Source organism: Poecilia reticulata, chromosome 9, assembly GCF_904066995.2.
Source record: "Poecilia reticulata chromosome 9, P_reticulata-male-v2, whole genome shotgun sequence".
Classification (NCBI taxonomy): Eukaryota; Metazoa; Chordata; class Actinopteri; order Cyprinodontiformes; family Poeciliidae; genus Poecilia; species Poecilia reticulata.
In genome coordinates, this window is record NC_088838.1 from 4,268,342 (window position 1) to 4,845,057 (window position 576,716).

General features: G+C 40.6%; 7 protein-coding genes and 3 long non-coding RNA genes across 22 annotated transcripts; 7 read left to right on the forward strand and 3 right to left on the reverse strand.

Moving 5' to 3' along the window:
• The first annotated feature begins 28,365 nt into the window (after positions 1-28,365).
• unc5db (unc-5 netrin receptor Db) lies at positions 28,366-275,882 on the forward strand. Of its 3 annotated transcripts, XM_081611274.1 has the most exons (17): positions 28,370-29,990; positions 147,881-148,093; positions 177,195-177,338; positions 180,260-180,363; positions 193,698-193,878; positions 194,633-194,800; positions 204,772-204,936; positions 213,246-213,278; positions 218,015-218,200; positions 225,391-225,753; positions 234,511-234,595; positions 248,238-248,409; positions 256,528-256,755; positions 261,872-262,021; positions 264,573-264,737; positions 268,424-268,602; positions 270,807-275,882. In XM_081611274.1, the coding sequence occupies exons 1-17, from the start codon at positions 29,906-29,908 to the stop codon at positions 271,069-271,071; spliced, it is 2,886 nt and encodes a 961-aa protein (XP_081467400.1). In that variant the 5' UTR covers positions 28,370-29,905; the 3' UTR covers positions 271,072-275,882. The 3 variants fall into 3 exon arrangements, with proteins under 3 accessions (XP_081467403.1, XP_081467400.1, XP_081467402.1); XM_081611277.1 differs by lacking the exons at positions 268,424-268,602; positions 270,807-275,882 and adding an exon at positions 264,967-266,839 and having other exon boundaries at positions 28,366-29,990; XM_081611276.1 differs by lacking the exon at positions 213,246-213,278 and having other exon boundaries at positions 28,372-29,990.
• LOC145552996 (uncharacterized) lies at positions 227,931-229,751 on the reverse strand. The gene is made up of 2 exons (XR_014089165.1): positions 228,632-229,751; positions 227,931-228,145 (listed from the first exon to the last, which is right to left on the reverse strand). It is a non-coding gene; the product is annotated as an uncharacterized LOC145552996 (long non-coding RNA).
• A 7,584-nt stretch (positions 275,883-283,466) lies between the features above and the next one.
• LOC103469561 (tumor necrosis factor receptor superfamily member 6-like) lies at positions 283,467-293,152 on the forward strand. Of its 2 annotated transcripts, XM_008417311.2 has the most exons (10): positions 283,467-283,593; positions 285,491-285,629; positions 285,715-285,843; positions 285,958-286,069; positions 286,179-286,270; positions 287,468-287,569; positions 289,646-289,665; positions 289,771-289,953; positions 291,324-291,360; positions 291,960-293,152. In XM_008417311.2, the coding sequence occupies exons 1-10, from the start codon at positions 283,582-283,584 to the stop codon at positions 292,265-292,267; spliced, it is 1,134 nt and encodes a 377-aa protein (XP_008415533.1). In that variant the 5' UTR covers positions 283,467-283,581; the 3' UTR covers positions 292,268-293,152. The 2 variants fall into 2 exon arrangements, with proteins under 2 accessions (XP_008415533.1, XP_008415534.1); XM_008417312.2 differs by lacking the exon at positions 289,771-289,953.
• Positions 293,153-300,271: 7,119 nt separating this feature from the next.
• Positions 300,272-310,944, forward strand: cyb561a3a (cytochrome b561 family, member A3a). Of its 4 annotated transcripts, none has more exons than XM_081611280.1 (7): positions 300,286-300,379; positions 305,181-305,324; positions 305,643-305,829; positions 309,303-309,511; positions 309,607-309,761; positions 309,849-310,005; positions 310,760-310,944. In XM_081611280.1, the coding sequence occupies exons 2-7, from the start codon at positions 305,184-305,186 to the stop codon at positions 310,781-310,783; spliced, it is 873 nt and encodes a 290-aa protein (XP_081467406.1). In that variant the 5' UTR covers positions 300,286-300,379; positions 305,181-305,183; the 3' UTR covers positions 310,784-310,944. The 4 variants fall into 4 exon arrangements, with proteins under 4 accessions (XP_081467407.1, XP_081467406.1, XP_008415531.1 ...); XM_008417309.3 differs by lacking the exon at positions 300,286-300,379 and adding an exon at positions 304,734-304,873; XM_081611281.1 differs by lacking the exon at positions 305,181-305,324 and having other exon boundaries at positions 300,272-300,379.
• A 2,490-nt stretch (positions 310,945-313,434) lies between these two features.
• loxl2b (lysyl oxidase-like 2b) lies at positions 313,435-361,358 on the forward strand. Of its 3 annotated transcripts, none has more exons than XM_008417307.3 (14): positions 313,435-313,596; positions 315,852-316,211; positions 316,927-317,102; positions 328,701-328,912; positions 338,995-339,211; positions 343,585-343,765; positions 345,129-345,280; positions 345,575-345,742; positions 353,840-354,005; positions 354,995-355,235; positions 356,059-356,174; positions 357,252-357,388; positions 357,490-357,601; positions 358,376-361,358. In XM_008417307.3, the coding sequence occupies exons 2-14, from the start codon at positions 315,863-315,865 to the stop codon at positions 358,444-358,446; spliced, it is 2,298 nt and encodes a 765-aa protein (XP_008415529.1). In that variant the 5' UTR covers positions 313,435-313,596; positions 315,852-315,862; the 3' UTR covers positions 358,447-361,358. The 3 variants fall into 3 exon arrangements, with proteins under 3 accessions (XP_008415529.1, XP_008415528.1, XP_081467404.1); XM_008417306.3 differs by having other exon boundaries at positions 313,438-313,596; positions 343,582-343,765; XM_081611278.1 differs by lacking the exons at positions 315,852-316,211; positions 316,927-317,102 and having other exon boundaries at positions 313,539-313,596; positions 343,582-343,765.
• A 6,125-nt stretch (positions 361,359-367,483) lies between these two features.
• Positions 367,484-385,690, reverse strand: LOC103469557 (golgin subfamily A member 7). Its single transcript, XM_008417305.2, has 6 exons — positions 385,560-385,690; positions 382,778-382,903; positions 377,926-378,078; positions 377,166-377,267; positions 376,035-376,089; positions 367,484-368,845 (listed from the first exon to the last, which is right to left on the reverse strand). Exons 1-5 carry the CDS (start codon positions 385,566-385,568, stop codon positions 376,048-376,050), a joined length of 432 nt encoding a protein of 143 aa, XP_008415527.1. The 5' UTR covers positions 385,569-385,690; the 3' UTR covers positions 367,484-368,845; positions 376,035-376,047.
• A 19,648-nt stretch (positions 385,691-405,338) lies between these two features.
• On the reverse strand, positions 405,339-417,434 carry LOC103469556 (uncharacterized). Of its 3 annotated transcripts, XR_001776904.2 has the most exons (4): positions 408,732-417,430; positions 408,389-408,515; positions 407,279-407,384; positions 405,339-406,584 (listed from the first exon to the last, which is right to left on the reverse strand). It is a non-coding gene; the product is annotated as an uncharacterized LOC103469556 (long non-coding RNA). The 3 variants fall into 3 exon arrangements; XR_014089167.1 differs by having other exon boundaries at positions 407,279-407,421; positions 408,389-417,434; XR_014089166.1 differs by having other exon boundaries at positions 408,389-417,429.
• On the forward strand, positions 415,273-418,124 carry LOC145552997 (uncharacterized). Its single transcript, XR_014089168.1, has 3 exons — positions 415,273-415,358; positions 417,927-417,956; positions 418,039-418,124. It is a non-coding gene; the product is annotated as an uncharacterized LOC145552997 (long non-coding RNA).
• Positions 418,125-422,889: 4,765 nt separating this feature from the next.
• On the forward strand, positions 422,890-440,347 carry sfrp1a (secreted frizzled-related protein 1a). The gene is made up of 3 exons (XM_008417304.3): positions 422,890-423,606; positions 427,983-428,063; positions 439,165-440,347. Exons 1-3 carry the CDS (start codon positions 423,096-423,098, stop codon positions 439,488-439,490), a joined length of 918 nt encoding a protein of 305 aa, XP_008415526.1. The 5' UTR covers positions 422,890-423,095; the 3' UTR covers positions 439,491-440,347.
• Positions 440,348-459,905: 19,558 nt separating this feature from the next.
• On the forward strand, positions 459,906-548,862 carry zmat4a (zinc finger, matrin-type 4a). Of its 3 annotated transcripts, XM_081611283.1 has the most exons (8): positions 460,025-460,106; positions 468,753-470,089; positions 481,692-481,793; positions 495,256-495,345; positions 511,295-511,451; positions 521,875-522,096; positions 533,330-533,426; positions 545,968-548,862. In XM_081611283.1, the coding sequence occupies exons 2-8, from the start codon at positions 470,084-470,086 to the stop codon at positions 545,993-545,995; spliced, it is 702 nt and encodes a 233-aa protein (XP_081467409.1). In that variant the 5' UTR covers positions 460,025-460,106; positions 468,753-470,083; the 3' UTR covers positions 545,996-548,862. The 3 variants fall into 3 exon arrangements, with proteins under 3 accessions (XP_008415523.1, XP_081467409.1, XP_081467410.1); XM_008417301.3 differs by lacking the exon at positions 468,753-470,089 and having other exon boundaries at positions 459,906-460,106; XM_081611284.1 differs by lacking the exons at positions 460,025-460,106; positions 468,753-470,089 and adding an exon at positions 473,340-473,638.
• The last annotated feature ends 27,854 nt before the right edge of the window (positions 548,863-576,716 follow it).

Consider the following 576,716-nt stretch of genomic DNA (forward strand, 5'->3'; position numbering starts at 1 on the left):
CTGAAGTAGCGTTACTTAGTAAGCATTACCTTACACACTAGCTGAAATATTTCTTAGGTGTTGTCAAACAAAGCCTACAATAATGTCTGAAACATTAACCCCTAGTCGGAAGGTGGCCGCAATCAAAAATCAAGACAAGGCTGACATCCGGTGTCAGTTTGCAGAAATTGCAAGTTTAACGTTTAGGGCAAAGAAATCGCTGTCAAAAGCATGTGTAATGTCCGCCTTGTCCATATGGGATATTTTTCTCAAAAACATGAAAGTCAGAGAGCAAATGATTGGGATTTCTCCAACCAAATGGGTACCAGTCTCTAACCCTATGATACTGTCTGATACGTTAACCCTGAACCCTTTGCACTGTTGGCGCATTCGTTCGACCACACACAGTCATACACCAACATGGATATCGGTAGGTAGCTTGGGGTTAGTGTTGTTGTTACCCAGAGAAATACCAACATGTGACAGAGGGAAGCTAACCTAGAACCTTCGGATTATAAGTCGACTCCTCTGTGCACTCAGCCACCGTCGCACTGTGCTGAAGACTTGCTTATCTTTGGGCTCCACACCGGCTCACACACGTCGCGCTGTTCTCCCTTAGCTGCATGTCTTCTTAAGTGTCGAGAGCACCGATAGAAACACACCAATGCTTTCAAAAGCATCATCAAAAGCACAGAAACACCTAAACATACTTATTTTTCCTCTGGCATGCAGTGCTAAAGACCCATGTGGGTTCTCTGGGCCGCTGCATCGGTGATAAAAAGCACCATGATGAAGAACTTAGCAGACAGGTTGGGGAGAAAGCTTTAGTGAAGCTTAAAGGAGTGTAAGTTCATTTTTTAAAAAGTCTTAAACTTTGAATATTTTGCAGAATTATCTTCAATCCACCATCTTGAACATGGAGAGAGTATGGCACATGCACAAACTTAACAATACGTGATCATCCATCTAAACTGACCAGCTAAGAAAGCAGGAAGCAGCCAAGACATCAGATGGCCTATAGTAGTGGTGCAATCCAAAAACTTTGCCTTTATACAGGAGAGGCAAGAAGAAAATAATTGTTGAAAGAAAGCCAATAAGAAATATTAATTCAAGTTAAAAACATGATGAGGAGGAGGATAAGCTTTAAGCAGGAAGTACCTCTTTGATTGGCTCTATCAGCAGCAGCAGACATGTGGAGGAAAGTCTTCTGGTAACCCTAATCCTAATATAACTTTAACTGAGAAACAAATGTGTTGTGAAAAAACCCTCCTGCAGACCACCCTTTACATACCATGTGAAACATGGCAGTGGCAGCGCAGGGGATGATTCCCTTCAGTAGGGACAGAAGAGCTGGTAAAAGCTGAAGGGAGGATGAAGTAACATAAATACAGGACGGTCCTTGTGGAAATCTTTATCAGAGGATGACCTTCCTGTAGGAGGAGAAACATAAACCCAGAGCTAGAAAAGGAGTGTTCAGGTCCAAGTACATTCATGTGGTTTAATTGAGTCCAGGCCTAAAGCCAATTGAGATTTATGACAAGATTTGAAGATTGCTGCTTAGTCTGACTGAGCTTGAATTTATTTGGTGAGAAGAGAAAATCCAGAGCTCGGTTCCCCCAAGATATCACAGACAAGAAAGGTGATTCTACAAAGTGTTTTTTGTGGATGAAATTTGACCATATCAAAGGTCACTGGGAACATTTTGAAGGCGGTGTATCTTGACCTGCTTTAGCCATTAGCTTTATAGGGAAATTAGCACCACTAAATTCAAATAAGTAGCCATGGTGTGACATAAGTCTAAGGACTTGTCTTGCATTCCTGACAGTTGCCATGACATTTGTATGACAGTAATGTTATTGTGGGAAATTAAATCATGGTTATGGTTAGGATCAGCACCACTCCCATAGAACATAAATGGAACCATGAGTAAAGCCATTCATCGGCTCCAGATGGTTCCTAGTTACAGCTCAATGACGAGTGAAGGTCACCTGAAGGTCCTTATCGTCAGGGAGCATTATGTGTTACAACACAATGTAGTCAGATCAGCAACTTTAGAGAAAGTAGGAAAGAATGTTGTATTTTTTCACAAGTTGGGAATTAAAAGTTGTGAAATATTACTGGAGGAGTTTAGAAATGAAAGACAGAATTAGTTTTGACTGACTGATATCAACATTTCTTGTACACTCTAGCTACTTTTAGCTACTTTTATAAACTGTGGAGTACTTATTAGTTTAGATCAACCTTTTGCTTTATACTTTTAATATCGGAGCAAAACCTAGAGAAAGTCCTATTAGTTTACAAATGTTGAACAAACTTAGAACGTGCCATCTACTTAATGCAGAACAGGAATCAAATATGGAGAACCAACAACTAGATGTATCCAGAGAAATCCCAACTAGTTTATAAATTAGGGACTTCTTGTTTTTATTAAATATGGAGAACCATTATGTAGTTTTATACTTTTACCTTTTTGTATTTCTTTTGTTTTTGTTTTTTCTTGTTTTGTTTCCTTTAAAGCACTTTGAACTGCCATGTTGCTGAAAATGTGCTATATAAATAAAATGACCTTACCTAGACTTATCTCCAATCTCTACTGGTAACTTCCTGTGTTTATGGGTTTACATCAAATATAACTTTCTTTATGTTATACACATAAAAGAAGTGTTAAAAAGGATAGAATACATTATGCTTAATAGGCGGCATATTAGTTCTAAATTTGTCTATATAACATGTAGCATGAGTAATTGTCTCTTTTACTCTCACTCTAAATGTGTTATGCAGGTTTTCTGCTGCATCTTTATTTCCAGAAAATTGGTAAGGTCTTTGAACCAACGGAAAACTGCATTAGATCATGACTGCACACATGCTGGGAGGAGAACGCTGAACTACATTATTATTATATACTGTATGAGGCAGAGGCAATCATATTAAATGAACCTGTGTTGCAAATAGTTTCTATTTTTATTATGTCAGAGAAGAGGAGATTGCACAACAGGGTTACTAATTTGGAATATTCTTCTTTGGTTGTTTTTAGCTGACCAACATACATTTAGTAATCCCGAAGGTAATGAAATGCAAAAAGGAGGAAGGATTGATGTGTGGACAGATGCTGACCGCTCATTCAATGTCATAACAAATGGTAAACAGTGCTTTACAGAAGTAGTTATGTATTTTATTCATATTTTTTTGTTGTATCAACGCAGCAGTTCATGGAGGTTCCAAACAGAATATAAAACTATCTTTGCAGCACCGTGTGAGACTAAATTAAACTCTTCTGCCTGATAAAGACACCAAGTAGGCTAGACAACAAAATGCCCCTAAAGCTGCAGGATGTAACTTTTATAAATTTATTTATTTATTTATTTTTATTTTTTTTACATATATGTTGAAACTGTCTCCATGTCATGACAGTATGGTACAAGACAGATTATCTGCCTTCTCCCAGTGGTAACTAGAAACAACCAATCAGAGACAGGAGGCGGGTCTTAGCCCTGCTCATCCCTCCCTCTGCCTCCCCCCAGGCTCTCTGCTAGGCGGCTGCTAGCAAAGTCTGCCATGAATGCTTAGCTACCAATGACAGTGGAATAACACTTAGTAATGTTAGGTTGTTTCTTTGCCATTAGCACATTGAGCAGCAGCTACATGAGATTGATTGACAGCAATAAGACCCTCATCCTGGCTCTGACTGGTTGTCTTTGGTCGGGAGTGGTGCATTTCTTCAGACAGCAGTAGGAGCTCAATGAGGTGGAGATCAGTTTTTTGTTTTTTTTAAATCCATGGTGTAATTGACCGATTAACCCAGACTACTTTTTATCTCCTAATTTTCTGCTTTAAAGAAAAATAACTTCTTTAAAGCCTGTTGTTAAGAGCAACAGGCAAAATATGTTGATCCCAGGGCAAGTGGAGCAGCTTGTCACACTTATTTTTTAAATGTGGGTGAATTGTTTTCCTCCACTTTCTGACCAAAATTAATGTTCCTATTATTCCTATGTCAGACTTATTCCAGTCTGACAGTTTTACAAAACAAACAAAACCAAAAGAAAAAACTGAAATATAAGACAGATTTGGTAAATCTGATTCAACTTTGTGTATGTGTGCATGTTTGGGAGGGGGAAAGAGTGGGAGGATAGCTTCTTCTTTATAATTTTGTCCTCCCAACTTATACCAATAATATACCAATAATCAGACACCTGCGGTTCCAGGCCTCTATGTTTGCATAAAACTCTTCTCAGTTTTCCTGTTCTGCACTCTGAGTTTAAATCAAATGAAATATTGATGTTTGAATTATATACAGAGCATTTAGTATTGATAGAATCATGATCATACATTCACTAAAGACAGGTTTACAGCCAATCATGACACATATATTTGTTCAGCTAAACCGCTTTAAAACGGAGCTGAGATAAAAATGAGCTTCTTCAAAAACAATGACAATACCATCTGAGTATATGAAAAAAAAACACACAGAGGAGAGTTGCTAAGTGGCTATCAGGGTACTTAGTCACACAAAGCTGTTCATCGGTGCTTTTAGCTTCGAGACTCTTAATGAAAAACCCTTAAAATAAAATGGTGACAAAGGCCTTCTGAAAAGAGGTGTTTTTGAAGTGTGAATAGGTGCTACATATAATAATGTGAGCTGATTCTTTTTAAATTTAAAATGTGATCACTTCTCTTAAAGGAGAGGTATCGTATTTAAATTCAGTTGTTATGAAAATGAAGTTTATATCAAAAACAACGTAGAAGAAATTTGACTTGAGCTGTATCTGATGCCTCGAAACAGGTCACTGTGTCTTTAAAGCACCAAAATTCATTAAATATCTGCTGTTGTATCAATCTTCCACACCACTCGGGTCTTCTGGTTCTGAACCAGACATGGAGAATGTGCTCTTTTTAAACTAAATCAAACTAAAACGTGTATCTCTGCATTTGCTTTTAGAAGAGCATTCAGTCTGTGGGTTGATGGTTGTGTGCTGCAGCGTGGCTCCAGAATGAAGTCTTTCTAAGATCAAAACAGCAAAAAAACTTTGAATACTTCCCTGAATACTTCCACTGGACTGAAATTTTGAAGCACTATAAAAATATGTTTTTAGATTGTAATGAAAGCTTATTGAGAACATTACTAAAGTATTTATGTCTCTTGAACCTTCACACATTTTGCCTAAAACCTCAAATGGATTTGTTCAGGATTTCATGTGACGGACTAGCGTCCGTAGGAGATGGCTAAGTGAAAGAAAATAATAAACCACCAAAATAAAAGAGCCTAACATCTCCTTAAACAAGTCTGCAGTTTGGTTGTAATGTTGCTTGTTTTTTTAAGTTTAAAACATATTTAAGTGCCACCAATCAGACAGCATGACAACAAAAGGTTTGTTGTCATTTTGCACAAAGTTAACCACGCTATGTTCAAACAAAACAGAGACTGGTTGAAGGAGCTGGTTTGTTTTACAGAAAGAAAAATGGAAGCATTTGTCCGAAGTGCCTGTGATGGATTACTTGTTGGGTCTCAGAGACAAATCTTGAGTTTCTGTGAGGTGATTTACATGGTGCAGAGAAGCACATAGAAATCTATTTCAGCATGAAAAATGCATTTAATGAATATTTCTGGTATGTTTCTGAAAACAATCAAGACGGGTTTTTTTTCTTAACAGCATTTTGACAAAAAAATTGCACATAAGCAGACTCAGACTCACATATAGCACGGGCCAACTCGAAAGTTTGAAGTCCGGGACAGAGGGGCTTCACGCTGCAGAGCCACGGGTTCATCCTCTGGGTGAAAACAATTAGTGGTAATGTTGCATTTTGTTGTTTGGTTTACTATTTCAGGACTATATATTCAGGATTGTTATAGTGCCATCACTGCATAATAGCCTTTTTGTGGTGGTGGACATCCAACTCTATCCTGAATTTAGATGAATATTTAAGCCCAGAATGACCCCATGCGTGGGGGACGGAGGGATCATTAGTGAGCAGACCACACAAAAAACACAAGGATCTGGATCGTCTCCTCGGCAACTAGCTCAGGTAATATACAGCCAGACATCATATAATAGTTACAGTTGTCTACAACAGGCATGTTGGTAACATATTTAGCACAGTTGCCTCAGCTAAATGGTCACATGAGCGCTGCTGGCTGGAGCCTCTCTGCGTGGGCATTGCATGATCTTCCTGTGCCTGAGTGGGTTTTCCCTGGGAATTCTGCTCTCCTCCCACTCCAAAGACATGCTTGTTAGGTTTACTGCCAATACTTAATTGCCCTTTGGTGTGAATGTGAGCATGCGTGGTTGTTTGTCTCATGTGTTTTTGTGTTGGCCCTGTGACGAACTGGCGACCTGTGAAGTGTGGAGTTTTCCCTACCGCTGGCTGTTTATGAATCCTGTGTGTATGAATTGCCCTCCTGTTGCACTGAGCCGTTTGTTTCCATGGTGTAGGAAGACATGGTACCGTAAAAAAAAAGATACTGCTCCGACAATGCCCGCCTCGCTGCATTAGACACTGTAGTAATTAGCTCTCTAACTAAGTCAGGGTACAATTACATTTTTGGACTTAAAAAAAAACATTCAATTGCATAAACAGTGCAACTCTAGCAGTATATAGAGAAAGAATGTTACCAAATGTATAGCAACTCTACCTGCATTTCTATTACAAATGTGCAAAAATATTTGCCCATGTTTTGCTCATGTGGAAAAATATTAATCATTTTACTTTTGAGATGCTTCCGTTAAATATGAAATTACAGTAAAATCGCACGTGAATAAGCTTGTTCATGCTAGATTTATTAATAATAATGGCAGCAACAGATGTAAACATTTACATGAGATATATTTATAAGTCAGGCTCTAGCGCTCATCATCTATCAGCCAATCAGAGAAGACGTCTGTGTCTTATTCAGCCGTTGGAGCGACAAGCCCCACCTACTTTTCTAAATTTTACAGAAGAGTAATGGATTCAACACGCTGGAATAACAAGCAGCTTTTTATGAACTGTGTGATGCAGTGAGAGCTCTGGTGAAACCAGCTGTAACTTGTCTTAAAGAAACAAAAGTAAAATATCATCCTCCTACTACTTCCTGTCGTCTTCTCTGTAATTTACATCAGTAGGAACATCCGGCTGTTGATCATGTGACTCGTGATGTGGAAAACGTGTTTCCATTGCAGTTTTGTGAAATATCTACTTCACTATAGTTGAAAAACCGCATCCTTCCAGCTCTAAATCTCTTGATTTTTTTTTCTAAACTAGGCATGTTTTAATTAAGAAAATTTATTTTTGTCATTTCAATTTGTGTAATTTTGTGGTAAACGGAAATGCTGTAAGTTTGTGATCTTGTCCCATATGGATCCTTACCAAACAAATGCTGCAGGTAGGCATCATCTTATATTTTCGAAAATATACAAACTCAAGAAGACTGCATGCTGTGACTGAATCAAATGATTTTTTATCATTAGTTCACTGCTGTGCACAGCGTCTTTTTCACTCATATTATGCAGCATATATGTCATGCAGAAAAAGTTTTTAAGCGATTCATCAGTTTTAACAAGTGTACGCACATTTTAGAGCGACTGCAGTTGCACAATCCTTCTAAGGATGCAGGAGTTTCAACCCTTTGTATCTCGTACCACAGTCTAGTTTCCAGTTAAAAAAAAAACAAACTGTTTGTTTAAAGATAAATAACAACCTAAATGTTCAACTGCACAACATAACATTCGATACTTTATTCTGTCACACATGCCATTGATCTGTGGTGAGATAAGCCCACATGTTATAGTGTCTGGATGCCTGCAGTCTCCCCGGAGACGAGAACTTTACGCTCAACTGCCTGTGCGAAATAAGACCATCCTCCAATATGCTGTCACGGCTCTTTTCTGCATTCTGACCCGAGCGCTGTGCCTTTCTGAAGCCGTGTATCAGCATCACTTGCAGCTGTAAACGCTACAGAAATGTTTTATGGCTCAGGCCAAGCGCCATGCAAAGCTGATTAAGTGCTATAATATCTCAGTTTCTTTTAAAGCTCCCCAGCTCCGGGCTGCATTAATTCTGCCAAACGCGATTTACAAGTGGGAGCTCACATAGAGCTGGTTATTCCCACCCGGCCATCGAAAGTCCATCAATTGCGAGTTGCCTGCAAAGTATATTAATTAAAATTTAATCTGTGTTTGGTCTGTCTTCTCATTTGTGCTTGACAAGCCGACGACCACAAAGAAGCTTTATAACTGTTTTATAGTTTGTTCTCAGCCCCCGTGTTGGCATTAGTCATAACAACCTCTACCTCCAGATATTATTCATATGTCTATGATAATAGATATCTGGTGCTGTAGAGAAATATCAAAAGTGCACATCAAGCAGACTGGCTTTAACCTTTTTTCTAAGCATAGTTAATATTAAAAACCACATTTCAGCCATTCTCTTTCTGCAAAAAAAAACACCAAACAGAATTTATTGTTTTAATGTTTTGCTACAGAGCGTGTTTTAACAGAGATCAGCCCCAGTTTTCATCTCCTGCTGCCCTTTACATGTGTTCCAGCGCCCACTGTCTCACTTCACACCTCAGTGCAGAGTTTAATTTTAGCAAAGCAAATGCTTCAAATATTTCGGGTGTTTTCTTTCATTTGTGCATTAAAACGCATAACTAGCATAAACCTCTACAACGTTTCTTCCAAATGTTGCAGGTGACCCTCTCTGCCTTCAGCCCAGACGTCCTCCACCTGCTCAGACTGCCAGCCTCTGCCTTTCAGTGGATTCCTCACTAGCTGCATCTCCACTACAATTGTGTGCAAATCTTTGTCTATATCAAAAATTGTGTTGAAAAATCACAATTTTACAATTGCATTGTTTCCATTAAATAAGAAATGAAACTGAAATCACATGTGAATACGATTGTTTATGTGGGTAAAACTCAAGGTAGGGATGCGTGTAAACAGTTACATTAGATATTCTCCTAATTCAGCCATGGCTCTAGCTCTTATCATCTATCACCCAATCAGAGGAGACGTCGGCGTCTTATCCAGGGCTGCGAGTGACAAACCCTTCATACTTTGGAGCAGCTAAATATGCTGTTATTTGTGGAAATCATAGTCTGTGATTTTACAGAAGTGTTGTGGATTCAACACTTTCAAATGACATAACTTTTTATGAACCATGTGATGCTGTGAGAGCTCCGGATGGATATTGTCTGGGAAAAACAAAACCATCATCCTCCTACTTCCTGTCATCGTCTTCAACATTTTTGCCAGTAGTAACATCCAGCTGTTGTTCATGTAACTCGTGTGGCGCCAAAAAAAGCGTTTCCATTACAGTTTTGTGAAATGCATCGATTTCGATATGAAAACTGCCTCATCCTAACACAAAATGTTTTTATCAGAAAATGTGTTTTGTTTTGTTTTTTTTTAATTGATACGTTTCCATTAGGGGAATTCATTTTCGCAGTTCCAATTTTGCAATTTTCTGGCTAATGGAAACGCAGCTGCTGACAGGCAGCAGCAGGAATTTCCTTAGTTGTGTTTACAAATCAAATAAAGCTGATTGTGAATCTGAAGACAAATGTTGACTAAAATTTGTAATAGATTCCTTTTTTCATTGTACAGCCTGTCTCTTGATTATTATTATAAAGTTTATTTGATAGGGACAGACACACATCGACATAGACAAACTGAATAAAACAGCAGTCCCATGTCTGCATCATGGTGCAATAGCAACAGCTAATTCGCAGCACTTGTCCCTAGATGGGCTTTTAAAAAATAACTCTAAAAATTGAAGTGATAAACATTAAAATAGCACAACATAATATATACAAACAGAAAAATGTAAAACATTAAAAATGGGTACAGTTCTGTTTTTGACATAACCAGAGTTTTGTTTGATTTTTGAACGTACTAAAACTGGTTACAGACTTTAAATGAACAGGAAGTGAGTTCCAAACTGCAGATCCTCTCACAGACGTAGCATTTTGAGCAAAAGTGGTTCTTCGAAAGGGAACCTTACAATTTCCATCCCAAGCTGCTCTGGTAGATCTGCTGTTGCCCTGCAGTCTCTACGCTATCGCTTAATGGTATAGGTGCAAGTCCATTTAAACACTTAAAAATCAATTTTAATGCATTATAATTTAGAAAATTCGTAAAATCCAAAATGCCAAATTTAGCCAAAATGTGACGGTGATGGAATCTAATCGGCTTTTGATATAAACCCTTTAAGGCCCGATTATAGAGACTTGCTAATGGTTTGAGTAGTTTGATTAGTCTGAGACCAGACAGTAGCTCCGTAGGTAAAATGTGAGGATCAGCGAATTCAAAAACATCTCTGCACAGTGACGTGTCAAACAATGTCTAATAATTTTAAAACAATTTATATTCGATCTAACAATTTTGCATGATCTACTAAATATAATAAAATTCTGATATTAGCAACCAACCAAACAGTGGCCTTATAGAGCAGTGATGTAAATTGATGTAAACTGATGTAAATTGTGTGTCTGTGTTTTGACCACATGCACTTTCATGCATAAATACACCTGTGATTGATTAGATGGCTTCTTATGCAGATGGTTTCATGAACAAAGTAGCTCCTCTAAAGCTTTTCATCATATGACATGATATTTATAAGCAGCTGGACTCTGTCCTGTTGTTGTGACCTCGACTGCTTGGCCAATTTTAAAACAGCTTTTGTAAATTTCCAGAATGAAAATCAACACGGTCCAAGCGTAACATCATCGACAAGTTAAGCTGGTGACACTTTGTGCTAAGGAAGAATTGTTGGTTGGAATTGTTAATATCTGGCAGAAGTTTGTTGTCTGAAAAGCAGAATTAGACATGAGTCAGTTAATAATCAGAAGGTTTAAAACACATACAATCTGTCTGAATTAAATAATAAATATATATTTAGGTCAAATTGAAAATTATCTTCAGTAGAAACTTGAGTTCTGTCCTTGGTGGCTAATTAATTCATATACTGTTATGGTTTGCTTTTCATGTTTTATGATGTTTTTGTCTGAACCAGCATTAGCCGCCATTAAAACCGTTCTTTGCTGTTTAGTGGATCTCCTGTTTGTTTAAGAAATGTGTTAAAATAACTATTCTGTCACTTTTATCGACGTCAAAAGGTGTCTTTGGGACCATAACCGCGGAGAAGCGAATCAATACAACTGCCAGGCCTTTAAATTACTCTGGCTGTTACAGCTGGCACAAACAGCAAACTCACATTTTTATTGACTTTCTGTTGCAGGGGCAGTAAAAGTCTGGCTCTCCCCTTTAACTTCTCAGCGCTTCCCTGTTGAACTTTTACATCAGCTTCTCGGATTTCTTCAGTGTATTTTTTTGAAGTGGTAAAACTTCATCCTAAAAGTCAAAGCACACCCAGGATTTTTCACACCTCACTGCTGGAAAACCTCCTGCATACGATATGTGGGCCTCCACATGGTCAAAAACCCAAACTGCAGTCCTGATCATGATAAATGACAGTCGCACATCTCCTCTGTTTCTTACTCTCCTAACCACAGAGTGCTGTTGTGTCTTAAAGGAAGTGTAATGTGCCGTCGCTTCCAACAGACCTTGAGGATGTACACCTGTAGTTCAAAAGCTCCTCACAGAAATTCGTCCAGAGAGCAGCGGACGTCCACGAGGCAGGAGTCTGACACCAGAGCGGTGTGTCTTTGAGGGAATTGATCATCGCTCAGTAAAGAGTTGCAGATTTTCTTGAATCTTGGTAATTATTGTCTGTCTCATGTATTCATGTGCTAATTGGAAGTTTGTGTTAGATTCCAGCTTCCTCAAACCAACATAAGAGTGTGTGAAGTTGTGTTTAGAGGTGGGCAGATGGATCCAAAATATCCATACCACGTCGGTATCAGTATCTGATCGATACTAGGGTGGTGCTTTAGGTTCACATTTCCTCTTTGAATTTGACTTTATTTTTGTATTATAGTTTTTCAACCCTACCTCAAAACAGATTTTGATTCAATTTGCTCTTTAATACATTTTTTTACATATTCTTGTACACAAATCGTGTCATTAAAAAATGTTGTAGATACCTAGACTTTTATGCAAATTCTGTTGGAGGTTTGAACAAAAGGACTGAAAGGAAAACACAAATAGATTTATCTAAAGGTCAGAAGTTTGAGATATAAAACTTAAATAAGTATCAGTTTCAGTTTCTATCGATGATACGGGTCCAATACTGATACTTGGTATCGGAGTGATACGAGAATAATCCCTGTCACACACCTCTACTTGTGGGATTTTTGAAAACACTCTGAGTGACGTAGAATATCCCGATATAACTTCAGTCCACCTAGCATGTAGCAAATGATACTTTAGCTTTGCCCCAGATGAAGGGGCTAGCGCCTTGCTAAAGTATCAACTTTTGTTATGTCAGTCCATAAAAGGCGTCTTGTAGCATTCCCAGTCTGCAGTGGGTTGGTGCTTTGGAGCCCTCTTAGGATTTCATTTTTTGCACTTTCTTATTGTCGAATATCAAAGCATCAGAGGCAGAGCTGTGCTTTTCCTGGAGCCATCCCTAAAGCATCTGTTATCTGATGGAGCAGCGGAACATGATAGCCAGAGCTTCCAAAGAGGGAGGAGAACGCAAAGAAACTGCATAAAGGAGCACAGAGATATTCAGCAGCAGAGAGGCAGAGAAAGAAAGTTGAACAGAGATGAACTGGAATGGTCTCCAATAAAACGCATCGGGATAAGATCCCAGACGGAGATGAATGGTTTTCAACCCAAACTGAACCAGAACCATGATGCCTCAGTAAACCTGTTTTAGTTCATCCTGAAACTTGTGTAAACCGTCTTTGGGCAACGATGTCCTTTCAGCCTTGGTCGAGTCCAAACAAGGGTGTAGTAGTCTGTTAAATAAAGCAGCATGATCAAATATCAGTAGCTAAACAGCATCTGCTCTAATGTTTCACACCAATTAAACCTGAACAAAATGTTAGTGACTCAGATTCATTCTGGGACTTTTCACGTTATTCACATTTGTGCCTAGATTGGATGTTGTGCTTAACCAAAAAGTAGATACATTCAATGTACTTTACAATCATGCCAACTTTGTGTTGATCTGTTACATAAAATCTAGGCTGAGGTTTGTTGAGACATGACGATAATATGAAAAAATATGAAAAGCCTGGGCTATTTAACTTTAATTAAAAAATATTTTTAACATATTTGTTAAAACTGTCATGATGTCGTAATGAGAGACAGATAAGCTCCTCCGCCTCCTCCCTGGGCTCCCAGTAAAAGACAACCAATGAGAGCCAGAAGCAAGGTCTTAGTGCTGTTAATCACCTCATGTACACGCTGCTCACTGTGCAAATGGTGGAAAACAACTTACGCTTTCAAGAAAACTGTTTATCTGCCCTCATTGGTGGCTGTGCTAACTAGCCGGAGCGTCCATGGCAGGCTCTGCTGACGGGCAGCAGCTGTAGTTTAACAGAGAGCAAAGTGGGAGAGTGTGAGTAGCGCATACATGATTTCTATTGACAGCGCTAAGACCCTCCTTCTTCCTCTGATTGGATGTTTCTGACCAAGTGACATAATTCTGTAGTTAGCTCTAGGAGAAGCCAGAGGAGCTCTATGTTTTCACAATGACAGTTTTTACAAATATGTAAAAAAAAACAAAAAAAACGTTTTTTTATAATAGTTACATACCCCAACTTTAAATGACAGGATCTTGCAGCAGCAGCTGCAATCTGCTCAATCCCCGGGGTTGGAGTTGGAGATGTGATTATTTGCCCAAACTGTCTGGAGCTGGCAGCACTGTGAGCATCACAAAACAATCCCAACAGTGTACAATTACAGGAGTGGGAGGGGGGCCTCACAGCAGCAGGACGGGTAACGGAGCACACAATGTGATAGACAGAGGACAGTTTGTGCAACTAAAGGCTTGTGTCTGTGAGTAAAGGGTCAGCAGCAAAGGAATGTGAGGAAGCCAGGAACTCTGCGGCCCAAATGTTTATAAATAAATAAGTGCGTAAATTTGTATTTGTTTGGATTGCATAATGATATAATAATAACCAGACAGAGGCATCTAGATCATTGGTCAGCAACCTTTTCATTGCCACCTTTTCCTTCGCTGCTACCAAATAAAACTCACTTTGAGCCGCAAAAAAATGCTTCTAAAAATGTTTTTATCATGAAAACTAACAAATTTAGCTAAAGTCTATTTACATTTTCAGATTTTAGAACAAAATGAATCCCCTCTCACAAAAGAAGAAATAAACAATTTTGTAATGGATTTGTTAAATGAAGCACAGTTTGAAGCTAGTTACTTTTAAAAGCCTGTTATAAGAACTTACAGAAAACTCTTAAAATGTCTTATTGGGTGACATGGGTAATCACACAGGGTGGCATCTCGTCAGGGAATGGTGAGACCCCGTATGGCTAAGAGCTGACAGAAATCTCTGTCAGGAGAAGGTTATCAGAGCTCTATTAGATGCAACACATACACCTGGCTCTGATTGGCTGTTTCTGGTCGAGCTGTGTATTTGTGCAGACGGCAGTAGGACCAAAAGGAGCAGGCAGAAGAGCTTGATTTATTTTATTTTTTTCACAAATTTCTTAGTCACACAGATTGTCTTATCACCTAAACCTCAGATACTTGAGCCACAAAGTAAGTTTCTTTGTGCACAGGTCAGCTGGTAGCTCAGATTAGGAGCTTATATTTTATTTGGGGTGAGACATTTATAGCCTACAAAGAGTCTGTAGTTCATTCAATGGGCTCTAGTCCCAGTGGAACAAGCCTGGAAAAACCTTCAGAGGGAAACGTCCAGAAGGCAAAAACCTAAACCACCTCCACCGACTTCTTCTAAATAGGAGGATCTCCTTCTCTATATCTACCTCTAACGCTACCGCTAATACTAAATGTGATGGAATAATTATTGAAAGTGTTTTATGTGTCAGAAAGACATTGAAGCAGATGAATGTTACTCACAGTCATAAAGTTCCCAATTAGCCACCTTAGCTCGTGACTAATGGTTATCAGGTTGGGCTCATTCAAAGTCCGTAAGCGTGCCATGTGTCACATCTGCATGCATGGAGGAGTCGGCTCACGTGTTACATAACCTCTTGGGAGCAGCTACAGTAATCTTCCACCAGACAAAGCCTTCAGGCAGTCAGACGATCAAACTCTATCTGCTGGTTTGTTTATAGATTTCCAGCGTGTCCGCTTGAAGGAATTAGGATTTTATCCTCGCAGGATGTTCATCTTTACAGCCACTCAATACTTTCTGACAGGCTAAGCGACAGGTTCTCTGGCTCAGGTGCTGGTTGTAGCCACAGTAGTTTGCTCACTCAAGGCAAAAATATATAAATAAAGATGTCCAATAAATTTGATTTTTGCATCACAGATGTGCGGTACAGACTCCCGCCCCGTAGGAGAAAATGTGTTTGATAAAAAGCCAAGCCTCATGTCTGCCATGATAAATGGCGTCTCTTTATAGGCACTCTGTTAAAAAGGCAGCCTGTGGTAATAAGAATACAGTAAGTAGTGTCATTCATCCCGTGCTTGGAAGAGCACACTTCAAGCAGCGCATTCCATGCCGCTAGATGCAGTGTTCTGCAGATAGAAAGGCTTCCAGGAATAATTGAAAGGGTAGCTCTATAAAAAGGTAATGGAACTTCTCCAGCGACGCTGTTGTGCGGCGCAAAAAGACAAAGTCAAAAAGAGCAATGCTTTTCATCCGTGGTTTCATCATTAATGTTGGCATGATATTATACAGTTAATGTCTCGGCATGAAGTATTTTAGCAAGGACAGTGTCTTAATCCGATGCTGATTCAACCAAGGATCAGACCAAGGAATTGAGAGCAGCTGTGTTTAAAGCAGGAAACACAGGGAGCTTGGTTGAAACTGGAGCTGCACCGATCCACTTTTTTCACTTCTGATACCGATATCTGAGGCTTAGTATCAGCTGAAAAACTGCACTGAATTGACTTGAAGTGTTTCTTTTTTTCAAACACACACATAAACACTTTATTTGAGAACTCCAGAACAACTTCACAAGCCTGGTCAAACACGTAAGAACAACACAATTTATATTAGTTCAGTCGGTGCAGTTAGGAGTAGAACTAAGAAACTGATAAATGCAACAGGTTGACTAATTGGTCAAAATAAACTTCAACAAACCTTTCAAATTGTTCTGAAAGAGCAATTAGGAATTCTTAATATAATCTAAGGTAAATAATAAAGCATGACGTCACTCAGAGCATCAAGCATAGAATTAGACTGAATAGATCTGCCCCTATGGATCAGGTGCATTATCACTAACCAATCTGGATTTTCTTTCAATATCAAGATCGATACAGATGTTAATATCCAATCTCTAGTTGAAACACATTAACTATGAACAGAGGTAAGATGGCAGTTTACACAGATACACATTAACTCTGCCCCACATGATATCCTGGATGCATCTTGTAGAATTATTTCTGTATCATGACCTCTGCTCTTTTCTCCTAACCCCATTACAAAGGAGTGAGGGAACTAGTGACCTCTGGTGGTCATTGGGTGAGAGCCGGGCCACACCATGGACAGTTCATCACGGACAACATGGAGGGCAAACAAGCACACACACAGTCATAAGAGCAATCTTAGAGAAACTTGTCATAAAGTCATTGTTTTGGGCAGAGGGAGGAAGTCAGAGTCCGCAGAGAGAACTCCAGCATTCACTGGGACAACATGGAAAACCATCCAGGCTTGAAGGTAATCCCAAGACCTTCTTACTGCAAGGCAACAGTGTCAACTGCTGCTCCATCATGCAGCCCACAAAGACACTTTTTAAACCTCAATCAGCGGATATGAAATCAGCTGATGCCCAAACCAGACCCTCTCTGGCCCTCGGCTGGCCGTTGAAATCCCTGCACTGGGAATAGATCTGACTGAGTGTAGGTGATACAAACCAAACTCCATCTGTTCTGCTGTACAGAGAATGGATGGCCCCTAATGAAGGGCTCTGGACTGCGTCCGTTTGTTTGCTATTTTTATTTGTTTTGCAAAGAAAATGAAAAAAGAAGAAATGTGTTTGTGAAATCTTCTATTAATTGTCTTTTTTTATGTTTACGTTTATGTGAATGGTAACTGCCTCAAAAAAATATTGGTTTTGATGCAGCCAGTGTAGATATGTACAATACTGTCACTACAAAGTGATACAGATTTGTTTTTTACTGGGGGTTTTTTTGTAGCTACATCTAAGCACAGTTCTCCCCTTTATCCAATGCATTTTGGTGTACCCCAAGGCTCTGTTTTGGGGCCTCTGCTGACTTTATTGTATTGTCTCTGCTATGCAAATGATTCAGTTGTTCACCTCCTTTTATCCAAATGAAATCCACACATAATTTGTGCTTTGACTCTAGTAAACAGTAAGTGGAAAGCATTTCCAATTGTGTATTAGCTTGCGTTTCTCTAATTTCAGATTCCAGGTTTTTTTACTGAATCCATTGTTTCTCTTCAGACATCTAAGCTTCAATCCTGTTGCTTTAAAAATAATCACTAACTCGCTGCTTTGTGTGTTTTCTATGATGATAAAGTTATATGCTTGTGGCATATAACCTAAATGATTGTAGCACAAAAAGATGACATGAACTATGGTCTTAAATGCTAACAACTATAAGAACAAGTGTGAAATCAGAGGGTCGAACTCCGAAGCAGCAGCGCTGGGAGGTGAGTTGGCCTGAACTTCTGTGGCAATATTCATATTGACACAAATCCCACTTTTCATGCAGAGCCTGTATGTTCTTCATATTGTTCTTGATGTGAAGGAGCCCAGTGAATCCAGATTAGACGAGAGAAACAGGAGAAACAGACCGGATTAAATGATGAAACTCGAACTACACAGCAGATTCCCTCAAAGACGAGCTTCAGGCTGTTACCGTTCTAAAATCCCTCAACTATTAAAAATCAGAATCATTCCACCCATGTATTTTTCTAATAAATTCTAGTGGATGATACAGTTGGATATGACCTTCCCGCATCATTTCATGTATTAGAGTGTAACCGTTAACTTTCAAGATGTGGAAACAGGAGATATGCACTTTTAAAGCCTAACTTCTTTTTTCCAATCATTACAGTAAAGAGCTGGAGGTGGAGGCAAACAATAGGCAAGAAGTAGAAAAAACTGGCCTTATTGGAGTTCTAAACTTTGTATGAATGTGAAACAGAATCACCGTTTAGTTCATGCAATGACTAATGTGCAAAACTGTAAAAGTTATATCAGAATACTCCAGAAATTCTGCTGGCTTGCAAAGTGTAAAAACAAATTAAATTGTTAGTTGTTACTGGTTAACCTCAGGATGTTTGGTTATAGTTACTTGTGCAAAACTGACAAATGCACAGGTTCCAGTTAAAAAATAGCAAAGCAGTCTGAGGGGAAAATAGTTTTTCTGTAACGATGAGCTGTTTCTCCACCATTATCACATTTAGCAGCACATATATGAGGTTGACTGACAGCGCTAAGCCCCTCCTCCTGGCTCTGATTGGTTGTTTTTGTGCCTGAAGCTAATACTTGTTCGCAACACTTTAACATGGTTAATCAGTCCTGATAAAGAACTTCAACCAGAAGAATTTTTCAGCCGTCAATGTCAATTTAGTAAAGACTATTTAGTTTAAGCTGATGTTGTGTTTGCTTATAATGTAATATCTGTGGTTATTTACATGAAAGTTGGCCAGTAGTTGAGGCCCATAACCATGATCTTTCCAGAAATATCTTTGGCTGATAACATGAAAAAGGTTAAGCACATCTGACTGGATTACACATCAGATGGAGGAATATTTTCCACGAACACTTAATCCTTTTTACAGGGATGGAAGGGGACTTGTTTTTTTTTTGTTTCAGTTCAACTCTGGACAGGTCGCCATGACATCACAGGACAAAGCATGTAGTCTGGAAGAGCAATGCATTAAAAAGATAAATCCAACTTAGTTGGAACCACAATATGATTAATCCTCTTTAGCTGAATGATTGGGCTCTTCAAAATATATTTTCTGTTTTGTTTTGTTTTTGTTTAAAGCTGCAGTATGCACCTTTTATTAAGAATATCTTTTACACATTTGTTAAAAGTGTCACCGTGTTGTGACAGAATGTTGTTGTTGTGATAATCTGTGAAAACATCAAACTCATTCACTTCCTCCCTGAGCTACTGCCGCTGTTTGAAGAAATACATGGCTCCCGAAAAAAAACAACCAATCAGAGCCAGGAGGAGGGCCTTAACGCTTTCAACCAATACTGCGTAATGTGCTAATGGCGAAGAAACAACTTACTGTTACAGGAAAACTGTCTATCAGTAACTAGCATGAACATTCATGACAGGCTCTGCTAGCTGCAGTGTAGCAGAGAACAAAGGGGGGAGCAGGTGGGGGAGATGAGCAGCGCCACATGGAAGATGATTGACAGCCTGCTGGCTCTGATGTGCTGTTTCTAGTTAGCACTGGGAGCATTGGGAGAAGGTTAAGCATTATCACGTATGCATAATGTGCTCTGAACTTCAAATAGTATTTTAAAGACAATTAACATGACTTTCTAAGGAGATAAGTAGGGTTGCCTAGTGGAAAAATACAGGAAACGACGCAGAGTTCCTGCGGTTACCAGAGGTTAGCAGTCAGGTGGAGAAGGACTGGCAGCCAGCTCTGGGTTCTGACCTGCAGCTCCAAACCTCAGCTGGACTTCGCAGCTAAAAACTGAGATTAACCAACCATCACACTGAAACTTTCCCCCACAATCCACCGTCCGTTACGGATCTCGTTCTGTTCCTGTTACTAATAGAACGCCATGATATTATACAACCTTGACAGTTTTCTATGAAGATAATCCATTTATGCTTTTACATTACCGTCACGTCTTTCCTCTGCCACTTCCCATCAGTGACTAAAACCAAACAGCAAAATGTCAGGACAGGTTCCAGCTGAGGAGGTCTAATCACTTCATGTGAAGGTGGCATAATTGCAGTGATGTACGCTCTATTTCCTTTTTTTTATTATTATTACTTTGACAGAATATTGTCATCACAGCTTTTGAGTTTGAGTCCCAACCTGTGAACTTTTAACTTCCTGTCTATTGAGCCTGTTGAACTTTTATTCAGATGTAGTGCGCCCCCTATAGATCCCTGGATCGATTGCTTAACAAAAATGAGTAAAGTGATTAAAGTGGCTTGTGAAATTATTAACCCATTTAATCCCAAATTTTTCCCAGACATGAAAATATTAAAATCAGATGTCATTGATATCCCTTTGAACTAATCAAGGGGAAATAATTTTAAAAATTGTGGAAAAATATATGAAAAAGTGTTTCATGATCGGTCACAATTGTGACCGGTGGGATAATATGGTGTTCTTATACTAAGATGAGCTAAAAGGGCTTTTTCCAAATAGACATGATCATAATATGTGAACATTTTTTTCTTTATTGGAATATATCTTGCCACAGCATTACTTTAGTGCAACATTTGCTCTGTAAAGTACAAATTTGACTATATTCTAAACCACATGTGTCAAACTCAAGGCCCGCGGGCCACATGTGGCCCGCCATGTCATTTTATGTGCCCCCCCCCCAGCGTTTTATAGGCCCATGATTGACTTAAAATAGGTTTAGAGCACGAATTGACTACAAGCTACATCTCCCATAATGCATTCCAATTGTTACCAGCCAACATTATGGCTTCTCGCCACTAGAGAGCAGCAGAGTCACCTCAAGCTGCTTATTGATTTTCCCAGCGAATAAACCTGAGACATCTACAAGCTAACATCAAAATGTCCAAGAAAAGAAAAATCGATTTACAAGTAAGACTGTGAATGAAGATGTGTGTGAGTTGGTGTCAGGGCGGCAGGTGGCGCTAGACTTTTTTTTGTTATCCGTTATCTTGACCGACAACATGTACTATTTTTACCCGTGAAATGACAATCATATTAACATCGACTATTTAGCCGCATTTTATGAGGTTTAGTTAATATTCACCGTGAATCCAGATCCCATCACAAATTAAGCAGATACATACATCTACATTTTTCTCCGTAGCGACAAAAAACACCGACTGGGGCCCCAATAAATTTTAATAAATTAAATTGAGCGACTTCACTTAAATTACCAGCACTTCACCCGCTGGGGTCTGAACGCACTTCCTCCTGGTTCCCATCTGCAGAAAAATCTGCGCTAATTCATCAGTCAGTTGGATCTGTCTGATCCAAACAGATCAATTGAACTCTGTGAGTGTTTTACCCTGCAGGAGATATATATATATATATATATTTTACCTTTGTTTACCTTTGTTATGGCTCTTACAGCCGCTGTAATTTCTGAACATTCAACAAACGACAAACATTTACTAATTACCTCATTCTTTGTGACTATATGTCATTTACAACAAACATCAAACACAGTAAATACGTTTCATTAGGTATTTAACAAACAAATGGCTTCTACCGCGATAATTATGTGAAATTAAATTAATTGTCTAATATGAAAAATAGTTTGGTTCTGTCGGGCTCAGAGTCTGAGAGGCTTTTCCTTTATCCAACAACCTCTTATTTAGTGGAAATATTGATGTTGATGAGATTTTCTCCAAAAAGATAACATTTTTCAACCTTTATAGCTCCACTGTTGAAAAGTCCAACATCTGGATTGAGGTGATTCCTCTGGAACCTGTTGGAGGAAAAATATCCCAGCTTCAGAAGATGAGCTTTAACCTCACAGAGCTCTGTGGTTCCTCCTATCAGTATGAGAGTCAGGGTGAGGAGGCGCCATGTTAGGAAGAGAAGTGGAAGCTGCAGGATCTTCAGAACAAACAGGTCATGATGCTAGGCTACTGATTATCCCTCTGTCTGGACACAGGATCAATAGAATCATATTAAAATATACAATGAATTATTATATGCCAGACATGGAAAACTGGGATCCACTCCATGCCATAATGTTCAGGATTTAGGTCTCATGGCATCTCAAGGTGTCAACATTGCAGCCAGTGGGCTGAAGGAGGAAATACAGATTTATTTTGTAGCAATTCAAGAGCTACCCAGCTTTTATATATATACGTATGTTATTTTATGTATTTGTTTCTATCTATCTATCTATCTATCTATCTATCTATCTATCTATCTATCTATCTATCTATCTATCTATCTATCTATCTATCTATCTATCTATCTATCTATCTATCTATCTATCTATCTATCTATCTATCTATCTATCTACCTACCTACCTACCTACCTACCTACCTACCTACCTACCTACCTACCTACCTACCTACCTACCTACCTACCTACCTACCTACCTATCTATCTATCTATCTATCTATCTATCTATCTAGAGAGAGAGTCTACCTCTGCTCCTCCACCTCCCTGTGTTTTTGTCCGAGGCTCTGCTTCCCAGTTCTAACCCCAGTGCTCTTTGCCCCCTGCACCGGCGCCGTCCGCTGGACCCGCCTTCAGGGTCCACCTCTGCCTACTGGATCATTTCAATGGAGATTTCAGACTGTGGCAGGAAGCCGGAGTGCCCGGAGAGAAACCTGCAAACAGGAAACCTGTCAAATCTTTTTACCTTTTGATCTCTGGTGTCTGATCATTTATTCTCGTAAATGTAAATGAAACCGTTGTTGAGCATGTCTTCACTGCAGTCACTGTCTGCAGTGAAGACATGCTCGTTGTCTGCCTTCACGGTTTGTCCTCCCTTCATTAAATAACAGTAGAAGTCTGTCAGCTTTGGATCCCCACAGATGACGGAGGACAGGTGGTACGTCTCCGTCCCACATTCTGCAGGCACATCGATGGCCTGAGTGGCTTTTGTTTGGTGCTTCCTGGTCAACCTGTGCAGAAAAAATACCAGCACCTTGTTATCGGTCAGGCAGTGTTTTTACCGCCAGGGTGACCCGTAGCCTGAACAACGGCGTTTGCACGCCAAATCTAACCAGTATTCAAGCAGTATAGATATACTGGTTGAAAATAACACCGGTGGAAGGGCAATCATGGCGCCGTCGTTCAGCAGCCTGAGGGAAGTGGCTCCACAGTTAGAGCAGGAGTCGTTGTCATACAACTCTCTATCTGTGTCGCCGCCAAATGAATCCAGCCAGACCAGCACCGACTCCAGCAAACTTTTTAAGTTGTAGTCCTTTCCCACGCCTGATGGCAGCTTCTTCTCCCTCAGCTCCATCAGAACTGGGGAAAGGTCTCGTTGACTAAAATGCTTGCTGGGCTGACGGACAGCTGAGAGGAGGAGACTCCCACAGCAGGGGATGGACAATGCCTCCAGAAAAACCCTTTCCCAAGTGAGACACCGCTTGGTGACGCTCAGGTTTAGGATGCTCTGGAATGCAGCGTTCACCCAGCTGTTCTGGAGCTCATTGGAGAACTTGAAGAAGTTCTCATCTGCTTGTCCTGGTCCTGCAGATGTCCTCCCTACATCTAGCAGATCCGAGCCAACGCTAGCTACTGAATTAACGTTAGGGGAACAGGAAACCTCGACATCAATGGAAATCTTTACATTCATAGATGGTTTTTCAGACAAATGTTCAATACTATCAAAGGACCCTGTGAAAGTGGCCTTCAGAGGACTCTCCTGCAAGGATGGGACCAGCAAAACCAAAGCTTTGGCTGTCACTTCAGCCACAGCTTCGGCTGCGAGATCAGCTGCAGACAAATCTTCCCCACCCGGGTTAGATTTTTCTGCGACTGCAGTCTCACCCTCACGCTGAGGGTGAGAACAAACCTCCCCAGCCGGGTCAGTTTGTTCTTTGGAAGTGGATGGAAATCCTTTCCAAAACAGATCGTCCTCTCATCCTGATTGTATCCTTAATTGGAATCCTTCCCTGGAAAGAAACGATGGCACACTTTCTTCATCCTGGTCGTCACGGCATATCCGATGCCCCAACCAACCGGAAAAATCAGGGGAACAAGCGCGGTCGCAAAATTGAACATTGTTGCTATAAACAAATTTGAAACTCCAAGAAATGTCTGGATCCTCACTGATGCTTAGAGATTCCAGTATTCAAGCATTAGAACTTCTTTGATCTACTGTGATGTACATGATGTCATCTATGACCTCATCGGTGAGCTCACTGGACTTCTGGTGCAATGTCTTGCTTCTGATCGTTGCTATGGAAATGATTAGATCAGATCTGCATGACTCAAGCTGACATAAATATTTAAATAAAAAGTTATACTTTTTATTTATTTAACATGAAGAGATTAATAGATTTGTATATGATTTAATTTTTGCTTTTGTGGTTTTCCATACCTGCTGTAGTATAAATGTTCTGAAGCCTTTGATCCACTATTATTTTTAATTACTATTAATTCCTTAGAATTATTCATGTATTAATCATTGCACAGTGCTAGGAACAGTCTGTGACTTATTATATTTATTTGTATTAATTTTCGCAGACAATTTAATGCTGTGACTATTTTACCAAACATAAGAAACAAAAGCAGAAGAGCGATCCAGACCTGCACTTATACAGAATTTCTTTGAGGTCCAGAACCCAGAAGTTCGTGGCTTGTGTCATTCAGGAGCCTTGGGGATAAAAAGGGTTCATGATTGTATTTCAAAGGCAGATTTCAAGAACAAGAAACCCAAACTGACCCAAACTCGGGCAAGAGTTTGGGTCAGTTGCTATTTCAAGATGTAGACGTGTGTAGGAATCTCCATGATGTCAGTAACACAGAGTAGCATGTCTTAGTAGGTGTATGTGTGAGGGTGTGGGTGTGTGTGGGTGTGTGTGGGTGTGTGCGCAAGTAAAATGCTTGTTACCTTTCTGTGCACAATAGTGTATATATATATATATATATATATATATATATATATATATATATATATATATATATATATATATATATATATATATATATATATATATATAAACACTCAGAGTTCAGTTGATCTGTTTGGATCAGACAGATCCAACTGACTGATGAATTAGCGCAGATTTATGATGTTAATATGATTGTAATTTCACGGATAAAAATAGTACATGAACGATTTTTTTTATGTTGTCGGTCAAGATAACGGATAACAAAAAAAGTCTAGCGCCACCTGCCGCCCTGACACCAACTCACACACATCTTCATTCACAGTCTTACTTGTAAATCGATTTTTCTTTTCTTGGACATTTTGATGTTAGCTTGTCGATGCCTCAGTTTTTTTATTCGCTGGGAAAATCAATAAGCAGCTTGAGGTGACTCTGCTGCTCTCTAGAGGCAAGAAGCCGTAATGTTGGCTGGTAACAATCGGAATGCATTATGGGAGATGTAGTTTGTAGTCCATTCGCGCGCAAAACCTATTTTAAGTCAATCATGAGCCTACAAAACGCTGGGGGGTGGGGGCACATGAAATGACATGGCGGGCCACATGTGGCCCGCGGGCCATGATTTTGACACATGTGATCTAATGTATTGTCCCAACATGTTTACACATCCTGTTCACACACCAAACTTATTTTTTTAAATGCAAATGTGCATATCATAACTAGACACTTTAAAGATGATGTGCACCAACAATCTTTGTTGTATGTTTATTTAAACAGATTTCTAGCCTCTTCTTTGGGAGGTTTGTGGCAGTCTTCTTCTCGCCACGGTGCAACCAAGATTTAAACAGCTCTATAATTTACTCTAAATATGTGATACTATATAAGTATCCAAACACTCTAAACTTTCAATGTTTGCTGAAAATTAACTGAAAATTTAATCAGGAAGATTTTTAGAGTCCTTGAAAGTGAAAAAAATGTCTTGGTCACTATTGTGACCGGAGGGGTGAAATGTTGTCACAATACAACTAGGAGCTTCAGTCGGTTTCATTGTAATAGAACAACACAAACAGACATAACTATGAAATAGAAGGAAAGTGATACATGCTTTGTTTTTGAAAGTGTAATTCATTTAATAATTTTGAATTGAATTTACTTGAATTGCCCTTTAATCTGATAACATTAAATTAAGTCCAATTTAAGTCCAATGTGTGTGTGTGTGTGAGTGAGTGTGTGATTTATTTTCAATAAATGCAGGATGAACGGCCCTGAAAGGAAACCTGCTGCAGAAAACAAAAAATGTAGAGTTGAGCAGAAAATGAACCCCAGACATACAGCAAGATCTACAGTGGAGTGGTTTAAATCAATGCAAAATCCTGTCTTAGAATGGCCTAGTCCAAGGATCTGAAACCTGCAGTTTGGACACTATAAGGGGCTCCTGAGACTTTCCCCAATGGTTCTTCATAACTTTGACTAAGTAAAATAAAGAACCAACAAATCTTTATTAATATAAATATTATACACTTTTCTTGTCATTTAGTTGAAAACTATCTGCTTTTTTATGTTGTGATCCTTTCATGTTTTGTGAAAATTTTGCATGTTTCCGTTTCTTCAAAACCTTTAAATTTTTAGAAAAATAGGTTTCTGTACAAATCAGAACAAATTCTCTTTAATAGACATTGATCAAAAATGACAAATCAACTTTTTCCAGAAGGTCAGGTAATATTTGCTCCTCCAAGTGAATTTTATTTACCTGAAATGAGGGAAAAATGGCTCTCTGCAGATCCACGACCTAGTCAAAGCCCAGACCCATAGAATAGAAAATCGTAAAAATTAAAAAGAAAAGACTTGAAAACTGATGTTCACAGATGCTTTCCCTCCTTTCTGACTAAAAAATTTATAAAAACTTCAGTTGGTGCAAAATTGGAAAACAAACTGTGAGGCGTAATTGCAGTGAATGGAGATTCTAAAAAATACTAACTTAGTGGGAGAAATTAAATTATGTGTAACAATATCTACATATCAGCCCATGCTAGTCCCTACTACCACCTGTCATCTCCCAATATGCTGTTGACTTGTCGGACATTTTGGATAAAAGTGTCGGCTAAATGAATGTCACTTAAATCTAATTCATTTAACACCTGTGCAGGTGGATCTCGGCTTTGTTGGGATTTTGAAAACAAAGCAGATATATGGGAAGGTAACCCGAACATGACAGTTTGATCAGAATTATTCATCTGTGATTAAACGTGTAAAATGCAGATTCAGAGTGTGTCCTCACCCAGCACCTGCTTCACATGTAAATGAGCCCAATGATTCATACTTTCCTGCTACAGTGTTGGCACAGCAGCACAGGCGCCAGTGGAATGAGATGCGATTTTTCACAGGACAGACATTGCGCTTGAATGTAACCTGCTCCTGTGTTTTGCAAACATCAGAGCCTCATATGAGTTTGATCAAATGGCTGAGAGATAAGCCAGGGAACCTTAGAAGGCTGCAGGTCGGATATTTGAGCCAGTTTCTGGGTATTTTTCTGCGGCACAACGCCAAATGTTCTCCTGCTCCTCAAACAGACACCCAGGGAATCATCCTGGTCGTTACCAGTGTATCAGTTATCAGGTAAATTAAATTAGGCAGTGTTGCATGTTTCATATAGCAGACTCCATCAAATTAACTCTCTGGGGGAGCATCATGATATTAGTGTCACAGATGTGTATTCATATTTTATACATATATATACAGCTCTGGAAGAAATGAAGAGACCACTGCACTGAACCCCATTGAAAACCTCATGGTTATTCCACCAAATATTCATTTCTGAACTCTTCCTGAGTTAAAACATTAGTATTGAACTTGTTGTCTTTGCATTATTTGAGGTCTGGAAGCTGAAAGCACTGCATCTTTTTCATTATTTGGACCATTTCTCATTTTCTGCAAATAAATACTAAATTTTTGCTTGGAATTTCGGAGAAATGTCAGGAGTTCATAGAATAAAAGAACAATGTTCATTTTACTCCAAAATATACCTATGAAAAGAAAAATTTGAGAAACTGATCATTGTAAGTGGTCTCTTTGTGGATGTGTTAGTTTTTGTGCAATGTCTAAAGTATGACAGTGAAGGTGGGTAGTGCTGTAGATTCTTTGAGTGAAGCCAACTAATAGAAAGTAACGCATTCAGGCTACCACATTCAGTGTCAGAGCTGGAGTGTGGCGTAGTTAGTAGCACTGTTGTCTTGTAGCAAGAAGGTCATAGGTTTGAATCCCAGCCTGGGGTTTGTTGGTTTGGATGGAATGTGTAGATTTAAATGTAGGATTCTGGTTTGGGATGTTTAGCACCCCATGGTGGTGTCTCTGAAAACTGACAGACCTCCGGTTTTCCAGCTGATGTTTAAGTTCATAAAATCTGTAAGTAACAAAATATGTTGTTCAGTTTATTTATTGATAAAAACATTCGGCTCTGGTTACATGTGTCCAACAAAAGTAGAGAAGGTTTTTACCAGACTTATGGATTTCTAGCTTGTATTGAATTTTATGGGAATTAGCGTTAGCATAGTAGCAGACCAGACTAATTGTTTCTCATAAGTTTACATGTAGTTATCATTAGCAGTTAGCATTATGCTAACGTTCCCACACGCAGTACAATTGTGTGGTGTTTTGTGTATGTTTATGTCTTTCAACGCAGAGTGGGTTGAACTTACAGACAGTACTGCAGTTGATAAGAGCACACTTGTAAAACAAAACACTAAAGGTTTTTATTAGTCTTTTTTTCAGTGTTATAAATTTTCTATGGAATAAAGCAGTGTTTTTAAGTCCATAAATTCTTCACAGCCTGTCAAGCAAGTTCAGTGGTGCTCAAAGTCGGTCCTCCAGGTCCGGCATCCTGCATGTTTTCATTCTCTCGTTGGTTTAACGCATCTGGATCAAATGATGGCTCATTAATAGAACATTGACATGCTGAAAAGGTTGGTTGTCGGTCCTTCAGGACCAACGTTGTTTGTCCTGTCTCTCTATCTTGTTGTCTCGCTCCCATCACACCTGCAACCCATTACCTAATCAACCCAGGTAGCTTTTTCCAGCTGTTCTCTCTCCCAGTATTTATACACATCTTCTCTTTTCTCACTGGTTCCTCTTGTTATTTTCCCGTTTCTTCCCTGCTGTACTTTCCACTGGATTTTAAGTTTTTGTTCTCTTCTGGTTTCCTGTGTTCCCATATTTTTTGTATGCTTTTTTTCCCTCTTGTTTCTAGCATCCAAAAATCAAGTTGTCAGTAAATAACCATTACTTTTTCAACTATGCCATCACTGCATGTGTCCCCTCATTTTTTTCTAAAACTGATTGATTATTTATCTTATTATTTATCCATTTAGATTTTCCAGAATCACTAATGGCACAAAAACAAATACAACTTAGTAATCAAGCCAGGGTGTGATCTGTCATTGTTAATTTAATAAGAAGGAATGGCTGCTTTATAATCGTTGCCCCTCTTACCAAACTTGCTTCTAGCATAGGAATTGTTAATTGACACAAAGCAGCAGAACACAAATAATTTTCTATTATTCAACACATACAGAAAACATTTAGGAGTTAAAAGTAGCAGAATCTATTCTGCTTTACAAATCAAGTGCCCTGCTGACCTCTGAACCCTAAGCAGCAGCTGCCTTGGTTCGACTCCGGTTAGAACCAACCCGGTCAAGTTCAGATTATCGAAATCTACTCCTCTGAGTTCTGATTTTTTTTTTTTTTTTTAAATCAAGCAACTTCCAGTGAAGTCAACTGTTGTGTTTTGTTCTTTGCCTGACCGTAACGGCGGACCTCTGCCTGCTGCATCACAGTAAGAAGAAGAAGAGGTGTTGGAACGATCGGAGCCCACCTCTCCTCATCTCTCCTCCTCCCTCTGCCATTGGTCGGAGCGCAGCAGGCTCCGGTGCTGATGATGCTTTGAAAGGGGGGAGTAAACAGAGAGCGCACGTCTCTCCCGCTGCGCGCACACTGCACGCACGGCGAGAGTGGAGTGAAGATGCTTGTCCCCCCTCGACCGGCAGCCCAGTCCGTCAGCCGTCCACTTGTCCCCCTGATTGTTTTTCTGCTGCCAGCCCGTCACACTGCCTCTGTGCCCGCTTTACGTGAGGAATCCGGAGCGGCAGCGGCAGCAGGAGGAGGCGAAGGGAGACGCGAGGGATCCGGAGAGCCGTCACCTCTATAGCGCATCAGTGGGGAGCTATGGATGCGCGGACAAAAGGACGCTTTCTCTTCGCCGTGGGCCTCCTGTGTGGGTTTTACTGGCCGGCATCAGTCACCTCCAAAGGTAGGAGCTTCCTCTCCATGAAGCACACATGGTTACTTTGCGCTCACTGACTGTTTTCTGCGTGCCAACCCTCGTGGTTGCGCACCACTTGTCGCCTGAATGAAGACGTTACGTTATTGATCCGGGGGTGTTGTAAATACTCCAAAGAGCACACGCAACCACCAGAGTGCGTTTTCATTCATCCTCTGGAGTTTTTTTTTTTTTTTTGCTTTGCGCTGCAGTAGCTCGTCCTGATAGGAGGTGCAGCGTATTGAATCATAAAGCTAAAAACTTCCGCTGTCAGCCGCTGAAACTGCTTGTTTGTCACTGGGGTCGTTGCTGATTCCCCTGTTTCACTTGTTCTGAAATAAATCCATCAGATCGAGAGCACGCTGCGTGGAGGACAGCGGCCGCTGATGCAGGCACGCCTGTGCAACAGGCATGGTGCGTTTAAGAAAAAAAATCTGTCCAGGAAAAAGTGCCTCTTTTTATAAAGATAGATTTATGCAGCAAAAACCATACAATATATGATCAAGATGCACCTTCAGTGATTCCTTTAAAGAGCGTTTGCTGCAGATGTCAAATGAAACCTTTTTGCAAACGATCTGCATGCTGGTTCACACTAAAGGTGGAGAAGCTCAGTTCCTCTACACACCGTGTTGCTGCATTTTTCATTCAAACAAACAAACAAAAAAAAAGAAAAGACTCCAACATTTCTGATTTAGACCAAAACAGCCGAGTGTTCAGTGACTCTAAGCTGCTGCACTGAGATAAAACCAAAATAAATTTCCTGTAATTATGTGAGCAGAAGGACAACAAAACCTTCTTGGTTCTTTGTTCCCGATGTACTGACTGTAAAATTCCCCAATCTGCCTCCCACACATCTGTATGACGTGCTGCTGACTCTCCAGCCTGTTCTGTGTTCTCCTGCTGCTGCAAAGGACGACAGGGTGCAGTCGTGGTGTTTGTCAGAGATGCGTCTTCTGTGGATGAACACTCTGAAAAGTTGCTTCATGAAGTTGGACTGGTTGTTGTGATGTATTTAGGTTGCAGCGTAGAGGGAGAGTGCCCGCCTTTTCATTGTACATGTGGAGTCTGTTGGATCGCGTGGCTTTTATCGTTCTGCCATGCTGTCACCTCCTGCTGTGCAAAGACAATCAGAGACTCAGCCCATAATAACGGCTTGATCCAGATAAACCCGACGTTTCTGCAGATTTTTAAATTTAAAATGAGGTTTGTGGGCTTATGCTGGCAGATGCAGGTTTCTGGTTTTCTTTCTGGGAATTTGGCAAACACTGATTCCAAAAACATAAAAAAAAAACATGCCACACATTGCTTGATAGAAGTAAATGTTTCAAATGTTTACTGTGCTCAGAACAAACAGCATCACGTAATGTGTTTCAGCTCTGACAAAACAGAAACGTTTTCAGGATTTATCCAGATTACTAACGGCAGATTAAAAGGGTTTTCATCGATGACCAGTTTATTTGTGCATCTCTACAAAAGTTTCATGTTGTTTTTTCCAAGTTTGCATCTTTTCACCTGCATTAAAAGTGGATCGTAAGGCTGCAACTAACGACTATTTTAGTAATTAAACTATGGGTCATCATTTACAAGGGTCATCGTAGTCCAGATGATGACTGCTGATGACCTTCAGGGTATCTTGATGCTGGCCACTTCTGCTCCTTTGATTATTCCTTTTATTCAGATTTTATTGTCTTTAAGGCTCCTTTACCTCACAAAAACTCTGAGCATTTTAATAGTTTCAATATCATCAGGCGTAGCACCATAATTTCATTTCCACCATAGAATTCAGAATGAGAAAATGAAACACACCCTGTAGGATCCCTCCATTCATCAAGAATCCCACTCATGGCAACAAAAACACAAAGAAGCCGTTTTCACTTCATTCCTTTATGCCCCTGCTGTGCAAAGTACTAAATAATGAATATGTTTTACCTGCAAAAACAGCTTTAATTTGATATTCATTAGGTCTGATTAGTGTGAGCAGGAAACTATTTTCTTTCTCGCAGGTTTCTCTTTTCAAGTTCTGCAGATATGCAGCAGCAGCACCTGGGCCGTGGCATTCCAGGAAATAAATATGACGTTGGATAAGAATTTAAGGCATGCAGTTCCAAATGTTCTTTTTTTTTTTTTGTTTTTTTTTGTTTGGAAAATTGAAGAGAGCATGTCCTCTGGAGACGAAATGATTCACCGGATTAACAATGGTGAATCGATTATTGAAATAATCATCAACTAATTCAGTAGCTGATCAATCATTAGCTCAGGTATGAAGCCACAAAAAGGCTATTTGATGAAAGAACAAAGACTCAGAGCAGAAAAGCCAAAACTGAGCATTTAGCATAAAAAAGTATCTTTTTGTCTGTAAATATGTACCAGTCAGTTTTTTATTCACCTGGATCAAATTCTACAAAAGCAACAGCTATAATTAAGCACCTTTTGCTATTCAAATATTAATAGGTAAATCAGAAAAATAAAAATATAGGCAGATTATCTCTACACTGATTTGTTGAGAAGTCGAGCAGAAATGACCTCTTCACATGTTGATGTTAGAAGTACTTTTTAAATGTGTCCTCTGCTCCAATAATCAAAGTGAAGCTGTTACTGCATTTCAGGCAATTTTTTTATCCGATTGTCAGAATTATTAAGAAGGGCCTCTTTCAACTCCTTGTGAAAAGGCTCATGATGAAACCCTGGTTTACCATTCCACTAAACCAATTTTCATTCTTCTACAGATTTTCTTTCTTTTTTTTAAATTCTCGTACATCTTCTGACCAGAATGGTAAAGTTTAGTTTTTTCCACTAATGGTGGCTGTTGAAATTGAAACACCAGAAAACAACAAAAGCACTTCAAGGCGAGCCGCATCGATAAGCTGTACTTAGAACTCCTGTCATTCTCTGACTCTTGATACCAAAGGAGTCTTCATCAAAAACGCTCATAGAAGGGAAAAGAGATCAATAAGTCGTGGCTTCAGAGAACTCAGGCCAGATGGAGTGTTCACTGCCTTCTTCACGTTCAATTTGACAGTGTTTCACATGTCGGATTTGTCAGTGAATGCACCTCCAGAAGGAAGCCATGCCACAAAACGAAACCTGTTGGCGCTTAGCTCCAAGGAACTGTTTTTATTTTAATTTGCATCTAATCATTTGACTATGTTGGTATTCATGTATAAATAAAGAAGACTAAATGTAACTAATTATTTATCCTGATTAGGATGAATAAAAAAGGCTGGCACCAGTAACCATGGTGAAGGAAATGGCGCACAAGTTCAGACAGCTAAAGAGAATATGCCAGTTTATAGAAACAGACTTTGACCAAAGTGTTTTACAATCCAGTGAAGTGGGACAAATTAAGCAATGATAAGAACAGCAAGAATATAAAAATATTTTAAAAGTAAAGCAAAAACATATACTGCAGCTGTTGGTTTCAAACTCTGCTAGAATCAAACACCAAACATATGTTGTTCTGGTCTACTGAGCAGATTTTGTGCTACTTTTGGAAGTCTTCTATTAATATATTTATCTCAAAAGGGTAAACCCTAACCCTCAAAGTAAAGTTCTGTATTACACATTGTCAAATAGTGTTGGAAGTACATAGAACGCAGGTTTGTCATTTGGTCTAAACTAATTCTTAAATTGGGTAGCAGTTAATAATTTAGAGCTAACAGAACTCATCGACAAAACTTTTCAATACAATCTTTGGTCTTAAAGCATAAATATTCATACTGGACCGTTATATTATTATAGATCATTGAATGAGTTATTCCATATTTTATTAAGTACATATTTCTGGTGTGCTTTTGTGAGGACTATACAGATTATTTTGGTTTAAACACATCTGTAATTAGAGCAACACTAATTAACACACTCAATATTCACAATTTCTACTGAACTGTGACATCACTGAATCATTTTATTGGTCCTATTTTTATCTAATTTAACTGTTTGTAGCCTTAGTAGTTTAATTTTCTCATCTTTTTCTCAGTAGTTCAGAGAGCATTACTAGCTAAGCGAGTTTGATTAGAATTTTAAATGCTTGTATATTTGAGAGAAGTTGTCTGTATTTTGCAGCAGCTAAATGAAATGCAAATTTAGGAAAAGCATATTGAATGTTTTTGCCAGACAAGGTTTTTTCGATTCCACAAACAATATTTTAGATTAAAACAGTTTTTTTTATTTGTATCCATGCTTATAAAATTTACAGCTGCATATGTTTTATATTTTTATATATTAGCAAAATGAAACAAAGGAACTGGTGGATGCTATGTCTGTCTTGGTAATACATTTTGCTGGATGATAAATTGTCCCACATTTGCCCTCTCAAAGACAAATACACTTTAATTTAGTACAGAACATTCCACACTGGAAATACATTTAAACATTTTAAATATCCAAAGTAAAATACAACCAAAAGCAATAAAGAAAACTGAGATAAGATAAGATACTTACGACTGACAGCATAAATAAATTATGTGTCTGTAAACAAAATTACCTTTTAAAAAATATCATCAGAATGAAAACTTTTGAGGTCATTTTATAGTCATACAATTAATTGCTTACTGGAACAGGCTTGGGGATGATCTGCAGTGCCTTGTGATCCGTCTGCTGGGGCAGCAGGAGTAAATAAAGGCCATGATGAAACTTGAAGTAACAGTTCGTATTATGTCATAAAGAGGTTATGATCAGTCTGAGAATGCTTCAAAAATTTTCAGGCAACAAAATTCGAAACTTTCACATTTAGAATCCTAAATTCTCAAAGAGAAAAAAAAACAAAACAGATGGCTTTGAAAAACTAACCTGGAATTCTCCATCTCCAGGAACACGTGACACCGTTTGTTTTACCATTCCTTTCTATGTGACATCAGTCACACAAGGCCAAACAAATGTCACGACTCACGTCATTCTCGCTCTCTACCAACCAGAGTCCAGCCAACCAGTAGCGGTCTGCTGCTGCAGCAGGACCTGACAGCTCCAGCTCGCACACAGCAGGACTTCAGCTCCATACGATCAATGGCCGAAGTTAGCGGGGCCCCCGGTGGCTTGAAACGAGACTTACGAAAAAGGGTCACGAATGAGGGCTCCTTTATGCGCAACACATGAATAGTGCGGCCCGGGGGGGGACGCTTTAAAAAGCTCTCCTCATGTCTCTCAGCTGTGATGAAACACACGGGGGGTTATCTGAACACGCACATCATTCTTAGCCCTGCCGTGACTCCCTTTTGATAAAGGAATCGTATTTTGTTTGATAAAGACCCTCTAACAGAACATGCTAAGAGGTTGTGGGAGTATTTTGGTAACATCTCTTGAAACCTGAATCCCGATGAAGCTCTTGTTGATTTCACTTGTCATGCAGGTGCATTTATTTAGGGCTTGATGATTAATTTATGTGCTGTGTGATTTAGCAGCAGTGTGGGTTCTGTGTAGAATAAGAAGAGCAGTGATCGAGGGGATTAATTCAAGTTTGAGTGTTGAAGTCATCCAGTTCATTTATTAGTTATTCAGGAAGTTGTGATAATGATTACGAAGACAATATATTTTGTGAGATTTGAATATGGTAGCATTGGCTTATGTCTTGGAATGTGTGTCACTTCCTTTGATAAACTTCAGCAGTTATTGGTGCACCGGCTGCAGTTTTCTAGCCAATTGCCCATTTATAAAAATCCTGCCCTGCCGATTCCGATTTTGTTCAATGCCGATGTTTCGACCGATGCATCAACCAATGCCGATCCATTACAGAAAAACAGCTGAATTGACTTGAGAAGTTGTTTTTGTTTTGTTTTTTTAAATACGGACATAAATGTGCTTAATTAAAAATTTATTTGATCATTCTGCACAAGTACAGCACACATAAATACTCCAATAGCTTCTCAAGCTTGGTCAAAATATGTAAAAACAGAACTTTAATTTGTTCATTCAGTGTAATTAGGAGTAGATCAGCTAATGTGAATAATTAGCTTTATTGATTACCTTGGTTAAACATGTAAAAATAAACTGCAATAAACTTTCTTTCAGATGGTTCAGAATGAGAAATTGTAAATATAATGCAAGATAAATCATGACATTGACCAAGACCCAATCTGGAATTTTCTTTTTCCAATATCGGAACCGATACAGATATCGATACAGATATCGGTTCCGAATATCTGTCTGGAAATGTCTGGAATTAATTTTAAATATATAATTTTAAAGTTAGCATTTAATTTGTTAATCACAGATCAGTTCATCTCTGTTTTGACATGCAAATTTATGCTCATTGCCGATTCCCCAAAATTAAGGAGATCGGGGCCGATTTATCAGTGCATCCCTAGCATACAGCATCTTCCCCACTCCTGACATGTGTACTTTTGTCAAACGTTGCTCAAGTAACCATCAGTGCCTGGCCTGCCATGGCGTTCTCCTCCATTGTGCTGCTGCTGCAGCCTCAGCCCCTGCTCTGCCCCTGACCTGGCCCCGCAAACCCAATGTCTCTTTCCTCCTTCTCAAAGTAAAAAAACAAGACCAATTTTTTTTTAAATTGTCAGAAACGACAAAATGCGGCTACTTTTGCTTTCCTTGCAAAAAAAACAAAAAAAAACAAAATAAAAAAAACATATATATATATATCTCAAGGTTTTTTATTTTGCTGCTCACAGGGCTTTCAGTAAAACAGACAAAGGTCAAATCTGTTATTTTCCTTGAGAGAAAGCAAAAGGGCTCTTTTATTCTGCCTGCAGATTCAAGAATGAATCATCATAGTCGGGCTGCCATAGACGGGGGGACAACATGCGCAGTTCAGTGCCCAGATTTACATTTAAATGAAACCAAATGGCTGTACATTCAGAAATGATATACAGTAATGATGATGGTAATAAAAGCAAAGTCCTCTTTCATATTGGACCTGCTGCTGCTTGGAATTGCTCTCGTTTGGCAGGAATTTTCAGGTACAGTCAGTGAGTTATGTCTTTGCTATGTCAAGACTATTACCTTAACGTTTCAACGAGTAGATTCATCAGCATCCTGCCTAAGAGGCTTAATGTAGTCAGCAATCAGCCCCGCAGCTCATTGGGTTTTTCAGTCTGCCGCATGGCAGAATGGTGCTTATAAATTCTGCTCTTTTTTTTTTTTTTCCCTGCCTTCATCATGACATATGAATCTGTAAGTTTCTGCCATTCCACAAGGCTCTCATCCATTCAGGTTTCTAAAAGTTATTTGGGAGTGTCATTTCTCTGAACCCAAGCCCAGCAATCATTACAGAAACCCTGATGCATCCAAGTTCCTGCATCGGTGGCAAACCCCCAGCCACTGGGGTAACACAAGTTATAGGTTTTATTTTAGATAAATTTACTAAGGATCTTGTGTCTGGTTTTGCTGTGTATACATTAAACACAAGTTTCAAACAAAATATATAAAACCTTTATAAATATATATATATATATATATTGTTTCCATACGGGCAGCCTTGTCAGGGAAAAAAAAAAATTCTTACGTTATGTAAAAAGTCATAATTTGATGATACATAAAATCTTATGTTAGTGGTCTGTTAGTTCATGTTGGGTAATGTCAAAGTCTCACTTTTCCCATTTAAACTTAACAAGATTATTCATTTTAACTACGGCTGCATGATATTTTGCGGTATACTATTGCAATATCCCGGTGGGATGCTGCAATATCATCTGTTCCAGCTGACCTACATTTTCACAACTGTTGTGTTTTTTTGTTGTTGTTTGTTTGTTTGTTTGTTTGTTTTACCACCTATCACCACATTTCTGATTGTCTGGTTCACAAAAGTTTATATCCGATGTGGGCATGAAGGTCAGCAAACATGTCGTCATCGGATCTTTAAAAAGTCTTAAAATTAAGGTCTTAAAATGTCTGGAATTAATTTTAAATATATAATTTTAAAGTTAGCATTTAATATGTTAATCACATGGTCTTACATTTTGTCTTAACAGAATTATTTAATCTAGCATATCTATGGACTTTTCTGTCAGGCTAACCTTTGGATTGAGTTCTTCATTGAGTTCTGACTCGAGACGGTTAAGGCTACTGGTAACTCACTGCTAATATACTCTTGCTAACTACCATTGTTAGCTAGCAACCTAATGTCTCAAAAGATTCAGAGACATTAGCCTTGTTAGCTAGAAAACTAACAAGGGTATGTTATGCAATGTACCCTTGATAGTTACAAGGGCTACAAGTACTGATAACAGATGTTACCTAGCAACATCTGTCATGGGTAAGTGCAAAATTAGCACCAGTTGGCTGGGCAAAGTCTGTGCATTTCTGTGGAGATTTAGGTCTTAAACTCCATTCATAATAGTCTCAAAAAGTCTAAAACCTGGTAAAGGTGCATCCAACAGGCCTATTGTATGACTGGTATCATGGACACACTGTACAGAGTAGCCCACCTTGTCTACAAATCAGTTTTTACGGATTGACCTATTTGCTTATTTTTTTTCCCCCAGAGTACAACATTTTTGAGACAAAATACCAAGATGCAACACTACTTTACACTATTGGCTGGCATTTGCAAAGCAGCCATTCCAGGAGCGCCTTTCTTTGACCTTGGTGCTGATTGGCTGAACACACAAGAGCAGAGATGAGCTCTCTGCATGTTAGCCCATGTAGCATGGGCTAACAGCAGTCTCAAGTGTTTGTGGATTGTAGTTATTTGCTGTGGTCCTTAACCCCATGACTGCAAGGTGTACACAGTCATTTTCTCTTGGAAGTTTTATTTATTTATTTATTTTTTTACATGTCTCAATGACTGTTTCACTTCCTTATTTATTCCCAGTCTTTCCTGCCTTCTAGGCTACATGCTATACTAGTTCAGCCCCCACCCACGTCCCCCAGTACTTAGGTGATACTCACAAATAGCATCACACATGACATTCCAGGGCCCTGTTGCCCCTGACTTTTGATTTCTCCAAGACCCTGCAAACATCTGTTAAGGATTGTTGCAAGAAATGTGAGAGAAGCGCCACCAGGGCGGGGTGAGACGGCCCATTCGGTCACAGCGCTAAATCATGGAACAAAGCTGCAGATACCCGTCATCCATCTCAGTCTGCAGATTCAATCAGCTGTGCTCCTGGAGCCACATGTCTTCATTCCACAGCCTCGTTCACGCCGCAGCTCAGTGGCTCTCCTTTCAGATAACTATTCTAAAAACTGGGGAAAAATACATGTTGACTTATTTATTTATTTATTTGGATCTTTGTACATTCTTTCTTTTTAAGTGTTTATTTGCTAAGATTGAAACCTTAAAATCTTTTTTCTCAAATGTGTGAAAATGTTTATATCCCTTTTACTTTTTCATATTTTGTGGCGTTACAGCCATGTGATTTATTGCTTTTCTATGCATGAGATCAACACAGGAGATAATTATGGTGTGGAAGGGCAAGGATATGATCTGTTCACTTTTTGAAATAAAAATAAAAAACTTAAATGCGTTAAGCCTGGTATTACTTTAACATTGGTTTGTCCAAAATAGCAATAAAATGTATTTCAGTCTGATGTGAAAAAGTTAAATAATTAGGAACACTTTTGTATAGAACTGTATAAAATTATTGTCAATGATTTTGTAAAAAAAAACAGACATTAATGGATTAAACTACATGCATCTATTAAAATTTTTATTCATTTTTAGGTTATTTTATAAACTTGAACATGATGTTTTGTGTGATCACATAAACTGAATACTAAGCTTTAATTTTGTATTTGAAGGCATAAGATGAACATCCCAGAAGTATTAAAGGATTTTTACATACACTATATAAACACACACACATTGTCTTAAAATGTAATTGAAAAATGACTAAACTTTTAGTGAAGTAATGTAAAGTTTATAAAAAACCGCCTCAAGGCATGTTTTTTCCCCCCAAAAAAAAACTCATTAAAGATTTTCTGAAAGGCAACACACACACACGCACACACACTGACCCTTTGCAGGCTTTTATGCTCTCCACATGTAGAGTTGTCCGTCTGCACACACTATATCTCACTACCTGTGTTTACAGATGGTGTGCAGCAGATGAGCTTTTTACAAGGCTGTTTTACGACGCCGTCCTGTTTAGCAAACCTCCGACTACTATAAAAGCCTCTGTGTGGACGGGGGCACGTTTAGATCAGCATGCACACAAAGACGCAGTGAAGAAGCCCACACACAAGTTCCCTTGAAACTTGATTAAAACAACACGGCTAACCGTGTTTGATAGGATCGGCGTGAGGGCCTCTGTATGTTCACAGTCAACCGAGAGCCAAAGCCTCATTTCTTATCAAGTTAGAGAGAGTTCAATAATGTTATCGAAAAACATGCCCTGTTGATGTATGGCTCCTGGTTGAAATCTATCTGAGCTGATTTCAAAGTTAATGGTTTTTTGAAAGACTGGAAGAGGAGAAGCCCTTAAAGTGCAACCAAAGAGGAGCCAAGGTTAAGACTGTCCTTACTGTGTGCGTTCCATGTTACTAAACAGGCTTTTTTTTTTTTTTACTTGAAATGCAATGGAAAACAATGCAGCTTAATGGAAGTGTAGAGATATGCTCCAAAGATTGTCAATTGTTCCACAATGACTTGCTGTAAAATTGGATATAGAATCACTTTGAATCCAAAACCTTTGGGATTCCAACCTGGTTTTATGTGGCTTTTATTGGTTGTCATAGCAACTTTGCATGTCCACAGTGTGTATTAGTGGTGAAAATTGGGCTCTTTTGTTTTAGAGGCTAACATGTGGAGCTGTGCTGTTAGTAAAATTTAAACTGACTATTAAGAAAAAGATGATTTTTAAAAAGCCTTGAATCACATTAGTTTAGTCTTTGGGTAAAAATTTACTCGTTTCTTTGATTGCACAATTTCTCCAACCCTCTGCAGCTGTCATGAAGTCTAACCGTCTCCCATGTTCTTAGTGACAAGTTTAATTACAGCCATGCCACATAATTAAAACACAGGCTGTGCAAAAACAAGAAAAATAATAAACTTTGTTTTCGGCATCATTCTATGTTGAAGAAATGCTGATGAATGACCCTTAATAGGTCTTTAATGTTGTTAGGGGTGACAGAGCTGCCGTTGTCTGCTTTCATAAATATAATAGAAGTTTTATAAATCTTAAACTGTATTAAAGAAGCTCTGTCTATTGTAGAGTTTTCCAGCTCAGGTTTTATTGAAAAGCTGTTATCTAGGTTCTTTTGTCGCTCAGAGCTGCATTGATACTTCAGCATCGCTGCAGCTGTATGTCCAGCCATGGTGCTGCTCTCACATAGTGAACAGAAATCATAGCTGTCCTGTCTGCCTCTGTGATTCTTCTCTGTAGTGGATACTGCAGAGGTTGTCAGATAAAAGATTCAGTGGAGTGCGACGGATCTTCAGTCGACTCCGTAAACACAACAGAGCTACCTGAGAACTACTTCCATTCTTATTTCAAAATTAGAGTCTCAAAACACAGATGCAACAGGGTGTCGACACCTGTTTTCATTCAGAGCTGCTATTGAGCTCCTGCTGCACCAAACGAAGTCAGCAGTGGATCAACATTCTGCTTTATGATGCAGCGTTTTAATATCACCAGATCCGTTCCACTGTGTCTCGTCACACCTCTTATATTCACAGCAGCCACACACAAAACCTACCAGCCCTCAGCTGGTTATATTTCATCATCACTAATGCGAGCATGGACAAATATCTGCCTGTGACTTCTTATTACACCTGAATGTAATGCATTAGGGACAGTCAGACAAAATAAAGTGCAGCAGTTCATTAAACCATTAATGAGGAAGTAGACAGGATAGCAAGCTGTAGAGGAAACATAAAAGCTGCAAACCCACTGCATAGATCACAGGCCTTTTTCTTGGAGGTCTGCTGTATTTCCTTTGATACGCCGACCCTGGTGCTGTTATGTTGCTGCTGCACTAACTTTCATGGCCTTGGGTGAACTGTTCAAACATGTCCCGTGTTGATCCATGGTGGAGCAGCAGGCCTACCGGGACAGAACAGTGCTGAAGGACAGGTGGTGATGAATGGACTGCCCAGCTGCAGTCCCAGCTCACTGTGTCCTGTACCTGCCTGCAGGACCCCTTGCTCTTGTTGCCAGCCTCATCATTGGAAGAAACTATTCCCAATGAGCAGCAAACACTCGTTGATGGGAGGATTTTAACTCTCCTCACCTTAATGCATATAGTTGGTAGTTAGGATCTTACTCATGTAACTAGTTGATTCATTATTTTACATTTTAGCTAATGCAACAATAAAAATTATAACGAACAATTCTGAACTTTTTTTTTGACAGACTGTTGTTCAGAATGGATTAGCTGATGCATCAGCTTGGAGCTGAATGTGTTCCGGTGTCACTGTGTTCTCACTCTGTGGAAAAGCTGAAATATTCTGTTGCTGTGAAACAGTAAGTGCCTCCTCACATATTACTTTGGTTATGGTCTTTTTTGTCACACATTATGTTTTAAAATGATGAATTCATTTACTAAGGGAACAAAGCAGCCTGAAACTTTGGGGAAAAAGAAAATGGTCCTTGCTAAATAATGATGCAACTTTTAAAAACTGCACTTTTTAGAAAACTGAAAAAAAATATAATAGATGCTGAACGTAGACAGTGATAAACTTTCCCAGGAGTGGCCAGCCTACTAATATTACTCCAAAGACAAGTTGAACATGGAAAGAAGCATCAGACCTCACATACACTGGTTGAAATCAATGTTTGTGGTTCGATTTTAATGACAAAGCAATCAGACAAAAACAACATTCATAGAAAATTATCAAACCAGAACCACAGCTGTTCAAAATACAAAAACTCTGTAGATACAAAAAACACTAACACCCGATTTATATCTGTCAAAAAGTGTTTTGATGATCCTCAAATATCCGATTGATTGGCGAGACAAAAGATACAATTTTTGTAAGATGTGGTTTAAACTGAACACAGCATTTCAGAAACGGAACATCAGCACCAGCGACAGACATGGTGGTTAGGCCTGTTTCATAACCACCATGGTTAGACAAGTGTCTAACCACTGTTAGACAAGTGTCGCAGATTTGCTTCAAACTACTTCTGATCTGAGTACAGCCAAGGTGGTGGACAAATATCAATAATAGAGGTGCACCGATTGCAGTTTTCTGGCCAATCACCAATTATCGATCTATTAAAAATCCTGACCTGCCAATTCCAATTTTGTCTGATACCATTTTTTTTTTTTTGTCGAAAATGTTGCTAAATGTAGCAAGAATGTTAATGAGTTGTCAACAGTGAGATGACTATTGTTAACTGCAAACATATAGACCTGATCTGGTGGGCGGGTCGGCTAGTCAAACCTCTTGTTGACATGTTTGTTGTCATAGAAATCAGGTGTTTGTCTTGTAATGACTTGTAATGACTAGAGATTACTCTAATACATTTGTATTTTGTGCAATATTTTAACTTGTGTGATGTTTAGGAAAGTGAGATGTGTGAAACCATTAACCCTGGAGTTGGTCAGTCTGGTAGTGGTTGGTTGTCGGTGAAACTAGCTTGTTGATGCTTCTTCTTTCATGCTAGCTGTTTTTTCACAAAGATGGTAGATTGGGCTGTTTTATTCCGATGTACTGTTGCTTGAAGGTAAACCACCTCCACATGAGAAATGGCCCACAACCTCTGAAAAATAAGACCACAAGGTCTTCTCGCAGTCTTTTAGCTAGCAGGCTAACAAGCCTATGTTTGGTCTTTCTTAAAATATTTGTTCAATAGTTCAGGAACAGCTTGGCTTCAATTAACTGACTGAATAAAATGCTAACTATACCTTAGAATACTTGGAGTACAGGTTTGTACTAGCAAGCCTCTGGCTTTTTTTTTGGCAAAGTTATGGCAACAACACACTTTGCAAAATGTTTTTGTTGTGATGGGTTATGCACCAGGAGAATGATCCAAGGCACATGAGTCCAACTCTAAAAAGATCAAAAAGTCCCTGGAAAACATTCAGGTTTTTATGATCTAGTCAAAGTCTGTATTTCAATGTGATTAAGGTGTTGTGGCACACCCTTTAAGAGGCCATTTATGCTCAAAAACAATTCTGGAAAGAAGAGTGAGCAAAGTGATATGAAGAGATAGAAAATACTGCCAATTATATAACTGTTGGATTCAGGAGGCGATTAGCTTTTTTTCTTAGATAAATGAAATTGATATTTATATTTATGTTTGTCTGATATAGAAAATTGTTTGAAGATCTTAAATATTTTGGTGTGAAAAGAAAGTACCAGTATCACCTCATTATTGTTCCCACAGGGACATTTTCCCTGCAACAGGGTGGAAAAAAACCCCATAAAAAACAAAATCACACATCATCAGTGGCAAAATACTGAAAAATAAAGTCTGTGACAAACACAGAGAAATGATAATCATGCCCACTTACGTTTTCCATTTCAAGTTTACCTGAAAAGTGACAGATTTTTTTCATCTCTATAGAATCTCTTGGATTCTTGTATTTTATTTTTTCACAGCACCTTGTGTTTTATAACAGAAATTATCAAATGTCCACCGTCAGAAAAAAGTAAGACATTGACTTGGCTTGGCCTTGTTTCCTTGGAGACAAGGGAATTTATACTTTATACAAATGTGAGTTTACTACACAATACCGTAATCTCTGAATATGTTTATCTCAGGACAAAGCGTGTCATATTCATGGCATATTTGCTTTGGAAGATAAGAAAGAAAGAGGTAAGTTTTATTGTCACTGTGTCCAACAAAAACATCACCTTCTGTCTCTAGGCTCAGACAAAGTCTTCTGAGTGCAACGTCTTTGCATCAAACAGCTTTGAAAACTCCAGTCCGATTCGTAAACAAACTGCTTTACTAACTCAGTCTAATTATTGCAAGAATATTGCTAAGAGAGCAGAATTTGTCACACATGGATTGACTCGCAGTGAGAGAAGAAAGTGAAGGGCAGAGATTTATAGAGTTTCTGTGTTACTGGCTGATCTGAATGTTGCTGATTACACAGGACTTGATTAAGTGAAGTATTTCTGTGAATAGTTTTAAATGTTAAACACTCCATTTGACCAATTAGGCTGGTGCAGAGCCTAATAGCCTAATTTAGACAAACATTTCCTGTGAGTAAATGAGACTGGGGGATGTTAGAGCTGGAGGCACGGACAGATAAACATTTTCAAGCTAGTGTAGCTGTAGCATTTATAAAAACGCTGTCCAAATGAAACTACGACATTTGACTTCGCCTTAGGTTGAATGAAGTGTTTATTTAATAAACTTAATAGCTGAATTGAATAGTGTTACTGTTCCTGAGTGTCCAGCAAACGGGCCTGACCGGAACCTCTAGGAGGTTCTAGGATTTAGTTTATAGTAACAAACATGCTTTTGAGAAGCTTGATATTTCCTTTTTGAATGGATACTATGCAATATTCTATTTTCTGAGAAAGTACATTTTATCTGTAACAATCAAAATTACAAGAATGACTTGAAAAATGTCAACACCTGGGGAAGAATTCAGGCCTGGGGTCTTTATGCATGAAGTGGTGATGGACCGGAGATCTGACCAGGTGGGTCGTGGCTCTCGCCCAATGACAACCTGAGATAACCCTAAACCCCAACAACCAGTCAGGGACAAATGGTACAGACATTGGATGGGTGGTTGGACATGTCAATCTGTTTAACAGAACCATGGATTATAATTTTTGCATGTGACTGTGATCTGCAGTGAGAGCAGGGTGTATGCAGAGGAAGAGACAGAGGACTAAAGATCTGTCATATTCATCCCTGTTGGTATTCGCACAATTTTCCTCTTTTCAAGTAACATTTCTGCTGGTATTTGTACATCTTTACAAGTGACAATTCTAATACCGCTTATCTCAAATAGGCTATTGCTTTTTAAGCTCAATTGTATATGTAGATTTTGTATATTTTTTTTCAAAATGATCCTTCTCAGATTCATTTCTATTTTATTTGATTTGATTCTTTGAGAAAGAACCATAAATCAGGTCAGCTTGTCACAAAAATAAAGACCTTTATGTAGGTTTTAAACATTATTTAGGCAAAGATGTTTTGACTGTGTGATTAGGTTTGGCTCTCGCTCTCGCATGACGACGGGCCGAGTGGAGCCCTGTGCAGCTTGCGCATTCAGTGCAGCAGCAGAAACCATGTGCACAGCTGCAGCCCGAGCCAGTGCAGCTGCAGCAGTGGGTCAAAGCTCAGCCTTTCACAGGGAACAACGAGCAATGAATGGGTCAAGTACAGTAAATTGCACAAAATGCAGGGTTTCATCTGGATTGGAACTGGCACAGACATTTACTAAATGTCTATTTAAACAGCACTGGCACACTTATTGAATATGAATGATGTGGTAAAGTGAACCTGCTGTAAGGATAAACAATAACAGTTCAGAAAAAAATTTCAACAGTCTTCAGCTTCTAAAAAATTGAAACCCTGGGATTCGCTGCAGTCAGGGACGACGTCCACCCATGAATAATTAAAATCCTCCAAAACCTGAGACCTTCTCTTATAACTGCCTATCTTAATAGTTCAAACACCAAATATACCTTGATATTCTTTCATACACACAGTGGAACCGTGTTTATACTTCAGATGCTAACATGTTTTGTAAAATCTACATACTGTTCCTTTAATCTGGTAGATCCCCTTGTTTTGACGTAAATATTTTTTTTCTGAGTAAACCAAGAAAGGCCGAGGATGTGCAGAATTAGTCCGGTCATCCTGGGCCTGCTCCATGTGAAACATGAAACATTTCTCAGAAACTTTGCTAACACAACTACCTATTAGCTGTAGGATTCCTAGGAACTACCTTTTCAAAAAAAATTCAGAATATGCAATACACTTCTGAGTTTGTAAAGAAAAAAAAAATGTTCTCATTGCTATTTTGATATGGATTATTTTCCATTACTGTGCAGTCAAAGCATGTGACTGAATTTCCTTTATGTTTTAATTTAGGGCTTAATTATGCAGTTTGAACTTTACTCAAACACTATTATTTTGAACACTGTTTGTGCTGCATTTATTTGCAAAGCCAAACTTTTATCCTCTATGGATCAGAAATCTACTCTCTGATCTTTTTAGCTTTGTTAGCGTTGCTAGCGTTATCTATTCCTAGAAGATGCCGCGTGGCGGGCGGAGTGCAGGGCGAACATGTTGCCTCTCAGTCACAGGGCGAACACAGATGGACAGACACTGAGTGTGCTCTCACCCTCACACACGTCTGAGGCCACCATTGAGCACTGCATCGCCATGCTGCTCTACACATTAACAATTCATTTGCAATGACGCCCAGCGGTAGCGCTTTACCATGTTGAGATACAAATGAATCTCTACTGTGATCAGTAATGCTGAAAATATACATGGAAGTTTGTAAAAGTAAAGAAGAACCTTGTCATGAAAGGCCTGAAGAATTTCTTGAACTTTCCTTTGGTTGTCTGTTTGAGTTTCTCTCAGGGGACCCAGCTGCTTCTGAATTAGTTTGTAAGTTTTATTATTATAAAGGTATTAGTTTTGCTCATTCCCCAGTATTTCTACTCATGTTTATGCTATGTCAGAATCTCAGCATTGCAAAAACAAAATCTTACCAAGTCTATTTCTAGATGTATCTTAATACACTTGAAATAAGATAAACTAACTTTTAAGTAGCTTTTCAGCAAGATACAGGTGCTTGATTTAAGTCACTGTGTCCAACAGAAACATCACCTTCTGTCTCTAGGCTCAGACAGAAAGTCTTCTGAGTGCAACATCTTTGCATCAAACAGTTTTGAAAACTCCAGTCCGATTCGTAAACAAACTGCTTTACTATTATAGTGATAAAAAAATAGTACTCATTTATAACAAAATAATTTTCTCATAAGTGAAATAATCTACCACTCCAACAAGAACTTTTTTAAAAATCAATATTAAGGGATTAGTTACTTAAAACAAGCTCAGATTTTTTTTACTGAAAAGTTACCTGTAAGTTAGTTTTGTTGTATTTCTAGTGTATGAGGATGTTTGCAATAGAAACTTACCAAAAATACTTGGTAAGATTTTGTTTTTACAGTCAAACTTGCCAATGACATTTCATACATTTAAGTGTGCTCTATATTTGGAGGAACAGCGTGAAGCCTTCTTGTTGTCGCCTATGCCGTCACCTGCCCAGGTCCAAACTATTCATTTGCGACAGCAGGGAGCTTGTGACGCCAATTATGTTCTGCTCTTTCAAACCCAGATCAGCCATGTTTAAAGGTTGTAATTAACCTGAAAGTCTGAAAGTACAGAAGAATCAATCTTAAAGGGACTAAAAGTGGCTGGTTTTCACCTTGATTTGTGAACTAGCAGTTAAGCCTGTCGCAATAACAAGCAATTAATCAATTGTTTGCATGATAAATTAAGATGAGTTTGATGATTTCCTTTTTGATTATTGATATTGTTTGAAGGACAATTTGCTTCATAAAGATTTCATAATTAATTTTATTTATGGTTCTGGTGGTGTGTTTTTTTTATCCACATTTCATTCGTTGGTTTTTGGTTGTGTTTGATTATAGATATTTAATATACCTTTCAGTTCCAGTGTTGTATCCTTTACAAAACTACATTTTGTTAGTCTTTGAGAAGGAGAACTTGCATTATTATGCCATTATAACAAGATGTTATTTGAAAATGGTATCAAAAATAACAATATTATTGTTTATCGCAATAACTTTTTGGGACATTTTATCATCAAGTAATATTTTTTGTTGTGACAGGCTGCTGCTGCTGCTGCTGCATTCCCTTATGACATTGTAAATTAAAAATTTAAACCTCCTTGGGCTGCCACCTTATCGTGGTGGAGGGGTTTGAGTGTCACAATGATCCTAGGAGCTATGCTGCCTGGGGCTTCTTGCCCCTGGTAGGGTCATCCAAGGAACCAGACAAAGCGCAGCCCAAAGACCCCTTATGATGAGTAATAACTTTGGATCTTGCGTTTCCTCGCCCGTACATGGGTCACCGGGGCCCCACTCTGGAGCCAGGCCTGGAGGTGGGGCACGATGGTGAGCGCCTGGTGGCCGGGCTTTTACCCACGGAGCCCAGCCGGGCTCAGCCCGAAGAGGAGACGTGGGTCCCCCTTCCAAAAAAAAAAAATTTGGGCGTGGGAGGAGTTTGGAGAGGCCATGGAGACAGACTTCCGTACGGCTTTGAGGCGAGTCTGGTCCAGCATCCGGCGTCTCAGGAGGGGGAAGCGGTGCAGCACCAACACTGTTTATAGTGGGGATGGTGTGCTGCTGACCTCAACTCGGGACGTTGTGGGCCGGTGGGCAGAATACTTCGAAGACCTCAATCCCACCAACATGCCTTCTGTTGAGGAAGCTGAGCCTGGGGACTCTGGGTTGGGCTCTCCAATCTCTGGGGACGAGGTCACCAAGGTGGTCAAAAAGCTCCTCAGTGGCAGGGCCCCGGGGGTGGATGAGATCCGCCCCGAGTTTTTTAAGGCTCTGGATGTTGTAGGGTTGTGTTGGCTAACGCGACTCTGCAATATCGCATGGACATCGGGGGCAGTTCCCCTGGATTGGCGGACTGGGATGGTGGTCCCACTGTTTAAAAAGGGGGACTGGAGGGTGTGCTCCAATTACAGAGGGGTCACACTCTTAAGCCTCCCTGGTAAGGTCTATTCAGGGGTCCTGGAGAGGAGGGTTCATCGGATAGTCGAACCTCTGATTCAGGAAGAGCAGTGTGGTTTTCGTCCTGGTCGTGGAACACTGGACCAGCTCTACACCCTCAGCAGGGTCCTGGAGGGTGCTTGGGAGTTTGCCTAACCAGTCTACATGTGTTTTGTGGACTTGGAAAAGGCGTTCGACCGTGTCCCAAGGGGGGTCTTGTCGGGGGTTCTCCGGGAGTATGGGGTACCGGGCCCTTTGATACAGGCTGTCAGGTCCCTGTATGACCGGTATCAGAGTCTGGTCCGCATTGCCGGCAGTAAGTCAGGCTCGTTTCCGGTGAGAGTTGGACTCCGCCAAGGCTGCCCTTTGTCACAGATTCTGTTCATTACTTTCATGGGCAGAATTTCTAGGCGCAGCCGAGGTGTTGAGGGGATCCGTTTTGGTGGCTTTAGGATCGCATCTCTGCTTTTTGCGGATGATGTGGTCCTGTTGGCTTCATCAGATCGTGATCTGCAGCTCTCGCTGGAACGGTTTGCAGCCGAGTGTGAAGCGGCCGGGATGAGGCTCAGTGCCTCCAAATCCGAGGCCATGGTCTTGAGCCGGAAAAGGGTAGAGTGCCTTCTCCGGGTCAGGGGGGACGTCCTGCCTCAAGTCAAGGAGTTTAAGTATCTGGGATCTTGTTCACAAATGAGGGAAGAAGAGAGCGGGAGATCGACAGGCGGATTGGGGTAGCGTCTGCCGTGATGCGGGCGCTGAAGAGGGAAGTTGCCCTCTTCTCTCTTCACCACTGTCCGTCGTGGTGAAGAGAGAGCTGAGTCAAAAAGCAAAGCTCTCGATTTACCGGTCGATCTACGTTCCCCCCCTCATCTATGGTCATGAGCTTTGGGTCATGACCGAAAGAACGAGATCACGGGTACAAGCGGCCGAATGGGTTTTCTCCGTATGGTGGCTGGGCTCTCCCTTAGAGATAGGGTGAGAAGCTCGGTCATCCAGGAGGGACTCAGAGTAGAACCGCTGCTCCTCCACGTCAAGAGGAGCCAGTTGAGGTGGCTCGGGCATCTGGTAAGGATGCCTCCTGGACGCCTCCCTGGTGAGGTGTTCCCGGCACGTCCCACCGGGAGGAGGCCTCGGGGAAGACCCAGGACAAGCTGGAGGGACTATGTCTCTCGGCTGGCCTGGGAACATCTTGGGGTTCCCCCGGAGGAGCTGGAAGAAGTGGCTGGGGAGAGGGAAGTCTGGGCCTCCCTTCTGAAGCTGCTGCCCCTGCGACCTGACCCCGGATAAGTGGCAGAAAATGGATGGATGGATGGTTGGATGGATGGATAAACCTCCACCAGAGGAGTAACTTTCTACCAAATGTCTCCAAAATGTCTAGAGTAATTGAACATTGATATTCTCTGATGTTGAAAAGCACTACATTTACAAAACTTACTCATTTTCAACAAATAAAAGCGTTAAGTTGTGATATTAAAATTAAGATCTTTAACATTTCAAAGTCAGAAATCTGAATGAAAAAAACAGTCAGAATATTTGTAGTCAGTCTGAAATGATTAAAACCAGGGTTATTATAGTTAACTAAAACAAGTAAAATGACAAAAACTGAAATTGAGAGAGCATTTTTGCTAATTGAAATAAATCAAAGATGTTAGTAATGAGGGAAAGCTGGAAATAACTGGATGCTTTTAAAAAATTAGCTAAAACATACTGAAATTAGATTCCTTTTGTTTGTTTATGAATCAATTTATTAGCCTTTCAAACTGATATTAGATTAATTTTAATTCCCCCCTCCCCCAACACAAGCGGGTTTCGTCACCTGTCGCCAAATTATGGTACTACATGGTTTGCAAAACTGCGCCAGCAAAAGTTGGAAGAAAACATCAGAGTCAGTTGGTTGTGCAACAATAAGCGATACATTTTATGAAAATGGTATATTCTGTTGAGTATTCATTACCCAATCAATGTATACATAATTTCAATAGAATGGAATGCTGCACCAAAAAATAACCAAAGTATGAAAAAAGTAAAACTACTACTATAAGAAATAAAAAAAATAACTCAAACTAAACCATATTTAGCCATTTATTATTTATAAAAACAAGAAAACCCACTCAAAGCACTAAACTAATTAAAACTAGCTGAATGAGACAAACAAGAAGTCGCAACATATAAAACTAAACTACAATGAAAAATCCCAAACTGTTATAACTCTAAGAGTAATAACAACTAAGATATTTGGTGAATTCAGACTTTTAATTCCACTTTAATCTGATGTTAATGGTGAAAACTCTGTTCTCCTTTGAGCATCAGCTCTCCAACAAATCAGCTGCGTTTTTCAAAACGCTTCACAGTTTCACGACACACAAAGAACGCTCTGAGCTTTCCTTTCTGCCTTAAAGGCACCTTTTCTTCATCGCCTCCCTGCTTTACAGTCTATCTGCTTTTTGACAAGTCCGTTCACTCACGAGCCATGTCTCGCACATAACATCACTCACTGCGAGTATCAATCAGGACTGACGGATGATCAGAACCGGCCCCTCGACAGGCGGTAGCATAAAAACACATTCACCGCGGCAGAAACATCAAGCACAGGCGAACAACGCTCAGCGATGGCTTCTGGCGCAGTTCGAAGTAGACTTCTGGACAGGAAAATGAGGTAGCCATGTTGTGGGGAGAGCAGACAGATGCTGTAACCTGCTGAGTGTCTCAGCAGGGAGGTGATAAAGCACCTGGATTATCTTCTGCCTTTTAGCCTTTTTCATTCTTTTAGTTTTTGTTGGATAGTTTTCCCATCAGTTATTAAAGGGGCAATATTATGTCGAATTTAGTTTTTTGAGCTTTACATCATGTTATAATGTTATTCCCTCACCAAAAACATACCTGGAGTGTTGCCTTAATTCTTTAATGAATGTTTGAGAAATCATTTAATCTCTATGGCAACTATTCAGCTGTGCACAACGCCTGGATGGCCCTAGCTCAGCCTTCGAGGAAGCAGCTCCTCCTCTGAGCGGCAGTTTCTAAACTTCTGAGCTTCTGTCTTAGAGAGCAGCCCTCCTCTTTGACTCCTCCATTCAGCTCCTCAAGACTAGCCAGCAGCAATTAGCAAACACCTGGTGGAACTGTTCATCTGCTGAGCTCATTATAGGAGCTACTTCTCAGTGCAACGCTGGTAAAAATGTTGATGAAGAGTTAACAGAAGGGTCATGTTGTGATGACTACCTGAAGGTGAAGTTTCATAAAGAGCAAACTTTTAAGGCCTAATTTCAAGATGTTTAATGACAAAGTAAAATTAATTTTTAGTCATACTTGATATTTATAGCATTTTTCAACAACTGAAAGTTAACTGTTATAAAATGGCACTATGTTCCTGATAAACACATAATACTGACCCTTTAACACAGTTTTACATCGCTTATGAAGTCCTTGAGGTTTTCTACCTTTGAAGGTCCTGGTTACTGACTTTTGAACCAATGAAGCACTTGCTGGATGAATATTACATTTCCCTCCAAGTTGCTCTGTGTTGGCAGGAATTTGCTGTGTTGCCTCCAAAGCTCCTCGTGAGCCGGAGGCGTCCTCCCACTCCCTTCTCTCCATACTTTCATTTTTCCTTTTGAAACTCATTTTAGCTTTTGATACAATCTCCGAGGTCTCCCCGGTCAGGACCGCCGGGATTACCTAACCCTCCCATGTAAACCAACATATTCGTCTCAACCTGCCGCTCGTGGAGGCCCTTTTCACCGATTTGTTGCAGACTGTGCCCACACACCATCCCTTTGTTCCTAGTGTCTTTGTCCTTTTAAGCTGCATTAAAGTTGGTCAGAATTAATAGCAGTTATGAAACAAAGTGGCGCGCCACTGTATCACTTCCCCGAAGCCACTCCATGTTTGGGAACATCTCATGTCTGCCGCTGGTGCCTCTATGATTCACCGTGCAATTTATGTCATGAAATGCCATCAAGACGAATGCTGTCTGAAGACATTTTTTAATAACTGCATGATGAGCAGTGAGTGGTGTTTGGTACCGACAGCATTTTTCTTCCTGTTGCTAATATGCAGCAGAAAAAAATAAAAGTTTGGGGCCATTTCTTTGATGAATACATTATATTGCATTGAAATACTTGTGAAATTATGTATGCATGTTAAATAAGACAAGTCTTCTGTTTGGTCTTGGTGATGTCATTGTGTAAAAGAGGAATAACTGTTATTTTTCTTATACAGACTTGGATCTAAATCTAAATCTGCATGAGAAAGTGATGATTATTAGTAGTATTATTATTACAGATCATGATCTGGAAGGAAGTCTTGATAAGTATGGAAAAAATGGAAACATCCAGTCATACACACACAGTGGTGTGAAAACATTCATACTTTTTTGCACATTTCTCTCACTGAAGTGTTTCAGAGAATCAAACTAATTAAAATATTGGTGAAAGACGACGTAAGTGAACACAAAATGCAGTTTTTAAATGAAGGTGACTGCTTCTATGGAAGAAAAAAAAGTCCAAGCCTGCGTGGCCTTGTGTGAAAAATTAGCTGCATCTTCATTACAAATGTGCACAGAACTATGTCTGTTTTTATTCATGTTGGAAAAAATCAATTTTGCAATTGTGGTGTTTCCGTTAAGTACGAAATACGATTAAAATGACACATGAATGAGTGTCATAAAAAAAAAAAGAAAACATGCAGCATCATCGTGCTCCAACTACTTCCTGTCGACTTCTTCTTCGCTGTGTGTGCCTGTGGCATTTAGGCATTTCATGTTCTCAGCTCGGAGACGCAGACTACGATAGGCAGCGTTTCTTTCCATCAACCCTTCTGTGTGAAATCCACGTTCACTCCACTGCTGGAGATCTCCAGAAAACCACAAATCACCTTCCAACAGTGAAAAGCTTTTAACGTCAGGCTGCAGACACCGCTCTCTGGGAGAGGGACAGTTCAACGTGATACATCGCCTGTTGCACCAATTAAGTGACTGCATCTGTTGGTGGGGCGGGGGGAGGGGGGTGGTCAGTAATGCTAATGCTTCCAAATAAAGTCTTCTTAATACAAAAGGCTGTCAAATACATTAAGGTATTTTGTTAGAGCTAACAATGTGTCACCAACTTCAGAAGCAAATGTGTAAGTTCTGTCTATACATTAGGAAATAAAACCTACAGAACTCATTAAATGCTCCCAGTGTTCTTGTCTTATCATTTTTTCAAAACTCCCTTCTTCTTTGAAAGAGAACAAGAACTCATGGAATACTTCCAGGATATGCTGACCCAGCAGGATAATTTCAAGTAGTATATCATAACCTCATTGAGTAACAAGCAACTCCCCCTGGGCTGAATGAAAAGCAGAGTGCAGAGAAAAATATAAAAAACAAATCCAAAGCCTTTGCTGGATGTGTTGTTGCACTTCAACAGCATCTGGAATATTCCACATTTAGCTCTGCTTTAATCTGCCACAGTGGAGGATTGGAAACTAGAAAAAATAAAAATAAAATGTCTAAGCACATTTTAGAAACACAAGTTTAAAATATGAATAGTAATAAGACAAATTTCCAGACGGGAATTAAGAGACATAATGGATTACATAAAGTATAAAACCTTAATCCGTGTCATTTATTGTAATCCCCATGAGTAGGTTGTACTTACAAAACCTCCAGTGCAACCAAATCTGCTGCAGTGCTGAACACAACAGAACCATTCTGAGTTTTTGTTTTTTTTCTGTGGTTTGCACTTTGGATCAAGGCTGCAGCTAAACTTTATTCAGGCCTTGATTCTCCTGAAAGTCCAACTTTTCTCCATTTCTTTCCACATTTTAACTAAAACCTTCCATTTCTTTTTATCAGGGTTTAACTTTATAAACCAACACCGTCTTGTAGAGTCGCTGAGGAAAAGAACGTGTGGTTTAAAAAATATTTTTACTAATGGAAATCTGAAAAGTGTGGTTTGTGCTTGTGGTCAGCTCTCCACCGGGCTGCACCTGCTGGGAGGAAGACCTTCGCCTCAATCTCTGCTTCTGTATCCTTTCGTGGATTTTCATTCATTTCTGCTTTTGTTTAGTTTTGCAGTCACTGCTGACTGGTGGTGGCACATCATGATGCTGCCACCACCATGCAGATGGTGGCAGCAGGTAGGCCAAAAGGATACATGGAACTGAGGGCTTCCTTCTTACAACACTAAAGTGTTAGACGCCTGACAGAACAACTGATTGTCACTTAACTCTCTGCGGCTCCTCCAGAGTTAACTTATCAGGTGATATATTATGACTTTATTAACCTGATGTTGAATATATCACCAGATGCAATTTTCCACCACAATCCCCTCTCCTGAAAAGATAATATGCAATATTTTTTACATTAATCCCATCAAATTTTATTTCACCTCCACAGTTTCAGGTTCTGGCAGCAGAGTCCTCCACAGCAGGGCTGCTGAACAGTTCCTGTGGTCGTTTTCTTGTCAGAAACTTTTCCATTTCTAGCTTGAGGAGCAACTTGATCAATTTGTCTGGCAGCCAATCAGAAATACCAGCATGACAAATAACGTTTTCCTGAATTTACCCTGTGTGGGGCAATAAATGCTTTTTCTACGTTCTATCTCCATCTTCAATAACTTATTTTTTTATAATTTTATAATTATGACTGAAAAACAAATTACATTTATAAAGAAATTAAAATGTAAGATGTAAAAAAATGATTGGAGTCTTTTTTGTTTTATTTTGCCATTTTCTTCTCATCTTTTCCTGAGGCCTCCTTAGCGCCCCCTGGCTGTAAAGAACCTCGGAGCCCAGAAACCGAACAGCTACCATAACCCTCCATAAAAGATTGTAAACCATGTTGACTTTCCAATGACTTTGTGTTGCTCTATCAGGTAAAATCCATCTAAAACATTAAATTTCGTAGAAGTGAATTATTTTTCCTGCAGTTCAGCTCATGCTCTTCGCTGGTCATTCACGTGTTTGCCACAAATCTTCAAAGCTGACAGCCGTGTTGAAACAGGCCAATGAAAGCCGGCGCATGCTCTCGATGCCTGCCCGCTCATGCTCAAATGTAATTCCTGTTTATTGGCATCTGGTGTAAAACAGGACTCTTTGCACAGAGGCTCTCACGCCTGCAGACTCTGACAATTGACCAACTGCTGGAAAACTAATTGCTTTAGCCGCCGTCGGTACGCCGCTCTAACCCTGGGTAATTTAACAAAGAGTGCACAGCGAAGACGGCCCAGATATCTGGCTTATCCTTTGCGGCATCTGTCCCCTGAGCAGCCTACCGTTGATGGTTCGGTGCCGTTTGCCTTTTTCTGCTCACTTGGAAGAGCAGCGTAATTGAATTTCCACTCACAAAGCAACACAATCAATGGGGAAAAAAAGGGGGTTGCTTAAGAGTTCACGTTTAATGGTATGGACAACCCCACAGATCACAGAGGGAAGTGAAATTAAAGTCCATTCGATTACATGCTGGAGCCCTGCGAGGCGACATTTCTCACACCTTTACAGAGCGTCACGTCTCCATGTTGGACGACTCTGGTGCTAATTGAAGTGCAGCTTCTGGTAATGATGAAATTATTCAACTGCTAACACTAATTCAGAAATTATGTATATTATTAGTTCCATTAATTATGCTTACTTTGCTGTTGTGTGTTAACATATCCTGATATGTGGTTTTCTCACTCAGCAACACTTAATTTGGGAGGTTATTTTTATTAAAATCAACTATTTTAAACTTCATATGTTATCCTCTCATCAAAAACCTGCCTGGAAAGTTGCTTTGATTCTTTCACGCAAGTTTAAGAAATCCTTTAATCTCCCATAGCAACCATTTTGAGGGTGCCTAAACGCTGGCTCTCACAAAGTGCCGCCTTTGTAATTAGCAAACACCTGGTGGAGCGCCTGTAAGAACGTTAACGGCTTAATGTGGCAACGTTGTGATGATGTGCTGAAGGCAGTGTCAGAAAGAGCAGGAGATTCTTAAAGACACAGAGGCCTAATTTCAAGCCGTTAGATTGCAAAGTCAGACATCTTTTGAACTGAAGGTAACAGCGACTGTGCTATAAAATGGCTCTGTGTGCCTGGAAGACGCTGCCCCCTTTAAAAAGCTCATAAAATATGATTATTCTTGTTACATTGCAGCAAATGTTTCCACCCAGGGGTCACTTCGCAAAGAACTAGTTTTATTCCACCTGATGAAAACAACGAGCCTGTGGAAATGACCGTCCTGGTTAGAAGTCGGGTCTCTAAAAACCTTTAGTTTTTGTTATTCATGAATATCTGAAATACTAAATATAAACCAGTTATTTCCAGATTTTTCAGGCCAAGGAATCCATCCAGAACTCTCCACCTCAACCAGACTGAAGGGGAAACTTGTCAAATTTCATAAAAGAAAAGCCAAACAGTTGAGAAAATCAACATTGATCAATACAGAATTGGTTTAAATCTCATAGTTATATATGTTCTTATGTTTTGTCATGTTGTGACAAGTAGAAGAAGCGGTAAAAAAAAGAAGTGCATTTTTATGAAGCGATGACTATTGTCCTCTGGATCTTATGGAAGCTAAATGCGCAAATCTGCTGATCTTTCTGTAACCTGAGAATCTAGCAGCTTTGGACTCTTGTTTTTCTGCAGCATTTTGAAGGATGATTAAAAACTGCTTATATGTTTTGAAGGCTTTTAAAGAGAATTACAATATAACAGATGATGGTTACAGTACAAATAGGACACAGTGTGTTGCAGTGAACAGCTACGTTGACCGCAATCATGTATGTTGGAACATCTCTTTTAGTTAGTTAAATCCAGCACACCGCCTTCCTCTCTGCTCTCCCTCAACACGCCTCAAGCTGCTTCACTGTAAATGACTTCATTGTTTTTGAACAATTCAAACTTTGTGACAAACTCACCAGATTTAACGGGAATACGTGAAAGTGGGGTGGAGGTTCACCAACCTAAAGCATCTCCAGGCAGAGCTACAGTGGAATGGTTTAAATCATACCATGTCCGCTTATTAGAACGGTCCAGTCAAAGCACAGACATTAATCCAATGGAGAATCTGTAGTGAGACTTGAGAACTAATGTTCGCAGACTCTCTCCATCCAATCGGCTTCAGCTTCGTTGCTTAGAAAAATGAGCATCTAGTTTAGTTTTAATCTGATTTCAATATTGAATCAGAGATGAATAAAAATCAATACTTTATTTTTAGTTTATTTGTTTGCATTTAAACAGGAAAAAAAAGGACATTTGTTCACCGTCATAATGAAGAACCAGAACAGTTTGTGTTGAAAATCAAAGCGGTACACAAAACAAAACTCCAGTAGCAAAAAAGACAAGAACAAAAAACTAAAAACAAAAAAGCTTTGTGGTCATCAGTAATTAAAGAAATTGAAAATATATTAATCTACTGGAAACCAACATGTAGTAAAATATCACCTTTCATCAGTCTCTGTTGCCCCTGTCTTCTGGTGGCGGGCCTGTTCTTGTTCCAGTCTTTACTCGTATTGCTGCTTCTAGCTTTGATTTTCAGCTTGATTTTATGAGTCTAATAAAAGTTCCTGTCCAGACAGTCTGTAAAATTTCAGGTGATTTTTTTCTTTCTTTCCTTTTTTTAAATTTGATAAATGACACGGCTCTTCTTTGGCTCTGAGCCACTCTGGGATTTAACAATGATACATTTCACTTCTGGTGGTTGTTTTTTTTATTATTATTTTCTCCTGGTCAAAGGGACACTTCGAAAGGTCATGTTAGTCATAATCAGCTCTAAATGTAGTGAACCACGTTTACAGCAGAAGACATGAGCTTAAATGTCAACCCGCAAACGGGCTCAGAAAAAACCCCCAAAAAAAACACACACACACCGCAGTTTGGCAGGGGCAGCCCGCGCCGCCGCTTGGCAGGCTGCAGCTTCAAGTGGTAATTGCTTTGCAGCATTAGCCGCCGTTTGAAGCAACAGCCAATGTAAATAGGATCAAATGAGATTGTGATGGTGGCCTGGAATGCAGAGGAGGGGTGAAAAGTAATACGAAGAAATTATATCACTGGGGAGAACAAAGTGCAGTGATTACATTTATTTCCACTGGCCTATTACTGGAGCACTGGGGGGAAAACGCGCGCTGAGCTTTCTGTTTTTGCAGTCGGCCACGGGCTGTTAAGAGCCCACAGGCCTTTTTTATTCATGACATGTCAGAAAAACAGCTTGCTTTCCCCCCTTGTCCTCTGAGGGTTCTCAAATGATAGGCTGAATTCATTTGAGGGGAAAAGCATTTTCAAGCTTACAAATTTCAACTCAAGCTTTAAATATCTAAATGTATGCCTTTGGAGGATTGCATTTTTTCCCTCTGTTACTGTAAATTACTTATTTTTTCCAGTTCTCCAGTTACTTGCCAGTGGGATAGATAGATTACAGTCGACTGTTGGCATCTTAAAACTGACATAATGGATAAGTGTGACACCAGGCTATTTCATTTCACCTTGCTTAGATTAAGGGAAATCGTCAGATTTTTCAAATATAATGACTGTAAACGAGCTCGCTTTTTTATTTATTTTTTGCCAGAGACAGAGATGATTAATGTTTTATTTGGTCACCGTAATGGGAAACGTGGTCAATGCATCCCCCACATACATCATCGGATCATTTCCAGGTGTTCATAATGTCATCCCTATTAGCTGTTGTTGTGTTTCCCATAGTGCATCATGAATCTGGGTGGCAGCAGCCGTTGCAGTGTCCTGACAACTGACATGATGGATGCCTCTCCATTATCTGGGTGTGCTTTCCTGCTCCTCATTCTGGGAAACTGGGGGGCAGTTATTAATCGACTGCAGATAATTCCCAATAAAACCACGCAAGTGTCAAGGCTGAACCACAATGAGCAGCGCTTCATGCATCACCATGCCAGTGCTTTGCAGTGACAAAAATCTATTATTGCCGTAAAGACAGCAAGGCTGGTGGCTTTTTGCCTCAGGAAGTGAACATCCGCGTAACATATTCAAGTGTGATTTCAATTGTGTTAATAGAAACACTGCAATTGCGAAATTGTCTTTTTTTTTTTTACGCTAGCAGTATATTGACAAAGTTTTGCTCACATTTATAATGGAAATGCAGTCAGTTCCATTTTGTCACAATGTTCCAGGGCCTGCTGCCCATGCTTGTAAGTCTGTTCGCCTTTGTTGAGCAAAAACAGGAAACGCACAACAATGTGGGGATGGGGTGAGGACTGTTTTGCCAAGGGAAAAGAGCAAGAACCAGTGAAATGAAAGATGCTGGAAAGTACACAGGATGGGCGAGCAGCCAAGAAGGGGAAAGAGCTTTTCATTAGTCTAATATTCCTCCTGTGCATTGGCTGCTTCATTATGCCTCATTTTGCCTAACCAGGGAAACAGCTGGAGGCAATGATTGGGAGAAGCAGCAGAACCTCTTGACCTTCGATTTAAATTAATTGAAATATTCCCTCCTCCATCTGATAAATTTACAGGGGTTTGTTTGAGTGCTCTGAGTTGCTCTGGTTTTGTCTGTCCAACAAATGAATGATAGAATAGTTATTTTTCCTCTGTGGTTGGGTTCAGTTTTAATGTAATGTGTTGGAGATTGCATGAGCACGTGGTCATCCTGAAATTTAAAAAAAGTGTGTATCTGTGTCTGTGGCTGCATTTCCATTACAAATGTGCGCAAATGTTTGTCTATCTTATGCTAATGTCGAAAAACCTCACTATTGTGGTGTTTCCATTAAATAACAAATGAAATGAGATCATATGTGAACAAGACTCTTCATTTCATAAGTCATTAAAAATCATGGCAGCAATGGACGTAAACAATTAATGTGATATATTGATAATTCAGCCATGATGGTAGTCGTCTTCATACAGAGGACGACTACCATCATCCTCTGTATGAAGGAGACTTCATGCTGACGTCGGCGCTGGAGCAACAAGCCCCTAATACTTCAGAGCAGCTACATATTCAACATTTTCGATTTTACAGAAGAGATTCAACACGCTTGAATGACACACAACTTTTTATAAAGTGTGAGATGCTGTGAGAGCTCGGCTGGAGCCAGCTGCATATTGTCTGAAAAAACAAAAAAAAAATCATTCCCCTACTTTCTGTTATCTTCTTAGTCGTTTTCGCCAGTAGTAACATACATCTGTTGGTTACATCTTATGTGATATGAAATATGTGCTCTGATTCAGAAAACCCACCTCATCCTATAGTTTTTATTTTCAAAATGTGCATGTTTCCACTGAACAAATGTATTTTTGTAATTTCAATTTGTGCAATTTTACGATTAATGGAAACGCAGCTAGACTACGGTGAGGTGTGTAGCAGAAAGTACAAACAGATTAAAGGACAGATTGACATTACTATTGGGATTAGTTTTAGGTCCCTGAACCTTAATTCACAGTGAGAGTTGGATAATTTTAGGTGTAACTGCATAAATCCGTCACATCATCTAGGTTTATCTGCTACATTTTTCTCAAGTTCTCAGACCACAGCACAGTCTTTTCTGTTCAATTTTGATATCTTGCTAATTTGCTTTTAAAGCCGTAGTTTTCTAACTGCTCCCATGAGCTTAAAAATAGATTAACTGTGCTTATGAAACTGTTCTGCAGCTGAGAAGTATCTAGATGCATAAAAGTACAAACTCTTGACATGGTGTATTAAGTTGTGCTGATTAAAAATTTCTCCAGGATTCACTTGGTGGTTCTGGAGCCATCTGGCCCATGTGCTTTGGGTCGTTGTCCTGCTGAAAAATGAACCATCACCCAGACTGAGGTCAAGATGCTCTGCAGCAGGTTTTCATCCAGGATCTTTGTACATTTCTACATTTATCTTTTCCTCTATCCTGACTGATCTTTCAGTTCCTGCTGGTACAGAACATTCATCCTAACATGATGCCTGGTATTCAAACCATAGAGTTCAATCTTTCTGTCATCAGGCCAGAGAATCTTGTTTCTCCTTGTCTGTGAACCCTTCAGGTACCGTGGCCATGTGCCTTTAATTAAGAAGCAGCTTTTGTCATTTCTACCATACAGAAATGATTGGCGGATTTCCTCAGAGGTAGTTCCTCTTCTGGAAGGTTCTCCGCTCAACAGAGGAATGCTGGAGCTCTGACAGAGTGACCTTGAGGTTTTTGGTCGCCTTCCTGACTAAAGCTCTTCTCCCCCAATTGCTGAGTTTAGACGGCCAACTCTAGGAAAAGTCCTGCTGGTTCCAAACGTTTTCCATCGACCAATGATTTGGGCTGCTGAGCTCACTGGGACCTTAAAGGAGCAGAAATGATTTTGGATCTTTCCCAAGATTTGTACCTCAAGACAAAATTGTCTTGAGGATCTGCAGACAATTCTTATGCTGTCATGCGTGGTGTTTGACCTCTGACCTGATGTCAGCTGTGGGACCTTATATAGACAGGTGGATGCCATTCCAAATACAGTCCAGTTAACTCATTTCATTACAGGTGGACTCCATTTGAGCTGTGGAAGCATCTCAAGGATGATCGGTGGATGAGGGATTTCTTGGGGTATTTGTGTGTAGAACTTTGAGGAAAGAGATTATTTTAATGCGAAGTAGAATAAGGCTGAAACATAATAAAATGTGGAAAAAGCAAAGAGCTCTGAATCCTTTCCAGATGGACTATATAATTAACTGGGGGTATACTTTTGGTAGACAAGTTTTTCCGTCATACTGGTCTGGGACATTTTAATTCATAAAACAATAGAAGGAGTTTAATTAGTAAGATAAAGACCAGCAGAAGTAATACTCCAGAGATGCCTTTCTATTGTTAATGGATTGTTCTCCTGTTGTGCCTAAAAAGCTCCTGAGCTTTTATTACTAATCCACAAACAGTTATACCTAATTAACTCTGTCATTTGCTTTTGTATGGTACGCTGTTTCTGGCTTCGCATCTTAGGAACAGGGGAAATCAATTAGTGGGATAGAGATCTGTGTCCCGAAAAAAAAAGAACAAAGGCTAATGTCCAGTCCCAGAGGCGCAGTTGGCAGCGGCGATGCAGCACCGTTCATTTCAGTTGGGTCGTATTCCTGGATCTCCTGACTGGAAAGGATCCTTTATTCTCTCCTGATGATGTCTAAATATATGAGGAGGCTTTTTTATCCAAGGACAAGTGGGCAAGTCAAGCTATTAGGGCTGCAAAGCAATAAGGAACAGGAGCTTTGAAACCAGCAGCATTTAGAGCAGCTATTCCTCTTTGCGCCAAATTGAAGTGAACACATTCTTCTTGACTCCTTGCACCCACCGCCCCCCCTGCCTTCACTCACCCCATTTAGCAATGGGGTGAGGGAGGGTCGAGCACAGTGGAGGGGGAACTGCATAATGCCACCTTCTCTGCCTGAGTGCTGGTCCATCCCTCTTTGGACATTGACAGGAGGAGGCTAGTGCACATTATGCCCACTTAGCCATATCAATACTAGGGTTTGTTGTTTGGTTTCCCTCTGTCATGGTTTAAGAAAAAAACAAGACAAAAACTGCAGTCCATGTCAAGTTGAAAAAGTGGGGTAACATGAACCGGTGACATCATTAAGTGCAGAACTATTGTACTGCGTCCATGTGTTCTCTGAAAGGGACTTTGAACTGGACTTGCCAAATACATACTTACCAAGCACACAAGAGTGTACTTCTTGAGTGCTTGAGTATTAAGCACTCAAGGCTCTTTTTAAGGTCCTTAATACTCAAGCATGTCAGTTTAATAAGCAACTGAAGGAAATAATTCAGCCTCAGGTGGGTTGGAACAGGGTTGTATCCAAGTTGCAGGACAGTAGCATTTGAAGACTGGAGCTGCAGACATCAGCTCTTGTTAAGATTGAATAAATTATACAGACTCTTTGAAACACAGGTCATAGTTTGTGGGGAGGAAAGGAAAATCTTTTTTTTTTCCCCTGTTTTTGGTTTGGATTGCAAACTCTTCATATGTCAGTCAATACATGTTTGATCCACTGAGGCCCCGCCTTGCAGCTTCCTGCACTTTAACAGTTCAGTGTCAGATATCACCAGATGGACTCGGGTCCAGTGGAGGACAAAAGGACATATTGAGTTATTAAGCATTCATTCATAATGTTATGACTTCGCCATTGACTTCTTTTGTTTCTTTCACGCGCTTCTTTGTTAAATTGAAAGGCACCACCGTTCACTAATAAAACTGAGCTTTGTTGTCATTGGCTCTGTAAAGTCATTTGGTATTATAAAGCAATTGACCTTCAGCTTTATTGCTGCACAAATCTTTTCATTGCATTTCTGTTTTCCTTCGGCGCATCCCCTTCAGTCGCTCGAACGTTAAACGTTCACTTTAGAGTCGAAGCAATTGTCTTCTCTGCACTACTTACTAGTTTTGCATTTTGAGTTGACAAACAAGCTCCATACAGCACAAAATCTACACCGAGCATCTTTAAGACCACTACCTCTCGCTCCTTAATTCTGCCTTAGTAAGCGTTGCTGTTTAACGCAACATAAAGTCTACCTGAAGGAAAAATGGTGTGAAAACAACCTTGAAACAGTGAAGTTCCACACCCCTTTAACTTTACTCCTAGACCAACCTTGAGATGAATTTCTGCTCTACAATTCAACCTCTGCACGTAAGCTGCTGCTGCACCGCTGAATCCATCACTCCACGCAGTCACGCCTATCATTTCAATGTGTCACAAATAGGCAGAGGGGCGATAAATTACTGTTACCTGCCATGTCAGGACACTGTTCATCACTCAGTGTGAGTAGTGAGAGCCGTCCATTCAAAGAGGAGGGAGAAAGGCACCTATGCTTTTTGCACTCCTCCTTTTTCCAGTTTTCTAGTAACTTTGGGACTTCCAGTCATGGCAAAATAAAGGTTTCTGTGGCTGTTGTTACGTTCAGGGGAAAATTACAGTACATTCAAAATGTGTCCTGCTGCTTAAAATTAAACTAGCTGCCAGTTTGGCTAGTCTGTTCGCTTGGAGCATGTAGGTGTGTGTTAACACAATGTGAAGTAGTGTGTACACCAGCAACGATCTTAGTGGTAGTAACTGTTGTGTCCTATCAGTTTGCAAATTTCTAAATGGTATTAATTCCCCTTTAGTCTACAGAGAGCGATTATACACAACGCTTAACAGGGTTTTTGTGAGATCTTAAAAAAGTTTCAGTAAAGTATTACATATCATTTTTTATTTTATTTTGGGACTTAAAAAGTCATAGACATGCCCAGGTATTTTTTATTGTACAGTTGAGCCTAAAATTATTTACACACCATTGCAGATTGAGGTTTAAAGCTCACATTTTACTTTACCAACGTTTTCTTTCTTGCAGGAAATTATATTAATGTTTGCATGTGACTCAGTCAGGGTGTAGTTATAAATCTGGGAGGGAAGTAAAGATTAGGGTGATGGCAAGGAGAACTTCCAAACACAAAGACCCAAAGCGCTTTAGCAAAGGTAAATAATGAAAATAACTGGAAACGTGAAAAAAGCTGCTCAGCAGTTATAGAACAGGTTTGATTGTTACTATATGATATTATATGTGCATTGATTAATGAGAAGGGTATACCGGTAATTATTGTAGACTTGCTACTTTTTACCTGCTTTCATGCAGTTTTTCCAAGGTAGTAGAGTCTGTTGTGAATGCTCAGGCTAGTTAGCATGGCCACCGATGACAGCAGATAGACTCCTTACCTGAAACAGGGAGTTGATTCTCCACCATTAGCACATTTAGCAGCATATTTGACAGCACTAAGACCCTCCCCCTGGCTCTGATTGGTTGTTTTTGTCTGGAAGTGGCGCATTTCTTGAAACGGCAATAGCAACATGGAGAGTGTTGAGAAAAATTATTATTTTGAGTGTTTAACACAGTTTAAACCTTTTAGAACCAATTTCTTAAGTTTGAACAGGTTTCTGTTAGTGATTTGAAACAAATACTATTGCTGGGTAAGTATTGAAATAGATCTGCAGGAGAATTTCGGCTCAGACCCCTGGAGTCTTATCATTAAAGACAGGAGGTCATAAATTAACATATGCAGGAAGGTGGAGGACAGTATCACTTGAATTACTCTGAGAAGGGGAACTTTGGTTGGTTCACGTAACCAGGATGAGAAATCTTCCAGAACTAACATCTGACATGGTGCAAAAAAACTGAATATAACAGAAAATGTTTTAAATCACTAACATTTAATTTGTAAGACATTTTTCTTAGTATTAATAATATGTTTTGACTAAAAATTCTATTATCTTGTTTTAGAATTAATTTAGTTAATGATGAATGTATTTGAAATTGTATTATTTCTGACTATATTAGAATCACATGAAAATGTTTTGTTTAGTATTAGAAAATACTTAGGTTTATGGTGAATTAATGTCTTAATTCTTATTTGTTTCTAATTCCTAATTAGAAACAGGAATTGTACTTCATTATTTTCTGTTTATTATCTATTGCTTTTGGTTTGATATCAGGACTAAACTTTGGAGATGCTGAGTGCAGAAGAACAAATTGGATTTTTGGAGAACTTTTCATTGAATTAAAAGTACAGAATTAAAGGTTTGTTCCTGGCAGAGCAGAAGAGAAACCAGAATTTCACAGCTACCTGTGAGGTTCCTGCATCTGTTTCTCTTTGCCCAGATGGCTGTAGAGCCACGGGAGGCCGGATAGTGTTAAGAAAATAAATTTAAAATAAGTTAGTTTTAGAATTTATCATGACTTGATTGAAATACCATAATTATAGTTTTAAAATTTATAACATATTCTGACCTATTGATATATTTTACTGTAGTTAAAGCAGATTGTTTGCCAAGATCTTCTGATCTACTCTTTGTCTGTCTGGGAAACAATCAGTAGGAAGTTCTAGCTTTTCACACTGATCTGTGAAAGCCATAAACCACCATGAATTCGGAGAGTCTGCTTACACCTTATTTAACAAAAGGTGTTTGATCTTGCGACCAAACTGCGGGACTTTTTCTAAAATTTAAAAGGGCCAGAGATGCCTTCCAATTGGTCAAGTAGAGATACGCCTTATTTGAATACATTAAAGAGGAAAACACACCTACAGGTATAAAAGTTTGTGCACAAGGGAAACAATTCAGAAAAAAGCTGATTTATTTTACTTCTGCACCAGCTCTTTCTCCAAGGACGTCCTTGATATTTCTTTGTCTTCTTGTCTCAGGTAACAATGTTTGTATCTGTCTTTCTTTAGTTTCCTGTACTATCTTATATTTTCTTCTGATTGGATTAAATCCTGTAATTCTGTGACGTCAACACGCATTGTTGTGTTTTTGTCCCCGCACGTGGCCACGCGAGAAAACCCGGGATCAAAAGGAAGTATCAGAGCCAGAGTTTTGCTAAATTTACCAGTAATATAGAAATTCTTCCTTAACAAGAGGAAGTGAAGGAGCTTCATTTTTTTTTCAAAAAATATTTGTCTCATATAACGCTGTCACAGACAGCATGGTGACAGTTTTAACAAATATGTAAAAAACATATTTTTTAAAATAAAAGTTACATACTGCAGCTTTAAACAAAACTCCTTTTACTGAAGCAATGTCACAAAGAAGAGTGAGTTAGCAGCTAAAGGTGCTTCTATACGCTGCTGGGTTACATTACACTGCAAAGACAGGAGAGGCACACATTTTGTGCAAAATGTGATTTTAAACAAACAGGTGTCGAGAGAGCAGTAACTTTTTTTTTTCTGAGAGCATTCATTGGTTAGTTTGAAACGAGCCGAGAGCCAAACTCTCCCCCTAAGTGCGTGCGACTCAGTATCAAATCAAGCGTTTCACGTGCAACACGGCCCCTGTTGACTCTGCAGGTACTGCGCAGCTTTCCCATCCACAGCGTGTTTCCTCAGTCATAATCCTCGTGCGAGGAGTGAAATTCGGTGCGATAAGATTAGCTGTTTGGTATTAAAGCAGTTATCGTTCATTTGGGTTTTGTTTGCTGGATCCCAGAAGGGAATTCAATGAATAAAATGTAATTAACTTGTGGCTGTTTGAATGTTATTTTAGGCTTCCATATTAACTAATCAGATCGTATGTTGTTGTTTTTTCTGTGTTGTTTTCAGTGATAATACTTGACTGGCTCTTTCTTAATCTGTTCCACAAAGGATCTACAGTGCAATAAACAGGAAGGAGTGGCGCAGCATGTTGTTGCCATGATAAATGAAAGAAGATTATGTGATGTTGGGGGTTTTGAAGTGAGAGAACTCCTTAGCTGGGAGAGACGGTCCCAATTACATTTCAAAGGAGGATTAGGGAAACTTTTCGCTAAAAAGGATTGAAAAGTAATGTTTTAAAAAATTTGTAACACTTATTATTTCTAAGTATTTGTGATTATAAGCAGACAGATTAAAGTGTTAAGATGAAAAAGCAGAAGAAATTAACCCTTTGGGCCCAATTAACATTTTTTAGATTAGCATAATATTCTCCATTGGGATGTCACTTTCTTTTTTGTGCTTTTGGAAAAAAAAGAAAGAAAAAAAACATCAAAGCTGACTAAGCCCTGAGACAATCACAGCCACCCAATTTAGTGTGAAGACAGCAGACCCCACGGACCCCCACTGGAAACACTGAATGAGGGCATAATGGGGTAAAAGAGGTGACAAAGGCTCCAGGAGGGTCTGCGCTGGAAGATTATTACCCTAATGTCACGTCGGCTTAAGACTGAAAAGTCATCTGTTAGTCACTCAAACTTGATTTTTGCCACAGAGGCGGCAAGAACCCCACTCTGTTAAAGAATAGCTAGTAACTTTGCTAAGAGGTGAAGCCATACTGATGATGAATGGATGTAGTTCAAGTTATAACCTCACATCACAATCAGCTTGGTTCCAGATGGTCAGTTTTATGTTACAAAAATTAGGCTTTTAAATGCAATTATCAAGTTGTTTTTGTCCTGGTTGGTGACAAAGGGAACAAAGGTGAGCCAAAATGCAAACGGTAGCATGGCATAAACGAGGATTTATTTCGGCTCTGAGATTCGACTTGACAGATCGTCGTTATTCACCAAGGGACAGACGCAAGACGTACAAGAATCCCGCACCAGACAAAGACATGACTCAAACTGAAATGTTACGGGAGACAGGTGAGGGGAATCATGAGACACGGGTGAAAAACATGAGCTATATTAACAGGAAGGGGATTGAGCTGAAGAACTAATTACCATGATGCATGCAATCAAGAAATAAAACCTGACATCTGAAAGATAACTGAACCTACAGAACACAAAACCTCACGACAACACTCCAAAACACTGACATTGACAATTTTGTGGAAATGAGTTTGAAACAAAGGGGGAAAAAATCCTGTTTTTGTCATCTTTCTTTCAAAGTATCCCAGCACGCACATATAAGGAGTTCAAGGCAACTTCTAAAATGCAATAAGAAGAAGAGAGCATTGGTATCTGCTGCACTCTGCCAAAAGCTGGTTTAGAGCGGTTAGGTTGGAGGTTTTCCGTTAATGAAGTGCTGACTGAAATGGTTTTCTAATAAAGTCGGTGTCTGGGCCAGGCATTGATAATGCCATCAGTTGCTGCTGGCCATGTACTGCTGTGTCCATACAGTTCTGAATCACAGCAGACTGGCCATCCTAATTGTAAACCAGCTGCACTGTATGTCCATAAGCAGGTCTATATCACTGACCCCTGGCAATAATAACACCACCAAACCTTCACTTATTTATTTACGCTGTTATTGTATTCCCCAGGCCAGGACCTTATTGCTCTCCCTTCTCCCCCTCCCAGCAGCCCCCCCTGTCTTATGGCGGCTGCACTACACTACCAGCTCCAAACTTGTAGACATTCAAGAAGACGTTCACAATTTCTAGTGATTCTGTTTATCCTTACTCCAGCTTCATTTCCATTACAAATGTGCGTCAGTATTTGTTGATATTCTGCTAATGTAAAAAAAAAAAAAAAAAACGTTTGCAATTGCAGTTTTTCCATTAAATAATAAATGAAAATAAAATCACATGTGAATAACCTTGTTCACATGATAAGTCAATGAAAACCATGGCAGTGACAGATGTCAACAGGTAATTGAGATATTGTATATTAATAGTCCAGCTATGGTGCTAGCGCTCTTCATCTGTCTGTTAAGGTTAATAGAAATTCAGCTACAGGCACCATGTAGCTCAGAGGATAGACTAAACTTCTTTCATTAGTTTATAAATCACTGGCCGACCAAAAATACATTAAAACACAGTGAACATCTGCTGTTGTAGGATGAACCTTCCAGGCCTCTCAGGTTCTCTGATTCTGGTCTACTTTGCCAAACCAGAACCAGAACCAAACATGGAGAAGCAACACTCGGCTTCTTTGCACCGGAAATCTGGAGCAAACTTCCAGAAAACTGCAGAACAGCCAAAACACTGTTTCTTTAAATCACCCATTTGTTTAGAGTTTCCTTTGTGCCATAATAAATGATTTCATTTTGATTTGATAACCCGAGGTGGAAGATGAATTGCTTCACTGACTAGTTGAAGTTAGCTTGATTGTTGAGCAATAATTATCTGTACCAGTGCATCACACTCATAGCTTCACAATGGGGCATTAAGGTGTTTTAGAGGGAGCTGGAGCTACTTGCCCTGTCCAGCTGGTCTGTGCCAAGCTGTCTGCTGGGACGCCGCGCGCCATAATCAGCTGCAGTGGGAATTTAAATCACTGTCTCCTTCAGGTACATGATTGATGCATAATGATGTACGTGACTGAAATAATTAGTCACTGAGGGAAAAGATCTTACGTGATTACATCTCAGGGGGTTCTGCTTTAGCAATGACCTGCAGAACAAACTCCACAGATGAGGAGTAACGTTAAACTGAATGTTCTGGAGTTTGGATAAAATGACAAAGATTCCGATAAGAGGGGAGAAAAAAACCCACAGGGGAAGGACCTATTTTCCCTTGGCATAAACGCACAAAGTGCTTCGACAATGTGATTTGAAGCATAATTTGCTGTTGGAGTTCTTTTCAAAGAGAACCAGAGGATGGCAGAGCGCGTGATGGATGTGTCGCTTGGCCTGTTTGACGAGTTAATTGAAAGCTGCGCTCCTGTCCTCGGCGAGATTAAGTGCCGCAAATGACAGGTTACTGTCAACGAATGGGACGAATGCACCAGCCGCTCACTTAACTGGAAAATCACTCATCGGAGTTGCAGAAGAAATTGTTCAGTCTGAGGAACGGCGCTCGCATAATTCCGTCATGTGCTCCATTTGCTTAATTTGATTTCCATGTAACTAATTCATTATAATGCAAAACAGCCTGCAGTTATCTGCTGTTGACTCAGTGAACATTCTGTACCAAATAGGGAGTAAATTATTAATCATGGTCATTTTCAGTGGAGTGTGAGGCGAACACCGAGGACTTCTTGCAAATATTGAATCCATGGAGCACAGACGGAAAGATTCAGATGTAATCCTGTGTTCCTGCCTCTAGACCAGTGGTTCTTGACCTTTTTTGAGGTACCGAACCCACCAGTTTCATATGCGCATTCACCGAACCCTTCTGCAGTGATAAATAAAATATGATTTTTTTCCCCCAAATTCAAGACATAGGGGTGATCCAAATAGAGTCTAGTTGGGTCACCCCAAGATAAATAAGTCTTCTTAAAAGGTGGAGTTTCTGAGAACAGTTCTTCAAAATATAGTCAGTGTTTTCAGCAAAGTTGAGCTGACTGTCCAGGAACGACCCAAGGTATTTAAAATCTGCCACAGTTTCAACAGGTTGGCCATCGAGAGAAACTGGAACCACTTTAAGGTCTTTAGGTCATTTAATTAGCTCTACATTCTTAAGAGAATGAAAAATTAATAATAAATAATAATGACTTTGCCATATTCTGATTTAGTAATGTAATTATATTAGTTGTGTTACCACCCCCACGCCACTAGAGGCAGTAGCAGGTCCGAAAAGATGCGACTAAGGAGCAGATTTAGAAGTTCACCGAAAGCTACAGAATTTGGTAAAAACTGTGAGTTTTGCTGAAGTAACTAAAGATACAAGTTCAAATCCATGCTGAGAGTGAAACTCCTTCCATCAGTGCTCCTCCGCAGCTCTGATTGGCTAAGCAATGTAACGTGATCTTCTGCAGCAAGTGATGGTAAAGCGGGGCGTCTTCACGACTTTACACAAGTGTGTCTTTACCTACGCGGCAGAGGCTCCGCCGAACCCCTGAGACCGACTCAACGAACCCCTGGGGTTCGATCGAACCCAGGTTAAGAACCACTGATCTAGAAGCTGCTGAGGTTTGTTTTTTCATGTCTCCCCCTGAAGTCAGTTTAGTATATTGTCCCCTAAGAGCTCGCATGGGGCCCCCTGGCAAACACGCGGAGCTCGCCGTGAGAGCCGGAGCAGGCGGCGGACCTGTGGCAGGCAGCCACCGTGGAAACCTATTACTGCCATCAATCTGGCCGTGGCAAGAAGCATTATATGATCACCAAGATCAATCTGTGAGGTAGCTTTTCTCTTTTTTTATGTCTGCATTCCAAGCAGCCCAGAGTTATGGATGATTTTAGCCTCCAGTTTTCAGGAAACTCTTTGAAATTCGGCCTATTCTCAGCCGTGCCAGTCAATATGTTCTCAGAAGTTGCAGCTCTGGAGCAGCCGGGCCGTAGGTGGAGGCGCTGAAGGCCCCGGCTGTCAAGGTCCGGATTCCTGCCCACCGCAGGAAATCTACTTATAAAGAAAAATATTCTACGATTTTACTCTACGTAACAGATTCTGACCCGGTTCTACTAGTAATTAAATCTAACCTTTTTTGTTAAAACCTAGAGAGGCACAGATTAACTTTTTATGTTTCCCTCTTCCGATAACAATATCTGAGGTGTAGTATCGACTGATACCAATCCAATACAGAGAATCAGATGAAGGTTTTTATTTATTTTTAAACACAGATGTAAATATGCTGAGTGATAAATTTGATAACTGTGCAAAAGTACATCACACGTAAAGCTTCACACGTTTGGTCAAACATGTAAAAACAGCTTTATTTAATTTGTTCAGTCAGTGCAAATAAAATAAATAACTTGACTAAAACAATAGGCTGACTACCTTGGTCATGCATGTGAAAAATAAACTGCAACAAACCTTTGAAATGGTTCAAAAAGTACAATTAGGAATACTATATATAATGTAAAATAAACAATAAAGCATAATGCTCAGAGCACAAAACAGAATTACACTGGAATCGGTCCGTCGGTCCCATCAGACTGTCAGTTCCCAATTTAGTACTGATTTATTAATTCTCCATCTGACCAATGTGCCTAATAAGGAGCAGTATTATGTAAAATCGACTTTTTTCAGCTTGACCTCATGTTGCAGTGTTATTCCTCATCAAAAACATACCTGGTGTGTTGCCTTGATTCATTCATGCAGGTTTAATAAATCTATTTTTCTGTGGTGTTTTGAAGAGGCCGTTCCTGAACAGCTAAAAGCATCGGAGTGCTCACTCAGAGTAGCGAGTCTTGGATAAGCAGAAGAAACCATCATTTTAAAAATTTCTGAGTGTCTTTAATCACCTCCGCCCCCATTTTTGCCTTTTATATTAATCTCTAAATTATTTTGTAAACCTTCTCCTCACTTTTTTTTTTCAGTTTTTTTGCAGCATTTTCTTGTTTAAGTATGTACATTTATCTATAATTCAACATTTTATTTTATTTTCATATCTTTATTGTTTTGCATGAAAAGACACTTGAATATTAGAGTTTCTGGCATCTGGGTTGACCATTCATAATTAATGGACCTTTGACTATTTGAAACTGTCTTTGTAGAGCTCTTTTATATTTGAGTAGCCCTGTCCTATATTGTGCTGAAAAGTTACTTGTAAGTTAGCTTTGTCTTATTTCAAGTGTACTAAGATATTTATACTAGAAATAGACTAAAAATTCTTGGTAAGATTTTGTGTTTTTGCAGTGTTGCACCAGTTTGAAAAAGTGTTGTCAATAACAGGTCATCTTGGTAAATGATTAATGACCTTTTCATATAAGACAAGATAGATTTGTGTCGTTTTTTCTACTTTAGTTGTCTTTGTCTGCTAGAAAAAGCAGCTCTGTGTGTTGTGTCATCAAACCTCTAACCTCTTTTCAGAGAGAAGAGCCGTTGTCTTGGCAACACCTTCAAACAGCCTTGCACTTTTTCTGGCTGCTTAGAATTGTCCTGCTGTTAATTTTAGTATTTAGCATGCTAACTAAGGCTTGTGGACTCTCTGTTAGCATTGCATGCACTGTCCTTAATTGAATTTGCTAGTCCATCCATTCCTGTCTTAATCTGGCAAAAGTTACTTCTGTTGAGTTGTTGTTTTCTTTTTGCTACTACACTTCTGTACTGAACCGCCCATGATTTCTACTTTCCCACTTAAATGACATTGAAGCAACTCAGTTTTCCTGCACAACCATGTAGACTGTTTTATTAAAGGGGCAGCATTGTGTAAGGCTAATGTTATTCCCTCAACAAAAACATACATGGGGTGTTGCTTTGATTCTTTTATGTTTCAGAAACCCTTTAATCTCCCATTTCAACCATTCAGCTGTGTAATTCTTTTTGGGGGAACCAGGTGCCACTTTTGAAGACAAACTCTCCTCGGAATTGCAGTTTCCAAGCTTCTGCCTCACAGAGCAGCCCTACTCAGCTCCTTCAAACTAGCCAGCAGCAATTAGCAAACACCCGGTGGAAGTGCGCATCTGCTGTGCTTATTATAGGAGCTACTTCTCAGTGAAACATTGGTAAAAACATTAATGGGTTACTTGATTAGCCATGTTGAGATGACTTCTGAAGGTGGAGTTTCATAAAGAACTAGAGTTTCTTAAAGAAACAGAGACCCAAATTCAAGGCAATAAATTACAAAGTCAGATTTCTTTTGAGGCAGGTTTGATATGTACAGCATCTGGTGGCAAAATAGTTACCGTATTTTCCGTACTAAAACCTTCAATTTTCTCAAAAGCCAACAGTGCGCCTTATAAATGGACCAGTATTGAGCCACAACAGGTCTAGCAACTACGGTAAGCAGCCGCCGACTTCATTTTCGCCCGTAGAAGAAGAAGCGCGCGGTGCATGCTGGGATAGTTGTAAAAAAAACTGGTTTGTTAATAAAGTTTGACTGACCTATCTACCTACCGACCTGATAATCAGGTTGTCTGCAGGTCACTTTAGCACCAGGTTCTCCACCAACATGCTGTGTGCGAATGGAGAAGGGTGACCATCGTCTGGCCACGCCCCGGCCAAGTCGCAGAAGGTTCTCCTCGCCGACCCGAGTCGGACTGTTTTTTTTTTTTAACATTCTTTATGTCAACAAAGTGGCTTTAGAAATTCATCCGGGCTGCTTTGACTAGGGTTACCAAGGGACCAGCCCCTATACATTTAAAGCCTGGTGGTGCGGGGGAAGAGAGACAAAGACTGCGGCGGCAGCGTGACGATTGGGCACAATATTGCAACACCAACACCGTGAGTCAAACAACGACTACTATATAAAGTACTGGGGGACCACTTTTTTCTTATTACACATCCACATTTACAGAGAACGGAACAAATCGCGTCCCGTATCGGTTCAATACGGGACGGGTGGCAAACGTAACTGTAGCGTCTATTCTATGCACCTTATAATGCCTTATATATGAAAAAAGTTTTAAAATAGGCCATTCATTGGTGCGCCTTATAATCCGGTGCGCTTTATAGTGCGGAAAATACGGTACTTGATTGTACTAGTCCCTACAGTTTGAGGTACTATGTGGCAAAAAAAACAAAAACAATACTGCTCCTTTAGTAAAAAAAAAGGAGGTATGATCAAAACGTAATCATTTAAAATTCCGGTAAAGCCCAGGCCACTTACACTTACAGGCTCTGATACAACCACAGAACCGAAAGAGGGGCAACTGTTTTTTTTTTTTACCTTGTCTGTACCAACCTGACTGATCAACTCCACTATGCATTCCACCTTAAACATATTCGCAATTTCTTCCCTGGAATGTATTGACATGACATGATGGATCGCTGATGGAAAAAGCTCCATCCATCAAACTCACGGAACGCTCGTGTTGCTGTAGGGAACCGCCGCGCCGGTAATTTTTCACAGAGATTAAATGAGCGTGCTCATCGAAGGTGGCACGGGTCATTAGTTTTCCCAAATATTCAACACATTTTCACAATTCTCCCGCTCTGTTTTGTTTCACACGTTTAAGAAAAAAAAAAAAAAAAAAAAAAAAAGCGCCACAGTGTAATTCACGAGTTTAATTGAGCAGTGATGTGCCGCGTGTTGACTCCTCTGATTTAATGAGCTGTCAGCCCCGCATAAAGACACATCAGGAAGCCTCCTTTGCTTCTCCTCATAAAAGCTTCACATCAGACATGGTAATTAGTTCGCTCTCTGACATTATCCCATGACTTCACATTGTTCAACAACCTTGGAAGAAACCTTTAAAAAAAAAAAAAAAAAAAAAAAATCATGGGGGTAACTGTGGGGAATTTCTCGCTGGTGCTAAAAATTCAGCAGGCATTTTCTGAGTCCTCTAATGGTTTTCTGCAAGAAATGCTGCGTGCCGTTTCATTAACATTGAAATATCCCCCATCACTGTGTGTGTGTGTGTGTGTTTGCGTGAGTGTGTAGTGTAACCACAGTGCTGTCCGCCTTCACCAGTGCAGTAAACAACTGGTGTGGCTGTTGTCGCACTCTGTCTAATGAACCCACACAAATGTGTTAATGGGGATCCAGCATGATACCGCCGTCCTGCCTCCCAGCTTCATGGCGCATGGCTAATTGTCACAAGTTTAATGACCATTTAAATGAACAAAATAGAATGTGGACATGTGTATGTGTGCAGACAGAGTGGAGGCGTGGGAGATGACGTGTGTTTTTTGTGCAAAAAAAAAAAAAAAAGTGCGACTGATTGCAACTGGAGGCTCGTGGAGGTCCAGTCGGGTTATGTTCCCCTCAGGGCCTCTGGAGAAGGTCAAACTTGATATTGTTTGTCTCAGCGGAGGACGGCGGCCAGTTCCAGCAGGGGGGCCTCGCCTTTTTGTGTCGGCCGCTGAACCAGAACCCTTTGCCTCATTCGGTTTGCGGAGCCGGTCGGCCCCGAGCTCTTAAAGCAATAGCAGTTATTTGTGTTTGTTAGTGGTCCCTGTCCCATTTTCTGGCACACTGAACCAGAACTGAACCAATACGCTCCATTGCCAGGTGCCGCCCAGTGTTTTTTCTTTTACTTTGAGCGTAATTCGATACGGTGCCATTCATCAGGGAGCATTCTTCCCCCAGATCAGTGGGATCCATCTGAGATTCCTTCTCCACCCTATTTCATACTTGGGAGCGTCGGGGGTGGCAAATGAGGATGATGTGTGATATTGCAAGGAGAATTTGTTACAGCTGGCTTATCAGAACCACGGCAGACAGATGGAAAGGCTGTGATCGAAATAATAATCAGTCCACAGTTTGACAGAGAAGTTGAAGTAATTGTTTTCTTATATGCCTTAGGAGTTACACAGATCAGGCATAACATTATGGCTGGTGCAGATGAAGTGAATAACAATAATACTAGTAAATAGTGGCACCTGCTAATGCATGGTATAAATTGGGCAGCAGCTAGACATTCAGTTTTCTAAGTTGATGTGTTAGAAACAGCAAAAACTGCACAAGCATAAGAGTTTGAGTGAGTTTGATAAGGGCCATATTGTGACGGATTGTCAACACTCCAACTCTTCTGCAGGGTAAAATAGTTTTGTATTTTCATTATAGTTTAGTGTTATTTTGTTGTGACTTTTTGTTTGTCTAATTCGGTTAGTTTTGCTAGTTTTTAAAGGTTATTAGTTAAATATTAGTTTTAGTAGAGTTTTTATTAGCTATTGTCGTGGTTTTAGTTTTTTCATACTTTGATTCATTTTTATTTGCAGCATTCAAAAAGGTCAAAGTATTGTGTTGTGATTGTCTATACATCAATTTGGTAATAAATACTCCACAGAAGATGCATTTTTCATAAAATGGATTCAATTATTGTTTAACAACAAACAGAGTCTGAATTCTTCTCTCAACGTTTGCTGCTGCCATTTTGCAGACTAGCGCTAGCTAGTCCACAGTTTTTTACATTGTATGTATGGACATGTGTTTTTCATTGTGAAGCTTTGGGTCATGCCCTCCATATGGATGTTACTTTGGCATTCACTCTCTAAGCATCTATGGCATGGCTGCTGACTCTTTTAGCAGAGGAATGTACCCGATGGCAAGTGAAAGGGAATAATGCCAGGAGCACAATACTGACATCTATAGGTTTCGACTCGGCCTTCAATTTCCCAAGATCTAGGGAAGTATCAAGAAGTGTACTGTAATATTAAATATGTTTTTAAAATCGTCTCCCAGAAGCAGCGCTTTGCTCGCTTTTTATAGCCATTTAAGGGGTAATTGTTTATATATATATATATATATATATATATATATATATATATATTTTTTTTTTTAAAGTGCACCATCTTTTAACCGTAATCACCGTCACTGAGTGCGTTTGATCCAACGCACGCACACAGAGGAGAAGACACGAGAAGCGCAGACAAATAAAATTAGTCCTCTTTCTGCACTTTGGTGTGCCAATTAGCATATGATAATTAGTTATGGACAATTGGCCTCCTGGATGGTCTCATTAAAAAGTATCACACTGGGACCTCATTAGCACGCTAATATAAGAACTGTTAGACCTGTTCTACTCCACTTTACGGATCTCATTCATACCGGAGTCGAGGTCTGAGATGCTTGAAGTCTCCTGCAACGAGGAGACAAGTGGTGCATTTGATTTGCTCACGTCTTAACTTGTTTTCAAAGTTTTCTGGCTACCTGAGCAATATGTAGAGTGTTTACAGGATGTTCATCGTTCGCTCAGAATTCCCCGGCGTGTAATTATTCACGGCGACTGGAATGATTGCAACCCCCTTGATGAGCAGAGGCTCTAGAAGACATTAGCAATGACTAAAAAGGTGCTAATTTAAAATAAGTCAGACATAAAGCCTTCGATTCCCCCTGCTGCTTCTAGCAACTGTCATTGACTAGAAAGGTTACCCTTGCTGAGGAGACAGCAGAGAGGGAAGGATGGAGGGAGGGAGAAGTTTCCCCCCTGGATGTTATCGGAGCAGCCAGCAAAGCGCTACGATGTTCCACTTCCCTGCTCCTTTCTCTATAGGCCTCCTCCAAGAGTCTTGACAGCCCCAGGTTGTTTCACAATAAACCAAAGGAAAGCCGTACAGAGTCACACCGCGAGGATAAAGAGCAGAAGCCACACTCAATCTGCCTTTCGTGAGCTCATCTACTTCGACTTTGGAAGTAGGAGGGAAGACTCCATTCAAGAGATCAAGTGCTAGATTGGAGCTTGCTTCCCCACACGCCCGCTGCCAAACAAGTGTTCCACATAGATGAACTGTGCTAATCTTTCCCTAAATCCCCTTAAAAACATCTTTTTCCTGCGTTAGCTGGGGAGGGCTGCAGATAAAGTCTTGCCAGCGAGACGGAGACGGCGTTGGCAGGACTTTCTAACAAGATTTGTTTCATGAGAGGGAGCAGGGTAGCACCGCGAGATGAATTATTGATACAAACTCAACAGTGACCCGCCATAGATCAGGGCACAAAAGTTCAGTGCTGCAAATCCCTGACAGCTCTCATTATAAGACCGAGCCGTGCTTCAGCAAAACGTCCCACAGCACCTTTGTTGCTGTCCTCGAGGAATAGCTCTCAGACGGCGCCGAGCTCCAGATGGGGGGGAAACCGTGGCGTGTGGTAACAGGTGTCAGAAAGCTAAAGCTGCTGGAGAACGGCAAACTCTATAGTGCAAATTGCTCTACAGAATCTCAACCTGAATGTACAATCTTGCTTGGTGGATGTGATTTCCTCTGAGATTCAACGGGGTTTGTAGGTGGGGGGGGCAAACAATGCTTTGAAAATGTTTAAGAGTTTGCAGGGGGGAAAATAAATGCTTGTCTGAAAGGGCTTTGGAGGAAAAATCGAGCGGCGCTTTTACTCTGCATCTCACAGGCTCACTGCACAGGTTTGAGAATTATGAAAATGTATGGGAATTTGTTTTAGGTTTTCCAATTCTGAACAGTCAGAAACGAGATTAGACCTGGAGCGCAGATACAGTAAGAAAATAGGAAGGAGAAGTGCAGTCATGGCCAAAAGTGCTGAAGCTAACAGAATGTTCTCAGCTGTTTACTGAAGACACAGAAAAGACTCCATCGATTGCAGAGAAGCACTTTGAGTTTGTGCAAACCATCAATAGAGTGTCATTGGATTAATGATGGAATTCAGTGGTTCCTTTCTTGGACAGTTCAAACGGCACATTGGGTTTACATCTTAGCCTTTTGCACCTTGATTGAAACCCATAACATAATCAATAAAAATATAAAACCCCGTACATCAGGGGTGTCAAACTCAGCTTCATTTTGGGCCACATCAAAAATGTTAACCCTCTTAAAGGGCCAGAGTGTATTGATGAAATCCATTTAGATGTTAAAGTATTAATAAGTAGCAGTCCCTCCAGGATTTTGTGATTGTTTTTTGTGGCTTTTTGTATTCAAAATCACAGATTTTGTGGTGCTATTTCAGAAATACTTAGAAGAAATTATTATGATATTAGCGCTAACATGCAAGGTTGAATGCGGCTTTTTATTGCTTGCCATATAAATCGCAGACTATAACTTTACACCAAGTAAGGCTGAGGCAGCAGTCAATTAAACCCAATGTTTTTGACCAACTTTAAGAAAAAATTGCAGTAACATGTGGGAATCTGTTGATTTTGTTGGAATTTTGAGGACTTGGGAAACACTGGAGTGATTTATTGGTGTAATTTGAAGTCTAGAGGGCCACATAAAAAGTATGGCGGGCCAGAATTGGCCCCCTGGCCTTGAGTTTGACACGTGCCATAGATGCATGCTGAGCACCATGAATATGGTTGTTTTATTTGGAAAATGCAAGATTTATCATTCAGTCAGCTCCACACATTGATTTATCTGACAAGGAACCAATCTTCAGGTTGCTTTACTTTTCGCTACATTTACTGCTACTAAGAGAAAACAACTGTATGAGAAGCACATTGGAACGTTTTTGAATTTGGTTCAAGGTAAAAGGTTCAGAGGATTTGTGTTTACAGACGGCAGTGATAAATAGACAAAAACAACATATTTTATTCCCTCTTCTACACTAGCATTTAAATCATTGATAGCTGATTGAATAGGGTTACTGCTGTGCCTTAATAGGATGGTGTATCTGCGCTCTGACAGTGGGTGGTGTGTAGATTCTGATTTCCCTAAAAGATTAACTCGAATCATCCAGAACAAATATGTTTCTGTCATGTTAAAGGAACACAAGTCTCAAAGATGTTGATTATTTACAGTGGGGAGCATTATAGGTTAGGGTTGGCAACATGTCCACATCTGAATATATCACTGTGAAATAAATACAATTATTGTAGCTCAGATTAAAATAACTTTCCCCTACTGATCTCCCATTTCAACTATTAGCTGTTTGTTTTTTCCTCTTCATAGAGGCTACCCCTGGTCTGGCGTTCCACTTAGCCATCAGCTGAATGTTTGTTTTGTCTAACTCCATGTCCTCTCTCCCATCCCATTGCCTTTAAAACCGGCTCAGAATCTGTAAAGCTGTGTTTCGCTCCTGTCTAAAGCAGCTAAAGGAGCTACTTCCGCCATTAACGCTTCACTTTTTTTGATGTCGAAAATATGTAGGAAATGTTTCTCAAACCCTCAGTCTGTTGTGGTAATTGGATGCAGAACCAGCACCTTGATGTGAAACAGGGTTTGGTTAACTAACAAGGACATAATCATTTGTAGTCGACATGAAATTCTCTTCAGCATTTGATATTGGCTAAGGAGCTAAGAGGACTAGCATACTTAACATTGCTATCTGAAAACATGGGTATTCTAGTAAATGCTAGAACAGACAAATGGTCAATTTGGACTCTTTAGCCAACACATCCCAACGGTTTTCTGGCAGGAAGCATCCGATGTAGAGAAGAGTTCCTAGCAAAGTGTACTTTTCTGCTGTAGCTGCCTGAATACATCGTCTACACCAGTGTTTTTCAACCTTTTTTGAGCCAAGGTACATTGTTTTAATTGAAAAAATCCCGAGGCACACCACCAACCAAACATTTAAACAAAGATACTCTGTAGCCCCCTATATTACATATATAGTCATTCTTATCAAAGTGTCTTGAATAGGAATCAAATAAACACAAAAATGTATTTTTAGCATATTTTACATGTATTATTTCAAATTACACTTAATATGTCCACTTCAAAAATCCCTGGTGGTTGAAGAAAAATCCACAGAAAAGCCACGCCGGGCTTTTAACCGCATGTTCAAAGTGTAGAAAAAAAGAAGCGGCTTATAATCCGGAAGATACGGTAGGTGAAATTGGATAATTTCCACGGCACACCTGACAATCACTCACAGCACACTAGTGTGCCGCGGCACAGTGGTTGAAAAACACTGGTCTACACTCACGGTTAGAAAATGGTTTCCTTTCTTTATGCTTGTTATAGCTTTTGTGCTTTCTGACTTTATTTTCTTAAACATCACTGGAAATTACTAACCAGTCAGAATCAACTTCTACTCTGAAGTGCGTTGTCGTTAGCCGGATTTAGGTACGGTGCATTTACTGATCAGAAAAAAAATCTGAATTTTTGGCTTCTGACCGGTCACTATTAATGCACAATAAATACGGTATGTGATAGAAACGATAAAAATTTGGCCTACGATAGAGATCTGTAGTCTACTGGCTAACCGCCGTAACGCTGGTTGATGACGTAACCATTTTTACACATACAAATATTAACATTCCACTCAATTAGTATGCCATTTATTTATTTATTTATTTTTATACGTTTTATAAAGGTCCTATTGTGATATGTATATCCTTACCACCACCCATCACAATATATATCATGATATGAATTTTATGCCATATTGCACATTCAGTCAGACCTGCTTAAGTTGAAACTGAACCCATTCCAGTCACCAACCCAAAGATGATACATCTCAGTACAGCTGATATCTTCACAGTAGAACATAAACTAACCATCTCCAGTTCAGTAAAGTTTTAAGTTGCCAAGACTTCATGAAAAAAAAAAAAAACCTCCACAGATTTTAGTCTGTTTAAACAGCATAGGGAGTAATCCTTCTGCTGAGTGAGTAACGTTAGCCTGCAGCTCACAGGAACACCTCTAACTAATAATCACATTTTCTGTGATGAAAACTGCTCAGTCGGCGTGCAGAGCGCCATTACTCAACTAATACAGTGGATGCATAATAATAACCTGAAGCCACACCAACATCTGACTGAGCCACACGGCAGAAACAATGGCATCCATCATATTAATTTCAGTTAATTGTCTGTACTTATTAAGTCACCAGGACTGTGGATGGGAAAAACTAATTGTCTGACCTTAATTACCGTCAGCTAGGCTTTGTGCAGGCGGCCCAAAGATGATAAACCACGAGGAGGACGGTGAGGGAGGGGGGCGTGAGGCAGCCTAAGCTAAAGCCAACAGTGACAACAAAGGCACCACAGTCATTCATAACAGAAACTGCTGCATATGAAGTAAAAGTGGTTCCCAGTGCTGCCTGTAATGAAAGTCATGAATAAAATCCATAACTTCACAGTGTGTGAAGTGATGTTGAAAATACAAAGGGCTGTATATGTGCTGTTGTTTCTTGTGCCGTTGTGCCTGGAGCAGTGCATATTAACATGACATTTTATCTTTACACTTATATTACTTATGTTTGTATGATGTGGTTGGGTTTATGAAAAAAGGACAGTGTCTGTTCCATTGTTGTTGCATTCAAGTTTGTTTTAATGTTAAGTTTGGATGTGTGGAACAAATAAAACCCTAGTGGCCCCTGAGGACGTTGGTCTTGTAACCAGAGGGCTGCCAGTACATCAATACATCAGCGGTTGATGTATTGATATGTGGCTAATCATTGTGCTCATATATTAATGCAGTTTTGATGTACTGCATAATGACCCATGTAGGGCAAGTTACTTTAAAAAAAGTAATTTGTTATGGTTGCTAGTTACTTTCTCAAAAAAGTAACTGAGTTTGTAACTTTGTGTGTGAAAACCCGCCCAAGTCTCTCTCTGATTGGTTTACAACGACTACTTCAGTCATCCTCAGCCAATCAGCAGCACATTTGTAATAATTTTCTCCTGATCAGACTGTTTCAACCTTCCGTGTGCTAAATTAAAGTAACATGCCACATTTTATCGTCAGTGCCGCCAAAGCCGTTGTAACGATGGATAAAGTAATTACCCCCTGACTGAAAAAAAATCTGCATCGTTTATTTTAACACCATCATTCTCATCACTGAAAAAGTTATTCTTAAAAGACAAAATGCTTTGCTTTGTACGTCGTAAAATTCAGTGAGCAATGTTTCTGTGCTGCTGTTTCCTACATTCGTCATACATCTAGCCGGCCATGTAGCAGACTAAAAGGAACTAAAAATGAATGAAAGCCATGCTAACTTTTATTTGTATTCATACAAATAAAAACGTGTCATTGTAACTTTTCACCCAAACATCCAGTAGCAGCTGCTGGCTTTTAATTCGATTGATTAGAGTGCGGTTTCTGGACTCTTTTTTTCTTTTTGTTTTTTTCTCCCTGAATCATTTGAAGTGAGAATTTAGTTTTTTCTATCACGTTGAAACATGGCCGCTTTACTCCGCAGTCAAACATGCACCCCCATTAACCTGTCTTCCTGAGTCTCCCTGCAGAGGAAGGGGGGGCAGCGCTGATCGCTGCTCTGGTTCTGAGGGAGGCATCAAGATAATTAAAGTTTCATTCCCAGCCAAAATGCAACCTGCTCATGATTAGGCTTTGAAAGCCCCTCTGAGGAAGCAGTTGCCCTGTGACAGCCCAAATGGGCTTTTCTTGTTTGCAGAAATCCTGTTGTTCTGCACTGCATCGGCTTTGCAGAGATTTGGTCAGAAGAAAGCTGCCTTCTCTACACTTTCTTTTTAAATTATTTTTTGTGCTATATTGCTTCGGGGCTTTTTAAAGCGTTGATCCTTTGGCTACTTTTTCCTCCTAGTTAGCCAAGCACGAGGATGCCTTTTAGTCTTTGCTTTGGATCATTTGCAATAGCGTCAGTGGAAGGAGTTCTCACACCAAACCGCATGTCATCTGCTTCCTGTGTGAAAGTGGAGCAAAAGCCGCCTGATTCTAGTCGCTTTTTACTGAAAACCCCTGTGACATACGTACATTAGCTGGACTGTCTGGTGTACATAAGGCTACAAATCAATCTATTGCTTTCTAAATGCTGAAATGGACTAATACACCAAATCCTGGAGAAGAGTCTCAAATTATCATACAGATTGGAGGGATTTCCAGTGTGTGATTTCTCTGATTTCCAACATTTAGGCTGCAGGCGGGAGGCCTGGCTACCTTGAATAGCCACTGATCAGAAAAGGGAGGCAGAGCTGCAGGAGGACAGGCCCAGCAGGGGCCTGGTTTGGAGCTGAAATGGGTTTTCAGTGGTCAGGCTGTTGTGAGCGGTGGTAGTTCTGTGGGTGCCACCTGTTCAGGCACAGATAACCATAAATTATTACCTTTTTGTGAATATTACAGGAGCTTACTGGTTAGCTGTATGCAGTGACCATTTTGCAGGTCTTATCAATCATCAGTTAGGTGTTTTATAGGAAAGGGCCTGCTTTTAATAAACCATCTTTGAGGAAAAAACTAGATGGAAAAACTGCTAATAATTATGTGATATAATTGTAGTGCTATAACGCATTTCATTCTTTGTTGACAAAATCCAATCCCCAAAATCTGTTCTAAAAGTATTTTTTTCATTGAATTGAAACTTTTATGTATTAATTTATTTTTTATGTCTGAGATTCAAAAATGGTTACATGGTTTAGGTGAGAACTTACAAAGACACAAACAGCATGCATGCTATCAGCCGTCAGATCCCAATCTGGAAAACACGATGGATATTGATCCATTCTGGAATTTCCATGTCTGAAAATCCACCACTCTGTGACTTTAGTTTAGCTGGAACGTGCTAAAGATGTGACAACAACCTGTTGACAGGCTGTAGCTGGGTCAGACAGCTGCATCTAACGACTGTTCGAAAAAAGAAGTTGGCGATCTGCTGAGTTTGGGTAAGCATATCATGCTCATATTTTGCTATAAAAGTAAGATGGACAATAAAAACCAATGCTCTGACATTGTTTAACTCTCTCATGATCTTAGTGTGACACTCAGGAGTAGCGCAGCAGATGTCACGGTCAGACAGCAGGGAAGTGAGGGGTGTCCCATCAGACCGTCAGTTCCCAATTTAGTACTGCTAGACCCAATTTATTTATTCTCCCTGCAACCAGCAGGAGTTTCTTGTTTAAGTATATAAGTTAGAAGAAACTTGAATATGAGACTTGCTTTCTTGTGTGCTGACTGTTTATAATAGTTTGACTATTTGAGAAATGTCTTTGTGGACTTTCAAGATTTGTTTGACTGCACCTGTTTTATTCACTTAGCCTTGTTTATGACCTGTTCTTTCCAACTTAAATTAAATATCAGCCAATCATTTTTAGATCAACCTGTGGTCTGAAATTAGTCATACCACTGTCAGACTTAGATTAAAGTGGTTTTAATTTGACCAACATGAATCTTCTGCCTATGCTGTTATCCCTATTTGCACTTTGATCAGTTCTGAGCTCTTTATTATTGCTTACAAGCTATTGCCATATTCTGTCCATTTCTCTCTCCTCTCGTGTTTGAAAGGCGTCGCATATTGATTCATTCCTTTGTGTTTAGTTTCTTACCTAGATTTCCAGTTAGTTTTAGTTTATCCTCTTAGGTCAGTGTTAATCTTTTCCAGATTAGTTTGTAAATTCTTTTTGTGTCTATCTTAGTTTCTACTGTGTTGTTTTGGTTTTTTTTCCCTCGGTTTTTCAGGTCTGCTCTCCTCCACAGCTGTTCCAAACCCCCCTGATTATCTCACCTGCCTCACCTCACCTCCAGTGTCATTCTCCATCTTGTCCTCTGTATACAAGCTCTATAGTTTTATTGTTTATTGCTGCTTTTTACCTTAATATACTGAAAGATTTGTAGAATCAACCCCTTCCTCAGATGTACCCCTAACCCTAAAAAGTGGCAGAATAGTTGGTGTAAAAACAAAAATGGTCATATTTCTCCAATTGTACATCTCAAACGCAGGTTTTTTTTTATTTTTATGTCTGAAATATATTATGATGCAGCTCAATTTTTGGAGCATGTGCCAGTTAATTGAATGTGATACCAACTTCATCATCATGTACCGTAAAGTCATTTGGGCTAACCTTGACATAAAACAGCCGTTGCTGGAATTTCTCCCAGTGGAATTAATCTGCTGCTGGCCGTCCTTTTGTCCCTGCAGTGACGATATAATGAGGAATGAGATGCTGACAATATTTTGACATTCATCTGTGGGGCCGTAATCACCACTGAATCAATATCTCATCTGTTATCATTTCATCCAAGCCCGTCTCCACAGAGGGTCATCTCAGAGGCGTCGTGGCTCCCTGGCTCTTTAACCACTCAGTGCTTTGCCATCAGAATGCCGCAGGGACATATAAATGCAAAACCAGAGAGATGAATCACTTAATTATATTATGGAAATGGGAAAGTGGGATCAGTCAGGTTCTTTCTTTTTTATACATAATCACATCCTCTGTCTTTTCCCTACCGAGCTAAATGTTAGGTTGAAACCAAACAACCACACCTGCTTTTTATTTATTTAATACACAGACTGCAGCTGTACTGCCGGTTTTTCTGTCCTTTGGGGTGACACTCCTCTCAACTCCTTTCCTCAAATATCTCTTTATATTGGACGTGTCCATGTGACGAAGAAAGACACACAAGACATAGAACCAGATTTCTTGCCAAGAAGCCAATGACAAAAGCCCTGACTCCATTCAGAGGACTTGGAAGATGAATGCTGTACCCTGCTGCCATCCCCACTCCCTCTGGTCGAGGATGGGGAGAGCTCCCTTCTCCTCATTTCTGTTGCTTTCCTCTCACTTTGAGCTTCTCTAATATCCACTTTGAGTTCTGTACTCTGTTTTTACTTATGGATATTAAAATATTTTATACCTAAGTTCTCTTTTTCATGTTGATAAAAGGCCCTATCCCTAACACACCATATTTATGAATTGATAATACATAACTCGGCGGCATGACATAAAATATTTTTGCTATATTTTTGTCCTTCGAAGAAGACTTTAACACCCGTGGTTTGTAAGATATTAAAGAAGTTAAAGCAGAATTAGTCACAGATCAACGTTTAGGAACATTAGCTGCATTTCCATTACAAATATTGTTATATAAATATAAATTTATAAATATATTCGCCATTACAATATTCTGCTAATGTTAAAGAAACTCATTTCTCCATAACTGGGTTTAAATTAAATAAGAAATGGAATTAAAATCACTCATGAACAAGTTTGTTCTCGCGATAAGTCAAAACATGCAACAACTGGTTGTTGATCATGTGACTCGTGTGATGTGAAAAAAGTGCCGTCGTCGCAATTTTGTGAAGTAAACTAATTTTAATACCACCAAAACCAACTCATCCTAGCGCCTGTTTGTTATAGTTATTTTTTAAATTGCTGTTTCCATTAAGCAAATTTATATCTGAAATGTCAAATTGTGCAATGGAAATGGAAATGCAGCTTGTGACTTCAATAAATGCTTGTTTTGCTACACTGACCAGTCTATTTGTGAGTTAAGCAGACTTTGCTGTTGCTTTACACGTCTTAGACATGAAGTGAGTCACCTGGTTCCTAATCCAACCTAAAGATCCTCCAGACAAAAAAGAAAATGAAATGGTGGAAAACCACTGCAGCCAAGCAGAACACAGGCCTCACTATTTGAAAAGAAATTCTTCATGATCCCCTTGACTTTTAACAAACTATTCAATGGAAGTTGTGCAAGTTGTGCATCCCATTAATTCTTGCAGAAAAGTCACATGGCATTTGAGAAAAAGGAACAAAACATCTACAGTCCAACATGGGGTGGGAATGTGATGAACTGGAGCTTCTTAGCTGATAAAGGCAGGAGTGAAATATGATGTAAAATTGACTTTTTTGAACTCTATGTTATGTGAATCTAGCAGCAATATAGCAATTAGCCATTAGAGTCTTAGAAAGAGCAGGAGCTTCTTAAAGAGAAGGCGCTAAATTACAGTCAACTTTCTTTTAAGTCATGTTTGATATTGGAGAATACATGGCACTGCCCCTTTAAGTACCAGGATGACTATGATGGATGGAGCTATGAATTTTGCCATCTACAAGAAAATCTTGTTACTTTTCTATATTGGGCGAGGTTGGAATATTTAGCTTTTGGCTAAAAGATAATAAAAAAACAAACAAAAAAAACAAAAAAACACCACCTCTTTCTTTGCCAAATAATGTTTTTATCAAAAAAATATTTTACAGAGGTGACTATTTGAAGTCTTGATTTTGTAATTACTCTGGTTATCATTATCTAGTATTAAAAAGTGTTTGATCGTTTAAAAATATCCACTGTATATGTAAATAAAAAGTAAAATAACACAAAAACAAAAAAAACCCCTCCACTAAATCTTAAGTAGCTCTGTGTAAGTAAACAAGCCTAACCACCTGCTGAGCCTGCGCCTCCAGGCTTTGTTTTGATACTTGGTGTTCACCCAGGAAGCTCTATTAAAATGGCCTCTTGCCTCACTTTGATGTTAATAGTAATCATGGTAATAGCTTCAATATTTACAACCACACTTGCCAGTGACACCGTCACAAGTGGCTGGCTAATTAAACAGGCTGCTTCACACTTTATCTTGTACTTTTGATGAAGCAAAGACTGATGCATGTCAAGTGGAAATGAAATAGAGAACTGCTCATTAAAACAGACTTCAGTCAGAGTAAATGTAGCTGAACAGCAAAGTGTTTGGTGGACCAAACGAGTGGCTTCGTCACGGAGACCCAGCAGCTCATGGAGCATCCCCGTGTGTTTTCTCACTGTTGCTTTGAGGCTAAGACGAGTCAATAAGAAGAAGAAAAAAAGTGCTTTATCTGCCAAAAAGAAAAAAGGAAAAGGTTTGAGCAAACGGCGTTGACATTAATACTCTTCAAACCTATCTGTTCAGATTTGAGAGACGGCGGAGACGAAGGGGGAGAACATGAAAGGGAACAGAGCAGATTTAATTACACTGAGCGTCCATGTGCCGCATTAGCTGCCTGCTCTTCAAACAACTCGCCGCGCCTCCTCTGCCCCGCCACAATGAAAGCTGCTGACACTGCAGCTTCATTCCCATGTCATAGTCTTTGCCCTCAATCTCACTTGATCAGGATCCTTGGTTAAAAAAAAAAAAAAAAAAGAAAGAAAATTGCATAGTTATGCATTATACCCAGCCTGCAGCAGGAGAGGATAGCTCAAGATATGTCAAATTAATCCTAGTGTAAATGACCAGGAGGGACAGAGTTTTGCATTATTCTACACACAGAGCTGTGGATCAGCCATATTGGACTTGATTTACTTGGGGTTTATTGATGTCCTCGTCTTTTGTAAGCTAGAATTCATCAGAGAACCTCTCACTGTTCTATAGTGCACAATGCTTCCAAAAGATATTATAACCACCATCTTCTATCTGCTATATTTGGATTTTTTTTAAATTACCCAAATTAGTTTGTGAAAGATAAGTGATGGAAAATCGGACCATGATGTGTTCATTTTGTTTTTTTTTAAATAAAAAAACTCCAGCTCATTCAAGTTGAATGAAGAGGGTTTTTTGGTCCTCAGATTCTCAGTTGGATTTAGATCCAGACTTTGACTTGGCCATTCTTACACAAGTGTTCTACTGGAAGGTGAACCTCTGCCATAGTCTCAAGAAAATTACTTTTCTTCCAGTATTCCCCTTACGTTTATATCTGACCATCCTCGCAGGGACTCTCTGCCCCCTACTGGGGAATAAATTATTGCAAAGCACTGGTAGGGTGGGAATCACTCAGTCAGGCTTATTAATATCATGTACTGAATATAAGCAATTACAGAGATACACTTTTGAACTGGTCAAAAGGTGATTTATCTAGTTAGAAGAGAAGGCTCCTTCTTTCAACTCAACTGATAACTACGAAGTTTGAAGATGGACAACCTTGAGAAGGCTTTGCCTCATTTACTTTGGTCAAGAACATTCTGGGAGCTTTCAAAGTCAATTGAGTTTCCACCATAGAGTTTGGCCAGTCCTGCTCCCAGCTCAATCTCCAAGGCTATTTTTATCCATCCGACTGACAGATCAAGTGGCACTGATCAGCACACCTGCTTCTCTGTGCTGCAGGGTGGAAGGAGCAAAAACTGGAGCTCATACATCAATGTGTCACCAGCCAGGACTGTCCGGCAGGCCCCCGGGAGCACGGCTCCCACCGGCTAAGGCCGTGACCGGAGACACCACTCAAAGTCCCTCTCCAATGTGTGTGAATTAGAAAGAGCCTAACCTCTGAGCTGTGGCTCTACCAGACTTTTACTTACCAGGAGGAATTTGAAAGTTCTGTTAACAAAAGAGATTTTACTGACATGGTTTAAATATTTTAAAAGTTCCAGAGAAATGTTTCAGCGGTCTTGCCCTGCGAATCTGGGCTGACTATTTTCCATCAAACTGTAGCTGTCAGGAAACTGTTCAAACACAGCAGCTAGCGACTGCCAACGGAGTGCTGATTTACCTTGGATATGAGCCATTTGTTGGCAACCTCTAGAGAGGGAGACAGTAGGATTTCAAACTGTGTATTGTGAACCTTATATATGAGCTTATTTTCTACGTTTTGTCATTAATTTGCAAGAGAATGAAATGCTGTGCAACCACAGCTTCACCAGTGTTTTTTTTAATGGGCAGAACTGTAGATAGTGTTAATGTTTAAAACTTGCCCCAAGGTATTTCAACGATTTGCTCCTTAAACCTGAGCAAAAAAAAAAAAAAATGCACAGCTGTCACAAAATGTCCATCTTCTCCTGTTTTTGATTGTTGTGGCAGTGAGAGTAAGTTGTCTAACACAACACAATTCCCTTTTACACAGTTCTTTGTTTGTCTTTCTTGTCAATCAAGGAATCACTTCATTAGAACCTGTCTGAACATAAAGTAAGACCAAGACAGCTGAAGAAATGTAGAAACAAATATGAAACGGTCATTGGTATATGTTAGCCTGAAGCAAGGTACAGAGTATTTGGTGAACCACAGAGACATTATCCACAAAGGAAGAAAACATGGAACAGTGGCGATCCTTCTAGGGATGAAATTACAGAAATTATTCCAAGAGACCATTGTCAAAGCCTAATTCATGAAGACATTAAGCCCATGTTGGCCACACTTCCTATTGAATCAACATTGACAGTTGCCTCGTTCTGCTCGGCACATCTCTCTCATCAGTGGAGATTGCTTGTTTACAGAACAAGCAATTTCTGGTAAGCTTCATAGCTTCAAACTGTAAAACTTTAAACTTGCGTATGTAACGGGCAAAATTAGCGATTGGTAACATTTCAAACTTCAACACAGTCCGCCCCTCCAGGAATCAATCATTTCTCAATAGCCAAGAGAAAATCTGCTATTTTCTCCAACAGAAACTCAGTTTGGGACACTAAGTTTAAGTTCACCTGAGTTGTTTCACAGTGGATAGTGATCCAAAACACACCAGCAGTCCATTCTTTCAACGGCTCAAATATCTCGGAATGGATTAGTCAAGACTTCGTCTTTGACTTAAGTCTCTGTGTGATACTTTGGCATCACAAACAGGTAAGGTGTGAAATCAAATAATTATGTCAGGAAAAGTGAGGCAAGATTTACTAGCAGTTCTAGTATTAATTTTATTGATCTGAAACACGTGAGTGAAAAGCAAAATCAAAAGACCAGTAATTTGTTATAGGTACTGTAAGTTGTGTAACTTATGTTTAGATGAGTGAGAGCAGCACACTGTTGAAGTGTGGAGTGTATTCCAGGTGAACTTCGAAAGCCATGAAACTCTAGGCTATTAGGAAGAGGCTGCAGATGTCAGTGGCCATTTGTAAAGAATTGTTTGACAGTTGGAGTACACAACGTCTGAATGATGGAAGACTTGCTGGATGGCTGGTGAAGCCTTCTAATTGGTACTGCAGGGTTTGGACATCTCCAAAGTCATTGTCACTCTCTGACACACAAGGCTTATGAGGCTGTTATGCTGCAGGACACAGTGGAGAAACAATTAGTTTGGGATGTTAACTTGCTAGAACGTTTGACATGTGTTGTTGAATCCTCCCAGGGGGAGGACTTCCCCTGGGAGGCTGGTGCCTATTTCCTGTATTCAAATGGTCCAACAATAGTCCATTGTTGAGCACAGACAAGGGAAAACGAGTCACACACACTTGCACTGTGACTCCAAAGGGCAATTTGTGATGCCCAACTTACAAATTGGGCATCACAAATTTATGAGAAATCTGATTAGATTTTTGGACTTTGATTCTGGAGAACTGAGAAAATAAAGTCCAGTCAAGCTGCAATAATAGAATACAAATGCACACTTAGAGTAATTTTTATAACCTGAGGCTGTTCACACATTGCTTATATTTCTGTTTCTTCTCTTCCTCTCTTCCTGCTTTGGACTGGGAACCTGCTGTCCTGAACCAATTCATTAACTAGGTGAGTGATCTCTAAATGTCCTTGCTGTTGTGCGCCACTGTGGCTACAGTCTGTTCTTCAGTTCAGAGTTCAGCATGTTTGTTTTGTGACTGGCAGCTTTATAGTCCTTGTGGGTACGAGTTTTTCCACCAAACTGGTTCCAGTACCAAAGCTTGTACTCTCTGTTTTAACTACCAAACCAATTAGTCTTGCATAAAAAAAGAACTGATGCTGTATTGGCACAAACTCTTAACTGTTACCACTATTTCACACTGAAGGATATGCAGAAAACAGTCCTCATGCTTGCTAACCAACCCAAGCACAACACAACTGAATATCAAATGTAAAGTGCTGCAGTAAAAATACTTTGAATAATCTCTATTTTGTCATGCTGGATGTTTGAAGCAGAAAGAATTAGATTAGTGATACCAGGTAGGGGGGCAGTCTTTGCCCCAGGTGGATGTGTACCAAGTGTGTTTATGTATTATTTCCAAGTGATAGCGTGGGGCAGGAGATGGATGGACAAAACATGGACTCAAATTAGTAATGCGGGATCAGCTCTGGTTTGTCATGGGGCGGGCGCCTAGCTTCACTAGTCATTAGGTGAGAGGCGGGGCCCACCCTGGAAAGGGCGCCAGTTCGTCACAGAGAGACACTTACACCTCAGAAACATTTAGAGTAACCGACTAACATAGCAGTCATAGTTTTCGACCGTGGGAGGAAGCTGGAGTACCCAGAGAGAACGCACACATGCATCAGGAAATTATGTTGAAAGAACCAAGGAGCTTCTTGCTGCAAGGCAACAGTACAATCACTGCTCCACTGTGTAACTACCTGCATCCTGCCCATCTTTACACCAAAGAATACTCTGTTTAAAAAATGTTTTACTCATATTCTTGGTTGTCAGTGAATTTGCATCGTAGTATTTCTGCCACACAACACTGACTCTGTTATTGCAGTTTGCATCCTTCTTTACAACAGCTTAGTAAAAAATCCACAGTTAACCATGTCAGGTACTTCACCCCTCGTCCCCTCTACTTCACCTCTCCTCCTACTCGCTCATTGACAGGTACTTATGCGATCCCAGGTGCCCACATCAGAAGTAATTCATAGATCACTCCATTACAGCCCTGAGTGCCCCTTTTCTGAGCACCTTCTCTTGTGGCTGGATGAGGTCGGATTATTCTGGCCACCTCTCAGATGGCCTATTGTATATCTTCTATTAAAGCTCGGTGCAGAGAGTTATAGAAAAAAATAAAGCTCATGGTCACCCTCTTCTTCTCGGTTGTTTTTTGCCGCTCGACATGATATATCGGCCTAATAATCACAGCCACAAGTTGACCAAGAATATATTTTGAGGCCAGCGGCAGCACCTCAAGAGAATCTGCTTTGTCGTGTTGAGTACATTACATATTATTAGAAGAGAAGAAAACACGCACCTTGAGGCTTGTTGGTTTTGAGACGAGACCTCAGAGAATTTATAAATCTGCAGCCGCAATATTCTTCAGGTTGAGTATATTGAGTTGTGGTTTAAATTAGAGAGCACAATCCGCCGCGTGGCCCAGTCTATCCATAAAAAGCTGCTGCTTGAAAGCACAGCATTGAGGGAGCAGCAAAACGTAGTTTTGAGTCAAAGAGAAAAAAACAAACTGCTGCTGCTGTGCATGTGATTGGATGGGAATATTTTGTAGCGAGAAGCTAAAAGAGCGTCACTACTAACACTGGCACAGATTTCCGATTCCTCTGACAGAGCGGGCTTCGTATTGGCTTTTACCGCGTGGAGGATTTGGCTCAAAGAGGCGCTTTGATGAATGTCTTGACACATCTGTGACCATTATTTCAGAACACCCCAGAAAGAATCAATAGTGTTTGCTCCAAGTGCCTGAGGCGATGATGCCCGTGAATGCTTTATTTACCTCTTTATGCATAAAGATTTGAAGAACCATTCACTGTTGACTAATGAATGAACTGCCCCGCCAAACGCCACGGCTGTGGCACACAAGTGCATCTAATCGCCTCCAAATGTCACTCCGGCTGTCCTCCATTCGTATTCCATCCAGCCTCCGGCTCATCAATAATAGGTAAGAAGTGAACTCCAGGCAGCCGCAGCGAGGCGGATGTCAGTCCCCGGTGCTCCAGCGAGGGCCCGTTGGAGGCCTGGGGGGTGAGAATCGGCACTCTGCTTCTCCTCCTGTTTCTCCAAGTTAATGAGGCAAATGTCAGTTAGGCCAAAGGAGCTCCTCCTTGGTGCATTGAGTTTAGAAGCAAATCAAGGTCCGCCTCTGTAATTGGCACCTGATACTGTGGACGAGCTTGGTACACTGACATTCATTACACTTAATAATGCTCTCCAGGCTCTGAGCTCCCCCTTCCCAGCCAGCTGTCTGCTCAACCCTAATTCTATTAGGCTTCAAAGTCAGAGAGTTGAGCAATGCTTTTGACATACGTCCTCTGTGATGGGGCAGGGGGGCGAGCAAGTTCAAACTATTTGTCCACCAGCCTGTCTTGCCTACTTGACTCCACTGAGCTGGAGATAACCCACTATCCTGGAGAGTGACTTCCTCCTGCCTCTTGTAGATTTACCCAGGATACTGGCAGCACCTTGAGACAAGTTTATGATTATGGCTGCCTGTCATGTCGCTGGATCTGCCTATCATTAGGTGTGGTGCTAGTGGGCCATGCTGGCTCCCAGTGCCAATCAGAGCTCAGTAGACCCGTGTCCCTGCCAGGACTCTATCACATATGCCGAGTCCTGAACACTCTGCTGGCAACTGCGGAGCTGCATGTCCCCTCCAATCAGGCTCCAGTTTCCCAGAATCGCTGCGTGTGCAAGAAGCGTGTCTTGGGAGAGAGAAGCTCCTTCAAGTTAAAAATAAAAAAATAACAAGACCTGCACCTCTTTTGGGGGGAAGTATAAGCATGGCAAATTGTGTCTAATAACACACTTCCTTTACTTTACTAGCAGATCATTCAGAGGCAATTATGTTCTGATTATATATATTCTTTGTCACATTTTACTGTAAAGGATTTAGTTTTTGTTTTTTTTAAGTATTATCGCAGTGGAAGGTGGGATGAGACAAGATGAGATAATCCGTTAATAGTCCAAGTGGGAAATGTTCATTGTCATGGCAGGGAGTGGATACAAGACAAAAGTAACAAAAATTAAAAATACAACAGAATAAATACACTAAAAAACCCAATTGCATGTTTCAACCTGTAAACTGCTACTTCTAGTACTAGTAATAAACCTTTACTGTTGGTAAAAACATCAAACTGAAACCTCAGATTTGATTGGTCAGTGCAATACACTGTATGATTTGATGCTGGGTTAGGGTTTTTTTTAACACACTGCTTGAGATTTGAAAAGCCTGTTCCTTTATTTATGTGGCTAGAAAGCCTTTGTACAAAACAGCGGTTGATTGTTTTTATTATGTAACAGTGTTTACTGTGGTGTTCTTAAGTATGTTTAAAATTAATTTTAAACACTTTTTAGTGAGCACATTTTAGTGTCACAACGGAACCAAATCAACAGAATTCAATTGAATTATGAATAAATTGTCTTTACTTATATTGCTAAAGTCTTGGTGTGGATGGTGATGCTGTTTCCTGGTGATGCTAACTGCATGTCATGACCTGCTAACTGCTCCATAGCCAGGCAGCAGAGGCGATATTCCACAGTAACATGTCCAGGGTGACTCCATCAGTTGTTATCAACTCTGCTGACCCGCCTCCTTTGCTTTTGCTTCTCCTCTTTAATTTTCTGTCTGAACATTTGGTTAGAAAGCTATGCAGAAAATAAAGGAATGAGACAGGAGGACAGAGAGATGGTCAGGAATGTGATCCTTGCCCATTTTGATTGATAGAAGAGATGGTTTGAATTGTAGCTTTTGAGATGCTAATCAACAGCTTCTGGTTGTCACCATGGTCATGCGTCATAGAAACTCTGCTGTTTTATTTTTGTCTTGATTCATTAACTGTTCAATGCATTGTTTGGAAGAGCCTTATAAATAAAGTTATTATTATTAACTGTCCAACGGTGAAAAACTACGATCAGAAATTCTTCCAGTTGCACAAGATTTGGTACCAGAAGGAATAATTGTCCAAAACGTCGTCCAAAGTCCCCATCCAAAACATAATGAAAAGTCTACAAACCAAACAGAACTCAGAGATATTCCAAATCGTGGTGGCCAACAAGCTGCCACCACAAGTAGCACAATTTGAGTTAAATGTTTGCTCAGTTTTAGATTGTCTGTCCTTTTTTACCCAGCAGGGCCATCAAAAAACCAGAAAACGAGGGGTTCTGTTTAAGCGATAGCCTGGCAAACATTTTCAAATCATCTTGTCATGGGGTTGAGATGTCTGAAAGTACAAGACAAAAAAAATAATTCCTTGGACATGAAATAAACCAGCTCCACCAACAGCATGACCGTGCTTTGTGTTGGACTTAAAATGCGTCGATTATTCAGCAGGCGCTGAGAAAAAGCAAAAGCGAGACGTGAGACAGCCTCCCTCTTTGTGCCCGGGTGTCTGAACGCGGCACGAGGTTTCAGCACAGCTGCGTGGTCGAGACGAGTCGGACACTGATTCACTGTCAACCTGATGCACACTGTAAGAGCAGAAAGCAGAGGCCCACTCCGCTGAGCTGGAGAACGTCCATCCAGTGTGTTTTTGTTTGAACAGACGTACCAGTGAGGTCCATCAGGTTACTGCTAGAACGCATCGCCGCGTAGTGAGCCGAGACTGAAGAGTCGTCAAATATTTACAGTTACAAAAACCCCTACCAGCTGGCAGCCTGTGTGGACACACATTGAGTGGTTAGCTCACTGTATATAGAACCACTCATGTTATAAAGTAGTTATATTTTTACAGTGATTGTAACAATTTACTCTGACCAAGTAAATGTGTGCTTGTGTAAAAGATGCAGCTGCACTTTGAGCCATCTTGTAAGTTCAGTAAACAACAAGGATCCCACTGGTCTGTGCAGACTGGGTTCATGCACAATCGTACAAGACATGTTCAGTAACAGATCCCAACCGTGAATTTAACTGACAGTGACAAATGGCAGCAGCATGTATTGTCTTAATAGCATCTCTAATATGGAAGAGCTGCTCTTCCATATTAGCAAATTTTGGCAAAACAAAATCAGAAATAACAGAAACTTGGTTCAGCTGCTAAAAAACACTTATTGTAAGAACTTGTAAGAAAGTGGAATTGACAGTAGTTGTACAACATTCATTCAATCTCTAAGCAAAAATGCATTCAGCTATTAGATTTTTGAATTATTGCTCTGCCATTATTTCCATTTTCTGATGAATAAACGGATGAACTCAGAGAGCTCTTTTGTTTAACCATCAACCAGGAATTAAGTTTATCGCTCTGCCTAAACGCTATTAAAGTTATCTGTTGAATCACATTTATTTGATTACAGACTGGATTTTTATTGAAGAGGGCCTCACAATGCAATTATGTATTTATCCATTAGCAAGGAAGAGACACGGTAGAGGATCGTGAGGAAGCAGGGGGATGGAGAGACAGACGTAGGAAGCGTTTCTGTCTGAGAAATGAAACCCCACAGTAAGGGCTGTCAGCAAATTGTGGGCAAAGTGGAGCTGCACCCGCGGATAATGACTGCACTGTTTTATTCATCTGAGCGAATGAATGCTGACCACTGTTTGTTTGTGTTCAACTCATTGTGTTTGCAATCACAACTGTGAATCTGCGAGTGTGTAATTAATTCCCTTATGTCTGCCGGCCAGCTTCGGCTTCATTGGAGGAAAATCAAGTGTTTGTCCGGCCAGCGCCTCGGCCAGCCTCAGCCAGCGCTGCAGCTGTTCAGGTGATTCCCTGTCACGAACAGGTGAAGGACAACTGAGAGAACGGCTCTTATTGGTACTGCTGTTTTTAGGAAGAATCACTCTGCAAGCGTTTGGCAGACCGCTGATGTATTTCGTAGGGACGCACCGATCCACTTTTTTCACTTCCAATACCGATATCGAAGGTTTAGTATCGTCCGATACCAATCTGCTACAGAAAAAACAGCTGAACGGATTTAAAATATTTCTATGTTCAAACGCAGACATAAATGTCCTGAATTACACTTTTTTTAAATTTATTTTTTTTATTTTTTTGGCTCTAGTGGCCTTTATTTGATAGTTAATTGACAGGAAAGAGGGTAATGAGAGAAGGGGAAGACATGCAGCAAAGGTCACCAAGGCTGGAAATCGAAAATGCGACAGCTGCGTCGAGGACTAAGGCCTCCATATGTGGGTTGTGCTTAACCCCTGCGCCGCCACAGCACATCCATGAATTCCAAATTTAATTGATAACTCTACACCAGTACAGCAACAGCACACTTAACTCCACCTGTAGCTTTAAGAGATTGGTCAAACATATAAAAACAGCTTTAATCTGTTCAATCAGTGCAATTAGGAGTAGAACAATCAATGTGCAATAGATAATAAAGAACTGAAACTGACTTAAACAATACGGTGTCTATCTTGGTCAAGTATGTAAAAATAAACAACAAACCTTCTTTTAAATGGTTCAGAAAGTGCAATTAGGAATTCTAACTATAATGTAAAATGACAAATAATGCAGCAATGCCAGCACAAAGCATAGAATTGGACTGATTAGATCTGCCCTTATGGATTGAGCACATTGTCACCGATAGCAGATGTAGAATTTTCTTTAAACATCAGGATCGATCCAGATATTAATATTGGATTAATATTGATATCTGAATTTATTTTTCAATTTCTCAATTCACTTCAATGTGAAAAGATGTTAAATATTCTTCAGTGTTTTAGAAATACCCATCGAATTTGCTGTGAAACTTGAAAATAGTTTTTCAGCCAGCGCGTTCAGCTGGGCTGATGGGAAGGACTGGACTGGATTCTTCAACCTGTTAAATCTGTTTTTTAAATATAGACATAATCACAAAGGTAGGTTTTTATCAGTTTTTCATTTTAGTTTATTAAAAAATTGCGTTGAACTTCCACAATATAATGATTAATAGTACCAGATAAAAAAACCTAGATCTATTTCTCTTTCTCATTACTATAGAAACTTAAATAAATAAATAATGGTTTTCCCCAAAAAATCAACATGCTGTAGGAGAAAATGAATCCATCTTCTGTTCACAAAGGTGTAATTATAAAATCTAAAAGTAGAACTATAAAGACAATAAAAAAGGTGTTACAGTAAAATGCTCAAGTCTTTTATTAAGGTCATGTAAAACGTATGGCTCTAAATCAGATTTATTTATTGTGACTGTGGAGAAAATCAGTTTTTTTTAGACGATAAAGTCTGTTGACCTCTGACCCGGAGAGAATCCTGCAGCTCTGCAAGCCTTGCTGCTGCTTTTTTCTCTTTTCTGTGAGGAATCAGTTAGACGTAGCATAACCACAAATCTCTCTTGTGGTTTATATATTATGAATAAACCACCTCACTCACATTGTCAGATTTTTTGCAACTCTTTGCAAATCTTTCCTTTTTGCACGACGTGTCCTGCTCTCTGCTTTTTTCACAATTTAATGGTTACTCATAATAGAAAACCTGAAAATCTTTTTTAAAATTTGTCAGTGTCAGCTTGTCCCTCTTTGCATTGCAAACCCTGCAGCTCCGTGTCAGTGGACTTTTTATCCCATTCGTTTGCCTGCCTAATCCACTAAAACTATCCTTTAAAAGCATAAAATAGCTCCAAATAATTCAAAACAACAATGATGAAACACAGATTTGTGCTCTGAAAGCGAGCGAGGCAAACGTAGTGAAAGCTGGACGTTGCTTTCCTGACCTTCATAAAACATTTAGGTGCGTTGTGTTTTTAGCGCTCGCTCGCTCGGGGCGCGCCGCCTGATGAAAGAGCCGTGCCCTCTGTTGTACTTTTGCCCTCTGCTAAACTTGGCAACGAGCAGCACTTTCAAGTCTGCTGAATGTGGGTCACAGCGCTGCGTTGCGGTCTCAGCGGTCTTGCTCTGCATAAATAGCAGCACATCTAAAGCGCCCTCCGTGTTCAGAGGCTCCAGTGTGATCAACGGAGCTGAAAGGAGAATGTACAGTACGGCTTCTTTTTGTTTTCATTGTGGCTAACGTGTTTTTGGACATTTGTGACGTTACTGTGGCTTTGAACTGTTGGACCGAAACACCCTGAAGGACAGTGTACACTACTTTATGAAGTTAATTGAACCACATTTTCTCACAGACTGTAAAGTGGTTTATTTGGATTTTACAAATTATGACATTAGGGCTCTACCAGATTTCCATATTTTAACATTTCTTTATTCATTATTTATGATGAACTGCTCAGGTTCACTCCAACTGTTTTAATAATTCTATATTTATTTATTTTCTCTCTTTTTTTAAACTTTTTTATACACAAGTCAAAAGAAAAAGGAATGCTAAAAAGAATTAAGACCAAGCAAGTACAAACATAGATAATATTAAATTCCCTGTCAGTGGCAAGAACAAAAAGTTTACACAAAAAAATGTTGGTTATACATTTACCTTGTTATACATAAATCATAATCACAATCAAAGCAGCAGAGCCTTTCCTGCATTCTTTTCTAATTCACATCATGAAAGATAAACTCAGAAAATAAAACATCATCAGACTTTTAAGTATTTATTTAACAAATTATTTTTATACATTTGTTTTTAATTAAACAAGTGCAAACCAACTGAATGCTGGAGGAACACAATTGTGCTTCAGTTGAGTTCCTCCAACTGAAGCACAATTATTTTTAATATTCATTCTGATCTTTATTTTTTTTAATAAATCTCTCCTAATTTGTAGTTTGATCCTGGACAATGAAACATTCATTTTCAAACCCTCCCTATAGATTTTTCAGTGGATTTAGGTCTGGACTTTGACTGGACACATTAAAATCTTTGTACAAACCACCAATATTTTTTATCTGACTGCTGTTTTGTTATGATTATTGTCTTATTTCCTTTTTAAATACTTTTTATATCTGATTGTACCATTGTTGTGCATTTTATTTATCCTAAGTTGCCTTTAGCTTGTGAAGACCTCTGTGCAGTTTGAGCTGTAGGAAATGTGTAACATAAATAAACCTGACATTGACCGTTGTGTGTTTCTCTCCATCCATCTTCCCGTTAAATCTGACCAGCTTCCCTGTCCTACATGAAGAAAAGCCAGATTCTTCCACATCAGCTTCATTAGCTTTAGGGCTTACGGCATGTAGACATTTTTTCAACAATGTCTTTATTGAGCCACATTTTTGGCGTGTGACCAATGTGTGTTGATGAATTCTTCCTAATGAAGCTCTCCCAGAGTGAGTGTCTCTTGGCTGATTCTATGATTGAAACTCCTCTGACGGCTTCTAGGTGTTCCAAACTTCCTCCATATTTAGAGGACAGATTGAATACAGTTCCCTCAGATGTTCTAAGCCTGGGATATGGCTTCCTAACCCAATTCTGCATGAAGCTGCTCCAGAACCTCAGGTCTTATAGTTTGTTCAGACAGAACATGATTTGAGCATCAAGGGCATCTGTTTGTCATGCAAAGTCTATGGTGTGGACATGCGTCTGGGGGCGTCAAGAAGTCTCGCACACTTTGAAGAATTTTCACATTTCCAGAATTTGACTCGACACATCAACCAATCAGAGACTCCACCATGTGACGCAGTGGCTGATTATCCAACTGGATGGAAGGAACAAGAGCCCAGGAAGTTACATCACACAAACGCTACAATTTAGGACAAACAAATGCAGGTACCGATACGGGTCAGCATGATATAGCGTGATGATAGTGGTGAAAGTGACCCTCGTCTGGGTGGTGAAACCAAACTTTTTTACTCTCTCAATATCATCTGCCATTGTACAGAGAGTGTCAGAGGAAAAAAGACCAAAAGCCTTGTCACACTTTGCTAAGACGAGCTTCTAGAGTGATTTTCAAGCTTGATATCAAGCTTGTCTTCAAAATTATAAAATGATAAAACAATGCAAACAAAATTTTGAGCAAAATTAGGTTCACTGCCAGTTGAGTTGTAAGAACTTTTTTACATTACATGAAATCAAATATGATTGTACTTGCTGTCTTTGGAATTAAACTATGGAATGATGAAAGCATTGGCTTACCAGAATATATGTTTTTATTGGGTTATCAAAAGGATCCCTGATCAAAAAACTTCAAATTGTTGCACCTGTATTGTTTCAGATTGTTTTTCTTCCCTCTATGTTTGTGCTTAGTGATTTTTATACAAGAAGTGATATATTTACTTCTTGTATATAGTTTTTTCTAACATACAGTTAAGGATTTATGAAGGGGTGAACGCCTTTTTGACGCACAAAATGCGTTCAGTCTGAGCGCAACATTGCACGTCTGCTGTCTTCCTTCGTCTTCACGATGCTCTTTGTTCAATAATGTAACCATGCAACATTTTTGTTGAGACATTTTGAAAGTCATTTATTCTTTTCCCACCAGTTTGCAGTACTTTTTTTATGATTATTTTATGCTGGTCTGTCTGACGTAGAATACACTGTGTGACTGTGCAGCAACAAAATGGGAAAACACTTGAAGGAGTATGAATACTTTACAGGGAACTATCTAGTGTTGTGTTTGGAAATAGTGAGGCCCTTTAGCTGCAGTTCCATCTACCCGTGTACAAGTTAATACAGATTGGGTAAAAAAATCTTGATGTGCCTCATGGTAGGTTGGATGGCACTAATTGTGCTGCGGCTGACGCAGTCTTCCTCCTCACACGGTGAAGCATTTCTGCAGCTTCTTTATGGAGGATAATGAGGCTGCCAGTGAAGGAGTAATGTTGAATAAGTGGGGAACTCTCTTGGCTCCTTGTTAAGTGTCAGGCAAATGAAGCAAAAACCTTTGGCAAAGGTATTCACGCCAACGTGAGGTGAACCTATTTTTATTCATGCCTTTAAAAGCCTCATCTCGAGAACATCTTTGTCTGCCGTGGTAGATGGAGCCGGGCGTCTCTTAAACTGCCTGTAAAAGACATTTCTAGATGGAGATTGTTCGTCACGGCTTCGCTGTCACCGGCGGGGACATTAAGCAGTAACTCAGGCTGACCTGGCATGAAGGTCAGACATGACATATTCTGCAGTGAAATTCTCAGAAACGTTCATCTTTTTTGGGAACGTTGGAGGAGCTTCGTGCAAAGCGAAGAGGCTCTACAATCAAGGAATTATTTAGTGAGATGATGGGAAGTGGACTGAGTTTTTTCATATATCCAGAAAGCATGAAACAATATGTTCAGAATGTAATGTTCTTATTCAACTTCTTCTGGGATGATAGCTTTTAATGCATCTTCTCATTAATTTTACAATATCATGATGGAGAAGTTTTCTACTTTCTAACTTATTTCCAATTTTCAGCAGAGAGTCTACATCTGTTATTATTTACTTTGTCAAATATATCCGAGACCATTACCCAACTCTGGAACTTGAGTTGTAAGCACAAGTGTAAAAAATAACATGTTACACGTTCCACCATGTTGGCATGGTGCCTATGTAAAGTTTGAATCTAAAGTTTGTACTCCCAAACCCCAAAAACATACGAAATATACAAAACTGCAGGAATTAAAGGGGTGTACTTAAAATTATTTGTATGTTCTTGAAGGAGTTTCATATTTAAAGATGATATTTGCACGTAAAATAAAACAACAGAATTATTCAGTGATGTAGAGACCGGTACGTTTAGAGTTTCAATAACTCAAAAGCTTACCAAGTATTTTAGGTTCAGTTTCTAGTACAAATATTTTAGCTTTGTCTTATTTCAAGTGTACTAACTTAGAAGTGACTATTTAACAAAAATGTAGGAGCTAGTTTTAAGTCAATAATTCCTTAATATTGATGAAAAGAGCACTAGTTCCACTGGCAGATTACTTCACTTCAGAACTGGTACGTTTTCATCAGTATTATAGTTGAAGTCATCAAACACTTGGATAAACAAGAAACATGTTTTAAGCTAAAATCTTACTGGAAAACAATGAAAACGGACACATTCTTTGTTGATGTCAAACAAATCAGATAGGAAATATGAAATGTCTCCTTTATAGCTCATTTTAAAAATATTGCTTTTAAATATAAAAAGATTTAAAAAAAATTTAAAAAAGCAGTTACAGCATTAGAGTTTAAAAAATCACAAAGAACAAACTCTGGGAAACATTTTATGGCTTATCCATAAAATACTTAGCCTGTTTTCTAAACTGTCCACACTCGTATAGGTCTTGTAGTTTGTGCAGCGAGGCCTTCATTCATAATGAACCGAAACACACTGCCTGACTCCACTCACTACACATGTTCAGAAACAGCACAGATATCTTTTGATGTGTTTTCCTGCTGCGCTGGCACATTTCAGAGCCTCTTTTTATCCTCCTGCCGTTTAAATAGTGTGGTCAGTGAGTGATGGTTTGTCCTCCCCTGCCGCTGCTGGCAGTGGTTCGTCCTGCTCTCCCCTGCTTTAGATGCACAACCAAACCAACTCCGGCACATTCCTCCCTCTTCCTCTGTCTGTCATTCAACTTTGTGCTGACTTGGCACTCCACCCCGGAGAGCAGAGAGACATCAACAGATCTGCTGAGGAGATCCGGCCGTTCAGGTTCCCCTTTCTCTCTCTTTGTCAGCTTTTCTTTCTCCCCTGGTGTGTGTGTACAGGTGTGCGTGTGCGTGTGCGTGCGTGCGTGCGTGTGTGTGTGGGGGTGTGCGTGTGTGTGCGTGAGGCTGGTGTGAAAGCAGCCAGGCGGTGGCTCTTGGGCCCTTATTTTACTACAACAGGCTTGTTTCTGGGACCAGGCAGCAGCAGCACCAGTGTTTGCTAATTGCTGCTGGCTAGTCTGAAGAAACTGAGTAGGGGAGTCCCAGTTGAATTTGTTTGCTTGTCAGCCATGGCAAATAAGATATTCAGTAATATCACTTCATGAAAGTAAATAGAGATATGAGTTTCACGAATGATCAGCAGATCTTAACAGAATTATCCTCAGTTCAGTCAGATGTTGTTTGGCTGTTGGGTTTGGAAAACAAGTCTTCCTTCTGAAGAGGCACATATTGTCCTGCCTGGTGTCTTCCACCGTTGTGCTGTTCACCACACCACCTGTGGACAAACAGCAGCTGTATACTAGATTGATCACCTTAGACCATGATGCATTGCAAGTGCTGACATTTGTTACAAGAAGGGGGATTTCCTGTGCTGCTGACAAGGTCTGGTGAGGATGAGACCTACCAGCTCGTCTCTGCACTGATTCACTCTGCAGAGATACAGACTCACACCGCCTTGTGAAAGTGTTCACACCCCAACAACTTTTCACTTTTTGTCAGACATATTCGCGAAGGTTCAGTTTCCCGTCATTCTTCACCAATCAGCTGCTACTTTAACTATAAACCTTTGGTTAGATCTCACTTTGCTCTCATTGTTCTGTTTAGTGTATTTTTGATATTTTACATTGTGTGTTTTCTTCCCTACCTGCTCCTCTCTTGTCATCTCTCTCCTCGTATCCAGCAGTCAGGCCTCCTAGTATTCAAGCCCTTCATTTTATTTCTGGATTCTACCGTTGTCTTTGCTATTCTCTGTGATATTTTACAGCGCCTTCAAGTCCATCAGTCATGTCATGATGGAAAGGCTTCATGAAAACCTTGAACAGGCAGAGATAATCAAGACAGACAGAAGTGAGGGTGAGCTGTAATGACATAATGACCGATTTAAGCTAACAAACGACAGATCCCATCACCGCATCAGCAGTAAAGCAGATCTAAACGCTGCAAAATGCTAGTTACCCCAGCAGCTGCAGTTAGAGCAACAAAGTGCGGTGCACCTGTTTTTTAGATTTACTATTATGCTCTTCCTTACAGATATCACAGCATGGCAGCGGCGAGCCGTCTGCAAATTTAAATGAGATCTGATCCAGAGAGCAGGAGCAGCAGGGGCTCTGATTGGCCAACTGTTTTTTTTTTTCTGTTTCATGCTGTTATTGCCTTCTGCTGCGCATGAAAACAGGCAGCAAGATCAGCAGTGAGGCTCAGAGTGGATCTGCCACTGAGACGTCTTTAAATAGGCTGCGCTAAGACGGGGAGAGCTGGTCCTAGAGAGGCGGTTTGCAGAGTATTTATTATTGGTCAGTGCTTTACCGGCAGAAGACAGGAGTCTTGATTAGAAACGGTAGACTCTTTCTAAACCGTTCCATCACCGAGCATCTCTCATGCACACACACATGCACACACACCTACATGCACGCACACATGCACACACACGCACGCACACACACACGCCTACACGTACACGCAAACACACACGCACGCACGCTTTCTTAAATGTGATGCACCACGATAAAACTGGGAACAACTGAAACTGAATAAACTGAAAAAAAAACTCACAACTGATTAACATTCCGGGCTTCGTTGGTTATTCACACACTTTTGCTATTGGTTTCGTCCAATGACAAAATTTTCAGCCAAAACTTTTGGTCATGTGAAAGTAACACATTTCTACTTAACTACTTAAGATTAATTACCATAGCTACGCAAAATTAAACTCAGCTCTACCTCATAATATCACCTGGTGACTCTGAACCCATCCAAGCACTAAACAGATGCTTAGAAAAAGATGCTCCATAAGTTTCTCCAGCGGAACAGAAACCAAACTGAATTTATTATGTTTGGACCTAAACAGGACCAATCTAGACTCAGCACACATCTTCAGTTACTACAGTCTGAAACCAGAGAACAGACCTGAAATCTGTCTGATGAACTCTGACCTGAACCTTCAGAGTCACATAAAGTCAGTTACAAAGTCGGCCTTCTATCACCTGAAGAACATTTTCAGAATTAGAGGACTGATGTCTCAGCGAGATCAAGAGAGACTTATCCATGCCTTTATGTTGAACCAAACATGGAGAAGCAGCATGCAGCTTCTATGTGCCACAAATCTGGAACAAACTTCCAAAAAACTGCAAAAAAGCCGAAACACTGAGTTCCTTTAAATCGAGGTGAAAAATTTGCATCTAAAGTTGCCTTTGATTAGCAGTAAATGAAATATTAATCAACATGTTTGATATGTATTGCTTGATCATTTTGATGATGCCATTAGATAAAATGTAATGTTTATTGCATTACGTTTTATAATTGACGACTATATATTTTTTGATGTAAAGCACTTTTAACTTTATTTTAATTTTAAAATAAAAAATTTTTTGACAAAATGCTTTGATACAGCAATAAAACATCTAAACAAACAATTATTGATGTGATAGATATGCAAAACTGCCTTTATGAGACGCTAACAGCCCAGGAGCCCCGAAGGAAGGAGCAGCACTTGATTTTCTGACTTGTCGTGACGGCTGTGTGTGTGAAATGTTAATTGGACAGGATTAAAGTTTAACTCGATACCACGTTGCCTTTGGAGTCTCCTGAAGCTCGCAGTTTGACAGGCAAACGTAGAAACCTGCCGCCGCTCAGAGAGACGCCGTCATTTAACAACTTGTAGCTGCTGATGCCTGAACAAAAAAAAAAAAAAAAGAGGAAACAGTGTGTTTCTTATCTGGTTGTGGGTGGTAAAATGACATGTTCCAAAAACAATATGTCAATTCAGCCGTGTGGATCGGCGGATTTCATGTCAACACGCTGATAATTGAAAAACTCCCTGCCTCTCTGCTGATATGTTAGATAAGAGGATTCTGTTCTGCACTAGGTGGAAGTGGATCAACATCTGCTGAACCATTCGTGAAGATGTGAAAACACATCTTGGTGGTTTTCCTTTTCTCTGATATCCTTTTTGAAATTGGCTGTAGCTGCTCGTTCAGCAGGCTCCTTTTGAATGACATGATTATGGGATGGAACACTAATCATTTAGGCCCATATTTCAGTAATGAGCTTAAGCGTTCTTCTATCTTCTCTGCTGAATAAAGATTCCCCCAGCTAGCTCACCAGAGAGCTGTGGAGGTTTAAAGACAGAAATAAATAAATAATAGAAGCAGAAATCAAAGGGGGATTTGAAACTCATTTGCATTGCACAATTGATTCCTCGAATCTTACCCTGTCCGCAATGTCAGTCAGTCCCCCTTTTGAGTTTTAATTAAATCCCCGACTTAGCTCTGTTCGAAATTGTGATTTGAAGCTGCAGTCAATAGCAGCAAAGTGTCCAAAGATTGGGCTCCACTTCACTAAATCAATTCCAACAATGCTTCCAGGCCCCGCGCCTCTGCAGAGGGAGTTGGCTCCACAATGGGCGTCAGAGGAGATAATATCTGCCTGCTTGTAGCAATCCCATCCCTCCTGGAGGGGAACACCTCACCAGAGGCCTATCGGTTACCCCTTCCTCCTGCCTTTCCTGATATCATCTCATTAGACCGGATCATAATGTGGTGCCGCTCATTGCAGATGGTAATTAAGACGGAATTATCCACGTTCTTTTGTTCTTACAAACGGACATTTTCCCGACCTATTGACGGCATGCTTCATTCTACACATTCCAACGATGGAAACTTGATTCACGTTTCTGCTGGTGGGTGCTCACCGTTGATAGGCCTGTTACTGGACGTCACTTATTGTGTGCCACACATGTGAGCTTTGCATTGAGTCAGAAATATCGGTGATGGGAAATTGACATAACACTAAAAAATCTCAATAAGGGCCACAGTGCTTCACTATTAATTGTCAACACCACAACAATTAGGTTACGTTCACACTGCAGCCTGAAGTGACCCAATTGTCAAATCGGATTTTTTTTGCTCTGGCCGTTAATACTTCCAAATATATGCAAACTGCACATGATCTCCAGTGTGAACGGCAAATGACTTGAAAATATCCTTCATGTGCAGTATAGGGAGCGATAATGTCACATAGAGAGCGTGCTCAGTGTTTTGTCAACCGCCATAAAAAAAGAGACACGCAGTGTTTGTGGAAGTAAACGTGGATGTTATTTAATGATTTTAAAGTTGCCGTCCAACCGGAGCCAGCACATTAACAACTTAATCCTCATTATGGTTCGATATGGTTGTGGTTTTTCTTACCGATTGCGATTTTCAAAACGCAGAATAGTGATGTATCAATGACATTCAGGGCGGATCAATGCGACCTGGCCGATCAGATTCAGGTCACATTTGATAAGATCGGATACGTGTCGAGTATCAAATTGGCCAGGGTCGCATTGGAAAAAAATCTGACCTGTGTTGTTCAGACTATCATGAAAAGATCAGATGCAGGTCGTATTACGGCAAAAAATTAAAAATTGGGTCACTTCGGGCTGCTGGCAAGCTAGCATAACTGACGTACTAAACACGCTCAGAATCGGCACCTAAACATGGCGGCATGCATCGTTATGGATGAAAGACACAAGTTGCTTCAAACTCTGTTTCAAGATTGCCATGGTAGCTCATCGATAATAAATGACACAAACGGAACAAACTGCAGACATTTAGGTGCTGAATTTGATTAATTAAAAATCGACGGAATCCAATTCTTTAGGATTCAGGAGCTGCTGCAAACAAGCTGATAATTACCTTCAACTGGCAAAATCTGATGATGAAGCACAGGGGAGGAAAAACAAAGGTTTCCCTGAAAGAGCGGCAGGGTAAGCCAAGGCGGACGGGACCCACCGAAGACCCGGCGCCCCGCTTCCGCTCATTACGCCTCACCTCCGGCTCCTCCGCTGCATTTTTAATGACATGGAGAGGAGAGCAACAGCTTTCATTTCACATCTCACATGCGAGTCATCTGTCAGAGCTGATAAGCTCCAATTTGGTGAGAGGTCAAGTGAAATATTAACAAGAGCCTCCAGCAACCTATCCCAATCAATTACAGTGTGATATATTCATAAATCAATGGCATGGAGCTGACAGCTGAAAACAGAGATGCTTCATTCCAGCCTGACTGACATATTGGCTTTTGGCCTAAAGTACCATTGTCCTTTTCTGTTTACTGTAAATAGCCCATGTGTATTGGGAGACTGAAGTTGCAATTGAGGGAATACACTGAGCAATTGGGAATCATTGTTCAGTTTTTAATGTGTAATTTGATTCCTGGAGAAGCGAACACCACAAGCGATCACACCGTGTGAAATTTGGTGATCTCACAATAGATCAGAAAACCTGTTTCTGCTGACTTCTTACAATTTTTCTGTCGAACAGTGAATCTTTTTTGTTTTCTTTTTGATTGATGTATCTCAGGGGTTTCCCTAGGCAAGTCAGCCAGAGGTGAAGCTCAAAGACGGTGAAAACGATGTGTAGTGAACTTGTCCTACAGTTCTTGTGCCAGGATCTGGTTTAACAGGAGAATTGATCTGAAGTTAAGCTGGCGCCTCTTTTACCAACATGTCAGAGCGTTATCCTAGGCTCCAGGATCTGAGCTAAAACGATACAGGAGGCGAGCTCAGACTTAGAGCTGTCAGTTTACTATTCAGTCTGGGGTTGAGACCTAAACTAAACTCTGGTATCTTAGACTTTTTTAATGGAAATTTAAGCCACCATGTTGAGTGTAGACTAGGAGCATAGTATGTTTGAAAATGGATCAGATAAAAAAACTCATTAGTTTTCTCAAAGAAGAAAATGTAAGATGTTTAGTTAACTCTTAGCTAAACTTAACTAATAGTTTAGCTAAGTTTAAGTAAGCTCTACCTGAAATGAAAATATACTTTCATGTATAAATTTACTTCTACCTAACATGAAAGTAAAATAACTAACATTGTGATGTTTTGTAAAAGTTAACTTTAATTTATTGTTAAAATTTTGATAAAGAGTGAAAAATGTGCATTTAAAAAATAATCATGTGCTGATTTCATATTTAGCGACACTTGCACAGCTGAAAGCACCAAGACCCTCCTCCTGGCTCTGATTGGTTGTTTTTGTTTGGGACTGGTGCATTTCTTCAGACAGCAATAGGTTACACTATCTATCACACTATCTCAACATAGATGGATGATGTCATCATTCATGACTTCTCCTTCTGTTAGCTGATTGGTCAGAGCACTGAAGGGAGACGAGAACGGACCTGAATTCAGCAGGAAGTCTCATAGCGAGGCTGGGACTGCCCTGGTTTCCTGGTAGAAGACGTTGTAAAGGTGAAAGGCCAGGCGAAGGTTTGGGAAATGTCTGCTGAGAACATCAACACAGAGCAGTAGATGAGTAGATGGGCAGATTCTACAGCAGATTATCACACAAACTAGCCTTTCCGTATTGAATTCACCAGAATGTATTGTAATAAACTTTCTGGCATTCGTTGCCAGTCTTACTGTCGTGTTTACCCTTTTTTAATGGTAGATCAGTGTTTGCTCTGTGTCTTAGGGAACTGAAAAAGTCATCACTACTGAAACTGAAACACTAAAATGTATAACTATAATTAAACCTGGGTTTGTTGGGAGGAGTCAAAAGTTAACTTGCTCAGACGATGTTGATTTCTTGGACCTTAAACAGTTTTTGCTCTTGTATTATCCCTAAAGCCAGTCATTTCCTCTAAACCCCAGGGGCCCGATCTGTTCCCCCAAACTGTAGAGCTGGCTCAGCTTTCCTCCGTTTGAGTTTTATTTTACCACATGGTTCCTCACACAGGGAGACTGGCGTGAGCTGGACATCCAGAACGTACTAAGAGAAGGAGGTGGAGTACTTATGCTAAGGGAACCTTGAGTTTGACAAGTTCTAATGTTCGCCCACCTGTCATGTTTGACAAGGGAAATGAACTGGAATTGCAGCTTTGTCACACAGTCACAGTTGGTAATTAGTTTCTGGCCTTTCAATTAAAATGTGACAGGAGACAGCCCAGGTAACGCTTAAGCCATTTGTCATAGCTGAAGCAGTGATAAAAGCCTTTCAGTCAGGCTGATATGTTTTCATTTTGAGGGGTTGAAAACCTTCTCGCATTTTTCAAACAAGGTGCAACTATGTCAGTTTGTGAGATAATGTCTCTGTGGTATTTTGTTCTGATCTCCTTTTTATTCAAATGTCAGGAGCAATAAACAGCTCCCACCAGCTTCAGCAGGCACCGATCTTTGGTTCAGAGTTTTCTCTCCGGTTTTTATTTAAGACGTTTCAGATTGGAGTTGGATTGCTGCTCTGCTCTCCAGGCGTATTTCCAGCCGTCACTGGAGCGTGCCAGGAGCATTTACATTTACATGCAGATTAAAAGTACACATGATTTAGCCGTCCACATTTTGTAATATTGTTGTGTTTAAAAGTGCTTTCAAAGCAATGCAGCAGAACCAGAAATAATTAGTCCACTTTTTTTTTTATTACTCTCCTTTCCTCTTTTCTGTTCTTGGTAAGTAAGGCTGCGTAGACACTGCAGCCCGGACTGACCCAATTTTTTTTGCCATAATATGACCTTTGTCTGATATTTTCATGACAGTCTGAACAACACAAGCCTGATTTTTTATTTTTTTTATGTGACCCAGGCCACTTTAACATATTGGCAATACACTGGATATATACACTGCTCAAAAAAATAAAGGGAACACTTAAACACTTAAGTGAACACTTAAGTGTTCCCTTTATATATATATATATATATATATATATATATATATATATATATATATATATATATATATATATATATATATATACTGGAGATCACAGTCAAGTCGCAGTGTGACAGCAAAAAGAAATCTGATTTGATAAAAAATCGGAATTGGGTCACTTCAGGGCTGGGCTGCACAGTGGCGCAGTTGGTAGAGCTGTTGCCTTGCAGCAAGAAGGTTCTGGGTTCAATTCCCGGCCTGGGGTCTTTCTGCATGGAGTTTGCATGTTCTCCCTGTGCATGCATGGGTTTTCTCCGGGTACTCCGGTTTCCTCCCACAGTCCAAAAAAAAACATGACTGTCAGGTTAATTGGCCTCTCCAAATTGCCCCTAGGTGTGAGTGTGTGTGTGCATGGTTGTGTGTCCTGTGTGTTTCTGTGTTGCCCTGCGACAGACTGGCGACCTGTCCAGGGTGACCCCGCCTCTCGCCCGGAATGTTAGCTGGAGATGGGCACCAGCAACCCTCCCGACCTCACTGAGGGACAATGGTGAAAGAAAATGGATGGATGGATGGGTCACTTCAGGCTGCAGTGTGAATGCAGCCTTAGTCTTCCCAGGGTTTTCCTAAAATGTAAAATATCTTAATCTAGAAAATGTTTTTCCTCATGACTTTAAGAATCAAGAAAAAGAGAAAATTGGAGGATTTTCCGCCCCATGTTTTTCTGGGCTTCCATACCTGTGAGACAACAATATGTCAAATTTATTATTGAAATATTATATATTTTACACATTTTAAATATAAAAAGGCAAGAACAAACAAGATTCAGCACAACGTGGTCAAATGTCAGACAAACATCTGTCACAGCTTTCATATGAGGCTTTGAAGATAGATCCTCTGAACATGTTTTAATTTGTCATACTGGTACTAAACAAAATGAAAAATCAATTAATTCGGCTTCAAAATGTTCTTTAAACCTCTTGGTGCAGACAGAAGATGTTCCAGGGTTTTTTTTGTTTTTTTTTCCTGGAAGCTTTAAGCTTCCTTTGAATCCAGCAGCCTGACGGCGCGTCTATCGATGCCTGTCTGCCAGGCCTGGGGATTCATTTTTAATCTGATGATCCTGTGATTTACAACTGGAAGGTTAGTGTAGGTGTGAGGCAATCAGCTGTGATGTTGTGGTAAAATGTAAGTCCGTGTCACCTGCATTTCAGACGCTGACAGTGGCACACTGGCTGGTCGGCTAATAACAGCCTGCTGGCGTCAGATGCATTCTGGGGATTAGGATTGAAGGTACCACTTCACATTGATGTACAAGAGCTAAATATAAAAGCTAATAAGCCTGCAGCTTTTGGGTACAACCATCTGTGTCCATATTGACTGCTTACAAAGTTATCAAGCTTCCCGAAAGCCCCATCATCATAACAATAAATCTGCTTGGTTTTTTTGTTGTTTTTGTTTTTTAAGCGTGAGAAATGAAGGCACCAAAATAGATATAATTACTTTCATAATCTAATTAAGCACATGTTTGAGATTCCTTTAGTTTTGAATCGTTCATAGTTTATAGTAGTACCATACGGCATGTTTTGGTCAGAACTCATTTCCAGAGAGCGTAAGAACGTATGAGTCTTTTAAATCATTCTCTGCTAGCTTTCCTTTAGCTACTAGTTCTTGTTAGCAGATCCTTTTTTAGGATCTATTTTGCTGGGGTTCGAAACAAGCTAAAAATCCAACACCGAAGGACGTCCTGCCAATCAGTTTGGCTAGAGGGTTGAGTTGCAAGCTGACCTCATTGTGATAATCACACCCCAGCTTTAAGGTAAATGGCAACGCTCAAATTATCGCTAATGTCCAATGATGATGTGCAGACATTTTTTGTACTTGTTGGCTGATAAGAAAATGTAAATGTGCAAGAGAGGTTGACCCAAAAATATGAATTTGTGTTGCATACAAATCACATCATGTCACTTTTCAGCCTGCCTTTATATGGCGATGATGACGGCATATTGAAGTAGAACTGAATTGCAATGGAAAATGACCAAAGGCTTCTGTAACCGAGTCCAGTAGAGCAGTAGGTGCTAAAGGAAAACAGTTGTAAAAGTATACCAATAACACAAAAAGGTGGAAAACAGAGCAAATTTAAAGAGACGTGTCACTGGAAAACATCAAGAGTTGCAGATATTAGATCGACAATATCCACCTCTCCGTCCATAAAAAAAAATACTTTCTGATATTTTAAAAGAAAACACACACCAGATCTTTGAGCACACAAAAGATAGAGTATACGCCTTCTCGTTTCTCTCTCGCTTCCGCTCTCCGTTGCCCTTTCTGGGAAGCGCAGGAACCTGTCAATAACTGTCAGAGCCTGTCACTGTCAATCAGACCTGGAAGGCTGTTTGGGCCTCTGGTGTAACAGGAGGATCTAACAGAAACAACCTAGAACTGACAGGACTCCAGATCTATGCGCTGTAATCACTGGGGAAGCCACCTCTCCTCCCCAACAGTGGACACATGTGCCGTGTAATTGCTTTTCATACTGTTCAACCTTTTAAAATTGATTACAGGCCGTGTAAGAGGCTTTGCTGAGAAGCATTCAGGGGGGATGACGGGCGCTGGGGCAGGAAAATTGCTCGACAACGTCATGCCACAATATGTGTATCTGTAAACAATGTGACCGACTCCTCTCTCATTCTAGGAGGCTGAACCTTCACCGACTGACGTCTAATCCCCTGTAGTCAACTGACCACCTCGCTATATCCTGCTGCATCCAAGTCCTTTTTATTCCAACTGCTAATGTGAAATTTCTGTTTTGCAATATTGTACATGAACACTTCACTTTGCACATCCCCTTCAGGATTCCTATCCAGCACACATGTGAGCAGACCTCTTACTGTAGTCCCATATAATCACCAGTCCATCCTGCCTCACTCAAGGCTATATTTTTGTGCGCCCAGGAACCTGTTTCAGCCAATCAGCATTAAATGGGTGGATTTCTAGGTGTGAAGATAACAATGGTGGGTTGGAAAGACATTAGCAGAGAAGCTTTCATCATCTATACCAGTGAGGAGCTACACTGAAAGGCTTTTAGTGGCTTCTTCGTCACATTCCCAGCTCACTCCGTGTAAGTAACACGAGTCGGATAAAACATCCAATAATATAAAATGCTGGGTTCAGGAGAAAGAGGATATGGAAAAAAATATGTGGGGGGGAAAGTAAGAATCTCTTTTTCTGTTTTCACAAATAAAGGTTTCACCAATTCAGATCTGTTTTTGAAGAATAATCTGTAATCTATATAGAGTACTTAAATGTATTGCAGTTATTACGTATTTCCTAGGTACACAATCAAGTGACTGTGTTACCTTCAGTTGCATATTTACATTATCTTAAAATATACAATACTCTATATATTAAATATGACCTAAAGTAAATTTGACTGTGTAATTTATCACCTTGAAATTGGGTCTCTATCTCTTTAAAAACTCCTGCTCTTTTTGAAACTCCACCTTGAGAAAGTCATCACAAAATGTCTCCTCTATTAGCTCTTTAAACAACATTTTTACCAGTGTTGCTCTGAGAAGTAGGATGAGGAAATGACATTATAACATGATTTAAAGCTCAAAAAAGTCAGTGTTACATTATAATACTGTTCTTTTAAATGACAAAGAAAGCAAAGGAAATACTACATTCTGTGTCTTGGTTTCAGAAACCTCCATCAACCTCCATCTTTTTTTATGTAATCTTTAATATTTTGAATTGACATCAAACAAGTTCAGAGTAAATTCTTTAAAGAGAGTTAGGAATCTGCGACTAACAATTTGAGAAACGTTTATTTTTCTGAGGTGCTTAATATTTATATCTTCTCTGTCTCTGTTTCTTATTCTCAGCAAATACTCAAAATGCATGTGTGGTGGTGTTTGCGTCTTCAATGCTTTTGTAACTCATTGCTGTTCCACCAACACTTATTAGCTGACTTAGTCAACACATCAGGACAACTCCAGAACTGCTTCCTTTCTTACTTCAGAATAAGAGTCTCTTTTAGATACTACACGGTATCTGAGGTTCATATTGATAACTTAAACCTATTTTACAAGACATCCTTGATTGATAGAAGTTCTGCAGACAGATTTTATGCAAACTGAAAATGAGAAAATTGTTTCAGACTTGCTATGGGGAAGGTTGTGCTCATGTTGTGTTCCTATTATTGTTGATGTGAGTAAATTAAATGTTTCTTGGGAATTTCCGGATCAAACAGCTTAATGGAAACAATGTAATTGCGAAATTGTGTTTTTTTTTTGTTTTTTTTTACATTAGCAGAATAGCGACAAACACATTTGTAATGGAAACGCTGGTACTAAAACGCTGGTAGTAAAAACGAAGACAATATTAAGCATAAACATTTGCCTGTGAGAAAATGTATGTTTTGTGCTGCTGTATGAAACAAAAAATGTCTTCACAACTGAATTAGAAAGTCCTGAATTGCACTTGTTTGTTCTCACAGTGTGTAGCAGCAGCAGCAGCAGCAGCAGCAGCAGCAGCGGTGAACATGTGTTCATGGATACTCAATAGCATGGAAGCTATTTTTAGAATCAGAATACTGGACTTTTGGGATTCAAGGCAGGTTTATCTTAGAGTTCACGTTGGGGTCAGGGTGAATGTCACTGAGTTTATTCCTGTAGAGTGTGTGCGCGTCTGCCTTGCCTGAAGTCTGTGTCCTTTCAGTGATTCTGGCGACTCTGTTCTAGAGTTCACCCTGCGGTCTCTCGGCGCCGCGTGCAGAGCCTTTTGCTGCTTTCTTATTCAGCCACTCGTTTTCCTTATGTGTCAAGGATCGCTCTGACATTTCCTCACTCCTTGCCTTTCAAATATTCGAGAACCGTTCCTGAAAAGCCGAGAGGGTCTTCACCACGTAGAGTCAAAACTCACACTGCTGGAGCTGCTGAGATTTGGCTCCCAGCTTTCTTAGCTCCTATGAAAATCCACAAGAAGTCCCCAGTGGTCTCGTGGATGTAAGAGGCAAAGTGTGTGATTTTGAAAGGACTTTGAGTCTGCAGCTGCTGTGTGAAATAGTAATGTTCTGCTCATCCAGGAGGACCAGGAAGGAGGAGCAGAGAGTCCTGTCAGCTTTCACAATTTCTTTTTCTTTGAATTTCCACAGCTTTTACAAGCGATGCTAAAGCAAGCTGAGTGAGCAGTCATCATTTACCTTTCATGAAGGAGCGGTTTGTGAATTGTTTGCCCGTGAGCCTGCAATTAGTTATTTATTTGTCTAAACCACTAACTAAAAAACATGTGAGTAGATATTTACAAGTCTCTTGATGTAATTTAGATGCAACTGGTCATACACGACCACAATATTTCATAATTTATTATAGCATAAAGCACAATGTATTAGCTGCGTTTCCATTACAAATGTGTGTGAATTTTTGTGTGGAAGAACATACAATTTCACAATTGCAGTGTTTTGATTGAATAGGAAATTAATTTAAAATCACACGTGAATAGGCTTGTTGACACTACAAGTCATGAAAAATAACGACAGCGACAGAAGTAAACCGTCACAGTAGATATATGCATATCTTAACCATATTGCTGTCGTTCATCATCTGTCTACCAGAGGAGTCGCCAGCGTCTCATTCTCATTGGAGCGACAAGCCCCGCCTACTTTAGAGGAGCTGCGTGTGCAGCGTTTCGGGGAAATTGTAGTCGGTGACTTTACAGAAGAGTTATGGACTCAACAATTTATAATGACACACAACTTTTTATGAACTGTGTGATCCTGTGAGAGGGATGGATGGACAACTGAATATTGTCCATCCATCCATCCATTTTCTGACACCCTTGTCCCTCAGTGGGTGGGAGGGTTGCTGGTGCCTCTCCAGCTAACGTTGCAGGCGAGAGGCGGGGTCACCCTGGACAGGTCGCCAGTCTGTCGCAGGGCAACACAGAGACACACAATCATGCACACACACACACACACTCACACCAAGGGGCAATTTAGAGAAACCAATTAACCTGACAGTCATGTTTTTGGACTGTGGGAGGAAACCGGAGTACCCAGAGAGAACCCACCATGCACAGGGAGAACATGCAAACTCCATGCAGAAAGACTGGGACCGGGAATCGAACCCAGAACCTTCTTGCTGCAAGGCAAGAGCTTGAATATTGTCTGAGGAAAAAAAAGCATCATCCTCTTTCCACTCCCTGTTATCTTCTTGTTGTTTTTGCCAGTAGAAATGTCCAGTTGTTGATCATGTGTTTCGATAAGCGTCTCCATTGCAGTTTTTTGAAATACATTTAACAAATACATTAGTCTGATTAGTCATTTCAGCCATAATAAATGTGATGTAACATGTAAACAGTTATTTGCTTAAAACAAAATTACATTTTGTTTGTGTAGCTGTCTGTTACTACCAATAGTAAGTCCCGCCCACTCCTCACAACTCTTAGGACTCACTACTGCCCAGTTCTCTGTCTAACAGGTCCGGAAAACCCCAGAAACTCGGGTCTTACCTAGCGATAGTTTGTGGAGAATTATCTGTTTAAACTGGGGTCGGAAAGGACTCGTCTAGCTCTGACTACCTTCAATCCAGAAGTTATGACCTTTTACAGTTGAGGGGCAATCCGCTGAGTAGCCCTCACAACGACATAACCCCTACAACCACTCCTGTTAACGGTAGCTCCTTTCCTAAAATAACGGCACTTGTTAACGGCTAGATTAAATTTAGTGACTTAGAGTTAAGTCCCAAGGTCATTATTTTAACACTCACCAGAGGAAAACACAAAGCCACCCTGTCTCTAGCATCATGTATATTGTTTTACTATATTTAGGAGAACCAACAATAATCGAGACTGACACAATTAAACTCACTGTTCACAATTCTCATTAGAATCTTAGAATTATAATTTATTAAGCAAGCTTTAGCAGGGCATATAACAACAAATTAATTTCCAAGAGTTATAAAAGAAGCAAAAATATAATGAAATCAACTAGGATTAATCACCTCCTTTCCTTATTCTCATTCCTAACCTGTTTCACTAAATTCACTGAGCGAGGCTTTGGGAGAAGCTGATCACCTCATACCCGATGGTCTTTGATCTCGGCAGCTGTAATCTTTTGCGGTCCTTGGTCAGAGTCTTGTCCAGCCGGAGCAAAATCCTCTTTACTGAAGAGAAGCGGAGAGAAGGCTCACGCTTTCCATTGAACGTGCAGACTCTTTGTCTTTGAAAGACCTCCGTCTCTTTTCCAAGTCAGCTGCACCGGAGTTGAGAGCGTTGAGTAGAGGCGGAGGATTCGGTCGGATCTGGAACCAGGGGTGTTGGCGTGTGGAACTCGTCCCTTTTAGGCAGCGTGAAATCATGGAGTAGTTACCCTCGGTCCCTCGGTGTGATCCTCCGCAGATCTTTAGGCAGCTTCCTCTGCTGACTCCCTTTCTGCGCTGCGAACGAAGTACGCTCGTTCTGACTCGTGCATCGGTATTTATGCACTTGTGTTTCCATGGAACCTGCCCATCGCATTATGTCATTACCTGATGTCATGAAGGGCAGGGCTGCCTGTGGAAAGTACCGGGCTCTTTCTCAAGTTTTCCAATGACTCATCCCTGCCTCTCGCTTCATCGGGGCAGTTCCCGTTTTTTCCGTGACCATGTTCCAATTCTGCCGCACCCTTGTTTTCCTTCCCCATTTAGATGACTCACCCTTCTGTCCCTAGCCTTCTGCTTAGTGAAAAGTACTCTTATGATCTTTAATAATACATGTTATTTGTTGGTTAACTCAAAAGTACAACCTTAGCCTTTCATAATGTAGTAGAATCAATGGATTTAAGAATACAGAGCATACATCATTATAATATTCACTTGATTAAAGGTACAGAATACATGTTTTGATCATTCATTACAAACATTTCTTCACTGGCCTGTATATTATACACATTGCTTCATTGGCATGAGTATCATCATCTATAATCACTTAACATTTATAATCATCTTTTAATCATTAATCAGGGTTATACTGTTATTTCCCAGGCCTTTATTCCATTTTCTGCGTATACCTGGACAGATCTCACACCCATACCAGATTCCTCGACACCCCCTCCGTGAGATCGGACGGGGCTTCGCAGAAAACATAAGTTCCAACTACCAAAAGTCCAGTTCATCACCACCATGGAGAGTTAAAATGTCTCTTTCGTAGCAGGTCACGGAGAAGACGAAGGCGTCCATGTGTCCACGATCTCGTATTCCGTCAGGTGGGAAGGTGGAGAAGACCAGATGTCGGGGTCTAGTCCCATGTCCACAGTAGACCCAGACGGCCCAAAGGGGTCCTGACGCTCCAACTGAGGTGGTGAGGTTGGAGAAAGCACTTCGGCCGCCAAATCCTGTGGCGGAGCCGCTGGAAAACTGCAACTTTCCTCGAGTTCCTTCAGCAGGTTCTCGAAGTCAACAGCAAACGAAGGAGACTGTGCCTGGCAGATGCAGGCGACAGAGGAGCTGACGTTGCTACTTTGGCCTTGGGGTGATGGGACAGGTATATCATCGGTCTGGCATGCTTGCTGAGATGAACTGAGAGGCTCAGTTTGGGTACTCTGTACGTGAGTTGCAATGCTGGTTTGGCACCCGACGTCGATGTACGTGTCAGGAGACGCCGGACAAACAGATGGACGGGGTTTACCCACCGCCAACACTCGGCCATCCAAAAGGTGCAGCGTGGGTAGGCACTGACGAGTGATCTGATTCTCCCATAGCTTTTGGACTATGGGTAGTATCCGGTCGTTCCCCAAGTACGATGTGCGGAGAGTATCGTCGTCTTGGTTCAACGCAGAGGTCCACACGACTTTGTGTACTTGTTCCAGGGATCGAGATGCAGAGGCCGAGACGTACGGCAGGTCCCGTTGCTCGTTGAGGCAGAGGATCGCCGTAACGTTATCAAGGTGCACGCAAGCGTTACACCATCGGGTAGACGATGCTACCCACATGAATCCCAAGGATTCTACGGATGCTCCGCATCCCACACAGCAAGTTGGAGCCTAGGAGAAACAGCAACTCAGGTAATTTCATGATTAGTAGGTATCGATCGATCAACAAACATAAATGGATAAAAAGAAGCTAAGTGCGCATAAGCAGGAGCAGGGATCAAGGCTGGTACTACACTGATGTGCCTCGTTGAGCCGCGAGCCAAGGGGAATTAATGATAGGGGGAGGATCTTCATATTCCGGGGACCCAGGAGTAGCCATCGGGGTTGGATCGTGGAATATGGCTCCGTGGGTCATGAGCCATACGGCAATGGGCAGTGGGGACGACTTCCCTAACCAATACAAAAGCACAAAAACTCCCCATCCTGTTGCCCAGAGGGTTAGGGCGGCCCACTTACGAAGCCAGCGGCGTTTACCCTTGCCTTTGATGGATAGGGCTTGGTAGGCTAGGTAAATGAGGATGGATACGGCCAGAATGCCCTCGACGATAGCGGCCAGGATCTTGAGTGGTGCCGCTCGGGTAGCATGGGTTCCCCCGAGGAGTAATTCCATAGAAAGGCCGCGGTGTCAATGGAAAGCCAAAAGCATGCCACCGCGCCTCGTCGCCAGTTGATGCGGGTCCTACCCATTAGGTAGCAGGCGAAGAGGGAAGGTGCGAGATCCCATCGCCCCAAAAAGATTGGGCGTAGGATGATCTTGATGAGCCCTTGAACCGAGACAAGCACCCTCAGGAGCTGTCCGGTGGACCAGGACCCAGTGTGGCAGTAGACAACCCAGGCCAGGATAAATCCGAGTTGCTCAGTGGTACTCACTTGGATGGGTGCGAAAAGTGTAGAGGGAAGAGAGAAGTTGGTTGAAGAATTGAATTCCATGTCGTCCCTTCTTGTCTCTTGGTTTAGGTCCAGTCTTGATTGCAGTGGTGAAGATCGGCGAATGGCTCGCTGGCTCCCGGCAGCCTCCTCTTATGCTGAAACAGGCTCCTCCTCTGGGGGGAGGGGCCGGTAGTCCTTCCTCTCGCGTTTGCAAAGCATTTTTAGCCACTCCTTCACGACAACCACTCCCAGGATTAGGGCAATGGCTCCGCCCAGGAAGCCCAGCAAATATGGCCATAACATGCTCAAAGCATTTAGCAACCAATGCTCGATAATACTGAGGCCTCCTCCAACCACATTTCCAACCTCCTCAACTACATCCATAACAGTAGAAGTCAGGGTAGAGCCCAAAGTCTCGTACCAGTAACACGCATGTTGTTGGCCACCCGTTCCACATTTCTGCCACACTTCCTTGGAACTGTTACAGGTGAGATTAGAATAGAGAAGGTTAGGGCCTACCCAGTCAAAACCATGGTCCATTTCTCCGTCGCATAGACTTTTCCGGAATGCATGGCCTTCTGCAATGGCTAGGAGGGTGTCGGGGATGGCAGGGACAGGTAGATCTACAATCTTCTTGCGCTTTTGTAGCTGGTATCCCAAAATTGCATCAGTGCAGGTTTTTGCCCTCACAATCGCTCTTCGCCATGTCCCTGCAATCTTTCGCCAAACCACTTCAGATGCATGGGTGTCATACTCCTCCGCATAATGTTCCTTGCAGTAATCTTCCCAACCTGGGAGTGTCTGACACGGTTTCTTGCTAGTCCAATGGTACATTGGGTCTTGTTCTTATTACAAGTCATGCGCCAGGGCCTTGGTAGAACGTAGTTGTCAGGCCTCCAAAAAATACCTGGCCAAATCATCCGATCTTTGGAGTAGACAGTGGCAATATATTGGTATTTAATCCAATAATTGTGGGACGCATTGAGGCAAGGCAGAACCCAAGCCTGCAGTTCTTCCTGTTGGAGTCCCCACCACTCCCAATCCCAGGCACGATGGTAGTCCTCGTACCAGGCACGGAGGACGAGTTTCGCTGTTTTGAAGGTGTCAGGACTCGGGCAGTGGTATTTCCATGCAGCGTGGAAGGTGTTGCTAGTTTGCCAAAGGTCACATCGCGGGGAGGACATCGTCTTCACCCATTCTGTGTCGTTAAGGCTATCAAAAATGCGTTGGGCTACACACTCATCAATTTGTGCAAACTGGTCCTTAGGGGCATTCAGGAGGTCATCTGGAGTTGGAAGCGGTTGCGTGCGCATGTCAGCAAAGTGCGGTCCTTTTAGCCCGGCAGGGGAGCGAACTGCCCCCTCCGGGAAATCTCCTATGAAGAATACTTGATCTGTGGCTATACCAGTCCAGGGAAATGAGTCATTCAACCAAGGTTCTATTTCTGTTTGCACGGTTCTGGCTCGGGTCCACGAGAATGACCAATCTGCTTTCAGAGCCAAAACTATGTGATTTTGCCCAGTGCAACTAACATATTTGTTCCACAGGCATGCGTTTAGGATACCAAATTTATTCTTATAACATTCTTGCTGGTCGCTCTGATACATGAACTGTCTGGGTCCTTGTCTAATTAGGAAGGCTGTGAAGTTTTGCCAGACGAACTGTTGTGGTTGCCCTGTCGGTTGTATCCGAGTGCTGTTACTGGCAGTTCGGTTCTGATACAGGGTCTCGGTGTCGATTTCATCTTCATCACAATTCAGGTGATAATCTCCCCAGAACTCTTTTCGTGGGAGCCAAGTCCTACAGCCTGAGGACCTATGTGGGGCCGAATAAATCACCTCAGTGTCCCAGTATCCTTGGGAAGGTGCCAACGCCAGGGGTCGGCAAGCTTTGTTGCAATGCCATTCTGGCACGCCGTTGTCTGGATGGATCCAGTTGCATCGGGCCGTCTGTCGCTCTTTCTGATGCACGATCCTTACCCAGCAAATCACTCCATCTTTGAGGAGGCTGTAGCTGTAGATCTCCCAGGTGCGGTTTAGGAGGTCATCAATCATGGAGTCATTTAGATTGTAAGCTCTGCTTTCCACATATTTCTTTCCATTCTCTTTCTTGAATAATTGACTTTGGTTATGAACAGAAGACTCATTATCCCATGGCACAAAATAGAGGTGGTACTAGTATTCCAACAATTGAACGTGAAGTACTTGGAGCGACCACAGGTAACCTTTGTATGAGTAAGATGCCATGGCCCAACTCCTATGAAATATAGGATTGCGATCAGAATAGTAGCGGTAACTAGTAGCGCCAAAAGCGTAAGCAAAGCTTTAATACAAAGTGGTATGGTCTTTCTCGTAGTCGTTTTTCGTAGCAAGGGTCGTTCAGGGGTGTCTGGTTCGTCGTCTGTGGTGTAATCCGAATCGGTGAAGGCATCCAGCGAACTGGCTCTTTTCCCCACTCGTCTTAAGCGGGTGTCTTCCATTTTGGGTCCTTTAGGGCGTAGGTCAGTGGTAGTCGGGGATCTGTCGTACCATGTGCGGTGCCGATCTTTGCTAAGGCTCTAGGGCGTCGCCGACGTCCTGCGGTTGTAGCTGCACGTCTGGTGGCTCGTCCTTGTAGTAGCGAGGTATATACTGGAGAGGGGTAGGGCAACTGAGGTTCCAACCCCCTCCACACCCACCTCCACAGAAATACTCTCCAACTATCTGGCCGAGGAAATGGGCCTTGGATCGTGCCTTCTCTTAGTGCCTGATCCTGCCAGGCCTCATGCTTGTAGCCTAGCGGGACTGGCAGTGTAACATACGTACACAACGATTGCCCACGTAATGTCAGTCGTGTGCGGTATCCCCACGGTGGTGGAGTATAAATCTTCAGGTGTGGCGGGTTGGGATAAACTCGGTCTAGCTCCAATTTTAGTGGGAGTCGGTATTATTGAAAATGAAATCTTCTGGGTCGCTTCCATTTTCACCACAGTCTGGCCATACCTGGTGACGTAGTCCAATGATCACGCCATTCACTGATATCTCGCAGTACAGACCTTGCAGTGGTTCCAGATAATGGGTCCCCATCGCACCTGTATTCTTTTCCTCCCAATGGCAGATTTACTGTATTAAAAATCCACGGGAGTCGTCGTTGGTAGGTCGGCGTACTCCCTGTGTGATCGATGGCCTCTGGAGACATTTTTCCTTTCCAAATCGGGAACTCCGCAGGGAGGAAGAATATGAGTCATGCCACGGCCGTGGCGTTGCCTCCTCACTCCCCCGTACTTCCTTTACCTCTTGTAGATTTGTGGGTCGAATATAGACGAGGTGGTTAAGAAAATAGGCCTCCGAGAGCGGGTAGGACTCGGTAAAGTCCTCTCGAGGTGTGTCCAACAAGATGGAACCATTCGGGAGTTTCAAAAAGGGTCCTTTGTCCGAGAGTCCGGACCAGACTTCTGTTCCCACTTTAAATAATTTGCTTATAAAATACTTCTTCCCATTTTGATATTTATTTTTCCGCTGATTTGTAGACTTGACGACCTGACCCCCTTCTGCCGGTGTATCCATCAGTTTTAATTTTTCTTCCTTCGTGCAAAAGTGGAGGAGAGCGACCGCCAAGCGCCGCCTCCGAGTCTTCTTCTTGGCTTCTCTGGCTCAGCACAGGACACAGTGGGGTAGACTTGGTCGTCGAACCACGGTGATCGTTGCTCCACGAATAGACTCCTTTATATGGGATGGTGAGCATTGCACTGACAGTTGAACCGAACGGGTAGTGTCAGGATCAGAGGGCGTCTTCACTCTATGGCCACGCCTCCTGGGACCTGCAGGACTCCGTCCCGAAAGTTGTATTCTGCTGTTACACGGAACAGGGTCGACTTCTCCTTGGGTCTTGCTGCGTTGCTGCCCCACCCATCCAGCTCGTGGTGCAATAGTACAGATCCGACGTGCGTATCTCACCCTCTCTTGGCACGTCCGGCAAATCCACTATCGGGATGGTGCAGTCATTGATGGTTTCCAAAATCAGATGTGCCCAGGTAGTCAGTTCCCAGGGGCCCGTCCAGCCTCCGTTCACTGCTTGTGCTAAGGTGTCATCCGGGAGCCAACTTAATTCTTCTACGAATGGGGCCTGTCTGAGGTCGCAGCACTCGGAAAATCACTGGGGAATACGAGGTATTCACTGGTGGGAAGGACAGTTATGCTCGTGCGGGATCATAGGGCCATGCGGCGTGGACAGACTCCCAAAGAAAGTCATGCGGCCCTTCTTCCCTTCTCCATATCCAGTCTTCTCTAACCGAGGGCCCTTCTGGGGTGTTAGGGGGAGCTGAAGGTCCGGAGGCCAATATACTGAGGGTATGGGGCTCCCATAAGTGGGTGGGCCCCCACGCAGGTTGGAAGAATCTTAGGGAGCTGTAGTATCTTCTCACCTGCCAGCCATCAGCCTGTCCCGCTGCTGTCACCTCGTCCCTGCGGATTGTTCCTCGCAGGTCGCACAGTAGATCAGTTTTCTCCGTCCCACTGGCAGAGGCATCTTTTTGGTTCTTCTTCTCGCCACCCCATTGATTTATCACCAGGGTCGTGGCAGGTATCCATTCGGCAATTTCCCAAAAGTAATGCTTATAACCGAAACCGGGGAGACGGGGAGGCTTCGCAGCCCGTCCGCCGTGACTCCTGCCGCCAGGGTTTTCGCGGCCGGTCCTTCCCAGGTGAGGGGGAGCTGGAGGACTGTTAGCATACTGGGCAACGGTCTTTGGTGCTACTCCACTTCAGCATTTCAGGTTCGTTTGACAGGACTCCATTTTTGGCCCAATCCAATTTCTTCAGGGCTCGTCCTGCCCAGATCCCTGAAGTTGTTCTCCTAATTACAACCACCCCTTTCACGGTGGCCAGGCCGAGATAGGGTGGAACGATACATGATGCGCTGGCCATTTCACCGGCTTCTATTTCTCTCTAGTCAGGAACTGGCTTGAGCTGCTCAACTCCTTGGATCCCCCGTTTCTCCAGCAGTACCGTATTCCGTCCAGTACTTGCTTGACGGTGTCTGTTGTTTCAAACTTAGGTTTACTGCTGCGTTCACAGGTTGTTCTCTTGCTTTGATCCACACCCGCTGTCCCACTCTGAATGGCACTTTGGGCGTCAGCTTCTCCTTTTTATCGCTGGAGCCCCGCCCCGTTTCCTTCGTGGCGAACGGTCGTTGGTTGAGTTCCATGGATGGGGCGGGCCTGTCGACTCTGTTCTGTCATTCAGGGCCCGCCCTATTTCCACAGCCACGGTGCTCCAGCTGCTGTCGTTAGCATTCTTAGCTATCCAGCCTTTGACTAATCCAATGGTCCGCTCCACCACCCCGTTGGCTTGAGGGGTGTAAGGGGGTGAATAAACTCTTATCACGCCAAACTTCTGGCACCATTGGTCAACCTGCGCGTTACGGAAATGAGTCCCATTGTCCGTACGTAGCTCCTTTGGGATTCCCAGGACGCTGCACACTTGTCCAGCATGCCGACAACACTGTTGCCATTAGCCTTCCTGGCTGCTTTTACAGTTACAAATCCCGACATTGAGTCCACCAGCACTAAAAGGTACTTCTCACCTTTTCTTCCCGTTATTCCCAGGGGCCTGCTACATCCATGCAGACTGAGCCCCAGGGAATCGTGCTCTTGATGGTCAATCCTTCCAACCGCTGCCCTCGGCGGCCTGCGTTGTATTGTCCACATACTTCACAGCCCCGTAGCACGCGTTGGACTTGTTTCACTGGGATCCAAAGCTCATGCTCATCCAGCTCCTTACGGGTAGGCCGTACGCCTGCATGTCCAAGGGCTTCATGCACGCTCCGCACGACCTCATCCACGTATTCTTCTGGGACCTCCCGTCCTCTGGGAGTAGTGTCCCACTTCTCGGCTCCGACAAAGACAATTTTTCTCTGTTGGACATAACAGTCCACTTCATCATTTCCACGCCAATGAGCTCCCTCATGCGTGTGGGCTCGCTGGTGCTCCACCTGGAGCTCTAGTTGCATCTTTAGTTCAGCAATCTTCTTCCATAAGTCTCTATGGGCCACCGGCTTGCCCTTAGCTGTTTCAAAACCATTTTCTTCCCAAATGGCTAGGTCCTCTCTCAGGGCCTGAGCACAGTAGTAACTGTCCGTCACTAACCTGGCGCTCTTGATTTTCCTTTTGGTCAACTCCAGTAATCCTTCCAACACTGCTGTGACTTCTCCGACTTGGGCGCTGCCGGGGGCTTTCCCTTTCTGTCTGTACCTCTCTGTACCGTCTTGTTTCAGGATGAACCCCCAGTAGGCCACGTGGTCCGACCCTTTCTTTGATCCATCGGTGTAGAGTGTCCACTCTGGCTGCTCCGATGTCTCAGGCGCCTCTTGCGGTCGTCTCTTGTTTGGGGGCTGTGCTGGCCCGATTTCAAGCTCTGGGTCCAGCAAGATGTCTTCCCATCTTCCCCATCGGGTGTTTGTTGCTTTAGTACTTTCGACGGTGCCTTTGCGTAGGTACTTGTGGACCTGGCTCTGTGTGATGACTTTGATCGGTTGCCCTTGTGCCAGGTCTTTTAGCACACTCCAGTATCGTGCCAGTACCGCTAGTTCTTTCTCTTCTTGTGGGTACTTTTTCTCGACAGAAGTCAGGGTGTAACTCCACAGAGTAACCAGGCCTCCATTCTCGTTACTCACTTTGATCATAGCGTCGTCGTTTTCACAGCTGATTTCTGCCACCATTCGTGCTGACAAACTTCTCGGTTCCAGTCTCACGGCGGCTTGGATTGCTTTTCTTAATTCCTCCAGATCTTGTTGGTTGGCCGCCGTCCAAACCCATTGTCTCTGCCCTGCGTCTTCGTCCTCCACCTTCTTCCTCAGGCAGTTATACAATGGTCTGGCATACTTCTGGTAGTTGGGTACGTGGTCCCTAACATAGTTGCATAGTCCCAATATCTTCTGCAGATCATTCTCTGACTGAGGGGCCGAATGTCCATTAACTTGTCCCTGTACCCATCCGAGAGTCCCAAGTCCGACGTGACTTGGAACCCCAAGTAATTCACTTGGAATTGTCCGAACTGGCACTTCTTGAGGTTCAGTTTTAGGACTGCCTTGGTGGGGTTCTCGATCAAGGTCCGTAACCTCACCAAGTGTTCTTCTTCGGTGTCATCGGCAATAAAAACATCATCTATGTACACAGTTGCCCCACGTCTCCCAGTACTTCCATCACGGCTGACTGAAAAACGTTCGGTGAATTTTTATAGCCTTGGGGTAATCTCTGCCAAACATAGCTCTTGCCTTTGTGGGTAAATGCTGTCTTACCCTGGGACTGTCTCGCGAGGCGGAGAGAGAAAAATCCATTAGCCAGATCGATGCAGGACTTGAATTTCTTGACTCGTAGCGTCTTAAGGGTGCCTTGTGGGTTGATCAGGCTGGCTCTATTTGCCACCGTTCTCCGATTCAGAGCCTTAAAGTTGATTACTGGCCTCCAACCCCCTCCTGCCGATTCGGGTTTCTTCACCGCCTGAATGGGGCTGTTTGTGATAGGGTTGAGTTCCTCTCTGATGATTCCCAGGGAACTCAGCTCCTTCACTATTTTGTCCATTTCTTCGACTGCTCCTGGATTCAGGGGTATTGCCGCACAGGGGGGTGCACCCCTCCTTCAATCTGGTGCACGAACCTCTGGCCCAAATCTCCGCAGTCATTCTTGAATCTGGCCACCTCCGCCGAAGCGATGATCTTAAGCAACTTCTCTTTCCCGGCCGGGGAGAAGTCACTCTCTTCGATTTTCTGCCCTGTCACTGCTGGTATATCCACTGGTTTGTACCAGCCTTGCGCTTCTGGTCCTGTCTGTGTCGGGCCGACTTTCACCAGTCTGGCTTTTAGACTTGTCAACCTTCGTTCGAGAGCACGATGATTACACTTTTTCTTACTTATTTCGTCCAAGTCTCTGACGGTGAGGAGGTTGTATGGACCTTTGATCCATACCACTCCTTTCCAGGTTCCATATGGCATTTTCTCTATTTTTCCGTTGGCAAATTGAACTTTTAGGTGTCCTGTTGTTTTTAGGTCTTTGCGGGTCATCGACACCTCTGCTCCAGTGTCCACTAGGTAGGGTACTCCTTCCACTCTCGCGTAGATCTCGTCCCCCTCCCAGTAGGCATTCTCTAGCGTGACCCGCGACCTGGACGTCATTACTGTGGCGGCCCTCCGGTCCCATTCTCACGGGCAACGCGGAGAGCCGTTTTCTGCTCAGGGCTTAATTTTCTGTACTCCTCCTCCGAGAGGTAGGGGCCTCCCCTCGGCTGGCGCGGGGGTGCTGGCTGGCCGCTTGGTCTCCCTTGCGGTCCTTGTGGTCTTGGCTGAAACGTTCTGTTCTGGAAGTTGGGCGGTGGCCTGCCTGGTAGCTGGGTGACGGTCCTCCTTGGAAGTTGGGGGAGGCTTTGCGGTGGTTTTGTTGGTCGGTTTCACCGTCTGACTCGCCTCCTTTTTCCTCTTCTCCTCGTAGTACTGCTGCTCCAGGTCGAATCCTTTCACGGCCACATCCATCTGGGCGACTGTGGTGCCTCTAATTGGCATCTTTACAAACACTATTTCTCCCCTCCGGCCTCTCGTCACGTCACGCAGCACTTTCACATACTTTGCCGGGTGGATGGTGTGCTTGAGGGTGTGCCAGAGGGGTTCCAACCGACTCCCTTTGTCGAGCCGCCCCCTGGCTCTTTTCACTTGAGATTCTTCGTCATCCGCGTCTTCCAGCACCAACCGCTCGTAGTTACTCTGGGCGGATTCTGATCCAACCATCGGGTCCGCAGTCACACTAGTCAGCCATAGCTTCTTAGCCCCTTCATGGGTGGTGGTAGACAATACTGTTGGCCAGACATCCTTCAAATATTCCTCATTGCTTTCGTTCCCATTTTTTCTTCTGATCACCAGTCTGAGGTTCTTGAGCTCAGCATAGGCATCCTGGCCGGCACCGGTGGCAACCGGCGGAGTCGGCTCCGTCCCAGGAGCCACAGGGCTCCGTAGCGATGGCCCTACTGAGGTTTCTGGTGGCTTTCCTCGTCGGCGGACACCTCATCCAGCCTTTGCCGGGTCTCTCGGGAATGTTTGAAGGCGGCTTTCTTTAGACGCCTCAGCATCACGTCGTGCATGATCCCAATGTAGTTCATCCTGAAGTTGGAAGTCAGGGAATTGTACACCGCCAGCGTGGAGAGGGAGGGCGCCATCAGAATATTGGCCCACTCTCCACGGTCGCCTCGACCCCGAGGGTAACTCGGTCCTCCAGGCGGCCGGACCATTCTGGTGGTACCTGATAGTCGGTCTGGTCGACCTCCGGCACATACGCCCGTCTCCCATCTTTGGCTTGAACCGGGCCCCAGGTTATGTCTCTCGCCAGTCTTTCGGAGGTTCTCTCGATGTCATACACCTCCACTTCATTCTTCGTTCCTCGATGTTGGCCCGTTCGGAGTGGCTTGTAGTTGACCAGGGGGAGTTTTGGGTCAGAGAAAGCGCTCTCGTGCTCGCTCTCTTCCTCTGGGTCGCTGATGTCGCTGAACTGCGACTGTCGAAGGGGTGTACCCCAGGGGGCATTCAACGGCTGAATCTTTGCTGGTTTTGTAACTCCGTCCTCCGCGTTCGCCTGCGGTCCCTCCTTTGGCCGGTCCACATCATAGTTTTGTTGTCCTTCGTCTTCTGGTTCAATTGAGAGCTTCCGGATGTATTCTGCTGCCCTGTCTGCCGGTTCGACTGGATATGCTCTCAGTCTTACTTTCGCCGCCTTGATGACTTTAGCTGGTCCAACCGGAGTATCGTCCGGGGGGTCGCTCCTCGGGATCTCCTGGGGATGGTCGTTGGTTTCCGCAGGTTGACGTTCGGCGCGGTACTGCCTCTCCGTTTCCGCCGCTTTCCGCACGCCCTGCTCGGTCTGAAGTTGGTGTAGGTAGGGGTCAACCACTACCACCACCTCATGGATAGAGAAGAAGTGACTGTTAGTTGTGACTATGGACACCACCCCTCTCTCCGCGACCGACTGAGCGGTGTCTCCCCGCAGATCCGGTGACCTTAGTCCTTGCACGCTCACTACGACCCTTCTCATCCGTCGGTTGTGGGCGGTTATGAGGCCTCGCTCCAGGCCGTGCCACATCTTTTTCCGATAATCTTCGAGGTTATTTCCCTTCTTGTAAGCGTCGATAGGGACCAGGATAATCTCCCCATAGGTCAGGTTGTAGCCATTCAATGTGACCACTTCCCCATCCGTCATTTTGCTGCCCGTAGTTCTCAGCCGGTGTAGATCCTTCTGGTAATCGTCCCCAGCCTGGAGTTTAAGTTCTGACCTGAGCTTTCGGTTGTGGACCTTGTATCTCTCATCTGTGAATACGATCAGCCCATCACCTTCGATTTCCCAAGGTTCTCCGACGAGTTGATACACCTTGAGCCCAGTCTGCATTCTGATGTTGAGTGCTTTTTTTGGCAGCGGGGGCAGTTCTCGGGACCTTTTCCGGGTGTTTGATTTCTGAGTCTTTTTCTTGGGGCTATAAGTCCCTCTTTTGCCCTTGTCCGCGTCGCTCTCCTCGTCGTCCGAGCTGTCTCCTGATGGTGGCGGCGGTGAAGCTGGTGCCTTTCTCTCCGTGCTGTGGGCCTGCGGCAGGGGCTTGTTTTTTGGTTCACTCCAGAGGGACCATTCCTTTATCATTTTATCCCACTGCTCTATCTCGTGCTCCCAAACCGGTGTTCCGCTCGGCTCTCCCTCACCCGACGGCCCAGGGAGTTCACCCTGGATCTCTCCATCACCGTCCCTGTCAGATCTACTAGGGGGAGTCCCGGCTGAGGGGACGGGTTTCGGCTATCCTGCCGTGACGGAGGTTCAGCCACCTCCGAGTCCACACGGTCCCGTGCTTGGTACTCTTCTCTCTTTTTCTTGTATAGTCCGATCTTCTGCAGGACGTCCGTGTACTCGGGGTGGCGGGACGTTTGTCGGGCCAAATGGTTCACCAGGATCCCATCCACACCGGCAGCCAATGCCACCAGCTTTACTATGCCGTCGTACCTCTCAGACGGGCTATCCATCATCCGTAGTTGGCCGTCAGGCCACTCTTCCAGGAGGCCGGCGAACCACTCCAGCCATTCTTGAACTTCCGTCCTCTTGACGATTTTCACCGGGCACCGGGCGATCATCAGCCGGTGGTTGTGTTGAGCTTGGGGCATAAGTAGATCTGTTGATTCTCCAATGTCACTTCCATCAGGATTCGTGATCCATTTGGGTTTCCAGCAAGATGGGCCTCGCAGAGCATCTGCTGATTTGGTGTCGTCCAGGTGTTGTACCCGTCGCCCAGCAGTATCAGCCTCACTGGAAGTTGCCGTAACCCACTTTGGGAGAGGCGAAGTCGTTCTTCCCTCTCGGTTCTGTCGGGGCTGGTATCCAGCTCCATGTTCGACGTTGGTGTGAGCCCTGCTGCTTCAGTTGCAGCATCCATGGTTGTCTTTGTCTCCGAGTCGCCTATCCCCCAAAGCCTCTCAGGGTACCTTAGAGCAGGGATGGGTCTAGGCTAGGTTGGCTACTGGCTTCCCTTCTGGATGCGATCGTTCATCCTCAGCTGAAGCTTTTCCCTCGCCTGCACGCTGTACAGTTACTGCAAGGGTCGCGACTGATAAGCCTCATCAGTCGCTCCCAACTCTATTCCCTAGAGCTGGTCTCCCAAGTGAGCTATTCAGACCCTCTCGTCTGTTTTTACTGACTTGGTCAAAGTAAGGCCCTCCTACTCATTAGGGTGGGGCCCACCCAGGGACGCCATGTCTGTTACTACCAATAGTAAGTCCCGCCCACTCCTCACAACTCTTAGGACTCACTACTGCCCAGTTCTCTGTCTAACAGGTCCGGAAAACCCCCAGAAACTCGGGTCTTACCTTAGCGATAGTTTGTGGAGAATTATCTGTTTAAACTGGGGTCGGAAAGGACTCGTCTAGCTCTGACTACCTTCAATCCAGAAGTTATGACCTTTTACAGTTGAGGGGCAATCCGCTGAGTAGCCCTCACAACGACATAACCCCTACAACCACTCCTGTTAACGGTAGCTCCTTTCCTAAAATAACGGCACTTGTTAACGGCTAGATTAAATTTAGTGACTTAGAGTTAAGTCCCAAGGTCATTATTTAACACTCACCAGAGGAAAACACAAAGCCACCCTGTCTCTAGCATCATGTATATTGTTTTACTATATTTAGGAGAACCAACAATAATCGAGACTGACACAATTAAACTCACTGTTCACAATTCTCATTAGAATCTTTAGAATTATAATTTTATTAAGCAAGCTTTAGCAGGGGCATATAACAACAAATTAATTTCCAAGAGTTATAAAAGAAGCAAAAATATAATGAAATCAACTAGGATTAATCACCTCCTTTCCTTATTCTCATTCCTAACCTGTTTCACTAAATTCACTGAGCGAGGCTTTGGGAGAAGCTGATCACCTCATACCCGATGGTCTTTGATCTCGGCAGCTGTAATCTTTTGCGGTCCTTGGTCAGAGTCTTGTCCAGCCGGAGCAAAATCCTCTTTACTGAAGAGAAGCGGAGAGAAGGCTCACGCTTTCCATTGAACGTGCAGACTCTTTGTCTTTGAAAGACCTCCGTCTCTTTTCCAAGTCAGCTGCACCGGAGTTGAGAGCGTTGAGTAGAGGCGGAGGATTCGGTCGGATCTGGAACCAGGGGTGTTGGCGTGTGGAACTCGTCCCTTTTAGGCAGCGTGAAATCATGGAGTAGTTACCCTCGGTCCCTCGGTGTGATCCTCCGCAGATCTTTAGGCAGCTTCCTCTGCTGACTCCCTTTCTGCGCTGCGAACGAAGTACGCTCGTTCTGACTCGTGCATCGGTATTTATGCACTTGTGTTTCCATGGAACCTGCCCATCGCATTATGTCATTACCCGATGTCATGAAGGGCAGGGCTGCCGTGGAAAGTACCGGACTCTTTCTCAAGTTTCCAATGACTCATCCCTGCCTCTCGCTTCATCGGGGCAGTTCCCTTTTCCATCAGGGCAGTTCCTGTTTTTTCCGTTGACCATCTGTTTCCAATTCTGCCGCACCCTTGTTTTCCTTCCCCATTTAGATGACTCACCCTTCTGTCCCTAGCCTTCTGCTTAGTGAAAAGTACTCTTATGATCTTTAATATACATGTTATTTGTTGGTTAACTCAAAAGTACAACCTTTAGCCTTTCATAATGTAGTAGAATCAATGGATTTAAGAATACAGAGCATACATCATTATAATATTCACTTGATTAAAGGTACAGAATACATGTTTTGATCATTCATTACAACCATTTCTTCACTGGCCTGTATATTATCACACATTTCTTCATTTGCATGAGTATCATCATCTATAATCACTTAACATTTATAATCATCTTTTAATCATTAATCAGGGTTATACTGTTATTTCCCAGGCCTTTATTCCATTTTTCTGCGTATACCTGGACAGATCTCACATACCCATACCAGATTCCTCGACACATTTCAGCAGCAAGGCATTTCAAGGTACCTTATGATAAAAGCACAAACACAAAGTCATGCAACATAGAATCAACAATTGAAACATTACATTTAGTCAAGTGCCATCCTTATCTTAATATATTATGTTTCAAAAACAACTCCCAGCAGGTGGGTTTTTAAAGACACCAAGTGCTGCAGCAGTTTTGTAATATTCTGGAAGTTTTAAAGAATTTATTATGTCTTCAGTTCCTACACCTTGACACCAGGCGCTGGTTTAACCCAACATTCAGTGTGTTGAAGACATTTTCACCTCTGAGAAGAAGAGCAGTAGAGTTGGCTGTAAGTTTTATGTTGGAGTTTTGCTGTTTGTCTTTGCACTTTCCATGTTAATATGTAGAAACGACAGTATTCATTTTATATAGATAGCCATGTTAAAACCATAACAGTTCAATTTATTTTATTGTAACACATGAAGAAAAATTTGGTCAAGAAAGTGAATCAGAAGGAAAATTATATAGCTGCTGTGATCGTAGCGGTAAGTAATACCAAAAGTAAAGTTTAAAGGTATTTTTGATTTAGTAACATTTGGGGGGGGGCTATTTGACCTTTTGACCTTTAAACTGCATTAATAGCTTCAAAGCCAAAGCAGCACAAACAAAAAAATAAGATGCACAAACCAGCACAAACATAGTCGAGTTGATTGACACCAATTTTGTTTGATTTGAAGAAGGTAGGAAGGGCTGGTTGACCTTTCATGACCTCTGGAAACATTCCTTAATATCTTTAAAATGATAGCGGCACAAACAAAAGATTTTGCTGCACAAACAGAGCACAAACGTCTGATTTGAAGGTTATTTTTGCTAAGTTCGATACTTTTTGTTCCTGGTCTGGTTGGTCCAGTTGTTCAGCAGTGTCAGTCCACCATGTCTGCCATGACGCAGTGTGTTCCGTCTCTGCTGGGAGATGGAGTAAACTTTTGGATTTTACATCAGCGACATCAAAGGCAGCGCGCTCTTGAGCTCTCCAGGTCTCATAGCTGTTTGAAAATTAGATGGAGGGACTCGGATTCAGCCGAGAAGCTCACTGTGATGTCCTATCTCTCTGCTACAGCTAAAAGGAACTATTACCGATATTACCCTCACAGAAACTCAATCCAAACTAATCCTTCAGATTAGGATTAGTATAAAGAATAGAAGTGAAAGGAAAAAATGAACTTTAGAAAGGTTTGCTTTTCTCTCTCTCTCTCTCTGTAGATTGAATCCAGTGTGAGACTGTAGCTGGTGTTATTCTGAGCGATGTTAGAGGTAACCAAAGTCTGTAGATGTCAATGCGCAGCTGGAGGTAAAGATATGCAGTCTGAGGAAGTCTAATCTGAACTTTGGACACTTTTAGAGTTGATTCATGTCTTAGACAAAATTTTATGAGAGGTGTGGAAAAGAGGAGTCTCCACTGTGACTTGGCTGTACAGCAAACAAAGTCAGTTTGTTCTATAAGCATAAAAGCAGCTTTCAAAATGGCTTCTTCTTTTCAGGTTTTTATTGGCAATGGACAAGAAACGCCTGTCATGTATGCAAATGCACAATTTACAAGTCAATTTATTTTCGTAATTATTTTTGACTTTCTTCTAATTCTCAACCAATCAAACTCCGGCTCCTATCAGCTCACTTCCTTTAAAAGAGCTGGGTTTGAGGCTGGAACACAAGATGGCCGCCACAGAGGACGCACCCACATGGTAACAAACACACATTTCAGCAGTACCTTGATACACAACAGGATGTTAATAATTACACACTCTCGGACAAAAACAGAACTTCTGTTTTAGTTAACTTCTGGTTCTTAACAGACTCCCAAAAAATAAACACTGAAAAAAAAAGAAATGTTGTCTTTAGTTTTCAAGATTCTTTACTAAGTTACCTTTCACATATTTTACAACTTGCAGGCAATATAGTAAAGAAGTACAAGTATAATCCATATGAACAGGCACCTGTGCAGCAGATATCGTTTGTGCTAATTATTTTTCATTTGTCAATTAGAGTTGAGGCCTTTGGATGCGCCTTTATGAAACTTTTATCCAACTCTAATTATATTCTCTGGGCTCACACGGTGTTCTCTATTATACTGTCTAAAATCTAATTTGTGGATGATGCCTTTGTATATTACGATACTGTGGATTAAGGGCATGAGGAAATGATTTTATGCAAAGCGGACAGAAGTTCAGGCCTTAAACTATAGTGCCTCCTAGCTGTTTATTGAATCAGTTATAGATTCTGAAGCGAAACATTAAAGTGGGATGAATCATAAATTGATAGTGAGGTTCCCAACTCTCCTACCGCTCATTAGCACAGATGTTAAGGGTTTGTGAGGGTCAGCACTGTGGAAAAAGGTCATCCAAACTCATGTTACTGGAGCTTATGTGGAAATAAGGTCATTATTGATAATGTCAGATGTTTTAATCGATGGAAGAGTTATGGATGCAACATGTAGGAATGACATACAACTTTTTATAAACTGTGATGCTGTGAGAGGTCTGGAGAATCCAGTTTTACATTGTCTGAGAAAAAGCCAGACCATCATCCTCCTGCCACTTCCTGTTATTTTCTTAATTTTTTCCGCCTGCAGTAACATCCAGCTATTGATTATGTGACTTGTGTGATGTGAAAAAGTGTTTCCATTGCAGTTTTTTCAAAATGCACATATTTCAATATGGCCACAAAAAACCCAACCAATCCTAATGCAAAAAACGGGAGTTCTTCCTGAAATTGGCGTGTTTATTTATTTTCGTAATTTCAATTGTACGGTTAATGGAAAAGCAACTGTTGATGAAATAAGGTAATGGCACAATGTCCCATAATCTGATAGGAATCAACTTATTGCTTGTTTTAATTCACCCGCTTCAGAATGCTTTTAGTTTTTAGTGTTTAGAAGCAGAACAGTCTTGATGTGGTTGCGGTGGGACGGTGTGTGATGAAGGTCTCTTGGCGCCGCCGCGCCTCTCCGTCATCAAACGCTGACCATGTCTCGAGCCTCTCTTGCATATCCAAACAGGACGCGGAATGCTTATTGACCTGGCATGTCTCTGAGAGACGGCGGATCTAAATCTGTTTTTGTTCAACACGGTCCCCTGGCTCGGAGGCGTTGTCAGCCGTCCTGGTACCCAGGTGCGTTTATCTGCTGCAGGTCTGACTCTGCTGCCAAGTCAGGTGGAAATCTGTGACAGGCAGCCAGCAGGGCGGAGGGAGCGCTTCAAAGGCAGCGTTAAAATTAACCAGCGTAATGAGGACATAAGTGACTTATAGGAGCCACAGTCATCTCCTTCATTAAGGCCGATATTTATGAGCATCCATCACAGGTAGAGCAGCAGGCTCCACGGCTGCAGGGCTTATGGAGCGTGAATTGTCACCTTGTTCCAATTATCGGCTGCTTCTGAATGTGCCGAATGCCTAAGCAGTAAGAGAAAAGGACACAACACATCATTAATGGATGAAAGAAAGAAGCAAGGGCCGTGTCAGAGTGTTTTTTTATTTTTTTGTCCACCACAGCAGCAATTAGCTGATTAGAGCGTGGACACTGTGGTTATGAAGGGACTGGATGGAGGCGCATTTTAAGCCCCAGCTGTTGTCTTAGTTATTGCTTTAAATGATGGTAAGGTGTTCTATCTGCAAATATTTTTTTATTTTTTTACATTAATGTATAACTGTTTGAATGGTTTTGTGAACAGATTCTGATAAATCATTTCAAAGCTTTTTCTTCCCCTCACATTTTATGTGACTTTTATCCTGTACCAAAACAAGGTTGTCTGTTAGGAGAAAATAAAATCCATCAACCCAAAGAGCAGCAATAGCCCATTTCTCTAAGTGGGCTCTCCTCTAAAGCTCCTGGGCACCGTTCTTTTTTTTTCATGCATAATTTTGGCCATGTTTATGGAAATTCTGCATAAACTTTGGGATATTTTGAGTGACTTGTCATTTCCCATATTTTCTTCTGTCTTGTTTAATATGCTTTTCGAGCCAAGTAACTGCATTACTTGTGAAAATGAAAGTTGAATATTTCTTTGGATGAAAATTGCTGCTGAAGTTAAAGTCAGCTGTGGAAAATGTGATGATTATTTAAATTTTTTATCTTACCTGAACTGCTTAAATAGCAAGACTGACAGCTGAAAAGAGCTGAACAACCTGGTTTTAGTATGAAAACACCTGTTGATAAGTAAAATACTACCAACATTCAGACAGTCAGTCCATCTGTGTCCCTCCTGCATGTTTTTCTGCAACCGACTTTCATTGCTAAGGATTTTTTCTTTTAATTTGTCAACGTAATTTGCTTTCCATGGGCGTAACGGATAGGTGGTTCACGGGGATCAGGTATTCAATCATTCAAATTTTATTTGTATAGCATTTCAGCAGCAATGCATTTTGAAGTGCTTTACATCAAACACAAAAACACAAAGTCATGCAACATAGACAATCAAAACATGGCATTAAGTCAAAATGCCATCGTTAAATTCATAATTGATTACGTTACAAATACAACTCTAAACAGGTGGGTTTTTAGTGAAGATTTAAAGGAAGTCAGTTTTCTGGAAGCTTGTTTGAGATTTGTGATGCAGGTATGTCACACATCTGTGCCCTCTGACCCCGGCGCTTTTCTCAGCCCTTCCAACTTTAAAATCTGTTGTGAAAGAGGCAAGGTTATTTAAAATTTACTTTACATCTTGTTATAATATTATTCCCGCATCACAAACATACCTCAAGTGTTGCCTGAATTCTTGCATACATGTTTGCGAAATCCTTTAATCTCCATGGCAACCATTCAGCTGTAAAAAAAAAACCACACCTGGGAGGATCTAGCTCCACCTTCCAGATGCAGCTCCTCCTCAGAGTTGCAGTTTCCAAGCTTCCACTTCACCCTCAACTCCTTCACTCAGTTCCTTCAGACTAGCCAGCAAAAATTAGCAAACATCTGGTGGAACATCTGCTGAGCTCATTATGGAGCTGCTTCTCAGAGCAACGGTGGTAAAAACGTTGTTAAAGGGTTAATAGAGGAGACATGTTGTGATGACTTCCTGAAGGGTTAGGGTTAGGCTTAGGGTAGCTATTAAATATGCATATATATGATAATATCTTCATTTTAATATAATAAATCCTTAAAAATCAAAAGAATGGCTACACAAAATAATCTTTTTCATGGAAGCATAAGATTGAAATTGCTAAATAGAGATAATAAGGTCAAACCTGTAAACAGAATGCAGCTCATGGCATCACAGGTATCTTGATTTAGCCCCATAGGAAGAGTCTGTCACACTGCATCACCTGGAAGGACCAGTTTATTAAATGATTGTGGTGAAAGGGAAGCAGCTCTGTAATAGAGAGTTGCAGAGGGCAGGTTTAGCTCTGCTGGAGCGAGAGTTGCTGACAGAAGGGAGCTGCCCTGAGACAGAGCGGAGCGGAGCAGGGCCAGGGAGCTGGGAACAGGGACCCGACTGAAGACTGGAGTCCAGGAGAGAGAGAGAGAGAGCGAGAGACAGAGAGAGAGAGAGAGAGAGAGAGAGAGAGAGAGAGAGAGAGAGAGAGAGAGAGAGAGAAAGAGAGAGAGACGGACTGAGGCAGAACGAACCAAGAACCGAAATGAAAACTGAACAGAGCTGTGCTCTTTAATGTAGTTGGGAGTAAAGGACGAGTTCATGTGGTTCAGTGATGCGTAACAACTGCAGGAGAACAATGACCATCTCAGCAGAGGGTCAGCTGCTTCAGAGGCCGGGGTCTTGGTCTCTGTGAGGCAGAAGACAGAACTAAGATGGTGGGATTGATCAGAGCAACATGTTTACAGAAAGAATGAAGACGATGTCAGGAAAAATGTTTCTCCGTTCAGAATGTTCAGTGATCAATGAAAAGAAATGGAAAAGATTCAAGCTGAAACAATTTCCTAGTTTTGCTATTAGTGGTTTTGTTTCCAAAACTTTGGCCTTTATTAGAATTTTTTTTCCAACGTTGGTCTGCAACCTTTATAATCCTAGGAGCTACATTTGTCCTCAGTCCCACTACATAAAGTTTTTAAACAAACAGACACCTTAATTTTTTTTTATAAATGTCTGCTTCAAGAAGTTAGTGACTGTTTGGACCTTCCATAATGCTATTAATACCACTGGCTTAAAATTATTATCAATGAAAGTTTTGAAATATAAATTAATAACAAATTAAGGTTTAAGCATGTTTTCATAATGCATTAATATTCCATGACATTAATCACACTAAAAACTCCAGTGGTGTTGGTTTAGATCTATTTTAGATATATTTTTCTCTATTGTTTTTAAGTTGAAAATTAGTACTTTCATTTTCATTTCCTATAATTTTCCACATCCCATGAAAGGAAAACTATCCATCTTATTTTCTGCAAAAACCTACTGTTTTTTTTGTTGTTGTTTTTTTTTAAAGTCTACAAACTGAAATAAAATGGGGTGCTCTAAAAATGAAGCTTCCTAGAGTAGACATTATCAAAAAATTACAGGTTGTCTTTTTTATATATATATAGGGAATATTGTAGCATTTGCAGCTCTTAAACTGTCATTTATCTGGACTGGCAGCAAATATGGCTCCTAGGATTGTAAAGGTTGCAGACCTGTGGTCTAGATCAAAATAATATTTATATGATAAAACATGAATATGCTTTACCACATTTTAAGATGACATTAAATGTCATCTCAAATTTCAGATTTCATCAAAGTCTCAATTCAATGTGACTGAGTTTGATCTGCTTTGTAAAGAAAAATGTGCAAATGCTCTGGGTGGAGACTAGAGATAAACCGATCCACCGGTGCCGACATGAGGTTTTAGCGTCGGCCGATACCGATCCGATACAGAAAATCCGTGCTGATTATACAATTTTGGCCTGCGTTGACAACAGTACCTGAATCACTCCTTTTTTTAATAACACAGACATAAATTAATTTGATAACTCTGCTACAGTTTAGCACACTTAAATACATCAAGAGTTTCACAAGCTTAGTCCAACATGTTAACACAACTTTTACCTGTTCAGTCAGTGCAATTAGGAATAGAACAGCAAATGTAGAATAAATAATAGAGAAACTTTTACACGTTTGACTGCCTTGGTCAAAGGTGTAAAAAATAAACTACATCAAATAGTTCAGAAAATGCAGTTAGGAATTCAAGTATAATTTCAAATAAATAGCAAAACATGATGTCACTCAGAACACAAAGCATAGAATTAGACTGAACAGATCTGCCCTGATGGACTGGGCATACCATCACCGACACCCGATCTAGGATTTTTCTCATTATCGCAACCGATACAGATATTAGTATCGGATCATAGCATCTCTATTGGAGGCGTAATCCAACTGCTGGTGGAGTACATATTCACTCAGTATGATACTTTTTTAAAAATAAAAATGATGGTTTTTGGGTTGTAACACTGCAGAATGTGAAAAAGGTCACGCTCTGCTGCTGACATTCTAATTGTAGCTAAACGTAAGGGGAGGGGCTTAGGCATGGGAGGAAATACTCCAACGAATGAGTGACCAAGCTCTAGTGCAAGAGTAATCGGTCCTGAAATAAAACACACACATTAATATATGTCATCTTAAATAATAGGTTGCCATTTCTCATGTTTTTCTGTGTAGTTATTCACAGTTTTCTTTTCTTTTCTATGTCTGTGTGACTTTAATTGAATATAAAACACCATCAAACTGAGCTCTAATGAGAATCATATCTGCTGAAAACTGTGTAAAATCTCTCCTCTAATCATGTGATGTTTTCTTTACTCTTATTGTAATCGGTCTCCTGAGCGTTCTGCCTTCCTGTTTAGTAGCTTATTTAAAAGTCAATTTAATGCCCATTCTTTTCCTAAATTGCATTAGATGTAATGGCAGCAATTATTTATCCACACCACTTCAAAGGAACGCTCTTTGTTTCTTTAGGTTAGCTACACTCAAACATTGCTCATGGTGGGAAAGTTGGCAAAACAATTGAGTGGTAATATGTGCAGCTGAAACATGGTACATGATGAGTATTACTGTACACTCAGCAGGTAAAAAAAAAAAAAAAAAGTACCTGCAAATTTGTGGAGACACAGCAAAGTATGCAAATGGAGCTGCTTGGCAGTTTGGCTCAAGAACAGCTTTTCAACAGACATCAATGGTTTTACAGTATATATATATATATATATATATATATATATATATATATATATAAAATCAAAATTAGGGCTGTAACTAACAATTATTTTAGTAATTGATTATCCTTTTATTTTGATAATTGATCAGATGAATGAAATTTTCACATTCTGCAAATTTTTCCTTTCACTACTTTTTTTTTTTTACATAACATTTGATTACAATGTCATGTAAAAGATACAAATGACTCAATTACCTTTCTGAATAAGGAAACTAAAATGCCATTTCTTCAAAAGTAAGAGCTTTCTTTTGATGAGCGCTTGATTATGTGTAACAAAGATGCTTAAAAGGAGATTTCTTCTTTCTTTATTTTACTTTATTCCAGAATTTAAAGCAGGCGAAGCTAAAAAGCCACTGAGTGGAACATATTTACCAGTCAGACTGCTCTGAGTGGATTATTTCAATAATCAAATAATTACTTTTAATTTGATTCATCATTTCATATACAACCTTGAATGCGTGTGTGCATGTGTGAGGTCTTGTATATAATATGGTGTAAGGCCCATTTTCCAAAGAAATACTACATTGTGAGGACTCACTGCTTCTAATGGGCATCGAGCCACATTAGTAGACATGCTATGTGTGTGTGTGCGTGTTTGTGGGTGTGTTTGCATGTGTGTGTATATTACTACATATAGACAACCGCTTTCACAATATTTACCCTCCCCTTCTTCATTTTTCTCCTTTCACCATTCGTTCAGTATGTATAGAATTATTGAATCTATTTTTTTCCAATTTTGAAAATGACACCCCATGTCTGCATGTGTTTTACCAATATGAAAGTAAAAATACTTCAGCATAATGTGTTAGAAGAAAACATCATGTAAATATACATATTAGCATTAACCCAATGAGCAATAAATAAATAAAAAAAACAGACAACAGCAGTATGAATAATAAAACGAAGTATATTCAGTCTAAATATGGTGACCATCCATCTGCCAGCAGGTAATGTCAGCATATTATTCCTGTTTGTTTATTCCATTCCCTGTTGGAGTGCGCCTCCTCTCTACATCTGCATCCGTTCATTTACCCATTTAACAAGGACAACATTGATAGAGAGCCGTGGAGAGAGGTCAGATTCGATTTCAGGGGACAGAGTTGGATGTGATGGGGAGTGGGTGGTGGAGGGTCGGGGTTGGCGTGGTAATGGCTTTCCTGGGCTTTTTACAGCACTGAATAGCTCAACTGGAGCCGCCTTGATGGGGTTAGGGCGCTGTTCTTAGAAGGAGCTCAAACGTCCTGTTCCTCATTGTTCCTGAACACAGCGTGCCTCTGCTCCGGAGGAAGCAAGAACAGCACGCCATGGAAGGCAACAACTTGGCTTAAAGATGATGAAGAAGAAGAAGAAGAAAAAAAAAACACTCCAAGTCACTCTGCCTCACTCTCCAAGATCTGTTTCAAACCTGTGGTTAGACTGATGAGCTGCCATGATGACGAACAGTGGAGATCCGGGCTGTGCTTTTTGCTAACGTCAAACAAAAACAGTAACGTGACATGAAGCTTCTTTAAAGCTGGAGTCCTGCATGCTGCTGGCACACAAGCCTGTTTTGCTTTGAATCAGAATCCAGGCTGAGATGCAATGCATTCAGACTCCAGTGCCACAATTTGAGTAATCAGCCTCTAACTAATTCCTCTCCACTTGTTCCTTTTTGATTTCATTTATCCGCAAATTGCTGTGAGGGGAGCAGGTCTGCTAGAACAAGAAGAAGACGGGGGAATTATTCTGCTGTGCTCTGGCTTCTGATGAATAGAGAGCTGTCATTTGAGCTTTCTTTTGAAAATCCCGAGCACTTGTTCTATACTTTTGTTAGTAAAAATAAAGCAAAACTAACAGCTTTTTTTGTTGTTGTTTTTTTGTTGCTAAGTCACAAAACCGATGGGAAACAGCTCTTGTGTTTGGCAGACTGCCGCTTCCTGTTTTTAGACTGAATGATTGAGGTGCTGTGTGTTTGCAGGGGCCCCAGCCGGCCAGGCTGACACGCTGCCCTCAGCGCAGGGCACGCTGCCGCACTTCATCCAGGAGCCAGAGGACGCCTACATCGTGAAAAGCAATCCCATCAAGCTGCGCTGCCGAGCCACGCCCGCCTTACAGATCTTCTTCAAATGCAACGGGGAATGGGTGCACCAGAACGAACACACGTCCCAGGAGTATAAAGACCTCAACACCGGTAAGATCTGGTTTTTATGGAATGCGAGCATAAACCATGATGAAAACATGAAAGGAATTCACAGGAAATAAGGTGATGCATTATTTAAAGAGGTCACAGACTGTGACCAATGTGGATACAGATTTGTTGCATATCATCAGTTTTGAAAGAGAATCACCTGGGAACGTACCGATCCACTTTTTTCCACTTCCGATATCGATACAGATATCTGAGGTTTGGTATCGGCCGATACAGAAAAACAGAACTGAACTGATTTGAAACATTTCTTTCTCTAAAATGGACATAAAGGTACTATATGCTTATAGCTTGGTCAAACATTTAATTCATTAATTAATTTTTTTTCAATATCGGGATTGATAATATCTGTATCGGTCCCGATAGGTTCATCTCTGCGCGTGGGCGGAGCTCCAGGTTTGACTCTGAGCCTGAACTGTAAACATTCTGTTCTTCTTCCTGATCACTTTTAGATGACGTGATATACAGTATGTATATCTCCTGGTAAATGTCTTTAAATAAAGAATCCTAAAATCTGTTCATATTTTATCAAAGTACACCAATTACAGATTTCACAAAAATTAATACTGCACTCCATGTAACCAATAGGACAGCACTTCCTGCCCTCCTTCAGTGGGTAAATAAGTATCACCCACATCACAATTTTAATAGTAAACATATCTCTAAGTTTCCTCCTTTCTAGGAATAGTTTCACTTTAGCTATTCGGATAAAATAATGAAACACATTTTTTTTTGTACTTGCTGGCTGGTGAATGGCAGCGTTTATTTGCAGTCCCGTGAATCTCACAGTTAAGTTTCTCTCTCGCCTCCAAGGCATTGCTCCTTCTTTCCTCTGTGGTGAGAAGTTATTATTAGAATGCAGTCGTTGACTCTAATAGCTTTAATGCAGCTTCTTTCCTCTAAGAAGGTACAGAATGAGAATTTCACTTAGCTGCAAAGTTCGTCAGCTACTGGCACGTGTCGTTTACCAACACAGGCTTTCACTCGCTTTGATCAGCGCTCCCCCTTTACCCGCTGCGCTCAGGCGACGCATCGATGCAGCGTTTCACTCTGAGGATAGGCGAGTCGAGGTTCCGAATGTCGGATGGTTTAAGCCCTGATGCGGACGGATGGCAGCGGCGGCTGTAATCACAGCTCGGCCCATTCACATGTGCAGCTGGAGCTTATGGTAAGCTCCTGGCAGGCCGAGCTGAAGCTGGGGAATTCTGCAGGACGTCAGCACAATGAGAGCTGCTTTCCTACCGGCTGTCACTCAGAGAGATGCAGAGGATTGTAGATTTGTTACACCAGCAGTTTGTTCTGACTGAGAAAAACTAGGGTCTGTTTAGAGTGACTGAACTGTTCACATCACTGATTTAGAAGAACTTATATGAGATGTTTAAATAACACATATTTTTGAAGCATAGAGTTGGTTCAGAGTATTATGAGTTACATTTATTTCATATGCAAATACTACCCTGTTATGTTTGGATTGAGAATGATGAGGGATGAAGGCAAATCACAAATTTATTAAGGGTTGCTTTGACTCTTTCATGCAGTTTTGAGAATTTTTAAAATCTCCCATGGCAACCATTCTAGCTGTGCAACACGCCAGGGTGGAACCGAGCACCACCTTCAAGGACAAAGCTCCTCCTCAGAGCTTCCGCCTGACAGAACAGCCCTCCCATGTGAATCCCCCACTCAGCTCCTTCAGACTAGCCAGCAGCAATTAGTAAACACCTGGTGGAGCTGAGCATCAGCTGAGATCATTATAGAAAGCTGGTTAATAGAGGAGTCATGTTGTGATGACTTCCTGAATGTGAAAGAGTATTGGAAAGAGCAAGAGTTTCTTAAAGGTACAGAGGCCCAATTTCAAGGCACTAAATTACAAAGTCAATTTTTTTAAGTCATATTTGAAATATACAGTATTTTTATACCAACTGAAGTTAACATAGTTGATGCTATTAAATGGCAAAATGCGAATAGAAGACATAATACTGTCCCTTTAAGTGTTCTGCCTCTGTTTTGAAACGCATACCACCCATAAAATTGTGTTACAACATTGTTTTTAAAGTGCATCTCCATCTGAGTTATCAAAACAAAACTATGTCTGCTCCTCTTGTGTTTTGACCTCAAGAAATCCTTCTATTAGCCCCCAGATGTCCCCCGAGCCACACCAGGGACACTCCTGGTTCAGAACAATAATCATTCACTGTCGTCCAGCCCAAACTGGATGGATGTTCTGCTCGTGTTCATGATCAGCTATTGCTTCTGACTGTTGGTGTCCATTATCTCTACACTGCAGCTCATTGGTTCATGTTTAGCTGCAAATAATTGACAGCAATTCATTACTTACTGTACAACAATTATGCTTCTAATCTATATGACTTTTTTATTTTCTTTATTGTTATCATGAATATTAAGCTAAAATCACAGCAGCCAAAGGAATCCAGGTTCACTTTTGAGCAGAATCACATTGGGTATGAAAGCTGATTTATGGCTTATAACTATAGCTGTGGCTGTCTGATACTACCAACTGATGCCAACGTAATTAAAAATGAAAGAAATCTGTCAAACCTACGGTAGGATATTATAGGGAAAAAACATCCTAGACATAAACAACAACTCTACATGCTACTCAAGCCAGCAAAATATGCTAAAATTATGTGATTAAAAACTTCAATTTTCTTTTCTCCACCTCCCAACAATGAGGAAGTCAAAAAGCTTTCCTTTATTAAAGCTGTACGTCTTCAGACAGCGAGGCTGCGCTGAAATAAAAAGAAGAAGCCCTGACTTGTTTAAACCCTCCAGTGTCCTCATAAATCCAGACTTTTCCGCTGAGTAAATATCCATCCTGGAGCTGCAAACATTCAGTTCCAGCTTAACTTTTTCATATGAGGATGAACTTGTAGCTCTCTGTAGTTGGATTTAATGATGTGACTGATGCTGAGCACATCCAGCCCCGCCCACCCTGACCTGCAGTCTGCTCTTCTGAGCCACGTGTTGCTGGTTGTTTCTAGCACTGGGAGAAGGCAGAGGAAATAGATTTTTCACAGATCATTTCTAATGCCACACTGCCACAACATAATGACAGTTTTAACAAATATGTGAAGCAAATTTTATTTTTTATAAAAGCTACATACTGCAGCTTTAATTTCACTTAGGAGAGGACAAGTCAGGAGGGACATGGGTTAGAGCTGCTGTTGACTGACTCATCTGTTAAGTGGTAAAAGGTACAGGGGAAAGTTAAGTATATGAATATCTTGGTAATTTATTTTCCTTAATTCATTAAATGCTAGTGAAATGCAGGCAAGCAGTAGTCAGTAGCTAAGCTAACTATGCTAAATGGTTAATAATTTCACATAGTATACTCATCTCTCTTGGAGAAAAAAATATTGTTTCTCAATCTTGGAAAAGTCTAGAATTGCCCCTCCACCTCCCCAAAGAAATCATGAAAGAAACCTTTGTATTTAAACAATATCAATGTAAAAAATGCAACAGAAACAAAGAACAAAGTAAATCTGCCATTCATCTAAGAAGAAAATAAGGATTAATTTACTTAATTTAATTTTTATTTACTTTCACTGCTAATTAGGAAGGAGCACATTGACAAAAATCAGTCCACAGTTCGTTATTTCATTACTTTAGCTGAATCATGATAAACTGCCTTGTTATGGCTTAGAAATCAAAACTAGCTAAACTGCTATATTGCTTTCATAGACTTGGCTTCTTTTTCTGTCGAAGGTAGCCAATATTTAAATTATATTTAGCTCTATAACTCTTACTTTAATAAGAAGAGTTTGAAACGGGAGGGAGCGGCTGAGCGTTAGCCGACAGCTCAGTGTGGGAGCCGAGAGCAGAGGGGCTACTGGCAGTTAAACAAAATAAGGTTTGCCTTTATTTCTTACCATCTTCAACGTAGAGGCTTTGAAATCACACAATAAAATCTGAATATTTTTCTAGAAAACTCTGGAGCTGACCTTTAAGTTATGATACTTCCCAAATATTCAATTCCTACATATTTATAGGTTTTAATATGAAAATAAATAAATAAATAAATAAAAGTTTAAAGCAACTTAAGTTATAATTTAAATAACACTTGACTTGTATTGAGAACCACTGGAAAAAATAAATATTTATGAGGAATTTTATTAAGTGGAGTTACTTATTAAAACTTGTTTTTAGTCGGAGCCTTATGTTTTTGTAAAGGTGTAGCAGAGATTAGATCTGTGACTCTGAACCAAACTCATATCTAAGCAACATTTGAATCTTAGTTTGACTTCTATGGGTCTCAGCAGGTTGTTTACTGAGAAAAACACTTTTGTTATTCATTGCTACTTACTAGTCATTTTGATGGTGCAGCTTGAACACACACACACCCACACACACACAAAATTAAACCACATTTTACTATAACTTTGCCAACCCCCCAAAATTGCTCTTAAAAAATGTCCTTGTTTACATAGTATGCCTTTATAAACTTCCTTGCATATTACTGACAACTAGACAGACATCGCCTCCCGCTCAGAGAGAACCACTGTGCATGTCTGGAGCTCCACGTGCGAGTTAAGGGGTATTGCTTGGATTTTACGGCGCCACCTTAAGTCCCTGAACTTCACATTTTAACGGAAAAGAAACTCAATGCTACTTGGATGTAACGAGTAACTCAACAGTTTTGTAGAAATGTAGTGAAGTAGAAAGTACAGATACTTACTGTAAAATGTAGTGGAGTAAAAGTAGAAAGTACCCATTATTAAATCTACTTAAGTAAAGTACAGATACACAAAAATTGTACTAACAAAGTACTTTGTTACTTCCCACCACTGATTGTTCCTCTGCTTAGAACTCTGTCCTGCTGGATTCCTGGGGCCTCAGACAAACAAGCTACCAACCAACGTCGGAATTCCTGTGAAACATGATCGAACATAGTTACGTTTTACCCTCATATGCGTTTCTGCTTCGGATTATGATGTATAAATGAAGCAGAGGCTTGCCACAGCAATTCTGCAACATTACTTTTCACCACGTGGCGGCATGCCGATTGGAGGATCAAGCTTTCAGCATCCTGAAGGGATTTCTGGCCAACAACAAAAGCTGATGTGACGCCTCGGCTGGAGGGCGCCGTGATTACAGGCTGCTAGAAAGCTGTCTGTCTCCTATTCATGAAGGTCCCTCCACAGGAAACGGCCTTTAATTACTTCTGGAAGTTCATTATGGTGTGACTGTTGTGCTGTGAAATTATAGTGAGCTTGGTAATGACAAAATGAGAAATTTGGAGCTGGAATTTTACTCGGCTTGTTCCATTGGCGCAGGGCACGAGGGGAGAAAAGTTTTGGCTGGTCGGCGCGCGGCGGTTGGCTTTTCCTTTTCCTCTTCGCTCGGCGTCCAGCAGGAAGGAGACTAATCAGTGTGGATCTGACGGATGAGGGGTGAGACGCCGAAACAAACGTCCTCTGCCCGCAGGCTGAAGCTCTCCACTGATGCGTTAAAAAAAGGACAAAGTCGACACTAAAAATGTCCGCAAGCAAAATTTTAATTAGTTTAAAAACTAAACTGGAATAAAAGCAGTCAGGATGGAGTTTTACTGATGTGATTTCATGACTGACTGAATGGGCTGGTGTTGGCATCATGTACCACTGACCTGCATGGAGACTCAGGGGGCAGTTCTGATGAGGGCTGCGGCTCACCTCCCAGGGTGACATTGAATAAAGGGCGCTATCATGGGAAGAACATTTCTGTGTTTTTATTTTCTGCATGCAGACAGATGGAAATAGCCGTGCACCACTGGTGAATAATGACAGAAGAAGTAAATGTTTCTTGACATTGCACGAAAAGAAAAGCAACAGCAAAGAGCCACGGTGAACGTGGAGACTTTGAAATAATCCCTCGTTCTTGTGCTAAACAAAGTTTTTCTTAGCCACAGTAACTCTTCATCTCAAGACCGAGCACATCCACGTCCGTCACGTTCACACAGACAAACTGAGGGAAAATAATTTTCAGGAACCGATGCCTGCCTGAAGGAACAGGACTCTGAACCGACATCAGTGCAAAAAGCTGCAGAGGCTCAGCAGCTGGCTGTTACTTTAACCTCAGGCTAGAGCTTGTGTTAAGTCTGGCAGCTCCCTGCGATGAATGACAGTGGGGCAAAGCTAACACTGAAGCTGCTCTTCAAGCTACATATATATATGTATATATATATATATATTTTATTTTTTTTTTACTGTAGACTTGAATAACATGAAGGTGCATGACTAATGCTGACACTTCTTAGATACAACTCCTCTGAGCAAAGAGCAACAATGTGTTCAGCTTTTTTATTTTGTCACAATGCAAAAAAAGAAGAAAAACCGTGGAAGAGTTGCTACAAAACATGATGATGGTAACAATTACCGTCTTCAAGTCATGCTGGGTTTATCTTTACAGAACGTTTCAGCAACGAGGCAATTCAATGTGCTTTACACCATGAAAACAGAATACAATCATCAATTAGGAAACAAAAGACAAACATTACATTTTGTCAAATAAAAATCATCGAGCAAATATACATCAGATATATTTATCAATGTTCCAGTTTGTATTAACCAAAAGGCTTTAAGCCTTGATTTTTCAAGACTTAAAGCACATGTGTCAAACTCAAGGCCCGCGGGCCACATGTGGCCCGCCATGTCATTTTATGTGGCCCCCCCAGCGTTTTATAGGCTCATGATTGACTTAAAATAGGTTTTGAGCACGAATTGACTACAAACTACATCTCCCATAATGCATTCCGATTGTTACCAGCCAACATTATGGCTTCTCGCCACTAGAGAGCAGCAGAGTCACCTCAAGCTGCTTATTGATTTTCCCAGCGAATAAAACTGAGACATCGACAAGCTAACATCAAAATGTCCAAGAAAAGAAACATCGATTTACAAGTAAGACCAGTGGCGCAACTACACATTATTCAGGTTGATGCAAAAACATAGATCGGCGCCCCCCTGGCTTAAAGCCTTGAAAAAGCAGCATTCAGAAAACCTGAATGCTGCTTCTCCACTGCTAAAACTCAAAATCCTACCAAGTATTCTTGGTCTGGTTTTTAGGGCAAATATCATAGGACACAAACTAACTTACAAGTAACTTGTCAGTAATATGTAGGACCTTGTTTTAAGTCAATAATTTCTTAATTTTGATGAAAACGTCCTCCAGTAGGACCTGAGGCCCTGGGGGGAACCGCCACAGGAACAACAGAGTTCTTCACTTGATGGTTTTCATCTCTGGGACTTTTGAGTTAGGTTAAAGAGGCAATAGTATGTATTTCCCAGGCACATTGTCTCATATTGTACCTTCAGTTATGATAAAATGCTTCATATAACTTAAAAAAAAGTACTTTGTATTTTAGCACCCTGAAATTTTGCCTCTGTTTCTTTAAAAACTCCTCCTTTTTCTGACAGTTCACCTTCAGGATGTCATCACAACATGGCTCCTCTACTAACCTGTTAATGTTTTTAAAAGTGTTGCACTAGAAGTAGCTGGTACAATGAGGTCAGCTGATACGCAGTTCCACCAGGTGTTTGCTAATTGCTGCTGGTTAGTCTGAAGGAGCTGAGTAGCGGAGTTGTGAGGGTGAGCTGCTCTGTGAGGTGGAAGCTTTGAAACTGTAGCTCTAAGGAGGAGCTTTGTCCTGAAAGGCGGGGCTCAGTCCCCCAGGTGTTTTGCTCAGCTGAACGGTTGCCATGGAAGATTGTAGGAATTCTCAAACATAAATGAAAGAATCAAAGCAACACTCCAGGTATGTTTTTGACAAGGAAATAACTTTATAAAATGATGTAAATCTCAAAGAAAGGAAATGTTACCTAATATTTCCCCTTTATAAACAGCAGGTTAAGTCAGAGTTAATCGGTGGCAGAACCAGGTTTCTTATTTCCAAATGTCTCAGGTTGTCTATGCACATAGCGTACTCTGAGTTGTAAAGAAAAGACTTCTCATCTCCCCTTCCATCAGTTATGCTCATTACAGATCATTTCGAGAAGGAAAATTAATGCACATTTTATAGTCATTAACTCAAATTAGCCTGAGTTTACTCATCAGCATCCGATCGTCAGTAAGTGGCTGCTGCCACGGCCGCCTCTCTCTGACTGACAACCCGTCCGCCCCTCCTCGCCCTCAGCTCCCCCATTACTCGCGTCACTTTGCTTTCTGCCGTTTCCACTGAGGCGAGATGAAAAATCACAAGCCATTGTACCTGCGTGCCCTGCATCCCTTGCGCCGGTTGGTTTACCATCTCAGCGCTTTAAAGGACCGCGGCGCTGCTAGGCGGAGTGACATCTCTTTGCCATCTGTCGGCCCAAAGTTGACTAGCAATTAGAAGAGCCCTGGCAATGTCCTCGTTGTGTTCCCAAGCACCGGCGCGCCTATCGCTAAAACAACAGATAAGAGAGGAGGGGGTGGGCAGTCTTAATGGGAAGGCTTTGTCCTGCTGCCGTAATGGACAGCAACACTATGTATTGGATTAGTCCGGCTAATCAGAGGCAGAGATCAGTGAAAAATTGGAAAGTTATTGATTAGGACAAGAGCCCTCAATGCCACCAGGAGCGCTTGATAGCATCTCTTATTTACCAACTAGCCTGATGAATCACCCGGCGCTGATAAAGCTGACAATGCCCTTGAGTTCCTAGCAACAACCGTTGAGGAAGGACCGCGCATTTCCAGCATGAGCAGAGGAACACCTGAGGACAAGCAGGCCTGCCGAGTGTGTGCATGGATATTGATTACATTTTTATGGATTATTGTTGTCCTATCTATAAAAAAGAAAAAAAAAAATGGGGCTGTCAGCAGCTGTTTGCAGATTACACTTTAACAAGAACATTTGAAAGTCACTTTAAACCCTAAACGTTATGGAAAGAGTAGAGGACATCTCTCCTTGTATATTTACTTGTTTGACAGTAAAGAAGTTATTATGTGGATCGTTTCGCCACATCTTCTCCAGCTGCAGTATTTTTCGGCGAAGCTTGATCGTCGCTGGTGAAGGGCGGTGAGGCAGCGTCGCCTTTACCCTGAGCGCCATCACCGGACCAGAATGCAACGCGGCCCCAGGGCAATTAGAATTTTAGCACTTGGAGCAGAGGTCAAGCAGCACTCTCTACCGTCCATAAACGCCTCAGATGATCTGCAGCAGTGCTGTATTTATTTTATTTACTCACACGACCCTGCAGAAAAGAGCAAGTTTACTTGAGCTTACTGGATATATAAGTAAACTTGCACAAAAAAATTAACAGCAATATCATATTTTATCAGTCACATTTTCAATATGTTATTCGTACATAAATGTCATAGTTCCAAATTAATTTTTAGCTCTTTAAGTATTTAGTCGTACTAAATATTTATTCTCCAAACTAAGCATTTCATTTCCAGACTATTTATTTTACAAACTAAACATTTAATTTTCAAACTAAATCTTATTTTGCAAACTAAATATTTAATTTTCAAATGACACCCCATATATATTTCTGACAAACACATTGATAAGAACTGGAAGACAGATCCAAATGGTAAAAGTCGTAACTCCAGGCTGTCATTACAATTACAGGAACACTTGATAACATCTGAAGAAAATGCTGTCATGGTGTGAAAACAGCTATTTTGATACTAACAAAGATTTTTTTTAATTATTATTACAAAAGCCGGACCGGCGTTGTAACATCAGATTATCTTCTATGAAAGGTTTTATTCATGCTTGAAATGAACTGTTTTACATGCGATAACCTTTCAACAATTGTCATGCAAATCACTGTTCTGGAATGGAAAAAGGTCTTGGAGTTACTAATTCTCTTTTTTTTTTTTTTTGACTGAACAGCATTCTAATATTAGATACAAGTAAAAGTTACAGTTAAGAATAATAAAAAAAAACTAGCCACACAAAGCATCCACAGTACCACTCAGATTATAAATTAATCTGTCAAGTTCAAGTAACATTCCCTTAAAACTCACAATAGTCTACAATAAGCAGACATGCATATGCACTGGCTACTTAGAGCAGTTTGAAGACATTATTAACCAAGTGAAACCTTCTGTTGAAACCTGGGTCATTTTAATGCAGCCTTCTGAAGTTCACACCAATTTCTTTGTCCAATAATAACTGTCTGACGCACAAAGTGAGAGAAATATGCGAGATGTTATATGAAAAGAATATTAGAAGAGCTAATACCAATATGGGATTAGGACTGAGCTGAATAGTGTTCAGGGTTCTGCTTTCCGCTGACATAAGGAGCTGCAGCTAAAGCATTTCTCTGCTCTTACAGCCTGCAGGAGGTTCAGGCAGCTGTCCGTCAGGACAAGAATGCAAACCCGACAACAGATATAGGTATATATATGTGAGCTTTATACTGTAGAACTCCCAGTGCGAATGACTTACTGCTCACATGAACATGAACAGTAAATGAAGGTTCATTTTAATCAAGACACTAAAGATCGTATAGCTTACACTTGGTTTTGGTTCAAACTGATCATTTCTAAAGGAAAGCTCTCAAATGCATCGCAGCAGCACAGAACTGAGAGCTTCTGTTTGCTAAGCTACATCCAAAAAAAAACGAGGAACATGTGAGTAATGCACATCATCTGGACCTGAAGGCTTCTTCTGCTGTAGAAAGAGTTCCAGACCCTGGGATTCCTCAGTGATATATTAAAGAATGAATGACTGAAGTACACATAAAAGGAAGAGAAATAAAACTACACATTACTCACTGTTTATTATTTATCAGAAAATCGGTAACACTTTCTTTGACGGGGTGTGCATAAGACTGACATGACACTGTCATAAACATGACATAACATCTGTCATGAACATGAAGGAGTCTTTATGAATGTCTATGACAGTTGCCATGAAGTGTCATTAGGTAAATAATGACACTTTTAATGCAAAGTTGCTTTAAAAGTTGCCTTGAAAGTCCATTAAAAGTCCCAACTTTGCATTAATTTGTAAATAATGACATTTTAATGCAAAGTTGGCACTTTTAATGGACTTTCAAGGCAACTTTTAAAGCAACTTTGCAATAAAATTGTCATTATTTACTCAATGAATCTTCTTTTCAACATTCAGTAAAGACTCCTTCATGTTCATGACAGGTGTTATTTCATGTTTATGACAGTGTCATGTCAGTCTTATGCACACCCCGTCAAAGAAAGTGTTACCAGAAAATCTTGCAGCTCTTATTTGGTTTGAAGATTTATGACGATAATCTTCAGTTTCACAACATCCTAAATATGCTGAATCTTTGGATAGAAATCAGCTGACTGTGGATCCCCAAACCACTAAGATCTGCCATTTTGTAGTATAGTCAAGTAACTATGTTACCTTCATTTGTTGTGAACATGCTGTATATAAAAAAAGACAAAAGAAATTTGTCTTCATAAGTGAATGCCTCGAAACTGGGTCTCTGTCTCTTTAAGAAGCTCCAAACTCTGCCTTCAGCAGTTATCACAACAACTCTTCTCCTTTAACCCTTTAACAACTCTCATACAAGCGGTTCATATTTTAAGCTCAGCACATGCGCAGTTCCACCAGGTGTTTGCTAACTGCTGCTGCCACTAGTCTGAAGGAGCTGATGGAGAAGCAGAGGAGAGCTGCTCTGTTTTCCGTCTGTCATTTCAGTTCAATCACACAAACGTTCCAATTGATCCCAGTTATCAGTCAGTTCATTAAGTTCAGTTTATTAGTCAAAGTAGTTCAGTAAGTTTCTAAGTACACCCAGCAGATTGAATCAAGTCACTGACTTGCCCCATTCACAGCTCCTGGATGAAAAATAGCTTTCTTATGACGTTGACTTCATAGCAATCCCTCATACTAAGCATGCATGCAGCGACAGCAGAGAGGAAAAACTTCCCTTTAACAGGAAATATCTCCAGCAGGAACTCGGCTCAATGTGAGCGGCACATTGTGTACTTAAGTACAATTTACGTGTCTCTGTACTTTACTTAAGTAGATTTAATAATGGGGACTTTCTACTTTTACTCCACTATATTTTACAGTAAGTATCTGTACTTTCTACTTCACTACATTTCTACAAAAGTGTCGCGTTACTCGTTACATCCAAGTCGCATTGAGCTTTTTGTCCGTTAAAATGTGAAGTTCAGGGACTTAAGGTGGCGCCGTAAAATCCAAGCAATAACGTGACTGAAGTGTCTGTTGTCACCCATCGGCTCCACCTTTACTCACACGTGGAGCTCCAAGACATGCGCAGTGGTTTTCTCTGAGCGGGAGAAGATGTCTGTCTGATCGTCAGTAATATAATAGCGCTGCATAAATCATAAGATATGGCGACATGGAAAATCAGCAGCGCTTCGCTTTCACAGACGGTGGGGACTTCGTCCAACTTTTAGCGTCACTTGGAAGGAAAGCTTAAAGAAAGGTAAGATCTGTGGACATGATGCTAGCAAAGCTAGCTGTACAGAGACACATGTTGCATCTGCAATGAAAAAAAGTTGTCACTCATGCGCTGAATTATTGTGTGGAGGTGTTGACTGAGGTGTCGCAAATATGGGACAACGCTGTGACCAAAGTGCAATAAAGTGCAATGACATTCAGGAATGATCCAATTCTTCTGGACGGATCTTTACTGATTAAATTTATTTCAGCTCTAAGTATTTAATATCTAGGTGTTTTATGGGAATGTGGATCTTTCAGATCAATGTGTGAATCAATTTTGATAGGTAAAAGTAAAATTTTTTGTGTCACGTAGCACGGGGTGTTGGTCTTGACTTGGTCTTGGGTAGGTGTTCTTGACTACAACTCTGCTACGTGGCTCCTTGGTTGCCTGTCCTCTCCCACCCACCTTCTTTCCATCCCCTTTCTGTTGGATTTCTTTAAAAATAAATGCCACTAGTGACAAAAAAAGTGAAGTTCATGTTATGTTAGGACAGGAGACGAGATGCTTCCATCCCTGAAATTATGATGCATAGAATCACATATCTAAGTCTAAACTATGTTACAGAGTAAACTCAATAAAAACATGCTTTATCTGTGGCATTGTTCATTAAAATGGCACATTTCTGATGTATTAAAATTAAATACAATCCTTTCTCTTAATAATATTAGCGATTAGGTAATCCATTCAGCAAGTACTTTTACTTTTAATACTTTTTTAAAAGCCAGAACTTTTTTACTTTTACTTAAGTACAAATGTTAATGTGGTAGTTTTACTTTTACTTGAGTACATTTTTGTCTGTGTATTTGTACTTCTACTTAAGTACATTTTTTGAGTACTTTCTCCACCACTGAGTATAGAGTTAAAGGTAGTAGCTCCTTTAGTGAAAGAGAGCAAGTCACAATAAAAACTCTAGTAATCATTTAGTCTGAGGAAGAGCTGAATACTGACAGTAGGGCCAACTGCTTCATCTGGAGGTAGGATGTTAAGCTGATGTTCCCTTCAGGACGGAGGGTGAACCTGGTGTGGCACGGCTAACAGAACACCAGACCAGGTGTAACTTCTGTGGAGGGTTCTGAAAAACGTTGGACTTCACCAACACTTTTGATGCTTTTCTCTTTTATACAATTGAATACTTTCTGATGGGAGCATGTGTAGGCTGAATGCAGGTGCTGCCTCTCCTGTCGTCTCGTCTCCCTTTGGGAGGGAACTCTCAGCTGTTCCTCTCTCGGTTGCCATGAAAACCTCCCTGCCTCACCGACTCCTTTGTATCCCGGCGTTGTATCCCATCCCCCGAGACCAATCCCCCTACCCCAGGGATCCCACTGTAAACTTGTCGCCTCCTGTCCAAGACATCTGGGTGAGTCGTCACTCATCTGCATCGCCTCAGTGTCCAACCCGGTGGTGGAGAAAGGAGAATCAGGCTCCTTATCCCTGTTTGTTCTAAAAGTGGCGCTGTGTTTATACTGTCAAGACTCGTGCATTTCCCCTTTATGCGATTTTAATTGAGGCTGTTAAACCTCCCTTGGAGAAATCCAGCTATTAAACACTTGACGTTTCAGACAAAACATGTTTCTATACAGCATCCCGGAGTTCACTAGTTACCTGTGGAGCAGAATGCAGGGGGGAGAGGGCGAAAAACCCATTGACTTCTCTTTCCTGCCGCTGCAGCATGAGAATGTTATCACCTGAGAGCAGCGCGCCTTCAGATACTGCAAGAAGATGCTCCATTTGTGTTTGCGTGTGTGTGTGTGTTTTAGAGGGTTTATGGTTGGGAAGAATTTATCAGTGTGGAGATATTGCCATGTGGGCTACATGTCTGTGACTGATTTAATGTGTTATTTGCATCAGCTGCATGTTGTAAGGACATAGCGAGGTGGCGCCTCGGTGTGTGGGTTTGTTCGTACGCTTATCTGGATCGACACAAGGCTCCGCTACTGTACCGCATAAAATAATGTGTGACTTTGCAAAGTTTACAGGGCACACACACACACACACACACGACTCCCTGTATGTGTTGATCTGTCGGCATAAAGGAGTTAAGGCTTGTGTTTGGCGTGTGTGTGTGTGTGTGTGTGTGTGTGTGTGTGAAGGCCTGAGAGAAGCAGATAAACAGCCTCAGACTCCGTCCTGCCAAACAGCCTGGGGGGAGATACTTGACGTCGTGTTTGTGCGGTCTGGCTGGGGTTGCCGAGTGGACAGAGGGTTGGAGTAGACAAAAGGGCGGCGACATCTTACCCCACCTCCCCCGCAACCTGACCCCCCGGCTCCACGGCCGCGGGGGCCTCACCTCGCTCCCACGAAGAGCCACGTATATCTCTGGCCGGACGTAATGGCCCTCTAAAGCTGGGATTGATGTTATCGTTGCCCCGGGGGTTGCTTTGTGAGCCAGTTAATGGGGTTGTTAACCGAGTGTGGCCCGGACAATACAACTCACACACATCCTCTCGTACCCTCTTAACTCTGCTATAGACTCCTGGAGGACGGGGTGGGAGGGGCTGCGGCGATGCTTTCTTCCTAGAGATGGTTTTATGCGGCCTCACCTCATGTTTTCTGCCAGAGCTAAGCTGTAGAGTATTTCTTTTTATTTATTTATTTATTTTTATGAGAGAAAAAGGAGCCCTTTGTCACAGCTGGTGAGTCAGCAGATTCTGCTTTAATGCCTCAGCCATCACAGGGGTATCCATGCATGCTTGACTGTTTTTATATCCAATTTTAAGCCTTGGAAAAGAGCCTGCAACACTTACCTGCAGACGCCAGGATGCAGATGAGTTCAGCAGCCCTTCAGCCTTGAGTTCAAGGCAAAATTATACACAAAGTGACAAGCTACTTTAGCCGTTTTTTTTTTTATCACTATTGAAATAAAACGAAGGGTTGGGCATTCAGTATTCAGACGGTTCTCAGTTTCAATCCGTGTTCTGTTGTCCGGGTCGGAATATTGAGCGCCGTGTCCTGGGAACCATCTTCATACATGTTCATATGATGCTGTGAACAAGGATTTTCCTTTTTACAGTTTTCTCCATTTTTTCTTTACACTTTTGTTCACTTCCATGTTTTAAGTCATGAAACAACGTTTAATATCCATCTGTTTTTAAAATAAAAAAATTGTCTTCAAATAATGATTTTCTTTCTTAAAACAACCGTCATAAAAAAATATATACAGTATACTTTTTTTACATATTTGTTGAAATGTTGTGACAGTATGATATGAGACATCAATAATCTAAAACAAATCCAGCTCCTCTGCCTTCTGCCAGCACTCTCTAGAAACCACCAATCTGAGCCGGGAGGCGGGTTTCAGCGCTGTCCATCACAATCTCATGTGGCGCTGCTCCACCCTCCTGAGCGCTCCCTTTCTTTCTCTCAGCTTCTGTACAGAGAAATTTTGAAACAGTTTGATCTGAAACAATTGAGAAGCAAAAATAGAAAAACTCAGTAAAAGGAAAATATAATTTTTCCAGCGTTCTACTTTATTTTTGCTGTATTTTTTGCACATTTCCTTGACCTTTTCACCTGAGGGAGGAGAATACTTTTCAGAGAAAATCTAAACATCTACTACATCTTTGACATGAGTCTGTACTAGTAAAATTACAGAAGCTGAGAGAATATACCTGAATTACTGAATGCTCTCTCACTAATGAGACTTTAATGAAGTCCACAAGGTAGTAGCATCAAATAATGGCTTTATTATCAAGGTTAAATAAGTGAAAAAAATTGGGGGGTTTTATATTTTCTTTGATATGATGGTACTGTAAATGTATCCTAGGCTGAAGCAAAAATCTCCCAAGCTCATTTTCTTAGCGTTGGCGTGCTCTGCTCTGTGCTGACCGTCATTTAACCCCCACTTGGAAATGCGCTGCCTTTGAACAATAATAGCTACTAGGAGTCTAATGGTACAGATATGAATCATCCATTGTCTATACCTGCTTGTCCTTGAGGAGTTGTGGGAGGTGATGGGGTTTGGGTCGTTTGAAAGTAAAAACAAAAGGTTTTAGAAATGTTTTCTGGAAAAGTAAAAATACTTTTTTCTCCTTTTGTCTAATAAGGTAAAGGGTTCACAAATTACAAAGTTTGCTGTGAAGAATTTGTATTCACTGCATAATAATTGACAGGTTCATATATTACAGTCCAGTGCTAGGATATTGCAACACACAAATGTTATGTCTTCTATTATTTGTATTTTCACAAATTTTCACTACGATTTCATAAATCTCCAATTGTATTTTTTTTCTTTTAAATGATAGTTTACTTTAATCAGTCTAAGCAATTTGGAGTTTGAAGTAAATATGATCATGCAACTCAGACTCATTAAAAACTGAAACAGCCGAAGCAGAAGCTGCCTTTAGCAGCTTGTGGTCGACACTCCTTACTGGCTGGTGGCAGTAATGCTCGCCTAACGTTTTTTTGCCAACCGTCAATAAGTTTCAAGAAGAAGAAGAACTACAGCAGCTAACTGTTAGCCAGTCGCAGTACTTTCACAGAGCCTTCTCTTCTATTTCCTGCCACTGTAACAGCAGCATATGTTTTCATGTTGTAGCTCTTATCATTGAGTCTGACTAGCTGTTTTCAACTCTGTAAACACAACAGCAAACAGGAGCTACCGTTGACCCCTGATTATTCACAGTTCATTATTCACAGAATTTTTTGTGGAACGTGACCTCAAGTTATTTGCGGAATATCTCCCAAACGAAAGTTTTTTTGAGTGCATATCTAAAATATTCAAAAGAAAATGCAGCCAGGGAAGCTTAAATCACTGAGTTGTGCTGTTAGCTTGGTTTTGTAGCCAGTCCTGGATCATTTTACTGGCAATTGTTGATGCTTGCACTGTTCTTTTTTCCATCAATTTTGCAGAAATGATAAACATAACATTTCAGGTTTACATGAGCTGTTCCAGAATTTCCTGAAGAAAGTTTTGATCTTTCACATTTCCAATGGATGATGTGGATTTTTATTTATTTATATACAGTTTTTTTTTACAATGATTTGTTTTAAATATAAAAGGTCTGGGAATCTGCGGTCCTCACTCATTCTCCACCTCACATCATAATATTATTGCTGATTGCTGATTTAGCCATTATTCAGGGTCAGAGCAATTGTAACCTTTGGTTACAATACACATAATGTTTTCTCATACTATCACATTAACACTTACAATCCCCTAAAAGACCATGACAGTTCTGAGAGTGGACCCAGTATAGAATGGTTCAGTTACATCAATGACGAATCAATTATTTATTTTTTTTTTTTTTCCAATTTTAGACTGATTTTGTTTAAAACCCAAACAAATATCAGTAAGATTAATTCTTCATTTTGATGTGTCCAATATGGCAAAGTAATTCAGAGATGTTTCGTTTGAGAGGGCAGCCCATTACATACCTCACTGCTGAATCCAGTCACAGAGAGAAACACTTTGTTTTCAATGAGTTTTCTCTTGAGTGGGCCGACTTGATGGATCTATTTGCATTTCGCTCCTCATCCAGAGACAGTAGGGGGAAAAACATTGTTTTCCTTTTCTGAGTTTTTTAACCCCATTGTTGCTTTAATTACTGATGCTTACCACAGCTGCCTTCTACTACGGTGTTTTATTCTCCCGGTCTCATTACACCACAGGATGTGTCATTTGTGAGCTTTATGTTTTGGGTTTGTCAGGCTTGATTTCACACATTTCAGGTTTGAAACTGAGTATCCTTTCAAGGAGAGATGGCTGCGTGTTGGGACTGTCTCTGGTTACAGAGCTAAGATTTCGACACAAGGTCTAATGGTGCTGTAAAATAGAAGCTCTTCTTCCCACGAGGAGTGGAAAAGCAGTCAGATATCGGATGTTCCTCTCTGGAAGGCAAGGGAATGTAGATTCTAATGACTGAATCTGTCTGTGTGCTGGAGTCAATTCTGATGGAGGAAGCGCCAATGCTGCTTTGAAAAATGCAGCCGTTTCATCACTTTTACTTTAGGAATTCTTTCGCGGATTTTATGTCGTCTGAGTAGTTCACTAATTCAGCCAAGTTCACGAGCAAAACAGATAAAACCAACATCTTGTGTTGCTTTTGAATAGCTGAGAAACAAAGAAAATGCCTGGCAAACTAAGATCTCAGGGTAAATAGGTCTAAAGGTAAAAAGCTTTGGTAAAAACACTTCTCTATGCATTGCACACCAGTGTGAACAAACTGGCCTCAATAGCTGTGTTTTCATTTACAAATGTGCGCAAAACTTGGCGAAAAAACATCATTTTGCAATTGTGGTGTTTCCAATAAATAAGAGACGGAATTAAAATCACACCTGCATAAGTTTGTTCACGTGATAAGCCAGTACAAATCATGCCAGGCTATGATCCTCTAACTACTTCCTATCATCGTCTTCTTTGTGGTTTCTGCCAGTGGCAACATCTGGTTGTTGATCATGTGACTCGTGTGAGGCGAAAAAAAGTGTTTCCATTGGAGTTTTGCGAAATAAACCATTTTTTATGCAGACAAAAATCCACCTCATCCCAGCACCAAAACATTTGATTAAAAAATGTGTTTTCCAAAATTTCCATGTTTCCAATATGCAAATTTACTTTTGAAATGTCAAATTGCACAATTATATGGTCAGTGGAAAGGTAGCTACTGTGAAAGATGGTAATGGAAGCATTAGTGGGTTGCTTTTCATTAACATGTATGGGGAAGGAGGTCAAAGGTGAATGGCAGTTTGATGAAGCCAAATACAATGCAACACTTGACCAAAACCGGACTCTGGTGACTTTAAACATCAGACAGAACTACCTGGCAATGTGCTAGAATGGCCCAGTCAAAGCACAGCCAGTCAAAGACCAAAATCTAATCGGAACTAAAAGTTTCACATGCGTGACCGGAGAAGGACAAGCAACTGTCGCCTCATTGCACAAGTTCCATAAGAAATGAATGGATTTTTCTTGATTTGAAAAAGGCCTTTGATACGGTGAATCACAATTTACTGATCTCAAGGCTTTCATCATTGAATTTCTCAGAACGGTCATTGTCTTGGTTTAGATCATATATGGAAGATCGTGAACAATGTGTTGTCATTAATAACAGTAAATCTGTCTTCTGCAAAATGGTAACAGGAATTCCACAAGGAACCTTCTTAGGTCCGGTCCTTTTTAGTTTGTATGTTAATAGTCTTCCTGAAATTTGTCCTGAATATAAATTGTTTTAAAATTATTAGACATTGTTTGACACATCACTGTGCAGAGATGTTTTTGAATTCGCTGATCCTCACATTTTACCTACAGAGCTACTGTCTGGTCTCAGACTAATCAAACTCCTCAAACCATTAGCAAGTCTCTATAATCGGGCCTTAAAGTTTTATATCAAAAGCCGATTAGATTCCATCACCGTCACATTTTGGCTAAATTTGGCATTTTGGATTTTACAAATTTTCTAAATTATAATGTATTAAAATAGATCTTTAAGTGTTTAAATGGACTTGCACCTACGCCATTAAGCGATAGCGTAGAGACTGCAGGGCAACAGCAGATCTACCAGAGCAGCATGGGATGGAAATTGTAAGGTTCCCTTTCGAAGAACCACTTTTGCTCAAACTGCTCTGTCTGTGAGAGGATCTGCAGTTTGGAACTCACTTCCTGTTCATTTAAAGTCTGTAACCAGTTTTAGTACATTCAAAAATCAAACAAAACTCTGGTTATGTCAAAAACAGAACTGTACCCATTTTTGATGTTTTACATTTTTCTGTTTGTATATATTATGTTGTGCTTTTTTAACCTTTATCACTTCAATTTTTAGAGTTATTTTTTAAAAGCCCATCTAGGGACAAGTGCTGCGAATTAGCTGTTGCTTTTGCACCATGATGCAGACATGGGACTGCTGTTTTATTCAGTTTGTCTATGTCGATGTGTGTCTGTCCCTATCAAATAAACTTTATAATAATAATAAATCAAACCATGGGGTAATCTGAAAACAGTCTAGCTTATTTGTAAAGGATAAGATCCTTCATGTGTAGAAAATATTATTTGCGTAACTTAATGATGTATAAATCCGTCTTTAAACATATGTTTTGTAAAAGTGAAAGTTATGGCTTTTAAATGAATGTAATTGGTAAACGATCCAGAGTTGTTTAACGGTCTCCTTGACAACTACAAGCTTCAGTAATTAGGTTTTGGTCTCTTTTTTTTCCTAATTGGATATTAGAATATTTTTGAAACTAATTTTAGCTTTGGACCTTAATGACAGTAGTAATTATATCAGTTCTTCAGTGTGTCACGTTGAAGCCTACATCTAATTAGTTTGAACATTTGCTTTAAAAGCATCATAACTTACCTTCAAAATACTCAAAAAATAGTTTGACATGCACGCAATTAACACAATGAAGCACAACTTTTATAATATTCAAGAGTAAGGCACTAATGATGCTTTTCTCTTGCAAATTATGACACTTGACCCTCTCACACGTCACACCCACTGAAACACACACACACACACATATTCTGGGATTTATGTCTTTGTGAGAACTTTTAAGCTCTTGTCCTTAAATATGTTCCACATTTTAATTTTAAGCAACTGCACAAACAAGACACTTAAAAACCTTAATGTTTTTTAGAATAAAGAGTGAGTCACATGCTGAAAGAAAGAAAAGAAAAATATTGTTTTCTTTCTGTATTTAATTACTGTGTGTATTCCTCATAACAAATGCTAAACCAAAGCAGGGATTTTCTCTGGCAGGAATGCTGAGTTTGGCAAACAGACAATCTCAGAAACGTTCTGAGTGCAGCTAAAATAAGGTAGAGTAAAAAAAGAAAATCCCACATACCGCACCATCAGTTGTTACTTATTCTAAAATGAAGTAAAAATAATAATAAAAAAAACATGTAGTCATCCTTTATGAACCTTAAATTACTTTTTTGCAAAGAAACGATTGAACAGAAACTCAATGTTTTGCGGTTTGTTGTTCCCTTTATGGGTTTCCAGAACTAAACATTGTAAAAGAGAAAAGGTCCAATGCAGTCAGTAATTAGTGAGCTGCTGGTGCCATTTTATTACAGTTTGGTGGCTCAAAGTCTAATTCTTCACTGAGGAGGTTTTTTTTTTCTTTGAACATCTATTTTGCTCTGGTTAGTCGTCAGATTTTTTTTTGTAAACTGGATGGTTTATGTGGGTGTTGGGAGAGTGGATTCTTTCAGCAGGTTTCATTTTAATAAATAAAACTAAATTACTCATTGATATTATTGCTTTCATCTGTCAAATACAACAGAGGTCTGGTTTGTTTTGCAGAATGTGTCTGCCCTCCAGTTTGCTTCTTTAGTGTAAAGCACGTTGGCCAGTCGTGTTGTTTTAAATCAAATTCTATTGTATTCCTTTCTGTCAGCATCTCTAACGGCGATTGTAAATTCAAGAGTACCTCTTGATCTCTCAAACGCATCTGCCGTCATTGAAAACAAAACATTTGAGGACATTTTTAAGAACTTTTAAGAACATGGATATCATGGTTTGTGGCTGTGTGAGCACTGCCAGCTGTTGGGAAGAGAGTCATTGAAGGAATCATTAATGCACATGTGTACTGTGACATCCTGAGTCGGAGCATGATCCCCTCCTCTCAGAAACTGGGTCAGTTTTCCAACATGGTAGTTATCCCAAACATCTCCATGACAACCGCTGCCTTGCTAAAGAAGCTGAGGGTAAAGGTGCTGGACCCCCGACCTAAACCCCACTGAGCCTCTCTGGGACATCCTCAAACAAAAAAGTGAAGGAGCTCATGGCACGGTCTCCAAACCCCACCACCTTTGTGACGTTGTCATGGAGAAGAGGGAGAGGATCCCATGGCAACCCATGAAGCTCTGGTGAACTCCATGTCCAAGAGAGTTAAGGAAGTCCTGGAAAATAATGGTGGCCACACAAAGTACTGACATTATGGTGGTAAAACTAAGCATTAATGGTTGAGTTATTTTGAGTTGACGGCAGTTTCACTGTTCTTCTGACTACTTCACGTCAAAGAATCTGAGCTGTGTTGTAAAAGGAAAAATAAGAGAGAAAACATTTGAAGAGTTGAACCTGGACAACTGAGCAGTTCCTAATCTCTATCAACTGTACCACTGTTATATTTTCAAAATGTAGCCTTTATTTTCTTGATGCAATTCATCCTGGTTTTTAATTAATTCACTAAATAACTCTGAAAGCCTCAGTTATGTTGGTTCATGTTGTAATGTTTCAGACTGTTTTGGAATTATTCTTCCTAAACAAAGCATCCAACTAACCCCAGAGACCTGACAAAGAAAAACCCGGTTTGTGTCAGAGTCAGCCATGCTTGCTCTCACCTCTCCTCCCTCTGCTGGGTGGATGAAAGGATGGGAGCAGAGAGCGGGGTCGACTCTGCAGATGGAGGAAACTATTTCTGGTAGTAGAACATCTCAAGTCTCTGAAGATATTTAAATCAGCTGTCAGGAATCCCAAAATGAGGGACCACAGGATGAGTCGTCAAGAACGGAAACTCTGTGCAGTCAATAAATATGGAGATTTTCTTTTGTGTGTGTGTGTGTATGTGTGAATTCTGTATTCAAGTTATGGATTGTTTTTTTTCTCTTTTTTGTAAGCCTTTTTAAAAATATGTTTAACTACAATCATGGAAACACCAGAACAGTTTACTGTAGATATGTACAGTTTCTAGAAATTGGAGTGAGAGAAAAAAAATGCAATGTTAAATTAAACCCAATCATTTAGATAAAAATGTTTGATTTTGTGGATACAGTGCACTGCTGGTGTTCACTGAGGTTTGGGATCACAGCTGCCTGCAAAGAGCTGAAATCAGTGAATACTTGAGGCTGCCTCATACAAGCCGATTTTCATTGCTCAACACCAAGTTTGGCTTAGTGCTCATTAATACACAGAGCGGAACTATAATGGAGGTTTTCACAGTCTGGATCCAGAGTTTGGTTAGAAAACCAACAACAACCACCTGGGAGGGAGAGAAGACATGCAGGGTGAACATGGAAGCATCAACAACTTTTACTAAAGTCAACCAGGTTTGAGTCAACCAGAGAGGTTGATTACCAGGAGAACTACTTGATCATTAGATGCCCAGTTGCCAAATAAAACAACCCTACCGTCCAGCAGAGATCCTCCGCTCAGGAAAGAGTCTCACACATGCATTTAAAATCAAGCCCATGCAAGAACAAAGTTTATTCAATAAAATATATCAAGCTTTCCTTTTTTTGTTTTGCCTTAAATCTCTAAACAGCAGCAAACTATTTCCTGTAGATAGGAAGAAAACTCTGTTTGACTAGCCTGTTACTTCCCACGCACAGCAAACTGCTTCAGTTCAAGAGTTTGATGCATGACTGTCGATGTCGGCTGTGATTGTCGTCTAGTCGAAGGAAGTTAGAGTTTATTTTGATAGTCAGTTTCTTGTTTTTGTTTGTTAAGAGAAATATTTCATGTACTTCTTTTTCTTCAACCCTTCTTTGTGTGTTTGATGTATATACTCTATAAACACAGTTTTACTGATTTTGAGCATGTGTTTTCCATTCTTTGGTTGTCTGGTTAACGGTGCAGGGCTAATGGAAATACATTTTTCCCTCTCAGTGACTCCAGCAAACAGACAGATTGATGCCTCCACGGGGTTCCTGAGAAATAATATAAAAAAAGTTGTGAATGTCAGGAAATCACGCTGCTTCCTTTTTTTTCTTCGTCTATGAAGGCGTCGTTCTGTCACAGGCGACACGCAGGATGGGAACAAAAACGAGTCCATCCGCTTCAATTTCATGGTTTTAATTTCAAGATTGTTTAAATCATCGTACTTTTAAGATAAAAAATTGTAAATTTAAAAGATTCATTAAAATCCAAATATAGTTTTAAAGTCTGTTTGATCTAATTACATCACGAGTGAAGCTACTTGTTAAATCAAGAGGGTTTGACTAGATATACTCGAGTGTTTTGTTCCGTCTGGAAGGTTTTGAAGTTTTAGCATGAATGTTTTATAGCTGATATAAAGTGGACCCCTTGTATTTATGGAGGTTTGAGATTACAGCCATTTGTAATTACGTAAAATCTGCAAATACTTGAGACCCAGTCTGGGAAAGCCTTGGAAGAGCCTATTTTAAGAAGAGAGGTGTTTTTATTGTCCCCCAGCGGAAAATTCAGGTGTAACAGCAGCATCGAGACATGTAGGTTCACACAAAGACGCACAAAAAAGTATGTAAAAACACACAAAAATCAACATGCTTTAGAGTAAGAACAGTATTATAAGAAACTATTTTTTTGAATATCATGGAAAATTTTTTTAAATCCCCTAATTTCTTCAGAATGTTCTAATTTTTTGAATTCCTTTTTTCGTGGGTTTTATGAGCTGGAAGGCCAAATTATGTAACAATAAACAAACAAATACTTGAAATCACTTAAACTGTGGGGCCTGAATCTACACCCTATGAACGTTTAACTTTTTGAATGGAATTATGGGAATTAAACAACTTTTCCATGATATTCACATTTTTTGGAAGGGGTCTCTATGAACCAAACAGAAACTGTCATTTTCTGCAAAGACTAATATTGATCTATGGCTCACCTTAACGTTCCCATTTACCTTCACTAGACTGTAAAACCAAGAGAACCAGAGGAAGTGTGTGGACATGAAGAACGATGACTCAAACTTTTCAGCAGAAATAATCCCTGTGCAGCTTTTTAATGGAGCTCTCATAATCTGGGATAACAAGCTGACCTCGGGAAGAACTTCGGCTGCGACTTCTCTTCACCGGAAATCAGACCAGCCCAAACTTAATTCTAAGTCTAGCTTGTGGCCGTCTTTTTCTGCATCAGTCAGCCTTTTTGGGATGGCTCTGTTGGAGCCTCGGGAACCTGTGAAGAGCTGGAGTAGAATCGGCGGAGGAGAACAGATCGAGTAGTTTCCTCTCTAATGAGCTCCGTCAACAGTTCTACCTGTAAACAAGCGGGGCTGTCAGGGGGAAGCGTCTCCTTCTCCGTCTCCGTCTCTCCAACAAAACCACATGTCGACGTCTCTTTGCATTCCAGCAAACTCGACGTCTCGGAAAACGGACGCCGGTTTATCACTTGCCGCCCTCTGTCTGCTCGGTCTTCCTGCTTCGTTCTCTCTTGTCTTTAACATAAAGCCGGTTCAAATCCATTTTGGGGGCATCCTGGAAAGTCATTAGTCAATATTTTCTCCGCTGTCTCTCTTCCCACAAGTAGGCTGTCACTTTCTGGCTCTGTGCCTCTGCTTGAGAAATTATGAATTATGCCAGCGTCTCGCTCTCCACATGGGGCCCGCGACTGGGAAGCACCAACCATAGAGCTGCTACTTTGTGTATTACTCCTCTTAAAAGTTCCCTCCAGCCCTGTCAGTCCTGATTTATATGAACCCCGGTTGCCAAATATGTGGCTTTTACCGTATTCAGACATATCACCTAATTTGTCTCAGTATTGTACAACTAGTCAGCCGTGGTCGGTATGACAGCGTATCAGGAGGCATCTCTTTTCATGTTGTCTGTTATAAGCGGTGCAGTGCAGACTGTCCTTCTAGTTTCATCTCAATCCCCCACTACGCATGGATTGACATTGGCACAGTACAATTGTCTTGCCTTTCACTGATCACAACAGTTGGGATCTGTTTGACTTCAGGGGATAGTTTTGATTCTTTGAAGCAAGGTTCTGTGAAGCTTTGAGTACCTGTAGCAGAACATTGTCATATTGCAGAGGGAATGAAGAAATGTAAAGAAAACCCGGAAATGTTAAAAAGTAACCTAGTTTTAGGGTGTTATTGCAACTGAAAAAGGAACTGGTCATAATTGGGGGATAGAGTGCTATCTGAGGCAGCTGACCATCTGTCATTCAGCCATCGGACAGGTGATTGGTTCATCTCCAGTATTACACAAAACCTGTCAAAGTGTCCTTGAGCAAGATGCTAAAGCCCAAGTTATGTAGCTGTTCAGTGTATGGATGTGTGACTGGTGGAACTGTGGAAGGTTCAGATAACTTAGAAGAAATTTGACTTTGCGTTTTGACTCATTGAAATCGGCCGCTGTCTCTTTTAGAAGCACCTGATCTTTGCAATACTCTGCCTACAACAGGAAGTAGTTGAAAGATTATGGCGCAACAGATTGTTTTAATAGATTATTGCGTGAATTAACTTCTTCGCATGTGATTTTATTTAATGGAAACACTGCATTTGCAAAATTGTGTGTTTTTGACATTGGCGTAATATTGACAAAGATTTGCGCACATTTGTAATGGAAAAGCTGCTGGTGATGGAAGTAAAAGAACCACATAGTTCATGGATGGTACACGCTTATATGTGAAGCGTTTACCATCATGCCTATAAAAGTGATGGTTTACTCACCCAAGCTTCAAGATAGATACGACATGGTGGTTCTTCCTCTGAGGAGCTGAAACTCACATAGCCGTTGAATGCTATATTATTATGTTTTGGAAGATGATTTATTAATTTTCCTTTAGAAAAACATTAATGGTGCAACAGCAATAACTTTAAATCTAAACCTGCCACAGGTATGAAAAACATTAAGCCTCTCAAAAAGGTAAATATTTGATGTCTGCTTTCAGAGTATTTTGTCTCATGGACATATTATGTTTAAATGGCTTTAAACAGCTTAAAGCATTTGAAATGGATGCTCTGTTGAAGATTTCTTTACTTGTTCTACAAACTTACTGTGATATATCACACTAAGTTTGTACTTTCACAGTAAGTACAACTTACTGTGTAAGTTACGTAAGTTATTGTACGTAAAACTGTTACAATAACTTCACAAAAATGCATATCCCTCTAAAGTAGGCAGGGAGGCAGATTAAAGTATCATTTTTGATTAAGAGAGCATGCATGTGGACAGGAGGACCAACAAGGATGGCTGTTAAGTCTTTCAGTCCCCAGCACATTGCATAACACTTGTGTTTAATCCAGCTGTGGGCACAGGGCCCGCAGGCTGCAGCCGGCTCAAAGAAATCACATGCGACAGGCTCTAAGCCAGTGACTCAGATTAAATATGGTGAGTGTTTGCCCATCTGGAGCTGCATGACAGGGTGACGAACATTTCAAACAGGGGTGCTCGCAGCTTGTGCCATAGAGGATTATCAAATAGAGTCTGCCTCTGTTTTCTTGATGCATTCAAGTACAATAATAGTGTTGTGAGGAATTTTTTATTTTTTTTGTTACAAATTGTGGTGGATTGTTCTGGTGCTGTGCTCTGTGCGCCTACATGTGCCTTTTAGTGTAGGCCAGCTTATTAATGCTAATTCTGGTTCAGCTGATTTAGCGTTCCTCTTGTTAGTGCTTAGAACATACAGAACAGTCCTCTGGGGGTCTGCGTTTCTGCCAATTTCTTTAGTCTTCTCTTGGAGCTAAGCAGAGAGGAGGTGGGGGATGCACTGATTTAGGAAGTGTGTCAGCCTTTCCTTAGAACTTATGCATAAATAATCCTCTACAATCCATTGATGGTTGACTCAAGGCTCGAAATGCATCAAACTATTGATTAAGGGTTTGTTAAGAGACCCTAATTTAAATTCAGTGGCATTTACCATGTGAACATACGTAAGCCAAAGCAAAAGATTCAGGCGATATCGACGCTCTGTCAGTAATGCTGTTGTCATAGTTAAAGCATGGCTGTTTCTAATACACCATGTGAATTAAAAATCTTGGTGTATGATTAAAAACTTTGAGTGTTATTGCATCACAGGAAAAAATGTATTCAGTAATAAATTATTGTTATTTCAAAAGGTCCTGCCACCATTCTGGCCTCTCAGGTGACACAAGGAAAGTTGGGTTTAAGCGTGTACTTATAGTGTCCAGCAAGGGACCAATGTGTGACCCTTAACCTGAGACGGCCCTTCTGCTGACCCTCAACCTCCACCTTCCCAGGTTAGAGGTCATCTCCACTTACTTGACCTGAACACTTCTCTGTGTGCTTTCTTTACTTGTCTTCTTCATGCCTGATGATACCTTGCAGTTATTGTTCCAGATTGGGACCCACCTCTGGTTTTCTTGATGTTTACGGCTGATGAGCTCTTCAGATTCTATAACACCAATTCCTTCCTTCATCTCTAATAGCTACTTTTCGTGAACATTTTAAAAAGGTTCCTCACGATCTTTTCAGGAGAAGTTGTAAAGAACCGTTGAGTTGTGGGTAATGGTGGATGATGTTGGCAGAGGTATAATTCAAAAAACCATTTAACATTAAAAATGTCTTCCTTGCCATTCATGCCTCAATTGAGAAAAAGTGATATAATTACAATGCAAATGTGTTCTATTTTTGCTCCCAGCAGGATGAATTGCTTCTGTGTTGCTGTTTCACTTTAAGACGGTCCCACTGAGCCTCAGCTGGGCCCCTGGAGCTCCACTATTCATACTCATAGGAGAGCCCACAGCGGACTGCTGTGCCAAGTTACTTTGTCTGAAATGAGCCCACAATGGCACTAGAGGGACGTTGTTGCTTGCATAGGTTGGCTAAAAATGTCTGTCAAACAGCCGCTCACAGTTGGCCCCTACATGTGATTACAACCAAGCGATGAAGTTGCCATCACATTTTTCTTCCAGCTCCTCTTGTATCCAAACTTGACATCCAGTCGGTAATGTAATTTATGATTTCAGACTCTCAGAAGCACAATGAGAACCTAATGACATGATCAGCCCAGTTCTACTAATAGACCATTGATTCTAAAGTAAGCTATCTTCTAACCAATACATATCTGTAATAACGATTGCCTTTGTCTTCTCTTTTCTCCCAGGGCTGAAGGTGCGCGAGGTGATGATCAACGTGTCCCGCCAGCAGGTGGAGGACTTCCACGGCCCCGAGGACTACTGGTGCCTCTGTGTGGCCTGGAGCCACCTTGGCACCTCCAAGAGCCGGAAGGCAACTGTCCGCATCGCCTGTGAGTGTGGACGCCATTCATTACCATCGCTTTTCACAACAACAAACAAACAAAAAATAATAATAGGAGAAACTTGTTTATCTGTGTGTGTATTTTAGATATGAAGAGTTGGACTGAAGTTTAATTTGCTGTTTGTATGACGTCCATCTTGCTGCATTTCTCCATCTGGTGGAATCAAGTGCATAGCTCTTAGGTAGCTTGTAGCCTGTAATCTTCTGTTTCTCTTGGTTACCCCAATGATTAAATCAGTTTTTGACAGTAGACAGACCATTTCACACACTACCCTACCATCACTCAGGAGAAAGACACAAAGATAACTGTATTCCACTAGAGGCAGAGACTAACCTCTTTTCACGTGGAGGAATCACTCCAACTGTTTTTAGATGTAAATAATGGCCTCAGACTCAGAAATAATTACAGTACATTTGGAGAAACTTCAAAACAGCCGGCGAAAGTCCTTTAAGTCTGCGTCTGCATTTAATCTACGCATTTCTGCTAAACATAAAACTCATTTGTCCAAATATTTGGTAGTATTGTTTTTCTGTCTCAGTTACAGAACATGGAGTAAAAACAACACAGAAAGCTGAAATATGAGACACTTTCAGAAAACATGGAGAATATGCCTTATCTGTGACGGTGATAAAGTAAGATGACAGAATGACTTTTTTGTCTCTTATCACTATGCTGAGATGAATGTGTGAACAGAGGAATGCTTGACTGCATCCTGTGTTACGTTTGGTAAGATGTAGCCTTTAAATGTTCCCTTTGATGTGATCAAGGTCCTTTTAAACTCCCATTTATTCTTCTGTTAATGTAGAAGTCAAATGTAATTCACAAATAATAACAGGCAGAGTAAAAAGACATATTCGTCACCAAAGTGAAGTCTCAAAAAGCACAAACAATCCTGTTCCTGTCCGTTACCTGGTGAGATAAAGGTCAGCTGGTAATCTGAGCTCTGGTCATATGCATCTAGCTTTCAGGTTTTTTAGTGTTTTGTAAGGACATATTTTGTGGCACTATTACTTCAGTCACAGTGTTTCAGACAGGAAATGGGTAGAGAGAGAAGCTACTGAATTTGATTATTCTCCAAAATCCAAAATCTAAAATATTGGCATTGATCAAACTGGGATTATATCATTCAACCAATATAAAAGTTCTGTATCACACACCTTGTGTTTTGAAACTCAAGATCGCTGGAGCCTTGCTTGATTTCATGACAAAATAATCGGATTCCTTTATGAACACAGATTTCCTGCATGATGCAGATCACAGCTGTGGAACATAGAATGCTCCCTTCTATGTTTAGTTGATGTCATGTTCTTCATTTTTGGAGAAAAAGTAAGATTTTTCAAAACAAATCAAACAAACTCTTTGTTTTTTTCCTGAAATATTGCTATAATCTGAACCCAGAACCTTGCTCCATCTCATCTTGTCCCTGAAACAATAGCTGAGACTTTCAGAATAAGAGTAGCTGCAATTGCATTATGAATATGCGCAAGACTTTGTCCATATTATGGTACTGTCAAGCAGGCACAATTTTGCAGTTGCTGTGTTTTCATAAAAGATACGTTTGATAAGTCATTAAAAAACATGCTCCTTCCTGTCGTTTTCTTCATGGTTTGCGCCGCTGGCAACATCCAATTGTTGAACACGTGACTCAAATGGTGAGGAAAAAAAGCATTTCCACTGCAGTTCTGAGAAATAAACCAATTTTGATACGACCAAAAAACCAACTCATCATATAGCACCAAAATATTTAATCAAAAAACAGCTTTTGGTTTTTAAATTGACGTGTTTCCGTTTAGCAAATTTATTTTTCAAATGTCACATTTTTCAATGCACTATAGTATGGTCAGTGGAAACACAGCTGTGCGATGCTTTCTTCTCCTCTTTCTCCTCACTGATCGGTTACAGAAATGTTGAAATTACTGAGTTCTTCACCACAAAGGGAAAAGTTTTCACCAAGGTGGGGACATGCTGTAAAACCAGGCCAGATTTTTGTCAGGCCATTAAAAAAAACATTTATGGTTTATATGATCCCTGGTGTATAACGCATCACTGAATGATAATGTGCCTGAAAGGCATTCTGTGTTGAATCCAGCGGTGATGGCGGCCATGTTGTGAGAACACCAACAGTTCAATTGGGTGAAAGATTTGGAAAGGATATTTTCAGTCCCTTTGATCCACTGATGCTATGTCTTGCTCAGGCAGTGTGTGCCTGGCATGTTTTCAGATTGGTCATAACAATATACTTCTTAGATAAAAAAAAATAGAATCACTTACTGACTGGTTTTCACCAAAACTCTCTGACAGTGTTTGTCTTCTGATAGGAAAAGGAGCGTTCTGAACAAGCAGTTTCTGCTTCAGTTTGGACCAGATAGTAAAAGCCAGTTGAGCTGATTTTTTTTTTCTCAACATAAACTGAATTCGGTTGATCAGCATTAAACAAAATGGCGCCTAATCAAGTTCGACTCAATCAGTCATTCTCAGCCTGTGGTGTCTAAAACCAATACTCCCACTCAAAGATGTCAGAGGTTACCTGAAAGCCCTCCTCCATATTGAATTTATCGTTTTTACTTACTGGAAGCAGAGCAAAAACATCAAATGCTGTGAACAAAGAAGATCCTTATCTGGCAGGTTTTGCATGTCATTGTATTTGCACTTATTTGGCACTTATCTCCGAGCTGAGTTCTGGTTTTGTGACCTCTAAACACACAGGACTCTGTTCATAATATGTCAGGACTGAGAAAAGCATCCAATTTAAATGTCATTAGAGGTTGACTAAGATCCCTCACCAGGTCACCTTGAACATGGGGTTTGTCCTGCAAAGCACCATGGGACTGGACTGGTGCTGCACCGTCTGGAGCTGAAGTCCAGGCTAACAGTGACACCTGACATCTGCCTCTTATCTCCCCACACAGATCTGAGGAAAAACTTTGAGCAGGACCCCCAGGGGAAGGAGGTGCCCATCAACGGGATGATCGTTCTGCACTGTCGCCCTCCAGAGGGAGTGCCAGCAGCGGAGGTGAGGCGTTCCCTCCGTGGATCCGTCTGAAGCTGGAGAAGTTTGTGCTCCTCCAGCTTCCAGGAAAGATCTGGAGGATGACTCTGTAGCACTTTGACGGGGAATTCAATGTCCTGCGCCAGTTTCCCTTCATGTTATTTTTCACCAATAAGTTGAGGATCGTTTAAAGAAAAAAAAGGGATCTTTCAGAATATTGGATCCTTTAATTCAAAGGAAAAAAACACACAAAAACACCTAAAATCATAAGTTTGATGATATATCAAAATTCAACAAAAGTATCAATATTGGTATTGGCGATACAGGCCCTGTATTTACTTGCAGTATCACACATCTCCACCAATTAGAATGCTCCTTTTAAAAAAAATTCATTTTCCAAAAGATTCTACATTTTCTACAATCAGATCTTCATAGTTCATAGAAATAAATACTTCCTACTTTAGCTGGCAGACGTATTTGTAAAGGAAAACAGTGATGTGAATTACAGTATGCCGTCTGTGACTCCTGTCCTGTAAGTAAAGACGCTCAGAGCAACAGGAGCGTTCCAGCAAACCCTCCCTAAATAGAACCAGTGGAAACCGCACGGACAAACTGATTCCACTGTGAGTGACTGGAGACTCATTAGCCCCTCTTTACACCACTGCTGACAAGGATTATTTCCAAACAGTGGATGTGCTGCCCCCCCCTCACCCTCACCCTCACCCACACCCCACCCCACACACACACCCAAACCGCAGGCTCACATTCTATTGCGTGTGCACTTTCATGTTGCAGCAGCAGCCGCGCCGCAGCTGAAACCTCACACCGGCCGCGCTCATGGCTGCCATCTCAATATTTCATGGAGGAGGTGCGCTGAAATGGACGGGGCCGGGGAGCGCTGGCTCACGCTCTTTCCATTATTCACTGCCGTCTCCTGTGACCGCTCTCATTTGTGTTGACAAAGGACTAGATGGGAGATTGTGATTCCTTCAGTTCGGCTCACGCTCAACTATTTTTACCACCTCTGCGGGGCCGCGCTGCGGCTGGAATGACATCAATCCTCCATTTTTCCATGCTGGATCATTCATGTACTGCGAGGGAACCGGCCGAGACCGACCTCTTCCTAAGTCTTCATCCTGCGAACGTGTTTCTCACGCCGATTCAAACCAGAACAAAATGCCTCCTGGAGGAAGACTTTAAGTTCCCTCGAAACATCAAACAAATTCTAAATGTTTGCGCTACAGAAAGGAGAGACAGTCACAGGAAAACGAAGGGAGCTCTGCCAGCAGCAGGCTCTGCTCCTCTACCTCTTTACTTCTCTGGTTTAAAGTCTCCAGGTTTATGCAAGCAGGAAATCACAGTGATCTGCTGACAGCTGAGCGTCCATGTTAATAATATCGAAATCAAATGGATGATGTAGTTAAATGACCAGCATGATTCATTTTCCATAGTTTTATCATAATGCCACATTTTTCTTTATCCAGTCTAGATTCAATGATTGGTACATTCCTATCAGCTGATTTCTAGGGTCTATCTGATTAAATTAAATCACATAAGCTAAGCCCGAAACCTTTTATTAGACTTTCTTTAGCAGGTTGAGCAGAAGACTGTCGCTTTTTAGCCTTTATCAGTCTTATGATGTAACTGTGGTTGGAAATGTGATTCTTACTTACTTACTTTATGACAGAAAATCTACCATTAAGACAAATGTTTTTAATCTCTCTTTAGTTTTAGAGCTACAATCATTTGACCCTGAAACAACAGACGGTTCTCAGCTCTGAACGAACGTGGCCTTTATGTTGATGCGTTTATGTAACCTTTTGTTTGGCATTTTACAGTAAAGACTGATTCTGCTGATCTGCTGCTCTTGCTTAAAGTTTAGCTCTTAAATATGGCCACCTTCGTATAAAAAAAAACAACATATATACCAGAAGAAACGGTGTTTCTATTCATGCTGACAAGTTTTGTGAACCAGCATTTCAGTATGTGAACCATAAGGACTCCCAGATGGTACAGAATGCAAAGACAGCGAGAGAGAGAGAGAGAGAGAGAGAGAGAGAGAGAGAGAGAGAGAGAGAAGCACAACAACAACAACGTTCAGCAAAACTAGAAAAGTCAGCACTGTGCTTGAAGAATCTTTTCTCGTAGTAGAAAACACCTTTTATGGAGAAGCTGCAAAACAATCAAGTTCGCCCAGGCGCCAGTATTCCACAAATCTGAGGATATTTTTCACATTTCATATTCGTCCAGTGTCTGTGGACACAAACACAACCATGACTTCAGAAGCGATGAACTGATCTTTACAGGTCAAGTGGCTCTGAAACTTGCTTGACAGAAACGATTCCAGTTTTGTAACAGCAGCTTTTTGTCCAAGCATTACTTCAGGTTTGTATTGTTTATAGTCACTTTCACCTGTCTTTCAAACAGAAAAGTTGTCTTCGGCACTTTTATTTATTTATGGATTTACCCGAGGCACTGCTTCATTCAGCTGAATTTAAGGATCGGGGAAAGAAACACTTTTCAACGTTTTTTGCTTCCTAAGTGTCATTTTCTAGCTCTACTCTCAGATTTGCATAAAATGTTTTATTGAGGATCCAGAAGTTTCAGCATGATGAATAATAATGTCTGCTGGGATTGGTGATTTAAGCACAAGTGTAAAAGGATATTAGGTGTGTACAGCACTGTTCAGTGCACTCATAGCCTGCTTTAAGCTTCTAAAAAGTAATAACAGAAATTAATATTAGGACATGCAAAGTTCACGTCTGAATGACGGTGATGATGGCTTCTTACTCAGCCAGTGATGATGAAAATGTTAATGTGCTGTTGAGACCCAAACGTTTAGCTGACTGGTTCCTTTTGTTTTTCATTAGGAATTTAAACTTGTTTGTCATCAGGCCTAATTTAATCTTTAATTGTTATCTTTTAACTTTCATCTCTTGACATAAGTTCCAAACTGTTATAGAATCCATTTATTTGTTTTTAGAATAGAAAAAGGGTCATTCATGCCAAAAAATATACATGTACATCAACATTGAAATAAAAATAATACAGACAGATGTAGACTTTTGGGGAAAAAATGACTTTATTTTTACCAAGTCAGATCTGGAGTCTTTATGACACGAGTCTGGATGTACTGAAAGACAGAATCTGGATCCTCGATCACAAACGAATGACAAATATTTCAAAAATAATCTTAGAGTAACACATAGAAAACTGAACAGTATTCCCCAGTTATTCACTTCCACTAGATCAGTCAGATCCAGTGTTTTCAAGTTAGTGTGACTCATTCTAAAGTGCTAAGAAACTAACCAGAGAGCATCTCTTAGGAAACGACACCTTCATTTCTAAATGTTTATTATGGCTCATTTCTGAAATCGACATAGTAGCCTCATAAGGCATGGTGGTGGGAGTGTTAGAGTTGCTTAAACTCTCAGACTAATATGAAAATAAATCCAACTTTTCAATTCCAAATGGCAATGTTGTGGTAAGAAATAAAGCCACTGTCAATTCAAGTTATTTCATAGTTTGCATTTGTTAGAACTTGACTTAAGCTGAAGGCTTTTTGCGGTTCTTGTTGAGGTATGATTTATTAGCATTTGCTGTGTTTTTTTACACCATTTCATAGGTGTTTGAAATGGAGTAAAAAAAAATGTCCAGCTTGACTGAACATGAAGTTTTGGAGGAAAAAGAAAAATCCCAAAACAGTTAAATGAGGATTCTTAAACATATTAGTTTTAATGCTTTTCAAATGGAATGCACAAAACTTTCAAATGTTGTACTAGCAGTGAAGTATTGCACTGCTCTAGTTTCAGACGATGTGCTGACATAGTTACTACATTTATAAGCCAAATGTCGAGGTGGCGTTTGCTTGACGTCACTTCTTCCTTCCAGAGTAAACGGCTAAAGCGACATAGCAGCTCCACCAGCTGCACTTATTCAGCAGAGGCCATTTTCCATCACGTTTGCACAGATGCCTAACCACATGTAGCTTGTAAAATTTGCTGGGCCACATGTTCATAAAGTTAGGTCCCAACTACTATTATCTTTCCCATCAATAATAATCCTTAATGGGTATTATCATCAATTTCCACATTAGCCACATGGCTGCGGCGGTTCTGCTGGGTCTGGAAGTCGTCATCGCACCATATGCTTTGTTTAAGACTAAATTAGTTTCTGTAGCTCAGTTTCTAATGGAATTATTTATGATGCTGTTATGAATTCGTTTGACAGTAATAACACTTGATCACACTTTAATGACATATCCAATATGTTCAGCTTTGAGTCCTCGAGCCTGAGTGAAATATTCATGGCACAGTGTTTCATGACAGCTAATGTCAAAATCAGCAACATGACAGTGTGATGTAGAGTTAGAGCATACGGCCTGATCCTGAGCTCCTTCATGATTGCACTCGTTATTTCTGGTAGAAGATTTATTCTGCTTTTGATTAAATGCTCTTTGTTTAGTTTTTTTTTTTTATCACATTATAACAAAAGAAATCAACTTTGAAAACAAACAGGTCATGTCAGTCTTAATGGACACCTTTTTGATTCAATATTTCAGATGCAATCATAATAAAGTCAATGTTAAGTTATTTTTGTTTTATTTTATTTACCTTTGTGTTAAGTCTGATTTTAGGGTCAAAAGTTTTATTTGACTTGTTGGGGATTATGAAGGTAAATAAACTTTTACCTCATATTCATTCATATTGGTGTGTTTTGAATAAAGAAAAAAATTAATAAATATCCAAGAAGTCATAGAAGTAAATGAAAACAGAGAAAAAAATCCTCCCAATGAACAATAGTCGTTTTATAAATGAATTTTGATAAGAAATGTCACAATTGCATAAGTAGAGGTACAAAAGTTGTCCCCAGTAGAAAATCAATGGGAAATAATAAAATAAAAGTTGTAATAACATCTCTTTATACATTTTGACATTAAGAGTTTACAGGAAGAACATGATGGAAAACATTGCATAATTTTCAATATATTAATATCCATCACCTTTTGAAAGAAACAAAAACAAGGATCTGTCCCATGGAAAGATGTACCATCCAAAATATAGCTTATTTTATTAGTTGTCTGTTTTGTGTAATTTGTAATTATTGAAGTATTATTACAAAACTATTTTACCGCAAAAGAATATCGAGCATTTAAAAAAAAAAACCTCACCCCCCCCCCAAGTTTATTTATGCTTTGAATTAGTTAAAAGTAACAGAATAATTGACATAGTTAATAGTGTAGCACTAGCTTACAACCACAATTGGGATGGGACAAACCTGGATGAGTGTACACACACACACACACACACGCACGCACGCACACACACACACACACACACACGCACGCACGCACACACACACACACACACACACACAAGATGACAAGAACAAGACTAAACAACGAACAATGGCACAAAAATGAACAAATAATAAACACAAATAGATTTTAAAAAGGTATTTTTATCGGTCATTCTTTCTCCAAGCTACAAGAAGTCCCCAAAAAATGTGGTTCCAAAAGAGAATAAATACAAATACAGAGTAACGAGCAACATAAAATGCTGTAAAAAAACAAGAAATTTTATAGCTAAATAAAATATCCTGTTTCCACTTGTTCCACCTAAAAGCATCAGTGCTTCTGATGAACGTGTTCACTGTAGTCCATCGTTCTGCTCTGTTTACTAATTTCTTATTTATTTACTCATTCATTTTGTTCTGTTTCAGCAGACTTGTTGGTTCTCTGTATGCTTCAACAGACCTGTGCCTCATCAAAAGCTTTCCGGATTTAAAACCAGCATCTAGATGCAAAAATGATACTTTTTTTATTGTTGTTTTCTGGTTTTGCTCCCATAATCTTTTTGTGAAGTTAAAATCCTCACAACAATTACTTTACATGTTAAAGTGTTATTAAGCCAGTATATTTTTCTCTCACATACTTTGGAACAATCCAAGCTTGCTCGCTCAGACACTGAAAGCAAAATACCCTCACATCCATTTTAGAGCTTATCCACAGCCAATGTTTCAAACAAAACTGTGTCGGCGCTAGGTGTGACATTCAAATTCTCAATTGTATCTGAAGAGCAGACAGTGTAATTTGTCCGCAGTTAATAAAATGTTCGAGTCGATTATTTGCGGTTTGGTTCCACTCCTGCCAAACAGCTCTTTTGACTTCACACATTTCTGAGAGTGAATGTAGAGCACATCCTTTAACTGTGGGAGAAAGGAAGCCATGAGAACCCCGGTATAATGAGTTTCTTTTGAGTTGATTCTCAGGGAGAAAGTGTGAAATGAGAAGCAAAAACCAGAAGCCAATTTCCACTTCCCTGAATGAAAGCCTTTAATCCGAGAGGAATCCTGCTTGATCTACAGTAGCTGAGGTAGACCGACCTGGCCACTGCACAAAGGCGGCGAATCAACTAAACGCTCACATACTGTGAAGCACGCCCAAGCTCAGTGGACACTGTGAACCGCTGCTTTATAACTAGGAACCATTAACCTCCATCCCAACCACCGTCTCTGTACAACACAGTCCTGGGTGCAGATTCTTTGTTCGTCTCATAGGTCACAGAGAGTCTCCCCCAGAGACGATGATGACCTGCATTAAGCAATCCCAGCCCGGAAGCTCCCTCTGTTTACCTGGTTAAGATAAGACAGATTGAGACGGGCTGGTAATGCAGTGGCACAGCGCTGGAAGGGAAAGACAGGTGACATTTGGGAAGCAAACGGGGAGGCAGGACCGTGACACACACACACATCCACTTCCCTCTGTGCGTCACTTGCATCCTGTGATTAACCTCTGGAGCAGGAGAGAACAGCCGAACTCCCCCAGACTCCACCTGCCACCGACAGGCCTGCTGTTTGAGCGCACAGAGAGCAGAGTTGGGTCAGAGCCCCATCCCAGATTTACGCATGTTCTCTTCACCCCTACTGCTGATTAGTGGAGGGGAAGATGCGTGAAGAGGATTAGATCTGTGCTCCTCAGCGTTGCCTCTGATATGCAGCTCAGTAGGTCCCCGCCGGCGTCCCCGGGTCCCAGAGCACGCTGCTCTCAGAGGCGCTTAATCCGTGTAATTGCGTTGATGAGACACTCTGCAATTAAAAAGTTCTTCAGCCCGGGCATGCTTTGCCGATGGCATCAGAGTTAATGCCTGACCATGACTCAGCAGACTTGTCTCCCTCCAGCCCCAGAGAATGCTTTTTCTTCCTGCAACACCTTGACACTGAGTGACCGCCAGACGCCCTGGGCGGGGGCGATGAGGCGCGGGAGCAGCACGAAGAATGCATCAGTTACAGAGGTCATGATCAGGTCTCTCCTCATAAGTCTTGAGGGCAGCGGCGGTGTCGCTCGCCCTCTTTGCTCCCCTGTCCTCTAATTGCCCGTCAACCGCTACATTTTTCAGCATCTAATCATCGGCAAATGTCATCTGGATGAGCTGTGTTCGTGTGCATAAGCTGATGAGAGGACCCCGCCGACGCAGCGGGCCGGGGGGAGAGGCGACCTTCAGGGGAGGTCTGGGTAATGAAATCACAAAAGGAAGCTCTACCGCTGGAAACTCCTCTGTCAATGCTGACACTGATGACCGCGTCCTAATTGAAACAAATGTGCCAATTAGGTAATTCATTTCTCACATCCACTGTCTTGCACAGGCAAATTTGTGTCCCTGTCATCTATTCCCCCTTGTCTCTCTCTCTCTCCTAATATCTCCATATTAGGGAAGCAAAGTATCGATTAAGTATTAAAAGTATCAAAGTATCAATTAAGTATCGATTAGTCTTTCAATTGACTTTCTTAATTGACAAGCAGCTGTTTTTTGATAAAACAAGTTTTCTTGTATCAAGAGCGTGGACTCCATAATATGCAAAAGTTTTCATGTTAAGCTGAACATAAAAAAGAAGCATATCTTTTTTTATGGTTTTATTGGCTCTGGTGACCTTTATTTGATAGTAAATTGACAGGAAAGGAGGTAATGAGAGAGGGGAAGACATGCGGTGCAGGTCATCAGGCCGGGTCTCAAACCGCGTCAAGGACTCAGACTTCCATATGTGGGCTGTGTTTACCCCTGCGCCACCACAGCTAACGTTGTTTTGTCAGCTGTATTAAAAATTAACTGAATAAACTATTAAAATTTTGTTTTATCACATTAATATACTTGCATATTTATACAATATATCAAAACAGGAACCTCTTGGTTATTGACCTGAAAAATAAAATATGAAAAGAATGAAATATTTGAAATATTTAGTCCGCCATGGACAGGGAGATGTTCAGAAGAGCAGACTTTACTTTACACTCAGTGTCAAAGTGGACAGACTGTGACACAGCTCTAAACTGTCTGGACTCTCTTCGATCAGTGCTGAGAGTGAAGCTTCATGCTGTTATGGGCTTAATGCACAGGAAGTGATCACAGCGAGATTCATACAAAACCACATAAACCACAACCAGTTTTGTTTAGAGATTCACTTTCCTTCACTTTAACGATGATCAGCGGCGCCTTTTGCTGGTTGGCGGCCAAACTACAACACAGAAGGTTTTAGAGGATGGTATTTGTTTAAATGGTAAACGGCCTGTACCTGTATAGCGCTTTATCAAGTCTATAGGACCCCAAAGTGCTTCACAGCACATTCTGACACACATTCACACACTGATGATGGTAAGCTACTGGATATCTTAGCTGGATAGCTGGGGCAATGTGATACAGTTGAGGCTACCATGTACTGCTGCCACCGGGCCCCCTGATCTGGGGAGTGAGATGCCTTGCTCAAGGACACAATGACAGAGGCTGATATTCACCAACGACAGAGGCAAATGGAGAAGGGATTGAACCAGCAACCCACCGGTTGTGGGACAAACTCCTACCACCATCTTTGACCCAGTCAAATAAAACTCATTTCAATCTAAAAACCATTAATCAACAATCAGAAGTTAATCAATTATTTGCTTCCCTGCTCTGTGTGTCACTTTTTTTGCCTCATGAATCTTTTCATGACGAATCCATGGCTGCTCATAGCAGGCAGACCTCAGACTGAGAGGAGCCTGCTGATGACACACAATAATTGCCTCTTTCAAGTCAGAGATTTCTGTGGATAAAAGAGAAATAAATGCATAAAAGAGGGGGGGCAGCTGAAAAGACAGAGGGTGTGGACGGGCAGCACGGCTCGTGCCACCCATCCAGACGGATGACTTTAATCATGAGAGATTAGACTCTATCCCGCACTCCTCTGCCTTCTTATCGACGCACGACGCTCCACCTCTGATGAAACCCCGGTGCAAGGCTGTCTTTTAATTGTAGATAAGAATCGAGACTCCTTTGAGGATTGGCTTCTAAGTTTGCTCTGAGACGGTGTGGGGAACATAGTTACAGTCTACCCATCACCTTTGAAAATGAGACAATTCCAGCCAGGCAATGCATGCTATAATTAGCTGAAATGACTGATAAAAATGACAGAACAGTATGGGGTTTTTCTATTGCTGATAGTTATTTTTGAATTCCAGGATGGATGGGTGATGATTGATGTTTTTGCCCTACTGTTATTTTAGTTGACTGTTTTCTATTTTTGCTCATGATCAAAAATGCATGTAGACATGACTGACCAATTCTCTGTCTTGCACTGAGGAAGTTACTGATTTAACTCTGAGACCACAAACCGTTGCTAAGCAGAGCAAGTCATAAATTGATCATAAGCAGTTATTTTTCTTTGGAATGACATTTGACATCTAATGAAATAATTGGGAAAAAAATGTAAATAATAAATTTATTCTTGTAGATATGTTTGTCCAGAACTTGTTCCCACTGCACATCACTGTTGCAACAGCAGCAGAGCGCTTGGAAAACCAGCCAAGTGTGCACCGTCCAGGCCGGATACCCATGCTCATAAAAATATTAAAATCTGCGAACCATCCATCCATCCATTTTCTTACACCCTTGTCCCTCAGTGGGGTCGGGAGGGTTGCTGGTGCCTATCTCTAGCTAACGTTCCGGGCGAGAGGAGGGGGTCACCCTGGACAGGTCGCCAGTCTGTTGCAGGGCAACACAGAGACACACAGGACAAACAACCATGCACACACACACTCACACCTAGGGGCAATTGGGAGAGGCCAATTAACCTGACAGTCATGTTTTTGGACTGTGGAAGGAAACCGGAAAAATCTGTGAACCTGAAGTGGAAATGTTAAATGTCAGAAATTTTAACTTAGTATCGATGTAGGTCTTGCCCCCCGCTCTAATTATTTCTAATGGTGCTCTGTCGGGCTGAGGCTAGTCAAACTTCTACACCAAATTTGTTCATCCAGGTCTTACTGGACCCTCATTTCTGCACTGATGCCCAGACATAATGGAGCAGAAAAGAAATGTCCCAAAACAGGTCTCACCCAGTTGGAAGAATGAAATTCTCTGTAATGTGTTAGTGCATTAAGACTTCTTTTCACTGGAAGAACCTTTTCCCTAAACGTTATGACTATTCCTCCACCAAACCTTCCATTTGGCACAATGTAGTCAGAAAAACTCAGGGTTTCACTTCACTTCATAGAACTAATCTCTAAGAGTCTAGTGGCTTTTACCTTTCACCAATTGGTGTGTAAGGCTTGGATACAGCCATGAAGAGCTGTTCCATCACCTACTATGCACTGCTCTTGAGCTATACTGTGTTCCAAAGGTGTGCCACAGGGCCCATCCTTGGCCCCACTCTGTTCTCCATTGATATTAATGATTTTCACAAGTTGTTAGTAAAGGTGCTGTGTATGTATAAGCTAATAACACCATATGGTTTTGGTCCATCCCCTGAAACGCTCTTGTCAGTCTCCAAAGCAAAGCTCCAAAATGCCTTTTTGAATTTGGAATCATAAAAGTCTAAATGCCCCCTCAACTTGGTCTTCGCCACTGCAGATGAAACGATCTTTGATCAGACAACAAAGTACAAAAACTTAGGAATCTGGTTAGACAGTTCATCCAAAGAAACTTGGATTCCTGTATAGAAACTTCTTGTCTGAAGCTTGGAGGTCTGTTGCTAACGACTTCAGAAAATTAGCAAGTCTTTCCCACCGTGGCCCTCAGCATGCAATGACCCCACTCTCTGGTTGTACCTTCCCTCGTAGCTGTGTCTTTTCCATTTAACTTTGGAATTTGTAGTTGTAAAGAAATTTTGTGACTAAGGCTGTATTTACACGGAGCTGCTACTTAACCTGTTCAGATTAGCACAATTCCTGACAAGGATTACGTGTTATCTGAGCACTTTGTTGGAGGTAGCTGTTAATTATGAGGTGGAAGCTAAGTGTCAACAGCGTATGTGATGTCATTCTAAAGTCACAGCGCCGTATAGTGGCCTGGTATGTCAAATACAACTGACACAGGGTGTCTTAGCGGTGCCGTCTAAACGTGGAACTTTTCCCAATCAACATTCGAAAACACCAGCAGTTTCCAGGCAATGGTCTCGTGTAAATGTAGCCTGATTTCACTGCACAAGCGGCTTCTTATCACAGCACCACATTGGGATTATCTGAACTTCTTAGCTTGAGCCATTCTCTCACAGATGCTGTCTGCAGGTATTTGTGCTAAGTTTATACACCTATGGCCAAGGATGTGACTGGAACTCTTAAATTCCATCATATGGACTGTTAACCCAATATCTTTACCAGTATAATGCATACCTGCAAGCTGTCATTTCTCCTGCCCATCTTTTCTGTCTGTGCCGTCTCCATATGCCCACCAGCACTTCCTATTTGCATCCAGACAAAGTGTTGATCATTATAAACAGTGCCAGTGCACTTCCTTTAAATCCATCAGCATTTCCCATTCTGCTATGCTACAAATGTAATTTGCAAGTGCAGCGATGCAGCTCTCTTACCAGGCTAAAACCACTAAAGCGTCACTAAGTTTGTAATTCCCAATTAGTTTTCCTCTCAGGTGCTGGTAATTGGTTCCAGTGCATCTCCTGACTGCCTAATGGAGGTGGAGATAGTGGTGGAGCCGCGCCCACTGGGACTAATCAGCAGGGGGAGGGCTTGTAACGCAGCTGACCAGCAGTTCTGCATGCAACGACTTGAACATGAGCAATGTGTTCACGTCAATGTGATCTGAGAATGAGTTATGTGATGTTTCAGAGGTAGCCAGCATGATGTCAGTGTCAGAGAGCTGGGAGGAGCTCGTATAGGATCAGGATTCTTCAAACCCTGGCCCAGTTTGCATTATTTAGAAAAATAAAATGTTGCCATATCAGTAGAAAAATCATTTCAGACTAGCATTACCTGTTGTGTCTTTTTCAAGTTTTAACATGACCACTCAGGTCTGTTGAACGTTTCTTTTTGTTTGCTTGTTTTTGGCAATATTCTCCAAAGAAGTTAGACTTAAATAGAAATGGTTAAGAATATTTATCTTTGGGAGCCAGCTTTAGTCTGCTTTAAACACTCTTTTACAAGGAAATACTTTACACACTCTTCTTGTGTCAGAAGACGTTTTTCCAGACTTCCCCGCTTCTATTTTTCCTCCTGCTGTGTCAGTTTTCTTAAACACTTTCTGCTTCTTTATTGAAGTGTGCTACGTTTCTGCCAAGTAAGTCTTGGAACTGTCTTTGGTAGTTCAGAAGTACTTCCTTATGCTTGTGTTATTTTATTTAACGCTTTGAAGACAGGAACAACAATGTGTTCTTAGAGAAATTATGATCAAGAAAAAAAAGAACATAATTTTAAAAGGGTTCTTTCTGAAAAGGATAGTTCAGATTGTAAGAAAATGATGTCAGCAATACTTTTTGCACTTATGACAAATAAAAAACAATGTAATAAATGAATTTGTATCATTCTTGAACTGCAGTTGGGGGCCACAAAAAAAAGTCCAAGAGCCGCGAATGGCCCCTGAGCCACTTTTTTACACCTCTGTTTTACTCAGTATAAATATGATTGGAATTTTTGTTTGTTTAACGACACAAACTTGTTTTCTGTTGCATGATATTTTGGTCGTTGTTGAATTTGTTCTCAACTTACCTGGTTATGAAAAGCTTCAGAAGAGCAAATAAATCCTAAAGAAAATGAGCTCAATTGCTGAATTCACTTCTGTTTCTGCTTATGAATAGAATCCTACTGAAAAAAACATGACAGCACATTTCTTTTACTTGTTTCCAAGACAAGCTATAGGCGATCTGAAGTTGTAATTTGTAAAAAATAAAAAATAGCCTCTGTCTTGCTGCCTTCTTATCTGTTTTATTGTTAAATCACTCAATAGTCTGAATAATACAGGAGGCTCCATTAGTTGTGATCCATCATTTATTATTTAGAAGAGGACGAGGGGACGTCATAAACGGCATAAAGCGACGCGATTTGAACTCATTCGCATGTTTTTTTTGTTGTTTTGTTTTGTTTTTTAAACCTGCAGGTGGAATGGCTGAAAAACGACGAGCTGGTGAGTTCACTGACCGACGACAAGATGGACACCCGGGCCGACTCCGGCCTCATCATCAACGAGGCGCGCCTGTCCGACTCGGGCAACTACACGTGTCTGGCCAGCAACATCGTAGCGAAGCGTCGCAGCGCCACGGCGCCTGTGATCGTCTACGGTACGGCCGTAACAACCCGTCGCTCTGAAACAATGTTTACACGGCACATTAGATCAATTTGTTTGGCTTCCCGTAACCTTACGCAACAGTGATTAAGAATCCCATCTTGAGGCTTCAGCTGAAGAGCGCCGTTTCCTCTTTATTTCAGCGAATGCATTATTCAACGAGTCAATTTACTGCCTCTCATTTAAAATCAATGCCTGCTGTATGAAAGGAAATAAGCCACTGTGTCTTAATCTCATTTAAAGGGAGTGTTGCTTGTTAATTATTTACTTGCCTGAAGCCTTGCGGAAATCTCGAGTTCGGCCCCCTTTCAAAGCGCTGCTCGAGATTTAGCTCCCCAACACGTAATAAACTGGGATCATAGAGTAAAGGGCTTCAGTCACGGCGCTAAGTGGTCGATTCCAACCTGTCAAGCTGTTTGAGTCTGTCGCTTTTAGAAATGGCATTTCTGCTTAATGGCTTTCTCCACAGCTCCACGGCTTTATCTTAATACAAGAGCAGAGAACATTGAGCTGCCAATTAAGAAAAAGGGAGCCGTATATCCAGCAATCTGCTCCCGCTGTTATGCATTGTTGCCCTGTGCCGCCCTGGAGCCCGCAGGATCATTAACAGCTCCAACCCTTATTAGAGTTTTTAGAGTATGTCAGAGTTCTGGAAGAGAAAAAGAGCACGTGTTGTTTTGCACTCACTCAACTCTTTTCTTTTCTTCCGCTTCTCTTTTCTTTTCTAACTTTGCTGGAACTTTCTCCAGTGAATGGCGGCTGGTCGCTGTGGACGGAGTGGTCGGCGTGCAACGTGCCGTGTGGACGGGGCATCCAGAAACGCTCCAGGACCTGCACCAACCCGGCGCCGCTGAACGGAGGCGCTTTCTGCGAGGGCATGTCCGTGCAGAAGATCACTTGCAACGCACTCTGCCCAAGTTAGTCCCACTTCTGATTTTCAGCGAAGATGAACTGAAGCCGGGATGCACGGTTTGATCCGCAGCATGTCAGTAGAAAACACAAAATGGGAGGAAAACGTTTGTGAGGAGGAAAACAAACACAGAGCATTTCTTAGGGAAGCACGGTGGTGGTACCAGCATGCTGTGGAGATACGTTTCCTCACTAAAGAACTTCAAGCTAATCAGAGTTGATAAAATGGATGAAGGGAAATTCTAGAAGAAGACCTGTCAGGCTGGAACAGGCGTGAGACAGGCCTGGAGGTTCACCAACCAGGTTCACATGTCAAACTGGTCCAGTCAAAGTCTAAATCACAAACTCAAATGGAAATCTGTAAGAAGACCTGTATATTGAGATTAGTAAACACAAGCTTCATTTCCATTGATCTTAAAATTGCGCAAATTGAAATTACCATAACTTACTATCCTAATAGAAACACAGCAATTTAAAACAAACTTTTTGACAAAAAGGTTTTGCTTCGGGATGAGATGGTTTTTCGGCTTTATTGGAATTAGTGTGTTTCACAAAGCTGCAATGGAAACACCGTCTTTGCATCACAAGTCACATGATCAACAACCGGATGTTACTACTGTTGGAAAAGACAAATAAGACGGCAGGAAGTGGTAGGAGGAGGATGGGTTGTCTTTTTATAATTATTCGGGTGAAAAAAATGAACTGCATTTCATTTTAATGGAAGCACCTCAATTACAAAATTGACAAAAAGTTTTATGCATATTTGTAACGGAATCGCTTGCAAATGGGTAATATTTAATTGCCTAAATTTGCAGAACTGAGACTTGTGTCCCAAAGAGGTGTGGCAGTAATTGCACTAAAAAGTGTTTTACAAAGCAATGAACTGACGCTCACAATTCAAATTCAGCCTTATTGTCAATTTTCCCACATCTTTCTAGCATTCAGAGGAATTGAAATTGTGTTACTGGATGTTGTACAGTGATTTCAATTCACAATCGGGTTCTACTTTGTGTTGGTCTGACACAACAAATTAAAATCAAACACACTAAGGTGTGTAGTTGTCAGAAGAAGCATGTGGGGGTGTAAATGAGTCTCTGTCAATGAGTTCAATATCCTGACTCAGCAGCATTACAGATGACCAATATTATAGACTGTAAGACACAGATCAAGTGGTGACCTCACCGTGTCCCTAATTGTGCTGGACTGAGAAGTGCTGCACCAAGGAGAATCCAAAACCACGAAGGGATTTACTGTGCAAGTTAAGATGATTAGAGGAAGTTGAGAGAGGATAGCAGCGTGTGATACACAGGGAGAGGTAGAAGAAGCTTCAGGACTCGATTAAACGAGTTTATGTCTCTCAGCAGCAAATGTAGAGAAACTTAGGCTGAGTTCACACAGCAGGCGAACGCAATCCACATCTGACTTTTTCAGATGCAGGTCTGAACCGATCCAAATGGAGGTGAACCGATCCAAACTGAGGATCGGTTCACCTCCAAAAACTCTGATTTGAGCCACTTCCATATGTGGAACTCAGTCGGATAGCTATGCAATATGTTTCAAAGCGTCTGCAGTCTAAACAGTTGTGTCGCATTTCATCCGACTTATTTGTTATTAACATGAGACGTATGTCATAACTCCACCAGAAAAATCTGGAAAATCTGGATGTAATGGCTGAAAATTATGATTATGAAATTATAAATGAAGTGAAGCACATCATAGTCAAGACTTCATTTTCAAATTCTTGCACAGCAACGAAACTTACACAGCGGGAAGCAACAGAGCCAGACGTCTTACAATAGTTAGAATGTGGGAGACGATGCAGAAGGTCGGCAATGGCTGCATCAGACTGAGGCGTTTCCTCTTCTTTTCCCATTGACTATTAAGAGTACAAATAATGAACTTTGTTGAAACAAGTTATATGTAAGGGTTTTTAAAAAACTGGATTGTTTAAAAATAAAAAAAAGATAGAGTCCAGCAGTTGAACAGAAACTTTCCCTTGTTTTCTTTTAATCATTCCTCTGTTGTGCCTTATTCAGCTTTTGTGTCCCTGTGAAATCTATACAGCCTTTAAACCATTAAAGCAGCAGGAAAACCCTTGTGTTAGTTTCCCAGGCCTATACACCAACTGCCAGAGACGGTGGAGGGGAACGCGTCCGGGCAGGAGCTGATAAAAACTGAAAGTAACAGCTATATGAACATTTTCACAAAGCTCCAAGCAGACATGGTCAATTGAAAAAGTTTTATGAATAAGTATAGTCAACGGCTGTCAAGGCACAGCAAGTATGCTTTCCATCTGTCTGCTTCTCTGATCTGAGAGTCTGTTATATCAGGACATTTGCAAGGAAAATATGTCAGAAATGTGTCGTTTAGCTGCAGGTTAATGCTTTACTACCTCTGAGCTGATATCGCCCCCTATTGGCCTTTCAGACTCACTGTACTTGCTTGTCTGACTTACACCAGAAGAAACAAAAACACAACAGTGGTGGACCAAGAAAAGCCATAAGTCTTTAAAGGGGCGGTGTTATGTAAAATGTACTTTTTTGAGCTCTGCATCATGTTAGAATGTTATCCATTCATTGAAAACATACCTGGAGTGTTGCTTTGATTCTTTCATGCATGTTTGAGAAATCCTTTAATCTCCCATGGCAACCATTCAGCTGTGCAAAACACTGAATTCACCACTCTGCTCCTTCAGACTAGCCAGCAGCAATTAGCAAACACCTGGTGGAACTATGCATCGGCTGAGCTCATATGAGCTACTTCTCAGTTCAATGCTAGTTAAAAAAAGAAAAAATGTTGTCAAAGGGTTGATGGAGGAGCCATGTTGTGATGACTTCCTGAAGGCGGAGTTTCAGAAAGAGCAGGAGTTTCTTAAAGAGACAGAAACCCAATTTCAAGGCATTACAAAGTCAAATTTCTTCTGTCATATTTCAAATATAGACCATTTTAATGCCAACTGAAGGTAACATAGTTACTTGACTGTGCTATAAAATGGCACTATGTGCCTGGAAAACACATAATGCTTACTGTTTAACAAAACTGGTTATTGACTTTTATTAAAGGAAACAATCAGCAAACACCTTTAAATGTGTATTTTTACAATCAGCAACAGGATGGTGGAGTGGTCAGGCTTGACACCTCAGAGAAAAGTTTGGAGTTTTCCTGTTTTCCTCTGCATGTCTGGGTTTTTACAGTCACTCAGTCTGACAGTTCAGAAATATTCATGTTTAGGGTAAATTCCCTCAGGTGCAGCTGTGATTGGCTGTTTTCCTTTGTGTTGGTTCTTTGATGAATTGCTAACAATCCCATGATGTGTGCCACTTCTCACCTGGAGGGGTTCCAGTAAATGAGTCTATTAAAAATAGTGTCTTTCATTTCACAGTAGCACAGAGCATAAAGGAGTCAATGTGGTGAATGAATAACTGGATCAGGGATTTGAACTTGGATCAGAAAAACTGAGGATTCCAAGCCTTTGTTCGCAGGATGTAAGGCCGACCATGTGGGCTCAGAATGCTACCTTGTTGTTTCACTCGGAAGTGGAACTGTCTGAGCTCCGAGTCGGGAAAAACGAGAAGAAGGAACGCTGAGACTGGAATTTATAACAGGAACGGCAGATCTTGCAGAGGATTCCCAATTTCAACATCTGATGCAATATGGATTCCAACCAAACATTTACAAACACTTCAGTAGTTTACATCTCAATAAATTACATATGGTTGTTACTTCGGTGTTTGACCAGCTGACATGAGGAAACCTTTTCTTATATTCGCTAGTGATAGTTAGCAACCAAGATAAATAACTAGTTCTATTCTGACTCACAACCAGAGCCACTAGATCTGGTAGTGATGTCATTCTCAGATGTCAATCAAAGCATAAACTGAGCTGAAAAAGTGCTGGAAATTGAGAATCTTTATCTCTCTAGTTTTTTTTATCTATAATTGAAAAGTTTATATCTACCCTTTCACAATCTGGGTCCATTTAGGAAAGTTGTGTATCTTGTAATTATCTGTCCCTAGGTGTCTGTGAGTGTCATGCTACTGTAAGATTATGCAAGCTGGATCATTTCTGAAAGGTGTTTAAGCAACTCGTCAAAAGTCATGAAGAAACAATGACTGAAGCCTAAAAACAGATAATAACGTTAACCAGGTATTTTGTTGCTGCTGTTATCATTGCAGATGAGTCACATGTGAAATCATTTACCTACATGAGTCATCCTCACACAAACTGAGTGTGTGCGCGTGCGTGTGTGTGTGTGTCATTGAAACCGGTCCAATTAATCAGTTCGGAGGGAAATATGACTAAGTTGGATTGTACCAGACTGACAGGATTTGGTTTCATATTTATGTTTGTCTCTGACATCTCAGTTGGTTAGGGCTTCACGTAATCTGTTTTTTGTTTTGTTTTGTTTTTTAACAAACTTTGCCTTTACTGTCTTCACTTTTATGAAACACACTTTTTCCATTCTAGCTATACTTTTAGCCATGCGAAAAGTATGTATTTATGGAGTGAAATAAAATGATTAAAACAGACAGACTTCCACATTATTCAATGCTTTTTATGTTCAGCAGTAATTTGGGAAGGTAGTTAAAAGTATTTACCTGGTCCCTTTCTTTAAGAAGAAAAGAACATTACTTACAATGAATGTGGTGTTTTATGTTAAAAAAAAACAACAAAAAACAAACAAACAAAAAAGAGCCAATTTTGTGAAATAAAATGCTTTTGATTTGAACTCAGCTGAAGAATATTTCCCGTAAAGACGTGGAACAGATGGTAAAACCATGTGCAGACTTGCACACTGTTCATTTTTCATCTCTCTTATCAGCCGTAGACATCTCCATTGAAGATGGTGATTGTCAGTCTTTTTGTGTTAAGCTCTTGTGTTCTGACAGCCATCCCCACCCCCAGCCCTTCCACCTAACCACCCCCCGCTGCAGTGCTTCTCTAAAAACGACAAGGCTTATTCTGTTTTCCTAAAGGGTTGTTTGATTCGACACGGTTAGCGACAAAATCTTCCAAAAACTCACGCTTTGGTTCTACTGATTTAGATAAATGTTCAAGAGCTACCAAACATGTGCGGCCTGCGCCAGCCTGCTCCTTCTCCCTGTGTCTAATGTGATGCTTCGTTTTAGGGGGGCGTCTGTGTTTCGGCGAGCTTTTCTTCATGGCTGGTAATTGGAAAAAGGTGGATTTGGATGCTAAAATAAAACAGTGATCCACAACACAAGGCCAAAATGACCTGCTGTTGTAGAAGTACAACTAGTTGAAAACTAAAAGAATGTTGCATCTCTATCCACTGGCCTCAGGATTATTTACAGTATGCAACTTTTAGGCTCTAGATGCTCCCATTCATGCTCAACGTGCTAATGGCAGAGAAATAACTTACCATTACAGGAACAGTGTTCATCCACCATCAAGCTATCAAGCCATCAAGCAAGGCTAAATCACTGGGAGAAGACACAGGATCTTGATTTCTTTCAGATTATCTGCCATCTACTGTCAAGACATGGTGATAATTTTAACAAATATGTAAAAAAAAAGAAAGAAAAAAACCCTCATATCTACAGTATATATGTAAAGTTACATTCTGCAATCTAAAACATGCAGCTTGGTAAGATGGCCAAAGAATTTACAGTAACTTTACGCTTAAGTTCTTTGTCCACAACATCAATAAGACATCAAGGTCTTGTTAATGTCTATTTATCTGGGTCATTGTTTTCATTATGCCTTATAATAAGAACAACATAATATGGCTAATAATTGGCTTCATCTGACCACTAATAATGATTGACACCTGTTGTGGTATCAGTCATATTCTGATCGGGGTGACTGAAGTAGAGCCAGTGTAACCTGCTGAGCTGCTGTTTGGTTATCACAGCGCTGCCATCAGACAGCTGAAAGCAAAAGATGCTGACCAATCAAAGTATCTGATCCAGTATAATATGAAAGTCACTTTCAGGCATGAACTGAAGGCAGGACATATTTTTTTAACACTTGGTCAATGGAGAGAACATTTGCCCTAGGAAACAATTTTTTAAAACGGCACAAATATATGAAGTGGTTGTGAGGGTTTGCTTGTCATGTTTGATGAAGAATTCCTTGTTTTGCATGTTCTGCCTCAGGCCAACATTCTGCAATAAGGTGCTTCTGGAGAGAGACGATGCTGATAGTGTGTTTAAATCTAATATGGTATTTGATAAATCTCTGCACAAATCTACCTGCAAGTGTAATAGTATTTTTATTTTGATTAAATTTAGGGGGGTTTTTCAGCACGTTTAATCAGATATATAGTTCACCCAGAAATAATTCAGTGGTTCAGTGTTAGAGCCTTATTATAAATTATATTTAATTAATCTCCTCAGAATTTTACAAATAAGTACGTGTATGATAATGCAGCTATGCTAACAGCTGCAGCACTCTGTATTCCTCAAAAACCAATTTCAGTTTACATAAAACATGTGCCTCTGTCTTAAGGTGGATGACTTTAAGCCATTTCATATCATAGAATAAGTTTTTGTAAAGTTTCACACAGTGACTTCTCATGACGTGAATCTCAATATGACACAAGGCAAAACAAACCTAAACCTGGAGGGTCATATATTTAAATATATTTTAAGTTGTTTTTTTTTTTCTTTCTTTCTTTCAGAATTAACACTTTGTTTTTAGATTTTTTTTATTGCTTTATTGTTTATTGTTCGCTCACAGTTGCCTGTTTCCATCAAACTTTGTGCTGCAGACAGTCTTATGTATAAATGCTCTGCTTCGTGCAGGTATTTCACACAAAGCGTCGCATTATGAGAACCACACACTTCCAGGGTTAATACTGATGGCAGCTCCTTGATGTTGACACTAGTTTTCTGTAATGAAAGAAAACTGCAACACAATATTGGGTTGCAGTTTTAACTGCAACTATCTGGAGTTGAATGAATGAATCTGTACTGATTTAACTACTGAACAGTTCATCTAAACTAGTGGATGACCTTAAGCCATATTTATGGTAAGTGAAGCAGAACTGTGTTGGAAAAAAACAAACTAACAATGATCAAAGTTTGAGTTTTTGTTTTTAAACTACTGTATCAGCACTGCAAAGATATGTTTCACTAAAGTTTATGTCCTCTACCATAGCTGTGGTAAATCTACCTTTTCTTCTGTTTGTGCGTGATAAAGCTGGTTGGACTGTGAGTTTAGGTTGGACATGTTTTGGCCCTGACACTGAATATGAAATCAGGTCTATGCTGTATGCAAATCATTGAGCCTCCACAGATGTACTCTTAGATCACAGTATACATAATAAATATTCATGACAGCCAAATGCAATGTTCAAACACAATGAAAGGCACTTAAAGCGTTATTGATTTTTAGAAAGGAAAATTTCAAGTAGTATATGTTTAAATGTTTTTTTCAATAATCACCTCACATTTGAAAACTGTTGTTACATTATCATCTTTATGAGTTTACATAAATAATCGTCTTGATCCAAGTTTTTCTTCAGGGTTGAACTTTAATTTCACCAATCAATAACAGTGATGAGTGGGAGTTTTATGCTATATGACTGAATGTTTATCTATTGGCACAATGTCTAGTTAGAATTGCAACATGCAAATGAAAATGACTTGAGGTGCCACCTCGGATTTTATCACAATATAGAAATAATAACTAGGATATAAATAATGTAGAAAAACTTCAGCTTGTGAATATCTTTATTTTGGCATGTTGTACAAAACATAACCATGAATAAAGTAGGACTGAAATGACTAATCAGATGAATCAATTATTAAAATAATTGTCAACACCCTGGAGAAATTACAGACTCAGAAAAGGTCATTAGCTGCAAAAACCTATTCAGAGCAGTGATTAATCCAAATCACTACTTAAAAATAAATATACATTTTGCATTTCAGTAAGAAAAAAATAAAATTTGTCTATAAATGTGTTTGCCAAAGCACCTCGAGTAGCAAAGTTTCTGCTTTACCAGATTCAAATTCACCAAAATTATGTCATGTTTTTGCAATGAAATGTTCATTTTCCTATGTAGATTGTTACTCATATAACAAGACATTTTTCATCAACATTAAGGAATTATTCACTTAAGCTCATACATGAAGAATCTTGTTCATGTGATAAGTAATTAAAAATTATGGCAGCGATGGATATAAACAGTTATATGAAATATGTTCATAATTCAGCCATGGTGCTGCTAGCGCTCATCGACTATCAGCCAATCAGAGGAGATGTCGGCTTCTTCTTCAGGTGTTGGAGCAACAAGCCCCGCCTACTTGGGAACAGCTACTAATGACAAACAGCTCTTTATGAACTGTGTGATGCTGTGAGAGCTCTGGAGGAGCCAGCAGCAACATCCGGCTGTTGATCACATGACACATGATGTGAGAAAAGTGTTTCAATATGTCTGAAAAACCTCCTTGCTGTATTTCCCGTAAGTGAATTTCTTTTCATAATTTCAATTTGCACAATTTTATAGTTGATGGAAACGCAGCTGCTGTGTACAGGGGGAAAAGGGACTGGGGAGACACGGCTGCCCACTGTGCAGGTGAAGATGCTCCGCAGCCTCACTTGCTGCTGCCGGACAGTCAGGAAGCCGGTGAGCCACCGACAGCTGGAGGCCGGTGTCTGGTGTTCCCAGAAACCTGCCTGAACGCCTCCAAGATGTCCACAGCAGTGAGGGAAGCCCGGTTCTGCTCTGTTGTCAGCATCGCTCTGTGTCACTGTGGGAGGAGGAAGAAGCGGTTGAGGTTGAAGCATAGGCAGCAATAAACATCTCTTGGCAGGTGAAGCCAGTTTCATTTTGGAACTTTGTGCCAAGTTTGGCCTGAATGAAGGACAAACACAGAGGATAGAGGCCACATGATCAGAGGTAACAAGCAGGTGATGGTGAGGGAGTGATGGATCTTTTGGGGAGAGAAAACCAGTTGGAACAAGGCAGGAGCTTTAGTTGGGGGCTGCTGATGGTAAAAATGGGAAATAAAAGCTGAGAACCCAACAACAAAGTTTGGCAGATTTCAGTTTGACACTGTTGGTTAGCTGGTGACAGACGAACACAGTCCACAGCATCACAGGTGGATATTATACACTCGCTCCACAACAGCCGTGGTCAGCCTCGCTGCGCTCACACAATCCCAACATACAAGCGGTCTCGCTAGCATTTTAAATAACAAAAAGGAGAAAACCCGCAAGAGGCGTGGAGAGTGAGGCGAACCCACAGAAAAAATTCACAAAGAAAAAAGAGCCCACTCCTCCACCACCCACACCGCTCCGAGGTGGGGGGTATCACAACCGCTGCCAGAAGTCCGCCGGCGCCATCTGGTCGCCCAGTATTTGTTAAGCTAAGCATGATGAGCTCTTCCTTGATCAGATGACGGAGCGCAGAGGAAGATCCGCTGCTATTAGCATGCGCCAGGCTGTCTTGGTTTCATTGCCTCGCATCAAATCTCATTATATAAACAGGCCCAGGGGTTAATGAGGAGAAATGTGTCTCAGGCTGTCCCACCACACCTCGCTGTGCATTATCTGCCACACCAAGCCTGCATGTGTAGCTGCTGGAGAAAAACATCTACTTTCTGTAAATATGGCTGCATGGCATTTGTCTTCACTCCTAGCTCACTTTTGTTGCCAGGCCATAACATAACGCATACGTTCTGTGCAAACAAGGCGTGGCGCTCTGGGGGTTAAACCTGTGTAGGGTCACCCGAGTATGAGAAGAGTTATAATAATAATCCTAATTTTTAGACACATTGGTTTTGAAATGTAAAAGATATCTAACTAAATAAAGTTAAAGTGACGCTCTTCGCAAAAAGCACACAAGCATTACGTGCATTGCAGCTCCTACTGATAATTCTGTTAATCTTCAAAAATGTGTAACAATTGTTTTGATTTTTATAGAAGTTAGGGCCTCATATGTATAACTGCTTCTTAAATCGTTGCCACCATTGTGACGGTCTGTGCCGTGTGTGTCTTCGCCTTTCAGTTGACGGCGGCTGGGACGAGTGGAGCGAATGGACGGTGTGCAGCAGCCAGTGCGATCGGCAGCGGAGTCGGGAATGCAACTCCCCGGCGCCCAGACACCGAGGCAAGACGTGCGAAGGGAGCAGCAAGGCGACCGAGAACTGCACAGACGGACTGTGCACCCAGAGTAAGGGCAGGGGTGGAGAAAGTACTCAAAAAATGTACTTAAGTAAAAGTACAAATACACAGAGAAAAATGTACTCTAGTAAAAGTAAAAGTACCACATTAACATTTGTACTTAAGTAAAAGTTAAAAAGTACTGGCTTTTAAAAATACTTAAGTATTAAAAGTAAAAGTACTTGCTGAATGCATTACCTAATCGCTAATATCATTAAGTGTACCAATCAAATTTAATTTTAATACATCAGAAATGTGCCATTTTAATGAACAATGCCACAGATATAGCATGTTTTTATTGTGTTTACTCTCTAACATAGTTTAGATTTAGATATGTGATTCTATGCATCATAATTTCAGGGATGGAAGCATCTCATCTCATGTCCTAACATAGCATGAACTTTGTTTTTTTTGCTACTAGTGGCTTTTATTTTGAAAGAAATCCAACAGAAAGGGGATGGAAACAGGGTGGGTTGGGGAGGACATGCAACCAAGGAGCCACGTAGCAGAGTTCTAGTCCAGACCACCGAACCCGAGACCGAGTCAAGACCAAGACCAGCATCCCACGCTACATGACTCAATAAAACTAAGTGTACCTATCAAAACTGCTTCTCAAATTAATCTGAAAGGTCCAAATTCCCATAAAAACACCTAGATATTAAATACTTAGAGCTGAAATAAATTTAACCAGTATCAACTCAAACTCTTCATTCTGCTTTGCTTCCATCTCTGCTACAATCCGCGGAGGTCTCCTGCCATCCCTAAAAGGATAACACCCTGGGCGGTTGCCCATATCGCCCATGTCAGAAACCTCCACTGTTTGCACCATTTAACAAAGCAAATAAGGCAATGCATTAACGGTAAACAATGCTCAACTATGAACACTGTCCAAGGCGCAACAAGCAAGAAGTAACCAAGCAGAAGGAGAACCATGACTGTTCTCACTCTCTCTGCCACCGTGACAGGTGACGAAAACAATCAAAGATCAATGAGCATGCTCTGCGTTCTTATGTTAGTGTTTTATTTATTCGCCAATTAAATAAATGTATATATTTTTTAATGAAATAGAATAATAATAGGTACTGCAGTGTACGCAGAGCATTACAAGAACAAAGAACGGCTCTTAGTGAGGCTTCAGTCCTATAGGTCTTAGTAAAGATCCGTCCAGAAGAATTAGATCGTTCGTGAACAGGGGCGCTGCCTGGAATCTTGGGCCCCCTGACAAAAAATTTGATTGCCCCCTCCCCCCCCCACTGCGTGGTTGCAAGAACACTGAGAACCCTGACGCTATTGAGCGCTTTAGTGTGCATGCGAGACACTTTCAGGTCGTTCACTCGTTCACACTGCAGAATACATACAGGTCACATTTATTGGAAGTGGGAACGGCCCCAGCAAAAAAAATCCAATTTGACAAAAAATCGGAATTGGCTCACTTCAGGCTGCAGTGTGAATGCAGCCATACAGTCTTCCTTCTCAACACTTCTAACGCTCGTATTCAAAACTTGTGCTCTCCTTCAAAAATTGTCCAAATGTGGCTCAGAGGTTGCCAGGCGATGGCACTTTTTTGTTTCGAGCACAAAATGATTTGCAAGCAAGCAAAAGGGTTAGCAAGCGGAGATTTGATCCGGGCAGGGACGAGTGCGAGGAGAAAGGTTTGAGAAAGTACAGTGAATATTTGAAAGAGCAGAAGTTTTGAGTACAAGCATTACAAGTTACAAGAAAGACATAAAGTCCCGCTTTCAAACTGAAAATGTAAGCACAAGTATTAAACGTTTTGAGAACAAAAGACATGAAATCCTGCTTTCAGACTGAAAATGTGTGTTCTTGGATAATGGCAGAAAAATCCCCCCATATTTTAACCCTTAACTTTAATATGCAAAACAAAGGAAGCAGAAAAGATGAAAAGGAAGTCTTTAATCTTATCAAATTGATGTTTTCAGATTATATTAAAAGTGAGTTGAAGCAGAAACATTTCTAAGAGTTGCAGGATACCAGGTCTTGTGTCCTGGAGTTGAAGACCCCTGATCAAGTGAATGAAAAACGTCATGGAAGTCAAGAAAGAGAATAAAACTATTTTCTGATATTAAATCTGAGTATTAAGTATTATATTATTAATCATATGGCTTCCAACCATAAATTCATTTTGAGTTTCGCGCAAAACACCATGAAGCTCTCTGTAAAATGGAGGAAGAGGAAGTTAGGTTAGTTATTAAATCATATTCACTTCTCTTCTTTTGTTTTGGTGATAATTTTAAAGTTAGTACAATTGGTTTATGGACTGTAAAGGGTATTGACCTAATTTCTGTGTTGCAATGCTCCGATTGTCCAAGACTTGTGGCCACGGATCAGATGAGAGTATAAAAAAGTCAGTCATCCAACTGCAGGTGACCTGTTGTCAAGAGCACATATGACATCATGTTCAACCATTATGGCTGAAAATGATGTTCGTTATGGAGAATCCATGATGAGCACAGAAGTCCAACAACATAACATTACTAGGGTTTAGATTGTCCCCGCAACCCCTCATCCCTTCATTTCCTCATCCCTCAATCCCTTCGTCCCTTCATCCTTTCATCCCCTGTGATGGTGCCCATCTCCAGTGGTCAACTGGCGAGATGCAGGGCACACCCTGGGCAGGTCACCAGTTCATCAAACAAAGACAAACAATCATAGAAACACAAACACAAACCTAAGGAGAATTTAGAGAGACCAATCAACTTGACCACACCTCATGTTTTTGGACTGTGGGAGGAAGCCGGAGTACCCAGAGAGAACCCACCATGCACAGGGAGAACATGTAAACTCCATGCAGAAAAAAGGCCTGAAATCAAACCCAGGACCTTCTTACTACAAGGCAGCAGTTCTACCAACTGTGCCACTGTGCATCATGATTTCTTTTTTAAATCTTTAAACTTAAATATTCATGGTGTGGTCTGTTCTAGTGAAATGAAGTCAATATGTTAACTTAAGTTCAGAAGCAGGGTTACGTCCTGGTTACTACCTGGTTCACTCATTCTTCTCAGTCTGTTACGTTTTGTCAACCCTCTACCTCTTTACTCCTTTTGCTGCAGGGTTTGTCTGGGGGGTCTTCTGTGGGCTCAGGAATAAAAAGAGGAGCGATTTCCCAAAAGACCATACCCCCACACTGAGTCTTCAGCTCTTCACCTCCTTTCATCCCTTCATCCCCTCATTCCCTTCATCCCTTCTTCAATAAATCTTTAAACTTCTATTTTTATGATGTGGTCCTTGCTAGTGAATTACAAATCTTCATCCATCCATACATCCATCCATTTTGGTGAGAACCTTCATGGTCTTGGCCCCTAGCATAAACAAGCATTACACATTTTCTTCAGCCTCCCTTTTCTTCCATCTTTCCGGTTTCCTCAAACCCAGTGTATATCGAACTTTTTTTAGTAATGGCTTCTTTACCGGGAGAGCAGCCTTTGCTTTGGCATTCTCCTGATCCTTCTGTTTTAGCTCCTCAGACAGCTTATAATTGCATTCAAGTTGGCGTTCAATTTCAGCTGTCGATGCATCCAGTTCTTCTTTATGTTTAATTCATCTAAAAAGAGCTTGCGTTTAACGTCATTCAGTTCCTTCTGTAGCATGTTCTTTTCAGCATGGAGGAATTTGGCTCTCTTACCATTACGTATTTCAACTTCCGCATGCCAATATCTCTCATCCCTGTGCTCCTGCTCCATTGTTTGTATTTCTTCTCTAAGGGCTAGAATATCGACTTCACACTTCTGGACCATTTCCAGACTCGTCTCTTTGACTTGCTCAAGCTCTTTCTGGATGCATCTCTCTGCCTCTATGGAAGCGTCTTGCATTAAAGCTGTTTTTTGACAAAGAGTTTGATTCTCAGCCTGAAGCTCTGCGTAAAGCATTTTGTTGATTTTCACCAACTCAGCATGAGACTCTTTGTCGTCTTTCAGCTCCCGCTCCAGTGTATTCACCTGTTTCTTAAGGATTAAAACCAGGGGTGAAAGTAAGGGGGTGCGGCAGGGTACTGCGTACCCCTAAAAAATTTAGCGGGGGTACGCAGTACCTGCAAGAGAGGAGCAGCTGTCTGCTGTAAGAAATGAATGGGTTCACTGTGCAGCTGTGAGTTCACCCACTAATCAGCCGTGACTGATTAGTTTTTCAAAAACAATCTAAAACACGACTTAATCAGTTAATAAATCGCTTTTTTCCCATTTCATATTGTTTCTGAACTGTTCGTGCTTTGTTAGAGCAGCGGTGCAATACGTTGATCGTGGAAGGTTTTGAGTCAATCTCGGCATTAGGTGACAAACTGAACGCCGCCAGACGCTGAGACCAACACGTCCTCCTCTAACTCACTTAAAACGTTCATAACTTTATGAAAGAACAACAACAACAAAAATAAATAAAACGTGTTCAAATGAATGACCCAACAACAATAATAATCTCGGTAATTATTGTTTTAACAAGGTGTTGTACAATTCTATGCGTTTCGAATCCATTACCAAAATAACTAGCAGATCAGGAGTTTAAAATGAACTAATCAACCACCGCTGTGTTCAGGGAGGCTTATTAATGATAGCAAAATAAATATCAAGCCTGAAAACCTGATATCGTAAAAGACTGAATGTTTTGTTTTTAATCTCTGGTCGGCTTGTGGAGCGCAGGTGGTTGCGATGGCAACGGGTGTGTTTAAATGACAGGGAGAGAGAGAATAAAAATGTGCGAGTGGTTTAGAGTTGATCTCCTATTCAGGTTGTTTTACCTTCGTCTTGGCGCGTCCCAGCCGCTGTAGTTTCTGAACGTTCAATAAACGACAAACTTGGACTAATTAGTTCTTTGTGACTATACGTCATTTACAACAAACATCAAACATGGTAAATATGTTTCATTAGGTATTTAAACAAATGGCTTCTACTGTGATAATTATGTGAAATTAAATTAATTGTCTAATATAAAAAAATAGTTTGGTTCTTTCGGACTCAGAGTCTGAGAGGCTTTTCCTTTATCAAACACATTTTTGCCTCTTATTTAGTGGAAATATTGATGTTGATGAGACTTTCTCCAAAATGCTAACCTTTTTCAACCTTTATAGCTCCACTGTTGAAAATGAGAATATTCACAAATGACATTGAAATAAAATCCAGTCCAACATCTGGTTTGAGGTGATTCCTCTGGAACCTGTTGGAAGAAAAATATCCCAACTTCTGTTAGGTTTTTAACCTAACAGAGCTCTGTGGTTCCTCCTATCAGTATGAGAGTCAGGGTGAGGAGGCGCCATGTTAGGAAGAGAAGTGGAAGCTGCAGGATCTTCAGAACAAACAGGTCATGATAATAGGCTACTGATTATCCCTCTGTCTGGACACAGGATCAATAGAACCAGTTTAAAAGCTAAAATGAATGGTTGGTTATAAACCAGACATGGAAAACTGGGATGCACTCCATGCCATGATGTTCAGGATTTAGGTCTCATGGCATCTCAAGGTGTCAACATTGCAGCCAGTGGGCTGAGGGAAATACAGCTTTATTATCGGTAATACTATATTTAACAGACTGAAAACATAGGCTCTGAAGAGGCTAAATAATGCAGAGTCTAAATAAAACCTCTCAACATTGCAAAAAAATCCAAGCATAAAACTTAACATTCATAGGCAAATACAGGATCCATTACAATAAACAATTCTGAGTTAATGCATGAAAACTTCCTGATAGAATGGCGGCTAGCTGATTACTGCTAGTTCTGATTGGCTGTTTCTGACTGAGCGAACTAATTATGCAGAACAGGGAGGAGGCAGAGGAGATTGATTATTTTTTCAGAGATTATCTGTCTCATGTTAGGATAACAAAAGTTTTAATACATGTGTAAAATTTATTTTTTTAAGTTATACGCTGCAGCTTTAAGCAGAGGTTCAGTGTGAGAGTCTTCAACACTTCTGCATGAGCTTCTTCGTCGTCTCTTAGCTTCTTCTTTAACGACTCTGCTTGTTGTACCAGGAACTTGACAGAAGTTTGATAATTGCTGTTAAGTTCCTAGGAGGACTCTTTTATCTTCTTCAGCTCTTCCTGTAGACGCCTCTCCTTCTCTGCAGACGTCTTTCTCATCAATGCCATTTCCTTCTTCAGCTCTGTACACTGACCTCTTATCATCTTAAAAAACGACTTGTTCGTATTTGTTTGAGAGTTAGCTGATCTTTCTATTTCCAGCTCTTCCTGTAACATTGCCACCTGTTCTGACAGACTGATAATATCATTTTGAAGCTTAGCCAGAACTTCTTGATATTATGTCGTACTTTCCTGGATCTCTCTCTGTAAAAGTGCGTCTTTTTCTTGAGAAGATCTGAGCTGATTTTGGAGGGTATTATTTTCCAAGAGGAGCTCGGGAGGATAGGATGTCCTCACTGGCATTCAATCCTTTTTTTGCCTCCCTGCATACGCCATCGTTTTCATTAAACTCATGTTTTTCTAGCTTGAGTTTTACATCGTGCAGTTCTTCTTCCAAGTCATTTGCTCTTTGGTGTTCCTCATTGAATCTTTCTCGTTCTGTGTCCAAAAGAGTCTTTAGCCTGTTAATTTCCTCCTCAAAAGAATTACCGCTCTGGGTATCTTTGCCTTGAATCCAGGCATCTTGACTTTGTTCGTTCTACCGTCTATCTTCCTGGCATCTAGTCTCCTGTTTGAAGAATTCCTTCGTCTGAGTCTCCATTTTTCTCAAAAACAGTTTTGAAAATATGTCACAAATTATCCAGTGTTTTCTGTAGAAGTAGTCTCCACTCGACCTTGTGCTTTCTGACAAACCAAAAATAACAACATTTCAAGAGGGAATCTGAAACTAAAGTATTAATCTTACTGTGGTATTATGGATCTGATGCTGATATCAGCTTCGTATCGATTTTATTGATATTTTGCTTCGATCCACCTGCATTTACTAAAAACCAAAAGAAAGCCAATTTACAGCGATCAGAACAACGTGGAAAACATTTCAAACAGCTACGAGTCTTCTTAGTAATAAATGAGACTTTAATTAAGTCTAAAAACAGACTGAAACATTTAGAGAAAGTACAGAAAACCCAACCGTTAGCAAAAGTAAACGTGAACCAAAAAATGAGACGAGTAGAGATATTTGACCATAATGCTCACAGCCAGATACAATGCATTGAGCCACTGACCTGGCCATGATGAGCTCTTTTGTATATTTCATAGTTTATCTTTTGAAAAATAGAAGAATAATGTTACTCTATTTCAATAAGACTCTTTGGGGTTCCATTACACATTTATATGGGATTTTATTTTTTTGAAATTTAGATGAAAGTAGAAAGTTTGACAGCCGATTCTGTTCTCCTCTACTCTATTCTCTCACACTTCTTTGTTCCTCTCAATCTTTCTTATAACTTACAGTCTTCTGTGTCTTACATTACAATTAGATTTAGCTCAATTACAACTTTGTACACATCATAAACATATTGCATTTTATATGTAACATGCACACAGTCAAGTCTCTTCCTGAACTTCAGACAAACTTGCTTGTTTTTTACCTTTTTTAACTCATCCAATGAGATCATTTCCTTCTTTGTTACTCTATGTTCACACTGGAGTCTAAAATGACCCAAATCAGATTTAGTTTTGCCCTCATGCGACCTGCATCTGATCAACTGATTTTTTTCCTAATGCAACCCAGGCCACTTGGATATGCGGTCCTGAATGCGATATGCTTCTGATCTTTTCAATTGTGACCTGAGTCAGGTCGCATTCATCCGACCTGAACGACAAACGTCACTATTCTACGTTGTGATACGTGGAAGCGCAAAGAAAAAACCGCAAGCATGGAGGACGATAATGAGGATTAAGTTGTCGATGTGCTGGTTCCAGTTGGACAGCAACTTTAAAATCACAAGATTTGCTCCACCGTTACCATCCATGTTTTCTTCCCCAAACACTGAGCATGCGATGTTGCATCCTCAACTGCGCATGCATTTTAGTGTTACTTGCAGTTCACACAGGAGATCATATACAATTCGCATGTATTTGGAAATTTGAACAAGCCCCCCCAAAAAAATCTGATTTCACAAAAACATCTGAATAGATCATGAAAGCCTGCAGTGCGAACATACAGTAGATTCCTGTCGGTGTTTTCCTGTGGTTGAACGAGGGCAGTAACAGCGTCTCCCTCCCCCCATCATCAGTTTCTGTCCGGTCTCTGTGAGCTCAATCAGCAGGAGAGCGTCCTCCTACTCTGCGTCTGCATTTTGAGTCCTCACTTGTTAGTCACTTCACAGCAGCTTGCACTTTTATCGCCACTTCCTCTCCTCTTTGTCTCATTCTATCTCTCTGTCTTTGCAGATCGAAAGCTGCTACATGATGTTAAACCCCAAAGTGAGTCTTCCTCTGTGGATTTCTTTCATCTTCTTCTCCACCCCATACCCATTCCTCTCACCCTCCTTCCCCGACCCCCCTCATCTGTCACTTACGTGTAATTTACCCTGAAATCTGAGGGCAGGAGATGATTTAAATTTAAAGCTGGCAGAAAAAGAAAACAAGAAGAGTGACGGGCTCTCTTTCATGCTCCCAGCACACGGCCTGGAAATAGAAACATCACGAATTATCAACCGTTTAGTTCACCTTGATCTGAGCAGCTCCAGAAATTAACCCAGCAAACGCTCATTACGCATTCTCCATCATTATTCAGCGGCTGACTTTTTATGACAACCGTGACATCACAGCTGTGTTTCTACTTTGAGCCAGGAGATGGATTGGTTGTGACAAGTGAACATGTGCTGCGTTGTGGAGGATTAATGGGCTGTAATCATTGCAAACGAGCTAATTTGTCCAATTTACGGCACTGTCCTGCCATTCCTGTGGCAGCTCTCAATCACGCGGCGGACTCGGCCCGGTTAAATGATCGCCAGCCTCTACTGTAGCTTGAGTGTTTTCATTAGCTCGCCAATTTAGTGTAAAATCTTGCCTACTCCTTTGCTGTCAGGCTATAAGTGTAGGTTGAATGAGAACAGGAAGTGTGTTTTGCTGGACTGTGGCGACTGATCCACTGGCAAGGAGCGATCGGAATCAGCTTCATTTAGTCTGTTTCTCATTGCATCAGCTTCTGACCGTCATCTCTAGCCTGAACACAGTCTGGGGGGAAAACACAGGCCAATAGGCACAAAGGAAGTTAGCTTCCAAACAAAGATTCTGTCTCAGCGACTACACCGTATAATATATATAGAGTTATTACAAAGTTTATGGAAAAGTGGAATTGTTAAAAATATTACAGGAATTTTGTGGAGATAGAATTCCTTTTTCTCTCTCTAAGGACATGTTGCATGTTCTTGTTTACATCTGGAAATTTCATGCATGCACACAATTCTGGAGGGCTAAAAGTCTATTATTTTACATGCCATCCACAGCCATGCTTCCATGGTAGAACAAATTCATTAACAAGATGAATCCTGTAGATGTAGGTATTATTAATTCAGTGCAGTGCGCCACAGCAAAGGGAAAAATAACGCTGAAAAACTGTTGAAGAACAACTCAAAACCACTTGTGTTCTTTTTTTTCCCCCTCGCTGTCATTGTCGGCTACACTACACTCAGACTTGTTACTATAGCAACTGACAACAACACCACTAATGCGTCAGGATTCAACACTGAAAAACACGCAAACATTTCCCACACAAAGAACAGAACATTCGGTCTGTTGCAGTATTATGTTTTCAGGTCGGATGTTTATTTTGCGATTACTAATGCAATTATTAACTAGTGATTGCTGTGGCAGATTAGCTACCACATAGTAGCTAATTTAGATGAGCTAATTTCAACACTTGCTCTCCTGGTGATCTGTCTGTAGGTCACCTGAAACACACGGAATTCCACAGCATATCTACATGCTGAGGTTGTCAAAGTTAAGCTAGCATTACTGACCTACTTCCCTCTCCTTAGCTATTTATTATTAAATTGAAACATTTTCCAGACCTTGTTATCTAGTTCTGATAGTATTGAGAATTAGTAGCAAAACACTCTGTACCATTTTCTTTTACGTATATCTTGCATATATTTAAGATTTAGCACATTGTATTGACAACTTTACAGCTAACACCAATGGTAGTCATCATCAGCAAGCAGCGTTTTTGCCCTCCAGCAGGAATCTGGGGGCGGGGTCTTGCGTGTGATTTCACGCTGTAGCGTTTCTGTAGTTAGTTCCAACAATCTTCATTAATCTTCATTAGTTAATCTTCATTAGTGCAGACAGAACATCTGCACAGCATTCCAACATAGTTCCAACAAGAACAGACTGAAAGGAAATTACCCTGGAAACCCGTCATCTTAGTAGGAAACCAGTTACCTAGGAATAGCATTAGTAACCTCATTACCAAGACTCAAATTAGTGTTTTCAGGCTTTTTCTTCGCTTCTGGAGAACCAGTTTGGTATCTAACAATAGCACATCTTACATAAATAGTCAACAAATCATTTGCGTTTGCTGAGAGTCATGCAATGAAGAGGAGGATGATGTGATCAACTGTGACAATGAAAATTGACCGCATGTGTGGTTGCATTCTAAATGACCCGTGTCTCGAAAGACTTTTTTTCAAAATTCTGAACCTTATAAATGTAAATGTCAGAAATGACAAAAACGCATTAATAAAAAAACAAAAGCCTGGCTTTTTTTTTTTTTTTAAAGAAGTACATACCATCTACTCTACTACCGGACATGTGATGTATAATAAACAATAAGAATGTACATTTAAGCAAGTACTGCTTATTAATATGTGATAATATGGTAACATGAGCACTGGTTGCATGTGCTGAAGTGCAGCAGTGACTTTGAATGGAATTAAATTATTGTAGTTCAAGTGCAAGAAGAAATATATTTGCACATCTACAGTGTATCGCATACTTTACTGAGACTCTGGTGAAACTCTACCCTAAGAACCTGTTTTCCTTTGGTAAATCCAATGGATAAGAATATGTGCTCAGACTTTCCCTCTTTCCTGGAACCATGCCCTCTGATGATGTTTGCATCGACACTGGAGGACTTAAAGGTTGTGGTTTTGATGTACTCTTTGTTTTTATTCAGACATGTTGAAAGATTGCTGTTCATACAAAGCTATCTTTATTGAAGCAAATTATTTTGAATTTTTAAACATGTGCAACTTTTGAATTTGGGTAATGCATTCAAAAATTGTAAAGCAATGTCCACTCTGTTGAAAAGAAAAGTCTTAACAAAGACTAAAATGCAAAAGTTAATATTATGTAGTTCAAGTGTTTCAAACCGACCAGCTCCAACAGAACGCTGACCAGAGCTGCACTGTTTCTCTCTTCTTCATTGCTTTCTGTTCTTCAGAAAGATGTAATGTTTGCTAAATCATAGTTAGTCTACTCCAGAAGTTGGCACATGTGCTCAAGATTACACTTCTCCATGCTAAGTAGCTCTCTGATGGCAGGCGGCATGTCCGCCGGTCCACATCTGTGGCTGAGATGTTGAGTCTTAAATCACGGGCCAACAACAAATTCTGTCTGCTGTCAGTCAAATCTCTTCTGTGCATTACCTGGCTTGGCGTGGCTTGTACAAACTCTGAAGTGAGTGCAAAAAACGGAGAATCACTCAGAATCTGCTACTGTCTGACCAGGCAGACTAAGGCAGAACCAGTGAAAGCCACTTCAGTGGAGAAACATGTTAGAGTAATGGAAGGCACGACGATTGGTTTCCATGTTGTTCAGGCTTTGAGAGGTAGAGCACGGGATTGTTCCAGCTTTCTGTTCTGTGTAATGCAGTCCTACTCCTGACAGAGTTTGCCCTTGAACATCTACATAATAACAGGCTTGTCTCCATCACCTTGCATCATGCCCTTTTCACTCTCTGTGGGTCTTTATTCATACAACAAAGACAATCCTCTTTCATCTTTAAGATGGTTTCATCTCAGAAAATAAATGACTGACTCCAAGTAATGTGATAAGAATCATATATTTAATACCACAAAAAAAAAGAAAACATCAACATTACACTAACTTTCCTGCTTTAAAGGAGATGGTCACCTGATGATTAATTAATCGTCACTTTGGAAAGCAGCGCCATTACAGTAACCCCATTTCAACTCCAGAGATGCAGCAAAGGTGTACTCCGTTTTTCACGACTGAAAAAGATGTCATAGTATAAAGTACCAAAAAAATACAGTTTCACTGTGTTTCAGTTTTAAGTTGAATTTGAAGAACTGATCCATAATGAGCCTCTGTGAATTGTACCATTGTTCTTCTCATCTTAGCTGACCAGCATCAGCGGATGTGGTCTTCTGCTGCTGTAGCCCATCCGCTTCAAAGTTGGTTGTACTGGGTGGTTGTTTGAGCCTCGGTTGACTTCCCATCTCAAACCAGTTGGTCAGATTTTCCCCTTTGTTATCAACAAGGAATTTTGTCCTAGTAACAGGTAGAAACTGAATGTTTTCTCTTGTTGGGATTGTCCTGAAGAATTGGTGTATTGGGGAAAGTTTCTGAAACACCAAAGAGCACACCACCTACAGTCGGTTAAATCTCTCTTCTACATTCTGATGTTTGATTTTTACCTCAAGCCGTCGTCACCGTGTTTAAAAGCAATTGAACAGGTGTAGCTAATAAAGTGCCCAGTGAATCTGTAGGCCCTAACAAGGTAAAGATTCTGTGCTGTTGTTTTTCTAGAACTCTGTATATCAAAATCAATGCAGCAAACTAAGCGTCTATGTGTTTACTGCACATAGTTGAACTCTATTATGCACAGCAACAATGTAACTCAGCCGCCCACACTCCAGTTCAGGTGAGCTCTGCTTCTGGCAGGTAATGTACACCACAAGCAGGGAGGATGAGCGACCTCCAGAGGTCATGGATGTTTTCCTTCTTCTGAGTCGACACCCCCACGTTTTTCTTTTGTTTTTGAAAGCTCACTTCAGGTCATGCTAAAGTCACACACATTTCAAAACCTGCATAAACACACTGGTTTTATCCTCAACATAGCAGTTCAAACAAAACAAAATTGGGTAGAACTATTATGTTTAGCTTACATAACATTAAAAACACAATAAGCTGTTTAAAAACGGAGGAAGTTTACTTCTGTATGAGAACTCTTTCCTGTTCTTTGTGTCTTCCAGACATGGAGAGCTCCATCGACGTGGCTCTGTACTCAGGTCTCGGAGCAGGAATTGTTGCCGTGGTAATCCTGGTTGTGGCCGTCATGCTGTACAGGAAGAACCACAGCGACTATGGCGTTGATGTCATTGACTCTTCGGCTCTCACTGGGGGTTTCCAGTCCTTCAACTTCAAGACGACCAGACAAGGTGAAGCTACTTCTCCTTACTTTGTGTGTTGAGTTGAAAACACCACAACACACAAGGAGAAAATGCACAACTGTCCATGATTTCAGCATCTAATTTGATTTTAAAAATTCCATAATTTAATTAAAACTGAGAATTACCTTCTGAATTACAACACATTGTCAAATCCATCTTGATTAAATTATTCTGAAACTATGTTGGATTGCTGTCAGTTTGGGATCCGTTAATCTTCATTAGTGCAGACAGAACTTCTGCACAGCATAGCATAGAGAGTAGTAATCTGGCATTACTGATAACATTTCAAAGCTCACATTTAATACATTTGATGTGTATGTGATGTATACACCAATCAGACATAACATTATGACCATTGAAGGAGCTTTTCCTGAAAGATATACTGTAATTCTCCATACTGGCTGCTTTTGTGATTCTATTGGATTATAATTATAATTGAACAAAGTGTTTTAAAAATAAATGGTGGCACGAGTCAGTGAAGCACTTTGTTTGCAAGTGTAATATCTGACTAGACAATCATACTTTTCCAACTCAGAAAATTATACTTGGTTATATTTTACAGTAATAATATGAGTTATTCATCTTAATCCAGATCTTCTGAAGTCTGCTCAGAGAGTCTTCCTATGTGGTCCTGCTGGCCTGAACCTTTTGAGGCGGGGCATATCACCCTCACTGGACAAGGCCAACTCCATTATTTAGAAATATTTTTATGAAACAGTGTGTCCTCCACTTAAACAACACACACACACATACACACACTCTACTACACACCAGAAAACATGGTCTGGCAGCGACTTAGTTTCATTACTCTGGTTCAGGATGTCCATTGTCACTTCTTCTGACAATGGACAAGAGTGAGCATGGGGCCCCTGACCTTCTTGCAGCCATGCATCTCCACACACAGCAAACTGATGCTGTGTGTCTTCTAACACCTTCCTGTCAGAACCGGTATGAACTTCTTCTGCAGCTGGAGGCAGCTTTCTGTTGACATGGTTATCAGTGAGCTTTGGCCACCCATGAATCTGTTGCCTGCACAACACTGTTGCTTCCTTGGGTGACATTTGATAGATACTGACCTCTGCGCCCCACTGGCTGGTCTAATCCAGTGATCTGACAATAAAACCATGAAAAAAAGCATAATTATAACCAAAATTCTATACATTGTGGCTTAAATGCAGTCAAAAGGTGGAACTCATAAATTTGCAGTGATATGGTGTTACCTCGCTGCTGGAGTGATGGAGGGAAGAGAAGAGAAGAGGAGAAACAGCTGCAGCAAGGATTAAAACCTGCTGTTGTGATCATTTCATAGTGACTACACAGGGATACTGGGTTACAATCACTTCAAAAATCAGAGATTGAAACATACACATATATTTTTAAATAAATGTGGTGCAGATGTGTCTGAATAGAGCATAAAACACACGCGCACACACACACACACACACAACCACACGCACCGCCCCCCCACACACACACATGCAGCAGAATCCTACAAATCTGTTATGATTTGTTATGATCCCTTCACAGCAATCCCTCTAGTCAAAGTAAATGAAGTATTTCCTCCCCACCAGGGTGATTTTCATAATTTTTTTTTTACCTTATTTAGTTGTTTGTAGTTCATTAAATGGTGTGGAAACAGAAAACAATACTAACAGCCTCAGAAAGCAACGCTGCTTCCTGCCAAAGGTTCCTGTAGTGGAAACTACAGGATACAGATCAGTTGACATTGAGCCAAAGCTCCTTCCTAGAAGACAAAGACCCAAAACATACAGTTACAGATACATTGATGGGGATCACATCATAATCATGTGTTCCTATTTTGGACATCTGTCAGAGGCCATGAGATTGTACCTGACTGCTGTGTGTGACCTCTCAGAAATATGACATTTATGCCAAAATGTTTGGCAACTCCAAATAAGTCCATGCCAAGCATTATATGTCTGATTTGTGGTGATGCTGGTAGGTTTTTTGCCTAAGGCAGCTGATGTTCTTACCTTGACACCCAAGACAGATACATAATAGTGCGACAAGGGTATAAAAAGTAATGTCATCAACAGAGAGCAAGCACAAGGCCAACAGGCAACGTCACGAGAGAGAGAGAGGCAGAGAGAGAGAGAAAGAGGCAGACAAAGAGAGAGACAGTCAGAGAGAGAGAGAGGCAGAGAGAGAGAGAGTGCTGCGGCTCGATTGATGGCGTTTGCCTGCATTAAGCAGAACGGGCTGCACCCTCCCTGTCGCTCTGAGATTTATGCCTCAATAATCAGTGAAAGGACCTGTCCATCTGTTTTGACAGACCTGCACCTCTGTTATACTGTTGCAGGAGATAATCAATCTCTGATAGACAACAGCAGCACTCAGCCCGCCTCCCTCTGGACGGTGCGTCCGACTGTCGGTCCACCAATCTTCTACATCAGATTACAGCAGCATGACCCACTGATGGATAAATGAGGGATTTGGGGGGTGGAGATGGGATGGGAGGGGGTGTGGAACAGTGAGCATCAATTCAATTTTTGTTGTGCGCAGCAATAACTTCTGTAGCCCGTGTGACTGCTGCTCTCCCAGCCAGCCACGCTACAGGCATTCATATTGCAGGACCCTGACACTTCTGGGTTACTGCTAGTGATAGCCGTTGTGCAGACAGGTGATCCATCCAGCTATGTGCCCCCACCAGGTTCCCCCTTCCAGGCTTCCAGAGGCCTGGAGAGCTGGGCATGAACCCCCCCGTCCGTCCTCCCCCGCCCCAAGCGCTACGTCTTGAGATTGGAAAGATGTGCGGAGTGCTCCATTCAGCAGGTCATCAATCGTATTTAAATAGGCCAGTTCTCTGTGCAGCCTGCCTGCTGTGCCCTCCACCGGACACAATCCCTCCTCTCCGTTTAGCAGCCGGGTCGAGACTCCCTGGGAAATCTGGAGCACTTCCTTCCTCTCTTCTCTACTTATTGCTCAACAGCCCCAGTTTGTCTTTAAGGCGTTTTTTTTTTCCCCTCTCGATCGACCTACTTGATTTTGAGGGAAAATTAAAATTTCACCTTTTGAAGCTGCCATATTTAACTGCCATATTTAACTTGTATAAAAACATATTTTTATTCATGTTTGTTGAAACTGTCACTGTGTCTTGACAGTTTCAACAAACTGTCACAACATTTGTCGTCGTGACGATTGTCGTGACAGATAATCAGATAATCTGTGAAAAAAATCGAGCTCCTCTTCCTTCTCCCAGTGCTAACTAGAAACAACCAATCAGAGCCTGGAGGTGGGTCTTAGCGCTACAGCTTCTTCCCGTTAATGCTAGTTAGCATAGCCACTGATGATGGTGGATAAACAGTTTTCCTATAAGACGAAGTTGTTTCTCTCATTAGCAATTTAAGCTGCACATTCCTCTGAATTATTGCACATTCACAGGAGGCAGGGCATTAAGCCCCGCCTCCTGGCTCTGATTGGTTATTTTTGACCAGGAGTGGTGCATTTCTTCAGATGGCAATAGTAGCTCAGGGAGAATGTGGAGATCAATCTGATTATCTGTCTTATAACAAACTGTCAAGACATGGTGACAGTTTTAACAAAAATGTAAAAAATAAAATAAAATTATCAAAAAAGCTTCATACTGCAGCTTAAATAAACACTTTTGGATATTAAACTTGCATCCAAATACAAGAAGGCCTGTCAAAATTTTATATTTTTTTAACCTGACGGATAACAAAAATATGAAAGAAAAAAAATTGAAGTGCTTCCAAGTTGTTAGAAATGCTCTCAGGTGTTTCTCCAGAGAGGCGGAGTGCAGAGTGAGTCTCAGACCTGACCCTGTCTTTCCACATTCCTTCTCCTTCTGAGTGATTTTTAATCAGGGGCCCAATTCCAAACCCATCCCTCAAGGTATTCAACCCGAGGTACATTTCATTAACTTCTCTCATCTCACTGCTGCCATTCCATTTGCGCGGCACCATTCTTAAAGATGCACACTCAAGCGATAATCAGATCATTCTCCGCCCGGCCAGAGGTAAAAAAAAAAAAGGTGGCGGCTATTAAATGTCGTCTGCAGTGGGCCAACGTCTGCGGTTCCGCAGCTCCGACCGAGACCCCGAGAAGTATTTAGAAATAAACTGTGGTCATGTTTTTAATTCGTTTCTGTGGAACATCCCAGCTATTACTTACATTTGAGCCAACGCCGACTCCGTACCCTTTAAAACGCTGTCTCAGTTGTTGCAGGCCAGAGGTTAAATAGCCACCATGATGATGCTGAGAACCCGTACTGCCAGAGGTTTGGGGGGGGGGAAGTGTAAAGGATTAACCACCACAGCATTTGAGAAAGCAAACGTCTTTAATCTGGAAGTCTTTGTAATTTCGTTGAGCGTATGTGTTTTTATTGGTAATAAAGTCAATCAGAGACTGACGGGGAAACTGTGGAAGAGCGACCCAGAAGATACAGAAATCTCAGATGGATCTTCAACACAGGAAGAGGTTGATAAAAACTCAGGAGTAAAACAAGAGGATCTGAGCAGGACTGTCCCAATACACAATACATCAATTAATCACACGACAAACTAAAATGAGTTTGATCATTTCCGGTGGCTTGTTTGCTTTTGTTGTGTCTCTTTCTACCAAACAGACTGGATGCACAAAAAGCTTCACGGTGGTTCTGACTCCTCCCCTTCTTGTTTCCGTAAGGGTTTCGACATAGAGAAGGCGACATCGATCCCTCGCCTTTCATTTCTCATGGAAATATGGTGACGAGGCGACAACCGGTTGCTGTCCTCTCGTCAAACGACTGGCAAAATTTGTGTATGTGAAATTTGGAGCTCGTCCATGTAGATGTGCACACACGGGCTAACGACGTGAAAATATTCAACTTTTGATGCTGTCGCTGCCGTTGCAACCATTACTATTGTGTCACGTGAAAGAAGGAAGTGGATAGAAACACAAGACCAGACAGAGAGGAGTGAAACGAGAAGCAAACATGAAACAGCAGCTAAGGATGAGGCGGAACAAAAACTAAACAATATATCAAGAACTTAAAACACTGAACTAAATCAGAAAAATAAAATCCTCATGATAATGACATCATGAGGAGGCTTTTGGGAAAATCTGTTAACTTTAAATGGCCTGTGGTTTGGAGGGTTTACCTTAATGGGTCATCTTTTAATTTGCATTCTGAATTATGTTAAATGACCCCTTTACTTTGCTCAGAACATAAGAGCGAAATAATATTTGTATTCCATGTTTATTAGTGCTATGCGATGACAAATACACAAAGATTGACTAAAATGTCGGTTTCTACTGACAGGAATTTCGTTTTAGTTTTAAATCAGGACAAAAAAAGACCCAGTAAAAAAACACCAGCAACCTCCACAAAGCTCATCACAGATCCCATCCCCGGTAATTAATGATTTTCCTAAAAATAAAACAACATTAGCCTCCCGCTTCGCACCCCTCGCCAGGCAACAGCTGGGCAGCAAGGACTCAGTGACTTCGCCGTTATCTTGGTGCCGCTGCCAGATCGATGTGGCGCCCTGCTCGCTCCGTTTGGCAGCTTCGCCACATTTAATGGCCACAGATGAAGACCTAAGCTTCCCCACCCCCCTCTTACCCTCATCACACACTCTCACACACAGTGGGGGCTGAAGGACTCCTCTCATTTACAGAGCAGACACCTCCTGGCCTCCCTTCTTCTCCTTCAGGAGGACAACCGTGTTGTCCTGAGGAGCTGACTCCAGCAGATGGATTATGGAGATCAAGCTGCATGTGAGCTTGGTAATTAAATCTGACGCCCTGACCGTGGCTCCGAGCCCTGGACCTTCTGTCCAGGTTGTGCCCCTTTGGCCCTTGTGCTCCCCTCTCCAGCCTGGAAATGCAGTTTGAACTTCAGCGGTCAGCCACGGAGCCGCCAGAGCAGATAAAGTCTGATCTAAGCCACATTTACTTCACCTGGAGACGACAAAAAGTTTCTATTTGATCAAAGTATGACATAAGTCTTTGCTTTTACTAAAATGTGTCACATTAAATGAGCAGTGACTTGCAAAAGTTTTCACACTACTTCAACTTTTTGACATTTTATAACATCACAACTAGAAACTTCATTGTGTTGTATGTTAAAAATATATATATATAAAAAAGATTAGCAACAATAATAATAATATACTGTGCAAGACCGTAACATAAAAATTACTGTGCAGTTATCAGAAAGAGAAGAAATGTAAATCATGTGCATATGTACTGACTGAACATTGAAAAAGCCACAGCAGTTCTATGATATTAAATGTCCAAAAACAATGCAACATATTTTTCCAACATATTTATTTTTCATTTATTTTCAAAAACTAACAAGACACAGTCTGTTGCTCTGTTTTTAGTTTTTAAGCAATATGAGATTTTTTTACTGAATCAAAAGAGGTGGAAAAGTATTTGTGCCCTTGCTGATGCTGATCAATGTTACTGTTGTTCATTAAAACTAACGAAATAACAGGAATTGAAAAAACATTTTTGCTAACTGAAAAAATTAAATCCATAGTTAATTGGGAAAAACTAAAATGAACTATAACTAACTAAAACATACTGAAATTATACATATAATATCCTTTGTTTTTATGTTTATGACTGCTTATTAGGCTTTTGAAATGATGTGAAATAGATTTTTTTTCACACCACACAAGCAGTTTACAGCAGTTTACGGCTCTCCACCTGGTGGCGCTAATGCTAGTCCACAAAATGATGACAGCTAAAGTTCCGTTGGTTGTTCAACAATGATTGAATATATTTTTTCTAAATGGTATCATTAGCCAATCGATGAAAGCACAGTCACAATATAATACTTAAAATAATATAATTACTAAAAACTAAATATCTAATTAATAAAAACTAGCAAAAACTCTCTAAAAACTAACCAAAACTATCTGAATTAGACAAACAAAAAGTCACAACAAAATAAAATTAAGCTACACTGAAAAACCCAAAACTATTACAAATTTGTTCCTGATTCCTTGATTTGTGTGACAAACATGCAAAGAATAGGAAATCAGAAATACTTTCCCACGTCATTTTATCCCAGAAACCCGTTCAGCTCCAAATAGGACAGTGATGAATGTCATTTTAAAAGTTTCTTTAACTAGACCGTTCCTCTGCCTGTCGTTTCCCATGAGCACAGAGCTTTTAGGTGACTGTGCCGTGTCTCTCTGTGTGTCCAGGCAACCCGCTGCTTCTCAACTCCTCGATGCCGCCCGACATGACGGTGGGACGGACGTACAGCACGCCGCTCTGCTTCCACGACGGTGCTGACAAGGAGCTGTTTGACCCGCTGCCAGACATCAAAGTCAAAGTCCAGAGTTCCTTCATGGTGTCTCTGGGCGTGGCTGAGCGCGCCGAGTTCCATGCCAAAGCGCCCAGTGAGTCTTACCCACAGGACCTCAGCTGTGACTTCTGTAGCACTGTGGACAAACGCAAGAAGGGCCCAACGGGGCTCAACGGGCCCCTGAGCTGCAGCAGAGAGCAGCTGAGGACCAGCGGCATGTTCGGCCATGTTGGAGGCCGGCTGGTGGTGCCCAACACAGGTGAGCGGGCGCCACTGAAAGGGGAGATGAAGGTGTGTAGAGCCCGGTTCTGTTCTCGCTCTCTCAGTAACGACAGGCTGCAGTAACCTCTCATCAGAACTGTGCGATAGACGCGGTCTGCCTCTAGAGGCTCCTCAACGCCAGCATTTAACAGCTTCCTCCAGGTTTTCTCTGCTGCCTTGCCGCTCCTGGTAGTCCTTTCACCAGTAAAACACGTCCTGTGTGATGATTCAGCAAACGAGGAGGACTGGACAGAAAAACTGGTCCAAAACTGGGAGGAAAATCAGGGATACATCAATCAGAGATTTGTGGAAATTAAATTAAATCCTTTCAACCGTCCATCATCACTTATACCCCACAAAAAAATAATAAAAATAAGAATACATCTGTGCAATGTTATTAAGCACTGGGATTTGCAAAAAGAGCTGGCCGGGTTCTAAGCTGTCACTGGTTTCCTTGGTTACCCACCGTAGTCATGCAGTTTTAACATTAGCTAGCATGTCGATAGCTAACTGAAGTGGGTACCACTTTACAATAAGGCTCCCCTTATAGATGGCTAATGAATATTTTATTGATGTGTTATCTATTCAACTGTAAACACTTTATAAATCATTAATAATTGTTTATTATCCATTAATTAAGAGTGATGAGGTATCAGACTATCTTAGATTGCTGTCCTACATAGATAAAATATGTAACTGCTCATACTTTGCTCACTATTTGGCAAGAAATCTGTAGATTTTGTCTCATTGTCACCCTTAATTAATGCATAATAAACAGTTATTCAAGAGTTATAAAGTGTTTAGAAATCAATCTATGAACTTTTTATTAGACGTCTATAAGATGAGCCTTATTGTAAAATGGTACTGTTTATCACAGTGCGATAAAATAAGTTATGCTACCAAGTTGACATTAGTGAATGAGAAACGTTTTAATGATCCAAACACATTACATGAAGGTGAGTGAATAAAAGACGACACCAAAGGCCCAAACTGCAGTGACCAGTGGACCTTACTTACTAGGAAGCTTAAAGCTAATTTGTTAAAAGTAAGATCAGCTCTCAGTGAGATGGGCCTTGACAGGGTTTTCCTAAAATTTTACATTTTCATTAATAGTTGTGGAATCAAAATTAACTTGGAAAGGACAAATTAAATCCGATCTTTTCTGCCTTTTGGTCACAATGGGCAGCTGTTTTGTGTTTCAGTTCAAATTTTTTCAGCCTGGCGACATCAAATCAAAGAGCATTGCACTGTTTGGTTATCCTGACAGAAAAAATCCCATGAATTTTGAAAAGAAGATGTAGCAGTAGTCATGGAGGCGGTGGTACACTTAGTCATCAGACGTGCAAGAAATAAAGCTGCATGCAGGAGTTGCGCCAGGCGAAGAGAGGTGGTCTGCACTGGCTCCGAATTGTGAAAAAGTTTATTAGTGTAATTTTAAATAGTTGTAGTAATATATTGTTGCTTTCTTTCTGCAGGCGACATGCAGGGTTGACTGATTATCCTGCTGCAGGATTTCTAGAAGCATAGCATGAAATAATGATAAAACAATAAATGATTGAGAGCCTTTCTGTGGGACACCCTCCTGCCTGGCAGGTTGTTGAGAGGGATTTTTATTTTTATTTATTTATTTTTGGAAGCACAAACAACTTCCAATATGACTTCAGGGAAAACATCCTGCTGCGTGGTGTGGGGCCCGTTATCCACATTACTGGCACCTCTATATACCTGCCTGGAAGCACTGGCAGCACTTCTTCTACTGTCTCTGAATTTGCAATTACAAAGAAATCTTTGGCATTGTTTTCTTTGTGCCCATCGGGAAAGAAAAAAAATCACCCATAATATCGTTATGGTACAGAGCAACTCTTCATTAGATGACAGCTTTGGTTGGCACCTCTTGGGTGCCAGAGAGAGAGAGAGAGAGAGAGAGAGAGAGAGAGAGAGAGAGAGAGAGAGAGAGAGAGAGAGAGAGAGAGAGAGAGAGATCACACTGACATATCTTACACCTTCATATTTAGGGAGATATTTGTATCCGTTTTTTTTTTTTTTTGTTTTTTTTGCCATTTGTGTTCGGAAACATTCATATTCAAATATTGGTATTTACAGTTTCCGCTGTGTTACTTATAGATTGATTTCACAAGACATCTTGAAACCAGGGCCTGACATGCTGGAGGAATAGGAATGGCAAATAAACAAGTGTTTGAGATGCCTGGTCAGAGATTAACGTAGGTGATGTTTCACTCAATGTGAAATTAACATTACAAATTTTTATAGGGAAAGGTGTTGGCAGAGACGAGATGCGTCAGCATAGCCTCGTCATTTTTAGGAGATTTTGAACACAGCTGAGCTCATTATTGGAGCTACTTCAGAGTGAAATGCTGATGAAAATGAATCTAAAGGGTTAACCGAGGAGCCATGTTGTGATGACTTTCTGAAAGAGCAGGAGATTTTAAAGAAACAGAGGCCCAATTTCAACTCGCTAAATTACAAAGTCAAACTTATTTTAAGGCATATTTGATATATGTGGCATTTTTATAATAACTGAAGTTAATATTATTATTTGATTGTGCTATAAAATGGTACTGTGTGTCTGGAAAGTACATAATTTTGCCTGTTTAATACTGAATAATCCTAGGAGTAAACAAAATATGCTGTAAAAGACTTATGACTGGGTTGAGAGCCGCCTTCTAGCAGGACAATGATCCTAAACATACTACCAATACTGCTGTTAGAAAGGCTCAGTCAAAGACCAGACTTCAATTTAATTGAGCAAATGAAGCAAGGGTTCAAAATTGTTGTTCACAGAAACCCAATCACATCTGATTAACGACTATCTGTTTTGCAAAGTGTTATAAATTGCCATACACAGATCTGGAAACAATGAAGAGACCACTGCACTGAGCCCCTCATAGTTGTTCCACCAAATACTGATTTCTGAACTCTACCTGAGCTCAAACATTATAACGGTTGTTTCTAAATGAGAAAGCTGAAAGCACTGCATCTTTTTCCTTATTTGGACCATTTCTCATTTTGTGCAAACTACAACATTTTTGCTTGAAATTTTGGAGACATGTTGTCAGTAGTTCATAGAATAAAAGAACAATGTCCATTTTACTCAAACATATACACATAAAAAGCAAAATCAGAGAAACTGATCATTTAAAATGGTCTCCTGTTTGTTTCCAGAGCTGAATATCAAATATGACGTCACAGAAATTTTCCTTTGTAATTTAGAGCCTTGAAATTGTCTGTTAGCCACTGTCTGTTTCAAAACTCCTGTTCCTTCTGATGCTCTGCTTTCAGGAAGTCATCACAACATGACTCCTCTTTTAACCCTTTAACAACATATCTACCAGCAGTTCACTGAGAAGTAGCTACAATAATGAGCTCAATAGATGCGCTGTTCCACCAGCAGGGGGCAGGTTTGTTCAGTTGAATGGTTACAGGAGATTAAAACCTCTCTGTCGCTAGAGGACCCAATGTTGGGTCCTCGGCGCTTGCCGCAACAAGATCAATTAAAAACACATGCTATACATTTATCAATATAGGCATATTGCATATCCACGTAAAGGGAAAAAGCTCTTCTAAATGATAGGATCGATATTTTCTTCCTCAACAACACCCAGAATGAACACTAAGCAGATTGATAAAAAGAAACGCAATTAGACCTAACGAGGCTAACGAGGCACACCCGGTAAAAAACGCAATAGTAAAAGAGCAAGGAGGCCCGATGTACAAAAACTATTAATCAGAGTAAAGCCGAAGCTCTGAGGTTTTTAACAATACCAGAGTCACCACGCTACGTGCAAAACTCAATGAACCAGCAGCTAAAGAAGAAAAACAGAAATGGCTCATTTCACGAAGCTAAAATCAAAAATCCAGTCCTACCTTTGCCGTTTCGTGGTCATAATCCATATTAGAGTAAATATTTCCACCTGGTCCGATAATCCCTTTTTCCCTGAGTACATCTCAAATGGTTTTTGGTTCGGCACAGAGGCATTTCCGTGTTTTATGTGGATTCGCAAAATGCCGGGTGAAAATTGGTCAATTTACGTCACATGCCTTTTTTTCGCTGTAATTGGTGAATAACTTTAGTTTCCGTATTAATGTCAACGCCCTCAGATTCTATTGGCTCTGACGGTTCGAACGACATGTCAATCGTCAAAATTGACCAATGGGTTCCCGAGAAACTGCCCCGCGTAGTTTTGAAAAAATGAATGGGGAATTGGGAGGTTTAGGGGAATTGGGAGCGCAGTTATTGTAATGTAATTATGAGATATATTAGTTTTTCCTTTGATCATATCATTTTGACAACTTAGTTTTCATTGCTATTTGCATTTTCATTGTTGTATAATTCTATTTGAAGTGTTATTGTGAGTTAATCTGTTCCATTTTCAGTCTATTACAAATTGTCTATTTTTTTCTCTTTTTATGAATGAATGCAATGTGGATTTTTCAAAAGAACCCCCAAAAACAATTATTAGATGTAATTACTTATTTATGATAAATAATAATTTATTATATGAAAAGAATAAATGATTAAAACAGACCCTACAGAAATAAAAACTAAGAAAGTTCAAATGGCACAAATTGTGCCAAAATGGCTCATTTGGAAGGTCCGCCTAGATTTTTATCTAGAAGCACCTCTCTAAAACTCATATGATTGACTTTTTTTCATGAAACTTGGCACAGTAAAAGGTCAGATTGTGTACTGTTGTTACTACTTTTTTTGGCTTTCACTGCATGTTTTGAAAGGAGCATTCATAGATTGAAGTGGTTTTTTTTAGGCGGAAATTGATTTTTTTCTTAATTTCTGCTGTTTATCATATTAATACACTTTCCTCAGTAACAGGCAGGGTGGTTTTTAGAGCTGTAACATGTTCTCTAGGGTCTTGCCTTTGTTTTGATACCAAAACAATTAAAATAAACTCTGTAGTTCTTGAGATACATTCAATTCATTTTGGGCATGTTATTTTCAGCCATATTGCTCAAAAGGAGGCCTAGAGTCGAAGAGGTTTTTAAAGCGCTTTTCAAACATTCATAAAAGAATGCCACTTTAATTTAAAATGGTTAATAACTCGACCAAAGCTACTTCTTGACATTTTTCTAATACATTTCAAAATAAACTTGTATTGTTATTGTAGCCACATATTGATAAACGATCTCTAAACTGAATTCATCAGCTTACAATGCACAATAAGTGTATGATTTTGTGTAAGTTGACAAAAACCACAGAGTCTGGAGCCAGTTGGTCAAGACCCTCCAAACGAGACCCGCAATTGAATCAGACATTCACACACAACGAGGAGTGTGAGCGGGATTACAAAATAAACGAGGCTGTCGAGGGCGTCGCCAGCAAATGTTGCAGTTGCCCAGAAGGTCACAACAGTGCGTGTGTGTGTGCGCGTGTGTGCGTGTGTGTGTGTGTGTGTGTGTGTGAAATGTGGCACTCTTCGCCGTCGGCCGGCATTCTGGGCTGAAGTGAAATCAGCCTCCTGCAGGCGACTTTCAGGCCAGAGGATCTGAGTCGAGGAGTTGCCGCCGTCGTCAAGTGCGACGCTGACACGGCGCGTCTGCAGGGACCGCCGTTCATTAGCCTGAACCGCCAGCCCCCACACACTCTACTTTGCCGCAGATTACCGAAGCTTTTGGTCACCTCGGTGATGAGCCGTAAAGCAGCAGCATCTCTCACATCTGCGCGAGTCTCACGAAGACTTTGAAGATGCAGCCTGTCGAGTTGAGGCTTCGCCGTGGATCCCAACACAGCAGGAGCGGACCACATCGCAGTTTGAAAGACTGAATTAAATTCAAATTAGAATAACATTTTTAAAAATTGACTAGCAGCTTCCCTCCGTGAATTTATGTCCTAATTATTCCACAGACCTTGCCGCAACTGGAGCGACTTTCTATCAAAGAAACGGCTCCTGTGTGGATACAGAGGCCAAGAGGTTTTAAATGGAGGAAGAAAATCACTTCTCGTCTTTCGCAGAAGCGAACATTGTGACCAAACGTTTAGCCGACCTCAATGTGTAATGGCTTTGGCAGACAACTTGTATTTTTCTTTCTGTTCTCATAAGGGCTCTGCGTGAAAATTAGTTCTCATTCAGTTCAATTCAATTTGTTTAGCGTTATTTCACAACAAATGGTATCTTAAGGCAATTTACAAAACAGTAATTTTCATTCAATCAAGCGTACTTTCCAAGTGATCCTAGTTATTCAAAAGTGAATTAAGCTGAGTTTCTTCATCAAATTAATTTAAAAAGTTTATCTTAAGGAAATTCTTGAGATCGTTGGGAATGAAACAATCAGGCAGCAACCGTCTTCCAGGCTGACTGCTACTTGAGATTGTTCCTGCCCCACAGCAGGAACTCAGAAGAAGCTTGGATGATACGAGTGTGTTGTACTGTAGGAGTCACATTTTGGCTATGAATGATGTTCATATTGCTTTAACATCCAGCACCTCAGCCAGGATAAAGTATTTAAAGGGGCAGTATTATATATTTCCCAGGCACATGGAGCCATTTTATACCACAATCAAGTTATCATGTTACCTTCAATTGTTATAAAAATGATGTATATACAAAATATGACTTTGACTTCATAATTTATCACCTTGAAATTGGGCCTCTGTCTCTTTAGGAAACTTCTGCTCTTTTTGACACCACCTTTAGGAAGTCACCACAACATGGCTCCTCTATTAACACTTTAATAACTTCTTTTATCAGAGACTTCACTGAGAAGTAGGTGATGTAATGAGCTCAGCGGACGTTTGCTAATTCCTGCTGGCTAGTCTGAAGGAGCTGAGTGGGAAAGTTGGGGGAAGGGGTGCTTGAAAAGCTTGAAGGTGGAGCTAGGTCCACCCAGGTGTTATTCACAGCTGAATGGTTGCCATGGGAGATTAAAGGATTTCTCAAACATGCATGAAATAATCACGGCAACACTTCTGTCATGTATTTCATGAAGGAATAACATAATAAAATGATGTCATCCTCCAAAAAGCTGATTTTACATAATCCTGCCTCTTTACGCTGTTGCTAACTTGCTTTGACTTTGACTGGCTTGGAGAAGTGATCACACTTTTTTTTTTACTTATCTCACCCTTTATCAAAAGCAAGACTGAAGAAATGCGGTTCTACGTGTTTTCCCTCCTCTGTGGTCCTGGCAGAGCCGCTTGTCTGATGTGTGAAACGGTGTTTATTTGATCTGAGCAGACTTATTAGAATTTACATTTCACAAAACGTTTCGCTTTCCACAAGGCATCGAAAAGCCTTCTTTTAAAGAAGTCTGCTCTGCTCTTGTAAAGCAGGACCTTTTATATGATCTTTGCTCCTCCATGTAAATGCGGCGCCACTTTGCTCAGCAGCAGATGAAAGGCATTATGCAGCAGTGAAGGCACAGTGCTGGTGTGTTAACATCCTGAAAAGACTCTTTACTTGCTTTGCTTTATAGTTGTCTAATCACCAGCTCAGTGAACATGGATGATTAGAAGAGGTTTGGAATTCTTCTTCTTCTTCTTTACTCGGGCATACACATCAAACTTTGAGTACAGTTGTTTTCAGAAGCTTTCCCATCATGAACATGAAAGTTATTTTATGACTAGTCTAAGATTCTTGACCGTCATTGGTGTGGTGACTTTGATATGAGGGCCATGTTGCACAATAACTGTTAATGAATGTGTTACCTTCCATCTTCACCAGACTGTGTGTTGGTTTTTGATTTAACTGTGAAGCTTTCCAAACCAACCAGTCACAACTCAGAACGGAGAAATCACGTCCAGATTTCAAACCTCTCAGTCAAACTGTCCACCTCTTGAGAAAGGAGATTGGTCAGGATGTTAAGGGACAAACAAGCTAAGCTAAGCTTAGCATGAACTAGAGGATGCTGGAACAGAAGTGTTGCTGTCCAGAGGGAAGGAAGGTTAAAGGAAAGATAAAAGGCCTGTATGTGCATAGTGTTTGATCAAGTCCAGAGGACTCCAAAGCAATTCACATTACAACTACTCACGCACACATTGTGTTTCCATTACACATGTGCGCTAAACTTTGTCTATATTCCACTAATAATGAAAAAACACAATTTGTCAATTGCGGTGTTTCCATTAAATGACTAAAATCACACGTGAATAAGTTTAACGCAGTAAATCATTAAAAGCATGCTACATCCTTTTGTTTTCTTCTTCATGGTTTGCATCAGTGGCAACATCCGGTTGTTGTGACAAAAAAAAAGTGTTTCTATTTCAGTTTTGTGAATAAACCAATTTCACAGAGAAACGCTTCAAACTGCCAAAACCTTTTAGCAAAAAACAAGAGTTTTTTGTTTCTTCGAAATTGGCATGTTTCCGTTAAGAAAATGTATTTTTGGAAATTGTGCAGCTACACAGTCAATAAAAACGCAGCTAATGACAAAGACGGATGGAGTGGAAATGGAACCGACGGCTCCTACAACCGTCGCCATCATTTTGGCTGCAAATGAACTCCAAGCTCCTCCAGCACGAGCCAAATGCTTTCTTTACTTTTTCTTTCCATTAACAATGTATTTAAAAATGAAAACAATCACATGTTTAAACAATTCCTACCCTGCTCAGCAGAAAAAGAATGATCTTAGTCAAGTTAAAAGAACTGACAGGAGTATGGATAAAGCCGGTATCTATAGTGTTGAGCTGAATGTTGAGGTTGGTTTGGCCCCGCGCTGTCAGGCGGCCATGTCTGCCCATGTTAACACGGATGTGTGTTTGTGTGTGTGTGTTTTTTTCCCTCAGGGGTCAGCCTCCTTGTGCCTCATGGAGCCGTGGCTGAAAATATGTCCTGGGAGATGTGCATGGTCATCAATCAGGGCGAGGCGAGGTGAGGCTCCACTTTTACTGAAATATCATTTCAAGCATCTGTCTGTCAGTCGCTCTGCATCGCATCGTCCATCTGCTCCGACTCGCCGTCCGTCCTCTCTGACCCGCTCGCCGTCTCTCTCTCTTCGCCCCGCAGCTGGCGGCGTTGCGGTCGGACCGTAGCGTATCCGGCCGCCGTTATCTCACCGAAACCAATTAGAAAGTTTAATGTGCTCTGTAATTGGCGGCTTAATTAGCAAAGAATTAGATTGAAGCTTCGCAGCGTCAAAGTAATGTGATTTGTTACCACATAATGTCTGTTGAGTGGAGTTTAATGAGCCTGTTTTGTTTTTTGAAATCCTCTCATTCTGTGGAGTGTCATAAATCGAGTTAGAAAGGAAAAAAAGGAGCATTTAATGATGATAACTATATTTAACATTTGTTTATTTCACAACTTACTGCACCCTGTCCCCTCTTATTGGGTTTACTATCAGGTTGTTTGCTAATCTTTTATGTAGAAAGCGTCATAGTGACTAAATAAATCATGTCAGGGAAAAAAAAAGACATACACAGCTCTTAGTTTGAAGCTATTCTAAAAGGAGCTCTTTGCAGATTTGGGCTCATAAAATCCAGTTCCTCTGACTAGGGTCAGCAATATTCAGTCTTTTCAGCTTTGTGTCAGCTCTGAGAAAACGCTGTGTCATGTTGGACAAGGTGATTCTGAATTTTATTTGCATAGCCGTAACACACACGGCTGAGATGGCCGCTCCACTGCGCTGCAAAGGTCGCATTGAACGATGGAGCTGCGAAAAAAGTCTTTCTTCTCTTCAAGGTTTCTTCTGCTTTTGTTTTTTTTTTGTTTTGTTTCACACTTCAGTCTCTCAGACGACCAAAACAATGTCACGTCAAAATGGAGTTTTTAAATGGTTTCATTCAATAAGAGAGAAAAAACCTACTTATCCAAACCAATCTACTTAAGAGTAATCCTCCTCTGAATGGAGTTACTTGTGCCAACCTTATATAAAACTATAATAAAAAAAATTATTGTATTTTTGTTGTTGTAAGTCACCAAAATGAGGAATTACTGTTGTCCGATTTCAGTCAAATGGTCACTATTTGAGGACTAGTTTTTGTTTGTGTTGCTATAGGCCTGTCACAATAAGCAATAAAACAATTAATGGCATGATCAATTCAAAAGATCTCAATAATTTCTATATGAATGATTTATCATTTTGCTTTTTCCTGTCTTTCTACTAAAAAGTGGATGTTAAAAGTCTTCAGGCAGGTGTTTTAGTCTAAACTAGCCTCTTTTTTTGAAGATCAATTTTGTTTCCAGAAACTTCATCATTCATTTTATTTGTTGTTTGATCTCTGATTTATCTACATTTATTGATCTCTGAGAATGTGTTCTTGTTTTATGATGCCGTTATCAATATATTACTTGAACATGGTCTCAAAACAACAAAATTGTTGTTTATCATAAAAGCAAATTGTGTTTCTGTGATGGATCTATGTTATAGATCAAGGGTGTCAAAAGTTTTTTTCATTCTGGGCCATATCAATATCAAAAAGTTGGACTTTCTAATTTAATGACTTGAAATTGGCCCTTTTTCGGTTTTAAAGGCTCCTCCTCTTGCTGAAACTCTGCCTTCAGGAAGTCATCCCAACATGGCTCCTTTAAACAGTATTTCACTGAGAAAACAGATGAATAGTTCTACCAGGTGTTTGCTAATTGCTGCTGGCTAGTCTGAAGGAGCTGAGTGAAGTAGAACCTCATTAGCTTGGAAACTGCAGCTTAGAGGCGGGGCTAGGTCCACTCAGGCGTTTTGCACAGCTGAATGTTGCCATGGAGATTAAGGGATTTCTCAAATGTGCATGAAAGAATCAAAGCAGCACTCCAGGAATAACATTATCACATGATGGTAAGCTCAAAAAAGTCGATTTCACATAACACTGCCCCTTTAAGAAATAAAATCATCATCAAAAACTTACACGGTTTATCTATATCTGAGAAAAAGAAATTGTTTTATGATGTAAAACTTTTAAACATGACAAAACAGAAGCGATATTACATGTTACTCTCAGATTGTATAGTAGCTGGTGGGCAGTAGAACCCTCTGTCATGGAGTCTGGACGTCTGAACCATGACTATCTCTGTTCGCTGGCTGACCCTGAGGCTACCGCAGCAGATGTGCCCAGCCTGACTCCCGCTCCCCACAGGACTCCTCTCAGCACCGCGGCAGTACGGGTGTTCGCATCCAGAAGCCTCTCGCAGGTGGCAGTCTGTGCTTTGATGTCCCAGCTGCAGGGGAGAAAGTTGAGTTCGAGCCTCTCTGCAGTAGATCCCCTCATTTAGTACTTCACTTTGCTGTAGGAAGCAAAGTCCAACCTCCAGTCCTCCAGTCTCTGCTTTACAGCCTCTTTCACTGCTCTGAGTGTCAATATGTAGTTATCAACTCCTCTTGGTGTCAACAATGCCCCCTCCCCCCCCTCCTCCACCTTCCCCGGGAGGCAGTCACGACCCAGAGAGCTAGTTTAAACCATGATGAATGCAGAGATGAACGGCTCCTGGTGCGCTGACAGACGCGCACGCCGCAGACGTCTCCCTCAGGCCCTTTCATCTCGCCATCGCACCGCGTTTTGCATTCCTGTCACAGCTCGGTAATGACCCTCGGACGGACCGAGCTGCTCTGCAGGAAAGGTGGGGAGGGCGGGGTTCCACTACTCACGCTCCCCACGAGAGCTTCCAATTCTCTCTGAAGTGTCACGGTTTATTCACAATGATCCTTTTGAGCTAAGTCACAGAAGGAAAAAATAAAAAAAAAAGACTGCAACCAACGCGTTAGCTGGAGTAATGACAGGGCCGTAGCTCCTCTCGGCGGCGCCATTAAATAAGAAGACGGAGACAGCAGAGACATCATGCAAATGGAGTTTCTTTAGATCACTTACGAAAGTAAACCTTCAATGCTGCACCCGAAAGCGTGAGAGTGATATTTCCGTTGAGGGTTATGACAAAAAGAAGGAAGCCGATCTTTACGCTAGAGGTGTGATGTTTCGGTGTCGATCCGATACTAAGTAAATACAGGGCCTGTATCACCGATAAAAACACTGATACTGATACTTTTTATTTAAGTTTGATGTGTCATCAAACTACTGATTTTTTTATTTTTATTTGTAGAGCACGTTTCAGTAACAAGTCAGCTCAAGTGCTTTACATCATAAAAACACAAGAATAAGAAGTCATAAAGACAACAGAGTCAACAATTGAGAAACCAGTAACAAACATTACATTTTGACGAGGGCTATTATCTACAATACCAGTACACATTATATGTTGGTCAATGTTTCATTTATTAGGGTTAAAAAGCAACGCTGAACAGGCGGCTTTTAAGTGTAGATTTAAAGGCACTCAGTGTTTCAGCTGTTTTGCAGTTTTCTGGAACTGTCCTCCAGATTTGTGGTGCATAGAAGCTGAATGCCCCTTCCACATGTTTGGTTCTGGTTCTGGGGATGCAGATCCAGAACCAGAATCTAGAGATAGCAGGAGAAATGCTCTTTTACCAAAGACAAAATAGAAATCCAACAGCTGTTAAATTGGGACACCACTCTTTCTTTGTTTACATTTTGTAAAGAAGGAAGATGCCCTCATGTCTTCTTTGAAGGTTTTTGGTGTAGCGCCACCGCTGGTGAGGGGGTGAACAGGTTTCTCAAAGGTTTCAGTTCATTTAACAGAGCACTGTGAAAGAGAAATCTCTGACTGAGGTTAAAGGTAGACATTGTGGAAAAAAGGTGAGACTGCAGTTTTAGTAGTGCTAACCACTGTTATTTGTGCTAGCTGCTAACGCACTATGCAGCAGGCAGTTAAAAGTATGAACTCTACTCATTCGGTCCTTGCATTTTAAATCTGGGGAACAATCCTTTGTACCGTGACGGTTCACTCCCGCACTGCGTGGCATTACCTCCGCTCTTAATGGGGTAAACTAACGACTTCTCACTAGGAAGGCTAGGAAAATAAATGGAATGCTGTTCTCATAGATTTTTATTGTCTTTAGTGTTAAAAAAGAAATTGAAATTGGTCAATATTTGTATCACAAGGTTGGGCACCAAGCATTATTAAAACCACAGATTGGAAATCAGTTTTAAATGATTTTGTAACCACGTACTCCCTTTTCACAACGTCTGTTACCATTTTCTGTTGTATTTGCAAGAAAAAAGAGTCAAAAGTCAACACAGTTTGTACTAAAATTGTATTTTTACATCAACAAAGTGAATCTCAATGAGCCATCTGTCAAATTCTATGTTAGCTGTTCAGCTAAAAGCTTTTTTACAAGTGTGGAGTAGAAAGCAAGACTAACTGACAGTCAGGGAATAAACCAAAGAAATACAGCAGGGATACAAAATGCAAGAAAAAAAAACAAACACATGAAACAGAATGCCTGGATGAGCTGAATAAAATCCAACAGAAACTGTAAAACACAAAGTCTGAAAATGAGAACAACTAAGCAACACAAAACCAGGCGCATGAAAAGTGCCGTCACCTTTTCTTTTGGAGTTCTTATTGTCTGTCACTCTGTGGGAGCCGGGCGGTATGTGCTGATGTTTCTGGTAGAAGCCCGCATTCGTTCTGTGGTCTGCTGTGGTCGTCTTCTCCCTGGCTGTCAGTGCCTGTCTGCATGTTGCCAGGCGAGGACATCCAAAGTACTCTGTCTTTTACTTTACTGCAAAAACACCAGTCCCTTCCTGACCTCGTTCTCCAGACTCAGATCGTTTCCCACTGGGGTGTTTCTAATTACCTGCAGGCTCCTGAAGCTTCCAATACATAGCTGAACATGTATTGGAAGTTTTTCTTTTAGTCAGATAATATTCACTCTCTCTTTGTGGTTACCTAAGGATGTCTGCAAGAGGACTATATGTTGTAAACAAAGTTGTAACTATCATTGCTCCCGTTGGACAGAAATGACTGACAGATTGGGGAAAACAAACATGGAGGTCCTGACGTGTTTGCTACAGCTGCTGTTGCAGTTTTTCGCCTAAATAACACAGCCACAAAATACAGACCAATCACGCAATAATTTGGCATGGAGAGGGGGTGCAAAATGTTTGCCAGGGTGGTTGTGACAAGAAGGAGTAGACGACATGAGGCATGAGAAGAAAGTGACGCCACTTTGGTCATGCAGCCGTGACATTGAGAACAGATCTCGCCTCAACTAAGCAGAGCCCTGTAGAAATTGTTCTGTAACCCTTCAAATATTAATAGATGTCTAGTTTTTTTGTTTGATTTTTTTTTTTTTTTTTTTTTTTTACAAATTGGGATTATTGTGTGTTGCTTTCTTTTGGCCTACTTTGTGATGTCAAACAGGTTCTCTTAAAGTCATTTCTTTCAGGCCTGGCAATGGGCAGTGACACTGAACAAAGTTGTCAAAATATTATCCAAGTTGGTTTGGATAGCTTTTTGTCCAGCAAAATTTAGTTAATTATCTTAAACAATAAAGTTTGGCAAAAAGCAAAGCGTAGAGAAATCTGTAACAAGGCATTGTGTGCTGGCTTTTCAGCAGTAAGGATAACATTTGGGACTTGCTGTTGTATCTCCAGTCTCAGCTTTGTTTGATTAATCAGAAACCTTTCAGTCTCAAACCGCCTCAGAGGATCAGTTTTATGAAGTGAGGGCTAACCCCTTTTATCTTTTGTACACACTGTGAGCAGTGAAGCCCCCTGAGTGTAGGCGCTATACGGTTTCCTGCTTTAATTCGTAACCCTCTAGTCAGAGTCCAGGTCGCCTGCAGCGGTTGACCCGGCTGATCCGCATTTCTGGATGTTTCGTGGTGGCTGTGTTTGCCTTTAGCTGTCAGTGCTCACTGTTCCCAGTTCCAGCTGCCAAGAGCTTTGGACAGAGCCATCATTCAAGGTTTCAGTCCACATCCCGCTCCTTCCTCTCACCAAGGTGATGCGAATGCTCTTTCACCGCACTGTATGTAAATATTTCAGCCTGTGATGAATTGTTTGCATTGGAGAAAATCACAAAGGTTAAAATGAATTCATGCTGAAAGTAGAACATCTCCAGAAAATAAAGACCAAAGGCTATTAAGTTGATGGTTAAAGTAACTTTTATAATTATAAATATTATTTTTACATATTTATTAAAGAAATGATCATTGTCATAACTGCGTAAGATAGATAATCTGCTACACTATGACTTCTTCCTGTCAGCAGAGGCTACTATGAATGCTAAGGCTAGTTAGCATGGCCGCCGATGACATTGGATAAACAGTTTTTTTGTGAGTGTAAGTTGTTTCTCCGCCACTGGCACATTTAGCAGTGCATACACAAGGATGAGTGACAGTGCTTAGACCCTCCTCCTGGCTCTGATGGGGTGTTTTTGACCGAGAGCGGAGCCTTTCTTCAGACGGCAATAGTAGCTCAGATAGTAAGTGGAGGAGATCAATCTATTTACAGATTATACTGACAAAATGGTTTTTATAAAGTTACTTAACCCAGCCTTAATTTTTCTTTTACTTTTGACTGGCTCTGTATGTATGCCTAATCATCATTTGATACAAAAGATCAGAGCAGAACACAGCGTTGGTTATTCTGGGCTTGAGGTAATTGCAGCGTTGACCAGTGAAAATGGTTTTCTTGCCTTGTTCTGCTGATTTACTCTTGTGTCACAGTTTACAGTCCAATAACTTAGAGAGGTTTTCGTATAGAAAGCCTGTAGCCCATAAATCAGCCCGTAAAGCTGTGCTTGGATCAGCATCAGCCGTCTTGTACCTCCAGGTAACAAAGGAGAAGACGAACACTAAGAGAAAATAAGCCGCCGTTTGGTCTCTGCAATGAAAAGTCATGCAATTAAGCTGCTTTGTGTCTCTAAACACAAAGATTCCTTCAGCTGAAAAGCTATACTCACCCCATTGCTTCTTCATTTGAGCGCTATTTCCGTTTAATTAACTGTTCTTGTGTTTCCCGTAAAGATGTTTTATTATTGCCGATTATCTAAGAGCTAAAATGGAACGGCATTGTTCACTGATTGGATTGAAGTTCGGACAGCTTTTGAAAATGCTTTCTGTTTCTTTGTCAGCAGCTTCACTGCTGTTGTGACAAAGGCAAGGGATTAAAGTTGTGTTCTAAGTGATAACCAACACAGCCAGGGATTATATTTCACCATGACTGTTTTCATGAGGCATGTTCCACTTCAATATCTCCTGCTTTTACGGGAGCACTTCAGTTTTTAAATGATATTAAAAAAAAGGATGTTTAGAACAAGACATTTTGATTCGGAATCTTGAATAAGTGTCTTTCAGACAGGTTTGATTGCTAATTCTGCCTCCTGAGGATCCAACAGTCATCAAAAGTTGGTAGCTGCTTTATCGTGTTCAGGGTCACCGGGGCAGGTTTATGTCCAACCAACCTCTGCACTGATAGGCAAGAAAAAAATAAATAAATAAAAATCCTACAAATATCTATTTTTGCAATGTTGACTCCCTGTCAAGCGTGGCATTGAGATGTATCCAGATTCAGGTCAAAGTGCACAACTTTCAGCATCACTGTTCACAACTGTGACTTATGTCTGAACGGAAGAATCAGAGGGGATTTAGATTTTTACCCGCTTTATTTGAAGGTCATTAGATCACATAACTGTCAGCAACACCGCCCTCACCAGGGAGAGGATAAACTGTGTGAAACACAAAGTGTTTTTACCTGTTAATCATATCAAGAGAATCTCAGACAGACGGTGTGTGTTTTACTCAACTGTCAAAGCGTCTTCCAACCAACATTAAACAAAGAACCGTGACCAGTGAGTGAGCACTAGCCTCTTTAGAAATGTGAGCTGCAGCAGCTCTATAGCCCGGTAAAAACACAGACCCTTGTACTACATCAAGCTATTTGCTACAGAGAAATGATTGCTGCCTGAAGATGTGACCTCTGTTGAAGTTTTTAATTTTACCCAGTCACTAACATTTGCCCATGACACATGTGATGCACCAGTTCGACGCTATGAAGCTTACCAGAAATTGCCTGCGCTGTAAACAACCATCCTCCTCCACTGCAAAGAGAGAAGTACCTACCTGAACTAGTCAGCTGTTGACGTTAATTCAATATTTGAAAGAGTGGCCAACACGGACTGAACGGCTTTGTTCACTTCCTTCGCTGGCATTACTAAAACTACTGGCAGACTAAAACAACGCAGAAAATCGATATCTTCTCAGTTTCTCCATTTGATCGCTGATTGGCCCAGAAGGTAGAAAACCCAGACTGAGTTGTAAGTAACATTCGAATCGAGCAGAATAGCACAGGAAGGCAATGTCCAGGCTAGCTCATCACCAGCTAGCTTCCAATCCTCACAGGTTTAATTTCCTTCAGCCCCCAAGAGTCCTCTCACCGGTTCACCTCTGTTCCTTCGTTAGATACTGACCACAGCAGACCTGACGCACACACACTCTTACACACAAGAATAGCTGCCTAAAGAGAACAAAGTAAGAGAAACACACTGTTAAGCTTCAAGTGGGAAAAACAAACTATTGTTTGCGTTCCACTGCCTAAACCTTTCATTGAACTTGCTCGGGGAGTTGGTGGTATTTTTAGCTGTCAGTTTAACACTCCTGGTAATAAGTGACCAAATAGCATGGTGAGCCATTTCAAGTGATTAGCTTTGTTGGGGCCACTTGTTTCCTCTTTCACGGGGCTTTGGGAGTACAGTGGAAGTGGCGTCATGTCAGAACAGTCATTAGCGTTCCGAGTCGAGATTCTGTGTCGTGTGCAACTGCTGATTAAAATTATTGCTCACATTTCAGGTTAAGCTCAGATCAAAGCCTGACTAAGGAGACGTGTTTTGATCCGCGGCGAAGAATTGGAGAAAAGGCGACGCGGAAGAAGAAGTGAAACTCCACGTCTTTCTTGGATATTTTGGCACTTCACCTCGAGATGCCTGGCTGATTAATGTATCCGCGCTACACATTAGGTGTCTGAGTCAACTCGAAATTGACAGAAGCACCTCGGGCCAAACAGGTGGGGAGACTACAAGCAAATAAAGGTGAAGGTAATGGAGCGTGCTAATGGGTGCATTCATTAAGCCCACCGTCTCCGCCCGTGACCCAATCTGCCGCTCTTCGCTCGGCTCTCGTCCCGGAGGAGCGAGTCATTGCTCACGTTAAATAATGCGCCTCGTCAGGGAGCCGTGCAGAGCCCTTCAGCGTGATGACAGTCACGGTATTAGAGAAGAAATCACCGCCATGGGGGCCCGAGCCCGTCGGCTACTTAAGGAGCAGGCAGTCCGCTCCTTTTCTACGAAGCACATGATCAGACTTAGCGCTGATGGCTGAGGGATCAACAGCTCTCTCAGAAGCGGTCAAGCGGGGTCGCCGTGTTGTCTCGGTGTAGAAACCGAGAGAGGTACCTGCAAGAACTGACAGCTGGAGAAAATCCCGAGTACAACACACACACGCAGACACACACACACTTCGCCATGCCATCATGCACACCCCGGGTCAGATGTTGAGGCAGTAATTGGGAAGTCTGGAGTGGATGTCATCACCCAGAAGAGCATTTACCATGAAGGTGTTCCAGGAGACGGAGGCAGATCTTAATTCCGATAAGACTGCTTTAATAGCCCAGGAGCTTACATAACCGCTGTTCTTAGGAAAAAAAAAAAAAAAAAAAGGACACAAAAGTTTCCAGGAGATGTGGGCGAGTGTCAGAAAAAGAAAAGGAAGGAGAGAAAAAAAAAGTTGGAGTATCATTTCAGAGGCTTTTAAGACAATTAAGGCGGTGTGAATCACGGCATAACAAGTAAACAATCAGTTGTTCTGGGGATAAATATGTGATTTGAAAGGGTGTTTTTATCCGGCGCGGCCCACCGTGGGTGTTTGTTGCACGGCTGCTGTCAGCGGGAAACAAACCTGCCCCCCTCCCCTCACTGCCGGGTTTTTTTCGGTGACACGCTACACCCTCAGCAAGCCGTCTTTCAACTGGCTTTAAAAGGAACGAAGCGAGCGCCGTCTGCCTCCCTCGGAATAAAAGTGAGCAAGACAATGAAAACGAGCCGCGCTGAAGATGTTGAAGTGTGCGTGTGAACAAAAGCGTTTGCTGACAGGCCTGAGTCGTCTGAAAAACAACAAGAACCTAAAGTTTAGATAAAGAAAACGCTGTTTATGTTGTCATCACAGCACTATTTAGACAGGAGGAATCACTAATAATTGTACTATTATTATTGTTAACACCACAAGTGTAAATGTTATGTCTTCATTTGCTTATTTAAATGTTACACTAGTAAACATATCCACCCATTCATCCATCATCTTGTCCTCTTTAACATCGTAAACATAGATGCGTTCTACTTGACTCTGTTTTAAATCTGCTGAATAATTGAAGAGAAGATACAGCGTCATGAAAAATCATTTGCTCCTGCATATTTCTTCCTTTTTTTTTTTTTACGCCAATCAAATGTTCTAGAATCTAGATAATGAAACTAATTCTAATTTTAGACAGAAATAATCAGGGTAAAAACTAAAGGAAATTTTCAAATCAATATTTCATAGGGAAGAACAGCATCTAAGCTTAGCCAACAGCGTGAAAATCCTCTTTAATGATTCTTCTTCTGAATTTGCTGAATTCACAGTGATGCATCACGTTTCTTTAGAGCTGATGTCAGTGTCACTGGTTACAAAGAATTCACTTTAATCACAGGCGTCCAAACTGGTGGCCCTCTGTGGCCCTAAGACTGGCTTTTGTGTTTCAAATCAGACCAAAAATACATAAAACTTTAAAAAAAATACAGTTAAAACAAATATTTGTTTTTGCATGTCATCCTAATGAAAGTGTCCAAAATGTTGTGACCCTTTATTTGTGACTTGTTACTTTCTTTATTGAAGCTGTTGGCGTGTAGACAGACAGAAAATAAAAAATGACACCTGACCTCAGTTTGCCTGTGCGATACTGACCATACTATGTTGCCATTGTGCTTCTAACTAAGAGACACTTTTACCTGTAGCACTGTTACTGGTGTATAATAATAATAATAATGAAAAAAAAAAACTATAATAAATAAACAACTCTTAGCCTGGCAGCGGCACAAGTAAAGCCTGAGGGCCCGCCAGGCTCATAATACATTGAGGGGAAATCTGCTGTTTCACTGAACTGTACCTAATCCATAACTTCTCTAGCTCGTCTCCATAGATTTTTAAGACTACTTTACCTACGGCTTTCACTAAAGCGGAGCAAAGCTAACAAATGACCCACTGTCTTTGTGACCCGTGGATACTGATAGCAGCACACAGATCTTCGTTAAGTTGTTTTCCTTTTGCACTATCCCTGCAGCGGAGCCCATCTGCTGCTGCCACCACGCATGTTTGTTGTAAGCAGCTTTTAATGAGCATGCTCCGACTCAAAGTCAGAGCACGGCGACTCTTCACCTGCGCCGGAGCTAATTCTCGCCGTCCTTCAGCGCAGAGAAACAACTTGAACTCACGGAGCCAAAAGTCAGCGACACGTCGGCTCTGAGGTGTCCGGACCTGGATGTGTGACCCCACAGGGATGCATCCGGAGCCCAGCAGCATTCAGGCTCCTCTCATTAGTCTGTTTTCCTCGCTGCAAGAACAAAGGCTCAAAGGGAAATGAACACAACATGTCTGTTGTGACAATTAGAACAGCTTAAGTATGGAAAGTCTGAACAGCACTTACAGTGTTACAGTGCCGTGTGCAATCTGACTAAAACTTTTATAGGCATATGTTTGAGTAAAGTGAAGATTTTTCTTTTATTCTATGAACTACTGACAACACGTCTCAGGAGTTAAAAGCAAAAATGTAGTTTTTATTTGCAGAAAATGAAAAATGGTCAAAATAACGGAAAAAGATGCAGCGCTTTCAGCTTTCAGACCTCAAATAATGCAAAGGAAACAAGTTCATATTCATGTAGAAACAACAACACTGATGTTTAAGCTCAAGAAGAGTTCAGAAATCAATATTAGGTGGAATAACCATGAGGTTTTTAATGGGGTTCAAGGTAGTGGTCTCTTCATTTTTTCCAGAGCTGTCGCTGCAAACAGATTCTTACATACAAAAAAGATATACCTCTTTTAATACTGTCTGACCTGAAATATCAAACTTTTCCCATTTTACCTCAGCAATTAATAACTTTCTCCAAAAGTTATTAGCCCTTTAAACAATTTGCAACAGCCCTGGTGATGATGTAACTTTTTATGTGTCTGGAAACATGAGAAAAGAAAAGGAGGTGGATAGTCAGTGGCGTGGGCAGACATCTTGGGGCGCAGCAGCTCAAATACTAACGGGGGCACCTTGTGCTGCAGACGGAGCCGCCAGATGTGTGAGATTTATTACAAGCCCAGCTTGAACATCATGGATGTATAGCTATTTCAATGATGCAGGTGTTTAACGATGTCCACCCAAAAAATAAAATAAAATCAACTTAAAACAAGGATATGTTCTAAGTGCAGTGTTCTGTTGATGGCAAAATAAGAAAAATGTGGGCAGTGGTCATATAGGCTTCGAAATAAAATTTAAAAAAGCAACAAAAAAATGTTTCAAAAGGGCACTTTTTTGTCCTTAGGAAAAAGGGTAGACGCTCTGGCACTACCTATCTGTGCAGTGTATGAGTTATACTCTAAGTTATGAACACATTTCTTGTGTAGAATGCAAATGTAGGCACAAGACTGGTTATATCTGGAAAATTTCATATTCACACATTTTTCATCTTCATCCTTTTCTTACAGTTTTGGTTAAGGACGTTGAACTGTATTTATCCACCATTTCCATGAGTACAAACTTGAAACATTTTAAACAACATATTAATGTTGTAGGTCATTGAATATTTTGAATTTGTCATAACATCTGTTTGCATCAATCTATGTCTGGGATTGAAATGGGCTGAAAGGCCTGAGGGCCACTTAGAGAGGAAGAAGCTATTACTTGAAACGAAACATAAAAAGCAGATTTTTGTTTACAAAGTAACCTCATTTTCAGATATGTTTCCTGTGGTCTGATGGTGACAGTAAGGTTCCTTTTGGAGGAAAAAGGTGTGAGGCGTCGACATCATCGCAACTGTGAAGTGCAACGGAGGCACCATTGTATTGTGTGAATGTTTTACTGAAGGAGAATCACAAGGAAAGTACATTGTGTGAAAATATCCAACACCGTCTTAAGACATCAGGCAGACAATTAATGTGTTCTAAAAATGGACAATGCACCGCCAAATTAGTTTAAACTAACAGTTAAAATGTTGGAGTGGTCATCACAAAACATTTATCTCAGTCCCAAAGAACAGAATCGCAGCAAACTGATGTCAGATACTTGTCATAAGAAATCGAATTTATACAAAGGGGGCCACAAAGTTTAAACTTTTTTTTTTACATATTACTGAGAAAATGTACCTAATTTTCTGAATTTGAAGGAAGTAATAAAAATCATCTGACTAAAACTCTAATTATTATTCTGTCACTTGGCAAATATGGGTAATTTTGCAAATCATAAAACAGAACAAGCTTAGTGTCTTGTTTTAGTGTAGCTTAATGTCAGATGAATGTATAACTCAATTTCTTTCAGTTATTCACTTCTGCATTTACCAAGAAAGACTACATGCTTGTTTCTGATTATTTCTGCAAAATAACCCCAAAAACAAAAACATTTTGTGTACTTGTGTGTGTTTTCCCGCTTAGCGCCCAGACACTGGAAGGCTGTGAAATCCTCCTGGGCCCAGAGGTGACGTACGGTCCTTCAGGCCTGGATCTCTTTTGTCCCGTTGCCATGACCGTCGCCCACTGTGCAGAGGTGGATGCTGAGAACTGGAACATTCAGCTCAAGAGGAAAACCCAGGACGGCAAATGGGAGGTAAGCCGCAGGCCGAACACCTGTCAAGTACATTACAGTGCGTCCGATCTGAACCTGGCTCAGCAAATGCCACTTCGTCCGCATTGCTTATCTTTTCTTTTGTACTTCCATTTTTCTTTGTAGCTAAATGTCAGCAGTAATAGAGGTTTGGTAGCTCAGGAGCCAGACAGATCTGTCAGCTCACTTTGTTTGCTGAGGCTGTATATGTTGTCTGCCTCTTGTTTGCACATAGTGTCTCCAAGTTAGGTCAAGTCAAAGCAACAGCAGCTTGTCTTTAAGCATCGAGTTATATATATATATATTTTTTTAAATGTGAATATTAGTTAAAAGAATGTTTTCTCCACTATTTAAATTATGTTAATCTCCAGCAACCTCTAGTTGCTGGTTGTTCTTGTCAAGTTTTGTGGACTTCCTATGTGAATAATAAACGGTGTTTGGACGTCCAGGATGCAAAGTGTAAATTGAGCCATATTTTACTTATTTCTGATGAGCTGAGGGTAAATATTTTATATCCATATCTTTCAGGCAAATGAAGTGGTTTGTTTGAAGGAGTCATGTTCAATGCAATTAAAAATACTTTATTGGTTCCCAAATGGCAGCGATGAAAACCAGTATGGATTAAAATTTCTGAGAAAGACCAAGCTTGTTAAACTGGGCTTTTTGGATTGTTAGAAGAAAAAACAGTTTTTATCTAAGAAAAAATGCACTTTTTAAAATCTTTATTTAAAATAACTCATTCAGAAACAGAACAACAAAAAGGTGCATTTTATCATGAAAAACTGAGTAGGTTTTGGTGCTGATAGGGTGCCATAGGAAATATCTTTATCACTGTGGTCACCAAACAAAGGTTCTCCTATCATGTTTTATGTCATATTTCGCTTGTTATTCATCTTTTTTTTTAAGGTTTTGTTGGCTCTAGTGGCCTTTATTTGAAAGTAGTTTAACAGGAAAGAGGGTTATGAGAGAAGGGGAAGACATGCGGCAAATGTCGCCAGGCCGGGAATTGAACCTGCGACCACCAGCATGAGGACTAAGGCCTCAATACGTGGGTTGTGCTTTGCCGCTGCGCCACTGCAGCACCCTCATCAATTTTTATTCAGATGACAAAAGTTTTTTTTTTCCTTACTCTGTCTCTTGACCACAACATTAAAATCGATCAATTAAAATTATATTTCTGAATATCTTGATAAGGAAAAAATGTATTAAATCAAATATTAGACAATTATTCCTCCCAACACAGATCATTTAAACTGTTGGTGATTATCCTCTGCTTGACTATCTGTAAATATGTACTTTATATGACAAAAGTCACTTAGTCAGTGTGATGTATGGCGAGCTATGTGCCACTCATAAAAGACTGTCGGGCTTACTTGGGCGAGTTGATTGATGCGACCTCCGATCCGCTCGGCCTCCAGAGTGTGACATAAAGCCATGTGGATGTAACACTGCTGCTCTGTCAGGAGGGAAATAAAGAAACAATTACAGCTTGTAATGGCCAGAGAGAGGCATGGCTGCTGTCAGTCTGCGAGGAGGGAATGGCAGACAGGCGTTGGGGGAGTTGGAAACAGGAACTATCGATTATTAGATCAGGAAAGGCACAACACAGCGAATTTAGGCGTAGGGCAATCATGAGCAAAATCATGGGAGTTGTTCCTCCAATGACCTTGGCTCTCTGGCCACACACAGTTGATCAAGCATTGATTTTAAACTCAACAGAGTGGTATTGCTCTCATTTTTCTGTTTCTCGCTGCTCGTTAATGCTGCTGTTCAACAGGACACGTTGTATTTTCCTGAATTCATCCCTTTTTTTTGTTTTTTTTCTGTCCTTTTTCCCCCATTGGTGCTGATTGTTTCACTTGTCTGGATGAAATCCAGAGAGTTTAATCCCTGGCCCAGAGGCATAACATGCCCCAATAGCAGTTGTCGCCTCGAATTACTTGCTCAAGTTTTGGGGCAGCAACCGGCAGAATGATTACAAGACAAGTGGGAAAAGAAGATTGCCATGTTGGGATTGGGTTATAATGAAGAGAACGGTACGTCGGGGACTAATGGAAATATAAAGATGATGTAAACCTTTGGCAAGCCCAGAATAGATCAGAATAATGAATGGTGTAGGTTTGCCGCTGGCTGTTATGGTACTTGTCACTTCTTAAGTGTTATTTGGGTCGCTGCTGCCTACAGTCTGCATTGTTAACTTTTGTCTTCTGTCATTGGGAATATCTAAGAGCTCAAGCTGCTTCTTTATCGAGCCCCAAACAAAGACTCCACAGAACACTGTTCTATTGGCAAAATTCAATTCAAAGTCCTTAATTAGAGCTATGTAACTTTTTTATATATACATAAAATAAAAAAAAAACACATGGTTGCTCTCTGCTACCTGCAGCTGGCACAGTCTGTTGTGAATGCTAAAGCTAGCATTCACAGCTTTAGCATTCACAACAGGCAGTAGTAGTTGGAGGAGATCCATTTTTTCACCGATTATCTGTCTCAAAAAAACATCTTTTTTTATTTAATAAAAGTTACATAATGCACCTTTGATCCCAGTTGGGAATAAAATGTGGCAGTTTTCTTCAAATGAATTCTCATGGCAATAAACAAGTAGGTGACAAAACAGCATTTCAACTGAGTGTAATGTGCTCCAGATGCAAAGTGTTCTTTTTTATTTATTTAAAAGAATAGCTTGGAATAACCCAGATCAACACAGATCCTCAAATGGTAGGTAGCATCAGTAAATGCAGCAAAAAATAAAAAGCATGAAGAAGAAACATGTAATAATAATAATAATGATGGGGGGGGAGAAGCCAGTTTGCACCACAAAAATTCTTGTTTGCTTCTCCCTTGACTTCAGATTCATGTTTACGTAACCTTGGCTTTTACAAGCATCCTCTGTTTGCTCTTGTGTGACAAAAGGGAAGCAATTTCTTAAGATGTGCCAGAGTTCTGAGTGAGAGGAGAAAGACAAGAACAGAGGAAATAAGAACGGAGTCAAGATTCATGTCACTTTGAGATTTCACTCTAATATTAAAAGGGCACAGAGCTCCTTGGAGCTTCTTGGCTGGAAATAATGACTCACCATTGAGGTTTAACCTAAAGAGGCAGAGGGAGAAGGGTTTGAAGATGGATAATACCTCCAAATCCACAGCGCCATTAAAACACCCTCATTTCTGCTGTCATTAAAATGCATATGACTCACAAAAGAGTCCTCAGCACTCCCAGCCACGCTGTGTTATTATTCAACACCATAACGAAGTGTGTTAAGCTGCGCTTACGAGAAAGCAGAAGGCATAAATACAAAATGCATAAACATAAAGTATTTTCAGGAGTCCTATCACCTGACTAGAATGGAGCTGAGCCAAATGGTAGCAGTTCACGTCTCATCAGTAAAGCAGAGCAGACTGTTGGATAGGGCTGCAACTAGTGCTATTGGTGAATCTATCAATTATTCTGAGCATTAATCAATAAATTAGATTTAGAAAATTCCACATTCTGCAGATTTTTTTTTTATTTAACCAACACTCCAGATATGTTTTTGAAGAGGGAACAACATAACATGATATAAAGCTGAAAAAAGTTGATTTTATATAACATTCCCACTTTAATTTTTTTTTTTTTTCACAGAATTTGAGCCAGGTGAAGTTAAAGCTGCCACTTGATGCATTTTGAGTAGACAAAAGATTTTTGTTGTCATAAATACTCAAAATATTTATTGTACAGTTTTAAGGTTACTTGTTGCTCTGGGTGTGTTGTTCTTTAAGCAAAATGGCCTTGGAGTTTGTATACTCCAACTAACGATTAATGGATTACTAAACTAGTTGATAATCATTTCAATAATCGATTAAACGCAATTAAACATAAGTAATCACAATTAATTTGATTTATTGTTTCAGCCCTATTGTCATGTTCTAGATTAGCGGTTCTCAACGTGGGCGGTACCGCCCCCCGGGGGGCGTTCAGAGGAAGGCAGGGGGCGCTGGTGGAAATTTTTACCAAAGGGGGGTACTGGGACTCCTTTGGGGGGCGTTTGGTCGAAGGTAAACTTTACACCTTAAATGCACAACAATACCAGTTTAGACTTTGAGCAACTTGGTAAAACTGTATTCCGTAACATTAAATCATGCTTGGCTGCAACTGTATCAGTGGCAGCTTTTCTTCTATTCAGTGTTTGTAGCTTCTTGGCACAGCTCCGCTCCTGCTACTGGTAGCTTCACTGCATCAGTTCAGCGTTACACCGGCTGACGTTGCTGTGATTCACTTTGGTATTTTTGTACATATGTTTCAGCAGTTCTGTAATCATGTCAAAGCAGCAACTAATATTAAAGTGTTTTATTTCCGTTTGAAAGCTGCCGGCTTCCATGGAAGGACAACAGAAAATCTCTTATAAACATGTAATTACTAAAATCACGATACCCTCACTTTGTATCCCTCTGAAAAAATGAACCCATTTAAATAAAGAAATTCCTCCATGGGGGATACCACAATAGAGAGCGTTAATTTTATAGCATTAACACCGGCACTGTAAGTGGTCCGGTATGAAACGGGGGTGATAGAACAACACAGCGCTTTTAAATTTCAATAATCAGAATGCAGAAATTGTTTCTGTTGTTTTAAAAAGTTTCTGTCAGTCTGCCTTTTCCCCATCGATACGCCCTGCACCTTAGGAGGTAAAAAAAAACAAAAAAACAACGCACACATTGCGCAAAACTCTGAAACAGGAGAAGCAGAACATGAAACGGAGCGACGAACTAGATGTGAATTATGGCATAAAAACAGAGAATCCGGCGCAATACACTGAAAAATCAACACATGATGTGAAACACGTGACGATTAAGCAGCACAGCAGGTGATGAGTGAAAATTACTGATGGTGAATAAACGATAAAATAAATCTAGCAACAGGAAAGAAACTAAAGTGAACATAGCAATAAACCAGGAGAGGATAAAACTAATCAGGTGAAACTAAATGGAAATGAATGAAGAACAAAATGCAAGAATAAACTAAGAAACTAAACTAAATACAGAAGAATAAATTGGTATGGCAAGACCTTTTGATCAAAACTTAAAACAGAGGACTGTATGGCAAGAATAAACACACTATTTCCAGATAAAAGGTAAAATAATATTGTTGAAGTGCCATGGGTTTGTTGAGTCCACATCTAGTACTGAGAATAAATATATCTTACAGACCATAACAGTAAATAACTTATCACTTATTTATGTTTTTAATTAGATTTGATATATTTATTTCTTCAATATTTTTTTTCATGTCAGTGTTATTATCATGGTGGTGTTTAGTGACTCCATGACACTTTCAATGGACTATTCCTATGGCTTTTTTGTTCTCTGGGAAATTATTTTTGATGATAAATACAAAAACAAGCATAAAAATCAAAACCTCTACAATAGTGATAGTACTATTAATAATAAAATAATGGTCAGTGCAAAGTAGCCTACAAATTCTTTGGTGGGGGGCGGTGAGGGACCTGGATAAAGGCTAGAGGGCGCTGGCTCGAAAAAGGTTGAGAAACACTGTTCTAGATGTTAAACAGGAGCCGCCAACAGGTCTCCTCTGAAGGAACTCCCTGATAAAATAATGGTTGAAATACATCAATAAGTAATATTTGGTCATGTTGATAACGTTTACAGGTGGGGTTCATGTAGCTAAAAGATGATATGGCGACTAACTTTGTGTATTCTCACTGCCCAGCAGCCAAGTTTGTATTTTGTTAAATGTCTAACTTGTTTTTTTTTTTTTGAGAGGAAATAAAGCAACTGTGGAATTGAACCACTTTTGTTATACGTTGACAGTAATCTCTCTCTTTGTTTCTTGGTATTACATGGCATGTTAAGTAGAAATATCCTCCTAAATTTTCTCAAAACCCTCCTCCATTTTCTTATTATGAGTCCACCATGAATTGTCTACGGTCCTCCAACTTTCCAACTTTCATTTTTTGTATTTCTAAAAATGTTGTTCCCTTAGCAATCTCAGAAAAGTTAATGTTTCCGTCTGATCAGGATCTGCATGATGAGGCAACTGAAAATGCATGGAGTCCCGCTGGTCTCTGGTCAAAGAGACTGAACCACAACGAATCTCAGCTTACAATAAAAAAAAATAACAAAACATAACACGGTTTGGAGAACATTAGCTTAGAGTCATTCGGCCTTAGATTGTAAAGTGCTGGCTAAAGCTGCAGTAAAACAAGATGGGCAGGGAGCGAACATGTGCGGCTCTCCTGTCTCGCATGACGTGACTGCTGCTAGCATGACTTTTAATTGGCGCTTTGCCAGTTAACTTGATTATTTGTGAGCGGAGACGGCTCCTCCAGCTGTGTTTTAGCACGCCGTTTGGTCTCACTGCTCCTCATTAAATCGTACCTTTGCATGAATTTCACGGATTCCGTCTCCTTGCCAGGGAGCGGATCACAACGCGCTGCGTGACTGTACTGTGAGGAGGTTCTTGAAAAACAACTTGAACAAATCTGAGCGGGGGAAGAATCTGAATCCTACACCCACTTTTTCTTTCCTGGAGTATTTTACTGCCATTAAAAATCGAATTCCTTGAAGGACCTGCTTTCCCTATCATTATTAGCTACTGTTTGAGGAATTTGTCCCTTGAGGTGTGATTTAGGGGAAAGCAAGAGTGAAGAAAAAACAGATTCCTTCATTCCAGTTGGAAATAATGAAGTGCTTTCCAGCTGCTCGAGTCATCTCATAAATAAAACAGTCTGTGTTGTTTGTAATGACAACATTTTGTTCAGCTCTGTACTAACAACATCACTCATGTAGGAAATGGCTTTCTACGTTCAGCTTCCAACCTCTCTGAGTTCATGCTGTGTGATTAAACCTACCATATGTCACCTAACTTATGATTTGAGAGCAGCTTCACATCGTGCTCAAGTTAATTGTCTCTGTCATGATATTGATGCAGCTCCTGAGATGAATATTTCTCTCTATACTGAAGACTAGCAGCTTTGTCTGCCATGTGAAACGGCAGCAGCAGCAGCAGTGTGTCGGTTCTGATTACTGAGGGGTGTTTTTTCTACTCTCATACAAGGTTTTCAATCTTAGGTCTTGTACAAACGTAGTCGGAATGTCTCTACCGCATCTTTTATAAATATATCATACACATGTTACGGATTTCAGAAAAGTTTCAATCCACATAAACTCGCACAAATCCGCCACTCAGTGCTGTTTTAAACATGCCGAGCACATAGGAGGCACTGTTGCGCAAAGCCAAAACCTATATCAGCCAATCAGATTGCTTCAAAACAATCACAATTTCCTCTTAGGAATTCAACATAGTGCTAGAAGGTTCATTCCCGTGGACAGACACAGAGGTTGAACTCATTTTAAATAGTTTATTAGAATATAAAGTTAATGAAATGAAACAAGACAATGATTATTGGGATTCACGTGATAGGGCAAGTATGTGGTTATATTGGCGCAGTGTAATGCACGGGGCCCTAAAGCTCCTTTTTTTCCATGTACACACACAAACACAAATATGGAGTTTTCTCACATATCCTCTTTAGTCTGAGTTTTTTTATATATAAATAAGCATTTCTAATGATATTAAAGTGAGTTTTTTTGTGTGGGTGAAATGCCAAAACTCATAAAAATGTTTCAGTTTTCCCATACATCCAGCTACATGTGTACAAAGCCTTCTCTGAAACACAATATGACTGAACTGTGTGGAAGCATATTCTATCATATTTCGAATTTGCCATAAATTGAAAGCCCTGCTGGAAGTCCGTGTATATAACGTCTGACCAATCAGGTGCATGTGTGCTGTGTTGAATCATTTGTACCCTAATTTTAGTTAACCACACAGAGGCACATTCAGCCATTTTGACCCTCTGGAATCCCTTCTGTGCTATTGCCATTGATCTTCACCACCTGCTTAATTTTGGACATACTTTCAGTTTATTGTTGCTGAAATTAGTATACGCTTGCATAAATCAAATAAGTTCGAAAACATAAATGTGTTGAAGCTCTCTGGTGTCATTTTCTTTTTCTTTTGCTCATTTAGCTGACCATGCGGAAATTAAACATTTTCAACATGTTCGTATTTATCTTCAGGTCTGCAACCCGTTATGCGTGTTCTCTTTGTTTTCCTTGGCAGGAAGTGATGTCAGTGGAAGAGGAGTCCACTTCCTGTTACTGCCTGATGGATTCAAGCAGCTGCCACCTGCTGCTGGACCAGCCAGGCTCGTACGCGCTGGTGGGCGAGCCGCTGACGCAGGCGGCCGTGAAGAGGCTGAAGCTGGCCGTGTTTGGAAGCGTGGAGGCGGGCGCCCTGAACTACAGCCTGCGGGTGTACTGTGTGGACGACACGCCGCACGCCTTCCAGGTGGGGATGGAACGCCAGCATCACTTTGTGCTGCTGAACCAACAAAGACTGAATTGGAGACAGAATTTGGAAGTTAGATTTGTTTCGTTGTAGCTTTTCATGGCTGTGGTTGGGTTGCGTTTCTCTTAATAATTAAACTCTGTTGTTGAAGCAAACAGCTATTGTTAACTAGTGGCTGAAAACTGGAGCTTTTCTGCTTTTTTTTTTCCTCCATAAAGCAGACTTAGCAAACTCTGAACAGAAGAAAGATACTCTGAGTAAAACTACTCGGCTCTGTGATAGTCGGGGTTTTCACGTTTCAGGACAAGGTAGCTCAACTCTGAGTCCAGTTAGCTTGAGCCCCGCCTTCAAGACGAAGCTCCTCCTCTGAACTGCAGCTTCCTAGCTCCCGCTGCACAGAACACCCCTGCTACTCCCTCACTCAGCTCCTTCAGACTAGCCAGCAGCAATTGGCAAACACCTGGTGCACATCTGCTGAGATGTGTACCAGCTACTTCTCAGAGCAACGCTGGTAAAAACGTTGTTAAAGAGTTGATAGAGGAGCCATGTTGGGATGACTTCCTTAAGGCGAAGTTTCAGAAAGAGCAGAGGTTTTTAACGAGACAGAGATCCAAATTCAGTTTGCCAAATTGAAATTGGATCTCTATATATAGCATTTTTATGACACCTGAAGTTACCATAGTTACTTGATTATGCTATAAAATGGCACTGCATGCCTGGAATACACATAATACTGCCCCTTTAATTAATTAGATGTGGTTGCATTAAATTACAGGACTTTCACTGGAAATCAATTTTTTTTTGTGTGTTTTTCATCCAAGAATGGTTAACTCATCTGAGACAAATGAGAAGCTGCAGCCTTTCTTCAAATAAGCCATCAGAGCTTTGCTTTATTTCCGGAGTCTTTGTCAAAAGCAGAAGGATGCACAGATGCACTCGAACGACCTGGAGAGGCTCAGCCTACATTCAGAGGGCACACCTTGTGCGGTTGTTGGCTTGTTTCTGCGAGGCAGCAGGGGCCGCAGAGAGCGACGCCATGTGAGCCACGGCAGATTCATTACCTCGGCGAAACAAGACGGCTGCGTTGTGAGGACTCTGTTGTGATGCTCTGCATATGCTTGTAATAGTCTGACGCCACAGTCTTTCAAATGTTAATCTTTTCTCTTTTTTTACCTTGATGGACTGGCTCCTCCTTTAGCAAGCAACCATACATGCCTTTTGAGAAATGAGGTGTTGTGAACGAACCTAAGGGAAATCAGACTCCACCCCTGGCTCCCCTGAGAGGAGGTTAGGTGATCAGGGACGAGCCGGTGGCTGACTCCCGGCCGCCCCTGTGTGGCGTTGCAGGAAGTTGGTAGCAGCTGGCTTTAAGACGCGCCCCGGGTTGGCTTTATGGGTCGGCAGCCTGCCGAGCAGATGCCAGACGTTTTGCGCGTCCCTCGGGCTTTCCTTCCTGTTAACGGCGCGTCTCAGTTGTGTGTTTTCCAGAGCTGCAGGACAAAATCAGCCACAGAAGAGATTCAGAACACATTTGTGGAAGTGCGACAGTTCACCATGTCACTGCTTTAGTTTTTTCATACTTTAGTTAATTTTTAGGTGCAGAATTCCAAAAGGTCAAAGGATTGTATTGTGATTCTGATTCTTGGGCAATCAATCAACAGAAGATACCATTTTCATAAAATGGATTCCCATCCTTGTTGAACAACTGAGTTTTCTCCCAACTTTTGCTGTTGTCATTTTGCAGACTGTGGAGGACAGTAATTTGACAGTTAAACTGCTTCTGTGGGGAAAAAAATCTATTTCACATCAATTTGAAAGGCTAATAAATAGATTCATAACACAAAAAAAGGATATTATATCTCTAATTTAAATATGTCTTAATTAGGTTTATAAACACACAATATAGTTCCAATTAGTTATACTTTGTCCCCATTAATTGCAGTTTTTATTTACTTCATTTAAAAATGTTTTCTCAATTTCAGTTTTTATTTATTTATTTTAGTTGACTATAAAAACCTTGATTCAGTGCACATTTTCAAAAATTATATATTTTTTTCTTGCATAATGACGAATTTAAGCTAAGTTTTTTTTAACGTACCAAGCAGCATTAATCAGAAGTTTTTGATTTCTTAACAAATTACATCCCAACCGCTTGAAACAAGACACTGGGTCCCCAAGGGGCCGTTTCACAGAAACTGGTTTGTGAGGATGACTTGGATGCAAATTGCCAAGTCGAACCATTTCCCAAATGACTTAAACTGGCAGTTTGCAGAAAAACTTCCACTGGCCTTTGTCTGCGCTCATGCATGGAGCGCGAGCCTGCCTTCTCTAATGAGGCGCTTTTAAAGTGCCAAAATTAACAGTAAGTTGCTGCTTGACTGTTTCAAATTTAAATTAATTAAAAGGCCTTGCCAGCTGGAATATAATGCATTATATTAGATTAATTAGTGTTAGATTTTGTACAGCTTTACACATTTAAAATAAATTTAATATATCTCAAATTAAAGTTTATATATATATATATATATATATATATATATATATATATATATAATTTCATTATGGCTGAGACCAAAGCATCAGACTGAAGACTTTTATCATCCAGTTTTTGGTAGAAAAAGAGAGAAAAGAGAAAAATGGTATATCATGAAAATGGAAATTATTGAGATTTTTTTAATTATTATTTATTATGCCATACATTGATTTATTGCAACAAGCAAAGTTGGAAATGTCCAACCTGTGGATTAATAACGGAGGATATGGAGCCGATCTCCTCCAGCGGACAGACCAACGCAGCCCCCAGTAATTGTGTTGACATTTAAGAGCCACACTGCAAAATTAATTATAAAATCATATTTGTGCCTATTGTGAGATCTCATTTGTGAAAATCAAAACAAACAAAAAAAAAACATGAATCCTAAACCGGCAATATTGCTGAAAACATTTTAAAAGGGAAAGCTGTTACTGCCGTTTTGCTGATTTTTCTCCTATAAGCCCGTGTTTATTGGGCTAAATTTGACACATTTTCTTGAATGAATAATGTATGAAGCTCCCAGCATGGGTTTGCTTTGGTCCACCGCAGAAAAGGCTGATCTAGGAAAGCTCGAATAAAATCCTTCACTTATTATGACACAGACATCTATGAATTGGTCCCAGATCACAGGCTGCTATTGGAAGTGTTGGGCAGCTCAAGATTTTTTCTTTTTCTTCATACTACGGAGACTCACCTCGATACAGAAAATGAGCTCAAGGCTGTTTGAAGGTCAAATTTATTTTTCTAGCTCAGGGGTGGGCAACTCCAGGCCTGGAGGGCCGGTCTCCTGCAACTTCTAGGTGCATCTCAACTTCAGCACACCTGAGTCAAATAATGAGGTCGTTAGCAGGACTCTGGAGAACCTGACTGCACTGAGGAGGTGATTCAGCTGTTGGATCCAGGTGTGTTCTACCAGGGAGACATCTAAGAGTTGCAGGACACCGGCCCTCGAAGACCAGGGTTGCCCATCCCTGCTCTAGCTCTTGAAAGCACGTGGGACCATGTCTACAGTAGTGAAAAGTGAATGGAGGCGTACACACGAGTCACATGAGATTGACCAAACTACATATCTAGAAATGTTTACTAGCCACAGAACCAGATCAGGTTTCTGCTGGTGTTTAAACAGGTTTGACTCTTGTTGCTGCTTCACTTTCTGCATCTTCGAAGGCAGCAGTATCTGACCCTGTTAAAACAAAAAATAAATGTAAAAAAATGTTGCTTGTTTGATAAGCTTAAACTCTGATCAATGAGTCAGACAGATGTATGAATCTCCGTAGAGAGGGAATATTATGTGAAAACTTTCCATCATGTTATGATGTTATTTCTTCATCGAAAACATACCTGGAGTGTTTCCTTTAGTCTTTGATGCCTGGATGAGAAATCCTTCAATCTCCAAGGCAACCATTCCTCCCCTGCCACTCCCCCACTCGGCTCCTTCAGACTAGACAGAAGCAATTAGCAAACACCTGGTGGAACTGCACATCTGCTGAGCTCATTACTTGTGATGACTTTCAGAGTTTCTGAAAGTGCAGGTGTTTTAAAGAGACAGAGGCCCAATTTCAAGGTGTTGTCGGCCAACCATTAAATGCTAAAGCTAAAGCTAGCATCTGCTATCACAAACTAAAGGGTGATTTTAAATTTTTTTAGGGAATTTGAATTAAAGCCTAAAATACTGGAATTAATCAAGAGTTTTTCTAAAACACTTTTTGTGAATAATCATGGATTTGAAATCTTTCCAAATCTCATTAAAATCTCATCACCCTGCTGTAAACTCAGTATCGAGCGCTCTCTCTCGTCTTGTGAGCTCAGTATAGATGTAGACCTTCAGAAAAGATGGAAAGTTGCATTTTGCTTTCTACGGCAATCTATCTAAATTACGATGTAAACTTAAAATGTGCTACTTGGGAGCAAAAACCAAACGAAATGGAGGAAACTACGTCTGTGTTCTCACTGCGCTCCTTCAGCAGTTGTGGTCAGGCAGGCAGGCAGGCAGGCAGGCGGATGAAAAAACTTTGATGCCGGTAACACTGAGCAGCGATGACGGATGAATACCTGCGAGTCACAATCAAAGTGCTCTTTCATCATCTCAAATTCAATTTGGGGGAGGGGGAGGTGGATACCTTCTACTACGCTTCCACTCCTCCCCCCACACACACTCCCAGAAAACAAACCAATCACCCCGGCGTTGCTGTGGAGTTCCAGTCTGTCATGTTGCCGCCGTAAATGGGACGCTAATGAGGGAGCGCAACTTGTAGGATTTGTTTGGCGGAGACTGGGATGTCACTTTATGGCGGCCTGCTTCTGTGTTAATATTTGCTGTGAGTCAATTAGCGGATGTGACAGACGAAAGGATTAGCAACAGGTGTCAGTGCTGATATGCAAAGGAAGTGTACCTTCAAAAGGGAAAGAGGATTCTGGGTTTTCTGATAGACTCCAGTTTCTTTAGTTTAGCCAGTCACAGCTTCCTCTCTGTTTCCTTCCTGTTTTCCTCTAGTTGTTATTTCCTCTTCCTTTCATTTTCAGTTTCATTTCCTCGCTCTCCTCTCTTTTCTCATTTCTCTCGTTGCGTCCTCTCATCCTCAGGGAGTGGTGGCCGCCGAGACGTCCAGAGGGGGTCAGCTGCTCGAGGAGCCAAAGACGTTGCCTTTCAGAGCGAACACCTTCAGCCTCCAGGTGTCGATCCAGGACGTCCCCCAGTTCCTGTGGAGCATCAAGCCCTTTACCACATGTCAGGTAACCCACCGCCGAGGCGTCTGTGTCACTCCGGAGGCAAACGGCTCATCTGCACGTTGTTTTCGCCGGATTCACTCCTGGGTTCACTGGTGTGTCAAACAGTGTGAGCAGCTCTTGCTTTTCCATCAGTGAAGTCGGGAGATTCCAGTGGACTCTAAACCTGTGAGCTGTTCTCTGGGCCTCTGCAGCACAGTAACACGCTCCGGTCCCTCCGTGGTCACACTCCTGTCCTCCAGGGCCGGCATCCTGTAACCTTCACATGGGTCCTTTGTCCTATAATGTGGAATTAAATGTCTAAACTGCCTCACTAGCATGGAGTCACGCTCTATGGAGCCCTGATAATGAGCTGATATTGGAGCCAGGTGTGCTGAGGCACAGAGAGACTCTGACCGTTGCAGGAGACCGTCCCCGTCAGACTCTAGGTTGAGAGAGCTGGACTACGTTACGTTATGTCCGCTACATAAATCCTACGTATGCCATTTGTTCTACTGTGTGGTGCTGTTCCCTTGGTTTCAACATTTTGATATTATTAGGGATGAAACGATTAATCAGATGAACCGCGATGAATTCATTTTTTTTAACAAAAAAGGGAAGGGGAGTCTGTACTTGATTTGTTTGCTTAGATTTTTATTCATATTTTATTTTGAATTTTCTGCCTATTTTGTGTTTTTATTATTAGTTTTTACCAAAATTAATCTAATCTTTTGTTATATCATTTATTTGCTTGTTTCATAATTGGATAGTGTATTATGTTTATATGGTGTAAAGCACTTTGAACTGCCTCGTTGATAAAACGTTCTACGCTAATAAACTTGACTTCCTAAACGTCCTGACGGCTCACACACACATCCTGTATGAAGAAACATAACATCCTCCATCCATCCTGCATCTTGGAGCGGAACAAGCCCAAAAGAATCACGTTGAAACGTCGTCGGTTGAAGCTCTGGGTGTTTTCGGTCAGAAAGCTTGTTTTGCTCCTGAACGCAGGTTGACACACAGCAGCTCACACAACCACAGCTTTAGCTCGTCAACAAAGAGCGCGCAGCATTCTGACTCGTTTCATTCTTCCTGTTCTTTCAAACAGTTTGTGTTTCTAATGTCAGACTCGTCGTCTTTCCGTTTCCCTCCTGCAGAGAGCGTGAACATAAGACGTGATTAATCGCGTTCAGTTTGCCTGCAGGAGCATTAAGATGCGAACTGAGGTGGAAGGAGCGCGGTCTGTTGAATGCTCTGCTGTGCTTTTTGTTGCAGCTCAGATACTCCCCCTCTTCTCCCCTCCAACTCCTCCCTGTATGTTTGTGTTGCTTTAAGATCTGAAGACAGAGTGAAACACCCGCCACCTTATTTACGGACGCCCGGGAAACGTCAGGCGCGCCGAGCGAGCCGCTTTACGTGGAGCAGGTGCAGAATAACGGCCGTCGTAGATCAAGTCAGCTTTTTAGTGTCAGGCAGCGTCCCAGGTTTCCACGCCTGCAGCCTTTCTTCCTGATCCGCTGCTGCATTATCAGCTGCAGAGCTGCAGCAGGCCGCATGGTTCCCGGTGCTCACAAAGTTCGTCACCTTCAGCGTCTAGGTGTGGCTGAGATCAACATGATTGACTTGTTTTTTTATTCATCCTACCAAGTCTGGTTAGCCTTAATACTACGCTGTTTATTGTTGGGGTTTATGTGATAAATCAGCACATAACAGTGAAAAGGAGGGAAACTGTTACATGGTTTTAAATTTTTTCCAACACAAAAAAATTCTAAAGTGTGTGGTAGGTCTTTGTGCTGTTACTACAACCAACAGTGAGCTGCAAGACTCCTGTTGTCAGTTTCTACAAGCTTTCTACGAACAGAGTTCTGACATTAGAGCTGAGCGATCTTTTCCAGCTGATTTTCAGTTCTTTTGTTAGTTGTCTTTTATTATATTTTGACCAGAAACAGATTCCATTGGGACTGCAAAGGATTTGACTCTTAGAATATAGTGAGATTTGGGTTTTTTTGTTGGTTTTTTTTTTTTCATTTTTTTTTTTTCATTTTGTATCTTTTTGAATCATGGAGTTTAACTGGAATTTCTATTTCACAGCAGCACTACACAGTGCCAGATTGTAGACATTTGAATATAAGTGAATAAAATGAGTGCAAAAACACTGCATGTTCTTAAAATTTACAGGTTCTGTGCTATTCTAACACACAATTACAACTATTTTTTATTTGAACACTAAAAACCCGTCAAACTAAAAACGTAAAAGAGTCTAAATTTAAAAAATACTCCCAAAATCCAATTTTTCAACTCTAACATGTTCCAGTTAAAATGTTCACTGGATATGAACTGGATGTCCAGGACTGCTGGACCTTTCTCTTCCTGAAGCTCTCTGTTTTTCCAAATCATGAAAACCACTTCCTGTGTGTGTCTTCAGCCATTTCCTCACAACAGGACGTCAGACGCTGGGCGGGCGGAGACTTCAGAGCCAGAATTTCACCTGCCGACCAGGAGCTTCTTGTGAAACAAACCTGTCGTTTCTTTTCGAGCCGACGACAATAATGTTCCCTCCGCTTTTGTTTCTCAGGAATTCTCCTTCCCTCAAGTGTGGTGCAGCAACCAGCAGCCCCTGCACTGTGCCTTCCAGCTGGAGAGATACAGCCCCGCCGCCGCCCAGCTCTCCTGCAAAATCAGCGTGCGACAGGTCAAAGGTCACGAGCAGATCCTGCAGGTCTACACGGCCGTGGCCGAGGTGAGGCAGCGCAGCTTCTCCACTCTACCTTTGTGTAACCTTCCAGGAGAACGAGGTGGTGGAGGTGAGAGAAGGAGGGGCCAGCTCTCCAGAGCATGCTCTGTGTGTATTAATAGAGCGACCAGGACGCTCCCGCCTTCCTCTCTCCGCAGATTTATGTCGAGCCTCCGCTGTTCTCCCCGCCGTACACACAGGGTAACTGTGTGTTTTGTAACCTTTATTTGCCCAGGGAGACGTGTGTTCCTGCAAATAGCCTTCTGTGCATTCACACACGCTCGCACACACACCGCCGTCAGCGGCTGAGCAGCACCAGTGGAGCGGCGAGGAGCTGCGCCTCCTCACTCAAGAGCACCTTGACGGCGGTCGGGCTGTCGAGGCCCGTCCTCCCTCCAGGCCGCACGCCGCCGTAATAAAACACAAAGCCATGGACAGGAGAAATGTTATTTACAATTACTGTTTACACTTGGATTTAATTCCTCCCCGGTGATTAGCCGAGCTCCGTAAAAGCGGCGGTTTACAGGCGCCGCGTCGAGACTTCCCGGTTATGATTCACCTCTAAGGTTCGCCTCCAAGAAACTTCACTCCGTTACAACGAGAGAGAAAAAAAACACAAACGGACGTGTGTTTTTGTCCACCACTCTTATGCAAATATTAGAAAGTTTGGTGCATGAAGATCAACAGCTGGAGGGAGTAATTATCCAGTCAGGTCCAATTAAAGCCAACTGGAAGCAGAGGACGCCTTGAGTGTGCATAATTAATAGAGCTACAGTCATGAAAACATGGTGACTGGCTTTTAGTCCCCCGATGTGGGGAATGCAACGCAGTTTACCCACAAGAACTGCTCAACATGTCAATACCTCCCACTGCCAGCAGGGGGGGACATTTTGCTAACCAAGTAGAACCGCTTTAACCACAACAAATTTAAAAGAGTCTGCATGTTGTGACAGAACCAGAGCCAATGTAGGTGGAAGAAATAAACTCAGAAATGTTGAGATTCATCTAATAAAAGTCAAAATATTTTTACTTTTCAAACTCAGAAAATTTCTTGTTTTTTCTAGAAAACTTCTGCATTTTCTCTTCTGCTCACCGTAGCCCTAATATGCCATTATAGCATGTTTTACTGTTTTACTACAGATAAAAGAATGACTTCAGCACTCAGCAAAATGTCTGGTAGTTTTGTTTTACCATAAAACAATGCAAAAAAAAAAAGGTGTACAGATAGAATGCATACACACACCTTCTGGTCAGCGATCCTACACTGATTGATGACCAAATGGTTTCCGTCACTGTAGCACGTCTTACAGAACACTGCTGTCAGCAGCGTAAGCACTGCAGCTTCATGCATATCTGGGGTTTTATTTTCTGCACACTTGATGTTTTAAAACATCATTAATTGGAATTTTCTACTTCTCCCCTTAACCCCTTCTGTGGAATATTTAGACATTTTAAAGTACTACTCCAAGACCAAGTCTGTAGGGGAAACACAACATCCAGATATCTAATGATTGAATTAATTTCTCTTTATTTGTAGCTCATAATCTAGTCTAAGCAACTCAAAGTTCTTCACAATGTCCAGTCATTTGCTCATTGATGGTGGTGAGCTACAATGTAGCTACAGTCTGACAGAAGCAGGGTTGCCATGCCACCATAAAAAAACCACCATTAAAAAAAAAATAAAGACAATAATCATATAAAGTGTAACATAGCTTTTATTGACACTTGGTAATGGTCAAGGTTCCAAATATGTTTCAAATCTAGTTTCTGAGACTGAGCAGAGAGCCTGTCCTGGCTCTGGGAGGGAAACTGTCCGTTCGCTGAACTTCCAGCAGCTGAGTGACGTTCTACTGTCGCCGGCAAGGCACCAACGTCTGACAGCGTCGCCTTCCAGCCGCCGGCCTGACTGGAGCGGCTGCTTGCTGCGACGCTCCCACCGTAACGACTCCTCCGCCTGTCAGTATCTCCGGCGGCGCACGTCAACACATCCCAGGTCCGTCACAGCTCTGTCCACATTAATCCCACCGCAGGCCGAGTCGGGAGGACATTCCAGCAAAGCAGCAACAAAGAAACAGGCCTAACACAGGATCCGCCTGGCTTCCAGCCACTTCCAGCTCATGATTTATACATTTCACAGCAAGCGAAAGTTGGGTTTTCTCGTAGAAAAGAAGTCAAACTGCTTTCTAGAGTTGCTGGCAAGTCAGCAATGCAGTCTTGTTGTTCTAGTTGGAGAGTTTCCTCCTCCTCCTCTTTCTTCTTCTTCTTCTTCTTCTTCTTCTTCCCCCTAGAGGTTACGTTTATGAAGAAAACAAAATGCTACCATCTGTTTGTCTCGTGTGACAGTGTTTCTGCAAACTAGATGTTCCTGCTAAATGTTTCACAGCCATGAAGTTCTGTTTTCCTTCAACCAGCGGCTTACACCAAGAGAAAGCCGTCCAACTGGGAATTCAGCTGACTCCCACTTCCTTTACAGAGTTTTTTTTTTTTATTATTTTATCCACACTATTCACTTTAGCCTTTTAATGATTTATTTCAACTGGTATTGTTTTTAAAGTGGAACACTTAAACAACATCCACCTCACAAGAATTTTAGAAACAACAACTGTCTGTAAATGCTGGGAAAGTTCAGGTTAACAGCGGACCCCCAAACGCTCCCCTCAAAAAAATGACTATTTAAGAGTTCAAACATCAAATCTACTTTAATATACATCAACACACAGAGTGGAGCTGCCGCAGCAAATGATATCTTCAGTCTTCTGCTGTGTTAAGTAGTGTTGCATCCAGGAAGTTCAGCTTTCATTTCAGTTCTAAAATATTCCTATTGAATATTTTAGAAAAATCCTTGAATAGGCTAATTTTTCATGAATAATTTGGAGTGAAGTTACAAAGGTGAATCCTGAATACTGAACCCTGAAAAGCTGAGGGTTCACTGCACTGAACAAAAGCCCCTTTAACATGACAACTTAATAAACATAATATATTTTCTTTTAAACTTTATTTGATTACCGTACTTGTAAGCAATTAAATCAAGTTTTTTTTTTATGTTGGATCACCTGTTTTCATTTTTCAGGAAAATGTGTTGTATTTCCTGATTCAACAAAATATGTAGGACATTTTCTGCAAATTGCACAAACTATTTCAATCATTATTCACCAACAGTTTTCTGACTCATCTCTTACTATGACCTGCTGTCCCCACGGCTTCTCTGCGAGCTTCAGCATTGTGTGGACATTAAGACAGAGGGTCAAGCCAAATTGTATGGTGTGTGGTGAAAAACAAAGATTAAATGAATGAGTTGTGACTTTCTAATCTGAACTGTAATGTTTGGAAAATGGCTTAACGAATCCAGAATCGCATAGATAAATGTGATTTGTTGAAAATGTAAAATGTAACTGATTTTTTTACTTCAATCTCCTATTTACAAGTTTAAACAAGACTTTTAAAGTTCTTGAATTTAATTTGGGTAAAACTTGTTGAGACGTACCAGTTCCAGAGGTTCAGACACCCCAGTAAATCATACTTGGTTTCCCCGTCTTTGTTGTGTTGGTTCATGGCCGGCATGGAGGCACTTTAAAACATTAAACATGCTGTGTAAATGATCTCAGCCCTGCTGCTCCTCTCTGAAATGCTTACAGCAGCTGCAGCCATTCATATCTGACTGTTGTCTTTTTCTTGTATGTGCTGTCCACCAGGGTGAGAAAGAGCCAGTTCCATTTTTTATGCAGACAGACTGCACAGTCACGTCCCAAACGGGGCCCAAGGCCTTCAAAATCCCACTGTCCATCCGCCAGAGGATCTGCGCCACCTTTGACACTGCCAACGCCAAGGGCAAGGACTGGCAACTCTTAGCCCAGAAACTCCACCTAGACCGGTGAGTTCTACACCGCTCCGTAACGTACCGTGTTCGGGGATCAGTTGGTCAAATCAGAGCAGGTACACAGCGTACCGAACACAGGTCGTTCAACCTTTTCACACTCGACTGGCTTATCACAAACCTCTGGGTGTTTTATGGAGATTTTAGTTGATAGGCCAACAAAGGTAGCGCACAGTAGATGGTAAAAGATACACTGCCAGACATTGTACAAATAAAGATGAGTGTGGGGTCTATCTATGCTAATTTCCCCTCGGTGAGTACAATGCAGACCTTCCGTTAAGTGAAATGATGTTTCAGGATTAGTGTTTTGAGCCATGTTTCTTTATTTTTTTGTACATCAGACTTATGGTCCACATACACATTACCATGGTGATGAAGAGGGTGATTTGGGTCAGCTTTAGCCTTCCTTGAGCTGGGGGAGCTCTATCAGACTTATCCCTATCATTTTACTACACTATCATACTCATGCTCCTGAGTATATGTAGTGATAAAAAAAATGTCAATTCTGGCCCAACCTTAAATGACTTTCCAGATAACTGTACTCCTTAAGGCTTTCTTTCAGTACTAACACAGTCAACTCATTTGTTTTCTGGTAATTGTTCTATCACAATGTGCATTGATGATGAGGAGAACTTGAGGTCTTTGCTTGTTCCTGTGGCACCAATATTTTCAGTGCCCAGAGACACTGAAGATCTTCCTCAGAGCTCTCCTCTCTGCAGCTTGACCAGCTTTGGATCGAGTCCAAAGTGACCAATAGTTGCAGCCCCTCTCATGTCAGCTCTAGGAAGGTGGCTGGGCAGCTGCAGTGGCACACTGCCCCCTGGTGGACTCGTTTAAAACCAATACAATGAGGCATTGCACCACATTGGCATGGCAACCGGCTCTCCGTTCTTCCTAAGCAAGTCAAACTTTAGTCGCTTTCAAATCCTCGTGACTCGTTCTGTTAATTTATTCCTAATTATGCTCTTATTTTCTTAAAAGGTCACAGCCTTTTGTCGTGGAACCTGTGAAAACAGATGGTTGTGTTTACGGCTTAAAGAAAGATAAAAACTAGTTTCTAAAGTCAGGCAAAGCAGCATTTAAGGATCTCTATGGTTATTTTCTAGTTTTAGATTCGTGCCTAAAGTACTTAAAGTTACGTTTCGGTAACACTTTATTTGAAAGGGGGTGAATAAGACTGTCATGACACTGTCATAAACATGACATAACTCCTGTCATGAACATGAATAAACCTTCATGAATATTTATGACTGTTGTCATAAAGCATCATTCGGTAAATTATGACACTTTTAATACAAAGTTGACATTATTCAAAATGTCTTTGTTATGACAATTTGACATTAACCAAGAAACTATTACTGATATAAATTTGTTATAAACGTATTACTGATTGCACTTTAAAAATTAGGTAACTTTATGTTATTAAAGGTAAAGTTTAAACAGTAAAAAAAATGTGTTTGTGTGTGGCTGATTTATTTAATATTTGTAAAAGTAGAAAAATTATTTTAGAGCTTTCCATGCAGCTTTACAGCAGAAACACTGAGGTATGATCAAAAGGTTCTGACCAGAAAAGCAGATTTTAAAGTCTGTCTCAACTTCTGTCTCACCTCAGAAGCGACAGTCACTTTAAAAGTTATTGTAAATCTTTTCTATATATAGATATTTGTTAAAATTGTCACTATGTTGTGACGGTGCCGGATGGGACAATCTGTGAAAAATAATCCAGCTCATCTACCTTCTCCCAGTGCTAACTAGAAACAACCAATCAGAACCAGGAGGCGGGTCTTAGCGTTGTCAATTATGCCCATTTGCTCACCACTCCCCCATTTGTTCTCTGCTGTACTACTATGCTAAGGCTAGTTAGCATGGCCACCGATAACAGAGGATAAATGTTTTTCATGCGGTTGATTGACAGCGTTAAGCCCCTCCTCCTGTCTCTAATTGGTCACTTTTGGTCAGTAGCGATGCATTTTTTCACATGACAATAGCAGCTCAGAGAGCTTTCACAGATTATCTTTCTCATATGTCACGACATAATGACAGGTAAAAGATTTTAGCAAACATTTTTTTAGAAATGTTGCTTAAACTTTAACATAACTAAGCAATAAAGCATGATCAGTAGATGTAATTTAAACGTCTTCATGTTACATCATGTAAAAAGTGAAATCCTCATCCCTCCGCCATGTTGTGCTCCCCCACAGTAACCTGGGCTACTTCGCCAAGCAGCGGAGTCCCTCCGCTGTCATCCTGAGCCTGTGGGAAGCTCGCCACCAGGACTCTGCCGACCTTGACTCTTTGGCCAGCGCCTTGGAGGAAATTGGCAAAATCCACTCCAAAAGCTCCCCAAAGGACCCGGACGAAGCGGATCCCGACCTCAATCACATAGAAGCGTGCGGCCTTTACGGTACGGCCAAACCTGCGGCGGTTCCGGAGGGCGAGGACTGCACTCCTGAATACACGGGCTGAGAGAAAAGGTCGGCCGGCTCTAACTGGCAGACCGACGCGCGTGTGCATGCGTGCACGGCCGCAGACAGACATGGCGCTACCTCTGCGGCGTGTCGGGAGGTTGTCTGTGAGCGGACAGTGGCAGCGGTCAGCGGGCCGAGCTATCACAGCGGGCCGAGGTGAACCAGCTCCTGCTGTGGATCTGCCCTTGTGTTTTAACGGATCTGTGGACTGATTGTAAATCTTTGTCGGCCTTTCCTCAGTTTTTTCTGTTTGTTTTGTTTTGTTTTTTCATCTTTTTGCTTTAAGTTTGTCTTTTGAGCATTCATTAGTTTTTTTTGCTTAAAATATAAAGGATTCTTTATTTCTTTAGTTTTTATTTTCAAACACACCCTCTCCTTTTTATCTCAACAATGAGGAATGACGTTTTGTATGTCCATCCTTTTATCCAGTGGTTCTTAACCTGGGTTCGATCGAACCCCAGGGGTTCGTTGAGTCGGTCTCAGGGGCTCGGCAGAGCCTCTGCCGCGGAGATAAAGACACACTTGTGTAAAGTCGTGATGACGCCCCGCTTTGCCATCACTTGCTGCAGAGGATCACGTTACATTGCTTAGCCAATCAGAGGATCACGTTACATTGCTTAGCCAATCAGAGGATCACGTTACATTGCTTAGCCAATCAGAGCTGCGGAGGAGCCCTGATTGAAGGAGCTCCACTCAGCATGGATTTGAACTTGTGTCTTTCAGCAAAACTCACCGTTTTTACCAAATTCTATAGTTTAAATCTGCTCCTTAGTCGCATCTTTTCGGGTTTGCTACTGCCTCTAGTGGCGTGGGGGTGGTAACACAACTAATATAATTACATTACTAAATCAGAATACCACAAAGTATTTTGTGTGTCGGCGGGGGTGAAGAAGGGTTCGGTGAATGCGCAAATGAAACTGGGGGGTTCGGTACCTCAAAAAAGGTTAAGAACCACTACTTTTATCATTTCTTTAAGCAGGATATTACTAACATCGTTGTGAAAGTGAACTTTAAAAGCCAGATATTCAAAAGTGATTCATTTTCTTATCCTTAAAAAAACCGTAAAACGTCTGAAAACCCACAGTTTGCATTATCATTTCCACCAAAACAGCATTATCAGCATTAAGCAACAACAGAATTTAAACTGGAGACGAATGAAAACAATAAAAAGAACTATGGCATAATGTGAATGAAGAGGTTTGTTCACTGTGCTGTTAGTTTGTTACAGTTTGGGAGGAAACTGTAGAACATCACTTCCTGTCTGGGGCATCTTATCACCTAATTACCATCATAAGCTCCCACAGTGGACCTCATATCAGGCACTGACACCTTTCAACTAAACCACCCAGCAAACACACACACACACACACACACACTCACGCACGCACACACCTACACACAGTGTAGACACTTTGTGTCTCGAGAGGCCATGTGTGAATTCTATCTGACAGTGGAATTCACTAGTCACAAATGCATTAAAGTCACAACAGCTGTAAGGGTGCAGAAACTAAAGAGGTTTTTAGTTTCTCATTTAAAAATGGCTCTAAAGAATAAAAACACCAAATCCAGATGACAGAAAGAAGGATGTATTTGACTGAATCCTGGTACACTACTAATGTTATTGCTGTTACACTCTAATCCAGATGACACCCACATGCATTTCTGTTGTTTGGTCAAGGGCTAAAACAGAAAACTAGTAGTTCAAATTGCATCAAATTCACTCCACACCACATCAGTGCAAGAATGACTGGTAGTTAGCAAGAGCAGGAGCTTGAAGACTCATCGGCTTATCTGTAGAAAGGTTCTCAGATTCCTGGTAATTTACTTCAGCAGTGGAAAATGGTGAACATAATGACAAATTGAAAAGGGTACACATGGTGTCTGGTGAACATCAGGTGTTTGCTAAGATCAACCAGACAAACTAAACACCACTAAGCCCTCTGACATGTACTAATAGATTCAAACAGTGGAACTCCTGAACGAAACCATTCAATCCATGTTGGCCACACCTCCAAATGTTTAATTAGTATTAACAGCCATCTGGTTCTTCTCAGCTCTCCTCTCATCTCAGTGGAAGATGGTTGATTATGGCGCAGGTAATTTCTGGTGCAAACGTTAGCAACCAGGTAAAATTTACTTCAACAGAGCTCCACGTCTCCAGCAAGCAATTTTTTCTCAATAGCCAATGTTCCAGACACTGTATGAAGTAAAATGTAGGGGCTGGTGTTTATTAGAAGTTCTTTAGTTTCTCACTTCCTGTTATTTTGCATAAGGTTGAAGGTCCAGTAGCTAATACAACTTATTGTCTTGTTTTTATAAAAAGGGAGAAACTTTTCTCTCTGTTTTTGTTCAGTTTAAAGTGGATGAAGATTTTAAAGTAATTCACATTTTTTGTGAATCCACCATGAGATGAACCATGTTTTGTTTTGCAAAGTCCTATTGTCTCACAGGTGTCCTTTCTCTTTCTGCAGTTATGAGGTTTTGTCTCAGAAAGTTAAAAGAAACCTAACTTTTGATGTTTCTTTCTACGTTGTTGTACCAAACACATGCTTAACAGACTCTAAGAATCTCAGCAGTTTCCCAATATCAGCCATGCTCATGTAAATCTAGTCTTGTTTTGATATTTCTATGCTACCTTTGTATTCTCCTGCTGACCAGCAGAATCATTTCACTGTTTTTTTTTTCAAATGAAGGTAAGCTTTGTTCAATTGTCAATAGTGTTTTTATCCAACCTGACTCCACATTGTGGCAGTAAACTACTTTGATGTTGTGAAGCTATTCCCAAAACTTCACTTTTCCTACATATGGGCTAGTTGTGGCTATAATTTCCATTCTGAGAATTTTTAGAATCCAGGGGTTTTTTTAAATACCAGTTGCATAAACATGGTAAGAAGCATGTTTATGTAATGGATGACAGTTTGAAGCAGACGGGAACATTTGGGTTTGTCCAACAATCCACAGCCAGTTTCACCTGAACCTCGGCTCACACCTGAACAGGCTCCTGTGTGACATCAGCAGGCTTTTGTTGAACCTTTTATAGTTCAACCAAAATGATACTTTGGATTTTTCAAGAGGTTCTGTGAAGTTGTTCTCAATAATAATTCCCTTAGCTATAGTTGGTTTAAACCCCCCATGTTGGCTGGAAAATCAAACTACAAAATTCCATATCAATGATATATTAGGAGGAAAAAAACCTGTGTTTCAGTTGTTTCAGCTAACATAAATGTTGTGACGCTAAGATTAAGCTAGCTAGAGACTACCAACTGATCATGAGTCTGCTAGGAAAAGACCTGGGAAAGGGCAGTCACAGCCCATCTTCAAAGGCATTCCACAATCAACAGTCTGCTGAAAAACACTTAAAACACTTTTGGTGTACTTGGAGTGTATCGATACACCCAGCAGCTTCAACCAACACATCCTTAGCGTAGCATAGTGGCAACTTATCATCATCCACCAGCTTGGATAGTTTACATCCACATTATTCCAAGGACGTTGTCCTCTTCAGTTGTAGTTGTTTGAAATAGCTAAAAAAAAAAAAATCCAAGTGGTCAGTCAAGCTAGCCGTTAGCGTTTTCTTTTTTCTTTCCTTTTTTCCCCTTTTTTACTGCATTTAAATTATACAAGTCATGACAAAAACAAACTGAATGAAATAGCAAGATTTATTTTGGCTAATTACAGATTTCAAATAATCAGACAACAAACCACAATAAAAATCAAAGATGGAAGAAAGTAATCTTTTTGCACCTTCGTTTATATGACAATGAATGAGGTGTCTGCTTTTTTCCCTCAGATAAGATCAATTATTGATAACAAACTTGTAACTGGTCAACTATCTCGCAATTTGAAAACATAAAATCTTCACTGCCTATTTTTTTTTTCACCCACATCAACATTTCTTGTGACTGTTGCTGTTGTTTTATTACTTATTTTTCCAGTGAAAATGACTCATCTGTATTAGGGAAATACACCTAAGCTTTTCATCAGCTGTTGCTTTGAACACATCAAATTATTTCTGACCTGCTACTGTACATTAGAGTGGTTTTTGTCCCGCTATGCTGGTGAAATTTCTTTAATTTCCTGGATCATCTCTATGCATTTTAAACAGATTATAGAACTGCTTTTGTATAATTTAAGTGAAAAGTGTGTCTTTCGTGGTTTCTTTCCTTCCCTTCAATCAACTGTGACTGATTTTTGTTACTCCTGCGGGCAAAAAGAGAGTTTATGTAGGAGCTAAGCTGCTGTTGCATCGAGTGTCCATACCCCTCGTCTCCTGTCACACTGTGCGTCCCCCCACCAGCCTGGACGTGTCCCAGTGACATCTGCTGTGTCTCATTATACCCTGAAAGTGATGCACACATCCTCACTGTGTACAACCCTGTGGTGTCTGATATAAACCTGTTTCATGGGAGGAATCGTTCACTGTCTTGTCAGCGGAGTTGGTTGGCCCCATGCTCTTCGTTGCTACACGCATGGCCTTCGGCTTCATATCACTATTCTTGTGCCTTGTTTACCTACTGTAAATGGTGAATGTTGTAAAGTACAGGTGATGGGAAGAAGAACAACGACGATGAAAAAGAACAAATAATCACGCTGACATACATTTAAAGGTATTAGTTGAAAAAGTATTTAAGATTATAATATTAAATAGGCTGCAGAGCTTTTCTAGTGCTGAACATCTACGTTTGGTAACGCCAGGGCAGCTTTGTGGTACACTATCTATAATTACGGACATTTTGGATGTTTTCTGTACAGTAGAATTTGCAAATGTATATGCAGCCTTTTGGAAATAAATGTACAGCTGAAAGATCATCTCGACTCTCATGTAATTTTGGGTCATTTTCCTGTCGTCTCACTCACGTGGTGTGAAATGATATGCAAATCTCAGAATTCAAAGTCAGATGGCATTACCTCTCATGTGGAAAAACAAGCGCATGGGACTGGAAACAACCGCTGATTCTTCTATGTTAATGTTGGGCTTTTGGAGCGTTGGGTGTGACGTGTAAAAACTGGATACATAGATGTGGTCTGGTGATGCTGTGATCATTTTTTGGTTATTTTGTTTCAAAAGAGAAATGTAGCTAAAATTTCAGAACTAGTGTGCAAATACAGACTTCAGCAGCAGCAAACACAAGGTTTCTGCTTCCGACTGTAACACAGTTCCTGTGTGAAAAAGGAAAAGTTGCTATTGTTATACACACATTGAACACTAAGAAATTCATTACTGTGTTGCCCTTGTTATTGACCTTTAGAAGGATTTTACCATTATTTGTGACATTTTGTACCAAAAAGGTTGTGATATTGGCCTGACTGACTGTGCTCTCAGTTGGTTTATTGATTATCCGTTAAATTGAAAGCAGTGTGTTAAATGTAATGAATCTCTTTTGGATGTCGTTTGTGGTGTACCTCAAGGATCAGTTTTAGGACTCACACTTTTTACTACTTAAATAACTAATATAAGACACACATGCATCTATCCATATTGATGCCAATGATGGTATTTGTATCAACCCCCCTTCAGTAAATACTTTGTAGAACCACATTTTACTTCAGTCAAGTCCAGCTGCGGGTCTGTTGGGTTTCAGAGACTAATATTTTGCCCGTTCTTTGAAAAACACCTTCAACTCAGTCAGGTTTGAGTCCTGTTTTTATTATGAAGAAGGCCGTCTGTCCTGCAGCTAGATGCATGACTGGTCCCTGAGGTCTGCTGAGATAGAATCATCTGGCTCCAAAAAGCATAGTGGAAATGTCAAAGGTCAGTTCACATCCATCCTCGCCATGCTGAACAGAGACACAAACAAAAACTCTGAAGATCCAAGTGACAACTTTCTCACAATCTTACAAGCCAAAAGCAGCTGTGCTTTCTATAAATATTTTTATTTGTTGTTCTCAAGCCATAAGATCTAAAGTATCAAAGGAAAAAAACTGTCATTTATTTTTGTGTTTTTAACACAAGGTCCACGTATGTGGACCAATATATATATTTCAGAATGAAACAATAACATCTCATGTTAAATGTGAAGCATTCAATTTTGAATATTAATTGTACTCTCAGAAAGAGTTGGCCTATAAATAACAAGAATAAAAGTTAAGCAAAAATGACAAGTCAACAAGAACTTTTCTTTTTGTTGGCTTTTGTTAGAGAAAATTTTGGTCCTTCCAGTTATTGTTGATATGCAAACGCTTTGACGTACTAAAGGCTCACAGACGTTCAGAAGTGTCTCATCACGTTGGAATGTATCAATACACCCATCAGCGTCAACCAACACAGCTTCAGCATATCATGGTGACAACTTATCATCTTCCCCCAGCGACGGTTTGGAAAAAACTGCTAAGGTAGCCCTTTTTTTACCGTGTATGGTCTGAGCTTAGCAGTTTTTTACCGTGTATGGTCTGAGTTTACGGTCTAATGTTGGAAGACAACCCATGCCGCGCCTTTTTATCAGTCTGATAGAGTGGCCCATTATGAAATATCAGGAATGTGTTATCTCTCTAATCTGTTCTGCCAAACCAGTATTTCTGGTAGAAGAATCCTGGCTTGTTTGACGTCTACACCAGCAGTTAAATATGTTAACAAACGGAAGAGGAAGAAAATATTAATCCTAATTAGCTGTACTCAAAAAATACAAGAACATCATAATACAAAAAGGAGGTGTAAGGATTCGGTTTTTGTGTATGTTTCTAGTTTATTGAGTTTCTGTGTTTTTGCGGCTTCCCCTTAATAGTCTCCAGCTGTCCCTTGTTTGCTTTGATTATCTCCCTGTGTATTTAATCCCACCTGTGTCCCCTGCTCCCTGTAGGATCCTTGTTGTGTCTTGTCATTTTGGTGTAGTCCAGTCTAGTGTGTTACCAGTGTCTGAGCACCTTGCCTCATTGCTCACCGGTGCTGCCTGGACGTCTGTACCCTTCATTATTCATCATTATAAACATCATTTACTCTTCAACCTTGGTCCACTGCCTCTATCCTCACCACTACCAACAACCAACTCATGACAGGAAGAATGCATGTAAACATGACTGTTGGTGTGAGGATCACACAGGAGTGAAGACACTGGTGTGGAATTAATTTGCTGGTACGGAGTGATGGAGACTCTAAAGTCTTCATGACTTTGGAGATGAGAGCTTTCATTTAAAAGAAATGCCTGTTAAACTAACGGCTCCTGTGTGAAAGTCAAACAGACCATCCAGTTCATGGAACCTGAAGCTTCAGGAACATATGAGGCTGTTTAGGACAAAAACTGTTTTGTCTCACACACTATTAAAGACTCATACACACGCACAAAATACTAAAATTGCGGATATATACTACTAAAATATCAAACGCACACAAAGCATGCAGACATACTATTCTGAATGATAGTACACACACACACACACACACACACACACACACACACACACACACACACACACACACACACACATTCAACCTAACAATGGGCTGAAAGAATGACAATGAATGAATGAGGAAGAGATTTATATTTTTCTGTGTGAGAGATGTCACAGAAGAGGCGCAGCTTTGGAACCAACGTCACTGCGTATGACGTTTACGTCTCTCGCAGACCAAAACAAACGTTATTGCGGTGTTTTTATTATCTACCGCAGTGAAGTTGTTTTCAAGTTGGATATTGGATATTCGCGCTCCGCGGAGCAAGCGGCGTTTAGCTCAAGGTTAATCCCATTTATGAACGCTAATTTCGGCCAGCCGTTCTCTATCGCTCCCCCTCAGGCACTCAGAGGTTCACTTAGGGACCGTCAATTTCCAAACCAAACACTTCCGTCAAACAGATGTAAATAATAATTCATGCTATTACATGAGACACACTATCCTCTTTTAAAATTTTACATCATATTCAATATTTTAAATAATTGTAATATTAAATCATGTTTTCACACACGGCTGTGTGATATTTTAATAGTGGATGTGCAATTTTAGAATTTTGTGTGTGTGTGTCTTTAGTAGTGTGTGTGAGACAAAACATAGTTTTTGTCCTAAGGAACACTTCCAAGTCTCACTTAGTATGCTCCATAGGAACAAAACAAGTCCACAAATTATTCATGACAGGGTTTCTTAAAGAAAAAGAGTCATAAACAGCTGCATCCACGCTGCACCAACTTTGATACTTTCCTTCAAAAGTCCCTTTTGACGCGGTGCCTCCAGTGAAGCGCTGCTCATGGAGAGCGTTCGGTCGCAGGCACAGAGCCGGTTTAATTAGCAGCTTCAGTTGTAGATTTGTTTAACATGCTTCAAAAACATTAGAGGAAACGGTCGTGATTTCAGCTAACCCAACATTGAGTGTTGTGAAACAAGCAGTTGGGTTGTAAAATAAAAACATCCAGACAGTTGAGGGATCAAAAGAAATGAAGGATACACGTGGGCAGAAAAGAGCCAAGATTATTCATACTTTTGAATAAGTATGAATAATTTTTTGGAAATTGTTTTTTTTTATTCAACCAAGACATTTGTTTCTGATTGGAAATCCGTCCATCTGTCCATCCACCCGTCCTCCTTTCATTCCTTCCTTTATTTCCTTCTTTTCTCTTTCTTTCTTTCCTTCATTTCTTCTTTTATGTGCTTCTTCCTTTAGGCCTCAGTCTTCAATGAGGCTGTCACCGGTTCAAGTGCCTACCCATTGACCTTTGCTCCCTCTCACAGCCCACTTTCCTATCAAATAAAGACCACTGAAGTAAAAAAAAAAAAGAAAAAAGTACAGAAAAATGTGCCAAACTTACTGACATGTTTTCCTTCAAAAGGTTCAGGGCCTGAAACAGAAGGAGACTTCTCCTAGACTTTAGACTTATCGTAGTCAACGGTTACAGTTTCACGGTCTTATCACTTGATAACTTTCACCGTCTTGAAAAGGAACATGCTGGTGTTCCTCAGGTCCAGTAGCAAAGCGGGAAACAAGTAAGTTTTTCAGGGACATAAGACTATTCATATCATTCTATTTTTTGTGTGAATTAATATTTAATTCAAAGGCTATAAGAAGCTTCTGGACAAAGAAGAAGGTTGATTTTAAGGACAGCAAATTCTGGGGGACAGTAGCCACATCCTCGCCCCTTCTCTATAGATCTTCCCCTGAGGCAGCCTACTTTTAGAATAAAACTGCAGACCGATGTATTCAAGACAAACACAAGGTGCTTAGTGTGTAAAACAGAAAAAAAAGGAGAATAATGTCAGTTTCAAATTCAGCTGGGAGTTCAGCTGAAAGACTGATAGAGATTTTATTTTCATCAATCTAAAGTAATTTTATTGCTTTATTTTTGCTAAGAATTTCTTAAATTACATTTAAAATCCATCCTTGTTTCGAGTTGATTTTTGTTCCCTGACTTGACATTATTAAATATCAGATGTCAGATATGGTTATTTATTTGATATACATGATGTTCAAAGCTGTGCCTGAAATACATTTCAAACCACTGAGGCACAAGGTGCCATTTTTCCAAATGAGCTCCTGACCCCAGACCTGTGCACGCCTCTGTATGTATGTATCTACCTATATGTATATAATTTTTCTTTGATAACTCGTAGATGAGTTAGAGTGAATTAATGTGTCCCTGAAGAAAACTGTCCTTTCAGTTCCTCAGAAAAACATATTTTCTCCATATCGTCGGCGCCGATCTCGCCGCGGATCCAACGGACGGAATCGGCAATGTAAATTCAAAAATTCATGTCTTATCTTGGAAAAAGTAGCTCGGAGGTTTGGTTTCAGCCCCTTCGCTGGCCTTATCATCAAAAGCACACGTTCAGAGAGAGTTGCAGGGGTAAACAGAGCAGAAATTCACAGCAGCAGCAAACTCTGAGTGATTGGGCGAATGAAACTAGGCTGTAAGACGTAGAAGAGGACGGCAGTGAGTGAAACGCAGGCATGCAGGAGGACTGCATACTGTCCATTACATGTGCCCAGTAGCCCATGAACCCAAGAGTTCCTCAGCTATGAGAGCAATCTTTGAGCCCGCAGCATGACCTCAACCACTCAGAACTGTCCGACCATTTCGGCCAGAGCTGAGGTTGCCATGATTGGCAGACAGGAACGGTTTTATTTCAGCCCTCACCAACATGTTCTTGTCACCACAGCCCATTACTTCCTGACACTCTGCATATCCATGCTCTGCAGACAACCGCTTAATAGATAAAGGCAAACTTGCAAATACAACCTCTGTTAAACTCTACTGACAAATAAAACTGTAAAGGACAAGTGGCGTCTTTTTTTATCACTCTGTAACAATCGATTCTTCATGAATGATGAGCAGGGAACATTTTTCAGCGATTTGTTGTTGAACTTTCTCAAGTACACGTTTCTCAAAACGTTGACGTTGTGGGAATCCTTCCATATGTTTCTCAGTAGCTCTGTTTTCATTGACCATATAAGTGCACAATTTGACATTTCACAAATAAACTTGCTTAATGGAAACACATTAAGTTTAAAAAATTCAAATCCTAGTTCTGTAAAACTCTCTAGATGTAATTTCTCAAGATTACATCTAGATGTTGCAATCTTGAATGAAGCAAACCTTGTTTTCTTTCTTTCTCATAGTTTTAATGATGTCACACAAGGAAGCAATGAGTTTGAGACGTTGCCTTACAATGAATCTGCAAATATGTCTGCAGTTAATTCAGACGTTGTGACTCAATCGATCAGACGCTTATAAAGCCCTTTCATCATTGCAGGGTGTTTGCTTAATGGCATAGTAATCTCAGTAATCTTTAAAATATGACTGGATCATGAATTGCTGTTGAATAAACTGTGATGGGAGAGGAGCAGCGTATTCCTGGATAAAAACTGTACCTGGATCAAAGACAGCAATATGTTCAAATAGATGATGTGATTTCTGATTTACTAAGGGTGACCTGTGGGGTCAGAGGTCAGTGATGGGCCCTAAACTGTTTTTTACACTACATAAATGTATTTAATGTATCTACGTTGCTAGCATTTATTTTATTTCCTGATGATGTCGTATTGTATCGTCATGGCAATAGTGTTAAGTAGCTTCTGTAAAAACTAAAATGTCAATAAAGTTTGCACTAAAGTATTAGATCCACTGAGATAATTTCACTTATACCATCGGAAAAATGCCATGTCATAAATTATAACTATATTATAACTTGTAAGTTTTTAATCAGTTGCAAGAAATTATTGACTTGACACAAGATCCCATTTCTTCATGAAAACATACTGGTAAGATACTTTTGTCTTCAATTGTAGTAAGACATTTGAACTAGAAACTGGATTAAAAATACTCTGTAAGATTTTGAGTTTTTGAAGTGTACATTTTCTTTCCTCGAGCTGCAAGAGCTCCTGCTAAAAAGTCAACTTTCCAATTTTCTGAGGCACAACAAAAAATGTCACGTATGTAATGAACAAAGACTCAGATTCAACTTTCAATCACAGAAAAAGGTTATTGATTTTCAGTCTATTGAGAAAATATGTAAGGTAGGGCTAGGAGTAGAGCGTGTTCACCATCTTTTTGAATAGATATGTTCAGGAATTGGTTATCTTAGTAAGGCAATCCCAGATCATTCTGGATAAAGGTTCTTAAAATGTCTGGAAAATGGCAGAGTCATAAAAACCTTTCGACAGAAACCATCCAGGATGCCAGCACCATCATGGCTGAACGTTTTTACTGATATCTTAAAATTTAGTATACACAACATCTGCTACACCCAAAAGCATCTGCAAGATGGACCTAGGTGACCCCTGAACACATTCCCTGTCTGTCGAATCACCTGAGAGGATCTCATGCCCAGATGACTATTGATATGCATCTTCCCTCCTGCATAATACATTGAGATCTTCCATGTCTGTATGGAGCAGTGGGGCGTATTGATTAAAAATGGTCTTACTCTGTGAATGAGCCTTTGTGGCAATATATCACGGTGACGTGACACTTTCTCATTGGCTGCCACCTGAGGGCAAGTGTATCTGATAGCAGTTTGAAGCTTTGGACATTTCACTCAAAATAGCACACTGGTCAGACCAGAAACTCTCTGGTGACCTGTCCAGAGTTTATATCTTGTAGGAATAAAAAAGTATTTGGTAAAAATTGTAATGAAGTACTCTTTGACTAATCAGAACATCTCATTTAATGCATAATCAAACAGACAAAATATATATGATTAGTGCAAATTTGTGTCTTTTTAAAGACTGAAATAATTTTTTTTTACAAATAAATAATTACGAACAACCCCCCCTTCCCCCCCCCCCAAAAAAAAAAAAAAAAACTTTATAAAAACAATGCTGGCAATAAGTTTCACTTCAACATAAATTGTAGGTTTGTGGCTGTCTATCACTTCTTTGCTGAAAACATCGTGGTTCTTCATGTAAAGTAACTCACGGTGTGTGGAAAACAGGCCGGGTGGATGTTTCTGGGCTGCTAGGCCCCGCCCTACAATGACGTCACCTACAACTATCACCTGAGACAGAGCCATAGCAGTAGACGGCGTTAGAAGTTGGAAGTGTCTAGAAGTGTCTTTAAGTGAGTTGTTACAACTTTGGAAAAAAAAAAAAACATGAGCACTAAGGTAAGTTTGTATTTTCCATTTTAGTGACACAACCCTATACTTTCGCTACCTTTGGTTTGAGGTAGATTTTTAGTTTCTTTCTGTCGCCGGTCATTAAAGTTGGTTTTTCAACACTTGAGCGTTTTTAATTAGAGCCGTAATGGATTTAAACAGTGACGGTTGTGTTAAAGCTTATTAACAACGCTTTTAAGTCACAGTGCCGACGTGAAACTAGTCCGTGTTCAGAGTTCAGACATTAGAAATGTCTTTTTATGGGTAATAAAGTTTTAACGGAGCCCTCTCGCGTGTATATGCCAGGGCTTGTCCTCTCCGTCTTTACGCAGGTGTGACATTTAACAAGTAGGCTCCTCATTCATACCTTCGCTCAGAGAAAACGGGGAGCTGCACATTGACTGTTATTTTATTTCTTTTTCTGATGTTGTTTTGGGATGGAAGGGAAACATTAAATTTGGTATTGGCTTTATAAGTGAAAAGCTCATTATTCATGTGAAGACGTAAAAAAGCTCAAACAGTTTTCCTATTTGTTGCTGTCTAATTAAATCGTAGTTTAAAACATCTGGGTTTACAGCTCAGCTGTGTGTTCTTTCCTTCTGGCTGAAGTCAGAGCTCCTCGCAGCACGTGCTTTTTTACAGGTAGGACGGCGCGCGCACTTCCAGGGATTTAGTACCTGACGTAATGACGTTCAGGGTGTGTACAAAGGCACGACTTTGCTTTATTTGGTCAAAACTGGTTGAGAGTTGCGATGCCATGGCAACTAAGTGTTTCTTAGCGTGGTTGGCTGTGATGTGTTGTGTTGTGTTGGCGTAGCTGAAGGAAGCTCTCTCCCTCACCTACTGGGCTGTGGCTGGCCAGTTGCCTGGTGTGAGCTAGTGTTGCATCATCGAGCTGGATCAGGAAGTGTCTTATGTGAAGGATACAACTTTATAAACTGACTTACCGCAGGTTGTCTTTCATTAACCTGTTTTTTTTTTTTGTTGTTGTTTTTTGTTTGTTTTTTTGCTTGAATAAATGGCAAAACTCCCTAATTTCCACATTAATGATTTCAGGCAAGCGGTGTCACTGAAAATCATTACTTGGACAGAATTAATTTGATAAGTAGATGGATATTTATATTACTCAGTTCTGTTAATTTTAAGCCGTTTAAAGTCTTTTTCCCTCCTCACCCCATCAGATCGAATCGTGGCCAGTGGTTTTAAAATAATATGACTATGCAGAAAGGCTAGCTGATTTAATCAGGCTAGCTGGTTCAGTTAAAGTTGTTGTTCCACAATCAGTGGAATAAGGCCTGAATAAAAACCTGAGGTAAATATATATTTACCTCAACTATAATTTCCATATCTATACAACTCATTTCAAAAGGCCTTTTTTTTTCCCTGTTCAGAAAACTGTTTCATTCAGCCTACATGTGTCCTTTAGTAACTTTATCCATATATATTTTTTTATCAGCAGTGTGACTGTAGGGAAAGTGGAAGATAACCAGTTTAATGTTCTCCATATTTAAACTCTAGAATGTCCTGTGTGTTTCTCTAAAGATTATGGTATGGTTTTGAATTTGTCTCTGCCGTGTTTGTGTGTGTGCGTGCATGAGTGCGTGAGACCAGGGTTGCATATTTTTGTCTGAGGCATATCAGAGAGGATGAACTTCAAGTCCCCACACTCCTCCTTTTCTCCTTGGAATTGTCTGATCTCAAAGTAAACAGTGGCAGGAAGACGGGTGTGGCAGGGGAAAGGATTCTGGGCTAAGCCTGGTTAATCAGGGGACAAGGTTCAACTTGTGGGATTTTCTAGAGCCTTATTTGGCTTATTCTGTGTGTCCAAAGATGAGTCAGTGCGACTGTAACATGGCTTAAAATTTGAAACAAGAATAAACCTATTGAACATGTTGTGTTTTCCAAGGTTTTGTGGGCTTCCTTAGCTGTTCTCCAGTTGGTGGTAGCCTACGCACGGCATGGTGTGAAGACGGGTCGGTCTGTTTCATGCAAAGAAGACATGGAATACCTGCACAACGGCATCTGCTGCGTGAAATGTGAAGCCGGTAAGTAACAGAGGCTGAACGCTTGAGCAGAGCTGAACGCTTCACCATAGTAGAAATTAATATGGACGTTACTTATGTCTTTCAGGTCAGTATGTTCAAACCCCCTGCACTGAAACGGGCAAGAAGGGAACATGTGAGGAGTGTGACTATGGGACGTTCACGGAGCACGCCAACGGACTGAAACAATGCATCAAGTGCACCCAGTGCCCTCCAGGTAATTCTTCCTGACAGTTTGGTGCTATTGATTAAAAGGCCTGTAGAGGAAAATCAATGCCGCACTCTGAGCATCAGCTCTAACTTAACAAGGCCTGTTTAATGCTGCTCTCAGATCAGGAAATAGTCAGGAGGTGCTCTCACACCCAGGATACGTTGTGTCAGTGCAAGCCGGGGAGGTACTGCCATCCAGACGAAGCATGTGAAATATGCAAAAAGTGTTCCAGGTGAGGAGACAAGTGATCTCATTCATCCAGCTTTTACTCAGAAACACTCAGTGATGCTGTTGCTAGGGTCTTTGCCATTCACTAACCTGTTCCTCTGCCTCCAAACTAGATGTAACAGCGATGAGGAGGTGGTGAAGAACTGCACATCTACCAGCAACACTGAGTGCAAGAAACGGCAGGGCAAATCCAGCCCAGATGCAGGTAGTTTTCTGTTCAAAACCTTCCCACAGATCAGCGTAGCAAACACAGCCTCTCCACCTGGTTTCTCACCTATTAATAGTCTGACACTGTAGGGCAGTGGTCCCCAAACTACGGCCCGCGGGCCGGATTCGGCCCGCCTCCACATTTGGTGCGGCCCCCTGAACAATACCAGAGATAGATTAGATTTTTTTTTTTCATATACCGTATTTTCCGGACTATAAGCCGCTACTTTTTTCCTAAGCTTTGAACCATGTGGCTTATATGTGGATTTTTCTTCAACCACCAGGGGGCTCTTTAGCAGGAAGTGAATCATTGGAAGTCAAAATTGAAAATAAAAGAAGAAAGCACCCATTAAAAATTAGGAATTAGGTTTTAATAGGGAATTGAAATTTGAGAATGTTGATGCTCAGTTAAATAGCATTGAGGGGAAAAATATTTTCTGTTTTTTTTTAAATAATACTGGGATCATTATGAGAATTTGAGGTATAGATATTAGGATCCAGTAGATGTCAGTAGTGCAACAATAATGGATGCAAGCTGCCGTTGAAATCTGAAGAAGAAGAAGGAAGCGCCCATTTTCATTTAGCACATGCTAGTATCAGACACGAAGGATCAGCACTTTTACTGTTACAGTTACCGTTCGGAAACTACCGTAATCAGTTCAGTTAAATCTGAACTTGGCAACTTCTCTTTTTCAACCGTAATAAATGTGATATTCAATTGACCTGTTATGACTCAAATTTTGGGTGTCCGCCCCCCTCTGCTGCGTGCTGCTGCATCGTTGTGTAAAATCTAGAGCGGCAGAGATATCTGCGACTTATAGCCCGGTGCGGCTTATATGTGCATGTTTACTGTTTAAAAAAAAAAAAAAAAAACTTTGGGGTTGCGGCTTATAGACCGGAAAATACGGTATTTATTTAATAAATATTGTTATTTCCTGGATTTTTTCAGAACTCAGAGTATGTTATTTGATTGTGCTTTCTGGAAAACAATACATTTTTCCATTTAGGCACTCCTGTAATCGTCTCACTTTTTCTGTTACAAACTGACTCCGGCCCCCCACCAAAGAAGGGAAAAGTTATGTGGCCCTCACAGGAAAAAGTTTGGGGACCCCTGCTGTAGGGAGATTGATTCACACCAAGATGTTTAATTTCTCCTCACAAAAATGTTGCTAATGTTGTGTTTTCCTCCTACCAGACACTGCTCTGACTGCAGGACTGACTCTGTTTTTTGTGGTACTTTTTCTTGGTTTGGTCATATTTATCTTCATCTTCTGGAAGAAGAAATGGAGAACAGCAGGTAGGTTTATTAAATTAGTCTTTTATGTATTCAAACCTTGGAAGCTATAATATTCACATATGTAAATAATAATAGTAAAACAACTGTTCTATTTTGTCATAGACTGTAAGTCAGTTGTTGACCACAGTGCAGCTTGTATAGCTGGTTTATCATAGCTCCAGGTTAATGACTGCAGCAGTCTGACCTTTCTGTGGAGCAGAACCAGGTTTCTCCATGAGTCCCTCCACTCCTGTCACGCCGCCATCCACTAAAGTTCTTCAGAAACTATACATATGGAGCAGATATACATGTGTGAAGTATGGGAAGCCATTTGTAAATTTACTTTGTAAAAATATTTTCCATAATTTTATTTACTTCACCTGACAGAAAAAAATGGGTTTTCATTTTTCAGTCATATTTTTACCATTATACATAGAGGTCAGCAAAACCTAGCTTATATTTTGACAATCCACCTGTGCTTATTGCCAAGCTAATCTGTATATTAGCTGAATATTCTACTAGCAACCTAAATATTTAGTAAGCAAGGTCAGAGAAAGTTGGGTCCAAGCTAAATATTTTGTTTGGTAATTAAATGTTTAACTTGGAAAATAAACGTATACTTTGAAATTAAATATTTAGTTTGTGAGTTAAATATCTATTTTGGAAGTATGACATTTATAAATGTGTGAACAACATGGTAAAAATATGACTTTGAAAAATGAACCCCTTTTTCCTCCATGGCAGGCTAAATAAACCAAAATATTACTGTTCATTTTTTACAGTGTAACCTTACAAACGACACCTCACAGTAAAATGCAATTTTAACTATGGCAATCATATTTTTTATGACAGCATCCTTGTTGCATGTATGGGACTATGGGTCCCAACCACTATGTTTGAACTGGAACTGAACAACAATAGGCCTCATTAATGTCTACATTATTTACACAATGAAATGGGACTTAAAAAGGATGAAGTACATTTTATATAGTTGGCTACATAAAACGAGTATATTCTACGTATCATACAATCTCCTGAGTCTCCTGAGGCATTCCGTCTCTAGAAAATGTCTGCCATCAGCAGCATCCTGGCACTGCCTTGTCTCAGTGTTATGCAATGAATGAGTTCCCAAATGTTGCACTTGTCATTTAATTCAAAACAATAAGTTACGAGTGTAATGTTTGGATACAACCTGGCTCAAAGACGCCATGTTTATTATCCCTTTGCTGCCCAGACAAGTGAAGAGGACTCTGGCTAATAATATTGGTATTATATAAATAATATTGATAGTAGTATGATTGAGGTATGAACAGTTCACCTTTACATTTAGTAAGAAGTGTGAAATGCTGGCCACACCTGACTGAGTCATTGCCGACTTCAAACCTGCCACAGAACCTGTTTGTCTTTTAATCCCACAGTGTGTGTTTTATTATCAGAGCAGCACAGACAATTTCTTTTTCATAAATTATTAGGCATAACGCTTCCTTGGAATGTAACACCCCAAGTGAAAACAGTTCTGTTTATGCCTTCTAGACTGGGTGTGTGCCTTTTAAGGCTTCCTTAATCACTATAGGAAGCATCTGTGGTATCTGAGAGTTTGGATGAGTCACACCAAGTTACCCAGCATGACCGTCCTGCTACCAAAGTCAAAAACCGTCTGTGTCTTTAACTTGATGAGGCCAATAAGCCTCATCAAGGTCAAGCAGTTACAGATAACTAATCACTTACGTTTTCAATCAGACATGCCCTCATGTAAACAAACTGATACAGTAGAAATGTGTTGTTACTCTGAGAATCTGTTTGGTTTCCTTGTGTCACAAGCCTCACTGACATTAAGCTGGTTATACTGGACTACAATGGATGAGTGATGGTGTTTTCATGCTAACAATGTCGGTGCCATGGCAACTCGCACACTTTATACTTTCTGCTTATGCAACATAGATGAACAGTAATCCAACAGACCAAACATATTTTGGTCATCAGCTGATCTTCGTTTGAAAGATGGCTGCTGGTTTTTCTCAGAACATTTTTCCTGTTCAGATTCCATCATTACAACAAGTTCGTTTACTTACACTAATATCTGTTCTCTCTCCTCAGATTCCAACAGTTTCAAACCGGTGAGTTGCTTTGATTTGGTCTCAAAATATTGACAAAATAATATTTCCTGAAACTGACAAATGTCAAGTGCATATTTGAATATGCTTCCCTTTCAATATCTCCAGGGTTATATTTCAGTGAGCAAGACTCACAGCACCAATCCAAGCACATATGTAAACATATATAAACCTCAAGGAAAGGAGGAGACAATAAATCTGTGTGAAAGCAATCCCAGCTCTGCCAGCAGCTCTCAGCACAACCTAACTGACCCCGCTGAAATGCTCCCCTGGGAAGACCCCAACATTAGGGTGAGATTAACCGCTCCTCTTCACCTCTTCTTCACCCAGCCTTCTCGCTCTCATGTTGGGTTTCTCAGCTCTGCTTCCGCTTTCCTACAAAACAAACCTCAACTGTCTGCTTCTTAAAACCTGCAGCTTTTTTCCACTTTTACCTAACATATATGCATCAAATAGTATTCATCTTTTAGGAATTTAACACCTTGTATAATGAAGTACACACAAACAAAATTATTCAACATAAATAGTGGTTGACCTTTTTCAGTAGAAACAGAAATTTTGCTGCACGGAGCAACTGGAGGAAATAAGTCGCACTATTTGTTGGCCAATGTTATTGACCTCCCTTACCCCTCTCCCTTCTTCTCCTTTCTTATTTAGCATTCTTAATGTTTTACTTGATGAAATAATGGTTTAACTAACTAAATCAACCTATTAGGACAAATCCATACTAAGTGTCTGCAAAAGATTTTTGTCGTTTAAGCTGTCCATCCAGATGGACTCGACATCCTTGGACACCAGAAACGATCTTTTTTTCTTTTAAAAGATTTTTTGTCATTAGTGGTCTTTATTCAGCAGTAATCTGACAGGAAGGGGGCAAAGATATGCAGCAAAAGAACCGAGAACAGAAACACAGAACAACTGCATCAAGGTATACGGGATGCCCGCTCTAGCCACTGCGTCATGCAACGATCATTTATGAAGCGGATGGATAAAAAAAAAAAAAAACATTTTGCGATGCGAACTGTCTTTTTTTCTTTTCTTCTTTTTAGACGATGTTGACGCTTCATCTCTCTCTCTAGCCAACATGCGCCTCACTCACAAAAACAAACATACCTTTCTTTGTTGTTCTGTGGCAGTGTTGGAGTGCCACCAATTGGCTTGGCATACCTACTACACCATTTCCTGTGATGCTGCATCCTGTTGAAACACATATTTTGTCTGAATCATTTACAAGAATACACTTCTGTGTGGACAGAGCTCTGCAGTCTAGGCAGTTTTTTTTCTTCATCAGTATGGCCTTCAGTCATATTAAGATAGTAATAAATTAATAACATTTTGCAGCCTTAATCTGTGCTGTTTACTGTAGTGAGTATTTTTCATAAATCTGTTCCAGCTAAAGTCAGTTATCTAGATCCCCTCATTCCACTACTGTAGCTCACAGCCTGAGCTCATGTCAGCTTCACCCTGGCCTCCAGCTGGCTTGGGCTGCGGCACTCTGTTATTAACCTCAGAGTCTGACTTGTTCTTTTTTTCAAGCAGACCTCACAGGACACTGTTACTTATTAATGGTAGAATATCAAATCTGGACTCTCACATAAATACACACCTATGCTTTTAAAAAATCAGTTTGGTACATTAACCTGTGTTTCTGTGTGTTTTAGGAAGACGTGCCATTCCCCACCCTCATTCCTAAGAATGGTAAAAAAAAAATCTGTTCATGTCATATTCACACCCCTATAACTTGCCACATATTATGTTGCAATCAAAAATGCAATGTAGCTCATTGGGATATTTTGAAGTTAGAACAACACAAATTATTGTTTCAAGTGGAAGATGAAAACGAATCTCAGAAAACAGGATATTGCATGTATGCAGCTTCCTTTACTCCGATGCAATAAATAATCTTTCAAATGAAAATGTACTAGCTTTTGTTAAAACCTTTCTGGTTCATTATCACTGTCAAATACAGCTTAATACTGTAAAATGGCAATTGGATGTTGTTCAGACACTAACTAAATGATAGCAAAGTGCTTATAGTATTATCCTTGGAATGTGCTGAAAATGCATCACCAGGCACTTTGGCTGCATTATGACCAGAAGCATTTGGAAACAAAGCAAAACAGGGATTTTCTTTCTGCAATATAATGCAATGTTTTCCTCTCATATAGTACCCCTTTAATAGACATTTGTGGTTAACACACAACAAAAAGAGGCAAACTGATATGAATGCTTTTTCAAAGCTTTGTAATTAGACACTGACTGCCAGGTGTTTGAAGCATCGCCTCCTTTGTTTCCAGGTGTCGAATCTCTCACGGCGTGCTTTGAATTCTTTGAAGAGCTGAACGTGGACTTTCACAACAGGTTCTTCCGTAAGCTCAGCATAGAAGATAACAAGATCAGAAGCAAAGATCATCATTCTCATGAAGACCGGATCCATTATCTGCTGGCTTACTGGGTGGAGAAGAAGGGGAAAGAAGCCAGTCTAAACGACCTGCTGAGAGCTTTACTGGATCTTAACCAAAGAAGAACAGCAGAGACAATCATGGACAATGCTGTTAAGAAAGGTTACTATGAACTTGAGAGTTTTTCTCTGGGAGATGATTAAATGAAGAGTATTAAGTGTTTTTCATTTTATACTACAATGAACAATGTTACTGTGAGTTGTGAAAATGCTGTAAATACTAAAAATGTCTTCTAAGACATTTGACTTTGCATCACAGCTGCATCTGATGCCTTGAAACTGTCCTGTCCTCCGTCTTCAGAATGGTGTGTCTAATTCCGTTTACAGCTGCTGTTAGCTCAGCAGAGTGCAGTACCACCAGATGTTGCTAACCGCTGCTGTTGCTAGTCTGGTGGAGCTGCACTCTGCCTAGAATTTGTCTATATTAAGTTCTGTCTCTAGTATTTGTTTTTATATCTGTATATTTATGTTGCTCTTTTGATTGAAAATCCAGACCGAATAGAATGTTGTGTTCAGGGTGGTCAATGTTACCGTTTTTTTATTTCTCATGTACATTTTTTATATTACATGGTGAATGATGATTCAAAGTGATTCCTGAACATTTATTGAAATGTTTGTGATCTCATGTATTTATGCACTGAAAACAGGTTTAATTTATTATATCATCCTTTTTCATCCCTGTATTGTATTAAATGTTTTCCCAATCATGAGGTGCTTTTGTTAGGCTTAATTTCTTTTTTGAGATGTAATTTATTATCCTCAGGGGCTCTTAATAATAGCAAAACATTATAGAAGATCAATTCTTATTTTGTTCTGTTTGACATTTGACTGGAGTTTGCTGAAGCTTAATGTACATATTTTTCATCCACATTTTCTATGAAGTGATGTTCTGTTTGTCAGCTGGTTCTGATTGGATGTATCGGCTTCAGTCTATTCTTAGAATTTTTTTACATACATTTTTCAGTTCTGATAACTTGCTGTTCATCTGTGGTTCAGCTCATTCTGATATAAAGATGAAAGAAACACAAAGCGTCTTTTCCTCTTGTTTGTTACATTCTGCATTCACACCACACCTGTTTAGGCCACTGTAAGCCAACTCTTGTTCATTTATCTAAACCAAAAAAGTGACTTCTGCTTCTTAATATTGATTTACAAAAGTACTGGTTCCACTGGCAGATATTTTAGTACACTTGAAATGAGACAAAGCATCACAGGAATAATCCAACTTTTTTTAATGTACATTTTATCATTTTTGTTTATATCTAAAAGAGCAATATTTCCACTGGCAGATTTCCCTTGCGAGACATTTTTCCCATTATAAGTGAAATAATCTACCAGTTGAACTAGTACTTTTTTAATCAATATTTTTGGAATTATTGACTTATACCAAGCTGTTGCATCTTGCTGAAAAGTTACTTGTATGTTTTGTCCATTTAGGTGTACTAAGATATTTGCACTAGAAACTAAATACTATGACTTTGTGTTTTTTATGTGCAGTAATTATTTTAGATCCTGTCATTAGATTAGGGTATTTGTTCTTTTTTGTCATATTTCACCCCATGAAAAAGACATCCTTTACTTACATGTTTTCATCTTTAAATCTTAAAGATAAAAATAAAATGGTGGTTCTTTAAAATGACAAAATTTTATATAGTCATGTTACAGTTATAGCTCTGAATGAGTTTTATTTTGCTGGCTAGCGAGGAAAAGATGGCTCTTTAGGTTGTAAAGGTTTCAGACCCCACTAGTCCTTTGATAAATTCATGAATACTGAACAGAATTATAAGTGACACTGGCCACATGCAGAGCACTTCCTCATTATGTGACCTTTAGCGTACCCTCCACAGCTGCACGTGCATTGCAGAGTTCGGCATTGTCCACCCTCCACCCCGGCGGCAGCAGGCAGTGACTCAGCAGGTGGACATGTAGGGACCTGCTGAGCCCGCAGAGCTTTCTGTAGAAAAACCTCTCAAGCTATGACTAGAAGCTAATGCGGCCCTTTTGTCTGGAGGGAGGACCTGGCGTCAACCTGCTTTGATCTGTCATAAATGCTACATCCGTGTATTAATCTGGTCTCACAAGCTGCTCCGACTCGGTTTCACTCGTCAATAGTGTCGGCAGCCCGCTGCCTCATTTTGCCCTTCATTCTTTATTCGGCGGGTTGAGCGGTGAGCTGCGCTTGGTGTTCATTTACTCTGAAGACAAGTGTCTTTTTCTAACATTACCATAATGAATGCTGATGGGCTCGCCGTGTCCGTCATTTCAGAGAGCAGCCCTACGGTGCGCACTCCTAGTCTTTAATAGAGGTGTCACACTAGCCTTCTGTTAAATGATGCCTCCGCTGTAACAAATCAGCCTTCTGACTCTCATTCATCAAACTAATGTTGTCTGAGAATATTATTAAGCGTTCCGTCGTGGCTGTCCGCCGTAGCAGCCAAATTACCGCTCAAGAAAGGTGATTTGGTTCGCTTGTAATAAAGGTGTAGAGCGTGGCTGCTCAGGGCCCATATTATACTTCATTACATCAAATATAAATGTGCTTGACATTGAATATTCAGGCTATACATTGCTGTGGCGGAGTCACGCTGATTCCATGAGCAGTTCCTTTCAATTTAAAAAAAAATCTCCCTATTCCAGCTTTTGGATGTGCTGGAATGCATCAAGAAAGCTATTTTCTTGTATTTACTCTAAAATTGTGTAATTCTAAGTAGAAAAATTTTGCTATTTTCCTTGGTTGTAGGGCTTTGGAGGATTCCTCTGGATCAAGTTTTTCTTCTTTTTCAGTGTTTAAGCTACCTACAAAAAAGCAAAAAGTAGTGAGACAGGGAGTGCAGGCCAGAAAATCTGTCGTGATCCATCCATCTATCCATCCATGAGGGCTGTGCGACTTCATATTTTGGAAAAGTCTAGAATTGGTCAGCAATGTACTGAGACTGCCTCCATCTTCTGCGAGCATAGAGATCTGCCTGTTGAAATAGTCCAGCTGGTAAAAGAGGTTGTTTTTTCAGTAACAGCAAATGGTTTGGAGTCAGTGGTTCAATGTTATTAGGATCACCTGAAACACCTGTTATGGGTCTTGCATTAATGATGGCTTCAGCCTCATAGAGCACCGTTTGGAGACCTTCATCATCAAGCATCTGCTGTTTCAGCACAGAGCTCAGCACTCCTCACAGTTCAAACCTGCCTCTCCCAAACTCCACCATGATGAGAGCCGCTTGGTGGATTAAATATCCACTGAATTCCTTTTTGTCTCAGTGTATCTTCAATTTTTGATTGGTTCCACTGCTCAATAGACTTGCACAACTGTCTTTCGGCACCAACAAAGTTAGTGCCATTGTCTGAGCGAAGCACCAGGACATGTCCTCTTTGACACATACATCTCCTTATTGCATGTATACAATAGTCTGTGTCCAGTGAATGAGCCTCTTCTATATGCATAGCTGATCGCAAGGCATGTAAATAGGACACCATATCTTTTAATGTTACTACGTCCTCTCTTTATTTCGATTGGTCCAAATAAATCGACACATGTATGAAGGGTGGTGAATCAGGCAAAACTCAATCTTGTGGTAAGTCAGACATTTTTTGTTCTCCTGGTTTCCCATGAAGCTTTCGACAAACAGCACAGTTTGAAAGCAATTTCCTTGCTGCTGAATGTGCCTTAGGAATCCAATATTTCTGTCGTAGTTGAGAAAGCACATAGTTTCTTCCACTGTGTCCTGATTGCTCATGAATATTCCTGAGAATAAGTCTTGATATGTGCATGTCTTTTGAGAGAATAGCAGGATGCACAGCCTCTTCAGGCATGGCTGAATTGCAAAGTCTGCCACCAACTCTCAGTGTGTTATAAATGAGGAGAGGATCTAATTTATAGATCTCACTGTAGAGATGAGATTTCTTCTGGAAACCGTTGGCATTGACTATACTGAACAACTGCCTTTTCTGCATCTTGTAGATCCAACAGTTTCTTTCAGGGAACAGTAACCTGTTGTTGCTTTTCCATTTCTGAGCAGGCTCTATTGGGTTCTCTAAGGGGTCCATTTATTATCCAACTGAGTGGTGTTCTCACTGCATATGGTCTGCTATCCAGGCTGTTTATCACTTTCCAGGGTTCCATGGCCTTGTATGCATTGTTTCCGATCAAAAGACTCACGTCCTTCAGGTATGCCCACTGATCCAGTTCTCCCTGCAGAGGGATGTTTGCTTTGTTCACTGGTATCTCCTTTTTCGTGAATACTTTTGGCAAGTCGATAAAGATACATCCTTCCAGACCACTCATTTTCAGGTCAGTCAACATGTAGCTATCAACGCTGGACTGTTTATTCATAGTTAAAATTGTTGTTTTTCTGCCTGTGAGATTGAGCTGTCTTGCTAAATCTTCAGTACAAAAAGTACCAGAACTCCCTGGGTCAATAAAGGTATAAGTTTCAACCATTTTTAGACTTTTCTTTGATTTGATTCTTACAGGCACTATTGCAAGAATACTATCTTTATCCCCAGTCAAATCATTTTCCTTAAGCACTGAGGTAAGAGCACTTGATGAGACCTATGGTTCATTTTCATCACTGGTTGTTTCAGGTTAATTTTCTTCAAGTCATAAAACATGAAGCAGACTTGGATGTTCTTGAGCACAAAACTGACATGACATCTTTCATTTGCATTCGTTGCTAAGATGTCCTCTGACCAAACAGCTGAAGTAAAGTCCAGATTTCTTCAAAAATTCTACCTTTGTGGGGTTTTTCTCTGAAAGTGCTACACATTTCAAATGTGTGATTCATTTTGCAGAACAGACATGGCATTGAAAAAGCAGTGCTGTTTGTAGCTCTTTCTGATTGAGTTTTAGTAGCTTTAATTGTGGTTTTTTTTTTACAGGTTATGTCTGTTGCAAAGCTACTTTTCTTGATGCCATCTCCTTTTACACTTTTGATCTGTGTCTTTCTTTTTTCTCATTTTTCTGCCAGTTGAGAGGGGTTTATATTTCCAAAGAATGGATCTGTCACCAGTCGAGCTTGTTTGTCAATGAACCTCACCAAGTCTGTGAACTTGGCTTTTTTTTTTTTTTTTACATTTTTCTTGTAGTCCAAATGTGTGTGCTGCCCATTTTTCTCGAATCTTACATGGTAGTTTGGATGTCAAGATTCTTATGTTAACAGGATTGTCCATCTCATCCAAGTAGTCAATGTCTTTCATAGCATTATAACAACTTGTGAGGAAAAGAGAAAAAGAACTCAATGACTTTCCATCTTCAGGCTTAATTTGAGGCCACTGTAAGGCCTTGTTCATGTAAACTGAAGCAATCAGAATCTCATTTCCATATTGGATTTGTAGCAGCCTCATTGCTTCCTGAAGACCTCTGTGTGGTTGCATGTGTTGACAGCTCCGAACAAGATCTCTGACTTCACCTCTTGTATACTGCTCTAATTAGTACAGTTCATCAGCAGGGCTCTCAGTCCTTGTTTCAATAGAAGGATTGAAAGCTCTCATGAAGGAACGAAAATGCAATGGATCGCCGTAAAAAATAGGAACATCACCTGGAGGCATTTGAGAAAGTTGGGTCTCAACAGGTTGTTCATTGAGAAAATGCAATGCAACCCCTTCCCCCTCCCCCCAAAAAAAATTGCTCTTAAGAAATTTCCCTATTTATGGTCCCCCAATAACGAAATGGGATTTTCTCCCTTGGATCCAATACCAAATAAAGAACCTGTAAAGCCAAAACCAGTTACTGACACTGATACTTCTTATTCACTTCTGCAGGAGGGGTAGTCACAGGGGAGCGATGCTCTGTGAGACTGCAGCTCTGAGGAGAATCTGTGTGGAAAAGGCAGTGCTCAGTCAGAGCAAGCGTTTAGGAAGCCCAGAAAGGTTGCCTTGGGAGATTAAACGATTTCTCAAACATGCAGGAAAGTACAAAAGGAACACTCCGAGAATGTTTTCCATGAGGGAATAACAAGATACAAAGCATACATCATAGACCTCTCTTTAACTTTCTGCTTTACAATTATTCACTTTTTTGTGTTGGTCAGGCACATTAAATCCGTTACAATTTCAGGTGGTAACCTCACATAATGTGAAAAAGTAAAAAGAGGGTGTGAATACTTTCGGAGGACACTGCAATTAGTCTGAACCGCTGTTTCCACCATTCTGCTGCGCCCTCAAGTGGCCATAAAGCATAATTGACTTGGCGCTAAAATCATTTTCCACTACTGTTTCTTAGTTAGACTGTAGTTTCCTGTGATTAGTGGACCTGAAGAAGCCCAGCTGCCTCTCTAAAGTCTTCATTGGCAATAATAAAACCCTCAAAACGACCCCTTACCCCTCGACTCAGCTGTCTGCATCTTCATGGATCTGAGGGCAAAAACCCAAAACCCTGGGAGTGTGAACCAAGGAGCCAATCGGACCTCTGGGATTAAATCAAGGATGCAGACTGCAGTTGGCTCCTTAGATTAAATCACTCTCAAGTTGTTTCCAGTGGCTACAAGAACAAAAGTCGTAACATAGGAGGGCACTGTTAGTACTGTGTTACACACACATGCACACAAACCAGTTTCAAATTCCATTTTCCTAATTATTGTGCCTACATGCATGCATCAAGGATAAATTTGATTTGTTCTTGGATTACCTCTCAGTTCTCCCCACACCAGGAGAAGTGCTGCTTCTGAAGGTTGCTGGGTACTTCTGAGCGATGCCGCATGAATAGCAGCTGATTGTGATGGAGGCAGCCATGATCACTCCATTCAGGCCAAGGAGGACAGGGATAAAACAGCTGTTAATCAGTGATGATGAAGAGGAGGTAGAGAGGTTGCACTATTCAATTTTCACCTCAGGTCTCTTCTGCGAAACTTAGGACTCTAAATCACGAAGCTTTAAGAGGTTGAATAATATTACTCACTGTCCCCAGAAAAAGGAACCGATCTCTCCGGCGCAGGCTGAGTTTGTTAGACTGATGTGAAACCCTGCTGGGGATAAATAGGCGAGTGTAGAAGGTAGCTGTGACAGAATTCATGATGACTTTCTCGGGGTGAAAGGAAGTTGGCGGATGCTTGATTTGCAGAGTCAGCCTTCTGCTTACTGACAACAGATCAACAGCCCAGATTCTGGCCTCCACTTTGTACTCTGCTTCAGGACTGAATTTATTCCACAACTCAATAAGCCTGGTGTCGGTTTCAGCGGGGTTCTGAGAGAGATGGAGTTTTGGGAACTGTGCTGCTGCATTGCACAAAGTCTTACAAAGTATATATGGTCTAGTTTCTAAGTACAAATATAGTACCCTTGAAATAAGACAAAACTAAGTTACAAGTGACATTTCAGTAAGACGAAGAAGCTTGTTTTAAGTCAATAATAGTTTAATATTGATGAAAAGGTGTCAGTTTATTTGGTATATCATTTTACTAATAGGAAAAATGTCTTTTTATAAGTGAAATAATCTCCCAGTGGAACTAGTACTGTGCTTTAAACCAGAAATACAGCTGTATGTCATTGACATAGATGTTACAGGAAATATCAAAAAAGGAAGGATAATGCCAGCAAGTGGAATAATATAAAAGAAAAATAATAATGGGCCCAGGAACCTTGTGGAACCTTGTAGGTTCAGGAGGTAGCATCAGAGGAGAACCTCTGTCTTTACACACTATGTCCTGTGAAATAGGTGTGAACATTGAGCCAGTCCAATAAATACCATCCAGATCCTTCCGCCATGAAACAAGATTGCGTTGGGTTTCTGTACAATCTGGCAGAGCTTAAGCTATTTTGTTAAAAGAAAATAACTTCTCTGAAGAGCCACAGGTGTTGTTTTATTAACTTAGATATTTTTATTGTTTTTGTTTTATGTACTTTATATTTATTCATATTTTATTAAATATAAAATATGAAATATTGTATCAAACTTTTACCCCATAACGCACTTCAGCCGGCTATGGTTGAAGTGGAAATATCTTTGACTTTAGTCTTTAGACAGTTACATGACATTACCTCCAGGTGGAGCTGAAAGGCAACAGAGAAATGCTGAGTGACTTCCGTTCACAGAGATCCCAGCGCAGCAGCGTTGGGAGGATGAACTCATTCAATATGTTCAACCGTTTGCGTAAATGCCATCTAAGAATTCATTTTAGGTCTCCCCTTCCCCCCCCACTAATGTTAGAACAATGGTTCAGTCCAAAGTGAAGGAAGAGCAACAGCTGAGCTGCTGAATGGCACAAGGTCCGTTAGAACCACTGAAGTGAGGAGCTTACGGTTGCTGTGGCTCTGCAGCAATAACCAGTAAGTAAATACTTAAAGCAAAAGACATGTAACACATTTTATTTACTTTCACTGCTCAATAGGAAGAAACACATTGACAATAAACAGTTCGTTATTTCATTTCCTTATCTGAATCATGATAAACTGACAGCTTATACCTTGGAAATCAAAACTAGCTAAACTGCTATATTGCTTTCATAGACTTGGTTCCTTCTTCTGTCGAAGGTAGCCAATATTTAAATTATATTTAGCTCTATAACTCTTACTTTAATAAGAAGAGTTTGAAACGGGAGGGAGCGGCTGAGCGTTAGCCGACAGCTCAGTGTGGGAGCCGAGAGCAGAGGGGCTACTGGCAGTTAAACAACATAAGGTTTGCCTTTATTTCTTACCATCTTCAACGTAGAGCCTTTGAAATCACACAATAAAATCTGAATATTTTTCTAGAAAACTCTGGTGCTAACCTTTAAGTTTAAGTTATGATACTTCCCAAATATTCAATTCCTACATATTTATAGGTTGTAACATGAAAAAATCCCCCCAAAAATAAAAGTTTAAAGCAACTTAAGTTATGATTTAAATAACACATCACTTGTATTGAGAACCACTGCAATAAATAAATATTTATGAGGAATTTTATTAAGTGGAGTTACTTATTAAAACTTGATTTTAGTCAGAGCCTTGTTTTTGTAAAGGTGTAGCAGAGATTAGATCTGTGACTCTGAACCAAACTCATATCTAAGCAACATTTGAATCTTAGTTTGACTTCTATGGGTCTCAGCAGGTGACCTGCGACAGACTGGCGACCTGTCCAGGGTGACCCTGCCTCTCGCCCGGAACGATAGCTGGAGATAGGCACCAGCAACCCTCCCGACCCCACTAAGGAGTGTAAAGAAAATGAATGAATGAATGAATGAATGAACACTTTTGTTATTCATTTCTACTTACTTGTCATTTTGATGGTGCAGCTTGAACAATAAAAATTTAAACCACATTTTACTGTAGTTTTGCCGACCCCCCCAAAATTGCTCTTAAAGAATTTCCCTGTTTGTGCCCCCCCCACCCCAATAATGAGATGGGATCTATGCCCGTCTGTTCAACTGCCTTCCTCTCTATTACTTTATAATAACATTAGTATTCTGATGGTCCACTGTTTGATTTATTTACATAATGAATGATTTTAATTTGAACAGTGCAGACTGGAGGGCTGCAGCTCATCCCTTGAATTTTATAAATAAACTCAGGTTTAGACAGGGGTGAAAGTAAGGGGGTGCGGCAGGGTACTGCGTACCCCTAAAAGATTTAGCGGGGGATACGCAGTACCTGCAAGAGAGGGGAGCAGCTGTCTGCTGTAAGAAATGAATGGGTTCACTGTGCAGCTGTGAGTTCACCCACTAATCAGCCGTGACTGATTAGTTTTTCAAAAACAATCTAAAACACGACTTAATCAGTTAATAAATCGCTTTTTTCCCATTTCATATTGTTTCTGAACTGTTCGTGCTTTGTTAGAGCAGCGGTGCAATACGTTGATCGTGGAAGGTTTTGAGTCGATCTCGGCATTAGGTGACAAACTGAACGGCGCCAGGAGGCTGAGACCAGAACGTCCTCCTCTAACTCGCTTAAAACGTTCATAACTTTATGAAAGAACAACAACAACAAAAATAAATAAAACAAAAATTAAAAATTAATGACCCAACAACAATAATAATCTCAGTAATTATTGTTTTAACAAGGTGTTGCACAATTCTGTGCGTTTCGGTTCCATTACCAAAATAACTAGCAGATCAGGAGTTTAAAATGAACTAATCAACCACCGCTGTGTTCAGGGAGGCTTATTAATGATCGCAAAAATAAATATCAAGCCTGAAAACCTGATATCGTAACGGACTGAATGTTTTGTTTTCAATCTCTGGTCGGCTTGTGGAGCGCAGGCGGTTGCCACGGCAACGGGTGTGTTTAAATGACAGGGAGAGAGAGAATAAAAATGTGCGAGTGGTTTCGACTTGATCACCTGTTCAGGTTGTTTTAACTTTGTTTAACTTTGCTGTGGCTCATCACAGCCGCTGTAGTTTCTGAACGTTCAATAAACGACAAACTTGGACTAATTACCTCGTTGTTTGTGAGTATAAGTCATTTACAACAAACATCAAACACAGTAAATATGTTTCATTAGGTATTTAAACAAATGGCTTCTACCGTGATAATTATGTGAAATTAAATTAATTGTCTAATATAAAAAAATAGTTTGGTTCTGTCAGGCTCAGAGTCTGAGAGGCTTTTCCTTTATCAAACACATTTTTGCCTCTTATTTAGTGGAAATGTTGATGTTGATGAGATTTTCTCCAAAAAGATAACCTTTTTCAACCTTTATATATCCACTGTTGAAAATGAGAAGCTAATATTTACAAAAGGCATTGAAATAAAATCCAGTCCAACATCTGGATTGAGGTGATTCCTCTGGAACCTGTTGGAAGAAAAATATCCCAACTTCAGAAGATGTGTTTTTAACCTAACAGAGCTCTGTGGTTCCTCCTATGAGAGTCAGGGTGAGGAGGCGCCATGTTAGGAAGAGAAGTGGAAGCTGCAGGATCTTCAGAACAAACAGGTCATGATAATAGGCTTCTGATTATCCCTCTGTCTGGACACAGGATCAATAGAACCAGTTTAAAAGCTAAAATGAATGGTTATAAACCAGACATGGAAAACTGGGATCCACTCCATGCCATGATGTTCAGGATTTAGGTCTCATGACATCTCAAGGTGTCAACATTGCAGCAAGTGGGCTGAAGGAGGAAATACAGATTTATTTTGTAGCAATTCAAGAGCTACCAGCTGTTATCGCTTCGCAAAGATTTAATCAGCACAGAAACTCCAAAGCACACAAAGAAGCTCTCTCTCTCTCTCTCTCTCTCTATATATTTATTTATTTATTTATTTTGGTCATATATATATATATATATATATATATATATATATATATATATATATATATATATATATATATAGGAGATGTGCCGATCAGGTTTTTTCCTTCCGATTCCAATCACCCATTCACCTTAATTTAGACAAAAACTTATTTTTAATAACTTTTTCCAAGAAAAAAACAAAACAAGCATTGTGCAAATTGTACTGCTATCGGTAATACTATATTTAACAGACTGAAAACATATGAAGACTCTGAAGAGGCTAAATAATGCAAAGAGTCAAAATAAAACCTCTCAACATTGCCAAAAAATTCCAAGTATAAAACTTAACATTCAAAGGCAAATACAGGATCCATTACAATAAACAATCCAGAGTTACTGAATGAAAACTTCCTGATAGCATGGCGGCTAGCTGATTACTGCTAGTTCTGAGTGGCTGTTTCTGACTGAGCGGAGTAATTATGCAGAGCAGGGAGGAGATCGATTTTTTTTTTTTAGAGATTATCTGTCTCATGTTAGGACAGCAAAAGTTTTAATAGTATGTAAAATATACTGCTCAAAAAAATAAAGGGAACACTTCAGTGTTCACTTAAATGTTAAAGTGTTCCCTTTATGTTTTTGAGCAGTGTATATATTTTTAAGTTATGCGCTGCAGCTTTAAGCAGAGGTTCGGTGTGAGAGTCACTACCAGGTGGAGCAGAAGCGGCGCTCTGTCTGTCAAATATTACTACCTGTAGCGTAGCAGCGGTTCAACAGCGAGAGCAGAACCAGCTTCTTACATCGCAGCTCGAAGACTTAAATTATTTTGCGGGTTATTTGTTTAGCTTTCTGACCGTCATGCTAATCCTGGTGAGTGTTTGTAGCTCTGCGCTGCTTTACCTGCTATCTGATCCTCCATATGTCTTTTTTACTGCAGTGAGCCTCGATGTAGCCAAACTCCGTCAAGTATGGCATTGTTTTATGCCATATTAGATTCGTCGTGTAGATGCACTTTGACGTGTTTCACCCCACGTGCTTCAATTTTCTGCTACAACAGCAAACTTCCCCATTCACTCAGTGAGCTATAGTTCCACATCACTTAGGATTTGTTGCTGCGCGTTTGCGCAGAGTGAAGGAAAGAGGAGACCAGCTGCACAGGCAGGCTACGAAATGAGATGCAGGTGATCGGTTTGTGTGATCGGCAACATGAGACCGTGATCGGCAATCACCGATCATACACTTTTTCACGGAAATCGGCCGATTATGATCGGTGGCCGATCGATCAGCACACCTCTAATATATATAGATATATACCTATATCTATATATATATTTTGTCATAGTACCCCCAAGAATTTAAAGCTACTTTCACCCCTGGGTTTAGATAACAAAGTATGTACCAGGTCAGGTTGTCGGACCAGCCTATGGCAGATAAAACCACACCTCCCACAGTGACTTGCGCTGGCAATACGGAAACGGGAAAGGTGAGGGTGTTTTTTTCCCCTGAAATGAAAGTAGTCCAGTGTTTCCTTCACACCTGGGCTGAATTCTTCACCCCTTTTGATTGTCAGCTGGCCAATTTGTCTGTAAATGAGACACAGTGAAACGGGTTTAAGGTTAGTCTTTTATTAACTTTAATTTGGAAAACTGGAAAATTAGAGGTTCCCTCGTGCCTGGCACGTCGATAAGACATCTTTATTGAAGACGACGCGCAGCCAGTGGTTAAATATTAACACTTAAGCGCCTGTCTGTGTGTTTTCTGTTTGTTTGGAAGCTTTTTAGCAGGAGTTCCTTCCTGGAACTTTTAGAGATATTATTTTCGACTTCTCTGAATCTAAAAGTGGGGTGGTTTCTGTGTTTGTAAAAACACGGTGCTCTTTTCTTATCCTTCCATCTGTACCGCCACCTGTCTCGCGATTGCAGAAGATGGAGCGGAATGGTACTCAATCTCCCGACTGCCCCGGCTCATTCCCCTACGCCTTTGAACGTTTCCCCCTCGTCAGCCTCAGCACAGACGGCGAAAACGAAACTTCGCCGCAGAAAAACAAAACGATCCCGACTGGCTGTGTGAGTGTCTGAGCAAACTCAGGGCGGGGAGGGACTACAGTAACTCCTACATAACGTGGAGCTAAGTTCGCAGATGGTACAGTAGTGTGGCGTGTGCGCACTGCTATCAGACAACCCAGTGGCTGTTGTCGAGGTAAGGTTATCCCTCTTATCTTTAATGGAGAAACTGGTTTGTTTACCACAACCTGGGGGGAACTGCTTGTTGAGGACTGCTGACACATCCGTGCTTGTTTCTGATAAACAGCTCTTTGACAGTTTTTAACTGAAAAGTGAGGTGAAATGTGATTCACATTGTTCTTCCTCTGCTCTGCCTTTCAGATGAGGTCCACTGTGACGTTCTACCTGTGCTACCTGCTGTGCTTGGCTCTGGGGCTGGCCTGCGTGGTGTGTGTGTGTGTGTGGAACAGCCGGTGGAGAGGCGGCTTTGCCTGGGACGGCTCCAGCCTCCAGTTCAACTGGCACCCGGTGCTGATGGTGACGGGTCTGCTGGTTCTGTATGGCTACGGTAGGTGAGCTTCACAGTTTTGGATTGTGCAGTTTCATTTCTCTGTCTCACTTCTGTTTCTTCTTTTAATGCTGTAGGTGTATTTAGTCAGTACACACGATTATGGGTTTTGTATTAGGACGGTGTCAGGTGTTATGTGGTAAAACTTTTTTTGTGTTTTTGCTGGAACTCCTCAGTGATGTTGATCCCCACAAATGCAGAACCTGTACCATCCATCCTGTTTTACAGTGTGGGTTGATAATCTCTCTTACTATGGAACCATGTGATCAGCTATTCAATTAATATTAACAACAGGAAGTTGGCACTTCTGCTAGCGTTGACCTTTATGAGTATTAACACTTACACACAGGCATAATGCTGACATAAAGTTAGTTTTACAGTCTCATGCTGGTTAAACATAAATCTAAAATTAAACTTGTTTTATTTGTACGTTATGACTGTGTCATCCAGGAACTCTCAGATTTTTAGTAAACTTCTTACAGCCAGTGGATTGGCAGTGCTCAGTGACAGATGTGCTGCATTTTACCACAGCTCCAGTTAAGTTGAATATTTTGTTTCTTGAACAAAATCCCTAGTCGGGGAAACTACTTCTAAAACTGTTAGTCCCAAAGAAGGAACCTTGAAGAGCGCCATTGGAAATTGTGTAGCAGCAAATGTTTTTGCTACAAAACTTGGTGGCGTCTTTTTGATACAAAAATACCACTGTTAGCCATATTAAACTGTACCTTTTTTTGCTTTGAAGACTACTTCTTTGACAGAAGGAGGAAGTGTGTAAGGATCCAATTTTGCTAGGTTGTAGTGACAACACTGGGTTAGCTCTTCAGTTTAAGTTCCTATTTTGTGGATTATTCAAAGCTCTGTTTTAACTGGGTTTCCAAGTACAATATTAATCTGGAAATGGTCAGGTAAAATGGTCTAAGCCAAAGCAGAATAGAACTGACAGAGGAAACGATCTATGGTTCCAAAAGATAGCTTAAGAAAGATTGGAGAACCTGCAGTCTCCAGGTTCTCCAGACTTTGGCTTTCCAGGGGTTTGGGGAAGCAGAGGATACAGAAGGACTGAGGGTTTTAATATCAGAGATGTTAACATTTTTCTTAGCCTCATGATGGCCATGACATCAAATAATGATTCGGTGAGTGTAGCTGGTTGTTATCTGTGGAACATGGCTGATTTGATGATTTGATTGAGGACAATAGTTGGTACAATTTAGCTCAAAGCGAATCATGTGGGTAACACCAGTAGGGAGCACGAAGTACTCTTACAGGTCAATTCAACCATAAAGCCAGGGGAACTAATCTCTTGTTACAGTTGAAGGCATGTTAATTTCCACAAAATACTAAAGCCATTGTTTCAGCTTAAAAAATATATGACTAGGGATAAAGTTATGCTGGACTGTCAAGATGATTGGAATACAGTTGGGGTTAGTATTATTAGCTCCCCAATGAAATCTTCATATTTCCATAAAAATGACCATAACACAAGACTGTCCATAAGTGTATCTCTACCAAAAGAACAAAATCAGAATTTCCACTGAGTTTGATCAGTAGATTATATTGATGTTCCAAATTGAAACTAGATCTAAAATATCACAAGAACAAAACTTGTTCTTATCATATTTTACATTAAATATTTTACACTATTAAATCTCCTGAGATTTAATAATGAGTGTATGTTTAAGGAAGTAAAAGTGAGGGTTTTTTTTCTTAGTGCAATATCTATATTTACACCCTCTTGGTGTCACTACGTCTTAAGCACTCGACTGTACTTAGAAATGTACATGTGAAACGGTAGCTGCTGAATCTGTAACCCACTCAGCTTCTCTGGGAGAAATCTGACTTTTCCTTGTCTGACTGATTCTTCTCTGCAGCGCTTAATGACTCCTGTGTGTTGACTTACTGTTGGAGCTTCCATGTAAACAATAAGCTGTGGCTTTTCATCTACACTGACTACCTTCCTCCATATTGATGAACCTGGAATTTCACGCTGGGTTTTTGCTGTGTGATGTAGCTTCAGCTAGCTAGCTGAGTTCTATTAAAGCTCCAGACCTAAACTGTTTATTTTATAGAACCTGTGTTGAAACATGACCTCTGTGTCAGTTATAGATTGGCCATTGTTTAGTCTCTGATTCAGTTGGGAGGAAGACCTCCCCATTTACCTTCAGAAGCTGGATCAGTGTTGCTGTGGTCAGTCAGCTCTGTCGGAACAAAATGGTCTCCCATCTTACTCAAGTCAGCTGAATTGATTTGAAGTGTGACTCTTCTGTCAGACACATGAGGAACACATGACTGGGCCTGTCCTGTCACAGTAACTAATTTTGCTGAACAATAAGTTCTCAGAGTAATTATTGTTGCAAATGGTATTTCTTGAGACTATTTTCAAGTAATTGACAAGATACTGTAATTTTGCCCGATAAACTTGATTTTTGTGAAGTACTCTTAACACTGGAACTGGGAGACATTTTAAATATCCAAAGATAAAACAACAACCAAAAACAATAAATTAAATGTAAATAAAAAAAAACGCCATATACAAAACAATGACTAAAATAGATTATGTCTCTGTAAACAAAACTGCCATTCATAAAATATGAAAATACAATAAGTCAATAAATTAGTTATTTTGAAAAACCAATCAATTAAGAATGGAAATTGAATTCATTTTAATTTATAATGATTTATAATGTGGTTAATTGCTTATTGCGACTGACTTAGACATGACCAACCAGGCTCAGTAGTTTGGAAGAAAAGGGAAGATACAGGTTTTTTGCTGTCTATTTCATGCCAGTAAACTTGTCACATCTATCGATATGCAGATGGAGAAAAAAGAATGAAGCTAACTGATTTTGTACACGTCAGTCTGAATAAAAATGTCCATGTTTCAGCAACAGCTTTTTTTTTTGCATAAACCCAATTAGGTTTCTTCCAGAAAAGCTAACCCAGATGGTGAGCGGGTTAGGGCAGTCCACTCAGGTCCCTGATCATGCACCTGGTTTCAGGGTTAAAATTTTAAAAGTTGACAGGAAATATGAAAATATGACTAGATGTTGCCATTAAATCAGTTTTTGTAGATTTTAAATGTGTGACTCTACATGCTTCGACTGCCTGTCGCTTTGCCTCTGTCACACTGGCGCTTTCCCACTGTGAGACGATAAAGAAAATCACTTTTCTACCTGATAAAGTTTGAACACACACAGCGCTGCTGGAACACTTATTGAGAATGCATAAGATAAACGCACACGTTGCTCTTTGTTCACAAAGATGCATGCGCTCACATCAGTTTCACTGTAAGCTCAACATGAACCTCTGAAAGCGAGTCTATAACTGGACCTGTACGCAGGTTCACATCGAGCAACGTAGGCGTCGAGGTACGTACGTGTCGAGATGCGTACGTTGGAGGAGTATTCTCTGAAAAGGCATGATCCTTATTAAAAATTATGGCTGTGTTTTGTTTTTGTTCCTTGTGCTGTCTCCAGGAGCTGTGGTGTACCGCGTGCCGCTGACCTGGGGTCAGAATAAACTCCCCTGGAAGCTGCTTCATGCTGCTCTGATGCTCGGCTCCCTGATCATGTCCATCTTGGGACTCTGTGCCGTCTTCGACGTCCACAATGCCAACAACACCCCCAACCTGTACTCGTTACACAGCTGGATCGGAATCACAGCCATTATTCTTTTTGCACTTCAGGTACCTGGCTTCCAACGGGACAAAATATATCTTGTCATCTTCTTTAGTGTTAAGGTATCTTTTCTTTTTGTCTTTTGTGACCCACCTTTGGGCAGTGGGGGGTGGGGTTCGCAGGCTTCCTCTTGCCCTGCTCTCCCGTATTGCTCCGTAAACTGCTGAAACCCGTCCACGTGTGGCTGGGCGGCAGCATCCTGCTGCTCACCACCGCCGCCTGCATCTCGGGCATCAACGAGAAACTCTTCTTTGTCCTGTGAGTTCTCTTTGTGTTGCTTTTTAAACTTTGTACCTTTAACATGACATCATGACGTTCAATCTTGACATCTGCTTCTTTCCACAGAAGAGGCAACGTCACGTACTCCAGCATTCCAGCAGAGGGTGTGTTAGGAAACTCGTTAGGGGCTTTAGTCATAGCCTTTGGCTTGGTCGTCCTCAAGATTCTATCCAACATCCAATGGCAGAGACCAGACTCCAGGCCAGGGGACATAGCTTACACGGTGGGTGTCTGAGGAAAAACAGCTGATTTGTTATAGTCGAATTATAGTGTCCTTAAAGCTGAAATATGCAACTTTTATAAACAATGTCTTTTAAAATATTTGTTAAAACTGATACCATGTTGTGACTGAGAAATAATCTCTCAAAAGATGACCCTCCTCCACCTCCTCCCTGAGCTGCTATTGCTGTCTGGAGAAAAGCACGGCTCCTGAAGAAAAACAACCAATCAGAGCCAGGAGGAGTGGCTTAGTGTTGTTAATTCTCATGTACTCACTGCTAAATGTGCTAATGACAGAGAAACAACTTACCGTTACAGGAAAACTGTTTATCTGCCGTTATCATTGCCATGCTAATTAGCCTGAGCATTCACTACAGGGTCTGCTAGCTGCAGTGTAGCAGAGAGCAAGGGGAGAAGGTAGAGAGTGAGGATGAGCAGCGCCATATGGAGACGGAGGGTGATTGACAGCACCAAGACCCACTCTGATTGGTTGTTTCTAGGTAGCACTGGGAGAAGATGGCGGAACTCATTTTTTTTCCACAGATTATGTCTCATACCATACTGTCATGACATAGTAATAGTTTCAACAAATATATAAGAAACAATGATCAAAGTTGCATATTGCAAGCTTTAAGTTTCATTTGATATTGTGAAATGTTTATTTTGTAAAAGTGGGAACCCAGACTTGTGCATATTTAACATAATTAAAATAAATAAATGAAAAATTATTAATAACACTGATGTATTTTATCTTCCAGCCACTTCAAGACGAAAATGACTAAAAGTTGAGGAACTGCAACCAGTTCACTGCTAAATCTGGGCAGTCAGAAAACATATTTGGTTTTCTGATGATGATTAAAGTTAAAAAATAATTACCGTATCAATGTAAATGTGTATTATATTTAAGATTGCTTTTTCACCCAAATAAAGCAATTTCATGTGATTTCTTTCTCAGATTAATCTGTCCCTTGATACACTGCACCCCGGCCCTGACATCCTATAGAAATGACTTCTCTCCATGTTGTTGAACGCAGCTCTTTAAGACGTTAACCTGGATTGTTAGACCTTTCAAATGTTTATTTGTGTAGAACATTTCAGCAACAAGGTAGTTCAGAGTGCTTTACATCATAAAAACACTGAAGTACAAAATCATTTAAAAAATCATGACGATCAACAATTGAGAAAACTAGTATCAAACATTACATTTTGATGAGTGCCATCACTCAACACACATCAAGTATGTTGGTCAGTGTTCCATTTATTATGGTTTAAGTGCAACTCTGAACAGGAGGGTTTTTAGTCTTGATTTAAGTTATTTCCATAAGTACACTACATACACTTATGATGCGAGTATATATTGTCATAGCTACTAATGGGGCCCAAGTCTTTAGTAATTTTCACTACTAGGCCACTAAAGGCATCCTTATTGATAATCAGATTAGTCCACTTAAATTTCCTCAGATACTGACAGATACAGTATAAATGTTTTTTATCATTATCCATGACTGATTTTGACTTGTCTTTGTGCCACTGAGATTATTTCGCAGTTTGGAAAAAAATTTCAAGGTCAGGTTTTAATATTGGTAGGAGAAATATTTGTCCTTTACAGAAGAGTGTCAAGAAGAAAGCCTTAGTTGAAAAAAAAGTCAAGTAGGGAACAAGCCGAGCAGGGAACACGACAAACGTGTGGACCAAGGTTCATCTGATTGAATAAGCCCAAAATGAAACCTTTCAGTGTGTTTGCTGCGGTGGAACTCTGAGACTGCGAATCTACCCGGACCATCTTCCCTAAAAGTCTTAACACATAGTGGGGTTCTCCGTCCAACAGGACGATGACCCCACCCAGAGCTACAAACGGGTTTAGAGGGTTGGAATCGAGTGTTTGTTTAGAACGGTCTGGATGGAAAACATTGTAAGAGGTCGTGAGACAATACGAGTTCATCCTGTCTGAAAGCGATGGCTTAGATTTCAAGTGTGATGTTAAGCGAGGGGCGGGATGAGTTGGAGTACTTACAACAAGCTCATGATGGATCAGTGAGAAACGCAGAGCAGAGGGTGGTGGGAATTAGCAGTGGTTGAAAGTGAAAGTGGAACACATGACCCCCCTTATGCAGAGGAAGCCACAAAGACTACCGTCTCTCTAAAAGGATCCCAGGTGCATTAGTCACATGATGGCCAAAAAAAACCCACATGTCAACAAAATAGTTATCTTTCCTCTTTTTCCATCAAACAAGCTCCAGGTTGAATATATTTTGCTACCAGAAGCAGCAACATGAGCGGCCTGATGTGTGCTGTGAAAAGGGTCAAAAAGGAGAGGATAATCTGACACTATGTGGCTTAACCCTTGTGTTTACAAATGGGGTCCAACCGACCCCACACCCATATCACTTGTATCAGTTGCCTCAGTCCTCGCACGCACAAGGGTTAAAAGAATCACATCAAGTTGCACAGAGCGGAGCATTTCGGGGCATCCGAGTAGAGGAGGACGATTGTCTGCCACAAGATGGCAGCAGAGAGCAATCCAGATAAGGCTCAGAACAAGCGAAATGTTGAGCTAAAGATACCTGAGCTGACATAAAACTAAAGGCTTTCCACTTAAAGAATCTGTCGATGATTATTTACATTTTTAAGAAAACGTAAATGTAAACATTTTCCCCAAACGTTATTATCTTTTGCTACATTTAAGAGATGTTGTATTTCCTATCAGAAATTATTTTATTGGTTAAATGACAATGAATTTAAATCCAAATTTATTTAGGGTTGTGAATAATTTTGGTTCCTAACGACAGCTCAGTTAACAATGAGTCTTTTTCTGTGAGTTGAATTGATGAACCGAAATAACTGAGTGCACTAAGATGGATAACTGCACTGCGCTTAATGTACAGTTTATTAATTTTGTTTTTTATATTTATATTGGTACTTTTATCTTTGTGTGAGCCTACCTAAATGTTCTGTCACTTTGCATCTGTTAGACCTGAATTTTCCCACTGTGGGACAATAAAGAATATTTCTGTTCTGTGTTTTGGTCGCTTCCTGTGTCTTTTTGTACTGATGTCACAGGAAAGGGCGAAACATTTGTTTTTAATGTTTTTTTATTTGTTTGCTTTGGACAAAGGTTCACAATAAAGAAATATTTTGAGAAGTGATAAATTCATTAAGAAGGAAATTGCTGAAACCCTTATTTGTAGCCTATTGTTTGGGAAGGTTTTACTGGGTTTTCTGAGATGTTTGGGAAAAGGAAAATGAATAAATTGCTGTTTTAATTTCTTCTTTACTAAAGTATCGATTGACTTTGTTGTTTGCTATTGACATTAATGTTGCTGTAACGTTTTTACAGTGTCTGTCAAATGTTCTACAGTTGCGTGAAGGCAGCATGCTGCGCAGTGGAATCCAGAACTGTTCTCTAACCCTGCAGCTGGGAGAGAGCCTATTATCGGACAGGGTCCGTGGGCGGGGCCTCAGCGGCTTGGGCCACTCCCTCCGCCGGTCCTGATTTGCATAAAGAGCAGTGAAAGTTCGGAGCGCGGCAGAAGGAGGAGCAGCTGACTTCAGGATCCAGAGACGGAGCTTCATCTCGCCAGAGGGGGAAATTAAAGTAAGTTCAGCTGCAGCTGGAACTTTTCACTCTGAGCCCAAACTTTGAGTCCTCTTTAAAAAACCTTTTCAAACATTCTTTTATTCTGTGCATGACATGCTTATGTGTTGTACTCTGCACTGCTTTAATTTCAACACAATTTAAGAGCATGATGGAAATAATTTCAAAACCCAAGGAGTCTGTTTCTACGCCTGACTTTCAGTTGACATGCCCTGACCTCCTCTTTATGTCTCAAATTGACTATGTTTCTTCATCAGATAAGTGCAATATGAATTCAAAGAGTCCAAAGTTAACATGATTTAAAATGGAGACTGCTTGTAATCACAAAGTGAATGAGCTTTTTCTTCTTAGTGGCTGCTTGCACTGTTTGGCAAGAGTTACTCAAAGAGTTGCTGGCATTCTACAAATTAACATTTTGACCTTTTCAGTCAAATACATGAACCTCTTCCATCCCCGGTCGGACAAAAAGGTTCGCGTCACAACAAACCCTTAAATACTCCTTAGAGCAGAGCTCCTAAAGGAAAATATCAGACAGTGTGATTCCCGTTTCATATTTCAGGTTTTCTGATCCGTGTTTAGTTTTCCCTCAAACCGAAGGAAATCCTGCACAGCCTCAATGTGTTCAGATGTTTCAGCACCAGCGTCACCCAGTCTGCATGCCTCATGATCGCTGTGGGAAGACAGAGCCGCTGAGAAAACCCAGCTCGGATCAAAGCACAACCAACTGCCTAATGATGGCGGTGCTGTTGTTCGCCCGTCCAGAGGCCGAAGCCTCATTCCACCCGCTCCCCGTGTGCCGATCAGCTTGTGTAACTGCTGCCACGTTACAGTGAGGAAAGCAGAGTCTGCAGCCAGATGTTTTCACACCACACAGGACAGGCACATCTGCGGTGAAGTCATCCAATAACACAAGTTCCCCGCATGTTTTTCTGTCCAGTAGTGGATGTTTTCTTGGTTCTGGAATGACGTGTTAATCCTGTTTTATGGCTGCTTGTTTTCTTTCTACATGTGAGGTTTAACAGTTAAAAAAAACCCATGACATCCACTAGCTGCAGTGACAGAACATTTCAAACTGTGTTTGTTGTCCAGGACTTTAACTTTACAGTTGGGAACAATATGTAACCGGTCCTGTGGGTTCTTCTGGGATGTGAGGTGCTGTCTCTGTATATCCAACTCATTCTATGTTCTACCTGTAGAACACGGTTGCTTCACTGGCCACATTTTAGGGTGCATTCACACCAGCCCTGTTCAGTAAACTGTAATTCTAGTTTGTTTGCCCAGAAAGTCTGGTTAGTTTGGGGAGGTTTAATTGAACGCTGATGAAGACCAGGAAGGTGAACTTTTGTCCGCCTACAGACCTGGGCTCAGATGAAGTGAACTTTGGTGCAGTTCAATTGTACATGAGGATGCCAAGTGGACCAGAGACCTCTCCAAAAAAGTGGACTACAGTGCAGTGCATTCTGGGGAAATACAACCAAAACAAACATGGTGCTCTAGCGATAGCGGGAGAAATGGCTCATTGTTTTTTACCAATGACTAAACACAACTACAACCACTAAAATCTGATGGCACTCAGTTTTCATTTACATTTTGTGAAGAAAGAAGTGATGCTCAGTGTCTTCCTCTGAGGTTTTTGTGTTGCTTCCTTTAGTGGTTCTTGGTGCAGCGCTGCCAGAGGCGACGGGGTGAACAGGTAGCTCAAAAGATTTTGTTCATCTAATAGAGAGCAGTGTGAAAGCAAACCGCACCAGTCAAAACTGTAAAAAGTTTGGCCATGTTGGTCTCTAGTCGAACAAAGTCTACCGGATTATCAGGTGTGAAAACACCCTACGCTCTTTGATAACAACTAACTCAAAAAAGGTTGTGCAAAGCTGACTAAATGATCTGGCACCCTGCAAACATGTGACACCAAACAGGTGCTGTCCCACAAACTAACACTGTTCCAGTCTCTATTTTTCAATGTTTATTAGTGGAGATGCAGTTGAGTGGTTTATCAGTTTGTTTGACTGTGACTGCGGACGGGTCAGGTCGGGTCAGTTCCACTCATACACCTGTAGTCTAAAGTCTTCACTCTGTCTAACACTGGCAGATTTTTGTGCCGACCCAACTTGCCAGCTGACTATAGTGCAGACTGATGGCGACTTTATCTGACTGGAAATTTAGGCCAAAACTGGGGGCGAATATCATCCCAAGTTTTAATTGACTGCTAGCAACTTTTAATGACTGCTCCTTCTTACATATTTTTATTTTAACAGTTCCTATCAAAATGTTGGCCAAACAAAAGCTATCCTACTGCGTTGGCATATTCTTGGTGGTGTTGAGGCTGGCTCACGCCCAGTACGAGTACCTCGGATACCCGCCGGGCTACCCAGACCCTGAACAGGAACAGTACACCCCCCCGGTCCTGGCTTCAGATACCCCCAGGATTCAGCTCCGACTAGCAGGACAAAAGAGGAAGCACAACGAGGGTCGAGTTGAGGTTTACTACAACGGTACATGGGGTACTGTCTGCGACGATGACTTCACCATCCATGGGGCCCAGGTGGTGTGCAAGGAACTGGGCTATCAGGAAGCAGTCTCATGGGTCCCATCTTCTAAATATGGGAAAGGAGAAGGTAAGGCACAGACATTCTCAATACATCACATGTATTATTTTTGTACATGGTATTTATTTACATCCCACAGGTGTGTAAACTAAGGTTGGGCGACCTTACAAATTTATCAACCATTGATAATAGGCTGAGCCATTCACCAGTCGATCTTTTAAGAGGGATTTTTCTTTTTCGCCTTTGAGTTGCTGTCTTATTTAATAACAATGCTTGACTGAAGCCACAAGATGCAGCCCATGGAAAAAAAACAAACAACGAATTCCGTTTTTAATGGTGCACGCAAACTCCTTCCAGCTGCAACCAAAGCTTTTATTTTCCGCAGAGTTCCTCCAAGTTCAGCGGTGATTTATTTACTCAAACTTATAACAGAAAGGCAGCATCTTATAGAAAAATACATTTATTTAAATAGTACCCTAAACCTGTGATGGACTGGCGACCAGCGAAGGGTGTAACTTGCCTCTCGTCCATTAACCACTGGAGATCGGCACCAGCACCCCTGAGAGCCCCACAAGGGATAAGCGTGTCGTTCTGCCTAGAAAATGTCCGCTGTGCGAGTATATCACCCATAGTCATTTGTTGACCTGATGAACATTGGTTGGGAAAATGTTGCATATCGCAAAACATTAGTGTTAACTTGAAATATTTTGTAGCAACAAAACCAAGGCAGAGTGTTGAATGCTAACAATATGATGAAACCTTAATTTTTGTTTTATCCCATAAGGACCCATCTGGTTTGACAATCTCCAGTGCACTGGAAAAGAGAGGACGCTGGCTCTGTGTCCATCCAATGGGATCGGTGTTTCAGACTGCAAACACACCGAAGATGTAGGTGTGGTGTGCAGCGACCGCAGGATCCCTGGATTTAAATTTGTCAACACATTGCCCAATCATGTGGAGGTAAACATCTCCAAAAGCTGCATGCGTTTTTTTATATTTTTTTCTTATTATTGTCCTTGTGAACTGTGGGCCTCGGAGATACCAGCTGGTGCTTGTAGTTTGTTCTGATGTAACTTCTGTCCAACAGCTTAAAAATGTAATGTTTTTCTTGTTATTTGAGCTTGTTATTTAACCTGACCAACTGGCCTCTTCTGAATGCATATTCCAGTTTATTGAATATGACTGTACTTCCCTTCTAATTTCAAAATAGGAGAACCTACATAAATAAAGGGTGTCAAGAGTAAAACACTCAAGTTCTCTTTGGCAAAGACATCTCATAGGGTTTTATTATGAATTATTTAATTAGGAATGGGCGAAAGATTTTGTTACATCCATAAAACTCATCATGAGCCCTTATGGGACCTTGTGGTGAATATGCAGTCATTGATTGTGTAGTCTCTAAAGTAGGGTTAGTAAACAGAATTCCTGATTTTCTGAAAGTTGAAAACAAATCTAAACTGTAGCTCTCTCACAAAGACATAAATTCTTCTATTATTATTGGTAAAATGTTCAAAAGAAGAAGATCTTATTTATACAGCGCTTTTTCAGCAACAAGGCAGTTAAAACATCTAGCTTGTAGAAAGGGTTTCAAGCACAAAATAGTGTTTTTGTCCCAATGCTTTACTCAGAGTCATTAAGGATGTTTTCACACCTGGTAGTCCAGTACACTCAGTTCGATTGGGGGCCAAAGTTGCAATGTTAGCTACATTTTCAGTTGATGCGTTTTGCTTTAAAACTGCACTCTGTCAAACAATCCAAACTAAGTGAAAAACCTGTTCACCCCTTCGCCTGCACCAAGAACTACTGAAGAAAGTGACAAGAAAACTTCTGAAGAAGACACTGAGTGCAACTTCCGTCTTCACGAAATGTAAACAAAAATGGAGTAGCACCAGATTTTAGCGGTTGTAGGATTTCTCTTTTGTATTCGGGAGAAAGCCACAAGCCATTTCTCCTGCTTGCACCAGACTCTCATTTTTGTTTTGGTTCTATTTACCCAGAATGCCCTATACTATAGTTTGCTTCCTGTTCTTGGAGCCGCCTCTGATTCACTTGCATTCACATATGCATTGGAACTGTGCCAGAATTAACTTCAACTGAACAGAGGTCAAGGTTTATAGGAGGACCAGAGTTTGTTTCTTTTGTCTGCATCACAGTTCGATTGAGCATTCACTTAAGTTTTCCTTTTCTATTTCTAAAATATGTCCAGTTTCCTCCAATTTCTTGACTGCACCATCTGCGTATGATGAAGCCGTGATAATGGAAGAATTGGCACAAGAGATTAGAAAAGGAGTCTTGTGGGTTGAAATGTTTGCAGACGACACTGTGGTATTAAGTGGGAAAGAGGCTGGAGAGGTGCAGCTATGAGAGAGGAGGAATAAAGACTAAATATGAACAAGACACAGAGCAGTGAAGCTGTGATGTACCAGCCCGGGTCAATGAGTTTAAGTATCTGGGGTCAGTCTTCTAAAGCTAATGGTGAGTTCACACCAAACATGTTTTGAGCGTCAGGGGAGTCTGGTTTACATTCAAAGTCTACGTGGAGGCGCATAGTGAAGTTGCGAAGCATTTGGAACATCTAGTGTGGCGCGATTTGAACTGTTTGGAGCGTTGTGAGCGTTTAAAGTGTCGAGCACGACCAACGTGTCCCGACGCTCCACATAGATTTTGAATGTAAACCGGACGTGCCTGACGCTCAAAAGGCATTCGGAGCGAATGCACCATAGCAGGCAGCGCACAGGAGAGGTGAAGAAAAAAATGATGCAAGATTTGACATATCCAAGGGACAGCTCAGATTGAATGCTTGTCATAAAAATGTAAATGGGTAACATTCAAATTTAGAAGGGATAGACTGTATGGCCTAGCCCTACCCTCTGGAAACCTCGGTCTCTGTGTAGGAATAGTGGGGATATTGTTCCAAACAAGATGGATATAAACAGATAATGCATATATTAAGAGAACTTTACAAAGAGTGTGATGCAATTCTATCAAACTATAAGACCGTAAAAGACATTTTGTTTAAAAAAAACGAATGACGTCAAATTTTAAGGCTAAAGTTTCCTGATATGTTGGAAGTCAAAAAATCTTGATGCTTCATATTCACGATGTTACTTACAGTGGGGGATTTCTACACAATCCCTACAAGGGAAATTCTTAGAGTTAGACTTTTTGTATTCAATAAACATTTACCCAGCCCAAACCTCAGTATATTGAACCCCAGCTATTCAAAGGGATTTGGAACCACAGCTGCCTGCGCATAGTTGAAATCCGTGAATACCTCCTCTAGTTGCAATAATTCACACACCAAATATACCCTAAGCAGCATTAATACACACACCGTCTTAACTTTCCTTAACACTGCTGTAGAAGTTAACATCTTGGTCTTCTTTTGTGCACACTTGGAGTGTGGGTGGGGAAAGCTAATCAGCTTCACGGAAAATAAAATAAAATAAGTAGCACCCGGATTGTTGTGAATTTGCAAACACCAGCCAATAGTGTGTCGAGTAGCATTGTGCCCAGTCATTTCAGTTCACCACGCTGTGATCCACAAACAGGCAGATTTTCCATGAATAAACTGGAGTTACGGTCCACAGGAAAATCAGAGAATAGTGATTACTGAGGCTGTACTTGGAATGTTCCTGTCAGATGTGACCATGTAGCTCTGGATTCAGAAAACAGTACAGCTAAAAAAATCTCTTTGGGTTTTGTACTAGAAAACTCAAAATTGATAGCTAATCCCAGGGTCCTTTAAAAATAGTCTTAAACGTCTCAGTGAAAGTGAAGCTGAACAGGTAATTATGAGGTGTTTGTGCTCGTAACTGTCGAGCCAACCCTTTTAAAGCCCTTCAGACCGGACTGAGCAGCAAGCTCCAAGCTACTAACGCCAGTCCAATGTGTTCTGCACTCCTTGCAGGCCTCACACATTCCAACGTTGTGAGCTCACTGCAGATTGGACTTAATGCTGTGACTCTGTTATCCTTTCTTTTTCTTTTTCTTTTTCTTTTTTTTCTTACTTCTCCTTGGGAAGCTTAAGAACCAATAGACATTTCCTCCAGGGATTTATAGTGAATGTAAAGTAGAGTTTAACTTAAGAGGAAGTAATGGGCATTGATGAAGCAAACAATTAGTAACTATGGTACCACACTTGAATTTGTGGTGCCAAGCAAGTTTGATAAGTCACATCATTTGATCAAGTCACTATAAAAGATTTATTAAAGCGGCAGTATTATGTAAAATGTACTTTTTTGAGCTTTACATCATGTTATAATGTTATTCCAGGAGTTTTGCTTTGATTCTTTCATGCATGTTTCAGAAATACTTTAATCTCCTGTGGCAACCATTCAGCTGTGCATAACGCCTGGATGGGCCTAGCTCCTCCTCAGAGCTGTTGTTTCCAAGCTTCAGAGCTTCCGTCTCTCACGTGACTCCCCCACTCAGCCCCTTAAGACTAGCCAGCATCAATTAGCAAACACCTGGTAGAACAGAACATCAGCTGAGCTCTTTTTAGGAGCACTGGTAAAAATGTTGTTTAAGCGTTAATAGGAAAGCGATGTTGTGATGACTTCCTGAAGGCATAGTGTTGGAAAGAGCAGGACTTTTTTAAAGAGACAGAGGCCCAATTTCAAGGTATTTAATTATAAAGTCAAAATTATTTCATGTCATATTGGAAATTTGTAGCATTTTTATAACAACTGAAGGTAACATAGTTGTTACTTAATTGTGGCTGGAAAACCCATAGGACTGTCCCTTTAAGGTCCCAATCATTTCATAAAAATTTTGTTAGGATATTTTAATCTAAATTGATTGCTTTGACATCCCTGTTTGAGTTAAAAATGGTAACAACAAACTCAGATCACAGAGGGTTTTGTTTCAGACACACTGTTGTTGTATGGACTTCTGTGTGAGCTGTTCCATGGTGTTATTGCTTAGTGTGTTTTGGGGGGAAACGTCTGTGCGTCTGAACAGCTGATATTGTTTCTGAAAGGCTGATTTAGTTTATTAATATACTGCCCAACAGTAGTTGTTTTCAAACGGCCAATAGACTCAAGATGAAGAACTGTTTTATATGACACACAGCTGATATAGTGATAGTGCGAGCTGCTCACGACGGTGTTGCTCACCATGGCACGACAGGAGGGCTACTTGATTCACAGACAATTTCAAATTGATATTTATTTGGAAAAATGAACTGAAAAGGATGGAATATTTGTGTACCACTTACTACAAAATGAATATTGAAGCATTTCAAGCAATATTAAAGTGAATTGAATTGTGACGTTTTTAACAATACTTCGCCTGGAGGTACAAAGAAATATTTTTCCAATTGTGAAAATTGGAAAAATTTTCACAAATGAAAATTTTCACCTGAAGGGAAGAGGTGCACCGATAAATAGGCCAGCCAATAAATTGACCCCGATTTTCTTCATTTTGGGAGATCAGTGGTCAGTAGTGATCACAGTTAATAAAAATCACTCCGCTGTTGCCAACTCTGCAACTTTATTGCAATATTTATCAATATTTCAGATAAAAAAAAAAATCAATATTGGCCAAAATTGCTTTTTAAACATTGGTAGTTAGTGATCGGTCGGAAAACTACAATCGGTGCAGCCCTACTGAGAGCGGCAGGTCCCATCTTCCCAACGACAATTTGGTTAAAGACGTTTCTTAATGGAGGATTATTTCCCCTCACTAAATGAAAGCTTTCGATGTTTAGCTTAGTGTTTACCAGGAGTGCTAATAGATGACTTTGGCTGTGGAGAAGGAGATGTACTTGGATTTTAGAGCCAAGAAGTAGATTATAATTTTCTCCACAGAGTGCAGATGGACATGTCTAGACGTATGGAGCCAGACTGGGATCCTGGCCTAAAAAAAACCAACAAAACCAAACAAAAAAGACCTTCAGACTCAGCTTTTCCATTTACTCAAATAAGTCAGATGGGCCCCCAGCGTGTAAAACACACCCATCTGGGAGCAGCGCTCCACCACTGAGGCCTGGCCCCATCATCCAGGAGGGCGCACTGTAATGGCAGCTATGAACTGTATGTTGCTGGGGGGTTTTAGTGGTTTGGGATGATTATTAGGCTGCGTGTAGAGACTCTACCAGGTGAGCCAGAATAACCCACTCAGGAAATGGCAAGAGAGTGAGGTAAGACGGAGGTGAAACGTGAAGCCTTCCCGGCTGCCGCTGCTCACCCCGTCAGCCCCGTTCACGTTCTCCTGCATTCTCTGGCATTTTGTGACAGACACAAAGTAAACATGTCATTCCATGACTTTGCTCTGCGGTTTGAGGTCCCCTTGGTTTGCCTGGATATATTCAGCTCTGTCTCTCTCAGCGGTCCAGTAAACAACACAAAGTGACCGTCAGTTGTCCCTGTCAGCTCATCTTTCCACTTCCTGCTTATCTGTCCATTTATGGCTTTGAAGAAGTGCACTGACCTTCAGTTTATTCTGATTTGGCAGCATGATAAATGATAGACAGGCGATTAATATCAATAGAAAACACATCTGATAGAACTTTCAATAATTTCACTGAACTCTAACCCAGAACTGCACAGCATTCTGGGGGATGTAGGCAAAGGAAAGGCTTTGGCTGCTCAACCTTTCAAAATAAGGAAGGTCAGTCATTGGTAAAATAGCATATTGCACTACTTGAGTAACTTGCGCTGCAGTTTTATGTTTTCCCCCCCGGTCAGTCGAACCTGGCTCGGATTGAGCCCGGTTCTGGTTCTGCTGGAGCTTTCTTCCTGTTAAAGGGGAATTTTTCCTCTCCAATGTTGTTCCATACATGTTCTGTATGAGTGATTGAAGTAAAGTCAACGACTCAGCGCAGGCAGTCGTTGCTACATGCTGGTCCAGGATGAGTGAATGCTGCAAGTCAATGACTCAATGCAATCTGCTGAGTTTCCTTAGAAATTGTTTAAATCACTCTGCATAATTAACAGAGCTGACTGTGCAGTTTGATAGGACCCATTTGAATGTATGTGTGATTGAATTGAAATGATTTTTTATTTATTTATTTTTCTTTCTTTGCCTCTTAATCCCACTATTCCCCTCCCCTTTGGGAGTTTGTGTCAGTGAGCGTAGAGGGGCAGAGCCAACTTCCTTAAACTGAACAGAGACAGAAAGAGCCAAACAGATCATGACAGGTAAAAACCAGGAAAAGAAACAAGAATCACAAGCAGAACAAAAACAACAACAAAAAATAACAATGAGTTGATAAAAATTCAAAAGCAAGCTATAAGTGCCCGCTTACAAATGGAACAAATGCTTTTAAAATTAATCAGCATTTTATTGCAAACTAAAATGTTGTTGTGTTTGGATGAAGCAGTAAATGTTGCATATTACAGGAGAATAACTGACTTTAGTAGAGTGTGCGCATGCAGTGCTGTTTTATCTTGTTTTTGTTAAGCTGCTCAAGATACTTTTAAATAAAATGTTTTAGTAATATTATTAAAAGTCCATATTTATCATGGTGAGTAGAGCTGCGTGATATATTACAAATATATCATCATCGCACTGAGGTAATGTGACAATGCAAAGCTAATGTCACATTACATTAACACTGTAATGTTAGGTATTACATGATAAACATTTAGTAGTTATGATAAGCACTAAAATGGTTCCAAATATTCTTTGGAATGCAGAATTTTTCTCCATATCACTGGAATATGGAGCAAAATATCCCTGTAAGAGTTTACACTGCTTTTTATGCCAGTGATATATTATACCTTCTGGAGGCAGTCTCTCTGATTCAGATGGTAGCTGAACATATTAAAGCTAAATAAAGAGTAGTGGAAATATTCATTTGAAAGACAGAAGAGAGAAAAATGTTGGTTTTATTCAAACTAATATCATCTCAGTGTTGGAACTGCTTGGTCTTCTGGTATCAGGCTGCTGCGTTGGGCACATTCAGAACATTTGTCTAAGGACGGCGCTCAGCGCTGGCTCAGAGCGCAGCGCTCTCAGTAATTAGGATTAGGAGTCATTTGGTGGATGGCTGCATTTGTATCCTTTCCCTTTGAGGATTAGAGCCGTGTGTTGCTGGTTTCCTGGTGTGGATTTTATCCGGTGTGAACACAATTCACATTTGACTGCACAACCTAAAGCTAGATGGTTTGTTAACCTGCTGTCCCCGCATTGGAATACACCGGACCGGGCATGATGGGAAACGAGCCAAACACAGAGAGCGAAAGTGTTTCCAAAAATGTTTTGTGCCCTTCTGCTCTAATGAGTTTTTATTACTCAAACGCCTGATGTACTCTCAGTGGAAAGCAGCGCTGTGGGTTTTCCTTTTTTTTTCTTCTTCTTCTTTTTTAACCCGCTTAAGCTCAGTATGAGACATTCTGATCCCTGAGTACTGCAGTCATTTTCCACAAGCTTCAACTTTTATGCCATGTTGAATCACTTCATTTCCATTAAGTCATTGTCTCTGTAATTTATGCTCCAGTTTGGCTCAGAGTGTCCCAGTGCTGTGAAGCATCTGTTTCCAGTTTGTTAACAAAAGGCCCATTTTAATGGCTCTGAACAGAGGAAGTGAGAGGCAATGTTCCCTGTTTTCTGTAAATAACTGCAAAAAACACATAATCCTAGATTCCCATGCACCTGGTCAGACAGTCATTGCCAAAATCTTTGCTCACTATATATTTGCTTCACATCTGCACTGAATTCATACTGAAGATCACACCAAACACATTCAGGAGTAAATCTGCTCATTAAAGCTGCAGTATGTAACTCTTATGAAAAACTGTTTGTTTTTTCATATTTGTTGACACTGTCACTATGTTGTGACAATATGGTATGAGACATAATCTGTGAAAAGAATCAAACTAATCTGCCTTCTCCCAGTAACTAGAAACAACCACTCTTAGCGCTGTCAATCACCTTCTGTGAGGCTCTGCTCATTCTCACCTTACTGTTCAGGCTAGTTAGCATGGATACCGATGACGGATAAACGGTTTTTCTGTAACATTTAGTTGCTTAGTATGTTCAACAGCAGATTGATTGACAGCATTAAGACCCGCCTCCTCGCTCTGACTGGTTGTTTTGGTTGGGAGTGGTGCATTTCTTCAGACGGCAGCAGTAGCTCAGGCAGGAGGTGGAGGAGATCCGTCTTTTCATGGATTATCTGTCTCATGCTATCAATCAATCAATCAATCAATCAATCAATCAATCAATCAAATTTTATTTGTATAGCACACTTCAGCAGCAAGGCATTTCAAAGTGCTTTACATAATTAAAATAAGCAGTGAGAAAGAGACAAAGATTTTTAAAAAAAAGAGATTTCTCTCTAATTTCTTTTTAGAGAGAAATAAAAAGAAATTAAAAAGTAAAGATAAAACCATTAGAGAGATTTAAAAATAATAATAATAATAATAATAATAATAATGACTGTTACAGCCTGGTGACAGTTTTAATGTAAAAGGCATATTTCTTTTTATAAAAGTTACATTTTCTGTTTCTTTTTATTAAAGTTTTTTTTTTTAGAACTATGGCCCTGTTGATGCAATTAGCATAAAATTTGAAACCTGACATTTGAAATCGTTCTGCATTTTTAGTTTTCTCAACCTTCATTCCAAACATTGTTTTTGGAATACACTAATTAGCTTGTTTGTCATTTCGTTCTCCTTCCCTGTTGCGGAGAGTCCTTCAAAATGTCATTTTTGTGGTTTCCACTAGTTACATATACTTTTGCATGTGCTGTATATTTTCATTTTAAGTTTTTTTTCTGAAATAACAAGACATATCTAAACCACTGTACATTACATTTAATGCTGTGATGGACTGGGCTCTATCCCATGTCTTGGCCAAAGGCTGCTGGAAACATTCCAGCCTAACCCAGGAACCATGTTGGAGGTAATTTACCTTGGACACCGCGCTGTCTGATGATAGGTTGGTGCATCCAGGAAGAAAAATCCAGATTGTATCTATTCATTAGAAGCCTGACTCCCTCTGTCTAACTCGCTAACTAGCACTCACTGCTGTAACTGTTGTAAATTGTTGCAAACTAATTCTAATTTCTATTGATCCAAGAGAAAGAATCAGAAAGGTATTGACTGCTCATAAGATATGGAGATATGTATTGAAAAGGGATAGATAAATGTTGGAGAAGTTTGATTGTTTTGACATAAGTCTGTTGTAGCAAATTTTCCATTTCTTATAAACGTAAATAACCATGCCAGTCTGTCGTAGCTGCTTGATGCTCAGACTGAACCAGGTTCTGGTTCTGCTGGCGGTTTCTTCCTGTTAAAGGGGAGTTTTTCCTCTCCACTGTTGTTCCATGCATGTTCAGTGTGATACATTGCTGAAAAGTCAATGACTCAATGCAATCTAATGGGTTTCCTTCTGTAGAAACTTTTTAAACTACTTTGAATAATTAACTGAGCTTACTGTCCTGTTTGATAGCTGGAATCAAATGTGTGACCAATTTTTTCTTAAAGAGCCTCAAGACAATGCTTTTGTTGTGAATTACTTAAAAAAGTAAAAACAAAAAAAAAGTCAAGCATTGTCTCAGTCAAGCCTGTAAATGTTGGCTCCTTTAAATCCTCCCATCAGTTCATCTCCCTGATGCTTTTTCCATCTGCAGCCATTTTCAGGAAAAAGCTTCACTCCTGAGACTCAGTTGAAGAAAAAACACATGTGAGGAAGTCTTTGGTTTTCCAAGTCAGATTAACTAGAGTCCCCCCTTCCCCCCCGGAAACATGCTCCTAATCTAAATAGGAAGTTCATCAAGATAAATCCCTGGGAACAAAATGTAAAGAGGTGGAGCTGGAACCAGGAAACGGACCGAACACGATCCGTTTCTCTAAGCTCAGTGAGACAATCCAACTCTGCCAAAGAAAAGGTTTTTTTTTAAATCATTTACTTTATATTCAGTACATATATATTTATATCCAGTAGTTATTGTGTACCAAAATGTTAGTTTTTATAAAGCTTCATATTCCCCCAGACTAAAATGATTAATGTGCAGCGGATAGAAAAACTGATGATGTTTTCTCTCTCGTGCCATCTGCCCTTCCCTGGAGGAAGATGCCAATTGTGGAAACCTTCCTCTCTCATTATTCCATGTCAGGGTTTTATGTTTTTGGCTCAGCATGAGAAAAGTCTGTGAGGAACCTGACAGATTTCCCCACTAATTAGATGTTCTCAGTCCATACTGTCACTTTAAAAATCCCCTAAAAAAAAAAAAAGTCTGAAAAATAGCATTTTGTCACCTGACATTATGTCCAAGTTAAGTGCCTAAACATATAGAAGAGTCTGTTGTGTTTTTGTCCGGCCAAAACGTTGTTACCTTGGAAACAAGGAGGCCAAAATGCAATGAGTTGTTTGTGTTTTACAAAAATTCTGTCAGACACATTGCTGCTGTTGTAGATTTAGACCTCTATCACATGCATATAAATAAATGGGTTATACAGTATATGTCATAGATTTTAATTAATTTAATATGAATTAAACCTTGAAATTTCTTACTTCCATCTTTAAAAAGAACATAACAGCAATTAACCAGCCTAGGTGGTGAATGTATACAACAAATGTCGATTGACACATACTGTATGTCTTTCATATCAAGGATTCTAAAAAAAAAGATAATTTTCAAGTATTAATGTGAGCATGGTGGGTTGTTGAGAACGTGCTACGCTAGCAAAACTGTTCTGATCTGTGAGGCCACTTCGAAAGCAGATTGGGTGAAAAACAACAGTTCCACTGCTATATTGTTTCATTAACGTCAGCCTGTTCTGTGGATTCCCAAGACCGCAGAGACTGAATTCTGATTGGATGAAACACGGGTAATCCACACGGACATGTACAGGAAGCAGAGCAGCTAAGAGAAAAGCTACAAACAAAAAGAAAATAAGTATTGGAGGTAAATTAGATTGTATATGTATGTTAGGGATACTGAAATGCTGAGGCCTGCAGGAGCGCCCACTACTGGGAACATTCAAAATGGAAGCCAACACAAAGCTAAATTCAATGTTATGTCTAAGTTGTACAATCACTGCTCAGGCCATGTACTTCATCTCTGCAGTCATTGACCAAGTAGATAGAAATGGTTCAGAGGGGCTGGAAATCATAAAAAAGTGTGTGTAGAAGCATTATTCCAGTTGCAGATTTACTGGTGGGACATTGAAGCACATTTATACCTCTTTGAAGCTCGTCACGGTGTTTAATGTTAACAAACCAATTCATTGTGAAAATGTTTTTTGCCATCTGGAAAAGATTTACTGACAGCACACAGACGTCAGGGGTCGCAGACATGGGGGTGAAGGGTCAAGGGATCGCTGGTTCCTTCTTATGTAACACAGGAAGTGCTGTCTCTAGACAAATGCAATAAACAGTCTACTTAAAAAAATCTTTGCCTTTGAAAACCGCAATGATTCAAAGTTTGGTTTCACCTAATCTAAAGTCCAGAAAAGTCTTTTAGACCAATCTGACAAAAGAGAGCTCCATTAGGTAAAAACCAGAGGTGTCTGTGCGCTGCAGTCTGTTCTTCACCTGTTCTCATTATTTGAAGGGCCGTGTTAAAAGCGCTCTGCCTGACATATTTCTCTCAATGTTCTTCCACAGAACCTTGACATTCATGTGGAGGATGTGCGCATTCGAGCCATCCTGTCCTCCTACCGTAAGCGGATCCCTATGACCGAGGGCTACGTAGAGGTGAAAGATGGCGGCAAATGGAAGCAGATCTGTAACGCAGAGTGGAACGAGTTTAACAGCAGAGTCATCTGTGGGATGTTTGGCTTCCCAGGGGAGAGGAAGTTTAATGCCAGAGTCTACAAGTAAGCATGAGTGTGTTGTTTTGGTGGGGCTATGAAACGCTTGCAGAGAAATTCAACGTGTTAATCGGTGCAGTGTGTTTGAGACCATAATGTTCAACTTTTGGTGTAACTCAGTGAGAGTCGTCTTCATGGAAGGGAGAGGTTTACTGAAGGAATGTCTTCAACAATGTGAAGACATTCTTCAACAAGAATCAAAAATCATGTCTTCAACAATGATTCTTGATGTTCTTCAGAATCGCCTTAAAGAGTTGCAAAAACAACAAATTACTGATGGGTTTTCTATGTGAATCAGGTTAGATGTAATAACAGACAGAGCGTTCTTGAGGAAAGAAGAGTGTGTGATATAAGTGCCGCAGGAGGAGGAGCTTAATTGATTTATAATTTCTTCTAAAACTTCATGGGTGAGTTGGTGAAATCTAGCCATTTTCTGCAGGGCATATCATTTGTACTGGACTTGATGATGAAGCGCTCTGTATGCGGATGGTTGAGATTTCAGAGTCCAGGGTACTGACTGCTGAAATGTCTCGTGAGAAATTTCTTCATTTCCCACAATCTAAATGGATATTAGTGAGTTTGATGAACTGGTTGGCCGTACAGCCAGACCAGACATCGCTCAACTGTCAGCGTGTTTGGAGCAACATCAAGCTGCTGCTGTGCATGTTACACAACAAGTTGTTGCTAGGTAACCAAAAAGTGAGTTTCTTGCTATCTAATCCTTTATTAGCTGGGCTAAGAGTGTCATGATGGGAGGTAAGTTACGAACCCACATGCGAGAACACAACCAGACAGGCAGTAAAGTTTACAATGATTTTATTGAAAGGGAAGGAGGTGAGTTCTGGAACTGCGGACCGGGTCGTCTGACTGTCAACAGGGGAGCACAGGGTTAGACAGAGAACGGTGATGAGTAGAATGATAACGACTGAGGAGGGCTTACTTGGAAGGAGGATGAAGTAGATGTAGTGGAGTGAGAACGGTAAGTAATCCTGGAACGGTCAGGTGACTTCACCTGAGGCGACAGCCTGGAGCTAGGTCTGTCGGAGGTTGTTCTCCGGGAACGGCGAGTAATCCTGGAACGGTCAGGTGACTTCACCTGAGGTGACAGCCTGGAGCTAGGTCTGTCGGAGGTTGTTCTCCGGGAGGGTTCGGGCGCGGGTCTCCTGACCCGTGGCGTCCCGAAGGGGAATCCACCGGAGACGGATCGACAACAGGGAGTAGTACGCACACACACTCGGGGTTGGCGACAGCCGGTAACACCGGCTTCGTCGAGGGAGGACACAGACGGGAGGATCTCACGAGGGGTGGCGTCTAGGCCGGTAATACCGGTAGCGTCGAGGGAGGACACAGAGGGGGATGATCCACGGAGGGAAAGGCACACTCACTCAGAAGCCAGCAGTGATGGAACGAACCAGAGCAACGAGGAGGCGGCGGGAGAATCTGACGAGGAAACAACAGAGGTTAGATTCAGACAATACTCAGAGGGCCTAGTTCTGGAACGTAGTGTTACCAATGCGAGCAAACACTCAGGCGGTGAGATGAAGTGGAGCCGCTGCTTATATCCACCGTCACACGCCTCCTCAACAAGCTGCAGGTGTGTGTACGGGTTGACCCAGGCGGCTTCTCAGGGGTGGAGAGGTGGTGCCCTCTGGTGGACACCAGGCGTAGTGCCGGTTCCAACCAGGATGGAAGACAAACAAGACTGACAAACAAAAAACATAACTGGGGAAACACGGATCCTGACAGTACCCCCCCCTCAACGGACGCCACCTGGCGGCCGATCAGAGGACGAGGGCTGAGAGTCCCAAAAATCTCTTATGAGGGTGCGGTCGACAATGAAGGAACCGGGAACCCAGGACCGTTCCTCAGGACCGTAACCCTCCCAGTCCACCAGATATTGGTAGCCGCGCCCACGTCGCCGTGAGGCGAGGAGCCGGCGGACAGTGAAGATCGGTTGACCATCTCCGTCAAGGGTGGGTGGAGGGGGCTCGGCCGGAGGGCAGAGCTCACTGGAGACGGAAGGTTTGATTTGGGACACGTGGAAGGTAGGGTGGACACGAAGGGAAGGAGGAAGGCGGAGCCGCACCGCCGAGGGTCCCACCAGCGCCAGGATCTCGAACGGGCCAATGAACCTGGGGGACAGTTTTCTGGACATGGACTTGAGAGGTATGTCATGGGTGGACAACCATACCTTTTGTCCCACGGAGTATGTCGGGGCAGGAGTGCGTCGTCGGTCAGCTCGTTTCTTGTTAATGGCAGATGTATTATTGAGGGCAGTGATGGTGTCTTTCCAGATCTTGTGGGTTTTGCGGATGTGGTGTTGGACGGAGGTGACCGAGGTGTTGTCTTCGTCGGAGGGGAGGAGTGGTGGTTGGTAACCTAGAACTATCTCGAAAGGCGAGAGACCTGTGGCGGAGGAAATGTGGCTGTTGTGTGCGTACTCTACCCAGTGAAGGTGTTGGGCCCAGTCGTCGGGGTTGGAGGAGGTGAGGCATCGCAGGGTGGTCTCGAGTTCCTGGTTCATGCGCTCAGTTTGTCCATTAGTCTGGGGATGGTAACCGGAACTGAGGGCCGCTTTAGCCCCCAACGCGGAGCAGAACTGGCGCCAGACCTGAGAGACAAACTGGGGTCCACGATCGGACAGGATCTCCTGTGGGATCCCATGGAGCTTGAAAACATGTTTGAAAAGCAGTATAGCGGTCTGGGCTGCAGTGGGTAGCTTTTTGAGGGGGATTAAATGGCAGGCTTTGGAGAATCGGTCAATTATGGTGAATATGGTGGTCATACCTTTAGAACTTGGAAGTCCAGTGACGAAATCCACGGCGATGTGGGACCAGGGGCGTTTGGGTATGGGTAGAGGCTGTAGCAACCCCGCGGGAGGTTGGTTGGAAGATTTGTTTCTTGCGCAGATGGCGCAGGCAGACACATATTCTTTGACGTCCTTGTGAATGGACTCCCACCAGAACCTGCGGTTTATCAGCCCAATGGTGCGGCTGATGCCGGGATGGGCCGAAAACTTAGAGGCATGGATCCAGTGAAGGAAGCGGGAACGGACTGCAGGGGGAACATACAATTTGCCTGGCGGGCAGGCTCCAGGAGGAGGTTCTGTACCTTGTGCCTGACGGATAATGTCCTCTATCTCCCAAGTTACCACGCCTATGGTGCAGTCGGGAGGAAGGATCGAGGCAGGAACCTCCTCCGAGTCGTCAGGGGAGTAGACTCGGGACAGCGCGTCAGGCTTTACATTCTTGGACCCTGGGCGATAGGAAATAGAAAGATTAAAACGTGAGAAAAACAGGGACCAGCGCGACTGGCGCGGGTTGGACCTCTTGGCCGTCTGGAGGTAGGAAAGGTTCTTGTGGTCAGTCCAAATAATTACGGGGTGTTCCGCTCCCTCAAGCCAGTGTCGCCACTCCTCTAACGCCAGCTTGATGGCGAGCAGTTCCCGATCCCCCACATTATAGTTCCTCTCAGCGGGGGAAAGCCTACGTGAGAAGAAGGCACAAGGGTGCAGTTTATGGTCCTGACTGGTGGTCTGAGAGAGGACTGCCCCAACCCCAGTATCAGATGCGTCTACCTCGACCACAAACTGCTTACTGGGGTCAGGCTGGATGAGAACAGGGGCTCTGGCGAATCGAGACTTTAGCTCCACGAAGGCCGCCTCGGCCTGTGGGGTCCAGGAGAAAACCCTTTTGGTGGAGGTGAGAGCTGTCAGAGGGGAAGCGGTCTGGCTGTAGTTGCGGATGAATCGTCTATAGAAGTTAGCGAACCCAAGGAAGCGTTGGAGCTGTTTACGAGTCTCCGGCTGAGGCCAGTCCAGAACTGCTTTTACTTTGTCCTCTGCTGCCCTCACCTGACCGCTCTCGAGGACATAACCCAGGAAGGTGACTGATGGAAGATGGAACTCACATTTCTCTGCTTTGACATAAAGTTTATTCTCGAGTAGTCTTTGTAGTACTAGGCGGACGTGCTTCTGGTGCTCCACGAGGGACTTAGAATAGATCAAAATATCGTCTAGGTAGACGAACACGAATACGTTAATGAAGTCCCTGAGAACATCATTAACAAGGGCTTGGAAGAAAGATGGCGCGTTGGATAACCCAAAGGGCATAACGAGGTACTCGTAGTGGCCCATAGGTGTCTTAAATGCGGTCTTCCACTCGTCCCCTTCTCTAATCCTGAGCAGATGATAAGCGTTCCTGAGGTCAAGCTTAGAGAAGATGGTAGCTCCCTGAACTGGCTCGAAGGCTGAGGAGAGAAGCGGTAGCGGATACTTATTTTAATGGTGATCTGGTTTAGCCCTCTGTAATCAATACATGGTCTTAGGGATCCGTCCTTTTTCCCCACAAAGAAGAAGCCCGCTCCCAGCGGGGAGGACGAGGCGCGTATGATGCCTGCGGCCAGGGACTGGTTGATGTAGTCCTCCATGGTCTGTCGCTCTGCTCTGGAGATGTTATAGAGCCTACTGTTCGGTAGAGGGGCCCCGGGCAGGAGGTCGATGGCGCAGTCGTAGGGCCTGTGGGGTGGCAAGGAAAGAGCCTTGTCCTTACTGAAAACCATTTTCAAATCTTGGTACTCACTGGGAACCCCGGAAACATCTGGGGAATCCCCCTCCGCCGGGGTAGGGCTCGGGCCCTTAACTGGAACGGCGGAACGGAGGCACGTGGAGTGGCACTTGGTGGACCAGGAGACAATTCTTCCCTCCACCCAGTCGATGTGGGGGTTGTGAGTATATAGCCAGTTGAAACCCAAGACAATGGGTGAGCTGGATGTGGGGAAAACAAAGAACATTATTTCTTCGGTGTGGTTACCGGATATGAGAAGACGGAGAGGTTTGGTTCTGTGGGTGACTTGGGGTAAGTTCTTTCCGTCCAAAGATGAGACTCGTAGAGGGGCTGGTAATTGTTCCATCTCGATGGAGAACTGACGCACTAAATCAGAACTGATCAAGTTCTGTTCGCACCCAGAGTCGATGAGGGCCGATGCGGGCAGCGAGTCCTGGTGAGAGAAGAGAGTGACTGGTATGATTAGGCGGGGTCTGGTCAGGGTTGGTTCCGGCAGCTTCCCCGCACTTACTGCCGGACCTGTGAGTTTAAACGGAGAGGACAGTTAGCTATCATGTGATTTGGTTCCCCGCAGTAAATGCATAGCTTAGAGCGTATCCTTCTCTGGCGCTCCTCGGGTGTAAGTCGGGTGTTTCCCAGTTGCATGGATTCTGGCTCATGAGCGGAAGGAGAAGGAGGTAGCAACTGCTGGGGGTTTGAGCGGCTTCCGGCTCTGGAGACTCGGGGGGTGAAACCTGTCGGCCTCGTTCCCGTACCCTGGCACGGATACGATTATCTAACCTTATGGCTAGGTTAATGAAATCGGTCAATGACTGAGGTTCATCTAGCGTGGCTAGCTCGTCCTTTATGTGCTCATTTAAACCGTGGAAGAAGGCACTTTTGAGTGCGGTGGCATTCCAGCCTGAAGCGGCCGCTCTAATTCGAAAATCTATGGCGAAGTCTGAGACGCTTCTCCTACCTTGTTTGAAGCCATGTAGTTCTCTAGAGGCGGCCGTTCGTTCGGTTTCCTGGCAGAAAACCTGCTTAAATTCTGCCAGAAACTCAGGGTAGGTACATCCATAGTTAGCTGCCTCGGAAAATCGGGCTTCAGCCCACTCTAAGGCTCGGCCAGAAAACAGGGACAAAAGAAATGAAATCTTGGAGCTGTCGTGAGGAAAACTTTGTGGCGAATGGTTAAACACAATTGTACATTGTAGAATGAATCCCCGAACCTTGTTTACATCACCAGAAAATCTTTCGGGAGTAGCTGGGCGGATATCTGAAAACCTGGAGTGGGGAGGTGGATCCGGAGTTGCTGGAGGGACCGACGAGGACGTGGAGTGGTGATCTGAAACCTGTTGAGTTGAATTCTGTAGGAAGGTAGAAAGTTCAGTTAATCGTCGGTTAGTTTCGGCTTGGTGGTTTCCCAGCTCTCTCAGAGCTGCGTCGTGGGACTGAATTAGTGCTTGTTGATCAGATAAAGCCCGTCTGATAGCGTCCGCGGAGGTCGTGATTTGGCCTGAGTGTTCTGTCATGATGGGAGGTAAGTTACGAACCCACATGCGAGAACACAACCAGACAGGCAGTAAAGATTACAATGCATTTATTGAAAGGGAAGGAGGTGAGTTCTGGAACTGCGGACCGGGTCGTCTGACTGTCAACAGGGGAGCACAGGGTTAGACAGAGAACGGTGATGAGTTGAATGATAACGACTGAGGAGGGCTTACTTGGAAGGAGGATGAAGTAGATGTAGTGGAGTGAGAACGGTAAGTAATCCTGGAACGGTCAGGTGACTTCACCTGAGGCGACAGCCTGGAGCTAGGTCTGTCGGAGGTTGTTCTCCGGGAACGGCGAGTAATCCTGGAACGGTCAGGTGACTTCACCTGAGGTGACAGCCTGGAGCTAGGTCTGTCGGAGGTTGTTCTCCGGGAGGGTTCGGGCGCGGGTCTCCTGACCCGTGGCGTCCCGAAGGGAATCCACCGGAGACGGATCGACAACAGGGAGTAGTACGCACACACACTCGGGGTTGGCGACAGCCGGTAACACCGGCTTCGTCGAGGGAGGACACAGACGGGAGGATCTCACGAGGGTGGCGTCTAGGCCGGTAATACCGGTAGCGTCGAGGGAGGACACAGAGGGGGATGATCCACGGAGGGAAAGGCACACTCACTCAGAAGCCAGCAGTGATGGAACGAACCAGAGCAACGAGGAGGCGGCGGGAGAATCTGACGAGGAAACAACAGAGGTTAGATTCAGACAATACTCAGGGGGCCTAGTTCTGGAACGTAGTGTTACCAATGCGAGCAAACACTCAGGCGGTGAGATGAAGTGGAGCCGCTGCTTATATCCACCGTCACACGCCTCCTCAACAAGCTGCAGGTGTGTGTACGGGTTGACCCAGGCGGCTTCTCAGGGGTGGAGAGGTGGTGCCCTCTGGTGGACACCAGGCGTAGTGCCGGTTCCAACCAGGATGGAAGACAAACAAGACTGACAAACAAAAAACATAACTGGGGAAACACGGATCCTGACAAAGAGAGGTTGAGTGGAATTTTAGATTGAAAACAATCTATTAACTCATCAGGATAGAGGCAAGAGTGGATTAGACTGAAAGTTTCTACAGTGCTGTTCTTAAGAAAACGTTTTAGTCAACAGAAGTTGTACTTTCAAAGATAACAGAAAAATGATTTACACCCTTATTGGTAATCAAGCTCAGAGTGTGTCCCTGACTGCATGTTGCCTGTTTCACATGTTGAGTCAAACTAAAGTTCTGAAGTATATCACAGCTTCTTTGCCTCTCTGTCTGATTTTGAAATCTCACACAATTATGAAACAGTCATCAATACGTAAAACACACAAGATCTCATTAAAATCATTGAAAAAAATTACTTAGATTGATTAGGTTCTCAAACGTTGGGTGATTATTAACATCAGACACGGGGGAAGCAGTTCGTCTTCGTCCTCTGTGTGTTGTATTCCACTGATCACCGGCAATAAGAACTTTTGGTATATTTTCTATTTTCTGGGCCAATTTAGGAGGAGCCTGGTGCTAGTGCTAGAGCAGAGACCACCAGAGGTTCAAACACTACTTTTTGTTTTTTGCCAATGTGTAAGCCATGCTGGTGTGATTTTTAAATATGTATCCAGAGTAGCACAGGTGTGTGTGACATCAGACACTGTAACCCGTACCTGACTCCTGGCTGTCTGGCATCAGTGCATCGCACTCAGCTCATGTAATGCCTGAGAAACCACTGATGGATCATAAATCCTGCTAACGTAAGGAAGCTCTCTGTCCTACTAGCCACAAATTAAACACGGCCCTCCATTAAAACCTCCAGGATTCTAGATAACCGTACATTTTCTGTCTGCTCACGCTGGAAGTCTCCTGCTTTAGGTAACCGCAGCGGAGAACAGATGCTCCCCAACTTTCCGTCTACGTGTCAGGCTGCTCGTGCATCAGCCTTGTGAAACATACAGTGTACTTCCACAGTCTGCCATTATGAGAACAGAGCCAGGAACGGCAGCAGTTTCGTAATCCTGACTTTCACAAGTCTTAGCTGTGTTGCATCCATACAGCAAATTTTTAAGGTTTTGGAAACTGGAGAATGTTCTCTCAATTTATTTAAACATACTTGCTTTACAATCAATTAATAAAGATGAAAAATATGTTATTTGAAGTAGATAAGTTAAATGGGGGTTCTTGTGTGTGGCATCTAATGAGTCTTAAAACATTTAAAAAGTTTATCAAAACCAATTGCTGATCAGATCAGATCAGATCAGCAATTCTCAGCGAAATGGAGCAAACTTTTAGTCAGAGGAGTGCGATACTGCATACTGATCTGATACCAAGTAAATACAGAACCCTCATCACGGATACAGATACTAATGCCGATACTTTTTATTTAAGTATCGACATATCATCAAACTTCTGACGTTTAGGCGGTTTTGTGGTAGGACAGAATTTGGACAAAGTTTATAAATACACGAATAATATGATTTGTGTGCACTTTTTCTAAGTAAACAAAAAAAAACTATGATTTGAAAACAAATTTAAACAAATTATTCTTTGAAATAAAGTTGAGAAACTATAACACAAAAATGAAGTAAAATTTTAAGAGGGAATCTAGAACTAAATATTGATTTCACTACACCAGCATAGATTCATTACTGATACCGTGTTGGTATTAATATCCCGATAGAGTGGATCGATCTGCCCACCTTTACTTGTAGTCAGATGAGAAAAATAGTTTTTGTCTCTAACATCCAGCAACGTCACACCAACTGCTCGGCGTGGTGGTGGAGTTCACAAATTCAAGTTATTTTGCAGCCACCAGTGATTTTCTTATATTTACCAAAGTATTCTAGAGCCACAGAGTCACATCTCAATATCTCAAAAATGTTGTTCCATTCATCTATAATTGGAAATGCAGAGCTGCACAGCCTCAGGATGAATCAAGATGTGTCCCTCTGACTAACCCAGTGACTGCTGGGACATGTTCAGAGCCACTCAGTGGCCCTAAACATGATGAAGCAAGTGAGGGAAATGAAAGGAAGGAGAGCTGGGCTCCATATGGACAGAACAGAACGAGCAGCTTGTGAACAGACAGCGAAGCCGGCTACTTTGAACACCAGCTCTGGAGAGCTTCCAGTCGGCAGCTAGCTGCTCCTTGCCAGCTCCCAAATGAAAAACCATCAGTGCCTGTCCTGACCTGCTCAGCTTTTTGCGTCTGCATCACAGAGACGGTTTTATTGATTGTAGTACTTTAAGATTTCTGTAAATGTAAAGCATGTTTTATGGGTAGAATTTATTGTTATCATTAGAGATGAGACAGGAAGACAGGAGAAGATCATTAAATACATAACAGAGGATTATTCATAATCACAGAGTAGGAGATTACCACAACAGTGGAATCATGTTGTTATGTGATATGCTAATAATCCTGAAACTTGCCCCAATTATATTACAAGTGACTTGATAATTTAATACACAGCGAAAACAAGAAAATTTTACCATTTTTTACCATTTACCATTACCATTTACCAAAAAAACTAGACCAAGTATTTTTGGTCTAGTTTCCTGTGCAAAGATCTTAGTACACTTTAAATAAGACAAAACTAACTCATAAATAACTTTTCAGCAAGAAATAGGAGCTTGTTTTAGGTCAATAGTTCCTTAATATTGATATTAAATGACTACTGTTTAGAGTTGTGTTTGAAATATAATCAATTATGAATTTAACGATGGCACTTGACTTAATGTAATGTTTTGATTGTTGATTCTATGTTGCATGACTTTGTGTTTTGGTGCTTTTTATGATGTAAAGCACTTTGAAATTCTTTGCTGCTGAAATGTGCTAAACAAATAAAATGTGTTTGTATGTTTACTTTCATAGGCAAATTAATTCACTTATAACATGGGGAAAATCTCTTGTTATATGGTACTCTGGATTCATCTGACCAAAGCACTTGCTTTTCCATATCATATGATCTTTTGATTTATGTTCTCAAAATTGAGCTTGAATTTGTTTTGCTCCTCTGTCTGTCCAGGATGTTCGCTCGCAGAAGGAAGCCAACATACTGGGACTTCTCTGTCAACTGCACTGGCACCGAGGCCCACCTGTCCAACTGCAAGCTGGGTCAGATACTAGCTATCAAGTCCAATGAGACGTGCGCTGGAGGGATGCCTGTGGTGGTGAGCTGCGTGCCTGGCAGAGCCTTCGCCCCGGCGCCCATGACAGGGTATAGGAAGGCCTTCAGACAAGAGGTAACCACGGCTACGCCTCAGCGTAATAAAGTCTTCAGCTCTTTGGGGGTGTTACAGTAAAGTGGGTAAAGTAATTTGCTACTTAAACTTAAGCCATAGTTGCTTATGAAATTTCTTAGCTCTTCCAAAGATTAAAATAAATTAGTGGTACAGTATTACAGATAGCATGATTAAGAAGACAATTTATAGTAAAGACACAAGAGGATGGAAAGAATTGTCCATAATGTTCTTAATTTTATATAATATTTAGTTTATATTCAAAATGTAATGCAATTTTTCTTAAAAGTGTCTTTAAAGGGTCAACCTACTGTAGGATGTTTAAAATATGAAGTAAGTCATTTCCATTCTCTACAAAATATATGGAAATCTGAACCTTCAAAATAAGAGCATAACAATATTTATCACCAAGCGAGTTTGATGATAACATTAAACCAAATAAATCCCCCCAGACTGAAGTTGAAAATTGGACGTTGTGCCGCTAGCACTTAGCGTTCGTCAACAACTCATAGGCAGAAGTAAGAGGGTTACGCAACACAAATAATCACCCACCTGGAACATGGTGCGCTAAAGAACAAAACATAATTTAACAAAGCTTCGCGGCAGATAATTTGCCTTGGGGAATTTTAATAATTTTGGTATTCGAATTACCTCAAGGAATCGCTACAGCCCTAATTTTGAGATTAGTTGTGTAGCAAGTAAAGACTTAGTTCTGCTTTGGTTGACAGTGTTGGCTAAAACAGACGTTAGCATGCTAATCTGCATCATGCAGTAACAAAAGCACAGAAGGCGCCTCGTCCATATTTATGGCAGCTCTGTCGGTAGAAAAAAGAAATGATGACAGAGACAGAGATGTGCGTTGTGAAAAAATATTAGTTGTTAACAATGCTAACGTTAGCATCTGCTTCTTTAGCATCAGAACTTCCTCTGAACTCTCAGCGATTCCTTAAGTAGTCTGGATCACATTTGATCCCTTCTAGATGAAAATGTAAATTACTTGGACTGACCGGACTGGACTGGATCATTTAAGCAAAATTAGACACTTTTGACATCTTTCTTCTATTTTTAAAAAACAAAAATGTCAAGGTCAAGGTCAAATTTGTATATACAACACATTTCCGACAGCACAGGCTGTCAGTACAGGAATAAAAAAAATCAAACATCAAACAGTTAGACCGACAAAGTTACAACACAAAAAAAATAATTTGTGACGTGTAGCCAGATCATAAAAGTGTCTTCAGAAGCGATTTAAAAGCTCCAGAGTTTGCGCTGATTTAATATTAGGGTGCAGGTTTATTCCAGAGCCACAGCAAAGCATCTGTCTCCACAAATGTCCTTGTAAGATTCTTTGACATTAGATTAGGCACGCAGAGGAACCTCAGTATGTAGACCAGTCAAACCTGGACTGGATTGTTCTACACCAATTAACTTTTATGATAACTGACAACTTTATTTGTGAGACCTGTGCTCTATGATTCCTGCTAACCTCATATGGTCTCATTAGCCTCCGTGTGTATTGTTTTGTGACATAGACGTTTCATCACACCGCTCATGATCAAACACCTGGAACTGCCTGGTTATGGTTCAGAGTCGGTAGTAATATCTCTTAAAAAAAAGAAAAAAAGCTGATATTTTTGTCAATACCTTTATTCTAAGTTAATGTTGGACAGTGATTTTGCCTTTTCCTCATGTATTTACCTTCAAAAAATCCTCAGCATGAAACCCTGGTGATTCAGCCCGGTAGAGCAGTCACGTTTTCTGTCGATCCGAACTGAAAACGTGACGGAACGGTAGACAGAGAGGGCATGGCGAAGGCCTCCATGCAGGTCCTGAATCAACCTCGGAGAACACCACATGTGAGCCAGGCTGGCTTTGCATCACCCACCACCAGTGTGGTCATGTGGATGTTTATTAGTGGGAGAAAATGACTGCCGTCCTGCTGGTTTAACATCTGGTGGAAAACCTGAAACCAAAGGAGAGGAAGGGGAGGAGGGAAGGTCTGTGTCGGTATAAAAACCTCTGTTTATCTAAGATATCTTCCTGATTCAGCGTTTATATCTGAGTGAGGTTTTCTTTTTATCACTCAGCAGCTCTGACCTCTGACCTCTCCACTGAGAAGAGGGAAGGATATTCCCCCATCTATCGTGAACATTGTACGTCTTAATACTTTTTCCACGAGCGGCGCCGACATGAATTTCTGTCTGAGTGACCTCAGTGGAGCTGTGCGAGCTATGAGCGTTCATGCTTCATGTCACGTTGCACAGCTGGGTGGTGAGCTGGGAGCGGCTCTGAACCTCCGGATGTCCGCAGCGCAGCGGTCCTCACTGACACGAAGCTTTGGCCCCAACCGGGTTTGTTGTGCTACGTTTACCAAAGAAGTTTTTTTTTTTTTTAATGCATTTTTCATTCTGTCTACCCTGCAGATGGGCAACAAGGAAGCTTCTGCTGCTAACGGTTAGCTTACCATTGTAACATACTGGCTGCTAAGCCTGTCCAATAAGCAATCAATTTTATTTACAGAGATATAATAGGCTATTTTCTTATGTCTTTGTTCTTGTCTGTTTTTTATTTCCATTTCATTTAATATTTTCCGTTGTTGTGTTTTACTTTCCAGTTCTGGTGTGAGGTGCTCTTTTCAAAATTAAAGTATTATGGTGTTTGAGAAAGCAAACTTCCATTTTTATGCTATGATGGTGTTTATTAAAGTATACACCATTATACTTTACTTTTGTAGTCAGTAGATTACTTGAAAATGTTCTCAAAACAGCAATATTATTGTTTATTCTAGTAATTGTTGGGATGGTTAGTTACCATGACAGACAGGCTACTGGCTGCATTAAAGCTTCAGTTTATTTACAGTCTGCTGGGCCGGGCAATATGGCTTAAAAATATACATCTCCAATTTTTCCTACCATGTCGGATTTATGATATTAATCGAGTTATTTTATTTTCTAAAAGAAAAATTACCAATGTAAATAGTATTTCCTTATTTGTAAAACAAGAGGAAGCTAAGGGTTGTCCATAATTTTCTTGAGTTTATGTAAAAGTCATTTTTTGCTCAATCGTCTCCAGAGGTTCCACAGTCGTTTCCCGAACAGAAACAGAGCAGAACCAGATCAGACCCAGAACAGAACCAACCTTCTTTGTTAGGTTATTGAGCCTGTTTAAGTCCCATCCTTGGTTCTGATGTGGGTTAATTTGATTTAAGATCAATCTCTGTGACTGCCATGACCTTTGCAGACCTTTTATTTGTAACAGGCTGTAATTGTTATGTAGAAAATGTAACTTTGCCTCCTCTAAAACTTCCTCTCCTGTCACTGGGAGTTTTTAAATGTCTCCACATCTAATTTAACAAATGTGACCTAACCCTTGTGTCTAGAAATGGGTTCCAACCGACCCCACACACATAAAACCTGTATCATTTGCCAAAGTCATCTACGTTTACCTCAGTCCTCGCACACACAAGGGTTAAAGTCTGAATCTTAACAAGTGTTCCTGCTGTACATCTGGAAATTAACAGCTTTACAAGCTAAACAAGACTGACAGTGGCCTTATTACATCTTTATTACTTTTTAATTGTGGTTCAATGCCGTAAAACTTCAGCTGTGCAGTAATGAGGAGGAAACCCACATGTACACAAACTTAATAATATACAATGGTGGATTATTTTTACTAGAAAATGCACAATGTCAATAAAAACACAGCCTGGACTCTACAACGTCGCAATATATAACGTTTTTTAAAAGCATCCTAAACAAACAGCTATGCAGCAACCAGACAATTATGGTTTCTATAACAACTTGACTCAAAATAATAGCTGAAGATCTCTTCAAACGAAAGCTGGACTTTGTGGTTTCCCTCTCCCCAAACCGCTTCCATCGTTAACTAACTTTCAGTCCAGTGTTTCACGCCTGCAGCTTCAACGGTTGGTTACTGTCGGAGTGAAAGTAAAAAATCTTGCACGAAAAGACTTGTTTGCTTTGTGGAATTAATTAATTATAGCAAGTGGTGTGCAAGTGTTATTAAGTCATGACCACGTTTTTTTTTCTCCCATGTCACCAGGTGGACTCCGTATATGAAGGAGAAGATGCTTGTGAAAAATAATAATTTCAGTTCTTTCCTAAATAAGAAAACAACGGCACTTAGCATTCATCAACAGCTCCATCAACAGTGAGATTGTTGCGCAGCACAAATAATCATCAGTGAGCTAAATAGTAAAACATAAGTTATCAAAACTTCGAGAAATTTTAATAATCGAGATCCTCATTACAGCGCTACTCATTAGATTAGTCAAAATATGTGGTTTGAACTTTAAAAAGTTGTTGCTGCTTTAACAGAGGCTCCTCTGGACGCTGTGTGTTTGTCGTTTTCAGCAGCCGTTGGTTCGCCTCCGCGGTGGAGCCATCGTGGGGGAGGGCAGGGTGGAGGTCATGAAGAATGGAGAGTGGGGCACCATATGTGATGACCACTGGAACCTGCTGTCGGCCACTGTGGTGTGTCGGGAGCTGGGCTTTGGCTCAGCAAAGGAAGCGCTGTCTGGAGGACAACTTGGACAAGGTACGCATCGTCCATGCCGTCTCTAGAGTGTCTGTTTTACTTTCATTGATTTATTTCTAAATGTTTTGCCGGATGGCTCTTTTATCCCCACTGCTGTTTGATGCAGATTCAGTTTCACCAGTGATTATGGTCTACAGAAACATGTGGCCAACATGTACAGAGGAGGGCAAAGCAGCCAAACAGCCATGCTAATTAGAAAGCAGACCTGAAGCTAACCCATAATAGATAGCTGAGAATGACCGTTTTTACTGCTGGAACAACTCTCTGTCTATAATTTCCGACATGCCGTCACTTTCCCTGTCGAGTAAAACCACGTCTTGGTAAAATTTCACAAACTGATTCTGTCCTTTTTTTTTGTCAACCGTGTGCAGATTTTCTTAGGGTCATGACGTCTCAGATCTAATGTGGATTAAATTCCGTAGCAGTTTTCTAGTCTGCATAGCTGTGAAAATTAATAGGGATGCAGCGATTTATTGGCCGACTGGTTTAATGGCCAGTTTCCTTAATTTTGAGAGACCTGTGATCGGCTGATACTTACATGTGAAGCTGATCTGATCTACCTCTGCAAATGTCTAAAACTCAACCACTGTCCTGTTCTGCTCTGCTGTGAGGGAGGTTTGACTGACAGACATTATTTTTTTATCCTTTACATGCTTTGAAATTTAACTAGAATTGAAATTAACTGAAAAAATGATTATTTGTTTTTTATTTTGAGAAAATACTTGTAATATTTGACATTTGTTGTGTTTTAATGTTGGTTTGTATTGTTTTCAGTAAACTTAATTCATGTTGGGGAACATAACTTAGATGAATAAATGCTTAGTTTAGCTTAAAAGAAAGGTAATCTGCCATGTGTTAGCTGAAATTATTCCATATAACTCTAACTTAACTTCCTCATATCTTGACCTAGCTTAGTTTAGTTTAGCATAGTTTAACTTAGCCTATTTTATCTTAGATTATCTCAGTTTAACTTAAGGCTTTATATTCATTTATGAGTCAGAGGGCTACAATTCAAACAACATTCTTTGGGAAGCAAAATATTAATATTTGATCAGAAAGGATATAGAACCATCTAACAATAAAGTGAAAATTTTTTTCACATAAAATGCCCATTTGTCTGCGTTGGAAACTCTCATTCTGAAATCAACAAGCTGCTCAATCTCTAGTCTGAACATGAGAATGAATTTTCACAAGCCTGCAGCAATCAGTGTTGCCTGAATATCCAATAGAGCTTAGGGGAACCATGTTGAGTTATATCTTTGAGTACATAAAACTAATTCATTAATGAAGTCTTCACTATCTGAATCACAAACGAATAAGTTTGAAAAACTGATCACCTCCTGCGTACCTGTGCGCCCTTCAGGGATGGGGCCGGTGCACATGAATGAAGTGAAGTGCTCCGGATTTGAGAAGTCCGTAACCGAGTGTCCCTTCAACAAGGAGGCCTTGGGCTGCAGCCATGAAGAAGATGCAGCCGTCCGATGTAACGTCCCAGCTATGGGCTTCGAGCAGAGGGTCAGTCTCTCCTCCATTTCGGTACAAATCTGAACCTCTAACAAGGAAACCAGATCCAGTTAGAGATTTACTAGTTTGTCTTCAACAGCTGTTTTTGATGAGGGTCTGCTTGCCGAACAGCATGAGACATATTCTAAACCACTAAGCTAAAGAATTTGGGTTTTTTTTTCTTATCACAGAATGATTCTCTGATGGCTTTTCTGACTGGTATTGGGGGAATGTTGAAGTTCTTAATACTTTTCAGTGATGTTGCACTAAGCTGTGTGTTTTTCCTTTCTAATTTTTAACCCACAGCTGCGTCTGAGAGGAGGCCGTAACCCCTTTGAAGGCCGTGTGGAGGTGCTGATGGAGAGGAACGGCTCTTTGGTGTGGGGCACAGTGTGCAGTGAGGGCTGGGGAACCATGGAGGCCATGGTGGTGTGCAGACAGCTGGGCCTGGGCTTCGCCAGCAGTGCCTTCCAGGTACTTGTGTCTTTAGCAGAACAAGTTTGCATGTGTTCTTAGAAAGAGGAAACGTCAAGTCAACTCGCATGGATCTAACATCGTGTTTCATGAGGGTGTGTGGTCAACATTCTATAATTAAGGCATTCAAAGGTAATTTGGCTTTAAATACGTTAACTACGTATTTAAAGCCTTAAACTTTCTCGTGGCAGGACTATTTCCATCCATCCATCCATCCATTTTCTTGCACCCTTGTCCCTTTGTGCGGTCGGGAGGGTTGCTGGTGCCTATCTCCAGCTAACGTTTCGGGCGAGAGGCGGGGGTGACCCTGGACAGGTCGCCAGTCTGTCACAGGGCAACACAGAGACACACAAGACACACAACCATGCACACACACTCATGTCTGTCATGGTTAAGTGCAGGTTTATCAGCAGGACTGTGGCAAATGATACAAGTTTTATGTGTGTGGAGTCGGTTGGAGCCCTTTTCTAAACACAAGGGTTAAGTCTTTAACCATGAAAACTCAAAAATCGTCATGCAAAAGAAATATTATTGTTGAGGCTTTAAAAATCTCTCCATTCACAATAAACCTTTTTACTTAAAAACTGCATTTTGTTTGTCAAAAACCATGTGTGGTTTTTGACTAATAGCTAAATTATTTTGATGTTCTGAAACACTTAAATGTGAAAAACATACAAAATAATAGGAAATTGGGTAGAGGGGCGAACTCTTTTTCACACCACTGTAACATCCTCCGTCTTAATTAAATCATCATGTTGACAGTTAAATTTCGGTGTCAGTGACCTGTTTGTTTTTGGCAAGGCTGACAGGAGTAAGCACTAAAACCAAATTCAGGCTTCTGGCATAAAGTGAGTGGCTCATAATATCGTTTACAGTCGGAAACGTAGCGGTTAGCTCCAACAGCGTTTAAAAGTGTCTGCAGAGCTGTGGAATGTAGAGCTGCCTGATCACAGGACACCTCCAGACAAGCTTTACAAGGTCTGTCAGCAGAAACAGGACAGATGTACTTACAGCGCTTCTGTTATTATAAGTCTGTAACTAGGAACATCATTTTTTGAGTGTGAAAACTTTCATACGGAAATGTATTTGACCTAATAGGAAATCCTACTGAGATTTCCTAGTACAAGAATTTGTACATGTTGGAACACAAACGTGACTGTGTTTGGAGCTGAGGTGAGTCATCACTGCTTTAATTACCTTTTTCAAGTGACTGAAAATTTACAAGTGTGACTTTTCAGCAGTCAGATAAAAAAAAATCTCAGTGAAGAAGAATTGTTCAAAGTTCAGCTTATAAAATTCCAAAAAGAATTCTGTACTGAAAGTCACTGAAATTCCTGTTTGTTTTTAAAGTGGCAAAATAAGTTTTAATGTGATTTTGAGCTTTATAACATGTTATAAGCAGGGGTGAAAGTAGTTTTAAATTCTTGGGGGTACTATGACTATATATATATATATATATATATATATATATATATATATATATATATATATATATATATATATATATATATATATACATCAGGAAAAAGGAGCATGAGAAATTGGAGAAGTACCAGGGCCTCAGGGAGGAACTGGAAAAGACCTGGAAGGTGAAGACCACAGTGGTGCCTGTGGTCATCGGGGCCCTCGGGGCAGTCACCCCCAAACTGGAGCAGTGGCTCAAACAGATCCCAGGAACAACATCAGACATCTCAGTCCAGAAATGTGCAGTTCTAGGCACAGCCAAGATACTGCGCAGAACCCTCAAGCTCCCAGGCCTCTGGTAGAGGACCCGAGCTCAGAGGATGAAACAGACCACCCGCGGAGGGTGAGAAGGGAATTTTTTTATATAAAACTGCATTTTGTGCTCACATGTGTGGTTTTTGACTAATAGCTAAATTATTTTGATGTTCTGAAACACTTAAATGTGAAAAACATACAAAATATGTTTTTCACATTTATATATATATATATATATATATATATATATATATATATATATATATATATATATATATATATATATATATATTAAAAAAAAAATTCCCTTCTCACCCTCCGCGGGTGGTCTGTTTCATCCTCTGAGCTCGGGTCCTCTACCAGAGGCCTGGGAGCTTGAGGGTTCTGCGCAGTATCTTGGCTGTGCCTAGAACTGCACATTTCTGGACTGAGATGTCTGATGTTGTTCCTGGGATCTGTTTGGGCCACTGCTCCAGTTTGGGGGTGACTGCCCCGAGGGCCCCGATGACCACAGGCACCACTGTGGTCTTCACCTTCCAGGTCTTTTCCAGTTCCTCCCTGAGGCCCTGGTATTTCTCCAATTTCTCATGCTCCTTTTTCCTGATGTTGTAGTCACTTGGTATTGCTACATCCACCACAACGGCTTTCCTCTGTTCTTTATTCACCACCACAATGTCCGGTTGGTTCGCCATTACCATCTTGTCTGTCTGGATCTGGAAGTCCCACAGGATCTTAGCTCGGTCATTCTCCACCACTTTTGGGGGTGTTCCCCACTTTGATCTCGGGGCTTCCAGTCCATATTCTGCACAGATGTTCCTGTACACTATGCCCGCCACTTGGTTATGTCGTTCCATGTATGCTTTCCCTGCCAGCATCTTGCACCCTGCTATTATGTGCTGGACTGTCTCAGGGGCCTCCTTGCACAACCTACACCTTGGGTCTTGTCTGGTGTGGTAGATCTGAGCCTGTATTGCTCTGGTGTTTAGGGCCTGTTCCTGGGCTGCCAGGATGAGAGCCTCTGTGCTGTCCTTGAGTCCAGCTTTCTCCAGCCATTGGTAGGATTTCCTGATATCAGCCACTTCAGTTATTTGTCGGTGGTACATCCCATGTAGGGGCTTGTCCTCCCATGATGGTACTTCCAGCACCTTGTCTTCTGTTCCCCATTGCCTGAGACATTCGCTGAGCACATCGTCCGTTGAGGCTTTGTCCTTGATGTATTTATGGATCTTGGATGTTTCATCCTGGACAGTGGCTCTCACACTCACTAGTCCTCTGCCTCCTTCCTTACGGCTCGTGTACAGTCTCAGGGTGCTGGATTTGGGGTGGAATCCTCCATGCATGGTTAGTAGCTTCCTAGTCTTAACATCCGTGGCCTTCATCTCTTCCATTGGCCAGCTAATTATTCCGGCAGGGTATCTGATTACTGGTAAGGCATAGCTGTTTATTGCACGGATCTTGTTCTTGCCATTGAGCTGGCTTCTCTGGACTTGCCTTATTCGTTGGAGGTATTTGGCTGTGGCTCCTTTCCTTGTGACCTCATCGAGGTTGCCATTTGCTTGTGGTATTCCCAGGTACTTGTAGCTGTGCTCTATGTCTGCTATTGTTCCTTCTGGGAGTGAGACCCCTTCTGTGTGGATGACCTTCCCTCTCATTGTAACCATCCGACCACACTTCTCTAGCCCGAATGACATCCCAATGTCAGTGCTGTAGATCCTGGTGGTGTGGATCAGTGAGTCGATGTCTCGCTCGCTCTTGGCGTACAGCTTGATGTCATCCATGTAGAGGAGGTGACTGATCGTGGCCCCATTCTTGAGTCGGTATCCGTAGCCAGTCTTGTTGATGATTTGGCTGAGAGGGTTCAGGCCTATGCAGAACAGCAGTGGGGACAGAGTATCTCCTTGGTATATGCCACATTTGATGGACACTTGTGCAAGTGGTTTGCAGTTGGCTTCAAGGGTGGTTTTCCACAGCCCCATCGAGTTTGCAATGAAGGCTCTTAGAGTCCTATTGATGTTGTACATCTCTAAGCATTCAATGATCCAAGTGTGTGGCATTGAGTCATAGGCTTTCTTGTAATCAATCCAAGCGGTACACAGGTTGGTGTGTCGGGTTTTGCAGTCTCGGGCAACTGTGTGGTCTACAAGGAGTTGGTGTTTGGCTCCTCTGCTATTTATGCCTATGCCCTTCTGTGCCTTGCTCATGTATTTATCCATGTGCCTGCTTATCTTAGCCGCTATGATGCCTGACATGAGCTTCCATGTTGTAGAGAGACAGGTTATTGGCCGATAGTTGGATGGGACTGAACCCTTCGAGGGTTCCTTCTGTATCAGGATTGTGCGCCCTTCAGTTAACCATTCAGGGTGAGTCCCATTTTGTAGCAGCGGGTTCAGTTGAGCTGCCAGTCGCTCATGGAGGGCAGTGAGTTTCTTAAGCCAGTAGGCATGGATCATGTCAGGTCCTGGTGCTGTCCAGTTTTTCATACCCGAGACTCTGATGGTTACCGGGGCTTGTTCAGGGAGGTTGCTCTCGTAGAGAGGTTAGCCACTGTGCATTGCTGTTGTGGGACGCCTCCCTTTCCCATATGCCTTTCCAGTATTGTTCAGTCTCCAGCCTGGGTGGGTCTGCTCTGTTGTTGTTACCCTGCCATTGAGAGTACACTTTAGCTGGTTGGGTGGCGAAGAGCCGGTTAATCCTCCTGGCTTCATTCTCTCTCGTGTATCTCTTTAGGCGGCTGGCCAAGGCTTGGAGCCTTTGTTTGGCAGGTTCGAGTGCTTCAGGTATGGGCATCTGGCTGTCCATACCTGATGCCCATACCTGACAAACTTGGACTAATTACCTCGTTGTTTGTGAGTATACATCATTTACAACACACATCAAACACGGTTTCATTAAGTATTTAACAAACAAATGGCTTCTACCGCTTTAATTATGTAAAGTTAGATTTCCATTCTCAACATATCTACAAAAGAAAACCATATAAACATATTTTATAAAATGCCTAAATATATGCAAATGCAAATATATGTCAATTATGACATCACTCTCTCTGTGATGTCATAATATCATTCTCTTTTGTTATGACATCATAAAAAAACAGTCTCTAAGTACTTGAACTTTCCCAAGATATTTCATTCGAACACTGAAGAAAGACTGGAAACTTGTTGTAAAACTTGTAAGATGGAGGATCCGGAGTTCATTGAGGAACTTGAAGAATTTTATATTAGGATTCAAAGAAGGAGGTTAGAATATTTGAATACAGAGGAATTACTAGGTGAAATGGCAGGACTGATAAAGACACTTAAAAGATCTTACAATTTAGATGAGTCTGATGAAGATCAAATAGTGGAGGCTCTAATCCAAAATCTGAACGGAGAAGTGAGGCAGCAGCAGCGTCCACCCTGGAGCATGTGGACTTTTTTGTCTGATTGCGGAGAGTCCTTTATGAGCGGGTTGAGTTTAGGCCTGGGTTTTGGGGCAGTTGCAGGCATTCTACTGACTGTGTGTTCAAAACTCCTGTCCTAAACTGTCCTGTCCTCTTCTGAATCTGGATGGTGCTCGAGGGAGGGGTTCCCATCAACCTGATCTTCAGTTGCAGAACCTGGCTCTTGGGACGTGGAATGTCTCCTCTCTGGGGGAGATTGGGAGAGGGGTTCCTGCCTCAAGTGGAGGAGTTTAAGTATCTGGAGATCTTCTTCACAAATTAAGGAAAAAGGGAGCAGATCGACAAGGGGATTGAGGTAGTGCCTGCTGTGAAGCAGGCGCTGTACCGGTCTGTAGTGGTGAAGAGAGAGCCGAGTCAAACAGAGACAGCTCTCGATTTACCAGTCGATCTACGTTCCCACCTCATCTATGGTCATGAGCTTTGGGTTATGATCAAACGAACAAGATCACGGATAGAAGCGGCCAAAATGGGTTTCCTCTGCAGGGTGTCTGGGCTCTCCCTTAGAGGTAGGGTGAGAAGCTCCAACATCTAGGAGGGACTCAGAGTAGAGCCGCTGCTTCTCCAAGTTGAGAGGACCCAGTTGAGGTGGCTCGGGCGTCTGGTAAGGATGCCTCCTGGACGCCTCCCTGGTGAGGTGTTCCGGGCATGTCCCACCGGGAGGAGGCCCCAAGGAAGACCCAGGACATGCTGGAGGGACTATTTCTCTCGGCTGGTCTGGGAACCGAGGAGCTGGAAGAAGTGGCTGGGGAGAGGGAAGTCTGGGCCTCCCTTCTGAAGCTGCTGCCCCATGACCCAGAAAGAGCGGAGGAAAATGGATGGATGGACAAAGATTTTTGTTAACATGCACTTTCTAAGGGCTCGGCATGTAAGAGGATGAGGAGGTTCTACAAACAATTCTACGGATGATTTTTCACATTCACTTCTTTTGCATGACCTGTGGAGGGTCAAAGGTCAAGTTTTATTCACCAGTTAGTTGTTTTCTTTGTTTAATTCCCTGAAATTGATTCACTTACCTGGGGATTATATTGTTTCTTCGGTGGAAAAGGAGGAGAAAGGTTACTACTTATCTTGACAACATGAATACAAACACGATAGAAGAAAAGACTAAATAGATTCCTCAAAGTGAGGTCCTTACCTGGGGCCTTGGGACTTTCTGTTTGGAAGCCACGTCGTGGTCTTCTGGACATTCTTTCCTGCCATGAAGAGAAAACGACATTACTCACCTGGAATGTATTGCTTCATTTTGTAATGGACAACCAGGTTGTTTACCTGTGATTTTGGGTTTTCTTTGGTTACCTGCAGCATCCCCTGAATTGGGTGGTTCATTTGGAGGTACTGGTTCTAAAAAGTTTTATATACTTTGATTGTAATGTGGGCTACACAGTGGTGCAGTTGGTAGAGCTGTTGCCTTGCAGCAAGAAGGTTCTGGGTTCGATTCCCAGCCCCAGTCTTTCTGCATGGAGTTTGCATGTTCTCCCTGTGCATGCGTGGGTTTTCTCCGGGTACTCCGGTTTCCTCCCACAGTTCAAAAACATGACTGTCAGGTTAATTGGCCTCTCCAAATTGTCCCTAGGTGTGAGTGTGTGTGTGTGCATGGTTGTTTGTCCCATCTGTCTCCTTGTTGCCCTGCGACAGACTGGCGACCTGTCCAGGGTGACCCCGCCTCTCGCCCGGAACGTTAGCTGGAGATGGGCACCAGCAACCTTCCCCACCCCACAAAGGGACAAGGGTGTAAGAAAATGGATGGATTTAAAAGAGTTATGCTAATTGGTTTTGCTTACCATCAAAGTAAAGAAGTAACTGAAGCTTTGTTTATTTCTATTTTACCCTTTTGACTTGATCAGTGTTTCTTGACATTTCTGACTAACAAGCCATAACTTCCTATAATATAAATTTGACATGAAACACAGCGTCAGAGCAATAACTAAAGAAGTTTTAAAACAACCTGAATTAGGCAAACGAGGCTCAACGAGAGTTCAAGTTGGTTGGGAAGAAAGAAGTAAGGGAGGCAAAAAAAAAATAATCCTTCAAAGTTCATCTGTTGCAAAGAGCGCCATCTAAACCAACCCTTTGACAGGAGGCTGCAAGACTTCCTCTCTTGGTTCATGAAGATGTTTCGTTCTAATCAATCACGGTTGATTAGTGGGTGAACTCACAGTTGCACAGAGAACCCATTGCTTTTCTACAGCAGACAGTCGCTCCCCGCTCTTGCAGGTACTGCGTCTCCCCGCTAAATCTTTTAGGGGTACGCAGTACCCGACCGTACCCCCTTACTTTCACCCCTGGTTATAAGGTTATTTCCTCTTCAAAAACATACCTGGAGTGTTGTCTTGACTCTTTCATGCATGTCTGAGAAATCTCCCATGGCAACCATTCAGCTTTGTAAAACACCTGGGTGGAACCAAGTACCGCATTTGAAGATGGAGCTCCTCCTTGGAGCTCCTTCAGACTAGCCAGCAGCAATTAGTAAACACCCGCTGAGCTCATTTTAGGAGCTGCTTCTCAGAGCAATGCTGGCAAAAGCATTATTAAAGGGTTAATATAGGAGCCATGTTGTGATGACTTCCTGAAGACGGAGTTTCAGAAAGAGCAGGAGCTTTTTTAAAGAGCCTCTGCCAATTTCAAGGCGTTAAATTACAAAGTCAAATGTCTTGTAGCATTTTATTATGACTGAAGGTAACATAGTTACTTGATAGCACAGTGTGCCTGAAAAATACATAATACTGCCCCTTCAAACATTTGAGTTTAAAGTTTTTATTTTTAGTTCCATCACAGTAATGTGGAACATATGTAAGGATTTCAAAAATTTTTTTACAATATGCTGTAATTAAAGAGGTTTATTGTGTCAGTTCTACTCATGAAACCTCTTTTTGTTTTTTTTGTTTTTTCTGTACTTTAGAAAATAATTTTGCCTCTGAACGTTTGTGCGTCCACAGGAGACGTGGTATTGGCCGGGTGAGGTCAGTGCTGACGGTGTGGTGATGAGCGGCGTTCGCTGCTCCGGAACTGAGATGTCTCTGTCCCACTGTCTGCACCACGGACCCCACCTCAGCTGCCCCAGAGGAGGGGGACGCAACTCCGCCGGAGTCTCCTGCTCTGAAAGTAAGACTCTGGGAAAGGCTAATCAAAAGCCTCACTTCTGCTCAGCATTAAGCATAATATTAAAAATGTGTCATAAATTGTATTTCACTTTGATTTGGCAAAGTGTTCACACTCCTGTGAATTTGAACGTGTATTTTATGTGACAGAATAGAGTGGGTGATATGGACCTGGACTTTTATCGTGATATTTTCTTGTACTAATGTGATAAGAAATGTGTGTGTTGGAATGGCCCAGTCAAAGCTCAGGTCTAAATCCAGCAGAGTTTCTATATCAACACTTGAACATTGATATTCACATATGTCTTTGAATAACCCAAAATATTGAGTCAGCAATGGTTGTTATACGTAATAGATTTGGATAGCTATTAATTATTAAAAGACAATTAAAATGAACAGCAAGAATGACTCTTAAAGATTCTCAAAACATTGCAAAAGTTTCCAATAAAATACAGTATTTTGAACAGAAAAACCTTCATTACAGATGATGTCTGCTTTCCAGGTTCGGTAATAATCATATGTAGTTCCCAGAAGTTTCTGTTTTCTTTTGGGCCAATAAAAACCTGACTTATTCTACAGTTTCCTCTAGCATGGAGCAAAAGCTTTCCTTGGCTTGGAAAAGCCCAAAGTCCAGTCGGTTTCATCTGTTTCTTTGTGTTAAAACCTGCTGTCAACATTTGAAGCATACACTGTGTTTCAACCGCATAGTAGTTTAAGGGGGACGCATAGTTTTGCAAAGAGCTGTAAACTGACTGCAAACTTTAGTTTTCAGTCATAAAAGTAAATTTTCCTTCCCCTTTTACACAAAGTTTACCAAATCTGTGTTAAACTGTTAAAGAGCCTTTGTCAGAGAGAAATCCCTGGTTCTTTCTTGGAATCTGTTGTTTGGAACAGAAAACACTTGTTTACTTAGCATGCAGTCATCTCTCTGTGTTTCTAAATATCTTTGGTCTCCGTCTTTTCTTCTTCATTTTTTTTCCTTCCCACCTTTAGCGGCTCCCGACCTGGTGCTGAACCCTCAGGTGGTGGAGCAGACCACCTACATGGAGGACCGGCCCATGTTCATGCTGCAGTGTGCGTACGAGGAGAACTGCCTGGCCTCCAACTCTGACCAGACGCCGGCCAACTCGTACCGCCGCCTGCTGCGCTTCTCCTCTCAGATCCACAACAACGGCCAGTCCGACTTCAAGCCCAAAGCTGCCAAGCACCTGTGGGTGTGGCACGACTGTCACAGGTCTGTCAGGATGGAAATGTTTCTAGAAACAAAGCATGGGCATTCATTGCGCTGTTTATCATCTATTGTGAAAAATGTCTTATCATGATAAGAATTTTGATCCATCGTTGTCCCCATAGATTTCAGCTGTTGATAATAAGCAAAACAAAACTGACAGCATCATCGGAGATGTTATTTTTGCTATTTTCTTCATTGATTGCTTCATTAGAGCATCGATATATATCAGAAATTTTGAAAATATGATTAAATGCAGTTATTAAGTGCAGCTTAGTGATATACGTAGATCAAATCTTTTTTTAAGTAAGTGGCATCCTGAAGAAGCCACTAGAATTTTTTGAATTCGCAGTTTTCTTGAATTCTTTAATTTTTTTCAAGATCAGTATTTAGGTTTGTGGCGCTATGACTGATGTGCCATGCAGACTAGCTTTTTATGATGATGTTGATTATCACAAAAGAATATATATTAAAAATGAAGCAAGATACATTTAGGCTTTTGTGTGCATGTGTGCGCACGCGTGTGTGCGTGTTCTTGTATTTGATACAAGTAGATATTTAAAATATATTACCTTGTGGGGACTGTATGCTTCTTATGGGGCCCAAAGTTCACACCTCATAAGAAGAAGTGTTGTTTTTGGGTTGTGGTTTAGATTTAATATTAAGGTGTGCTGTGTACTGGTAATGGTCAGGTTTATGGTAAAAGTCAGGTTAGGCTGTAAAAAGTAATGAAAAAAGAATGGAAGTTAATGCAAAGTCCTTGTGAAGATTGAAAGACATACTGTATGTGTGTTTGCGTGCATGTGTGTGTGTGTGTGTGTGTGTGTAGGCATTATCACAGCATGGAGGTGTTCACAACATATGACCTGTTCAGCCTAAATGGAACCAAAGTGGCAGAGGGACACAAAGCAAGTTTCTGCCTGGAGGACTCAGAATGTGATGAAGGTTGGAATCTCGTTGCTGCTGCTTTTAATGATGATGTAATAACAACAAAACACATTTTCAAAATGTTCTCATCTCAAATAGTCTTCATTTTAACTTAGATGTTGCCTCAAGTGAGTATAAAAGCCAAAGGTCTTTCCATAGTTTGTTTAGCTAATTTTGTTCTGCTTTTAATATTTTAATGTTGTTGTTATTATTATTATTGTCCTGGGTAATCTGTGCTTACTGTACAGCACTTTGGGTAAACATGCTGGGTTTTTTAAGTGTGCTCAAAAATAACTGAATGGAAAGGACGTACCAAAGATGTGCTGTGGCAGCTCTGCCACTAGGGGGAAGAACTAGTGGGCTGGGTCAACCTGTTGACTTCAGGCATATTTCTACTATATTCATCCTTCTCCTACATCAGGATGTGCCCCCTATTGGTCAAAACTAGACAGTATGGTCTAAATTGGAGTCAATGCCTGATGTTGCCTAAATACAATATGACAATATTTTTCTCACTCAAGTCATTCATTTCCACTCTGCCTGCCACTTCAGTGGCCTTGATGCCTTCAGTTTTTATATATTTAGAGACCTATATGTAAAAGCTAACAGAGAGTATGAAAACTGAAAAGGAAGTGAGGAAAATGTGGGTTAAATCATATCACCCGCACAATGATATTGAATTAGAGGTTATACAATGTAAGTAGATGTTTTCCCAAAGTCCTACTGTCTTAGTTCAGTATAAATAAATCTAAGATTAAACCAATTGTTCTGCAAAGCAACATCATATCATTTCTTAGCTTGTCTGCTATGATGTCCAGGCATCAAAAACCTACAGAATGCATTTATTTGTTTACCTGTGTTTTTTGCAACAAACTTCTCAGAAATTACATTTATTGTTATTCAAGTCATATAGTCTGCTTTTCCCCAAAGGGGAGAATATCTGGTTGTCTTGAATATGTCTGTGAAGTGAAGATACAAATGATAATTCCTTCTTATGTCGCCCTCTAGTGGTCATATACTATGGATCACCTTGTGAAAAGGAAATCATTTTCTCCAAGGAGTTTGCAGTGAAGTTATCTTACTTTATCTTTGTAGGTATTGAAAAGAAGTATGAATGTGCTAACTTTGGAGAGCAGGGCATCACTGTAGGCTGCTGGGATACCTACAGGCATGACATTGACTGCCAGTGGGTCGACATTACCGACGTCAAACCTGGGGATTATATTTTTCAGGTGATTTGTCCTTTTGTTTCTTCTTTTTATTGGTTGTGTTTTTGCGATGTCTTCTCTCTGCAGCCTCGACTTTGGTTTCATTCTTGCCCGTCCTTTAACAGATTGTAATTAACCCTAATTACGAAGTGCCAGAATCAGACTACACCAATAACATCACCAAATGCAGATGTCGATATGACGGTCATCGTGTGTGGATGTACAGCTGCCATAATGGTGAGACCCTGCTATGATTTTGAAGAGTGGCCGCAGCTTTTACTGTCTTTGGGGGGCCATTTGTTTTTTCACCAAAATTTTCACTTTAGTCTTTTCTGCATTTAATGAGACATTCAAAAAGAGTGACCCAAATATGGAGCCTTGTGGAATCCCACATGGAATTTCATCACTTACTGTGATCAAATAATCCTCCAAGTATTTGAAGGAACTTTATTTAAGCATCTCTTCATGGAGGTACAGCACTTTACAGCACATGGACCTACATATTTGGGTCACCTTTTTCTTTGTTTGTGTCAACTATAAAAAAATCTGTATTAAAAAAATAAAGTATCCCCCTCTGCCAGTCACTCTACACACTCTTATGTGTCATAGTTTTGCTTTAACCAGGACTTGTGTGTTATTTTTTAAAAAAGTACAAAGTCCGTACCTATAGTCAGATCTTTTTACATTCATTTAGTCATGATTCAGATTCATTACCTTTTAGTCATTTGTAGAATTCACCTGCAATACCATTTATCAGTTTTGCTCAAATTTGCATTTTTACTGTTACATGCATCTAAAATAAGTTAATGAAACAATTAGCTTATTTTAATTTGTTATATATTTAATATTTCTTAGAATCAACTATTTCATAGCAACATTCTTCACTTTGAGCTGAAGACTTTGCTAAACCTATTTGCTGCTAACACCTTATAATCAATTTACTTTGTAACTTTTTGATATAATTTGTTATGCAGTATTTGGCCAATTCTATTTCTGCTGCTCTGCCTCTAGATGGCTCATTGAGCTCTGAGACAGAGATGATGTTCCCAGGCCTCCTAAACAACCAGGTGACCCACAGGTAAAAACAACAGAGTGGAGTCGAGAGGCGGTCACCTCCGATGGGAAGAGTCCCACCAACCACTACCCATTCCATCTGGGCTGGATTCTACTTCCTGTCCCTGAATGAATCATCACTTCTTCTCCTCACATTTCTTCCTCTACCCTCCTCTCACTTCCCAGCACATAGTATGTGTTGACCTCTTCTGTCCATCACTCTCTGTGATGATGATGGGACTGGTGAAGCTTTGTTTGGGTCTGTGACAGAGAGACTATTTCACTTACTGTGATCAAATAAGAACTTTATTTAAACATCTCTCCATGGCAGTGCAGCACTTTAAGAAGCACTCAACCGCAGAACCTGGTGGATGTTGTTTCTGTAGTTTTGTCCCCACCTGGAAGATTATCTTCAATGGAGAACTACTTTTTGTTTTCTTCTAATTTGATCAACTCTTTAATGTTTGACATCCAGTCTTTAGAAAACAAGAAATCTATTCATCACTACTCCCAAGTGATGCTTGAACTGCCACATTCTAACAGGACATAAGGACCAGTTCTGAAATATTGGCAGTATTTGCTTTATCTTCTCCTTGGCAGACTTAGTAAATTACCCTATACCCATTTTTTGAAGAGTTGCTGAATAATCCAGTGGGGGTGAGGGGTCGGGGGTGGGTTTGTTAGAAAAGTGTGTTAGAAGTATTGTTATTTTTTCAAAAAGTGAAATTTTGTTGTATAATTCAGCTGTAATGAGTGGTTGTTAATGCCAAACTTGCATATAAGCTAGTGTGTCATTCATACGCTGCCACCTCCTGGTTAACCCGTGTAAGCACTTCAGTTAATAACCAAATACTGATATACATGTATTGTTGCATTGGAAAACCTTGCTTTTCCATTGGTATAAACGTGCAAGAGGTGTAAGAACTGAGGTCCCCGATTCCCTTCCATCAATGTTTTGTCAAAAAAGCAAACTGTTGTTATTTGTGCTTCTCTTAAACATCCACGTTCAATGATCCTTAAAGGGGAAGTACTTCAAAGACACAATGATACATCATAAGTTCATCATTTGTTATAAATTCTCTTCTAAGCAGATTGTGACCGAATGTAAGACGAGCATGGTTTCAGTCACAGATCATTCCTTAAAAACTTTGATAGAAAGTTCAGAAAAAGGCCTGACCACGGAGCATGTTAGAGCTCAGGGATGTCAGCTAGCTTCAGTGACCGGACTAAAGCTAAACTTAGTGGAAACAAGTTAAACGTGTCGTTTGTTTTACCTTTGCAGACCAAGAAATGACGTACTCCATGTTTCTGAGTTAGATTTGCCTCACAAGTCAGAGTACCAAGTGAGAAACCATTTGGATTTGCCAGTAGTTATGATTCAAAACAATACAAGCTGGTAACAATGTAGTTCTATTCTACGCTCCCATTTGTTTTTACTGCAGCATCCATTCATCATTCATCCATGTTCTTTACACCCTTGTCCCTCAGTGGGGTCGGGAGGGTTGCTGGTGCCCATCTCCAGCTAGCGTTCTGGGCGAGAGGCGGGGTCACCCTGGACAGGTCACCAGTCTGTCGGAGGGCAACACAGAGACACACAGGACAAATGGACCATGCACACACACTCACACCTAGGGACAATTTGGAGAGGCCAATCAACCTGACAGTCATGATTTTGGACTGTGGGAGGAAACTGGAGTACCCGGAGAAAACCCACGCATGCACAGGGAGAACATGCAAACACCATACAGAAAGACCGGGACCGGGAATCGAACCCAGAACCTTCTTGCTGCAAGGCAACAGCTCTGAGCTTTTTGGGTGCCTTCACACCAGCCTTGTTTGGTCTGCTTTAATCGAACTGGTGGGAACCAAACCCACCTCTCAGTTCGGTTGAGGTGAACTCTGGTGCGGTTAAATGCATATATGAATGCCAAGCGGTCCGGAGACCGCTCTAAGTGCAGGAAGTGGACTACAGCGCCAGGCATTCTGGGTAAATACAACTAAAACAAACAAATTAGTCAAATTAGACAAATTAGAGAAATGGCTGGTGGTCTTTTACCAAAGACAAAAGAGGTTTTCATATTTCCTTCAGCGGTTTTGGTGCAGTGCTACCACAGGCGAGGAGGGGAACAGGTTGCTCAAATTGTTTGGTTGGTTTTGCAGTGTGAAACTGTACCAACAGCATGGAACCATTTGGGGAACAGATAGAAGAAATCAGAAGTTAATTTTTCCTTCTGATGGAACAGTTTATTTATAAAGCTTCTACTGTTTTATAAATCTGTCAACTATATTGGATATTGAGGTCATGGTTGTTCTGCACTTTTGAAGTTGGAACTCCAGATTCAGGGAGGAGTAAAACTGTTTTTTCTAACTTGGAACATGCCTGAAGTAAGCTTCACATTGACAAATCCAGATGGGCTTCCTATTAAATTCCTAAATGACTTTGTTGGCTCACAATAGGAGCAAATATGAGAGCACATCTATTAATCAAGCAATGAGTGGAACTAGTGTAGGGCATACCTGGGATTCAGTATAAACCTGCAACAAACTGGCATAAATATCAGGCCAGTATGAAACCTGTGGAACATTCTTTGTGGGTCTCATTAACCATCCGTATGTTCCTCCAGCAGCAGCAGCAGCAGCAGCAGCACAGGTTTGGGGAAGAACTTCTTTCTACCCGGTGATGGCACAGATACCATTTTTGGCATTTTCTTTTTTCTTTTTTACTTAATTTTATTACTTGTTTGTCATTCTTTGTATTTTAAGGTATGTGAATTTTGTTTATTTGTACTTTTTTCGTCATGGTGCTATCTAACTGGCCCTCTGTTTTCTGAGGGTTCAGTACATGGTGAACAGCTGCATTATGTGTATACTAACAGTATACTTGAATTGAAATAATGTGCTTTTTGTATGTTGACCTATAATAAAGAGTTAAGCAACTGAATCAGTGTGCCACTGAATGTTCATTGTGTATTTATTGCAAAACAATTCATTTTGTCAAATTACAACCACAAACTTCAAAGCAATTTATTGGAATTCCATGTAGATTGCAATGTTGCACATAATAGTTAAGTAAAATGAAAATAATTTTTTTCTAATAATAAACGGAAAAGTGTATCGCCTTCACAAAGGCAGTATTATGTAAAACTGATTTTGGTTTTAGCTTTACATCATGTTATAATGTTGTTGTTTAAGGGTTAAGATGGGAGCCATGTGATAACTCCCTGAAGGCGGAGTTTCAGAAAGACGAAGTGTTTCTTAAAGAGACAGAGGCCCAATTTCAATGCGTTAAATTATGAAGTCAAATTTCTTTTAAGACAAGTTTGACGTATATGTGGTGTTCCAGACACAGAAATGAATGAACCTCTAGATTTCAGATTCTGAGAGACTTTTGGTGTGATCATGCTCCTGTGCGGTGGAGGCTGTTTGGTAGCAAATTTAAAGATAAATAAATATAGCAAATCACCACTGGAGGGCGCTCTTGCTGTGCACTAGAGATGTGAGCTGTTTCTGTTCAGAGGAGGAGATGTCCTTTAATTAAAATAAACATTGCCATGTGCTGCTTCCAGTTATCTGCTTAAATATTGTTGTATTTAACTATTGTGTATCATACACAACACTATACAGTATTTTTATAACAACCGAAAGTAACATAATTACTTGATTGTTCTATAAAATGGCTCTTTGTGTGTGCAAAACATAATACTGCCCCTTTAAAGCTGTAACTAGGGTAAAAGAGGGGATTCTACAAAGCATTGCTTCAGGGAGACAGAACATAAAAATGAGGAAACCCTTTTACATTTTCCCTCAACGATACAATTATTCATCATTTTGCTTTGGTGCGTCAGATATGAACCTAATAAATCACATTGAAGTTTGAAGCACAACATAACAAAACAGGAAGAAGTCCAGGGAGTATGGATACCTTTTCAAGCCTGTCTATGTATTTTTGTTCAAGTAATGATGTTATATTTGAAAAGAATTGCACAAAACCTGCATACAGGATTTTGTGTAGTGGTGGATTTATGCTCAACGCATTTCCGAGGACTTTTATGTTGTTTTTTTCTCTCTATTAGGCTTTGATTGATTGACTTTTGTTCTTCTAGTAGATGGAAAATTCTCCCCAAAGTAGGCTGGAAGTTCTCACCAGCATTCAAAGTCTAGACACTTGAGGAAGTGAATAAATATGTTCCATTACTGTAGGATGTGAAAAATAAACTTTATCCCATGAAACAGGTGAACATGGGATTCAACAGAGATATGATCAGACCAGATCAGATCAGATCAGATCAGATCAGATCAGATCAGATCAGATCAGACCAGACCAGATCAGATCAGATCAGATCAGATCAGATCAGATCAGACCAGACCAGATCAGACCAGACCAGACCAGACCAGATCAGATCAGATCAGATCAGACCAGACCAGACCAGACCAGACCAGACCAGACCAGATCAGATCAGATCAGATCAGATCAGATCAGACCAGACCAGACCAGATCAGATCAGATCAGATCAGATCAGATCAGATCAGATCAGATCAGATCAGACCAGACCAGACCAGATCAGATCAGATCAGACCAGACCAGACCAGACCAGACCAGATCAGATCAGATCAGATCAGATCAGATCAGACCAGACCAGACCAGATCAGATCAGATCAGATCAGATCAGATCAGATCAGATCAGATCAGACCAGACCAGACCAGATCAGATCAGATCAGATCAGATCAGATCAGATCAGATCAGATCAGACCAGATCAGACCAGACCAGACCAGACCAGACCAGACCAGACCAGATGAAATAATACTTTGTTCATATTCTGGGAAATTTCAGATGCAAGTGGCATCCATAAAACTTACACATACACATGATCATGTGATTTAAAAAATTCACGTTATAAAAATACAAATACAAGATTACTAAAAGAGGAAAAACAGTGTGATGGTAATCCAACACTGGCCTCTTGTGGCTCACAGCCGCCATTACATGTTTTCTCTCTTGAAGTTGGACTTTTTCTAAAACACATTACTGGAGTTTGTCTGCCTGTTGTTGACAGAGTCTGTTGAAGCAGTTATTGGTTCATGTTTGCAGGGAGAACTGCCGATTATCTACAGGGCGATAACCAGTGAAATGTTTTAGTAACTTCTCAAGCCACAAACAAAAAAAGGCTTTCTGTATGAACACTGGCCCTAATCTCACCGATAGATCAGTGAAACGTATCTTAAAGCTGCAGTATTAATGAAAAATAATTGTATAAAAGTTAAACACTGCATCTTTAAAAGCAGAATAAACCGGGCATTTTCTGTCACTGCTCCTAATTTATACAACTCACCCTTCAATATCAGACCTGGTCATAGTGTGGAACACTTCAAAACTCTCCTTAAAACTTATTTTTATTCTTTGGCATTTAAGGCCTGACATTGTAATCTACCTGTCCTGTCTGTTTAATTGATTGTTTTATTTCGGCGTGTCCTTATTGGTGGTTTTATTAATGCTGTGTAGCACTTGGTGCAGCTAATAGCTGCTTTAAAGTGCCTTATAAATAAGGCTGACATTGACATGAAGGGGAGTTTTGTTCTCTTCCTTCGCAACATGCATTCTCAGAAAGAGGCACTGCTGTAAATCCAACGACACAATGAAAGTGGTTGTCTACACGGGGCGCCCCCTGCTGGTCCAGAAGAAGGAGGCCAATCTGCTTGGTCTCCAGACAAGAACTTTTTAAGATAATTTAATAATAAACGGAACTCGCTGCACAGATTGAGGATTAACTGCAAAATATGTGATTAAATTTAAACCTTTTTTCGTTTTTTTTTTTTTTTGGTAAAGTGCCTTGCGATGGCATTTGGTGTGAAATGGCATTACATTTATAAACTGTATTAAATTGAACTGAACTTAAAATCACTTCAGTGACCTGGAGCCTCACTAACTTCATTTCACCACAAAGTGAAGGGAGTTAAACCCAAAAGAACAACTTTGATCCTGGAAGAAACGCAGGCGACCCGAAGCAGGAAGGAGGAAAACCCAAAATGCTTCAAATAAAGTCATACCGTTTAAGAAAATGTCCAGGAAATGCAAAACTATTTAAAAAGGAATTTATGAGTAAAACAAAAATTCTCTCCATCATCCTTTTTATCTAACAAATGGAAACAATTTCACTAATCATCAAATGTAAATAGTTGCAACAGACGATCTAGAGGAGCTAAAACACCAAAGCTAATAACAGCAATCAGGACGATCGATCGAATTGTTACACTTTTCACGGTTTCTTACAATGTTGCCAATCGTCAGGAGTGATCAGAAATCAATCGGAGGGTAAAGGTCAAGCGTGTTCTAGTGCAGTTTGACAACCAGTGAACTGTAAGCGGGGGACTGTCAAAGAGGTCAACGTTTTTCAGGCTCAGAAAACGGCGTGCTGCTTTCAGGACATCTTTACCGTTAATACCAACATACAATCAACGGCTGTAACGAGGTGGAACTCACACAAACTGGACACACCAGACTCTTGTGAAACAGGCTGCGCCGGAGCCAAGATCAAGTGGAATGTAGTAATTATAACGAGCGCAGCCAGTTGGATTTTAAGAGCCGGTTTAATAGCCGGAGAGCTCTTAACCGACTTTATCCACCAGAGATGATCCTGGCATGTTGCTCAGGTGGGGTCGATGAGGCCTGGAGCTTTATCCAGATCCTGCCAACTGCTGCTCACAAGAAAACACAAAGACAACACTGTTCACCCACCAGCAACTCCTGATGAGTAATCCTCAGGGACTGGAACTTTAAAAGCTATTGGTGGTGGAAAAAAAGACAGTAAAACCAAAGAGACAACACTACAGAGATACAGGATGTAACTATATAATTATAAGCTAGACTGAAGACCTGCTCAGGGTGACCCCGCCTCTCGTCTGCTGACCGCTGCAGACTGGCACCAGCAGCCCCCAGTAGGGATGAACATTTTGGATAAAGGAACAAACTTACTCACATGTGATTTTAATTCTGTTTCTTATTTAATTGAAATGCCACAATTGTGGGGTTTCCTTTTCAACATTAAAGCTAACGGAACAAAATTGTGCGTACATAATGGAAATGCAGCTACTGATGGTCAGACATACTGATGGTGGTGGCACTGTCATGGTCGGTGACCTGAAATTGTGAATTCTGCTCTCTACTAGAAAATGCTGAAGGAAACTGTCTGCAGCCAGACAACAATCTAAAGCGCATCACCTACAGTTCATATAAAACAAAGGTTTTACAGTGGCCTAGTCCAAAACTGGACTTAAAAGCCAGCAGTTTGGCTAGATGAAATAATTTGGACCAAAATCTCTCCACTGCGATGGAAAAGCCTTATTGCCTGTTGTTGCAGATTTTAGGTTTATTTTACCACAAATGGCAAGGATGATTGAATAAATACATTCTTTTAATAATTGAAATCATGTGAAAACTTTTTTTATGCTTACTCTGTGATGATACTAAAATTCAAGTGTGACAAAAAAGGCCAAAATAGAAGACATATGAAAGGAGAAAATACATTATGACTTGTTCATTAAGGAATCCAAGCACAATGAGTTATTTTTTTTGTGTTGTTTCAGAAACTGACGGTCTGACGGATCTTCTTCTAACTCGCTTAGAAAGTTTGTTTAATGAAACATTCAACAAATTCATTCAACTTGTTAAGCTAGTTAGAAAAGGATCTGTCAGACCGTCAGTTTCCAAAACAACACACACACAAAAAAAACCTCATAAATGCAAACAAGATTGCAGAGCCCAATTGTCTCCATCTCCCGGTCCGGCCCGGTCATCTGGTAAAAGCCAGGTCCAGCTTCCCATGGGAACATTTAGTATGTCATCATTCTAAACTGCCTTCTGATCTGTGAGTTGGTGTTTAAATGAGTGAAGGTCTGAGTCCTGCAGGCTAAATGAGGCAAATTTCAACAGTTTATATGACAAGAAAAGCTAAAAGTTCAGACCAGTAACAACAGAGGAAACACAGGGCTGGTAGTTTAAAGTGCTCAGAACTGTTAAAACTCAAGTTGGCAGAGTGGCTTCACCAGATTCCAGTCACAACCTCTGGGAATGGCTGTACACAGGAGCAACGTCCAAAGAACAGTTGGAAGAAACCAGAGTCCTCAGTCTCACACACGTCTTAGATCTCCAACAGAGAATGGATGCTTGGACTGAAGGTTTGCTGCACAGTGTAGAAACTCATCCAGTTTTGTTTTGACGACTGGGCAAACATTCTGGACCCTTTGATGAGCCAAATATGCAGACATACAGGACGCATATGTAAAGCTGCGTCTCTGGCTGTTTTACTAGGGGGTAAAGAAATGACAAGTGACACAAAACAAAAATAGCCAACATCGTTTCTAGCTAGTCTCAGGAATTCCTTGAACGGCCATCAAACTAAACAGTCACCACAAGATTGTTGTGTAGTTTAGATTCAAGTTATTTTCTTACAGGCTCAGGTTTCTGTGGTGCTTTTATTAAACCTGCAGCGCAGAGAAACCTAAACGAGAATGAACAATGTAAAGTTGTGTTAATCTACTTATAACCTAAATACAGCCGTAGGAAGCTTAGCCGGTTCACACACACACAGCTCCGCTCCCATCAGTCACACACTCCAAAAGAGTTGCACTCGACTCACCCTGCAGTTACAACAAGCGACAAAATGGAGCTCGAAGATGTTAAACAAAAGCTAAAAACGGGAGAGGTTACGATGCTTACGCAAAGTTTAACCTGAAAACGAACACAGTAAAATCTTAATTAAAATGTAGAATTTAATTAACGACTAATGTTGACGGTCTGTAGAACAACAACAATGCCAGAGAGAACTTGTTCTATAGTTACCAAAAATCGAGAACGATTTCTGAATCCTCAGAAATCGGTGTTAGGTGTTGAGTTCACTGTGGCGTCTGGCAAACATGATGGAAAACGTCGAGCCTTGATCTAAACACACCAAATGTTCATGAGCTTCAGTTTAATTTGAGTTAATTATCTGTGAATTATCTGAAATTTATAAACTAAAACCTACACTTTTTTTTTAAAGGACTCAACAAAGCAAAGCACAGCACAGCATCACATATTAACAAGATTTATTAGCATATCATCTAGAATAGATTATCAATACACTTGAATTTCATTTGGCAAAATAAAAAAAAAAAGCTTCAACATAATCTAAAGAATTAAAACAGATCAAACTTTTATTTACAGAAGACATCAAGACTTTCCACCTGGCTCACAATCAAATCTGGATACCTGTACATGAAGTGGCTTTAAGACGAGTGAAGCCCAACAACAGCAGCTCCCAGGTCCCACTGCGAGACGGGAGGATTCATTAATGCTAATTCAGGTTCAGAGGAAAGGGACAGAACTTTGGGTTTTAGTAGAGATGCACCGATCGGGCATTTTCTGGTCCGAACAGATTTCTGGAACTCAAAAACAAAATGTGCTGCAGGTTCCATGGTAGAGGTAGTGGCTCTGATGGTGAACTGAAGCGTCAGTCTTTAACCTTTATTAGATTTCTGAATCATTGATTGGATGGTTTGAGTTCTAAAGTTATTTAAAGCATGACTGGTGCATCTCTAAAAACAGTACATGTTTTCAATTTGGACCTGGCAGAACCAGAACATCAACCTTGTTCAGTGAAGCTTGTGCTTTTGTAACATGTGCTAACCCCAACCATGTGTTAACGGCAAACTGTTCTAATTCTGGACTCTGTCCACCAGCAAGAGCACTTTCAATACTTCTGTCGAAGGCAATATTGGAGTATATGTACATATTACTAATAAAAATGAACAGCCGCCAAATATTATGCATAGCGCACACTCACAGCACCTACAGTATGGTACACTGTTAAATCACTACGTACAAATCAAATATTTACAGGGATGAAAATTTTCCGCTGGACAAATAAGCTTTAAATAAACACTAACGTTTATGAAACAGGCAGATAAGGTGCAAAAACTTTTAAATAAAAATAAAAATAGGTGCAAAATTAGCAAACACCTTTTAGAAAACAAATTGTGAGGTAAAACCCCCAACAACCAATGATCCCAAACATTACAGGTGAGCTCTGGAAAACATTACAAAATATGTGACCCTGTTTGATGGCTGTACCATTCCAAAAGGGGGAAAAAAACAAAGAAAATGAGGGTATTTCTCCAAAAACACCAACGTTCAAACAGCTGCATTAGTCCAGCATAAAAACACTGGTTAAATTCTGAGTTCAACTCTTATTTCATCATATTTGTAGTTGGATTAAATGCACTAAAATACAAAACAGGGCACATTAAAAGCAAATGTTGCTACAACATTTCTTCAAAGGGATTCTCTGAAAGACACATGCTCTTACACCAGGTGGAGGGGATGGATTGTAATGACGCAGCGTTAAGGTCGTAGGTCATGGAGGTCTTCGGGGAGGTTGGTTCTGCTGCTCCGCTGCAAACAAACAAACAAAAGCAGAAATCATTAAGATAATGTGATGCTGACTGAAAAGAAAAAGAAAAGCAGCGACAGCTATCAGCTGAACGTTTCATTAAAACTAAAACAAGTACGACCACATTGTTCAGACATGAGAGCAGCCAGGCGTTTTGCACAGCTGAATGGTTGCCATGGGAGACGAAAGAATTCTCAAACGTGCATGACAGAATCAAGGCATCGCTCCAGGTACGTTTTTGGCGAGGGAACAACAATACAACATGATGTAAAGCTTAAAAAAAAAAAAAAACGGCAATTTTACATAATACTGCCCCTTTAAAAAAAAATTTTTTTTCATACCAGATGCGATTTTTAAAAGATTTTTTCCCCTCACTTTCTTTTCTAAAAAAAGGAAAATACAATTTTTCCTTCTGTGAGTTTTATAAAGGAGTATTATGGCTCGCCTATAAGAATTTCTGTTTAATTACAAGAATTTAGTCATAATAGCATCAGAATAAAGGTACAATTTTCACCAGAAAAAAAATTAATGAAATTACAGGAAAAAAAAAATCCTGGATTTTTAACATCTTAATGACCAAGACCCCTTCTCTAAGAGGGGCTCACTGAACCCTCTGAACCAGATGCTTTCTGAACGCGTCATCTCTAGGTGTTTATCACCCAGCAGAGCTAGAAGGGGAATGTCAATCTGACTTAATTCTAGTTCTTTCCACTTTGCATCATAGCCCTCTTCACACCAGTAAACAACACAGTCAGTCGTGCATTACTCCTTTATCTCTTGGTAATTGGTGATGTTTTATAGTGTACCCTCAGTTCCTTGTTCCGCCATATAAACCTTGAGACGGTTCAGTTCCACTCATTAAACTGCTTAGGGGAGACCAGGGTAAGTTGAGCCAAAGGGTTCGTTGAGCGTTACTCCCCGTTTCTAGGGAACAGTTAAAAAAAATAAAATAAAATTTAATAAATAAATAATTTGTGATGAAGTAGCTAGGAAGACGTCATTTGATGAAGTTGCGAAAGAGCACCATGGGTAAAGCGGTTAGACTTTGATTTCTTACAAACCGTTCTTTAATTTTTGGAAATGAATTTAGTCTAGCTTTTGTAAATTGTATAGAATTGGGTTTAGGTCAAACCAATGATGCGACCGCAACCAGACCTCAGTATGAACCATGCAGAACCCCAGAGCGACCCGCAGACGTCACACAGCGGCGCTCTGTTTACTGAAGTCATAACGGATAACGGAGCCGTTTACAGATTCATTTAAAAGTTAATTCAGCAATGGGAGCTGACGTTATTGTGATAAAATCAGAAGCAGAGCTAAAAAACATGTACAGAAACATGTCTGGATGCGTAATCCGAGCTAAGAGTGGTGGGACCGGGATGGGACGTGCTTCACTGACAGACTTCTTTCATATTTAGGATTTGTTTTTCAGCCATTGTTTAGATCCGGTCAGAATTATGACACGTCTCAGGTTAATGACATAAAAGTCGGATAAAATGAGACACGACTGTTCTGCCTGCAGTCGCTTTGAAAACAATCGGATGCGTTTCCGATTCGGTTCCACATGTGGAAGTGTCTCGAATCTGATTTTTATTTGGGGTGAAAAGTTGAGAATTAGGCAGTTCAGACTTCTGTGAGGGGGAAAAAAAAGTAAATTAGGAAAAACATTTTGAGTTTGAGTGCTGTGTTAAAGTATTATTATGAATAATAAAATACTGAAATCCCTGTGGTAAGACATCTAGCTAAAGAAAATTGCATCAGGTTGTTGTATTTTTCAATTTAAAATATCTTATTTGTAATATAAATATAACTTAAGGTTGTCTAATCATCAAGCCAACAGCAGTGTGTCACTTTAATCCTGCTGTTATTGAATAGGCACCAATCCTTTTAAACTGGGAGACTCTGAGCAGTGTTTACCTGCAATATTTCAATTCAACTTTCATTTCTTTCGACAATTTTAATTTCATTGTAACAATTTTCATAGGGACTCTCCGAGCGATCCACATGGTTTCTGCCACTTTCACCAACTCAAATTCAATCAAACTTCAATTTCACATATAGTTTATTAGACTATGAATAAAGTTTAAAACCTGTACTGTGACAGAAATGTACAAAAGACTGAGTCGGCAATAAACTCACACTTAGCCAGGATGGACATAAAAAAAGCTAGCTAGTTGTCCAGGATATATCAGTGGCCAGCTCCCGGTGTCGTCTAAAGCCTCGAGTCAGAGCACAATGAAGACGTCTGCGGTTCACTGACTTTAGCTTGACTGAAAAATAACTACAGCGAATATATGAGAAGAAATAGTCCTGCCATGAGAAAATGTAATACATATGTAACACCAACATATGTAACATATGTAAGACCAACTTACATTTAAAGGAAGAAAATAAGATAATAAAAATAAAGACCTTTCAAAGCCTTAATTTCAGATGCATCAATTTAAGACTTTTTAAAGATGCACAGACAATTTGATTTAGGCTCATTTACTTTGTTGTCTTGAGTTTACATTTCAGGGGGATAAATCTGTTTCAATCCGTATCTACTACCGTGTTTCCCCGAAAGTAAGACAGTGTCTTACTTTCTTTTTATCCCCAAAAGCCCCACTATGTCTTACTTTCGGGGTATGTCTTGTATTGGAAAAAAAATTGTCGAATTTTTTGTTTTAGCCATAAAATTAACATTTATTAACAACCTGAACAGTATTGTATTCACCACAAAACAGTTTTATAAAAGGAAGCGCAGGGGACGGCGCGGTGACGTATGGAGAGGGGGACGGTGCGGACGTGGGCAGGAGGCGGCGCGCAGCTAGACTTTCGGGGTACGTCTTACTTTCGGGGCACAACTTATATTAGCCGACCCCCCTGAAACCCCCGATACGTCTTACAATCGGGGGTGTCTTACTATCGGGGAAACACGGTAGCATGTGGAGCTCACAGACTACGTTTCGTTTTAAGAGTTCATTTATTTTAAGATATTTTGAAGAGCAGATGGCATTTTAACAATGTTCTATCTCACTGATGCAAAGCAACAAGAGGAAGAGGTTGCCATGTCTGCTGACAGCAGGTCCACAGTTGAAGGCAGCTCCTCAGGCTTCAGCCAACAGTAATGTGTGGATCAGCCTTAATCTGATTACACAATTGGAAGCATTGAAGTACATGCATCAGGATGTCTGAAAGAGAGGCGGTGACTGCTTATTAAATTGATTTACAGCCCTGCATAATAACAGCAATTAAAAAAAAAAAAGGCTGAAAATTACCCCCCGTTTTGGCCTGTGAAAAATGAACTTGACAGCTAAGGGAAAGCTCCATTTTCAGGGAATGAAAAAAGAACACGGCGCTAATGGCGAACATCACTTCTGCCCTCGCCCCGTCCAACAGTCTGCACAGACTCGATTTTTACAGGTTTGTGCGCCGAGCCAGGCGAGAGTGCGGTGACGGCAGAATGTGTTCGGAAACAGACGCCGGGACACGGACTTGGCGCCGTCGGCCTCCGACAGCCCAGAACGGTCGAGGGCCAAGCCCGCTTCCCCTCCCACCAGGGGCAGATCCATCACCGCCGCTCAACTTTTCACCTGGCAGATGGTCAGAAAACAGAATTCCTGCTTTAAGCCTGCTAGACCTTCGACGGGAGGGAGACGAAGGTTTTATGTGTTCTGGAGGAGCTCAAGTTCAATAAGGAGTCCGTTGATTAAAGCTGAACATTCCAGAGATCAGAGCTCTGGACCAGAGTGGCTTTTCTTCATTTTCAGCAGGGATGTATCAGGCCGTGCTTGGAGGAGACAGAGGAGAGACCCTGGCAGGAAACAGAAACTCTGAGATGGATGTACTGCAAGTCCCCGCAGTCGGATCGCTGGCTATGGTTCACCCTGCTTTTGACCGTGGTAAATATCCCATGCACACTTCTATCAACAGCTACTTATAAAAGTCCTGGCTTTACATTCCTTCAAAGGACTTGCATGTGAGCTGCAAGTCTGAAATCCCTCGGCTAGGAATTTCAGATGAGCAGAGAAATCGTTTGGGTAGTTAGCCAACAGCAGAGCGATGCACAGGGGTCTGTGGTCACGACATTGCCAGACACAACATACCTCCGGTAACGCATTTACTAAGAAAGTCTCGCTCCTGACTGACGGTGGCGTCTCTGCTGTAGAGCCGCCACCTTACCCCGTCCTGCCTCCAACACAACAGAACCTTTCAGGATGATCTGGACCCGGGAGGTCCTAAATGAGCCGGACTTTCAGAAAGATTGATGAGATGAGCAATGTGGAAGATCTGTAGGTATTTGGACTGCCCTGTGTGGCTGATATGATGCTGCCTCAAGAAGGTGTATCATCAGAAATAAAACGAGGTGGAGACGGTTGAGATGCGGGAAACCTTATAAGACCCAAAGATTCCTGGAATCAGTACTAAGTATGTCTTCATAAGATGTACTTTGGGATAACTTTGACCATTAGATGATAGCAAAAGGCTTCCAATACAATCTTTTGTATGTGTTGCATATGCAGCAACTGGCAATAGTGGGAAGCATAGCAACATTAAGCTCAGAAGCAACAGTCTACAGAGTTAAGGAACTTTTGAAGTCATTACTTACTCTGGGTTTCATTTGGACTCACTAGAGTGTAAGGAGATTTTGACATATCAAACATCACAGTGTTTCTCGTTGAGGTTGACTGTGGATTGAAGAGCTACCAGCCGACTGTGGTCAGCATTGCTTCGTCTAGTAGAAGAGGCTCCGATTATTCTTAAATTATTTGTTTTGCTGCAGTTTAGGTTTCCAGTAGGAACGATTAATGATGATGAGTGACGGACAAAACACAAACAACGGGTAAGGATGGAGGCAAGAGGCATCGCTATAACAACCAACAGCTGGAGGTCTAGGGCTACGTTGAGCTATGTCACAATCACAGCTCACCCCATCAGTGGACAGAGACGGGACAGTTACCTTGAAAAAGTAACTTAGTTACTTTACCAATTACTTGATTTTAAAACCAATTTCCTTCATTGGTTACGATCAGCAGCTGCAGAAAGGCAGCTGTTCCTCTACCACATCCTGTCCAAACAACTCCTTCCACGCTCCCCTTACTGGTTTTGACCAACATGACAGTCAGTCAGACTGTGTTATGATACCACTCCAAATGTTTCTTCAAATTATATGCAGTGTTTATGAAGCTGTACAGTTTGATAGGCTGGAAAACTATTATTATATTCCAAGTGCAGAACTAAAAGATTCTATGCAGTTTAAGAGACGGCAGTGGAAAAAAAAAAAAGATTTACAGCTGACAGTAAAAATGTCTATGCATATCAATTCATATTAACTGACAAACTTAAAAAAGATGTTTTTCAATGTTGTATTTAATGCTTGTGGCATTAAAGAAATTACTGTTTGTACATCAACGATCAGCTGGTAACTCTGTTCTGGGACTGATCGCTATTGGATCCATCCTCCACTAGGGGGCTTTCTCACTCTGTCCTCATTGTATTAAATTGCTGCATGAGAGAAGTACTGAAAATCACTGGTTATTCTGTCTCCCACATTTTCAAGGGTGTGAAAGCAGCACTTTGTCTCCTGCACAAAGGGAACAGCGAGCCTTCATGTTGTCGTCTTTAGCTGAAACAAACTCTAAACAGTGACACGTTTCCAACAAGAGTTGTTGTGCATCTCTGTCCTCCCTGCATTGGTGGCCCTGCTGCCGTTACAGAAATGCAGGAGGCAAGCCACAGGATATCTTTTTATTTCATGAAGTAACAAAAAATAGCAACATACAGCAACTTTGATAAGCCACTGTTTTGCTGCAGGCTCATGCATAGTTAAGTTCTGCCCCAAGGTTTGAAGAGATTAAAAGAAATCATAAAAAGAGTGTGCCGAGTTTGTGGCAAAAATAAATAAAAATGCAGGACAAAGGCCTTTTAGGAGCAAACGTTTGATCTTCATGATTTTTTTTTAGTCAGATCTTAATTTTAGAATTTCATCTCGTCTTGTGAGCTTTGGGTATCGTTATCCTCCTACCACTAACAGATAAAACAGGATCCAATATGAACGCGCACCATAATCCAGATTGCCATTTTCATCATGGTGATGCTTTTGTTAAGCAGAGGGAAGCTGGTTAGAGCGCAGATAGATGGAGTTACAAATCCTAGGAGAAAACCAATTCAGTGTTTAAAACAAATTCATGCGATAAAATGGTCCAGTCAAAGTCCTGACTGGACTTTGACCTCAAAGCCAATATGTGGAAAAACGTGAGTTTAAGCTATGTTGCAAAAAGAATGGGCAACATTATTTTACTATGCAAATGTGTGAAGCAACCCAAACGAGCTGTGGCAAAGCGAGAGGTGGCGCAACCAAACCTGACTCAGAGGCTTTAGACTTTTTTTTTTTTTTAAATCGTAGAAATAGTTGAAACCCATTCATCACTCTCCTTCCACTTTCCAATTATGCACTACTTTCTGTCATTCACAAAAAATCCCATTAAAACACACTGAAGTTTGTTGCTTTGACATAAAATCGCCTACGTGTTGTGACTGACCGTACATGCTTGGAGCCTCAGTCAGTTTGAATCAAAGCTTCGTTTCTCGCCCTCAGGTGACCGAAAAGCAACGCCGGAGCTCTTCTTAGTTCCTTCCAAATTTGGCTTGCACAGTCTACAAGCTAATGACTTTTTAAGTGTGATAATCGCTTAATTAATCCCACTTACTGAAGGACTTAATATCTACAGGGCTCCTGTGATTAAGAGATTCTCCATCACTTTGTTTTTGGATACATTGCTTGGGTTTTGGCTAGCTGGTGTGTTTTAAACATCAGGCTCTTGCTTAATTTGCAGTATGACTAAACACTGGGCGCTACAATGTGAACATTGAGGAGGAAGAATAATCCCTAAAAAATGCTCCATAAAAACAGGCTTCCTGGTGGGGAAGTAGCTCGGTAATATTACTCACAGCTCCTAACTTTGATGTGGGATCCGTCTCCGAGTGGGTAGGAGGCGTTCTTTTTAAGAGCAATGGACAGAGGGGCGAAAGGGGAGAGCAGCTCGTTTTATTACTCCTCTTTACTTCCAGGGCCAAGGCGCTCCAAACTTCAGTTACAACTTTGGGAAAAAATGTGCGTGCTGTCGAAATGTTTAGCTTGCTGAGCGCGATGCATCACCATCTGAACTACTGGAACGGGCCGCCGGCTCTGGCTGCGGTTGGACTCACCATGGGATCGCTTTTATCTGCTGAAGCTTCTGTCTTCGTAGATGGTGATCTCGATCTGGTCGAGGTTGTTAAGGGAAGAGCAGCTGCGGCGAGATCACACACAGAGTTTCAACCCAAATTAAAAGCTCCCCCCTTCTGCAGCTACAGCGCACTTGTTCTGTGTGCTGGCCTGAGCCACTCAACAAGGCTCGGTAAAATATATACATTTTGCATTTAACTTGCAAAATCTTAATGCTTGTAATTATGTTCCACCCAGAACTCCTTGAGTGGCCTAGTAAAGTAATGCTGTGTTATTGCATCGAAGGCAACTAAATATGTTCTTATTTTTAAAGGGGAAATGGTTTATCGATTTGCATCTGCTAATGTATTTCTAATATTGTTTTAAAAAGTGGTTAAATTAAAAATCTGCAGAATGAGAATTTTCACCCGATTAATCGTCAAAATAAATAATCGAATAATCAATTCAATAATACAATAATCGCTTGTTGCAGGCCTACTGAAAATATTAAACCATCGTATTTATTTTTGTTAAAATGTTAAACCCGTAGTAGTTCAGGTGAAAAGCTGCTGTCAACTCCTCCCCTCTCCCCCATCCGTTGCTAAAATCAGCGCAGCAGTTTGACGGCGTTGGAGAAATAATCCAGATCGCTGTCACTCCACCGGTAAGACGGGAACAAAGTTCAGCTGCAAACAATTTCACTCATATTCTGTTAACCCTCATCTCCTCTTCCCACCCAGCTGGAATTAAAGAGCATGGTGAGCCACGACAGACACACACACACTCACACACGCAGCGACAGTCAGGATGTTGGGCACCCATTGGTTTTGTGGAGATGTTATAGATTACATAGGACTTTTATGTAACTTTTTGAAGAGTTTACATTCATAGCAGCAGATTTCCTGTAAGCCGCTTTGACTGCTAGATTCCATATTTAACCACCATCAGAAGGACAGTAAAAAACCACGAGTATTCAGACACGCTGTGCGCCCTTTCCTGGAAATCCAGAGGCTCATACGAGACGGCTGTTTTTATGATGAGGACTGTAGCTTACAATCATCACTGTTTGTAGAAAAAAAGAAAAAAGGTTATATTAAATTGGATTAATGGTTTCATAGAGAGTGGGAGGATACGACTCGGAGTCCTCTTTCGATGGGATCTGTCAGCAGGAGGCCTCGTGGCGCGTAGATCTTGTCGTTTTGTTCCTGGATATATTTGGCAATCTTCTTTAAAACCTAAAAAAAAAAAGCTAAGTTTTAAAACAAAATTGTGACTTTTGAGAACACAAATCCCAAAATAGAAAGAAAAGATACTAGGGTTGAAAAGATTAATCGGTTTGATTTTGATTAATTGATTATTGACGTACGTGTAAACTAACTTGGTAATCAATTGATTGCTGACTGGAGCTTACAGGTTATTACTTACGTACTTACAAGGCCATTTGCTCATCAGATGCAGAGCAGTAATTTAGCAAAAATTGTACTGAAATGTGAATATATATATAAAAATCTATTTATTAATTTTTTTTTCATTCAAGATAAAAACACCTGGGAAAAGGTTTTAGCCAAAACTCCTCAAGTTTTAGCTTCACCCAGTTCAGATTTACTAAAGGAATGCCGTTACTGCATTTTAGACAATAAAATGTTCATTTTTCCCATCCAAAAAAGAAAAAGAAATTATTTATTTGAATCTTTCAATGTAGAAAATGCCATTTAAAACAAAATAAATCTAATCTTCAGAACAATCGATAGATAAAACGATTATTCAAATAATTATTAGTTCCAGCCTTAAAGAATATATGTCCATTAAGCTGAAAAACCTTATTTGGGTACGATGGACTCACTTCAAACAAATGTGAACACTGCATGACTTTGCACAGCCTCCATATCCCACCTTCTCGTAGTGAGTCTCCATACAGAGAAAGACGGTGTAAGCGGTGAGGCAGGCCAGGCAGCCTTCGATGAACGACTGACTTCCCAGCTTCTCTGCCTCGGCGTAGAGGTTGTTCAGCGTCCGTATCGTCTCCTCAAACTGCTGCTTGTCAATCTGAAACATGCGAAAGCAATAAAACAAGACCAAGCAGGTCAAATTAGGTCATCAGTAGGGCAATTATTTAAAAGGTGTGTAGGATTTATCTTAGCAATTCTTTTCGTCTTTATAAACGAGGGGCTGGATGTTCTCAGACTGGTCATGCATCAAGAGAATTCTAGGCTTCCTTCCCACATTTCGAAACACCTCCTGAGTCAAATGGGTCGCCTCGGCTACGAGCCTCGGGAATGTTTCTACTCAGCAACGGGCAGGAAACGGTCCAACTTGGACACAAACATCGCAAGTACACAAAGCAAAGCAACTCTCGAAACGTTCGCTCTTCAGAGACACGTTCGCTCAGTCGTCCGCGAACCAAAAGACACGATCTGGGTTTCCAAGTGAAACTGTTGGACTCAGAGCTCTAAAGTGTTCACATCCTTCAACTGTTTGAGTTTGTTGTGATCTGACCACAGGCTTCAAAGCTTTAACGTTTGCATGAAAATAAGAGGATTTTTAAAAGTCGTTACAAATTAAAAAAAAACTCAAAAGTTTTTATATTCTAGAAGTCTGTTACAAACATTTACCAGACATTTCCCTTTTGCAGTCATAGAGTATTTCTGTTTTTTAATATGTACAATTTATTTTATGTTTATTATACATGTCTCTTTTTTTAACTATACTTATGCTTTTTGTGATTTTTGGATTTTGTTCTGTGCATGTCTTCAAAGTGGTGCTAAATGACAATAAAGTGAATTTTTATTCGCCTCTCCTTCACTTTGATACTTCTAAATGAAACGTAATATGACTCAGATTTCACCAAATGAGCAAGCAAAGGCAACTCGGTTAGATGTGGTATAAGTAGAAATCCAGCCTGTTTAAGCAATGATTAATGTATTTAAGGCCAGCCTACTGTATATTTTTAAATAATTTAAGACATTTTAAGACCTTAATTTTACATTAATTTAAGACTTTTTGTTGTACATCCCATCCATTTGTATCTTCTACTCATTAAAAAAATCTTGCCAAATCTTGAGTTAGTTCTGTGAAGAGCCACTTGTATTGAAGCAAAACACATTAAAAAAAAAAGTATGTAGCGATTACTGAACTCTGATTTTTGTGTTCTGTTGTAACCTTGGATCTGTATGAAGTGCCGAGACGGGAAAAGAGAGGGAAAAAAAGAGACAAGTCAGTGAGTATCCTCTAAGCGGAGCTAGGAGCAGCAGAAACTTGTCTAGTGTTCTGCTTCTTGTGCTTGAGGAATGCATCGGATCTGGCACTTCCCATCTAAAGTTTATTTTCCCACTAATTTCCCACTTTGAAGGCTGTGAGCATCTTCCCGCTGTGAGCTTCAGGCCAGCAAAACCAGACAATTAATGAAACTCCACCGATCAGTGTAGAAAGTGAGCAGCCACATGGACTCAAAATCCTTTCTTGGTACTTTGGCAACATAAAACAAACAAACAAACAGAAAACAAAAAAAAAGAAAAGAAAAGAAAAGAAAAGAAAATCACACAAACTAAGACAACAAATATGCCTGAAGAAAAAAACATTGCAAACCACGTGATTTCTGAAAACCACAAAATATGCAAACTCTGCAAAAAGGGAAAAAATGTTGGCTCAAATAACAAAAAAAAAGCCAAATTAACTAATTAAATAAAAATGCAGGCCATAAAAAGTTTGGCCCCGAGTTGCACTTTAAAAGAAGAAAAAAGGAAGGAAAGAAATAGAGGTACAGCTAATCTTGAACGAATGTGTGGGGGAAGAACGTTATGGCAGTGAGAATGAGCTCTTCCACAGCCTCATCTGCCCAGCGTTGATGTGGATATGAAATAAATAGCGGAAAAACACTGAAGACCACCAGACTCCTGGGGACGTGCCAATAAAGCTTCTGAAATGATGGGAAGCAGCTCTTTCATGTGGTAATGAGCATCAAAGTCACAGTTGTACCTCAGACTTCAGCAACCTGCACCTCCATCTACACGTCCGACTTCCATCTACTGCCTCAGCAAACGCAAACCTGGAGTTTCCTCCTCTGTGTTAGAGGCCTGGCGGGCCTCCAGGCTTTAACTGTCCCCCTCCAGGCTAAGCGTCATTGGTTTATTCATTTTAATTAGTATATTTAAATATGTATGTATCAAAACCAGTGACAGCAAAGACATGTTACAATTGGTGCATTGAACTAGGCATACCCTTCAATGTCAAATAATCTGCAGCTATTAAAAATAGAGTACTCTGATCCAAAGGGGTAGAATTATTGTAAAAATTAAAAACAATATGCATGTGTATATTTGTGAATTGAAAAAGATTGTTTACATGGATTCTATGTAAACGCCACCAACCAAACACAGGCGGATCTTTTTCATGCAATCAGAGTGTTCCTTGTAAACAGTGCATTCACGTGGATAAATAAAAAACAGTCACAAGCCAGTCCAGAATACTACTCCAAGCAGCAGAACCTGCTAAACAACATGTTTTAATGATTATCCATTTGTAGTAAACAAATGTTAGGTAGCATTTCTTTGAATTTATTTTACTTTTAAAATGTGACCAGTATTACATAACTGGTTTTAAGATCCACTGGTTGATTACTTACGGTAATTTGGATTTTAACTTTAGTGCAAGAATAAAAAAAAGTCAGAAATTTTAATTATATTTTATTGTATGTGAGACTCTGTGAGTGGTTATGTATCGTCAATAGTGCCTTCCACATAGTAACCTCATATTTTCACATTTCCTGTTAACTTTTAAAAAAAAATTTAAACGGTGTGCCGCCGCTGGTGGACCGCCCCAGCGCCCCCTACCACCTGGCTTAGCTGGTTTTCTGGAGGGGAAAACTTAGAAACATTACAATTTGGATTCTCAGTAAAAGAAATTTAAAAAGTAAATAAAAAAAACTAATAACAAAACTGTTTAATCAATGACTCAAATTCAAATATTTAACAAATTCTGCTTTTAAGTACTAGGTCAGCTGAGAACAAGCTTTTACACATTGCTGACCAGCTCCTATGAATCCTGAAATCAAACTCCTCATAGTAGAAATGACAAACACATGTTGCACAGACTGGTTGGGTTCCAGCTGTGGACTGAGCCATGAGGAAATGTTCTGCTGCACCATGGGAGCACATTAGTGGGGAGAGGAGAGAGCCAATCTGGCTACGAAGCGCCGCTCATCCCGGGCGGCTCGGATGACGTCGATAATGTACAACGAAACAGGTGTTTCTCGACTCTCTCCTCGTCACAGTGACTCTGGACTCTCCACCAATCAGTCATCCTCTTCTTCTGTTGAGAACTTTGAGTTGCACATCCTTGTAAACTCTGTTTTGCAGTTTAAGTTTAAAAGTGGAAAGTAGGTCAGTAAGGCTAGCTTGACTTTGACAACCTTAACATGTTCATGTGCTGCGGAAATGTCGTTTGGTTGAGTTGGCGCTAAAATAAGTGGGGGGGAAAAAAAGGAGCACGAGTAGTTTTGTAGTTTTGAGATGTTTTCAGCATCATTTTCCTTTTGTTGTGGTGCACTGTCATTTAAAACACAAGTTCAGTAAACAACAAAAACCAAACTCATTTATTAGTAGAATATCGCCATATTTATATCAGTCACCAAATACTATAAAATATCTAATAAAGTATTTAACCAACTATGTCTCTTAAGGGGCAATTATGTAAAAACTAATTATGGTCCATTATTAAAAAAAGAAATTTGTTTAGTTCTCTTGGATCTTGATAACCAAATTGTTTATGAATTTATAACCATTTTGTACAAAACATCTGCAATTGTCTCCTCCACCGGGAGGAGGCCTCGGGGAAGACCCAGGACACGCTGGAGGGACTATGTCTCTCGGCTGGTCTGGGAACGCCTTGGGATTCCCCCGGAGGAGCTGGAAGAAGTGGCTGGGGAGAGGGAAGTCCGGACCTCCCTTCTGAAGCTGCTGCCCCCGCGACCCGACCCCGGATAAGCGGCAGAAAATGGATGGATGGATGCAATTGTCTCAGCTTTAATTTAGGTCAAACTTTACAGAAATAAGAACGCTACAGCCATTTCTGCGACATTCTCCTGCTCATGTCCCCGATTGGAAAAGTCTGGTTTTATGTTCATGACTCGATGCGTAATAATGATGCCTGGAGGTGCGCATCACTAGCTAATGCGGCTAACAGGCGCCTTCCTATCCATAAATAAATACTGATGTTTATAGCAACACCTCTCCCTGCAGACCAGCCTCCAGTCTCACTAAACACTTTAGATGCAACTTTGAGGCATTTTGAATGTTTTCTGAAACGGAGCGAAGGTCTTAAAGTTCACTTTCTACCAGAGGGAAGCGATACGGAACCTCTAATCAGCTTCTTCCTACAACGGTGGGGCTGTGCTCAGCTGGACTGTGATGTGACGGCAGGCGTCTGCTCTGCCAGCTGGCTGGAGGTTTCAGGGGAGAACACTGAGACCACCTCTGGGCTGTGGGTTGTTGATGATGAACATCATTTCGTCTCATTAGCCCAGAATGCAAAGCTCATAATGGAGAACATTGAAAAAGAACAACAACTCCTAAAATTTCAACAAAACTCAGATCTTCGGTCGTGACCGAAAACAGTAGAAAACCCAGAAAGTCAGCGGCTGCCATCGAGGCATTCAGCCTTCTATTAGGATTGTGCCATTTTACGAGGAACACTCTGCCGTTCCTCGTAAAAGGACAGCTGGGGTCCTGGTGTTAAACACGTCTCCCACCTTGGTCTCCAGCTCTGAAGGAAACTTGGTCTGGAACTGGCACATGGTTCCGTTGGAGTAGTCTCTCTGAATGAAGACTTTGGCTGCGACAGCCGCCTGCTGCCTCATGTCCTGTAAGCTGTGGGTCTGTGGGAACAGGAATTAGCACGTCAATGTCTGTGGAGGCGAGGCTCAGGGAGCTCCTCACGCCTGGACTGCAAGAAAAATCAAAAACTGCTTTCCAAACAGGCCTTACTGTCCATCATCCACATTGAGAATATAAAAGGCAAGGGCTGGGTGATAAATTGACTTGATCAATTAATCAAATTTTTGGTTTTTAAAGATTTAATTTGACAATTTAAGCAAGCTTTACAGCTGCTATTTATTTGGACTTTGAATTTAGGGCAACTCTATGATGAAATTTAAGAGTCTGGCTAAGATTTTGTTTTTTCCCTCCAAAGTATAGTCATACTGTTACAAGAATACTGTCATGTGACAATAAAGTCAAAATAACACAAGATTAAAGTTGTAATAAATCAAGAACTCAAACACGAAAAACAAAAGAAATCAATTATCCAAGCTTTATTCTCCTTTTAAGACACAAAATGTTGCGTCTTTAGTCTGGCAATATTATGACTACATTCCCATTATTAGACAAATATTTCTGCAGCCTGACTCTAATACCCCAAAGTACAACTCACAGAAGTGATAATCCAAACAAAAGAAACTATGAAAATATGTTCTGTCTTATGTCATTTCATTTTTTAGAAAAGAAAAAAAAAAAGAACAAAACGAATCTGGTATAAAAATAATCAGATTTGATTTCTCTGCCATATCGCCCAGCTCTGCATGACAACGTATTTATGTTATAGAGTGTAGCCCTACTTAGGATAAGTTAAGCTTAGATACTTAAGTTTTGTCTTAAGGTTTATGTCAAGATTATAAAAGAAGCATTAATAAACCAAGTAGGGGAGGTGACTTATATCGCCTTAAAATAATCACAGATTATCTGAACTTCAGAGATGTAAAAGCAGGTGAACACAGATATAAGAAGAACCTTGGACCTGCAGATGTTAACACATTCCTGTAATCTAATCTGACCTTCCTGCTTTGGCCTCAACGGTCCTGGTCAGGTCAGCCACTGTCCTGGACGCAACCATGTTTCAGCATATATTCATCAAATTAATGGCTGATGTCCACGTCTAATCCAGGTCTAATCCAGATGCTGGACAAAGTCGCATTTATTTATAACACCTAAAGGTAACACGGTTACTTGACTTTACCATAATGGAACTATGTGCCTGGAAAATACATAATACTGACCTTTTAATAATAATAATAACACCCTATAGAGCGGACGTCCGTGTACTCTACAGTACATGTTGTCAATACTTGGTTGCGCCTCCTATTCAATGAATTAATGCAGCGTAGCATGGAGGAGGACAGTCTATTGTTTTGCTGAGGTTGCTATGACATCGGCGCTCTCAGGGTCAAACCAGTTTATAGGCTTTTAAAACACACTGGTACCATGTCCATTAAAGCATGTGCTGGTTCTGGTTTGAAGCATGAGAAGGCGCCAAGTGCCTCTGGAGTATAAAATCAGCATCTCCTTGAAGCTTGTCAGTAGAGGGAAGCATTGCGTTGCTTGGATCCTCTTAAGGTTGTGGTCATTCCTGCTGCTTGTGCTTATTTTCCTCTACACTTTTTCCTTCCACCCAATTTCCCAAGGGGAGTCCACAGTAAAGGTGTTTTATATAGATGTTTCAGGATGAGATTTTCAATGACACATTTGTATCTATATAAGATGGAAAGTGATGCATCAAAATCATTATTCTTTTATAAGATGTGTTTCTTTTTGGCCTATATTTTAATGTAGGTATGACAAAAAAAGGACTTTTTGGGTAAATAGCTTTTGTTTTTGTTGCTGTGGGTAGACTAATGACATTTTCATGATCAGCAAAATAGAAAACATCCCACCCAATTTATTTTAAGGCCAGATTGCAGATAAAAAAAAACAAGGATTCACAATAAAAATGAATCTGTTTTTAGCTGAAAAAAATTATATATGGCCTCAGAGGATTTTTAACTAAGCAAATTTGGCCTTTTTGGATTAACAGGTTTTTCTGTTTGTTTTACTCATATAGTGAATTTTTGGTCAAATTGTTTTTGTCACGGTCCACAGATCAGATAAAAGTAAGATTACATTGTGTTTGTGTGAAAGAAGAGTTTGAATATCTGGACTAGCAAGTATCAAAATCAACAGAAATAAATGCCTCATATATGGCTGTGAGTAAATTTGGTAACTTTTTCCATTGACATTCTCATTAGTAGAGAACAAATTAATCTATTTAACAAAATATTGACTCTGAACAAATGTGGAAAGAAAATGGGAGAATTTTTTTAATTCAGATTCTCATTTAGTTGATATTTGTTTATTGTCTAACACAATCTGTATTATACAGGATAACACCACATTACGCATTCATTTTTCATAGTTGTCACGGATTTTACTTTTTTTAGGAACCAGTTTACTGTCAGCAGTAAATTATTTTATAGATTAGTGCTTTCAGAATCAACTAACCATATTCCTTGCCCGATATAATGTAAAACTTGTTTTCACAACAAAATAGCTTAGCATGTTAGCAACCAAACCGTGAGCTAGCAGCGGGCTGACACCGCCCGTTCATTCTCGGTGTACTTCTTTAATAGTAATACAAACCCGGCACTACTACTGACATGTCAGTACATGTGTTTATGTTCTCCAGTTGTGAGGAAATAAAGAGGTTTAATTTACACAGCTTACCTCCGCCATGTTGAAGATTTCTGAATTCCGCACGAGGTGCTACGGAGTACTAGTTCCGTCGGGAAACACTTGTGTAATATTCGGTTCCAGCTAAACTTGGCCAATAGATACATGCTTACTGTTGAAGCAAACGTGCAAAAATACAAAGATAAAAAAAAGATGTTTCAAATATTTTTAAAAAATCTAAATTAATATATAGTTAAAATAGTAACAAGCATATGTAGAAATTATTATAAGACTATTTTAGGAATTTTGCGCTTAATAAAAGTACAGGAAAATTATATTGTTACTTAAAAAGAAAAAACATCCTCAGATTAAAGACTGTTTTCCTTTTTTCACCCCAGCTGGAAAAAGTGCTACTATGGGAAGATTCAAATAGTTGCCCTGTTTCCTTGGAGCAAAAATATGGTGTGAGGAGCCAATTTGCTTTTGTCACCATCCACAGATCAGATCAAATTAAGATTACATTGTGGGTGTGAAAGAAAAGCTTGAATATCTGGACAATTATCTCATGACCACTTGGATAAAATCGAAGGTGTGTGATAATGTCTGTTTCTTTTTCAAAAGTTCTCATTGCATTGTTAGAGCAAATTGTATCATGAACTCTATAAAATGCTGGGATATTTAGGTGGACTTCTTGACTTTGTTTTTCAGTATTCATTGAACATCCCCCAGCCCTCATCAAGTTTGTTTTGTTTTATAAATCACAACATTTTGCCTGTGAAGTTACATATGCAAGTTTCTGGACCCATTTTGTATGTATGCAAGCTTTATAAATCAATCAATCAAGTATATTTGTCTAGCACATTTCAGCAACAAGGCAGCTCAAAGCGCTTTACATCATAAAACCATAAAAACATCATGAAAACATCCCATAGTCACCAATTGTGAAAACCATAGCATTTTCTCAAGTTTCATCATTAAACGCATCAATATACATCAAATAAGTTGGTCAGTGTTCAATTCTGGTTCTACAGCAACTCTGAACAGGTACTCAGGGTTTCAGCTGTTTTGCAGTTTTATGGATGTTTGTTACAAAATTTGTGGCACATAAAAACAGAATACTGCTTCTCCATGTTTGGTTCTGATTCTGGGAATGCAGAGCAGAGCAGAGCAGACCAGGACCAAAACCAGAAGACCTGAGAGTTCTGGAAAGTTGACACAACAACAGCAGATCTTTAATGTATTGTGGTGCGAAGTCGTTCTGTGACTTATAGACGACTGTAATATTTGAAAGTCTATTCTCTGAGCTCCAGGGAGCCAGTGAAAGAACTTTACAAGTGGGATGATTTACTTATTATACATTTCTGGTTTATTGAGGACACAAGCAGGAGCTGTGAAATTTTTTTTAGGTAGACACTACTGCAGTAATCAATGCAACTAAGGATAAATGCATGGATGAGTTTCTCTAGATCTTGCTGGGTCATTAGATCTGTCCATATCTGACCCAAAAGCACCCACACCTGGTCGTTAAGCTTCAGTTGATGCTGAGACAACCGTGATCACTTTATTGACAAGGTAATTGTTCAGATGCCAGTCTGTGTTTTACACTCACCAATCACTGGCTCATACTCGATGTGTGCCAAATGTTTTATGAGTAATGAAGTATTACACACCAAACGCATTGGGAGAATTTGCCAAACATGATTTAATCATACCATAAACAATGTTCTCGGTGGCAATTATGTTTGCAGCTCACCCTCGGAGTTCTCGCCTTCCATCGTTCCAGATCATAGGGAGGTTTTTTTTATGGTTTGGCTGCAAAAGTCAGTCCAGATAAACACACACACAAAATATATATATTTTTTTTCCAAAGTGGGATTTATCACAACAATTTGAAACAACAACAGCAGTAACTTCCCACATATGTGAGTTTATGTTGCCTCTCTTTCTGTACTGTGAAAACTTAATTTCACCAAGGATTCCAGCTGCTTCTCTGTGGGGACGTTCTGCAGGCCAAAAACAAACGGCACCTTCAGAGTTTGCTGAACCGCTTCTTTCTGCAGTCGGTCTAATGTTTTTCTCTTCAGGTCTTTCAGTTCAGAAGATGTGGAGAAATTTCAGTGTTGCACTGGCATCCCTTTGGAACCAAAATACTTAAATATCTGGCACATTTTGATACATAGTGGGATCGAATTTGATCCCTTCTACATCCCCTCTTTTGTAATTTACTTTTCTCTTATTTTAGCTGCAACATTTTAAAGGTCTGTGTTTCCTTCTTTGTGGTTGTTAATTCTTTTTAACGAGATTTTATCATCTAAAACCAGCAAAAATACAGAGAAATGTAAGATTAGGTTAAAAAAAAAAAGATGTGTGGAAATCCAGAAATAAATATTTGATGTAGGTAAAACTGTGAATAAATGCAAGCATAAATAAACAGAGTGAAAACATACAAAGTTCTTCACGAGCAGTCACTGGTCAAAACAAAAATGTCCTTTCAGTTTATTTAGCCGGCGTCGAACGGTCATCAACAGTCATCCAAGGGCCACTTCCAAGAGAAAGTAAACAAGTTCTGTTCAAATCAAATTCAGTACATTCCAAAACAACAAAACTCAACACAGTACAGTACAATTTAATTAAAGTCAAAATCAGGAAAGGCTGACTTCTGCCTCAGTGACTTGCTGTCTGAACTCCAACTCCTGATCCTTTGAATGAATTATGTTAATGACTTCCAAACCAGCATTCTTATTTGTCTGCACTGACTTGCACAATTTTTCCTTTAAATCTACCCCTTTCTATCTTTTGAAACGTTCATAAATATAAACTATTGCTAATGTAGCACAAATAATAAGTGAACATTAAAGAAGAGACAAAATGAAGAACTAACTTTAACAAATAAAGTCCCAACCCCCCTTCAATCTTTTGTATAAAAAATGTGGGATGTTCATAGCTTCAACTCCTCTAGCTGGTGTGCGTTTGCAGAAACAAGAACATAGCAACAATTGCTTGTGTTGTGTCACTGACTTCACAGCAAACCCTCACACCAAGCGTGCAAGTAGCAATAGTGGAAAGAAAAAAATGCCCTTCAACAGGAAGAAACCGTCGTCACAAGCGGTCATCTGCCACAACCGACGGGGGGTTTGAGAAGACGCTTCACACTACATTCAGTCATTCACACACTGATGGCGGCAAGCTACTTGCCCAAGGACACAATGACAGAGGCGGACAGAGCAGGACTCGAACTGGCAACCCGCTGTCTGAGGGTTGCCACCATCGCCCCATGTGGAATCTATCACAGCCAAACATAACGCCACACCAGGTGCAGCTCTAATGAGAGAAAAAACTGAGAGAAAACCAAGGTAGCAATTAAAAAAATAATGCATTTGGGTATTGGAGAGTAGAAGAAGAAGAAAGTGGGAAAAAATGATCAGTTTGTCCTCCAGCAGCCTAAACCTACAGCAGCATCACCAGAGACCGTCTACCTACCATGGTGTGAAAAGTATTTACCCACTTTCTGATTTCCTGATATTTTGCACGTGTCGCACTTCAGTGTTTCAGAACATGAAGCCAATTTAATTATTAGTCAAAAACAACACATGTAAGGACAAAATGTAGTTTTTTAATGAGAATGATCCCCCCTCCCCCGCCCCGTCTGAGCTGCGGAGGTGTTCCTGCATGTTTCAGGAGGTGCTCACTGTGAATAAACATTAAGTTATTTCTCTGACTCACTGTGGTCGAGGAGTCAGGTTTAGTGCTGTGTTTATGAAAAACCTCAGAAATCTGGTCATCAACTTGTTGATCTGCTTATAGAAAATTACAGCAAGAAACGTTTTCCTTACTGACGCAAGTAGTGGAAATAATTCAGATATTAGCACTGAATTATGAGCCAGTTATTGTCTTTTTCATAGCATTAAACTTTTTCTTTGCGCATGTACTTTTACATTGGTTCAGGTGGCTTCCAGGCCAGTAGGGGACCCTAATCGTCACATAGTCCACCCATTGGTTTGTAAAGAACAATACTGATTGGCTAGTTTCAGCAGCAGAAATATTTCAGAAACAGAAATCCTCTGCAGTGGCCGCTTTAAAAACCTGAACAACAGAAGACGTTATGGGTAGAATTTATTTGTTTCAGGGCCAGTTCAGGTAACACTGATTTTTTAATTATGTCATAACTTTTTGTTATTTGTTTTTAACTACTTATGTCAGTTTCTCAGTATTTCAGTAACCAAACCAGATTTTGCTTTTAATGTAATGGCAAGGTCAACATTTAGCCCTCCTCTGAAAAATCCCTACCGTTATAAAACTGTGATTTATTTGTATGCTCTTATTTTGAAATGTAACCGGACGTCCTTCTTTGTTAAGAGAGGCGAGAGGAGTCGTTATGGAGACGCCAGTATTGAGGTACTTAAGTCTTCTGATACCCTGGGTTGGAACAGCAACCTTGCGAAGCTGAAAACATAAAGGAAAGTCCGATGTTACAGAAGTAAGCTAGCAATAGTTAAAAAAAAAAGTAAAAAAAATAAATAAATTAAATGACAGACTTTAATTTCATCCAATCAGGTGTGGCGAGTCATGACAGTTTTTTTTATTTTATGACTCAAATACTATGCATGTTTCATTTTAAAAATTTTTTTATGGAAATGATAAAAAAAGAAGATACCATTCAGAGATATAGAAGGACAATTTAAAATCTCTACTTAAGCTAAATTGTCTGGCTTTAGTCTGCTGGAGAAAACCACATAGGAATCCAACATGTACCAACATAACATGCAAAATCCACAGGGAGATCCCGCCTGGGATTTACACCCAGGACCTTGAAGCTGCGACGCCGTGAGGCGGTTTGTTTTATAACTGTTCAATACAGTGATGAAATCACCCCTTGTTTACTCGCAGCAGTCACGTCCTTCAGAGCAACTGAAAGTCTCAGCCTTCAAAAGAATACTCTGAAACATTTTATGGTGTCAGTCTGCTTGGTAAATGAAAGGGAGAAATCTCATCACTTGCCCACATAATTATTTAGCCATTGACTTTCATCAGCCACCGCAATAACCACTCGAGCACAAAACAGGAAAACAAATCATTTAATCTTATTATTTTGGTTTAGACATAAGGAATGTGCGGCTGGAGAGTGCTTTTTCTAGACCTTGTTGGAGGAACTTTGAAACTCTGTTGTATTTCATGCTTCAGTGCCTTGGTCACAGCTGGTTTCTATGTACCTACTCAGGGGTCCCTCGTATCACCACAAATTACCAGAATAATGACATGACGTTATTACCTCACCTCCACATGACTCACTCGCGTCAGATGTGGTCGACAGGGTGTATTCGAAGGCCCGTGGAAATTCAAACACTCAACTTTCCCCGGGATGCCTAGAGGGGACATAAAGAAAAGCGTGCATGCCTCCAAATGTTTATTAGCTGTTTAATATCCTGTTTAAGGTCTCTTTTATCAGTGCAGTGAAGTGCGGTCCCCGCTGATTAAGTCACTGTTTCTTTTCGGTACAAGTGTTTGCTGAGTTTTAAAAAGTAAACTCATGGCACCTGAGTAATTTAGCACAATTAGTTTCCGATACTAAAAGAACTACAATTTATACCGACGGACATCCTGTGAGGCGAGATGTAACGCGAAATGCTAACAGCTTTACTCAGCATATCTTGATGATGGCATTGGGCATGTTTGGACGGAGATCAGATTACTTCATATTTCAGTAAGCAGTTTGAGAGGCATTAATCTTCCCAATAAATCCAGACAGTTTTATAGTGTCGTGTGTGGGAATGTTTAGAACATACATAAATCTGCTCCAGACTTGTGCACCCGAATCTCCAAGTTAACAAGGCCGAAGTCTGTGGAGCTAGGCATTCCTCCACAGCGTCACTGACCGAAACATTCCTGCACGTTATTCCCTCGCCAACGCTCTGTCAGTTCTCTGGGCTTGCTCTTAACATTGGTTCATCTTTAAGGCAAAGGTGAATTTCAGTGAACTAAAGAAGAGCGCCGGTTCATGTGGCTCATGCCGCTGTGCAACGCTTCCTGCCAGATCGGCAGAGAGAACAAGTGTGTATAAATCTCAGATTTCCCCCAGGACCAAAAAAAAAAGCTAGGTTTGCTTCATATTTAAAAGTCTTGACTAATTTGCCCTACGGTCGCAATCAGTGGTGAATGGTGAAAAAAAATAAAAGTTTGGCGGAGCGGATATGCCAATAGATTTCAGTTCCTAATGCAGTATAAGGATTCAAATAGATGATAGGAAAATGACTACATTTACACAATAATATAACATTCATCAATATACAAAATACAGCAAAATAACATGAGGAGTTACATTAGTCAAGAGGAGGAGGTGTGTTCAGTAAATTGCAAAATATACATAATTTTTTTTTTACAAAACATAAAACTCAAAACTGTGAATAACAGATTAGCTGTAGGTTTACAGCTCTAATCAAATTAAATTGCATTGAAATAGAAGGGAATCAACTGACACCAAGACAACAGGCCTTACCACCTGAAACACACTGATGTATGATAAAATAATCACAGCTACTCACATAAAATTAACCCAGAAATCAGAAGGACTTTTTCTTCTGCTGGAACCAGAACACCAAACAATCCCCCCTGGATTTCTCTAACAACCAGGAGCTCAGCAGAATCTGACAGACAATGACTGATCACCACATCAGAATGACCATGTAACCCCAAACATCATGATGTCAACCAAGACATTAATATTATAACAGGAGCAGAAAGTCAAAAAAGGCAGCAAGAGCATCATTATTAATATCAATTACAAAAAAACAAAAGCAGAGCAATATGGAAGCAAAAACTAATAAAACACTCAGACCTACAGAAGCTACATCTGTAAACTCCTCCGCATTATCAGGCAAGGTGGACAATTCCATCAAATTGTCACCATCATCTATGGAAGAGGATTAGGGCCACTGAAAAAAAAAAAAAAAATTCTGACTTTTTTCTCAGAGTTCTTTTTTTTCATCAAATGTATCACCACAGTGACCCAAGACTTTCTGGCATCTTCCAGGGGCCACCACATGATTGACTGTTTAGCGCCACTACTAGGTCGCTATCCGCAGTGACCAAGAAGAGAACCGACAGGAGTCTGTAGCAGAAAATTTACGACTGAATGAGAAACATCTGGTGGAAATGCTCATTTAGGCACATACTGTTAAGGAAAACAGGCTAATGCAATTTTTAAATAATATTTTTCCTCCCCATTCCACATCAGCGAATTCAGCGCTCCATCGCCCCCTGTGGACCAGCTGCCACTGATCACAATCCTATCCTGCAGTGCGAAATAATTTCCACAAAAGTGCTGATCCTGATCCTGGGGCTTTTGTGAAGTTTCCTGACGGTGAGGCTGCAAATCGTTCCGGCATCCCGTTTTACAAATAACTGTCACTTACAAACAGCTATTACATTGACTATTACTTCATAACTTTGCAGCAGTCTCTTCTCCTGAGCAAACACAGGAAAACCCCAAACCACTGGCCCCAGAGTGGAGGAAAGAAAATCTGAGTATGTAAAGTAGTAAATGGTAGCAAAGGCTCTCTGTAAGTGGTGTAAGAAAAACATTGTTAAAAGGAGAATGGTTGACCCAGAAGGTGATAATAAATTGGAAACTGGATTTTATCCTGATAATTACCCCATGTAGAAATCAAGTTAAATTAACACAGAATATTTATGTTGTAATCTGTAAACCAATAAAAATTCTCTTGAACTTACCAGTAATCAAAACTAAATTGAATTTATCTTGCATTCAGTTCCTTTCAGGTTGTTGCATCTTTGTATCGATTAAACTATAGCTTCACTGGTAACCACTTTTTCTTGATGACAAATGCTACATTTTTGGGGTTTTTTTTAAGTCTACAGGAAACATCCTAAAAGCATACTGCAAATTCCAAGGGGAATACAAATGTATTACATGCAGGCTGAAAATATTTCATCCCCTCACATTAGAGCTCTGCGTCCACACACAGCTGTTTTTGTACTGTAAGAAACCAAAAACTCCTTTTGGTGTCCATCCCTACAGAGTGGATTTTTGCAGGTCATCCTTTTTGTATCTTCCTCTGACAAACCTCCTGTTCCCATCTTACACAGCAGAGAAAACGATACAAGTTGAAGGCAGATCAGCTTCAAAGACGCGGTATTCATACAGTTTATTGTCATAAAACATGATGATTCTGCAGCAAATAGTGATCACAGACCAGTAATTATTTATATTATTTTAATTATACTAAAATAGTTTCAAGATGTAAATTACATTTTATCAGGACCCCTAACAATAGACATGAAGACATTCAAACCAAAGAGTTTATGAAGTGGAATGTGAAGAAGAACAATTTTTTTCAGTACTGTGGTTTCAGGTTACCTGAAACCACAGTACATTACAGGCAGAATTATCAACAACTCTGACCAAAACCTTGTGAACATGCTAACCGCTGCAGTTCCACAACATCACCAGTAGGAGGAGGTGAGCTGAAGGAGGACTAACTGTGTAAAAGGAACGTCAAATGACAATTCAGGTGACCTTTTGTCAGAATCATATTAGGTTTCTTAAAGCAGGCCAAGGGTCTTCAACTCCAGACCTTGATATCCGGTGTCCTGTAATGTCTAGACGTGACCCTGGTCCAACACGCCACAATTGTGCGAAAATAAAAAGGCTGCCTTCCCAAACCCTAGCTAGGACAAAAGGTTTTGTTTTCACTGTCAATTCATGTCAACTTATTTACGTTTGTGTGAGTTTAGTTATGCAGTACAAACGATGTCTAAAGGAACTTTATGAGGCAAACTTGGCAATTTGATCAAATCAACGAACACGTCAAAGAAGGTACGGGTCGATGTTTAAGCTAGTTATTTCCAGCTTTAATAAATACTGCTGTATAAACTCCAACCATGTGTGCTACTTCCACAAACTAGTTAGCTTAACTTAAACAAGTTGAACCCATAGCTTCATAGACAAAAACAACTTGGGGAAATAAATGCTGTTGCACTGTTCAATACTCCCGACATTGACTTCCGACGTCCGTCATGGCGCATAGCGTGATCAAGAAACGAAGGTGCAACAGGGCTTTAGACAAATATCTGTTCTTTTGAAACTTTTGTATTGATTTTAATTCTGAAGGTGCTGATGGAACAGACAGATACCTGTTGAGTTGAAGCCTGTATTTTCATATTTTTTTCATATAAATCAAATATGACATAGACTCAACAACCAAAAGTACACAAGACACCCAAAAGTGGAATAGCTTTTGTCTTGCTAACACAAAATCACCTCTTCAGGTTTCTCAGACCTGAACGTTAGCCCTTATTGAGGAGATGTTTTTTCTACGCATTTCATCAAAGTAGTCATAAAATGGCCTCACTTTGTTTCTTTTGTTGAAGTTAAGAGTCATTGAACCATGAGCACGAGACATTTTCTGCTTTTCGTGAGTAAGAAAATTGTTTACCAAGCTAAAAGAGTCTCCTTTAACTTAATTGTGATCCTTTTCCTGACAACCAGGTTTGGCCCACAAGCATCTGCAAACAGCTGGACACTACAATGTCATGACAGCCAAATTTAGACACCGATTCCAAAGTTTTCCAAACAGATCTAGGTTTTATCTACCAGTAAAGTGTTTTTGTTTTTCTAAAAGTTCATCTGAATCGCTAAATAATTTTGTCTCTTAGCAACAGAAAGCTCTTTTAACCAGGAAAATGGGTTTATTAGATTAGAGAAATTAGTAGAAGGATATTAGTCATCTTTGTAATGTGCTCAGTATTGGCAGCAATAAACTGAATTGAACCGTGGAGCTAATAAAATACCCTAGAATCAATCTGGGTTAGGCCACCGCTCTTTTATCTGCAGCTGAAACCATCCCTCTGCCTGACAGCAGACCAGCTAGACCAAGTAGACCATCACAATGCTCCAATTTGCATTGTTCTGGAGTTATCTGCAGAGAATAAACAAACACATCAGGCCAACTGTGAAAGGTTTCTGTGTGCAGCAACTTTTACTAGAAGACAAGCTTGAAGAAAGAATAAAAATAAGGCAGATTTGGTTAAGGCGTCGTATACGAGTACAAAAGATGTACAATTACAGAAGTGGATGCATTTGATCATCCTTATGCTGGGATGTTTACTGTTTTTAGCTCAACAAGAATCTCTGTGTTCACTTCAACAAAGCTGCTCCAGTTATTTAGGTGACATCATTCTCATTTACCTTCAATCTAAACGCGATGGAGTGCGGAACATCAAACTCACAAGAAGTACTGCTAGCTAAAATCCAGTCTCATGTAATCTCAGAGGATGGGGATTTACAAGTAATTGTCAATAAAAAATTTCTATCTTGTAAAAAGTCATATCAGAAACTGTGTGGCTGGCTGAAGGAGACCATTTAGAGGCTCAGGAAACCTTAGCAGATGTTTTGAGTTAATTAGCTGATTAGGGTATGACCCCATGATCTTTGTCACAGTATTCTATTATCAGTCACTGAATTTTGTAATAGGTTTTGACAATATAGACTTAAAATATTATCACAATATTTTGTGGTACCTTTGTGATAGGGATAAAGAATATGAGAACAAACAATTTATTAATTCTTTAGATAACTGTATGGCTGTGACTGCATGGCACAGCATTCATACTGCCACAGACACAAATATCGTTCTAGAAAAAATCTTCCTATTTACAACAGGTTTCTTCAGAACATCACTTACTTAAAAACAATGTCTGATTTACATCATTGAGCTGCACTTAATCATATCTTCAAATTTACTGATGTTTATTGACATATTTGTAAATGGACTGAACTTATATAGCGCTTTATCCGATCATTTTTGACCACTCAAAGCGCTTTACACTAGAGTCACATTCATCCATTCGCACTCACAAACGCTCACACATTTATACACTGATACACAGTTTGGTAGGCAATTTAGGGTTAAGTGCCATGCCCAAGGGCACATCAACATGTGGCAGGAGGAAGCTGGAATCAAACCTACAACCTTCCGATCGCAAGATGACTACTCTACCCACAGAGCCGCAGTCAGTTGTGGAACAAGAGGTGGTGAAAAATAGTAAAAATAACATTTCCAACCATACTGTCAGTTTTGGTTTTTCTATGTTAACAAGAATAATTGAAATTTATTATGACAAAGATGAATCAAAGTTTTCATCGTGGTAAGAAATGTTTAAATGATAAACGGTGCGATGAAGGCTCACGCCTGGCCTGAACCATGTCTCATATGTGATGATTCTGTGTAATGTTCAAGTTTCCCCATGAATTTATAAGTGCTCTGTTGTGAGAGCACTTCACCTCAAACTGCTCACACCTTCACCTCCAGGTTGCCACTGTACAACACCTCTGTTAGTGAAAATCAGGCGCCACTGACAATTTCTTCCCCCAGGCAGTCTGTGATGAACAGAACAAACACCTTCCAGTCTGAGCAGTCATCTACTCTGGTGTCAAACAAAATCAGCATATTTCCTAACTTCAACCTGCTTGTCTTGTTTTTTAATTTCTTTGCATATAGAAAATTGACTGTACATACACATAGATATACATAGTGGGTTTTTTTATTCTTTATTTTATTTTCTCTTAAGTTTATCAATTTATGTCTGAGTGCTTGAAACCCAAGTCAAATTTCTTATTTGTGCACTCAGTGTGACCAACAAGGCTGATTCTGACATCTCTCCAAATCTGCACCATCAGCGCCCTAACGCTTCACCCCAATCAGATGTTATTCGTTAGGATAAGGAACATTGAGTAAATACAATAAATATATACTTGATGCCCCATTTGATATGCCATCAAGGATCAATTTGTGCTGTTATATTACGGCTACCAGTTCTGTTTCTTCATACACCGACTTCAGCCGCTTGAGCAAATTCTTACCATTTTTCAAAAGGGGCAAATTTAACTGATCAAAGCAAACCGCAGTCTTTGCACAAATCTCCCTCCCAACACTGCTGTAATTATGAGCTTCATAAGAAACATAACAATCGCAACGAGTGACTTTAGCAAAGCTAAGCAAGCTGTCTGGAAGACAGATCGTGTTTATCCCTCAAAAGCCATGTGACATCACATAATTTGAAATTAAAGCGTCGTTTCTCCCCTATGCCTTTCATTCCCTCGTATTAAAACATTGATGGGAACAGTTCTTTCATGCTGTGATTGTCAAACAATAAGGTGCTGGAAAAACTTTATACCAGAACAAAAACATACCACCCTCCATGATGCTCATTTTGAGCCAAATTGTTGACCCGTAATGTTCAGAGCCCTTTTAAGCATCAATCACAGAAAAGCTTTTTCCCCCCACCAAGTGCTCAGTTGGATAACTGCAGTTTTTACCCTTGTGTATTGAACGGATTTACTGAAGCAATAAAAACAACTAAAACAGATGATGAAAATAAAATTAGAGCAAGTATTGTGGGAAATATAATTGTTAAGAAAAATGTTTCATAGGACAGTTGATTTTGGTGTTCATGAATTAAGGTCTTGTAGTTTTCTTTTCCATAAGAGTCAGAAGTTAAAATAAGCTATAAATAAACATAACAACAACAACAACAACATTTGTTTTTTGAGCACCTCTCAAGACACCCAAGGACACTTTGCAAAACAAAACAATACAACAATGCACTAAAAATGAAAACAGATGTAGAAGAGGAAAAAACTAACAAAGATGACAATGGAAAGGCCAGCTTGAACAGATGTGTTCTGAGATGAGATTTCCAGAGAGTTCCAGAGCTTCGCATCAGAGAGAGAGAAAAGGTCGACGAGGAGAAACGGTTTCATCACTGTTCAGTTTGAGTTCAGTTTATTTCCACTAAACAGGAAGTGAGGAGGGAGGGTGAACGTGTGGAGTATGGTAAAGCAGGATAAGGAGAGATGGGTGAAACCGGCAAAGCAACGGAAACTGATATGGAACTTACAGAAAATATTGTCAACAAGAAGAAGGTAAGCAATGAAAAGAAGGGGACCCAGGACGGAACCTTGGGGTACACCTGAACTGTCCAATGATGTTTTGTTAAGACAGTTGAATAATGAGCTACAAATTGCATAACACTCATTTACTTGTTTAGCTTTAAGCTTAAATTGATTATTATATCTAGATCACAAAAAAGTATCAGTCATTCGTCAAACAATTCATCTGCATTTAAATAGATTCAAAGTCAAATGTGATTCAAAAATGTTACATAGATGTAGACTGAAGCTATTCAGCTTATAATTGCCTCTCACATCTTCATTACCAACAGACTATTTCCACTCTTTATTGTTTCAGCGTAGCAAATGTCAAGAGAATACAAAGAATCACCAATTAAGTCCCACCAAAGAAACAGAAAAAATTTAGCTAAGACAATTAAATCACCATTGTTAAAGTTTCAATCAACAGAGATACACATTTTTTTTTTCAATCTAGTATTTACACTTGCTTATTTGTAGGTCGTATATCCTCTGCCTTTCCTTAAACAATTTCAGAATGTTTGTTAGGGAGTATGTTATTTTTATGGTAATGGTAAAACCACATACAATGACCCAGGGATCAGCCGGCCTCCAGCCCCCAGAACAAACTGACGGCTCTGAGCAGGACTGGACTGCAGGGAGCAGCAAGAAAAGAGGGTGAAGGGGTTGGGGGTTGTTGTAAGAGGCTCGTTTATATCCATGTGAAACTAGCCCAAACAAAGGCTCCCTGTTTTTAGGCCCGGACAACCCCCCACATCTCCAACCAAGATAAATAAATAAATACAAATGGAAAGGAAACCAAATACGCCCACTGAAAAGGCTCATAAGAGAATGACTGACAGACAGCTGGAGACAAATTGTTACATTATCTTTGGAGGGGGCCGGAGGGGAGCACGATGCCCAAAAGTAATGACGAGCAGAAGTGAAGCGGAAGGGGTCAGGGGTCACAGTATGTGTCTGACCCTAAGCTTTAAGCCATCATTGGAGCAGAAAAAGTGACATGAAGTGGGACGGATTTTCCTGGATTGGCCACCTAAAGACACAAAATGTCCTACGGTTATTTTAAAGAAGTTTTTTTTTTTTTTTTTTACCCCATTTCTATGAACGTGTTTCATCACAAAATAAATCTTCGCTGCTCAGCTGCGAAATGCTGACTGGACATTTCTCCTGCAGCTATTCTGTCATGTTTGACTTAATTGCTTTTCAGCCCTCGGCGGCCTGGTCTTGCTCTGACTGACAGAGCTGGAAGCCACAGGGAAGGTAAAGTTATTTTGACAGTCAGCCGAGGAGACAAGGTTGATCTGACCCATGCTCACCCAGCTGGGTTTCCCATGGTGTGGAAGGGGCTGGGAACTCAACTGTTAGCTCCATTTGTCCCCACATCTCTGTCTCTGAGGCTCCGGCACCACAAGGGAGTGACTCTTTGAACCTTCCACCAACGCTCTTTAAAACTTATGCTACAAACAATAAAGAACTAACAACATTATTTTTAATATAGGTATATTAACAAATGCATGTTTTATGATTTTTTTTTTTTTTTCATGGAAGAATTGCAAGACAAGGCAATTTTATTTTGATGGCATCTTTCAGCCAGAAACAAGTCAAAGTATTTGTACAAAGAAGTTAAAAACAACATGCAATGAGGAAAAAAAATGCATCAAACAGATAAAAATTAGACAGATTAAGTTTGAACAGGTTTATTATTATTAATAATAAATAAACATGACAATTTTTTAAGAGTAGGCAACAGCAAATAAAAAGATTTTCAACCTTGTTTTAAATAAACTCAGGGTGGGAGCAGTCTTACAGTGAACAGGAAGCTTATTCCAGAATGTTGGTTCATAAAGTCTGAAAGCTGCTTCATCGTGTTTAGTTCTAACTCTTGGAATGATGATTTGATTCTGATAATCTTAAAGGTCTCAGTGCTACGTATATAGGGTTGAAGATGATCAGAAATCTAGTAAGTGCTTTATAAAACCTTTAATGACATTTTTAATTCTTTTCTTTGAGCAACAGGAAGTCAGTGCAAGGATCTCATAACTGGACTGATATGCTGATCTCTTTGTGTTTTTTTAAGGACTCTTGCAGAGGCATTCTGGAGAAGATGAAGCTGTGTGTGACACCACACACACATGCACACGCACACACACAAGGCAAAATCATGAAGGCATTATTTTGCCTTCATGTTAGCCAGAGTGTGTATTAATCATTAAATGACCTGGCAACAAAATTCACTAAAGACTTGTAGTCATTGCATCAACTTTCAAAACCAGTCAGGTCTTCTGGTTCTGGTTTGCTCTGCATCCCCAGAACCAAACATAGAGAAGCAGCATTCAGCTTCTATTCACCACAAATCTGGAACAAACTTCCAGAAAACTGTAAAACAGCCGAAACACTGACTTCCTTTAAATTAAAGTTAAAATCTCAGCTGTTTAGAGTTCCCTTAGTAAGCAAGTGGAACATTAATCAACATATTTGATGTGTATTTGCTTGATGATTTTGATTACAGCATTTGACAAAATGTAATGCTTATTGCTCATTTTGTAATTGGTGACTGCATGATGTTTTTATGATGCAAAATACTTTGAATTGCCTTGTTGCTGAAATGTGCTATACAAATAACCTTGACTTGACTTGAAAGGCAAAGGTGACCTTTCACTCTCTGCCCTATTAAGGATCCTGAGGTCCCACTATGACGAGAGGGGGGCCACTAAACAAGCTCTCATCACGGGTTCACAGCAGTAAGGACACTCCACAAAGCTTGAGCTGTGAACCTTCATCAGAAGATTTTCTTCACATCCCAAGAGGCTGAGTCTGGTCTAGAATATGATCTACTCGGCTGACTCAGAGTTTGATCGTGCACACCATCAGGGTCTGCACCAGGTTTGCACATTGACAATGTAAAGACTGACATGCAGCCCTACCTTCTCCAGCACACTACATCTAATGTGATTTTGCTGGAGAGTGAGTGAGTATAGCATGCTTAAATGAAAAGTAACAACAAGAAAAGAAAACAGTAGTCAGTTCCCCAATGAGTGACTGTCGTGAAAGTTGTCCACCCCAGTGACTCTTCAGTGCCCCTGACCAAAAACCTGACCAAAAACAAAGCACTTTTATCAGCACATCGCTGGCCACCTGATCTACTGTCCAAGATTAGAGAGATGAGGTCTGAGATGGGGCTTTTAAAAAACCTGTGAGCAGAGGTGTTGCAAATCAAGAGACCATGCAAAAGTCTACTGCCATGGCAGGAGTATACCAGCAGAAGACCTGAGGACCATTATCCAGTGCAGACTGGGTCCAACCACTACTACCCTCAATGCCCCCACGCAGTTCTTCAGGGTTACTATCCAATGCCTAGACTGGCACCAAAGAGAGGTACTGCACATTTCCAGCATCGCCTTGCTCGTCGGTGGTACTATATGCCCCACCTGCAACCAAAATGTTATTCTGGTATTCAGACAAGTGATGATTTCTGCCAGCACTGTTTCAGATGTGGGAGCAGTGACACTTTTAGGGCAGGCTGTAAAGCACAGAGGCCAATGAAACCAGTTAAATTAGAAGAGGTCACTCCAACAGGATATGGTGTGAACAGTGATACTGACAGTTTCCAGTGTTGTTATAGTTGTACTATGCAAAGTAAAAATCACAGTTTAAAATGTTTTTCAGTGTGTAAAGGTGCCTTTTACTGCTCTTAAAACTACCAGGGAGCACATTGGTCCATACGCAAAACCAAAAGTAAGTCCAGCACTTCTGGTAGTACTCATAAGGGTATGGTAGGGTAAGAAGTTCTCTGAGAGACCAGTCAACAGTGTAACGAAAAATTTTAGAATGCGCCCCTCACCCCGTTTGGGCTTTATATTGTGCCTGCATGATCTCGTCGTGAGATTGGTCTCCTGCTCTCCTATAGACTTCCACAGTGTCATGTAACAGCAGGGAATGTCTGTGATCCAGGAGACAATCTGGGTCATACTTCCCCGGCCAGAACTGAGACTGCATTTTATGCATTGAGTAACAATCCCCTTTTCTTTCAATAGACAACCATCTGTGTGGGGCTCCACACAATTGTTGGTACATAACAATCAAGGATTCACACCTATTGTCCAATCAAGTCTCTCTTCTTGATTGGAAGAGAGACTTTTGTAGGTTCTCTGACCAGAACCTATAAAAGGAAGCCAGATCCACTGTTGGTCAGAGCAGACCTGACAGACCCCTTTGACTCTGTATTTCTGTTCTCACCTTCGAAGGTTTTAATAAATTTCTTATTTTCTTCTCATCCAGACTCTTATTAAAGCAATTTTTCCCACGACAACAGGAAAATCTGTGAAAAAGACAAAACACTTTGTGTCAGGGAATTAGTCTGTCTAATTAGACTAATTTCCTTTTTAGGCAACACAGGCTTGAAGCACTTTGGGACACTGGTTCACAGGTTTGCACCACATATGAGTCATGGAATGATACAAACTTCCCTGAGGTGCCACTGAACAATGTGGGTGAGCTTACTGGCCTGAACGAAGCCCTCCATCGCGCTACAGCATTGCTGTATGTGGGAAGGGTTGAGGTATCATCTAAGCTTACAACCAATGATTCAGAGTTACTCATAACTGTTTTAGTGCTTAAAGGTAACCAGCAGCAGTGTCTACTTATTGGGTTTTAAGTTATCGAGCACTTGGTTTTGGAACTTATGAACGATGCGTCTAACTCAGGTGGAAAAGAGAAATTTCTGAAAACAGTGAAATTAGCTTTTCCAGCTCTTAGCAGAAACAGCAAAGCCCTGACCTTTATACAAGCGGTTTGTGAGGGACTAAAACATGAGTACAATGTGAAAACAATAAATGGGAGTGACTGTGACTGTGCCTAGATGGAGTTCAGTGTTTACTGAATGTAGGGTGTAAGTGCTACACTGAATACACTGATTTTTGAGCTATGTGAAAATCTGCAGTGGCCAAATGGCCAAGAGTTTTGTGACACATTGATTTCAGTGAAAGAAAGTTCAATTCCCAAAATTAATCACAGGATGAAAAATGGGATTTTCAACAGCTATTGGCACCTTGTTCTGCTGTGCGCATGGAGATTGAGGGCTTTCGGCAAGAGGTTTTTGTCAGAGTCAAGCACTGCCAAAAATGGTCAAAAACGCTGTGTGTCCGTGTTCCCCTTTCACCCTCCTCCCCTTGTGCCTAGCAGAGGTTTTCGTATTTAAATGAAGTTGCTGAGTGCCATGCAAATGCAAATCAACTGTTGAGCACCGCCTTTTGACTCTTATTCATGTTGTAGCTAATCCTTTTTAATTTCTGTTCACCATTAAGAAGTATATTTGGAGAAAGAATATTAAAACAATCTATCTTATCCGTTAAAATATATATTACATGTGTGTTAGGAGCACTGAAAAACTTAGTTTTGGTTGAATTGATGATATAAAAGAAGAATATGCATGATTACATACAATAGACTTTTGTGAAACGTGATCTTACTTTGACATTCCTCCTATCTGAAGATGTATCTTGTGATGGGGGGAATTGCACAACTTAATCAAAAATAATAATAATAAACATGTTCCAGAGTGGTTCATTGTACATAAGGTATTTTTGTGAATAATTTTCAAACTAATGTTAATGTTCACTGATTGCTTTAAAGACCCAGAGCCACGCTCTATTGGAGTGGTAGTGGTCATTCCACATCACAATACAGGACTTAAGAAACTACAGATTTTTCAGTATTCAGGTGCTTAACTCTCAAGTTTAAATTGAAGAACAAAATGGTTGAAAGTATGTGATACTTTCTGATAGAGTATAAACATTTGTATTCTTTTTTTAAAGTTTTGTTAGTTAAGCACTAAATATAACTAACTGATTATGAATCATATTCTGTATAAACTAAAAAGGAGACAGCTCAAAGTAGAATTGAGTAAATAAACATATAATTAATTGCTAAAAACATTTTAGCAATTAATTATAATAAAAATAAAATATACTGCCACGTAACATTTGAAAAAATAACTTTTAGAATGTATTTTTTTTCTGTCAACTTTCATTTAACACTCCAGTCCAGTTGGTGGCAGTAATGCGCTTTCATAGTAGGTCAAGCAGCCTCGTTACCACGAGGCAGGTAACGAGTGCTAACTGCCTACACCCAACATGAACGAAAATACACCGTGCGTTGTGTGAAATGGTGGAAAAAGTCATATTTCACGGAGTTACCTTTTCAGTATCGTTTTGATATTAAGCAATGTTCCGGCGGAAAACAACAGATGACACCGCGGCGGTCCAACAAGACCGAACTCACGGTAAGAAGGTTTTTATGAATAGCGAGCACGTGGAGCGAGGCCAGTTGCTTTGTTTGTTTCTTACAGAAAGCGGTCTGTCGTTTTCTTAATGCCGAAACAAGTGTAGGGTGAGATTTTGTATTGTAATCTCTATTACATGTGATGTTCTGAACTCTTAAAAAATACTTGCATCTTCTTTGATTTTTTCAGACCTGAAAAATGGCCACGCTGTACCAGCCAGACCTCAGACCACGATGCCGAGGAGCTCTTACGCAGGAAGAAGAGAAATTCAGTAAGTTATGTTTTCACATTTAGTGAATAGTCAACACTCGCATATTTGTAAGGAAAACTGATCTTCCCGTTATTTTATTTATTTTGTTATAACGCAGTACAGCAAGGCAGAGTGTGTAACGCAGTAAAGGTCTACAAAATGGCGGACAGAGGACGGATATGAGGACGAAGTCACGAAGCCAGTATGTATAATCACTGCGTTGATTCCCCACTCCATTGATTCCCGACTGTATAATGGTTGGTTGAGAATAATTGTAACTTATTTACTTATGTATTTTTGAGAAAGCGATATATTTGCTACAATATTTTTTAAATTTAACATTTATTTCCACAGACCCCACAGAATGGGAGTCACATTTGTGTCAGACTCTTCAGGAAAGTTCTGATGTCTGTGATGAGGACAGAGATGCAACTGTGTGTGAGTATCTACCATTTTAGAATGTTGATTATATGTTATGTTTCAATATTGTTTATGTACATAATGTAATTATGCTATGTACTGACAATGCACAAAAATGTTTTCCAGCTGCATCCAGGACCTACTGCCAGTCATAAAGATGTAGCTAAAGAAAGAAGCAGGTAAGATTTATTACTAATCTAGAGATGTCACAATTCCTTGAATGATTAAAGTACTGTGATTTACATCAAAGCAAATTATCTGCCTCAGAGTTTGTTGAACTATGTTTTACTATTTATTACCAACGGCTTTTAATTCTTTTTTTCTTCCAATTGTTTCCAAGTGTTTTCTCTTTTTCATTAAAGTTTTTATTTTTTGCAAGAATGTATTCATGTGTTTGTTTGTTTGTTTGTTTTAATGTCTTATGTGTGCATACTAAGCTGGAAGTTGCCAAACAATTTCACTGTAGTTTCATAATGACTAAAAGATGCCTGCAGCTCATAATGATTGTCTGTTCTGTATTAAAGCTGATGGAGGAAGGCAGATAGTACTGGCAGCAGAGGAGGTGGCATTCTGGGAGGATGGCAGCTCTGAGCGGTTGTCAGGATGGACCCCAAGTTCCTCCAACCAGGAGCTCAGTGACCTCAGGACTACAAGACAGGAAGAGACGTCACGTCCACGCTACAGGAGAGATGTTGGGTCTGTCCTGAACACAGCACAATGTTCAGGGCTGTGCAGAGACCACTAAAGGGGCAGGTGCTCAACAACAAAAAAAGGGCACATCTAACCATATTTTAGGACAGAATAACTCAGATTTCAGTGTTTAATAAACAATGATAAATTACAAAAATGTGAGATATACAATCAAAGCTAACGAACATCTCCATACAGAGCATAACACTATGCCTATGTTAGATATTTTATTAGTTATTTCTTTCTGCAGGACTATTTTGATATAGGAAAGTATTGCAATATTCAAACCCGCAATTTAGCAAGACATGTAAATCAGAGCTGGACCGCCAGACATATTTTGTCTTTACAGAATTACACTATTAAAAATATAAACAAGGGCACAATGTAACCTTTTAGTGACTGTAATCTATAAAACAGAGCTGCCTGTTTGCTGCAGTGGAGATGAAGACGGTCCATTCAGCAAAGCAGAGCTGCATCAAACTTTAATGTGGAACTGCAGAAAAAAGAAAAACAACAAAGAAAAAATTCAATTGTTAATGCATGTCACCATGAGCCAAGCCTACTGAGTTTTCACAACACAACAAAAGATTTCTGATGTGTGCAAATAAATGTTTATGTTTGGTAATTAAAAAAAATCTTTTAAACAAAACTCTTTCCAAAAGTTTTTATTACAATTTTATTTTACTTAACTGAGGTTAGTTTTTTTTCTCCATTGAATAATTGGGGAAACAAATTTAACTTCATACTCTGCGAACCAGAAACTAAACTTAAGGTCTGGGTTCAATTTTTTCCTTTATTAATGTCACTTTTATTACATTCATTATATCTATCATGGTAATTCAGGGTAAGTTATTTTTAATTCTAAATGAATTAAATTTGTTGGACTTTTATTTAAGTGCTATTCTCCTTCAAGATACATTTACCTAACGCCAGAATAAATGAAATGTACATTATGCAGCAAAGGAAGTTAGAAGATCGGCCATTATGGATCCATTATGGAGATGATTGGTTTTGGACAGGCGATGTGCCCCTATTGCATAAGCAATACTAAAGAATGACTGATATTAACAATACAGGGGAGAAGCTTTTTAGTTATCTAGCTTTGCTAGCAGGTAGCACAACATCAAAAGCCTAATGTCTGTATGACAAAAATACTGAATCGATCGATAAGAACAGTTTCTCCTCACCTGGCTGTTTCCTCCCACTCAGTAGTTCTTCAGAGAAAGGCAGACGCAGAGGCCTGTCAGTGTCTGTTGCATTTCATTACCTCTCTGCTTAAACCGCGACTCCGAGCTGAAGCAGAAACAAGACGTTCAACGTTTTCCGTCATCTGACAAGTAGCAAGTTACTCCACTTTATTCACCAAAAACGTTTCTTTTTATTCACCAAAAACCTCTGTAATCTGGAACGTTCGCTACGTTGAGCTCCAGTTAGCCGCCTTATCGCACTGCGCGAGAGGCAACTGCGTCATGGGCAAAAGGTCAAAGGTAACAAAGTGACCAGCTTATTATGTTATACAAAAAAGAAACAAAAAAGCAAATAATTTTAGCACATGTTTTATGTGTCAGAAGAGGGCTTAGAAAATAATAATACCCCCCCCCCCAAAAAAAAAAAAAAAAAAAAAACACCAAAGGGGCACTTGGGGGCAAGGAGCTAAAGAGGCAGGTGCTCAAGCACCCCCAGCTCCCCCCTCTGCACGTGTCTGATAATGTTTGATCATGTTTGGACAAAAAAAAAAAACACTGCCAGATGGTCCAGAAATGGACAAGCATTTATGTCTTATTTTGTGTGCAAACAGTAAAAAGAAAAAAAAAAAAAAAACTACTTTGTCTCTTTTATGTTCCTCATATATGAACATGTTGCATATAAGCAATATCAAATGAATATATTTTAATACAGCATTTATTTTTTATACAGATTTTTAAAATACATTCATTAAAAATATTAATGATTGGGACGGGGTTTATTTATAAAGTCATAAGTGCTCTCCAATGGGCACACATCAACCAATCACATGTCAATGAACTCTGATGTCATTGGATGAAGCTCCTTTGCATATGCTAGGCTATTCGTATGCTAAGTAGAGTCGTTAACACCTCTCGCCCGCCCGCTCCCCCGCAGCGCCACTCCCCCCTCCAAGAATTCCGCAATCGACAAATTTCGACTCCCGTGAGTGAAAATGTAAACTGTCAATTGCTGTCGATATCTGTCGCTGACTAGCTGCGTTTGCGTCAGAACACAGGGTAAGAAAACCCACTTTTTGTCCAGTGAATGTTAGTGTACAAAATCCTACCTACCATGAAATTTTACCATCTGGGAGATTACTGGTACTGTGCAGTCGGCTGAGTCTGTTCACTGCCGGCAATACGAGCCGCACACAGGATGGACCCCCATCAGTGAGACCCTCCTGTTGACCTTCCTCTTCTGGATGAAAACAAGAGACGGATTGTTCACCAAAAAATCTGTGTTCTTTTCAAAAACAAATGTGGGGATTAGGGTCAGCAATATGAGGAAAATAAAGCAAATTTAGGATTAGGGTTAGTAACCCTAACCCTCTTACAGCAAAACAACATGGGATGTGTGAAGGATTTACAAATGAATATTTTGTTAAAAGGCACAGAATCAGTTTTGAAGACATACCTCTCCTGTACCAAAGCCAGTGCACAGGATTCAGAACCAGAATCTGGAGGTTTTTCATTGCTGAGTTTCACTCCAAACATCAGAGGAGAGTTGACCACAGCTTTCGCCAACAATAGTGAGGAACAGACCGTATAATGGAAAAGCTCACTACCTGGGGTAGAACTGAACTACACATTAACTGGTTAGTGAGCAACTTGCCAGTGGAAAAGCACCTTTCTAAAAATTTATAGCAGAAGGATGGATGGAAAGGTCCACTTCCTCCTGCTCGTCTCCTGATGTCTGTGTAAGAAAGAAAGACGGTTTGCAGCATTTATGTATTGATAACAGGGAACTGAACTGCAAAACACCCAGATAGACACCCTATACCCCAGCTGCAGGATGTGATGGAGATCCTGGGGGGAAACACTATCTTTTTGCTACTGGACCAGTGTAAGGCACACCAGCAGAGGTTTGTGTCCAAAGAGAGCAGACATCTGACCACCTTGGTGATCTCCTGGGGCCTTTGCAAATGGATTGGTATACCATTCTGCCTTATGAATGCACCTGCTGCATTCAAGCAATGCATGCAGCAATGCCTGAAAGGATTACGGGATGAGATATGTTCAGCGGGACTTTTGGGGGCCATGTTGAGGATGTCAGAAAGCTGTTGCAATGTCTCAGAGACCATAGAATTAAGCTCAAACCAAGAAAATGTGACTTTTTCAAACTAAAAAAGTCACAGATATCTACTATTGGTATATCTTAAGATATCTTGGCAGAATTGTTTCTACTGGGGGAAGTGAAAATCGACACAGCAGACAGAGCAGAAGTGCCATATCTGAGGAACAAGCAGCTATGTACTGTTGGTGAGCTTAGAGCAACTCTTTGACTGTTAAGCTACTATAAGGCAATTGATCAAAGACATTCTCGTATTGCTAAACCCCTGCATGACTGAAAAACAGAAACTCAGCAGTATACAAGAAAAGGAAAAGGGAAAATCAGACAGAACAACAATTTGTCCTCAGTTACCCCCATTCAGTGGAGTGATGTGCATCAATTAGTTCAAATTGTATGGAATTGATTAAGGCATCATTAACGGCTTTAATCAGTTCAGGACCAATTTGAAATATAAACTTTGATTGAATTTTGGATTTGTACATGCGATTCTGGAGAAGTCAGATCCTCACCAAATGTCGCCGTGCAAGTGCATTCATACTCTATAATTTCAAAGGAGGGTTTATTACAATATAAGATAAGTTTAAAGTACACAACACCACTGCTGGGTTGGCAAAAACAAAAATGATCCAAGCATCATTGACTGTTGCAACAGATGTCAACCATCTCCAGGCAACTACACCCACATGTTTGGTCGTGTCCAAGCTTCTCTAATTCTTGGAGCCAAGTATGGAGCGCTCCTACGTGGGTACTAACCCTTGCTCAGCTCTGCTCGGTACCCCATCTTCTGAATTTTCTAAGCTCCCATCGATAAAAGGCAGAGTGCTTGTCTTTACAACCCTTTTAGCCAGGCGTCTCATTCTGTTTTAAATGGAAACACGCTCCCTCACATAAAAATTGGCTGAGGGAAGTTTTTGACTCATATCAAACTTGAAGAGATCAGATGATCTCTTGCGGGTTCTTCAAAACATCCAGCAAACTCTGGTAACCTTTCTTAGTGTAGTCGGACAGAACAGCTGTCCATTCAGAAAGCAAGCAGATGATGTCCAGGCCACACACTCTTTTGGCCTCCCTCCACACCGCCCTATTTTTTTTTCTTTCTTTCCCTAAATGAAGGGATATAGTATAACACAAGTTCTGTATAGATTGCCAGAAACTGTTCTGCCAACTAGACTGGTATTAGTAGGATTATTAGTTATTAAAGGGGCAGTATTATGTACAATAAACTTTTTGGAGATTTACATCATGTTATAATGTTATTCCCTCTTCAAATACGTACCTGGCGTGTTGTTTTGATGCATGTTTGAGAAATCTTTTAACCTCCCATGGCAACCATTCAGCACTGCAAAATGCTGAATGGGACCAAACTCCACCTTCAAGGATGAAGCTCCTCCTCAGAGCTACAGTATCCAAGCTTCCGCCTCTCAGAGCAGCGATCCCCCGGTGACTCCTCCATTCAGTTCCTGCAGACTAGCAAGCAGCAATTAGCAAACGCCTGGTGGAACTGTGTATCAGCTGAGCTCATTATAGGAGCTACTTCTTCGTGCTACACTGGTAAAAATGTTCATGAAGGGTTAATAGAGGAGCCATGTTGCAATGACTTCCTGAAGGTGGAGTTTCAGGAAGAGCAGCGGTTTTTAAAGAGACAGAGGCCCAATTGCAAGGTGTTAAATTACGAAGTAAACTTTCTTTTAATTTATATTTGACATACATAGCATTTTCATAACAAGTGATGGCAACATGCTGGATTGTTCTATAAAACGGCACTCTGTGCCTGGAAAACATACAATACTGCCCCTTTAATAACTGGAACATTGATCATTACATTTGGCTATTATTCTTGATGACTTTGATGATGACATTTGACAAAATCTATCGTTTGATGCTTATTTCATAATTGGTTACTATATTATGTCCTTATACTTTAAAGCATTTTGAACTGCCTTGTTCTTAACACATGCTATACAAATAAACTTAGCTTAACTTAACATGGGTAAGATGTCTCAGAATGAGATGTAAATATGAAGTAAGCATCAAAGACAAAGGTTAAAGTGGTGGAGAAAACGTCCAGCTGTGAACAACTGATGAACTCGGGTCAGCATGCTTTCCTGATTAACTGCACTGAGTTCCTGGTAAAGCTACTCTGGGGTCGGTTGGGAAAACAAAGCAGAAATGAAGCTGGAAGGATTCCTATTTGGTTGTCCTTAGACAATAGAGCATTTGGCTTCCTTTGAACTATGGGCAGCAGCTAATAATGAAATGCAACACCGTAAGCACTCAACTAAACACACGGCAAATACCTTGAGGTCGGCATGAGCCCTCGCTCAAATGCTGCGTGGAGTGGACATATGTTTTGTCCAGTTTGATCCAAATTGACATATTTGGATCATGTTACTTACTTTCTGATAATTTTCCTTGAATTGTTTGCCTGCTGTGAGCTGGAGCATTGCAGTAATGACGCAGGATTGTTTTTGTATTTGAAAAGCTGTTGGCTGTTCTGTGGTTGCAGTATGGGCAGTTTTACATTTCTTAGGTGGGAGCGAGATTGAGGAAGAAAAAAAAAGGCCCCACACGTTCAAGTGTTTGGGTAGGAAACAGAGTGCTGGTAGCTGCAGAGTTTGTGCGAGTTGAAGGGAGGCCGTGCAGCTGGGTTTGTTTATTGGCCACATTACATTTAAAGCCTTTCCTTCGAGGTGAAGGAGGGAATGCAATCAATCGTGTGATAAATGGCTCCGTTATTGGGAGAGTGGAGGACATTTACCTTTTGCTGTCACTAGGGCTCATTAATTGTAATGTTTATGCATGTTAATGTTAACCAAAAAGAAAAAAAAACCCTGCTTTGTGTCAGTTTGACGTCATGTTATTTGTCACGTTGGGAAGAATCTGGAGATTGTCGACTGTGGGGGAGGAGACCTGAACAGGATCTGCACTGGAAGAAATGTGAGTCATTAATAATTGCAGATAAGGGGAGAGCAGAATGTTTGTGGAGGAATAAGGCGAGGGAGATCTTTCTGTCAGTGAAGAGGAGGAGATCCAAGAAGGAAGTGAATCTGCAGGTGTTGAGGTTGGCTGGTTGATGATGATGTACATTCGCTGATTTTTTGCTGGAGCAGATGAAGGGGGGTGAAAGGTCACCGCTGAACAGAAACCACAGGCAGACATTATCTGCTGAAGTAGCAGTAGAGAAGAGTGACAAGGAATCTAACGCTCGATTCCAAAATATATGCGACTTGTATGAGATCTCCTGTGTGAACGAAAGATCACCAAAGTGTCCCTCATGCACTGTAGAGGACACCGTGGTGTCATGTAGCTAGTGTGCTCAGTGTTTGCGGAAGAAAAAGTGGATGGTAATGAAGGAGAGCATGTTGCCATTTTTAAGTTGTTGACCAACTTAGTCATCATTATCGTCCTCCATGGTTATTTCTTTTCTTCCCGCTTCCACGTCTCAGGACACAGGATAGTGACTTTGGTCGAGGATCAATGACTTTCAGGTTGGGTAGATGTGATCTGGCCACACAGACTCTGGTCACATTTAAAAAGATCAGATTGAATTTAGGATCACATATCCAAGTGGCCTGGGTCGCATTTGTAAAAATTCCAATCTGTGTTCAGACTGTCATGAAAAGATCAGATACAGGCAAAAAAAAATCTGACAAACATAGCATTAGCCAATGAACAAAGTCCAGGAAACCAGGAGTGATCCTTTGGGAATGAACGGACACTCTGGTGCCTTAGGAAAGCCACCCTTCTAAATAATGCTCCTTGATGGGCTTTGATGGGTGTTAGCTGGGAGCAGCACCTGCCAGCCTCACCCTGGAAATGAAGAAAAACGAGGAAACAAAGCAGTACACCAGCACACAACTCTGTGGATAGAAGAGAATTGGGCAGAGCCCGAGCATCTGGTGTGAGCTCGAATGAGTCGGATGCTACAGGTTCCTTCTTGCTCAGTGGAAAGCTGTTAAAGAGGCCCTTAAAGGAAGATTGCTACTCATCTGCTGGAAATAACAGGATGGAAAAGTTTCATTGAGCATGTAAAAATAAACTTCAGTCAAGTCCGTTTGGAACTATGCCACCGCACTGAGAGTGAACTACATTTCATCCTCTATGAGATGCCGTTTCACACATCAATCTGCACAAAAAGACGACAAGCTTGTTAAGTCGCTAGTAATTTACTAAGCCAAAAATATATACGCTTATCATAGCTCTGGATCTCTTTTCCTTGCCATATAGGAGATAACATACACTAAAAACCCTTTCTGGTAATGGAGGTTGTGGCTGCAGGTGGATCAGACCTGGGACCAGTCTGTAGCAATGCTAGCAAGCAGGCTAATGTTGCTAATCATTATTCATAGAAACATCAACCAGGGACAGTTTTCCAACTAAATCCAGCTATAAACTCTTAAAACAAGTTTATTACTTAAACTTCCACTCCACCAATTCTCTGTACAACATAACCTGCTGAGGGTACTCCACTCAACGGAGTAAAGGCTTTCAATACGGCTGAAAAACCACAACATCCTCATGCAAAAACTGTTTAGCAAAACACGTAAGCTTTTTCTAAATTGCCATGTTTCCATTAGGCAAATTTATATTCAGAATTTCAATTTGCGTAATTTTATGGCTAATGGAAATGCAGATATAGCCCTTTGTTTTCGCAGGATTTTTAATTGTTAAAAATCTCTTTTTGCTTTTGAAATTTTCTTCCCAAAACAGCCAAAACTCAGGTTTTAGGGTGATTTAATCTGAGCCCAGAAAACACGGAACATCAACAGTTCTGTGCAGTCTTTCTCCGCAGAACTGATGTATTGTTTTCTTCCTGCCTTATCCAGTTTCAGGTTACTCTTGTGGTTGCTGTGGGCAGCTGAGCTGAATGACAATGGTTTTCCAAGGCTCTGTGGAGCCGGAGTGGCTATTTTGATTATTGCGGCCTGATAGCTTTCCATGCAATGAAGTTTGAGATCTCCTGAGTCACAGACACACGCACACACACACACATACACACACATTCAACGGAAAAAGTTTTTATCCCTGATCATTACTCATTCAGCTTTCTACAAAAAACATTTTTAAAAACAAAGGTTACACATCTGAAAACATCTTCATTTTAATTTCCCTCTACATTTACAGCTTCAATGAGGCAGACTATAAAAACAAATAGATTTATTGCAAGAATTTTTCCGCAGCATTATATGTGTATTTTAAAATGACAAGATAATCTTAATCCAATGAGACTGGGAACCGGTCCGGGTTGTAACCCGGCTCTCACCCAGTGACTGTTAGGTTAAATTTAGGACGATATGGATAAAAAATGAATCTAATGAGCAAGACTGAAATCTTGCACAATTGTCACAAAAATCACATGGAGTCAAATCTGACTTTAAAGGAGTGCTGTTATGTACTTTCCAGATAGGAGTAGGCCTGTCACCGGAGCTACTAAAGACTAAAATATCACCTCAACACAGCACATGTTGCAGCAGCACCAACATCTACAACGCAAATGTCAACTTCTACAGTCCACATTTCTAACAAAAGCATTTTTTAAAGGGCTGCTATTTTGTAAGTCAAGGAACATCATTTTTTTTAATCCAGTTACCTTTAGTTGTTGTAAAAGTACTGCACATATCAAATTTGGCTTTTCAACGTGATGCCTTGAATATTGGACGTCTGTCTCTTTAAGAAGCTCCTATTCTTTCCGACACTGCCTTCAGCACGTGTCATCACAACAATGCTTCTCCACCGTTACAACCGTTTTTAAGAGCACTGAACTGAGAAGTCTCCTACAATGAGCTCAGATGAACAGTTCTACCAGTTGTTTGCTAATTGCTGCTGGCTAGTCTGAAGGAGCTGAGTGGGGGAGTTGTATGGAAAAGGCAGCTCTTGGTAAGATCAAGCGCTTAGTCACCCCTGAATGGTTGCCATGGGAGATTGAAGAATTCCTCAAACATGCATGGAAGAATTAAAGCAACAATGCAGGTATGTTTTTTTTAAAACCTGACATAAAGCTCAAAAAATCTCTAAAAAAGTTGCTCCAGAAAAGGCGGAAATGCTTTCTTTTCCTCTTTTCAAATCCTGTAGTGATAAATTAACTTTTTCATAACTCTTTCATGACGACGATGCAACTGTGTCCCTAAACAAAATGGAATGCTTTACATCACATGTTCTGTTACCAAAACTCTACATCAAACAAAAAATTAGCGAATTCAGTCCGACACATGAAGATTTAGGAGCCAACAAAGTGAGAAATCAACGTTTAAAATTTGGTATGTAGTTTTAGTGCTTTTGCTCGTTTAAATGTTCTCAATGCTTCATTGTTTTCTCAATTAACACCGAGCTGGTAAAGGATCCGGAGACGTAATTTGTCATGAGCAACACTGAAACAACTGAAAACAATAAACAAGATTGATGAGACAATTTTGGGGCTGAGAATCACACACTTGTGTCCAGGAATGTAGCCCATCAGCCATGATGCAGCAATTATAATTTTTCCATGACAACCTCGGTCAGAGTCTGATCACGGAAAGTTGAGTCAAGTCCAGAAAGAAGCAGATTAGGACAGTCTGTTCCTCAATAAACTGATGTCAGACGGCCTTATGTAGGTTGCCAGTGTTCTCTTAGCTGTAGCATCAGAGAAAAATACAGATGCTGAACGATGTTGATTTTTTTACGTTATCATGAACTCAAGATTTTTTCTTCTATCATGTTGTTTTTCCTGATACATTTTAAGAGCCTTTTGAGAAGTCAGGCTCTGATGAATGTTGATTGCTTAGGCGGTGCTTTTTCACAGCAGGTGCTTCATCTCTAACATATGGAAGAGAATAAGGGCCACTGAAAAAATACTTTTTTCTCAGAAATGTGACTTTTTTTTTTCTGTGAATTCTGACCTTGTTTTTCAAAATTCAGATTTTCCCCCCTTCAAAATTCTGACTTCTGAGAAAGAAGTCAGAATCCTTCTTTTTTTTTGTCAGTGGTCCTGATCCTCTGAACATCCTTTCATGTACCTTAGAAATAAATTGGGTCTTTCTCTGTAACAGTACTAGAAACACCTGAGTGAAGTTGGCCCCCCCACCTTCAAATCAGACAAAATTGGTGTCAAACGTTTGTGCTACGTTTGACAAAAATCTTTGCTGCACAAACCAGCACAAATGGAGTTGAGTTGATTGACACCCATTTTGTCTGATTTGAAGAAGGTGTGGGGGGGGGGGATGACCTTTGATGACCTCTAGAAACATTTCTTTACATCTTTAAAATGATAGTGGCACAAATGAAAATTTTTGCTGCACAAACATAGCACAAACGTTTGACACCAATTTTATCTGATTTGACGACGGTGGGGGGGGGAGCAACTTCACTCAGGTAATAGAAACACATATCTAACTTCTAGTGAAAAGTCAAACTCCTGCTGAAGAACATCCTGGGGGCAGTGAAAAGGCCTTTTATCCGAATCATACATTAAAAAATTCAGCTTCAAAACACATTTTTTAAACAATTAAAACTAATGTGCTTGTGTATTTGATGACAAAATTAAAAGTAAAAATCAGTCAGCAATGGTTTGTTAATCAAGCAGCTTATAAAAAACCCCCAAATATTAGGGAACAAAAAGGAACTCCCACAGCGATGCAGACCCATCAGCTGAGGGTGCAGAACATTCAATCAGGTTAAAATTCAACTACTGATCTGTCAGGAGACACAATTAAATGTGCTAGAATGGAAATTAATAATTTTTTAGACTTTCTTCAAATGTAAAAAAACCCGATGTTTTGACCACAATCCTTTGCTCCTAAGAGGTTAACGTAATCTGAAAGAAAGAGACAATAATACACACTTTACCTCCACCTGGCTCTTTTTTGCACCCACTCCTCCTTCCTCCTCCTCTTCCTCAGCCCTGTTGACATTCTCCTGTCTCTTTTTCACAACTCTGCAACCTTGTCAGCTATTTAACATCAACAATGATCAACTTTATTGCTCTTTTGCTCAGAATTTATCGTGTTGGACCCCAAAAACAACGTAACAATCAACTTAAGAAAAGCACAGAAATTAATGTTTCGAGATATATATATATATATATATATATATATATATATATATATATACTTTTTTTTATTTTACTGTTTTTTTAAAAAAGCATTGTTGCCTATTAATAAAAAAAACAACACCTTTCTCTAGTCTGTATATTCAGATATTGTCTTTTCTGCGTTGAAAACAGACTGTCTCCTAAAATGTTTCTGTTTGTGATAAGGAACATGTAGGCCTTCTTTCTCACCAGCCATATGGATTCACTTTAATTGATCAGGCAGATTAATTATTTACGCATCTATGGTTTAACACTGCTGCTCGCCTGCCTTTAACATTCTGTGTGCCCTGAACACCCAAACACAGTACACACCAAGTCTGAGACAGGATGACAGAGCCATGTCAGCCTGACAGCCTGCTGTAATCCTGCTGATTGGTCATCATTACCAACCATCACGGAAAATAACTAATTCTGCACATTTGCTGCGTCCTGCACTAACTTTTTCTTTGTTTTCTCCCAACGTTTTTCAGTCCCACCCATCTCTTTCTTCTTTTCTTGTGGTATGTTGGCTAATTTAACACACTCCTCTTTATTCCTTCCTTTTACACATTGGGTGGCCGCTCATATTTCCCTTTATTACAGGAGGTATTGGACTGACCCCGCCTGGAGCATCAAATCAGAAATGCCCATGGATTTTAATGATAATAAAGAAACGTTAGCAAAGTAAATGAAACCAGTTGTCATGATTTGGTTGTAGAGGTGGTGAAGAAGACACCGGTAAACCCAGGTAGTTATGATGAAATGATGATTAAATAAAGAATCAGGAACAAACCCAGAAATACAGGCAGCACTGAAAACAAGACAGACGAACAATTGACGATGCAAACGATGAGGACCTGACAAGGAACAAAGACAACAGGTATAAATACACAGAGGGTAATCAGGGAAACCAGACACACCTGGGAACAATCAAGACAACTGAGACTCGCAGGGGAAAATGGGACTAGACACAGAAAAAAACTCAAACTCAAAACACAGAACCTAACACCAGTACTATCCACTTTTGAACATAGATAACAAAATTAGTGGACCGTTTGTTAACAAGCTCAACATGATGTTTTGATAACTAGTCATCTTCTGGCTAATATTACCTGCACCAACAGCATTACTCAACTCACTCGGTTAGCTTGGGGGGAGGGGACTGTGTGAAGTTCTTTGCGGTTTGCTGGTTTCCTGCCATGTTTCTAACACACACCTGAGTAGCCCTGCACAGCAGCAGCAGGTCTCCTTCGCTGCAGCACAGGTGTAAAACGGCGCGAGGGTCTTAGCGCTCATGTTCCGTGTAAGTGCGGCTCAGAAAAACACAACCTGTTAACAACGGATTAAGCAGTTGTAGCGGCTGAAAAAAAAAAACGTGGGAGGCAGAGGGCACAGATACGGAAAATATGGCAGCCTGTGCTGCATCAAATCGAGATAGGACTAACAGAAAGTGAGTCACTTTGAGGTAAAAATGAAAGAAATGCAAGTCCGGCGGCTGGGGGGCACGGCTGACTCTGTGGGCGGGCAATGCCCCCCAATGTCCGCCCATGCTGAAGGGCCTGGATTTTATGTTTATATTTATATTTATATATATATATTCACATATATATATATGTGAAACGGTTCGAACATCCCGATGGCTGACCCGACCCCTTGGTGGACCATTCAGGAATCTGTCCTCCCAGGGGCCCAACAGTGTAAATATTTAGTCTCCCTATTGTTCGCCATAAGCTTTTAAGGCCCCGAGGTTTAGAGGCTGAATGTTGTAGTGACATGCATGCTCTGATACTCATCTGCTTTTGCTTGCAAAATCCATTTTTCTCCCACTTTGCATTCCCCTTCCTATTTATTTGGCTCCGTGGTTCTTTTGGCTGAACGCTCTCCCGGTGGGAGAGCCTCTCAACCAGATAGGACGCTTCCTCTTGCAGCTGAGTGAAGCCAGGTTCTTGTCTGAAGGGAGAAAAAGAAGAAGGAAAAAAAAACTCTGATCTACATGTTTTTTTCTTCTTCTTTGCTTTAGCAACCAGATGCACAAACAGTTGTTGAGTGCCATCAGCCCATTAAGCAGTGTGTGTAGCGTTTCCAAAAACACAAGCATCCTTGTTAAAACATCACTGTTAGTTTGATATGTTAATTGATGACTTGGTCCTCTCTTTTTTTTTGTTGTTGTTTGTTTTTTTTTCTTTTTATCATATCATCACTTTGGTATGCAGATTTTTGCTCAGAGCTCAAAGTAATTTTCTCATTTAGCTGATGAGCGTCGCCAGGTTATATCTTTGATTCGGATGTGATTATAGCTTGTCGGTGATTTACGACGTTCCTCTGACATTTACGAACTTCGCTCCAACTTTTGCACTCAGCAGCACTTTACAGTCACTAACTGATTACAGCGCCATCTGTCACCTTCCCTCCACGCGCCGCGATGCGTTAAAGCATTCCACGTCTCGCTCCAGAGTATTTTCTGCTGGCTGCAGTTAACGATGTAGGGAAAGAAAAAGAAGGAAAAGATTGTCTAGGTGAGTGGTGTCTGTGCAGAGGAGTCAGCTAGAAAACACATTTATCTGATAAACAAGATGGGCTAAAGCTGTTCCTCAGCATTTCCTTCCAGCTGCTTCAGAGCGTGGCGTTAAGTGGATACATTTGCATCATTATCAAGGGATAGTTAGGAACACCTCGAATTGTAAAGTTTGCTCTTTTCTAATTGGAGGAATTTCACATTAATGGTTTGTCGCACAGCGAAGAAAGACTGACATGGTCTCTCTGGGGGCCTCGGCAAATTGTCTCTCGTCAGCAGGGTTTCATTTGGATAATTACAAAAACACTTAGATGTGAGTTGCTCACAAACTGTTTTACTGCCTCTTGTTGAGAAGTGTGTAAGATATGACTAAGAACTTAGAAACCAGAAGAACAGCACATATTGTTCATGGTGTTAGCGAGGCCTCAATTAGTGCCGTCAAGGCTTTGTTTGAAAGTTATTTAAAGTGGCAGTATTAGGTTAAATCCCCTTTTTGTTTTGTTTTTTAGCTATACATCATGTTATAGTGATATTCCCTCATAAAAAAAACCCAACACCGGAGTGTTTGCTTTGTTTCTTTTATGTTTGAGAAAATCTTTTATCTCCCGTGGCAACCATTCAGCTGTGCAACGCTCCTCCAAACCGAGCTTCTGCATTACAGAACAGCCCTGCCCTGTGACTGCCACGCTTAGCTCCTGCAAACTAGCAGCAGCTAGCAATTCCCACAGCATGTCTTCTGTGAAATGGTGAACTCTCTTCAAAATCAGGTGTCTGATGTAAATGAGATCTTGGATCTTGTACAATGAGACAACCTGCATGAATAAAGGTCAACTAAAGAAGATTGGCGACTCACTCTATGCCATTCCCATCTGAAACGCAGCAGCAACACGTAGATGAAAATATCGATGTATCAAACTGCAGGTTAAGTTATCTACAGTTGCTTTTCATAACACGGTTTTCAGATTTTTATTTGCATAAAATGTAGAAAATCGTGTATCTGTCAGGGTTGAAGAAGTTGGACCCAGTAGCGGAAAATAGCTCAGAGAAAGGTGTGCATTGATACCAGGAGAGAGAGAGAGAGAGAGAGAGAGAGTGCTGCAGCAGCAAACCAGGCTGATTGACGAACAGGCTGCAGTTATGAGGAAAGAGAGCAGGAGAGAGAGAGAGCCTGGCACACATGGGCGAGTGAGGTAGAGTAAACACAAACAGAAATCAAATCCACGAGGACAAAAAGCTAAACAGAGTCCAACTAAAATGACTAAAGCAGACTGAACTAAAGTGGAACAGACACAAGGCTTATCTGATCAAAATAAACAACAAAGGCAAACAGACAAGAAATAATCCCAACCATGAACACAGAACAGACCAAGGTTTTGACAGCGATATCGTCACAGTCACTTTGTGGTGGTCTGGGACACAAAACCCCAATAAAATACTTTGATGTTTCTGATTGTAATGTGAGGAAATGTCAGAGTTCTTCACTATCTAGACGGGTTTCCATTAATATGGAAAAACACTCCATCCATCCATCCATCCATCCATCCATCCATCCATCCATCCATCCATCCATCCATCCATCCATCCATCCATCCATCCATCCATCCATCCATCCATCCATCCATCCATCCATCCATCCTTTTTCTGCAGGTCCTAGTGTATATGAAACTTGTTAAATAGGTGTTGGGACTTTAACTTGTTAATTTCTAGTTACACCGACTTTAACGCAATACATATTTAAACCCAATTAATAACTTTTTTTTTTTAAACAAAAGTCCTGAGCCATTCAGAACCTTTATGTCACATTATGTCTGGAAGTATGATTGGAGCCCCTAGTTGAAAAACCTTTCGTCGTGTCCTTAGACTTTATGTAAGAGTTGAAAAAATAAAACTGTGGTAGAAAAGAAGTGATGAAAAGTTTAAGGCACAGCTAAAGTGTTCCAAGGTGACCAGGTCACCTGTGGTTGGAAGCAAACACTAGACTGACCCCTGAACACATCATCCCCACCATGAGACAAGAAGGCAGCAGCATCATGGAGAGCTGGTGTTCCTCAGAGCTGATGATGGAACAAAACACACACAAAAAAAAACCAATCACTGAAGACCCACAAAGAACTGTAATAAAGTGTTCAGAATAAAACCTGCCTAAACAAAATTGCTACAGAGGCAAACAAGATAACTGGGACAGCCCAGCCTCCCTTTAATGAGGGTTTATTTGTCATATTAGACTCTCCAGACAACCCTTTAAACAAGGAGCTCCAGCTCTGTTAGAGTTAAATTAACACCAATTCTGATAAGAACCAAATAGACTCGGCATAGTGTTGATTTAACTCTGCAGAATTTGTTGTGTGGGATTAAAAGCAACAGATGAAATAACTCCTGTATACCCACAGGAACCAGGTCCCTGCATTTGTGAGTTATAATTTCTTTGTTTTTTTTTGTCTATTTCTAACATCGTCTATGTATTTTTTAGTCTTTTCATATGTTTTGAAATTTCCCTGAACTGTCTGGTCAGACAGGGCTGAATTCATGTATTGGAGTGGCATAGTCAAAGTCCAGTCCAGAGTCAAATCCAATTGCGAATCTACAGTAGGACCTAAAACCTGCTGTTTGAGACGCTCTCCTTCCAGTCTGTCTGAGCTCGAACAATCTTCGAGAAGTGAGAATAGTTTCTAAACGTGCGAAGCATCCTGCTAAAGACTCGCAGCTGTAATTGCGACAAGAACATTGTTTTGAAATACATGAGTAGTCTGATTTGTAAAACCTTTTAAACCACGTATTAATTTCCTCCCTCTAAGCATCAACAGCACCGAAAATGGAAGCGCACGGCAGGACTGCAGTGGAGGGGGGTAAACAGGCTCCTGCGGTGTTTTACTCTGGGGGTAATTAAAACCTTTGACTGACAGCAGAGAAGCAAAAGGCGCAGACGCGCTGTGATTGGTCGGGGGCAGCGCTTTACAATCCCCTCTTGTTTCCACCCTCAGCGCACGCTGCGGCTTCAGCTCGTCCAACTTTCGCTGAAGCCGGACGCAGACGCAAAAAGCGGCAGAGCAAAGTTGGAGAGCCTTCCTCCGCACTCGCCTTCCGAGTCTCCCGATAAAGTGAACGCCGCGGGTAGGACTCGAAAACAAAACAACAACAACAAAACATGAGGTCCGTTTCTGCTCTCTGGAGAACGATCGGGATGGTCGTGACGGTGGCGTTCATGTCGGCGTGCAGAGCATCGGAGTACGAGTACGTGAGTTGGAAGAAGGAGAGCGCGGGGCCCATCTACGGCAAGACCCCCCAGTGCGTGGGGATCCCGGAGGACCTGCGGCTCTGCCACGGCGTGGGCTACACTTCGATGCTGCTGCCCAACCTGCTGGAGCACGAAACGATGGCGGAGGTGAAGCAGCAGGCCAGCAGCTGGGTGCCGCTGGTGCACAAGAGGTGCCACACTGGCACGCAGATCTTCCTCTGCTCGCTCTTCGCACCCGTGTGCCTGGATCACCCCATCTACCCGTGCCGGAAGCTGTGCGAGGCGGTGCGGGACGGCTGCACCCCAATCATGGAGGCGTTCGGCTACCCGTGGCCGGAGATGCTCACCTGCGACAAGTTTCCCGAACATGACGTGTGCATTGCCATGACGCCCAACGTCACTGAGACCGTCGAGACTACAGGTAAGGACACGTCCCGACACTCCGGATAGTCATAATAATCATCATAATTCATTCATTAAAAAGCAAATTATTACTAGTAGTTTTGATGTGGATGTAATATCATCTTCTTCTTAAAAGTAACGCGTATGTTTTTTTGGTTGTTGTTGTTTTTTTTGCCTAAATCGTTTTTTGACAAAAAAGTGACGACATGGAAGGTTAGTTCTTCACGTCGGTGATGGCTGGAGAAGATCACTAACGTTGAACATATTCATAAATGAATCGATAAATAATTTATAAGAGTTCCAAAGAAATGATAAAAACAGTTAACAACTATTTCCGTCATTTCTTTTGTTTCAAGGTAATAATAATAATAATAATAATAATAATTAATTAATTTAAAAAGCTATATATGGAGCTAACAAAGACGTTTAATTTTAAGTTGAAACCTTGGTATGTATTGTTAGTTGAAGGAGGTTCAGTATTATATGGTATTTGCAAAATAATCAACACTTTTGATAAAAATAGATTTCTGCTGTCGTCACGACAGATGCAAACTATTTCATCTCCTACAAATTGGGAGAAGTTAGAGTTTTTCATCATTTACCTGCAAATTCATCAACATCATCCCTCAGTCTACAAAGGTCTGAAAGAAAGTACAAAAGAGCATTACTTTAATATCTGCTGCTGTGGCAACATAAATAATGAGAAAAAAATAAAAACGAGGCGACTTTTCATTTGGATCTTCAGTCCGAAGTGTTAACGCTGTTTGGTTGAGGAATTGGGTTTTACAAACTTCCGCTCTAAATCAGTCAATAAATCTGTTTGTCTAGAAAGTTGATTTAACGTTATACAAGTAAATACCTCTCTGTTAATTCTGTTATTAATGCTGCATGAATCTTTGATCATTTGTCAAGGAATCAGTGAGTTTCCATTGCAAATTCTGCAATTTTAGTGCAGTCTGGATGAAGACTGAATTTCACTCACAGAAACAAAGGCCACAAGTTAGATCATACTTCAGACATGAACTAGAAACCTCCAGCTAACGTCACTTCCACAAAAACACATTGAAAAACAACAATAATGGGGACAAACAGCTAAAATGTGCAATCACAATACTATGATGCTTAGATCCATCCTCTACAACGCTTTTTAGATGTTTAAATTTAATAAGCAGTTTTTTATGTTTGTAAAATAATCAGGAATTTTTTTTATGCCCCAAATTCTTTATGTTGTAGCAGAAATACAGCAGAACCGTGTATATTCACTCAGAGGCGCCTTAAAAATTGGAATATATCTGGCTTTATTTTCATGTTCTGTATAATAAAACAATGTAGGATTTTGCTCTCCAAAAACAAAAAAAATCAATAAATAAAAAAATAAATTAGGTACCAAACTTAAGCTTCTTACCTGATGTAGAAAACAAATCCCAGGCACTTTTGCTGTTGTGCAAAAGTCAACACCCTTCTAACCCTCGTAACACTCTTAAATGAGCTTGGGAATGTTGTTTTAGGGGTAACGGTGTATTTACACATGCAAATCCCACACAAAGAAACCAAATAGAACCTTTTGGAAGAGAAAACTGAGCTGTGAAAAGAAAAATCTGCTCCCATTTAACCTCCTCCATCCCCCCCTCCGCCCAAAGAACTGCTAAAACTAAAGGTGAATAGTTTATTTTCCTTATAATCGGCTACATAAGCACTCCCTTTAGTGTGAATGTGAAGCTGCCTGCTGTTGACTTTGAATGATCACGAAATATTGGAGGGGGTGGGGGGAGGTGGGGGAGGAACTCCAGATGGTAGCGATTATTTTAAGGTGTTTGCCGAGTTTTGGAGGACAATGCTGGGAGGTGGTCCAGCTGCAACGAAAAAGCCAGTACCTGCATATATTAATGCTCGTTGTCTGACAAACACATTAAGTCTGATGAGGGATGAAAAGCTGAAAGACAGTCGGGTCGGAATAATGTGAGCCGCAATGTAGGCTGCGGGCGGATTCCAGCAGCGCTGCCGAGGACGCATTCCACCGTCACTTCATGCACCCTGTCAGAGTCAGATGGGTTGGCTCAGGTTGTCCAGGACAAAACTATATGTTGTAAAACAAAACAAACAAAAAAACCCACAAACAAACAAAACATAGTTTCTTAAAGGATCAAGCTTGGACCGGTTCTAAATACTTGAGGTTTGGGAGGTGGGCCGCTGTGCCAGCAGCATCGGCGCTTGGCACTTTAACGAACTGCACAGAGGAGGGAGAGGAGAAAGCACAACTGACTCATTCACATTAGGCACTACACTGTGTGACCTTCCATCACCACATCATCATCTTACTTTTACTGCCACCTGGAGGTGTAAATGAAGCTTTCAGAGATGTTTTTTCTTATTATTTTATTTTACTGAACACATTAGGCTTAAATACATAACTTAGACAGAGCTCAGGGCAGTTTAATGTTTCTGTGTGTGCGTGCGTGTGTGTGTGTGTGTGTGGTGGGGGGGTGCGTGTGTGTGTGTGTGTGTGGTGGGGGAGTGCGTGTGTGTGTGGTGGGGGAGTGCGTGTGTGTGTGTGTGTGTGCGTGTGTGTGTGTGTGTGTGTGTGTGTGGGAGGGGTGGCGGGGTGCGTGTGTGTGTTAACATTTAACAGTTTTTTGGGGTGTGTGCAGTACCTACTCCTAGAGTGGCATAGAGGAACTTAGAGGAATTTTTGGTAAAAGTTGAGGTTGGGACCACACAAGCTCTGCCCTCTCCAGACACCACCTGCTGTCACTTGTCAACTTGAAGAATAAAGTAAGACGGTGATTTCACTCAAGCTTTTTAAAGGGGCAGTATTATTATTATTATTATTATTAGCTTTACATCATGTCGTATTGTTATTCAACCATCAAAACCATACCTGGAGTGTTGCCTTGATTCTTTTGTCCATGTTTGAGAAATCCTTGAATCTCCCGTGGCAACCGTTGAGCTGTGACAAACACTTGGTGAGGCCGAGCGCCACCTTTTCAGAGCAGCCCTCCCCTGTGACTTCCCCACTCAGCTCCTTCAGACTAGCCAGCAGCAATTAGCAAACACCTGATGTAACTGAATATCTGCGGAACTCATTATAGGAGCTGCTTCTCAGAGCATCGCTGGTAGAAACACTGCTGACGGGTTAAGAGAGGAGCCATGTTGTGACAACTTTCTGAAGGCAGAATTTCAGAAAGATGAAGAGTTTCTTCAAGAGGCAAAGGCCCAATTTCAAGGTGTTAAATTATGAAGTCAAGCTTCTTTTAAGTCATATTTCATATATAACATTTTTTATAACAACTGAAGGTAACAGTTATTTGATTGACCTATATAAATGCATAATACTGCCCCTTTAAAGATAATCAGCTCAATTTTTTTGTGTGTTTTCTGTTATCAGTAATGGCTCAGAAAGGGCCAGTATCTAATACTGAGGTGGATAAAGACACAACAGATGCAGACTGATCTTCTTGGCTGTACTGAATGTTAGCAGAGGTTTCCATGCAGTAGTCTGGTGTTAATGGATTTAAAGGGTGCAGACAGACAAAAGATCCAGTGACTCTGAAAACAGAGTCTATTTCGCACCAAACACTTTGCGCCTTGGGTGTTACTTTCACAAGCCTACGTTAAACATGTGTAACTACATCTGGCAACTAAAAGAGGCTATTAGTTTCCACCTTACCTGCCCCTATCTTTTGATTGATCTGAGTCAACACTGAGACACTAGTATCTGTTAAAGGTCAGTGCTGCAGGATTCCACAAACAGGGGAAAAAAAAAAGAAGGTCCAACTTTGGAAAAGTAGGCTCAGTTGTTTGGCACGAAGCTTTCGTTTGCAGTATTATAAAAATTAAACTGTGGTAGTAAAGTATTTGCAGATATGCCTCCAGACAGAACTTTTTGGCTAAACCTATGTTGGCTTTCCTTGTTGTTCTCCATGAGCTAGCGTTTCTTGGAATGTCCGACCATTCCAGTAAGCAGTAACTGAATATCAATACTATTTCTTCTTTTTTTTTAATGCATTTCTCAGATCTTTGTAGTTGTTTTTCCACATAGAACAATGTTACCGTTGAGCAGGCTCGTTGTGAAAGCTGCGTACAAAGTGAAGAGGAGAGTGTTTACTGCCGCACTTAGTTACAGCTGGCTATAAAAGCGGAGTACATTCTTCTCTGAGGTCAGGTCGCCAGGACACGTGAAGCTAAAGAAACAAGTTGAGTGACATCAAGAACAAGACGAGATGTTTGCAGAGAGAGAGAGAGAGAGAGACGTGGAAATCTGGAATCCAAAAAGCACAGAAGTTTTAGTTCTTTCATATGGGTTACGCTAATTTGTGACTAATCAATTTCTGACATTTCACCAGCTTTATTCATTATATTTCCATCTATTTTAATTTTTTTTGTTTTTCTTCCCAGGCTCTTCTCCCATCTGTCCTCCATGTGACAATGAAATGAAAACAGACACCATGTTGGAGCACATGTGTGCCAGCGAGTTTGGTAAGCGTCCCGCAGACATTCACTAAAGACGTCCTTCTCCACCTTGGCAAGGATTAACTGGTTCAGTTGGTTTAATTTAGATTATTTCTCTGATCAGGGGAAATTGCGCAAATATTCCAAGTGAAGCTTTCAACGCATATAGATGCAGACGTTTCATCGGACTTTGCCCGTCAGTTAAATGTGAGTTATCTGTATTCAGGCCTTGGTGGAGGACGAGGTCGTTTGACTAATGAATTGGGGTCGTTGGAGCCTTTATGTGGCAGTAGTAAAGCTGGATGTTTGCTCTGCCGTCTGGGCCGGTTCGTGTTACAGGCGAACTTTTCCATATGGTGGACGGTCAGCTGTGACAAACTGTACAGAATGTTAAAAATGACGAGAAGTAATCTCCTGAAAACACTGAATTCAATAGTTATTTCCAAAGACTTTTGACATTTCTTTTACTGTGGTGTGTTTTACGAGTCCTAATTACAAAAGGACTTTGTTAGCCAATAAAGAGCTAATGAGTAAAATGGAAAAACATGTACCAGGGCGACACTTTTTACTAGGAATTTACGCAAAAGTTCATAAAATTCCTGAACAGGATCCGTTTGGGCCTGGTGATTTTGCCCTTTCTGTTGGCTTTTTTTTTTTCTTTTCATAAAAATTTGTCTTAAACATTTGAAAAAAAAATTTCTTAAAATGTTTGTCTTGTAAAAGTTTGTTGAAACATTGGTTGCTAATTCTTACCCTTTGTTTGGAAAAAATTAGTTTTATTCATCCACAATATTTAAGCGGCATATTTAATCCAGTGATGCTATTTTCTTACTTAACCAAAATGTTTGAGTAACTTGATTGGTCAAGTAAAACAAAGAAAGGAACACAAGTGCAGAATTTCAAAAGTAACATCTTAACATTGTTACTTGCAGTATATTTCTGTATTAAAGCTGCATTATGTAAGTTTTATAAAAAATATATATACATATATATTTTTTACATATTTGTTGAAACAGTCACTATGTTGTGACATCAACATAGGGACCTTTGACCTGGGACCTTTGGAGGTATATTTTAAACCTGTTATTACAGATCTTGGTTTTAAGGTTGACAGTGATTTTAAATTGGACAGCCAAATCAGAGCCGTGGTTAAGTCCAGCTTTTATCATTTAAGGCGATTGGCGTCAGTGAAATCTTTTCTTTCCAGGCAGCTTTTTGAAACGGTGATCCACGCTTTTATTTCCACTCGATTAGATTACTGTAACTCACTATATCTGGGAGTCAGTCAGTCGCTGCTCTCACGTCTGCAGCTGGTTCAGATGCTGCTGCACGACTTTTGACAGGAACTCGAAAGAGGGAACATGTGACCCCTGTCCTGGCCTCACTTCACTGGCTGCCTGTATATTTTAGGATTCATTTTAAAATTCTTATGTTTGTTTTTAAATCACTACATAATCTTGCCCCGGCTTACCTCTCTGAGCTTCTTCACCCATACGTACCTTCTCGGTCACTCAGGTCAGCAGATCAGCTGCTCTTGGAGGTACCAAGATCCAGGAGGAAGCTCAGAGGGGACAGGGCTTCTCTGTCATGGGTCCTAAGTTATGGAACGACTTGCCTTTGCAGGTCAGAGAGGCCCCTTCACTGTCCACTTTTAAAGCTCGTCTTAAAACCCATCTATTTTTCTTAGCTTTCAACTCCGGCGGGATCTAGTTTTAAATTGTATGTTTGCTTGTTTTTAAATTGTAAGAGTTTAGTTTTTTTTAATCTTTTATTTTTTATTATTGTTATGTTGTGTTTTACTGTACAGCACTTTGTATCAGCTGTGGTTGTTTTAAAGTGCTTTATAAATAAAGTTGGATTGGATTGGATCATACTATGAAACATATAACCTGAGAAAAAATCAAGCTCCTGCTGTCTCCCAGTGCTAACTGAGCAGAACCACGCTCACTAGCCCCCCTTTGTCCTCTGCTACGCTGCAGCTAGCGTAGCCTGTTGTGAGCCATTTAGCAGTTAGCAATGCCGCCAACAACAAATGAAAGCTACGACGACTGCGACTTTTTTGAAGAGAAGTTCAGTGAATTCATCATCAGTAATGGCTCATTACACAAAGTAAACAAGTGTCATACTGCAGTAAGATTTTACAAAAGTGAAGAAATCCTAAGCAGAGGAAAGTTTACAGCAAGTCAAACCGATCCCCTCTTAGCTGATCAAAGTGATTCAGCCACTCGGACTGAAAATATACATGTCGTCCAATACTCTGCAGCGAAGTCCCAAATTATTTGTTCCCATGACAGATGGAGATTTGAAGTGCTCTTTTGATTGGAAGTAATATTAATGTTTTGAAGTTGAGCAACCAGACAAGATGTTCCAACCTCCAAGACAAAAGATTTATAACAAAAGATAAATGGGCAAAAATACCAGATGACTCAACCAAAGAACTGTCTAGAAATTTCTAAGAATGGTTTAGTTTCTGTAAAGTCATCAAAGGCCTTTCCATTAATCTTTTAAAACAGCATAAAGAGTTTTTGACCTGCAATTTGTTTTGATAAAACATAACGGAATGGTTTTTTTTCTATTATACATCCTCTATATTTTCTTCTGGAAAATATATACACTATCAGAAAAAAGTGTATTCATCGAAAATAATAGAATATCTCAATCTATCAGCAGAATAAATAATTTGGGGTTTATATGTATTTAAGCAGACATTTAATCCACGTATTTTCAAAAAAGAAAAGGTCTCTTGAGGTCTCGAGCAGCTTTGTTTTGCTATCTAACCTCTGTTTGTTGAGTCTGCCTCCTGTCAGTCTGTCCTAACGCTTGCAGAGGATTTTTGTATCTTTTGCATCTTGTCAGTTTTGTAGTTGTCCGGGTTCTGTTGTTTGGTAATTCTCCCTACACACACATCCATCTGATGAGGTCGTCTGATCCAGGCTGGACTACTGTTTGCTTGCATAAAAGTTGTTCTGCTGAGGAACGTGCATCTTAACGTTGGCCTTTTGTGAAAGCGTAGATGACTGATAGCAGACAGTGAAGTGTCATGTCCCATAGATCCAGTTTGAATTATGTTTAAATGGCTAACATCAGATAAAATAAGGGCTCCACCTGAGCAGCTGTGAGCCTGTCACCTCTCAACGGACTTCTTCCCTTTTCTACAAAAGTTGAACTTTTCACCAAACCTCGTCTGAAAAACATCAAACCTTTTGCTGTTAAACTTCTATTCATGCTTAATTGTAGTTTTAACATTTCGAGGGTTTATTAACCCTTCAAAACCACCTACAGATGCTATTGGTCACTTTCTAGTTAGTAAAAAAGGGACAGAAAAATCTGCCCATTGTTACTGAGGGAGGTTTGTGAGATGTCTAGCAGAGTGTTTTCAGTCCGACTCAAATGGAAAATGTCCAATAAACAACAAACCCAAAAAGCAAGCGAGGAAAGAACATAGTTGGCTGCAGTGGGTATTTATAACCCACTGCAGCCACTCAGCTGCAGTGGGTTTCAGCAACTGGGTTAACAGTCGCTGAAACCCACTGAAACCCACTGGGTTCAGGAAGTTCAGCAGAAATATTTAAAATGTTACACCTTGCATGTACCTGCACATTGAAATGCTTGTGGTAAACCAAACAAATCCAAAGAAAAAGACAAAGTACAAACAAACTACAGCTGCAGAGTTCACCGTTGCTGCCTGTGGTGAACCGAAAACACCCACTGGGACTGCATCTCGAGGGGACGCCAACGACACATGTGAGCGGCGTACTGTACATGAGACGCACAAGCGACTGGTGTTTTACTTGCTAGTGGAGCCTGGAGCCGTGGCATCCTGAGACCCTGGTGCCATGTCGAGCGAGCGGCCCGCCCGGACGCACATTGGAACCAGACTTTCCAGCGGTTCTCGAGAGGAGTTTAAGGTTACATTTGTTTTAACGAACTGCCTCGGTGTTTATGTTGCGGTGATGGGACTCGCCTTTTTTTTCTTTCTTTTTTCTGTGTGTCCTCATTTGCCAGGAGAGCGGGACAAGTGGTGGAGGGGTCAGTCGGGAAGGAGGGGGGCATTTTTGGCTCGTTTCATGTCGGTTGAAGACAAATGTTGTTTTGCTTGCTTGCAATAAGTCCCCTAACCAGCTGACAAGTGAGGATACACAGGCAGATTTACTGTCAGGCTGAAGATGATGCACCGCTTTAAGTGAACGTGTGTGTAATGGGGATAGGAGGAGTCATCATTTCTGCAAAGCATCAAATTTTTGCCTTAAGCTCAATTTAACTTCATTAAGACCAAAAAAAGAGAGAGACACGAGAAGAATATACATTTTTTTTTTGTATATATTTTTTTTCTTCAAAAGAGTTAGGTTTCAGTCCAAAGAGAAAACTGCAGCTATAAATATGCCGTGGGATACTGAGGCCAAGCATGGGTTAGTGTCTTGTCTTTGAGTAGAAAAGAAAACACAGTGGTGGAAAAAGCCTGGCTCTAATCATGAAACACTTTATCCCCCCCCAACAAAAGATAAGGCCATCATCCGGATTCCATTCTGCTGGTTTCAACTTGACTCTACAGTGTTCAGTGGGTAAAAATAGTGTTTTTAGGATCCAGGGGGTTTTCTGCATCCCGGTTACGGGTGTGTTTGCCTGATCTTTGTAGTCGAGGGGGAAAACGCAGATATGATAAATGGACAGGATGTTGCTCCTCATCCCCGTTGGACGGCTGAGAAAACGGCAGGGAGTGTCGAGAAACGAATCAGCAACTCGCACCAGAGTCTCTAGTAAGCGGCGCGGACCAATCGCGTGTAAAATATTTACGACCTGGCAGCGAGGGAATATGTTTTTTTTTTCTCTCTCTTTTTTTTTGGTTCTCTTTAAACCTCATTTACTGGAAGCCGGGAAAGATGTGTTCTTCTTAGCTGAGGTAAATGTCAAGTAAAATGCTGCTGTTCTCTTCACACTTCCAAGTAATTGCGCAATTGTCTTTTCCCAGCAGAGCAACACAGATCTAAAGCAAAGAGTGAATTAGTCTGGTGTATCTCTTTTTTTTTAATTCAGGGCTGCAGTTCTTGTTGAGTTGATGAAGATGTTACAGGTTTTGGAAGTTATTGTTTTGCAGATGGGCTGCACTCACTGGGTTTTCTGGCATCTCTTTATAATTTCTCTCTGAACAGATGTGTGTGTTTTGTTGATTGGCCAATAAAACAAACAAAAAAAAAAGTTGATATCGTAACAGACTGGTGATCAATATTAATAGAAAATATGTCAGATAGAATTTCTTTAATTCCAGTAATTTCCTGAAGCAAACAACTAAAGAGACTAAAGATTATGACACCAACTCCAGAATTGTTAGTGCCTTAAATTGCTCGGCTGAGCATGTCAAGATAAAATGAAGCTGGAAACTCTACAAGCTTAAACTTCTAAATTGAACTTTTGCTAAAATATAGCTCTTGTTTTTACATCTGTAGACGTTGGGAATGCAGCAGAGAGAAAGGGCTTCTTGAAATCTAGTGAGAGCTGAACTTGTAGCCTTGCAACATGTGAGCTCGTTATTCACTGCAAACAGTGATTTGGGTAAACATGTCTGGAAGCTAGCAGGTCTTGATTTAGAGTTATTATCAGGGTCAACAATCCATCAGTCTTTACTCCTGCTGCTCTGTCTACAGTTTCCTTTTGAATATATGGTGCCATGAAAAAGTACTTGACCTCTTGATTTTTTTTTTTTTTTCAGCAGTTCAGATGTGAACTTGCTTGTGTAAAATGGATCTTTGTCCTGCTACAAAACCCAAGCACAGCTGAGCTTAAGGTTCTACCAATTACACTCAGTCATCCAAGTCCTGAAGCAGTAAAACCTAATGCATTATGGTCCACTCTACTCTCTGTGACTGGACAGCATGAATTAAATAAATCTGGAAGTTGCTCCGGCCTCCAGAGGTTAGAGGTGTCTCCAGAGGTCTGGATGCGGCCCTGATTTTTGTGACAGCTTGGACAGTGTATGTCAGTTGGGCATCACGGTTTTACACAGAGATCCAGCCTTTTGTTTACACAAAACCAGTGACCGGGGTCTCTCAGACCAGCAGGTGTGGAAACCAGGTCTCAGAGTGAAACTTTTCTGGAACATCCCACTGTGGAGGCGTGAAGCACTCCACGGGTTTGGAATTGGACATGCACAGGACGCACAGATGTAGGGTTTACTTTACGCATCGGCAGGTAACAACAAACACGACGACGGTTAAAATGTGCTGCGTTGTGCTACTTAACCTGTTCACGTTAAAACAATTTCTGATGAGAAAAAATATATGTGTTATGTGAGCACAGAGACATGTTATTGTTTACGATGCGATGAAAACTGGCGGGGTGGAAGCTAAGGGTCAAACGTGCATGTGCGTTCATACACATACTAAAATCACAGCACCATTTAGCGGCTTGGCATAACAACTACGGCTGACTCCAGGTGTGTTAGTGTTGCTGTCTAGACGTGGATCATTTAGTTAGTGGGTCTGTTATGTTATTTGAGAAGCTGAACTAAACATATGTCATTAGTCAATTCACGATTTAATAAGGCCATATTCGCGTCGTGGCTTTGTTAGGGTCGGTCTTTTCCAGTAGCTCCTCTGCTGACGTGATTCTGTTTTCAGATTCCTCCAGTTGTGTAACTTTAGTGGTTACATTTTGATTTACCTCTGTAAGGGTTTTCCTTCAAAGCAGCAACCAACTTTGTCATTTCACCAATACTGTGGTGCCCAGCTAGGTTTTGAATCCACTGAGCTTGGAATAATGTGACCGAAGTTCAGCTAGCATAGTGCCAAGGTCGATCATGCTACCAGTGCTGGCGACCCCCCACATCGTCTTCATAGAAATGTCAAATGGATTTTTGGGAACCAGCCCCTTGTCCTATGCTTTGCTTCGTCCAGAGGGTCTGGACTCTCAGCTGTTGAAAAATATTTGCCGAGGCATGGACTCTGTTGAAGTTAGCAATTGTACCCAGTTGCTAACATTTGACTGGAAATAGCTTGAGCAGAAAACAACCATCCTCTACTGCGAAGAGAGATTGCTGTTAATGTTCATTCAATATTTGGAAGCAACCCCTTCTTCTGTTCGCTGATTGGCCAATGAATTCCTTTCTATCAGAGGAATCCAAGTCAATGACAGGAAGCCCAGACTGTGAAACGAGATGTTAACAGGGCAATGGCCAGGCTAGGGAACAGATGAACTATCACCATTCTTGACAGCACTTGTTTTTGACAGTTTTCAGTTCGAGTTACGTTTCTGATCCTGGGTCTTTTGTAGGTTCTAGTGCAGACGACACAGAGCAGCCACTTCATGCTGCTTACTACGTGGTTCCATCGGATTTTGTAGTTTTGTTCTTTGGCATCTGGTTTGGATCTTGTCTATTTATTCATTTGCTACTGAGTAGCTAGTTAAAGATACTGAGTAGCTTTAACTACTGAGTAATTAAAGCTACCCATAGATGCCCGTATTTAACCACCCGGTGGTTAAAGCTGAGTGGCTTTAACTACAAGGTAGTCAGCAATTTTCCTCCGTAATGGACCCGGGGTGGATTTGGTGCCACTGACACTGGGCTTTTGAGGAATAGCAGAGTCCGTTTCAAAGAAATAACCAGATGTCACTGTTCCTACGTGATCCTCCTGAAAAGATCAGGTCCCATCGACAACACCAAGGGCAAAGAAAGTTCAAACTTCAGGAGATTATGGGTGCTGGAAGACTTATCTAGATGAACGTCTTGCAAGTATTGGCCAGGATGTCTCCATTGTGGCTCACTCATTATGAATGCTGTCCAGTTTGATTCCACAGAACACTAAGCCCTTTCACAGAGAGGGGGATAAATCTTTTAATCCCTTACATGTGCACCGTTAATACAGTGGACGGAAAGAGAAGCATTTTATTACTTTAATTAGCGATGGAAGAGACAAGTGGAAAAGGAGAGTTCAGGAAGTCAAAAGGGATGTAGTGTTTTAAAAAATTAAATAAAAAGACCTGTTTAATTTTTAACCACTTCAGTTCTTTGCTGGAGGCAGACAATTATTCTTACTTATCTATTTTATTTGCACTGTACGTCAAAGTCAGATGTTTTTGTTTTTTCCAGCCGTAGCGCTGTGACTTGGTCTTGTGTCCTCAGGGTGTGTGTGGGGTTTACTGTGCACCTGGAAAGTATTCACAGCTCTTCACTTTTTCCACATTTTGTTATGCTGCAGCATGATTCCGTATTGTATGAAATGAATCTCTTTCCACAAAAAAATTTTTTCTACACAGCAATACCTTATGAAAATATGGAAAAAAAATGTTGTGTTTAGCAAATTTATTAAAAACATAAAACCAAGATATTACAGTTAAGTGAGCCTTCCCAGCCACTGTTTAATACCTTGTCGGTCCTCCTGTGGCAGCAGTTCCAGCATCAGGTCTGTTTTGAACATGAAGTCTCCAGCTCAGCTCACCGACCTTTAGGCAGTTTGCTCCTTTCTTCTCTGCAGTTTTTTTCCACCTCCATCAGGTTGGATGGGATTGGTCAGATCTCTCCAGAGACGTTCAGTCAGTTTCCAGTCCAGAGTCTCGGTCTCTCCAGGACTCACACGGTGGTTCTGGAGCCTCTGAGATCTGGGCCATGTGCTTTGGGTCGTTGTCTTGCTGGAAAATGAACCATCACCCAGACTGAGGTCAAGATGCTCTGCAGCAGGTTTTCATCAGGATCTTTGTACATTTCTACATAAACATTTTCCTCTATCCTGATCTGTCAGTTCCTCCTGCTGCAAAGATTCCTCTTTTATTGTTTTTGTTTTTCTCTCTGCAAAGACGTCAGCCAATTCATTGCAGGTCCTGGTCAAGTGCCGTTCAGATACCACAGACATGGCAGGCTTTGGAAACCTGTCATCACCAAGGCACAAGCATTGCTGATGTTTGAGTAAAGGATTTACTCTTAATGTTTCTCTCGCACGTTTCAGTGTCAAAAAGCCTCGGAGTCCGTCTTTGTAGATTTTGTAGTGAACTTGGATTCAGGTTTTTCTACCATTCATTTTCTGTCCTTTTTCATTTGTTCCACTGAGATTTCTTCCCACTAGCCGCCATTTTGATTGCAGTAATGACGTGTGAGATTTTAGAATGGGTTGTTATCTAGCAACTCATATACTGGGGCTACAGGATAAAGGGGAGATGATGGAAGAGTAAAGTTGATTTAAATGTTTTATACTCGTATCTCTTTGGTTGAGGAGATCAACAGAAAATGTGTTTTTGATGATTGAACACACTCTGACAATTTGACTGAGTGTGTCCTCGGTTGTGTGTTTCCTCTTTAGCGCGTTGAGTCAAACCAAAGTTTTGAAGTGTATCACAGCGTTTTTGCACCTCTATTTCGGGGGTTAACATAGATGTTGAACATCTAAACAGTCATGATCAATGCAACTCACAGACAGAAGGTCACTGAAGTCATTTATTGCACATCTGTTTTTTCTGCACTGCCCTGATATACCGTGTTAAAAATAGTGTGTCGTTTTGTGTTCAGTTCAGTACACACGCTCATTATGTACATAAAAAAAAAAGTTGTCCTCTTCAACTGCATGTCCCTTGGATCCATATTATTTCTATTTCTGATAACTGCGTAGTGTTTTTTGTTGTAATTTTGTATAGTATATTATTACAGTCATTTTTTAAACTTGTTTTTTATGCATTTTCAACACATTTGGAAGTTTTGTGTCTCACTGCTTCCACATAGCCATGCTTTTGTTAACAGCATAATATGGATATTATGCTCAGTAATAAAATCATAATTAAGACAGATTTTTCTGATAAGGTTCTGATTTTAGCAAACGTGGTTAATTCACCTGGTGGTAGAAATCAATTTTAGGTTTGCTTTAGATGGATTAAATGTGAGGTTTGATTTTACACCCATTTGATTTTTTTAAGCTGTGGTTTTTCTCTCACAGGGATTCTGCTGTATTTTCTACTGTATCTGGGTTACAACAGGTGCAGAACTGATGCCTGGTTCCTTTCCACATCAATATATCAGACATCCAGTTAGAGGTTGGTGAGGATATAGTATTTGTTGTTTGAATACTTGGTCAGGATGTTAACGTCTTTATTCGTCATTCATTCATTTTCTTCCAGTGAAGTTTAGAAAGGGTGAGCCAGGAGATGGAGCACCAGCGGCTCAGTTACCAGGTGGTTTCCTAGGAGACCAGAGTGCTCCTGGTGTACAGTTGGTATCAGCCGATGTGATGATGTGGGAATCTTTGTTTGTCTCATCTGTCCACGTCGGTGTTTAACGTGTTCTGCTGGTTCATGGATTCCCGTTTCTGATTCACAGAGCAAAAGGTGGTTGATGTGATTCATTCTGGTCCAGAGTTATTGAGACAGAAGCCGTCTGGTTTGAAGATGGAAGATTCTGTGACTGTCGCCAGAGTTTAGTGATGCTCTCAGTGTATCTCTCATCTTCACGTTGAATTGTTGGGAACGGTCCACTGATAAAGACTTTGGTTTTAAGATTTCTGATTGTGCTCACCAGACGACTGAGATTGTTTGTAATAATTTTGGAATTTTGTTTGGCACCATCATTCACTCCAGAATGGATTATAAGATTCGACATTTTTGCGTAATTATTAATAATTTTTAGCACTTTATATGCTATATTAAACACCATGTAATTCAGTGTGTAAACTAAATATTTAGCTTGCTAAATAAATTTAGTTTGGAGTAAAACATTTTTTTAGCAATCTTAGCATTTAGTTTGGAGCTAAATATTTAGTTGGCAAACTAGATATTTAGTTAGAAAGTGTAACATTGTGAAAATCTGACCTTGAGAAATGAACCTCAGATTTTTCTCTGACCCAAATTGTTGTTAACTTTTGACTGTTTAAGTTTTAACTTTACAGAGATCACCTTATATGAACGACCATGCAAAAAAAAAAAAAAATTCTATATATATATATATATATATATATATATATACAGCAGGAAATCGGAATTAGTCATAAAGAACTGTTGTGTGAAGACAACCTTAACCATTTTCTCTATTTTCCTGCGTATTAAACACTAACATGATGCCTTAAGCGGTAGGGATATGCTTAGACAACATATTTTTCCCCCTCACATTTGGATTTAAAGCAATCTATGTTTTTGTCTCGATGTGTCTCCACCACAGCTATCAAGGCCAAGATAAAGGAGGTGAAACGAGAAAACACGGACCGCAAGGTGATCCTGCAAAAAAGAAAGAAGTTGATAAAACAAGGGAACCTGAAGAAGAAAGACCTGAAAAAGCTGGTGTTGTACTTGAAGAACGGCGCGGACTGCCCCTGCCAACAGCTGGACAACATAGTGAACCAGTATCTACTCATGTTCCGGAAGGTTGATAAGCAGTACCTCCTCACAGGCATCCACAAGTGGGACAAGTCCAACACGGAGTTCAAGAAGGCCATGAAGACACTGAAAACCCACCAATGTCCTGAATTCACCAACGTCTTTAAATAGTACACCCGCAGCCCCCGAATCCGGTTGAATTGCATTCTACATTCGAACTGGTAAAAGCAATGCCAAACTTTGCTTTCTGTTGTCCTGTTTATATCCCTACATATCTCTGTATTTTTTACACTTATTCTTCAGAATGTCCACTGTTCGATTTAGGATAAACTCGGCGGTGAATGACGACAAAAGATGAGTTTCCTGTGTGCCCTTCAGGTCAAGGAGAAAGACTGTCGAGTCAGAGGGTGGGTTGGTTTTTATGACCAAACGCTTGTATTTCTAAGAGTTAGATTAATTCTGCTTACAAGTTTTCTTTGGTAAATATAAAGTTATGTCAATTTTATTTTGATGTATGTACCTGAAAGTAGCAAACATTATATAATTGTTGCTATGGATAGGCCTTGCTAGCATGTTCCTGCTTCAATATGCTAATGCTGGCTAACGAATGAAAATAGGCAAGAAAAACTATTTTTGAGTCTAGAGAACTTAATGTTTTAACCTTTATGTGTCTGCTTGAGCTTTGACAGTGACAAAAAGTATGAAATATTGCTTCTGTATGATAAATACGTGTCAAGCTGAGCGATACACAGTTAGCATTAAGAAAATGCTTTTTGTTGGATTTTATGATGCACATTGCAAAGTCTTCTTTAGTATTGGTTCATGTGTTTTTCTGTGTGTTTAAAATGCTGAATCTGGCACAGTGTATCTAAACTTGGTGTTTATGTCTGTTCTGCTTTGACATTTCTAGTCCATTTTAGCACAATTTCTTTTTTCATATTTGAATGTCAGTATTGCTTATTACGTATACTGTACATATAAATTTGACATAAAATATGAAAAAATTAAACGGTGTCACAAAGTATTAATTCACTGTATAATGCTGACTTGTTCTGTGGTCATGTGAAAATGTTTGCACTGTTTCAGTTTTTCACGTGTGGTCGTAGAAAACATAAGCTAACATGTTGTGTTCAGGGAAAACTGGAGGTTTCTTCTTTTTTTAAAATGTGGTTTTAGGCTCTAGTGGATTTTATTGAGCAGGGAACAGACAGGAAATCAGGAGAGAGAGAAGGGGTAGATATCCAGCAGATGTCCAGAGGCAAGGAATCGAATCCAGGAGAACGGCATGGACTACCGCCTCTACACATGGTGCGAACGCTCTACCAGCAGCAGAGCCACCCAACGCTCCAGAGCCGGTGCTTTCTAAGCAAACTCTCAAAACCTTCAAAATGGTTTTGGCCACCGTACCAAAACGATGAATTTAGAAACAAAGTGTTAATTTACATTTTGTCCATCGCTGATGTCAGTTCACACACATATCTTGATAGTGAACATTTTGCTTTGAACATTTTCAAGATGTAAAAAGCACTAGCTTTACTAGTGCTTTTTACTTTACTTATTAGCCATTGTACTTGGCTAATAAGTACAATGTTGGCAGAACTCATTGTTTTCCCAATTTGTCACTTGGAACAGCACCAACTGAAAACTGATACTTTCAGTGTAAATACAACAAAACACAAGTCCAAGGTGTTCAGTTTGGATGAAGGATGTGGGACGGCCATAACAAATTTCAAAGTGATGGTTCAAACACATTTTCCATGAGTACAGTGATTTTTTTTCCCTAATCAAATGCAGAGGATTAACAGTACTTGCTAACAACTGATGGTGTCATCCAGGATGTATTACTGTTAAATATCATCTCTGCTGCTTGGAAGTTGAGCTGTCAGCATGTTATGACAGAAATGAGACGGTTACACAGCAGCAGTCTTTAACTTTTTATCTGACATGTACCTGTACAGACGTTAGGTGTACCCAAAGTTCTGACTGCATTGCGTTTAACATCGCAGTTTTACGGTTTTATTTCTTTTCTTAAATCCCTACAGATGAAGGCAGTATTGACTTCTGAATTATTAGCAATATAGTAAATATGAGGTTCTCTTTTTGAAGCAGCATGAAAGGCAACTTACTGAAAATGTATTCACAGTGCATCAACTAAACCAAATTTATACTTAAAAACCTCTTAAGATAAAATAATTAATGTGTTTTACGTCTAGCCCAGTGACAACTGACTACAGGAGGCTACTGTGAAAACTACTAATCCCACGTTGCACTGCTTTAACCTACTTTCAGTTTCAACAGGAAGAGAAGGAGTTTTGCTGCATCAAAACCCAAAACCCAACATCTGGTTACAAAACTGAGCAGCAGAAGGAAGTACGGTAGTTGTCTCTTTCCCCTGTTGCTCAGGAGGGAAACATCAGAGAGGCCAGCAATGCACCCTTTCCTCCTGCTGGCAGAGAGAAGGTCCACTCCATGTCCCAGGAGCTCTGGATCCAAAATATACAAGTGACTGTACTGCATTTCCCCCAACTGAAGAAATACACCTTCGTTCTGGTTTTATTGTGAATTCTGCATAAGGAACCTTGTAATTACAGGTTTCTCAAGACTGCCATCAACAGACTGACTCCAGCCGCTCGCCAAACGGCTAAGCTCACCTCATCCATCAGAACTGAGTGCACAGTAGATTGTGTTCTGGGCAGCGATAACGGCACAATCTGGACAATAAATAACCAATTGTTAATGTTTAAAGTGCTGTGTAAATAGTATTCAACAGCTATAACAATAAAGCCTGTTTAAGTTAGAAAAATAAAACAATGCTTACCTGGCTTAAGCTGCTATAAGCAGTATCATCATGTCTGGTGGAGAGACCAGACTCAGAACTACAGGAAGGTCCAAACGGGTCAGATGCTTTTACATTACTGCCCTTCCTCTGAAGGTTTTCTCAACTTTTCAGCGCCACCTTTATGTTTTGTAGTTTGCTATCGCTGCTCCATCTTCACGGCTAATCTGAACTTATTTTGAGCAAACCTTTAATAAGTCAAGGAGTCTTCCATAGCGGAATGAGATGATGAAGGCTGGCTAAAAGCAAAGCAAACAGCTGCCTTCAGGGGCCCCTGTGAATGATTGAACTTTAACACAGACCACAGATATAACAGTCTCATGAAGAGGATGCTCAGGGTTGACCATAAGTTTCTTGATTTTATTAAGAATCCTTCCTTGTATCATCATCTCTAGAGATTCCACAATTGTTCCCCAGAACAGAACCAACCTTTTTTATCAGATTGTTGGACCTTTCTAAGTCTGAGGCTATGAAATTGCTATCCAACATATGACAGTAGAAGAGATGGCACTCTTGCATCTTTTTGCAAATACTGGAGGAACTAAGCTTCTTCTTGTAGACGTTTCATTGTCAAGGCTCGATTCCAGTCTGTCGTTTAGGTGAACATTGAAGTATTTACATTCCTCAACCAACTCCACTCCTTCTCCCATGATGGAAGTAGGGTTCCTTTTAAATTCCACACTCATCACCTCCTACAATCATAACCTAGATCCAAGTAGCGACAGACACTTTTTTTTTAATTTACATTTTTAAAAAGGCAAGTCATGTGTGAGAAGCAGTTATCTTCAGGCGTATGCCTGAATACGTTTGCCATCTTGAAATCGTCTCCTGAACCGTGTGATCTCTTATCTGTCGCAGCCCACATTTGGGCCTTTACATGTGACGTGTGACCCTGTTAGAATGCAGCAAAGAAAGGCCGGCTTAGACAGCTGCTGCTGCTTTGATGGATTTATCAAACGGAGCTGCTTGTAACGAACAATTTCACGCTGTTTTGAAAGAACAAGCCACGAGGTTGCCAGATCTCTGCACCAGAAAATCTCTCAAGCGTGACGCTTCTTACCTCCATTTCTTGGACGATAAATCACCATCTTTCTGTTTGGATTTGCTGCTTCACACACTGTTGGCGTCTTGGTATGTTGCCTGTAAATTCTAATCCAGAGATGAGCATCATTAACCGTTCCGAGCAATACTTCCCTAAGGGGGGCTGAATTGATAGTCTTATTTAAAGGAAATGTTTTCATAAAGTCAGTTTTGATGGGCAAACTCAACAGGTTTCTCTTTTTTAAGGCCGTTTCATTTGAATCATGTAACGTGTGCAACCATCTAAAGCAAAGCAAAACACGTTTTTTTTTTTAAATAGAAAAAAAACATAAAACCAGCTTGACAATAAAAAAGCCTGTTAAAAACCAGGAGGTATCAAACAGGCCCACATTTTGCCCATCTGGTTCCAGTAATGGCTTCACCATTGGAAAATATATCTCAGATGTGGATTTTACTTTTTAATCGTTACTTTAACTTCCTTTAAAGGAGCCCCAGAAAATCCAGGGCATCTGTGCAATTAAGAGGTGATGTGAGAGATAGCATCCTGTTGCCCTCCTTGTTTCATAGAAAACCTCAGACTGCCGGTGAACCTACTGGTTTTACTGGTTGCAAATCACTTACTAACATAAGATTTAGTCATCTTTGCATTATTTAGTTTTTTCTAATAAACACATTTTGAGACTGGGCAACAGAAACTAGAAGGTTAGACACTTTCAGTGTCTGAGTAATTCAGTTTATGCTTTATGTACTAATTTTCTGCTGCACTTGCAGAGCTGGGCTATTAGTATAAGGATTTCCCGTCCTTATTCCTGACATCAACCTGGGGACGCAAGCAAAGTGTTTGTTGTTCTTTTTTTCGATCACCAGAAGTGAAGTCCCTTGGATACTTGCTCCAAGAGTCTATTGTATTCTCTTGGTCTATTATATTGAATAGACCAAGAGTAATTCAAAAATGCTTCATTTATTCCAAAGGGAAATTAAATGTTGTCATAATTCATGTCATCCAAGTATCTTCAAAGAATGGTTGTGTGCAAGAAGGATCTCTGGCAGAGTCTCGGACTGAAGCTGACTGACTGAGGCCTGCTGTTGTAGGACTGTGATGACATGCTAATTGCTCAATTTTCAGGTAGCAAAGACAATATTCCACATATCCTGGTTGACACTATCAATCGGTGGCAGCTCTGCTAATCCACTTCTCTAAGTCTCTGTCGAAAGGGTAGAAAGCTGGGTGGAGAGACGTTGGAGTCTGGGATGTGACCATCGTCCAGTATGATTGATGGAAGAGAAAAGATTGACATCCATGATCATGCCGTTCTCACTACCTAGAGGTAGGATGGTAAGAGAGGACTCCTGGTCACCATGACAACACTGAAGGAATTACAAGCAGCAGTTGACTGTAGACAGCAACTGTTGCTAAGGTTCCTCTCCAGGCAGACCTTTATGGAAGAAATGAGAAAACCACTGTAGAAGAAAAGTCGCATCAAAGTTTGTGTTGGAGACTCCGGGGTTAAATGGAAGAAAGCTCTTTGGCCCAAAGAGACCAAAATGGAGCTTTTTGACCATCAGCAAGGCGTTATGTTTGGACATCACCATACACAAATCATCACCATAACCACTGGGGATGGCTCTTGGAACCAGACCCTGGTAGGAACGTAAAAGGAATTTGGCAAAATTAAGAAAAATTGTAAAACAATTTTTCCATCTGCGAGAAAACTATGGCTTCTGGCACTGACACGGCTTAAAAACAACAAGGTGGATGTTCTGGAGTGGCCCAGTCAAAGCCTAAACCTTAGTCCCGTAGAGAACTTGTCCCAGGACAGTTCACAGGCAATCCCTGTGAAACATGACAGAACTGAAACAGCTTAGCAGGAAGAATGGAGGAAAACCTCAGAGTCTGGATGAGAAGCCTGATCTACTGGACTCCCTGCTGGGACGACATCTTCCGAATACTGACCTGGATTTATGCAATCACTTATTTTAAAAATGTTAAATGTTTTAATTGAATTGTCATTATTTTGTAGAAATTTGTTTTCACTTTGACATTAAAGGGGAGGCATTATGTATTTCCCAGGCACACAGTGCCATTTTATGGCACAAATAAGTAACTATAATTCCTTTGTTGTTATAAAAAGGCTGCATATATCAAATACAACTTAAAAGAAATGTAACTTCACAATTTAACACCTTGAAATTGGGCCTCAGTCTGTCCAACACGCCACCTTCAGCAATTCATCACAACAATGCTCTGCCATTAATGGTGCGTTCACACGTCTAGATTGTCAGGTGTCTGGTTTACATTCAGAGTTTTATGCGAAGGTGAGTTGAAGGCTCTAGCTCAGATCGATTCGAAGCATTTGTGTTGTGACCTGTTTCTCTGTGTAGCTATTTTGAGATTTTCTGTGTTTAGTCCTGTTTCCCTGTGAGTCCTGTCTGCTCCCTAACTGTTTCCCAGGTGTCTCGTTTCCTGATCACCCTCCCAGTGTATTTAAACCCACCTGTTGTCTTTGTCTGTTGTCGGGTCCTCGTCTTTGTCAGCGTCTTATGTCAGTTGTTCTCTGTGTCGGCTCGCCAGTAGAACTGTTTAAGTCCTGGTTAGCTTGCTCCTTGATCAGTCTTTCGTCAGTTGCTACCTGTATTTGGCTGTGTGCTATTTTCTCTGCCGTGCTGCCTGTATTCGGACTGTTGAGCTTTTCGTCATTAAATTCATCATTTTCCTCACAACCTGGGTCTCGGCATTCATCCTCACCACCTCTCAAACCACCACATCATGACAATTTGGAGCATTTTGACTCATCCAACGCTTCCGACTAATAGGCTGGTAACAGAAAAAAAATGGCTGGAGAGATTTTGACGCATCTGATGCACCCTCAACGCACTTTGAATGTAAACCAGACAAACCTGACATGTGAAACACTATAGAACAAAATGTCAAGTGTCTGCATTCAAAGTCCATCCATCCATCCATTTTCTTTCACCCTTGTCCCTAAGTGGGGTCGGGAGGGTTGCTGGTGCCCATCTCCAGCTAATGTTCCGGGCGAGAGGCGGGGTCACCCTGGACAGGTCGCCAGTCTGTCGCAGGGCAACACAGAGACACACAGGACAAACAACCATGCACACACACACTCACACCTAGGGACAATTTAGAGAGGCCAATTAACCTGACAGTCATGTTTTTTGACTGTGGGAGGAAACCGGAGGACCCGGAGAAAACCCACGCATGCAAACTCCATGCAGAAAGACCCCAGGCTGGGAATCGAACCCAGAACCTTCTTGCTGCAAGGCAACAGCTCTACCAACTGCGCCACTGTGCAGCCCCGCATTCAAAGTGTACATGCATCAAACTTGAAGCATCAGACATGATTTTGACGCACATAATGCGTTTGTGAACGCACCATAAGCCCTTAACAACATTCAGGGGTGTTGGACTGAGAAGTAGTTCATATGATAAGCTCTGCAGGTGCCCAATTCCACCAGGTGTTTGCTAATTGCTGCTGCAGCTAGTTTGAAGGAGCTGAGGAAAGGAGCAGTGTGGAAAAGAGAGCTCTTGGTGACATCAGGCATTCTGCACAGCTGAATGGTTGCCACGGGAGATTAAAGGATTCCTCAAACATGCATGAAATTATCAAGGCAACACTTTTCATCAAAAATGAGGGAGTAATACTATAACATGAAATAAAGCTAAAAAAAAAGTCCATTTTACATAATACTCCCCCATCTTACTTTTAAAAGCTTCAAAATTAAGTTAAAATTATTTTAATAAAGAATCATTATGATTATTAGTTCCCCCTTTTCTGGCTTTAAAGGCCTAGAAGTTTGTTTTTTAAGTGTAATGTGTTTTTCACCAGATAAAAACTGTTTTTATAAGTCTTGAGGTTTTTAAAAGTGAGGCCCCTCTGATTTCAGACCAGGCTGTAAAATCATCCTTGGTATTTAATAATATATTTATGTAGAGTTTTATGGTGCTCTGTCACAAACCAGTGCTTTAAAGGATAAATTCAGTCACGTCGTGCATGAAGGCTCAGTCAGCCGTTTGCCATCACAGATCAGGAACGTATCACAAGTCACATTTACATGTCGGAATACAATAATTTCCTGAAGCAGCATGTTGTTTAATGTGCCTCTTTAACACAAACTGGTCTGACTTTTGACTTTTCAAAAGAGCACCACTGGCTTTACCGAAGCTTCCTCTGTGCGTGCGTGTGTGTGTCGCTGCATAAATTTTGTCTTTGAAATCCAGAAGTGTGTTTTTCCCTCTGTGGTTGACTCTCTGCCACAGAGCTCTTAGTTAATGTCTCTGGCTTGTCTACAGGATTGAGGAGGAATGAGTCGGCAAAAGGGATTACAGAGCATATCGCTGCGGAATTCTAAGATCGTAGTAAAATATGGCACATTGTTCCCATTAATCTTGGTTTTTTCTTTTTTTGTCTTTTTTTAACCGAACTTTAGGCAGTTTGATCCTGGTAGTAGCACTTAAAGCATACAATTATGACATGGGCAGTCATCAAAATCCAGACAGCAGTTAAAGCAAAACAGAGGAGCAATTGCATTTGTGTTCACAGAAGTACACAAGGGGCCAGGAGGAGGTGTGAGAGAAGGAGGAGGACCATTTTCCTCACACATACTACATTGTGGGGATCCACTGCTCCTTGTGAGGACTGAAGCCTGGGGCCCACAAGGCACCACAATTCACACCTTAGATTTAAGACTAAGGTGTGAATTGAGTTTTGGGTAGAGTTAGGGTTAGGTATGTAAGGGATAGGGTTAGGATAAGGGGTTTAGAGTGTAGAAATGAATGGAAGTCATTGGAAAGTCCCCATAAAGATAGCCACGCAAACATGTGTGTGCGTGTGTGTGTTTAGCGTGGGCCACATATGGGCAGCAGCCACATGTTTCTGAATAATAGCCATTAGTTTTAAGAGGGTGATATCATCGTAGGTGCGTTGTTGTTCCAGTAACCATATTCGCCAGATTCTGGATCAGATCCCGCCGGCTTTAGTAATTCCTGCATAGCTTGGTTCTTACTCTTCACTAAAGGAGGTTAGCAGTGATCAGACAGCATTTGGTTTTAGCATAATCAGAGAAATCCAAACATCATATCAGGAATTCTGCAGCATTAAAAACTTTCTGCATGCAGTCCTGAGCTGCTCACGCCAACATGGTGGTTCAGTTGTGGGTGACCATCAGCCATGTGTGACCTGCCAAACAACATAGAGCTGCGGTGTGAAAAATGAGGATTTATTATTGTTTTAAAACCAATAAAGACCTGTCAAAAAAGAAAAAAAAACCCACAGAGGGGTAATCAAATGGTGCTCCGAATCAGAAACAGCTGCTTCTACTTTGGAGACTTAAAATATTTTGAATGGCTGATTCTTTAAGACAATTGTCTGTTGTTGCGGTGGCTTGTGAAACTGTTCACTCTCTGAAGTTTTCTACGTTTGATGGCGTGGAAGAAATGTTCCTTTCTCTGTCTCTTTAAAAGTCCAAAAAGTGCTCCATGCATATTCAGTGTGACTTTTTTTTTTTTTAATCTGAGACCGCTCAGTCAGATCCAGCAAAACCAATTTACCATCAGAAGTCACCTTGTCAGTAAATACAGTAAACCTGTGTTTAATTGTAATCCAGCTGCTCTGTGAAGGTCTCACAGGTTTGTTCTCTAATGTTCTGTTTGTTCTGTGAGGCCTTTAACTGATGGCAAGGACTTTAAAATACTTTTGTCAGTTTATAAATTACTGAACGTCTTAGCACCCCGATATATATTTGAGATCTGCTGTTGTTGTATCAACCTTCCAGACCTTATTGAAGAATTGAAGGGTGGCTTACTCTTAAATATATAAGTAAGGAAAATAATACACAGAGACGACCTCTCACGTCTTCTGGTTCTGGTTCTGCTCTGCATCCCCAGGACCAAACATGGAGAAGCAGGATTAAGCTTTTATGCGCCATTAATCTGGAATAAAGTTCTAGAAAACTCCTCCCCCTGAGTCAGCAGCTGACGAAAATCTCTCTAGCATTGCAGGATTTGTCTTCAGTCCAAGAAGAGCGAGACTGGATTCACACAACTTTGAAAAACAACTCCTTCTGAAGATGAACAAACACACTTACAGCTCCAGTTGACTACTCAGCTCCATACCAGTTAAAAGACAAGTTCAGTTTGTCTATATAATTCTCTAATTTTTATCGTAGTTCTGTATTGGAGAGAGATGGGAACACTTTCATTGTCCAGTTCCAATTTTCAAAGAGTTTCTTTTGTCATTGAATATTCCACCCAATAAACGTTGTGGAAATTCTAACCATTTTCTTTTACTCTATACTTTTACTTCGTATGTTTTACATGGTAAATTTACTCTTGATATTTAAGTGCGGTAAATGTCAAATGCGTTCTGACTTAAATGTCAAATAATCAGAACAGAAATGTTCAGCTGTTGCTCAATGCCACGTTCTCGGGTTTCTGAAGCCAAAATTCTCAGGTGAATTTCATCAGTTCTGCTCACAGAAACAAACAGTTCTTACTCAGAAAATTATTTGGAAAAAAAGGAGGGGTAAACCCAGTCTGAATTGCTGTTTTCTTTTCTCTCTCACTCTTTTTGTTTTTACTATCACTTAAAATGAGTTTACTCAGTCCTCAGCTTGAACACTTCATTCTCGGTGAAAGATGTTCCAAGCCTTATGGATCCAATAAAAAACGTGGAGTGGAATGATTTGTGTCGTGTGTAAAGGAGAGGGATGTCAAAAGTTTGAGTATTGAATATTTCAGTCAACAGAAGACAAAAAAACACTGAAATTGCAACTTTGTCAGCATTATCCTCATTAATAGTCTCTCAGCAAGCACCTTTGCTAAAATTCAATTCAGTTGATACATAGTGCCAATTCACAACAGTCTCAAAGCATTTTATAAAAAAAATCTATATTTTAATTCACTCACACTTATATTCCAACTGATCCAAGTTATTATCAATTAGACATTTTTCACCTAAAAGAGCAACTCTTTCCTTTATATGAAGGGGATCTTGGTGCCTTAATGCAGAGTATGACAACAACAACAAAAAAACTATAAGAAAAAAATAGATTATATTACAATTCAAATAGTCCTCCAAAGGTTTACAGGCTCTCTCAGATTGAGAGCTGGCATACACAGCCTTAAGGTCAAGATCCTGTTCCCATCCAACACAGCAGGATGTGTTTAGGCTGAGGCCCGATCTGCTACGATATGAGCAGTGTGTGCAGCAAAGCAATTACAGCTGAAACCAGAGCCAGCTAATAAAGATTTGGACGCAAGCACAAAAGAAAAATTTCAACCATGTGCCCCGTAATGGAAGTCCAAAGCTCCATCTGGGCCTTTCAATTCCTATCTGTAGAAGAGTTCTGGATGCAGCGTAGCTCACCACAAATTTGGGCTTGTAGTAACTTATGGCAAACTAAAAATACCGATGATGATAATGATGATGGACATATTTCGTTGGTCTATTGCGTAGTATTAGTTTAAGTCCAGCTCTGTAGATATTTTCCTCATAACTGCGTCAGAAACGTTTTTTATGCACAAGAAGTGGAACAGCTTGAAAGCAAGGGCCCAGTGTTCATCAATGGACTGAGAACTCAGATCTGATAAAGCTCAGCATATGTATGGAAACTTCACTAGAATTATATTTTCTTGCATCAAAAGGAGAGATCCACGGAATGTACGGCGCAATAAACCCAGGTCCCTATAAAGATCAAGAGCACACAGGCAAACTTAGCTCTGCCTCAAAACAAAAAAGATGTGTTTTAGAAGTGGTGTAGCTTTGATTACAAGGCATCATAGAAAGAATTAGGAAATATGTCTTGCTACATCAAAGATGTGGTTCTTGGCCCACCACATCTTAAAATCAAAGACTGTTTTAGACTCCTGCACAAAGTCAGAGTGGAAGGTTTGCTTTTTTAAAAATTATACAACAGTTACTACAGTTAGAAAAAATAGAGGCAAGAATCAATATAGTTTGTGCAAATACCTGGCTGACAAAGGTATCACTCAACAGACACTAGAGGCGCTAATCCCAGTGGCCGTACACTTTGGGCTACACCAGTAACATTGTCATGGCAGGAATTACACAGGACACCTCCTGGCCTGCTATGGAACAGTGCTGCCAGCAGGTGCTGCTGTCACGGTTGCCTGGAAACGGGCACCATGCACTTTGGTGCTCTCAACATCTGCACCCGTGGATGCTTGTTCAACAACAGCGTCACTGAGGAAGGATGCGAGGTGAAAGACAAAGCAGGAGATCCAAGAATCAGTGTCACCATTCTTCTTAGCAACGTTTTTTGACCTTCTATGAGCTCCATCGTTGGGTATCTGATCACAGTCTGGTCTACCTCCAGTGTGTGGAGGCTGTGTGGGTCCATCCACACATTCAGAAGGTGTGGATGGACCCACTAAAGCCCTGAAGGACTGCTTTGGTTGCACAGACTGAAATGCACAGTTAGGGGCTCCAGGTGATGATAGTGGATAAGATGCAGTTTAGTTTACTTCATTATTTGAAGTAAACTAAATGATTTAAGTAAAACTGATTTAAATTTGTCAAGTTAATGCTATCATAAATTAAGTTGGTCAAACTTAATTGAATTACTTGTAAGCAATTGAACCAACTTAACCAATTGAAGTTAAGTTGGTTCAACTATTTTCTCTTTTCAGTGCAAACAGTGACACGGTGCAGACTTCTCCCCACCAACACCAACAGTTTCCAGACAGTGGTCTCATGTTATTAAAGCGTAAAACTAAGCTACATAACAGTCATGTTTGTGCACAGTTACACACCAGCTGCATATCTACAGATAAATGAAGATGCTCAGTGTTATTTACCACCTTTGCAGGTTTCATTTACTCTTCAAGTTTACTCTAATTTGAAATACCACAGTTCTCAATTGTTCTGCGTCATTATAACACAGAACAATTGGTTAAATTAGGCTTATCCTAATTTATCCTAACCTAATTGTCTATCTACATACAGTTTCCACCTGTGAATTTGAAGTTCACGTCTGGAATTTAAATCAAGGAACTTTGCGTCCACAAGAAGGGTATGTATGAAAGAAATCTCAATGTTTTGAGATGTGTTCACCGTGAGTTATTTTGGCCTGGTTTGTGTGTATAGACAAGGAAGCTGTTTCTGATGTAACCTGTTATGCACCAAAAGAACATCCCTGACAGAAGCTGTTTTTGCCTGGGATCATTTTTGCAAATAGCTCTGTGTGGACCTGACCCAAATGTAAAAGTCATATGCTGTTTTTGTCCAGGATGTGTGGGGTCTGTAGAATTCTTAGTTGCGTCCCTCCTGACCATAGGGCTGTAAAGGTCCTGGATGGGGGGAAAGTCGGCCCTGACGATTGTCTCTAGGGCTCAGAGTGTTTTGTGGCAACTACTATCAGGCCTCCTGAGATGCAGTCATTTCTGTGTTCTGATAATACTTTCTGTAAGTTTTCACTTTTGAAGTTTACTGTCTACTGAGAACTCCCTAGTCATTATGTTGTTTTAAAATAATAATGATGGATGGAAAAATTACAGCTTCATAGGGATTTTCCATCTGAAATGACAATACGGTGCCGCTTTAGATTTCCTGGCTCTGTTCCCGTTGGAAAAATAAGATTTACAAAAGCTTCATACGTTATCTGAAAAGGCTTGATGTCTCCACACTAATTATAAACGTACTCTTTAGTCAAAGATTGGCTCTGAAAGTTTCAGTCCAGCTAAATTTGCACTTGTCACTTTTTTAAACATCTCAGATTCTTAACGCCGTTTCAAAGGTTAGGGGGTGGAGTAGGGTAAAACAACTCATCATTTGAAAACGTCTTTTTGCGCTTTCTCACATTATTATTGACTGATATGAAAGACAACAAAACACTGATATGAACCGAGACTCTTTTTAAAGTCAAATTGGAAGCATTTCTAGAGCACTGCAGATCAAATATGATCATTATAATGATATTAACATTGCATGTAAATTTTATTGATGCTTGTTTTCCTTCTTTTACGTCAACATCATGACATAGTGACAGTTTCAACAAATATGAAATAAATTATTATTTATAAACGTTACCTCAGCTTACATAATAACTACATTACTACCGACATTATTACTAGTGGCAATAGAAGCATGTGTGATATCTCAAAATCCCTGAACTGTTCAGAGAAATCAAATTATATAAAATTATTACTATTAATATTTACCAGGCTTGCTATATGGCAAGACTCTGGTATCTTACTAAATATATCCTGTCCTACTGCTTTAACTTGTAGGAATGGTATGATAACTTTTTAGACCTTGAGATCAGTGACCAGCCCACACTGCCATTGAGCACAGCACAGGAGTTTTCTGGTGCAGTGGATGAAAATTTGCTTGAGAAATCTATCAGAGCGCAGAATCGTCGACATGTTTTTGCTGGGTCAATGGTTAGGCATCAAAAGAAGAAATCCTAAACGTCAAAGGCATTCATGATGACATTTCTGTTTCGGTCCAGAAAACCTAACAAGTGTGAGCACACCCAACTCTAATTTCAAAATATAATGGGAGAGATAGAGCTATAACAACACGCTTTTCTGAATAACCCCCGTGAAAACACCCTATTAGACAGAATACATATCGTCTGTGCACCTAGCATTACAGAAAATCTGGATCTCTTCCGTCTTAATCCATTCTGTTTGCTCATCACCGCTGCTGACTCTCCCAGCCCATGGAAGAGAACCTGGGGCTGTTGGCACCTCGTGATAAACCTATCAAGCCCGGGCACAGCTGTTGACATTGGTTTGTTCGCAACATGTCTGATGACTCGGGCCTTTGAGATTGCTTTGATTAAGTAAACTTTGAAATCACAAGCTCCTGGGGAAACACATAAATTTAGATGTAAGAACAATATTTCACTCGAAGGATTTTTCCAGCTCTGTTTATACAGCTCTCTTAAGTGAGGAAGATCCCCTGAGGGCGTCGTTTTCATGTGTGCACATGCTTACACACTTATTAAGTGGAAATCGTGCCTCGGCTACTCTTCTTTGCACTTACCTCTAAGTGCACTGTGTGGTCTAACAGTCATGGTATTGTACTGCGTTTCTCAAACTGTTGTCTTCATGGCAGTAATCAAAAGCAGGGACTGCACTTTGTGTTCTTTGGAAAACTCCTGATATTAGTACTCTGTCATCAGCAAATTTCTGTTACATGAGGCCCACCTGAAAGTCAGTAATTGTCCTCTGCTTGACGCTGGATGCTGGCTTTCTTCAGTTCCTGTATTTGACCAGTTTGTTTATCGCAATTGATTGGATGCTGGTAATTATGGCAGCAGCAGCAGCACATTGCTGACAAACTCTGAAAATGAGAATGACAGAAGGTTCCCAAAAATAAAAACGACATCTTCAGGAAGGTTCACAACAAGGGCGGCGATTTATGTTTCTGCTGGTGGGAGTTCACCGGCTAATCAACCACCGCGGGAGTCCAGGCGACCGTTTCCCAATAATCACAAAATAAACACCAGACCTGAAAACAAAACCATACAGGGGTTTGTGTGATGTTCGTGATACACTTGAACTGCTCTGTTTGGTAACTGAGCTTTTGTCAACCGGTTGCAATTTCTGCCATTGCCTTGTCAGAAAATAATAAAGCAAGAACGTGACAGGAGAGCAAGGGGAAAAAATGGAAGAATCTGATCAGCTTTGAGTTGTACTTCACCCGTTTTGTGGCGTTATTTTCACTTTGCTGTGGCGCACAACAGCCGCTGTTATTTTTAAAAGTAACAATAAACAATATAAACTTGACTAATTGCCTTGTTTGTTCATTCATCTCAAAGCATTGGCAATTCTCTCAGCTTTAATTTAAGCCACATTTAAAAGAAATCGGATAACAAATAAGGATCCCAGGAACATTTCTGAGACAAATTCATCCACATTCCGCTTCGGTACACTACGGGTTTGTTCCATTACTGGATCTCAGTGGCCTGTTGCACACAGTTGATTATAACATGCTGAATGATGATCAGGAAAAATGACTGTAATAGTCTGGTGTTGTGATAAACTGATTTACTTATCCTATCTTGGCAGATTGCAACTACTACATCAAACATAGATCAAACTGGGGGGATCTGAAGTACGCGAAGAGCAAAGACTCTTCGCATTGCTTACATTTTGGCAGGTAAGGCAGTCAGCTTGGGACTAACACTATATAAGAACAATCAGGACCGGCTGCTTGTATGTAATTACATTTATTTAATTGAACATGTTTTTACATGTATTTAATTGAACTTATTTTACCCATTGTATGTACAGTCAAAATACAAAAATACACATTTGATGTAAATTAAATATTGATGCTTGTTCTAATGACAAACAGTGCAGATCTGAATTCCAAAATAACATGTTTTTTTTCGTTCAGTTGAGGCTAATTGGTTTTTGTAAAGGACTTGTGAACTAGGGCTGTTCAGTAATGGAGTGATCTATCAATTATCCTTAATATTAATTGAGTGATCGAATAAAAGGTGGTCCTGTTCTGTAGTAGCTATGTAAGTAACTACACAAAAGCGAAAATGTTCATAAAATGGCATTTCAGTTCTTTTTTTCAATAAGAAGACATTTTAACGTACTGCTAATAGCGCTTAGCACTCATAGACAGCTTATTGGCGGAAGTGAGAACGTTGCGCAACACGAATAATTATCCAGGCAGAACAGAATGCGCTAAATAGTGAAACATAATTTAACAAACCCCGGAGGTAGATGATTTGCAAAAAGACATTTTGATAACAGGGCACTATAATCATTGGATTAATGGTTATGGCCCTACTGTGAACATCTTTGTTGCAGTAGAAAGTTGAAGATCCTGGAGAAAGTTTATAATTAAATGGTGGAACATGAAAACTCAACAGGCAAAGTCCCTGCCAGGGTTCAGACATAAGGTCCTCTAACTGCAAAGATATATTGATAACTTCAGCACTGCTGGTATCTACTCAAATCAAATACAATCTGAAAAATAACAAATTTACTCTGGACAATTGTTGAATTGCAATACGTTTTTAAGTTTCTATAATAGAAAGGAGGGTTCTGTAATTCAGAGGATGGTTCTTACCTTCATGTTTTATAGCCAAGTGATGGTCCCGACAGTTTAAAACAGCATAATCGACAAGAACTTAAATCCCTTCTGACTCTTTTGTTTGGCTTCTCTCTAAACATTTAAGGACGAGTTTGTTTTAAACAGAAAAAGAAAAAAAAAATCTTCCTGTGCTCCATATTGTAACAAATGACTATATTAAGAAGATGTTAGGAAATGTGAATCTTGGCAACGCAATAAAAGCAAAGATCTGAGATGGATGGGTGTTTTTAAATGCTGGTGATGTGATTTTAATTCCAACGTTATGCTCAGATGCTTTCTTTGTGGATTTTGGTGAATGTTTATCTTAATTAAAACATCTCCAGAAGCACACAGCCAACTTTAAATAAACTCTAGTTGTCAAAACATTCACCACATTCCTAGACTTAAACCCATTTCTAATTTCAACATGAGCTGCTCCAATAATGAAACATTAGGGTCCAAACCATTGTTTTTAAACACATAGCTTTTATGCACCAGGGGATGGGGTGTAATACAGAGATGATTTACTTTTGCACAATCAGCATTGTCATTTTTTTTTTATATAGAAGTTAAAATTTGGCTCACTTTCACATGGCTCTGACATGGTCGCGTCAGTTCACTATTCAACTCAAAAAGCCTTGAAAAAGTTTCACTGGCAGATCATTTCACTTACAACATGGGAAAATGTCTTCTTTGTCTTGTTTTTTAATTAAGCAAAAATTTTAGCTTTGTCTTATTTCAAATGAACTAAGATATTTGCACTAAAAACTAGATAAAAATACTTGGCAAGATTTTGCATTTTTGCAGTGTAAATATGTGTTATTTTGTTACGTTAGTCAAAAAAAAAGTCAGGTATATATAATATTCATGTTATATAGCTAAAGGTTGTAAATAATAATTTCTGCTGGGTCTTTCAAGAGGAATTTCATGTGGTTTGCTCCATTTTTGCTGGTTCTTTTCAAATTTGCAAAAGTTCATTCAAGTTCATTTACAATGACTACAAGAAAAATAAAAGTTAATGATAAAACAAAGGTGTCTGCTTATGAGACAAAGTTTTTAAGATATTTATTTTTATTGTTCTTACAAATTTAAAAATTTTCAATAGAAGCAACATATTTGTTGAGTTTCTTCAAAATTATTGCATCTCATTTAATATTTTTGCTAGAATTATAGCAAAGTCACCAAACAGCACCTGTAGCCCTATATGTGGGCCCACTGACTGATTACAAGAACTTAGACACAAGTGATGTTAATTTGTGTGCTTTATTTTATTTTATGTGCTTTATTTTTTTCATAAAAACTTGAAGAGAATCTCGTCCAGATCGGAACATAGCGCTTTGCTGACCTCTAGTGATGAAAGAACATATGACGCTCTTAACAGTCCTGCTTTGCCTAACTCAAGTTCCTGGCTAACCATCTGTTAAATGTCTTTTTAATAGATTCACAAACAGGTGTAAAATTATAAACTACACCTGTAAACTTGTTATGTTCTTTAAAGATTTTAATACCCAGATAAGTTAGCGAATCTTACAGGTAAATTTCAGTAACAGTTGTCACTTATGAGGGAAGGAGTTCAGCGTTTATTTAGATCTGTGGTTCCCAAACTTTTCTTCCTGGGCCCCCCCAGTGGTTTCCAAACATTTTCTGCCCCCCATGGATTACAAATAACTGTCTAGTTGAACGACTTCTGCGGGGGGAGGGGAGGTTGACTTTTTTGGGGGGCAAAATGAATGTACGTAGCTGAACATAGACAACATCAGTAGCCAACAGGCTTCTTGTTAAGCTTAAGGTGATGTATTGATATTAGCTAGTCATTTTTTAGCTATCATTATCTGCATCCAACACCTTTACACAACAGTCTGTTAGTTTGGGGGAAAAACTGTGAAAAGTTCTTTGCGTTTTGCTGGTTTGCTGCGTAGCTCTGCACCGAAGCAGCAGGTCTCCTTCACTGCCGCGCAGGTGTAAACCCAGCGTGAGTGTCGTAGCGCTCATGTTGCGTTTAAAGGCGGCTCGGAAAAACAGGTTACCACATGTTAACGGATTAAACAGTTTTAACTGCTGATAAAAGTGACAGACGAGACAGATATGGGAAGTGTGGAAGCCCCTACTGTATCAAATTGACATAGGAATAACAGAGTTGGCCATTCTAAGGTAAAAACCCAGCACATACAGCGTTCAGGTTTTTTTTTTTGGTTTTTTTTTTCATCCAGACGGCTTTCCGCGCCCACCCCCCTGCAATGCTCCTCCCCCCTCCCCCTAGGGGGCGCGCCCCACAGTTTGGGAACTTCTGGTTTAGATTAAGTTTCAATCTTGTAGTGTTCTGCTGACCTTAACTGAAATAATTAACCTTAGACAGATGAACATGCTTTGCAAAATACTTTTCCTTAACATTTATTTGTTTGCAATTAATTATCACACTGAATAAAACACATAACAATGGTTAAAGCCTCTCACCCGTTAACCGCTGAGATCCACCCATCCATTACCCAACATGGTGAGATCCCTTGTGAGGTCATCAGGGGTGTTGGTGACCCCACAAGGGATAAGTGTGTTGGATAATGGATGGGTAAATGCATGATTACAGGCCAATTTAGAGTATTTTGTTAAATTAAAGACCTTTTGAATCCTTCATTTTAGATTTGAAGCCTTTTCAAGACTTTTTAAGGATTTGCAGACATGTCTGTCTTTTGGAACTCAGAAATGAAATGCTCACACGGTATCTCTGCAAAAATGTATGTCCTTTGATCATACATTGTAAATGGATTCACATTCACATTCTTCGCATTCTTGCTCTGAGGAACAAGTTTTCAAGCTTCACAAATATGGCACAAGGTACAAAACCATTTAATATCAGACGTCACACTTGGTCAAAAGCACATAGATAACGTGTTCATAAGCATGCAATTGGCACTATAATGGCCTGAAGAGGGGGTTACAAAGTAAACTACTTGAATTAAGAGTTGGAAACTGTCGCCATGGCTTTTTTCCTTCTATTATGTACAGATCTAGGTCTCCCTAAATTCTCCCAGGTGTGAGTGTGTGTGTGCATGGTTTTGTCCTGTGTGTCTCTGTGTTGCCCTGCGACAGACTGGCGAACTGTCCAGAGTGTACCCTACCTCTCACCCGAAACTTTTGCTGGACATAGGCACCAGCACCCCTCCTGACCCCGCTAGGGACAAGGGTGTATAGAAAATGGATGGATGTTCAGATCCAAATCAATACAAACATGACTGTCATTTCTCTGTAACTTTGGCAACTTCTTGGTTCCCTTGCACTCATTTGTTCTTTGAGTCTATTTTATAAATGTATTTATTAGTTTTGTCAATAAATACATATAAGTCTAAAGACAAACCTTAAACTAATTCAAAATGAAAAGTTGGTAAAATACTGATAATTGCTCACACTAATTTTGAAAGTTTTTTAGCAGCTCGATGTGTGTGTGTTTTTTTAGCCCACATTTTCTGCCATTCATGTTAAATTTTATTTGTATATCTCGGCAGATAACCTGTGTGGTGTTTGACCTGCAACAAATCAGCATTCTGTGTGAAAGGTGTGTGCAGGTGATATTTCAGTAATGTGGGGAGCAGCAGGCACTTCCTGCCGCCTGGCCCGAGCTGAACTATCACGGCCAATGGCGGCGCAGCGGGGGCGGAGACAGCCGGCACATTATAGATACTCCAGCGTAGTATCGCGGTCAGCAGCAGACGAGTCTCCAACTCAAGTCTGCCGCACCTCAGTATCCTCTGGTTCATGGAGTGTACACTTTCCATCCAAGTGCAACAACTGCTGGGGGTCTTCCCGACGCACTACTACGAGGGCTACAGCGTGGAGTTACAGGTACCTTCATTCTCCACCCGCTCGCGCCTGCCTTCTTTTCCCTGACACGGGGGAGAAAAAAAGTAAATGAGTGTGAGTTTGAAGATGCTGTCTTGCAGAGGATGAAAGGCACAGCTGTTGGTGCTGCATGCTGATTTTGTGGGCATCCCTGATTGTTGCTGCGCGCGCTTCCTCTAGGAGCCGAAACGAAGCGGTGCGCGAAGCCCCGCGGGTCTAATGGTGAGGGGCAGTTAAAAAGTAAGCTAACCCTCCCAGAAGGGTCCGGGGGATGCCCCCTTTGAACGGGTTTCTCTGCTGCGGACAGGACAGAGGCGGTCTGAAGCGCTACCCGCTCTCTTTTAAACCTTCAAGTCAGAATTCCCGCGACAGTCTATCAAAGTAACGTTAATTTCGCTCCCCGTGGCAGCCCCCATTCCTTTGTCAGAAAATAATAAAGCAAGAACGTGACGATCAACTCCCCATCCTGCGCGTGCTTCCCCAGGTTGCTCTGCATGCTGCAGAATGGCCCCACTCTTCTCTGAAGGTGACATTTAAGGCAAAGGGAGAAGGGGAGTGGGCGAACCTTCTGTGTCACGATTTCATTTAAAACCACAGAATAGAATGAATGGATTATTGAGATATGATGAATGGTTTTTTCGGTTTTTCTGCTCCACCTGCAGGAGGTCAGAGGGTACTTTTTTTTTGCCTCCAGTGCTCTTTAAACTGATTTAGTTTGAGATAATGTTAAGTTCTCTACAGACAACAGCAGTGTGAATTAAGCCAAACTGGCACATTTCTAACTAATGTGTCAGAAATGCAACGATCAAAAGATTTTATGGTCAATTTCTGATGATCAATTTTGTAAAGCTTTGATCTGCCAGTTCGTTAGATGAAATTATAATGGGATGATAACATTAGGTAAAAATTTCATGGTTTCGCAGTATCACGGTATTATGATTACAGTATGAATGTGTTTCTGGTGCAAAAGTAGTTGTGCCTTGAAATTCGAATAGGAGTGGGTGATGTAGATACGTTTTATCACAATATTTTGTGGTACTATTGTGATAGTGGTGATAAGAACTATTTATTGCTTCTTTTTTATAGCTGGCACATCATAGTCTCTCAAACATAAATGCTACTTTTGAAAAACATTCCCATCTGTAACATGCTTCTTTGGGACCCCAGTCTCATAAAGAAGGTTGATTTATACTATTAAACTGCACATAGTAACGGCATCTAATCATATTTTCAATTGTATAGACATATATTGCTGCTTTCATTGAACAAACAGTGGAGAAAATAGTAAACATAACAAAACTAAAAATAAGGACAGTTTATTAAGCATCCGTAATTGGAATTTGTCATGGGGTAAGTCAAAATTATTATCATAAGAACTTTAGCCTGATGAATGATAATACAATAAATCCCTACCTTTAAGTCAGAAATGAAAAAAAACCTTCCATCCATTTTCTTGCACCCTTTTTCCCTCAGTGGGGTCAGGAGGGTTGCTGGTGCCCATCTCCAGCCAACGTTTCGGGCGAGAGGCGGGGTCACCCTGGACAGGTCGCCAGTCTGTCGCAGGGCAACACAGAGACACACAGGACACACAACCATGCACACACACACTCACACCTAGGGGCAATTTGGAGAGGCCAGTTAACCTGACAGTCATGTTTTTGGACTGTGGGAGGAAACCAGAGTACCCGGAGAAAACCCACACACGCACAGGGAGAACATGCAAACTCCATGCAGAAAGACCCCAGGCCGGGAATCGAACCCAGAACCTTCTTGCTGCAAGGCAACAGCTCTACCAACTGCGCCACTGTGCAACCCAAAAACACTTATATAGGAATTTTGTAATTGTAGCTTATTGAAAATCTTTTAGAAATGTAAAACAATAGTTACACCACTTCAAAGTCTTGAGTACAAGCACACAAACTGTATTCTTTGAGGGGTTGTGATACTGCAGCTGCATGTGACTGATGGGATTTAACTTGTACTTTATAGCTGACCAGACTAAAAAAAAAAAAAAAGAAAACAAAACACTTATACCACGGCAGAAACAGCATGATGGAGAATTTTAGTGGTTTTAAAACCGTGACCTTTGTATACCTTGAAACCGATAACTTACTCACAGTACAAATGACAAAAGAACAGAAAATAGCTCAAGTGCTTCTGTCATCACCAAAAATGTCTCTCTTTGGCTGTATAAAACTGGACTTGGTAGGTCAATGCTAGATTTGCATAGATCTGATTTTGGAAAAAAAAATTCTAGATGGGGTATCTGTGACAATGTGTCTGATTCATAGGGACATATCTATTCAGTCTAATTCTATGTGCTCTGCACGATATGATTTATTATTTAATTCACATTATATTTAGAATTACTAATTGCACTGGCTGAACAAATTAACATGTTGTTTTTCCATGTTTGACCAAGCTTGTGAAGTATTGGTGTATTTAAGTGTGCTGTACTAGTGCAGTTATCAAATCCATTTGTAATTCAGTACATTTATGCCTGTGTTTAAAATCCACAACAACAACAAAAAAGGTTTTAAGTCAATTCAGTAGTTTTTTCTGTATCGCACTGGTATCACTCGATACCAAACTTCAGATACGATATCGGAAGTGAAAAAGGCTCATCCCTTGTAAATACATAAATAATAGCTAGAGAAAAATATGCAGCAGATAAAGATTGAAAGATGGAGAGAGAGAAACAGATAAAAGATAGATTAAGAGAGACAGGAAGATGGAGAGAGACCGATAAAAAAAGATATATTAATAAAGAGGGATACATAAATACAGTACATAAAAGATGAATCAAGAACATTTTCAGTCCTTTTTCTTCCTTGGGAATGTTCTGTCAAATAATGTATTCCAAGACAAGTTGAAGTACTTCTTCAATAACTGTTAGATATATTCAGTTGCACAGTGTGATTGCTGCTCATCTGAATTAAATTGTTCGTCTTTGCAACAGCCCTTCCTCTCCCCCAGACCAAACCCCTAGGGGGAAACACTGCGTTCAAAGGGAAAGGTCTGCTCAGTCAGGTCACCTGTCGGTTCCTCCGTGCAGGTCTGTCCGTTGATTCCTCGGCTGATTTTCTTTTCAGTTTAAAAACCAACAATAGGAGAATAGATAAAGGTCATTAGTTTGCATTTCAGACATATAACATCTGCTAATTTCCATTTGCAGTTGCCGTTTGGATCATTTCTCTCTCACAGCAACATTAAAACGTAGAACATGTTTAGTGCGGCGCTCACTCCTCTTTGAAGCTATATTCATGCTGTTGTGTTTTCTTTTTAAATGCACAGAGTTTTCTGCTGCCAGTGTGTGGAAGCAACCCAAACAGTTAAGATGTTGTCTTTTAACTAAACAGCCACTTTTGGGATGGAATTCAAAAATATATTTTTCTATCTAAATCTGCTACAGTGTGGAAGTTTCACAAAAGACAAAAATGACCTGACCAGGCTATAGGTGTTTTTTTGTTTTTTTTTGGCTTAATCCAGCGCCTCCAGTGGCTGTCAATGGGAAGACTCAATAACTATTTTCTTACTTACTTTAAAATAAGTGTCTTAAACATAAATACATTAGTGCTATGCAACAGAGAAGAGACGCAAACAATAAAGACTACAACCACAAATCAAATGCAGCAAACAAAAAAAAGAGATGCAAATAAAAAAATTGCTGAAAACAGAAGTGCTCCAGGCCACTTGGAGGAGTCGAACAAAAAACAGCTGTGTCCGAATTTAGGGTCTGCATCCTTTCAAGGGCCTTGAGAAACAGCCCGGTCTACGGAAGATGGGTCCTTCGAAGGCCACAAATATCAACGACTGGAAGAGAGAAGCTGTAGCTTTCAGCTAGCTGCCTAGCCTCCACCTCGGTGTTGTTTCTTAGCAACTGTGACAACATGAAGCACAGAGTAGCGAAGGAAAAAAAACGGACCGTTTGTTTTTCTACTCCTGATTTCTGTATTATTCTTCACCTTTTGTAATAAAGACTGTTCCATGGTAAAAAAGAAATCTTTGTTAATTCTAAAATGTTCAATCATGTATAGCACATTGACACAAGGACTGTATGCAAATTACTCATTTTCCAATATAATACTCTTCAGATCTCAGGTTAAATAAAACTATTATGTTTGAAGGCTTAACTTTAATCAGTCAAACCAATTTGCTTAGGAATAAATTAAACACTTTATTGAGCCAAACATTTTACAACTAGATACTACCTGACTTATTAATATCTGTGTTTAACTTCAACTCATTGGGGAAAACTAGTGGGAGCTTTTAAAATGACATGTCTGGAGTTAGGCATTGTCTTGCGATATGCCGAACCTGGAGCGCCCAGCCACTTGACAGCTGGCAAAGGGAGCTGGAAGTTAATGCAGACATCTCTGAAAACGTCGGAGCAATATTGCAATTAGATGATGTATTGATGAACCGAGCAGATATTTGAGATTTATATATCTACATCCTTGCCTAAAAACATAAGTGTAATACAGCAAAATAATTTTGCTGCTCTTCACAGCCATTGCCCCGGTTTGGACCCACATTGAGTCATGGGATATGGTGGACCACGAAAGATACACGGGACCCATCCTTCAAATCTGGGGAAAAGAAGGACACATTTTTAGGCCGCAATTCAGAGGAGTCTTCGAATAGTCCATATGCCACAAGTAGTGGTGACGGACTTCCATTTCATCGTTTTTTGTTTGCTGCATTTTATTTGTGGTTGTAGACTTTTTTGTTTGTGTCTCTTCTCTGTTACATTGATTTTTTTATGTATTTGAACCTGTTGGCCACCATACCATGAGGCAAACATGCAAGGGGCAAACACTTTTCAGTAGTAGAACTAATGTTTTTATGTTTGATTTTAAAGTAAGAAGAAAAGTAGTTATTGAGTCTTCTTGTTGACAGCCACTAGAGGCGCTGGATTAAACCAAACAACAACTATAGCTTGTATTTACTGCTAAATGTTTCTTGCACTCAAATACTGAACGCCACTGAACGTTACGCCTGGTCAGGTCATTTTTGTCTTTTGTGGCACTTCCAAACTGTAGCATATTTAGGTAGAAAACATACATTTTTGAATTCCACTCCACTCCTGTAACAAGAGCCTGGAACTAAAATGAGACGATTTTCATCACACAGCTGTAACAGCGAGAACTGATTTGGGCAGATTGGCTTGACCATGCAGAGAGAGACCCTCACTATTACTACTCTCAACAGATGTGTCAAAAACAACGTGATGTGTCAAATTTTAACACATGTGCCTAATCAACTCACACGATGTGTTATTTATGACACAACTGATGTTTTAACACAACTGTTGTCACTCAAATCAACACAAATGTATGTAATTTTGACATAAATTGACACTTTCATTTGAGGACATTAAAGATTATTTTATTATAAATAAGTACATTACAAGAATAAAGCTGATGCAGCTTCAGTGTATACCTCAAATATTAAAAAGTTTAAATAGAAATTCAAATCACCAACTCAAGCTAACAAAATACCAGTTTTTCTGTATATTTTCAACATCCATTGAACACTGATGAAAAACGGCAATAAACTTAATAAAAACGATTATGAAAATTGTATTCCAATTGCAACTTCTATTTACAACACTACAGCCATAAACCAAGGTACAATATTTTGTATCTTGGTGCCACAAGATACACAATACATGATACATAAAGATACATGATACAAGACGAATGCAAGATATCTGTGGTCCCAAAACTCCAAAGAACATCTAAAGCAGGGGTGTCCAAACTACAGCCCGCAGTCCACTTTTAATTGGACAGCAAGAAATTTTATAAATAGAATAGAATATGGCCCACACTTCAACTTTTGCTTGAGTGTATTGCACTTCTTAGCTTTAACACCAGGGGGAGCTACTGTTGATCAAGGCAGTTGCTCCACCAAAAAGGACAATCGCAGAAGAAATTTACCCCAAGTTACTAAACATGGCAGAACCAAAGAAGCGGAAGGTAGAAAGGGAGTGCAGAAAATTTCAGAAACGGTGTGAGTGAATAGAACTGCTTATCCACAGCCCAACCTTTCTGCTAAAAAAAGGAAATATGTGTGTGATGTCTCGAAACGGAATTCAGACAGCGCTTCCAGGATTTTTCTGTCATTGAAAAAGAAATCAAGCTGTTCATGACTCCTTTCTTGGTGAATCCCAAAGAAGTGGAAGAGAATCTGCAATTAGAACTCATCAAAACCCAGTGTGATGATTCTCTGAAGAATCAACATCAGCAGCTTTCCCTCCCTGAGTTCTACCAGGGCTTGGAAAAGGAAAGGTTTCCTCTGATGAGTCGCCACATGAAAAAAATGCTGAGTCTATTTGGCTCAACATACCATTTTCTCTGTTAACACTAAACAAAAGCAGAATGAGAACCAAAATGACCGACTGCCATCTCCATAATGTCCTTCGCATCTCAATCACAGTTTACTCCAGCAGCACTGTTCCCACTGAGTGAAATGTTGTTCCCACTTTAGGTGAGTAAAAAATATATTCTACAGTACCTGTGAGTTAATGCATGTGCAAGTACACATGCTTCAAATATCAATAATACGCATCAATTCTATCCTGCTTTGCGCACCACTTTCTTATATGTGTTTTTCTCGTTAACACACAGAGTACAAAGTCAGCTGATCTCATCTGATGCAGATGGGCTACTTGACCAAGTGACATCTGTCTGGATTTTTGGCGCAAGTGGCGTCAGATCAGCACCGCAGGTGGATGGCCCGATTTACATAAATAGCGCAGCTGATACCAGAATAATTTACTAAAATTATATGCACTCCTGTTATTAAGTGCAGTTCAGTCTGTTAATGTTTCAAACGAACTTAAATAACAAGTTTAAAATGTACCCGTCCCATTTTCCCCTTTATTGTTTTTTCTCTGTACTGTAAACCTTCTAAGAAGAAATCTGAGGCTGCTGAGAAATAGCTACCAAAGTTTTTTCTGAATAAATCAATAAAGATAAATTTATGGAAAGCTGTCTTTAATTATATTCAGCAATATAAAATATTGACCACTTTTAATTGATTTTTCTAACTTACACTGAAGTTAAGGCCACATATCTAATTTCTAGTAAGTGGCCCAGCCCCTCCTATATTTTTATGTATGTGGCCCTCACTGAAAAAAGTTTGGACATCCCTAATCTAAAGGATGAAAATCAGAAACTTCTGCTAATGTGATCAACTCATAGTCACTTGTTTTGTTTACTGCATAAGCATTACAATTATCATCAAAGTACGGCACATTTATATGAACGACTTCACCAGATAAGGGCTCATTTCTGTGATCTGCTCTCAATGGCAGTATGGAACCAGTCGTGTAGATTTGGCTATACACATCAACACTGTGAGACAGCTGGTAGTTGTTAAAGAAATGTTAGTTTCTAGAGCTAACCTCAAGTGCCTCAACCAGATCTCAGATTTTTTCAGTGACCCCACACTAACTACATTATGTGTTAAAACCTGTGATTTCATACTCCTCAGTGATCTGTGGTGCTTTCTTCATGAGAAGTGGCTTTAAAGGCTGACTGTCTACCCTATTAGTATGGGCTGTAGAGGATAAATACTAGTTATTGTTGCAGTATGTTCAATATCATCACAATAATCTTAAAGAACCTAAAAACTGGAGAAAAAGTGAACAACGATTAGATTAAACTATTAAACTTTTCAACCAGTAAAATTACAAATAAATGGCAATGACATCAGTGGCCTTCCAATTGACAGGAATACGTGGAATCTATCTAGGTCCTTAATTTCCATATTAGTTTCAACATCAATGTACTCCAAAAAATCTAAATCACAATTATACTTAAGTAGCCTGTCCAGAAAATAGCCAGACTGCTGGGCAAGAATGTGTTCAATGAGATTCTTGGTAATTGAAACATTAATAATTTTTTGGGAGTCTCTTTTTCATTTTGAAATGTTGTTACAAGGACTCTTGACAGATTCTTGATTGTCAAATGAGAACTGAAAACAGAAATACACAAAACAATTAGAATATTTTTTGTAGACCATATACATGCAAAAAATGCTCAAGGGAGTTTTAATTTAAACACTACTATAATCCAAAATTTCACACACGGTTAACTAAATTTGTTGATTACAGCTGTTATACAGAAAACTAGTTTTACTTGAGCTCTACTTTGATTGGGATTAATCAGCAAATGGATTTTATGCATGCTAACAAGTTTTGTGTCTAATATATAACCTTGTTTTTAGCCTAAAAGATTAGTAAACCTCATAGCCTGTTAGCTTGAGTATTTTAAGTGGTAACATAATAAGCTGCATTTTTTGTGTACAGTGCTCACCTTTGTACAGTACTTGCTGAATATTGCTTTCCAGGGAGATCTAAAGTCCACAACATACTTGCAAATGCCACTCAAAGAATTATCAAGGTGCTTAGGAATATTTAGGAGTATAATGACTTTTGAGTATCAGACTAGTTAAGAATATGATGCCCTCAGTAAAATTCAAATTCAAATTGAATATGGAACATTCTTTCAACTCTATGTTGCACATTTTCTAGCATTCCAGTGTTTAATAAGGCTTATACAAAATCCATATTAATTTCTCCAGCCTGTTGTCATTAACTACAGAACCAACCATCCATCCATCCATTTTCTTCCGCTTATCCAGGGTTGGGTCGCGGGGGCAGCAGCTTCAGAAGGGAAGCCCAGACTTCCATCTCCCCAGCCACTTCTTCCAGCTCCTCCGGGGGAATCCCAAGACGTTCCCAGGCCAGCCGAGAGACATAGTCCCTCCAGCGTGTCCTGGGTCTTCCCCGAAGCCTCCTCCCAGTGGAACGTGCCTGGAACACCTCACCAGGGAGGCGTCCAGGAGACATCCTTACCAAATGCCCGACCCACCTCAACTGGCTCCTCTCAACGTGGAGGAGCAGCGGCTCTACTCTGAGTCCCTCCTGAATGACTGAGCTTCTCACCCTATCTCTAAGGGAGAGCCCAGCCACCCTGCAGAGGAAACCCATTTCGGCCGCTTGTATCCCTGATCTCGTTCTTTCGGTCATGACCAAAAGCTCATGACCATAGATGAGGGTGGGAACGTGGATCGACCGGTAAATCGAGAGCTTCGCTTTTTGAAGCTCTCGATTGGCGAACTCCCATGCACCCTCCAGGACCCTGCTGAGGGTGTAGAGCTGGTCCAGTGTTCCACGACCAGGACGAAAACCACACTGCTCTTCCTGAATCCAAGGTTCGACTATCCGATGAACCCTCCTCTCCAGGACCCCTGAATAGACCTTACAAGGGAGGTTTAAGAATGTGACCCCCCTATAATTGGAGCACACCCTCCGGTCCCCCTTTTTGAACAGGGGTACCACCACCCCAGTCTGCCAATCCAGGGGAACTGTCCCCAATGTCCATGCGATATTGCAGAGCCAACACAACCCTACAACATCTAGAGCCGTAAGGAACTCCGGGCGGATTTCATCCACGCCCGGGGCCCTGCCACCGAGGAGCTTTTTGACCACCTCGTCCCCAGAGATTGGAGAGCCCAACCCAGAGTCCCCAGACTCAGCTTCCTCAACAGAAGGCATGTTGGTGGGATTGAGGAGGTCTTCGAAGTATTCCGCCCACCGGCCCACAACGTCCCGAGTTGAGGTCAGCAGCACACCATCCCCACTATAAACAGTGTTGGTTTACCACTGCTTCCCCCTCCTGAGACGCCGGATGGTGGACCAGAATCGCCTTGAAGCCGTACGGAAGTCTTTCTCCATGGCCTCTCCAAACTCCTCCCACGTCCGAGTTTTTGCCTCAGCGACCACCCGAGCCGCATGCCGCTTCAGCCCATCAGCTGCTTCTGGAGTCCCACAGGCCAAAAAGGCCCGATAGGGCTGCTTCTTCAGCTTGACAGCATCCCTCACCGAAGGTGTCCACCAACGGGTTCAAGGGTTGCCACTGCGACAGGCACCAACAACCTTGCGGCCGCAGCTACGATAAGCCGCCTCTGCAATGGAGGTACGGAACATGGTCAACTCAGACTCAATATCCTCCACCTCCCCCGGAACGTGTTCGAAGTTCTGCCGGAGATGGGAGTTAAAGCTCCGTCTCACAGGGGACTCCGCCAGACATTCCCAGCAGACCCTCACTACACATTTGGGCCTGCCAGGTCTGACCGGCTTACTACAGAACTACTTTCATAAATCACCTTTTCCCATTTAAAAACACCATCTCTTGACGGTGCAGAAAAAGGGGATTAAATCAGGATAAAATAAAAGCACTCTTACGTCTTACCCTTCTGTGACTGGGCATATTTTATTAGACAAAACTGAATAACACACTCAATTCCTATGTTGATCTTTTGTAAGTTACTACAGCTTTTTGTTGAGATATGATGCCTTACTAACTCAATATTTTTGGTCAAACAGATGTTTATTGAATGTACTGCCTTTAAATCTGTAATAACACAGCATAAAAGGACAAGCGTTGCAGTTGTTTATTGTAATAATCCCAGTAAGCACTGACTATGCCTCCACTGCATCACTGCACACTCATGTTAGCATAACGCTAAAGTTGCAATTACTTCTATGGTTTTTATCGCCTGCTGAGTTTAACCAGAGTTCAGCATAAGGACGCTCGCTAACAGTAAATCTTCATTTTTCAATTAAATCAGAAATACAATAGTAAATATTGTATTTAGCTCAGAAACTCACTTTTAACTCCTCTTTCGTGGAAAATTACACTTGATAATTCCACTTGAAAGCGTCATGAATTCACCAAGTCACAGAACCGTTAATGTTCACGAACGTTAACGTCCAGTTTACAGAAAAAGGTGCATTTTAGATGATAAAATCTCCCAAGTTTACTTTAAAACTAAATAATTTAATAATATCTACACTTAATGTATGACTTCTGTTTTACAATATTAGTTATCTTGAGAGTTTTTCCTGACGTTCTAACACTTGTAGCAAAATAGCACTTATGAAATATAAAAAAAACACAGCGTTGGGAACCCTTGTTATATAATTTATCAGCTTTATGATTCACCATAAACAACTTATTAGGTATTTAGTTATTATCTGTAATATTGTAAATAGGCCTACAGCTACAGCAAACGGTTGTTTGACAACAACCACCTGTCATTTTAGACTAGCTTAAGCTAACCTGAATATTTACAGCTCTCCTGTTGATACACTGACATAACTTACCTATCTTTCCAGTCACTTTGAAAAGCTTTTCTTCATCCCTCCAATATCTTTATCAATCTCTCTCTTCCATTTTCTGTTTTGTGCCTGTAGAGCTTTTATTTTTTCTGCCGCTCCCATATTTAGGTCCCTGTTGTCACGTGCACTACGACAAATTTAAGAAAAGAAAATAGTTTGAGAAGGGACACATGCCCAAGCAATATGTGTGAGAGGGGAGGTGAAGTCTTATCAGTGCTTTACTGTCAAAGTGAAATTTGTTATCTAAAAAAACAATGAAAATGAATTCAAAATACGTACACAAAATAAGTGCATTTAATATTCACCCCATTTTATCTTGACATTAAATATTTTTTGTCCAGAGTCAAGTTATTTTGATCATGATAGATTTGTAAAAGGTCCAACGCCTGAGGGGATGAATAGTTTTTAAGGCACTATATAATGGCAATAGCTAAAAGTTGCTTCACCAGAGAATGTCACGTTTTCACATCGGTGGACAGTTTAATGTGACACTGACTTATGCTTAAATACTTTCACTCAAATACTTTCTCAGCAGGAAAATTTTTCACAAAATACCAAGTAAACAGCCCTGGAAGAAAAGCTTCTTCGACTCATTCCTTCATTGTCTTGGATTTTCTTGAACCTTGAAGTCATCTGTTTCTATTTCTGAAATCCTCCAAACGAAGGGCTAAGCGCTTCATAGGTTTGTCTACTGTCTCTAATTTGGAACGCCTATAAATAAGTCTTTAAAGCCCAGCGCTTCTATGTCATCAATAATTGTTTGCTTTTGTTGTGTTGAAGTCGCTCGGCTTCTTTGTTGCTTCGCATTTTCTTATTGCACTTGTTTCAGTCTCATCCTCTCGTATGGCGTCGGCTGTGACTGGTCTTTGGGTTCATATAAATAGCGCAGTCTGTGACAAACGGCTCCAGTAATTTTACTTGAGCATATTTATTTTCAAAGAGCCCACAGTTTGCTCTAAATATAACATTTAAACAAAGCAAGAGCTTTGTTGGGCTCATGAAAGGTCGCAGAGTCTGTCACAGCAGCAGAATGTCAAATACCCTTCAGAAATACCAGACTTGTCTCAGATCTGCTAAACTACTGCTTTCTATAGAAGAAAGGGACAAAGCTTCCAAAAAGAGAGCTATATTCTCACTGACAGCGGTGGAAAAAAAAGAAGGCAGCTTTGGATCACAATAGAGTCAACCCTGCGGCTGGTAAATCATCCCAACTGAATGACCCATGTTTTATTGTAGAGACGAGAGGTTAGGCATTTTTTGCATTGTTTATCAATTATTGTGAAAAATCTCTGATTATGATAAGGATCTTTGATTTATTGTTGTCTTGCCAAATTTCAGTGTTTGATGGTAAATAAAAGTAGAAAATTGACTGCATTGTTGGAGATGTTATTTTTGCTATTTTCTCCACTAATAGTTTCACAAGCACATATATCGGTAAATTTGGAAAATATGATTGAATGCAGTTACTTAGTGCAGCAGTGATATAAATCACACTTCTCTAAGTAAGTGCTGTCCTAAAGAAGCCTGTTGTAAATAGAAATGTTTTTTAAGAACAATATTTGTGTTTGTGGTGCTGAGACTAATGTGCCATGCACTTACAGCCAAACAGTTACCTAAAAAAATAAGTAATTAATACTTGTTTAATCATAATGTTTATCGATATCACAGTATCACCACAAAAATCCATATCGCCCACCCCTGTTTTTGCATTAACAAAATATTTTTTCTGTAGCGGATAGGGCACCAAAAATTGCTCCAGCCCAGGGGCCAACATCCCTGTAAATCCAGCCCTGGTCAGTACTTTTCCAATAGCGGCAAGGTGAGGTGTGAGAAGCAGAACTTTATTATTTTCTTTATTCATGCTTGACTGCTAAACAAGCCTCCCGCCACTAGGTGGCAGCAGAGTTCAAATTAATCAACAGACGGCCTGTTCAAGCTAGTAGAAGCAGCAGCCTACACAGGCAGACAAAGCTGAGGCGAATGAAGTTTGTGACAGTTTCTAAGAAAAATGCCTTTGTGAGTACTGTTTGTGCAACATCAGCTTTTTATTATTATTATTATTTGTTATAAAAAAGAGTAGCACAACCCGCTCCTGCTCCTCCATGATTGTGAAGCATAGAGCTGGAAGCATCATGGGATGGAAATGCGTCTCTTGCAGGAAAAGCTTTTCACAATGTGAGACTATGAATGGAGCTAACTGCAGCGCACTCCTGGGAGAAAACAGACTGGGATCAATGCTCATTTTCTGGTGGGCGAAAAGCCCGAAACATTCACCCAAAGCTGCAACTGAAGAGTCTGGATCAGACCAATGGGCCACATGTGGGCCGCTGATGACCTTTGAACCGTGAGTTTGGAGTAAAAGAGCAAATTCCTTTACTTTGTTATAGGTGCATAAAATACAACGACACATCTTTTATTTGGAAGGCCACTATTTCTTTCATAACATCACTGGTGCAGTTTTGTGTCTAAGGAAATGTTTTGAACGGCTTTCAGGATATTAGCTCTTTGCACTCAGAAATGTCAACAAACATTACATTAAAAAAAACATTGACACAGAATTCAGAGGTTTAATAAGGCATTGAGTTCTAAATATATCTACTGAAATCAACCGCAAAGCTCTGTGATTGCTGTGAAGAACAGTGAACGGTGTTCAAGGATTTCAATTTCAACTTTCCAAGAATTTAGCAAGATATGGTGAACCATTTCAGCTTGTCACTGAAGTCTGCAGCGTTGATTAGCTCTGACAAAAAAAAGGCATAGTCGCAAATGTGTGTTACTCTCTGTGCTCCGTAACAAGGTTTAGATTTATGTGTTAAGTGTGGCCTAATCAAAGCTCACGCCTAGGTCTGGTGGAAAATCTCTAAAAAACAGTGGATGTGAACAGCTGGTGTGGATGTACCTGAAAAGACATGCAGCTGTTACTGCAATGAAAGACGGTTTGAAGTATTTAAGTCTTAGCTGAATGTCAATGCACAGATATTGGTTTGAGAAAATAAAATTATATATATATATATATATATATATATATATATATATATATATATATATATATATATATATTGCTCTGCAATACCACATCCTAATTGTGAATTTTTTTTTGTTGCTATTTCCTCTAACTGTGCCCCGGCTTAAGCGTAACTAAAGTTGAGGAAGTTTGTAGAATGAAAGTGTGAATTTGTTTCATCAGCAGATGTGTAGATGCAGGTCAAGCCACACTCCATGTGAACGGGCCATTTAGCATCTAACGCATGGTAACTGCTCACTGCTCTGACCTCGGGGCATGTCATTCCAGTTCTACTTACCGCGGCCTACACAAAGCTCAGATCAGGACAACGGGGTTATAAAGTGCAATCTCTCTGCTGTGCTATCGAGCTGCAACACTCCCCCGTTTTGCTCAATTTCCCCCCCTGGGAGCAATATTTGACTGACTCTTTGGCCCCAGAGCACCAGCTGCACAAAATGCTGATAATGATAGAAGTCAGAGGTACGGTGAGCCGTACGGGTCACAGAGAACACATCCGAGGTTACACAGCTGCTCCCGTCTTTCTACGCTGTCTGCAACGTCAACGTTCTCCATCCCATAACAGTTTTCTTTAGTGATCTGGACCAATTTCAGGTGTTTTACTAAGGACTAGACCTGTCGCAATAAATAATAAATCAATTAATGAAGAAAGAAGTAGGAGTAAGAGAATCATAAAAAATAACTGAACGGATTATTAGCAAGTGAGTAAAAACGGTAATTAGATTTGTAACATTTGTTGATCTGAGCCTGCTTGTGTGAATTTGATCCTCTGAGCAGCAGAACAGAATCGATCACCTTGGCTGTCCGGAGTTAAGAAAGTAAATACTGGGCAGGCTGGTGTGAGTCCAGCTTGTCTGCATGGGCACCGGTCCAGCTTGGAGGCTCAACTCTCTCCTTGATTAATTACAGCTGACCTTTCAGTGCTGTAACATCTGCTGGTCAGTGGCCGCTGCGACCTCCCTCTCATCTCGCTGCTCCCTGCGGTTCCAGCAGCCTCCGCTCAGCCTTCGCTTGTTTGCTAGTTTGTCGTCATCATCGCAGACGGATGTTAAACAGAGTTGGCTGTGTGAGAAGCAAGTTAGCCTTCTGTTAATTCCAGCGTCAAATCAAGGTGGGCTTCAGTGTCCCCCCCCAACCCTGCCCTCCACCAGCCACGTGTTGTTTCTCCTTCGAGCGGCGACATGACTTCTGTAATGACCTCATGGCGCTTCGCTGAGATTGCCTGACTGGATCTCTGCTGACAACAGCTGCTCTGATCACATATTGATGATCAGGTTGTGTAACCCCCCCCCCCACCCCCCCCTGCCCCTCCCCTCCCCCCCGTGACCTCCCTGTGGGCTTGTGATTGTGATTGCTTCCCCTTATCCGATTACTCTCAGTGAAAATGAATATTTTTTTCATTTCTGAGAGAGTCAGCCTTTTGTAATTTTAACGGTGGTTTTGAAACAGAAATCCATTAGCTTAATGAATTGATCGCCAAGGAGAGGCACATGTTAATTTACTGAGCTGGATCTGGTCTTTAAAGCGCTGTGCTTCCCACTCATTTGAACTCACATTGCAAATTCTGCCATACTATTGTTGGAACCTCACAGTCCTGGACACACTTTGCTGTTAGACGTTGTTAAAGGGGCTTTACAGGCACTATGTGTTTTACAGACACATAGTTGTGCAATAAAATGGCACTAACTGTTGTGCAATAAAATGTAATAACATTTTGTAATGTAATGTAGTTAGTTGAACAATAGTTCAACTAACTACATTACGTTCAGTTGTCATAAAACTACTGTATATATCAAAGTGTTTCTTATAGTATATTATATGTATGTATTGAAAGAAATTTGACTCGACTCTTCAAGAAATTTGACTCGACTCTTCAAAATTGGTTTTTGTCTTTTTAAGAAGCTCCAAGTTATTCCTATTCTCCACTTTGATCACATCATCACATCACTGCTCCTCCATGATGCTGTTTATACTTGTTTTTAGGAGTGTTGGACTGAGAAGAAGTTTGATTGACAAGTATCAAACGCTTCAATGTTAAGTTCAGCAGATGTGCAGTTCCACCAGGTGTTTGTAAATTGCTGCTGCTAGTCTGGAGGAGCTGAGTGGGGGAGTCTCGGGGGTTTGGAGCTCGCCTGGAGACTGCAGCTCCAAAGCGGAGCGTTGGATAAATAGGCGGCACATTCTGTGAGCAAGCACAGAGAGCAAGCCACGGGAGATTAAAGGATTTCTCAAACATGCATCAAAGAGTCAAGACAACACTCTAGGTATGTTTTTGATGAGGGAATAACATTATCACATGATGTAGAGCTAAAAAAAGTCAATTTTCATCATATCCCTCCTTTAATAAATGTGTTTTTGTTTTTATGTAGACCAATTTGCTGAATGCCAGGCTAATGCTAGGTAACATCAGTGTTTTGATATTACTTGTTGACTCGTCATTTGCAGACAAATTTAACAGAAAACATTGTTCTGCTGATTGACATTTTTTTTTTTTTTTTTAATGTTATTCTAGTAAAGGTATGAAAATGGAATCAGTTCAAAACCCAGTAAATAAACCTAAGATTTACAGGGCAAATATGCTGCTTTAAAACCTTAGTTTAGCTCTGGAAAATAAATTGAGAGAAGAGTGTTGTTGTTGTTTACATGCTGCTGCGGATTTTGCCTCTGATGCCATGGAGTTTCGGGTGATTAATCATTCATTTTGAGCATCTGTGTGCCCGTGCAAAAACAGGCAGCAGGTCCGCTGCTGGCAAGAGCTGACTAGGCTTTTTAAGGCTCTAATTTGTGTGGTTTGTCTACGGAGAGTAAAAAAGGAAACTACACCACTATCAACTGATTGCATGACTGAAGAGAAGGCAGCATTACTGATTTAGGTATTTATTTCTTCTTTTTGAGCGATTGTTCTGTTGAGTTTCTGAAAGGCTTTAGTGAGTTTGGTTGTTTGCTCTGTGCTACAGGACACGCAGCATGCAGCACCAACTGAGGGACAGAGTGCTGCTGTAAGTTAATGCTGAGAGTCTCATGCCTTGAAAAATATTCAAGCCTTTGGATGTTTTTCCCTTTTAAATGCATTACAAACCAGTCGTGATCAACAAAAGTACATGTCAATGTCAACCTGAAAACTTACTTCTACCAATGATAATGTTACCATTGGATATGCTGGCAGCTAGCATGTGGCTGTAAACTTATATTAATCATTCACTGGATACTGTTTGTGAAATGATACCAACCATATACAAATTAGTTTCTGTGGTAACATTTTTATGAAATTTCTCAACTTCTTCTCTTTGTAAGCTTTATGGAACTCCAGGCTGCTGGTGTTCATATCAACATAAAACTTTAAGCTGAGAGACAGAGCACTGTTGAACTTTCAAGGTCTTCATCAGTATTTTTGCTGCTTTTAGCTGCACACCTGAAACAACACACTTCCTCAAACACACACACACACACACACACTTGCATCACATTCCAACGACTTGGCGTGTGCAGATGCTGGCCTGCCCACGGCGTCAGCATATGTCCAAGTAGTATGCGGTGCGTGCTGAAGTCCAGCCTATTGTCCAGGGTGTGCGTGCCCAAGAAGATAAATATGTAATGTACTCTGATTACGTTGCTCTTTCTGTGGTGTTCATTCATACTGCATGAAGGAGTCCAGTGCTGTACAACTCTATATGTCATCAAAAATCAATTAGACTTTGACTTGTGAAAACTAAAACTGACTCCAGCTGATTTTGTTGGGCTGGAAACAAAAGAACTGGGTGACAGAAAGTTAACAACCCGCAGTTGCAAAAAATTGCAAATATTTTCCTCGTTGTCCCATCGGGGTTTTGGCAAAAAGTGAGATAATCCAGACCCTTTATGTAACTTCATAGAACAGTCATACTTTACGTTAGAAAGACCAAAGGGTCACAAAACTCATCATGGGTTTTACATCCTGCATTGGCATGTTGATATATTATCACAACCAAAATTTAAGTTTTGGGACTGTCTTTTTAAATGTTATATTAGAATAATTCCTCATATGATGACTTGCTCTTGGTTTTGATTCTTTGTAATATTTCTAATGATCTACAGCTTGTAAAATGTGCATTGAATACGTCAACAGTTTTCTCAGTTTTAGTATGTAAATGATTCACATGACATGTCAACAATTCCACAGATATAAAGAATTCAAAGCAAAATAGTTCACTAATGTAGTTATTGGTACAGAAGTGGAATGAAACAGGGAATAAGTATTGAACATACCAAAGGAAATGTAGTAAAGACTTTGTGCTTAATTTGTAAGAAAATCTTCAAATAGACACTAGTCAGTTGTAATTTTGACCCATTCTGCCAAGCTGTCTTCAAACCTTCACAGGTTCTGGGGCTTCATTCTATGCACTCTGAAAACCAATTAAGAGTTTTCTTTGCTGTTAATTAAAATTCACTTTCACATTTGTTTCAACTTCAGTCTCTCGTGAACAGAGTGCATCTCCCCCTTCATCCTGCCTTCAGGTTTATTCAGCTTCTATTTATCCTCCAAACATGATGTGTCCAATGACACCCAAACAGTCTTGATTTGGGATTGGGTTATCAGCATTTGTACTGGACAGTCCAAAACCTTTGCTGTCAACTTTAAATAAGCCTCATTGTGCTTTTTCTTCAGCAGTGGAGTCTTGTGCAGGGAAGCCATTGCAACTGAGTGGTCGCTTATTGTTTGAATGGAAAAAACTGTCTGGTATTTCAATATATTTTTGGTCCTCCAAGGCTCTTTGATCAACTGTGTTCATCATTGTCATGACTCTTTTTCAGAAATCCTACATGGATTTGTGGCCCTTACCAGTTATACCGAAATCAGTCTCCAATAACACTCACTGGAACATTCAGCAGTTTTGAAATACAGTATGTTTTGCAACAGTAACGTTTTTGTGAAGGTTCCCTTTGCTTTTACCAATCACGCCAATCTTGGCAATACTTTGATAGTGGCAAAGCATCTTATAGGTTCTTGCTGTGAAAACTGGGAATATCCTAAACCAGTTTAAGAAGGTCTGAGGCAGACGCTAATTTTGATGTTGTTGACAGCTAACAGTTAGCAGTTCTCATAGTGCTTACAAATAATTTGTCACTCTGTCACTGTTTCTTTGCCAACCAAGTACCTATAATTAAAAATAAAAACGGTTTTAAAATGTTTCATATTTTTGTGAGTAATTGTCAGCCAAGCCTGAGGAACAGCTTTTATTAATTGCCTCTGTCAACACAACAGGGTAAATAAATGACTCCTTCTTTTCTCAGGGTTTCCTCCAGAAGTTTTGCTAAGCCTGGTGAAAGAGGAGCTAAACATCCGCTGTGTTTCTGAGTTAAAAAATGCTTAAAGTTGACAGGAAATTTGAAAATATGACTAGGTAATTATGTGTTTTTTAAGACATTATTAACAATACAACACCAAGTGCAAGATATTAAAAAAGGCAAACATAAAACATACATTTTTTCCACTTCAGTTGTTTCATACTAATTAAAGTATGAATCAAAACTTTTTGATTCTTTATACGTGTCTTGTCACTTTATTTGCTGAAGTTGTTGGTGTGTAGACCGGTGGTTACAGAGTTCCAGTGAATAAAAAAAGACACCTGTCCTCAGACCCCCTGTGTGTTCAAATACTGACCGTAATATGTTGCCATGATGCTTTCAGCCATTTTACTGAAGAGACTCTTTAACCCCTAACATTGTTATTGGTGTATAAAAAAACATATAATAAACAAACAACACTAACCCTGGTGGGGTGCAAGAAAAGTCTGATGGCCCACCAGGCTTTTAAAGTACTGGGGGAACCTGATGTCTTATTTCAAAATAAGAGACTCAACCAGCAATGGGGTGTAAGCAAAGCACACACCTTCATGCGCAAAGCTCATATTAATATCTTATATTTAGCCATAAATAACTAATTGCTGGACAGCAATGAGTTTTGACTTTTCTAAAATCTTTACAAGAATTTATTTTTCCATCTTAAATTTGTTACACCCTTTATCATCATCAGTTAATCACGTACATGTCATTTCTGTAGAACAAATAGAAGGGCCTAATGATATGTTTAAAGAAATGTTAATGAGCAAGTTGTGGGTTTGTGAGGAGAAGTTGGAGGACGACTTAAAACAAAGAACACAATTTGCTTTCCGGTCTCATTTGCATTCAAAGACGTCAATGAAAGTTTGCTTCAAAATACATATAGTCAGTTCTCATGTCTCCTGCTTCTCATAATGAAGACGTGCCCAGAGATGGTGATTGGGTTCAGCCTGACTGCATCCAAATATGAAATGTGAGCCCCTGATAGAAGCCTGACTGAATTAGTAATTGCAATAAGAGAGGGCCCAGCTGTAAAGCTGAACGCTCTGTGGTGCCCCTTATATTTTTGTGTAACGCTTAGACCAAAGTTCCATCATATATTTTAATGGATTTCCTGGAAAACCTGCCAGCCTGATCTGCTGTAGTAATTTATTCATCATTGTGAAATAGACGTTTAGTGTTGAGTCCGAAATAGGATATTTGGCACAGGATGGTTTTTCTGGCCGAGTGCTTTCCAAGGCTGCTCAGCATCTGGTCCTGATGCTAAATGCTTCAGGTGATAAAATATTGATTAGGGACAATGGAAGTATGAGATGTGATGCCGTCGGCTTACCTGAGAAGGCAAACAAATGCATATCAGGACCCCCTGCAGTTTGGAGTTGGAGTTGGAGTTGAAGACGCCATACACCTGCTTCCACAAACCCACTGTCATCTGGACAAAGCAAGCAGCTCTGTGAGGATCATGTTGATTTCTCCAGTGCATTTAATGAAATTCAGCCTGATTTGCTTTGTGAGAAACTCCAGAAGACACAAGTGGAGGCCTCAGCAATCACCTGGATCTATGACTACCTCACAAGCAGTCTGCAGTTTGTGAGACTGAAGGACTGTGTGTCTAACCAGGTGGTCAGCACCAGCAAACACTTTAATGCCATAGTAGAATTTGATACTATAAGAACAATCATTCTGTCACATGAAGATGACCAGACACACCAGTGAGCCCTCCCCAGGCAGTTTTCTGACCGGTTGAAGCATCTGCAGGAACTCTCCTCTAGTAGTTTGGTGAATGCACTTCCAAAAATTTAAGGAAAAACAAACCTGGAATAGTGAACACATAATGCTAAACATTTGCTCTTGTGCTGTTTGTGAGCCAAGCAAAAACCTCCCCAACATGCACACATCAACGCCATGAAGCTTTGTGATTCAGAGAAATCAGCTGTTCTTATTTGAGTTCCATAACTACTGAAGTGAGATTGAAACTCTTGACTGCACACTGCAGAGGAATTAGTATGTTAACTGTGATTCTGATCTCCATTCCTGCGTTTGTCTTTCTTTCCAGATGAAGTCTACAGAGGTGGACCAAGGGCTATTCACAGACAGCTACTGCAAAGTGTGCAGCGCTCAGCTCATCTCCGAGTCCCAGAGGGTGGCCCATTATGAGGTGAAGATGGCCTCCAAGATTACATCATCCCAGTCTGTTACACTTCACTGCTGTTGTGGGGATAATTAATTCTCAGGATCATGCTGTTGTGCTCCTGCCTCCAGAGAGACCAGGCTGATGTATCCACCTGAACCCTGCAGCTGGCAGGAAACACACCTACCTTTGACTTTTTAGCTCCCTCTTTGATCCCAATTTTGTTACTAAGTAGTAACTGCTGCACAAAAGAGTCTGAAATACTTAAAAGTGTTTTCGCTACATTGTAGGGCTGGGTGATAAATCAATTTTATTGATCAGTCACGTTTCTGGTTCCATCCATTTTCTTACACCCTTGTCCATCAGTGGGGTTGGAGGGTTGCTGGTGGCTATCTCCAGCTAGCGTACCGGGCGAGAGGCGGGGTCACACTGGACAGGTCGCCAGTCTGTACATTTCTGGTTGTTGGTTTAATTTTTTTTTTTTTTTTTACCAGTGCACTCCTTGTGTTTCCGTAGCTCAGAGTGAAGTTAGCACACCCAAGGTCCACCGTTTTGTGTGACAGCCACGTTTTACAGCTTCTTCTTATTTGGACTTTGAATTCACTGCAAAAACACTAAATCTCACCAAGTGGTTTTGGTTTTGTTTCTAGTGCAGCTACCTTAGTACACTTGAAATAAGTCAAAACTTATTTCAAGTGTACTAAGCTTGGCAGAATGGGTCAAAATTACAACTGACTAGTGTCTATTTGAAGATTTTCTTACAAATTAAGCAGTTTTCACAAAGTCTTTACTACATTTCCCATGGTATGTTCAATACTTAGGTAACTTTTCAGCAAGACATAGGAGCTTGTTTTAAGTAAATAATTTGTTAATAATAATGAAAAAGATTATTTCACTTAATACAAGACATTTCCCCATGTTATAAATGAAATAGTCTGCCAAAATAACATTTTAATCACTATTAAGGAATTATTGAGTTAAAGCAAGTGCCAATATCTTGCTGACAAGTTACTTGTAAGTTAATTTGATCTTATGTCAAGCGTACTAGGATATTATGCTGTAGAAAATCTTACAAGATCACCTTCTCTCTCCTATCTATTTCCTGTCTGCGTGTTATTCATTAAAATGCCACTAGAGCACAAAATAATCTAAAATAAGCATTTGAAGTCCTAAAAAGTGAGATGCTTGTGCTTTCAGAACTTTTGGTGACATTAATTGTCGACATTTATGGTGTTACTCTCATAAAATTAGTTTTATTCCTGTCTGACCCATTACAGTGGTTTTATTTCTACCTGTATGTCCCTTTAGAATGGCTTTTCTACTGTTAAGCTGTATGAGCAATTTACATAACAAGCATATTTCATTGAAAACAACATTAAAAGCAACATTATTAGTAAACTGCGGGCACCACAAGGCTCAGTGGTCGCTACATATTTTAGGATGTAGCGCTCAGTGCAGCTATCCTGGGTACGATTCCCGATCCTGGGCTATTTACTGCATGTCTTCTTCTTCTGCTCTATCTTCCGTTCTTCTTGTCAAGCTCCTAACAATAAACAAAACCTAACAGTCCCACAAAATTTTACAAAAAAAATAATTTTAACCCTTGTGTGTGCGAGGACTGAGGCAAACGTAGAGGACTATGAAAAATGATACAAGTTTTACATGTGTGGGGTCGGTTGGACCCCATTTCTACATACAAGGGTTAATAGCATGAACCACATTTCTATATCTGTCATTAAGCCTGGCATGGAACGAGCCTCTTTCCTGCACAACTTCTAAATGTACAGTAAAGCTGCTGCTTTGGTTGCTTTCTCTATGCATGTTTCCTGTCAGCATGCGAACCGCTGCCCTGCTGCAGTAGTGCAGATGCTGCCTCTCGCCGACCGTCACGGCAGGCCAGGAGAGCTGCGGGTGTGACTGCAGGCCTGCAGCAGATGGACAGCTGAGCTAACACGGCGTGGAAAGAGCCACGCGAACACAACTGACCTGGCAGGAAGAAAATTATAATGTTAGGCTGGTTCTTGCTAATGAGAGCTACGGACTTATTTGGACATTTCAAAAGTTTACACAACTTTGTGAGTTAACTTTTTCTTCTTAAATTTTATTCTAAAAGAAGTCCCAACAGGTCAAACCTTGTGTGTGTGGAAGGCTTTTTATTTCCTCAGAACATTGCTACGAGGCACAAAGACTTGGCCGTACCGATGCAAATCAAATATTAATTTTGTTCTTATGTGATGAATGCTGAGTACAGCACTGAGGCTGTAGCCTCCTGGAGATGCAGCGTGTTTTGGTTGTTCTTTTAGAGCAGTAAGGGTCTGATGCGTCACAGTGACGACAGGAGAACCAAATTATTAAACCCCATTTACGAAACAGGACTGACTGTGAAAGCTACTCTATTTTTCGAGCCTCAGTTGCTCACAGGGATAACTGTCTTACAATCCGAAAAGTTGCAGACTTAGTTCCAGCTTTCCTTGCCACACATCAATGTGTGAATGTATGCACATTACAGCAAAACCAGGAACAAGTCATCAAAACACAGAGAAAAAGTATAAAAACCACCAATTTCTGAGAAAATAGTCATTTCTGTTGTTTTTTTACAAAATCAACTAGTCATGAACAATCCGCCCTTTAAATAGCAGTTTGAGGAGTTTTAAAATGATAAACTTTGTGTTTGAATTCAGCTTTTTCACACAGTAAACTGGAGCCAGCAGCCAACTGAGTTTCTGTGCTTTGGGCCCACAGCTGATTAACATACCAGCTTTTATTGACCAGTCACAAGCTTTTCTTATTGATTTCAGCCAATACATTTAAAAGGAACGCATAGTTACTTAATTCTGAGTTTCCATTTAGAAGTGAGCTGAAGCTGAAGAATGCTTTGGACTCAAAGTGGAAAAGCTGGAATGCAACATGTCTGACGCCATCGTCGCAACAATATCTGAAGAAGATTTGGGACGCTGTCGTTCAGCCGCAAACTTTCTCCAGAGTTAATTTACAACGTGCAGATGGATTGTTTAGCATCAGAAAGAGAGTGACAGGACATGAGAATGTTTGGACATCTTGAAGCTAACAGATGTATCGTCCTTACTTTGAAGAAATATTCTGGTGAGAACACACCTGGACTACTTGTATAATTGGAGGCATTAAAGTCTTCAGTTTCTGATGGGTGAGTTTTTATTTTCAGAGCACGATTACGACACACAGCGCTAAATAATTTTAAAACTATTTCTGTGCTTTCGAGAACGTACTAAGAAGAGTTCAGGTAAAATATATTTTGAGTTTGTCTCTCGTTTCATCAGTGATAGTCAATGGTAGAAGGGACTGATGAAGCATTCCTCTGTCCCTATAGTGTCAGTCCTCTGTGTAGTTTTCCAGTCTGTGTAGCTGAAATCCTGTTCAGAGTGGCATGTCTAGATGTTTCGGTGTGATCTCATATTTAAATGGACCGTCTGATCCTGCATGCAGCCTTCATCTCCTTTGACAACAAAAATTCATATCAAAGAGCTGCCAAGACGCAGGTGAGATGAGGCAGTTTTCTCTCCAGAGGACGTTCAGGTCATGACGTTGTTAAAAATCTGGATATATGCCAAGAATGCCTTTCAATCAACAGTTTGGTCGCCTCGGGTCTTGCTTTCTGCTCTTCAGATAAAACATTTTTTACAGACAAACCGTCTGACACACTACTGTGAAGATCTCCTATCTAGTCAGAATACCATTGAATTTTAAACTTAAAGCAGCATTTAAATGACAGTCAACTGGAAAATGTAAGCGATCTTGAGCCCTCTCTCTCAACCACATCAGATCTGAAATTCCCCGTGTGGAGGTGATCAGAGCAGCCTCTGCCTCACAGTTCAAAGAATCATAGCTGGTGGTAAGTTATGCATCTGTCTCTTTGCGTGTGAACCAGACAGGATGAGCACTGCACTGGCTCATGGGTAGCATGGGAGTTTTTCTTTTCTTTCTCACTATGGCCTCCTCGTCTGAAGGAAAACTGAAGCGAGCAGAGAATGTTTTTCCTGGTTTCCTGTCCAAGCATTGCTAGTTTGTCGACATGTAACACTATCAGACTTTTTTTAGGTGGCTTTTAAAGTCTTTTTAAAGTAAGTATATATTTTTGTAACCCTTCCACAGTCTTATGAGATGGTGTCATTTGGGCGCCTTGTACACGGTCAGGCAGAGTCGCACTGACCCCTTGTTTGCTTCTGGCTTTTCCCTCTGTCCAACCGTGACATCTGCCACGCTCCTCCTGAGCGTCGCAGCTTGACTGCGGGTGGATTAAGAAATAACAAAGTTTTTTCCACTATGGATAAACTAGCTTGATACACTCTGGTCTTGACTTAGACTTGGGTTAGGTGGTCTTGACTACAATACAAATCTGTAATATCTTTATTTATTCTAAGTTCTTGAACATTTTTGTCATTGTGGAGAACATCATCCATTTGATTTACTTTATGGTTCAGTCTTTCTGTTGTCTGACTGCTCCAACAGTGGCACCTTATTGTACTTCACTGATATGATTCTTTTCACATGAAGGAGAATAAGGGTTTTTCTGGGAAACAAAAAACTGAAATGAAAGAAGCTACAGCCTTTGTGACAAAGACAATCATGTTCAGCGCTGTAGGGGACATGGGCATTTAGCGTTTGGCTGACTTGTGCATTTTTTGATTGCTGTGCCCTTTGTCCACTTGGTATCTTCACTAATTGGTTTCCATTATCTTGAAAGCATTTGAAAAGAACTTTCCTTTTAAACATTTGTTGTGGTTTTTCGTCTGTGCTGCTCACTGTAGAGCTCTTGTCTCGGTTAATTGGCAGATGAAAAAGAGGACTTTAATATATTTGACTTTCATATTTACTCCACCACTGCCCCCACTGAGGTATCTAGGGATTGAATGCTTTTGCTGATACACATTCACACAAAAATTGCTTGATTGAGCTGCCGTATTATTGAAATGTGATGTTGGATTCATAGTACAAGAAAAAAATAAGTTGTTTTGCTGCAGCACAAGTTGCGTTGTGTCAGAATGAAGATGTTTGAAGAGGCCTGAGCCATGAATTTAATCTGTCAGATGACTGACAGAACATTTTATGGTAGAACAATTGTGCAATATTACAATTCTACAATAGCTCTTGGCAGAGTTTGTTTAGCTCAATTCATTGCATGAAAAGTGGAACGTTTGTAACTCTGTGGAAAGATTAAGGCATGCAGGGTTACACAAACCTGCATAATAATGAGCCAGTGACCAATGGTGAAAAAATTTATTGTTGTACCTGGATACTTTTTATATGGATTCAGATTGAGTCAATCACTGTCTTTTCTTGTAAAGTTGTGACATCGTGCTTGTACAATTGAAGTTCCAGTTGAAATCATTGCCACCCAAATTATTCCCACCACCAAACTCTCAACCCCAAATGATTCTCTAACAGCAGTTTCTGACACAGAAATGTGAACACCACTTTCTGTAGGCAGCTTTTAACTGCTGGGAATTGTCGATATTCGTGGGTGTTCACAGGCTTGGAAATCTGGATTTTTGTCCTACATCTGGTAAAACAGCTGTGGGACAACAACAGTGACCTTTACTTAATACTAAAGTAACTTAGTATTAAGTTACTTTAACTTAATGTTAAAGTAACTTTTAGTAACATTCGTATATCCAGCTGCATTTTGGGTACAGGGTAGAAACAAAACAAGTGGTGATGAGTCTCTGACCACTAACCATTATATGACTTTCCAAAGCCAAAAACCGATTCTGGCTCGGCTAATTCTGATGCATCCAATGTGTGTTATTGATGAGAATTGATGTGCATTAAATGTTGCCTTGCAGCATTCATGATGGGTTTTCTCCCTAAACCCATTTGTCACTGGTTCATCAGATCCCTAGACATTAAAACGGTTTCACTTTGACATAGGTTGACCATTGTGGAGATGCTGTTTCCCCGCTTGGCAGTTCAGGGGCCTCCCTTTGAGAAGTCAGCTTCAACACACCTTTCCACTTCAGTCCATTTAGGACAACATGAAGAGTGGGTGTAATTTTTGGCTTGTTTTGTTAAAGGGTAAAGAGCAGTATGTATGTATTTTTTTAAATCAGTACCAACTTGCTGATTTTCCTAGTGCCACAGTGTTGTCTGGATCTTTTAAAATAGCACTGCTTCTGTTTAAGATTTGTCACTGCAAAAATATTGAAAACAAGCAAAAGCATTCTTATAGGTTTCTACTGTATGTTTGAAGTAAAATAATAATAAAAAAAACCTCAAATTCCAAGTTGCAGTAACTAACAGGAAGATCCCTGAAGTCAAAATTCTAAACTAGCTAAATAAGGATAAGGCAGCTCTCATCAACTAATCTTTAAAATCCAGTTTGGCAGCCATGTGTGTTTAAACACACTGATAGCAACAGTAGAAGGAAACTGTTTAGTGGGATTGTCTGGCTCAGTTGGTGGTTCTGGTCCTAGACGTTGTTGGCCTGGGTTCCATTCCTTCTGCTGCATGTCTTCCCCCTCTCTCTCTCCACCCTGCTTCATGTTCATTAAAGATCACAACAAGACTAAACAAGAAAACTGTTTAGTCGTATCTTATTAAATATTGGACATAAATACATTCATGTAGTTCATGGAGGTTAGTGGCCATCTGTGAACCTCGTTGTGACGCCTTTCCAGAACCTTTCATGATAACAGTGAGACTGACAACACAATTTGTTCTTATATCCAGAAGAAATCATATTTTGAATAAAGTGCTAAAACCCTGGTAAAATAAACCCTAAGCTCCATTACTATGCTTGGTGTCATGAACAACATCTCTTCTCTCCGTCTCTATGCAAGTCATTGCTGAACTCTGTACCGGAATCTTGTTGCTTTTACATTCAGTAGAAATATTCCAGAAATGGGATCAGAAGAAGACCAAAGGAGATAATATCTGTCTGTTTTGGATAATATAGTTGTGATACCCTGGTGGGCGTCTCATCACTCACCTGTCCCCCTGACTCCAGCAGCTGCGGCTGTTTTTGATTACTGTGAGACCTCAGTGTGTCATATAGTATGAGCGAGCGCTACAATCTGAACCTACTGGGAATCCAGTAGGTCTTTCATCTTATGGAAAACGGGCTTATGGTTCCCTGGAAACCCTAGCGATGCCAAAGCTGTGAGGTTTGATTCACTGGGGCTTTACTAAATTATTTTGAAAAGTTTTAATTTGACTGGCTGAGCTGAATATAGAGCTGTGGTGCCAAAGACAGTTCACCGGAGAGTAAGTTTGAGAAAGGTCAAATTTAAATGGCAAAGATGAGCCAAGTATTTATAGAAATGACATTGGTTTAAAATATAGTATTCACTGAACAGTATGGCATTTAGGAAGTCTGAAGGTCAACAAGTTGACTAAAAAAACTTAAGGATGACTTTATCACCGCAGCAGTTATACTGTCATATGCTGCGAATTAAAAGAACAACTAATATTATTGTGTTTGAGTACTAAGATTGTTTTCATACAAAACTTTGAATTTGTCCTTTGCTCCACATTGGAGTGGGCGATAAGGACTGGGATTATTCCAATATTTTGCACTACTATTCTGATAACGATAAAAATGATGATAATGATAATGCTAATGATTACTCCTCTTTTATGGCTCAGCATTCGAGGTGCCAAGTTTTTGTAACGCCACATACTTACAGAACTGTGGTACCACTAAGCTGCACATAGAGACATTATTCATATTTTTGGATTTACTGTTATTTTTTTATGCTTTCATGGGGAAAAAACATGAGAAATAGTAAAATAAAAGAAAAACTATTTTAGTCAGTTATTTTTACATTAACTGACATTTGTGACGATAAATCAAAATTATTATAGTGAACTTTAATTTTTCACAATAAATGATAGATGATATAGCATTTCCATTAAGTGAATTTATTGTCGTAGTTTAAATATTTGCCATTTTATGGCTAATGGAAACACAGAGTTATGTGGCACAGCTGCTTATTGCCTTTAGCTGCTCGAGTTCATCCACACCCTGCACAAAATACCTTTAGAAATGCTTCTGATTGTCACAAGGGGTATACAATGGCAACACTGCCATGTTACAAGAGTTTTAAACAACTAGCAGCAGCTCCCGTTTCTGATTCTCAGCCATCAGTTACCTGCCACAGCAGAGAGGAGGAGCTAAGAATCTCTTTTAGCAATTGATTATGTTGACATGGATCTATTTGACAACCTTTATAGATCCAATCCAAACGCGCTTCCGTCTCAACTAATTTTTAAACCTGCATGTTCATAAAGTGGTTCCGAAACGGTGTCGGCATTAAGCTGATTTTAAGAAAATACCCATACTCGGGTGCTTAAACTGCTCTTACTATTTTTCACTTGTTTTAGAGGCAATGGGATGGAAATATTAGCTATTTGTAGCGCTGATAAAAAAAAGTTCTGCTGGAGCAAAATGAGGCAGAACCATAATGATGCTGATCGAAAATCAAAGAGAAGGTCTGTACGAGCGCGTTAGGAGTAATCTGTGGAGGACACGCTCAGCTATTCTACTTTGCTTTTACTTGGTTTCCTCAGGAATTAGTCTGTGTGCTAAGCGATAAAAAGCACAAGTAGAAGGTGATAAAGCTGGCCCAGAACCTTTTGCCAGAATGAAAAGTGGCCTGACACTTCCTGTTTAAGCAGAAACAGCACTGCAGAGCTGCTTGGTCCTCTTTATACGGTTCACCCTAATGCAGTGGCACTTACAGTGCAAACACTGGAGAGAAGGAGAGGTTATTAACAGAAAGAGTCCTGAGAGATCAGCTGGTAGGTGGCTTTTACAGGGAAGAAAAAAAAACAAGTGAGAGAGAAGGGTGAAACCATACTGTTCTCTTGAAATATGATTAAACAGAAGGAAAACGGCAAAAAAATCTCTGTGAAAGAGCGAGAATTAGTCCGTGAACCATGTCATATTAAAGGAGTTCAACATTCACATTCCACTCACACTTAGGTTTGTATGATCTCAGACAGGATTTTAATGTGAACACAAGAACTCTGCTCCCTCGGCTTCACCAAATGTGCTTCCAGCCACGTGAGGCACAAATTTAAAACCACAAGCTGCTTCCTCAACTTTGTGAGCATCATGATAAAACTTTGGTATCATGTGAAAACTGTTGCTGTGCCGTAACACAGGGCAAAAAAACGCAGAACATGGTAAACATACAGAGAAACTGATGGTTTCAGAAAATAAACAAGTTATCAGGGATTACTGTATAACAACTTCATTTAAGTTAAGTTCACTTTAACCAGCTCTCTTGACCCTAATATGTCCTTATAATTTGCATTACTTCAAGCTCTGGGCTGGAAGAGCATTTTAAAGTAAATGGTTGTTTTTGATGACATTGGAAACTTCCGTCCCAGTTTGTCAGCAGACTGATCTCTCATACAGAGAGATTTAGGAAAACTATAACAATAAAACTCACCGGATGTTGTCCAGCTAACGCACAGGAATGGATCCGCCTCTGGGACTGATCACTGAATCATTCTAAATGTCATCATTAAAGGAGTACATCGAATAACAATGAACATCCTTACTGGGGTTTATTACTGCAACTTTATAATTGCATTGCTGGTTGGACTCTGTAGAGTCAGTTGTAAGGAAGAATGTTTTATTTTTGTCATCAAATTTTTTATTATCCTTTGTATTTCAGTACAGATACTCATATTTACCTTCCAGCAGTGTTTCCCCGCCCTGGTCCTGAAGGCTCACTGCCCTGCATGTTTCAGGTGTTTCCTCTCTTCAGCCCATATGATTTCAACTGACTGGTGTTTGTTTAACTGAACTGCAGTCAGCTGAATCAGACGTGGTAAAGCAGGGAGACGTATAAAACCTGCGGGGCGGTGTGCCTGGAGGACCAGGGTTGGGAAACACTGCCTTACAGAAGCAAACGAACAAGAATGCACACAAAATAAAAAACAAGAATAACAAAGGAAGAGGAAGAAAAAGAATCAGGATTAGAATCATAACCCCTGGATCCTATAGCTTGAGAGCCCTTTCACATGAGGAAAAGATGTTGATGATGACTTTCATGGCCCCCGGGTTTGTAAAGGGTGGAGCAGAAGACAGCCACTGTTAAAAGAAAACCAGAAGAAGTCCAACATGGCTTCTGGCTAACTGCAAACATGTGGAAGGAGATTTGGTCTAACCAGACCAAATCTGAACGTTTTGGCCAAACTGCAAAACGCACTTCACTCTGAACACACCATCCCTGCTGTCGAATATGACGGTCATTCTCTGGGGGTGCCTCTCTTCAACAGGGACAAGGAAGATGGTCAGAGTTGATGGAAGATGATTGGAGCCAAATACAGAACAATGTTGGAGAAAACCTGTTGGAGTGCAAAAGGCTTGAGACTGAGTTGGAGGCTCGGCTTCCAGCAGGACGACCACCCAATACATAAAGCCAGGATTACAATGGAATGGTTTAAACCTAAACATGTTCAGGTGTTGGAACGGCCCAGTCAAACTCCAGACCCAAACCCAATCCAGAATCTGCAGCAAGTTCTAATTCAAAATGGTCTCCATGTGATCTGACCAAACTTGTTTCAGTCACAGGTTGAGCTCAGCTGGTAAATGACAGTAAAATCAGGAGCAGATTAGTAAGATAAGCTTGTACAAAGACTCAACAGGTATTAACATCTTTTATCCTCAAAAATGACATCCAGTTTAGTTCATGATGCAGTGGTGCAGCTATTAAATTCTACATTTTATAGATCTGGTTTCAGATCTATATGAATAGATTCACAGTTGGGAATTGGCGCAGGCTGCTGCAGGCGGCTACTGAACAGGAAGAAATGTCCAGCATGGGTTGAGTTCTTGGACCAGAAGCGCCTATTAGCAGCTCTTAAAGATTATTTATACTCCTGAGGAGCAGATTTTACATCCGACTGGGATGAGTCTGTTTAAAAAACAAGTTTAGGTCGTTTGGCATCGAACAACCCGGTCCTTTAGCAGGGGGTTGTCTGGAATCACATTATCTGTGATCTGCTCACTGATGTGGTAGTAATGCGATATAGATTTTTTCTTCAGTCCTGATTATCTTCACCATGCACAATAGAAACCCTCACATTCCTGCAGTCCTGAACTGCTCCAAAACTTTTCAGACTTCTTATTAGTAATTACAGCCTTTATTTGTCTCGTCTGACGAATTTGATGGACTGATGTGTGAATGAATTATGGAGATGTTTACACCATTAAAGGGCAAGAGTACAACCAGATGACCACAATATTATGGACGGATCACTGGAATGCATGCAGAGACTTTTCCATAAACCTTGACTCCTAATAATAAGGGCACGTTTTCTTTGTTTTTTTCCAGTCTAAGTGGTTGTATCAACTGATAAGAGACATCGCCAGCCAAGCCTTTGCCGTCATAAAACACTTCGCTCTATTCAGATCTTGCTTACAGCACAGTCTGGGTTTTTTCCCATTGAAGTGAATTCCATCCATCCATCCATCCATTTTCTTTACACCCTTGGGGGTGTAGTGGGGTTGGGAGGGTTGCTGGTGCCTATCTCCAGCTAACGTTCTGGGTGAGAGTCGGGGTCACCCTGGACAGGTCGCCAGTCTCTCACAGGGCAACACAGAGACATACAGGACAAACAACCATGCACACACACATTCTCACACTCACACCTAGGGACAATTTGGAGAGGCCAATTAACCTGACAGTCATGTTTTTGGACTGTGGGAGGAAGCCGGAGTACCCGGAGAAAACCCACGCATGCACAGGGAGAACATGCAAACAACCCAGAACCTTCTTGCTGCAAGGCAACAGTTCTACCAACTGCTCCACTGTGCAGCCCTGAAGTGAATTCCTCCGGTGGAATTTCAACCGGGCCAATCACCAAACTGAAGGGGAAGTTGTTGCTGTTGTTGTTGATGTTGATGTTGCTTTTTAAAAATAATTGTAGTCTGCTTGTAGTTTTAACAACGTCAGCGGAGGAGGTGAACGAAGCCGTTCAGTCTGTGTTGGCTACGCTTCCAAATGTGAAATTAACAAACAACAATCTTGCTCAACTCTGAGCTTCTCTCTTCACAGTGGAGGATGGTTGTTTACAATGCAGCTGATTTCTGGTAAGATTCATAGTGTCGAACTGGTGCATGAGCAAACGTTAGAGATTGGGTAAAATTACAAATTTTGAGAGAGTTTGCACCTACAGGAAGCAGTCATCTCTCAGTAGATGAGAGCCTAAACCCTCTGGACGAAGCAAAGCGTAGAACCAGGCTGACCTTTACCAGGCTCAGACTAGGCTAAAGCTAGCCAAAACCTTAGTGGTAAAATTCCAGGAAACATTCCATAGGAATCAACAAGGATTTGTGGGAATTGATGGGACTAAAGTTTGATTTTAAAATATTAAAGGTTGACTGGTTTTTTTTTTTTTTTAGCACAACTTTGACCAAAACAACTAAATTTCTTGCAGGTGCAGTTCAGTTCTTCAAAAGCCACAGTGGTGATCGTTTGTTGTCTACACTGCCATTGTAACACATGTAACATTTGGAGATAATCACAGGAAAAAAGTGCAGTTGCTCCATGAGTCTGTGTCATACCTAAACAATTTTCTTATAGTACACAAAAATGAATTATCTTTGTTTTATATAAAGGCGTAGCATAGTTGTCACACTGAAGGAGTAAAGGTTACAACCAAAGATGTTTCCTTTTAAATGAAAGATTTTTGTCTGAGAGCAAAAAGAGCAATATGGCACTTTCTTCAGTTTTAATTGCGTTTAGATGAGAACAGATCATTTGAGTGACGAGGCATAAATTCATCTGTCAACATTGTGAAGTTTTATGTTTAAGTATCAAAATCCTCTGTTAATTGTTTACTATCTCACTGTTGCTCAAGCTGCCTTCATAGCCAAGCATCTTTAAACATTAAAACTGAGGTAAAAATATGCACAAGAGCCGAGTCAAAACTCCCACAGTGACAGTATCGGGATGCACATTTTTATCGAGTTAAAAAGAAGCAGTGGAATATTTTCGTTAAAAATTCATTACAGTAACTTTTTTTTTTTTGCACAAACTGAAAGAAACGTTTTTTTCTTCTGTACACTAGTGTTCTGTTTTTTACTGAAGAAGTGTGTTTTTTTTCTTCATTAGTGTGAAGTTCAGAAAATGCAATAGGATTTCTAAACATAATGTAATGACATGACACTGCTCAGAGCACAAGACATAGAATTAGACTGACTAGGTCTGCCATTATGGATTGGGTACATTGTCACCAATATCTGATCCCAAATTTTTTTCCGATATCGGGACCAATACAGATATTAATATTGAATCGGTGCATCTCTAGTTCACAGTTTAGGTCAAAGAAAAAAATCTCTTAAGTCTGCGCCTGTCAGTGTGTGTCTGCCATCAGTGTGGCCGCTTCATGTCTCAGGGTTGACCCGTGATTACATCAGACAGTGCATTTTGTGTCATCTTGCAAAAGTAACACACATTGTACGTAACTGATATTAATTTGAACTTTTCCTGCCTTTCAGAGTCGGAAACACGCCAACAAAGTGCGGCTGTATTACATGCTACATCCTGTGGATGGAGGCTGCCCGGCCAAGAAGCTCAGAACAGACAACGTGAGTCCTTATGGTTAAATCTCTTCTTTCTTCTTCAGCTGCGTTTCCTCCATAGCCTCTGTAATCATTTGCAACATGCACACATGGAGTCAGGGCTGTGGGAAACATTCACTGTGATCTTTAATTATCCACCTCGTGTGTCAGAACAGCAGACAGATAAATGACAACAGTTTCTACTCCAGGGAGCAACGGGTGGCAGAGAACACCAAACTTTCATTTAAACCCGACGCGTTGTTTGGGATTCAGCCTGCAAACTGTCCGTGTCACACGACGCGTCTGACAAGCACAAAAGTTCTGCTGCTGAACAAGTTTGTCCCAGTTAGGGGAAAATGGAGAGGCGCTGTGATAAGTTTCCACGTTGGCGTGACGATGGAAGGCACTCTCTGGGTTTCACTCTAAGTGTCGGAGTGATGATGATGCTCTGGGGAAGAGACGGAGGTTTGTGCTGCAGTGATCGGGACGCTGCCAGCTATCAGTGGGGAAATCAGAGTTTGCGATCCAGAAAAGGATGCATCAAGGGACACTAATGCTCTCTCCTGACTCTCCTGCTGCCTCAGCTCATCATCCGGTTCTGCTGTTGTTTCTGTTCGCCTCTCCATTCTCACTTCATCCCTCTGCTCCGCCTGTCTGTCTTTCTTCTTTCTAATTTCCTCTCCTGCCCTCTGCTCCCTCTGTCACACTCCTACCATCACATCTTTTCTCCCGCCTTCCTCCTCCTTCCATCTTTGGACAGTTTTCAGCTTTATTTTTTTTCAACCCTAGTTTTAATCAATTAATGATCACTGTCAAAAGTCTTAATCAGACATTTTGTCATCTATTTCCCTCTCCTGTGTGTTTTCTCTGAGTGTCATTTCTTTTGTTAGCCATTTTTGCTTCCCATTCGTTCCTTTTTAGGTTTCATTTTTAGGTCAATTACATTTGTTTCTCCATTTTTTTTCATCTACTCTGTTTCTCTCTTATGCTGTTTCTTTTTATGCTGTGAGTTATGCTGTGTCATTTCTTCTTCAGCTTCATGTATTTTTCTTTTTCATTTCTTTGTAATTACTTTTATCATCTTGTTGAGTTTCCAGTAAATCTTTATTCTTTTTTTTTCTTGCTTATTCCCATGGCTTTTTCCCCATTCTCTTTTCACTTCTTTTATTTTCCATCTCTCCCTTTTATGCCGATGTTTATGTTTTGCTTTTATTTCATCTTTATCCTGCTCTTATATGGACAGATTGCTATTCTGTTCATATTTTAATGATTAGCTCCAGGTAGAAAGCTGGCTGATATGATGAAGAGGAGAATGGCAGATGTATTATGTGAGGAAGGGCAGCAAGGTTTAAGCCGTTTTACTGTAGTGTGGATAGAATAAGGCTACTATAGTGTGGATCAATAATCTGGCTGATTACTGATTACCAATCTTTAAGAAGTCTGACCTGCCAATCCCAGTTTTGGCTTATACTGATTTTATGTATTTATTTTTTCTGAAACATTGCTGAATGTAGCAATAAAGTTGCTGAGTTAGTAAGTAGTAGCTATTGTTGACTGCATGACCTGGTGGGCGGGGCCAACATTCAAACCTCTCACAGAGGAGAGCAGACAGTCGTTGATCTTTACACCTTTTTCGAGGTTGATAAGATCAATTGACAATATCGGCTTCACATGGAAGTATCGGCCAATCATCGATCTCCCAAAATCAAGGAAATGTGGGTCAACTTACTGTAATGCAGGAAGAGATTCTGGAAAGATCTTGATGGAGTAGAAAGTGGTGATGAGACCAAATCTGAATGGACATGTTGGTGAAGGAAGCAGCTCCTTATGAGTGTGTGTAGTTTGTCCTGTCTGTCTTTGTGTTGCCCTGTGGCAGACTGGCGACCTGTCCAGGGTGACCCCGCCTCTCGCCTGAAATTTCTCGCTGGAAATAGGGACCAGCAACCGTTCTGATCCCACTAAGGCAGGGGTGGACAATTCTGGTCCTCGGTGGCCGGTGTCCTGCCACTCTTAGATGTCTCCCTGGTCCAACACACTTGGATCCAACAGCTGAATCACCTCCTAAGTGCAGTCTAGTCCTCAAGAGTCCTGCTAATGACCTCAGTATTTGACTCAGGTGTGTTGAAGTAGAGATGCATCTAAAAGTTGCAGGACCTCGAGGCCTGGAGTTGCCCACCCCTGCACTAGGGACAAGGGTGGACAGAAGATGGATGGATGGATGGATGGATGGATGGATGGATGGATGGATGGATGGATGGATGGATGGATGGATGGATGGATGGATGGATGGATGGATGGATGGATGGATGGATGGATGGATGGATGGATGGATAGAACATGCATAATGCAAAATAGACCATTTCATAAGGTTTGATAGAAATTTCATAATTATATAAACGTCTTGTGCCTTTTTGTTTATAACAAATCAAACATAGTTTTGACTAAAAGGATTTCTGCATGTGTCAATACATAATATAAAGACCAAAGTGTAAGGATTTGGTTATTTCTGTGTGTTAGGTTTCTGTGTCCCATCTACCCCTTGATTAGTTACACCTGTTCCTTGTTTCCATTGATTGCCTCCCTGTGTATTTAAACCCACCTGTGTTCCTTGTTCTTTGTTGGATCCTCGTCTAGTTGTCCTGTTGCGTCAAGTCTGTAGCTTGTTTCATCAAACTGTGTGCAGTGGAGAAATGAATGAAGAATATTTAAACCTTTAGTTAAAACCTTATAAACTAAACTTACAGCTTTGGATTCACTGTATTATAAGTCGGACTGTTTATGTTTTGCAGGGGCCGCTGTGAACAATATCCTGTGGAAGGACTTAGAGTAAATGTTCTTGACAAATAAATTAAAGTGCAACGGAAAACTCAGCTAATAAGATTTAGTCACTGACATTCAAGTGTGTCTTGTTTGTACCTGAGGATGTATTTTATTGCTGAGGTGAGACTACAAATACACAATTGATTTGTTGTACTTTACATGCCTGCAGATAGTGCTTGGCCCAGACTGAAGCCACAGAGGCAGCATTGACAATTTTATCCATAAAGACGATACTCGTGCACCAAAGTACAAGAACATGACAGATGAAGAAATGCAAGGTTATGATGGACCTGGGACTTTTCCAGAATGACTGGATGGATGATCTGGGTAGATCTTAAACTAAACTAATAAATCTGTGTTTTTACATACAATGCTACTGAACACCATGCATTTTCTTTTTAATAGAAGGGCGGTTAATTGTGGAAGAGCTGCATTGAAATTAGATTGGATGGCTGGATCTGTGCCTTAGATTTGGTCAATATTTCAAACCATCCTGCCATTTTTGGGCAACAGATTGTGACTCTATCTTGAGACTGAACTCTATCTTATCCTTTTTTCCGGTTAAGAATGTAAGGCTTACAGACTTTTTAGGTTGGCCAATGAAACTTCTCCCCTTTTTCTAAATTTCACTAAATGTAACACAGAAGCTGTTGGGAGGTGCTGATGTTTTTAACAGCATTTGTCCACAAATATAAATCATTCTTAACGCATCTCTGAAAGGTCGACAAGTTATTCCTGTGGTTCATGTAGAGCTGTGCAACCATGGCTAACGTGATGGGGTTTAAACTAATACCTTGATCAAAAACTCTGGAAAGAATCATAATTCCTCACAAGGGGTTGATGTTTATATCCTTACAGGTCAGTCTGTGTCCGGTTTGAGCGAAAGGAGACTCATGTGATCTGCGTAAAGGTAAACTTAAGACATCCAGCTGCTGCTGCGGCGCGCGAGCCAATGCAGAGAGGCACCAGCGGTGCGATTGGTCCAGCTTTAAATCCATAAACTATAAACCTATCTTAAACGTATCTTTTAGGAATACATCTGCTCCACCAGTGAAACGCTCAGAGCAACAGAGATGCTTGCAATCCGGCTTTAAAAAAATAAAAATAAAAAATTTCCTGCGCAACCAGGTTTGACCTGGACAAATAGGTTTGATCCCCAAATCCACCCAACAGCTAAAAAGAGATGCTATGTTGTCTAGCGATGTGGAAGATGGAAGTACAACCAGGGGGCCGTTACTCAACAGCTCTAAGGAATCCGTCTCACATGTTGTACAACTGCTTGCACTGTACAATTCCCTAACTGTACTGCCACCGCAAGAGTCGAGCCAGACCAACACAGATTCCAATAAACATGATATCTCAAAGTCTTTTCCCGTGCCCGATGACAGATTTCTCTCCCTCAGCTCCATCAGGACTGGGGAGATCTCTTGTGGAGAAATGTGTTTTCCTGGTTGGTGGACAGCTGAGTGGATGAGACTTGCACAGCACGGGATTGATGAAGCCGCTATAAACACCTTTTCCGGAGCAAGACACCTCCCGGTGACGCTCGGGTTCAGGACAGATTGAAAAGTGACATTCACCCAACTGTTTTAAAGGTCGTTGGAGAACTTAAAGAAGTTCTTCTCTGTGTCTTCCATGACAGTTTGTACTTGCTGTGCGGCCTCTGTACTCACAACATCCAGGATGTCTGAACCAGCTCGCTGCTCCAAATGGTTAACGTTCCCGTCCGGGTCGGTTATCCCTTTTGGAACAGTGGAAAAACTGTCCCCAACGACTTTGCTCTCGTTTTTAGAGAGCGCTACCCCAGTTGGGTTAGTCTTGTCTTTGGGAACAGTCACAAACGGTTCACTGGTTGGGGTTTCAGAGATGTTTGTTAATTGAGCTTCCCGGTCCAGGGAACATTTAAGCTCAAAAACAACAGAAACTTTACAATTTAGAGACGATTTTTTTGTCAGACTGATGGCTGTGACGTCTCTGACTCTGTTTCCCTCTGAGACACGTTCCCTGTCTGGGGAACTTGGTAATTCAAAGACACGGGTCTTTGAATTACCAGTGTCTAAAACTTCCTTTTAGTTGTTGCTAAAAGGAAGTTGTTGCCTTTTAGCAACAACTTCTCTGGCAAAGCCAGAGATGAAATTGATGAAGCCAAAACTTCAGCAAAACCTCTAGCTGTGAGGTCAGCCTTAGAAAGATCTTCCCCAGCTGGGTCAGTTTTTTTCTTTGGGAATGATTGAAAAATCATTTCCCACGACTGTCCTCTCACACCTAAGATCGTCTTGTACCGTATTGTCTCTAAAACCAGTGACATTGCTTTGACTGGCAACTGTCTGACTTACAGGACAAACTTTCCCAGCTGGGTCAGTTTGTTCAGACGGTATGCTCGCACTTGGTACTGTCTTGTAAAGTCTCAGCTGAGTCAAAGTCTGTGGTTCTGCAGACATCCGTCGCTCGTTTGAAGCAAACCTCCGCAGCCGGGATCAGTTTGTTATTTGGGAACAGATGAAAATTCATTCTCAGAGCTGCTTTTATCCAAATTCTTTTCAGGAAAGTAGCTGTCAAACGCTTTCTTCACTCCTGTGGTCACTGCATATCCAAGCCCAAAGCTGAGTGGGAGAAAGAAAGGGACTAGCGCCTTGGAAAAACTAAACATCCTTAAGAAACACCAAGTCAAATCTCCACGAACCGTCTGGATCCTAAATGCTTCATTGTGTTGAGATTCTAACATTGAAAGCCTCAGAACTTATTTGATCTACTGTGATGTACATTAGGTCATCTATGACCTCATCAACGAGCTCACTGCAGTTCTGTGACACGGTCTTGCTTCTGATCGTTGCTATGGAAACGATCAGATCAGTTCTGTATGACTCAAACTATAGACTAAAGGACTAAATATTTAAATATATATATTTTTTATTTAACATGAAAAGATTAACACTATATCCATTTAAAAATGTCACCATCTCATTTGGATTTGGCAGAAGCAGAAAGTTTTGAATAAACCAGCGTGAGCCTTGCATGTTGGTTCTCTCCTTATTTATTTATTTGTGTGTGTCTGCGTGTGCGTGTGTTTTTTTGGTTTTTTTTCAGTGTCACAGTAAATCACTGTTGGGTCTATGGGCCGACCTTAGGCCCTTCGTAAAAGGGCACATTGTCATGACGGAAGAGAGCTATACTTAAACTACACAGATGTGATGCGACCAGGCTGTGCTTAAAAGGTGGCACAATCTAAAAATATACTCAGCAGCTCTGCCTCCAGACACTGGGAGTGTGTCTGACCTGGCACAGCCCTACATATGGACCCATTGGTCTAATGGCATCTGACAACTGGACACGCTGCCGGTTATGCCAGTCGCTTTGATAACCTGCTCTCATGTTGAGCGGGGGATGGGCGGGAGTCGGGTAGCATGTTCTTGATTAGAGAAAAGTAGCTCGACGTGTTCTAGTGTAGGGTTCTGGTTCGTCGTGTTCTACCAAACTGATTAGATTTGGCTAGATAGAAGAAAAGTTTTGCTCGGTTACTGCTAGAGATGACCCACGAAGGAAAATTAAACTCGCCAATAAGATCAACAGTATCAAAAATGGAGCTTTTAACTGCAAACCCCAGTTTTGGGGCTTTATTTTGACACTCTGGTGTCTGTGTTCAGATCCTACTTAATCGTCTGCAGAGTAATGAAGTTCAGACAGATATGGATGGTTGCATAAGAATTGCACTACAACTTTATTTTCCTTGACACTGCAAAAAAAAGAAAAAAAAGAAAAAAGAAAGCTCGGAGGTTGAACAAGGCGATAAGATTTTGGTTCATAAAAAATTTAGAAATGCCGTTCTGATGTGACTCATAAAGCATACAAGTCCTGAGGGATGATAATTGCAACCTAATGATAATTGGATTAGATTGCCAATTAAATTAGGGAATACATTTATTGCAGGAAATCAATATGTTGTTGACAGCTTTGCCAATTCAGAGCAGTTATGCTGCTTACAACTTGTTTGCTAGAGTTCGTCACACTGCCACAGACATGCATCAGAGATTACTTAGAGATTTATTTCTTTAGATTTTTTTAATGTTACACTTTAATGCTTCAAATATCACTGGGTTACAAAAAAGTTGGAAGTTGTCTGTGTTTTTTCACCTGAATTAGGACTATTCTCCACTGCTGAATCCAAAAGTGACATCCATTTTTCTCAATCAGGTCAGGTTTTTATTCTAATTTGATTTAGAGATATCTGATCTTCTGACTAAATCAATTTCTTTTCTGTGACATTATCAGTTCATACTTTTGTCTGGTAAAGGCTTATTGATCTCCTTTCAGCTTCTCTTCCCCTCTCTGCCCACCAGAAAAAAAAAAACAAAGTCAAAAGTGAAAATAAAACAGAAATGGGATGGAAAAACTCCAGGATTTACAGTACTTTCTAACTCTCGGTGGAATACACATGTAAACACACATCGGTGAATGCTTTGTAGCACTCTGCACTACATCAATCTCTACACAGCCATAAAAAAGCTTGATTCATACTGAGACGTTTATTGAACTCAATTATTCAAAGGTACACGAGTGTTACCAAAAAGATGTATAGGATTCCACATTAACTGAACTTATAACTTGTCAAATATAAATTGCGTGCGTGCGTGCGTGCGTGCGTGCGTGCGTGCGTGCGCGCGTGCGCGTGCGTGCGTGCGTGTGTGTGTTGCATTTTTTGGCACAGTTCAGCCAGCAGCAGTAAATCCCATATGCATATTCATGTGTGCAGATTTGTGTAGTTGATCTGGTGGTTCTGGTGTTTCCCTGCCAGTTTATTCAGCTGCCAGTTCTGATTAAATCAGGCCGTCAGCGTCACTGCAGGATCCTGACGGAGCTATCGCACTCGAGATGGCACAGTCGTCTGCCCCGGCTCCGCTGAACAAGAAGTGATTGTGGTCCTGCGCTTCATTGCCTCAATCCCACCTTGAGCAATATCCAGCAGATTGCACTCTCGGTACACATGCACACGCACACACACACACACACACGCGGCATATTTCATATAACACATTAAATCAAAGGCATGACCAAAAAGCACCAGAGCATTAAAAAAAAAAAAAAAAAGAAGACCTGTCTAGATTTCAGTTTTCTCTCATCCAGAAAGCCGAAGCATCCTTCTTCTTTTCCAAGACCAGATCTGTGAAATAATAAATCCAGCAATAAGGATATGATTTTGACACAATAGCAAGTCATGACGTCGCATATAGTACTCAGAATTCAACTATATTTACAGTAGGAGAAATAAATTAATCAAAATATGATAACTTAATTTTGTCTCTAAAATGTTCAAAAATAAGGATTTCTATTTAATTAAAATATAATTAAAGGACATGAAATGAGCTACAGATGGCCAACCAAAGAATAAACTGCTTACAGATGTAACACACGTCTATAATGCTGCTGCAGATTATTTGTGTTTACATAATTTAAACGGCAGAAGAGAATTGTAGACATTGTATAGCTTATTGTCTTCCATGTTTCATTCTGTCAGTTGAGGAATGTTTTTGTTTTTTTAAATAATTCTTACAGTCATGGATTTAAATTTTAATGCTGCAGTTTGCAACTTTTACAAAAACAAGGATTTTACATATTTCTTTAAACTGTCAGTCTGACCTGACATTTTGTGTGACACACATGATCTGTAAATAACTCCAGCTTCCTGTGGTTCTACAACCACCTACAAAAATGCACCTCTTGGTCAGAAACAGCCAAGCAGAGCCAGGAGGAGGGTCTTAGTGCTGCTAATCACCCTCATGCTGCCACGAATGCTGAGGCTAGTTAGCATGGCCACCAATGGCGGCAGATGAACAGTTTTCCTATAACGGTATGTTGTTCCTCCGGTATTGTCACACTGAGTAGCACATACATAAGCTGATTGACAGCTCTAAGAACTTTCTTGTGGCTCTGAAAAAGCAAGACACCTCCTCAGTCCTGCTGGTATCATATTAAATATGCTTCCTCAGCTGGAACTGACTAAAAAATAGACTTAGGAAAGTGAAAAACGGTTTCACCTTCATAACTTCACGTTTCAGCTCCTGTCGCCGTGAAGCATATGCCTCACTCTTCCATTTGTCTTCCCTAAGTGCTTCCACCTTTCATTGCAGAGCTGTTTTGTGTGAATTGTTGCTCCTAGTATCTATCAAAGGTTCATGATTTGGCTAAAACCTCTCTCTCTGGGAGCGGAGGTCAGCATAAAGGACCCCAGGCGTGCAAATCTGAGGGCAGTGGACCACTTCATAGTGAAAAGTGTTGCCATATGCAGCCGGAAACTGGATGTGTGTGAGACCACACAGCGTAAATGTTGAATAATTGAAAATCATAGAAATGTACACTCCCTGAGAGCCGCAGTGCAGTTTTCTCAGGAAGAAAAAAATAAAGACATGATTGTTTGAGACTGGAATTGGTTCATTTGGAAATATCAAAACACCTTGAAAATGGGTCATCAGCAGGTGGCTTACCAAGAACTGCCTCTTGAACAAGACAAGAATGTAACATCATCCTTTGACTCTGAAACATTATTCATGGAGGGTTACATTTATGTTATGTTGCTTACAAAACTATTTGCATATTTCCACATTTTGTCATGTTACAGGCCCAGACGTAACGAGGTAAGCCAACATCGTAGGACAGAACTGTGAAAAGTAAAGTGGTAGTTTACAAACTACACCACAAATGTAACAAAGGACATCTGTGTCTTTGACACTAACTCATGACGTCTGAGATATACTTGGCATTTTCAGTCAGTACCATTTGCCTGAACACGCTTATAAAAGCGACTCATAATCTCAAGGAGCTTTTATCCTGGCTATATAAAGGTTGGTAGTAAACACATGTAGGTATTTTGTGTTATAGTTTGAGAACTCTGTCTCCAAAAATCAAGGAGTTCGATATGCTGAAGCAAAACAGATTTACAGGGTCTCCTCTATTCTTGTCCCATTAAGTGCATATAAACAATTAAATAAATTGATTGCACTTAAATGATGAATCAACTTTGGCTTCATAACTTCCTCCTGACCTCCTTGCAGAATCTTGAATCAGGGCTTTGATGTGGAATTATGAGTGCCACCTTGGCCAAAGTTTTGAATTCAGAAAACATTTCTGCAACAGTTGGTACATATATGATGATGAATCTCAAGAGATTTTTCTGCATAAATTAAGAATTATTAATAATAAGACTCTGGACGAGGGGTTACCTGATCCTGACTTAAACATGATTGCCCTTCTTCTTCTCCTGGCCATAACTCTGCAATGCGCTGACAGCTCATGGACGGGGAGACGGATTAAGTCCAGGTCAGAGAGGATGATGAAGTAGAGAGTAAGCATTAGTTTCCATGATCACAGAATTCTGAGGAACTGAACAATATTAACAGTAGTTGATCATTACTGATTTTCACTCAAAGCAGTGATGAACAAAGAGGGCCTGTGGACTCAATGGAGAAATGCATCCTACCCTCCTTATACAAAGAAAAGGGCTGGTGTTAAATGTGATTGGCCGGTGTCAGTGGGCTGCCGATCTATTGGTTTTGTGTAAATAAAATGTTAAGATTGTTGGTCCCAAAGCTGTTGACATACTGGGAAAATGTCCGGTATGCCTGATGGCCAGTCGGCCCATGAGCAGAGCAGCAGTGACGATCAGTTATACTCCACTTCATGTGTTTTATTTTGTTTTTGTTGTTTGCTTTGGTGTCTTCAAAGCATCTAGAGGTCTGAGTCTCAGTAAGGTCCAGGCTACTTGTATAGTTCAGAAGACATACAAATTATTTGGCATAAAGTTGGTTGTAAATGAAAAAAATTTTTTAAATTGTCCTGGCAAGGAAAAGCAGCCACTGCCAAAAGGCTGACAAAATACAAGCCATCCATCATGCTTAAGCTAATGAGGAAAAATGTCATTCATTGGTGGCCTTGCATGTTTTCTATTAAAATTTTAAAACATACATTAACATTTTTCAGCAGCTTTTTGAACGATTGCACATTAATCCAAAGAGACCTACCAGGATGTATTCCCTCCTGCTGTTGGTTTGGCCTGCAGGTTTAATATGAAGGTCACTTTACTGTGTGTGCGCTGCAGCAGCTGTGGGGTATAGTGTCTGCTTAGTGTTGCCTGCATGCTTCACTTGGCAGGAAAACACTGGATTGTCCACAGCTATGTTGGGAGCCAGTCTTTTTTTTTTTTTTTTTTTTTTTTTTAAATCTTGTCCTGTCCTATTTCTTCCCTGTGCACCTCGGGGGACGTGCACACGAGTAGCTGGAGCTCCCCGGCCTCCTGATTTAGCCCAGACATTATCCTGCGCCGAGCCAGGTTGGGCCCGGCCAGATTCTGACTGGCCGTCACCCGGGGGATCGGTGCAGCGCTCGGATTAGCAACGAGGAATAAAACGCTGGAATCCCCCAGCGGTGGGGAGAGGGGGGTGGTGGTTTGCCACCATTTGTGAAGCGGTGGCAAAAACAAACGGCACCAGCCCGGTGCAGTGAGACGTCACACACCGCGTCTTTGTTATGGCGCAAACACGAGCGAGGCGAGGGACACGAGGTCTCACTTCCGCTCAGATTAGAATGTGCTGCTCGACGCTGACAGCAAAGAGAATCTACTGCCTGCAAATCAAAAAGATTATTTTATTATGCCTCATGTGAATAGAAACAAGCCCAACTCCCCTCAGCCTGCCCCGCCCCTCCCCTACCCTCCACCTTCTCCCTTCCTGTCTCCATTAGTTACATATTCTATGAAGTGTGGCAGAGACCTATATTGTACCAGTGCAGAATTCTGTTATTTCTCATTGTTGAGCTGAGATTTCGCTACAAACGGCAGCCGAGGCAGAGCGTGTGTTTGGTTTTGTGATGACTCATGAGGTTCTGGGGAAACAAATGGAGAAGCAAGATCTTTTTTTTTCCTGCGACGCCTTCTGCTCAAAAGTCCAATGCAGCTGAGACTCTGTCTGCCTGTGACGCTGCGACTGTCAGGCTGGGAACACACACCTACACCGCTCCATTAATTACATTCCTCTGCAATTAGCGCCTCGTTTATACAGCTTTAATTAAGCATGAAATTATGGATCCCGCCTGTTTGAGGTTAGCATCTCATCTCCTGTTGCGAATGCTACTGTGAAATCCTTCGCATAAAATGGAGCTCTGCTCCTGATGCGTCCCTGGTGGCTGAAGAAACGGAGGCTCCGGAGAGTTTCTACATGAGAATTAGGAAAGGACAAGGCCAAGGGCAGGAGGAGGGGTTCTCTTTGTGTGTGTGTGTGTGTGTGTGTGTGTGTGTGTGTGTGTGTGTGTGTGTGTGTGCGTGCGTGCGTGTGTGCGTGTGTGTGTGTGTATCAGAATGACTCACAGCACGGAAGAGCTTTTCTGTTATCACACTCTGTGGGGGGAATAGCTGCGGTTTTCTCCTTGTGGACATTGGAGTTTGCAATGTTGCAGCTCACAACACGCAGAGTTTCAGTAAAACATTGAGAGTGAAAGTTCAGAAAAAGAGTCAAACTTTAGCTACTGGATAGTCTATTAACCCTGCAATAGATTCTTTGTGTTTTGAATCATGATGGAAAGACTTTTCCATGACTGACGGTGGAAAACCGATTGAAAGTGTTCCTGGTTCCACAGCAATTCAGAGGGAAAGACGTAACCAGGAGCTGCTAATCAAATAATTGTTTCATTAGTTCACTGGTCTAGAACATACAGGGTTGTTTTAGCGCAAAGTCAAGAAGGAACGATGACATTTTCCTTCCTCGAAGGAAAATTGTGGAGAGATTCTCTCCACATTCACATGGTTGATACAAATATATATTTGCTATCTTCTTACATGGCAGATGTGGCGCTACATATGCTACAAGTTGCATTTTTAGCATGAGAATAAGTTACATTAATTGCCAGATGTCAGTGCGGGGATACCTTGCAGAAGAAGTGTGAAAGCTCTCATTGGCTATAATCAACATTGTGAACATGCTGCTCCCTCTAATGGCAGAAAAACAAACTCACCGTTACAGGGAAACAGTTTCATGCTAACCTTAGCATTCATGACAGGCTAAGCTGATAGGGGAAAACTATCACAGTGGAGAGCAAAGGGGGGAAGTGGCACACACATGTGAATGATTGACAGTGCTAAGACCCGCCTCCTGGCTCTGATTGGTTGTTTCTAATTAGCACTGGGAGAAAGCATTGTCTGTCTCGTATTAAGACATAATGACAGTTTCAACAAACCAAATATGTTTTTGTAACAATTATGTTTGGCAGCTTTAGGTCTGGTAGCGTTGAGGTTTCTTAACACTCCTGTTCTGTGGGATAAAAAATAAATAAATCAAAATTTGAACGTGTGTAAATAATGTTAGGTTTTCTGCATTGAATCACCTAAATAACAGCTCATTTATCCAGCTCATCTATCAGCTGGTCGTTTGCTCTCTTCAGTTCAGAACCTCCCACACAATGAGTCTAGATTCCTCTGAGGGGAAGCTTTTGTGTGTGAACCAAACACTTCTCTTCTATCACATAAAAACCGCTCCACTGTGAAGTGTCACATACCTTTTTTTTTTTTTTTTTTTGAAAAAAATTAGACTTAAAGTGATTTCACCTGCCTCTCTAAGCGAGTGTATCATTACCTAAATCGTTAATTAGCGTAATTACCCTCCAGCTGGAGTGTGATGCGAAATAGATGCTTTCACGTTGCATAAAATGAAACGTTGATCCATGGGTCACATGACCTTCAGGCGCTACTACAGTACGATGTGGAAAGCAGAGACTTCGTCTGCTGCCATGAACAACCTGAAAATGTTACCTGGGTTAACCTGATTACACATGAGAGCTTTCAGAGGAGCAGAGGAGTAAAATGATTCATGGCTGATTCACGTCTCGATTCGTGTTTTTTTTGTTTTGTTTTGTTTTTGTTATCAAACGCAACCCAGTTACCATTATAAATGATTCAATGATTCTCTCCACATTTACATGGTTGGTTTGTTGGCTCGACTGTTTTCGTGTGAGCGTGTTTTTTGTCTGTGCGGTTTCTAAAAAGGCTTCTGTTACTCCGGGCGCCAGCGTAACGCAAGAAGAAACTCTCCTCGTTGTCGAAGGTTCTGAGTTTTGGTCGTCGCTGTTGTTCCGACACATCCATCCATTAACACAGAGTCTCTTGAGGATCATTTTCCCCTACGACGGTTGTTGGGTTGCTGTTACTTCTTGTAAAATACGCAAATAATAGCAGAGGGAAGAAAACAAGTTAAAAAAAATGTTTTTAAGACTTTATGGAAATTTCAGGGGATGGAAGTGACCTCTACAAGCTCTGGTTTCCTGTTTTAATGCCGATTTAATCATCAGTGAAGCTTCGTGTGCGAGAGGAGACATGAAAGGCTGCTCCATCCATGCATGAAGAAATTTATTTTTAAAAACCAACAAGGGAGGAACATGACAAGTAACCATTGTGATTTAAAAAAAAGTCTTAAACACAAAAAAATATATATAATTGAGCTTTTCTCTGAAAAATGACAGTGGTGTACTTTTTGGTGTACTAGGAACTTTAGCTCTGTGTTTTTCTTTTCAACAGTCTGTTTTTTTGATCTCTGCTTATTTTTGAATGCAGTTACTTCACAGTAACGTTTAATGGGGATACACTGATCCACATTTTTTCACGTTGATACAGATATCTGATTAGTATCAGGCAATACCAATCCAATGCAGACAAATAGTCCTGATTTATTTATTTATTTTTTTAATGGTTCGTTTTTTAAACACAGACATAATTTTACTAAAATATTAACATGTCTGATGACTTTGCACCAGTACAGCACACTTAAATACATCAATAGTTTCACAAACTTGGTTAGGCAGGTAAAAACAACACAACTGTAATCTGTTCAATCAATCGGTGCAATTAGGAGTAAAACAGCTGATGTGAATGAAACAACGGGTTGACCACGTTGGCTAAACATGTAGAAATAAACTACAAAAAACCTTTCAAATGGTTCAGGAAGTGTAATTAGGAATTCAAAGTAAAATGGAAAATAAATATTAAAGCAAGATGTTGCTCAGAGACAAATCATAGAATTAGACTGAATAGATCTGCCCTTACGGGTTAATAGGCACATTGCAACTGATGCTAGAATTAAAAATATATACATTAGGACCTTTACAAATATTAATATTGGATTGGTGCTTCTCTACTGAACTGAAAATATAATCGATTTTTGAGTCATCTCAAAAACTGACAGAAAATATCAGATAAAACGGTGAATTTCTGAACAGCCTGGTGAGTGATGACCAATCCCTTCATTTTCGCTTTTTGTGTCTCTCTGAAGAACAGAGAGGAAAAAGTTCCACCGTATCGACTAATGCCGAGAACACAAGAGTCCTTCTGCTGGCCGGGGGAAGGTGATGGAGTGCTGCTGAAAGTAATTGAGTACTGCTGAAATCCCAGATTGGATCCTTTGAGAGAAGAGAGGAAGGACTGAAGTGTTTAACGGCTCTGCGGAGACGGTGCCAGCTGGCAGCATTTGCATTCTGGCTCTTTTCCAGCATTTTTAATGCAAATGTGAAACAAAGAAAAAAAAAAGTCTCGGTTCACATTTGCTTTTTTAATTAATTTGCCTACTGTCTAAGTTGACAGGGAGTTTGGATAGATGTGTTAACAATGACTGTAACAATGATAGATGCATGTGTTAATTAATTATAAAACACTTAATGAATACATTTTACAAAATAAATAAATCTACAGTACCCCGTATTAATTCTAGCTGAATGCATGTGGAGTTTATTTTTTCCAGCTGCTCAATGCGCTAAGTTGAAAAAGTTTCAAGCTGTTGGAGAAACGAACTGGTTAAGAAGTGGTCAGAGGTACAACAGTATTGTGATTTGTTATGATCTTCATTTTTCTTTCCGCTATACTTTACTTTGACCTATAAGGATTTTCCTATTGCATATAAAACAATAACATTTTTCAGAAGATATCAAACCAACAACAATTAATGAGGTGAAGAAGCAAAGCAGATTGCACTCATTGCCTCTAATGTAGAGACAGTCTCAGTCTGATTATGGGTGGGAAACGGGCTCCATGGCAACGTCTATCTCCCAAAACTGGTACCTGGTTTTGTTTGAAGTTTGGGTTCATGCCTCATCCATCAGATAATGTTGGCTCCTTTCTTCTCCTTTGCAGGGCAGCGATGAGAGCGACGTGGACAAGAACAAGTGCTGCACGTTGTGCAACATGTCCTTCACCTCAGCAGTGGTGGCACAGTCTCACTACCAGGGTAAAATCCACGCTAAGAGGCTCAAACTGCTGCTGGGAGAACAGCCTGCCATCACCACCAAAGGTATGTTCTCTGGTAAAAACGCTCTGAGTATAAATAATGGAGGAGTTGTGTTGTCCAATAGATCATTCATCCATGCAATTTTAATGTAGCTGTTCCATGTTCTCTATTTACATAGAAAATGGACAATGTCCATGTGTCATAAACCAGTGAAAGGTGGAGTTACCTGTCTGGTATTGTGATTGTATGTATTACTATTAATCTGGGCTTCTATGTCAACTTAAAGCTTCCTGCCAAATAGTCCTAGATTATGTGTGGATCAACTAACTGCTGACAGCGACGCTGAGAGGAGGAAATTTCTCTCTTAAGAGGTGTGGTTGACCCGGTTGTTAGATGGGACTGTGATTGGTGTAAACACAAAGCAAAATAAAATTTAAAAAATCCTATATTTGATTAATGCGTCATACAGTCTAGGCTGGATTGAAAAGTGTCACGATGAAGAAGCTATTTATAGCTGAATATATTATCACACAGCATTGATAATATATGCTGTGTATATATTATCACAGCATATATAATATTGTCTTATTATTGTCACAATAAGACAATACGTCACGGCTTTTCGCAATGCAAGTCACTTTACTACATCATCTGTTTGATATTAATGTGGACGCTCAGCAGTCAGTAATTCACAAATTATTGCTGGTGCTGTTGGAACATATCATGTTGTCAGTCTATTAGTTCACCACTTTACTTCTGAAATGATGGGGAAACATTCATTACTGCCCAACATCTGGCTAAGAATCTGCTTTTCTCAAATGACTGATGAGTGAATTACTCCATTTTAATCACACACTGCCCCTGCACAGGGTTTTCTTACTCTGTAAATGCGTTTTTACTGTCTGTTATGTTTCTCTTAGTTCTGTTTTTATATTTTGTTTTCTTACTTTTTGTGTAAATTCCCATCCGTCACTTGCTGCTGCTGCCCGCTGAGGAGAACAAAGGTTGTAGGGATCTTGTGTTTTTTTCCTCGGGGTGACTGAAGGCTGGCATAATCGTGATCCACTAACAGCTGCTCACCTTTAATCTTCTTACAAATCGGCAGCTGTGAAAATAATGAGCAAAGATCACGGGGTGTGGGGGTTTTAACACGAAGCCAGAAACTCCGCAAACATTTTACTGTCAAATTGGTGTGAAAGGCAGTCACACACACACACACTGCAGTGTGTATGTGCAGAGTTTGGCCGTGAGCTTTGTTTGTTTACGAGCGCTTCCTGGCTCTCTGCTTGACCGGGTCATTTATATGCACTCCACAGCTCCGTGTTTTTACTTTTTGCTCTCGGCGCAGCTGAGGCGCTGTGCGGACCGATGGGGCGGTGTGCGTTGATGGTGGTGTTTATCTGAGCTCATGCATTGTTCAGCCGTTCTAAATGTGTTCATTTATTTCTGTGGTAAGACCAAATCTACTTAATGACGCAGCAAAGTCTTGGTCAAAAACAAGGAGGAGACGACATTTTTGCTCCTATTGCACAACCGCTGTAGAATTTTCACTTCAAAGTGAAACACAAGATAAAAATAAAAAATAAAAAAAAACGCTGCATCTTTAGACCAGAAGAGGTGGTAAGCTAACCCGCTTGCTTTTTTTTTTTCTTTTAAAGATAAAAGCACATTAAGAAATGCATTCCTAAATGAAACCATGCAGGAATCCCTAGCTGGTGTTTTCTCAGGTCACCTCTGCGCCGGCTCGATGTGCTGCGTTCACAGCCTGCCGTTGGTTCACCTGCGGGCTCTGTTCATTTTTATCCCGGGGCTCTGCATCGATCTCTCTGCTTCTCTTTAAATCTACTCGACAGCTTGAAATATTTATGCTCTTGAGCAGTGATTGAACCAGAAGTTGATGCAGAAACAGGGGGTTTGCTGTTTGTTCTCGTTGCAGAGTTTGTGTTGAATTAATTTATCTGGTACTTAAGGGCCAAACTGTCCTGTATTTTGCATGTTCCTATGCATATTGAGAGGATTGAGAAAACTGGAACGAAACCACAATTTGAAACTTTGATTTATTCTTTCAAACTGGTCTTTCTTTGCCGTGAGAGAAGTGTGTAACTGTGACGTTCTACAAAGCTAAAATATTAAGAACCTGACATTATGCTTGTAAATATTTCACAGCTAGATCCTGAACGAGAGACATATGGAGTTTTGTTAGCATAAGGAGATGCAGTGATGCAACTGCCATGATGTCAAGCTGTTTGCTTTAGGAGTTACTGTTAAGTTATTAGTATGATCCCTTTCAGTAAAACTACATCTGTTTGTGAGTCTTATCAATCAATCAATAGTTTATTTGTATAGCATGTTTCAGAAACAAGGCAGTTCAAAGTGCTTAAAAGTGCATTGAAAACACTAACATACGAGATTCTGTGGTGGCGCATTGGTAGAGTTCTCGGCGCGACTGTCACAGGTTCAATTCCTGGTTTGATGACCTTCACCGCATGTCTTCTCTCTAATTACCCACTTTCCTATCTGACCACTCTCAAAAAAAGGCGACTAGAGCCGACAAAACCTTTAAAAAAAGCATACAAAGTCATAAAAGACACCATACAGTAAACCAGGAAACATTACATTTTGTTAAGTGCATCAAAATGTTGGTCAATGTTTTATTTCTCTTATTTTATTTATGATGACATCAGAGGAGTAGTTCTTGTCTTGACTTGTGTTGACAGTTGACAGATACTCATCAGATAACGCTAAGATACATGAGGGTCAAAGAAACTGAACAAATTTAAAGGGGCGGTATTATCTAAAATTTATTTTTTTGAGCTTTGCATCATGTTATATTTCTTCATCAGAATCATACTTTTATTGCCTTGATTCTTTCATGCATTTTTGAGAAATCCTATAATCTCCCGTGGCAACTATTCAGCCACGCAAAATGCCTGGGTGGACATAGCTCCGCCTTTCAGACGCAGCTCCTCCTCTCAGGCTATATCTATTAGAAAGAAAATGAGAACAATATGCTTCCTGATGTCAACCTGAACTGCATAACCAAGATATCTCAGATATGCTCCATTGGAAAAAAAAAAAAGAAAGAAAACGGCCAGTATTCTGTGAACCATATGCAGAGGTCTGCTGTAACGCATAGAAAGCAAAACAAACGCCTGCTGAGACATAATAGAGATGTTGTAGAGTGGGGGTTCTCCAATCCAGGCCTCAAGGGAACGTGTCCTGCAACTTTTAGATGCGCCTCTGCTTCAACACACGAGTCAGATAATGAGGTCACCAGCAGGACTCTGGAGAACTTCATACTGAGGAGGTAATTAAATCATTTGATTCAGGTGTGTAAGGACACATCATAGGGTTTGAGGACCCCTGCTGTAGAGCCTAAGGCAGACGTCAACATCAGGTTTCTCTGTTCTCTGATGAAATACGCCAGAAACACACCAGGATTCTCTCAGATTAGCATTGCAAATGTTCAGATATGCAGCACGTTGTTGTGTTTCCTAGAGTTAGAGTGGCTCCAAATGCTGTGTGATGATGTAGTGCTCTGACAGCACACTATGCTCTTTGCTCTCCCTGCCATGTGTCAGTGACAGACACAGTCATTAAGGATGCCATCTGTGGTCAATGGTTCAGAACAGGAGAAGCACCAGCTCAGCCAAAAAAAAACGGGGGGTTGGTTCAGCCATCCATTGAGCTGACACCCTGCTACCAGGGCCTCTCCCCACGAACAAACAAATATGAAAAATGAGGGAAAAACTTTTACGCTTGCAACTGTTTTCACTTTTTCTCACTAGGGTTTCTACAGCCTTGAATGTGGCATCTGCAGTGTCCACCATCGTCACCATTAAGTGCAAAGTTTAACATCTATTTAATGATTTTACTCCATTACGAAGCCATATGCACAGTTAATTTTTACCATCAGAAACAAAAGGCTTTATGGTTTTATCTGTAAAATGTTAAACGTGTTGCTCTTTGCTAATGGGAACTAAAACAACTGCAACCTCCCAGACAGAGATGGTTTTATGCTCTGAAACTGTTAATCAAAGCTCCGCTGTTGTCCAGGCACACAGACACGTCCTGGTGGATAAATCCAACACACCTGGAGCTCTGGGATATCGATTACTACATAAGCAACGTCAGCAGGTAGTCCTGTTGATCTGGTCTTTTGGGTCTAACACTTCCTGCCAGCTGGCACCAAAAACACAATCCCACACATTTTAAATACTCTTTTAATGGACACTACCAATACAACACAACGCAGGTGGTTTAGTTAAAGTCTTGCTGGATGCCAGTGAGATAAAAGCAGCTCCAGATCTTAGACTATTCTACATAACATCAGCCACATGAATATATACAATAAATGTTACTTTCACTTTTATTTTTAATTTCATAAATTAAAAATAAAATTTTTAATTTTATTAAAACACAGCCACTGTTGTGTTGAGTGTAGGGATGGGAATTGATGAGTTTATCAATACCGCTTCCATTATTGATTCTCATTGAGAAATAAACTCTTTAATTCAAAATATGCACCATGTTGTATTTGATTCAAACTAAATTAAAGCTTCCTTAAACCATAACAATCCCACTTTCTGATCCTCAGTAGGACTTCGATCAGGAATCATAGAAGGCCGGTTCAGACCTGTCCCATCTTTTGCTCTTAGCCATTGTTGTTTGTTTCTAGCCTTGTGTTGGGTCATTATCCTGTTAGAAGACGTAAGTGAGACGACTTTCTAGCGACAGGCAGCACATTTCTCTCCAGAATACCTTGATGGTCTTGAGCTTTCATGGTACCCTGGACAGATTTAAGACACCCTGTGCCAGATGAAGCAAAGCAGCCCCAGAAAGAAAATATGTTTCACAACAGGGACAGTGTGTGCACGCGCGTGTGTGTGGTTGTTTTTTTTCTTGGTACACTACATTTTTGAATCTGTGAACACTGAGCTGATGTGACTTGCTAAAAAGCTTCAGTTGGTCTCATCTCCCAAAGGACAATCTCCTAGAAGCTTTATAACTTGTCAGTATGCGTAGTGGCAAATTCCACTCTCACTTTTTTATGATTTGCTTTCAACAGCAGTGTTCTCCTTTACCTCATGCCTCGGCGTTCACCTTTAATTTTTGTGGAGGTTGTTCTGCCTCTTTGGTTGCCATTCGTGTTCTTTTCAATTTGTCATCTATTAGGGGGTTGTGGTTGTTGGGTGCTCCTTTGAAGGATGGAGCTCTAACAACGTCAGTTTTTTATTTTCATACAGCCATCAGGAGCCATTTAGTAATCTTATCCATGACGAAAGACTATGTCCAAATCCAAATTTATGTAATGCAGCAAATGGAGATTTCCAATTAACCTTGTCAAAAGTCTTCTCTGCAGCTAATGAAACAATTAAACTGGATTTATTTTTGGGCGTTGCTGTAGTTTATCAGATTGATTAGTCTGGGTTTTTTATATTTATAGGACATTTATGTATGCATGGTGAGGCGCTTGAACTCAATGTTGATGAGGCCGAACTGGACCTCAGTAACTCCAGCCCTTGCTGTATTGCGTTTAGTTTTTTATTTATTTATTCTTATAGTATTTACATACAGTCAATAGTCTAGGATTAGATTGGCAAACACCCTCTGAAGGCACGGACATGGATGGATGTAGGGATGCATGATACTGGATTTCTGCTTGAGATGCCGCATGCTGATATACTAAAACTCATTTGGTCAATAACTGATATATTACCGATATTTTTTCCTATACCTACTTACTGAAACTATAATTTCAGTAAGTTGTGAAATTAAAATACTGAATTGTCTTTGTCAATGTAGGTTTCTACCAAATGCTAAAAAGGAGGCTGAAAATGATTCAACACTTTCAACTTGCATCATGTTTAACGTCAAATGAATTCATAACATCAGCTCTCTCTAAGATAATGATCCCACTCACATAGTGCAAATTTGTAAATCTCCACAAAACTAAACTCAACCTGTTCACGAGCAACAAGTGAAAAGCACATCAGTCGTGTTTTAATACTTAACAGTTTCTTATGACTCATTGTCCCTGGTTTGTCATATAAACAAACTTTTTAAATCAGTGAATTAAGTTGACGGAATTGCCGATTTCCAATATTAAAATTTACAGTTAATATCATCCAATACCGATACCATGCCAATAATATCGTGCATCCCTAGATGGATGGATGGATGTTAAACTATAAAGAGCCATGTCAGGCTGTGTTCCTCTGGGTTGCCCCTCCATGTGGTAGCATAATAAACTGCAGCTTCCCCTTGCTGATGTTTAAACATGTATAAAGTGGCCAGGGACTTCTCGTCCAGAGAGCTTAATGCAGCTGGTGCAGTATTGAGCTAAAACCATCTGCTTCTGGGGTGGGGAGTAGTCCTGCATTCTGAAAGGAGCTGGACCCTCCCTGAAGGCTCGGCGGGTCGCTACAGCAGCACGGCTCTAATGACGAGCATCATGTTTTCATTTCTTCCATGTCTTGATGGGCTGTCAGGTTTTATCTATGATTCTAGACTGTCATCTTCCAGACGCATCTCATATTAATTAAGAGCCTTCATCTTCACACCCAGATGGGAGAAACTGCAGGTTAAAAACAAAATGTTGCAATAGACAAGGAGAGTTGACTGGGAATACATATGATTTAAAATGGTGATACTTAATTACGGATTTGCATAAGTAATTTCTTCCACGTCACATTTGAAGTGATTTAGGTCAGAGTTTATGTCAATTATTATTTGTGCGACTTAATTTCACCTGGAGTTTTTAACTCTAGTTGGCATCTCTGTATTTATTCATCCTTTTCTTTATGACTGTTTTACTCTGGGTTGGATCAGGACTTCAATGACTGTGAGGTCAACTTAACCAAATGACCTCAGATGGACCTTTCTAGAACTCTGAGCAATGACTAATGGAGGAGAGGGGATCACTTTTTTTCACACAGGGATTCTCCCTTAAAAATAAACACCTTCATTTAAAAACTAAATTTTATGTTTTGTCTTTGACAAAAAGCAAAATGAGTTCCCTCTGACTCCATACAGAGAAAATCTGTTGTCCAGAGGTGGATGGATCTTCTTCAGATTTTCTGCTACACACTATAAGCTAAAATAAACTTTTGGAAAACACTTTTACAGAACACACACCTGTTTGGTAGCAGACTTCAATGTTTTCATCATTATCCTGTAAAGCAAAGATGCTGAATTGAGGTTCCATTGTAAAAAGACGTGAAATATGAACAATCCTTACAGCTGCTTACAGGAGTATTGAGACAGAGACAGTTACCATCCACAAGTAATGAAAAGGGTGACTGTTATATTCCACTTTAATGCTAGAAGACAGAAGCCCTAAATGTGCTGGTTTTGTGCCGCTATTTTCAACACTGTTAGGCCAATATCACATTTCTTTGCTTAGATAGCTTCACCTTTACTTCACCTTACCTATTAAATATGAATAATGATGTACTAGTGGCAGTAGAGACCTACAATACCGCCAGTCAGTGACTCTTTAAGATGGATGGGTGGGTGTGTCGGAGCCGGTGCTGGGAAAAGGTTGAACAGACATATCAGTTATTTGAAAAACTATCCTCTAATGTAATTGTTATTATCCTGGGTTGGGTCACATGAAAGTCCCTCGGTGTGCAACCAGGTGCAGGCGATGCAGACAGGACGATTCAGTTCAATGCATCAGCTTTTAAAGACATAGTAGGATGTTCTGAGAAAACTGTGGACTTTGAATTTAACAAGCACGCCTGACGGCTCCTCCCTCACGGAGCCAGTCCAGAACCTGGAACATCAGGGTGTTTCTCCGCCATCAGCACAGCTGCAGCACACCGGCAACCTCGACCTTGAGCAGCGGCACATGCTGCGTGAAGAAATGGTGTGAGCAGTGCATGCACAAGCTTGATTGACACTGCTATGACATTCCTGCTGGCTCTGATTTGTTGTTTCTGATCAAGACTGGTGTATTTCTGCAAATCACAGTAGGATCACTGGGGGGAGCTGGGAGTGATTAATTTAATTCAATTTTTTTAACAGATTACCTGTCTCATTTTATACTCAATCTCCAAAAATGAGCCCTCATAGAGGGATAATATCTGTGCTGATGCAGGCAAACCTGTTTTACATGAACAACTTCCAAATCAACCATTTTGAGTGAGAGTGGCGCTTCACATTCAGGCCAACTTACAAAAATTTGGAGGTGAACATCCAGGCGCTGCAACAGGAAGTGAGGTCAAAGCACAAAGGTGCTATTAGTGCGCCTCTCCCCCCCACTCCTTTCTCACACCCAGTTTAAACTGTAAATCTATCTTAAAATAGCTTCAGCTTAAGCCTGGCTGTCTGCCAGAATTATAGTACATCTTCCCCAATGTATTTAATATAATACTCCGGGGGAGACCCTGTAGTTACAGAATTGTCTCAAGACTGCAGAATTCATGGTTAATAACTTTCTGTACGACTGCAAATCAAATCATGACAATTACCAACAAATACCTCGCAAAATATGTGCACTGTTTTACATCCACTGAACTGAAATTAGTTGTTGATGATGATGTGCAACATCGTTCAAATTCTGCTTATAAAACGAGAGGCTATAAATATGAGACATAAAGCATGGTTACACATCACGCTGATGACTGCAGTAGCTGTTTAAGTTCTGTGATGGATTCAGTAAACATTTCCCTCCCTGTGAGTTCAGAAGAGCAGGATGTCTGTATTGTTTTCATCTGTCATCCCGGGCTGCCAGATAACTGCCAGCATGTTGCTGTTCATGCTGCGTCTCATCTACAAGAGTCGTTTAAAGACTGTTGATTTCATAAAACCTGAGATAAAAAGCCATGCTTCTGGACAAGGCATTAAAGCTGCTCACTGAACCGACTGCAGGGTCTAAATGTGGTCTGACGTTCCATTAGTTAGTTGAAGAGGTCGTCCTACAGCCACCGAGCCTCGGATGAGAGCTGTGCAGAACCGAGCGCCCGCTGCTGTGGAGGGAAGCTTCAGCCACATGCTGACAGCAAAGGTTCCTCACAGGCCGCCTTTTTTTTCACTGGATTTGCCATTTTGAAATGTTGACTGGTGTAATGGTACGTAATGGGACAGCACTAAATGTTGACTTAGGGTAAGCTGAGCGCTGGAGTGTTAAAACTGATTAAGCTGATAGTGCCATTTTGTAGCAGGAGCCCAGGGCGGTGTTTGGGGTTAACGCCGTCATCCATGCGTGAAAGCACAAACGGCCCCGCCTTGAGAAGAACGGGCTATTTCCTCCGTTTGCCAAGGAGAATTTAGCTTCTCCTCTTCAGGCATTTAATGAAGATAACAGCTTGTTATTCTGAGGGCTCCAATCAGGGCCGCGGCCGCCGTTTCAGCGTTGCAGACCAGAGCTCGTTAAATCCTTTGTGTTGTTCCCTTTCTGCTTGCTAAGGCAAACTTGTGTTTTCACCCCTGATGGCTGGCTGTGTTCTTGTATTTTTAGAAAACTCAGTGGCGTAAGTCGCTGTAAGGCAGCTTGTAGCTCAGCTTCTTATTTAGTGTGTTGATGTTTTGGTTGATATTTTAGAGCAGTGGGATCCACAAATCCAGACCTCCAGGAGCACAGAGGACTCAAACCACTTTGCATCCAAGGAAGCAATGTGTGAATGATCCATGGATGTCTAAGTTTAAAACTGGTGTAAGATGTCAACAGGATGATGTGGTTTCTTTTTGTTTTTTGTTTTTTTACAATATCTTTATCCATCAAGATGGATAAAATGTCCGTCTGTCTGTCATGAATGTATTTTATACTTTTCTCTGATTTTGGCCATAAAATAGTTTTTTTCTGAAAATTATTGTTTTAGTGAAATCACAATTGAAAAAGTATGAAAGACATTCGAACTGAATCGAATGGAGTTGTTGGCTTTTTTTTTTTTTTGACCCCTATAATTGTTTTTTTCATTTTACGTCTAAGATTTGATTATTTGTCAGATTATTATTCATCTGGCTTTCATTTTTCGTGGGGGGGAAAAAAAAATCAATGCTACCAAGGGATACATGATGGATGAAGCTAATCTTGGGTTTTTCTGGCTGTCTGACTAATTTGGCTAAGAATTATCTGACCGTCTCGTAGAGGATTGGAATGACCAGATGGTCACAAGATCATTACATAAAAGTAAGTCCCTGGTCGTGTTGCAGCAGGACACTGTGAACTCCACACCATTAATGCACAGGGACTTTTCAGAATGGGATCCATGAAAGGACTTGCTGTTCAATGAAATTCAACTTTTTCGTTTGATGAAACCGCTGCAACAAACTTTTTACAAAACACCAGCATGCATGTCAATTAGGAAACGGTAGACCTAACATACAGACCTATATTAGCCTGACATTGATGCGTCGATAAATAAGATTTAACTGTAGCCTCACTGCAGGTAAAGCCATTTCTTTAAACTTGCTGACCAAATTGCAGACCTCTGAGGAGAGTTTATTATCACGTTTGTTTCTTTCCTGGTTTTCTTATCAGAGGCATCCCACAGTCCTGTAAAGAACTCCCCAGAAACGTCTCCCATGATGTCACCGCGACAGCGCCGCGACTCAGACCGATACTGCCAGCTATGCAACGCCTGGTTCAACAACCCCGGCATGGCTCAGCAGCATTACGATGGGAAGAAGCACAAGAAGAACGCCACTAGAGCCGATCTGCTGGAGCAGCTGGGCCAGACCCTGGACATGGGGGAAATGAAAGGTACGGACGCCTCTCCAAATTCTGAAATACGAGTACAAAAACGGTTCAGAGTCACACAATAGAAAAACTTCAATTTAAGGTCCATGATCCAACAGAAATGCTGCCAAACAAATCTTCAAACCTGTGTATGAAAAAAAAGATTATTCCTTTGTCCAACCTTTCCTCTCAGTGCACAGACACTGATTTTAGTTTTGCAAGTCACAAAATACAAAAGTGCTTCTCCATGAGGAATAAGGATCAAGTGACAGAGTAACCAGGTTCTTTTTTTCAGAGGTTCTGCTCCAAAGATGACAATTTCTGTCCCATCAGAATTTAAACATAGAAGGTTTAGTGTCTTTCAGGATTTTTTATCTTCAAGAGATGCCTGATAAATCGATTTATCAGATCTTATGGATGGATATGGTGGAAAACCATTAGCATAACAGTGGAAGTTTATCCCATGTTGTCTGATGGGTTTTTGTGTTGCAAATATAAATAAAGAATTGGTCCAAGCGTAGAGTCCTGTGCTACTTAACAAGTAACCCTGGAGTATGAAGACGATTTATTATTTCATGAACAAACTGGAATCTGGCTGACATATCATCAATGTAACCCACATTGTTTTCAGGACATCGTCTTCCCAAAGAAAAGCAAAGTTATTACCATCGTACGCTCAGGTTATTCCATTTTCAAATGATTTTTTTTATTTTTTATGCCTTTCCCATAATCTCATAAATATAAAAAACTGCATAGGCTTCATAATACTAAAAAAAAAAAATCCATAGTTATTCCGTTCGTAGGTTTTACCTTCTCAACCCTTATTACATTTTTGGTTGCTGCAATGGTTGTAAAACAATAAACCGCAAGTTTATTGTTTTAAAATCCTTTCCCATATGGATTCTGCTCTCTAGCAGAAAATCTTCAGGCGCTTTGGAGTTCTGCAGTTTCTAAAATACAGTAACGGTTGTTCTTTTCTTAAACTAAATTATATCTGAGAACCTGTAACTGTTTCAAATCCTGCTGATTGGCCAACGTTTGCTCCAAACATGCAGATGCGCATCGTTTTACGTTTGTGCCTGGCTAATTTCCACGTCATCTGTTTTCCATTTCACTGTTAAGGAAGGTGCTTTTATAAATATTAATGATCCATCTAATCAGACACCATATAGAAAGCTAACCAGTGTAATGCGTCTCATGTGGCTCATCAGGTTGTGCTTCAAGCTGGGAGTGATAAATTAGCATCAAATCATTTCCTTCACTGAAAACATGTTGGGTGTGTGATCCAGAAGGGCCCATAAACCTGGAGCCCGTCTTACTGTAAATCTGAACTCTGACTTGTGCTGCGACTGTCAGTGGGACTTCTTGTACTTCCACCAGCCTGACAGGCTGTTACTGTTTTACAAGGGAGGAACAGAATTGCCCTTGTTGCCTGTCTCCTGGTCACTGTGCGTCAATAAGAGTTTCACAAAATCATTTATGCCGGTGAAGGCTGAGAGAAGAGCAGGAACTTCTCTAAACCAATCAGGTTCATGCTCATTAGTTAAGACCTGGTTAGTTGTTCATACAGCATCCTGTCTGTGAACCTTCAGCTTCCTGACTAACTGGTAGTAACAGGTGAGGGGTCTTCCTCCTGTCCTGGTCCCCCAGGGGCCTGTTCTCTCCCCGTTCCTTTTCTGTCATAAATGACTGCAGCTCAGATCAACCTTATTTGAAACTCCTGCCATACAGAAGACACCACTGTAATTAGTCTCATCTACAAACAATAGCTGTGTTTCAAAATTGCGGAAAATGATATTCCGAAAATTAATTTGCTTGATGGAAATATGGCAGTTTAAAAAAAAACAAAAAACTTTGGTAACACTTTATTTGAAGGGGTGTGCATAAGACTGACATGACACTGTCATAAACATGACATAACATCTGTCATGAACATAAAGAAGTCTTTTCGAATGTTAATGACAGTTGTCATGAAGTGTCATTAGGTAAATAATGACACTTTTAATGCAAAGTTGCTCTAAAAGGTGCTTTAAAAGTCCATTAAAAATGCCAAATTTGCATGATTTTGTAAATTATGATAATTTAATGCAAAGTTGGCAGTTTAGATGGACTTTTAATGCACCTTTTAGAGCAACTTTGCATTAAAAGTGTCATTATTTACCTAATGACACTTCATGACAACTGTCATAAACATTCATAAAGACTTCTTTATGTTCATGACAGATGTTATGTCATGTTTATGACAGTGTCATGTCAGTCTTATGCACACCCCTTCAAATAAAGTGTTACCAAAACTTTTTGCATTAGGATAAGGAGGTTTTTCAGCTGTATCAAAATAGATGTAATTCACAAAACTGCAGTGGAAACATTTTGCACATCACACCAGTCACATGATCAACAGCCGCATGTTACTACTGATGAAAACGAAGAAGAAGAAGGAGACAGGAAGTGGTAGGAGGATGACTGTTTGTTTTAGTTTTCTTCAATCAGTGTGCAGCTGGCTCCTCCAGAGCTCTCACAGCATCACAGTTCATAAAAAGTTGAGTCATTTGAGTCCACAGCTTTTCTGTTAGATCACACTGCAATTTCCCCAAATCGCTGTGTATGTCGCCGCTTACAAGTATGAAGGGTTTGTCTCTCCAATGACTGAATAATGTCTGCTCTGATTGACCATGGCGGCATTATAAATATATTTCATGTATCTGTTTGCATCCATCGCTGCCGTGATTTTTAATGACTCGTCATGTGAACAAGCTTATTCACGTGATTTTAATTTAATTTCTAAAAACTGAGACACCTGCATCAGTTCTGCTCAGTTCTCTCTGCCTCGCTCAGCTACATGGACGTCCTGGACCATCAACACCAGGTGTGGGCAATTACTTTTCCAAAGGGCCCACATTAAAAACTGCAGCACCTTAATTTGATTAATTAATCATTATAACACTGTCGCACTTTTTGTGCACACAAAAGTCCCGAGTCGGAGCGTTGAATTCACATGTTTCCGATATGCCTGTAAATCTGATGCAGAAGCAACATCAGCCAGCAGCAATAGAGGAACAATGTGCTTCTCTTGACCCACTTGAGTAATATTTTTGCTTCAATAAACAATCTGATGGGACACGGGAAAAGACTACAGCGTCTAAAATGTTAATCAAAATGGTTCTTCTACCACCTATATACTTTCCTTCCTTACTTCCTTCGATGTTCTCTGTTGACTCTTGAACGAGTAAAAAAAAAAAAACTCATAGAGGTAGCCTAATTTTGCCGTATTTAGTTGATATCGCTGTAAAAATGGTCATAAAGTGCTGCACATTGGTTTGCGTGCCATTATGACATAGTCATATAAATTATATGACGTAAATCCAGATTTGATCAAATTGACAAACATGTCAGGGAGGTAAATACAGCTGTCTAGCAGCCTCGACTGGGTGTGCGACTTCTACAAACAGGTTGGTGCGACTGGAACAAGTCAGAAGCCATGATGATGCTGGCAAAAACAACTTGACAAAACCATCAACATGAGGTCACGTAGTTGCAAAGGGTCAGTGCTGCACAGTACACTCTTGTCAGAAACATGCAGAAAGTCCAACAGCCTACACAGTTAAACGGCTCTTTTGTAAAGAATAAAAGGTTGTTGTTGAATCGTTTGGTTATCTGAGCTGGAAGCTGAACCCCCAGTCGGCCTTTTCATTGAGCCCACGGCCCGGCCGCCACTTTCCCGTCTTTGTCTTTCTTCTCCATCTCCTGTTTCTCCTGCCATTAACTTTCTGCTCGGCAGCACCGCGGCACTAATCTCCGTCTTTATGGAAGCTGATGCATATTTCATCCTATGGCAACATTCGGTGTCAGATTGCACATTTCCTCTGCTATCTGAGAGGCGTGTGAGGACAGCAGCGGGGTGTCAGAGAAAGCGTACGGCCAAGCAGAACGCCAACGAGACAGGAGAAAAATAGGAAGTGATGGAAGGGAAGAATGATGACGAGTGCACTGAGTGCATGGTGGGAAAGAGATTTTCTTCATCCAACATTCCCTCCTTCGTCCCTTCTAGGTGCTGTCTGCCGGACTGAGCTCGCTCCGGCTAATTCTCCTCTCCACATGCAGACGCTGCTGATTTTTCCTGATGAGGATCATTTGCCTCTTCAGTCCTAATCAGTGCACTGCAGAAACACATCTTACCAACTGTTTTTGTCTTACACACGATCGTAATCCCGTTTAACATCGCTCTGAAGTATAAAACTGAGTCTGGTCTGGATATTCAGATATTATCTTTTCTACTTTGAACAGAGACTTTCTCCTAAAATATTTTCTTTTGCAATGCAGAATTGTGTGCGTTTCTCTGGTCAGCTAGTTTGGATAAAGCCGATCATATGTTTTATGTGTGTGTGGTGTAACATTGCTGACAGGCTGCCTTTAACGTTCTGTGTGCCCAGAACACGTCCAACAACACAAACATGCTACCTGCCAAGTCTGGGACAGGATGACAGAGCCGTGTTGGCAGACCTGCTGCTGTGATCCTGCTTGGTCCCATGTTGGCACTGACCTTGGCCCCGTCACCATGGAAACTCTGTTAACTCTGCTCCGTCCTGCACTAACTTTTTCTTTGCTTTCTCCACACACTGTCTTAGAATACCGATGGACAAAATCTGTGGAACGTATGATCTTTATCCTCGGTCAGGTTCTAGTTATCCTTCACAATCGCCCCAACACATGAACACAAATCCAGTTTCGTCACTGGACATTAAAACAGAGACGGGTTTTATTCCAAAGTTCATTCAGAAATCACTTCACCCCAACAGAGCGACATCTTGAAACAAAAGTTTTATTTGGTGTTATGTTTTTGTCACAATTCAGTGTCAAGCAGTTAAAAATATTGCATCTGACTTCAAAATTGGACGCCTTGTTTGACATGACATATGTTGAGTCTGAAGGCATCATAAGAGCACTTCCTGTAAAACATGGCCTCATCATTGGAATGCTGAGTTTCTCATACCTGCATTTGTTATTCAAGTAGCTATGAAACAGCTCGTGTACTGAATGTGGCCTTTTATTGTCGCTCCTTCATCTTCCATTAAAATGCTTTTGCAGCCTATAATCTTTGCCATAAACCTGCTGTAGAGGAATACCCCAATATTGTATACATATTTTATACCAGAAGGGATCCTATTGTACTGTTTCTTGAATAATAAAAGTCGGACATTGTTCAATGTCCACACACAGTGTGGCTTTGTCTCCATAAATTCCTAAAGTTTTCAAAGCTGTTTTGTCTCAGACCTTTTAGCCTCTGTCAGTAATCATGAAAAACAAATAAAAATAAAAATAGGGCATTTTACACTAACCTGTGTTTTTTTTTTTTTTCAAAGCATCTTTAGACTTTTGGTTATTTGGTCACATTTTCAGCAATGAAAAAAAATTAAAAAGTAGAAATAAGTAGCAAAACTTCAAAAAATACCCAAAATGTTCTGCTATATTTTCTTAATCTCTGTCAGGATCCCAGATTGTGAGTTAGTTTTGGTTTTTGGTATTATTTATGTTCCTTACTTCTTTATTTCCTTTTTTCAACTTTTACTTCAGTTAGTGATTCCAGTTATGTTTAGACTTCAGATGTGTGCTGTTACTTCTGCTGGAGTTTCGAGTTACCACGGCGACAAAATTGACTACTTTTCAGGCTTTGCATATGTACCTAGAAACACATCTTAACTTTCTGTTTGTAGAAAAATCTGAGTTCTGTTCAGAAGTGTAAGAAGGCATCATTTATTCAGGATTTTTCACCTCCTCCTCACAGCTGCAGATTTGGCTCTGCTGTCCTGCATTTCGGTCAGGCTGTAGCCACGAGGGTCTGCTTTCACAGTCTGCTCAGTTTTACTGCAGTTTTCTGACAAATTGCTTCAACGTGCACAGAAGTCAAAGATATTCCGGCATTTTCTACAACACCTCACAGCTGTGGCTACAACGCCGCAGCACGCCCCAAATCATTGTGTGAATGTGTGTGAATAGGTGAGTGAATGAAGCTTTACAATTATAGGACATTTACCATAACTCAGCCTGACTAACAAATCTAAACTGGCCTCTTGACAATATTAAGGACCAGAGTCATTACACACTGTCTGAACCCCATCAGCCGTGTCGTCATGGATCAGTGTCCTAGCAACTATACCGTCCCTCTGTGTTTTGTACTTCCTCAGGTGGTTGTGAACTGAAGAGTGTTTCCTCATTTTGTCTGTTCTCTCTCTTGGGCAGCTGAGGTCAGTCCTCACTCTGCCAAACATCCCAGCAGACGTGCCGGGTTTCTTCTAGCCCATCGCAGCTGTTAATTGGAGACGCCGTGGTGGCAGACATGATTTAGCGCTCTGTTTTTCACCTTCTCAGAGCCGCAGTCGAAGCTCACAAGTTGCAGTTATCAAGCTGTTGCTCATGGCCATGCTTTATATTCAGCGCTCCCTATGACAATAAAAATAAATCTATAGCCTCCGTGGCAAGATGGGGAAATTGCGCTGAGCTTATCAAGGTCCTCTTTCTAAAGAAAGAAAGGACGACGGCTTTTCAATCTGACGCTCGATTCAGAGATGCTCCCGGCTAAGGCTCGACCGCTTCGGGATATTTAATCTTTGCTTTCTGCACAAATTCAGAGACCGGTCTTATCTGGGATTTGATAAGTGTGACCGTTTTATTTCATCAAGGGGATGAAGACACTTTTGAGCGATGATTTCATTGTGGAAGTCCATTTCATGCTATACGGTCTACTTTAAAACATCTCGCTCTTGTGATTCAGCCAAACAAATAGCTTGGTCCACATTGGGATTTAGCGTGCGCCCTTTCAGCCAGGGCTCCCCGCTGCAGCCGTGGCAGGAGCGGGTTCAGCTTCCAGCCTGTGAATGGGCCAGATGGCAGCTGGCTCATTTAACATGAGGCTCGACCCAACACCACCTTTAGAAACAGTCCACCAGGAGGAGTGCACTGTTGATCAGTCACGCTGCCAACACGCTCCCGCTAACTTAATAGCTCTCAATTACCTAAGCGAAAACAAGATAGTCAGGCTGTTGCAGCGTAAATAAGGATTCTTAACCGAACAACCCCATGTACAGCTGAAACATCCAGACCTCATCAGGAATGAGCTGGAAGATCCTAAGAAGCAAAGTTATAAAATAAACATAGCAATAAAACATTGTATTTATTGTTTGTTCAAGTAACAAAGTGATTTTAGCTAGGTAACAAGTTACAAGTATTGCTGTCAGTTGATTTAAAAAAATCATCTGATTCATCACACTAATCTTGATTAATCACTACACTTAATTTTGTAAGTTTGAAATATAAATTTGCCATTTTCAGAAAATGTGTAAAAAAAAAAAAATATATATATATATATATATATATATATATATATATATATATATATATATATATATATATATATATATATATATATTGTCTCAAACAAAACGTGTCAGAAGATTCTCATTTTTCAGATTTTCATATTTACAAAGGTTTAAAATAAGTCACCTGCGAATGTCAAATGCAACATATACACGTTATACACTTTGGTTTTCTCCAAATTTCCGTCGCTGTGCTTTTTTAAAGTGAAATTAGCCGCAGGTCACACCACTCTGACTCTCCTCACTCATCTTTTCCCTCCTTTGTGTCTCTGTATTATCCACCGATGGCCTTCCTTACAGAGACTAGCAACACGACTCAAGTTTAAACATCTTTTGTGGTTCGTCGCTCCCCTGGTGATGAGCTGCTGTGAACAAGGTGACCCTCTGCTGGACAGAGGCTTTCAGGTCAAAATAATAGTCTGATCAACCTGCGTTGAAGTCCCCTCAGTCTTTTAGAGACTGGGAGGACGACTTAAAAAAAATTTATTAAAAAGCATCTGGAGAACAGCTACAGTGTGGAAAACCTTAGCATAGGACAAGAGTTAATGTGATGTACAAAACTAGCTTTGTGTGCAAAGTGTAGATTGCCAATATAATACTAGTGAAAAATTGCTTTGCTGAAATGATTGATTAATCATTGATAACCAAATAGAACATCTCTATCAGCGTTTCTTTAACATTCACTTTCACTTCGAGATGACAACCCGGCTAGCAAGCAAATGTTCAAACTACGTTGATCAAACGTTGTCTGAATATTCACTCCAAACATTCGCTCATTATGGGAACATTTATTTTTGCAGGAATTTTATATAATCAATTTCAATATCTTTAGAACCTGTATGGCGGCCAATACTTTTAACAAAATATCTATTTTTGCATCTGAAAGTCTGCATCTGTGAATGTTGTCTGAAAGTCTGTATGCGACGTTTCTGAACATAACTGTGAAACTTAATCCGACACGGGTGGGGTCATTTGAGAGGTCAGGCCTGGTTAGGGTTACACAATAATAGTGTTACTAAAATTAATGGAAATCGATTAAAAAAGATTCTTAAAATGATTAGAAAAACAAACGTGTGTGCGTCAGCTGAAATAACCCCAACAGGGGGGTTGATTTCAAGATGTATTGTGATATTATACAGGTTTAACATGCTTTGGTTTTGTTTTTGCAGTTTATAGTCGGGCTACTTTCTTTCCAAACTTTAGCTCAAGATTTAATAAAGATGGAACACATCAGAACAAATTTGTTTCCACATTCATCAGCTCCACAATCTGTTCCAGTTTTCATATACAAAAAAAAAGAGAAATTCCATCCTAATCCATATAAATGACACCAGCGAGCCCATTTTTCTTCCCCTGCATTCCCCTCCTGAGCTGAGCTGCATCTCCATTTCACAACTCAACAAACGAGTTTCCAGTGACTCATCGGCGCCGCCCCAGAGGGTAGGAAGTAAAGGTGATGGAGGGGAGAGCCCGCCGAGGCCCCGGGGCCTCCTGCGCTCCATTGCTCATGCAGCACGTTGTCATACAGCAGCGGCTACAGGTGGATGGCACTGACTGATTCCTGGAGCCGCAGTGTAACATTTCACCCTTTGGAAAAGAGTCTGAAAAAGCTGCTTGAAGAGCTCACCCATGCTACCTGCTGCAAAACGTTTGTGTCATCTGCTGACTGCGCGCGGCACCGACGATGAAAGCTTATCGGCGGGGGGAATTGCTGCTGCTCTCTTCGGGGGAAATATTGCCCTCTATCAAAATGTTAGAGGGAAAACAGCTGACACCGCCGACTCAGAAGAAAACTGCTACTAGATACAGATTTCCCCCTAATCCTGCCAAAATGTTGAAAGAAGAAAGGAGAGAGGAAAAAAAAACCCTCCTTTCTAAATTTCAGCAGCTCAATCTCCGGTGACACATGATTCTGTAAACGTTTTATCAGACCCAGGAGGATATGGAAATGTGACTCAATGAGAGCACAGTGACATTTATTTTCTCTCGGCCTTTCCCTGGGAGCCACGCGAATGAGGAAGCTAACTTAATTTTGAGAGCAAAGCAATCAAGTGGGCCATTATTCATGCCGCAATAAGATTAGTGCAACGCGACAGCGATTACGCGGGCTGCTCGCAATTCGCAGCAACACTCAACGCATCTGTAATCGCAGTGAAAAGGATGCTGGTGTGTGATTAAATTAAGAGGAAATTAGCAACTTATTAGCATTTCTGGACGCCAAATAATGCTGACAGATCCAGGTTCCTTTGAATTGTGGTCAGGCATGAAGTTCCTGTTGCTGCTCAGATAAAGCTCAATCACAGATTTATTTTTGTTTGTTTTGCGCAAATAAACCAAATTTAATAAAGGTAAAGTCAACCAAGGTTTTCTGTTGTTACGTTCTTGTCCAAGCTTATGAGGAGTCGATGTCCCCAGAGGACTTTAACCATTTTAAAACAGTTTCAGATGGAGGTCAAAGTTTAATTTTATTAACCCTTTAGCTGTAGTCTTGCTTTCGTTGAGTGGCTACACAGGAAATAGAGGACGGAGGTTGTGTGTGCCAACAAAGATCTTCCTGTATGAAACACATGCTGAGAAAAGAACCTACAGAGAAAACGTTTGAGGCACAGCAGAAACTCTGGATACAATTTTCATTTGTTGGAGGAGTTTATAAAGTGGGGAAACTAGCAGAGGTTTGACTTTAGAAAAAAAAAAACTGCCTCCACTTTAACATAGGTTTTCTTTGTCGTAGGGCATTTTGCCCTTGATCCAACATAATGCCTATAAATGTTGTAAATCTACGTTTCCATTAACCATAAAATTACACAAATGGGAATTACAAAGATAATTTACTGAATGAAAACGCAGTAAAAACAACTTTCTTTTTCACAAGGATTAGGTGGGTTTTTCTCAGCCATACTGAAATAGATGTATTGCAAAGTTGCAAAGGAAACACTCTTTTCACACCATGAATCATGTGATCAACAGCCAGATGTTACTAGAAACGACGTTACTAAAAACGACGAAGACGACAGGAAGTGGGAACAGAGTTTGTTTTCTGGTCAGAGTTTGAACAAAAAAGCTCACCTCCGCAAATGAGTCGGACTTTCTTGGCAAACAAACCATCCATCCATCCATCCATCCATCCATTTTCTTCCGCTTATCCGGGGTCGGGTCGCGGGGGCAGCAGCTTCAGAAGGGAGGTCCAGACTTCCCTCTCCCCAGCCACTCCTTCCAGCTCCTCCGGGGGAACCCCAAGGCGTTCCCAGACCAGCCGAGAGACATAGTCCCTCCAGCGTGTCCTGGGTCTTCCCCGAAGCCTCCTCCCGGTGGGACGTGCCCGGAACACCTCACCAGGGAGGCGTCCAGGAGGCATCCTTACCAGATGCCCGAGCCACCTCAACTGGCTCCTCTCGACGTGGAGGAGCAGCGGCTCTACTCTGAGTCCCTCCCGGATGACCGAGCTTCTCACCCTATCTCTAAGGGAGAGCAACCTAAAAGTCTACATCAAAATATTTCTGTGCTGAGAAACAAAACCAAATGCTCTCAGATGAAACTGTGAAATGCAATTTCCGGGAGTCTTCAATCCGCTGTAGGTGCAAGTCTAATAGATTTTTTCCACTCCATCACCAGCAGCCTCCGATCCTGCGATCATGAAAAAGACACTGCAAATCCACCTGAGAGATGAAAATACATTTGCATAAATCAATCATCCGTTTCAAATTGTTATTTTTTTCCCCCTTGCAGAATTGCTTTTCTGGTTCGGATGGCTTGTCCGTGCAATAGAGTGAAAATCATATTCCCACATCATGATTTAAGACGTGTCAGTCCGGCGTAATGAAGGCTGAGAAGCAGCCGGTGTGTGTTTCCTGAATTGATTCATTCCGTGTGTTTGTGTTTGGTTGCAGGCCTGAAGCGGAGCTACACCTGCGAAGTGTGCGGCGTCACGCTCAACTCGGTGGCGCAGTACCACTCGCACCTGCAGGGCTCCAAGCACCAAAACAAGTGAGTGTGTCACGCGGCGAAGAGCTAAAAGCCTCCGCACTCCGTCCACACCAACATGTGTTGTCTTTGCTTTCATCTGCGTCCCAAACGCGGCGCACTGCGGCGCATGCATAAATGATGAGAATATTGTAATGAGCTGCACAGCTCCGACAGGAAATTCAGATGGACTCATTTTGCTTTAATTGAGCGTGTTTTTCTTTCTCATGTTGGAGCTAACTGGTGGCTGCGACACACACAGGGGACGAGCTCCAGCAGAGAGTCAACAAGTTTTTGCACGTCGGTCACAGCAAGCAAGCACTTCACTGGATCTCAGCTTCTGCTAGACTGCTGTCAAAACATGAGCTAAAAAAGAGAAAAAAAACTGGCAAAGATCTGCATCCATGCTTGTACGTTCAATAAATTATACAGTATTAAGCAATCACGTAGTTCTCTTGTGAATAGATTGAAGGAAACACTGGTTTCCTGGTACATTCTACTAAAAACAACAACAAAAAAGCTTAGTTTAATAACTCGCTTCACAAAACAGAAGTGCTCCAGACCACTAGGGGGCGTCTATCCTGGTAAAAACCAGCCCACGGAGGGACTGGACCCACTGATATTGAGAAATGATTGCTTCCTGTGCAAAGTTTTAAATTTTACCTGATTGTTAATGTACCAGTTTGACGGTATGAAGCTTACCGGAAGTTACCTTCTGTAAACAACCATCCTCCACTGCAAAGAGAGAAGCGCAGAGTTGAAACAGTTGCCTGTTGATGTCAGTTCAATATTTGGAAGAGTGACTGACACTGAATGGCCCCGTGCAGTTCCTCCACTGCCATTGCTAAAACTACAGACAGTCTACAACTCACAATAACAAACACTGCAACTTCTTCTGTTCTTTATTGGCCTGGTAGAAATTCTGCTGGACACAATCTAAGTACCTGTACCTTTTACCACACTTAACAACAGACGAGTCAGTCAGCAGCAGTTCTAACCCTGATACCAGCATAACCCCTCTCCTGTCCCAGTGAACAAGGTGAACAACATTGTGTTCAGTGATGAGCTAGTTAGCTTCATTCCAGGGAGTGATGGGGTTTTCTCTCACTTTGCCCTTTTTAGAATTACACAACAAAAAAAATATTGATTACCGAGAAGAAATTCAAACAATCTTTATAAAATAATTGTAAAAAATCTGTCTAATGTTTTGCAAGCTAAGTCCTACCTTTGCTTGCATTTAAATTACAGATATCTATTCCCACATAAATAACTATGCAGTTATCTACTGCATAGATAACTGCATAGTTATTTATGCTTTAGTCATATACGTTGTTTTATAATTAACCTCACAGCTTCATTACCGTTGTTGGAGGACAGTGAGTTGCTTTTGGAGACTGTCCTTCTCGGCTCCAAGTTTGCTGATAATCTTTTGGTCCCTCATCATTTTCAGTAAGTGAGCTTTCATCTCTTTATCTACCTCCTGCTTAAATATTTCTGCTTGCTGTCTTAAAGCAGAAACATCTCCTTCATATGTAATTTTACGTTCCTGGTAAGAAACTTTAGCCTGCTCCAGTTCACTTTGGAGATGTTTTATGGTCTCTGTGGATTGCTGCTGCAGGAAAGAGAACTCTAGTGCCATTTTCTGATGCAGATTGTTCTTTTCAGCTCTAAGTGCATTGATAAGATGATGGTCATTCTTGGCTCTTTCCAAATTAGCTTCTTTCTCACAATTCACCTCATGCTGATAAACTTCTGCTTTCTCTCACAGGGCAGAAACATCTGCTTCATTCCTCCTGTTTAATTCTTGGTATGAATCTTATACAGCATCAGCTCACTCTGCAGACGGTTCTCTGTTTCCTGCAGGCAGACAATCTCCTTGGACATTTTTTCTTGGAGCTCGTCCTTCTCAGCTCTCAGGTTTTCATGTAGCTTTTGCTCATGTTAGATTTTTTCTTCATAAAACATCTGCATGTCGACCTGCAGGTTCCCTTCACCTGCAGCTTCATGTTTCCATTGAAGCTCATAGTGAGTCTTGATTTGGTCCAGCTCTTGTTGGAGGGCGTCACTTTTCTCTTTTTCTTCCTGGATTTGTGACCTGAATGCTTCCTCACCAACAATATGAGCTACCTTCAATTGCTCAAATTCCTTCTGCAGCAGCCTTTTCGTCTTGTGTTTTATGTCACTGTGCACCCTGGAAGTGATTATAGCTCGTCTGAGAGACTCTGAATCAGAAAACTCTTCTCCTGTCAGTAATTCTCTCTTCATCTCCCTGAGTCTTTTCTGCCCTTGTAACTCAGCTTTTGTATTCTCCAGTTCTCTTTGCACGTAGACTAGCTTTTGGTTCTCCTCAAACCATCTTGCTCTCTCCTTTTCCAAAAGAGAGCCAAGTCTCTGGATCTCTCTCTGTAACTCAATGGGAGGCTTTCTGTTCTCAGTCCAGCCTTGCAGATTCTGTCCAGCTCTCCATGCTCCATGCTGGGGTCTCATCTCACCGTTGGAGGAATGTGGCCTTTGGTTCGACATGTTGGACAAAACAATGTTTGTTAAAATCCGTTTTGATCTGCAAACGATCTCAATGTTCAACTTTGAAAGTGCTTTGCGAACGACTGAACTTGTCAGTAGTGCAGCAAGCAATGACAAGAATGTAAAAGTTTGTTACATACATACAGAGCTGATGACATCACAAGCAGGACTCTAGTTGTGACATCACAGAGTTTCCCTTCATCTTTGGAATGATGATGTGAGTGTTTGAGAACTCTACCACACTGACCAACCAACCTCCACCATCATCCTCCTCCTCACCTTCCTACCCCCCATATTGGAATTGGGATGGGTTATATAGTGTTAGGGTGGCTCTGATTTATTCTTTCTGTAGATTTTTATTCATGGTTATTTTTTGTTGAGTCATTGCATCTTAGGACAGTTGTCCACTCTGGTTTTGGATGACATACAGTTGGAGGTTTTTTGCTCTTTCTCTTTTAGGTTTGGGCAGTTGGTATGATGCGTATCCATGGCAATACTTCTTTAGGTTTATTTTTACGACTTGGAGACGCTAATCATTATCTCAAAAGCTCAAATAGTGAACTAACTACTGCCACCTGTACTACAACCACAAATCTCATGAGACTTGAAAAAATGGTTTTGTTCATGCAGAGCAGAGAAAATGTCTTCCATAGTTTGTAATGGACAAGAATCATATCCCCAAACCCAACATCTTTCTGCCCAGCTTTCAAACCAAACAGCCAGAGAAATATTTACAGTAGAGGCAGATTAGATTAATTTACCAGGTCATTACAACAACTTATGGTGTCATCCAAGACTTGTGATTGTGGGATATTGTGTCTGCAATAGGGATATTGAAGTGTTAGCATGTCATGGCAGCAACACTGTCTTTAGAAGAATGATTGATACTGGAGATGATCCTTCCTGCCCACAGCAACAACATCCACCAACTCTTTGAAGATACTTGGTGGATATTACAACATTTAATTTCCATTTAAATGTTGCAGATGCATATTGGATGAATAGCAATACAAATATTTTTTCTAATTCTGACATGTATCAAGTAGTTATCAGCAAATTCTGCTTACCTACACATTTCTGCAGTCACAGGAATATGGGAAAAGTTTAAAAATAGTGGCACATTTTTGTCTTTCCTTATTAGCTCAGTTATCAGCTAATGACTGAGCTATTCCCCGACTTGTTTCTATAAGTCGGGGAATAGGTGTGGAGGAAGACAGACAGGCTGCACAATGATGCTTAATAAGTTGTCTCTCAAACATCCAGTTGGTGTCAGAGGGCGTGATAAAAGTCAGAGGGCTGATGAGAATTTTCATGATCATTTTACACTGATAAGCAACTTAGAATAAGTGATGGCAGCTCATGATTTAGGAAAAACTTACAAACAAGAGTAATAATTATCATTTTTGGAGCGAATTATATTACGCAAATCATATTAGCTTAGCATAAAGATCTTTAAATGTAATGTGTCAATCATGATTGGTCTTGTTTGGACCTGTGATGTTTATCTGTTCATTGAACCCTGAAGAGAAAATACTCAGTACAGTGAGTCAAAGTGGGCTTGTTTACCGTTGGTTACACTGTCTCTGTTGGTTTATGGAGAGACATGTTTTTGAAAGGGGCCCAATTAAATTTTTGTCATGGGGCCCAAGATTCCTGGCGACGCCCTTGGCCAGGTTAGCTAATATTATCTTTGTAAATATTCTGTTCGAAATTATTTTTAAAAGTCTGTGCATTTGAGGGGAAAAAAAGCATGAAATATTACGCATCATTTCTTTGTTTGCATTGTTCATCCAATTAAATCATCCAGTTAAATCATGATATCCTGTCTGAATCTGGCCCCTTTGATTTGGCAATCAATCAAATTGCTGTTGTTTAATTGTTTTAGCATTTTCCATTTTGTTTCTATTATTTCCTGTTTTTGTGGCAGTTCTCTGTTGCACTTGTTTTTTTATTTTTTCTGCGTGTGTTTTGGAGTTTGCATCATGCTTGTGTTTTTGCAGCAGGTTTTGTCATTTGCTGTCAACCACCGTAAAATTCACACAGAAAACATCAGCCTGGTTTTTGCTCTTAGCTAATTGTCCTCTGCAGTGGCCACTTTGCCTTAAGCATCTTCAGCAGGACTTTGCAAGGGGACGTTGAGTTGGTCAAGGCAGCAGGTGTGAATGTCCAGGATTTAATTGTCCCGGCTGGCTGTTTTCTGGCTGCTACCCTCCAATGAAATGCTGGCATCAGGAGATGTGACAATCATTTAACAGACTCCATGGTTTAGCCACGGGTGTCTGCTGCACTTTGTCAGAGTCATTGGATCTCTGTCCAGGGTCACTGTGGTTAACTTTCATGCCGTCACACACCACATTGTTAGTGCTCAGAGTTTTGAATGAATACCTGCTGCCACATGAATCCTAACTGGTTGGATTTCATAAAGATTTTCCATAATTTAATTGCTCATCTGCTGAGACTGATTTAATTTCACAAATATGTTTGTCTTAAATTTAAATACATTTACATTCAGATGTATATTTTCTCTTAGCATCTAAAATAAAGAAAAAAAAATTGCTGTAGAAAATATTTGTAATATTTTTTTCATGGTGATTTTTAGTGAAGAGCTAACGGGTGAATTTGTGACATTTACCTTTAAAGGGGCAGCATTATGTAAGATCAACTTTTTGAGCGTTCCATCATGTTATAATGTTATTTCCTCATGGAGTGTTGCCTTGACTCTTTCGTGCATGTTTGAGAAATCCTTTAATCTCCCATGGCAACCATTCAGGAAAATGAATAGAAGACCCATGTGATGATTTCCTGAAGGCAGAGTCTTTAAAGAGACAGGGGCCCAATTTCAAGATGTTAATTTAAAAAGTCAAATTTCTTTGTCATGTTTGATCTATATAGCAACAACTAAACATATCTTATTTACTTAATTGTGCTACAAGCTGGCACTATGTGCCAGGAAAACACATGACACTGTTCCTTTAAGAATAAAGAGGAAACGATAACTCCCTTTGCTGACAAAATCTTCACTTTTTCTGTTGATAATCATGACTACACGTCTCTGCACAGAGATAAGTACAGACAACTAACCTCAAATGTAAGAATTTATTAACAAAAATATGTCCAACCTTACAGCTAAAATATTTCAATGCACTACCTAAGCTAGTTACATTCAACTAAACCACAGCATAAAAACAACAGAGTAAGAAAAACTAAAAAACTACCATAAGGAATAAATAAGAATAAATCCAGTTACCAATAAAATGATGCAATGATAACAGGCCAGCATGAATTGTGAATGTTTAAAAACTAATTTCATTTTGAGGAAATTAGAATGAGGTCGAAATAACTTTCAATTAATTATAATCGGGTTACAACAGACAAAACATAAGTAATTATTTGGATGCGATATAACAACTGTGAGTATGTTTATTTCAAACCAAAATTTGTAGTGAAGAATTTGGTTTGGGGACAAATTGGGGACAAATTAGTTAATTAGATTAGCTCAAGACTTAATTAAGAATAACAGTTGGTTGACAGTCTTGTTGTTTATCTGGTAACAACTATTTTCAAATGACCTCGCACTAACTTTAGCAGTGACCATTTAATTACACTGTCTAAAGATGAAGAAATAATTGAAAATAGCCAATAAGACTTGATTAAAACGATCAGCCAAGCTCCATTGTTAGCAGAACAAATGTAGGCAAAATTGTAGTACAAACTGCGGCATTGCAAATATCAGTTTTCACTTTGACACTTGTTTAAACTTGCGCGTTTATGTAGTTAAAATCATGTTCATGTTGATATTTAGGCAAAATTCCAAAATAATCCTGAATGAGACTCAGTGATCTTTAAAAAGAAACCAAATGTTCATGATCCAGATAGAGTTGCTTTGAAATGTTGATTCCTCTGAGCTGGCTGACTGTAACAGGCACAGGCTGGAAATGTTCAGAGGTAAACAGAAACAAGACGCAGTGGGCAGAAAGTGCGTAGCTCTGTAGTATCTCTGGTTGGGTAACCGCTGCACATGACATGGGGAAGCAGTGAGAACGCTGCTGCAGCTGTCAGAGCCCATCGGGACAGATTTAACCTGCCTGCGTCTATTTCACATTGATACCATGTTCTCCTGGCGGAGCGGAGGACAGCGTGAGTCAGAGCACAGCAACCTGCATGGAGGCATGTCATCTACTGAGTCACACCATCATATTGAATTAAAAAGCCAATGGTACTCAGACACGCTGTCTTATGGTTTATATTTAGCCATGCGGTGGTAAAACAGATGGCAGGATTGGTTAGTCAGCCCAAAGCTCTGGCCCAAAATGAAAAATCCAGTTTTTGCTGGTTTCATGTAAAAATTCCATATAAGGCATTTTTACTGACAAAGGGAGGAAATCCAAATGCTTCTCCGCTGTAGCGCCTCCACCTGGTTCAGATCCGCCACAGCGTTTGTAGTAGCGCTAGCCGCTGCTAGTATTGTGTGATTGACAGCTGACCGCATTCACTGACTGCCCCGTAATTTACATCACGACCGACTCCAAACAACATTAGTCATGTAGTCTAGCAGTGGACCAGCGAACATGTCGTCTGCTATCAGAGAGCTGCTCAGTCTGGAGGAGCAGAACCGGGAACACACACACAAGTTCTGGAGCAATGATGGTGGTTTAGCAGACCTGTAAGCGGCTCGTCTCTATGGAGGAGAATTAGGCCCACTGAAGAATACAAAATAAAATTCAGATGTTTTGGGTTTCCTCTCTACAGGTCTCTCACAAACGTTTGTTGATGTTTTGGCCATTCCTTCCGACTGAACTGAGTTAGGTTTGCCGTTAAAGACTTTCTTCTGCCCATTCCCATCCACACAGTTCACAGTAAATGGACTGAACTTATATAGAGCTTTTCCAGTCATATGGACTGTTCAAAGCACAGTACACTAGCACCACATTCACCTATCCACACTTACTAACATGTACATTAATACACCTTCCATAGTTCGGTAGACAACTTGTGTTTTGAGGAGCCCAGGGCAGCACTGACATGAAGCTGGAGTTGAGCCCACAACCTTCCGATCACAAGACATTTCTTCTCTTCCCTAAGAGCCGCAGTTGCCCATCCCTTGGTCAGAATTCATATTTTTTGTCTCCTTTTCATACTGTGAGATATGTCTCCTGCATTGTAAATGTTTATTACCATAGCCAATGTCCTATGAGAGGCGTTAGCCTGTAGCTATATTCATATTTCAATAAAGCAAACTTTATAGACAACTCCCAGAAGATGTCTAAAAGTGGAATGATCTATGTAGCAGGGATCAGGACAGTGAAGATGAATAGGCAAATAAATTACCAAAATGTTTGACGTTTATTGACCAAATAAGTTTCAAAAATGTACATGTGTAAAGATCTACAGCGTTTTTATTAGAAGCGTATTGATCAGGATGAAGCCAGGCACTGGTTAGTGATTGCATATTGCATAATGCGCCACATTGTTACGTGATCATTGTTTTAAAAAGAGGACTTTGTGATATTAGGCACAAAATGTAATAATGTTCCTTCACAACGTAACTTAAAAACACTGTAACGATACAAAAATATTATCTAGTATTGTTGGTTAGTTTCTAGTGCAAATACACCTGAAATAAGATGAAACTAACTTACAAGTAACTTTTCAGTCAGATATAGGAGCTTGTTTTAAGTCAATAATTCCTTAAAATTGATGAAAAGGAGCTGATGCCACTGGCAAATAATTTAATATGCAAAAGGCATGTTATAAATGAAATAATCTGCCAGTACTTTTTTTTATCAATATTAAAAAAATATTGACTTAAGACGAGCTTTGTCTCATTTCAGGTGTACTAAGATACTTGGTGAGATTTTGTGTTTTTGCGGTGAAATGCATTCAAGGATTGTATGGCCTTTTGTCTATGAAAACAACTGTAATGTGTGCTGGCAAACTCCACAGGAAGTAGTATTTAACAAAACTTTCCAAAAATGACAAAATGTTGCAAAGAAAACACAAATCAGAAATCTTAGATCCAGAAACCTCAATAAAAAAAAATCAGTTACAAAGATCAACCAAAAACCACTGAATAATACCCATCCATCCTGTCTACGCCTGTATAAGTGCCCAACTGTAGTAGTGATGGAGTGAGAGGTGGGACACACCCTGGACAGGTCCCAGGTCCATCACAGGTCAGCACAGAATAAACAAGCATTCACACACACACACACACACACACACACACACACGTGCACGCACAGACAGCTTAGAGATTTGTGAATTTGTATTTGCAGTCCTCTGCATGTCAGGCAGGTCTGTCGCAATTGGTAACAAATCAATTGATGGTATAATTAATTAAAACAAGCTCAATAATTTCTATTTGCATGAGTTATCATTTTTCTCTTGTCCCTTTCTGCCTGGATGACAAAAGTCTTCAGTCTTTTGTGACATTTTTATCGAATGATACTTTTTAATCGAAAAGATTATTTATCTTTGAGAATGTGTTCTTGTGTTATTACGCCACTACAATGATATGACTTGAAAATGGTCTCAAAATAACAATATTATCGTTTATCACAATAACTTCTGGGACAATTTATCGTCCAGTACAATTGTTATTGTGACGGGCCTGTGAGGGGGTTCTGACCCTGTTCACAGGTGATAGATGATATCCAGTTGGAAGGGAGAGAGAACAAAGTGAATATTCGATTGCCCTCCAGGGAAGAATAGAGAGAATGAAATGAATGAGAGCTGCTGTCTCATCTAGCAGCCGGCCTCAGGGAGACGTTCAGCAGGAGAATGAGAGGCGAAAAAAAAAATGATACAAAGGAGGTGAACTTATAGGGACTTGCCCCACTTGGATGCTAACAGTGGGTTGCTCCATGGTCAAATGTGTTTCTGACTTATCTTTCTGAGCACCGGGGAAATAATTAGAGGCTTGATGACTGAGGGAAGTGAGGCAGAATAATAAAAATCACGACAATCTGTCTGCATACTACCTCCGGTGTTCTCTGTCCTTCCCAAGCTGTGGTGATTATCAGCATTAACACGCTCACACACGCACGCACACACACACCCATGAGCAATTACAGTTTAAAAAAATAAACCTGGGCAGAGCTGGTGTAGAAAATAAAATTGAATCTGGTAATTATGGATGGAAGTAGGTGGGGATTATGAATAAAACCAACATTTTGAAAAAAATCAAACTATAAAAACACAAAGGTTCGTCCTGTAATGCTCAGATTTTCAGGATATATTCCTTAAGTCATACATGGTTAATTCGAGGCCCGGGGGCCAAATCTGTCCCCTGCAGCTTTTGAAAAAACCTCCAAAAAACAAATATACGCTTAAAGAAGCAGTAATATATGTAAAATAGACCTTTTTGATATTAATATCATGTTTTAATGTTATTCCCTCATCAAAAACAAACTTGAAGTATATTGCCTTTATTCTTCCATGCATGTTTGAGAAATCCTTTAGTCTCCCGTGGCAACCATTCAGCTATGCAAAAGCCTAAGTGAACCTAGCTCCGCCTTCAAGGACGAAGTTCCTCGTCAGAGCTGCAGTTTCCAAGCTGCTGAACTCCCATCTCCAGTTTGACTCCTCAACTCAGCTCCTTCAGACTAGCCAGCAGCAATTAGCAAACACCTGGTGGAACTGAGCAGCAGCTGAGCTCATTATAAGAGCTACTGCTCAGTGAAACGCTGGTTAAAACACTTTTAAAGGGTTAATAGAGGAGCCATGCTGTGATGACTTCCTGAAGGTGGAGTTTCAGAAAAGGGCAGCAGTTTTTAAAGAGACAGAGATCCAATTCCAAGATGTTACATTACAAAGACAAATTTCTTTTAAGTCATATTTGATGTGTGCAGCATTGTTATATCAACTAACTGTAACATAGCTACTTGATTGTGCTATAAAATTATTCTATCTGCCTGGAAAACTTATAATGCTGCTCCTCCACCATCAAAATCATTTGATGAAAAATCATCTTTCAAAATAAAAAATGTTCTATAGTACCTGAAAGTTTCGTCAATCGTTTATGTGCAGCCGTAAAGTTGGGTGGGACAGCTTGTTTTCTTTTGTTCTCCTTGTTTTAATGCTTTTGCACAATGAATCCTTTAATGTGAATCTTCTCTCCACTCCCACGCTGTACGGCAAAATTGTTTAGGACAGGTGACTTTTCCAACACCGACAATCAGCTAGAGCGCAGCTGGAGCGGGCGCGGCCATTTATCAAGAAGAGGGAATTAACTTCAAAGGGATTTGAAGACGTCCGTGTAGAATGAAGGCTCTGGGATGAATTATGCATGAAAACGTCTCACCAGAATAATATGCTGACACAATTTGTCACACACCACCAGAATGCATAAGTCGCAGAGTTAAGGGGGAGGAGCAGGCCGGGAGGACTGAGGCAGTCAAGTTGCATCGTCGCTCTGGGCCAGTGGTAGTTGAACAACTGTGTAATCTACACCGTGAGAATAAGTTTAGAGACATTTTATCGTTTTCATACAACAAATTGGAACATTTTTGATACATTGGTTTATAAAATGTGCTTCCTTTTTTTTTACCTGCGTAATCCTGAAGTGCTTCGAGGCTGGATGTGAGGTGTGTGTCGTCCCCATGCGCCTTTAAAAGCCTGCCCTGCTGTCGGCGTGGGGAGGATGCACATTTGAGAGCTGACAGTTTAATGGAGCAGAAAACAAACAGCAGCAAGAATTTTTAGACTCCCAACATTTAAAAAAGAAAAAGCTTTTCCAGTGTAATATGAATTCTTTAACCCATAAAACCTGGAAGAACCTCTCCATACATGTGTAATTGCGCATATCAATTCAGGCTTTAATGTGTTACATCCAAAGTGGTTATTTAGTGTTTTATTAATGCTTATGAATAATATCAAGCTCTGGTTATTGTTAGGAAAGCACTGATCCATTTTTCTTCACTTCTTTGTACGATACTGATCCGAACAGAAGACCAGCTGCAGTGACTTAAAATGGTTCTGGTTTTTATACATAACTGTTCCGAATTACACATTTATTTGATAACTCAGTAAAGCACACTGAAATACACCAGCAACTTCACAAGCTTGGTCAATCATGTAAAAACAACTTGAATTTGTTCCCTCAGTGCAATTAGGAGAAGATCAGAAAGTAAAATAAATCAACTGAAATTGACAAAACCAATAGGTTGACTACTTTGGTCAAACATGTCAAAATAAATTGCGACAAACTTTTCAGATGGTTCACAAAGTGCCATTAGGAATTCTAAATATAATGTAAAATATATAATAAACACCAGGCTCAATAAATCTGCTCTTATCGATTCAACACATTGTCACCGATACCTGATCTAGATTTTTTTTTTTTTTTTTTTCAAAAATCGGGACCGATACAGGTATTAATATCATATCAGTGCATCTCCAGTTATTGTCTTACGTCTTGAATTTGTGTTGATACAAAGCAGAAATAAAGAAGATGTTTTTGTTGGTTATTTCATTTCAGTTTAGCAAATTCCATCCATGACAACCAGAACCAAGTTCAAATTCAATCACAGTCCGATCCACATTCATTTAAAATCAATTATTATTTTTCCTTTTTTTTTACTAATACTTATTGTTTTGATTAATTTAGGGTCACACAGATATTTTGAGTAGAAGTGGGAAAGACTGGCAAAATTCAGACTAATGATCAGGCAAATAACAACAGCAAAGTTTGACATAGAAACTTTTTTTTCTGGAAGGGAAGAAAAAAAAACAGAAATTGCAGATTTACAGCAAACTTAATGTCCAGGTGTCATCAGATCTGAGTCACTCAGATTCAAACGTACACAAAGCTTTACTGTAAAATACAGCAGCTGCAGAGACGATCCAGGTGGACAGAGAACAGCATGTCTCCCAGAATGCATTGCATCTGTTGCTCATTAAAATATTGCAACAATCAGTTAAATTGAAGCTTTTCTGTACATATATTTTACAAATTGCAAACGTATCAAACCGTTTCTGTGCGGCACATTGTTGCCTCTGTGACGCTAACGAGGTTTCTTCTCTGTCTGTTTTTCTCCGACAGTCTGAAGAATCAGATATGTGTCCAGTGAGCGTGGGATGCTGATGAAAACACCAACTCCTGGATTGATGTCAGACAAGCTGTGGTCAGCTTGCCCTGCTTTCTCTGCCTCTGTCCTGCTCATTCAGCCGCCTTATCATCATTTCAGGGGGTTTTTTTTATTTTACTTTTCTCTCTCTTTCTTCTCGCTCTGAGTATTTCGGCTGCCCAGACCAAGAGGAGTTATAAAGGAGTGGTTTTTTTTTTTATTATTATTATTATTATTATTATTATTATTATTATTATTATTATTATTTGGAGCAACTTTCGCATGACCATTTCCACTATCAAAACAAAAGGAAGAGCTTCGGCTTCTGTCCGCATCACCAGGCTGCTCCGACGCTCCGTTGGAAACTCTGTTCGTTTGTTTACTTTTCCGTCTTTCAGTCTGAAAGAAAGCATCCGGGAGGATCTTTTGTTCAACAGCTTTTCTAAAAATGCATGGACAAAGCTCTACTTTTTTTCAGTAGAATATCAAATACTTTATGCTGAGCTTTGAAACTGAGAAAATGAGGGTTTGTTTGCTTCTACGAGAAAGAAATGGAACACTTTTACTTATACATTCAACACTAAATATGGCTTCACCACTGACTTTTTTTTTTCTCTACACACAGAACAACTTTTACTGGATACAGTGCTTTCTTGTCGTAGCCCTAAACCCTTTTGCAGCTTGAGATAGGTTGATAGCAATAATAACACTGCTCGAACTCTTACTATTTTGTAAAGTGTATCTGTCTGTTTACTATGCTAAGCGAAAATAGCTTTTTTTTTTTGCAAGACGATTAGTATGATTATAAATCTCAGCATCTGTTCTTTTGTTTTGCTGCTTTTGTTTGTTGGAGGATCAATCTGCTAAACAAAGGATCCACAAATGTTGGAGTTTTGAGGGAAAATTCTAGATTTACAACCACTTTCACATAAAGGTGAACAAAGTCAGAATATTAACCACTCGATCAGAATCCTAACACCAGGAAAGAGAAACAAAAAGCATCTCCATTTTGTTGGTTGCAAGGAGAGCTTTGAAATGCAAAAAGGAGAAAAATGATTAATAGACCAAAACAAATGGAGTAAGAAATGGATTGAAATCTTAATTTAAATGTGGAGGATTATGAAATATTGACTTTTTTGAGCTTTATATCATGTTTTAATGTCATTCTCTCATCAAAAACATACATGAGGTGTTGCTTTGACTGGTTTGAGAAATCTTCGAGTCTCCCGTGGCAACCATTTGGGGACACTGTAACGCCTCATTTGATGCACTCAATATTTACCTCTGCCCAAATCCTACCCTACACCCCTTGGAAGCTTGGAGGAGGAGCTTCATCTCAATGGCGGAGCTTCGTCCACCCAGGTGTCTTGCACAGCTTAATGGTTGCCACGGGAGATTCAATGATTTCTCAAACATGCATGAAAGAATAAAAGCAACACTCCAGGTATGTTTTTGCAAGAAAATAACAATTACATGATGTAAAGCTCACGTAAGCTGCTATTACATGACACTGCGCCTTTAAAGCCTCTGTTGACACTAAGATTTTTGTTAAAGAGAGTAAAGACACAACAATCTGATATTTGACACCCTGCATTAAATCTGTCTGAGAAATACAGGAAGAGCCTCAATTGAGCATTTCCTATATTATCTTGTTATATAGACTTAAAACCACAGAACAGTTATCTGTCAGATGAAATTTTATGTTATGAGAATCTGGTGTTTTGGAGCCTTGGTGGCAGTAACGGACTCTGCTTTTAATTTTTTGGTTTAATTTTCCATTTGGCTCACACCCACAGCCTGGTAATGATTAATATCAGATTGGTGTATCGAAACCAAGATAAATGATGAACTTGGTCGCTTTAAGTCCTTTTAATTCTTGCAAAAATATTTCATATGATGTCTACCACGTGTTCTGCACTGGGGGGATTTGTTTTGCTCTTTAAAACAAAGTAAATAATGCTGGTGAAACGCTGTCAGTGCTGCAGCTTTGGGAAAGTCCCATTTGGACATCTGAATAGTGTTCGTCTCAGGGAGGAGCACCCATTTGCTTTAGGCTCACAAACGCTGCTGAGAGAGAGAAACGAAAAAAAGTCATTTGTACTGAAACCTCTCCCCCTTTAAAGCTTTTCAGAATGTGTATATGGCAAAGACTCAACCATAACTGTCATGGTTTTGTAAAATAATATTGTTGTGGATTCCTGTATTGAAAATTTTGTCATAAAACATGCACACAAATATATATATATAAAATCCTAAGCTTATGTAGCACTTTTCTTTCTCAGATGTCATGTTAATAGACATATTAAAGCTAGTATTCGAATAATGAGGGTTTTAAGAGAATTATAAATGATAAAAACACTGATGTTGTGGGTCAGTTTAGGATATTATTGCTATCTGTTTACAGTAGAAGTCATTTTATTCACTGTCAGTTTCAGTGCTGATCAAAATGTAGCTTTGACTGTTGTCATACAAAGTGCTTTTTCTGAACAGACCTCTTTGAGTTTTGACGTCTGGAATCACTTGAACACAGAGCTGGATTGTTTTGTGGAGCGGGACTCGGGAGCGAACAGCTGAGGAACTGCTGGCTGATGTCACAGCTGCTGCAAGAGATCTCAACAGCGACGACTTTAGGACTGATTTTAATATGACCATTAAGATTTGCACATGTGATTTGTTCTCGCAAGGTGGGGGAGGAGGGAAGGACTTGAACGATCTGCTTCGCTCATCTAGCATTGATAACTCTGTTGATCAGCCATGTTGTGTTCTTCACAGGTCGCCCAGGAATCATAAGCCCCGCCTCCCTTTGTGCGCCGAGTTTGTGTTTTGTTTTTGTCTGAGAAAAGAATAAAAAACACCTGCAACAACATTCATTCTGAGTAACTTGCAGTTATTTTGTGAAGCTGCTGTTTTTTGATGAAGCATACGGCAAAAGAAAAATTCTGGATTTTTTTTTTCAGAATATCAAGAAGAGCAATAAATGATGTTTATAATTTATAGCTATTGCAACAGTTATATTTCATTTACATCAGTAACAATCACACATTACAAAGTTTAGATTCACTTCAAAATCACTGAAATAATCGCAACTAAATTATATGCTAATTCTGTTTATATGTAATCAATAAAGGGGACCTGTTACGCAACATTCACTTGCTGCATTCTTGTTGGCAGGAGGCTCCACTTATGCTTTTCAAAGATGTACAGTTGTATGATTGCGCATTGGTTTGCAGCTGTTTTCTCATGTGAGTGTAAACGTTGTGAGTTGGGGGGTGTGGTCACAGCAGCTCATTTGGATTTAAAGAGACAGGAAACCATAAAACAGCTCATTCTGAAAGGAGCTGGAAATAGACAGAAATGACCAGAGTGAAATGTGATTATCCAACAATGACTTTGCACAAAAAATACAACAAACATGTTTTGTGAAGTCGGCAGACCATTCCTGACCTGTTCAAGGAAGCATAATAGGTCATCTTTAATATATCCTAAGTAAGGAATCGCTGTAATTATGATCTTAATAATGCTGCTTTTATATAAATAAGCAGAAGTACTTACATAAAAAAAAGTATTTATATTTTAAGGTCACACTCTAACTATTGCGGTTGGCTCCAAACAACAGCTAGGGGAACCCTTTAGAGTAGCACATGCATATTTCAGATTGTTAGACTGACAAAAAAACAAAGTATGAATATTTGATCAATTCAAACATGTGCATCACTTTCACCTGAGGACTAGAACAGAGCGCTCCACTGTGTTTCTGATCCATGTTTCACAGTCAGAGCAGGCGGGTCGCCAAAGGGTCACCAGCAGAGCCAGGGTAGCCTCCCCACTGAACCTCATTATCTGTATAATAGAAAAGATATAAAGTCACACAAAAAGCCCAATATTAGAACCTGAGAGGGTTTTCTCCGAAAACCAGCATTAAAAATGTCCAATTTTCAGGAACGGCAGCTAAAGCCGCAGGGAATTATAAAATGCTGCAGTGCAATTTTCAGGCATAATTTCAAGTTATGATGCGGTGAAGCTGGTCTTTGTGATCAAAGCTTTCTGATTGGTGAAGTATTTGAATAGCTGAATAAATGTAAAGCCATTTATTGCTCACTCCCGTATATGTAAATTGCAAAAAATAGAGCATAGATCTTTTGGAATGCCTCACCAAGCACTCAGTGGCTGGTTCTGATTATCTCTTTGTCCTGATCTGCAGATTCTTAATGCTGGCCCTAATTCAGCCATCTGTGAATGCAAATGAAGCCCTCTTTGCATCAAACCATTAATTCATCTTCTTGGAGGAAATGAAATCCGCTCACTGCATACAAAGTGGATGAAAGTTATCAGAGAAGCTAATGAACATTTATAAATTTTTAATGCTACATTAATAAAATACTTTTTTTTTGCTTCATAATTTCCTGAGGGTGAAGCACAGCCTCATTAAACTCCCCTGAGGCCGTCTGCATGCTCTTCTCTCCTCACTAAAGCAGCGTTTTCCTTACTGTAACACAAACAGGAAGTTAGTTTGATGCTCCTGATGTTCAGACATACATGGATACAGTAAACACTGGATCCCACTGGCTCCAAAAAACAGAGTATTTTTGCTTTGATACTGGTGGACCTTGACAGCTTAGTTTCCATTGATTATAAAATTGAACAATTTGACAATTTGAAAATAAATTTGCTTAATGGAAATACAACAATTTCAGAAAAATCTTGTTTTTCAATAAATGGACTGAACTTATATAGTGCTTTTCCAGCCATTTTGACCACTCAAAGCACTTTACACTAGAATCACATTCACCCACTCATACACTGATCGGTAGGCAATTTGGGGTTAAGTGCCTTGCACTAGGACACATGGCAGGAGGAAGCTGGAATTGAACCTACAACCTTCCAATCGTAAGACGACTACCCACAGTGCTGCAGTCGCCCCAAAGAAGTGTTTTAGCACTATGAGGAGGTGGTTTTTCAGTCATATCAAAATTAGTTTAGTTTACCAAACACTTTATCACATCACACGAGTCACATGATCAGCAACCGGATGTTGCCACTGACACAAACCACGAAGAAGAAGACGACAGGAAGTAGTCAGATAATGATAGCATGGCATGTTTTTAATGACTTATTACATGAACAACTTAATCAAGTGTGATTTTAATTTTGTTCTTTTATTTAAAGGAAATCCCACAATTTTGTTTTTTGGACATTATTGGGATAATGACAATGTTTTGAACACATTTGTAATGGAAACACAGCCAGAGTGAAAGTCTGACAGAAAATAACATGAAATCCAGGTTTTAGTCCATATTGAGTCTTTTTATGGATAGAAATGTAAACTTTTGATTTAAATGTTGTTTTCAAAAATGTTCTTACTTTTTTGTCTTTTGCTCATGTTTCTTCTTCAGGCATTTTGAAGTTCTACTATAGATTTGGCTATGATTCACCAGCAGGATATTTCCCAGTAGACTTTCATCTTTGACATCTGGACAGAAGGAAGTAAGCTGCTAGCTGGATTTAGAGATGTTGCTATGGAGACAAAAAACAAAAGCGTACTTATGTCTTATAGTGGTGGGAAATTTGGCACTATTCAGAGTCAGCGCTTTTGGTACAGCTTCCCAAAAACCAGCCAGCTCTTTTGGTTCCCAAACAGCTCTTCATTTTTTACCATCTGTAGCCTCATATTTTAGTTTAATTTGGCAAATATGAGCAACAAACTGCATTAAAGACCTTCTGTTGTTGTTGTTGTTGTTGTTGTTGTTGTATCAACCTTCCAGACCTCTCAGATCTTCTGGTTCTGTTCTGCATCCCCAGAACCAGAACCAAACAAGGAGAAGCAGCATTCAGCTTCTATGCACCACAAATCTGGAAACAAACTTCCAGAAAACTGAAAAACTGCGGAAACACTGAGTTCCCTAACAGCTGTTCAGATCTGCCTTTGATTCATAATAACTGGAAAATTGGAAAAATATTTGATGCGTATTGATGATTTTAATGGTTTGACAAAATACAATATCTGTTGCTGGTTTCACAGTTGGTGACTGTATGATGTGTTCATGATGTAAAGCATTTTGAACTGCCTTGTTGCTGAAGTGTGCTATAGAAATAAACTTGATTGATTGACTAAAAATATATGTCATTCAACTATGCTACAGTTTTGAGCTGGTTGAGTCAAGAGGTTGATTGTCAGTTTGATGCTGGTGGGGGTGTGCTGGGTGGACGTGTAGGAGACGGCTAATTTTTTTTTCCTTTATCTCTTTGAAGATTTTAAACAGCTGTTGTTGATGCTGATCACTGTTGGCAGGAAGTCTGTATTAGAGCAGATCTGAAGCCTCTGACTTAACACACTCTGTTGTTGTATAACACTTTTATAAAGAGGATGCTCAGAGTCTTCTGTAATGTTTGTTATTTTATGAAGACTATTTTCTAGAATTTACTCTTTGCACTTTTATTTCCACAACATGTTCCAAGTTCAGCAGCAGGACCATTGAGTCAAACAGGGTTTGCATCTAATAATGGTGAAGTAAAGTTACTCTCAAGGCGTGCTAGAACATCTTCATTTATTCTCAGAACAAGGTACAGACCTCTCAGCAGGCAAACAGGATCAAAGTTGCCACCAACTATCTGCGGGACACAAGACATTCCCGGCCCAGGGGACAAATCCAATCTGAGAAACGCCGGACCAGGACGAGGTGAAGGACTTGGTGTCGTTCCCATTATGTGTTCTTTACAGTTGAGTTCACATGGTGGATGTAATCACTGTTGAAAGGCAGGAAAGTCTCATTATCTGTAATCCCCACGCACAATAGAAATATGTCTGCACATTGTCATCTCCTGTCACATCGTCTATCAGCCCTTTTAAACGCTGAATGAAAGCTTCACTCAAACATTGTAGCTGTGCTGTCAGAGTGAGCTTAACTGGAGAACATCTCCACTCTGGATGATGTTTGGACAAAAAGAAAAGTGAAAACCATGGTAACACTTTGTTTGACGGGGTGATCATAAGACTGACATAACGCCTATCATGAACATGAAGGAGCCTTTATGAATGTCTATGACTGATGTCATGAAGTGTCATTCGGTAAATAATGACACTTTTAATGCAAAGTTGCTTTAAAAGTTGCATTAAAAGGCCATTAAATGTGCCAACATTCATTATTTTGTAAATTATGACACTTTAATGCAAAGTTGGCCCTTTTAATGGCCTTTCATGGGAACTTTTAGAGCAACTTCACAAAAGTGTCATTATTGCACACCCCGTCAAATAGTGTTACCAAAAAGACTTATATAATCATTCAGATCATTTCTGAACATGGTTCACTGCTGCTATGCTAATGGTGCAGCGTTTTATCTGCTTCTTTTGATAAAGATTTGACTGTAACTTTGCCCACAGACATGCAGGATTCTGCATTATTGACCTGCATAAAGTCAATCGACCAGTCATCAAAAACATGCTCATTATCTGTTGGTCGACTGACTAATAATTAGATCATTTGTTTTACTCAACTTAGCTTGTCAGCTTTAGGACTAGTCTGCTAACATGTTTGGTGTTGCGTTGCTTGAAATATTTTCAAAACTATTCCAACCTTTTTCCATACGGTCAGCTCAGTCAATAGATGTCATAGACCAAGTTTGGTGTCGATCCAGCTCATAATGTAGGAGAAATAATCCGGAAAAAAATGAAGTGAAGTGGAAATGTGGGTGGCCTGTGTTACATGGCCCCTGAATTATGCAAGAATTAAGCTGGTTTTCGAGGATGGAAGTTATGATTTGAATGTTATTAGCCAAAACACATTTTCATTGCTTTATCTCCCCATAACTTTTGCAGAATCAGATTTTTTTTTTATCTGAACTGTAAGAATTTTCTCACAGACTGCAGTATCTGAATTTTTCCAGCATCTTCTGGACATTTTACCAAAGAATAATAATAATAACAAATTGTGAAAAATTTGTAGAATTACAATAGTAATTGTATTTCTATAGCCACGACTTGATTCCGTGAGCTTGGAAACCTAAATATGCTGTCACCTCTGCCTGTTTCAACAGTTTGTTTTTTTAAAGCAAAAATGAACTTTGGCCACCGAAGAAAACAAACCGAGCATGATTTGATATATCGTTTTTCATTACAACTGAATAGAAAGATGGTCATTAGAAAGATTTGCAAAAGAAAAGGTACACACACTCACACACAGGTTCCTATTAGGCATGCCAATATCAAGTAACATGCAACCACATCCTCATGTGATTACCTGAGGTGTTGGACAAAGTTAAACACCATAACAAACATTCACTTTGACTCTTTCACCCTCACATTACCTTTCAGGTTGGCACAGAGAGGATTCGCCAGTTTGCCCCTTAAATTTTGATTGCACAGTCAGAAACAAGAACACCGCTGGCCTGTCAAACACTTCTGAAGTTGTTTTGGACAGAACAGGTGCTCATTGCACCTTTTTGATGATCCTGCAGTGTGAACTGGTGAGCTTCAGCAGCGCTTCAGGGAGCTGGACAGACTCAGTAAACATGTAAACGTAAAGGTCTATACAAAGGTTGTCAGAACCTCTTCTTTCTGAACTGGACCCTTTAAACCTCCCATAAGACATCGCTCCGAATATTCCCTACCTTTGAACTTCATGAATGCTTGATATAATCACCTTCGGACGGGGTGGAAGAAAAGCGCCGTACAATGCATTCAAGTTGAAATGTCAAATTTGATTGTGCTTAATGCATGATGCATGAGGCCAAGGGTAGAGCACAAGGACGGCGCTGAGCGAGACGGTGCTGACTCACTCCAGTGATTGACAGAGGGACTAAGATGAACCCTTCAATGAAAAATGCCTATAACCTTAACATAATGCATAAATGCATGATGAAGCATGAAGGATGACTTTCCCTCCCTGAGTCCAGTCAGCTGGATCGACTGTAGCTGGTTCAGACTTTGCACTCATTTGTGGCATGAAAGGTTTAATCATTGTACATTTATTAAACTTGCTACTGTAATTATACTCATGTGTAAAGTTCTTATCTGCGGATTATCAGTTTTATTGCTGAATAAATTTTGTACTTCAGCTGGAATCTTTGATCAGAGTACCTAAAAAACTTTTTAAAAGAGCTTTTCCAAAGTCCCAATGAGGATTTGTTTTTACGCCTTAATGGAGAAACATTGTTGTGACAATGTACCAAAGCTGGAGTGTCAGAAAGAGCTTCTTAAAGAGACAAAGGCCCAATTCCAAATTGCAAAGTCAAATGTCTTTTAAGTCATGAGTGATATAAACAGCATTTTATGACAATTGAAGGGACCAAGGTTACTTGATTGTACTCTAAAATGGCTTTATATGACTGAAAAACACGTAACATTGCCACTTTACTGTTGTTTTAAATAGTCTAAGATCTACAGAAAAGTGTCGCTGGATGTTTTTTTTGAGAAAAGAATTCCCGATTTCTTTGCGTTTGCATTTTTCAAAGCAAGTCTCTGAAATATTTGAATGATGACGATAAATAATATCACATAAATAATATTATATGTGGCTTGTAAAATTTTAATTTAAAAAAAAATCTAAATTATTTTAAACGGCATTTAGTATTTATGCAGCTTAACCCTGTCTCTTATTAAAATTTGCTTAATGATCTGAAACCTTGGTGAAACTGTATACTCCACCAACGCTGTTTTCTTTAATTCTCCCTAAAATTAACAAGTACAACAGGTAGTTAAAATACCAAAGCACCAAGGACATGACATTTATAAATCACTACAGCATGTTTAATGTGTTTGAAAGGAAACAATAAAAGCCTGGCTCTTCTTCAGCAAACCTGAGGAGAAGAAATCTCCTTCAAATCAAACCTTTCTACAGGATAAAACAATCTCCAAATATGGGCAAAGACAGAGAAGTGATAAGCCTGAAGGGAAAAACAGATCTGAGAAAAACACATTCACCTGATATGGACTCCTAATTAGGAAATTAAAGATGCTTCTGCAGATGAGCATCTGAGTAAAATGTGTTTTCTTGGATGAATATATTTAATCAGCTTCACGGCTGCTGGTTTCAGTTTCTGCTTGATCCGTAGCTTAGCCTGAAGCGCCAATGCTCTTCATTTATTACTGCTCAGACTTTTGATGCGTGTTATTTGAGCAGTTCTTCAGTTAAACTTGGAGTTGTAACGCTGCCTGATAAATTATAATGATGAACTGAAGAACATTTATTTATAGCCACATGCTTCACCACAGAGTCCAGACAGCCAGAGTACCTGTGAGCAGGGAGGGCTGAGCTTCAGGATGATTTGTTGGCTGTAGTAACTCTGTGTGGATGAGGAACTTTGAAAAGTGTCATGACATGGATCATGGTGTATTTTTATCTGCTCTGACAGACTTTTCACCGGGGAAACACAGCAGGAATGTTCCTGCTGCTGAGGCTTCAGTCATACAGTTGATGCCTGTTAATCAGGATGCAAAGACTGACTGACTGAGTGGCTTCGATGAGCTGAGACCCACATGATCATCCTAGTTTCAGTGGGAGTTTGGTAAAAAAAGGGGCAGAATTATGCATTTTCCAGGCACATTATGTCACTTTATAGCACAATCAAGTAACTATATTGACCTTAGTTGTTAAAAAATACTATATATATCAAGTATAACTTAAAATAAATGTTACTTTAAGGGGTTAGGGTGTGAAATTTAACCTCTTGAAATTGGGCCTCTGTCTCTTTAAGAAGCTCCTGCTCTTTCTCACAGGAAGTCATCACAACATAGCTCCTCTATTAACCCTTTAACAATGTTTTCACCAGTGTAGTTCCTATAATGAGTTCAGCAGAGGTTCAGTTCCACCAGGTGTTTGCTGATTGCTGCTGGCTAGTCTGAAGGAGCTGAGCGGGTGAGTCGGGGGGGACTGCCCAGGAAGCTGCAGCTCTGAGGAGGAGCTTCACCCTTGAAGGAGGGGCTAGGTCCATCCAGGCATTTTGCATAGCTGAATGGTTGCCATGGAGATTAAAGGATTTCTCATGCATGCATGAAAGAATCAAAGCAACATTCCATGTATGTTTTTAATGAAGGAATAACATTACAACATGATGCAAACCAAAAAAACAAAAATGTTTTTACATCATACCAGCCCCTTAAATCACAGAATAATCCAACAAGTAGAAAAAGGTCTTCAGGTTATGGGAAGGTTATCTCCTCATGAGCCTTTAAGTTTGAGATGACCTCTACTTGTAAGAGCGTTGTCAGTTATTTTCTAAGAATATCAAAGCTTTCTCCCTCGGTGTCCGTTCTCCGTCTTAAGCCGCGGGCCAAACAATAATCCATTAAACGCAGCCAGGAAGGCTATCTGCCGCACAAGACGCATGAACCAGCTGGCTAAGAATAGCCAAAGCAACGTGTATTATTTATGAGAACGTGTTCCAAATCTCTGCTAAACCTGCACTTGGAGAAAAAAACCAAAAAAAAGAAAAACGCAGGATCAGGGAAGGATGTGGGTGTGGAGCTAACAGGGATACAAATGTTGACTCAGGCAGACGCCGTTACTGTCCTAATGGGGAGGATTACCAGAGTCAAGTTTAACATTTACAAGCAGTAAGCAGTCGAAGAGCTTCAGAGGAAAAACGAAAACATTAGATAGAGGTTGTAGCTGTGTTTAACAGGGATGTGACCCAAAATGAATCTTATCTCAACACAAACACTGATTTGTCTTTCTCAGCGTCCTGAAAACACACCAACAGTGAGCTAAATCAGAAAAACGAGCACTGTTTCAAAATGACAAGAGCAAAAATACATTTATTCATGTGTTTCATTAGAGATACTAACCAACTGTCTGTATTCATTCCATAACAACCTGCAGAACAAAACAATGCTCGGTAATGTGGTGATCATGATGAAAAAGCAATACGGCATTGAATATGCTGATGTTTTATTGTGTATTTTCTAAGATAAATAGCAAATTTTTTCTTTATGTGAATGAGGGGAAGATATTATAAGATTATATTTATTTTTGCTTCTTTCCATTCATGATTTGTTTTAGTTGTTACATGAACTATTCATATTTATTACTGAGTGAATGGAATGAAAACATTTTTCTACAGGATTTCGGGTGTGTGGCGCTAGTGTACCAAAAAGTGAGTAAAAAGAAAAAGCACAAGTTCTGCTGTCTGCATGCTGGATGGGGTTATGCTCATACGCAGCTTTGGTCGAGGTTATCAGCTTTGATGGGAAATCACTGTTGTGGTGAAGCAACTTTTAACAGGTTCCTGTGTAAATTAGGAACCATTATCGTGTTGTTTGTTCTAACATCCAAAGGCCTGTTCTCAACAGGTTCAGAGCAATTTGTTCTTTTGAAATGTGGAGGAAAAAAAAGACCTAAGTGTCTAGCTGTTTCTAGCTACAGGCCTCTTGTTGAACATCAAATACAGCAGAGGAAGTTAGAGAAATGGTTGATGTGTAGAGTTTGGTATATAAGGCCTGACAGGTTTTATTGTCAGGAACTTCTTCAGCATCTCTACAATAGAACACGACTTTGAGACATTGGCACCAAACCGTCTGGTATACCATCCCTCAGTCTGCAGAGTATAACCCATCTAAGGATTCATAGAGAACCTGTTTAGCTAGTTTATCTCTTGGATGTCTAACCGCCTACATTCGGATGTCTCTTCCTTCTATGGCTTAACCAGACTGAGTAGCTAGCAGTCAGTAAGGATCCACAGATCACACTGGATCTGATCCAGGTTATGAATGAGTGACTCGTATGGAGTCCCAAAGATATTGTTTTAATAATGCAAATGACTGATACCTTTCATAGTGCCAGTGTCAAAGATGCATCAAAGTGCTTTATAGAAAGTATAGAAGAAGCAATTATATCGCATCCACCTGAATAATGTGTAGTTGCGCCACTGTCAGTTGCTACCGGCAATTAGCTGTTCGCTTGTATCCTGCCTGTCCTGGACAATATTATCATTAAATTCCTCTTATTCATCATCTTACCTGGGTCTCAGCGTCCTCTCCTCACCACAACCACACCGATCCTGACAGTGTGGTTCCAAACATAAGTCACCCGGGAAATGGAAAAGACATAGCCCAACTGGAAAAAATTGCAGAGGTGTTCCGAGAATTTTATAAAGAATTATATGACTCCGAAAGTTTACCCCAGAAAAGGGAGGAAATAGAGGACCTATTTAAAACACTTAATTTACCTAAACTGACACAGTACTCTTGTACTTGTACAAGAGTACAAGTACTCTTGTACTTAAAAAACCCATCAAGTACGATCCCCCCTCTTATGAAATGCTTACACACATTTGGTAATGTCTCAGGCTATAAAGTTATTGAAATTAAATCAGAAGCAATGATGTCAGGACGCTGGCCAGAGCACCTGAAAGAAGTGAAATTTAAGTGGCCAAAAGCGGACCTTAAATATTTGGGAGTTAGTCTGACCAATAATTCTTCTCAGTTATACAATGCTAATTATAGCACACTTATATCTCAAATTAAAAAAGATTTGGAAAGATGGCAGATTCTCCCACTATCTTTAGTTGGCAGAGTGGAAACAATTAGGATGAATGTGCTACCACGGCTTCTTTTTCTCTTTAACTCCCTCCCAATCATGGTTCCTAACGCCACCTTCAAGTTACTAGACAGACTTATATCAAGATTCATCTGGCAAAACAAGCGTCCAAGAGTGAGACTTAAAGTTATGTGTTCTTCAAAGAGTATGGGAGGCCTGGCTCTTCCACATCTGGAAAGTTATTTCTGGGCAGCACAGCTAAGGGGACTTGTTGCATGGATTAGACTGGATCTGGATACAATGTGGGTACAGCTGGAGCAGGGCTCGGTAGTAGGGAGTATCTCGATAACAGATATACCTTTTTTAAGTAGAAATCAATGGCGAAAACTTAAGATTCAAAATGAGTGGGTGGGGTTTACTTTGAGAGTGTGGGACAGAATTCGGAAGAAGTTGAAGCTACCACTCTCCTTGTCAACAGCAGCTAGAATAGATGGCATAGCTGACTTTAACCCTAACAAAATGGATAGGGGATTTGGAGAGTGGGTAGATAAAGGCTTAATAACAATAAACCAACTATTTACAAGAACAACATTAAAAGCCTTCTCGCAACTTCGAAATGAATCGTGAACACGGATCTTTTCAGATTCTTTCAGATTCGACACTACCTTCAAAAACACAAAGAAATAGACAAAAGAGAGTCCAACAGATTTTGAAAAATACTGGATTGATGTGGTTGAGAACCAAAAAGATCTTCAAAAGATTGTTTCAGCTCTATATCAGAGAATATGAATTGACCAGAAAGAGACAACTCTAGACGTCAGGAACAAATGGGAACTGGAACTAAATATGGTGGTAGACGACACAGAATGGGAAAAAACTTGGGATAATTGGCATAAATGTCTGAATAGTCCAAACTGGAGAGGGTTTAGCTGGAAAATAAGAATGAGATTTTTTAGGACACCGATAGTGATAGCCAGCTATGATAATAAGGCCAGTAATCTCTGCTGGCGAAAGTGCGGACAGATAGGAGATTTTTACCACATATTTAGGAATATCCAAAGGTGAAAGGTTACTGGGAGATGGTAAAAAGGGAAATAGGAAAAACACTAAATCTGACTATGGACTGGGAAATCCATAAAGTGATCCTAGAAGAGGTGAATCTTCCGACAGAGGTTACTAAATATCTGCTGAGAGCCCTGGTGTCGATTGCTCAAAAGGTGATCACTGTGAACTGGCTGAAACCACATTCAGGTGAACAATTGGAACAATGGGTTCAGAGGCTGAAGACTGTCAACCTGATGGAGGATATTACAGCAACTCTGAGGTTGCGGGAGGACATTTATAATAAAAGATGGACTTCTGTAAATCAATATCTGGAACAAAAAACTTGATTTTCTGTGATATTGTAAGGAGAGAGGGGAAAGGTGGAGCTTTAGAAGATACATGTTTGAATGTCATATCTGTAACTGTGTTGCAATGTAAAAATGCATAAGAATGGATTATGTCGAGGAATTGTTTAAATAAAAGTTTAAATATATATATATAATCAATTACACAAGTTCGAACGCATCAGCGTAACGACCCAACTCTAACCCGATGGTATCTGTGTGGTCGCCCTTAAAGAATGGGATTGGTTGTGTTCAGGTGAACATCTCCAGCTCTTCACTTCATTTCTCTACCGTAGACAGAGCGTCTGTTTGGATGTGACAGAGAAGAACAGAAAAAAGCCCCAATGTGAGTCTCACTGAGGCAAAGTCATTAAAGCGTCATTTTTTCTATCTCTCTGATGGGCTTCACACACTGTGATTCATAAGCCTCTGGTTTGTTCTGGGATTTTGTTTCCTCATGCGCCAGCCTGTTTATCATATGACAAACTGAGGAATTAACAGCCAAAAAACAACAACCAGCAGGCTGTGAACAAAACGCAATGTAAAGAATCAACCAGAAAAAGGACAGAAAATAAATCCGGCTGCTGGATGCAAACACACAGAGGGAAGCGACACTATATATTCACCTTTTTTTATTTATTTATTGTTCCACATGTAACTGGCTAAAGAGGCAAAATGCCTGTTTATGGTCACTGACTGCCCTCACCAGGGAATTTAATAGAAATTCCAATTCAGTCTAGGAGCAGAAAATTGTACTGTCACATTTTGTCCTCTAGGTGGAGCGCTGATTCACAAGAACTACTCACATCTCCCATCAACAAAGGCAACAAAAAGGACAATTTGCTCTTATACATTATGGAAACCAGTGAAACAGAACAGCAGACTTGTGCCTACGGATACATTCATTTGCTTGAACAGTCAGAGAGCCTTTCAGAATATGAATACAGCAACAAAAAGGTTCCAAAACACAACATTTCCCCTGTAGAAGAATCTGCAAAGTAAAAATGTACTATCTTCAGTGTTGATCATGGGAGGCTTCATTTTTTAATAATATCAAATAACATTTACTAGTTTTGAACGAGTTCATTATGATCATGACCAAAGGAGTCTATCTAGCAACTGCTAATGAATAAATATCATTATTTATTAGCAGTGGCTTGTCAAAAGGAGTTTTATTTTTAATTTTTCATATAGAATCCATTATATTTGAAACTGTATTCAAATTCAAATAATCTTTTTGTAAACTTCTGCCACCAGATGGCACTCTCTGCATTACATTTATATTGACGTTTAGCTTTTTCCTCCCCTCTACAGACACTGATTAGTCCCAGCGGATAAAACTCTCCCCAAGCACCTGATGCTCGTCATTTACCACGTCACTATAAGGTCAAATAGACCCGAGAAAAAACAAAAGCATAACAACAACAAAAAAATCCCCTGACATTCCCAGTGTGTTTCCCACTCCTCATTACAGCAAACGCAGATGAGCAACATGGACCGTATGAATGAAATTTGTTTTAATGTACCAGGGAAATTTGAACCTTCCTCAAAAGCTCAAATTTATAGCAGTCAAATTTTAAGGAGTAAAAAGGGGTTTTAAATAAAATTACCGTGTTGACTTGTTGCACTGTGTTCACAACATGTTTTTCCTTCTTCAAATCATTAAAGGGGCAGCGTTATGATCAAGGCATAGTACAATTTATAACACAATCAAGGAACTTTGTTCCTTTCAGTTGTTATAAACAAAAAAGCTACATAAGTCAAATATGACTCAAAAGAAGTCTGAGGTGCAATTTAACACCTTGAAATTGGGCCTCTATCTCTTTAGGAAGCTCCTGTTCTTTATAACATTCACCTCCAGAAAGTCGTCACAACAATATTCCTCCATCAAGCGCTTAGCAACATTTTTACCAGCATTTCACAGAGAAGTAGCTCCTATAATGAGCTCAGTTGATGTCCAGTTCCACCAGGCGTTTGCTAATTTCTGCTGGCTAGTCTGAAGGAGCTGAGTGGGAAAGTCGTAGTGGAGGGCTGCTCTGTGAGGCGGACGCTCAGCTTGGGGCAGCGCTTGATTACACCACAGTTTTTTACTGAATGGTTGCCATGGGAAATTAAAAGATTTATCAAACATCAAGCCAACGCTTCAGGTATGTTTTTCATGAAGGAATAAAATTATGTCAAAATATAAAGCTCAAAAAGCCAATTTTACCCTACCCTATATTAAACTACCCTTTAATATAGTGAAAATACAACAAAATGTCCCACTTTTGGTTATACTAGCATCACCAAAAGTGATGCTGTTAGCACTTTTCATTCAAAAATCTGCTTGTGGCTACTTTTTAATAATTTAGCTTAATGCATCCATTGTGTTTGTTTTTATAACCATTTATTTATATGAACTTTTATATGTTGTTGAATCCATGTTCAGACCTGAGTAACTGCTCCACAAGCAAACAAATGTTTTGTTTTTAGACATTTCATTACTTTATGCAGCAGCAAGAACTTTACACTCGGGATACTCTGATAGCAAACAACCTGCTGCAGCTGTAAAGCTTGGTAAACTGATTCTTATTTAGATTTATCTAAGTTAGGGTTAATATTGTGGTGGGTTAAACCCTTTTAAAAGTGGTTAAAAGGGTTTAACTCTTTTAAAAGGAGTTTTTTTTGTTGATGGATGACAACAAAACTGCTGTCGTCATCCTGGGGGCGGGGGGTCCTCTAAAGAGTGACAGTTGTAGGTCAAACAGAGGTCACGTGGGAGGCTTTTCAGCTGCATACTCGACAACAACAACAACAACATCAGTGATTAAGATGTGCAGATCGGCGTCCGTCTGCATATGCTGAGAGAAGGCTGCTCAAAAACCGGTCTCAAACCTGTTCAGATTAACCCTGCAGGTCACCTCAACACAGGCTGGGAGAGAGTCAGAGAGAGAGAGAGAGAGAGAGAGAGAGAGAGAGAAAGCTGCTGCTTTATCCAGGCAGCCTGGCACCTACAGTAAAGCCTATTAGCAGATCAGCTGTCAACTCACCGGCGGAGACGCACAACGAGACATGCAGAACGTCAGCAAGCTCTGACTGGGTTCTAGTTTCTGTTAAAGATCTGCTAATGCTGCCTAACCCGACCCCAAGGGGAGAAAAGGAAAATGAATTCAAACTCAACGAGCTGAGAATGAGAGAAACACAAGAGAAAGACCCTCCACTTGAGACTTTGAAGTTTAAAACTGATATTTGTAATCCGAGTTATGGATCTTAAAATTGTACCGATGCCAGGAGAAGTTGGAAACACTAAACATTGTTTCTGCCCAGCAGCTATGAGTCATTTACTTACTGGATTCATGACTAAGTGAAAAGAAACAATAAATCTCGCCATGTATTTTTGGTCTAGTTTCTAGTGCTGTGAGAGAGTGTTTTCAGTCAATAATTCCTTAATATTGATGAAAAAATATTTGTTGCATTGGTACAATATTTCACTTATAACTTGAGAAAAATGTCTTGCTATAAGTGAAATAATTTGCCAGTAGAACTGGGTTTTAAAACAAGCTCCTATATCTTGCTGAAAAGTTACTTCTGAAATAGTTGTGACTTATTTCAAGTGTACTAAGACATTTTCATGATGAGCCATTTGGCTCAGACACAGAGCAAAAGTAACTAGTGGATTTTCACTTGAGCCGTCTGCTGTAACTTCTTGTGTCCACATACATACACAGACTGAGATTTTTTATTTTATTTGATAGTTTTAGAGATTTTAGGCAAATTTACGCTAATATGCTAGTATGTGTTTTAACATTTTTAATAATAAACCAAAACATTTCTATACATACTGAGTTATTGAGGCACTTTAGGACCTCCATGCTTATTTTTATGAGCTTTAGTGTTTTGGCCGTACAATTATACAGGTTTAATGAGGTCTGCTGATCCACAGAGCACTCTGACGCTCTGCGGCGTTAACCGAGGCGTGACCTGAGGACGGAGAGAGTGAGCCTCTCATCTGTCCAGTGCCAGACAGATGGGAGATGACTGGTGCAGGCAGTTCAGCGCCTTTGTATTAACTGAGGCCTTTTCACTACCAGGAAGGGATGAGCGCTGAGGTCAGATGGATGGGATTACTGCCAGTATTCACGTGAATCTGCAGAAACTGGCTCAGACTTGATTTTGCTGCTCCTTTTGTCCCGAGCTGCTGGGATCAACCTCCTTGCGATGTTTGCTCTGCGCGTAAATGATCCGTGCTCGGACGGCCCGGTCGGAGCCCAGATGACGTCCAGCGGGCTAATGACCTGCTGTGCTTTTCTGCTGCTTCGTCTCCTTCGTTCTACAGGAGGGAGGTGAGAGAGTGGACACCAGTGCTGCAGCAGCATTCACCCCCATCCTAACAGCTTCAATAAACCAGCATGAAGAAAGTGAAGGCAGTGACCAAGCTGAGCTTCCTGGACTCCCACATCATGGGTGGACTATCACATAAACCTGACCCGACAGTCTGTATGATGATAGTAAAAACAGTAAAACTGCTGAGTTTGCAAACATGTAAACAGATATCATCATTGATCTTATTGTCACAATGATGCAATCCTGGAAGTTTCCTCTGACAGTAATTACCACCTCAAGGCATCACCAACACGACTACAGACTCATTGTCTTGTTGACAGCTAAACAGACTGAATTCTACATGACACACCACAGCATAAAACGTGGTGTGAAAATCTTGAAATGATTTCCGTCATTCCTTGTTTGTTTGCAAAGATTTAATTTTTTCTTGTTAAATGTGCAATTTCAGCAGAGTGAGGGCTTTTGTCTCCCACAGATGTTGATAGTTTTAATGAATGTCATAGAGTTTAACACAAAAGAGCTGTAACCCCAGAGAGAGCCGTTGTCTGTGTGTGCGTGTGTGTGTGTTGGGGGGTGGGTGTGTGTGTGTGTAAAGTTCTCCACCAAAGGTCTACCATAGGAGTCGTATATTAGATGTAATTTTAAGATAACATTGAGGTGGTAGGTGATGCACAGTGTTTAACCTGTGAACAAAGGGCATTGTTTCTGTCTGTAATTAACTCACTTCAGCAGCTGCTCAACACAATATGTTCCAATAGAGACCACAGACATAAAACACCCACCAGGGCCGGAGCGTGACAGCGGCGGACAGACCGCGTATCCGCTCTGTTCGGAGCGCAACGCTTGACGTTCGCACTGCTCAGATACAGATCAGCTACAGAGCAATTGAGCCTTATCTGTTTCCCTTTGGCTTTATCAAGATCCTGACTGAGCTGACGGCTGCCGGGCCAGTTTATGCGTAGGGAAATCGGGGTATTGTTGGGCGCCACCCACGGTAACTCTGAATCTGAACAATTGTCAGGGAGGAGTTCCCAGCAAATAAAAGGACGCACGATAATTCACACAATTTCTTGGAAAATGCTCTGACTCCCTTTAGATCCATTCCGCTTAAGTTTGTCTTCTGCTTTCTTTAGGGAGTTGAATTTTCCTGCATGATAATAAAAACAGCTGCAGCAGAAGATCAAGGATTCCTCCAAGCCAACAGCTTAAGTTTTCATCGATCTGTAAAGAGCTGACTGCTATAAATGTTGCAAACATCACAAAATAAAAGACACGAGAGGAAGTCTCAACAGCATGATGCTGCCACCACCGTGTTTTACGGTGGGATACTGATGGTGGTTTTACTCTAACTCCAGTTTTTACTTCAAGCCAGAACATTCAGTTTGATCTCATCGGCTCAGAGCTCCTTCTTCAACATGATTAGTGGAAAACATTAATTTTTTAGCATGTTTTGTCTAACTTTTCTTCACTGTTCAATATAAATTTGCTTAGCATAAAGCTAATACCTTCTGATTTTAGGGACTTTTTTTCAGCAGGGCTGCTGGACGGGTCCTTTGGTCTTTTTCTTAATAGAAACCTTTTCTTGTTTTTGCTCGCAAAGCTAGCACCTTGATAAATGTGGAAGTAAAAAGAATGAGTATCAAAAATAACATTTCAACTACATTTTAACTTATATTTTATAACTATGATTGAAAAACAGATTGAATTTTATGTCAAACATGTGAAAATTAAAAATATATGAATTAAAAATATGTTAGATTACAACTACTACTACAACTCTTTGAAGTCCCTCTAGCGCACCCCGGTGGTCGGCCCCCACCTTGTAAAACACTGCTCTAACAAATCTCCAATGCCTTCACAGGCGCACCACACTTGTTAGATTGAGTTTTTGTCTGTTGCTTTTTATAAAAAAAATTGAAAATGATGGATCCTCTTGCTTCAACGTTGCAACTTTGCACAACTTTGTGTTGATCTATCTCATAAAATCCTATCTTGCTCTTCTTCGTCACTCCTCCCAACAAATAAAGAAAAAACATTGAAGTATGAGGTTGCATTGGAAAATGTTCCAGATGTATCAATAACTTTGCAAGGCACCGTGCCATGCTGCAGAACATAATGTGCTTCAGTACACAGCACCGGCTGGCTGTTTGGACTGGATCGTGTGTCGTGTTCCCCACAGGCCACTATGTTGTTCATTTCACTGTGTGGTGTTAGATAACGGTAGAAGGCACCTTGTGACCTTTGATTATGTTTCAAACTCTCTCTGGTCCAATCACTGGGGTATGAAACCGATGAGAGGAGACTGTATTGATCCTGATAATGATTTGTTTTGCACACTTTAAGAAAACCTGGCGCGATGCGTCCATGTTGCATCCTCTTGTCTTCTGTTTTCATGAGCTCATGTTTGCTTCAGCTGTATTTTTAATTCATGTAGGACTCTAAAGCCATAGATACAGAATTTATTAAATAAAACAAAAAAAAAATATTAGGACAAAATAAAAATAAAAAATTTTAATCAAAAATGAATGTGATAAAGTCTACTGATGGGGTTTTGACTGTAATAATGTGGCTTGTAGTTAAACTGGGGTTTAAATCTGAAGTCTACTCAGTTTTCTACTGTGCAGCCAGCAGGCAGGCGATGCACTCAATGCCCTGCTGCATGTTATCTGTCTGCCACATTGACCAGGCACTTCAATCTGCGCTCTGCTGCTACTGCTAACCCATGCTATCTCGCTAACACTCCCAGGACTTTCACATGGCTGACATCATCGGCTCATTGGATTTCACTGCGAGAGATGACATGAGTGCAACGTTGCCACTTCATTTGATCACAGTGCAGATGTGTTGTACATCCTGTGAACAGCTGCCAGCACGCCTGTGGTCAGCGTTCCCTACATTTCCTCCAGTTTCTCCTGGTTCTTATGAATGCTACAGTGATTCCTCTGTAGCTAACCTAAAGACACAGTGAAGACAAAAGTTTGTTTTTTCTTCTGACTTTTCTTCTTTTGTCACAGAAACCTTGACAAATCAAAAAAAAGTGGATGATTGTAACAATGAGTTATTGTTAGATTTATATTTAACAATGATTTCATAAAGACAGCGCCGTTAAAACACATCTGGGTTTGAAATTCGGTTTATTTTGGTTGTTATGAATGCAGGAGTTCTGCTCGTGTGTGGCTTCTTCAACAGACTTCATTTTAGCATTTTCTGTTCAAAAAAGTGAAATTATTTAGATTTTTGGTTTAATCAAACGATTGTTTAAACTTTAATTATTTAAAATAAAAACATATAAATGAAGTAAAATATGATGGTTTAGGCAATGTTTACACGAGACAACTGCCTGGAAAATGCCAGTATTCACGCATGTTGATTGGAAAAAAGTTCCAGGTTTGGAGTCAGCTGTAGTTGTCATGCCAGGCCACTAGGTGGCTCTGTGATTTTAGAACGCCTTCAAACGCGCATGCGCTTTTGACCTTTCACTTCCACCTCGCAGTGAGTCTGCGAGGTGGATAAGGAGCAGGATAAGGAGAATATTTTTTCAGAATTCGGGTGTTTTCTACGTAAAATTTTGAACAATTATTTGTTGTATAAAAATATCTCCTGCTTGTCTTGATTTGTAAAAGCATTGTTCCTGCTAATGCATGCATTATAGCTGCCAATTTCATGTAAATATTGTCTTCCTTATCACTTTGCAGTTGTGTAATGGTTTCTCCTAAGTTAGTTCAGCCTTTATTTAAGCAGCATTGTTGGAGTGGTGTCCGGGGGGCCGGGGGTCTGGTCTGGTATTCTGTTGAGCTAAAATTCTAAAAGCTTAAACTAATTTTAATCTGAGTTTATTTTTCAACCATTTCGGTCCCCCCTCCATTCCATCACAGTTAAACAATCCTACAAAACTAATGTCAAAGCACTAAAACGGACTGTCAAATGCATTGAAGATTTAACATATAAATAGGAGCCGGGGGACGCCATTGTTTCTGGAGCTGCACTTCCTCTTTCTGCTGGCCCCAGATCAGCTGCACCTGCAGGGTAAGAGACATGAGAAGAGGGTGGAGGTGTTGGAGAACAGACACAGGGGTTGGCAGGCCGGACAGGACAAAAGGGAGTCGGGAGAAGAACAATGGTAAGGCCCACTGGTGGAACTGGAGAGAGACAGAAAGTCTGCTGGGCCGCCGGCCACCCAGCCCTATAAGGAGCCTCCAGCGCCACACAGGAAGGGGCTTTCTCCAGAGCTGCCTAAAACAGACACACACATACACACATGCACACACTCTGATACCTACACAGAATAGAGTTACACACTGACACAGGCAAACAATAGAGACTCCCATCCCGACTAAAGCCCTGGATTTGACTCTGGTGTAACTCCAGGGAATCATCTCACACAATCTCAGAGAACACATTGTCTTGTTGCGTGAACAGCTCCAGAGGCAGAGGTTAAAAAAGTTCCCATTTTTTTGTTAAGAACTCGGCTCTCTTTGCTTACACAGCATCAGTTCTTCAAGACCTGCACATTAAAAAAAAACAAAAAAAAAAAACAGCAATGGCAGTTTCTGTCATGTGGTTTAAGCTGAAGTGAAATGTGCAACAAGCTGCATATTGCACATGTGGTGATAACAGTGATCCTTGCTTTGCATAGTTAATCAAGTGAAAACATTTGGATTTTTCTTTTCCTTTTCTTCCCTGATGCGCTCAAAAGAAAATGTGATTTCTTCTGCCGAGTACTTCACACAGAGGTTTCAGTAGCCTCGTTTTGATTGCAAATGTGTGCAAAATGTTGTCAGTGTTCTGCTAATGTCGGAAAAAACGCAATTACACAATTGTGGTGTTTTCATTAAATAAGAAATGAAATTAAAATCATACGTGAATAAGTTTATTAACACAATAAATCATTTTAAAAAAACCTCCTCCTGCCACTTTCTGTCGTCTTCTTCGTCTTTTCTGCCTCTAGTAACATCCAGATTGTTGATCAAATTGCTTGCGTGATGCAAAAAAAGTGTTTTCATTGCAGTTTTGCTGAATACACAAATATTGATACAGCAAAAAATAAACAGCATTCTAGCATAAATACCAAAAATGTAAAAAAAAAAAAATCCAAAATTGGTGTATTTCCATGAAGCAAATTTATTTTTGTAGTTTCAATTTGTGCAATTAATTTTTCAAAGAACATGCATGAAGTGACTGCCAACTAAGCTCAGTAAACAGTGTTAGCAGCATTAAAACAGAGATGGTACCAACAGCGTTATTTTGCCAGTTCTTTCTTTCTTAGGTTTTTATGTTTCTTCAGCATTTCTTTTTTTTTTTCACAAATGTGGATAAATGACACCGCAATGACACGGAACAAGTTTCTGAGAAGACAAACTAATGTGTAATGGCCCTACCAGGTGTGTCTGCAGTTGTGCAGTAGCTCTGTTATTGAAATTGATTTATTCCCAGAATTCTTCTTCCTTAAGTTTGTGAAGCGAAGTAAGAAAGAAAAACAGCAACAGTGGACACTCCTTCCCATGCTGAGCCAAAAGGAAGGCATAACAACCAGCTTCTTAGAAATGTAGTGAAGTGGAAAGAAATAAGATCTCCACAAAACAAATACTCAAGTAAAGCAAAGATGCTAAAAAATGTACTGAAGTACAGTACTCAAGTAAACGAACATCATACTGGTTACAGTACTGCTGTTGTTAACACTGGTCTCTGATTCTGGGCTCAAAGTCTGGAATTCTTCAGGGAGTTTGCATGTGTGAGTTTTCTCCGTGTATTCCAGCTTCCTCCACCAGTATCCTGCTCATGTGTCCATGTGTTCTTGGCTCTTTTGGAAATCCTACCCTGACAGTGAAGCTCAATTTGGTCATCAACTCAAAGTATTTGACTTGAAGACGTGAGCCAGATGCAACTTTGATTTGTCTCTGAGAGGTAGGAGAAGTCCAGAGTTTCCTCAGTACATATTGGGAAATCAACTGTAGCTTTGATTTAACCTTCCAAAGATCAAAAACAGTAATGACGCACTAAAGTATGATGAGTTTGCGACACACGTAGCAAAATGTGCCAAACGCACCACATGCAAAATGTTTCCTTGGAACATCAGCGGGTCTGCCAAATACGGTCACGTCGCCTGTTAAACGCACACGGTCAACATTCATTCTGTGCTTTGTTAAATCAACAAGCCGCCACAGTGAGAGGAAGGATGGCCGTCGCTGGCCGGGGTGGGCGTCCGAGCCAGCATGCTGATTTTATTGTTTTGTTTGGGACGGGCGTCTGCACGGTGACTCTGCCGGTGCCATCCACGGGTCAGGGGTCACTGTTTACGCAGCTCACTGACGCAAGGTCAGCGCCAATGTTAACACGAGTCCACAGCGAGTTACGCATTAGAGCGATGGCAACCGTCCACAAACCGATGACTCAGACGGTCAACAGAAAAGTTTTGTCCCCAACAAATGACACTGGTCGTCTAGAGACAGCTAGAAATGTGCCAAATTCCTGGAGTTCCTCCTTCATTGTGAGATATGTTTTGTTTCATTTTAGGTCTACCTTCTAAGTATTCCAGTCGCTCTACTCTGGATGATGCTGCAGGGCACCTGGGACCCGAGGTCAGACAGGCCGGCGCTTTAAGGAAAACTCTTAAAAATGCCTGCAAAGTGTCGTTCGCCTGCACTTTTCTTTTCACACATCTGAGCCTCTTCCTGGAAATGTCTTACATCACTGTGACCTTCTGACTTTTGCTCCATCCTGCACTGCCAGCTCGCCAGCTGCTTGGCACACACATGGTGCAAGAGGGGGCGGCGCTTAAAAACTGAAACATGAAAAACATTCCAGTTCATTTAATTTCTGTTTCTTTTCTTTTTCTCAACCAGAAACACGTCAAGGATCTGACAGTTCACTGGAATTGCTACACTAGTGTAAAGTTATCTTTGTTCCTACAAGAAACTGAAGTTTCCCTTTAGATAATGAGGAACTGGTTTTTTTTCTTGGGGCACAAAATCCAATCAACCTCGTCCATGAGTTGATTTTGGGGTAAAATAATGGTACAACCACAGGACATATGAAGAAAAAGATGTGAAAAACGGCACAAAAGTCTAGAAATCAGATCAAATCTGTTAGTATTTAGAACGCATTCGTTCTGCTGTTGGCATGTTAAAAGCGTTTCTCAGTGCTGAAGTGTTGCACACAGTGTTTACCGTTAGTTGAGGCAAAGAGGTCGTCACTAAAATCATCTTCCAAACATGAATTTCTAAACTTCTGATTACTCCAGTGAGACATAATAATGGAAATAACCAAAATTCACTATAAGACACTCGTCATCAGACATCGGGCCAAGGAGTCAAAGGGTTTGATCCGAGAGCCAAGGAAGAGCTTCAGCTCTGAAGCTCTTCACAGAGCGCTTCAGAGAGATCTGGAAAAAGTAGGTTCAATTTTCCCCTGAAAGCCATCAGTAATGGCCTCTGTGCACACTCACTGCGCAAGACTCCACTGCTGAAGAAAAGCCATATTAACATGTCATCTCAAGGCACTTTCCAAAAAAATCATTTCCAAACACATCACCCCAAAAACACGATGACAAAAGTGAAACCTGCCTAGGAGAATGACATCTGTTGAAGCTTGACTGTCAGATTAAAAGCACATTTTCCAAATAACCTGTAAGCGGGTATTAAGCAAACTGCCATTAAGCCGGTGCTTCAGTATTCAAATGTTTTTATTGGTCTGTCGTAATATTAAATATCTTGTTTTTCATAATCTGTGAGCATGCTGCTATAACTAACAGAAATGAAGGCTTAAAAATATTCCTCTTTGTAGTCGATTTATATAATGTGTTTCACTTAGTGAACACCTACTGAAACATATAAACATTTCAATAGAATTCTAATTTATTAAATAGGACTTTAATAGCCTGGTTTTAATTTGCAAGTTTGAAAAGTGTAACAGTGACCAGGAACAGGATGTGAATGGGTTAAAAACTCTACAACTGCTCTGGATGTTTACTCTTTCTTTATGAACTGAGTTGCATTTTAATTCAGTATGTGTAGCAACAACTAACTTAACATATTTACCTAATGAAGCAGTCACTTAGGATTTGATGACTTTTACATAACTAATATGTGTTAGTGGTTTTTAAAATCTCAATGTTTGTTAGAATAAATCTATAATTTCAGTTGCACCACAAAATGTTAAAATGACTCGCGCAAAAAAAAGTTCAGCTTTATGGGTTTATCTGAATCCGCTTTTTCCACTTCAGCTACTTTTCAGGAAAATAAAAAACCAAAAACTTAAATATGAAGTTTTGTTGGATTCCAAGTGGAGGGCCTGGGCTCAGGCGCCTTCAGAAAATCAACCTTTCCTTAGATTGTTTTTGAAGATGCGTTTTTATTTTGAACATCATTTGAAATCCATTGAGACGACAAATTACAAACACTTCGCAGTAAGTCAAATAAATCCTGCTGCTGTAATCACATCTCCAAAGAAACTGCATCAGGCGATGCTGGGCGTCTGAAGATTTGTTTAAAACAGCCTCTTTAAACAAGCAGTGTGAGTTAAAATTGGATCTCCAGTGACTCATTTATGGACAGAGTGACTTTTCTGTCCAATTCTTGATCCAACTTCCCAGGAAGGATCCAGCAGCCTGTTTGAGTTTATGATAAAAACAACCTAAACATAGAATCAGGAGGAGCCTTTTGTTAATGTGACAGCAGCCAAATGTCACATCCCGAACCAGTTCATCAATTCCAAACAAAACTTGTATCAAGAGCTGTTGACTTTGTAAAATACTTTTTGTTCTGTTGTTCCTCTTAATTCTGACTAACGTCGACCGTGTGTGCAGCCGATGTTCGGTTCCTCTTCACAGATGTTTGCTTGAACCGGTCTGTGCTGGAACTGAGTAAACGGCCCCTCCCTGCCTGTAATCACTAATCCACCACCACTCATTCTGACTGTATCTTGTCTCGTCAGCCCAAACATGAAAAACAACTGTAAATGTGTTTCCTGGGGCATAATGACCAGCTTTCTGACTGATGTGGAAATCTGCTGTCTTTAATCTTGAGTATTCCTCAGAAAAGAGGTGGAAGTTAAGCTTCTTTCAAGGGTTCTTTGTAAGTCGGACAAGATACTTTCTGTTTGACTTCACGCTCATGAGGTCAGCTGGCTTTTATTAGCATCATTGTTCTAATGCTTGGCCATATAACCCGCCAGTTAGTGGATGAACTGGCTAATGGGCATACTGGCTAAGTTGGATAATAAAGAACAGTGACAGATTCTGTAAGCAAAAAGCTCAGACAATAAAGCGAGGCTGGTCTCTGTTTAACATCAGGATCAGCTGCAGTTGGGTAAACAGAAGTGAGGATCTCTACAGCAGAGCATGTTTGGACTTCCACTTGCAGGGTTTCCACGAATCCTTAAAAAGTCTTAAAATCATGGATATAAAAATAAGGCCTTAAGAAGTCTTCATTTCTTTAAAAATAACTTGGCCTGCATTCTGCGACTCTGGGTGGTTGCAGCTACTGCTAACTAGCTAATAATATAGCGTTGGTAGCCAGCTAGCTAGCTTTTTTTACGCCACTCATGGGTTAGTGCAAATTCACCTTCAAGATTGGATCATTTCTGTTTCCAACACATACGATTTATTTATATGCAAATTTGTTTTTATTTTTTGTACATTTTGTATGAGTTACAGGTCTTAGATTACGTTCATAATGGTCTTAAAGTCTTAAATTTGAGTTGGTGAAACCTACACCCCGTCTTATGTTTATCCAACATTTAGTACCTTTTTGCCTTTTACATCTGCAACAAAATTATTTAATTATTGTTTGATTTAGTTTGTAACATTAATTACTAGTTCACAAATTGTAAATTACAATAATTTTAGTTCTAGTTTCATTTAGCTGAAGTTTTGATCTCTGGGATTTTATATGACACTCAGCACAAAGCCATGAAGTGAAATGACTAGAATATGTGGTTTTAAATGTCTTTGAAGCTCAGTCCCCATTCCTCTGATGCCCCTAAATGAAATCCATTGCAACCAATTTCCAGAAGTGACATTATAAGTAAACAATTCACCTGAAAGTCATTTCAAAACAGTTCAAATCCAGCAGTTCTGTGAAAGAATCAAGAAGTTTCTGTGAAAATCAGAATCCAAAATAGACCAGAATAACAGTAGTCATCATGTTGTGGGAATAGCTTTACTTTAACAAGAAGTTGTTAAAACCTGATGGAGTGACAGATTGTACAAGTAAGCAAGCTGTAATTGCAGCAAAGCTTTCTGTGCATTTTCAGATTTTTAGTTGTAAAATCAATTGTTTTCTTTCACTGGACTGTAATGTGCTACTCTGTGTGCATGACATAAAATCCTAATAAAACACATCAAAGTTTGGGGTGTATCCTAACAGAATTAGCACAATTGAAAGCGTTATGAATACTTTCGCCAGGCTATTTTTGTAGGCTAATTCCGTTGCTAAGCTATACATCCTGCACCTTCTACCCGCTCTCCGTTTGCGTTCTGTCCTCCAGGCTCGGTCTGTCTGCCACGGCGTCTGCTCACATGAAAGCCTTTGCTGCGTCTCTGTCTGATAAAAGGCAGGAAGAGGGTGGGAGAGGACAGACTTGAATCCAACGCTGTAAACTGCTGCCAGCAGGGGAAAGATGGCCAGGACAGCAACCTGGAATATTTATCTATTGTTTCCCAAACAACTGGATAGCGCTAAAAGGATCAGGAAGCTGAGGGGGAAAAAACTCTTTGGCAAGAGGACATATGTAATAAAAGAAAAAAAAAAAACAAAGAGAGCAACTGAAATAAACTTTTAACCCTGACGGGTTTTTTTGTTAGTTTTTTTTGGCCTGTGCAAAAGGAGACCAACAGTGTTAGCCTTGAAGCAACCAAAGCTAGTTTAGCATAAAGACAGAAAGCAGGTTGCTGTGATGTTTTAAAATAATTTACTGAGCAGTTCTTCATATTTACATTTTACATTCATTATTTAGCCTTCCTTGGATTCTTTTTAATTGTGAGAACAACAGTAACAGACCCAGAGCTACCAAGGAGGAGTAACGATGTGCTAGCATTGCTGCTGAAAGTCCAGGGACAACAGATAAAAATAAATAGCCTCTTTGGCTAATGCTTGGGCATTTACAGAAACGTCAAATAAATTAAAATTAAAAAAGGATTTTATCCAAAAAAGAGAGTGCCTTAACAAAATGACACCTTCAAAGGTAGTTTCTGCATTGAAGGATAATTGATAAAACTCTCATATAATAGACAAGGATGCGGATAACCTTTGAGACGGATATTTGCTTGCTACATTTGTTTCTATGGAATTTATGTAACAACTTCATAACATTGGATACATTTTACACATATTTTATTTCTCTTTAACATAGCTTTTAAAGATAGGTAGGGTAAGGTGTATGTTCTAATGACATTCTGTTCATGCTTGACCCATTTTGTGCAGATTTATTTTATGCTCCCAAATATGTTTTGTTTCAACCTATTATAAACATGTAGGAATCCTCTTATACTAATGCTGAGAGATGGAGACGGACACCAATATCTACTAAAACTTGGGAACTAACATG

Excerpts from the sequence above, each read along its gene's own strand:
- unc5db (XM_081611274.1), top strand. The coding sequence starts at position 29,906 with ATGGATGCGCGGACAAAAGGACGCTTTCTCTTCGCCGTGGGCCTCCTG. Across the intron at positions 193,879-194,632 it reads GGCGCCTGTGATCGTCTACG|TGAATGGCGGCTGGTCGCTG; the intron begins GTACGGCCGTAA and ends AACTTTCTCCAG. Across the intron at positions 213,279-218,014 it reads ACATGATGTTAAACCCCAAA|ACATGGAGAGCTCCATCGAC; the intron begins GTGAGTCTTCCT and ends TGTGTCTTCCAG.
- LOC103469561 (XM_008417311.2), top strand. Across the intron at positions 285,630-285,714 it reads CTGCGTGAAATGTGAAGCCG|GTCAGTATGTTCAAACCCCC; the intron begins GTAAGTAACAGA and ends TATGTCTTTCAG. Across the intron at positions 291,361-291,959 it reads CACCCTCATTCCTAAGAATG|GTGTCGAATCTCTCACGGCG; the intron begins GTAAAAAAAAAA and ends CTTTGTTTCCAG.
- cyb561a3a (XM_081611280.1), top strand. The coding sequence starts at position 305,184 with ATGGAGCGGAATGGTACTCAATCTCCCGACTGCCCCGGCTCATTCCCC. Across the intron at positions 309,512-309,606 it reads TTATTCTTTTTGCACTTCAG|TGGGGGGTGGGGTTCGCAGG; the intron begins GTACCTGGCTTC and ends ACCTTTGGGCAG. Across the intron at positions 310,006-310,759 it reads CAGGGGACATAGCTTACACG|CCACTTCAAGACGAAAATGA; the intron begins GTGGGTGTCTGA and ends TTTATCTTCCAG.
- loxl2b (XM_008417306.3), top strand. The coding sequence starts at position 315,863 with ATGTTGGCCAAACAAAAGCTATCCTACTGCGTTGGCATATTCTTGGTG. Across the intron at positions 316,212-316,926 it reads TAAATATGGGAAAGGAGAAG|GACCCATCTGGTTTGACAAT; the intron begins GTAAGGCACAGA and ends TTATCCCATAAG. Across the intron at positions 339,212-343,581 it reads GGAAGGCCTTCAGACAAGAG|CAGCCGTTGGTTCGCCTCCG; the intron begins GTAACCACGGCT and ends TGTCGTTTTCAG.
- LOC103469557 (XM_008417305.2), bottom strand. Across the intron at positions 378,079-382,777 it reads CTTCAGAGCTGGAGACCAAG|ATTGACAAGCAGCAGTTTGA; the intron begins GTGGGAGACGTG and ends CGCATGTTTCAG. Across the intron at positions 376,090-377,165 it reads TCGAAAGAGGACTCCGAGTC|ATCGAGATCACCATCTACGA; the intron begins GTATCCTCCCAC and ends AACCTCGACCAG.
- sfrp1a (XM_008417304.3), top strand. The coding sequence starts at position 423,096 with ATGAGGTCCGTTTCTGCTCTCTGGAGAACGATCGGGATGGTCGTGACG. Across the intron at positions 423,607-427,982 it reads TGAGACCGTCGAGACTACAG|GCTCTTCTCCCATCTGTCCT; the intron begins GTAAGGACACGT and ends TTTTCTTCCCAG. Across the intron at positions 428,064-439,164 it reads CATGTGTGCCAGCGAGTTTG|CTATCAAGGCCAAGATAAAG; the intron begins GTAAGCGTCCCG and ends TCTCCACCACAG.
- zmat4a (XM_008417301.3), top strand. The coding sequence starts at position 460,020 with ATGGAGTGTACACTTTCCATCCAAGTGCAACAACTGCTGGGGGTCTTC. Across the intron at positions 481,794-495,255 it reads AGAGGGTGGCCCATTATGAG|AGTCGGAAACACGCCAACAA; the intron begins GTGAAGATGGCC and ends CCTGCCTTTCAG. Across the intron at positions 495,346-511,294 it reads AGAAGCTCAGAACAGACAAC|GGCAGCGATGAGAGCGACGT; the intron begins GTGAGTCCTTAT and ends TCTCCTTTGCAG.